Source organism: Mesoplodon bidens, assembly GCF_964165515.1.
Source record: "Mesoplodon bidens genome assembly, chromosome: 2".
Lineage (NCBI taxonomy): Eukaryota > Metazoa > Chordata > Mammalia > Artiodactyla > Ziphiidae > Mesoplodon > Mesoplodon bidens.
The window spans coordinates 80,285,532-80,785,036 of NC_138177.1; the positions used below are offsets into that span (position 1 = coordinate 80,285,532).

Below are 499,505 nucleotides of genomic sequence, written 5' to 3' on the forward strand. Positions count from 1 at the left end.
CTATTCCTCTGGCTGCCTCACATGGGGGCTAAAGCTGGAAGACACCTACACTAATAAGGACATAGAAAAAGCATTTCAAAAGGCCTCTCTAGACATGTTCAACAAGAAGAGCAAGGCCTCCCTCTACCTCTCCACACACAACGGGAATATGTACACTTCATCCCTGGATGGATGGATGCCTGGCCTCACTTCTGTTCCAGTGAGTACTGCATGTGACCCCACCTCCTCTTACCCATGACCTCTGGTCTGAGGGTTCAACCAAGTTTTGTTCCTCTTCTGGTTCAGAAGTTTTTCAAAAAGGAAAGAAAGAAGGAAGGAAGGAAAATGAAAGAAACAGGTTTCAAAGGTGTATGTGTAGGCAGATTTACCATCAGTATTAAACAGTGGTCTCCAAAGTGAAGTGCACGTATGATGCCAGGGGATGAGCAAGACCTATTTGGTGCAGCAGGAAAATAGTAGAACTTTTATGCATATTTTGATCTCATCCTTTAAAATCTCTGTACTCAGTAAAGCATGTTGGTCAAGAGATTCTAGCTTTAGAGCCCACAACCTGTGTTCAAATCTCTTTACCATTTATTAGCTTTGACTTTGGAAAAATACTTAACCTTTATGTGCCTTCTTTTTCCCAACTATAAAATTTGTACAATAAAAATACCTATCTTCTAAGGTTTTGATGAATGTTAAATGTCTAAAGCACTTAAAACAGTAATGCTCAGCAGGGGCTCAAATGTTAGTTTTTATTTTTATAGATATTCTATTTTGTGGATTTTACAAGAAAACACTTGTACTAGTACATGCATACAACATGAGAAAAATATATATGTATATCATTAGACTTGCTCAAATTATTCCTAATGAGGATATAATAAAAAAAAAGTTACAACTGCTGAAGCATTGCCAGTCAACATGGGAGCCTTGAGATGAGTCCAGTGGTCTGACCTTCACTTGGAGGTGTCTTCAGAGTTCACTGAATTCATCTTGTCTTCCTGGGTGGGGAGAAGTTCCTGTTACATCCCAGAAATTCTGTTATGCTCACTGTGACTTCTGTATCTTAGACTTTAGCTGTTCTCCTCTTGGTAAGTTTTCCTCCTTCTGGGCCTACCTTCCTCCTTCTGGGCCTACCCCCAGGGTCTTCCAGAAGTCCCTGTTTGTGTCTAGTTGCAAGAGGTTGACTAGACTGGTGGCTTATTTGCAGTGCGGAACATAATGTTGATGTGTGGTTTTAGGTTTTGATTTCTTTCCCCGCAGTCTCTCTGCTCAGGACTTGGCTGGCTCCAGGATTGGTGCCCTCTCTTATGGCTCTGGCTTAGCGGAAAGTTTCTTTTCATTTTGGGTGTCCCAGGATGCTTCGCCAGGTGAGTCCAGTCTTTTTATCAGGCACTTCTGGCCAGTTTCATCTGGTAAAAGAAACCACTTTCTGCCTCACCACTACCAAGGCTCCCACCTTGACAGAATTATGTTGTGATTAAGAACAAAGGAAAGCCCTGAAGGGATTTAAGCAATAGAGTAAGTTTGTCTAATTCGTGTATTAGAAGCACTTCCCTGGTTACTACTTAGAGACTAGACTGATGAGAAACAAAGGTGAATATGGGGAAACCGGTCAGATTGTTCCAGCAAATAGTCTAGGCTAGAGGTGATGGTTTGGTTGCAACTGGTTAAAGAGAAATTGATGGATTCGAGATATCCAGTAAACATTTGTTGATTATTTTATGATGGATGTGATCAAGGGCATACATCTAAGCGCTAAATGGGATACACCTTGACTAAATGAGGGCCTGTTTGTATGTTTTGCTAACATTATGTTTGCTGAGCTTTATCATTTCTTGACATTCTAAGCCATACACAGAGCACTTTTCCCTGGGGCGGGAGCTCCCACAGAGCCTGGCTCTCCATTGGACTTGTGATTGGTAAGCAGTGATGACAATGAAGTAAGTTTAAGAGTCTTACTTTTGCTTCCCAGGCTCCGCCCACTGGAGAAGCTGGTATCCAGTACATCAGACCTGCCAAAAAGTCTCACCTCCTGGAAGCATATGTCTCCTGAGAAGTTTACAGAAATAATGGACCAAAGAGAACAATTCTACCACAAGGGTAAGAAAAAAGGCAGAAAGAGAGGAGGAGAAGGCAATTTTTCTCAGATTCTATGCCAGGAGCTGAGAGCCAGGGATTCATCAGAAGTCTAGAGTATAGTGGGTGAGAGTGACGACTTCTATCAGATATGATTGGGAGAAAGTTTGTTAAGTTCAAAAGGGGAAGAACTGGGTGGGGAAGCAGAAGGCAGAGTTGGGAAGAGGTAGGAGGCAGCATGTGACTTTCCAGCACTGAGCATAGATAACCACCCAAAACAGGATACTGGACGATGAAGTCCCATGAAAGCCAGATGTATGGTCTTTGAAAATACAATCTATGCAACAGTTGAAAAAGCCCAGATTTTGGAGCCAGATATCAGTCTAAGCTGAGCTGTGATACTTATCAGCTCTTTATATTTGAGAAAATTATTGAACTTTTCTCAGTTGCCTCATTTCTAAAATCATACGAACTTTGCAGGATTGCCAAAGAGATTAATGAATTAATTAATGATAAATAAGTTATCAGCAAATATTACTGTCTTCTTCCAGCTACCCCCTTTCCTTACCAAACATACAACAAAATAGTGTCCCCAAAAAGCAACAAAGGAAAAGTACACCAAAGCAAAAGTTAGGACTGGAGAAACCAGATGGTGGTTTTAAAATCAGGGTAACCATATTTTTTCAAGCAAAACTTGGGACACATGACTTGCCCTGAAAAGGAGACTGAACTTATGGAATTGAGAATGTTCCAGAAAACCTAGACCTAGTAGTCATTGATCTTATCTGGAACAGGGGACATGTTAGAGCAAAAAAGAAGCCCAAATAAAATAAAAATAGGACCTCTGAGATGAACATTAATGGACAAAACTTTGAAATACTACAATGAATCAGAGTTGGAAAACTTAGGGCTAGGAAGGAAGTGTCTATTAGAAAGCAGGATGCTCTGAGGTACACCTCAAGCTAGGTACCATTGGCAGAAGGACATGATGAAGATTTCAATGGAGGGAGGGCATGTTTACTGCAGAAAAATGGCATACTCCTATAACAAAATTTCTAGTAGACAAGTCTTAGGTACTAGCTGCAAGAGAGCTGCTTCTGGTTCTTCTGATGGCCCAGTGCTCTACTGGGTGTAGACTAGGTGACCTCACCACCCCTTGCAGCACAGCCAAGAGAGCTCCATGTGAAGGTCTAGGCATCCCTATTACCATTTTCTCTTCCTCAACCCCATGCAGCCCTTTGTGAGTATTGCCTCTTCTCATTCCACAGTGAATTTCTCACCACTTGGTGACAAAAACAGCCTTTTCCCAGGCACTTGATACCTGGAGCGAGTGGATGAGCTGTATCACCGGAAGTATGCCCGGCATCTGGTCTAAAGGTGATGAGTGAAATTTTAGAGTGTAGGTGGCTTAAAGATTTTCCTCTGGGTAACAGATGCAGTTCTGAGAGTGTAAACAGGCCAGAGAGGGTTTGTAGCTTCCAAAATGATCAGAAATGGGGAGTTTGTACCACGAGGACCAAGTAAAACTCTTGGGGCTCTTTGCCCATGAAAGGCAAAAGCTGGGGGAGGGGCATGTTCTTAAATCTTGAATCTGAAAAAAAGAGTCAACTTGTTTACCTGATCTACTCATGATAGGAAGCTCCCCTAGAAGCTTGATAGAAACAAAATTAGCATCCATAACAGAAGCAGGCAGGCTGTAAACCTGAAACTATGGAACTGATTACTCCAATGGGGTGAGTCGGTAACAAAGATGAAGAGCATCAGAGAAGGAACACACCAGTGTGTTGGAGAGACTTATAAGGAAACAGGGTGCTGGGGATTCTGTGAGAGGCAGAAGCCTTGGCTGGAGGGAACCTTAGGCTAAGGGGCTGCGGGCAATCCTCCCGTCTTGTGATTCCTTCTGGGGAGAAGAAGTGAGATTTGGGAAATAAGTGGGAAGGGCATAAGGAGAGAAGAGTTTGATGGAAGTGGATGGAATCGGGAAGAGAAATAGGAGAATTCTTTATGGTACTTTTTAAAGGAAAATCAAAGATTCAGAATTAGAATCTTGTAGTGCATGAACCCAGATATCTGCCTTCAGTTCATCTTCCAAATTGGGAAGATAAGCAGAATGGAAGTGTGAGACGCAATTTCTTTTACAACCCATAAATCTCAACAGATCAGTCCCTGCACCCGAATACTTCATCTATATTTTCCTGTTTTTAAATTTTCCCCCCTACTTTGGTATATGAAGGGGGAAGACTAAAAAGGTTTGGCAAGGGCAGGGTAGGGAACAGGGAAAGATGAGGAAGAAGTCCTGGGTAAACGAGATACCCGGATAAAACAGGAAAACTGCAGGATAACGGGTGTCCTCTGTTACTGCTAACCACTGCCAGCGTTCTCAGCCCTATGGGGCAACTGAAGTGTGCCTCTGGGATGTTAGGAGGTAAGCAAGGTTGGAAAGGGGGCTGACTGGCCAGGCTACAGGGTATGGTTGAGAACAGCAGTCTCCATAAGCAGACTCATCAGACTTTGGCGCTACCAGGGAGTCATCTGTTTGTTTGCTTATCTGTTGTCTGTTTGTAATATGGTTCTTAAGGGTAAGTCAGTGGCAAAGAGGGGGCCATTAAATGTGTCAAGCTAGTTCAGTCATCAGAAGCAGAGAGAGAAGAAAGAAGAGACAGAGAAAGAGAGAGAAAACTGGGATTTTTCAAGGGAGAGTTTCCAAAGCAGGTTCCCTCCCTCTCCTGGCCCACATGCTTAAGCAGCATTGTACCAAGAAAAGAAAAGCTAGGCCTCATCCTCGTCTCACAGGAGCAGTGAACCTACACCAGTGAGACGTTAGCTGAAATAAAGGTTGTATGTCAGTGCAGTGCTCTGCGGAGCTCTGCCTCTGCACTGCCCAGCCTGCTCTCCCATCACAGACAGGACGTGTCATGGGGACCCTGTCCACCTCCCAGCCTTGGCTCTCATGGCGTTGGACTCAGGGCCCTCAGGCGTCCAGGTTTGTTGCTGGGAGGGCAGTGGAACACCCTAGACCTCAGGATATCTTTAGGAGAGGCTGCCTCGGGTAAGGAGCAGGTATGGGGAAAGGGGGGATGCCCAGGGTGAGACTCATGATTGAATGTCCTTCTTATGTTTCTTTAAACTTTACAGATATGTGGAGAGGTTTCTTGCAAAAGTACCCTATAGAATTTCTGCCCTCTCTCGATCGTATAAATGTCCCCCACCCTTAGCTGGTAAATAGATTGGATTGGACACTGCAGCCCCCAAAAGCACTGGCCCTGGAGAGTGAGGGGCCATCCTTAGTGGGTCCTTCGTGTCTTTCCTTGCTGCAGTCACTGTCATGGGCTTGTGGTGCTAGAGGAGCCCTTTGTGAAGAGGGAGATGGAGGGATGGAGGGAAGGCTCAGCCTTGAATCACAGACCGGAAATGAGGCAGATCCGTTGTCTCCTTCAAGATCCAGATAACTTGCCTCTCATTTGTTATAGCTTTGTTGTTATTGTTATTATTACATTTCTGTGCTGTTAGTTCTTTCTTTGTTTCGTAGGGTTTTCTGTGAATTTCTAAATTTTATGTTTGGTACTAAGCTAATAGAACACAATTAAAAAGTAGGGAAGGAGGGAATAACTCCCATATTTCTTGGAAACCAGAACACAACCAGTGCAGCAGCTGTCATGCAGAGAAACCTGCTGGCCCTCCTGGCTCTGAGGTCCCACTCTCCCCACCAACATGTACACCCACAGCAGTGAACTTGCCAAGCACTCACCTCACACCCTCCTTCTCTCTCTTCCAATTCCATTCTCTGAGAGGTACAGGGCAAACAAAGGGTGAAACACAGCCCTCACCCTCCAGCTTCCTTCCCTGATCGTAAGACACCTTACAGACACCTTACAGAGCCAGCAGACAGGGGCCAGAAATGACCTCAGGAGATGAGGATCAAAGCTCCTTGGTCCCGTGCCTTGTTGGTGTTACCGGCACAAGTGAGCACAGGGCAGAGGTGAATAGGTTACGTTTTTGGCTCCTGCAGCCAAAAACATTGTTTCAATCCCTAGCAGGAATTTTTTCCCTTAGAGGATGGTTTTTCCCTCTTGAGCTAGGGCACTGCTTTATCTAGGATCTTGTAAAATAACAATGGTTCAGGGGCGTGAAGTTATGTAAGTTATTAACTTATTTACTTGTAGAAAGTTTCCTCTGGCACTCCCGCAAGAAAGGGGCACTTTGGGGCTTCCCTGGTGGCGCAGTGGTTGGGAGTCCGCCTGCCGATGCAGGGGACACGGGTTTGTGCCCCGGTCTGGGAGGATCCCACATGCCGCGGAGCGGCTGGGTTTGTGAGCCATGGCCACTGAGCCTGCGCGTCCCGAGCCTGTGCTCCGCAACGGGAGAGGCCACAACAGTGAGAGGCCTGTGTACCAAAAAAAAAAAAAGAAAAGAAAAGAAAGGGGCACTTTGGAGGAGGGAGGATGGCTTCTGTCAGTGGGGAGGAGGGCTGGCGTGGGCAGGCCGCCCTAGGGATAAGAGGACACTGGTCACAGGGAGATGAGGTGCTGGGCCCGCCCACTTCACTGCTTGCTCCAGGCTGTTCGATTCACAACAGGCACCAGAAAATCCGAGATAAAGCCCTGCGTGAGCGCTAATCCTGCATCAGCTGACTCCCTTCCCAGGCCCTCTCCAGGTGCTTGCTGAGCCCTTGCTCTATCACACCAGCTGTAGCTGCCACCCAGCAGCCCCCCTTGGCTGACCCCCATTGCCTGCTCCTCCTCAGCAAGCTGTTTGGGGGCCCTCAGTCTAGTTGGCAGCCCTGGCAGGACAATGTATGCCTTTCCTAGGATCTCTGGAGTAGTGTCTGTAGTCGTGGGAGCAAAGCCCTTATTCACCTGAGTTCTTTTTTTTTAATTTTTATTTTATATTGAAGCAGAGTCGATTAACAGTGTTGTGTTAGTTTCAGGTGTACAGCAAAGTGATTCAGTTATACATATACACGTATCTATTCTTTTTCAAATTCTCTTCCCATTTAGGTTATTACAGAATATTGAGCAGAGTTCCCTGTGCTATACAGTAGGTCCCTGTTGTTTACCTATTTTAAGTACAGCAGTGTATACATGTCAATCCCAAACTCCCAATCTACCCCTCCCTCCCATCCTTCCCCCCTGGTAACCATAAGTTCATTCTCTTAGTCTCTGAGTCTGTTTCTGTTTTGTAAATAAGTTCATTTGTCTTTTTTTTTTTTTTGCAGATTCTGCGTAAAAGCAATGCCGTATGATATTTGTCTTTCTCTGTCTGACTTACTTCCCTTAGTACAATAATCACCTGAGTTCTTGAGGCAGGAGACTCTGGGCCTTGCCTTCTATCCACATAGTTTGCTGGGGGGTCTTGGTGGCCTGAGCAACCAGGACCTTCTGTGTCACCGAATGCCGCAGCCAGGGCTGCTGCCACTTGCGAGTCATTTGGACACGACGTGGGGGTGATATTAAACATATTTAATGAGACTATCAAGGTGCTGCCCATACCGTGCATGCCGGCAGAATATGAGCCCTGGTTCAGCTGCAGGGCAGCCAGGAGGGCACTGGTCATGGTCACCGCTGCACAGAGCTTTCCAGTCCCTTCCTCTCCCCCTCTTCACTGACTTTGATACTAAGCCCTAGGACTTCCTCTGGTACCTCCAGCAACTACTTCATTAAAACTGACTCCTGCTGGCTCTGCACAAAGCCCTCTCCCCCTGTTTAAGGTCAGCATATGAGGGAATGATTTTCCAGTTGCCCAGTCACCATTTTCACCCTAAGGTAGGCTACTATCATGCAGATAAAGAACTTACCTATGTGGGAAAAAAATCACCCAGGACAACCTACAGCAGGAGAGGATGGAGTGATGACTTGATAAAGGCATTGAGGCCTATTACACGCATCTCAAGCAAGAATACCAACATGTCACAGTATATTGAAACAGATGTGGAGAGTGGTCCAGCCCCCTGACCATGAGGCAACTTCTGGTCTCCAGGGGACATACTAAACACACACACACACACACACACACACACGTACGTACATTTCTGAATCTCAGAGTCCCGGGAGCCAGCATTCGGAGGCCAGTTCCCTCCTGTCCCAGTATTTGTCTGCCTCCCTCACTGAGCTTTCAGCAAAACGTCTGCTTCCCAGCCAAGACACACAAGAAGGAAATTCCACTCTAAAGTTAGGCGGTTCAGAGATGCCACAAACCACAGAGAAACGCGAAGGAGTAAACAGCACCAGCTGGATCTTAAACTTAATCTTGTCTTTTTAAATTTAGGAGAGTTTACGTGGACAGCCACAGGACAGGGTGATACTGTGAATGTGTCCCATGCCTTCACAAGCCACCCATGTCTAGGAAGATATTTGGGGACGCTCAAGTAATTTGGGTTTCTAGAATTGTTTTGACCACCTTAGAGCACAGAATATGCTCTATGGTTTCTCTAGAGGCTTCTGAGAAGAGGCTGAGAGGCTGAAGACTGAGCTCAATTTTTAACCAAGTTTTAACTTATCAATCTCAGCCTGTTTTTCTAGCTATCGATGGGCTCCAGCGCCCACCGCCCCCCCCGACCCCCACCAGATGCTTCTTGATCTCTTTCCAGGCAGAGAGAACAGGCTGTCTGATGTCAGGACACCCCACGTCCAGATCTGGCAGAACATTACCACAAGGGCAAAGGGAGGGCCGTTTGGTGCATGGGGTTCTATGTAAGCGACTGAGACCTGGTTGTCTGCTCTTAAAGAAAGACATAGGGATGAAGAAACCAAGTAGCTCGGGCACTTCCCATACACCACTTTTTTAAGCCATTCAATCCTGAGAGGCATCATTATCCCTCTTACTGATGAGGGAACAAAGGCTTAGGGGAATTAAGCACTGTGCTCAAGGTCAAAGCAGCTCAAAGCCACCTTGCTGTTCGAGTTCAGGCCCATCCCCTTCCAGGTCTGCTACTGCAAGGCCCTAATACATGTTATGAGCTCACAGCAGAGGTCAGCACAGCAAGCGGTTACTGGTGGAGCTTCTACCGACCTTTGGTTCAGTCACAGCTCTGAGGCCACAGTGATGGGTTTGCTCCTGCCACTGTCAATCAGCTGCCCAGTGCCGGGCCTTCTTAGCCTGCCTTGTCTCCAAAACAGATGCTGCTGGGCACAAGGTAGGAATGGATCATCCCCTACAGATGGAGTAAAAAACCCTCAAAAGGCGAAACCCTTAGGGTGCAGGAGTACCATTCTGCCATGTTTTGTGAAAATCATCTTTAAAAAAAATAAATCAAGGAATATACTGCCCAACCCATACTGAGCTGGCTTTGTGAACTCATCAAACATCCTCAGGCCCTGTGCCTTTACTCACACTTTTTTCCCCTTATGAAATCTTTCCAAACATCTCCTGGGAACCACCATCCACAGCTCCAATTACGTCCTCCTCTGCTCTCAACAGAATTCACATACACCTGTTGTGGCACTTTCCTCACTGCTTCCAGTGACCACTGTGTGCTGTCCCCCCAGCAGATGGAGACTTCTATGGGAGCAGTCTGAGCTTTAATCCTCCTCCTCCTAGGCAGAGCACCTAACCCAGTGCCTGGCACCTAATGCTGTACATGTTTGTTGAATCATAGTTTCAATGTGTATCTAAATTCCCAGATGGAAGGGATATCTGAAATAGCATAGGAATTTGCTCAAATACCTTGAGTTTTGTTCCTGTAAAAATGTCTCTTAAGAACTTGTGAGACAGGAGAGGGGGTCCTCTTCAGAGTACCCACAGGCAGGCGTGCAGTCCGCCCATCTGGATCTCCCTTTACATGTCCTACCCTCCCGCAACAAAAGCCCAGCCCCACGGCTGCCTGCGGATGCCCTCTGGTGGCTCTTCAGGGTAATGACAACACAAAGGTGCCCGGAGAGTACGGGGTAGGCTCTTTATTGGGTGGTTATTGCTGTACGACAGGGGTCAGATGAGACACAAGCAGTGTCAGCCCCAGGAATGTGGCTCTCCTCTCCCAGTGGGTGTGTTTCTTCAGAAAATCCCACGAGGCTGGGACAAGTGAGCCCAAGGTTAGAAGTGGAACTGGAAAGCCTCGGTCGTGTGCTGCTTCCAGGGCTCCAGGCTGGGCAGCAGGGAGGAGATGCCCATGACGTGCCAGGTCTCCCCATCTGACACCATTGAGGTCTGGTAGGACAGCAGCTGCACCTCCGACTCTGCCAGGAGGTCTGGAAGTAGAAGAAACCCCTGATTGGCACAGGGCTTGGGGGAAGGAGAAGAAAGAGGCTGGGAGCAGGCTCACAAGCCTTGAGTTCCCAAGTTCAATGTTGCAACGGGGGTGATGGTCTCAGAATCAAAGCTCTGAGACAGGGAACAAAGGGCTCTGCCCAGGTCCCTCACTATTCTGCAGGCTTTAGGAACACCCTGGCCATCAGGCAAGGCAGGGGAGGGAACACCAGCCACAAAGAGCCAGAGCTGGACTTGCTGGCTGCCAGTTTTATCCATCAGCAAGGGGGAAAAGCAGGGGAAAGTTCCCCTGGGCAGCTGGCAACGATAGTGAAATTAGGCCCTTGGAGGCCTGTGGACACACTCACTCTCTGCCATACTTGGAAGTGCTCCAGAACTCCCAGTAGCCCGAGTGCCAGGGGACAGGAGCAGATCCAAGATGCCCATGACATCTGGAGGGGATGCCCTGACATGCTTTGTTGGATCAGGCTGGCCACCATCGGGCCTGCGGTCAGAAGGAAACCTGCAACTTAATTCTGAGCTCCTGGGATACAGCTCTACAGGCAGTTCTCAACTGTGTCCTTGCTGTGGTGAGCACCTGCCTAACAATAGGGGCTCTGGGGCCCTACCCCTGACGCACCGCTCCACGACCTTAGATAAGGCACTTAACCTCAGAACTCCATACCGGCTCCCCAAATGTTCTGGAACCTGCTGCAGATCCAGTGATGCCGGCAGGCATGGAGAGGGGCTGAGGGAGGCAAAAGTCCACGGAGCCCAGTCCCAGGACAGAGCCCTCAACACACACCCCCCGCTGCCTCAAGGGCACCGGCCGGCACTACAGGTCCCTCCTCACCAATCATGGTCGGCAGCATGGCAGGGTTGGAGGGGTGAGTCCTGAACATGAGCAGGGGCAGGCCCCGGTGGAGAGGCACCTCTGGTCTGAAGACAGCTCCGTTGAGTGCCTGCAGCACAGGCGTGGTGCCCTGGACCCAGCCCACGGCCTGGTAGGGGGCACCTGCCAGGGCCACGGTCAGGAGGCATTCCCCGCAGCCCTGCTCCCCTGGTGCAGCAGGGCTGTGGGAAGTGGTTACCTGCAGAGAGAAGGCAAAAAGGCACAGTGACGCCCACCCCCTCCCCAGGCCTAATCGCCAATTTATAGGGCTTCAGCCCTGCTGACACGCCACTCTCAGCAATTCAGGGCTGGGGGGAGAGGGCAGATGGGGAAGCCACGAGGGGCGGCAGAGGCTAAGAGGATGTGCGGCGAGCTCCCGGAGTCTGCAGACTAACCAGGACCCCGGGTGCCGTGGTAAAGGAGCACTGGTTGGAGAATCAGGGGCCGAGCACGCCGGGCTAGCTCCCAGCTCCCAGCCGGGCTCCTCAATTTCCTCAGCTGTGAAGTGGGGCTACTGCTGCCCCTCCCACTCACAGAGCACTTATACACAAAGCACTTTCACGAGTATTAGTTCACTCGTAGCGATGCTCGGGGCCGGTGGTATCTGCACTCTGCAGGTGAAGAGATCACAGCTGCTTCTCACAGGCAGATGCTGTCACCTGCAGGACTGGCGCCCAGGGCTCCCGCTCCGGGAGCAGAGCTGCAAGGTGCTCTGAACGCAGGCGCTGACCCGGGCTGGAGGGGCTGGAGGGGAGGGGAGGGGATGGAGGAGAGGGGAGGGGCTGGAGGGGAGGGGTGGGGTGCGCACGTTAAGGCCGGCCTCTTTCACCAGCAGCTTGGCGTTCACCAGGTTCACCTCCGTCTGACGGGAAGCATCCTTCAGGAGGCCAACGATGACGGCGGGGGTCAGGCAGCTCCCAGAGTTCTTCAGGGACAATCCTGGGGACCCAGAGAAGCCGCCGTAAGGCCACTGTGTGTAGAACTACAAGGGAGTGGGCAGTACATCACTGGCCCCGAGCTCTGGGTCACGGCTCCTCTGACCTGGGGGCACAACTCCAGCCTGCCAGGCAGTTCTGCTTTCCTCTGCAGGCAGAGAGGTGGCCGGAGTGAGGGACACACGGGGGGTCCAGGCCAGGACACCGGGGACGTTCTACACCAGTTTAAGAAGCTCTTCTCCAGAGCCCAGCCTAACTCTGCTGCTCCGCACACCTGCCCCTGGCCTGTCCGTCATTCCCCAAAGGGACACTTGAAAAATATCCTACCCTCATCCCTACCCGGCACTCATGCCCTTGCCGGCCTCAGGAAATGGAAGCAGAAAGGGGCGACTAAAGCAGCTGGGCCCGCTTCCCTGTCTTGTCTCCTTGAGGCCTCGGCACCCCGGCCAGTGAGGCCCCTGGCTCGGCCCCTGCCTGGTACGGGCAATGCTCAGGGTCTACCTGCCTCCACTCCAGTCTCTCCCCAAGTGAGATGGTCAACAGGGAGGACAAGCCCCTGCAGGGTTCAGGGGACCGGGGCCCTCCCCGGTCTCTCAAGCATGCCTGCACAGGGCTGGACCCACTGCAAAGGCGGCCAGAGCCTGCGGAGGGGCAGACAGCCGGTGCTGCTCCCATCCCCACTCCCCGGAGAAGCAAATGCCCCTGCGGGCATCAGCCTGCCCGAGGGCCCACCTGAGGATGTCACAGAGCACAAGATGTCCTCACCACATGCCTCGCCTGACACACCTGCCCCGGCTTTCACTTCACAGGTGAAGAACTCACAGCTCAGAAAAGGGAAAGTCCCACAGCAGGTAAGCAACAGGGTCAAAACCAGAATAAAATGTTCTGTTGCTTCACCCGGACCCCCTCCACCAATCCTACTGCCTCTCATGTGAAATTCCAAATCTTACGGAGGTCCCTCTTGTACCCCAAACATGCACGTCTTTAAAAGACTGCATAAACGTGATTTACGAAAATTAAGTATATCTCCCAATAACTTTTTGTACCCATCCTCCTCAGTAGCAAGCAAGCCATGCTCAGACCAAACGTGAAACGCGGTCACAAGAGCGGGGTCACCTCTGAGTCCCTCACTGGTCTGTGGCCTGCAGCAGACACACCCGGTGGGTGTCGAGTCCACGCCCCTCTTCCCTCTCCCTCTGCAGAGTTCCCGGCTCACCCTGTGTTACCACCTGGATGGTCCCTGTGGGGGACCCAGCCCAGGCTTGCATCAGTGCCCCAAGAGCTTCTGCCAGACCAATCCAAGGCTTGGTGTGTGGAGAGAAGGCACTGGTAAGGGCCTGGGCGTTTACCTGCAGAGAAAGGGGAGCAGGGCAGAGGTCAGGAAGGGATGGGACAGGGCACACCTGCCCAACTCGGCTCCCAAACAAGGTCTTACTGCTGAGACTCAGCTCCATGTGGAGAGCAGGTGGCATGGGGCCACGCTTGCTTTGGGTGCCTGGGGAGTGACAAACTCCGTTAGCCACCTACAACGTGACAACAACCTGTTCCCATAGCTGAGGAGAGCTATAGAGCCAGAAAAGGGCACAAAAGGCTAAGACCAGGGGCTTCCCTGGCGGCGCAGTGGTTGAGAGTCTGCCTGCCGATGCAGGGGACACGGGTTCGTGCCCCGGTCTGGGAAGATCCCACATGCCATGGAGCGGCTGGGCCTGTGAGCCATGGCCACTGAGCCTGCACGTCCAGAGCCTGTGCTCCTCAACAGGAAAGGCCACAACAGTGAGAGGCCCATGTACCTCAAAAAAATTAAAAAATAAAAAATAAATAAAAAAGGCTACGACCACTTCAAACTGCCAGAAGGGAGTGGGAAGATGGGGAGAAGGACATCTCCCTCTTCTCTGAACGTGTGCCAGCACCCCCAACCCACTCCACCGGAGACTTGTTTCTCCTGTCCTGGGGAAGGAAGATAGGTCTTTGACATAAAACATATGGGGAGGGCTTCCCTGGTGGTGCAGTGGCTAAGGATCCGCCTGCCCACACAGGGGACACGGGTTCGAGCCCTGGTCTGGGAAGATTCCATAGGCCGCGGAGCAACTAAGCCCATGCGCCACAACTACTGAGCCTGCGCTCTAGAGCCCACGTGCCACAACTACTGAGCCCATGTGTCGCAACTACTGAAGCCCTCGCGTCTAGAGCCCGTGCTCCGCAACAAGAGAAGCCACCGCAATGAGTAGCCCCCGCTCGCCGCATCTAGAGAAAGCCCACGCACAGCAACAAAGACCCAACGCAGCCAAAACTAAATAAATAAAATAAATACATTTTAAAAAAAATTAAAATACAAAAACAAAAACATACGGGGAGTCACAGATCACTTGGACCTAGAGTGGTGTGTCCCTCTGGGATGGCATTCCTAATTTGCCTTCATTTTTATTTTCCATGTTGATTTTTTTTTTTTTTTTTTTTTTTTTTTTTTTTTTTTTTTTTGCGGCACGCGGGCCTCCCACTGCCGTGGCCTCCCCCGTTGCAGAGCACAGGCTCCGGACGCGCAGGCCCAGCGGCCATGGCTCACGGGCCCAGCCGCTCCGCGGCATGCGGGATCCTCCCAGACCGGGGCACGAACCCGCGTCCCCTGCATCAGCAGGCGGACTCCCAACCACTGCGCCACCAGGGAAGCCCTCCATGTTGATTTTTTAAAATGTGTTTTTACATTGTCACAAAACACTCTGTCAAAATATCACAATTTGTAAGGCTGGATTTATATACCTTTTTTTTTTTGGTCATGCCGCGCAGCTTGTGGAATCTCAGTTCGCCAACAAGGGATTGAACCTAGGCCATGGCGGTGAAAGCGCAGAATCCTAAACACTAGACCACCAGGGAACTCCCTGGATTCACACACTTTTGATGATCCTATCACTCTTTAAAAGTTGACTCCTGTGAAGTCCACCACAGGCCTGCTAGGCAGTTGAAGAAGGAAGAAGCCATGTAATCTTCTGACGTTGTAAGTCTATGGTCTGGCTGGCTGGACCCCCAGCAGGGGCTTGATAACAAATACCAGCTTGTTCTGTGTCAAAATGTCTATTCCACCTTGTGGCTCTGAGTTAAATATCTGGCCACTTATGCTGAGGCAACTTGTAAAGAGAACCATCTAAGAAGGATTTAATTAGAAACCCGGGTTGGATGCAAATCAATCAGGCAGCTCTAAGATGTAATGAAAAGAAAACGTGGACGCTTCTATTCCTGTTTTCATAAAGATACAACTGGCAGAGAATTAAAGAAGAGAGACTTGTGATGACAGAAACAACCAAGGAGGCGGGACCCCCCCCCCCCCCGAGCAGACCCTTCTGTGTGAGGGGCATCCTGGTGTGATCGCACCCTGCGGCCGGGCCCCCTTTGATCCTCTCCCAAGGGCACAGAAAGGGCAGTGAGTCCCAGAGCTGCAGGGGGAGGACTGAAGGGCCAGGCCACAGCTGGGGTGTGAAAGCCTGCAGCAGGCAGCAGGAAAGTGCTCAACTGAGAAGCCCCAAAGGCAGGCGCCATGCTTGGTCAGGTGCACAAGCCAGGGCGGTGCTTCCCCCAGGTCTGCTGAGTAAAAGGGGTGTCTGTCTTCTCCAGAAGATGAGTGGGAGGCTCCAGGAAGAGCCAATGCACTGGGGCACCAACCTGACCCTAATGCTAGTCTGTGCCTCACGTCAGAGCAGAACTAAACTGGAGAGGACCCGGTAAAGAATGAGGGAGAGAGGAGTTTCCCATGTGACAAACGTGTCTTTCTTACAAATGCCTACTCTACCCCACCAGCCGTTGTGGCTGGAGAGTTCAATTTGCCTAAGTTTAACAATTTGACTAGGAGATGTGACCTCTTAAGTAAGAAGGGGACATTTTGTGGGCCCATTTGATGGAGCTGGTGTTGAGTCCCCGTCATGAAAAGGCCTGGAATGCCACCACTCCCTGAATAACTCATAAGGGCTGCACTGCTGAGGGCTGTACCCTGCCTTGTGAGTGGACAGAAAAAAGAAAAGCCCAGCCCAGACTGGGTGGCAATGGTCACGGTGGCCCAAACCTCGCCTGGGTCCCCACCAGCCTCACGGGGGAGGAAGGAACCGCTCAGAAGCCCACGGCATGCAAAGGGAGTGAGAAAGCGTGCCCTGTCTTGAGAAGCCCACAGACACAGCGCAGAGAGAGGGTGCAGACCTGGATGGGTACGTGTCTTTGGTGACCACCGAGCTGTGGCCACTGCCAGGCTGTCCCAGCCTGCCCATCGCACCTGTGATGGCTGCCCCCGAGGAGCCCTCCTACGGGACAGCAGTGGGCTCCTTTACTTTCTCAGGGTGTAGAGGCCACAGTGGCCTGGGCTCTTGAACCAGGGCCGGCAGGGTTGAATAAAGCATCCTGTGTCTCTCCTGCCGCAGTTCTGTCCTCAGAAGCGAAAACGCCTGTGTTGAGGGTCAGCCAGGAGGGTCAGGGACTACCCCCCAGCCGCGCCCCAACTCTCATTCGTTATTGGTTAAATGCTCCAGGCAGAGCCACATGAACTGCAGAGAAGCTTACATGCTTTTGGTTTTGGTGGTGTTTTTTTGTTGTTGTTGTTTGTCCTCTGAGAACTTAGAATTTAATCAAGAACTAAGATATCAACTCATGAAACCTCAATAATAGGAGAGAAGGTGGCTCACTGCAAAAGGGTCGGGATGGAGCTAGGAAGGCCAAGCAAGTCTTCGTGAAGGTGGCGTGCGAGCCCCTTGATGGACAGCTATGCCTTCCTTACTCACCTCCATGTCCCCAAAGGGCTCTGACAGTACCTGGTGCCCACTGGAGCTTAGGGACCATCTGGAGACTGAGTGAATGAGACAGGACTTGAAGTATACGTCAGGTTCAGCTTGGAAGAGGAACACATGCCAGGAAGGGCCCACTGTGAGCGCAGTCAAGAAACCATGATTTGGGGAGAGAAAGGGGGTCAGCTGGCTTGGAGGGTTCCTATGGGGAAGATGGGCGCAGGCTTCTGGGCAGCGCAAATCTACCCAGGGTTCTAAGAGAGATGGGATGAAAGGCGAGAGCTTGGGGTTACAAGGCGAGAATGCCCTCTCAGGGCTTTCTGCACAGGCCGTCCCCCACCTGCCCCTACCTCGGGCATCCTGCCATCATGCCAGCCACACTCCTTCTCTCCCAAGGCCTGTGGAGAACAAAGGAGCCTTTCTGCAGAGGCAGGGCACTGGGAAAAACCACAGTCTCAGCAGTGAGCCTACAACATAAACAAGCTAAGCTGGCTCCTTGCTGCCGGGCCTCAGCTCTCAAGGCTAAGCAGGGGCAGCTCCTGCCACCCCACCCAGAGCACTGGCTCAAGTACAGTCCCTTATCTTCGGCTCCCAGGGCTGAATCTGGTCCCAGCAACAACACGCCCTTCTGCAACTCCTCCCTCTGACCTCCGGGCCCAGCCCCACGTGGCATACTTACGACTCCCGTCAGAGATTTCCCCTTCACCATGTCCACGAACTGGATGGCAATCTCCTCCCCGCAGCGGCTCTGGGCCTCCTTGGTGCTGGCACCCAGGTGGGGGCAGCTGATGACGTTCTCGTGGTCCACCAAGGCCCGGTCCCGGGGTGGCTCCTGCCCAGAAAGAGACATCTCTGGGTGGGCTGCTACAGTTGGCCCCAGGGCGTTGGAGGGGAAGAGGGCAGGGATGATATTGCCTCCTACTTCCGTTTTGTCTGGGTGGTCACTGGACTCATCACAGCAGAGTAGACAGAGCTGTAGACCAGCTGTAGATTCCAGTCTCAGCTCCACCACTTACTACCTATGTGCTTTTGGGCAAATCTCCATCTCTCTGAGCCTCAGTTTCCCTATCTATAAAATGGGTTACTACTACCTATCTCCTAACACTATTATGGAGATTATGCAGTAATAAAGGAGGTTCTCAACCAGTGGTAGCTGTTATAGCTGATGTTGGTTTTTCCCCTCTAACCCCTGCCCCAAGTCCAGTCCACCCGTCAGCACTTACCGTCAGCTCTTAGCACAGAGGCAGGCTCTTTGTGGGCATTCCGCATGGGTGTTGTATCCTGGCTCTCACCAGGACAGGTGGCCCACCTGGCCACCCCTACCCCACCCTCCAGTGCCCCTTCCACCCCTTCTGCTCACCGGGCACAATGTAGGGGCCTTGGACATGTTACTTAGGCCTCCTCTCTTCCGGTCATTCTCCCCAGGACTCTATCGGCTCCCACGGGATTTGGCCACATAGGTCTGTGAGTGCCGGCCGCAGAGTAGTAAGTGCCATGGGGAGGCCAAAGAGAGCTGGGGGAAGGTGCTGTGTTAGGGAGATGGCGATATAAACAAGGGTCAGGCACACCCTTGCTTTCAAGGAGCTGGCGATGTAGCTGAGAGAGGTGGCCAGGGCCACAAACCCAACGCGTGCTGTGCCCTGGGCAGGGAACAGACACTGAGTGCTATAGGAGGTCAGAGGGCCAGGGTCTTGCCAAGGCCACAAAGCTGGTAACCAGCAAACCCCCACTGCCTAATCCAAAGCCCGTGATTTTTCCCCGATCTCCGATGCTGAGGTGGGATTTTTAAGAGAGGTGGACAGGATTCAAGTGGAAATGCTATCGGGTGTGAGGGCAGGATGGGGGCAGTGGGTGAGCAGATGCTATATCTCTGCTCCTGCACAGAGACCTAGGGACAGCAGCCTCTGGGACCAGGGGAACACATCTAACCAGTATCCTCAGCTTCCTTCCCTCTGCGGGAAGAGAGGAAGGGAAAGGAAAGCCAACAGACACTGGGTGCAATGTCTTCTTGGCAGTGGGGCTCATTTCACCAGAGATCTGTATCAATACCTTAAACCCCTCTCTGCCTGCCCCAAATCCTCCACCTCAGAACTGATCTGCTGCTGTGTCTTCCTCTGAACTTATCAATAGGGTAGCTGTTCAGGAGCCCGAGCCCAGGAATGGGTCCTATATAAACTCTGAGTTTTGCAGAAGACAGCACGGCTGCCTCTGTACCAGGCTCTGCACTGGGCTCCTCAAACCACAGACGTGTTACTTTTGGCGACACAATTTCTCCCGCTAGAGACAGGAAGCTCAAGGTCTTGGCACAGCTGGGCTTGCAGCCCAAGTCCCTCTGCTCTGGTCTCCCCTCCCCACCGACACTGAGAAGGGACTCACCTCTGTGAAAACGTCCAGCGCAGCTCCAGCACACCGACCCGACTGCAGGGCCCGGAGCAGGGCGCCTTCGTCCACAATCCCTCCGCGAGCACAGTTCACCACACGCACCCCCTTCTTGCACTGGGCAAAGGTGCTGTCATTCAGCAGGCCTGGAACGGACGGAGGAGATTTCCTGCGGCACTGGTGTGGGGTTCCCCGTGCTCTCCCCACTGCACTGGCAACCACACCAGCTCCATGGCAACCGCACTGGCTCCAAAGGCCCTCTCTCCCTCCCACCAGCTCTTCCCCACACACCTCCTTTCTGGGGGACCACGAAAGGTCACTGCTCCCTTCTCAGATGCTCTGGGGCAGGAGTCCTTGTCATGGATTTGGACCAGACCCAGTTTAGAAACATCCCAAATATTCCCGAGATATTAGTGCTTCCTGCAGTGGTCCCAGGAAGTACTCATGGGTTCGCTGGTCCTACATGTTGACCCAGCCCACCCAGACCTTGTGCATTTCCAGCTAACTCACCCCTCCTCGGTCTGATGCAAGGCCGTGTAACAAAACATCACCATGCTCCATGCTCACAGGATCTGGATGGGCCACCGCCACAGCTGGTCCCCAGCATAGGCGGAAAGGCCAGACTGAGGGCCCACCCTTATCTGGTCTGTGGCTTCTGTGGCCAACCCACAAGGTAGGGGCACACCTACCTGTGGTGGAAGGCAGGAGAGGTGTGTGCACAGTGATAAAGTCACAGAGAGGCCAGATCTCCTCCAAGGGCACCTGCTGCACACCGAAGGAGGCCGAGACCTCTGGCGAAATGATGGGGTCATACCCTATGGTCTGGGGAAGTCAGAGAGGGAGAGTAAGTGTCACTGTTCATTATTAGCACTGGTATTATTAGTCATGGCAACCATTTATGGAACACTGACCCTATGCCCTGCACTACAGTTAAGCCTTCCCCAACACCTGTCTACCTCTCACGACAATACAACCGCGTTGGCACTATTCTTCTTCCTTCATTAGAGCTGAAGGAGGTGGAGCTTACACACTGGAGGGGGCGGCGCCAGAGTTCAAAGGCAGGTTCGCCCACCTCCAGGCTCTGAACCACGAATGGGTGCAGGAACAGCTGGTGTGCGGTTGGACCAGTGGAGCTCAGACACCCTTGGAATGTGGGGAGCCCACGTGAGGCAGGACGATCCTGCAGGAAGCAGTGACACGGTCAGAGGGCACGAGGGAAACGGGGGAGAAGCTGGCTGCAGCCGGAGGCCCCACAGGCCAGAAGACAGAGGCAGGTGCACCGCCCACTTCAACAGAGTGAGGAAGAGATGAGGGAGGAGGGCAGTGGTGGTGCTGAGCGCGTTACCAAGGAGACGGGACTCGCCACTGGGGAAGAGGGTGAAACACCAGTGCTGACACCAGCGGGGAGAGTACGGTCCCCTCTCTTGAAGTTTCTTTTAACAAGACTTAAAGTGCATCTCGTTTTGGAAGGCATAACTTGGTGACTAATCGTGCAGAGAGGTATAAATGACTAATGACAAATCCTTTCAACAAGGCAGGTTTGACTGGGGTGGGGAAGGACATCAAGAGGAGGAAAGTGAGACATAAAGGCACCGTGGGTGGGGAGGACCCAGAAAGAAGCCTGGTCTGGGCTGGCCGGGGAGGGGGTGGGCCCCCAAAGCAGAGGGACCTCCCTGAGGCTGCGGAGACGGAGGGAAGTTTGACTCCTGGGAGATGGGGACAGACAAGAAACTCGGGGGTGTAAACTTCATCAACCCTATGAAATCAGCTAAAGGTCATCACATATTGATGGGAAGAGGGAAAGTTGGGGAAGACAAAGCTCAGGAGAAGGAAGAAAAGACACAGACTCATAGCTTGTAATGGCAAACATCTTTAGCATTCACTGTGTCTCAAACCTCCTTAGGTACTATTATTTCCCTGTTTTACATAGGAGGAAACTAAGGTGGAGGTTAAATGATTCAGCCAAGGTCATAAGAGTAGCAAGTGGTAGAGCTGGGACACAAGTATTCTGACTCCAGGGCCTGCACTCCTAATGCCTACCCTGTAATCAGGGGTGGGGTGAGCAGCCCACAGTCCCACCTGAGAAAACAGGAGTAGAATGAGATGGAAACCTCTCTCCCACATCAGAAGGAATCTTGGGTGTCAGCCACACACCTCTCAGCAGGGACAATTCTTTAAAGGTTGCCAAGGCAGCACAAGCAGCAGGGATGCATGTGCAACCAGGTGAGAAGCATCCACCGCTTGCAACAGCAAAGACCTAGCCACTTTCTGCCTGGTCTGCCCAGGAAGTCTTCCCAGGGCTCTCTCCATGGGCTTGATCCATGTCTCAAAGGCATGGGTGTCCTCCAGAAGGCCGGACAGCCGACTGAGCTGGGCAGGCTGGCAGGACCCAGGATACGGCCTCTGAACCAGTGAACCAGGAGCTGGACCTGAGTCCTGCCTCAGTCACTGTCGACTGTGTGTCAAGGTGCAAGTCAGTGCCTCCAGATCTGGGTCCTCAACTCTACATAAAGAAGCAGGTGGATGATTTCAAAGTCACCCCCTGCTCTGACTTCCAACAATTCAACATTCCATGAAAAGAAAGCTCCCTTAGCCCTGAGAAAATGTTCAGAGTTGGCCCAGGATTAAACAAAAACAAACAGAAAGAACTTCAACAGTGGTCATCTGTGGGTGGTAGGATTAATTTTTCTCCTTTATGCTTTCCTACGCTCGTTTAACTTTCCCCCACTGATCATGAATTTCTTTTGAAATTAGGGAAATGTACAAGTTATTTTAGAAAATAATGGCACAGAAGATTGCTATATCAAGTCAACACTCCTAGAGAAGAAACTGAAAACAGTTATGAACGAGGTGTCACTTTTGGATCATGTTTTTCATCATCAGCCTTGTGGGACAAACGCCAGGTGGGTCCCACTCCGACCTCCGGCAGAGGCTTGGGAGAAAGAGGCTTCCTCCCCGACGCCCTACAGGCTTGTGAGCTCGGGACCGCCTCAGCCCTACATGGCCATTCCCCCAGATGTAACCTCCTCCTTTCTCTTGGGGAGAATGAAACGCCCAGGGGAGGGGAGAGGATCCTGCCCTTGTCCTCACAAGTCTTCTTTGTCTGTGGGCTCTGAGGCTGGTTGGAACAACGGCCCCGTTCATTTCTAAGCCAGATGTGCTTTTCCTCATGTGGAGTGGGAAGAGGACAGGGACACCAATGGAGGTCACCCAGCCAAGCCCGATGGAGGGGGTTCACACAACTCTATTGGCTCTGGGCTCCTAGGAGCCAAGAATCAGCACGGGGCTGCCGGGAGGAAGGGCCCTGCAGGCCAAGCCTGGCCCAGTGCCCCCGCTGCAGCTGCCTGGGGCTAAAGGGAAGTGGAAGGCGTGGGGTTGGGGGGAAGGGGAGGGATAAGCATCTGCCACAGTGGTCAGCAGGCCCCGACTCAGCTTTCTTTCACAGAGAAACAGTACCTCGTTCATCTGCGGACAACTGCAGGGGAAGAATTCTACCCTGTTCTCATTTTTCACTCAAAATACCCAGGGCGGACAGGAGCTGAGCTCAACTAAGGGCTGGGGTTCTTATATCAGGGGACCATGTTGCCAGAGATAAAAAGGGTGATATCAGGCCTGGGAGGCCAATCCTGAGTCGGGTCCTAATGTATCCTGGATAGGTCAGATGTCCTCATGTGCAGAAGTCAGGGCACTCGCGGTTACACACATCTATTATTCCTAGAGAGGAGACTTGGGGAGCTGCATAAAGGGATGCCCCACCTCACCCTGTCCCAGGACTCCTGATGTTGGGGCAGCAGAGGAGCCCTAGATTTTCAAGCGGTGCTCCAGGGTGACCTCCAAGCTGCCGTCCTAGAAGGTGGCCTTGGGAGGCTGAGCATGCTGCTCTGGTCCCCTGGCCGACCGTGGACGGAGGAGAGCAAGGAGGCCTTCAACGTAAAGGGGCTCCAACAGGGGAGCCTAATGGTCATGCCCTCTCTCTACCCCACAGCCAGTCTTCGGGCTTAGCGTTGGTGCTGTCCCCCAACACGATGAAATCTTACACAGAAACTCAGTATAAAACCAGATCGATTCAAAGGTGCAGAGGTGAAGACCCAGAGCCCCACCACCTGCTCCCTTTCTGGGCCCATACCCCAGGTCCTTATTCTATATCTGAAAATATTTGAACATCACTGCTCTAGGGCAGTAAGAATTCCAGGTACAAGACTGAGATGGCAGCTGCCTGTCCTATGAATGGCTGAGCACAGGGACACGGGGCAGGGACTGATAACGAGCAGGGATCAGGAATAAAGACGGCGGTGGTGGAGTGGGGCAAAGAGCACCAGATTGGAACTCAGGAGGCCCAGAGTCTGAGCTGGACTCCACCCCTTACTCGTCCTATTATCTTGAGCGTATCACATAACCTCCCCGGGCCTCAGTTTCCTTATCTGTAAAACTGGGGTAATAATATTGACCCCAGAGGGTCATTGTAAGCACAGTATCTAACAGAGCAGATCTCAGTAAATATTAGCAGGACCTGAAAGAATCGGTGACAACTGGCGCCTCGGGTTCAACGTCCATCCCTCTGGGCTAACGTCAGACTCATCACAACACTGACCACAAAGAAACTGTTAAGAGATGCTGGTCTGCTCCTCACAGAAAACCCTGAAAAGAAAGTGCAAGGCTCAGCCCCTGGCTGGCTGGGGCCTGTTGACCCATTCTAGGGGACAGGCCAGCTTGGATGAGTTGAGCCTCCAGAGTTATAACCTGTTATCCAGCAACACTATTGAGAAAAAGTTTCAAGCAGAAAGAACATTGAAGAGTGTAAGACCCAAATGATTCAGAACACCAGCAGGCTGCAGGCTGTCAGAATTATCCTGAAACCCACATCTGCACCTGTGGCTCAAAGCAAAGACAGCAGCTGCTCTAAGGTGGAAACCAAGGCTCCTTCTAGGACTGTGCTGGAATAAGTGGGCTCTTCCCCCACCGATCCCCACCTGGCTAAGCTCCCCCTTCCTTAAGTGACCAGACAGTCACAGAGAAAGGAAGGGAAAGGGGTGGTCCACCCCCAGTATCTGAGCCCAAGAAGGTCTCTCCTTACAGCTTCTGTGATATGAAGGGGAGCCCTTTTTTTAAAAAACTATTTAATAGCTTTTATTCTACACATTTATAAAAGTAACAGTTTTACCAGGGAAATAGTTTTCACCCAACCACCATATATCTGAAAGTATTATGTTGAAGTATAAACTCAAAATGAGGCCAAGTAGGCTCAGTAATACTGGGGCTCATAATGTAGGAGCTGAGACTTCCCCAGTCTGGAGGAGTTCCATGACCCTAGAAGAGCAGGTACTGTTGCCACTTGGAGCAAGAATGGTAGACAGAGGTCCTGCATCAGCGACACTTTTTAGTGTTGGTGAAAATGAAAACCGTCCATCTGTTTTGATACTTGTTCAGTCACACAAGAGAAAGCCATGAATGGTTCCCCACTTTCACAGTCCGGTTTGCTTAGGGAGGACCTTTTCCCTGGGCATGTTGGAAAAATGGGGAAAACCATGATTTCATCTGTTACATTTTTTTTTGGCACACACTTTTCACCAAAACATTTTCCTTGTAACAAAATGAAACTATCTGAAGAGTAGTTTCAGATAGTTTAAATCCTAATACCTTAGAGAGGGTCAGATAATAGTTGTCCATTAGCAGCCTAATTAATGATTAACAGCCTGGTGACAGATCAGGAACAGGATAAGACCCCAGGTGCCAGGAGAGAAGAGGATGATAAAGATAACCTGTACAAGCTTTGCTGTTTCGCCCGAGCCAGCCCCGTCAGAACTACTCAAAGTGTCCCCTACGACTACTGGTCCAGTCTATGTCTTTAATGAGGTTGTTCTCCCAAGTTACTGTAACAAACCCAGTCCTTAATAATTTGACACCATTGCCTAGGACCACACAGTAAACTCACTGCCAGGACCATTTCACAGTTTAAAGAAAGTGGTAGCCCATTGGGGTGATGGATGTTCACAGACATCAGGGCTCACAGGGCATCTGTGTCTATGTTCACACCCCCTCTTCACATGCTGGCCAAGTGGTTATCCAGTCTTGCAGGTATATCTGCAGAGATGGGGGACTCACTCTCTCTTGAGACCAGTCATTCCACTGGGGGCCAGCTCTGTAGCTCTGCCCCTCCAGCTTACACCTAGTGGTCCTCCCTGGATCTACTTCTTAGAGAGCGTGACTCTTCTATAGGACTTCTGTTTAGCTCTTTGAAGGCCTCCACTATGACTCCCCAGTCTTGATGGGTTCAGTGACCCCAGTGCCTTCAGCCCTTTCTTAGGAAACACAGACATGAGCTCCCTCGCCATCACCGTCTGTCTCCAAAGCTTTCACAGTCTCCCAGAACTTGGGGTCTTTGACTGCTCAAATACTCACACAGGGGCTGATCAGTACACAGCATGAAGAATGTCACCTCCCTTGCTCTGAATGTCATACTTCTTTTAATGCTGCCAAAAGTCACATAAACTTTTCTACCAGTCATATCACTCACTGTTAACCACACTGCACTGTTGTCAAACAAAGGCCTCCTTCCCTAGAAAAAGCCTCTTATACTCACCTCTACACCCAAGTCTAGTTGCTCTGGAGGCTCATATGTAGAGCACTGATGTATCCCGAACAAAGTTTCTATTAGAGTGCCCACCTATTCTAGACTTTGAATGTCTTTTAGGACCTGATTCTGCACTTTTAAGCATTAACTACTTTTCTCCTTGCTTCCTGTCATCCACAAATGACACATCATCCAGGCTGTTGATGAGAATGGTGGACAAGGCAGAGCCCTGCACCATCCTGTACAATCTCACTACAGACTGAGTCGGATCCATCTTTCAACCAGTTACTAAACCCTTAGCACCACGCTCACAGTCTCCATCTTAACCCCAAGGGTATCATGAAAGACCTCACCAATGCTTGCTAAAGTCTACATCTGCAAACAATCTAAATGTCCATCACTCAGGGAATAGTCAAATAAAAACAATTTATCCCTACAAAGAAATTCCATGCAACAGTTTTAAAATATGGTAAATCTATTTATTCCAAGACATACGTTTTTATCTTAACAACATGCACAATATTCCATTCTCTCTAGAAATAGAATTCCTCTATAGGCATACAACTGTATGCATTCCATATAAATGCATAGAAAAATTCTGAGATGACACAGATCAAACTGACGTTACCTGTGAGGAAACTCTGATTGGTATGGTCATCTAGGACACCTTTATCTATATTTCAGTTTTTATGAGAATGCACTGACTTATTACATGAATACAATATAATTTTAAATAGTCAAGATATAGGACATCTAGGGAGTCCCATGATATTACCAGTTTAATACTGATTTCCAAAGAGAGACCAAGACTAGTTTGAAACAACTTGTGTTTCGTAAACGCTAATCAGGCAGCGTCCTGTTTGGATGCTGATAAATCATCTCTTTTACAATTTGTTCAAGAATCTTCCTTCCTTGCCCTTTAGAAAATCTTGCTCTCCACAACTGCTTGAACATGAACCGAGGTTCAGATGATGCAGGTCAGTGATCTGCTGCCCTGAGACGAGATTAAGAATATGTTGGGGGCTTCCCTGGTGGCGCAGTGGTTGAGAGTCCGCCTGCTGATGCAGGGGACATGGGTTCCTGCCCCGGTCTGGGAAGACCCCACATGCCGCGGAGTGGCTGGGCCCGTGAGCCATGGCCGCTGAGCCTGCGCGTCCGGAGCCTGTGCTCCACAACGGGAGAGGCCCCAGCAGTGAGAGGCCCGTGTACCGCAAAAACAAAAAAGAATGTGTTGGGAGGGACCTGGAAACATGTTAAGGAGCTGGGTCAAAGTGAGCAGCTGAGCACAAAGAGACACCACTTGGGCCAGTGGGAAAGGACCAGAGCCGGGCTGCTCTTGAGGGGCTTGGGTTGGGGGGATATCCCAAGGTGTGTTCCGGGTTTTCAAAGAGCATGTCCCAGAAGCAAGACAGTCTAGAGTAACCCTCCAGAGACATCTGGACAGAAGAAACCCCCAGCGAAGCAGCTACATGCTGCAACACAAAAAAAAGGCACCCACATCCTCAAAACCATGCTGGGAATAAAACATGTGGGCATGTGGTGAGTGTTGTGCCAGAGACACAGATTAACACTCATAAGCAGGCTCCAGGCATCTCTGAGCTGGGCCCTGTCAGTCACTTCCGCTGATGATGCTCAAGGTCCTACATCCCTCTGTGCCTCTAGGAAGCAGCCCTGGCAGCAGTTAAGTAGCTGAGTGGTACCAAAGGAATAGACAAGCTTATCTTATCCATCACTTCAATTATTCAAGACATGAGGTGGGACTTCTTGTCTGACTTAAGTCACTGCCAAAGTCTCAAGTCCTTGACAATGAGTGTTCCTGAGCTAGAAGAGCCTGGTGTGCTGCGGCACCATGCGGAAGGGGAGTGCACGTGACAGAATGGCTGCTGGGCCTGGCAACCATCCCAAAGTCACTGCATCATCAATGAAACGCTCACCTATTTGGTTACCTGTGCCCCGAGTTTCACTTCACCCTGACCCCTGCTTTTAGATGATCAGAATTTTTCATGAGCTGAACCTTTACCTTGACCCTCCCAAATGAGGAAAAAGGAGAAAGTGCTCCCTGTGGCTTATGGCACCTCATCACCCCTGCACAAAGGACGTGGCTTTGGGGCTTCCCTGGTGGCGCAGTGGTTGGGAGTCCACCTGCCGATGCAGGGGACGCGGGTTCGTGTCCCGGTCCGGGAAGATCCCACATGCTGCGGAGCGGCTGGGCCCGTGAGCCATGGCTGCTGGGCCTGCGCGTCCGGAGCCTGTGCTCCGCAACGGGAGAGGCCACAACAGTGAGAGGCCCGTGTAACGCAAAAAAAAAAAATTAATAATAATAATAAAAAGGATGTGGCTTTTGTTTGTTTCCATGATCAATGGATCCTGCTGGGCCACACCCACTTCTCACAGGGAGCCAGAAAAATGTCCCCGCCCTTCCCAGTGTGGAGGCTTCGAAAGGATGTCTGGCTGACTTCAATTAATAGTGTGGGAAGTAGAGGCAGGGGAGAGAAGATGTGGATTGTGGTACAATGGGATGCCCACCTGGCTCTGGTCCATCGGCCATTTACTGCGAGCCCTTAGCAAAAACTTACAAACTCCAGAGGTCGACATAAAATTAAGGGTTAATCTATAAAGTCTCTTCTAACGCAATGAAGGTGGGAGGGACATACAGAAAGGAAGGAGCAAGGGGAAAAGGGACAATTCCATAGCAGCTCTATGTAACTTTTTCTAGAACTGAAATGATCTGATTTTCAAAACCATTTTCCTTAATGTTTAACTAAAGCTTTCCTGGCTGCAGTTTGAACCCACAGTCCCTCCCTCAACAGTCACAGGAAACATGGAGATGGCCACCAGCCGACCCAGCTGCCACACCGCTCTGGCCCACCTGGGCAGTCCTGTGGGCTTCCTCTCTTGGCTAAATGGCCTCCCACCTAGGCAAGGTCTCCTGGATTGGCCCCGGGGGCTGGGGGTGGCACTGCTACTGATGACAACCCTCCCTCAACCAGAAGAACTACTGAGCTCCCAGCATAGATAGGATAAGAGAGAGACCTGGTGGGCAGCGGGGGTCAGGGATGATTTCTGAGAGATGTGTGAGGTCTCCTGGCCACCATGGGCTCCATGATCATTTCACAGTGTATAGGCAAGCGCCTTTCAGTCTCTTCTGGACTATGGAGGGGAGCTAGAAGACGGATGGACAATTGCTCTGTTTTAAGGTTATAAATTTGCTCCTGGGCTTCCCTGGTGGCGCAGTGGTTGAGAGTCCGCCTGCCGATGCAGGGGACACGGGTTCATGCCCTGGTCCGGGAAGATCCCACATGCCGCAGAGCGGCTGGACCCGTGAGCCATGGCCGCTGAGCCTGCGCGTCTGGAGCCTGTGCTCCACAACGGGAGAGGCCACAACAGTGAGAGGCCCGCGTACCGCCAAAAAAAAAAAAAAATTTGCTCCTGTTTTCTGAATTATCACAGAAGACAGAAGCATCAAAACAAGGAGGCCCTCGCAGAAGGGGAGGAAAGGAAGGGCAGGATACAAGACCCCTCTCAGCTCCATGGGAACTCAAGGCAATTACTCACCCCAGAGCTGAAGGACCTCCACCAAGCTTTCCCAGATGTTGAATTCAAGGGTCTAGATCAGCAGGCCAATGTTCCCTCCCTCCCTGGCTTTGCCACCCATTCATTCAGGAGCTCTAAAGGGGGCGTCAGGCCCTCCTAGGGCGAATCCTTTAGCTTCTCTCAAGCAAAGCTGCCTCCTCCAAAATTGCTATGGGAAGCCCCACATCAAAGTGGTCTGGTGACCTCTTACCTTCATCCCAAAGGATTGCATTCGGGTGGCCACCTCTCTCCCAATTCTGCCCAGGCCAAGAATTCCTAGGATCTTTCCATTCAGCTCTGTTCCCATGAACTGCAAACAGGCGAAGAAGTGGAAGTCAGCACCCAGAGTGGACGTCAGGCACCCAGCCAGGTGGGGTGAGGCAAAGCCGGCTACTCACCTTCTTCCGTTCCCATTTGCCATCTTTCATGGAAGCCGTCGCCTGGGGAATCTGTCTGCAAGGACAGACGAAGTCAGCGGGCCCACCCAGACCCTGCCAGCCCAGGAAGGAGGCGCAATGTGAGGGCTGCACAGCCACTATTTCTGCCGGGCATCCCCCCAGGGAACCAAGCTCAAGCTGGGTCTAGGGGGCTTAGGTTCAGAAACACCGAGGATGGTCAAGGGAGGGTAGCAGGGGGAAACCCTTGGCAAGACCTGACTTGGAGCCCTGAGATTTGTCTCCAGCTAGGTGTCTGGGAGGAGGTTCTGAGTCCATCTCAGTGGCTGGAGTATCAGCCTGAGTGACTCTGGGCATGTAAAAAGCAATAGCTAATCCTCCAGGGTTTATAGGGATAATGAAATGGGGTATTGGTGGATTTTGATAACATCAAATGTTCCAGAAATTCAAGAATTTCCGTTTTCCTATTCTATCCAGAGCCATAACCTACAACATCTTACACTGTATCAAGGGACAGCTGAATACTTATTCTCCCTTGAGAGTTAGGCTAGACTGGGGTGGGTGGATGGTGTAGTCCAGACACTTCCAACAACCACACAACCTCCTGTCCCACCACACACACACACACACACACACACACGCACGCACACACACACTCCACAGCTTATCTCCTCCTATTGGTCAACATGGAGGTCTGAGTCTCTATGTGTTTTCTGGAGAGGACAAAGGAAGTTAGGGCAATGTGAGAGGTCAGAGGGCAAGATGTGTCATGTGGGACATGGCCCTCCAGGCTTCTCCAGAAGCTAGAAAGGAAGAGACAAGAAACAAGGTTTAAACATCAGCTCATTTAATGCTCACCACTGCATGGGGGTGGGGTGTGTCCACTGGGGTTTAGATACCTCACCCAGCATCACTCAACTAAAAGTAGCGGAATGGATTCAAAGCCAAGGAAGACATCCCCACCAGTTAGCCTCCTAAGTATTTAAATGCAGGCGTTCCTGCCGGCCACAAAATTCAGAGGTGTGTGCATGTCTGCGTGCGTGGGAGAGAAGAGATTCCAAGATAACTCTTCCTGTATTTCCACTTCACCGACTTCTTATAAAAAGCATTCTTTCCTGTCTACACGTTACCAGGACACAGACTTCCATCTGAGGGTGAGGTTGATGGGAATCTGTTCTACGATCAGCGTCCCGTGAACTCATGGGTAAACTCAGCAAAGCTTACATGACAAGTTCATGGAAGAAGCTCCATCTCACTGCTCTGGCCCATGGGGCCTCATTTCAGGAATGTCATTTAGGACAATGACTTGCCTTGAGGAAGTGCTCCCCCCTCAGCAAATCCAGCCAGATCAGATGCCTCTGACCCAGCGAGACGGAGCCCCCAGCTCTGGCCTCCCGACCTCTGCCCACCTGACTGCAAGGCGCCGTCTACGAGATGTGCGTGCAGCACCACGGAGCACAGGAAACCCTCACACCCTCCCTCTGGGTGCTCCATCCAGCTGGCCGTGGTGCCTCTCCAGGTTTCAACATCCCGGGATCCCCACCAGGCCAGGCTGGAGAAGACCATGACATGGGCAAGGGACCTCCCAAGAATTATATGGAGGCCGGCCTGACTTACAAGAGAAAATAAAGCAGGCCCAACGGTGAAATCTACATTTGCTGTATTCTCCTCTCTTTCTTTCCGTGCCCTTGTTCTTCTCCAGCACCTCAGGAACAGGCAAAATCTGTTCAAAGTCCCCTACCGTGAGGCCCATTCAGGCCTGCTCTCTACCCACATCCCCAGTGCTCTCAACTTTACTGTGCACACTTCCCACCCCCTCTACCGCTGCCCTGCTGGGAAAGCGGTCTGATTAAACCAGCACACAGGGGTTATGAGAGACTGGTGATTCCTTCTCATAGGGTGCTTCTTTCTTGGTTTTGACGATGAGTGAGGTCATGATGAGTGGCTGGCGACAGGGCGCTTCCCCTAAGTCATACAACTTTGCCTACTCCTTAAAGTAAAGCTGGTCTTGGAATAGGAGGAAGATTATTCCTGACTCGCAAGGGAAACACCACCTCCAGAAAAAAAAGTGAGAGAATTAGAAAGCTGCACTGGGGTCGCTCTCTCACCCCCCCAAAAAACAAACAAACAAAAAACACCACTGAATTTAATAGCACAAGTGACACCAGGGCATCAGGCCTCAACGGTTCTCCAGATGTTCTGGGAGATCCAGACAGCCAGCTTAGGGACCCCTTCTGGGCTGGGTCCCTTCTGCTAGGTAATTCTCCCTGTTCTTCCCTTTCTCCAACCTCCTCTCCTCTTCACTGACCAGTGAATATTAGTGAATACCTAAGATCTCAGGTAGAAATCTTGGGGAAGAGTTAGAACAAAGGTGAACTTCCCCAGATCCTCTCCCAGCAGGGAGGAGAACAGGTCTTGAGAAGGGAAAGGAATCATTTCTCAGCCCCAGAAGGTTTCAGGCCTGAGTAGTGACGTGAGGGGTCCTGGCTGCCTGGGTTCCTTGGTTTAAGGATCCGTGGATCTGCAAAGGGACCCAGAGCATCTTCCCGCCCTCCCACTGGCTCCTTGCCCTTCCCACTCACCCACTGCCTGTTTAACAGCAGTGTTCATACAGTCCTTTTACCACCCAACACAGTAAGATTCGTGCACATCTTGTGTGTTTGCAAACAACCTGAGAAGCCACCTGACCTTGGTGTGCCAGAACCAGTGTAACGAATGTTCAGTTGAGGACTGACGGTCTTGAAGGTTCTTATCAGCCTTATCAGCATGTCACCAAGCTGAAGTGTTTCTAAGTTTCTCGGGGTCAGTTTGCTTAGGGAGTCATAATAATTGACAGACCACAGAGAGTGACTCTGCTCAGAAGTCAGGGACTTACCTGGCCAGGCACATGATCATCCCACAGGTGAGCTCCGCAGCGCTGAGGCTGTTCCCACTGGGGGTGCTAAAGATGGAAAAAGATGGGGGACATCAGTCAGCCAGACCCAGGATTCCCACTCCTGTCCTGGTGGAAAGACTAGTGAACGCTGTGCTCTCTCTCCCGCTCCATAAGCTTTCCTGTTCTTTTTGTTTGTTTTGTTTAGTTTTATGGGTTTCTTTCTCTTACTTTTTTAAAAATTGAAGTATAGTTGATGTATAATATTATATAAGTTACAGGTGTACAATATAGTGATTCACAATTTTTAAAGGTTACACTCTATTTATAGTTATCATAAAATATTGGCCATATTTGCTGCATTGTACAGTATATCCTTACACCTTAATTTATACCTAATAGTTTGTACCTCTTAACCCCCTACCCCTATGTTGCCCCTCCCCGCTTCCCTCTCCCCACTGGTAGCCACTAGATTGTTCTCTATATCTGTGAATCTGTTTCTTTTTTGTTATATTCACTAGTTTGCTGTATTTTTTAGATTCCATATGTAAGTGATAACATACAGTATTTGTCTTTCTATGTCTGACTAATTTCACTTAGCATAATGCCTTCCAAAACCATCCATGTGGATACAAATGGCAAAATTTCATTCTTTTCATGCCTGAGTAGTATTCTATTATATATATATGTATGTATGTATATATATATATATATATATATATATATATATATATATATACACACACATACATATATATATATAACATCTTCTTTATCCATTCATCTGTCGATGGATACTCAGGTTGCTTCCATATCTTGGCAATTGTACATAATGCTGCTATGAACGGTGGCGTGCACCTATCTTATAGAGTTAGCATTTTTGGTTTTTTGGGATATATACCCAGGAGTGAAATTGCTGGGTCATGTGGTAGTTCTTTTTTTAGTTTTTTGAGGAACCTCCAACTGTTCTCCACAATGGCTGCACCAATTTACATTCCCACCAACAGTGTACGAGGGTTCCCTTTTCTCCACATTCTTGCCAACATTTTGAACTTACCTGTTCTTAGTGAAAACCCCTAACACCACGCCACTGCCCTAGGTTCTGTGATGTACTCCTGCCCTAACCCCAGGGCTGGAAGAAAACCCCTTTGCCCTGGCTTTATGTTTTCCTGCGGAGGGACCTCCATTCGAGAAGCACACTCATCTCTCTACCCAAACTCACTTCTCCCAGGGCAGAGAAGTATCTCAATAGATTGGGAGAGATACGTGTGGCTCAGCCCTTCTCTCTCTCCTCTTACTTTAGGATCTACCTGCCTACAGAAAGCACAAATCCCTGCTGTTCCATGCCATCAGTCTTTTTTAAAAAAATTTTTATTGGAGTATAACTGATTTTACACTGTTGTGTTAGTTTCATGCCATCAGTTTTATCGAGGCTGTACCCATGACAGATACAGAGGTCAGCCCCTTGCCCACAGACCTTTATCAATTTGCCCAACCTGGCTTTTTTTTAGTAGCAAAGCTAATATTTTTATCTCCTCCTGTTTGACTTTTCCTCCTATTTCTCAACAAGTTTTGCACTGAGAAATCATCCTCACAAGTTAAATTATAGGGTAATGTTGACTCTACCCATCTTACAGAAAGGAAAATAGAGATAATACCCATGAAACTATTTTTCTTTTCTCAAAGCTTTTTCTTGTTGCTCTTAGAATAATTTATTAACACACGTGTTCACCCTCCTTTCCCTCTACTGGGTCTTTTCTTCTCTGGAAATGAAGGTTACAAGGTGAAAAAAGGTCAAGAGATCCTATTTTTAAAAAGTTAAAAATTAAGATAAAAGGATTCTCAGACATGTATACATTGATGTGTATAAAATTGATGACTAATAAGAAGCTGCTGTATAAAAAAAATAATAAATAAATAAAGTAGACCAAAAAAACTGTTTCTTTCCCTTGAAAATCCAGAACTTTTCAAAAGGAAATAAATAAAAATAAAAAAATAAAAAAAGGATTCTCAGAGTCTGTCTTTCCATAAGAACACCTGGCTTCCTGTCTCGCCCAGCAAATGATCAGGCTACATGGGATACAGGAAGAGGTGTGGGGACCAGGGGGCTGGTGCCTCTGGGTCCAGGGCAATATTGGAGGATGGGTTATTGGTTAACATTTCTTCTGTTGGATATTGACCTCAGGCAGACGATTGGGTTGGTTAACCCCTACCCTATGGAGGGAAGTGGAGGGAAGGGAGGGGAAAGTCTTGAGGACAACAAGGCTCCTGAGGGAAGAGGAAAGGCTCAAGGACAGAGAAGTGGAAGGGGTTAACCTTGCCACACCACTTACATGCCAGACGGGAGACAGAAATGAGTGTTGCCTAGCGTTGGCATGCTGCCATGACCTTTGCCCTGGGTTTCTGCAAAAACAGCTCTAAAGGGGACCCCTTCCCTCTTGGCCCTGGAGTAAAGAGAAACTGGGTTCCCGGCCCCAGAAGGGTGCAGGGAAGTGAGGAAGAGAGAGAATGGGAGAATCCGTCTACTAGCAAAGGTTATGCAGCTGCACAAGGCAGACCATAGTCAAGCAGAGCCAGCAGAACCTGGCTCCAGATGAAACAGCCGAGGGGGAAGGGCAGGGCTGAAGCAGGGACTGAGACAAATCCACCAGCCTTCTTCTGATTCCCCAACCAGGCTGCAGGCGTGCAAGCATCTAGGTGGCAGGTTTGTGAAGCATTTTGAGATTGCAAAGAGAGCCTCTGTGTAAAAAACCCGGGGCACCGCTAAGCTGTGAGCGCTGACCCCCTGTCTGGACTTGGCCTGGAGCGGGCGGCCTCCTGGAAGCCCTTCTAACTCGGACCCAGCTTTCTCTACAGGTGTTTCCTCCCCCTCACGGTCAGTCGCCACACACCCCACCACCCCAACACTTCCACGACTTACTTCATGACCAGGATGCCCTTCCTTGTTGCAGCCTCCAGATCCACATTGTCCACGCCCGTGCCAGCCCGGCCCACCACCTGCAGCTTCTTGGTCGCGTTGATGACATCAGAGGTCACCTTGGTGGCCGAGCGGACAATAAGGCCTTCGCAGTCCTGAGGCAGAAGAAGAAACACCTGGATCCACAGAGTTGGTCTTTGAGACCTCGTAAAGCCCTTCTGTCCAAAGTGGGAGTTCCTGCAGGCTGGCTGACTTTGGATCCATTCAAGGAAAGGAAGGCATGTTTATGCACACACATCTGAAGGCCCCCGCTGTCACTCAAGCTTGGGTTCACATCCAATCTCCAGCCCTGACAAGCTATGACTCTGAGCTTCGGCCTCCTTAAGTGTGTGAAGAAGAAATGAGACAGGAAGGTACAACGCCTGGCATGATATCTGGCCCCGCTCAATGGACATCACTTCCTCCACTGGACACGGAGCTACTGATGGAAGAGGTGGGATTGGATTCTACTTTGTAAGCCCCTATGCCTGGTACACGGAAGGCACTCAATAGATGAATAAATGAAGTGAATAAAAGACAAATTGTTTAGGAAAAACATTTCCTAAAATAGAAATCAAAGTAAGGGGAAGGGGAGAAAATAATTAAACGTGTCCATAGTTACTTGGAAAACCAGGCACTATAAGGCTAAGACTATACCTATGTGAAAAATCAGACTTTCTGGATTCATCATAGCCATTTTACTTGGGCTAAGCCAGACCCCAGGACAATCTTCCTTAGGCTCATCCAGAATCCAGTGGTATCTTCTGCAGAAAAAGGATACTGTAGCCAAACACCCGATGAGAATCCCCAGGAAATAGAGCAGGTGAGCGAATACACACTCTGTCCCAAGCTGGCTGTCCCAGGTTGGTGAGCAAGCAGCAGGGGTCACTGCACAAGCAGCAAGCTGGGAACCAGCAGGCTGGGGTTCTAGGCCTAGGGCTGGCAATGACAAGTTGGGACACTGTACCAAGTCATGTCACCCCGAACCCTGGTCTCCTTCTGTAACATAAGAGCATTGGAACAGATGGCCCCTGGGGTCCCTCCCACATCTGATCTGACACCTGTAAGCCACTCTGCATTTCCCCAGTGGAGCACCCAGCTGGATCCCACGAGAACCTTCTCTCTTCCCTCCCCACCACACGGATTCTGGAGACAGAGGAAGGCCATGGGCATCTGGCTCCTAGGGCGAGGACCCACACTGTGTTTACTGTGTGCAAGCCCAGAGCCTTGGAACCAGTTTGGACAAGTTACATGCAGAGAGAGCACAGAGTTCTTTTCTCTCCACAGATGGAAGAAGAGGAATGAAGCTTACGTTGCAGCCTATTTAGATCTGGAGGGCTTCTCAACACTGGGATGATTGTTCAAGAGAGGCTGCAGAATTACTTCTCTGGAGGTGTGAATGCTTCATGCATCCTCACTGGCTGGGCGCTGTGCCAGACCGCAGACAGCTGGACGGAGGACCCTTCACGGGCATTCCAAGCCTTTTGTGTCTGTGGTTCTGAATAGAATGCTCCTTGAATGCTCGCTCCAAAGCTGCCAGCCCTTCCGCAAACCTTGGGAATCTGCTTCCCACAGGACAGACCCGCTGTAGAAGAGGATGCAGACTCCCCAGGAGTCCACCCCATTCCTGCAGACCCTGAGGACAAGCCCAGAAACAGCATGGCGTTTTTCTTTAACAAGCACAACCTCTCTTTGTGGAAGGATCTCCCTTACAGAGATTTATCCTGCAGCCTCTCTCTACTTTTCCCTCAAGGGTGTGTCCCAGCTTTCTCTGAAGCCAAGAAGTCTGAAGAGCCTCCAGTCAGACCAGCACAGATGTACGTGCAGAGCTCACCCATCCCAAGTGGGAATCTGCCTTTGCAGACTCCCATTCAGCAGACGCTGGTCCCACATGATTCGGGCATTCCTGTGGCCAGAGTTCACGGGCTTTCAAGACCCTTTACACCCTCAACTACCCCTGTTCCTGTTCATTCAAACACATCATCAATTAATTCATTCAAGGGAATTCCCTGGTGGTCCAGTGGTTAGGACTCTGCACTTCCACTGCTGAGGGCGCGGGTTCAATCCCTGGTCGGGGAACTAAGATACCTTGAGCCACACGGTGTGGCAAAACAAAACAAACAAACAAAAAAAACCAAACAGAATTCATTCAATCAGCATGCATTTACTGAGAGCCTGTGTGCCAACCAACCAACCTCCTGCTGAGTCCTCAAAACCCCTGCACTCCAGGCCCGGTCCCCTTCTCTGGGCCCCATGTCATCCCTCAGAGGCTTGGCTCCCTGCAGTCCACTCCTCTCCTCTACTTATGCAAACCGCAGGCCTTTGCAAATCCGCCCAGGTCTTCCCTGCAGTTTGCAGTGATTATAACTTTCTTCTGTAGCACCCCAAGGTCCTCCCTGGCACTCCCGCAGTGGGACTCTCAACACTGCACCCACTCTGCTGTCTACTGTTCTCTGCTTTGTGCGTGCTCTATCTGTATAAGAATGCAGGCTGGAACAGGCATTTTCTTACACTTGGGTTTCCTCCCCACTCCCAGTCCCACAGCTGCTTCAGAGCTGGAAAACAACAGGCCACTGTTCTGCTAGATTTAAGGCGGTTCTGGACAAACTATGCAAACTCAGCAGTGGAAACCCATTCACGTTCCTCAAGTTCACACATGCTTCCTTTCCCAAGAACAGGCTTGGCCTTGGGGATGATTCTAGCATTGCTCCTGCTCCTGACTTACATCATAGGAGAAGTCAGAGAAACTCTCCAGATCATGTTCCCCAGCTATAGAGAATGCAGGTTTGGCACAATATGTGTGATCCTGATTAAGTAGATGGTTATTTAACTTTTGCAAACCAAATCCTAGTGTAAAGGCTAGAAATTTGCATTTTAAAAGAGGCTTTCAACACATGGACTCTTGCATTGAACTTTATTCCCTTCTTTTCCTTTCTTCAAATTCTGAAATAAAGATATAAAGGTGCTTCAGTAAATTAAATGCATTACCAGCATGGGTTTAGAGGATTCTGACCAGCATTGCTAGTTAATGAAACAGAAGAAAATATCAGAAAGCAACACATCTAGTAAGGGTATTCTTTCATGAAACTTTAGTGTATGCGTGTACACATATGTGTGTGTATAGTGAGTTATAAGGTAAAATGGATTTCCTATTGTGGGCCATGGTCAAAGTTTAAAAGCCACTGATACATGCTAAGATTTAAATGTTCCTGCATATTAGGCTTATTTAAGATGTGACATCTGCTGATAGAAGAGGGGTACACAGTCTAAGTAAGAGTTTTGTTGAGTTCCAAACAAGATGCTTTATTATTCCAAGCCAGTGTTTTCCAAACTTTTGACTAAGACCCACAGTAAGAAACACATGTTTAAGTTGTGATTTTATACTCATATACCACACACACCACAAACACACACATAATTGAAACAAATTTCATGACACAATACTTAGCCTTACTATCTGCATTGCTCTCTGATATTTCTTATTTTGTTTTTGTTTTTAAATGCTAATCATGACCCATTAAATGGACTTCATTACCCACTAATGAGCTGTGACTTGCTTCAAGTCTGAAAAGCATGGTTCTGGAGGATGATTGTACTTCCTGACCACAGAGTGAGAGAGAATAAATTGTGCCTGCCCAGAATACCAAGGAGTGGGAACGGAGGCCAGGCCTGGTTCAGGCAATAGGCCCCAGTTTCTTTCAGTATTAAAAAGGTTTAAACAGGGGAGGGCAGGGGCCACTAACCCAGGCACCTCTCCACGCAGAATAACAAGAGGCAAGTGAGGATATGAGGACCCTCCAGTGGCCCAAGCAGACTAACCAGCAGTCTGAACCTAGTGTTTTTTACAAAGACAGACATGAAGACTGGGCGCTCCCAAACCACCCAACAATGTAGCCAACAAACACCCCTCCTCTCCTTCCAGGAGTTTTCAGTGCCTTTAAAACATCCTCCAAGTTCCAGCCCCAGATTCCCAGCACCCACCCGGCCGACCTCCCAACACCATGGAAACCCTCCACTAGTGACGAAGGCCTCCCATTCTAGTCAATTCCACACTTACCACTCCCTCTCAACCCACCCTACCCCCGGGGTACAGAATTTTAATTTCCATAACAAAGCTGGAAAGCCCCAAGTCCAGGCCACTCTTCCCAACCCGGTGGTCTGGTGGAGGTGAGAACCTAGAGACCACTCCGCTTCCTTCTGGCCACTGCCCAGAGCCAAGGCCATTGATACCATCTACACAAAAGAGGAGGTGACAAGTGTGAGGTGCCTGTTTCCCATCCAGTCCTAGGGTAGTCCAAGGATCACGTCCTGAGCCCTTGGTCCCCACCGAGCCCAGGCTGATCACCCGCTTCTCTCCATTTGCAACGCAGTGGAGCAGGCAAAGGCTAGGCTGCCGGATGGTCTCATTTAGCACTCAAGTACTCAAGTGTCATCTGGTCACTTGTCTCACCGTGTGTTGGCCAGGCTCCTAACTAGCTGACAAGCTTCTTTAAGACAGGGACCAGGGACTTCCCTGGTGGTGCAGTGGTTAAGAATCCACCTGGCAATGCAGGGGACACAGGTTCGAGCCCTGGCCCAGGAAGATTCCACATGCCGCGGACAACTAAACCCGTGCCCCACAACTGCTGAGTCTGCGTGCCACAGCTACTGAAGCCCGCGATCCACAACAACAGAAGCCACGCAGTAAGAAGCCGGAGCACCACAACGAAGAGCAGCTCCCTCTGGCCCCAACTAGAGGAAGCCCCCACAGAGCAAGGAAGACCCAACGCAGCCAAAAAAAAAAAAAAAAAAAAAAAAGACAGGGACCAGTCAGAAACTTCTCTGCATACAAGCCAGGGGCATAATGTAGTACCACGGGGTGGGGGAAGAGTGGCAGGGGTTCCATGGAGAAACACAGCAGGAGATAACAATGGCAGTCATGAAGACCATGCGATTGCCTCACAGCTAAAGCAACAGTAGCCACCTCTGTGGCTTGATTTAAGGGACACTGGAGAGGGTGGATCCGCGCTGAGACTAGTTGAAGTTGGTAGGAGGCTACACTGCGGGCTGTGGGGGTTCGGGGTCAGGGGAGAACACATCCGGACGGGTCGGGTAGAGACACCTGGGCGCTGGGCACAGTACAGAAGTAAGAAGTGCAGAAACTGGAGTGAAGAGTTCACGAAGTAAATGTTATAAGGCAGGAAGAGGCCACCAAACGTCGCAGGATTTTTACAAACAAGTTAGAGAAAGATCTGAAGTAAACTGCACAAACGGTGATAACGTTCCTGAGAAAGATCTGCTAGGAAATATACGTTTCCTGGGGACTTTGGGATTGGAATCTGGTCCGATCTGGCCATTCCTGACCCCGCCGAGCCCACTGGCGGAGACTAAGCCTGGACAGCGGCGGCCGAGGCGACTGCCGCGTGGCCGGCGCGGAGATCTCGGGCGCCCCCCGCCCGCCCCTCTTTCCTCCGGGCGCTCCCAGGCGGCAGAGGGGCGGTGAAAACTCTCCGCAGTCTTGCATCAGATGAAAGGCGGGTATGGCGTTTGCCGCTCCAGCCGGGCCGCCTTCCCTGCAGCTTCTCCAGCAGCCACTGAACAGGCTGGGACTCCGCCGGGGCCCCCCAGGGAAAGCAGGACTTGGCTGGGCGAGCCAGGGCTTGGCTGGGGAAGGATCGCCGGTCCCTGAGCTCCAAGCAGGGAAGCCACATTGGCGCCCCTCCCCCGGAGCCCCCGCGCGAGGTGGGGAGAGGCGGCGCCGGGCTGCCAGGGCTACTGAGCGCAACGGCCCTGGGAAGCCGCGCTGGCATCCCGCGGGCAGCCTGCAGGACCAACTGAAGCAGCCAGCACTTTGCAATCCTGGCGGGAGGCATGCCAACGTGAAACACGCGGTTGCAAACGGAACGGGAAGTTTGCATCCTGCAGCTTGCCGCCCTTTGTTCCTCCCCCCTTCTTCTCCCTCCCCCCTTCTTCTCCCTCCCCCCTTCCCAGCCCCCAATATCGGGAGACCCCAAGACTGACACCAGCGATGGGGGTGAGGGTGGGGCACGCTGGGCCGGAATTGGTCAGCCAGTGTCCGCGGAGGATGCCTCGCAGCCCTAGTCTGTCTCCCGCTCGCCTAACCTGCAGCTCGGCTATCAGCTCCTCTTTGCTCAGGTTCTGCTTCTCCACCACCTGCAGCCCTCCATCTTGCAGGATCTTCCGGCAGCAAGGGTCCAGGCTATCACTGATAAGCACTTTCCGTAGATTTGCAAAGGCCATTGCTGGAGTCGGCCTCGGAATCGGCAGCTCTCCCTGGGCAGAAACGCCTAAACGGAGAAGCTGCTGTTCCGGCTGGCTGGCTCGTGTAACTGGGCAGGATTCGCGATCTCCCGCTCCCCCTTATCTCCCACTCCTGCTCCTACCGTCTCCTTTTGATTGGACAGAAACGCTCCAACTCTCTGTGACTCCGCCCCCTCCTCGCGGTGCGGAGCTTTCAGATCCCCGCCCACCATGTTATTCTCCAGAGATGAATTTCTCAATCTCAGCCAAAGCATTTCTCTACACCTGGTGAGTATGCAGAAGCACAACTTACACTGAGTAGCTGATTCATATCTGAAATAAACTGAGAAATATTCGTTCTCATCGTGAGAGAAATGTTTCATCTTCATTCTTTCCTCCTAAGGACCCATTCACTAATTCCTTAACAAGCATTTATTGAATGCACGTACTATGTGCAAGGCACGGTGCTGGATGCTGAAGAGGCTCGAACGTCAAAAAGACATAACCCCTTTCCTCTAGTGGCCTAACATCCGAGGGTACCAAAGACACAGACACGGAAAGTTAAATATTAAAAAGCAGTGGGAAACCATTTCTGAGACCTCACAAAGCAGTGATTACTTCCAAATGAATGCTGCAATGAGAATTATGAGCTTAAAAGAGAGCAAGGGCCTGGTGCATTTGGACCAGCCGAAATGTTTGTTCAAGTTCAATATTCTCCTTTTCCTCTACTTCCTCTCTGATTATTAAAAAAAAAAGAAGAAAAGGAAAATGAGATGTCAGTCTGGCCTAATTTATATATTGACCAAGGAGGCACATCCCAGCTCTTAACTCCTTTATGTTGAAACCCCACAGCAAACATGCTTTTCTATGCCCCACCTTGTCGAATACTGGAAAATTCCATTTTGGATTATTTAAGGCCACCTAGGATCAGGGATGCTTATAGCTGAATTAGAATTCAGTGTTTTAGACATATCTGGCCCAGTTAACCGCTGTGTTCTGCTGTGCTGAACCATTCACAAAACTCAAGTGCTAGATCCTTATCCTATAGAACTATGCAATGTCAATATTCTGACGTAACGAAACTTTGGACAGATAATTCCTAGGCACAAATCAGAAGTTAGATCAAATGCTCCCAGTGGGAAAGGAGATAATTTGGCTATCCTGTTTACTGGTTTGGATGATTTCTTGGTCCTACATTCCAGCACTCGTGAGTATTCCATTTCTCTTCCTCTCAGGAGGTGCCCAGCAGCCCTGGGGGTCCTGGAAGCAGATGGTGGACCTGGCCCCAGAGGCTAATGAAGCGACTTGGGAAGCACCCATTTTGGTTACCACTTTCACTCACCCGCTTCCAGGACTCACCCTCTGCTTTCATTCAGTGTAGAATCTAAAGCCCACTGTCTCTAAAGGGTAACCCCACCCCTTTACCCCAAGTCAAACTTCTCAGATGGTGTTGAACTCACAACCAGAGGCCCTTCACACCTGTCACCTGGGTATTATTTTCTTTCTTTATTATTTATGCCCCACCTACTTTCAAAATGACACACAAAAGATACTTCTAAGACCATTAAGAAAATAGTTAACAGATAAGAGTCCATTTCCAGGTAGAAGGGAGGGTGTGTAAAAATTTCTACCCTAAGCAAGTCAGAAATGTTCCTCTTAAATTTCTATAGCATTGTCCTCAAGTTATCTCACAGTACCTTGTACAACACATATGTGAACATTTCCCCCCAGGATCAGAGGTACAACTTTATATCCCTCTAATAGTGCCTCGCACAGTGCTTTCCATATTGGAGATTCAGAAGACGTTTCATTCAAAATTAATTTATCGAGCACCTACTATATGTCAGGTACTGTGGCTTAACACTCGGGGTGTGGTGATGAACAAGTCACATCCCTTTCCCCAGAAAAACAACATTTAAAGTGTAGCATTTGAAGGATAAATACAGAGGTGCTAAAGTGCTTTGGGAGCAAGAAGGAGACCCCTCAGCACAAACCAGAGGCAGCAGGAAGGATTCTAGAAAGGTTGCCTTTGAGCTGACACTTCGGTGTTCATTGAGGGCAGCCACTCTGAGCAGAGATGAGTACAACCTATTCTGCCTTCAAGCCGCTCATGGTCAGCCGCCTACACTTGAAAGCATATAGGATGTACAGAATAAGAAACAGCCAAGTAGAGGAGAAATAACATTTACAAAAGCCTGGAGACGTGAAGAATCACGAGATGCTCGTAATGGCTTCTCCAGGGGCACGAGCAGTGGGAGGTGCCGGGGAGCAGATGAGACTGCAGAGGGGCCAGGAGTGAGAGGCCTTGTCCTGAGAAGAGCTTTAAACTTGACTGGAAAGGTAGGACAGAGGTGCTGAGCCAGTTTTTAGAAGCGATATGATTAAATGAGCTGCGGCTGAGCTGAGCCTTGATACTGTTAATGTAGATAATATCCCTCCCCATCCCCCCCACCCTGACCCCTCACCCCATCTCCAACTTCTATTGTAAGTTGCAGGGTTTTCTTTTTCTTTCTTTCTTTCTTTCTTTTTTTTTTTTTTGCGGTACGCAGGCCTATCACTGCTGTGGCCTCTCCTGTTGTGGAGCACAGGCTCCAGACGCGCAGGCTCAGCGGCCATGGCTCACGGGCCCAGCCGCTCCGTGGCATGTGGGATCTTCCCGGACCGGGGCACGAACCCGTGTCCCCTGCATCGGCAGGCGGACTCTCAGTGGTGGGCTGAGTGGGGCAAATGTTCTCTCTCTCTCTCTCTCTCTCTCTCTCTCTGTGTGTGTTATTGCCACCATCCGTAAAACAGGAACTTTGGCCCTCTTGGAAGTATTAGGAAAAGAGTTCCGCCTTTCTCTCCAGACCCCTCACTCCCTCCCTTCCCCTGACCCCAGCCCCTTGGGAAGAGAGCCTGATCTGATTCTGAGTCTGGGGGAAAGGTTGAGTGTCAGCCCAGGTCAGCCCTTTCTTGGCTCTCTCTCTTGCAGCTGGAAGCCCACAAAACAACATGCACTCTCCTGCTTCCTTGTGTGTGTTGAACCCCCCAATGCAGGCCCCACTCCACGCACTTGAGGGTGCAGGAGCTCCAGCCGCCCAGCTGCTCTGCCTGTGGCTGATAAGGTCCATGGGCGAGGGGCAGCCAGAAGTAGGAATCCCATTTTTCTACTTGGAACCCAGCTGCGATCTCCAAACTCACCTTGGGAATAATAAAACAGATATTTTGAGAGGTGGATGATGAATTGTCATCTGTAGAATATGCACATCTGGATTTGAATTCCAGCTTCTCCGATTACTGATTATGTGACTATGGGCAAATTACATTGCGTCTGTAAGACCTCGTTTTCTTCTCTGTAATATGAGACTAGCACTGGGATAGTGCTTATTTTACAAGATTGTTGTGAGGATTAAAGAAGGCAGAGCACACAAATGACTGCTTGGCTTTCATTCATTCAGTCAGTTGATATATATTTATTGGGAAACTGTAAGCCAGGCACTGCTGAAGGTGCTGGGAATGAAGCTTTGAAGGAGGCAAACACAACCTCTGCCCTCATGGAGCTCATGTTGCAGAGAGAAAATAAGTAAATAGATGAAAAATTCTAAAAGATAATCTCAGTGTGTAAGTACAGTGAAAAGCTATGAAACTGAGTGATGTGATAGAGGACTGGGGTGAGGGGACACCTATTTTAGTCACTATGATCGGGGACGGTCTTTCCGAGAAGACGATATTTGGGTTGAGACTGAAATAAGAAGTCAATTATCCAAAGAAATAAGGAAAGAGAATTATAGACAGAGCGAAAAGCAGAACAAGTCAAGGAGCCCTCGAGGGACCTGTCCACCAATATTTCGGTAGCTCTTACTGTGTGCCAGGCACAGTGCCAGGCTCTGGGATAACGCTACTGAGCAAGTCACGCGAGGCCCCTGCCCTCAGGGAACTCGCAGTCCAGTGTGTGAGAGCGTGTGTTGCATATTTGGTCTATAGTGGATGGTCAGGAAAGCCTCTGAGGAGGCAGCCCTGAAGCTGAGATCTGAAAGTGGAGGAAGAGCCCTGGAGACTATCTGGGGGAAAGAGAACAGTAAGAACAAAGTCACTCAGGTGGGAAAGAGCATGGCTTTTTCTAGGAACTGACAGAAGGTCCGAACACCTGTCATGTAGGGAGAACAAGGGGGAATGGGGCCCAAGATGAGGTGGGGAGGTCAGCAGGGGGCCAGACCATGGAAATAGTCTGGACTTTTGTGGATGCAAAGAATACCATTTAAACTGGCCTGAGGGAAAAAAGGGGATCACTCAGGTCTCTGAAAAGATCAAGTGCAGACAGAAATGAGTTCAAATGGTGTCACGGGTAATCTGTGTCTCTCTCCTGTCTCTGTTTGCCTCTGGGTTTGCTTCATTTCCAGAAAGGCAAGATGTGGCATAAATGTCACCAGAGAGTGAAGAACAGAATATCCAGCTGTATATTCTAGCAGTTTAGCATCCTGGAAGACTGCACTAGTCTTCCAATGGTTGCTGCAAAATGTCCAGACCTGATCCTCATCGGGCCAACTTGGAACATGTATCTGTCCCTGAACCATTCACTGTGGCCAGCGGAAGGGACTTGCTGACTGGCCAGTCCTAGAGAAAGCACCCACTTCAGATCTAGGCAGAGGATTTTTTCCATCGGAAGTGTACGCTAATAGTGTGAGAAAAGTGGGTCCCCCCTAAAAAATTCAGGGTGCTGAACCAAAAGAAGGGGAGTGGGGACTGGAAGAGAGGCTGGCAATACCAATCGTTGACCACGACACCATGGTAAGGAGTTTGGATTTTACTCCAACTAGGATGGGAAACCATTGAAGGATTAGTTAATAAGAAGGGGCAAGTATTATCTAAGTTTTAAAATGATCACTCTGTTTTAACTCACAAAAAAGCCCATTTTTACAGTGTTGTTTTGATGATGCTGATATGATAACAATAAATACAAGGATGATAATGATTAGAAGAGAAGTGGGTCCCTTGTTTGGCACGTGAAGCCAATCAGTAAGGTACACGCAGAACTTGAAAAGGCAACTCTCTGTCAGTGAAACTAATAAGAATTAATGACTAATGGATGAATTTAATCACCTGAGAAAGTAAGCCATCCTGAGAGAAGGTAAATGCCTGAAATAGGAGTTTGGGGAACCACCAGATCAAATGAAGGCAAGAAGAATACTATTTCATCCAAATACAATTGAACGTTAAGGGGGAAAAAAACTCGTAATATAATCAATTGTCTTATAATTTTTCTGAAAGGAATATATTAATAGAAAGGCCATTCTGCTTGTTCAAAAGGGTGATTCGAGGCAAGTGTCTTGGCTTTTACCCAACACTGTTCCAGGAGAAAAAGAGGAAAACAGTGGATGTAACAGACAGGAGTGCCAAGGTCATTAGTAAGGTGTACTCTGATGTGGTACAGAGAGAATTCATCAGAGAGTATCATAGTCTGTATAAAAATACCCCTGCTGACTATGCAACTCTTTTTCTTACCATTTTTCTGAGTAATTGTTTTATTTTCCAGATACCCTGATGCCAGTAAGGGGCCACTGGGTGGATCTGTTTCTCAGCAGATCCCATCATCTTTGAGTCCTGTAGCAAAAGGAGAAACAGGCAGAAGCTAAAAGGCTGCTTTGTGAAGGGCATCTGTCACCAGGGGAAAGCTATGAGTGACAGGCGCAAGGGAACTGGTATGGCAGTCACTAGGCAGGCAATTCCCGTTCACGAACACGGGAGCTTTCGGGTTTATACTCTGGTCTCTTGTGAGTTAGGCTAGCGAGACTCTCTGAAACTCTGATCAATACTAGGGGCTCTGATAAAATCAAATTTTTAAACTTATTGACCCAAGAATGAACCCTGAGCTACTACCTTGGGAGTCTAGTCGTCAGAGGGCTTCCTTCTGCTATCTCAAGCTCTCCCCTCTTTACCTTCAACTGCAATGTCTTGAAACCTCTTTAGGTCACTGAACTCTACAAGAATCTGATGAAAGCTACAAACCCTCTCACCTCCTAAATTGTGCAGATAGTTTTGGGGACTAATGAGCCTCCTGAAGCCTATTCATAAGGCTTACAGTATTCCATGAACCTCTTGCTAATGTTAAAAAAACAAAATTCAACCAAATAAACTTGAAGATCTAATTGCCTTTATTCAACGATGTACAAATGAGCGATATCCCATCTAACAACTAGAAGGGTTCTCCTGAGGGGTGCAAAATGGAAGGATTTCATAGAAAAGAGAGTCGGGCAAGGAAGTCATTAGCAAAAGAAAAGAAAAGTTTATTTGGGGCCAGGATATCTTCTTTTGGGGACCAGCAATAATCTTTATCACATACATTGCTTCTTCTTGGGGAGGGAGAGGGAGAGGGAGAGGGCCCACAGGACAGATTACCTCGTTGGTGCTGACCAGAACCTGGTCCCAAACTGGTTGGTTAAGATTACATTTCTAGGGAAGGTTGAAACTGTTATTAAGTCATATATTAAGTTTAGGTTTGGTATCATGGGCTTTAACACACTGATGTCATTCTGGGCCTGCAGTTTTCTCTTTAACATAAGAAACCCATAGTTGACATGGGTGAGACATGGTAATAAAAGGCAAAATAGCCACAGTAATAATACACATATTTCTTGATCATTTCTAAGTGCTAGATAAATATAATTCAGTAAATCCTCATAGCAACTCTATGAAGTAGGCACCACTATTCTCATTTTATAAATGATAAATCTGAGACACATTGCTGTGTTTTCCCCAGCTTTACAATTTAGAGAAGTAAAAGTGACTTAAAGTCACAGGGCAATAAATTGTAAAGTTGGGATTATAGCATTTCTTTAAATCTCTAGTTAAACTTCTAATTGTGCCATCCTTAAATCTTTCAAAATGAAATTAAAGATCTTTCCACTTCTAGAATACCATATTCAATTTAGAAACAGCAGCACAAAAGCCTTGAATGTTATAACTATTGACTACAGGCAGAAATCAGGGATTGTGTTGCCTGAGAAGTTGTCCAAGATACCGGTGTTTACCAAGAAATGAAAGTCATAGTGTGGTAGCAGGATAATGTTCCCCCAAGGTGTCCACATCCTAAAGACCAGAACCTGTGAATGTTACCTCATATGGCAAAAGGGACTTTGCAGATGTAATTAGGTTAAGGAGTCTGAGGCAGGGAGATGATCCTGGGTTATCTGAGTGGGTGGATCACAAGGGTCCTCATAAGAGGGACCCAGGAAGAGTCAGAGTGAGAGAGAAGCCATGTGATGGTAGAAGCAGAGATTGGAGTGACGTGCTTTGAAAATGGAGGAAGAGACAACAAGCCAGGAATGCAAGTGGCCTCTAGAAACTAGAAGAGGCAAGGAAACGGATTCTCCCTAGAGCCTCCAGAAGGAACCAGCCCTGCTGACACCTTGACTTTGGCCCAGTGAAACTGATTTCAGAATTCTGAACTCTAGGAGAATAAATGTGTGTTGTTTTAAGCCACCAAATGTGTGACAATTTGTTACAGCAACAATAGAAGACTAATATACTTGGAAACCATGCAAAATGAAAAGAACAAAATTTTCTAAAAGAAACAAAATGAAATTCTAAAAGATAGGAAGGGTAGATGGGACATTAATGGTCTCCCTGCCCCCTTGCCTCTAATTAACCAGGGAATTTACATAAAAACAAACAAACATCCTAGGTTGTTCTAGTTAAGCCTAAAGTGAGACAGGATGGATAGGACCAGAGAATCCTCCTCACCTTTCCCTTCCCATTCCTTAATCATCTATTTCCTGAAGCAATTAGCTGATTAAGGGTACCTGAGGCCAGAGATGAGAGAGAAAAGAAATGAAGGGCTGATCATCCCCCAACCAGTCCAAAAAGCTGGCTTTTGAACCATTGGAGTGTGGCACTATAGGCAAATCTGAAGGAGCTATTTAAGGGAGGTGCTCCTGAGTCACAGGGGAATGGAGCTCCCGTGCACTCAGGTGACAGAGGTGGGAGAGGGGAGGGGTGCACTACCCCCACTCCTCATTCATTCTTTCCACACACACTGTATAACTGAGTAACTACAACATATCTGGCAGTTGTAGGGCCCTAGCTTTCATGGAATTTACTTCTAGTGGAAGTGACAAGCATTAATCAAATAATCACACAAATTTGTTGGGGACATAAATATTCAGTCCATAGCACCCTCCGAAACCTTAGCATTTTCCCCCCAAAACCTGAGCTCCAACGTCAGGCTTCCTCAACATATACTTCAAGCCCAAGAGTCCATACTTCCACAGCTCAGTGCACAGCAGATTTCAGAATCAAATATACATGGATAAGATGAGATACAAATTCAAAGTCTCCATTTATGCAGTTTACATTGACGGTACTGCAAGGCATTAATCCTTCTTTTTACCAGGCCCTTCTAATTTTATTTAATTTTATTTTTCTTCCAGATAGCAGACTCCCCATTTCTTGCTTCAATAGTAGGGAAAAATTAGCCCTAGACTAAGCATTGTTGTGGTCTTGCCTAACAGAGATTAAAAGAAATATCTGAAAGGAGCAAACTGTTCCCAATTAACTTAACCACTTCCCAGAACAACTTGAGAATATGTATAGAAACACAATAATAGTCAGCAGGCAAGATGGTGAAATTCGCAATGTATAGAATTCAATTAAAATTACCAAGCAAAGAAACAGGAACATGTTACTCATAATGAGGAGAAAAATCAGTCAATGGCAACAACCCAGAACTTGACACAGATGACAGAATTAAAAGGCAAGGACATAAAAACAAGTATGATAACTGTATTCCATATATTCAAAAAACTAAAGGAAAGATTGAACATGTGAAGTATGTACATGGATGATATAAAAAGAGTCAAATCAAATTTCTAGAGATGGAAACTACAATGTTTGAGATAGAAAGTCTCAGGATGGAATTAACTGCAGACTAGACATTATAGAAGAAAAGACTGGTCAATTTGAAGACATATCAATATAAACTGCTCAAAATGAACTACTACACAGGATACTATGACTGGGAAAAAATTAATAGTGAGTAGTTAGAAAACTTCAAGTGGTCTAATATAAATGTTACTGAAGTCCCCAAAGGGGAGGTGAGGGGTCAGGGGAAAGAAAAAACACTTGAAGTAGCAATGGCCAAAAATTTTTCCAAGTTTGATGAAACTATAAATCAACACGCTCAGAAGCTCACTGAACCCCAAGCACAAGATATATGAAGAAAATTACACCCACTCTCACACAATTAAGTTGAAAAAAAACTGACAACGGGGACTTCTATGGTGGGGCAGTGGTTAAGAATCCGCCTGCCAATGCAGGGGACACGGGTTCAAGCCCTGGTCCGGGAAGATCCCACATGCCGTTGAGCAGCCAAGCCCGTGTGCCACAACTACTGAGCCTGTGCTCTAGAGCCTGCGAGCCACAACTACTGAAGCCCACATGCCACAACTACTGAAGCCCATGCACCTAGAGCCCATACTCCACAACAAGAGAAGCCAGCGAGATGAGAAGCCCGCCCACCGCAACGAAGAGTAGCCCCCGCTCGCCGCAACTAGAGAAAGCCTGCGCGAAGCAACGAAGACTCAACGCAGCCAAAAGAAAATAAATAAATAAATTTATATTTAAAAAAACTGACAAAGGGAAAATCTTAAAAGCAGGCAGAAGGGGGAAAAAACACATGATGTTATATACAGAGGAACGAAGGTAAGAATTATGGCAGACTTTTCATTAATGCAAGCCAGAAGAAACTAAAACAGCAACTTTAAAGTACTGAAAGGGGAAAAAAAATCTATCTACCTAGAATTTCAAGGCCAGCAAAGGCATCTTTCAAAAATGAAGACAACATTTTCAGACATACAAAAGTTGAAAAATTAATCATCAGCAAACTTCCACTATAAGAAATATAAAAGGAAGTCCTTCAGGCAGAAGGAAAATGACACCATCTGGATCTACACAAAGGAAATGCTAATTATATGGGTATATACAATGATGCTGCACAACTTGCCCAAAGTCAGGGAGTGGCAGACCAGGGACTTGAGTGCAGATCTTTTGACATCAAGGTCAATCTATACCCACTACATCATGCTGCTGTGCATAATACTATGCCATTTATTTAATTAACAAACACTGCTTATACACCTATTCTGTACAAAGTGCTATGCAAGTTTGGCAATATGGAAGACTCCAAGAATAAATAAAATACATGTATGGGACTTCCCTGGTTGTCCAGTGGTTAAGACTCCACACTCCCAATGCTGGGGGCACGGGTTCAATCCCTGGTCGGGGAACTAAGATCCCACATGCAGCACAGCATGGCAAAAAAAAAAGAAAAAAAAAACAAACCCCATGCTCTCCTCCCAAAGGAGTTTACATTCTGTCTGGGGAATGAGCCATGGAAAGAAGGGTCTAAGTTTAGGGAAAGGCATGGGAAGTTCTGAGACTAACCTGAGAATGGAGCTCCACCATCAAAATTGTAAATTAGAGTACTTGTATCATTGGTCCACTTTTAATCAAGAGCAAGACCAGTTCATCCTTTAGGCATTACAGGCTCAGGGCTCAGGAACTGTGAAGGTCCTAAAACAGTTCTTAATGACAGTTCAAACTGACTCTGACATTAGAAGATTTCTTTTCTTTAATATTTATTTATTTATTTTGGTTGCACTGGGTCTTAGTTGTGGCATGCGGGATCTTCATTGCAGCATGCAGGGTCTTTAGTTGTGGCATGCAGACTTCTTGGTTGTGGCATGCGGACTCTTAGTTGTGGCATGTGAACTCTCAGTGTGGCATGCATGTGGGATCTAGTTCCCTGACCAGGGGTTGAACCCAGGCCTCCTGCATTGTGAGCATGGAATATTATCCACTGGACCACCAGGGAAGTCCCTGGCATTAGAAGATTTAAATGAAAACATAACCCCTATTCTTTTATTTGACAAGCAATTATTAAGGGTTTTGTTACGAGCCATAGTAAATGTTGAGGATACAAAAACTGTATCATAAGGCACTATGTTAGTATTATCTTCATCTTTTCATACCAGGAAAATGGAATGGATCATATGTTTGGTGGTTAGCTCAGAGGAGGACTACATCACCGAAGGCTAGCATTTCTGGAAGCCTTCATGGAATTGCTGGGCTGTGTCTTTAACAAGGAATAGGATAGGATAGGACAGGCAGTGAAGAAGCGTGAGCCTTTCTAGAGGGTTCTAAGCACAAGTATGGAAGGAGCAATGTGCATAGGAAAGTGGTGGGGGGAGAAGGGGAAGGAACCTGGCCTGGCTGTAGTAGGCATTATTGTTGAAGAAGAAAAGAGATTAGTTTGGAAAAGTAGGTTATAAAAAAACTTTCTGTATCATGCAGAGGTTTTAAATTTAGAGACTGACACAGGACTCAGGCTGTTAATAGAGGGGGAAAAAAAGACAAGCTAACTGTAAATTCTAGAATCAAGCCCATGATTATATCTTCATTAGCAACTTGCTCAACCATCTGTATAACCAGTAATTAGGCAATGCATATATGCAGATAAGCCATATGTTTCTGTGTTCCCCAGAAGGCAATCTCTTGGGAAATTAGATAGGCAGATAAAGTATAAATTGGCAATCTGATAATCAGAAGCTGTCCCAATGACCCCATATTGAGTTAAAGACCTGAGCTGATAGACATTCAGTTTGGTCATATAGTGGCTATGGGATCTTTGACAGATGTAGCTCATTGTCCTCATGTGAAGAACAGAGTTGTTGTGAACATGTCCTGAAAAAAATGGTTGTGTAAATGCTTTGAAAATACACATCCTAAACAACTGTCACTTGTTGTTACTGTTCAGTGATGAGAAATAAGAGCCACTATTGTTTTGGATATGTTTGACAAAAAAAGGCGAATGTGTTCAAAGATGACCATTATTTTCTGTTATTCTATAACCATTTCCTTCAACCTGTTTTTCTTGAAGCCATTTTATGTATTGATCTTTGTTTTACTCCAATATCTCTTCTTGCTTTGCCCATCTGTACAAGGTTATAAAAGGTACCTCAAATACAAGTCAAACAAACAAGAGTTGATGCGTATGACGTGAATATTGATTTATTCATTTACGTATTTGTTTATTTACATTTATGGTTCAATTAACATATGCCAGGAACTATGCAAATAAAAAAGATGTTACACCCTTAAGGAGCTCACAGTGTGTGGGCCACACAGTCAGGTAAATCAGCGACACTATTACCAAGCAGTGTGGAAAGCACTGATGAGGGTATTCTCATATGCTCTGAGAAATCAGATGGGTTGTCTAAGCTGTGGCGCTGGGCTGAGGAAGCTCCCAAAGCCAGGGACACTGAGCTGAATATTGAAAGATTACTGGAGCAATCTACCTAGTAAGTAAATCACACCTGGTGCAGAGGGAAACTGCAAGTAGAGCAGTAATATCAGAGTGTAGGATGTGAGGGAGTAGTGATGAGCAATGACACAAGAGAATGGACATTGGCCAGGTCAGGAAGGGCCATGCAATCAAAGAGTGTGTATGTTATCGACAAAGAGATAGGGAAGCATTGAAGAGATAGAGAGTGTGTTCAGGTGGGGTTTTTTTATCTGGAACATACATACATGCATGTATGTATGTATATACATGCATATATATATATATATGCATGTATGTATGACAGATTCTAGGTGTGGAGGTGTTGACAGCATTCAGTTATAAAATACTGTGGAGTCTTTGATCCTACTTGTATTGTATTGTCTGGTCTTTTTACTCTCTTCCTGGACCTCCTACTGAATGTCTTTGGACCTTTTCATTGTCTATAATCTTTGTAACATGAGAGTAGGATGGAGAAAAAGATAAATGTGAAGGTTTTACGGTACTAAGCCTGTGAATGAGTGAAGTAGCTTTACCACTGACATCCAAATGACTTATGTGGTAGGGGTGGACCAAATAGGATAACGTATATGGAAGCAGTTTGTGAGCAACAGTGACCACCAAGTGCTAGCTATTATTATTATAATATATATTTTGTGTCTTGATACTTTGGTTAGAGAGATGATGATAACATAGGCAGCATTTCCAATCCATTTGGACAATCAAAGCGCTATTACAAGTAAATCTGGCAAAACCATGTAGCGAGGCAGGAAATTCACTGAAAGATCATAAACATAGTTCTGTGAACTTCTCTGGCATGAAATGCTGTGCATAGTGATAAGTTTGGTGCAGAAACATAGCAGAGAGCAAAGGGACAGCTTGTAAATTGGAATCTTATCCAAACCCTTAAGGGTCAACAGATGTCCACAAATAATTATCCAGAGAATTGAAAACCTGGCTTGTTGAAGTTTGGGGATATTAATAATGCTCTGTTTCTCCAGTGATCCTTTCCCTCAGGGGAACTGGGAGTGGTTGGCATGCATCCTCATTACTCACAACTTTGTTCCTGCTGTGGCTGGCAAGATTGGGACGCATCATTAAACACACCATGGTTGGTACAGCAGTAGCAATGAAAGGTACGGGGAGTCTTCCTCAGGCCACCCCAGGAAGTTAGGTCCATTCAATAGTTAAGAAATATTTACAGAAGGTCTCTATTTGCCTGGCACGTAGTAAGCGCTCAATAAACATTAGTCTCATAATGTAGCATACAGTAAGTACTGCATAACTATTGTTGTGGAAGGGATCTAGAAACAGACTTACCATGCTCCTGGGCCAGAACTTCTGCTACCATGTGTGCCTTCTAAGTCCACCACAGCAGATACTGCTCTCTAACCATCGATTCTGTTCTTCTCTAGGGCTCACTACCTTATGGACACACACATAGACCATATTTCCAGCCTTCTTAGAGTTAGCTGTTATCACATGATTGAATTCTAGCAACAGAATGTAAGCAAAATTGATGAAAACCAATTCCAGTCCTGGCCCTTAAAACCTTCTTCATAGTTTCTGCTTCCCATAATGAGAGAGCAAGATGCTACAGGACCAATTCCCCCACAGAAACAACTATCAGATCTGAAAATAATGCAAAAATCAGCTGTCTCATGGTATTGGAAAGTACTAGATAATGAGTAGTATACTCTTTGCTTGTATCTAGAATATATAAAGAACTCTTACAACTCATAATAAGAAGACAACCTGATTTTTTTAATACGCAAAAGATTTGAACAGATACATCATAAAATAAGATATGCAAATAGCCAGTAAGCACATGAGAAGATGCTCAACATCACTAGTTGTTAGGACCATGCAAGTGAAAACCCAGATTCTATTACATACCCACTAGAATGGCTAAAATTAAAAATACTGACAGTTCCAAGTATTGATGAGGACCTGGATCAACTAGAACTCTCAGACATTACTGGTGAGAATGAAAGGTGGTACAGTCATTTTAGTAAACCGTATAAAATTGAGAATACACTTACCTTATGACCCAGTAATCAAACTCCTAGGTATTTACACAAAAGAAATGAACACACAAGACATACATCTGCAAACCATAGCAGAACTATTCATAATAACTAAAACCTGGAACTCATCCAGATGTCTATCAACTGGTGAATAGATTAACAAATTGTGGTATATCCATGCAATGAAATACTACTCAGCAATAGAAAGAAATGAGCTACTAATACAATCATCAACATGAATTATACTGAGCAAAGGAAGCATGACACAAAAGAATGCATATTGTATTTCATTTAGCATGTAGAATTCAAGAACAGGCAAAACTGATCTATGTTGACAGAGAGTTGCCTGGGGCTAAGGGTTGGGAGAAGGGATCAGATGTAAAGAGGCATCAGGAACCTTTTAAGATATTGAAAATGTCTATACTGTGATTGTCACAGTGGATATACAACTGTACACAATTACCAAAAGTTCATCAAACTGTACCATTAAAATGGGTGAATTTTATTTTATGAAACCCTCACTTGAATTTCTCTCTTCTACTCATCTGCCAGCTAATGGTGGTACCCAGAGAGGTCTTGGAAGCCCTGTGTTGACAATGGTAGAGCCCCCATCACCCTGGCTCCCTAGAGAATGTGTGGGACAAAACACTCATCAACATTGCTGACCAAGAACCTCACACTAGATGGTTATGTGAGTGAGAAATAAATGGTTAGTGTTAGGTCCCTGAAATTTGGGGAGTTACAGAAACTACAATTTCTTTAAGTAATCTATGCCCAAAGTAAAACATACAGTCAAGACCACTTAAATAGTTCTTGCTCAATTCACAGTATTTAAATTAGAGGAAAATTAATGATAACCCAAGTGTCCAAAATAAGGGAACAATTAGATAATTGTGATATATTCATCCTATGTAATGTTTATTATATAACCACTTACATAATAATTATGAGAACTACGTAGTAACCTGGATACACACTCAAAGTGAGAAATGAAAAAGGCAAAACCCCAAATTGTGTCTATGCTATTGTACTAGGAGGCCCAGACACCTTAACTTGTGTTGGCCCAAGTCTTTAAACATATTTAGTCCTCTCTGAAGAGACCCACCCGGCATATGTTTGCTCTTTGGACTGAGGAACCTATTAAGTAAAATTCCATCCTAAGGAGAAGGGAATCAAATCACGGAAGCTCAGCACAGGAACAGAGTCAGCAAAAAAGAAAAGGTGATGACAGGAAAACTGTCTGTCATTTAGTTTGCCCTCCTTCAAACTCCAGACTCACAGGTGCTCAAGGAAGAATGGACTGCAAGAAAAAACTGGTAAAAACCACAAGTGCGGTTTCACTGAAACCTCCACGTTTGCACTGCTTTCTAGCCTGTGTGCCTGATTCTATCACAGTGGGTTTGTTGATGGAGTAGGAGCCAGCTAACCAAGGAGCTGAACTGGCTGATGCAAGAGGGATGCAAGAGGGAGGAAGTGGGGCAGTTTATGAGGTTTCAATGGCAGCATCAGCAACAGCAGACGTTTCTAAAGGGAGACGCTAAAAAGCAGGCGGAAATTGGATATGGCACACGATAGCTGGGAGGATTACTTCCCGAAGACTCAAGAACTAGTGAGGAAGGATTTGAGTACTGGAATTTCCGCAGAATGAATAGGGGTGGAACCAGAGGAATATTATCAGATTATCGTTAGCGCGACCTGCTGTTCACCCCCAGGCTGGTCTCAACTGTAGACACACGATTTCTCTGTGTGGGCTTATGTTTAGGCATCTGTGTGTTTTTCATTATCTTTGTAAAAAAATTGGCAAACATTTGAATAAAGTATGAAACGGAACATATAAATTAAAACATAGTAAAACAGTAGGTTTATACATACTTTTTACTTTTGTTTTGATTCTGTTCCTGTTGTTATTATTTTAATAGAAACTGATAATTACATATGTACATATAATTATATGTATAAAATTATATTTGCGTATATATATCTCAGGGTCTACATTCAATCCTGTTCCTTTTGAAGACCAACTAGCAAAGTCATTCACTAGCTTTAACACGTGGTGCTTGATGGGAATTAGTTTAATTAATTTGATAACATAATAGGCTTCTTAATAAATGAAAACAGGAAGTTTGAAAAAGACCACACCCTGGGGAAAAGACAAGAACGCAGAGGCTTAATCCAGTTCAGATCACAAGACACAACAGGCTGCAGAGATGTGTAGCAGAGAGAAGCATGGGAGAAGAGAGCTGTATTTGGGTGGAGTGGAATGGGGGGCCAGGTGGGCATGGGGACTGCTCTGGAAAATATTTTACCTAAAGAGAAGCACTTTGCTCTTTTCCCTAAAGAGAAGCTCACTGTCCTGAAACTTCAAAGAAAGAGCACCTGACCTTGTGGGCCATATTGAGCTATGATTATCAATTGACCTCATTTCAAAACTAGCCATGTATAGATGTGGGCAGAGGTCAGAGCCACAGTGGGTCAGAAGAGTGGAAAGAAGCCTAGAGATCCTCTAGCTCATGAGTCACTCACTGTTGGCCACAAACACATGGGGCTTTTGGCCCGTTGAGTGTTTCCAAAGTAATTTGAGCCAATATTGGAAAATTAAGCGGTTTCACATACTAATCAAGATTTCCATTTCTTTTGAAAAGTCTGAAAACATTGCAACACTGGTCTCAGGTACCCACTGGGCCCACACATTAGCAGCTGTCCTCATTAGGAGGAAAGTGCTTGCCAGGTCCCCTGGGGCCCACTCTGGAGGCCGGGAATTGTGTTATTGGGGAATTGAGTGGGGCAGAGCTGAAATGGCAGGGACTAGTTAAATTACACCCCAGAGCACTTGTGCACCTCATGGAGTCTCATCCCAGAGAGGGCCTGAGTCCACAACCGTCAAACATTGCCTAGGCTCCGGGGAATCATATTGGCTCCCTGTGTGTCCCCCGGGATTCTGTCTGGGATTTCAGAAGCTCTTTGGCCTGGAGTTGGTTTTATTCCTTAGTTGCAGGCATTGCACTCACCCTTGGCAACCAGGACAACTTATTCCTGCCTCCTTCTCCCAACATCTGTTCAGGCTGGACGCCAATATCCATTCCCAGCTTATAATGGATCAATATTTACTCTTTCAACAAACAATTTCTGGTGGCTTATAATCTGTCAATTGTACAAGGTGTTGAGTCAGTGACATCAAGCCATAGCCCTGCCCAGAGAAGACCTTAAAATGTAGACAGTGATTTACTATGACTAAAATGTTCTTGGGGAAGGCGAGGACATATCTGACTTGGTAATCGAAATCTGTCCACCAGATGGCGCTCAAGAGATTCCAGTTTAACAAAACGACGGGGCGGAAAATAAGAGCAAAATTTACCCCTTGGAAGACAAATAGCGCTACCCGTTCCGTTTCACATGTGCTTTCATGTTCTATCAAGCCTCTTACTGTTACTTGTTCCAACCCCCAGGACTGTGGGTGTGGCGTTTGGACAGAGAGGAATTCCAGCTCCCCCAGCGCACCCCTGACCTGCCAACCTTAATCTCCTGAAGGCAGAGCATTTCCGAGTGAGACCAGGAAAGAACACGCCATACTTGAGGTGTGCTCTGGGGAGGAAATTCCTCGTTGGATGGAGGCCTGATTCTGACCTGAGTTCATTACCCAGCTCTGTGGCGTCCTTTGCGAACAAGCCATGCCTCTCCTCTCTGGTCTTACCCTCTCCCTATCTGCTCATCCAGATTTGATTAAATATATTGATTTTTTAAAATGTGCCATCTCTTCCAACTATTTATAGCTTTTCGAAACCTTTTTTAGGGTTATAATAAACTTATCAAAAGAAATGCAAAGAAAAATTAATGACTTAGAAAGGGTGTAATTCCTCCATAAATCAACTCTTGGACATACCCACTGATAACAGTTTGGCATATATTCATTTGGAGCAGGGTTTTTTAACCTCGACACTGCTGGTAGTTGGCACCAGAAAATTCTTTGTTTGGAAAACTGCCCTGGGCAGAGTCGGGTGTTTAGCCTCAGTAGTAACCCCACTCCATCACCAATACCCAGCTGTGACAACCAAAAATGTACCCAGTGCCAAGCAGTTTCATACTATACATGCTTTCCTGCAACTTCCTTTTTTCTCTTTTTTAACTTACTAACCCATCTTGGCCATCTTTCCATTTCAGAACATCTGGATTTATTACATTCTTTATTGTATCATGATTTATTTAACCTGGTGTCTTCTATTAATGCTCATTTGGATCATCTTTAATTTTCTTACTATTACAAATGTAGCTGGGTGAAAAAATATTATTTAAAACCAAAACTGTCTGTTGCCGCTTTTTTTTTTTTTTTTTGGCCTCACTGCACAGCTTGTGGGATCTATCTTAGTTCCCCAACCAGGGATCAAACCCGTGCCCTCTGCAGTGGAAGCACATAGTCCTAATCACTGGACCGCCAGGGAGTTCCACACTTCTGCCTTTTAAGGGAAGAGGAAAGTTATATTTCATATCAAAGGGAGAGCAAACATCTATACTGCTTCCCTTTTCCTTATAAGAAAGAGAGGAGGGCTTCCTTGGTGGCGCAGTGGTTGAGAGTCTGCCTGCTGATGCAGGGGACACGGGTTCGTGCCCCGGTCCAGGAAGATCCCACATGCCGCTGAGCGGCTGGGCCCATGAGCCATGGCCGCTGAGCCTGTGCGTCCGGAGCCTGTGCTCCGCAGCGGGAGAGGCCCCAACGGTGGGGGGCCTGCGTACCGGAAAAAAAAAAAAGAAAGAAAGAAAGAGAGGAAGTCTGAAATATGAAAATCTCTACTCATTTTCCATATTGCGAGAGCTTGAGGCCAACTTAATGGGGTTTTGAATAGTCTGGCCAATTACCTAAGCTTTAGATAGGCTGGGGACTGGGGAAGGTGTAGAAAGAAAAATTGCTCTGAATAACAGAGGGAGGCATTTCCGCTGTCCCAACACAGCCTAAGGAGGCGGTAAGCCCTGGAAAGACAGCCTGATAAGATGTGAGCAAAGTTCAGAGGTGAAGGGAGGAGAACAAGTGACCATCAGGACAGGAGTCCATGGGAAAATGCAGCCAGTGAGAAATTCCTCATGAGAGTGTCCAAAGAACTTTTATGTATGAGGATGTCTAACATTAATTTTTGAATGAGTCCATTTGTGTGGCTGTAAAAACCCCTTTTGTCATCTCAAACCTGTGAAAGTTGCTACACATCCATATGCCTCGGGAGGGGTTTTTGTTGTTTGGCTCTGTCTTGTTTTGTTTTAAGAAGATGGAAAATCAGGGAAATGGGACTGAATGCCATGTGTAGGTTTGTTCAGATAAAAGAGACGAGACTAGCTGTGAGAGGTGAGACCCAAGTGGGATTAAGGATTCAGACAGAGCCAGAACTCTGAGCAAGTTAGAAGTAATGATGAGAAAATAAAACAGCCAAAACTTACAGAAATCATGTGGAGGGCAGTGAACGGCCGGCAGGGTTAGAGTCTCGTGTCAATTTCACTTAACTCTCAAGGCATAGAGTGACTGCTGGCAACTGACTTACACAACCAGGACTGCAATGACATCCTTGTACATACAGCTTTATGTTCTTGTGCAATATTTTTTTGCTCATTCCACAAACATTTATTGAATTCCTACCATTCTCTGGAGGGAGCAATAAACATTAGTCAATGGTCTTAGATCCCTAAAGGTGAAGTTTGCATTCTCTTAGGTAAATTGCTGGGTCAAAGGACATGACAATTTCAAAATTCTGAAAGATTTCAAAATGTTCTTTCCCATCCAGAAATGAGACTCTTCCAGGCTTTGTTTATATTTGCTAATGGTTTAATATGTTTCCTCATACTTAAATCTTATCTATCAAAAGTGTATACTAATGCATCATGTGAATCTCTAAACTGATTTTCTCCCCAAATGTCCAACTGGTTTTTTGGAGCCACAATTTATTCAGTAGTTCAACCTGCCATCATTGATTTGTGATGTTTCCCTCGTGGTATTTTAACTTCTGTGTGATAGAATCTGTTTCCATGCTATTCCTTCGGTTTCATTGATTTGCCTATCTTTTCTTATGCCAGAACCACAATCATTTTTTTCATTATTTTAGCTTTATGAATAATTTAATATCTGGGGAGGCAAGTACTCCCTCTTTACTCCCTTCTTTTGTTTTAAAACTCTTAGTGATTCTTAGCAATTTATTTTTTCAGTTGAAGCTAAGAAGAATTTTATTAAATTCAAAAAACCCATAAGGATTACGCTAAAACTATCACCCCACTGGGGAAGTTGAGAATCTTTACAATAGTCAGTCTTCCCATCCTGGTATGTCTCTCCAGATGCAGGAAGGATGTGCAGTTGTACCCTACTTGTAAACTAACAAGTTAACCTGCAACCGGAGAGGGGGAAGATGGCGGAAGAGTAAGTTAACCTGCAACCATTTTATGGATGTTGGCAGAAGACAGGAGATACCCAGGTCAGAGACAAAGGACTTTATTTCCCACAGCATTAGCAGTTGTCAGAGTATCAACATTTGTTATCAGTTTCCTGAGCCCCAGTTCCCATTGGGCAATGTGAGGAAGGCCAGGTACCACCTGCATACGCAGAGAGAGTTGCATTACAGAAGAACTTTGAGCTTAGGGAAACCACATCTTTACAAAGGACCTTTTACCTGAAGGAAGATATTATCTTTATTACACTGGACAGTAAAGAAACCTGTCCTTTGCTGTGGATGGAGACTCTATCTCTAGCTTCCAAGGCTATTCACGATACAAACAGCCTGGAAAAGATAGGAACAAAAGCTGCCAGTTCCACAGCACATAAGATGTGCAGAAATGGGTGAGACTATGAAAAATTGTCTCCCAACACTTTCAGCCTATGATAATTCAATAGATAATAATAATAAGAAGAACTGTAATATTGATAGTGATAATAATGAAGAATGAGGCTTAGTTGATTCTAACTTTGCTTTATACTAGCTTTGTGACCTTGGGCAGGTTAATCTGCTTCCCTAAGCCCCAGTTCCCTCTGCTATAGAATGGAGATAATGATAGTACATATCTCATAAGTGTTGTTGTGAAGTTTCATTAATTAATGGCTAAAGGGTTTTTTAAAGATTAAATTACATTGTGAATGAAAAGCACTCACACGGTGTCTGCCACATAAACTGTGCTCATGTAATATGGGTATTATCATTACTGTTATCAAAAGAAGATGCTGAAATATGTTGACCTTGGGTTTGGCCATTGTATTTCCTGTTCTTATTAATTTTAACTATTTTTTTTAGTTTATTTGTTTGAGTTTTCTAGTGGATATTATCATTTGTTAAACAGTAATTATTTGTGTTCTCCTTTCTAAAAGCCACTCTTTTTATTTTTGTGACCTATCTTAATGCATATTAACCAGGACCTTTCAAATGATAACAATATTAGAGATAGTAGATATACGATGAGATGACTTTCAATGATTCACTATTAAATACTGTTTCTCTTGCTCTGAAGTATATATTCCTTATCATTTTTAAGGAAGTCTTCTTGTATGAGTGGGGTTTTTTTAACAGACTTAAATTTTTCAAAGAAGTTTTAGATTCACAGCAGAATTGAGCAGAAAGTACAGAGTTCCCATATGCCCCCTACACCCACCCATGTACAGCCTCCCCCTGCCCCTGTCCTGTATCAACACACCACACCAGAGCGTTATGTTTGTTGATACAATGCACGGACCAACACTGATACATCATTATCACCCAGAGTCCATAGTTTACATTGGATTCACTCTTTTATTTATTTTTTTAATTTTAATTAAAAATTTTTTTATTTTGGTAAAAGTCACATAATACAAAACATACTATTTTAACCATATTTAACTGTATAGTTCAGTGGCATTAAGTACATTCGCGTTGTTGTGCAACACTCACCATCATCCATCTCCCAAATTTTTCACCTTCCTAAACTGAAACTCTGTCCCCTTTAAACACTAACTCCCCATTCCCCCCACTCCCCCCACCCCTGGCCCCTGGCATCTACCAGCGTACTTTTTGACTCTATGAATTTGACTATTCTAGGTACCTCGTATAAGTGGAAACAAACAGTATTTCTCCACACCCAAGAATATGAATAACTAGTTTTTTAAAGCCTTTATCAGGAATAGATATTTTATCAAATGCCATTTTAGCATCAACTGAATTGGTATGGTTTTCTTTTTTGACCTATTGTTGATATTAATAGACTTTTAAATAGTGCTTTGTCTTTGCATCCTCAATATAAAACTGCCCTTTCATCATGATTTTTTGATTAATTGTACTGTCACATTTGATTCATTGGTATCTTTGGTCAAGATTTCCATATGCATGTTCATAAATGGGTTGAACTGTAATTTTCTATTGTGATATGTCTTGTGAGACCATGCAAAAACCTTCCAAACACTCTGAGCCTTTCTCCCCTCAATTTAATCTTCTTTCTATTTAAGAAAATATGTTTTTGACAATTAGTTTGCCCCTTTCAATTTGCAAAGAATATGCTCTCTCAGCTTTTCTCATGGTTCTAACAAACAGTTAAAAAAGAATTAATACAAATTATTTGCCAATTATTCCATAAAATAAAAGAGGAGGGAGTACTTTCCAACTCATTCTCTGAGATTAGTATTACCCTGATCCTCAAAGCAAAGACATCATAAAAAAACTACAAACCAATATCCTTTATGAGTATAGACACAGAATTCTTCAACAAAGTACTAGCAAGCATAATCCAGCAACATGTAAAAAGAATCATACACCATGACCAAGTGGCATTTATCCCTGGAATACACAATTGATTTAACATGTAAAAATTAATTAAAACTATACACTACATGAATAGACCAAGGTACAAAAACCATATGATCATTTTAATAGATGCAGAAAGAAGATTTCATAGAATCCAGTACCCTTTCATGATGGAAATACTCAAAAAGTAGGAATAGTAGGGAACTTCCTCAACTTGATAAAGAGAATCTATGAAAGACTCACTAGTAGCGTCATACTTAATGGTGAAGACTGAATGATCTCTCCCTAAGATCAGGAGTACTGCAGGTGCTAGCCAGGGAAATTTGGCAAAAAGTGAAGTTAAATACATCCATAATGAAAAGAAAGAAGTAAAGCTATTTCTATTTGAAGATGACATGATCTTGCATAAAGGAAATACTAAGGACTTTACTAAAAAAAAACTATTAGAATTAATAAGCAAGTTGCAGGATTTAAGACTGATATTCAAATTATCTTTCAATACACTTTATGAAAGATCTGAAAAAAATAGGAAAACAGTTCTATTTACAACAGTAACAAAATGAATAAAATACGATTATAAAATAAGACCAGGAATTTAGCAAAAGAACTGTAAATTTTGTTCTCTGAAAACTACAATATATTGTTGAAAGAACTTAAGACCTAATAAATGGAAAGATTTCCCATGTTCATGGATAAGAGGACTTGATATTGTTAAGATGGCAATACTCCTTACATTGATATTCTGATTCAACACAATACCTAAAAGTTCCAGCTGGCTTTGAGCAGAGCTTGGCAAATGAATCCCAAAATTCATATGAAATGCAAGACACCCAGAATAGCCCAAATAACCTTGAAAAAGAAGAAAAAAGTTAAAAGATTCATACTTCCTGATTTCTAAACTTAGGAGAAGACACTGTAATCAAGACAATTCAATGGGGGAAAGAATAGTCTTCTCAAGAAAATGATGCTGGGGCAACTGGATATCCACATGTAAAAGAATGAAGTTGGACCCTTCCTCACATCATTCATAAAATTAACTAAAAAATGGGCCATGCGCAGTGGTTGAGAGTCCACCTGCCGATGCAGGGGACGCGAGTTCATGCCCGGGTCCGGGAAGATCCCACATGCCGCAGAGCGGCTGGGCCCGTGAGCCATGGCTGCTGAGCCTGCGCGTCTGGAGCCTGTGCCCCACAACGGGAGAGGCCACAGCAGTGAGAGGCCCGCATACCATAAAAAAAAAAAAAAAAAAAAAAAAGGGCCATGGATCTAAATTTAAGAGCAAAAAACTATAAAACTTTTAGGAAAAAAAAAAATCGGGATAACTTTTTGTGACTTTGCTTTAGGCAAGGCCTTCTTAAATACGGTACTCAAAGCACAAGCAACAACAAAAAAAATAGATAAATTATATTTCTTCAAATTAAACACTTTTTTACTTCAAGAATGCCATGAAGAAAATGAAAAGACAGTTCACATAATGTAAGATAATATTTTCAATCATAAAGCTTATTAGAGATTGCATCCAGAATATATATATATATATATATATATATATAAACTTCTTAGAACTCAACAATTAAAAACAACCCATTTTTTTTAAGAGCAAAGGATTTGAACAGACATTCCTCCCAGGAAGATTATACAAATGGGCAATAAGTACATAAAAATATGCTCAACATCATTAATCTTTAGGGAAATCCAAATCAAAACCACAAGAAGATACTACTTCACACCCACTAGAATGGGTAATAAAAGAGAGAGATAATATCAAGTATTGGTCAAGATACGGAGAAATTGGAACTTTCATACATTGCTGATGGGAATGTAAAATGGTACAGCTGCTTTGGAAAAGAGTTTGTCAGTTCCTCTAATAGTAAACAGAGTTAACATATGAGCCAGAAAATCCACTCCTAGGTAAATAGCTAAAAGAAATAAAAACATATGTCCTCAACAAAAACTTGTACACACATGTTCATAGCACCATTATTCATAATAACCAAGAAATGAAACAACTCAAATGCTCATCAACTGATCAATGGATAAATAGGATATGGTATAGCCATACAATGGAATATAATTTGGCCATAAGAAGGAATGAAATATAGATACATGCTACAATGTGGATGAGCCTTGAAACACTACGCTAAGTGAAAGAAGTCAGTCACAAAATATCACATATTGTATGATTCCATGTATATGAAATCCCCAGAATAGGCAAATCTACAGAAACAAGAAGTAGATTGGTGGTTGTGCAGGACTGTGGGGAGGGGGTGGGAGGGGTAAAGGGTAGAATGGGAAGTGACTGCTAATGGGTACAGGGTTTCTTTTGGAGGTGACAAAATGTTATAAAATTGATTCTGGTGATGGTTACACATCTTTGTGAATATACTAAAAAATCACCGAATTGCACACTTTAAATGGTGAATTTTATGATGTATGAATTATATCTCAATAAACCTCCTTAAAAAAAGATTCCAACATTCATCTTTTTCTTTTGTCCTATTTTGGAATATAGATTTATAAAGTGACTCAACTATTTTAAGCTTGTTGTTATGAGCAATATATAGTCACAAGTATAATTCATATGATGTATGGTTACTGACGTGATATTAATCTGGATTATTTTTAGAATTCAGTCTCCAAGCTCAAAATTGTGCTGGGATCAATTTGTCATTGGTGGCACCCTCAAGATAGAATCTATATTAATCTCTATTATCTCAATACGTATCACAGTGCTAGACATGCAGTAAGTGATCGATAATTATCTGTCAAATGGGCATTTAAGTAAATAAGGGGCTGACTTTACATTTATGATCACTGTACATGGGACTGAGGAAAAAGGAGAGAAATAAGACACTGAAGTGGAAAGACAAAGAAAATTGTGAATTAAAAAAAAACACACACAGTGTGCCCCCCTTCTCCTACACATACCTGCACACTGAAGCAACTCATGCACAGATACAGATAATTCTCTCTGCTTTCAACTTTTTCTTTAATCTTCCTGTACTCTCCTGAAAAGAGACAACTGGTATCTCCTGCAAGATGCTAAACTCTAGGTTAGGCTGCTGTAAGACTCATTCCTAAAATCTGAGTATTTAAAAACAATACAGGGCCTCCCTGGTGGCACAGTGGCTGAGAGTCCGCCTGCCGATGCAGGGGACACGGGTTTGTGCCCCAGTCCGGGAAGATCCCACATGCTGCGGAGTGGCTGGGCCTGTGAGCCACGGCCACTGAGCCTGCGTGTCCAGAGCCTGTGCTCCGCAAGGGGAGCGGCCACAACAGTGAGAGGCCCGCGTACAGCACACACACACACACACACAAAATACAGATTCATGTTTTGTGTATGCCACACGTCTATCAAAGGGCAGCTGGCGGCTCTATTCACACTGGACCCAGGTTGACAGGGAGACCACTGTCTGAAAGGTTGTCAGTTGTCATGTTAGAGGAGAAAAGAAACCTTTGGAGTGTCTCAGGGTGGCAATTCAATGCACTGGCCACAAACTTATATCTGCTTATAATTCCTTGTCCAGAACTAGCTACATGGCCTTAAAAGGGGGCCAGGAAACACAATTCTATCATGGGCCTGGAAGACATACAATTGGAAACATTTGGCCAACAGCATCAATGATGACCACACTGAGTAATTCCTACAGAATTCCAGTATGCATACACCTGTGGGTAGCCTCTGTTTGCCCTCTCTCTGGCCCACTGCTGCCAGAGCTCTAACCAGCAATGCAGTCTCAGTAGGTGACAATGTTGGGAACTGCCATAGGAACAGGTCTGGGTAAAAGCTAACTTACCTAACACTGACCCTTGTGAAGTCTCACCTGCCTACCCCTAACCTCATGGAAGAATTGATCAGCTATTCCTTGGCACCCTCCTGTATGCCAGACACACATCGATCGATGCATTTGTAACATTTCCTTCTATGTATTTGTCCACATGCCTATGTTTTCCTTAGCAATCTAATGATTATAAACATGTTTGTACCTTTCATACTTGGCACAGCACCTGGAACGAAGTAGAAGCTCAATTAACATTTGTGAAATTAAAGCATTTATGAATGAAGAGACACAGTCCAGAGAGGTTGTAGATAGACCCTGAGGTGTGTATTTCCAGCAACAGAGTGGGGTGGTGAGAGCAAAGGTGGTGGACCCACCCCAGGTGCACAAAGAAAGGCCTGCGAGGGAGAATATGTATTCAGGCCAGTGCTAATCCAGATAAATGACTGGCATCATGAGGGGAAAGCAAAAAGTCCAGGGTGCCTCCAGAGGAGGAGAAGAGAGTTCCCAGGAGCCTGAGATCAGGCACTGGTCAGGGATTCATATAAGTGGCTGACACTAGCAAGGTACATAACTTGACTTAGAAATGCACGTCCTGTTTCCAATCACCTACCCTCACACCCTAGGTTAACTATAAAATTGTCCCAATGGCCCCTCAGCAGTGGGGAGGGCAGCTTCGAATGCTTCCAGATTTTTCTGCCTGATCAAGATCCCACCCTGTGAGTAAGTTACCCTATAATAAACTGATCCATAGATTACATGGAGCTACAGCCTCGTTTTTCGGTCTCAAGATGCCTTCTCAGTTCGGTGGGCACTTTTGTTCCCTCCATCCTCCAGCAGAAGGTCTGAGAGCAGGAAGCATCATCCTGCCACCCCCAGCACCAAGCAGGTGCTTAACAAATTTTTTGAGAGAATAAACAGTCCTTTCCCTTCAGAGGCTTGCAATCTGGCTGGGGAACAAGGCTATTGTATATAATCTGTGAAATTAAGAGCTCTTAAGAGGCAGTCCTTCAGAGAACAACTGGGTAATGTGTCCCTAGTTCCTTCCATCCAGGCAAACCCAAAATTTCCTACAAGGCTTTATGATACCTAAGTGATTTGGAGGAAACTGCTAATAATATCGTGACTCTTAAGAGTTTTCAGGTAACATCTTTCCTGTTTCATTTCATGTGTTTCCTCATTACCATGGTCATGTTTGGTTTCTTAACTGTGCTTGTTACCAGCACTGGAGGAATGAAGCCCATTTTGCACAAATGCATAAATCTGGTTTCAGTTTAAAAAGAAAAAACAAAAACATTATTTTTAGGCCCCATTCCATCTCAATCTTTTCAATGTTCTGATACATCGGCCCAAGTATGCTAATACTTTGGAGACAGCCAAGTCAATGACCAATGTAAAGGCAAAAATAGTTCTGCAGAATTCAGACTCTCTGGGCCAAAGGTGATAACAGAGAAAACCAATCATGCACATTTTGTACATTGATCTCTAGAGTAGAAAGGCATGAGAGCCCCATGCCATACCGGATTTGTTTCACTGTCTGCTATTTGGTCCTAACATTCTTTCCACTTAAATTAACACAGATGCCCTTAGAAAAACACTCTATGAGAAAACCCTTCCCTCTCAAGATCAATTATAAGAAAAGCCTTGCAGTTCCCCTACTAACACTGGCAGCAGGTCTCCGGCAATAATCTTCTCTGTTCTGGGATGTGTAGATTCAATGAAAGGTCCATATGTTATGGTATAGTAAGTAGCCAGACATCTGAAAAGGCAAGGTACACTCTAGTAGAAAGGGTATAACTTTGAGTCCCACTGTAGATGTCTTATAAAGAACCAGCTCAGGACGGAAAGGAAAATTTCTTATGTGGACATCCTTACATCTGCTTTTTAAAAATTTTTATTTTGTTTTATTTTAATTTTGTTCCTGCATTTAGAACGTAAAAGATTCTAAAGTCTCAAAAACAAAGAAATGCTTTTTCTATAAGCCAAATCTTTTACAAACATTCGATTTCCTCAGAAAGAGAAGATAAGTTGGATCTTTATACTGAAGATTTCATCTGGCCAAATTCAAGAAAAACGTTAAACTTGGAGGCACACTTCAGGGAATCTGCCAGATCTGAAAATAAAACTAAAAGTTTTATGTATTTATTGTACTTACCAGAATGGCCAAAACGAAAGAAAAGATGGTGTTGTAGAGGAAAAAAAGCAACTGGAAACCTCAAACATTGTTTGGAGAGTCTAAATAGCATGAGCAATTGCCAGTATCTTCAAAAGCTGAGCATACATATGCCGTATGACCTAGTAAGCCACTCTTAGGCGTATACCCAGCAGAAACACATCATATATTTACCAAAACACGTGTAGTAGAAAGTCCATGGCAGAGCTATCCAGAAGATTCCCAAACCAGAAATAACACAAATGCCCAACAGAAGTAGAATGGATAAATAAATAGTGGTATATTCATAATGGAATCCTATACAGCAAAGACAACAAATAAACCACAACCTCACATAAGGACATGGCTGAACCTCATAAACATAATGTTGAGTGAAAGAAGGCAAACAAAAGAGTTGTGTGTGTTTCCATTTATATAAAGTTCAAGAACAGGCAAAACTAATGTACAGTGTTACAAGTCAGGATAGAGGTTACCCTTGGGAGGGGGTGGTTACTAAGAGGGGGCGAGAGGTGGCCTTTGGGGTGGTAATAACCTTCTGTTTCTTAATCTGGATTTGGGGTACACAGGTGTGTTCTCTTTGGAAAAATTCATTGAGCTGTACATCTGTGACTAGTGTGTTTTTCTGTAAGTACTTGTATTTCAATGAAAAGTTTACTTTAAAAAGAAGTTTAATGATGAAAGAAACCTAAAGGTCCATTGACAGAGGAGTGGATAAAGAAGGTGTGATACATATATACAATGGATTATTATTCAGTCATAAAAAAGAACAAAATAATGTCATATGCAGCAACATGGATGGACCTAGAGATTGTCATACAGAGTGAAGTAAGTCAGACAGAGAAAGACATATATCATATGATATCGCTTATATGTGGAATCTAAAAAAATAGTACAAATGAACTTATTTACAAAACAGAAATAGAGTCACAGATGTAGAAAACAAATTTACAGTTACCAGGGGAGAAAGGGGAGGGAGGGATAAACTGAGAGGTCGGGATTGACATATATACACTACAATATATACAATAGATAACTAATAAGGACCTACTGAATAGCACAGGGAACTCTTCTCAATACTCTGTGATGACCTATGTGGGAAAAGAATCTGAAAAAAAAGTGGATACATGTTTGTGTATAACTGATTCACTTTGCTGTACAGCAGAAACTAACACAACATTTTAAATCAACTATACTCCAATAAAAATTTTTTAAAAAGAAGTTTAATGTAATTATAGCCTGTATGCCCTGAGCTTTACTAGGCAGTTTGATATAATTATAGCCCAGAGTTGTGTTTATAATAATCATCATCTAAATCTAGATCCTCCATGCCTACAACTGCTGACTAGCAGGAAGGCTTTTGTTTTTTCACTCTTTATTTCTCCAACTATTTCTAAGAATTCCCAGAAATGTGTAACTTTAGTGGTATCACCAGTTTTGGTGGTCTCTTCCTCTGAGATTTCCAGAAGGTAGACCACCACCTCACATATAATCAGAGACCCTGCTGACCCTCCCCTCTGTTGTCCACCGCCACTTGGATCATCTCTGAGACCTGGTCTTGCCACTGCTGTCCTTCTCTGGACATCTGAGTCTCTCCCAGTCTCCTGTGCTCTCTTCTCTCTGGCCAGTATATCCACGTGTCCTGTTCTTCTGGGAGGACTACAGCTGTGCTCTGTGAGCCCTTAGAAATACAATTCTAGCATTTCTACCACAGCTCTACCCTGGGTCTCCAGTTTTTTTCCCAGGTGGCTCCCTGAGGGCTCCAGGGTGGTTTTCAACAAACCTCACTCAGCAACTACTGAAGTGAATTATTGACGAAGGGGGAGGGGGATGGCCAGCCTGTTGCACATGAGTGTCCTGTGACTCCAAGTGGAGGCTTTGGAAAGAACCGTTAGGTCTTCCCTGTTGCGTGGCTTGGCTTACCGGTTGGAAGACTGCTTTGCCTAGATGACGTCAGCTCAGTTAGAACCCTTTTGCAGTGGGAGAGGTTTCAGTGAGACGGGCTGATGGTTTCTTGCTGTAGATCAATTCGTTCCTGTGTTGGCAACAAGGAAAACTCAGAGGGCGAGCAGAGTCTCCCACTATTTGCCCTGGTTAAGCCTTAACCACTTTGTCCACACCCCAATATCCAGCCTGCTCTCTCTCTATTGGTTTACGTCAGGAAGGGTGACCTTGGCTAAGCCCTTAACCACTTCTTTTTCAACTTCCTTAGGAGCAAAATCACCCCACAACGCAGTTGTTGATCAAGTGAGGTCTCATGAAGGGGGCTTGTAAAAAGTAGACTGCTGGTGAGGTATATTCATCTTGGTTAATCCTTTCTGGAGAATGAAGAGAATTCAACTGAATTCTGTAAATGTCCATTAGAGGGCGCCCTTTCATTCCAAATTCCCCCAGCAGTTCTATTCTAAATTCAGCAGGTGGAATTCCACTGCTTTTTTCTTAGCCTTAAGTGGCAACGAAAGGGAGGGTACTGCCTCATGCCCTCTCAGCCTAGAAATGGGACATGGTTCTCCTTTATTATTTTTTTTTAATTAATTTTTATTGGAGTTTAGTTGCTTTACAATATTGTGTTAGTTTCTACTGTGCAGCAAAATGAATCAGTTATACATATACATATATCCCCTCATTTTTGGATTTCCTTCCCAGTTAGGTCACCAGCACTTTACATTCTTTTCTTTCCTTTTCACACCTTTTTTTTCACGCACACACACTGTATCCTTTATTATTAAAACCAGGATGACTCCCTTTTCTTTATGCCTTTAGTAAACCATACCCTAAGGAATCTATTGGTTTTGAAGCCCATTTTTATGAGATAATATTATGGCCAGCACTGCAGAAAAACAATGATAAAGAATATATGCATAAGTATCAACTACATCAGGGTGTGGTAATGCGGTACAATCCACTTTGGGGGGGCAAAAGTAATTAGGAGGTGGGAATGGTTATTTAAAGCCTATTTTGTGCTAGGTGTTTTACAGATATAATTTCACTTAATCCTCTATTACAGGGGTTAGAAAACTATGGCCCAGAGGTCATATTCGGCTGGATGGCTGTTTTGTAAGTAAAATGTTATTGGAATATGGCCACACTCATTTGTTTACAAGTTGTCTGTGTGCCTTCACTGTACGATAGCAGCAACGATATGGCCCATCGGGTCTAAAATATTTACAATCTGGCTCATCACAGAAAAGGTTTGCTGACTCCTGCTTTCTAACCAGGTGAGATGAGAATTACTGATGAATAAACAGCAACTCAGAAAAATTCAGTAACTAGCCAAATTCACACTGCTAGTAAATTACAGAGTTAGACTTCGACTCAAAGTAGACCTTCTGCCCAAAGCCCTTGTTCTCCCTGCTGTTGCTGCACAGCAGCCTCCCCAGGTGATCCAGTGCCTCCACAGGACTGGAGTTTCACACCATGGATCTTATTTATTATCATGATTTCAAACCACTTTGCATAGTTTCCAAGGATCTGCACAACCTAATTTCAGCTTGCCTTTCCTGCTTCGTCTCCTCCTCCTCCCCCAGTGAGCCTAGCTCAAGTGACCTGGTGCCTTCACTGTTTCCAAATGTGCCTTTTGCTTCCTTACTCCATGTCTCCATTTCATGATTCCACTACCTCCAAATAAATACCCTCCCTTACTCTTCAGATCCTGCCTCATCCTCCAGGAATCCCTCCTTGACCATCTACTCGGAAGTGATCTCTCCCTCTTCCAACATGAAGAGCAGTTCTCCTTCCTGTTGATATAGCACTTATGGTATGCTGCCTTGGATACCATTTGATAGGCCTGTCTTATCTCCTGAGAGTGAGAACTGTATGTACCCCAGCCCCTGGTAGACAGTATCATCCACATAGGGACCATATAATAGCAGGTCCATTGATCCATGAACATTCTTCCATAGAGATAAACTCTGTTCACCCTTCCACACAACTCGGCATGTAACTAAAAGAGCAATATTGGCATCTGGATATGAGGTGTGAATGTGATAAAATGAAGAAAACTAGGGATAGGAAATAAGCAGCTTACCCTTATTTTTTAATCTAGGACTACAGGACTAGATGTACCTTCAGGTGCCTTTCCTATGACAACACGAGGAGTAGCAGCACGAGATCTGGAGTCAGACCTGGGTTTAAAATCTGACTCTATTTCTCACTGGCTCTGTGACCTTGGGCAAATGACTGAGCCTCTCTGAACTTCGGTGTCCTCAGATTTACAGCAGAAAAAGCAGTAATGCCTAATTGGTTTGTTGTGACGAGTAAAGCTTAAAGCTTAAAGCTCCTAGCTCAGTCTCTGCACATATGAAACTCTTAATAATTACCAGCCATTATTTTTCCAAAGCTCTGCCCCTAAATAGGCACCAGATCTCAGCATTTAGGACTGATTGGACCCTGTCCACCTTACTGCTATGCAGTAGCCATCTGTCCTGACCATGTGACCGAACAACAGTACAAAGTGGCTCGCTGCAGTTTGAGGGGTCACCAAGAAAGGAGATGATGAATACCCTGCCCACAGCAACTAAATTTTAATAGAGACATGGGAAGCAGAAAAACAGACATGGCATTTCCTTTCCTTCTCTCCAAACACGACTTAGAGCAGGTATGTGTTTCCAAAATGGAGCCAGAGTTGGGAAAGAGTCATATGTGCTAGTCTGCTGATGTAATGCCTCAGGGTCTCTTGGGCAGGGAACTCTCTTTGGTAACAATAGGTTCCTTCATATGCCACCTCCAAGAGAATTCAGTTACTTATTTTTGCTCTGTTGTTACCTTGGGGCTGCAGCTTAGCCCCACCCACCTATTCCTTTCTTCCCTACACTCTCAGCTGTTTATCAGTTCCAGGATACACTTAAGTTTTCAGATTTAAAAGTGGTCTCAACTACAGGATGAGGAACTGGGGCTGATGTAAGTGGTGCACAGATAGAGAAGCTCCTGATATTAACCATGGGCACTGAATCCAGTCTGAGTCACTGAAATCGGGCTTTACAGCTCCTGGCTCTTTCTCTTTCTACTTGGTCAGCCAACTTTTCAATATTGTCCTTGAAAACACCTGGGGTTTTCTGGTGACCCTGAGGTTTTATCTCTGCTTCTGGTTAAAACTGCATTCTTTGTAACCATCTGAACTCTTAAAATAGTTATTCCCCTGGATTCTGTGCCTTTAAAACACTTCACATAGTATTTATCTCTAGAGACCCTAGCCTGGGACAAACCCTTGTTCTCATTTTCACATGGAGTAAACCCAGATATCACAACAGATGTAGCTAAGGGCATAATCCTAATTAACCACCTGGCCTGCATTCCCCTCCCCCTCCAAAAAGCAGTCTTGACATGATATAATAACTCTCCATAACTCTTCCATTTATTTTTAATGAGTACACAGGTTGACTAGTTCCTTTTTCAGTTGACCTTTTGAAGCAGTTAAACTGGTTTCTTTATATCAGCAGCTGAAACAAATGACCATGAATAAAATCTCACGGGAAAAAAATGTGCATTATTTTCTCTTCAAAGTTAAATCACTTTAATTCTGGGCAGACCATGTTCTAGGCAGGAAAATATGCTGGTATGATCCAAGCACATAAGACACAACCATCCTGGGACACAATTTCCCTTTTCATGGGCCTGACTGGAGGTAAATATTTCATGGGCTGGTGTGGGTAATCTCTATAAATAACTATCAGTGTTAATGATTAAAGCAACTATTACAGACCCCGTTGGCAATGGATGAAGTGTTTCTGGAAGCAGCCAGAAGAAACAAGCTCATACAGTACAGGAGAGGGAAACAAAGTTAGCAAAAGAAGAGAATGTAGTTGAAGTTCTGGACCAGAAAGATTTCTGGCTGAGAGTAGTCGGGAATTAAGCCAGGAACTCAGTGCAGCTGGAGTACTGACTATAGGACCAAAAAAAGTCGACTTTGGGGATCAGGGCCAGGAAGAGCCTTAGTGAGTTTGTGGAGGAGGACAGCCCTCAGGGCTCAGACACCCAGGGCCAGCCAACACTTAGCTCTACCCTGAGAAAACCTGAGCTCTGCATCTACTCTGGGGTGTTGCCCACCTCTGGGAAGTTTCTGCTGCGCTAGGGATGAGAGAATGCAGCTGCTGAGGAGTTCTCTTGATACCGACCAGGGTTCTTGGCCTTCCCCAATCAATAGAAATTGATTAGAGGCCAGACAAGGAATTCAGGCAAGGCTTTATTGGGGCCCCTGCTGCAGCAGCGGGGAGTGAAAACAAGGAACAGTTTCCCTTGCTTGATCCTGAAGAGGGATAGGGGTGCATCCAGGGGTCCAGCCAGAGGGGGGCTTAGGTGGTTTGCCCACCCCTTTGGTGGTGTTGGGTGCAGGGGGCATGCTTAGTACCCTGCTTTTGCTCCCAGTTCTTCAGAAGTGGCAGTTGGTTTTTTCTTGGTCTTTTTGTATCTTGTTGTCCATAATTTGCCCCAACTGCCAATGCACGCAGTTTTTTGTCCCTTATTGTTTCTTTGTATTTTGTTTCTCAAGGAGACGTTTGTCCAGGTGCAAGCACTGCAGCAAAGGGTCCCAGGTCCCAGGTCCCAGCCTGTCTCATGCTGTTGTGGAGAAGAGAAAGACGAGACTACACCCCCCTTGGGATTGTGAACCTACTCTGTGCACACTGCAGCAAGGGCACTCAGTGGGGGAGGCAGGGAGAGGATAAATATGAAGCGTGATTCCTCCACCAAGAAGCTTTGAGTTTAGCTGGGGAGACAGACCAATGATTGGTACAAAACATCTCATGAACCAATGAAAATAGTATAAAATAAAACACAAGTGTTTTGTGGCACAGTCTATCAGAACTCCAGGCATCCACAGGGTGGGAAATATGATAGTGGAAGGAGCAAAGAATTTAGAGTTAAAAAAATATCTGCAGTATAAAAGAATGGAGCCTCAGCCAATGAACAGAGGCCTCAAGGGGCAGATCCAGGTTCTGGATAATGTGGTGTCCCTTTAAATTAATATTATTTAATAGAGAGGGGTGACAAAGATGATGACTATTTCCATTAATGAAAATCAAATCTCTCTTTATGCTTTAATAAGGGATTTATTATTTGCACCAAGTATAGCAGAATATTTTACTTATTTTTCTTTTGTTTCACAGTTTTTCCAGCATTCATAACTGGAAAGCATTAGTCACTCACACTCACCATGAGCAAAGAGAACTTACTTGGATATAGTTACACAGTCTTGTTCAAGATATGGATATGGTTCTAAAAAATATTTTTCTTAAATCACTGGAAGAGTCTCAAGAACACTCATGGTATGTGAAGAATGACTTTTATTTTTAATCTAAATATTTAATTATTTAATTCCATAATAACAAGGATGTATTCACGCCATCACTTGTATAACCTATAATGTGAATATATATAGAGTTTCTTTTCCATTACTTATTTATTGGCTTCATACCAATTAAACATTTACCACATTTCTACAGTTTTTTTTCCTCTCTTCACTTTTCCTTTCCAACCAGATGACTTCATGGGAGGTACATTAAAGGAATTAAAATGTATATTTAAAAAAAAAATCTCTGTTTCCCTGCACAATGTCGCACACTGTTTGGTTTTGGAATTCAGCTGTCAGTTTCAGGTCCTCTTGGAATTGGGGCAGGACTCTGATTACACCAAGAAATATGCATGTGTAGATCACAGAAAATCTCAGCAAAGATAAATCTGCAGTCCTGGGAGTATTTTTACATTTCTATCCAAGGAAACTTCCTTCTTCAGTGGGAATAGATCCAGTTTACATTTCATCACTTGTGCTGGGAGTGTTGGTAGAAACCTGAGTTAGATGGCACAGAATCTCGGGTTTATTCCCAGGATGTTTGAGTGCCTCTGTGGTTTGAGGCCTGGGGCAGCTGATCCTGCCCTTCTGGCTCTTACTTTGTAACCATGCTCATGTCACTGGAACTCTAAAACTTATTTTCCTCATCTCCATGGGGATGTTAATGTCTATAGAATCTACTTCCTAGGGTCCCTTGAAGCTCAACTGAGACAATAAATGTGAAAACATTTCTGTAAACTGGACAATGTTGGCCATAGGTAGGCTGTTACCTTGTGAGCGGGGGAGAAGGTTAGATTGGTATAGAAGGGCTCCAATGGGAATCCTGACTTACAACGCCCCTCAACTTGTTGGCAAACACTTCTCTTGAACGCATGGCTCAGAATATATAAGGGAGGGAGGTGTCACTGGAAAGAGTAATGGCTTGGAAGTATGACCCTAGGTCAAGTCACCAGCACCCCCCTACACTGAGGTATATGAATTTGGGTAAATCACTTAATCTTCCTTGTTTCTTCATCTGTGAACTTAGATGTTTGGACAAAAAACCTTATATGTTCTATAAGTATGAAAACCATGCTTCCAGACTTTCTAGGATACTTAGGATTTGCTGCAATATGCCTAGTGCAAGCTCAAGAACCTGTTATCTTCCCTGAAGTGTCCTCTGGTGTCATACACTAGGCCTGACATATAGTAGGTGCTCAACAAATAAATGTTGAATATAAGAATGACCGTTCAATCATAGTAAATCAGTAGTAACTGATTTGTGGGGTAATTTTATACCTAGTTTTAATGCAATTTTATTCCTTTCAACAAAGATGAATGTTTAAATACATACCTCCATGTAATTAATAAGGTAATTAGTAAGAACTACTTTTCTAAAACTTATTACCTAAATGAATCCATGAATCCAAAAAATGATTCTGATTTTGCTTTGAAGAAAAAAGGTCATCATGCCTTAAAAGGGATATAATATTTAGGCTCAGGATTTTCTGGAACTTAGTTCCATTGCCTTGTCTATGAGATTTCTTCTAGCCCTAAAATGTGAAGTAACACAACTTTACTTCTATTCTTCCCCACCCTCACGCCCACCCCCTCAACCTGGCCTCATTTTAATCTTCCAGGATGCTCTGCAGTAAATGCCAAGTCTTTTCTAGGCTCAGAATCTTTGCACATAAGATTCCTTTAACCCTCCCTTCCTCTGTCATCTAGCTAACTCCTACTCCTTCTTCCAGGCTCAGCTTGAAACTGTCCCAGAAAATATTTCCTGACCCCTAAGACTGGGTTAGTAGCACCTTGGATGCTACTCTGATGCAGCTTGTCTGCATCATGTTATTTATCACATTAGATTGTCATCAGGCCATTAAGGTGAAAGGGATGAGAACACAGACACTGGAGCTTTACTGCTGCAGTTCCGAGCCCACTAGCAGGGTGAATTGGGCAAGGGTGCCTCTTACAGCCTGTCTCATAAGGTTGTTGAGCGTATTAAATGATTGAAGGATTCGTATATGGAAGCATATAGAACAAGGTTTGGTACATAGTATCATATAATGTTTGCTGATTCTGGTGTTAAATGTTATTATCTGTTTGGTCAAATTGAGCCCACAAGCTCCTTGAGAGTAGGAAGCATGTTTTATTCACTGTTGTACCCTAGCACTGTAAATCTTCTGTAAATATTTGTTGAATAAATGGATTTATCTTTTCTGCTTCACTGGAACCATACTGGGGGACCTTCTTACTTGATAAACCTAGTGATGAAGCCACAACGCTTCAAAGAAAAGAGATGACGAGTGGGTGGAGGGTACCAGTTGTCAAGTCTGCTCAATGCTAAAGCAGTCTTATTCAGAATAGGATAAAGTTTTAGTAACACCATTTAAAAAGCTGTGACTAGTGATAAATTACAGGAAAATTAACATGCCAATGGAAGTGATAATTAATGCTGTTGAGTGTAGACACAGTAAAAGAAAACAAAGCGGTTTAACTCCACGCCCTCCTCCAACCTATAAGGACTGAGCCATTTTCTTTTCAGTCTGTCTCAGTACCCCAGTGCTGCGTCCACAATCCACATTCCTTACTTAGCATGGCTCACAATGTCATTCAAGTCCTGGGCTCATGCCTAAAAATACGCTAGCCTCAATCATTATTCTGCATGAGCATCCTGCCCCACTGCCTACTCTACAGCATCTCCCTCACCTGATGCCCAGCTCCTTGCTCAGAAAACCTACTTCTATTCTTTGAGACTCAGCTCTGGTGTCACCACTGGGAAAGCCATCTCTGGTGATCCCAATTTCTCTTGTGCCTCAATTGCTTGCTATGTGAGCTTAGTCACAGAGTCATCTCCTCATGTGGTATTATTCTTCCACCAGATTGCAATCAGGACATGCAACTTTCATCTCAGCATGGCTGGCACCGAACAGCGTGCATGGAAGGGAGCAAACATACAGTAACACAATAAGCGTCCAACTACTGAATGAATGGTTGGATGGATGAAGGGACAGGTGGATGGAACTTCACTGCTCTCTTCTTCACACCTTCACTGTGAATGTTCTTATTCTTTCTTCTTGCCTCATGAGGCCTTAAATTCAGCCTCTGAGGACTACTTCTGAACAACCTTGGGTAAACGTGGCCTCTCAGAGCCTCATTTTCCTTATTTTTGAATTAGAGATGATTAGTAGTGAATACTAAACAAATAGATGGTTCCTGGTTTATAATAAGTTCCATGTAGATAATATCATCTGCAAATGACAGTTATGTTTCTTCATTTTTAATGTTTATACCTTTGATTTTCTTCTCTTACTGGATTGGCATAGATTTCCAGTACCAAGTGGAAGAGTAGCATGATGCTGGGCATCCTTATCTTGCTTCTGACCTTAGAGAGAGGGCATCTAAAGTTTCTCCATTAAGTCAGATACAGACTTATTTTAAAAGATTAGTGAACCAAGTATCTTTCTAATCTTTGGAGTACAGAGGTGAGTGAAATCTATACCTTGACATGTATACCCATTTTTGCTGTGGCTCACAATTTACTTTTCTTCTCTCCCCATCCTTCAGGGATACAGGGTTCCAGGCTATATGTAGCTCAGAAAAACAAAACTAAACAAAAACAAAAAAACCCACAGTCTTGTGCTCATGCTCAGGGGAACATGTGTAGGAGGCCGACTATTTCAGAGCCAGCCGTCAGCCCAGGTAATCCTGGTGAAAATGTCCTCTTCCCTCCACTGCCTTTGATCAGATGGGAAATATTCTCACTTCCCCTGCCCAAATTCTCCTCTAGGGAATAAGATATTCAATATCTGAACACATTCGATTTCAATGAAATATTCATTTTTACACATTATACTTTAATAGAAAGTTTACTTTAAAAAAGTATATTCAATGGACTTGGAAGGCATTATACTAAGTGAAATAAGTCAGAGAGAGAAAGACAAATGCTGTATGATATCACTTACATGTGGAATCTAAAAAACACAGCAAACTAGTGTATATAACAAAAAAGAAACAGACTCACAGATATAGAGAACAAACTAGTGGTTACCAGTGGGGAGAGGGAAAGGGGGAGGGGCAGGAGATTAAGAGGTACAAACTATTAGGTATAAAATAAGCTATAAGGATATATTATACAGAGGGGAATATAGCCAATATTTTACAATAACTATAAATAGAGTGTAACCTTTAAAAATTGCAAATCACTATATTGTACACCTGTAACTTATATAATATTGAACAGAAACTATATTTCAATTTTAAAAAGTGTATCCAAGAGAGGTTGCCCACAAGTGAACATTGATGCTCCTCTCAGATTCTTAAAAAATATTTCTTTATTAAATGTACTCAACATATATCTTTTCTTCTATAAAAGCTGAGCACTGTGCTGGATTCTTTGGACAAAGCTATGAATAAGACAGTCATAGAACTTACTCTCATGGAGTTTGCATGCTAATTGCAGGAGAGAAATGAAACAGGGAAAACAGAGAATAAAGTGTTTCAAATATGAAGAAAATGAAAGACTCACAGAGAAAAGGGGGAGACTATTTTAGAGAGAGTGGCCAGAGAAAGTCTGTATAAGGAAGTGACATTTAGGGTTAGGATGGGAAGGAGCTCCCCTCAGAAAGGTTGGGACTGGAGTTGGAGGGCTGACTCCAGGCAGAAAAGGAGAAAAGGCCCTGATGTGGGAATTCAAGTTTTAGGACTTAAGAGGAAGCAGCTACACGCCACGAGGAAACAAAACAAAACAAAACATAAGACCAAAAAACTATATGTTACCTACTAACAAGTGAATCAGGCTCAACAATAACTGTAAGGGTTGAAAATCTTCTTTTTTGAGCAAAAGAACCAGTACAAGGAGGAAAACACGGCTGAGCTCTCCCAACAGTCAGGCACTGACTGATGCATGTGTCCGTGTCATTTCAATCCTAGAAGGTGGTCAGTTCACCACACCAGTCTGGATGATGGGATTAGAAAGCTGGCCCTGGCTGGCAACAACAGGGGGTCTACTGAGAAGAACACTTCATTGATAGCTGTGGTTCAGGTGAGTTTATCCCTGTCCTATTTTCCCCTCCCTCTTTCCTGAGAATTTTCACCATGAGAAACACCGAAAAGCGTTCAGAATCTCTGAGTTTAGTCAGAATTATTTCTCTTGAAATAGGCAGAAATCCTATTCAATTAGATAAGTAAACAAATCACATTATGATGGCGGGATGGATGTAGTTGTTCATGTAACTGAAAAGAACAGGGATAGATTAGGAATGGTTGAATTGAAGCCCTCAAATAAACTTTTCTCTGTTTCTCCCTCTCTCTGCTCTTCTTTTCTCTGTTTTGACTCGATGTTCAGGCTACACCTTCCAGCATCTTCAGTTTGTGTTGTCTTTGCAATTAGCAATTCCAACAGAGAAAGCGGGCTTCTTTAACCTTAGCTTCCAGGTCACATACCCATGCCTGACACACCCCCGCCCCCCCCACCGCAACTACCTGCCCCATCACTGGTCTGTGGGACGTGGGAGGTGCTGACTGACAGGCCTGGGTTACAGACCTAGCCCTGGAACTGGAGGATGAAGAGGTAGAGATCAATTTAACTATCTCCACTTTACTTCTCAAGAAAGATTCTTATTGGCTATTTTCCTATGTGACCACAACCTCTATGGGAATCCAGGAGAGTTCCCAATTTTGGGACTACACTGCTTTAGGCTTCCACTTGCTAATGTAGTTCAGTGGTGTGGAGTCCTTCTGCACTCTAGACACTGGTCTGGGGGGGTGTTCTGTCTTCTAAGGAAAGGCCTTAGGTCTGATTCACTTTCCAGTCTTCAACTTAATGACTGCCATCCTGACCTCTGCCCAGGGGCAATTTGAAGCAATTTACTGGGGGTGAAGAAGACTAACAGATTTTGGCCTCTTGATGCAAGGCTGTGTCCTAGTGGATGGCTCTTTTAATTAGGGTGACCTACTCTTGAGTGTCACTCCAGTGTAATTATTAATAGCACCCCTACTCACACTCAAAATTGTCCCACTTTGGATGATAAATTGTATGGTCACCGTACTTAAAATGGGATTAATTCTTCCCTTCCTCAGACAGGAATGGCACAGTAGGAGGAGTCTGATGTAGACCCTGGAAACAGTCTTTCCATTAGCAGTTTTTTTTTTTTACCTTCATGCCCTTGCTGTCGCTCTGGAAGGAGCAGAACATTTCATTTTTCCAACCTGGCATGGCTCAATATGTCTGATTCTTGACCATTTGAGTTTGCCAGCTAGAGGCAGAAAGAGCATCTTTAGCCAGGCTGTAATTTCTTCCTCACTGCTTCTACACAGGCCCAGTTTGAACATCAGCATGTCTCTTTCTTTAGAACATTTATAAAAACTACAGGTAGTCCAAACCTTCAAAAATCCTGACATGTCAATCAAGACATCTAAAACTCCAGCCTTGAAATGCTGGGGTCTGAGACCTTTCACTCCGTTTTTTTGGTTACCATATCACAAGTATTTCCAATTCTCTAGCCTGATACAGAGGGACCCTTTCTACTCTCACCCTCCCTCAACTTAGCCAATTGCACATTTAAGGATCTGTACTACTATACCCCATGACCAGCTGTATAGAACTCTCTTGGCTGCAAGAGATAGAACTTAACTCAAAGTAACTTAAGCCCGAAGAGAATGTTTTGGCTCATGCAGCTAAAAAGTCTGGGGGTATCTTGGCTTCAGGAATGGTCAACAATAGGGTAAGGATTTGCTTGTGATTATGTTCTCTCTCTCTCTCTCTCTCTCTCTCACACACACACACACTTTTCTCAGCTCTGCTTCTTCTATTAGCTTATCCCTTGTACAGCAATGGAATAGATTAATTGGCAGGTGTTAATCTTGTACCCACCATGATCTGCCACTCTGTAAACCACAAAGACTAAGGATTGGGAAGGGGGTTATTTTCCCAAAGCTGCTGTTATCAGAAAAGGAGGAGATGGATGCTTGTGAGGGTAAGAAAAACAATAGATGTCCACCTTATACTTGAAATCTTAAAAGGTGTAGGCACAATTCCCCTTTTGAAAGGTGAGGATGAGAACAGTTATGTAGCCTACCTCAAAGTAAAGTTTAAAAAAAAAGGCAAAGGTAAAATATTTGCTTACTTTAATAATAAAACTCAAACCCATAGTCTTAAAAGTTTAGACTTTTCTGAAGATGCTGTGTGCTTTTGAACCTGTCGTCAAATTGGAAAACTTGACATCCATCCTCTAACAGCTGGGGAGCCCTTCTTTCCCTCCTTTTATCTGCTTGCCTGTTACCTTCCCCTGAGGACAAGGAGATTGGGAGTGGGCCCATGACAAGGAAGAAAGGAATGTCATTTCTGTCTGGTCTCACACTCTGCATATCTTTACTGGAAATGTGCAGTTTATTCATTTCAACTTCAACATCTTCAGCAATGATCCGTAACAGGCATTAGTTAATTCAACAAGCATTTGTTGAATGCCTAATCCCTTATCCTTTCTCTCTTCTCTGTCTTCACCCTCTGCCTGTCTCCTAGACCTTTCCCATCAGCATTTAAACATCCACAAGGAGCTCTCATCTTAAAAACCAAATAAACCCCCCACAAACAGAGAATCCTCCTTAGACCCTCCTTCCTGCCCAGCTACCTCCAGCTGCTTCACAACCAAATTTCACACACTAAGTGTCCCTACATACGACCTGCATTTTTTCATCTCCTGTTCCCTCCTCTGGCCACTCCTGGCCTACTCCTTCTCTCACTGGAACAAAAGAGTTTATGGAAAGAGCACCACTTTCTGGGAACACAGACATCTTTGTTAAATACCATGTGGTAATTGTTTGTGTGATGCTAACTGGAGAATGAGCTTCTTGAGGGTAAGACATAGCTTGTAGTTAAGTTATTGATGGCTACTCTGCAGATATCTTACTGTTAAATGTCCTTTGTCTACTCCAGGCATAGTGAATAGTTAGTGTTAAATAAATTTGTTAAAGTAACGAATTAACTTAGGTTGGCAAAATAAAATGAGGGGCAGGTTTTGTATGTGATGGAGATAGTGAAGTTTTAGGTATCATGAGCTGAAATTAGAAATGTAGGAGGAGGAGAGTGTACCATATTAGAAGCAAGGCAGAAAGTAGTTTCAACCAAGGCCTGGTAGACTGTGTTAAATGTTACAGGCAAGTGCATAATTTTTTTTTCAAGCTGAACACTAGAAAAGGTTGCTAGATTTGCCAAACCACCATTATCAATTATCCTTTTTTGGGGGGTGGGGCACGCTTTCACTGGAATGTTACCAGACTGCAAACCATTAAGGAGCAGTAATTTGTAGGGTCTGGAAAATTCAAGGAGTACAGCCCCATTCATTTAGGTGGATGGTCAACACAGTGACATGCAATAGGAATTTTGGGGAGGCAGGTGATCATATTTGTGTGCTTCTCATCAATTCTACACCTTAAATTAATCCAGCCCATTTTATGCCTGTGGTTAAGGACCTCCAAAGAAAGAGAACTACAGCAGAAAAGCAAAGTGGATCCACTTTTCTTAAATGTAAACTAAATCCCTCATCCATTAAGTTCCAATTCATGTGCCTTTGAAATGTGAGAGGCCAAGTGGATATGACGGGTAATTATGACCTACTACCTTGTTACTTTTCAAAAACATTTTAGAGGATCCTAGAAATCCTCCTTAGGTCCTATCTCCATTCACTACACTCTGATCGCTCTCCTTGGGAGAGAACACAGCTTTTAGTCATGCAGTCTCTAAGTGGCCCTTCCTTGATTTTCCCACGAGCGTCCTGGGAATTAGACAGGAATTTGTGGAGGATGTTACAGACCCTTGATAGTCTGGAAGCGGAGTTCCTCTCTGGTAGCCAACGTCCTCCTTCCCTAACCCCCTCACCCCACGCGTTCGCTATACAGCGGCCACCACTTCTGTTTTGTAGGACCCAGGAAACTGAATCCTAAAGGTGAAAGGAAAAGATAAGCAGAAAGTCCAGCAAGTTCTTCATTCAGCAGCACACGGGTTTTTACGCGTCTTCTAGTTAATTCATGTAATTTGTTTTCTACCTCTTAGTTTAATTACTTTTCTTGAAAAGATGCCTGGGACAAGGCCAACAACCGAGGAAGGAATGTCATCGGGTCAGGATCTGGGAACAATCAGCTCTTATGGTCTTAAGGATGAAGCGCCAAGATCTTAAGGAACCTGAATTCCTGGTGAGCAGTCAAGTTCTTTAATCCGCCCCCAGCAGGATTCCGGTGGCTTAAAACAGAAATGGAAAAAGAAAAAGAAAATCTATTTAAAAAATCCCAGATGACCTAAAGCGAACCCATCCCCACCTTCCTCATTTCTAAAGAAAAGGCCTCTCCCCACGCAGTCCCCCCGCACACTGCGACAGCTCAGCGACAGGACCCCAGTTAAGAACTCCCGCGCAGGGACCCGCGCCCTCCGGGGCCGCTGGCTCGGCATGCGCCGCGGGGCGGGGCCCAGGGTCGGATCCACGCGCCGCCCCCTTTCCGGGAGCGCTTAGGGAAGGAGGCAGCGCCTCTGCTCCGGGTCCGGGGTCCTAGTCTGGTCGGAGCTGCCTCCCGGGCGCCCGCTGCTGTGGTGGCAGGAAGTCCTCGGGAACTACAAATCGAGGCATGCTGGGAACATTCCCCTGCTCCTCCCAGGAAATGTCCTTTGTCCAGCCCTACAGGAAGCCCCAGCGAGGAGCCAGCCGGGCGACCAGCCAGTCCGCCAGCCAGCCCGCGGCCGCTGCAGCCGCCGCCGCCGCCGCCGCCGCCGCCGCAGCACAAGAGCAGACGCGCCGCGGCGCGGGGCTCGGGCCGGGGCGCGCGGTGCCCTCGCTCCTTGCCGCGCCCGCCGCCGCGCAGGTAGGAGCGTGGCTGCGGCTGGGCTCCCACGCCGCCTGAGGATGGGGCTGATCTGGACCCGACCCGACCGCTGCAGGGATGGGGTGTGCGCCCGAGAGCGGGTGGCGGAACGGCCGGGCGAACTTGTACCGCTGTCCGCGCCCCGGGGGCGCAGGGGCTCCGGGGCCCCGGGCGCAGGGGGGGTGTTCTTGGCGGCCCCCAAGACCCGGACAGAGCTCCCTTCGGGGTCTGTGGCGAGGGGCGGGGAGGAGGAGGCTGAGACGCGAGGGAGGAGGCAGCGCTTGGAGAGGCAGTCAGACCGTCCCGCCGACCACCGAAGGGGGCATCCGAGACCCTCGGAAAAACGAAGCCCAGGGAGGAGCTTGGGAGGCAAGGAGAAGGTGAAGGGCTTTGTGTGCAGCTGCGGACGGGGACCGACTGCGCTCCCCTCGCCTTGTATCTCCGCGCCCCCAGCCCCACTCGGGGCATTTGGGGGTGGGGGTGGGAGACTCCGAGGGGGGCCAGCGGGTCATCTTGGGTCCTTGTGAAATGTGTTCTCCCTTTTTCTCTCCGCTCCATTCTATCCTGACTCAGAGCAGCGGCTTGGGCAGCCATCAGACTGGACAAATGGCACAATACGGATGAGTGGGTAGATGGGCAGCAGCTCGTCGTCCTAGGGGTGGTCGCAGTTTAGCTCTGATAGGCTTCCCAACGCCAAATGTCCATGTCTGCCGGTGGAGCAAAGCCGATACCTTCACCCGGGGAGAACACCGAAGCTGAGGGCTGTGAGTGAAGGCACCGGGTGAAGTGCGCGTTGGGAGGAGAGGGCGAGTAAGAGGTTGAGGGCGGGAGCCAGCGGCAACAGGGGCGCGCTGTGTACCTTATGGCCACGCTTCGAGAATTGGATGACCACTTCCTCTGGGACTTTCCACGATTTTCCTTTTTCCTAACCGCCTCCACCCCCACCCCAAATAATGAATCACCCACCCATTGCTACGTGAGCATTAGACTGGATTCAATCTGGTGATGTTTTATCCTTGCTCTGATAGCTGGCCTATTTGTCTTTTACCTGTAAGGTGACATGAATACTCTGCGTCCCCTATGGCGTTATCCTCCTCCCATGGGACTAAGGGTGTGGTAAAGGCGGTTGGAAATGGCTAGCAAGTTAATAGTCTTTGAGGAGCTGTGATGGATGAGGGGGCAACTTTGAACGCAGTCCAAGTGTCACTGAACTCCCCCGCCTAAGAAGCCTCTGTTTCTCCTTTCTCCCCTCCCCTGTTTATTTTACTGCTCTACTCAATTGTCTACCTTCTTCTCTTAACAAGCCAACATAGGGATATTATTTAAAGTGGAATACATTTTAAGAGCCAAATGAACGTTGAAAAATGCCATTTGGGTGGTGAGGCAGGAGTACCCAAGGCTCATGATAATGTGGTAGTCACAGAGCCCTGCGTCCTATATAGGGGGATGCAGAACCTTGTGTGTGTGTGTGTGTGTGTTGGAGGTGGAGGTGGAGGTTGTCGTTGGGGGAAATTTGATGTTAGAAGTTTAGCTGGGCCCCGAAGAGAATATGATGGCACCATAGTGAACAAAGGTCATAAATGGGAAGTCTGGCTACCTTTTACTTTACAGAAAGGAAAACATAGATGGTCTTCAAAAACGACTGGGATTAAGGGAGTGAATGGAAGGAAATCAGACTGAGAAGAACCGGTGATATAGCTGAATTGGCCTGGGAAGGGTGACCTCAGCTGAAGGTTGGATGATTAAGGCTGATGGCATTGCATCGCATTTCCTCTCCCTCCCCCCAAAGCCCTTTGGATTTCCTCAGAATCTACATATTTGCCCAATTTCTAATGTCTAGTAAAGGCAAGGAGAAAGGGTAAAAGCTGGTTAAAGGTGATAAATTAGGACAAGAAAGACCTTGCCTGCTCATGTAGAGTGGAAAAAAAAAAAAGGCTGCAATGTCATTAAGAGGTCTGGAGTGTGAACCTATGTTAATGCCATTTGGGCTTTTCCTTTGATCTAAGTTCCTACTTCTTTTTTCTTTTCCTTCATTTTTTCCCCCTCTCCTAACAGGTTTCTTAGTACATACTACGTAGTGTTAATGTAATCAGAAAGGTAACTCCTAAGTTTAGCATTCAAAACCCTTAACAATTCAGTGTTTACTTAACCTCTCTTCTCCGCTGGACCTGGGCCACCTCATGTTACCTACCCGTTCTTGCAGCAAATAGCTCCCCAGACATTCTTCCACCTGTGTGTCTCCATCAAGTTGAGCTCCATGCCTGCACTGCCCTGATTATTTTCTCCAAATCCTAGCCCAGCTGATGCACAAGTCTTGTAGAAGTCTTCCTAGACCTCCCAGTCAGGATTAATCTCATCTCCATGGTACTTTGCATCCTTTGGATGACGCCCATCTCTGGTCTTCCTTGTGATAGTTAGATGATTTCTTTCTCCCTTTCAAAATGTAAAAGCCTTGAGGGCAGTGGCTCTCTCTACCCTGTCCTTTGTGCCTCTCTGTGCCCAAAGGATGTTATTTGAAAAACATGAATAAATGAAGGAATGAGTAAAAGAATTAAAAGAATGCACATATCTTAATTGATGTCTTTCTTTTTCTGCAAAAAAGAGGATGAAGCCTTTCCCATAGACCTGTAAGAATTCATTGCAGTTGTGGCTCTAAAGCCACAATCTTAGAGTTTTTCCTTTTGTTCCTGCATTAGGAGACCCTAAATGGATCTATCACAGTGTCTAGTACAAAGACACTCATTAAAAGTTTGTTGAAAAGGTTCTTTGCCAGCCTAAAGTTTCAAACTCTATAGGCAGGGTATGGAATGGATTAATCCCAAGGGGATAACCGATGACTTTTGGCATGTTCCTGGACTGAAGAAGGTAATGGTTTCTTCTCAGTTGTGAAGGTTCAATGCGCTTTCTAGAAAGTAGCACTACAAGGGTCATCTGCTACTTGCAACTAAGCCACTGATTCCCATTATGTCGATTTGACTTTATAGCCCAAGCAGTCTACTAGGATTAAAAATGTGGCATATAGAAGTGCAAGACAGATCAGACTTTCATCAAACATTCCTTAAAGACATTGCAGTTTTGTAGTTGCTCATTTATCTCTAACTGGAAAGTTTTTTATGCTTCATTTTTACGTGATGACAAGAGTTACTATTATTGAACATCTATGTCTCAACTGTTCAACTAGGGAATTGCTATGCATTGCCTTAATCTGATGATTTACATATTATTATCCCTATTCTAAAAAGGAGGAAACTGGGGCTCAGAGAGGAGTTAAGAATCTAGCTTGGAGTCCCAGATTCTGGAGACAGACTGAAATTTAGGTCTGTTAACTCTCGAGCCTGTTCAGAACGGTGTGTCTTTGTTCTCCCTGGAAGAAAACTGCTGGATCTATTCCTTCTTCCTCTGAAGTCCTTCACTTTCCAAATTTCCTTCCAGGAATATTGTTGGGCTTCCGAATGCATCCTAATGGATCTCATGTGAGAGGCCCTGGTTTTTCATAAATTCATTATTTTTGTGCCCTCATAATCCCATGGCCATCATTTGGAAAGACCAGGTTTAGAATCAATAATAAAACCTTTGGGCACAGAACTGTTTACCTGGAATTCTTTTCCCTTTTCTCCCAGCCTATCTGAATTCTTTCTGTTCTCCCCCTAGGCCAAGTCTCACCCCTTCTGCAAACTTTCTTGACCACTCCAAGCCACATTTAGCCTTTCCTCTAACCTTTTGCATTGTCTGAAATACCTGAGGCTCAATGTCTTCTTGATGATTGTAAACTTGAATGAGCCTCCACCAGTGTGCTGGAATATTTGCATATTCTCTACACATGGCAGGGACTTTATGTCCAGAACACAACCTGGCATATGGTGGGCTTTCAGGAACTGTGAGTTGATGATGAATTGGTAATGACTCAAAATGCAAAAATGTAGGCATGAAACATTACTTGCATGTTGCCAGTTTGTAGGAGAGGGATCAGAGGATCATTTTCTTAGTTAATTTTCATCCTTTTCGCATGACTGCCCAAAAGTGTAAGCACCCTCTGGAAATATGTGAGAGCAGATCTGTGTATTGCTGAGTTGTAGGAACTTGATCAGTGCTAAGTGATGATGGTGTTTTATTGATGTTGGGTAGCATGGGTGGGGCTATTGCTTCAGTACCTTCCCCATTGCTGTCATGCACACCTTCTACCATATCTCCTAGGAAAGACCTCTTTGCTGTACATCAGAGAAAACTGGAGGGGTTTCCCTGCTTCTGCAGATATGAAAAAAAAAAAAAGGCTGGGATGAGGAAGGAAGATAGTTCCTTCTGTTTTTACCTCTGAGAAGAGTAGCATGATTTGTATGGGGTATGGAATTGGGTTTTATTGCATCATGTATTAATGCGGATGCTAAAAAGATCAGCAGCCTCTCCTTTTTGGTTGAAGAGGCTTTTACTTGTCACAAGATTGAACCCATTTCCTGAGGCTAAGCCCTCTCTTTCCCTGACCTCAAGGCCCCACAGTGCTTTGGAAGCCTCGGTATAAACATAGTGTGCAGGGGTTGTTATAAGCACATTAGTCATTTTAAATGATAGGACAGTTCTTGGGGGTCCCTGCACTTGTCCAGCAAGTCATGCATGGTGCATCCAGAGGCTAGCAACAGTGTTCCAGCCAGCGTGAGGAGGGCCACCTGCAACTCTCTAGTTTCCCCTTCCTGCAGAGGGTCAAGTCTGGGTCATCTGCACACAGCTCTAATTTGCTAAAATGTGTGTAGTTAAGGGGGAAGGGGCCTACATTCATTCAGAGAGGCATTTTACATATATTTTCTTCTGAGAACTTTGTCAAGATCTTACCCAAACTTACAAAACAGGAACAATTCTTTCTGGGTTTTATTAACAAGAAACATATCGCTTTGGTCTCAGTGTCCTGTATATTCAGGAGGTTAGCGCATCTTTGATGCTTGATCATGCTTAGATAGGGCACTCTGGGAAGAACACCTTTCCAGTTATTGACCTGGAAAGTCAACAGTTTTTCCCCACACCTGGGAACCTTGGTGAACTTCAACGGATCACTTTTTTTTTTTTTTTTTAAATTTTATTTATTTTTGGCTGTGTTGGGTCTTCGTTTCTGTGCGAGGGCTTTCTCTAGTTGCGGCAAGCAGGGGCCACTCTTCATCGCGGTGCGCGGGCCTCTCACTCTCGCGGCCTCTCGTTGCGGAGCACAGGCTCCAGACGCGCAGGCTCAGTCGTTGTGGCTCACGGGCTTACTTGCTCCGCGGTATGTGGGATCTTCCCAGACCAGGGCTCGAACCTGTGTCCCCTGCATTGTGTCCCCCAGGCAGATTCTTAACCACTGCGCCACCAGGGAAGCCCCAACGGATCACTTTTTAAAAAAGTAATCCCTCTAGCAGGTATTGACAGTGATTTCTGGTAACAGCAGGTGGTTTTGAAAGCCATGGGTTTTAAAAATTATGTCATTAGAATGTAATCTCCACAAGGCAGAACTCAGCATAATGGGTAGCACATGATAAGTGTTCAGAAAAATTTGTTGAATGAATGAATACGTTATATTTTAAAACATTTCACCTTGATTCTTTCCTAATATGATGGCACTGCCAATTTTTTATAATGAGTTGTGACAAAGGGTGTATGCTTATACGTGATATAAGCTGGGGAAAGGATCTTTTATATGCACATGTATAATTTTTTTAAAAATAGACTTTATGCTTTTGAGCAGTTTTAGGCTCCCAGCAGTATTGAGCAGGAAGTACAGAGAGTTCCCATATGCCCGCAGCCCACCCCATGCATAGCCTCCCCACTTCAACATCCCACACCAGAGTGGTATGTTTGTTAAAATCGACAGACCTCTACTGACACATCATTGTTACCCCAAGTCCATAGTTCACTTTAGCATTTACTGTTGGTGTTGTACATTCTTTAAATTTGGACAAATGGGGCTTCCCTGGTGGCGCAGTGGTTGAGAGTCCGCCTGCCGATGCAGGGGACACGGGTTCGTGTCCCGGTCCGGGAAGATCCCACATGCCGCGGAGCGGCTGGGCCCGTGAGCCATGGCTGCTGAGCCTGCGCGTCCGGAGCCTGTGCTCCACAACGGGAGAGGCCGCGACATTGAGAGGCCCACGTACCGCAAAAAAAAAAAAATTTGGACAAATGTATAATGACATGTGTCCACCACTGTAGCAACATACAGAATAGTTTCACTGCCCTAAAAATCCTCTGTGCCCCACCTAGTCATCCATCCCTCCCTTCTGACCCCTGGCAACCACTGGTCTTGTTTGTCTCCATAGTTTCACCTTTTTTTTTGATGTCATATAGTTGCAATCATACAATATGTAGCCTTTTCAGATCGACTTCTTTGACTTAGTAATATGCGTTCACGGTTCCTCTGTGTCTTTGCATGACTTGACGGCTCACTTCAGCTCTGAATAATCTTGTTTATATGTACCACTGTTTCTCCACTTACCTACTGAAGGACATCTCGGTTGCTTCTCAGTTTTGGCAATTATGAATAAAGCTCCTGTAAACTTCCATGTGCACGTTTTTGTGTGGAGACCTAAGTGTTCAACTCATTTGCGTAAGTAGCCAGGAATACAATTGCTGGATTTTATGGCATAAGTATACTTAGTTTTGTAAGAAACTACTAAACTGTCTTTCAAAGTGATTGTACCATTTTGCATTCTTATCAGCAGTGAACGAGAGTTCCTGTTCTTCTACATCCTCACCGGCATTTGGTGTTTTCAGTGTTTTGGATGTTTTGCTATTCTAATATGTGTGTAGTGGTATCTCATTGTTTTTTTTTTTTTTTTTTTTTTTTTTTTTCTTTTTGCGGTATGCGGGCCTCTCACTGTTGTGGCCTCTCCCGTTGCGGAGCACAGGCTCCGGATGCGCAGGCCCAGCGGCCATGGCTCACGGGCCCAGCCGCTCCGCGGCATATGGGATCCTCCCAGACCGGGGCACGAACCCGTATCCCCTGCATCGGCAGGCGGACTCTCAACCACTGCGCCACCAGGGAGGCCCATCTCATTGTTTTAATTGGCAGTTCCCTAACGACATGTGATGTCGAGCATCTTTTCATATTCTTATTTGTCATCTCTATATCTTTGGTGAGGTTCAGGTTTAGATCTTTTGCCCATTTAAAAATCAGGTTGTTCATTTTCTTGTTGTTGAGTTTTAAGAGTTCTTTGTATATTTTGGGTAACATTCCTTTATCAGATATCTATTTTGAAAATATTTTCTCCCAGCCTGTGGCTTATCTTCTCATTCTCTTGATATATTTTTATATATATGAACTTGTCATATTTTTTTCCTTTTTGGGAAGTGTGAGTGTACCAGATCTATTTAAATATAAAACCAGTTTACCCCAGAAATGAGGAACCAAAGTGTGAAATAAACTTGAAGAAATGCTCCCCTACTTTTTAAAAACTAAGGTAAATGTCAGTTAAATTTAACCAGACTGTGGCCACAGCCTGAACTAGCTTGGGGGCAGTTACTGTAGGAACTCTTTATTTCTGTTTCCTGGCTCCCTCATAGGTACTTGTGTTTGTTGACTGAATTAGTGGCTTGGTAAATAATTCTGGTCACCTACTTCCTGTGCGGCAAGTACCCTTTTATAAAACTTCTTTAAGAGCCTACGTTTGTCTCATAGCTTCATTATGGACCCTTAGGAAAAGGGCTGATGATTATAAATGAGAAGAGAAATCAAGACATACATGGCCTTCCTGTCAGAGCAAGAAAACAAAACAGAACACAAAGCCCTTGAAAACTGCTAGAGAATAAACTTTGGTCTGAGTAGACACTGTAATGATAAACACAGATTTCTTCTGTATTCGATTGTGCTCCCTGCTGCCTTCTCCTCTCAAGCAACTTCTTATTTAGTCTCCTAACTACTCTGTAAAGGTTGGATGTTGGTCTTTTTTCATCCACATTCAATTTCTGCTGGTCTAGTCCTGTCTTTCCTCCAGGGGTAGGAGAGAAGTGGTTGTCCTGTCCAACCAGGAGAGCCCAGGAACATTTCCCACCATGAATGCAGACATGGCTCTGGGCCACCTCTGTTCTTTGCTGAGTTGAGTGGTAAAGGCTTGGAGAGGAGGCAGGACTACTCAATGCCAGCAACGGTTGTTGGCATTTGGCCGTGGGGCGCAGGATTCTTTTTCAAGAACGTTCTAACTGTTGAAGCTAATCGCCACTTTCTATCACATCTACTTATTTAGCAGGATAATTAGGCATGCTTGGCTTCTGGTGTTGACAGGTTATTGGATCCAGTTAGGAGAGCTAGGTTGTTTCCAGGGCTCTGCCTTACTGGGTGTGGTCTTAGCCAGATCACTAGATTGCCTGATCTTGTTAGTTCTTCATTTTGAGGCTGAAGGAGAGAAATAATTATCCCTGACTTTATCCATTGAAAGGACTTTGACAATTAGGTTGGGATCAGCAGATATAAACTAGTATATATAGGAGGGATAAACAGCAAGGTCCTACTGTATAGCACAGGGAACTATATTCAATATCTTGTAATAAACCATAATGGAAAAGACTATGAAAAAGAATGTATATATACATGTATAACTGAGTCACTGTTCTGTACAGCAGAGATGAACACAACTATACATCAATAAAATAAATTAAAAAAAATAAAGTATTTGAGGGCTCATTTTGTGGGGAATCACGAACGTGCATAAATCCATATGTTCCCACCAGGACTTATAATTGGGAGGTGGTAGGGAGGGAGAGGAAACAATAAGGTACAAATTATTATAACTATGATTATATTTTAAAAACTAACATTAGGCAGAATGAGATAAGGAAAAGTACCTTAAGGAGTCGTGCCAAGTGAAATAATAATAATTCTTTCTGAGCACTTAACACTCATCCAGTAAGATACAGTTGTTTTCCCTGTTTTATAGATGAAAAAGCCCAGGCTCAAAGAGGTTGAGTAACATACAGAGCTAGAGACTGGATTCACTCGCGCGGTCTGGCTCCAGAATCTGAGCTTTTAACCACTACGAGTGTTGCTTCCCTCCAGGAAAGGAGAGACTGCATCAAACCATTTTTTGAGAACGAACAGCATGGCAAGAGAAGAGAAACATAGGGTGCCTTCTGGAAGGCTTACAGCATCCCTTTTTGTCTGAGGTTAGCTGGCAGAAGTCAGGGAGAGGTTAGAGAGCTTTGGGCTACATTGTTGAGGGCTTAGAGTTTGTGCTTCTGCGGACTCACTGGCAGAGTCAGAGGTTTCGGACACACTGGCAGAGTCAGTCAGGTTTCTGAGCAGGAGGGGACATGGAGTGGCAACTGTGTTTTAAGATGGATCCAGCAATGATATGTAGGTCCCTGTAACTGGTAAGAGTGTTTACTGCAGTGAGAATGGAAAATAGAGGAGAGACATAAAAGGAAGGACTTGGCAGCTGATTTGATTGAAAGGGGAGAGGGGAGCAGTCAAAGCTGACTCCAGGGTTTTCAACCTGATGAGTAAGAACGGAGAGGCATTAACAGAAATGGGCACCGTCAGGAGGAGTTGATTTGTAATGAAGATTTGGGAGGAAAACGAATGCTTTTCAATATGACTAGGGTCAGGTGCTTTACAAATGGAAATTCACTTCGTGTTTTCAACAACCTTTCAAGGTAACTTGTTTTTCCCATTGTATAGATGAGGGAACTAAGTCTCAAACTGGTGAATAACTGTACTAGGAGCATACAGTGTATCAGTGACAAACTTCTGTTCAAAACCAGGTCTATTGATGCCTTAACATGTGCTTTCCCCCACTTTGGGCTGCCGTCTGTCCTGTGTCCCATGTGACATACAGGGCAGCACTTCAGGATAGAAGGGACATTAAAGCCCCTCAGTGGTGATGCTTGGTGCATCATTAGAAATGTGGACCTGGAGTATAGGTCAGGGGTTCGGTGGGGGATGGGGAGTTTCACTTTCGTGGGGTCTGTAGACAGAGCAGGTATTTATTGAAAACTAGGGGAAGGGGCAAAACGATTAAGGGGAGAGGGAGAAGAAAATGTAAACAAAGCTGCAAGGTTGACCTGTTTTAGTAGATAAGAAGAGGGGCAGGGCGGTAAGGTAAGTAGAGAGGGACTAGGACAGTGCAGTATCTTGGATGCTAAGGAAGGATTTCTGTAGTCATTTGTCGAGTCTCGATTATATATGCCCAGCACTTTACAGTGTTGATGGTGAGATCAAAGAAGAGACCGACCACTGGACTGGAAGATGGAAAGTTATAGCTGATATTGATGTGAGCCAGACTAAACGTTAGCAATGACTATGATCTACTGAGATGGCTCACACCTGGGAAGCCCATGGTTCACCAGGAAACTGATGTCTGTGGTGACGAGGTTAGAGTTTATCAGGGCTCATTGACACCAGCCCTCCTTTTCCCAATAGCCTGTAAGACGTGTTGGCCAAACAATGGCACTGCAGAAGGAGATGTAATATTGCTTGATAATTGGCTTTAGGCATTTAAAAAGTCCCTGCAGAAGAAAAAGTCTCTCCTTTCAATGAGAGAGTTTCATAGTTTGAATTTTTAAAAACGTCTTTAAAAATTCTTTTAAAAATGATAGTACTGGACTTCCCTGGTGGCGCAGTGGTTAAGAATCCGCCTGCCATTGCAGGGGACACAGGTTCGAGCCCTGGTCCGGGAAGATCCCACATACCGCGGAGCAACTAAGTCCATGCGCCACAACTACTGAGCCTGCTCTCTAGAGCCCGCGAGCCACAACTACTGAGCCCACATGCCACAACTACTGAAGCCCACGTGCCTAGAGCCTGTGCTCCGCAACAAGGGAAGCCACCACAATGAGAAGCCCGCGCACCGCAACGAAGAGTAGCCCCCGCTCGCCGCAACTAGAGAAAGCCCGTGTACAACAACGAAGACCCCAACGCAGCCAAAAATAAATAAATATTAAAAGAAAAAAATGACAGTCAGTACTAATTGTTCAGGTTGATATGCCATAGGCTTTCTTTTCTCTCCAACTGTCCCTTTTATGATGACTTTTTTTTTCTTTTTTTTATGATGACTTCTTTTTCAAATGCTGTACGAAGAACATGGAATTATTAAATGTTTACTATAACACTCCATTAAGTCAATGCTAATTCAAAACGACTGCTTTTTTCTGGCCAATGAGATGTCTGTTTTGTCTAAGAAAGACGGTAGATAATTCAAAACCTGTTAATTCAGAGGTCGTTTCTGAGGATCCCATGAAGGTAAGTTTGAAGAATATCTTTTATGTTTTTCAGTGGAAAAATATTTAAAATCAAAATGGGGGAAAAAGCAAGAGTCCAGAAGAGAACAGGAAAAATAGGAAGAAAGAAGTTAGCATCGATGAAATTCTATCAGCAAAGCCAGAGCACTAAAACCCACGAATAGGACAGAGCTCGTTGGGAGAGTCTGGTGCGGGGGAGATTGTACTTAAAAGGAATCAGGTAACCTGAATGGTAGTCCCAATTCTGCCACCAATTCACTACCTTTGTGAGTTCAAACAAGGCACTTATCTTCTCTGGTCCTCATTTTCCTTATCTGTAAAATGAGGGATCCTTTAAAGAAATTTTCAACAAAAAAATTGTGAGATTCTCCCATTATCTGTGGAGGGAATCTCTTCATTTAACTTGTGGTTGGCTTGCTCCTGTCACCTGGCCCACTTCTGCACCACCTCCCATGCAGAGAATGCAAAGCTATTCAAACAAGCAAAAAGATATGATAGAAAAGGGGGTGAATCTGAGAAACTGTATTTGTAGTCATGGGCCGTGTTGGGTGAGTATGGGTTGGGTGGTACCCTTCCTTAATTGTCCTTAAGTGTGACCTGGACTCCTTGTACTGGGGAGTTTGTTTTACTCCCAGAATCCCTTTCTTCATCTGGGTATTTCCGTGTTATTCTGTATTTGCAGGCAGGATGACTTTGCTAACACTGAAGATTTGTTACGAATGAGTTGGTGACTTTTTAATTTTAAAAAGATTTTAATTCATTTTCTTTTCAGAAGAGAAGGATTAACAAAGTGTTTCGTGTCCTGGGTAGGTTATGGGTTGATTAATGTGCTTTGACTCATTGCCCAAATAAGCAACTGATGGGAACCATAAAACCGGGGTCAAACTTGTATAAATAATCTATATCCTAGAGAGGCAGTGTGTTAGAGGCTTGAAGAGCAATTTAACATCCTCTCAGTGCACCTGCCACATAACACAAGGAAGTGAAAAGCCGACAAACTACTGATGGCCGGGAGCCCAAGTCTCCAGCCTGAATCTTTCAGCCAAGCTCCATAGGCTATGTTGGGCTGTGTAGAAAGGGGATTGGAACAGAAATTGAGATGCCAGTGTCTCCTGTCTGTCCTCAACTGGTGCATTCATGAGTAATTCACTTAACCTTTCTGGGTCTCTGTTGCCTGACTCATCTGTAACAGGGCACTAGACTAAATCAGCAAACTGGATCAGGCAGGTTGCGTTTGCCAGGTGCTTCATTCTGCTCCATACCCTTTGAAACTTACTGATGTTTTTGTCTGTGCTACTGCCTGATTTGAGCTTTACTGTCACTATCTTCTCTTCTTCACTGGTCCACCAAAAGATCTTGTGGCATACAGTGGTGAAATTGCTCTTATCCCCCTTCCCCAAAGCTGCTCTGGATGATTTCGGAAATGATAGGAATGTATCATGAATCCTCTGTACTACTGGTTTATAGCAGGGCTTTTGTTTTGTTTTGGGGCCATGAATCCTTTCAGAGTCCAAGGGAAAGCTGTGGGCCTTCTTATCAGAAGAGAGGTTCTGTGGACACATTCACATAAGTTATCAGGGAGTTCATGGACTCTGAAGGCCCTCAGACTAAGAACCCAGGCCTAAGGAAAATACCATTTTTCTGTTTACAAGCTTCTATAGGAGGGCTGCTCTCTCCAGGAAATGCCAGGAACTAGAGGTAAAAGGATGTAAGGAACCCAAACAGTCTGAGCCTGACGACTGACTTAGGAACTATGGTGTTCAAGGTGTGAGTGGGTCCTGGCCACTCCAACCTCCTCCTTGAGACAGACGCCTCACTGCCTGGATGAAAGCTGTGTCCTGTAACTGCTTCCGTGCACCATAGACTTACCATGTCTCCTTGGCTAAAACGGAAACTATCTGCGAGCTTTTGGTTTCCAATATAAAGTGGGAGCGTGATATCTTCTAGCTGTTCTCTTTGTAACGTGGTATGAGTACATTTGGATGGCATCCTTAGTGTTTCACTGAGAAGGACACTAATTTAAAAGTTCTCAGGTTGGGCTAATAAAGTAATTCTGTTCCTGCCAGTGTTCATCTCATGGAGATCACTTTTTCATAAATCACCAGTGCATTAGCTTCCTTTTCATCTACACACATTTTTTTATCCCCTTAGAAGATCATCCTGGAGATGATGAATTATCAGTGTACTTAATCTGTTGGACCCTTGCATCATTTTGTCAGCTTGACTTTCCTGGGGATAAAGCATTCCTCTCGCAGAGATGTCATGACCAGTGCCCCCAGCCAGGTTTATTTCCTCTCCCTCTTTTCTTTTTTTTTTTTGACTACGCCACATGACTTGTGGGATTTTAGTTCCCCAACCAGGGATCGAACTCAGACCCTTGGCAGTGAGATCAGGGGGTCAGAAGCACTAGACTAACAGGGAATTCCCTCCTCTCCCTGTTGCTGAACTAATGGTGGAAATAAACAAACACTGGCTGTGGCACATCCTTCTTTGAGTTCTTGGGAAATATGCAAGTAGATGAAAGCGGAAACAGTTTTCTGATTCTATTTTGTATATTACAGCTGTTCCTCTATCTCATAAAAAGAAAAAAAAGAGACTCAAAAGCATGAAACTTAAATTTCTTTAATCTCTTTTCCCCACTGCCTCTCTCCTCAATACCTGAGAGCTCTGTTCAATATTAGGCATTGTAATCACTCCTGACTTGGCATACTTTGTAAAAAGCAGACTAATCCTTTTGTGGAAGTCACTGACATTTTATTACGGTCTGTTCAGAATGTAAATGAATATAATCAACCTTAAATTTCAGAAAGAAAAAGGATTTGTTATGTTTTCTATTTTTAAAATTTATTAGTAAGCTTCATAGCACATAGAAAAGTAAAATCACATATACCACCACCGAACTTCAACAGTGATCAATGTATGGCCATCTTGTTTCATCTGCATCCCTGCTACTCCCCTCTGTTCTGGAATTCCAGACATATCATTTCAAATGAAGCAAATTCCAGACATAGCATTTCACCTGTAAATATTTTCCTGTGTGTTTCTTAAAAACACAAGAGTAATTCCTCAATATCAAATATCTAATCCTCATTCACAAGTCCACAATTGTCTTATAATTTGTTGTAGTTTATTTCAATTGGGATTCAAATAAGGTCTATCACTGAGGTTGGTTGATACATCTCAAGTGTTTTGATTTGTACGTTTCTCTCCTTTATTGCCATTTTTATCATTTTTAATTAATTAATTAATTAATTAATTTTTGGCTGCATTGGATCTTCGTTGCTGCACACGGACTTTCTCTAGTTGCAGTGAGCAGGGGCTACTCATTTGTTGCAGTGCGCGGGCTTCTCACTGTGGTGGCTTCTCGTTGCGGAGCACGGGCTCTAGGCATGCGGGCTTCAGTAGTTGTGGCACACGGGCTCAGTAGTTGTGGCTCGCGGGCTCTAGAGCGCAGGCTGAGTAGTTGTGGCGCATGGGCTTAGTTGCTCCGTCGCATGTGGAATCTTCCCGGACCAGGGCTCGAACCCGTGTCCCCTGCATTGGCAGGCAGATTCTTAACCACTGTGCCGCCACGGAAGTCCGATTTTTGTAATCATTTCTGAGGAAACTGGATTGTGTCACATATTTTCCTATGATCTTGGTTTTGCTGATACTGTTATTTTTAAGGAAATAAGAGTAACAAGTATATAAGTTTTAAAAATGTGTACTTAAGCGTATGTAAATGTTTCACTTTACGCTGAAAAAAGTCTAGCTATGGAGTTTAAAATTTAATCAGGCAGGAACAATGAAGCATCAGGTGATGTCTCTCCATTTTTATTCTCTCTTTCTCTTTGTTGGACGACACCTTGGAGGATACATGCAGAGGTGTCACTTACCCACTGCTGAAATGAACTGGGCTGGAACATGCCAGCCATTCTTTATCAACGATGTCAAACAGTTATTTTAGGCAGAGAATTGGAAGAGCCATTTTTCCTGTTGAATTTGCAGTGGGAAATTGGGGTGATTGAATGTATGCCTCAAACCCTTTGGTCCCAACATTCCTCTCTCCCTATTCACTGTGATGAACGTTGTCTTGAGGGCTGTTCATTCCAGTGGAAATATCACAGAATCATCTGGGTTGGAAAAGACTTCCTGAGGTCACCTGACCCCATCTGGTAAACTTAACGAGGGATTCCAACATCAACTCTCCCAGAACAAAGCTGTTTGTTAACAACTCCCATATCCCCCATAGACCCCCTTTGCATTCTAAGTCTGTTTTCTCTTTTGTCCTTCAGTGAAATAGATTATTAAATTGATCTTTCTGCTATGCAGTGTGTATGCCTGTACACACATGTCTGTAGATCTTTAAGATTAATTTTGATTCTTCCCTGCTGTCTTTTACAGCGCAATAATCCCATTCCATTCTCTGTATATAGTAATGTTTTTTATGAAAAATAAGATATTTTCATGAGTAAATTTTGACATAGGATGGGATTATTGCAGACTGTGTTTTTTAGCTACGGTGATGGTTAATTTTATGCATCAACTTGGCTGGGACGGTAGGTACACAGATATTTGGTCAAACATTATTCTGGGTGTTTCTGTGACAGAGTGTTTGGATGACATTAACATTTAAATTGGTAAACTTTGAGGAAAGCAGATTGACCTCCATAATGTGGGTGGGCCTCATCCAGTCAGGTGAAGCCCTGAATAGAACAAAAAGACTGATTCCCCTGAGCAAGGAGGAGTTCTCCAGCAAACAGCCTGCAGACTGGAACTGCAGCACCAGTTCTCCTGGGTCTCCAGTCTGCTGGCCCACCCTGTGGATTTTTGAGCTTGCCAGCCTCCATAACCACATGAGCCAATTCTTCATAATAATTCTCTTTCTGTATACACATCCTATTTGTCTTCTTTCTCCGGAGAACCCTGACAAATAGCGTGGGGAAAAAAGACAAGTATATGCCCCAATTTATTTGGCTGGCTGTTTTTGAAGTGATGTTTTATATTAAAGAGATGGAAAGATCACTGGAGAAGCCATCAGAAAATTGAGATTCTGGCCATAATTTTTCTAGCAAACTGCCTTTCAGTCTCTGATCTGGTCACTTTCCCTCTCTGAGCCTCAATTTCCTGTCTGTGGAAGGAGTTTCAGCAAACGGATTCCCAAGTATATGATTCCACGACATACAAACATTGAACATTTGAGCCAACTACTGAGGAGTTATCTGAAGACAATTTTTCTGAGGACTGCCCAGGTGCTAGATGAAAAAAGACGCTGAGGGGCTTCCCTGGTGGCGCAGTGGTTGAGAGTCTGCCTGCCGATGCAGGGGACACGGGTTCGTGCCCCAGTCCGGGAGGATCCCACATGCTGCAGAGCGGATGGGCCCGTGGGCCATGGCCGCTGAGCCTGCGCGTCCGGAGCCTGTGCTCTGCAACGGTAGAGATCACAACAGTGTGAGGCCCACGTACCGCAAAAAACAAAAACAAAAACAAAAACGCTGAGGCTGTACACAGGTAGTGCTTGTAGATGATGCCAAGCAGAGGAGAGAAAAAAATCTTGAACAGAAGTATTCCCTGTGCATCAGGTAGAATATTCTATTTTAGTTAAATGTAAAATCTGGGACGAGTAAATGCCTGCACGAAAACCTTTAGCTTCTGTGCCTTCTTATCTGAGGGCAGATGGTCTAACTTTGAAGGAGCTTAGAATCTGTCTCTGCATTGCAATAATTCTTATTTTGTGCAGGACTTGTGGGGTGGTGGCAGAGCCTTGGCAGCTGTGACAAGCTGAGGCCCTACAGCCAAACTGAGGGGTCCTGGCCCAACCATTAGACAGGAAATGCCTGACCCCAAGGACATATGTGCTATTCTTGACCATAAAGATTGGAAAGAATCTCAGACTAGCTCTGGTCAGTGGGGTTGTAAATGGATTTCTCTGTTGCCTTGGTTTTGAGCCTGTCTCTTTTTTCAAATTGGGCTTCCCTCTCCAGGTAAAAAAGCAGTCACCACAAGGAGGAAACCATATTATTTTAGCTTCTCCTGTCTGGAGAGTGGTCAATACTTAGCTGCAGTAATCTTTTAGCTCTGTCTGAAATTACCGTGCACCTCATGCAGCAGTCTGCCACTTGGGAGGTTGGCATTTGGGGTTGGACAGTCTGGGTGTGTGACTGGGAAGTCAGTTGGCCCTTGGGATGCAGACACATTCACCCTGTTCACTGGAGGCATCCCCTCCCAGTATGGTGAGGTGGAGTTCTTTGCCCTTTTCATTCTTTCTGACCACAGGCTCACCCATGAGGATGCAGGACTCTGATGCCTGTATCCCCTGAGAGGCCGGTTGACTGTTTACCCAGTTGGTGCCTGAAGACTGACAAATGATTAACCCCCCGGAATCCCCAGTTAGACCCCAGTTATGGTCATGAGTTCAGCCTTTAGAGCTGCAGACTTAAATTGTTTTTCCAGCATTCTGCGCAGCCGGGCGCCCCTGCCGGACTCTGCGATGGAAACCCTCCCTGGGGAGAGAGTGGTGCGCAGGGGGCGTGGGAAGTGAAGGGAGGAAGCACTGAGGGCTTCGGGGGAGGCGGGTTCTGAGCCGCGCCGAGGTAGGGAAGGGACCGGAAAGGAGCTGCAGCCTGGAGGAGGCCGAGTGGGAGCCGCTCCTGGCCGGCCGCCTGGCCGCTTCCTTCCCCTGACATGACAGGCCCGCCGGCCTGGCTCCCGGCCACCTGGCAGTGGCTGTGGCACATGACTGCCTATCCCGCCTGGGAGGGGGCGGGGAGAGGTCTGCTCTCAGGCGGTGGCTCCCCCAGCCTGGCCATCCCGCCTGCCCAGGGGCCGCAGGTGGGCCCGCTCCTCTCCGGGGGGTACGCCCTGGCCAGCTGTCCCCTTCCCGGGGAGTGGGAATGCCAAGCAAGGAGCCAAGAGAGGCTGGGGAGAGACCTGACAGTACCTAGGAGCTGTGTCACCTGGAGCTCAGCTGGCTGAGCCTCAGTTCTCTTCACGTGGAAAACAGGGTGGATGACCCTCGGTGCTCACCCGATGGAATTACTGGAGTCAAATGAGAGGGATCCGCTCCAGTGCAGGGTCAGCTGCATTGGGCATCCCAACGGGAGACGACCGGCAGCAGGGGGCTGTGAGCGCCGCACTCCACCACTCCCATTCCCGCCAGCAGGGGGCGTGACACGGGAGGTCCTGCGCACGATGCCCCAGAGAAGGACGGCCAGGGGCTCATCTACCAGGAAGGTGGGGGAGAGGTGTGTGCTTGTGGGCATCAACGTCTTGGCAGGAAGCGACGTTGAATCCTTAAAGTGGTGGCGCTTTTGCTGTTGGAAAGGAATGGGTTTTGCGTTTCTATCGGTCCAGAGGGCGCTGTTGGGAGAAGGTGCCAAGAAGCTCAGGCAGGTTAAGTTCTGATTCTGGCTCCGTGGCTGGCTCCACTTCCCCTTCCCCCACCTCATTCCCTCTCTCCCCGCTCCTTCCTTCCAACATACATTATCACATTTACTTCCACTCTGTAGCAATATCTTCAGACTGATCGGATTCGTCTTTCTCAGGGGGTTGAGCTTGTCTAGAAGGCGCTTGAGCCTAGTGACTTTCTAGAGTTAGAAACATCACTCTTTTCTGAGTTGGGGGAGGTAGGGGGAAAGGAACATGAAAATATTAAAGGTTCTAAAAACTGGAATTTGAGCAGTCTCGGAAAAGTTGGCTGATCCTACCCTGATGGGGTCTGCGCCCTAGAGAAGGGTTTGGAGGTGGTGGTCTTGGGTGTTTGGGAAGTTAACAGCTTGCTGTGGGAGTCAGGTAAACGAGCTGGAGTTGAACATGTCTAACGAAACTGACAGTGGTGCCTCCCTGGATTCATGGTCCTGCTTGTGGCATGACCAGGAGAAGAGGACTCGGGCACATCCATACCCAACCTCCTCATTGAACAGAAGCCCAGAGGGGCAAGTACTTACTGTAAGTCACACAGCACAGTGTCTTTGGTGGCCAAAACCAGCGCTGTCCTCATTACTGCTAGTTCAGTGATTAGAACCAGATGCAGAATGGATCTTACTTGCCTGACTACTCCCACTATTACCTCTGTTTGGTTTTCCCCCCTGTAAACTTGTACCCCTTCTTACTGGGGCGGGGGGAGAAGAGCTCCCTTATAGATGGTTTAAAGTCAGGATTTGTTGGACCACGCATACTTTAGACGAATACTTCCCGTGTGCAGGATGGGTTATCAGCATCTCCAAACCAACAAGGAACTGAACCTTTTTCCCTCTCCCCACCTCACCTAAACAGCCAGCCCCTCCCTGGTTCTTGTCTCCACGTGGTGGGCTATTCATTAATAGAGCCTTTAGTGGCCAAGCCAGAGGAAGTTTTTTGTTGGTACTTGCCAAACACCATTCTCGGTGAATATAGCTGTGAAAAGGTGACCCCCAATTTGAGAAGTGTGGGTGTGTGTGTGTGTTCTTTAATCAAGTCATTGCCATAAGTTTCATATTATAACTACCATTTATTGTGTCTCTGCAGTGTGCCAGCTGCTTTTACATTAACCTTATGTGGTAGGTGGCAGCATGCTTGTTTTTATGGATGCAGAGTCTGAGGCTCAGCAAGGTTGAGTCACTTGCACAAGGTGAAGTCGCTGACAAAGAACAGGATTTGAACCCAGGTCAGTTTAGCCACAAAGCTGTCACAATGTCCTGCCACCTCCTCATTAGCCAACCCTGGCCTTGCCTCAGAAAACATGTTGCTAGTTCTTATTTTGAGAATGAATGGAACAAAATGTGCCTAGATAGCTAGTGACTGACAGTTCGGTTATACCGGCGTGTAGATAACATTTCTGCAAATTAAGTCTTCTAGGCTGAGCTAAGCACAGCTCCTGTCTGTCCTTGTCTTCCTTTTTGCTGCTTTTGAATAACTGTAGGTTTTCCTATAATGTATTTTATCACGTTGAAAACAAAGTTGGCATATTTTGCTGATAATAATACATCTTTATTGTAGAAAATACTGATGTTCACAGAAAGGAAAAGTTATCCCAAACAACACACCAGCTTCTGGTTAAGAATGTGGGTACTGGAGCTGGACTGCAGGGGCTTTGTCCCTGCTGTGCCACTTATGATTTGTATGACCTTGCTAATCGCTTAACTTAAGTGCTTAGTTCCTCGTCTCTGAAGTTGAAAATCATACCCTGCTTCATTGGGTTGTTGTTAAGATTAAATGATGCAAAGCCCCTAGAAGTGACCAAGAGATATTTAACATTTTGATAAATAATCTTCTGCTTTTCCCCTCTGAACCTGTGTAGACATGTGTAACTATAGGCTGGGGTGCATATACTAATAAGCAAATGAGATTATTTTTAAACCAGCTAGTTTTCATCTAATAATATATTGTGACTACCTTTCCATACCTCTAAATAGCCTTCTCCGTTACTTGATAGCTGCCTAGAATCCTATGATGTGATGGTGTGAATGGAGCTGAATCCATATTGTGGGGCATGCAGATTTCCAGTTTTGCACTAACATAATGCATTTTAAAACGGATTTGAGTAGATGTTGTACCATGAATGTATCTCTCTAGGCAACAGGAGCTTCCTACTCTTTCCAGAACATACCTAGTCCTCCCTCCCCTGGTGTGAATAAGGATCTGGACATGCTCCCTTTGGGAGCTCAGAGCCTCCTTAATCCTGAGTGGGGCAGCATTGTGAACTTCATAAGACAGTTCTAAATGGGGAACTTACTCAGATTCTGCCTCTCCCTGCTCTCCCCACTTAAATCTAAAAAAAAAAAAAAAAAGTTTATTTATTTAATATCTCTGGTATGAACTATCTCTTGGTTCCCAAGAAATCACAAATCAGAAAGTTCCCTTGTTCCATTTTTGCTGTGTCTGAGGTGATCTCTAAGAAGGTGCTCTGTCCTTCTTAAAAGGGTTTGGGGTAAAACCTTAAGCTTTCCTGCTTCCCAGGGTAGACCATTATATCCTACCCTTCATGGTGGAGGGCTGCAGTTACTTCTGTACCATTCTGGGTACCATACCCTGCCATTTTAGTTTTATGAATTTCTGGTGACACACTTATTTGATTTCCTTTACTTTATTGATAAAATTCTTCTTGCTGGTCTTAGATTGGCAGAAACCATTGATTAGGTCCCCTTTAAGTCCCCCTCCCACCTCTCCACTGTTTTCAGCCACTAGCAAACCAACAGGTCACATGTTTGAAAACCTCCTACCACCCATTTTCGGGGTGTATTATATCTATGCTGACTCAAGGGCTGTACTTGTCTGTAGAGTCTGAGCTCCAGGAGGCAAGAGGGTGACAGGTAGAAGTGACTTGGGGTCAATAGTCCCTTGCGGGATAGACCTCTTAAAAGGTTTATGGCTTTAAAGGGATTTACTCCTACAGCCTAATCCTGAGTGTTTGGGACCTGGCATTTTAAACAGTTATACATTCTAAAGGGACCAGCTGTGTTCCAGGACACTGCTGACTGACCATCCTCAGTCCAGCCATTTTCCTGTGATGTTTAAGAGGCAGGCTTGATGTTTCCCTCTAATCTAGGGAGCATATCATCAGCTCTGAGAAAGGATATAATGTGCTATTTAGGGCCATGAGTCTGCCAAAATTACGGAGAGGCTGGTGTGTCTTTGAGGTGTGCTGGAATGGCATCAGGACTTAGAAAGAGGAATACTGTGTGAATTCCACATTTGGACTACTCAGAGTATCGAGTCCATGCCACAGTATTTTCCAAAGTGCTTTTTAATGTTTCCTTCTGACACCCTCCGTGTGTGAAAGGTTATGTAGCATTATCCTCCTTGCACTGATGAGGACACAAACAATGAGAGGTTAACTGACTTGCCCTGGGCTGCAGAGTAAGGCTGCTGCCCGTAACTCTTGCTTTCCAGGCCGAAGAGTCACAGAGCCAGGGCTGCCTCTGGGAAGCCCTGTCAACAGAGGCAGGTAGGAAAAGCCGCATGCTCAGCCATATTCTTGCTAGTCCTGTTTGGGGACTGCCAAGGCAGAGAGAGAGCTGGACACTTCAACGTCGGTCCAAGATCCTTGACCTGTAAACTGTTTTGCTGCCTTGAGCTGAGCTGTAAGAGTGATAGATGGCAGATGTCAATTATTTTTGGCTCAACTGCCCAGTCTTGGCAGGGCGCCCTATACTTTTGAAACGTAAACCTGCCATCTACAAAAGGTTTAGGAATCTGATGTCATTGTCTCCCTACAACTCACACGTTGGCCTGTTCTGTAGAGGGGTTACCAGTTGTGCCAGGGGACGTTCCTGTTAAGGGCTCTCTACAATTAAAGTATATAATAAAGCAAAATATTTCCTCAGGCTATAGAGATGGCTTCTAACACAGAGGGTCCCTGCATCTCTTCCACACCCACCCCCCCAACAGACCTACTAAAGCTTGAACTACTTGGGTCACTGCTCACAGGAAAGCAGCAGATCCTCACTGGAGCCAGGATGCTGCTGCTGCTGTTGGTGACACAGCCTTAGATAAGAAGTTAATATACCGATGCTTTTGTTAGTCTTGTGTCTTCAATGTACTTTTCCTCTGGTTCCTTAGAGGCCCCCTCATAATTAGCTAAAATCCTCACAAAATTGCTGTGCGTTTGAGGAGGGCAAGCTGCCCCTCCCCCCCAGCTTTACTGAGGTATAATTGACCTCAGTAAATAAAATATTGTATACAAATAAAAATTGTATCTATGTAGAGGAGGGCAAGCTTTAACTAGAGTAAGGAACTCATGGAACTTTGAAGCATCACAATTGGTTTAATTCCCACTTTACTGCTTACAAGTTAGCCTTAGGCTAGTGGGGTCTTCTTTTTGAGCTTTAAGTTTTCTCATCTGTAAAATGGGAATACCACTGTTACCCCACTGTTAAAGCTATAGAGCCATGTTAATAGAATAATCCACTTCATATATGGAAGCAGATGGAATTGTAGTCCAGTGAGAGTTGACACGTGCATCATGAGTTGCCACTGTTCCTCTGCTACCCAGACCAGCCTCCTTTTCGCTCAGTTCTGTTTACCTTAAAGCGTTGAGATGGAGCAGAGATCTGCTATCTGGGGCTTGGAACTCTGTACATTTTATTGGACTGTGCCATTGATTTTCACGGAAATCAAAGCCAGACCTGGTAGGGGGATGAGGCCAGACTCACGTGACCTTTATCTGTGTGTTTTGTCTGGAGCAGGGATCCGTGGTCACCTCCCTTGTCCTGTTCTTCCTGGATGGAACGAGAAGATAAACGGGGCATGTGTGAAGCCCAGGACTCAGAAGACAAGGGGCTGGGCTCTGATTTTGAGAACTCTGAAGACAGGGAAGGGGACCCAGAAGACAGAGGAATGGGCTCTAACCCACATGATGCAGACAAGAGAGAATGCCACCTGGAGCAGGAGATGGGCTCCCACCCACAGGATGAAGCTCTAAGAGGGGACTCAGAGGAGAGGGAACTAGTGTCTAACATCTGCACAGGTGAGGAGAAAACAGCAGTTTCGGTGGAAGTTGCCCTATTCACATTTATTTCTAGCTCCTTCAGAGTGATAACCAGGGACAGCGTTCTTAGGAGGCAGCTCTCTAGAGGACACCATTAAGCAGATTCTGTACGATCTTAAGCCTGAGGAATATCCTTTTCATCAGTCTGGTCTGAGGCGGGCTGTACTGGTAAACATGGGGGAAGAGGGTAACTCACAGGTGTGCACTTTACAGCATACAAAATACTGCCATCAAGTAACACTTGTAACAGCACAAGAGGGAACACAGGTAGCATTGGGACCTACGTCCTGGCGTTGTGGGAGAGTTAGATGAGTTGCTTAGCAGAGATCCAGATGTTTACAGTTACAGTCATCCTCCCCCCTTGCAGATAAATAAACACAGTGGTAAGGGACCTGCCCAGGTTCATGTGGCTAATACCCAAAGTGCCCAAGGCCTCTCCTAAATCCCTGGCTATTCCTGATCTGGAAAGAGTAAACGCTGGGCCTCCATCCGCTTCCTTGGTTCCATCTTTGGGCTTTTGTCGCTTTATCCTGCTCTGTGCATGCCTTGGGGACAGAAATGAGCTGAAATACCTTATGATCAGGGCCGTGAGGTTACATTCCTTCCCCAGGACACCTCCCAGACCCCGCTACGGCCCTCCCTTGCAGTGAACAGAGCACGTGGTCTTTCACGTCCCAGTAACTTTCTTGGGTGTCCTCTGCTTGGGGATAAGCAGCCAGAGGCAGACAGATGTGTGTTCTGGATCAGCCTCTAAGTTGGACTCACCAGCTCTAGGCCCTGCACTCACCTCCCCTTTTTTCCAACCCCCCACCCTCCTTACACAGTAAAGCCCTTAGGTTGGGGTGTGTTTGGTTTGTTGTTCCACCTTAAGCGGTTGCAGACTCACCAATCATATTTAAAAACTCAGTTCGATACAGTACCAAACGTAAGGTAGATAGATAGTGGGAAGCAGCCACATAGCACAGGGAGGTCAGCTCGGGGCTTTGTGACCGCCTGGAGGGGTGGGATAGGGAGGGTGGGAGGGAGGGAGACGCAAGAGGGAAGGGATGTGGGAACAGATGTGTATGTATGACTGATTCACTTTGTTACAAAGCAGAAACTAAGAAAAAAACAAAACTCAGTTCGGCGCCTAGTTAGGCCGGGTGGTCTTTTCTTGTGGTTGGCTGGAGTGGCCTTGTCTTTTGAGGCTAGGGCCTTGAAAGGCATTGGTGGCTCTTGGATGTCTTACGAGATCCCAGAGAGTCCCACTTGGCCCAGACTTGACCATCTCAAGCTGACTGTCAGGACTTCAGGTGGCCCTGGGGAACAGAGCCTCAGGTCCAATGGGTGGGGCCTGGGCCCGGAGACAGCTGCCTGAAGAACTGGAAAGCCAAGGGGGCAGGTGAGCTCGCTCTCCTTTAGGCCTTCCCCAGGAGTCGCCAGGTGGGAAGGAAGCTGGAATTGGGGGTGGAGGAGACAGGGACCTTGGAGAGAGAGTTTGAGAGTCCCCGGGGGAGGGGATTACCCCGTGGCCCACCCTCTTATTGAGACGGGCTTCCTCTGGGTTTACCTCTTGAGCGCCCAGTATAGTCACCCCCACTGCCGCCTTTTCTGTTGCAGAGGGGCTGCTGAGCGAGGAAGAAGGGGTTGCTCTCCGTGAGGAAGAGGATGACCAAGCTGGAGTAGCTGAGATGGCGATGTTCGCAGGGCTGTCTGAGTCCGTCGGCATTTCCCGGAGCCCCCAGGAAGAGGAGGAAGAGGAGCAGCCGCCTCCTGCCGTGCTTCCCTGGAGGCGGCACCTCTCCCTGGGGAGTCGACACCGGGGTGACAAGCCCGCCCACCGCCGATTCCGCCGGCTCCACCACCCCATGGCCATGGACCTCGGGGAGCTCGACAGCCTGATGGCCAGCATCATGGACGCGCCCACCATCTGCCCCGACTGCGGGGAGAGCTTCAGCCCGGGCTCCGCCTTCCTGCAGCACCAGCGCATTCACCGCCTGGCGGAGGCCGCCGCGGCCGCCAGTCTGGAGCCCTTCAGCTTCGCTGGCGAGTGCGGCGGGGTGGTGGGGATGATGGGCGTGGGCGTGGCGGGGGGCTTCGGGGCGGGGCCCGCGCTGGCCCGGCCCCCGCGCGAGAAGCCCTTCCGCTGCGGGGAGTGCGGCAAGGGCTTCAGCCGCAACACCTACCTGACCAACCACCTGCGGCTGCACACGGGCGAGCGGCCCAACCTGTGCGCCGACTGCGGCAAGAGCTTCAGCTGGCGCGCCGACCTGCTCAAGCACCGGCGCCTGCACACGGGCGAGAAGCCCTACCCGTGCCCTGAGTGCGGCGAGGCCTTCAGCCTCAGCTCGCACCTGCTGAGCCACCGGCGGGCGCACGCGGCGGCCAGCGGCTCGGGGCCGGCGGCGCTGCGGCCCTTCGCCTGCGGGGAGTGCGGCAAGGGCTTCGTGCGCCGTTCGCACCTGGCCAACCACCAGCGCATCCACACGGGCGAGAAGCCGCACGGCTGCGGCGAGTGCGGCAAGCGCTTCAGCTGGCGCTCGGACCTGGTGAAGCACCAGCGCGTGCACACGGGCGAGAAGCCCTACATGTGCTCCGAGTGCGGGGAAACCTTCAGCGTCAGCTCTCACCTCTTCACGCACAAGCGCACGCACTCGGGTGAGCGGCCGTACGTGTGTCGCGAATGCGGCAAGGGCTTCGGGCGCAACTCGCACCTGGTGAACCACCTGCGCGTGCACACGGGCGAGAAGCCCTTCCGCTGCGGCCAGTGTGAGAAGCGTTTCAGCGACTTCTCCACGCTCACGCAGCACCAGCGCACGCACACGGGCGAGAAGCCCTACACGTGCATCGAGTGCGGCAAGAGCTTCATCCAGAGCTCGCACCTGATCCGCCACCGCCGCATCCACACGGGCAACAAGCCGCACAAGTGCGCCGGCTGTGGCAAGGGCTTCCGCTACAAGACGCACCTCGCGCAGCACCAGAAGCTACACTTGTGCTAGGGTTGCGCCCAACGGAGGCTGCGTACGGGGAGGGGGGCGGGGGGCTAGATGTCCTGGGGACAGACCCTGTAGAAAGAAATGGGGAAGGGGGGAGGGGCAATCGGAGAATGACTGGGGAGCCTTGAGGTGTCGGGGGTCCTGAAGGGGAGGGTTGAGTAAGACTTGTTCTTTCGGGGGTGCTGTATTTTGCCTGCCTCCTCCCTAACGAAGAAATGTTTGGGAGGTGTGGTTGAGCGTGGCGACGTCACCACATACACGCTGTGGAGGATGAAGAGTGTGCAGGAGCAGGCACTTTGAGGACCTTGAGGAAGGGGAGTTGGGGGGCGGGGGAGGGTACAGGATGACAGGCAATAGAGTAGCTTGGGCAGTGATGGCCTGTGGGAAGCGGGGAGAGCGTGTGGTTGGAGTGAGGGTTACGGGGTAAAGTGAAAGGCGGGTATGAGTAATTCTGTCCTGGTTTCAGCAGGTATTAAGCCACTGTTTGCCCTGTCCCCACACATCAGCTATAGTCCCGCGAAAAGTAGAGGAACTTTGTCCGTCCTACAGGAGTGGATATTGGTGTGCTCTTCCCTTCCTTCCTCTGAGCCACAGCTAGCTGCTATGTTGAGGTGTCCAGGGGAAACTGGACAGAAAAGCTATGCACCCTCGTCTCCAGGGTGGAATCTCTGAGGTTTAGAAATTCATTCACAACTGGTTTTCAGATCTGGGAAATCGTGGTCCTGCTCCTGGTTCTTTGCTACTTCCTTTAAAATAGTCTAGCTTCATGCTGGGTCAAGGTAGTCTGTGTGGATGACCAGGCCCCTGCCCCTGGTGTCAGGTGTGTTCCAGGCCCAGTATTTCTTTCAGGTCTCATCTGTGGTCTTTTAAGTGCTGGGAAATGGAACAATCGCAGCTATGTGTGACTTTTCCTTTTCCAGGTCAGCTTGATGCTTGTTTCAAGTGAAACTCAGGCCATCAACAGTTGCCCCAGCGACCTGCTACAAAAGTCAGTTTGCTCAGAGTTTTGCTGGCCTTATGTGAGAAATCCAGGAAAGCAAATGTTCCCATGTTGGGGCGCCAGGCTCCTTCGTCTCATTTGCCTTCATTTTGTATCTGTGTACCCCTCCCCCTCTGCAGTAGTGGGGGAGATATTCGAACCCACACCTCCACCCATATTGATATGGGCTCTGGTCTGAGTAGAAATTTCTCTTTCCTGCACAGGGTGGCACAGTAGACTCAAGACTCAAGACACAAGGAGGGCACAAGCAGGGAGAGGTGTAAATGCAAAATTGCCAAATAGCACAAGCAATGAATGTCTTCTGGTTGTTATATAAATGCCAAAATAGCACTTTTGTATTTCTAAAGTGCTTTCTGCTTTTTAATGCTTGTTAGTTGTTTCTCACTTCTTAGTGAGGTAGAACAGTATTATGACCCCTGTCTTAGGGAAGGCCTGGGGACAGGAGTGTGACAGGTAGTTCTGAAGAGAGGCTGATGACAGTGTGGATAGGTGTGGTCTGCCCTTTTGTGCTCTCCAGCTCAGCTGCTAGGAAGACTTACCTGTCGTGATTTATATAATAAGGACCCTGAAAATTCTTACGCTTGATGGAAAATTTAAGGCTAGTCTAGAAGGGCCAAAGATGTCCTTGTTGACAAAGCTGGTCTTTGTCATGTAATTAGTGTCCTAGATGTGTTCCATTTCTAGTAGGGGCTATAGTTAGATGACTCTTGTATAGACTTCAGCTGCCTATGCTGAAAATCCCTCCCTTAGGTTAGCCTTTAGAAGGTAGAGTTGTGGAAAGCAGATTTGTTTTCTTTATTAGCAGTTGTTAACCTGTACTTTTCATGGAAGCATCTTTACAAACTGTTGGACACACTTGAAGGAAAAAAAAAAAAACAACCCACAAGATTGTTTTTACAGTTTTAGCAAGCTTTCTATGGATGCTGGTAATTTATACTTGATCAGTTGTATTCTAGCAAAGAACCTCTTTGGGGACTCTAGGAAAGCACGTTTTTGCCATCATAACACTTAAAAAAAAACCAAACCCTGAGAATTCTGGGCTTGTATAATGCCTGTTGATCTTGCCCTCTTAATCAGTTTGTTGTCATTCACAAATGCAAATAGATTTTCAAACTATAGATAGTTTTGGAAGACACTAATTCCTTTTTATTTTAGTCAAGAGTAATCTGAGCAAAGCAAGTGTCCGTTATTTATTCTGACTCTTGTAGTCTGTATACCAAGTGTATGAGACTCACATGAAAATAATATAGCCAATTTGTAGGTAATCTTATTACTTTGTGTTTTTTTTATGCACATCTACCTCTTCCAGCTGTTTTAAGTTCTCTTGAGTCTGTGCCTATGAAATCTCACCCAACTTTTGATTATTCATGAGTTTATGATCCACATTCTGGGTCACTTGGTCTTTTGCTGACATTTTCATACTATTGCACAGTCTCATCTGCATCTAGTGTGTTCCATAGCAGCAACTTTCGAGCATGGGTTCAATGGGGAGAGGAGATGGAAGCTAATGTAAAATAATTTACTGGCAGTGGAATTCTTTGGATTTCACTGACCCACTCTGTTCTTTCTGTTACCATAGATAAGAAAGCCAGCCACTACTTCACTAACCCTTCTGTGACCACATCCCTTAGTAGAAGAAAACAGTCCAGGCACCAAACACCCCACTCTCATGGTGCAGCTAAAATGTGATTCAATTTTTCTTATAATTCTTCAAGGAACATAGCTGCATTAAGTGAGGTTCAGTGCATTCGGAGGTTGTTTCTTGTATCTAGTTTTAGAAAAATAGTATTTCTAAAACAAACCCTGTTAACTGGTTCACCCTTGAAAATGTTACTCTGAAGATTCCTTCCACCAATTCATTAATGATGGTGGAGGCAAATGTATCATTTATTTCCTGGGGAGTTTGGTCAAGTGCAGGCTGCCCTTTACTGAGAAGAAGCTAGAGCAGTTTTAAATAGGTTAACTGGCTTGATTAAATATTGAGCTCTGAGCTGGAAGGAGAAGACGAAATGTTAACCCTTTGAGCCATGTGGCCTCTTCAAGATCCAGAGGCTGTACATATGTGAAAAAGTACAAATTAAGAACCTGTGTTCGTAGACAATCTGAACTGTGTTTCTGAAGTTTGTGCACATTTTCCTTCACTGTAATGTTATTTTACAGCTGTTTGTTAAAATGGTGAATAATTTAATGATCCTAAAAGTAACAGGTTTTGTGTGAGTGTGTGCTTGTGTATGTGAGAATTGCCTTATTTTCAGGTTGTTTTATTTAATGATGGTTCCCTGGACAGCATTGTGGTGTTCAGCAACCAGTATGGAATATTTGTCATTAAATCCAGATCAGTCTTTTACCATGTCAGTCTTTCCTTTTTACTTGTCACCCATTAAATATCACTCAGTTCAATCTAGGGAAGCTATGCTCTGGTAGAACAGGAGTGAGCAAACTACCAAATCCAGCCTGTCCCTTTGTATGAATAGAATTTTGTTGGAATACAGTTCTACCCAGACGGCCTTCCTGACATAGTGTCTATGGCTGCTTTTGCACTAAAACGGCAAGGCTGGGTAGTGATGACAGAGGCTACGTGATCCACAATTCGAAGATATTTATGATCTGGATCTTTACAGAAGAAGTTTGCTGACTCCTGATTTAGAATGTTCCAGCGGATCCTAGATCATCCTGGAACTGGCTGATGTCTAAATAGCCTGTGCATTGTAACCAATAATTCAGTGCAACACTTTTGCACTAATGTGGCTTTGGGATGTTGGGAATGTGTTAATGTTATACTGTTGTACCAATTTCCAAAGATCTGTGTCTTCATTCCTTGTAAGAAGCAATCTGTGGGGAATTTTGGCAGTAGGCAGGGGGAAGATAGTCACGGAGAAGGCAGGCAGCCTCAGGTCCCATCTCTGATCTATAAAAATGTATTCCTGAATCACATAACAAAGTATTTTCTCTCCCCCAGTTCTCGGAAATGCAGCTTAATGACTGTAGATAATACTGAACGGAACTTATCAGCTAGACTGACCTTTTGCTCAAAATATTTTCTAGCTAGTCTCTGCCCATGGAGACAATGAAACAGCAGTTTGTAAGGAGGGGTTCACAAGAAACAAAAAAGAGGAAGCATGATAATAAAAACACCTTAATTTCTTTTAATGAGCACAGCTACCTCCTTGGGTGAATGTCCACAGCCCTTTCCCTGCCTAGCAGGGCCAGCGGATGCTGGGTTCTGGTACTGGAAGAAGGCAGTCAGTTCTGTGCCTGCAGTATTCCTCCCCTGAGCCTGACTATTCTGGCTTGAAGCAACCACCAGTCTAACTCCTAGTCTCTGGGAACCTACATTAAGCCAAGCATTTGAAGTGCTCATTCAGTGTCCTGTGGGGACACAGCAGTAAGCGTGGCCTTTGGTGCTGCACCGTGAGGGGATGCTCAACCTCAACTTCCAATTAGAGCAGCCCCTGTCCACGTTCCAGGTAGAGAAGGTGTATCTGGTCAACTTGGAATTCTCCAGGCTTGGTTAATTTCAGACAGAGATTTTCTTAATTTAACATTAACTGCACAGTAGAATTACCTGGAGAGCTTTAAAACCAACCCCCACCCCAACCCCACCCCAAAAAACTCTTCAAGACATTGATTAATTGGTCTGGGGTGATATCCAAGTACCCGTGATTTTATAAAGTCTTCCCAGGTGATTTTAATGGGAATCTCAACCCGGGTTGAGAGGTCTGTAGGATGAATTAAGCACCTCCTTTCTTTCTTGGGGATTACAGCAGATGAAACTCCTAAGCCGCAAATCCTTTCCTCTGCCTTTGTCAGAGGGCATCTGTCAGATGCAAAGGGTATTGTCAGATGCAGCAGGCTCTGCTGCCTGTCTACTCTTGGTAGGCCTCCGTTTCACACAGGCCTTCCCCAAATAGTTAAAGATAATAAGTAAGGGCCAGGAAAAGTGTCTGTCTTTGCTGTTCATCAGATAATGCCCCAAGGGCATCGCAGGCTGCCACTGGCCCTTCTCTATTTGCCAACCACAGACTGCCTGCCTTCCTTTCTTTCTGACCTTCATTCCCTGTCTTGACTCACTTAACAAAGCAAAATTCCATTCATTTCTCTTTTTCTCAGCTGTGCTTGGCAGTCGAATTGTTTCCTAAATTTTGCTGCTGGAGGGAAAGGGGAGGAGGTCCCAGCTTGAACAGACTAGCGTCGTGCTCTTTTCTTTTCCAGCCACAGCTAAAGTGTCTGCAGTCCCTGCTGCATGCCCCTGTTTCAAGGTCACCTCTGCTAACCCAAAACACATTCCAATGGTTTTCAATTTCCAGCTGCCCTGATGGGATCCAGGTCACACTGTTCACAGCCCTCTGTATCCATTTGTGATGAGGTGACCTACCTCATCACAGCAGCCAGGATGCTCAGCTTTGGAAACCAAAGAGGTAGGTGGCAAGGTGTTCCATGTACCAGGTTGTCCTGTGCTTAAGACGGTAGAAAAAAGGTATCAGCGTATGTGCAGTGCTCAAGCTGGCATTCCCACATATATATTTGGAGGCATTTCATCCTGAGTGAAAGGACTGAAAAGTTCCAGGCCCCACCAGTTGCTAGAGACAGGGATTCAATGGAAGAAATTCAGTGCAAACATTTATTCACACAAGATACTCCTTTGGGATGCTTTTCCTGACCTATGAGGGCTGGAGTAGTTCTGCAGAGATGTTCCCATAATATCCGCACACACATTCCTGGTGTGTGGGCGGTCTCCCTTATGCCCCAAAGCTGTGGCTTATTAAGAGTGGAGACCCTGAGAAGTTCACTCCATAGCATGCTGAGTGCGCATGTGCTGGGTAGTGCTTGATGCTGGGGATACAGGTATGAGAAGGAGAAGCTTCCATGTTCTAATACTCTACAAGGGTGAAGGGAAGACTGATTTTGTCCCCTGCCTAACATCAAACCCAGTTCTTTGTGGTGATAATTTTGCAAACTGTAAGTATAACTTTTGGGATTTGGCCTCTGGTTGGGTTGGGGGGGAGGAACTTCTTCTTTTTTTTTTTTTTCCTTCGGTACGTGGGCCTCTCACCGTTGTGGCCTCTCCCGTTGCAGAGCACAGGGTCCGGACACGCAGGCTCAGTGGCCATGGCTTACGGGCCCAGCCGCTCTGCGGCATGTGGGATCTTCCCAGACCAGGGTACGAACCCGTGTCCCCTGCATCGGCAGGCGGACTCTCAACCACTGCGCCACCAGGGAAGCCCCGGGAGGAACTTCTTAATATCAAGACTTCAAATGTTATGCCTAGGCAAGATGGTACTCGCAGCAAAGGCTCAGGATGGAGTAGATTCTCTGCTGAGGGCTTGTGTGACTAATTTGGGGACACCACTGCTGCAAATCAGGTAGTGTCCACTTGATCTGTCTTTGCGGGTGGGGAAACAGGGCAGTGTGTGACCTTGGAGAGGCTATTGAAGCAAGGGGCTGCTAAGGGATCTGGCTAGATGTTTCTTTTGTCAGGTCTGTCAGGAGGTGTCTGAATAAAGTAGGACTTTGATAGACAGGGACCACCTCAAGGCTTGGGCTGAGGTAGCTCTACTGCTCCCTGGGTTGACGCTAATGGACATAGTAGAGGTCATGGACCTCACCTCACGGCCACAAAGCCTCTGGGCTGAGGGAGCCACTGTCTAACTTTGCTGCAGCCTGGGCTGGGCACTACAGGTGGACTTGATCTTGGCCTTGTCTGTCCAGTGGAAAGATGCAGGTGTGAGGTATGGAGAGAAGACCTTACAAAATAACACACATGAAGGTTCTTGGAAGGTTTAGGGGCTTGTATCATAGCTCCTGGGAGTCGAGAAGGAGGAGAGAGGCAGTTGCTTGCATGCCTGTGTTCTCTTGAATTTCCAGCTCCTGAGGCAGGGGGATGAGGGGATGGGAGGCCATGGCCTTCACTTATCCAGGGACAGAGGAAGAAAGGAGGAACCAGTCCTGCTATCCCTTGGAGGGCGTGCGGTGCTGGTGTTCACTGGCTGCATTCTGGTGTTCACTGTCTGCGGTCTGGAACAAGGCTTGGATTTTTCTGGGTCTCTGTTTCCCCTTCAGGAGGCACTACCTCTATTGATTCTCCCTACTCTAGTGTCTCATAATTATCCAAGAGCTTCACACCTGCTTGGGGCACATCCATAGCTCCATGCAAGAATGCCATGAGAACTCATCTAAGTCAGCAGTAGGTTCTGCAGCTCAGCTCGTGGGATGTCAGTGGAGGGTGGGATCCTGCTCAGCCCCTGGCCTTGGACCTCCGCATTTAGAAGGGTATTACGTCCCTTTACAGATGAGGTGCCAGGTACCAAGAGAGCTGGGGAAGGGCTAGGAAACCACGTTCTCAGCCTTGGCTTTGCACAAACAAATACTCCAGGGGAGGACTGTGTTATGGTGAAGGTTAGCTGCAGAAATACGGGGTACTGGGGGACATGCAGCCAACTTACAGCTGCCCAGTGTCATTGTGATGAACCTTAGAAATGGGCCACAACCTTCATTTTGCAGGTAAGGAAATGGACCCAGGAAAGCAAAAGGATTTGCCTAACTTTCATGGCACAATGGAAAGAGAACCCAGAGTTTTCACTCTTATTTGCGGAAATGGCCTGCTTCTCAAATAAGAGAATCCTCTCTTCCCTTTGCCCTCCTCTTCCCCCTTCCTCAGGCCCCCCTCACCCTATTACTTTTGTTCCTGTACCATGAAGCCCCTGCCTGTCTTTATTCACGCAGGGCCCCCATTCCACAAGCTGAGGAGGGAGGGTCGGCGCTGCATGGGCACCATAGAAAGCTCAGGCAGCTGGTGTGCTAGTTAAGCCTGCCCTCTGCCCTCTTTCCAAATGTTCTCTCTCATCCCCCACCCCACTGTTTTTCCTTAACAAATATGTTGGTAGGGCAGCCCCCTGGCTCTGTGCCTCCTCTACCACCAGGAGGCTGTGCTTCTCCCTAGCCCCTGCTCAGCTCTGCGTTCTCAGGCCAAGCTCAGGGCAGCAAATATTAGGTCACCATTACAGGTGGGTATGGAGTCCAGGTTTGTCTTGCTTAGGGGACACTCATACTTGGACCACCTTCACTCCACTCCCTAAAATCCTGTTATTCTGGTCCGAGTCCCTTCCTTTAAGAACATTGTCTTCCTTCCTTCCTTCCTTCCTTCCTCCCTCCCCTCCCTTCCTCCCTCCCTTCTTCTTTCCTTCCTTCCTTCCCTCCCTCCCTCCCTTCCATAACTATCGGTTAGTGTCTGCTTGGGGCCAGGTGTGCACAGGTGTCAGGGCAGGGTCCCCGTGGTGCCCTCCCAGAGCCCACAGTCTAGGCGGGGAGACAAGTTAATAAGCAACCATGCTGGACAGTGACAGGTGCCTATCAGAGGGTCACTCCCCGCTCCCCGGAAGGTGGGAGACTTCCTGCGGAGGTGCAGCCTGAAGCATGAAGAAGAGCTGAGGAGGGAAGGCTGCCAGGGGACTGTGAATGTGCTGCAGGCAGGGGCGGCTGTGGTGGAATGCGGTCCAGCGACGGGTAGAGATGTGCTGGAAGCTGTAACGCAATCCCCCACTCCCCTCCCGGATGTGCTGTCATTTTCCTCAGAATCTGTGAGTCTCCTGGCCCCAGGGCCCCTGCTTCAAACTTTCATCTTCTTTTTACCATGGGGATTCCAGTGTGTTCTTGAGCGACACAGTGGTGAGATCTGGGTTCTAGCCCAACTCTGCTACAGACTGGTTGGGTGACCTTGCAAAGGCACTTCACTTCTTGGGCCTCAGTTCTCTTATCTGTGAAATGGGGGAGGGAAGGAGCCCACAGTTAAAAGCTGGAGCCTGTAGGGCCTTTTATAGCTCTAAAATTGGAATTCCACAAACACTTTGATTTCCCCTGCAGGAGATAGAGGTCCTCCCTTGTATCCCCTGTATACCTACAATTAAGCAAGAGCTGTTTTGCCCACTGCTGAATGACATGCTCCCAATCAGGGCTGGCTGCATAATTTGCAAGGCTTAATGCAAAGTCAAAGGTGGGCCCCCTGGCAGAGCATGAAGCCAAGCACAGGGCCCCCGGGTCACTGTACTGGCCACAGGCCTGTGAAGCTGCCCTGCTCACAATTACACCAGTGACTTCACACTCTGGCTGGTGGGAGGAGGAATCTAGATCCTGGCCCATGAGCAGGCTATTCCTACCTTAATGACCAGGGTCCATGCTAGGAGGGCCAGCAGCCCACCTCGCGGCCAACCCCTGCCACCAGCACCTATTTTGGAAGAAGAGCTGACTTCACTGGTGCATGTTCTTCTGTTTCTTATGGAAAGACTGCGTATGGGGAGCTTCAGGTTTCTAGAACAGACTGGTGACTGTTCCAGAGTTTGCAACTGACCCCAGGGCCCCCTGCCCTTGGGGACAGAGTGGCCAATCCACTTTTTGTTGGTCCTCCCTTCCCCCCTCCACTCTGTCATAATGAGCCTCTTTCATACCTTGAAACACTGAGTCCATTCCCTGCTCAAGACCCCTGGGATCTTGGGCCATGGCAAAGGAAAAGCTCTCCCCACGAACTTCCCCCAGAGACACTTGATGCTTTAAGAAGCACTTTCTATAGCCAGAGGGATTGAGTTGTCCTCACCCTGAGTCACTTAAGGGAGTGGGAGATTTTCTTCTGAATTCAGTTTTTAAAAATAGGATTTCCTGGGGCTTCCCTGGTGGCGCAGTGGTTGAGAGTCCGCCTGCCGATGCAGGGGACACGGGTTCGTGCCCCGGTCCGGGAAGATCCCACGTGCCGCGGAGCAGCTAGGCCCGTGAGCCATGGCCACTGAGCCTGCGCGTCCGGAGCCTGCGCGTCCGGAGCCTGTGCTCCGCAACAGGAGAGGCCACAACGGTGAGAGGCCCACATACCACAAAAAAAAAAAAAAAAAATAGGATTTCCTTTTTTTTCCGGTATGCGGGCCTCTCACTGCTGTGGCCTCTCCCGTTGTAGAGAGCACAGGCTCTGGATGCGCAGGCTCAGCGGCCATGGCTCACAGGCCCAGCCGCTCCACGGCATGTGGGATATTCCCGGACCGGGGCACGAACCCGGGTCCCCTGTATCGGCAGGCGGACTCTCAACCACTGCGCCACCAGGGAAGCCCGGAGTTCCTTATTTTTGTAGTATAAAAACTCTTTGGGCACGACATTGTTTCAGGTTGTGTATCTAATTTCCAGAAACTTAAAATCTTAGCAGCTAGGTTTTGTCTTCATAAAAGCCTTTTCCCTCTCATTTTCTCTTTGCTCGCATACTCATCACTCACTCACTCTTCATATAGTGCAGATGAAGTCATCTTTCTACCCCTAACCTCCAGTGTCACTTCTCCTTTTTTTCCTGATTCTCATAGTGAAGATCCAGCTTCTTCAGGTTCATCGATGCCTTGACATTATCTCTGAATTCTTTCTCGCTTTGTCATTCCTTCTGCCTCCCTGATTCCCTTCGTTTCCCAACTCAGCAATTCAGTTGTTTGTTTGTGCTTTGTCTGTATGTCTATTCACCACCCCCATCCGTCTGTCCATCGTGTGACCACTTTGTGTCAGGCACAGGACTAGGCACTGGGGACACATAGAGATGAAATGGTGAGTTCTTGCCCTCAAGAACATAACCGTGTAGCCAGGGGGGCAGAATATATGCATAGCAATTAGATATACACACGGTGCAGAAGTGAGAAAGTGGGGAGCTCTGGAGGATGAATAAGGAGTTGAGAAGGATGTGGTGGCAGGAGAGGTGGGCAATCTCAAAGCAGAAGGAACACCATGCATTGGCACAGGAGCATGTAAAAGCATAATATATGCCAGCAGCTCCGAGTGTTATTGGCCTATTATTGGAGCATAAAGTTGGAGAGTCTGGAAATAGGGCAGGGATTGGTGGGAATTTAGTCTGGTGAGGTAGGCAGGGGCTAGATCTTGGGAAGCTTTTTTTTTAAACTGAAGTATAGTTGATTTACAGTGTTGTGTCAATCACTGCTGTACAGCAAAGTGATTCAGTTATACACACACATATATATATATACATTCACTTTTAAAATATTCTTTTCCGTTATGGTTTATGATGGGATATTGAATCTAGTTCTCTGTGCTATACAGTAGGACCTTGTTGTTTATCCCTTCTCTATATAAAAGCTTACATTTGCTAACCCCAACTTCCCACTCCCTCCCTCCCCGTCTCCCTTCCCCCTTGGCAACCACCCGTCTGTTGAGAAGCTTTACATGTTGTCCTAAGACACTCAGGGTTATCCTAAGTGTCCTTGGGCTCCACTGAATGGTTTTACGGAAGAGAGTGACATGGTCAGATTTTATGTTGGATGGACAACTCTGGCAACACTGCTGAGAATGAATTTCATGGGTGACCCTCTGAGGCAGGGAGGCAAGGCAAGAGGTGATGAGGGCCTCAACCAGGCTGTGTTACCAGGGAAGGAGAGGACACATACGGGAGGCGTTTTGGAGGTGAAATTGATAGGACTGAATGATAGGCTGGTGGGAGAGTAGGGGAAGGACATCCAGGTTTCTGGCTTCAGAAAGTGGGTCCATGGGGTACATAGGGTGCTGTGGTCACACTCAGGCATTGCCTGAAGTAGTGTCCATTCTGCCTCAGGCTGGCCTCAGCTGCCCCCTGTGTCCTCTTTGTTAACACTACATAAATCAAGCCTTTATTTCTTGCCTAGATCCTTGAAGAATCCTCTTAATCTCTTCCAATCCATCCTACACATTGCTGCCAAAGTAACCTTCCAGGGACAGCCAAACGAGAATCTTCCATGGTTTCCCACTGCATAGTGAATAATCTCCAAGTTCTGTAGCCTGACTACCAATATTTGTCGCTGGGGCAGGGGACATGGAAACATGCTCCTTATTCTTAAAGAGTCTAATTTTCCAGAGAAGGTGAGGCATGTTACATGTGACGTAGTTAAATGTCAAATGGTCTTTGGAAGGCAGAGTGTCTCCCAGATGTGACCCAAGGTGACCCTGGTCTTTCCCCATCATGTTTTTCCAGGTGTAGCTTCCATTCTCTCCTGCACCTGTGTTCTCTGGTCTGTCCACACTGGTCTCATAGTTGCCTGGAATGACTCCCCTTTCCCACCTCTGTGTCTTTCCCGACTCCATCGCCTCTGCCTGGAATACATTTCCCCACATATCTGCCCATTGAAATCCTACCCATCTGTCAACATCCGGCCCCAGTGCAAGGGCTCTATTGAGTCCCCTACCCAGATGGGACCCTCCAGAAGCACTTCACCTTTCTAAGAGCACTTGGTACATTTTACTGTGTACAGAACTTACCATGCCTTATATTTTATTGCTCCCACTAGACTGGGAGCAGAGAAGGAAAACTGGAAGCCTTAGGTGTCAGTCCAGCCTGCAGATGTGTTTTGTTAGTTCGAGCTCTTTTTTTTTTTAAATCAAAATCAATGTCTTAAAAAAATTATAGCCTATACCAAACATACAGAAAAGTACAGAATATAATATCATGTGTACTTGGGACCTATCACCAAGAATGAACAGATTGCCTCAGATACGTTGCCGCCCATTTTTTAAGAAATAAACTATTACGCATGCAATCTGAGTGCTAGCCCACACCATCCCATTCCTGGAGCTGGTTTTCACACTGTTTTTAAAATTTAGAATTAGTTGACAGTATTTAGAAATCAAAAGATTTCACATAAAAATTAGGAAGCTTTGCTTTCCTCGAAGAGTCAGAAGATCTGGTAACTTGGGGTATATTCTCACATGAGTCAGCAGGGACTCTGTAGCTGCCGTCTCCCTGACGTGAAGTATGTGCTCTCCAGCACACCACACTCCCTGCCACTCCCTAAAGCCTCTTAGCTTAGGCTGCCTCACTTATACATGGCGCCTGGCTCCTGCAGGCATGTGCGTTTGCCATCTTCATGTAAAATCTTTGAAGTCAAAAGCTTTTTTATTACTGGAACTGAACCACTAACTCGCTGGATGACCTTGAGCAAATTATGGACCTCTCTGTGCCTCCATTTGCTCATATGTCAGACTAGGATAATAAGCGTACCTACTTTTGAGTGTTGATTGCTCATTAGTATATAAAGTATTTAGAACAAGACCTGGCTCATAATTCTGCTGCTAAAAGTCCACAGTCTTTTATCCAAAACCCTTGGGGCTAGATGTGTTTTGGAATTCAGATTTCTTTTGGATTTTAATAAGGTAATAAGTGTATATATCATATATTACAGTCCATCCCGGCAGGATCCAGGTTAGCACCTTGGAATTAAACACACTGAAATTTCTGCAGGAGAAAAAGCAAGAATACACGTGAAGTGTGATATAGACTTAAACTGCTTCATCCATTTTGGGGTGGGCCAGGCTGCCTAGAAGCATTCAGGCCCTCGGGGAGAAGGCAGGTCCCAATCCCAGAGCTCCCAGACTTTGTCTCTTTCTTGGATATTTGGGTTTTCTTATGAGAGGAGAAATCGTGAGGTTGGATTTTGTCATTGTTCTCGATCTGTTTGTTAATAAAGTAACTGAGAATTTTGTAGTCGCCCCGGCGTTTCTACCACAGCTGACTCTGTCTTGCCTTCCTCCCGCTGTCTTACCTTCCTCCCTCGGCCCTCTGAGGCCTGCTTCCTCAAGTCCATTGCAGTCTAAGCTAAGTCTGGCAGCCTCAGCTGCTTAACTTCCCCTGGGCAAACCCTTCTCACCTGGCAGGCCTGCCCTCTCTCTTCCCTCCTCCGTCCTCCCTTGTCCTGGCTTCACAATCCCCCCCTCACCCCCCGCTCAGCCTCTTCCCCCTGCCTGGACCACCTCCTCTCCTACCCAAGGCCCATCCCTCCTCTAAGGCCGAGCTGAGGTCCCACCTGCTCCTTGAGGTTTTTCCCAGTAACTTCAGCTCAGCTCCTTTTTCCAGAGTCAGTATACACAGTCCTTAACCTGGTGGCTGAGCACTGACCTGCGCTTTCCTTCACTCATTCACCTGTACTCCCAGCAGCCACCCAGGTGTGTGTGGAGGCGGGGGGGGGCGGGGGGGGCGCGGGGGCGGGGGCTTCCTTCTTCCTTCCGGGCCTCTGCTGCCTCCGTGCGGTGCTTCCCTGCATTACACCTCTGGCCCCTGTGCACGAGCTCGGACCGCCCCGCGCGGTCCATCCTGAGCCCGGTGCCAGTAAGGATGGGGCTTCGGTGGCCAAAAGCTTCCCAGGTCTTTATGCTTATTCAGCTGAGACCAACAGCCGGCCAGATCCCCTCTCCTCTTTCTCCTCTCACACCAACCCCCGCTTGCCCTCTGGTGACAATGCCGCTTCCCTTTCCTGGGAGAACAGCCCTGGCGGGTTTATAGCTGTGGGATTTCCCTGGGCTAAAAAACGGACGGAGGGGACTTTTGTCCCAGATTCCACCACCCTCCTTTCCTTCCTTCCTTATCGGTATAAACATATGCGGGCGTGCACACCTTACCGGGTTGGCAGATGCTGCCTTTCGTGTTTTGTGCGCTGGAGGAAGGCAGGAAGGGGGTGTTTCTTCTCTCACCTTGTCTCACCCCCTGGGGCCGCTCCACCCTGATCCCTGGGTGCCAGATCCTCTGTCTCTTGGGGTTTTGAAGGTGATGGAGACCTGTTCATTTGGACCAGAGTGTTTTTCCCCTTTCTCCTTAAGAGTGAATGCTTAAACTACCTCCTTTGTGGTAATCAAATTCAACCGAATTCATAATCCGTAAATTCCCTGGGTAAGAGGTCATCTGGGTGTTGGTCGTGGCTCTTGTTGTGTCCGTGGTTCATAAAGACAGGCAACACCCTGGTCTAGAAGGAGAGAGCTCCCCACTCCCCGCATTGAGCCCCACGCCACCCCCTCACCTGCTTCAGGTCACGTGGTCCTTGTTGGCCTGGCAGTGTTTCTTTTGACTGTTGGTCCTCCAGTCAGTTAACGAATGTGTCATCATTTAAGTCCCCAAACATGTCTCGATTGGCCTCCCTTCCTTAGGGGCATTGAGAAGGATGAGAAGGCCAGTGATTAGGGGAAGATGGAGGGAGGGCAAAGAGGCTAAGAAGGTGAGGGAAGAGAGCATGCAGAGAGAGGGAGAGTTTGCATCTCTCCCCTTGACTTTCCTAGGAAGCCGTGGTGCGGCTTCATTGTGTGATTTGAAAGGTTGGAATATAGGCTTATGAGTTGCCAGAGTCGCCAGCACACATATATCCAAGTGTGTTCTAGGGACCTTCAAGGACACTGGCACTGGCAGTGGAGGCTGGCTGCACCTCTGCTTCTCCCTCTCCTCCCAGCCGACAAGGGTACGAAAACCTCCCAGATTCCCCCAAGGGGCTGTCCTTGGTCCTAGGGTGTCTCCTGCACAGGACCGGGCAAGAAGTAGGTGACCCAAGGGAGCTGGGCTCTCCCAGGGATCAGTACCCCATGTCCAGTGCTCTGCTGCACCCCCGACAAACCATCCACCACCCCGTCCCCGTTTTGCTATAAATTTTGAGCAGTTCAGGCTACACAATTCAGCGGACGGATAAGGGCTTTCAAGTCAGTCCATCTGGGTTAAATGTCCCAGTCTCATAGCAGTTAGTGTGACTGTGAATGAGTTTCCTTATTCATCAAAGGGAATAGTCATCCCTACCTCGTAGGTTTCTGGTGAGGGTTAAATAAGTGATATATGTCAGTCATCTAATACATGCCTGAAACGTAGTAAGTGCTTAGTCAGTCCTAGGTTCCCCTTCCCAACACTTCTGCCCACCCCAGTCCCAAGCTACTTTTCTAAATAGGAGACGGTGATTGGGCGGGGTGGGGAATAAAAACGTGTGCAATCACATAAACCACAACTTCCTCCAGATTAGTCATTAAAACGTTTATTATGTTCATTGAGCTGTGTAAAGGAATATGAACTTTTAAAAGAAAAGAAAGGCTTTTGCATTTAACAAAGGAAATGGAACTAACAGGCAAAACTCTAAGTTAAAAGAAGCCCATATAGCTCAGAATCGGCAACTGAAACGGTGGCACCAGCAGCTGCAGCAAATCACCTTGTCTGGCTGTCCCCTGGAGGGAGGGTTGGGCAGAAAGCTTCCCGTTGGGCCAGTGACAGGGAAAGGCTTCTGGTGGAGGGAGGAAGACAGTAAGATGGTCATCTTATAAAAGGGAGGCAGGAGGACCCAGGCTTGTGCCTGTGTTGTTTGCCGTATGAAGCCGGAAGGGGAGAGCGTGACAGACATCTCCTAACTATACCCACATCCACATCGTTGTCACCCCCAGATCAGTGAGTCTTTGTTTTCAGGGTCTCCTTGTGCTGTTTCACCAGGGAGCCGACCCACTCCTTGGTTTTCTGCTTGGCTTCCTCCCAGGTGAAGAGGGGCTCATACCCCAGCTCTCGCTGAGCTTTCTTATAGGAGAAGGTGAACACACTATTTGACAGGGTTACCAGGTGGCAGTTGAAGGGGGGTCGATATTTGTAAATTGGACTGAGCAAGAAGCTCACTATTTCCAGCAGGAAGGCAAGCCAATACTTCAGAGAAACAGGAAGGCTAAACCCGGAATCCAGGCAGAGGCCCCATTCTTTGCCCAAAGTGTAATTGAGGTCATCATAGCTTTGGTGAGGTGTGCCGTCTGAGATGTAGTAGAACTGTCCTTGGATGCTTGGGGCCTTTTGGGGGTCCCGCAGGGCCCTCAAGGCCAGAATGTGGGCCCAGGCCACGTTGCCAACATAGACTGGGTTGACTCTGGAGAACTTGCAGTGATTTGTCAGGATGCCATTGTTCTTCAGGGCACTGTCCACGTGGGCAAAAAGTAATGGGCTCCCCTCCCCATAGATATACATGGGCCTTAAGGCACAAGTGTACAAGGTGCCACCATTTTTAAGAGTCCACCCATTAGCTCCCAGCACAGCCTTCTCGGCAAGCTTTTTGCTGTATGGGTATGGAGAGGACCATGCCGTTTCAAGATGCTCTTCTTCGTGGCCGTCCTGGATGATCTCCCTGTAGGAGTTGGGCCCAGCCACCTCTATGGTGCTGGTATGGATGAAGACTGGCACACTAGCCTGGACACAGGTCTCCAACAGGAGCTGGGTACCTGCCCACGGGGAGCACACTGTCAGTGTCAGGAAATAGTCCAGAGCCAGCCACGCCATGGACCACGTCTGCCCCTAACCCTCAAGGGAATTGGCTATTGCACATGAGGAGTGCATTCCTTTGTGTTTCTGGCTGAGATCAGATTACGCTAAAGCCACAGGATGAAAGCAAAAATGAAAAGAGGCCAAGATTTGGATTCTGGAGAGCAAGCATTTTCTAGGCTTTTGGATTTCATGGACCAGTGTATGTACTTTTAATTTCAGAAAAGGACAATGAGTTGCCACTTTATATTTTGCGGAGTAAAGAGATTTTAAAATGATCATTTATCATCTCTACCACCTCATTAAAGATAGGCTATTTTAACTTAAAAAATTAGGAGGCCATACTCTTAGAATAAGGACAGCTCTGATCCTTAGGCAAAAGAGGACAGCTGAAGGATTCACATCACACACACACACACACACACACACACAGAGTTGTATATAGGTAATATATACTTTTAAGTACACATTGAATTGTTCGTATTTTTCTCCTTTTTTTTTTTGAAGACCAATAAAATCTTGTCACAAGGAGTTTTTTTTGAGTCACTGAGCAAATGATTGGTGGGTTCTGGGGAGAAGCTGGAGATCCAGACTCTGTTTCTGATTGTGTGTTTCCTACAAAGGCCACTGCTAATTGTGGCTGTGGCTTGTTTACCCAGGTGTGAAAAGTCGGGTGGCAAAGCTTCCTTTTGCTTAACTTTCTGGAGCTAGCACTGGCCTTGTGTGTTGAGCCGGAGGAAGAAGCAGAAAGGAGTGCACCCTCTGCTGGTAATATCTATCATGGGAGGATCTTGCAGAATCCCTTTATCTGGGAAGAATTTTAGCTCATGGAGGTAACCCAGAGCGCCTTCCTTACAAGAAGGAAGCAATTTCCTGGGCAAAGCATCATTTTTGGGTGGTATTTTAAAAAATCCTTTTTAAGGTCTTTGTGCAATTTTCTTTTCAGGAGAGACAGCCTCCTTTAAAAAAAATTAAATCTAGAAGCAGAGAAAATTCAGAGCTAATTTACCTGCAGAGGGAGAAATGGCCATGATTGTGAAGTATTTTCTAAACCTGTCAGGGATGCTAGTTTTAGTCAATGGAGGCCTCTAACACTTCTCAGGGATTTCAAATCCCCTGTTGTTGGGAGCCGTGGAGAGTAGAAATTATGAGAGGGGGGCCGAAAACTCGAATGGTTAATCTTAGCACTCTCCTGGCAAAATGGGGGTGACCGGGGGTGTGGCTAAGTTGAAACTAGAAATGGTCTTTTTTGAGACAGTGCAATTTTAGGCTGGAGATGCAAAAGCAATGAGTTGCTTTAGAAAAGGAGTCTCTGAGTAGACTAACTCTGGTGGGCAGGGCGTGGAAGGCAGATGGACTGGGGTGCTGTGGTCCTAGAGAGACTGGCCTCCAGGGGTCAGAGGGAAGATACTACACAGCAAGCTAATAAGGGATTTAAGCTAGTCCCTTGAGTGACTGTGTCTAGATTTAAAGTAAGTTGGAAAGCCACAGTTCAGAAAGAGCCACCAAACACTTATGGGATGAGGATCTAAAGAGGGTGTACTTTGGGCACCTGGCTAGGAGCTACTCTTCAATGATAGATCTGGTAGTGAGCTGAAGAGATGGTATTACGGATAATGGGAAATTATTCTTGTTAAGAAAATATTACAGGCAGACAAGTGCTGGCTAATTCTGTACTGCCAGACCACTGTGAACCAGCTTTGCTAGTTCTCTTGTGAGGAATCCTTCTGGGGGGTGAGCAGGAGGGCTCTGGCATTCTCTTTACCCTTATTATCCTTCCTTTGCAGGAAGTCCTGCCCGAAGGAAACCAGCCCAGAGCTGTGGCCTGTCACTCCTAACTGACTTGGAGGTACCTCATACTACAGAGCTCTTAGTTCTTGGCTGTATGGTGACCCTCAACTTAGAGCCACACAGAAAAGCTAGCATGATGACCAAGGAAGCACTTGTAAGGTCTGGTTCCAGCCCAGTGGAGACAGGAGGTGGTTGGATAGCAAGAGTTTGAGGTTGGAGCTGAGTCAACACTTGATTGGACCAGCAGAAGGGTTTTCGTGGCCTTTGGACTCACACAGGCGTGGGTTTAAATTCTAGCCCTTTCACTCCTCCCCAGAGGGCCTTGGACAAGTCACTTAGCCTGTCTCAGCCCTAGTTTCCTCATCAAAAATACTGAGGATGATGGCCTTGAATCTCTGTTGGTGGTGATGAGGAAAAATACTTGGTGCCCACCCAGCAGGTGTCCACCAGCCTCCTCCTCACTTATCCCAGCTTCTGACCCTCGCTTGCCCACTTCCCTTCAGCTCCTCCCCAGGATCCTATACCTTTCACATTGACATTCATGATGGTCTCTCGCTGAACGGTGTTCATGACGTCGATGATGGAGGCAGTGTGGATGACCACCGAGGTGCCCCGGCAGGCTTCCTTCAGGCACTGCTCATCCAAGATGTCTCCTTCCAGCAAGGTCAGCCTGATCTTGCTCTGGAGCTCTGTGTGAACAGGAGTCAGGTCACTGGAAGGCTTTCTGGATCTAGAAGATTCCTGATGACCCAGGTCTTTAAGGACAGGTAGATTGGGGGGAATGAGGAGTGGGGAGGGGGGAACATCCCATGGAAGGACCAAGTCAACAAGGGCACAGAAATCAGCATGTGTACCATGTCTTGGGAAAGAGCAAACATCTCTTTCCATCCCATCTCATTCTAAAAAAGAGAGTTTGAGCAGTGAGGGGTCAAGAGTTCCTGGAACACAAAATTGTTAAAGAGACTCCTGGGGAGTTTATAAAATTCATTAAGGAGAGAATTTGCATTTAATTTGGTAGGGAATGGGGAATCCGGTGTAGGTTTTGAATTAAAGGAGAAATGTAAACAGAGTTGTGCTGTAGGAAGCGAACCCTGGCTGCAGTATTATAAAGTGGATCAGTCTAGTGGATATAAGAGAAAGCAAGGTGATTGAGGGATTAATCACACCATCTGTACCACAGTTCACATGGGGAAGACTGGAACCGGGCATCCAGGAATGGAAGCAGAGAAGGGGAGAGGTACACAAGGTCCGACTTTCAGACCTTACCTTGCCAGGTCCTGGTTCTTACTGGTGATGGGCTGGGAGGAAGAGTCAAAGGCAGCCTGAGTTTTTCCCACTTGAGTGATCAGTAGGATAGTGGCGCTTATTAACAGGAATTTAGGGTGGGCCCGAAGGATGGATTTAACGGAAAGAGCTCTTATTAGATATCATCAAAAGCAGATATCAATGCTGAAAATGAGCCAGCCACCGAGGGACTAACATTCCGGCCATCTAGCGAAGGGTTGCAGAGACAACATCAGGGTCTCTGGCTCCTCTGAAGCCCGCGGGAAGTGGCGCTACTGTGCACTGCTGGTAACATCATCACCTCAGATTAGCCCACGACATAAATGCCACGCTACATGCAGTTTGGATAAATACCCTGCACTTATTTTGTGCTTTTTATTTTGCACACGACTTTCAGCTTTCTGATTTCCTTTCACAGCTATCTCATGAGATAGGGATTCTGATTTCCACTTTACAGGCGAGGAAACCGAGGCTCAGAGAGGGTGAGGAAACGTCCAAGTCACACTTCTAATGAATAGACTCTAGCCTGCCCCCCTCCCCCACCCCCACCCCACCCCCGCCCCGGCTTCAAGCCTTGCTTGCTCTCCCGTCACCCACACACAGGACTGGCACTTTTCTGGGGCAGAGTAAGGACGTCAATTGAAATGAAATTGGCAATGGACGGCAGAGAACAGTGAGAGAGAAATTCAGAGTGAAAAATTCAGGGCTGCAGAATTTCCTCCTTGGGTTACAACTTGGAAGAACCTTAAGCCTGCTCTCCTTAAGCCTCTGCAAAATTAGCTCCGCCCCAATGCTTCCACTCCAAAAAGGCCACGAAGTGAGAGAAAGGCAGAGGAATTAGCCACAGAGTGGAATTTTCTGATTGTGTTCCCACGTCTGCCCTGCCCCTCCCTTACTCTGCCTCTCTTTCAAGGCTAACTTCAGCAGACTGGCTCAAAGGAATTGTTATGCCCTGACGCCCAAGGCCAAGGGAGGAAAGACCTCTTACCCATTAGTATGCAGGGCTGCAGAGAGAACAGCAGAGGGCGCTGTGTATGCCTCGGCGGTGGAGCCCTAGCTTCCTCCTCCAAGGCTCTGCGGACTTGGCCAGTGTTCTGCATAGACTGAATATGCAGCTGCTTACCTGGTGTGAACTGGATTGGAGGGAGGCCCAGAAAGAAGCTACTAGACAAACTAGTGGTTAAGAGCACAGACGCTGCAGCCAGACCGCCTGGGTTCAAATCCAGCTTTGCCATTTTCCAGGTGGGGGACCTTGAACAAGTTAATTAACCTCTGCAACGTCTGCATATTTGTGTCCCCTCAAATCCATTTGTTGAAATCCTAATGCCAATGTGATGGTGTTAGGAGTTGGGGGGATGTCTGGGTGGTGATTAGGTCATGAGGGTGGAGCCCTCACCAATGGGATTAGTGTTCTTATAGAAGAGACCCCAGAGAGATCCCTCGCCCCTTCCACCATGTGAGAAGGTGTAGGCTATGAACCCGGAAGAGAACTCTCACCAGGACTTGACCCTGCCTTGATTTTGGACTTCCAGACTCCAGAACTGTGAGCAATACATTTCTGATTATAAGCTACCCAGCCTGTGGTATTTTGTCGCAGCAGTCTGAATGGACTGGATTCTTCTGTGCTTGTATTCTCATCTTTAAAGAAAGGAGGACGCTGTTACCCATCCCAGAGGATTGTGATGAGGAACCAATGAGTTGACACACATAAAACACTTAGCACAGTGCCTGGCACAGAAGGAACACTGTGAGCGGTCTCTGTTATTATCCTGACAGAGGCCCCTGCCCACCCATGACAGCGCCTGACTTATTCACATTGGGAAGATGTTCCTCTTAGGTTGAGCATTGCCCTCTCTGGGCATAAGTTGTCAGACTGCAAATATTGCTGAGATGTAGGGATTACAAATGGTTGATGTTGATCAGTTGTGAATTTTTTTTTTTTTAAATCAGAGACGCTGTTGAAACAGAGGATAGAGGAAATAGGATGTTTGCAGAGGTCAGGGGGGAGGAAAGGAGAACAGAGTGATAGGCAGGGGCCAGGAGAGTGGGCTGGGGAGGGGGGGCCTTGTGTGGGGAGAGGGGTCCTCTGGGCAGCCAGGGCCTGCATGTAGACAGCCAGTCCACTGGGGCTGGGGAGGAGGACAGGGAATTGGTTTGGGAGTGCATAGGGGGGAATGGCAGAAACTGAAGATTCACTTTGCCAAGAGTCAGCCCTAGGGCCGTGTGATTGGAGCTCTAGTCTAAGCTCTGCTACCCATTAATCCGGGTAGCAAGTCACTTTACCTTTGTGGACCTCAATTTCCTCATTGTCCGGATGGGTGTTACCCCTCTCCTACCTTCCTCACAGGGTTATTTTGAGGATCTGGGGGGGCGAAACAGGTTGGAAAATACACTATATATCAAGCTTTTGCATTGGCACCATGGGCAGCAATCTGGAAAGAGAGACGTGAGGTGCTTCAGCAGATTCTGCAGTCACTTCCTTGTGGTGATGAGGAGAGAGGCGAATGATAAAAAGAGATGTACAGGGAATCCACGCAAGGGGTGTCCGCACTCATGCTGCCTCTTGTTCTGTTTCTGGCTCCCTTGCTGCAGGCCTGTGCATGCCCTGCACTCCCCTCTCTCCTGCTCCGTCTCTAATTCTCTCTCTCTCACACACACACACACACACACACACTCACTTCACCTTCTCTTCCTTCTATTTCACCTTCACTGGAGATGCTCAGTGAAGCCACAGAAAGACCAGAGCAATCAAGAGGGGCGGGGACCCACTGGTGGGGTCTCCAGGTTAATGGCACTTGCTCACCCTTTGCAGATGGTACATAGAAAGTGACAAGTCATCAGAACATTGAAGACTTGTTGACAAGGGAGAAAACTGAAACATGATTTTCTGGATGAGAAGAACAGAGGCTGAACTGGCTGGTCTACAGCCACCCTCTCTAATCCTGGGTCAGGACCAGAATCATCTACTGACACCATCTGTGATTACACCATGGTATTACCCCATCTGTAATCTCCTTCCTGATAACATGGGATTAGCCTTGATTTGACTACAACTTTCCTTAAATTGCTCGACAAGAACCCCTTCCCCACACCTATGCAGGGTTTAAAATGGAGTTACACACCCACGACTCAAGTTCACTTACTAGAAAATTCCTCCCGAACTTCTGGTCTGAAGACTTTGTCCAGCACCCGGATCTCCTGCAGCTCCTTCTCCTCTACCAACAAGTGGATGATCCTCTGACCCAGAAACCCTCCTCCTCCTGTCACAAGGCAGCTCCATCCTGCCATGGCCAAACCTGGGCAACGAGAAACACTTGCCAGGAACCAGAAAACACTGGGGAGCAGTTTGGATGAGAGGATGACACAGGAGAGAGCCTAAAAGAAATGTCAAGTGATTACATGCTCATAAAAACCCACTGTGTTCCTTCTACGCCATTTTTGCAAAAACCCCATGCACCCCCTCCCAGGAGTAGCTGAAAGAAAATGAAAAAGCTCTAACCTGTTAGATTGTTGCAAGCCAGATGAAAGAGCTGGGTTCTGGTCTCCTTATCTCCCAAAGACAGGACTGGAGGGAGCTTTATGTGCTGTTGCCTCTGACTCAGCCCACTTCACCTTGAACTCTTACTCCATACTCATTGCTCACCCCTGGTCACTTCATCAAAAAGTGGTGAACTTTTAACTTGTATCTCTCATTCCTCCAAAGCACAAGAAGAGAAAGCAAGCTTCAAGGCCACAGTGTGATAAAGATTCTTGGTTCTACCCTCAACAGGACTCGTGGAGGTCAGTGTCCACTGTCTGGGATTCACAGTCTGTAAACTTAAGCTAGACCAGGAGAAATCTCCCAGCACAGTGTGAATTGCTGCCTTGTGCAGTAAATACATCTGGGTGGGGCGGGGCGGTGGAGTGTGCCTTCACTATGGAAGGCAATTTTCTTTCCCACCCAATATATCTGGAGCCTCAATTTCGATTTCCCCCTGGAGAGTTCTGGGTTTCTGGAGGAAGAGCACCATTGAAGGGAAGCTATCTGGTGATAACCACCTAGTTCTAGGGCCTGTACAACGAGAGTAGGTGTATGGCTGTTAGCTTAACTAACACCATCTTGGTCCCTTACAGTTTTTCCTGTCCTTTCACTGACCCTACTCAGAACTGTGCAGTGAATTACTTCTCTGTCGTCAATGGCTTTGTAATAGATATTAATAGATTTTGTTTAATAACTATTAGAGCCAGGTGGCCTCTATGCTCTGTTAGTCCCCAAACAATGATGAAAACCTTTGCTGACGTATTCTCGGTGCCCATGAGACTAGTTACCCCTTCATAAATATTAATGTAGGAATGCATGTCCTGCTTCCAAGCGCTGACCCTCATACCCTAGGTTAGTTATAAAATTGTCCTGATGGCCCTCAGCAGTGCTGAGTGCAGCTGTGAATGCCTCTGGATCATTGTTTACCAAACCCTACTCTGTAAGTTACAATCTAATAAACTGATCCATTGATTGCATGGAGCTGCCTGCCTCATTTTTCCTTCTCAAGATGTCTTCTCAGTTCTGTGGGCACTTTTTCTTCCCTCTGTCCTCCAACAGTAGAGATCTGTAGCTGTGGGCCACAGTAGCTTTTATTATGAATGTTTGCACTCACTCCAGATTTTGGTTGCAAAACCACTCTCAGTAGATTCTTGAACTGAAGATGCCTATATGCTTCAGAAGCCTGTGCCCAGAGATGCCCAAATACCATCGCCATAAGCTTTGCAAGATACTGTCAAAAAATTGAGGTGTAATTTACGTGTGTTAAAATATCCAGATCTTAAGTGTTAGTTCAATGAACCGTTACAATTATGTACACCTATGTAAGAAACCACCCAAAACAAAATATAGAACATTTTCTTCCCTGCAGAAAACTCCTTCCTACCCCTTTCCAGTCAATTCCCATCCTTCCAATCTACCCCAGAAACAACTACACTCTGATATTTAGTGGATAGGTACTCTCCTAATTTTTCTTCTAAATTTATGGTTCTGGGTATATATTTAAATATAGAATCCATTTAAAATTAACTTTTGTACACTGAATACAGAAAACTTTACTATTGTATTCCTTTACTGTCTATCCATTTGCTTTCATCAGTTTTTTTTTTGTTTTAATTATTTGCTTGCTTATATTTACTCTGGGTTTAATTTACACTTCTTTTTCAAGTTTCTTATGGTCAAAGATTGGATACTTGATTTCTTCTCTTTGACAATGTGCATTTGCATTTAAAGCTGCAAATTTCCCCCTAAGCATTGTATTAGCTGCATCCAACAGTTTTGATGTATTAGATTTTTGTCATCATTCAGGTAAAAATATTTTTCTAACTTACCTGTGATTTCTTCTTTGATGTGTGAGTTACTCAGAGCATGTTGTTTAATTTCTAAAATTGGGGATTTTTTAGGTATCTTATTGTTATCAATTTCTAATATAATACTATTGTGTCCAGAGCATATACTCTGTTTAACTTTGATTTTTAGATATTTATTGAAACTTGTTTCATGGTCCAGCAAAAATGGTCTATCTTGGTGAAATCCCGCATGCTTTTGAAAAGAATTTTTCACGTTTCCATCAGTTGTTGGGAGTAATGCTTTACAAAGAGTGAGTTTGACCCCCTACTCCAGGTCTCTCCCTCTCCCCATGTTATAGACATTCTCCTCTTCCCACTAGGGACCTGACTCCCAATGCCTCAAACACACTTGCTTAGGAAAGGTTGACCCTAGTCACTGAGTTATAGCATCTTGTTCCCTGAAGCTATCAGCACTAACTAAAGGCCCTTGTCTTGCTGAGACCCGTAGAGCCTATCTGAGGCCACCAAAGTGCATCATACAGCTTTGCCTGCTCTAGCAATGCTGTAAGTGAACCATATACATCCCCTGTCCTCTTGGAGGCTGGCGTTTGTACTCATTCCCCCAGCTGCTGGGAGTGTTGGAGGCTGGTAGATTTCAGCTAGTATCTCTCTGGGAATTGCCTTCAGTCAAAGAGCCAACAGAACAAGAGTTCAGCATCTCTGAGTGGAACCAGTAAACTCTACATACAGTGAGACATAAAATAAAGGGGAAGGCAGATGGGGACCACAACATAACCTTTCTTTTATTTCCAAACATCTTTACTGAGATATAATTTACATGCCATAAAATTAACTTGTTTTAAGTATACAATTCAACTATTTTAAGTAAAATTATGGACTTGTATAACCATCACCATTGTCCTGTTTTGGAACATTTCTATCTCCCCCAAAAGATCTCTTGTGCCCATTAGCAGCCACTCCTCATTCCCACTCCCCAGCTCTGGGCAACTTTTATTTATTTAAAAAATTTTTTTTAATTTATTTATTTATTTTGCGGTACATGGGCCTCTCACTGTTGTGGCCTCTCCCGTTTTGCGGAGCACAGGCTCCGTATGCACAGGCTCAGTGGCCATGGCTCACGGGCCCAGCCGCTCCGCGGCATGTGGGATCTTCCCGGACCGGGGCACGAACCCATGTCCCCTGCATCGGCAGGCGGACTCTCAACAACTGCGCCACCAGGGAAGCCCTCTGGGCAACTTTTAATTGACTTTCCGACTCTATAGATTGGCCTTTTCTGGACATTATATAGATAGAATCATACAATATATGGTCTTTTGTGTCTGGCTTCTTTTACTTACCATAATATACTTTTTTTATATATAAAACAGATAAGCAACAAGGATATATGGTACAGCACAGGGAATTATAGCCATTATCTTGTAATAATTTTTATCGGAGTATAATTGCTTTACAATGGTGTGTTAGTTTCTGCTGTATAACAAAGTGAATCAACTATATGTATACATATATCCCCATATCCCCTCCCTCTTGGGTCTCCCTCCCACCCTCCCTATCCCACCCCTCTAAGTGGTCATAAAGCACCAAGCTGATCTCCCTGTGCTATGTGGCTGCTTCCCACTAGCTATCTATTTTACATTTGGTAGTGTATATATGTCCATGCCACTCTCTCACTTCGTCCCAGCTTACCCTTACCCCTCCCCGTGCCCTCAAGTCCATTCGCTACATCTTTATTCCTGTCCTGCCCCTAGGTTCTTCAGAACCTTTTTTTTTTTTTAGATTCCATATATATGTGTTAGCATATGGTATTTGTTTTTCTCTTTCTGACTTACTTCACTCTGTATGACACACTCTAGGTCCATCCACCTCACTACAAATAACTCAGTTACCTTTCTTTTTATGGCTGAGTAATATTCCATTGTATATATGTGCCACATCTTTATCCATTCATCTGTTGATGGACACTTAGGTTGCTTCCATGTCCTGGCTATTGTAAATAGAGCTGCAATGAACATTGTGGTACCATAATATATTTTTGAGGCTCATCTGTGTTGTAGTATGTATTTCATTCCTTTTAGGTGTTGAATACTATTTCATTGTATGGATATCCCATATTTTGTTTATTCATTGACCATTTGATAGTTGGAATGTTTCCACTTCTTGCACTATTATGGATAGAACTGTTATGAACATTCACATACAAGTGTTTGTGTGGATACTTTCATTTCTTTTGGGTAGATAGTGAGGAGTGCAATTGTTGGGTCATATGGTAAATTTATCTTTAACTTAAGAAGTTGCCAAACAGTTTTCCAAAGTGGCTGCACTTCCTACCACTAATGAGTGAGTGACATTTCAGTTTTTCCACATTGTTGTTTCTTCATATTCTCCAATTGACATTGTGTATTTTTTAAATTATAACCATCTTAGGGAGTAAGAAGTGGTGTCTCATCATGGTTTTGATTTGCATTTCTCTAATAACTAATGATGTAAGCATCTTTTCATATGCTTATTAAACATTCCCATACCTTTTAGGTGAAATATCTATGTGCATCTTTTGTCCATTTTTAAATTGGATAACTTATTGTCTTGTTGTTGATTTGTATTTTATATTCTAGATACAAGTTCTTTAATAGATATATGATTTGAAAATATTTTCCCAGTCTGTAACTTATCTTTTCATTTTATTGATAATGTCTTTTGAAGAACAAATATTTTAAATTTTGACGAAGTCCCATTTTTCAATTTTTTTTCTTTTACCACTCATGTTTCTGTCTGACTCAAGGTCAGGAAGATTTTAACCTGTGTTTTCTTCTAAGAAGTATGTAGTTTTAGCCCTTCCATTTAGGTCTATGGTCCATTTTGAGGGAATTTTTGCATGTGGTGTGAGTTAATGGTCTAATTCTGATGGTCAATTGATTTTGACAAAGATGCCGAGTAACTTCAGTTGGGGAAAAGTGTAGTCTTTAAACCAATGGCACTGGGACAACTGGATTGTCTACATGTTGGGGGAAGGTCAGGGCATGTTATATAAATGGAGCCCATCTGGGTCACCACCAGTTGGCATCAGAGTTTGGGGAGAACTCCTCAGCATGGGTTGAATAATATGCTCTATCAGGAAAACTCACAAAGGCCAAGGGTAGGCAAACGAATAGAGGGCATGATTTCCCACACTAATGGGACTCCCTCTATCTTCCTGTCTGTCTCTCCAATCTTAGGGTTAGCAATTTGCACTGTGTCCTCCCATCTTTTATGGATCCAGGAAGAGTTGTTGATTTTTCAGTCTGTTCAGCTTTTTTACCTGTTGTTAGGATGGAATGGCAACTTCTAAGCTCCTTGCCTGCAGAACCTACATGTATTATCTCCTTTAATTTTTAAAATAAACTGTATTTTTAGAGGAGATCAGGTGTGTTCAGGATGGTATGCCTGTACACATAAAATAAGCTTTATTTTTAGAGCGGTTTTAGTTTTACAGCAAAATCAAACAGAAAGTACAAAGTGTTTTCATATACACACACCCACAGCCTCCCCAACTATCAACATCCTGCACCAGAGTGGTACGTTTGTTACAATCATGGACCTGCATGTAGAGTTATCACTCAATGTGCATAGATTACATTAGAGTTCACTTTTGGTGTTGTACATTCTATGGGTTATGACAAATGCATAATGATGTGTATCTACTATTACAGTACCACGTAGAATAGCTTCACTGCCCTAAAAGTCCTCTGTGCTCCACCTGGTCATCCCTTTCTCATTCCTAAACCCTAGCAACCACTGATCTTTTTACTGTGTCCATAGTTTTGCCTTTTCCAGAAGGTCATATGTTGGAATCATACAGTATTTACCTTTTCAGATTGGCTTCTTTCAATTAGTACTACGCATTTAAGGTTGCTCCATGTCTTTTCATGGCTTGGTAGCTCATTTCTCTTTAGCTTTGAGAAATATTACACTGTGTGGGTATACCACACTTTATCCATTCACCTACTAAAGGACATCTGGGCTCTCTATTATCTTCCATGGATCTATTTATCTATTCTTTCACAATGCTACACTCTTTTTTTTTTTTTTGCGGTACATGGGCCTCTCACTGTTGTGGCCTCTCCTGTTGCGGAGCACAGGCTCTGGACACGCAGGCTCAGTGGCCATGGCTCACGGGCCCAGCTGCTCCGCGGCATGTGGGATCTTCCCGGATCGGGGCACAAACCCACGTCCCCTGCATCGGCAGGCGGACTCTCAACCACTGCGCCACCAGGGAAGCCCCCTGAGGAGCTTTTTCAACATTTCTTGCAGCGTAGGGTTACTGATAACAAATGCTCTCAATTTTTGTTTGTCTAAGAAAGTCTTTATTTCTCTTCAGTTTAAAAAGGCAATTTCACAGAATACAGAATTCTATGTTGGTGTTCTTTTTTTCTCTCAACACCTTGAATATTTCACTCCACTCTCTTCTTGCTTACATGGTTTCTGAGAAGGATGTAATTCTTATCTCTGCTCCTCTATAGGTAGTGTGCTTTTTTTCCTCTCTGGCTTCGGTCAAGACTTTTCTTTTAATCTTTGATTTTCTGTAATTTGAAGATAATATGCCTGCTTGGTGTTCTCTGACCTTCCTGGAACTGGGGTTTGGTGTCTGACATTAATTTGGGGGAAATCCTTCATCATTATTGCTTCAAATATTTCTTCTCTTCCTTTCTCTCTTCCTTCTCTCTCTCATATTTGCATTACTCATATAATACACCATTTATAGTTGTACCACAATTCGGGGATATTCTGTCCTGTTTATTCTTCCCATATTTTTTATCTTTGTTTTTTAGTTTTGGAAGTTACTATTGACATATCTTCACACTCAGAGATTCTCTCCTCAGCCATGTCCACTCTGCTAAAGAGCCCATTAAAGGCATTCTTTTTTTTTTTTTTTGCGGTACACAGACCTCTCACTGTTGTGGCCTCTCCCGTTGTGGAGCACAGGCTCCGGACGTGCAGGCTCAGCTGCCATGGCTCACGGACCCAGCCGCTCCGCGGCATGTGGGATCTTCCCAGACCGGGGCACAAACCCATGTCCCCTGCATCGGCAGGCGGACTCTCAACCACTGCGCCACCAGAGAAGCCCTAAAGGCATTCTTTGTTTCTGTTACAGTGTTTTTGATCTCCAGCATTTCTTTTTGATTCTTTCTTAGAATTTCCATCTCTCTGTTTACATAACCCATCTGCTTTTGCATGTTGTCTCCTTGGCACATTCGATCCCTTAGTGTATGAATCAGAGTTGTTTTAGATTCCTGGCTTGATAAATCCAACATCCCTGCCATATCTGAGTCTGGTTCTGAGGCTTGTTCTGTCTTTTCAAACTGTATTTTTTTGCCTTGTAATTTTTTGTTTAAAGCCAGACACGATGTGCTGGGTAAGAAGAACTCTGGTCAATAGGCCTGTAGTGATGTGGTGGAAGGGTGTGTGCTGGGGAAGTGTTCTACAGTCCTATGATTAGTCTTGGTCTTTTGGTGAGCCTGTGCCCCTGGACTGTGAACTTTACTTCTCAATCCCCCCATCCCCCCTAAAGTGGCACAGGATTGCTAGAGGGGGCAGGAGTAGGGTATTTCCGGTCTCCCAAGCTGGTTAGGCTCTGATAAAACCCTAGTAGGTGAGGGTCTGGTAAAGTGGTTTCTTTTGAGGGCAGGCCTTGTTAAGAACAGCATGCACTGGCATATATCAAAATGGTTATTTTCCCCTCCCCCTGCTAGAAGTTCTAGGGTTTTTTTCTCGGATATTCACTGTGAGAACCTAGTAGAGTTCCTGTAAGTAAAACAAAAGTATTGGGTGGGGTGTCCTTCTCTGACTGGGTGCCCCCAGAGCTTTTTTAACTCTCAGACGTGTCCACACCTAGCCTCCAGCAATTCATCAGTTACAGTCCAGGTTTTCTGATGCCAGTGCTGGTTTTCACTGAGGCTTCTGCTCATAGATTTCTGCTCAGATAAATTGTGATTCTCTGTATCTGCCAGTCTCTCCAGTTTGGGGGGTGGTGGTGTGCCCTGTGACCTCACTTTTCTGAAGGATCTAGAGAAGTTGTTGATTTTTCAGTTTGTTCAACTTCTTACTTGTCGTTGGAATGGACCGGCAACTTCCAAGATCCTTACCTCCTGGATTGGGAAACAGAAGTCCCCCATATTGTTTAATTTTCATGATGAGAATCCAAGGAGATTGGTATTATTATTTAGTAGAGGAAACAAAAGACGTTTTGAGTCTTGCCAAACATCTTGAGGACAGTGGAGTCAGAATCTGAATCAGTAAAACCTGACCCTGGGGTGACTCCAAAGCCGATCCTCTTTATCAGAAAATAATGCTTATCTTTTAGATACCCAGTGTTCTGTTCAATTGTTGAAACTTTCCAATGGGGAAGATTTCTCTGCCTTCTTTATCCATGCATTCTAATGTAGGACATTTTTAGGGGCCGAGAAGTCCCTTCTGAGGTTTCATATGTATCTCTCCATGTGACTGTGGACATTCCGCTGTCCACACTTCGGATGCAATGAGAACAGCCTTTGGCAGTATCTTTATAACATCCCTGCTTATCGCCCTTGGGATCTTGGGTCTTGGATCTAGCCCTCTGAGTTCAGAAGGAAAAGCAACTTAAAAAATGACACAAATGTGTCTAGGACCAAAAAAAGAGTACAGTTATCACCCAGGTAGATGTATACAGGAAGAACTTACACTAGATTCTCTTGTAAAGTAAGCTAACTCCATTATCTACATCCCAAATTGCCTTCTTGCCATTTGTTATTGTGATTTGTTTCTCTTACCCCAAGCCAGTCTGGAATGACTCAGTCAAGTTGCCACCTGGTGATTTCAGGGCTGAAGAGACTTCCTGGCCATCATGCCACCTAGAAGTCCCTATAATAAGTACAGTTATTACAGAGAAACTTGGGGAATTTTACTGCATGTTCATCAGCCAGCAAGATAGTCTGAGCATGAAAAAAAAATCTGATTTATGAGATGGTGGTGGGTTGGTTAGGAGAGTGGATGTTATCTTACCAATGATTTATCTGGTTTCAAACCTTATTTTCAAGGTTGCTTATTTATTCTTTTGCACCACAAAAGACAATGAGGTTCTGAGATATTCTCATCTGATTTCTGACATAAGAGAATAATGAGACCAAAGTCATGGACTTAACACAAATTGGAACAGGCTTCAACAAGTGGTATCTGAGGCATAGTTCTGTGATCTAGAAGTGGAATTCCAGAGAGTGAATTTCTAGGAAGTTCACTAAGCCCCAGTGGATGTGATGCTGAGTCCAACTGGAGACAGGGGTATGAGGGCTGAGGAACAGGGAAGAGAAGAGCAAAGTCTATCTAGGTGCCGTCACATGCTACATGAGGTGGCTGGGTTGTCCAGTTCTCTCAGGAGTCTGCCCAAAGCCTGCCCACTGTCAGAGTCCATGTTCTTGGAGACCCCTGGGTAAGAGAATATTTCTCAGACTTTAATTTCTTCAGTTGGTTGAGCTCTTTAGTACTTTATTGAGAAAGCCTACATCTATCTAGTAAAACTATCCAATATGACTGAAATAAAGATGTCTCCTTTCTCATTTATTGGTCAAGGACTGGTATAGTCTAATTTGTTTCCAGAGTTCCTGAATCTCTTGTCTCTTTTCACTACCTCTGCTGGAGGTCAGTGCACTACACAGAATAGACATTATTTAACAGGATCCTGTAGCATCCTAGGTCACAAAGACAAATATTTTAGGTTTTCATTTGTTTTTCTGTTCTCTCATGTCGCTGGCATTTGCTCTGTGAACTAACGTTAGTTTCCCAAGATCCCTTGCAGTGGTGCATGAGTTAGGCTATACCAGGACCACCCCCACCCCATAACCCTTTTTGATCCTGTGAAGCTGCCATCTTTTCCAAGGCACATTGTTGCTACTCCAATCAGTGTGTTGAGGGCCTTCTTCACACCCCTGCTCATTTAGGCCTCCTGTCCCACAGTGCAACTGTGACTGCTGTGTCAGCCAGGCAGTTGCCCTTAGAGGTGCTTCCTTAGTATGTCCCTAAATTTTAGCATAAGCGCCCCATCCTTGCTGCCAAATTAAGACCCCTTCTTGGCCTCAAAATGACCATCAGCCCAACAATGCAGGAGCCAATTTTAACTTTTAACTGAATAAAAAGTTAGGATCTAACACAAGGGTCATTGTCAATTATCTTTTTCTTTTTATCAACCCATTAACAATGACATCTAACTTAGTCTCCCAGGCCTCTTTTCAAAGACCACAATCCTATAAACAGTCTACTGCTCTTTAAGTGTTCTAACTACACTAGCTTTACTTCCCTTCTTTTATCTGGTTCGTCTGTTCTGCCCTGTCTCATAGATAGGGAATATGATTTTTGTTGGGGAATATTTTATATGGATAGCTCTTCTGTCCAGAGTGCAAGTTTCCATAGTTATCTCATAGAGATATAGAGGATGTAAAAAATATAGCTATTTAAGTCATTACTGATCTTCCCTTTAAAGATCATTTATTTAGAGAAGGATCAAAGGAGCTGATTATTTGGAAGTCTGGGTGTTCACTTCCCCTGTATTCTGGGTTCTGAATACACCCCAGTATAGGCAAACAGGATTGTCTAATAACACCATAATTTATTTTCTCTTTATACATATGTAGGTGGCATATAGTCCATACATTTGGGTTAGGCAGATGGCTATAGCATTAAGAGTTATGACCAGAGAGGCTGCTGCAGGACTGCGTTTCTTTCTGTGTTTCCCATGCTATCTAATGTTCTCTTGACCGTGGTTATGTGGGATAAGCTGGGCAAAAGTGGAACTGTACTGTGGCATGAGTTCATGCAGCAAAGTGTCGACTCAGGAATGATAGGAGACTTTTCATGTCTTTTGGCTTAGGTAGTGACCAGTTCAGCTTGGTTCTGTCCTAACTCACTGTTTTCCCTCTGGGACTTCTATACTTCTCCATATGTGACAGTGCAGTTTGATCCAGCTTTGTCTTTTTTGATTAATTCATTTAACAAATATTTACTGAAAGCCTTCCATGGTGTTGGGCATGGTTCCATGCGCTGGGAATGAAGAGGTGACCACAACTGATAAATGTGGCTGTGCAGCTGCAGATTAGCAATAAACAAACAAAGGATAAGTTAACTGCCGATTGTAATAAGTGCTGGGAGGGGAAAAAAAACAGGGTAATGCAATGAGTCAAGTAGAGACTATTCTAGATAGGACAGTCAGGGAACTCTCACTTGATTGGGGCAGTGACTTTTAAACTGAGATCTAAGTTTCTAGAAAGAGCCAATCATGGAAAGAGATTGGGGAAGGACATTTTATGTAGAGGGGATAGTAAAGGTGACAGTCCAGAGGCAAGAAAGAGTTTGGCTTGTTTAAGGAATAGAAAGGAGGCATTATGGCTGGGGCATAGTGAATGAGGCAGAGAGTGATAAAGGATTAACAAGAACAAGATCCTGCAGTGCCCTGGAGAGCTGATGATCAGTGTAGAACTGATACTCAGTGGAATGGGAGGCCACAGAAAGGCCTTAAACAGGTGAGGTATAGGATTTGCTTGTACTTAAAAAATCTATCAGATTGTTGTATAGAGAACAGAATGTAACAAGGAGTGAGAGAACATGGGGAAACCAGTTATGAAGTTATTTATTTAGGGCACTGGAAATTCATCCTTAACTTTATTGTTGACTTCAAGCATCAGATCTTATTCAGCTGGATGCCCCTGCTCTAGAAGTCTATTTTTGCTGACTACTAGTCTGGGGAATTTTTACTCTGGTAGGGCATCTATTCATTTTTCCATCTCTCCTTTCACCCACGTATCTTCAGTCCATCCACCCATCCATCTATCCATTCATCTATCCATCCATCCATCTGTCCATCCCACAAACGTTTATTGAGATGCTGCTATATGCCAAGCTCAGTACCAAGTATATAGTTTCTTGCTCAGAGCCATGTACAGTCTATTAGTGGTGAGAGACAAATAAATAAACATAACACATTATAATAAGGATTGTAATAGTATACTGTGCAAAACACAATAGGAAACACTTAACAAGTAGCCAGGTAAGAATAGGTGACATTTGAACAAGGTATTGAAAGATGAATAGGAATTTGCCAAATAATAATAATAAAAGCTACTATTTTTTAAAAGGAAACATTTATTTATTTATTTATTTATTTATTTATTTATGTATGTATTGGCTGTGATGGGTCTTCATTGCTGCATTCAGGCTTTCTCTAGTTGCGGCGAGCGGGGGCTACTCTTCATTGCCATGCGCAGGCTTCTCATTGTGGTGGCTTCCCTTGCTGTGGAGCGTGGGCTCTAGGCTTGCGGGCTTCAGTAGTTGTGGCATGCAGGCTCAGTAGTTGTGGCTCGTGGGCTCTAGAGAGCAGGCTCAGTAGTTGTGGCACATGGGCTTAGTTCCTCTGCAGCATGTGGGATCTTTCAGGACCAGGGATCAAACCTGTGTCCCCTGCGTTGGCAGGTGGATTCTTAACCACTGTGCCACCAGGGAAGTCCCAAAGCTGCTATTTCTTAAACACACTAGAACTCTGAACTTTACATACATTATCTCAATCTTTCTCCCATCCTAGCGAGCTAGGTAGTATAATCCCCATTTTATAGGCAAGGACATGGAAGAACAGAGAGATCAAAAAACTTTCCCAAGTCACAGTCCTGTCAATCCTATGCCTGTATGACTCCAAAGCCTATGCTTTTAACTATATTATTTCCCTATTATCTACAGATAGGAGTATAAGTTTTGTTGGGGAATATTTTATATGTATAGCTCTTCTGTCTAGAGTGCAGATTTACATAGTTTCATAGAAATGTAGTATATTCAAAAATTTTAATCCACTAGCTACTTCAGTTATTATTGATCTGCCCTTTTAAGATGTCTTCTTTCAGAGGAGGATTTTAGGCAAGAGAACAGCATATACAAAGCAGTGAGGCAAAGAAGAGCATCGGCACATTTGAGGAATATGAGGGATTTGGGGTGGAGTGGTTGAGGGTGCAGGGGATGAGCCTGTGCGCAGGATGGGACCGAGGCAGGATGGCATCACACACCCTATTAAGATTTTGTCTTCTTCCTGTGGGCGAACTCAGCAGTCAGTCCCTTCACGCTCTTTCTCTACAACTTGGAGAACTGGATCAGGTCCCGACTGATCTCGGCAACTGACCGGCAGCCTAAAAGAACAATGTAGTTAAAAAGCTCATTTCTCTAAAACCCCAGTCACCTACCCCACTGTGGGGAAGAGATGGTCTAGTGGGAACAAGCTTGACTTGACCCTTGTGCTCACCCTGATTAAATGTTATGTATACAGAATGAATCATCTAATTCTGATTGCACTGGGAATTATTTTGTGAGCCTGTGCCGGTGTCTTCTTTTAAAACAGCCATGTCAAAACAGCATGGTAAAAATGTAAAAAACATATTTCGGCCTTTTGAAAAATCACTTTGTGTGCAGTGGATACCCTTGAGCTTTATCTCCGTCGTGATAAGGCTTCAGGACACAGGAAGTATCTGTCAGGGAGGAATATGACTCAGGGAAAGCAGACAAGATAGGGCGAGTGTTTCATACAACTGCCTTCTATGAAAAAGTTTTGTAAAACGCAACACCCATCTTTGGTGGAGGAGCTTCATTAAAATGAAAAATTGGGACTGTCACTGAGATGAGACACAGGGATTGGAGAGAGTGACTCCAGACAAATGTCAAGAGAGAAGGGAGAAAGTGAGAACACGAGCTGGAGAACTGTAGGCGCAGAAGACAGTGAGAAATCACTGGGGATAAGAGGATGTATAGTGTTTCACTTGAAGTTCTTTCCCCATCTGTGATGTATGCACCGTCACCTCCCAAAACCTAACTAGCAAGCTGTATTACTCACAAAAGTATAACTAATGAGAGGGTCTTTTCCCAAAAATGGAAGTGGAGGAAATGGTTGAGTTTCATGCCTGCGTGGATTATAAGGGACAGAAACGGCAGGTGTGGAATACATAAATAACCCATAAAATGAATTAAGTCAGCAGAAGCAGGAATTCAGAGCCAGAGGTGCTCTCGTCAGAACTGACAATGAGTTTGAGAGCTCTGGGTTTCCACAGGGCAGACAGAATAATGCAGCTTCAGAGCAGGCAGACCTCCTCAAGGAGCACAGAGATGCCAAAATATAATCTCTGCTTATATATTGTAGTAGAAATAAATATTTAAATTATGTAAAAATGTCTCAGTAGTTGCATCAAAGTGTTGTGATTCCATTTTGAGATGCAAAGTATCCGTTCACATTTAAGCCCTGGTGATATCTGTGTACTTGTTATACTTATCAGTATAAACTCATCAGATTGGGTCTGGGTCCCACAAGGTACCAGGGACATTGCCTTACTCTTGGTAGAGGTTCAGTAAAAGTTTAAGAGTGAATGCATAATTACAATGTATTCCTGCTTTTTCATTACTGTAAATTATGTGGATATTCACACTAAAAAGCTTTGGCTAAATTAAAGCAAAGTGGTTAATTCCAAGCAATAAATCTGAAGAAGATTCATATACTCTTCTGATTTAGCCCCTCACCTTACGAGGGATGAGAACTGGGTAAGCTGTGTGCAGGCTTGTACTGATATGATTTATATGTGCACATTTTTGTTTTTTAAGACAAATCACAGTTTTACCCTTTTTATAAATATAATTTCAGCAATTGGTCTCACAGTTAGAAAAACATTAATTTTAAACTTCTTTTGCTTTCAACCCTAGTGCAAATAGTGTTCTCCTCCCAAATCTGTGATGTCTCGGGGTTATAAGGGAAAAATATCACACATTTCTAGGTGAATTAGGGAAGAGAAGTCATATTGACTGATCTCCTGGGTGCCAGGTTTGTGTCAAGGCATCTGAGATGCAGTGTGCAGAGAAAAGCTAAGGGGTGACAGAGTCTCTGGGGTTTCACATTATGATTTCACACTTCAGTGAGTTCCACCAAAAACACAGCCCCTCCTTCAGCTGAGACCCCCTCTCCCCGGGGACTAGCCTGTGGGGCGTCTTTCCCGGGGGAGCGACACACAGAGGATGCCGAGGGATGGCCATTGGCCTAGGTTTTCTATTCTTCCTCTTCCTCCCCAAACCCTCCTCTCCATCCCACATTTGGTTGTTGATTAGTAATTTTTCTATACATTTAAAACAATACATTCTCACTGTAGAACAATTAGAAAGAAAAGAATATAAAAAGTCAGGCATAAAAGTGTTCATAATCCTGCTTTTTCTTTCTTTTTTTCCTGCCCCCTTTAAAAAAGGGTACTCTCCATGCTCTATTTCAGAAAAAGATTTTCCAGCCACCATTTCCACCCCAATGGTTGTTAAGTATAAACTTTTGGTGGAAGAAAAAAGCTTTGTTATTGTGAATTCCCCCAACAGGCTTCTGTTAAAGAAGTTCAGATATCATTTCACAAGGACAGGAGAAAATATTTGGGGGAGCAGGAGAAGTCACCTCAATCTCCTGGAATCTGCAGAAACCATACATATTCCCATCCCTCTTCCCACCACCACCACCCCCACCAGGGGCAAAACACACCAATACGATATTTGTTCACACTTGTGTTCTCCCCTCCCTCATGGGAGCAACTTGGGTCATTTATTGCCTTATCTTCATAGGCTTTGGCCCAAAATGGACAGTCCCGGTCCTTGACGCCTTAATCCATTTCCCTTTTTTTTCTTTTAAACTGCTAAGTGGAAAGGGGCTGGTGCTGGCATTAATGCCAATCTAAGTTTTCTAGCTTGTACTACTCAAGCCCAAAAGGGTGAGTCTGCAGCCCCAGTGGACACTATGCAACTTGGACGCTGAGTACCAGATACTTGTCTAAATATCAATCAAAACCAGACTTGAAAAGACCTGGATGTCTTGCCTTGTGCCTAGCACATGTCAGATGCTCAGTAACATCATCTACAGAAATAAGTTAATGGCGTGAAAGCAGTCTTGACTCCACTTCAGAGCTCTTGATTCATTATTTCCTTACTTCTGGAGGAGGTTTCTGTTATTACCATATTTTAGAATTGAGGCATGGGTGGAGGTCTTATTGGGGTTTGTCTTGTCTGTCTCTCACATTGCAATTGATTACCATCTATAGCTGACAGTCAAAGACAGAGCTATTGGCCATTGGCATTTGGGCAGGACAATTCTTTTCTGTGAGACAGCTCCAAGCATTTTAGGATAGTTAGCATCTCTGGTCTTTGAGCACTAAATACCTCCAGTACCCACCCTGCATCATTGTGCCGATGAGAAAAAAATAAACTGACCCCCCAGACAAAATGTCCCTGAAGAGAGAAGTTACCATCATTAGTTGAGAACCACTATTTTACAGGATCCCTGGGATTCCAGGCTTTGCTAAACACGTTTTTTTTTTTTTTTTTTTTTTTTTTTTTTGCGGTACACGGGCCTCTCACCACTGTGCCCTCTCCCGTTGTGGAGCAGAGGCTCTGGACACGCAGGCTCAGTGGCCATGGCTCACGGGCCCAGCCGCTCCGCGGCATGTGGGATCTTCCCAGACCGGGGCATGAACCCGTGTTCCCTGCATCGGCAGGCGGACTCTCGACCACTGCGCCACCAGGGAAGCCCAACACGTATGTTTTTATGAGCACTGCTTTACAGTCATCTCATTTTTGACTGAAATAGCCTGGCTGTAACTTCGAGCCATTCATGCTTGTCTTGCTGTCTGCAGTTATGCAGGATAATGCTTCTCCTTCTCCCCGTTCTGTCCTACTGTTTGTTTCTATCTCCCCAGCTCCTCCATGCTTCCCCTATGACATAATTTCTCTACTCTTCACAGTCCATGAATATTACTTAAAAGATGACACACAGAACCACATCTGACAAGCCTGATAGGATCTGAGCAGGCCAGAATAAAACGGGACCCTCTTTCCCAAAATCTGAAATTGCATTTGCTTTTGTAGTAGATGTATCATATTTTGAGTTTGTGCTTAATCTTTGTCTGGCACATTCCTCCCTGTTCTTTCCTTTGGGCAGTCACTGGGTCTGGGAAAGGTGAGCTAGAAGGGCCACTGCTCCTGTTCTTTTATACGGCCTGTTTTCCATTCTGAACCAGAAAAAGAATTGTAAAAACTTACCTGTCAGGGTCATGGAAGTGTGGAATTCATTTTTTAAAATGTTCAAAACTTCCTCAACACCATGTTCACCCTGCTCCCAAGGCAGAGAGAGAGAGAGAGAGAGAGAGAGAGAAAAGGAGAGACAAAAAGAGGCATGAAGGAACATTCTGACCATGTGCTGAGTATAAATTCTAGGTGAGCTCAGAGCTGTGCTGGGGAGGACAGGGCTACCTGTGAAATTAGAACTATGTTGGGAATAATGGAAAGCAAAGAGGAAAATGTAGGGTGACAGCTCTTGAATATGTGCAACATGCTGCCGAGGAAGCATGGTGGAGCTGGAGAGGGGTCACTGTCCTTCAGGATCTGTGGCACCTTCCAACAAACAGCCAAGCTTGGGGGGTTAAACCACAGAAATGTGTGGAAACGAATGAGAAGCGTGGTACCTTCTGGCTGGTTTTCACTTTGCCACTCTCACCTTGTAGGCAAGACCCCATAGGATGGGTCTCCCCAGAAAAACGCATTTAGCCCCGAGGGCCAGAGCTTTCAGCACATCATTGCCGGTTCGGATGCCACCATCCAGGTACACTTCAATTTTCCCTTTCACAGCAGCCACCACTTCTGTCAAGGCATCAATCTGAAAAGGACAGACAAGTGTGGTTCGAGGGATTTCCCTTTTGACTCTCAGGGTGTCAGGGGACAGCAGTGCCCCCTCAGCATGGGCTGGCACCAGGAGGTCCAAGCAGGGGCGATGCCTAACTGTTCCTCCCCTCCCGTGCTTGAGGCTGCAGGTGCCTATCATAGCAAGGCAGCCACATTCCCAAGGTCCAGGGACTTTCTGCAGGCTCCCCGTTCTGCCATTTTCTGCTCCGACAGAGATGGAGCAGAAACCTCTGTTCCTCTTCACATCCCCTAGGGGACATTTTCCATTTGTAGTGTTCACTTTAATGCTCTTCTTTTTAAGGAACATTTTGACTTTTGATTTTCTCCCACTTTTTCTGTTTCTAAGGTGGCACAGCTAGAAATGCTTTCCATTGCTAAGGCCCTAAGTCTTTTTGGCGAAACAAGTGTGATCGGCCATGACCCTAGTGTCTGGACCACAGTCTGTACAGTGTAACTGGGCTGTACATCATTCCTAATACAACACATTTGAGCAACTTGTTCCTGACTCCTTTGGGGGTCATCTGAGACATGGGATAGGTATGCAGCAGCAACACTGTAAAACCAGGGTTGAAGACTTCGAAAGACAAAATAGAAACAGCTGATCACTCTGGCCTGGTTGCTCCACTGGACCTTTTCTCTCACCTTGTCTCTTTCATTCCAGGATCTTTGGTCAACAGGCCTTGTGGACCTAAGGTGCCCCAGACCAAGCTGTGTTCCTCCAAGTCTATAAGGAAGAGTGACTGCAGAGTCTAGGAGGAGGGTCCTGGAGGAAAAGGTTCTGGAACTGCCTCGGGGGTTCCTGTTCTGTGCCTCTTTGAGGAATGACCAGAGAGTAGAAGTAGAAACTGGGCCCTAAGAGGACTTGTGCTGCCAAAGGTGTCAATTCAAATTCTACCTGAACAAGATCCTTCGCTGAGACTGAGCAGAGTATGAAATTAGGGAGGAAAGAACTTTGTACTTTAATTTACAAGTGGAGGAGAATTGAATACGTCGTGACTTACATGTAAAGACCGGAGGGAATTCACATCCAAATGGGGTATTTTTACAGTCCTACCATGGTATTATTTGGAATATTTCTACAAACTATTTCTACAAATATTGCGAGAAATGAATAAATATACTTGTGCAAGGACTCTTCTAGTGAGCCATAGTGCACAATGGAGCTGACAGTAATTTGAGAAACAGAATAGGGAGTGAATTTCAGCCTAGGGTTCCGTATGGCTTGAGAGTTAATTTTTGATAATCCACAACAGGGCATTCATTAGAGCCTTCTGGCGATAAAAGCTGGCTGATCCTTTTCCCTGGTTCCAGTAGGACATACAGGGGTGTTAGATATGGAGTCTTATAGAGATGGAACTTTGCTCAGAGAGTCACATCCCTCACAAGGAGCGGACTGGGTTGAGAAGACTGAGGAAATTATCCCCAGCACAAAATTTAAGGGGTGCCAAAAATATAAATAATATTTGAAGACAAAATTTAAAAAAATCAAATGGCAAACTTTGACCTGTGAGCTGGGGGCTTGTTTTGATAAATAAAGTTTTATTGGAACCAGGGCCAGGATTACAGTGAGATGAGTGGGGCAGTGTTATGCAAGTGCAGGGACGGATCCTGTCTTTGTTAAAAATGTTGATATTTTGTTCACCACGGATTTTTTTGCATTAAATTTCATTTTTTTTTTTTTTTTTCTGTATGTGGGCCTCTCACTGTTGTGGCCTCTCTCTTTGTGGAGCACAGGCTCCGGACGCGCAGGTTCAGCAGCCATGGCTCATGGGCCCAGCTGCTCCGCGGCATGTGGGATCTTCCCGGACTGGGGCACGAACCCGTGTCCCCTGCATCGGCAGGCGGACTCTCAACCACTGCGCCACCAGGGAAGCCCTGTATTATATTTTATTAACATTTTCTCAAAAGTCAATACTCTACCCTGTTTGCTGCTAGTTGGTGAGGGCCTCTTTGCTTTCTGCTCCTATTGTCAGCACAGTTGGGACAGCTCAAGACCTGCTAAGCTCTTTTGCATCCTCTGTTCTGTCAGTTACGAGGTGTGTGAGAGATAGCTTTGTGGGCATCCTTGAAGGAGTTGGGTGAGAGAGCTCAGCGTGTGTTCTGAAGACCTGTGTTCTTGTAAGGTCTTAGGTCAAGAGTTGGGATGGGAAATAGGAGGCCTGACCATTCCCTGCAGTTCAGCTCTTATGGAGAGTCATAGTAAAGTGTGCCCCTTGCTCTCCATCATTCCATGCCTGTTTGCTATCAGATAGAGCCTGGTGGAGAGGAGGAGGCCAGTGATTGGTACTTGAAACCCCCAAGCTTCACAAGCCTTGAAATGTACAAACTGGCTGATGTAGCTTTTCTATTTCCTGGAATTTTTTTTAAAGAAGTAATTGAGAATGTGCTAAAGATTTAAGGATGGTCACTGATGTGTTGTTTAAAATAGTGAATGCTTGGAAGCAATCCAGATGTTCAACAATAAGAAGCTGGTCATATAAATTGTCTATTCATACTACACACCATTAAAAACAAGAAAGCATATCTATTGAAATAAAATGAGCTCGATATATTAATACATGGAAAGAAGAAAATTACATAATATCATGTATAGCTTTCAAACGTAAAACGTTATGGTCACATTAAGTTGATTACCAAACTATTGTCAGTATGATAGTGCTTTTTATCTTATTCTTTTTGCTTATGTATATTTTATAGTTTACTTGTGGTGAACATGTCTTACTTATATAATAAAAAGGCCAAAAAAGACTTTAGAGGAAAAAAACCCACTTCCCTTTCTCAAAATGAGTCAAGCGGCAATAGAAGAATCTCTTGAAAAATATAAGCTATAAATCTCCATGAAAATAAATTAACAATTGGACTTCCCTGGTGGCACAGTGGTTAAGCATCCGCCTGCCCATGCAAGGAACACAGGTTCAATCCCTGGTCCGGGAAGATCCCACATGCTGAGAAGCAACTAAGCCTGTGTGCCACAACTACTGAGCCTGTGCTCTATAGTCTGCGAGCCACGACTACTGAGCCCGCACACCACAACTACTGAAGGCTGCGTGCCTAGTGCCTGTGCTCTGCAACAAGAGAAGTCACAGCAATGAGAAGCCCGTGCACCGCAATGAAGAGTAGCCCCCGCTTGCTGCAACTAGAGAAAGCCTGTGTGCAGCAACAAAGATCCAAAACAGCCAAAAAAATAAAAATAAAAATAAATTTTTAAAATAATTTTTAAAAAAAGAAAAGAAATTAACTCCCTTAAAAAGTTCTTTCCCTTCCTCCCTCCTTTTCTTTTTCTTTCCCCAGACTCCATCTATAAGGGACAAATTCATAAGTTAGGGGAAAAATTAGACTGTCCCAGATTTTTAGCAAAGGATTCATAGGGCGTTTTAAAGTTTTACTGTGAAAGACAGTTATTTATTAGCTTCCATTAGGCACTGTTTCTTCCTGGGATGTGTCATATGAGAAAATATGAGGTTCCAATCCATGCAGACAGGCAAGCTTCCAGCTGAATGCTTCTTCCGGAAGGCAGGAGACCTCCGTGACTTGGGAACAACTCTTCTATCAAATTTCACCTTAAACACTTATTGTGTGAATTCAGACAAGTTACTTAACATCTCTAAACTCTAGTATCCTCATCTGTAAAATACGGATAATAATGCCCATCTTGCAGGACTGTTTTGAGATTTAGAGATGACATACGTTGAGTTTGTAAAAAGAGCCTGGCACACACTAGGCTATTATTAATGATTAAAAGTCCTTAACAATTCACAGGTAGATATGAACACAGGTGGTTAGGGAAAGGGGAATGTGCACCAAATTGCACAGAGTACCTTGCTGTGGACACACACATACACACACACAACAGAGCACTCACAAACACACCCAGGCTGAAGTCATCCTACTTACAGAAGCAGGAACCTCATCAAGCTGCCTCCCACCATGGTTGGAAACAATGATGCCATGGACATTGTACTTCACAGCTAACTCTGCATCCTCTTTTGTCAAGATCCCCTTAAGGATGATGGGCAATCGAGTCATGCTCTGAAACCAGGAGAGATCATCCCAGCAGATGGATGAGTCAATGGGGGACATCTGGAGATAAGGCATTAAATTTCCCTGTCGGGGAATAAAAGAGAACTTTAGTCCTGAACTCCTTCAAGACTCCCATTCCAAAGATGGGACACATTTGGAGAGCCACCAAAAGCTTGAAAAGAGGACCCACAAAACCCAACACTACTTCTAGCTCCTTTTCCTAACAAAATTTGTGTAAAAGACTTTCTACTTCTATTGCTTATTCATTAACCATTACTTGTGTCCCTGCTCAATAATTATGCCAAGATCTGGGCACACAAAGACAAATAAGACACAGTCCTTACTTAAAAAAAAAAAACACCTCAGAGTTTAGTGAGATAGATAAGCAAAAACATTTATAGGCCATTGTGATGTGTTATGATTGAGATATGCACAGGGTAAAAAGAACTAAGCAATACTTCAATAACCTTAAGTCAGATATTATCCAATATTTATCTTGGCTCACCATGTGAGTCAAATATCTGTAGATCCCAATGTGTCCCTGGAATCTGAGCTAAGATTCCAGAAAACCTCAAGGCCAATTTGTGGTTAATGAGTAGAACTGTTGAGTCACTTGGCTGGGTATCAGAGCTGCCTGTTGGCTGAAAAGGCTGATATCACTACCTCTAATGTAGCCAAGGGATTCCAACTTTACCATGTCTTTCTCTCTCTGGGGCACTCCATCCCATTGGACTATAGGATTTTAATGGGAGAAGTGCCCTTTGTAGTCACCTTGTCTAAACAAGTGTGCTGTAGCACTCTGGTGCCCCGTGGATGAGTTCTAGGTGTGCAGAGATATTTCCTCCCCAGTTTTCAAGGGAGGAGGGTGGGGCTTGGGCTGACTACACACCATGGGCCATTCACCTTGGGTATGAGCATCCTCTTCAGATAGTCAATTTATCTAAGTATGCCATCCAGACTGAGCATTTTCTAAATGTGGCATAAAGTAGAAAATGTTGGAAGAAATTTTTAGTTTGCTCTCCTATTTCATGAAAAAATCCTCTCCCTAGCTTTCCTATTTCCCAGCACCCAGCCCTGCCCAGAACATTTCTGGGCTGCCAGGAATGAGAAAGAACATTTTGTCTTATATTCTGCTTGTCTGGAAGTTCTGGGCAGCAGGAACCACATCTGCTTCTTGAACTGCTGCATCCGTAGTGCCTGGCACAGAACAGGTACCCAATGACTTCTTGAGGAAAGAAATAAAAGAGGAAAGAGGGATGGAAATCTACCTCCTGTAACGCCTGCCCTTCTGGCTCTGGTATCTTTCCTACCTTCTCAGGTGATCCGAGATCTTTTAGCAGTAAGTTCTTCATCAAGTCCACTTGGTTTGTAATGTTGTGTCGTCTGTTGCCAACTTTGGGTGCATCCACAGTGATTACCAGAGCTTTGAAACCCAGGGATTCTACCTTTTGGATCAGCTGTTTGTTTAGCTGCCTGTTTGGGTGCACATACAGTTGGAACCATCGCAGGCCCCCGGGGGCAGTGGCAACAATGTTTTCAAGGCTACAGCTGGCATATGTGCTGGTGATGTAGCAGATACCGGCTGCTTGTGCAGCTGCAAAGCAAAGGACACAACTCAGGTTGGAGGGCAGAGGCATTCTGAACTGGGGTGAGATGCCCTAGGAGTCTGTGTTGCCTCTGGCCAGCTTGCCCTGTGAGTGAAGATAAAGCTCGACTTCATTCTGCTTCCCTGTCAGGCAGGCAGGCATTGCACGTGTTTGATCAGATTGTCTGGGTCCTCCTCTGTATAACCTGTCTTACAAACTCTGTGTTGCATATTAAAATATTTCGGGCTAGAGATGACCTTGAGTCCCCAGAATGATTTGAAGATGTTGTGGCTTTCAGAAAGGAAATGGGCTTCTTGTGAACTCATCAATGAAGCAGAAGGGAATTAAAGAAGGCAAAGGATGAGAAAACATAATTCCCATGGAGAAGGATGAGCTTTGCAGCAGAAAAAGCATGCTATCTGGAGTTAGAAGAATGCGAGTTCTACCACTTCTTAGCTGTGTGGCCTTGAGTCTCATTTTCTTTTTCTGTAAAAGGGCAGGGTGGGGGGATAATAATACCTCTCTTATAGGGTTGTTGCAAGATTAAATAAGATACTAGCTATGGAAGCATTTTTTTTTAAATTATGAAGTGAGGTACTATACAAATACTAGGGATAATGAGGATGATGACCACGGTGACAATGGTGTCCTGATCGCATGTTTCTCATTTCCCACTTTAATCATTTTCAGGGGATTCCCCAACAGGTTAATGTCACTACCATCCTACAACCCATGGGCAGAGAATTTGACTTAATCACAATGAATATTTTCAATTCCTAATGTCAACAAGAGGTACCCAATTCTCCTGCTCCACCCCCAAAACAACACAGCACACTCAACCGTGAAGATTTTGTAAAGCAGTCATATTCATACAGGGTATTCATATTTCAACTTAGCCAAATTTGGTTCCTAACCAGATGGATGTCACTTTCAGCTCTAGAATCCATGGATTCATTGCTTCCTACATCACAGAGTCAAAGGGAAAGACCCCAGGGAAGCCTTGGGCAACTTGAGAAAAAACAGATTTGGCTTAGGGTGAAGATTACAAATGAGTCACAGGAATATTTTTACCCCCTGCCCTTCCTTTCTTCTCTCCTCTCCTCTCCTCTCCTCTCCTTATTTTTTAGTGGTGGCAGATGAGGGAAGAGAACTCAGGGGTACTAGAAAGGAAACAAAACCCAATGAAAAACTTTTGTCAAATAAGATGATCAAGTCAACTGAGGAGAAGGGAAATGGACCATTTGGACAAGAGCACCTGCCAGGGCCTTGTGTTAGGGCTTAATGTCGTGACTTTCTCCTCGTCCTAAATTCAGAGGCACACCATTCAGTCCCAGCCCTGGCCCACAAGGGTTCAAAGAGAGCCCTACCCTTGGGGCCACACTGAGCAGCCCTTTCCCCTCAGATGCTGTGTCAGAGGGGCCAGTCAGTGCCCCTCTTCCTTGGGATGGCTTGGTGGGATTTTCACTTCCTATTCACCTGTAGCTCCCTCCCACCCTAACCATTCTTTATAATGGAAAATTGGTATTTTCTCAATCTTAGGTGAAATGTTATGAAAATGTAACTTTAAGCATTCCTTTTCCTACCCTTAATTCCAACCAGATTGCTGTCCCTAAGCCCCTTCTCTAGAGAAATTCTGGAGCTGTTTGCCCCTGCTCTGAAGGACACCTCTACACACTTTAAGGTCCTTGGAAAGGGAGCCTCAAGGTGGGCTGGGCTCACACCTCTGGCTGTGCTCATTTCTCCATCAGGCCAGGCAAGGCAGTGGAAACCCGTGGGTGCGATGCAAATGGGGGTGCTGATCTCCTCCCCTTGGATTGTGGTCCGCGTGTCCACCTTTGACACATCTTTCAGGTACCGGGGACGGAGGCGGATTCTGTGCTGGACAACAAAGAGATTTTCTATTGGTGGGATGACTCACCAGCACGGAGGTGCTGCTTAGTGCTGGGACCTCCAGATTCCTGACACAGATCTAGACCACACTGGGTCCCTAGAAACCACTGGCGGAGTCAGTTGGCTGGCAGCTGATTAGGCAGCATAGACAAACAGAGGCTCTGCTCCTCCGGAAGCCTCTCCCAACCCCCTATTCCACATTAACCCCGCCTTCTCTGAACTCCCGGTACACATATGGTCCACGCTGTTCCCTGCCTTGCTCCATCAGAGGACTGTCTCTTGGAGCTGTGCCTCCCTGACCAGACTGTTGGCACTTGGATGCTTTGATTGATCCATCTTAACAAGGACTAGAAAGGGAAGGAATAAGCAGGACGGAGTTCCAGTCTCTTCTCTCTTAGGTTGGAAACAAATCTCTATAAAGCAAGAAAAGGTGATTGAAAGAGAACAAATCCCAGAGAATGACCACGACTTTTTTTTTTTTTTTTTTTTTTTGCTAGAGGCTAATTCATTTGAAGACGTGACTTAAACACTACTTTAGAAGGTAGGGAAATTAACAAATAATAATTATATGAAATGAACTTTTAAGTCGAACAGATACTTAGCTTCAGGGTCCAAAAGTGCTTATTTTCCACAACATATTATTATTCCTATACATAAACTGAGGAAGATTTTTCTGGAAATGCTGATTGTGCAAATTTGGGTAACAGCCTCGGTTACTTCATCTGTGAAATGGGAATAATAATCCAACTTTCCTAATAGTCTTGTGAAGACACAATGAGATAAAGCAATTGAAGTGGCTAGTATAGTGTTAAACAAGTATGAAAATACAGAAGATGGTGTTCACCATGCATCCCATTTTCCAGTTTTCTCCTGATCTCTGTATCACAGAGGTCAGCAAACATTTTCTGTAAAGGGCCAGATGGTAAATGTTTTAAGCTTTGTGCCATGCGGTCTTTGTCACAATTACTCAGCTCTGCTGTTGTAATGCCAAAGCAGCCATGGACAATATGTAGATGACTGAGCATGGCTGTGTTCTAATAAAACTTACTTGTGGACACTGAAATTCTAGTTTCATATAATTTGACATATTGCAATTCTTCTTCTTCTTTTGATTTTTGTCAAGCAGTTAAAAATGAAAAAAAAAAAAGCCCATCCTTAGTTTGTGCACCATCCAAAAACAGGCAGTGGGCCCGACCTGGCCTGTGGGCTGCTCTTTACTGACCCTTGTTCTACCCGCTGCTGTGCCGCCCAACTCTTCTCCCTTGAATCAATCTTCTTTCACCCCCAAGACTCCTTGGGTCTCCATATTTCCTCCAGCCTTGAGCCCTCTCTCCTGTTCTGCCTCCAAGCCGGAAGTTCAGGAGCTCAGGAGATTTAGGTTTACCCAGCCAGCTTCTCCTCCCTGCCCAGGTGGCTGGAGACCTTGGGACTCTTGTCCTATCTTGTCAGGTGGCAAAGTCGCTGTGATCAGCACTCAGGAGACTCACTTATGGTAGTTCTGCAGAGGCACTGAGATAGATTGTCTCTCCATCCATGCTCTCACCAGGCACCTGTCTCCCGCCAAGAAAATCCCCCCAAATCCCAAACAACAACAGAAACCCATTATAATTATTATTATTATTATTTTTTGTGGTACGCGGGCCTCTCACTGTTGTGGCCTCTCCCGTTGCGGAGCACAGGCTCCGGACGCGCAGGCTCAGCGGCCGTGGCTCACGGGCCCAGCCGCTCCACGGCATGTGGGATCTTCCCGGACCGGGGCACGAACCCGTGTCCCCTGCATCGGCAGGTGGGCTCTCAACTACTGCTCCACCAGGGAAGCCCCAGAAACCCATTACTATGTCTTGAGTACTCTATCTTCTTTGCAGGCAGAAACCAGGACTGCTACCTTCCAAAGAGCTCTCAACCAGTGCACCTTAGCTTAGCAGTAGAAAGGATACAGAAGACCAGACTTTTTAAATGCTGCGATGTTGTCATCCCGCGTGAGGCAGTCATCAGCTCCTCCTTCAATAAAATCCCAAGTTGACTTAGACAGGTGCTCCCGTGCATGGGCCTCAAAGTCTGTCAAACACACCAAGGGCATTTCTGGACCTTTAAAGGAAAAGCCAAAACTGACCAAACAAAACCCAGTAAGAATACTTCCGATATAGAGCAGAGGGTGGCGGCAGAGTAGACTACAGCATGAAGCTGTTTGGATTCAACATGAACCCCCTGTAATCTTTATCTCAAAGGAGGTGCTGCCAAACATGCTGATTCCAAGCCCCAAAGCAGGTAGTCATGCTGCACCCCTCCACTGTCCCAAGCCCCTCTCCCAATCCTGGTTATTGGGTCTTCTAAATATCCCTCAGGTCTGTCCCCTCATCTCTAGGTCCACTGCCTCAGATCTAGATGAGGCCCCACCACCTCATATAAGATTATTACAAAAATTTCTTTTCTTTGTCTCTTAGCCTTCAGATTCACTCTCCATCTTGTTTCCCTCCAGCTGCCCGGGATCTTTCTAAGATGCAAGTCTGATCATGGCTCATGTCTTTCAAGTGCCCATGGCATGGCATTCACAGCCTTCCAGGATGTGGTTTCTGCTCACCGTCTTCATTTTTTGTGGCTTTTCCTTGTCTTTTGAGTCACTATGAGCACTTCCTGAGCATACCGGAGATTTATTTCATATTTTTGTGCTCTTTTGGAAGGATATCCATCAGGGTGAGAAAACTGGGTCTGAACAGATAATAATGCCTGGAAGTTCTCAGGAATCTCTGGATGCCTGAATACGGGGCTGTAGCTGAGTATCAGGGATGAGGCTGACTTTTACGACTCCCTGGTTGGGTCATTGTACATGGCTAATTTTGAGACCAAGAAAACAACATATGCTCCCTCCATTCATTCCCATCCCAGTCTGAATCCCGTAAACCTGGAGCTTCTGCTACCACCACCCCTGAAAGAGGGAAGAGGGCAGTGTTGTGGGGTACATCCTTCCAGCAAGGGCAAGGGCAGAGGGAACAGTAGCTACAGAGATGCTGAAGGCACTGGTAACAGTCAGTCTCAGCTTGTAGAGCTTCTGTGTAAGAGGATTCCTCTAGGAAGGGTGGGGAAATCTGCAGTTCACAGCACTGCACGTCTTCCCAGCAGTTGGCAATGGGGTAAGAATTAGCCAAAGGCTATGAGTAGAAACTGAGTGATTTCCAGGTTATTGGCTGAGGAATAGGGATAAGCCCCAGGGACTAGACTAGGGCTTCAAACACGAATGGGGCAGCTCCTCTAATGAACGAGGGGGCCAAGGAGGCCAGATGAAATGTGGGGTGCTGGGAATCTTGGTAGGGGTATGGCTGTGCCAGAATCTAGTCAAGTCATACAGGAAAGTAGTCCCAAGCAGAAAGAAGTTATATGACAGACGAGAAACAGCCCCCGGGTTGCACCATGGATTCTGAGAGGAGGCCGGGAGGTGGACTTTGGAGCACAGCCACAGAGCTTTTTATAGGCAGCACACCTTGTCAGTGGGTGGGCAGGGAGCAGTTGAGGTGCTGAGTTGAGTTTGACAAAGTACAGCAACAATGTCTAACTTATCTCATTCCTATCTGACCCTTCAAAGGCTCAGTAACTTTAATCGAACGAATTAATTATTATAATTATCCAACTGTATTGCAATCAGTTATTTAAACCTCTGTGTGCATAAAAGAGTTAATATAGCAGGCCTGAGAATGCTAGTCTTCAAAAGGCCTGCATACAAGGTTGGCCCTTGGCTGGAGTCTGGGAACTTGGATTTCAGGAGGGTTCCCACCATCTTCTGATAAGAATGTCTCTCTATGTCTAAACTCTTTAGACAAACAATGTGCCCTATGCTGAACATCTGCTTTCCCTCTGAGAGTCTAGAATTTTGGTATGGGTTAGGCAGAGCATGTCCATATGACCAACCCCCAACAAAAAACCTTGGGCACCAAGTCTCTGAAACGAGCTTCCCTGGTAGACAACATTTCACACGTGTTGTCACAACTCATTGCTGGAGGAATTAAGTGCATCCTGCGTAGTTCTACTGGGAGAGGACTCTTGGGAGCTTATACTTGGTTTTCTCTAGATTTTGCCCCCTGAGCATTTTCTCTTTGCTGATTTTGCTTTGCATTCTTTCACTGTAATAAATCATAGCCTCAACTATCTGCTGTGTCCTGTAGGTCTTCCTCGTGAATCACTGAACCTGAGACCCTCCTCGCCCCAGCACTTTGTATCTCCAGGCAGTAGGACAGTGTGTGACACTGAGTTGCTGTTCATAAATATTCATTACTTGAATTTAACATTCCCCTGTGTGTCATCTCTCTGCCTTGTGCGATGAGAATTCTCCATCAAGTTTCAACTCCCGATGTCTCAACAAATCCCCATATCCTAAACATTACACACTCACAGAAATATTCTTCTGCAGATTTCTAGCATAAAAACTCAACAATGTTTATTTCTAATCCAAGGGAAATGACACAGCTTCACTCAGAATTACTTGCCTGGAATAGTGTGTATTATATCATCTGAAAGCTGCTTGGAATTAAATAAATAACCCAGCATCTTTATATGTACCAAACACAGTTTTATCAATTTCTATCTACTATTTCCTCTTCCACCTACTATTTCCTTTTCGCTTCCCTGTGAAGAAGACAGAGAAGGTATTAGTCTTTCCATTTTGCATTTGAAGAGAACGGGGCCTAGGAAGCAAAATAACTTGTGAAAGATCAGGCAGTAAATTATTACAGAGGAAGGCTCAGAATCATATCTTCTGGTAGCTTCTAAAGGTAAACATTCTCCATTTTCAATTTCATGGTGCAGACTAAAGTAGTTGGTTCACCTAAATTACTTGTTATATTGAATTTAAAAGAATTTTGTAGGGACTTCCCTGGTGGTCCAGTGGTTAGGACTCTGTGCTTTCGATGCAGAGGCCTTGGGTTCAATCCCTGGTCAGGTAACTAAGATCCCACATGCCACGTGGTGAGGCCAAAAAAAAAAAAAAAAGTTAGCATTAAAAAGAAAGAAAGGGATTTCCCCAGTGGTCCAGTGATTAGGACTCCACGCTTCCACTTCAAGGGGCACAGGTTCGATCCCTGGTCGGGGAACTAAGACCCCACATGTGGCGTGGCCAAAGGGGAAAAAAAAAAGAATTTTGTAGGGTGAAAATACAATTATGTTGCATTTTTCCTTTTCATAAAGAAAGATGCAACATAATTGTTGCATGAATGTTTGTATTAATATCTATTAATATTTCATAGCATATTTAAAGTCTAGTAGAGTCCTGAGCCCATTATTTTTACTAGCGGTCCAATACAAGGCTTATAACTGAAGAGAGGACAACTGTGTAGTTCCAAGTTTTTCCTATTTGGGAGTGAAACTAAGCACTATATATTTTTATGTATTTCAGTTTGATCCATACAGGCTTTAAAGCCACCAGAAATTAAAGGGAGGATGCAAGTTGTCTAATGTGTGTGTTTTTTGCATTCCCATTTTATTTGATCTCCAGTCCAGTATTTTTTCTTCTTTTATCTTCTACTCCAACTGTGAAAGAGGAAGGTGGAGAAAAGGATGAAAATCTCTTGCTCACTGACCAGGAACTTAGCTCATTTAATCTGTTTAGCCTTTTTGTCTAGGGTAAAAAATGATGAGGTGCAACTTGTATACCAGTGATAAGGAAGCTAAAATCTAAAAGCAAGGGCACTCGGTGGTACCTGTTGCTAACGATCTGAAGTTCAAATTGTTTTCCTGGAGTGAGGGAAGGGGGAGGGACATAGACTGGCGCAGTTGGAACTTCAAGGCAGATTTTGCTTTCTTCAATATTACTGTTTGATCAAACGCAGTTAGTCTAGATAACAACCTGTCTTCCTTTGAAGTTTCATATGGCGCATATGATTCATGTTGATGTCACTTTAGGAACACTTCCACTTGTATGAAAAACACCTAGGCCTTCTGTAAGAAATCTCAGGGGGGACATCATGGGGCAGGTCATTGAGATTCAAGGGGGAATCTCAGGAGCAGGTGGTTGGTCTACTTTAAGACCCTTTGTCCGGGTCCCCTGGGAACTTATGTCAAGTTTCCCAATGGAGCGGTAGAGATAATGTCAAGGCTACACTTTGGAGGCCTTGTTTGAGAGATTACCCTGTTCAAGGTTGTCTGAAAGTGCTTTAATCTCTTTGTGGGTGACAGTCTCAAGGAGAGAGGCTGCAAAGCCTGGAGCCATCGCCATAGCAACGGTGGCATTGGCACAGGAGAAGCTACTGCAGGAGGAGGCCCTGGTAGTGGAAGGCATGGGGGCAGGGCAAGGAGGGGGTCCGGGGCTACTGGAGCCACAGGCAGTGCTGGGACCAGGAAGACAGGAAGCTACAACACCCGTGACTGAGGCAGATGAGCCCCCAGGGAGTCCCCAAGCAAGGTCAAAGTAAAGGGCTTGGATTCCCAGGAACATCAGGTCAGATATCAGAGTAAAGATGAGACCGGAATGTCCCTAACACTGGAGTGGCCTGAGGAACCAAGGATGACATTTGTATAGGAATGAGGGGACGGAGGGCCCAGTGTCGGTCTGACAGATGCGAGTAGTCAAATGCCGCAAGAACGGACCCAGGGTCCTATCAGCCCAGGATCAGTTCTGGCCTTTTCCCTGAGCCCTCCCACACTGAACTGAGGACTCGGGGCCCCTTCCAGGACATGATGGCCATGTTTTCAATTTATTCTGTTTTGTGAACTAATAATCTGTCCTCTCCAGCCACTGCCTCACCACCCACTCTCATTAGCCCGTTTTCCTTCCCAGGCATTAAAACTCCCCTGGTGACCTGTAGGCACGTTCTACTATGAAGAGTAGTACGTGTGGGTTCTTCAGAACCAATTCTGCAGTAGCTATGGGGAACGTCTTTGTTTTACTCTAGGAGATCTGCTTAAGGAGTTTTTAAACTCCTTAAATGTGAGGGAGGCACATTTATATTAATGCTCATGCTGGAGCTGTCGTGACCTAAGTAGGTCATTAGTGACCCACTGTGCCACCTCCACAAGCCGTAATGACTGCCAATCCTGCCTGGCGAGGATGAGAAGACAGAACAGTTGTGCTTGATGGAGCTGAGAGCGACTTTAGAGAGATGGATAGACGTGCACAAGTTCACACTGAAGCAGAATTTAAAAAACGAACCCGGGTTTCCTGTCTCCACGTTCAGTGTCTTTCTGACATAGTATGTGACTCTCAGAATTTCTCTGACTAGTCTGGCAAAATAACCTGGAATTGGATTCTCATCATTTGGGAATTAGTTTCTCAGCATAGACCTAAGGTTTCTAGAGACTTACCTACACTGGATTCCAGCACTCTAACGCCTCCTCTATTCTTTCTGACCCTGCTTGGTTAGCCAATATGGGCAAAAAGGGCTGAAGCTGGAGGAACAGAATAAGCTCTTGCTTGTGTAGTCAGTGGGCCAGTGCTTGTGAGGGTCTGAGAGGCAGCCTGCTTCAGGCGAGGTTACTGACACTTAGGTCTATGAGCAGAGGCAAGTGATCTCCTCTCTCAGGACCTCAGCTCCTCATTGGAAAAACTAAAAGTTTTATATATTTTGGAATAATCTCTACCAGATTTGAAGCCACCAGAAATGAAAGGTTGGGCTGTTGTCCATCAGGCCCTCATATTCTGTGTTTCCCCTGCCCATAAAAACGCAAAGACCAGGCTTCCCTGGTGGCGCAGTGGTTGAGAGTCAGCCTGCCGATGCAGGGGACACGGGTTCACGCCCCGGTCTGGGAAGATCCCACACGCCGCGGAGCGGCTGGGCCCATGAGCCATGGCCGCTGAGCCTGCACATCCGAGGCCTGTGCTCCGCAATGGGAGAGGCCACAACAGTGAGAGGCCCACGTACCGCAAAAAAAAAAACAAAAAACCCAAAAACAAAACAAAAAAGCAAAGACCTCTCTTTATTTATTTATTTATTTTTTGCGGTATGTGGGCCTCTCACTGTTGTGGCCTCTCCCATTGTGGAGCACGGGCTCCGGACACGCAGGCTCAACGGCCATGGCTCACGGGCCCAGCCGCTCCGCGGCATGTGGGATCTTCCCAGACCGGGGCGTGAACCCGTGTCCCCTGCATCGGCAGGCTGACTCTCAACCACTGCACCACCAGGGAAGACCTTTCTTTAGATAGATCACGTTAGCATTCTCATTCAGCACTTTGTGGCAATAAAGTACAGAACGGGGAACTAGCCCATCATTTGGGCTGGTTTCCAACACCAAATAGCTGGGAGCTCACAGCCTTTCTTCCTTCTTCCTCACCGACCTCGAGGCTCCCTTTTTAACCAGGTGTTCTGGCCCTGTGTCACCACCTGATGGCTTCAGTGGAGCTTCTCTGACCTGTCAGGGCGCCATTTCCTTTTTGGAGGAGGGTTCTCACCCAACCTGGGTTCCCTGCTGGCCGAGCAGGTAATCCCTCATCCTACATATGTATGCCTTTTCCTCTTTCGCTGATTTCTCCAAACTACTGGTTGATTTTTTCAGGAAATCTTTCTCACTCTTCTTCCCTTTCCCTAGTCTCTCCTGTCTCCTTCCCTTCTCCATTTGCAAACCCAAAATAACCCCCTCACGGTGGATGATATTAGTGCTGTAGAGTCCCTTGGATTAAGAACAAAAAGGTAAACAAGTTTTGAAGTCACATTAGATTTGGGTAAAGAATCTCCAAAGCCTTTGAAAATATCCTCAGAGACACCTTGAGATTCCATTTACTTCCGTTGCCACTGAACTCTTTCTTCCTCTAATTAAGCCTCTTTTTCCTCATCATCAGCATTTATGAACACAAAAGAAACTATTTATTACACAATTTTCTTAGTTTTCAGTTTTAGCCTAAGACTAACAATACATGACTTTACACTCATTTTCATTGCAAATATGCCAACTTTCTGCTACTTGGCAAATCAAGCAGGTATTTTCAGTCACCTAGGACTCCAACCACTATTTTATTAGCCTTCTTTCTATGGGAAAATATGGGCTGAGTTCCAAACAAATGGCTTCCAAGATTTGGAGTTTTGGAGTTTTGGAGCACAGCCGCGTTGTCAATGGCGTGCTTTCCATGGGGTGTTGGCGATTGTTTAGGGCCTACTTGGAGACACTGACCCAAGGGCTCATAGGGTGTTTGGAAAGATTGGGGATTTTCTTCTTCTATTAAGCAGTGGAATAATTTGATTACACAAAGACCCTTGGAGACAGCGTGATGGCTCCTTAATAATAAAAATGACAATTAAATTGCAACCATTTATGGAATGCTTCATGATGTGTCATGCACTGTGTAAATTGTTTCATGTGCATTAATGTGTAATCCCCAAACACAAATATTATTATCCCCATTTCAGATGAAAAGCCTGACGTTCAGAGAGATTAAAATACTTTGCCCAACATCACACATCTAGTCAGACGTGCTGACTACCATAGCTTGGCTCTTAAGCATCATGAAAAGAAGCAAATAGGGCTTCCCTGGTGGCGCAGTGGTTGAGAGTCCACCTGCCAATGCAGGGGACACGGGTTCGTGCCCCGGTCCAGGAAGATCCCACATGCCACAGAGCGGCTGGGCCCGTGAGCCATGGCCACTGAGCCTGCGCATCCGAGGCCTGTGCTCCACAACGGGAGAGGCCACAACAGTGAGAGGCCTGCGTACCACACAAAAAAAATAGAAGCAAGTATATGTAGCCAAGTGTGGTTTGCAGGGTGAGAGCTGGCATTGAAAACGCCCTGGGCAGATGCAGCTTCGCTTCCTTCCCTTGACAAAATCATAACTTGATCAGAAAGTAAGAAAACTTCGTCATTTAGCTGGTCATAAAAAATACCCTGGCAAGTTTAAATGAATCTTAATGGTCTCCAAAGCACTCTTCTGTATTTTATTCCATTTGATGCTTATAATAACCCAGTGAGATAAAGGGCGATCACAGAGTAGAGGTACAAGAGTCCCATTTTATAGATGAAAAAATTAAAACTCAGAGAGTTCAAGTGAACTATCTATAGTCACATGATGAGAATGGCAGGGCCTGACCAGGAATCCCTCTGACTTGCTCTGGATATTCTTTACTTGGCCAGTACGGGTTGTTCGTGGTTCGCTAGGATACATTCAGGTCTCTGTTCTGTAGGGTCAGAAGAGCTGCATAAAGTGAGCTTGGTCAGTTCCCACAAAATCTAGGCCACTGGGAAAGGTGTCCTGTGTGGAGATCATTGCCCTGCATCTTCATTTGCTCAGAAAGGGCAGAGTGTCAGAAACTACACCAAGGGTCAGAACAAGCTCTGAACTCTACTCTTTTCACTTCTGACTTGAGGTCTCATAGGCGTAGCTATGTGTAGGAGTGGCAGCCACGGGGCAGCAGGAGAGGGATGAGAAGGCGGAGCAGTGGGGATGGACCACACCAGGTCAGAGATGGAGCAGATGTCTCTCTGCCTTCCTCTAGCATCTCTCACCAAGGTGTCTATCCAGATTGCATTTCTGAAGGCCGCTGCGCTCAGCTGCTAACGTTACTCCATGAAACGTTAGTAGCTGAGGTAGTCCGTTCAGTCAGGATGACAGAGTCTCATAAGCCTTGTAACTTGGCAAACATGGGCTCAAACTCAGCTCTGTTCCTTGCTCACCAGGAACAAGCTATTTGTGGAAGAAGACAATTAATGCCTATCCCATAGGGCCTTCATGAGGACTAAACACTATAACCCGTGTAACGTTTCTAGAGCAGTGCCTTATATAGACTAGACCATCCATAAATGGTAGAACCATTTGCATTATTTCTCTTGTTGATGGCATTCTCCTGGGAGGCTCTGAAGGTTGACAGTGGCTTCCAGATTTGAGTAATTCCGTGATGGTATAATTTAAACCCTGCATTGGATTTATTCATTAGTTCATCTCACAAGGCTTACTGAGTACATGCTCTCAGCCAGGAAGGCAGAGGCAGTCACTGCTCAGCATGTGCTCCCTGACGTTTCCTGGTTGCTTACAGGTAGGCAGGGTTTATATTACTAGTTCTGGTCAATGGGCTATGAGTGGAAGTGACATGTGTTCATTCTGGGCCAAGAATTTAAGTGCTGGTATGTGACCTTCTATCCTTCTTTTCTTCTGTTACAACAGTCCGGAGGCCGTATCCACCAGAGGCATAGCTGTAGGATAAAGACAGCCTGGATCCCTGAATCACCACTTGGAAAGGAGTAGCCTTGGAGATCAGCTGACTTTGCATGAGCAACAAATAAATATTTGCCTGTTAAACTACTAAGAATTCAGAGTTTATTCTCTACTACAGCATAGCCAAACCTAACCTCACTAATAAATCTAGGCATCATGCTAAACACTAGAAATTTTTAAAAACTTAGATATCAACATCTGCTTTCAAGAAGCTTACAGTCAAAGAAGACAGATTTCAGTAGCTGATTCTCTGTTAGTTGATATGATATAGAGTATAATAGAATTCCTTTTCTAGGGAGAGTTACCCAGGAATTTGGAAATATTCCCATTGTTTCTCAAATGGTATCCCATAAATGATGTTCTGCTCTATCTATTCTAGACAAGCTTCAATTCCCATCTATCTATAAAATTAGAATACGGCTGTCTATCTCACAGATATCTTGTGAAAATCAACGGATCTTGTAAAATGCAGAATAGCCTAATGATTAAGAGTAAATACTTTGGGAGTTTTGTTTCCTGTTATGAGGTAGAAAATCACAAAAAGCAATTGCTCCCTTGATCCTGTTTCCAGACTCTCTATTACAATCCATTGATCCGTCTGTCTTTCTTTCTACCAATACCACCCTGACTTGATCACTGTTTGGGGAAAGTTCTTCCCAGATTGATCTATAGATTCAAATTGACTCAATCACAGTCTCGGGAAGCTCTACAGTGGAGGGAATTGGTACCTCGTTCCAAGCAAGCTTATTCCCCAAAGAAACTACACCAGCCCGATTGTTTGAGAAACATTAACTTCTCTGCCTTTTAGAAGCAGTCCCAGTGTCACTGTTTTCCTCTGCCCATGGCCAGGAAGCAGTGATCAAGTTACAAAGCATATCGCGAGGGCAGGAACTGTGCCTTTTAGATTTTCCAGAACTCTTGCAAGTGGACATCTTTTGAGCTATTTTCCTTCCTAAGGACACCAATAAGTACTCCCCCAGGTGGTTCTGAGACTTAACTTCTCTAGACATAGTCTCCTCTAGCTGTACTGTCTTTGTAGTGTCTTTGAAGCAAAGCCTCCCTTTGCCAGGTCCCTCAGTGTCCTACTACCTGCCTCCATGTTACCTTTTTCTGCCACGACTCTCCCTTACAGACACAGTGAGCACCTCCGATGCCTCCTGAAATCTCTGGCCTTTCTTCTCACCCCACCTGCCAGCTCATCTCCCTCCCCAGTTCCAAGCACACAGAAGACACGCAGCAAACCTGGTATTAGCCTCTTCCAGTACTTGGGGAAAGCGGTGTCCAGGGGCCGCCACGCCACTCCTGGCTCACGGCTGGCTATGGCGGGAATAGCAGTTCCCTACCCATAGCCCCCTGAGGACAGAGAAGTTTCAAGGCTACAAGTTAATCTTTAATGGGAACAACATCACTGGCTTGGAAGCCAGTGAGCAAGTGGGCCAGAGCAAGGTTAACCATGAAACGAACTTGGTGAGCTTTGCCAAGTTACCTCACATTTAAGGGACGTTCATTGCCAAATTCAACCTCAAAATAAAAGACTCACTTTTTTTCTCCCAAACCATATATTTTCCCAATTCTTCCAAGATGGTTAGAGGAAGGGAGTGGGTGATTTCAGGTGGAGAATTACGAAAGCCCCGTGTTGTAAAGGAAAGGCTTGTCTGGGGAGGTGGCAAGGGGATGGGTGAAGAGCGGTCACAGCCTGGGAGCCGGGAGCAAGGAGCAGTGGGGACCCAGCCAGGATGGACTGAAGGCCGTGCTGTGTGGAGCCCTCCAGGCCTGACCAGAGAGGAATATGAGAGGCAGGGAGAACCACTAATATTTTTGAGTGGAAAAATGACTCAGTAATCAGACAGAAGCCAACACAAGAGTACATGTGAAAAAAAAAAGAATTCCCCAAGGGCAGTCCTGTGGGGTTCACTGAAGGTCACTAATTAATGTCCAATTCGTCTGGGTCCTTCCCTCTGTGCTTCTGTGCCAGCCTTGCCACTTCCTCACACTGCAATAACAAACGGCTATTAAGTGCTGACAATAGGCCTGACACGTTGCATGCATTATTTCACTCGATCTTCACAGCAACCATATGGGTAGATATTATTTTCCCCATTTTTCAGAAGAGAAAATGAAAATTAACTTGCCCAAGACTTCATCAGTAATGAGCAGAGTTGGGTTTTTTTTTTTTTGCGTTCCTGGTATGGCAACTTGCTCTTTCATTGGCTTAGTGTCCTGAGGTGCCCAAGGAGGAAGGGGACACAAGACTTTATCCAAAGCTCAGATCCCTCTGTGAGCACATCTAACATACTCCACGAGAGCAAGATGACCTTACTTTTTTTTTTTTTTTTTTTTTTTTTGCGGTACGCGGGCCTCTCACTCTGTGGCCTCTCCCATTGCGGAGCACAGGCTCCGGAGGCGCAGGCTCAGCGGCCATGGCTCACGGGACCAGCCGCTCCGCGGCATGTGGGATCTTCCCGGACTGGGGCACGAACCCGTGTCCCCTGCATCGGCAGGCGGACTCTCAACCACTGCGCCACCAGGGAAGCCCTGACCTTACTTTTTAAAGGAGCCACGGCTCAGCAACGCCCAGCCCACGGGACGGGTACTGCCTTTTCAACCCATTAGCTTTCCACTGGTCCTCAGTGAAGACAAGCATAGACAGAACCCTCCCTCCTCCACTGTGAAAGCCCAGACTATTGAGCTCAATTCAACTCTTGAACGTGGCTATTGGTTTTTCTCTTGGTATAGACAAATAATTGCTCACTAGCGTGTCCCAGCGCCTGACATGATTGATAGAGGATGGCTTTTAAAGTACAAGTTCACATCAACAAAGCCAGGCTTGGATCACCCTCCAAGGACTTTGCCCCACAGGGAACTTCTTTCAGGACCTCAGGAGGAAGAAACCTGTAATTATTTACATGAAGAAGATGGGAGGAGCACTTTTTGGAATGTCATCTCACAGGCTTTCCTGAGTTAGGAGTAATCTCCGGGCGCACAGAGTTGGGATTTGAATCTAGCTTGTAGCCACCATTCAGTGGCATGTGAAAACTCTAGGTTATTTCAAGGATCATGGCAGTGGGATTTGTCCGTCTTTTAGAATCTGTAGTTGGAGTGAAAAATAACTTTTCCTGCTGATTTGTCTGTCATACCTTCCCTGCTCAAGGCTCATTCTGCGTTTGCTTGGAGGGTAATTGCTACCTGTTGTCTTACCACTAGATGGCAGTATTACCCCAGAAATGCCTTGCAAAGTGGCCGGACTCTGGAATCTGGAAATTCCTTTTCCACAGTGGTTTTCAGGCCCACACAATCAGCCTCCAGGCCATGCCCACAGTCAGCTTTCACATCACCTGGCCTTCTCACTGTCCTCTGATCCAGACTTTCCATTGCCATTTTCCAATCCTGGACAGCGTCCCTTCCTTCCAGGAGGCATTACAGTGTTACGGTCAGGAACACAGACGCTGCAGCTTCGTGCCTGAGCACCAATCTGCAGCCGCTTACTAACATCCACATGTAACTTAATTTCTCCATGCCTCAGTTTCCTCACAACATCTCCTACACTTTATTTTTTTAATTTTTTTACATTTTTTTCTGCTTTATAACAAATTTAATCAGTTATACTCTCCTACACTTTAATGAGAAGTAAATGAGTTAATATTTATAAGGTTCTGGTAGTAGGTAGAACAGTGGAGGTTCTCCTATAGCTCTCATAGCTAGATTCATAGTTTGAATCAAGTTCAAACTAGGTTCTCAAGTTTGAATCTAATATGAAGTCCTGGGGACCATTTGAGCTAAGCTAAGGAACTCACTGGGCTAAGGAACATTTTCTCTTCTTTAATATCAGCCTTCACTGCTGTAGCCTAAGTGAGTTAATCCCCATGGGGGTACAGAGGAGCAAAAGCAGAGCTATTTGAGGAGCTTTTGTAACATCCCTCGAATTCCAGAGAATGTGTTCATGATGGGCCCAACCTCGGATCTGACACTGGGTTCGACAGGGCAGTGCCAGTGGGTTTGGAGCACATTTCAAGATGAAATTGTAAAGAGATGTTGGGGTTTTTTTTTTTTGTTTTTTTTTTTAGGTGGCCACAGGGTACCTATTGAACAATATGCCTGCTTAACTGGGGTGAAGAGAAATGACGGGTCATTCATGAGCAGTCATGGCCCAGTTTCTTAGAGAGCAAACGTAGTTCTGCGAGCAGAAAGGCATCCCCTGCAATTCACCATGATAGGAGGCATCCAGGCCCTCCTGGTTCCTGCTGTGCCATTCAGCTATCTGTCATGCTTGAGCTGATTCCAGAAGTCAGACAAACCTGGGACTTTGAGGTCTGGGCTCAAGCCCACCAGGGTGCCTGACCCTTTGGAGCTGCATTCAGGTTAATATTAACCTTGAATTGTTGATGCCTGAAGCCAACCAGTCGTGGGTGAGGCTAAGGCAAACTGAGGGGCAGTTTGCATCTTTCTGCAGCGTGGGAGCCTCTTATAGGCTATGAGCCCAGCGGTGTGGCTGCCCCCCTCGGTGGGAGCCCTTGTGCAGTGCGTTACAGGGAGGGACGGGGACAAGACCCGAAGAAGGGCTTGCTGGAGAGTGTAGTTATAGGCCAATGACTTTTGTCGTGGGGCTGTATTGTTTGTCCTTGTTTTATAGGGTCTGAAGTAAGAAGGAAAATTTTCTCTCCAGCTGCTGAGTTTGCTACATAGATCAGATCTGATTGGAAGAAGACGGAGCTTCTGGGTATGGAGATGAGCTAGGTAGCAAGAGCTGGGATTATAAACCTTACCAAGATCATGGAGAAAATCGGGAACTGGGTACAGACAAGAGTTAGGATCCCAGAATCTGCTGGGTGTCTGGGGTCACCGGCATGGCTGTCCACATGGGAGACGATGTGGGATCCAACATCAACAGCCCATTGATATGAGAGCCACTGGCATCTTGGGGACAATTTGTATTCTTCGGAAGGTTTATATTGATCCAGGATCAAACATAGCTTATATATGAGTTAGGTGACAAGGGAGGGACGGTTGGCACAGGAGAGAAATCAGTAATGTCCTCCCTAAAGACACCTCATTCGTGACATGGCCTTGCTCAGACACCAGGGTATGTGACAGCTGCCCTGTGATAAGGTGTGAAAAGGGCCTCTTACTGTGCTCAGTAGCAGTAAGTGCTCGATAAATGGTAGTCAGTATTATCCTCAACAATAAACAATAACATTTAGAGAACATTTACTATAGGCCAAACAGTGTTCTAAGGGCTTTGCATATATTAACTCATGAGGTAGGGATCATCTTTATCCCCGTTTTACAGATAAGGAAACTGAGGCACACAGAGGAAAAGCAACTTGTCCAAGATCACACAGATGGCCACCAGCAGAGCCAGGATTCAAAGGCAGGCAATCTGGCCCCCAAGTCTACACTGTTAACTATTATACTATGAATTCATACTTCAAAGAGCAGCTTATAGAAGACCAGAGGAGGAAGAGATTGGGGTGACCAAGGAAGTGGGGGACCTGAATATACAGCTGTTTCAGCTGGTCCTTCAGCATAAATTCAACTCTATTTTCTGCCCTCAAACCCAGTCCTTAGGTCTGAAATTCAGCCCACAGGTCCTGCTCCTACATGGACAGGGGTAGGGTATTCAGCTGAGGCCCCAGACTTGCTGAACCCAGAGCCAGTGGGCCAGCTAATGAGGGACTCCTAGGGAGCGTCTGTGCCTTCACAGCTCACTGGCTGAATTTTGCCCCTGCTTGCACCAAAACACGATGTTTTCATGCCTCTGCCTGTACTTGCTGTTCCTTCTTCCTGGAATATTCTTATCACTCCTGACTTGTCCTTATGATTCAGTTGCTGTGTCTTCCCAACCATGAAGTCTTCCCCAGTGCTGTCAGGCAGAGCTGGCAGTGAGTGTGTGTGTATGTGTGTGTGAGAAACACGTCACACTGTATTCCTGTTGGTCCATTATGGTGGTGGCTTTTGCAGGACTTTCAGTTCCTTGAGGCCAGGAACCATGTTGTATCCATTCTTGAAACCCACTGCCCAGCAGAGCCTGGTGCCTAGTAGGCACATGACTAGTATTTGTTGTAGAATTAGAGAACAGATGTTGATAGTAAAACCTGCAACCTCAGACAGAGAAGCAGGCAGAGAATGCAGTCAGCATCATCCCTTCTCATCTCTACCCAGTGTCTCCCTCCTCTCTCCTTTCCATCATCTGTCTTACTGGAAGAGCACAGCCAATTTAATGCAAAGGTCAGGACAACTTTGGTTCCTGCACTGTTGATTGACGTTCACATTTCTGAACCTGCAATGACCTCAGTAGATCTAGGGCCAAACTCCACGTGAACACCCTGGGTTATGTTGGGACAACTGGCTTCACGAGGTGGTAGCTTTATTAGGTCCTAAGATTCTGATCAGCCCTCCAGCCCCTTGCCCACAGACAGTACCGCTGACTCCTGTTAGAGCCCAACGTTTTGGTTGCTGAATGAGCTGCACCAGGTCCAAATGGACTAACTAGCCTGCTATGTCACTATGGGTAAGAGGAGTCCCTAGAGCCTCTGAAGGCAGCAGCCTGAATCTGCCCTTCTCTTTCCCCCTTCGTACACTGAATTTGTATGTTCTCCTTCCCTGAAAGTCTTCTGCATGTGCTCAGGGCTCATTCCTTGAGCAAGGCATATTCAGGACAGGCGTATTCAGGTTCCATGAATGGGCTGCCTGGCTGTTCTTATATTTTGCTGGGAGATGGAAGCAATCACTTGCTGTGCTTCAAAAATATCTGATCTTTGAATGGATAAAGATGATGTGGTACATATATACAATGGAATATTACTCAGCCATAAAAAGAATGAAATAATGCCATTTACAGCAACATGGATGGACCTTGAGATTATCATACTAAGTGAAGTAAGCCAGACAGACAAAGACAAATATCATGATATCCCTTATATGTAAAGTCCAAAAAAATGATACAAATGAACTTATTTACAAAACAGAAAGAGACTCACAGACATAGAAAACAAACTTATGGTTACCAAAGGGGAAAGTGGGGGGAGGGATAAATTAGGGGTTTGGGATTAACATACACACAACACTATGTATAAAGTAGATAACCGACAAGGACCTACTGCATAGCACTATACTTAATATTTTGTAATAACTTATAAGGGAAAAGAATGTGAAAAAGAATATATACATATATGTGTGTGTATGTGTATATGTGTATATATAACTGAATCACTTTGTTGTACACCTGAAACCAACACAACATTATAAATTAACTCTACTCCAGTAAAAAAAATCAGATCCACAAGCTGCTGAATCTACTTCCTAGAACCATGGGTTGACTATCACTTTAAACACTAGACTACAGCTGACCCCATTGTCCCAGCTCCACCCCCAATTATTTCCACTAAGGATTGACTGTATGATTCTTGATGATTTAAGACCTAAGGCATAAAAAAAAGAAGTGGGAGAGAAGGCAGGAGTGGAAACAGAACACAGTTATGGTCTCCCAGTAGCTGAAATAATCTTAGGTTTCATTTTTTAAAAAATTAGAATATAATTTACACACAATAAAACAAACTCGTTTTTTTTTTAATTTATTTATTTTTGGCTGTGTTGGGTCTTCGTTTCTGTGCGAGGGCTTTCTCTAGTTGCGGTGAGCGGGAGCCACTCTTCATCGCGGTGCGCGGGCCTCTCACTATCGTGGCCTCTCTTGTTGTGGAGCACAGGCTCCAGATGCACAGGCTCAGTAGTTGTGGCGTGCAGGCTCAGTAGTTGTGGCGCACAGGCTCTAGTTGCTCCGCGGCATGTGGGATCTTCCCAGACCAGGTCTCGAACCCATGTTCCCTACATTGGCAGGCAGATTCTCAACCACTGCGCCACCAGGGAAGCCCAGTTTGATGGGTTTTGACACAACTGGTGTAACCACTGCCAGTGTCAAGATATTGAACATTTTCATCACCACAGAAAATGTCCTTGTTTCTTTCCAGTCAATACCTTCCCATCCACAGCAGAGATCACTGCTCTTATTTCTATCACTGTAGCTTAGTTTTGCCTGTTCTAGAACTTTAAATTATTGGAATCAATTAAATGATTGTTTATGTATGGATAGCTTCTTTTACTCAACAAAGTGCTGCTGAGATACATTTATGTTTTTGCTTGTACGAGTAGCTTATTCTTTTTTTACTGCCGAGTATTGCTCTTTTGTATTAACATAATACAAATTTGCTTATCCATTCACCTGTTGGTGGGCATTCGAGTTGCTCCCAGTTTGTGGGATTATTATGAATAGAATTGCTGAGAATGTTCTTTTACAATTCTTTTTGTGAACATGTTTTCATTTCTCTTGGAAAGATGCCCAGGAGTAAAACTGCTGAGTAACAGAGTGGGTGTATTTTTAACTTTGTAAGAAAAAGTTCTCCAGAGTGTTCATGCCATTTCACGCTCCCACGACCAGATGTGAGAGTTTTGGTTACCACCTAGTCTTCATTCTATTAGCTTGTAGTCACTACTTAGAGAAACAGGTCAAAGAACCGTAACATTGGTTCTTACAAACAGATTTCAGAGAGTGTTCTGGTCCCAAGAACTTGAGTACCCTCGATAGTAAAAAGGTCTTCCACTCTTTGGGACCTTAGACCCAGCATGCAAACTTAGGAAGGATGCTCAAGGAGCAGTGAAAGGGGAAGGCAATATAGCTCAGCCCATCATGCAGGATCAACCCAACAATCAATCCGATGACAGATGTTCAAGCCAGATCACCCTCATCTCCAAGAGTGGTCTTTGTAACAAGTTACTATCCCATCCCTGAGTAATCAGAGAATTTATTTGTAATCTGTTAGCTAATTGTTCCCATACTGAGCACAGATCTTAACTAAATGCCAAAGTGACGTTTAAATTTCTGGTCTCCATTATGAAACAGCTGATAAATTACCATGCTTATATTCTGCCAGTAGAGTTTAATTTGATTTGCTTAAGGTTGCAACTGATTTCTGAGATCCCTAAACAAGATATGAAGTAAATATCCCAAGATACGATGTAAAAGCTATAGAAGATATGGATATAGAAGATATGGATTTGCAGCAAGGACAGGGGCATTGCACTCCAGATGCACAGTATTTAGCAAGTCACATCACTTCTGTTGGCTTCAGTTCCCTCAAAAGCAAAGTGGAAACAATTCCTATTTCTACCCACCTACCTGGTGGGGTGGGTTTGAGATTCAAATGAGATACAGCTGCATTTGAATCCTGGCTCTGCCACATCCTACCAAAAGCTTGACTGTGTTACGTATTTAACTTCCCTAATCTGGGGTTTCATCCCTGTAAAGTGAATTTGATAAATCAATCCCTTACAGAGTTGTTATAAGAATTAGGGGGCTTCCCTGGTGGCGCAGTGGTTGAGAGTCCGCCTGCTGATGCAGGGGACAAGGGTTCATGCCCCGGTCCAGGAAGATCCCACATGCCGCGGAGTGGCTGGGCACGTGAGCCATGGCCGCTGAGCCTGCGCGTCCGGAGCCTGTGCTCTGCAACGGGAGAGGCCACAACTGTCAGAGGCCCGTGTACTGCAAAAAAAAAAAAAAAAAAAAAGAATTAGGTAATGTACATAAAACACCTATTGGTAATGAGAGCCTCAATACTAAGCAGACTACTTGTTTGAGTTGTACATCAACCAGATGGCAGTTTTCTCAATCAAATGGCAGATTTACTCATTTGCCAATCAACCTTTGTTGAACTAGGCACCATGTCCTGTTGATAAAGCTCACACAGTGACAGCAACAGTACCTGGGCTGTGATTTGTAACCCAATTTCAGCTGTTTCCCTTTTTTTATTCTTCATTGACCCACATGTAAGACACATCTTTTCTCTTTCATTAAGGTCATTTCCTCTTATCTTGTATCATATACAAATAATCAGGGTGGTCTGTTATTACTTATCTGAATAAAAGGGTTTATTCTAGTCTCTACCTGTACTTTTACATTTCTGCACTACTTGTATAGAGTGGCTTCTGATAGTTTTACTTTTCTTAAATTCACACAATCTTTTTGTGTAAGTGCAAACATGTGACCCAATTACCTGTTCTACTTTGTTCGTGTGTGAATATATACATATTGAAACACATTTAAAAAATCACTGTTTTAAATATAGATCAATGGAACAGGAAAGAAAGCCCAGAGATAAACCCATGCACATATGGTCACCTTATTTTTGATAAAGAAGGCAAGAATATACAATGGAGAAAAGACAGCCTCTTCAATAAGTGGTGCTGGGAAAACTGGACAGCTACATGTAAAAGAATGAAATTAGAACACTCCCTAACACCATACACAAAAATAAACTCAAAATGGATTAAAGACCTAAATGTAAGGCCAGACACTATAAAACTCTTAGACGAAAACATAGGCAGAACACTCTATGACATAAATCACAGCAAGATCCTTTTTGACCCATTTCCCAGAGAAATGGAAATAAAGACAAATATAAACAAATGGGACCTGATGAAATTTAAAACTTTTGCACAACAAAGGAAACCATAAACAAAACGAAAAGACAACCCTTAGAATGGGAGAAAATATTTGCAAATGAAGCAACTGACAAAGGATTAATCTCCAAAATTTACAAGCAGCTCATGCAGCTCAATATCAAAAAAACAAACAACCCAATCCAAAAATGGGCAGAAGACCTAAATAGACATTTCTCCAAAGAAGACATACAGATGGCCAAGAAGCACATGAAGGATGCTCAACATCACTAATCATTAGAGAAATGCAAATCAAAACTACAATAAGGTATCACCTCACACCAGTCAGAATGGCCATCATCAAAAAGTCTACAAACAGTAAATGCTGGAGAGGGTGTGGAGAAAAGGGAACCCTCTTGCACTGTTGGTGGGAATGTAAATTGATACAGCCACTATGCAGAACAGTATGGAGGGTCCTTTAAAAAGTAAAAATAGAACTACTATATGACCAAGCAATCCTACTATTGGGCATATACCCTGAGAAAACCATAATTCAAAAAGAGTCATGTACCACAATGTTCACTGCAGCACTGTTTACAATAGCCAGGACATGGAAGCAGCCTAAGTGTCCATCAACAGATGAATGGATAAAGAAGATGTGGTACATATATACAATGGAATATTACTCAGCCATAAAAAAACCGAAATTGAGTTATTTGTAGTGAGGTGGATGGACCTAGAGTCTGTCATACAGAGTGAAGTAAGTCAGAAAGAGAAAAACAAATACAGTATGCTAACACAATTATATGAAATCTGAAAAAAAAAAAAGGTTCTGAAGAACCTAGGGGCAGGACAGGAATAAAGATGCAGATGTAGAGAATGGACTTGGGGACATGGGGAGGGGGAAGGGTAAGCTGGGATGAAGTGAGAGAGTGGCATGGACATATATACACTACCAAATGTAAAATAGATAGCTAGTGGGAAGCAGCCACATAGCACAGGGAGATCAGCTTGGTGCTTTGTGACCACCTAGAGGGGTGGGATAGGGAGGGTAGGAGGGAGGGAGATGCAAGAGGGAGGAGATATGGGGATATATGTATATGTATAGCTGATTCACTTTGTTATACAGCAGAAACTAGCACACCGTTGTAAAGCAATTATACTCCAATAAAGATGTTAAAAATAATAATAAAAAATAATAAATTAATTTAAAAATCAATGGAGACAAAAATAAAAATAAAAAGTAAACAATCACTGTTTTCACCTTTATATTACAGTTAGGACATTATATTGATTTTCATAATAATGTGCATAACTGATTTTATTGTCAATGAATTTAATTTTAGAGTAGTAAAGGGGGCAAAAACTAAATATATATAATACAAAGAGGGTGTTGGGTCTCATGGTGTTGAGAACCTATGTTGTGGGTGAATTGGAGCATCATCTTTTCATTCCCATGGCTTCTCTTTTTGCAGGCACCACTCTTGTTAGAGCAGGGGCTATTGGATGCAAACCCTGCAGTACAGAGTGGGGTCTGCTTGGGACCCTCCCTTTGTCTGTGAGACCCATACAGTATTTGTATGCCAGCCACTGCCCTGTCTTTCCACTAGATGCCAGCAGTGTCCCAGGAGACTGGCTGGCTGTGCTGTGCCTCCATGGGAGTTTACAAAACAGCACAAGGAAAGTGGCTCCAAGTGCACTGCAGCCCTCCTGGAGTTGAGGGCTGCTGATGGCATCTTGATCACTTGGTTCCCTACCTGCTCTGATTTCAGAACAACAACAGGTCAAGTGTAGGCACATAACAATGTACCAGGTGAGATCCAGAGCGTAACCACGGATGAGATCCCAGCTCCTGTGCTAAGGGCCTCTCTGACCCACCCACTCACCCACCCACCCACAGAGTACATCTGCTGGAGACTGACCGTAAATATTGACCTTTCATTAAACATGTCATCACTGCCATTCACTTAGTCTCAAGAGCACCGGCACAGAAGCCAGGGGGGCTGGAGCTCGAGATGGGAAAGAACGAACCTGTGATCTTCCAACCCCTGGAAAACAGTGCTGCATTCTGCCCTGAGAGCCCAGGATAAGGCTCTGTTTGTGCTGAGAACTACCTTGGTCTTGGGTTTTGCTGAACAGAATTGAAACCAAATGAGCACTCTCTCAAAGGAAAACTATGCCTCCTCTGAATTCGCAAGGATCTGATGATAATATGTAAAGACACAGAAAGACACTGGCAAATGATACAGGGGAGTGCTGCCCTGTGGCGCTTTAGTGATGTTCCTACAGAATACAGTAGCCACCAGTCACATGCGGCTACTAAGCACCTGAAATGTGCGATTAGGAAGTGAATTTTAAGTCTTACCTGATATTAATTAGTTAAAATTTAAATTTAAATAGACATATATGACTAGTGGCTACTGTACTGAACTGGTAGATAAGAGAATATGAGACAAAGGCATTAATCAAAGACCTCCAGAGTGTCAAGCCCTGCACTAGATGTGTATATGTGTATGATACATAAATAACTCACACATATGCATAATACAGGTGTGATTACATGTAATTTAAATATATGTAAATGAGTAACAATCTCAGAGAGGTAGTTGAGGTTGGACGTGGAACTAGAGGCTGTTGTCTTTGGGAAAGGATGAATGGATAAAGGGGAGCACTTGCCATAAGAGAATAAGATGAGCCAACTGATTGGGGCCAGAGGTTTTCTAAGACAAAGAGATGAAAAGGAGTCCCTTTCCACCAAGAGGAAGAAGTCAAGGTGTAAGTGCCAAAGTAGTAATGAAAGGAGGGTGACCAAGGAAAGACTATTGAGGTTATCAAGGCCCTTCCTCTCCATCAGGAAGGGGAGGGGCAAGCACCCTGAAAAAGACCTGGTGGTGGTCAGTCCAGGAAAGGAAGAGGAACTTCTTCAGCCTGGTGGGAGGCGGGTGCGGTGCGAGTGGCTGGGAGCCAGGATCGCTGGCACAGACACCCGTGGAAGCTGCAGCATGAAGGTGTCCACTCCTCTGGCCCATGAGTGAGGAGGAAGGCATGCAGCTTGGAAGCCAGTGAGCAAGCTGATACCTGGATAGCGAGAGGAATTTTCAAAGACTATTGAAATCTGCTGGTTTAATACTTCTCCCATGCAATTTCCTTTTAATTTTTACTTACTTAAATTTTTTTTTTTTTTTTTTTTTTTGCGGTACGCGGGCCTCTCACTGTTGTGGCCTCTCCCGTTGCAGAGCACAGGCTGCAGACATGCAGGCTCAGCAGCCATGGCTCACGGGCCCAGCCTCTCCGCGGCATGTGGGATCCTCCCGGACCGGGGCACGAACCTGTGTCCCCTGCATCGGCAGGCGGACTCTCAACCACTGTGCCACCAGGAAAGCCCAACTTAAATAATTTTTATTAAGAGGGTAAGCAAGGCATTTGGGTCATACCTTCCAAATTATATCTAAGGTGCTCTGAGAGAGAATCCTTCAGTGTGGTCAGAGAAGGACAGCTCATTCAAATGTCACATGCATTGTGTTACTTGATCTCCAGATCAACATTTTGTGGTTGGTATTATGGGTTTTACAGCTGAGGAAACCGAGGTTCTGAAAAGAGAAGGGGCTTACTTGCGTCATCCGTTAGGAAGAGAGAGGCAGACCTCACTTTTACACTGAGATCTTAGCACTTCGTGTCTAGTGTTCAAATTCAATGGAATTAAACACATTCTGAACACGTTCATACTCTTGTTTGTAATAACTGAATAGACAGATGATGGGCAAAGAATATTGTGAAGACATTGTTTTTTTAATAATCCCTTGAATACCTTACCTTTTAGATATTAAATAGCCCCAGGTTTCAAGTGTTTGTAGCAGAGGGTAGTTTTTTTTTTTTTTTTTTTTGCATTACGCAGGCCTCTCACTGTTGTGGCCTCTCCCGTTGTGGAGCACAGGCTCCGGATGCGCAGGCTCAGCGGCCATGGCTCACGGGACCAGCCGCTCCGCGGCATGTGGGATCCTCCCAGACCGGGGCACGAACCCGTGTCCCCTGCATCGGCAGGCGGACTCTCAACCACTGCGCCACCAGGGAAGCCCCAGAGGGTAGTTTTGAGCCATGAATCTGAGTGGAAGGCCCGCACCTTCCATGCTCCATTCTGCAGCATAGCTACTTATCAAATAATAATAATGATGATATTGAACTAATAATAACATAACCTTCAACAGTCCTACATCCTAATTAGACAGGTGCAGCTGTGGCCTCTACCGAACCAAAGCAGAAATGCTGTTGTGTGTACTTGGCTTTTGCTTTAACGAGGAAGTTGCTTACAGCCTTATCGCTGAAGTTGAAGCAAAGAAACAAGGAGAATGGTAAGGTGGGCTATTCATCCAACAGTTATCTAGTGAATGCCTCATGTGTGCCAGGCACTGTTGCGGGTATCATCCATACTCTGGTCACTCCAGGGCTCAGTGGTTCCTCAGGGCCTCCTGGGAATTTCAGAATTTCAGACTCACTAACTTGACATTTAAGGTTCGTCTATATCTAGCCTCATTCTGCCTGTGAGGGCAGCCACATCTGTCCCTGTACACACGATCCTGGCTGAGCTGGTGCTGCTAGCTGGTTAGGTGGCCGTCCCTCACTGCTTCATAGGCAGCCCTCCAGAGCTGTGCAAACATCCCAGAGAGCAGAAGACCACTCTTCCATCAAGGGTGTACAGGTACAAGGGTCTCACATGCAGAATTCTTTTATGACACCAAGTGGCTCTGGCTGTGGCAAAGCCTCCGGGAAACCAAACTGAGGAAGATTCCACGAAGTTGTTGAAACTATCACAAGCAACATGAATGGCTATAAACCCTATCAGTAATTAACAGAAACAAGAGTTTGGCACCTGCTTTTTGGCAAATTGATCATTTAACAAATCAATGATTTTATAAAGCTGCATTTTTGGTTAATTTGTTTTCAGCCAGTTGGTTTTTGTGAATTTCTTTTTGGCAAGCTGGTTTTGCTTCCAAGCTCCTAACATTCTCCAGTCTTCCTATCCCCTTAAATCTCCCTGCTTCCCCTCAGCCTAACCATCCCGCCACCACCAGACATGGGCTGTGTATCTAGGAATATACATTCCCTCTTCCTCTCCAGGGAAGCCCCTTCAGGCCTAAGGAGGAAGCATTTCATTGTCAGACTAGCTGCCTGGGACTGTAACAGTGATGGGCTGTCCCTGGTTTCATCATGGTGAGCCTGGACACACCTGAAGATTTGGCTTCAATCTGATTGGTTGAGGTTTGTACCTTAATGGTTACGAAAGATTTTGAGTATCATCTCTGGTGACCACCATGTTGATAGCACATCCTCTTTTAAAGAGATAATCCCTGTTGTTGGTAAACGGATACTGTTTGCAGAAGCTTCCTACATTCTGCTCCCTTCTGACTGTGAGTGCCTTAGGGCAAACCCCATGTCTATATTTTTCACTGTTGCATCTCTAGTGACTGGCCCAGTGTCAGACACTCAGAGGTCTAGTGGTTAAAAGTGAACTAGGACAGAGGGCTTCCCTGGTGGCGCAGTGGTTGAGAGTCCGCCTGCCGATGCAGGGGACGTGGGTTCATGCCCCGGTCCGGGAAGATCCCACATGCTGCGGAGCGGCTGGGCCCGTGAGCCATGGCCGCTGAGCCTGCGCATCCGGAGCCTGTGCTCCGCAACGGGAGAGGCCACAGCAGTGAGAAGCCCGCGTACCGCAAAAAAAAAAAAAAAAAAAAAAAGTGAACTAGGACAGGTCTGGATACAAAGCCCACTAGATATGTGACATTGGTGCGTCCTTCCACCTCTCAGTTGACAGGTGTCTGTCAACTGGGGAAAACGACAACAACCATCTGTCTCATCAGGATGCTGGGGGAAGGCATGTCGTCAAGTGGTTTGAAAAGAGTGTGATGCAGAGTGAGCACTCAGTGTTAACTATAACTGCTGAATGCATGAATGAGTGAATGAGTGAATGAGAGCTGATTTGATCCTCACAACTATCCTGCCAGGTCAGCATGATTTATTTTTATTATTATTATTTTTTATTTTTTATTTTTTTGCGGTACGCGGGCCTCTCACTGTTGAGGCCTCTCCCATTGTGGCCTCTCCCGTTGCAGAGCACAGGCTCTGGACGCGCAGGCTCAGCAGCCATGGCTCACGGGCCCAGCCACTCCACGGCATGTGGGATCTTCCCGGACCGGGGCACGAACCCGTGTCCCCTGCATCGGCAGGCGGACTCTCAACCACTGCGCCACCAGGGAAGCCCTGTTTTTATTATTTAAAAAAATTTTTTTTTCTTTTTGGCTGTGCTGCATGGCACGGGGGATCCCAGTTCCCCAACCAGGGATTGAACCTGTGCCCCCTGCAGTGAAAGCGCAGAGTCTCAACTGCTGGACCACCAGGGAATTCCCCAGGTCGGCATTATTATATGCAGATAACCCATGCATCACTTGAGGCTCCACGCTCTTTGGAGATTTAAATAAAATGTGACTTGTACCTCATTTCCAGAACTGAGCAAGCTTGATCTCTCCATAGAATTTCTTTGCTTCTTGTCCTTACATTCTTACTGTTTTCTTTTCCTGACCCTCTTGATTCCCCTCCAAGAACCCCATATCAGATCCATATTTCCATAAGAAATCCAACCATACTTAGCCTTTTCAGAAGTGGGTCATTTTACTGAAATTTTACATCAAGTCAATAGCACCCACTCACCTCCTCTGCCCCCCCCCCCCACAAGTCTCCACCACATTCCCTAGACTTTTTGGACTCCAACACTTTTTCCACTTGACCCTCTTCCTAACACCACAACCCTGGAAAGTGCCGTCCAGTTCCCGCTCTCTGGCTGCATCATTTCTCATGGGGAGAGGTCTTGCTGGGACAGTCTGCTACTCCTCAGCCTTTCTCTCCCACTCTGTCTTAGCTTCCGCCCAGAATTCTGGTGAAAAATGTCCTCAATCTCAAGTCCATCTTGTTTTGAGAAAAAGATTTCTAGCTTGTTTCAGATCACGTAAACAAATCCCCTTGGGCAGAGCTTAGTGAGAAGAGAGTATCTGTTTTTTTTGTTTTGTTTTGTTTTAAATTTTTATTGGAGTTGATTTACAATGTTGTGTTAGTCTCTGCTGTACAGCAAAGTGAATCAGTTTAAATATACATATACCCACTCTTTTTTAGATTCTTTTCTCATATAGGTCACTACAGAGTATTGAGTAGAGTTCCCTGTGCTATACGTTAGGTCCTTATTAGTTATTTATTTTATATATAGTGGTGTGTACATGTCAATCCCAATCTCCCAGTTTATGCCCCCCGCCTCCGCTTTCCCCCCTGGTAACCGTAAGTTTGTTTTCTACATCTGTGACTCTCTTTCTGTTTTGTAAATAAGTTCATTTGTACCATTTTTTAAGATTCCACATATAAGTGATATCATATGATATTTGTCTTTCTCTGACAGCATCTGTTTACTTGCGGCATCCAGGTTGTCAACTCACTCTTCAAGAGGTTGCTGACATGGAGAGGGTCCCTTTCACGGCCTGCTGAGACCCTAGTTCCCCATGCTGGTTTCATCCAATCCCAGTCAGGCAGCAGTCCTGGGAGAATCCTGGATGGTCAGGGGACTGATCAAACATGGTGGCATGGAGGGTGAAAGGTGATGGGCAGAATTCTCAGCTGCAGCTCTTCCTATATCCCCATGGGAAACCCAGTTAGGTGGTGGTGGGGGGATACCCCTAAAAGTCTCTGTATTTTGTAGAGAAGAGAAATGGTGCACTTTCAAGCATTTTTGCTCTAGGGTCGGATAGCTCCTCACTCTGGCTTCTCTATTTTACATCTGTAACTTCAGGAGGGCTCAGGGGTAACGTCAGTCACAAGAAGCCCATCTTACTGCAACTAAAACAATGGGTAGGCATTTGCATCTCAGAGTTTTGAGAAATTGTTTGTTTTTCTGGAATCTATCCACCTCTACCGGGGCCTGCTAGGTACTGAGGCTGGGCAGCAGGTGGTCCTACCTGAGTGGTCACATGCAAACTGTGGGTCCTCCTGACCACAGCTGGGCAACCTGGATAGGACCCAGGTCAGATAGACTTTGATAAGGAGAGGGAAGAAAACATGTAGGAAAGCCCACCAGAACCACCAGAACTCCAGTCTCTGGAGGCTGAGCCCTGCATGCGACTGGCCCTCCAGCCTGCACTGGCTTCTCTTGTCTCCACACAGCCGATGGGCCTTGTTCCTATACCGACAACTTCTCCTTTCTCCCAGTCTCTGGTGAAGACTGAACCACTTCCGGAAGCTCATGCCCTACCAGACCTTGCTCCAGGAGGCCCAATTTTCCAAGGTGACCTCTTGAACCATGTCGTGTGGCTTACTCTTTTAGCTTATTTATGAAAACCCTTTCTTCTTTCTAGTATTGCTTCTGTTCTGCGTTTTCTCCTTTTCTGAAGCTGGGTCTGGTTGAGGAGCCTTCTCTCACTCTTTGTCCCACAAAGTCATGGCCCAGTTAGTGGTGAGGTGGAGGAGAGCTTCCCCTACCATCATTCCCAGCTTGGCTGACTTGCGGATGCACGCTCTGTTATCCATACAGATCAGTTCATTTCCCAGGTCTCTTGAGATTACAACCCTAACTTGAGTCTCCCCCTCCTCTGCCATTGGACATACTTCAGTAGAAACATCTGAGAAGGACTGGCCCAGGAGAAAGGGGCTCACCTGGCCTACTTTTCTCCTAAGTCTTAGGCCAGAAGCACGAACAAGACTTTGGTGCTCACAAATGTTCTACCTCACGAGGAAACTTCACAGAGATGTGCGGCCCAAAGCCTCAGATCATAACAAAGTATTTTTTCAGCTGAGGCTCTGTCCCAATAAATCCGTTAGAGACTTGGACCTTGTGGGAAGGTTACAGCCATAATCAGCAGACAACAGAATTCTCCCTCTGCTACTCACTAGCCGTGGAACCCATGGCAAGTTACCCGACTTCTCTGAGCCTTGATTGCTTTATCTGTAAAAGGAGAATTATAGTTTGTATTTCAGAAGGACTCTTATGAGGATTAAATAGGACAATGTGTGTGGACAACCTAATACAGCACCTGCTATGTAGTAGGTCTTCTGCATTGGCTTCCTGTTTGTCTCTCGTTAGATATCACACTGCATTGTGGGCAGCAGGGCAATGCCTCATGCTCCCAGCCTCTCCTACATGTTCTCTTCCCTCCCTCATCAAAGCCTATCTGACCTGGGACCTATCCCCTCACAGCTGTGTTCCCAGAACTGACGAAATAATTCAAGCTAGGGTGAGATGAAGTTCAATGGACATCACTTTCCTGTGTTATTTTATCAGACACTGTAGGCTGCACACACCAAATTCATCCTCCCACCGCCCCCACCCCCAACTTCTTTCTTGCCAATAGAGTCCTGATTTTTTTCAGGTGTCCACACTCTTTCACGTAGCAATGTGTTCAGATCCCATGCCCAGCTCCAGGGTAAAAGCTGATTAGTCTAATCAGGGGAAGTCCATTCTCTAAGCCAGTGCTTAGTTTGGAGGTGGACATATAATCCTGTTCCAATCAATGAGTGTGAGGTGATGTTTGCTGGGGGAGCTTTTTTTTTTTTACAATTTTATTTTATTTATTTTTGAATTTTATTTTATTTTTTTTATACAGCAGGTTCTTATTAATCTATTTTATATACATCAGTGTATACATGTCAATCCCAGTCTCCCAATTCATCCCACCAACACCACCCCACCCCCTTCCACTTTCCCCCCTTGGTGTCCATACGTTTGTTCTCTACATCTGTGTCTCTATTTCTGCCTTGCAAACTGGTTCATCTGTACCATTTTTTTAGATTCCACATATATGCGTTAATATACGATATTTGTTTTTCTCTTTCTGACTTACTTCACTCTGTATGACAGTCTCTAGGTCCATCCACGTCTCTACAAATGACCCAATTTCATTCCTTCTTATGGCTGAGTAATATTCCATTGTATATATGTACCACATCATTTTATCCATTCATCTGTTGATGGGCATTTAGGTTGCTTCCATGACCTGGCTATTATAAATAGTGCTGCAATGAACCTCTCTGTGCTTCCATTTCCTCTTCTGTGTAAGGGCTTTAATGATAGCAGTTACTTTAAAGAGATAGAAGGATCCAATAAATGAAAAAATGTGTGTACAAGACTACAAGGGTGCCTGGCCCTGAGTTGGAGTGCAATCAACGTTAACCACTGTTGTTCTAGAAAACTGCAAACCTACTGGGCTGGAGGGAGGCGATTATTCTGTAGCATCAAAATGAACTTAACCTTTCAAACACTGAAAGCCTTCTTTATGTTCAAGGATTTCTTTTCAAAAGAGATGTCTATAATCATTGTCTCTACTTTTCCTTCTTTTCCAATCAGGCTTTCGTTTCTCCTCTTACAGTTCAAATCCAAGGTTGAATTCTCAGGTCTCCTCTTGAGCTGTCAGCAGCCTTGAGGTAGGAGGTCACTAATTTCTTTAAACTCTTTCTTCCTTCTTCCTTTAGGACATAATTCACTCACAGGTTTCCTCTTACCTCTCTGGCTACTCTTTCTCAGTCCCCTTTGCTGGTCTGTCCTCATTTTCCTGATGTTTCCACGTTGGAGCATCCCAGGACTCAACCCCGCACATTCCTTCATCCCAGAGATGGAAATTCCATGTTTCCAGTTTCTCAGGCCACTTTCATCAGGGCTATTCCAACAATCAGTCCAAACAAGAGGAACTGACCAGTGACCCATGCCCACATGTCCTCTGGATGCATGGGGCCTTTCTGTGGCTGTTCACTCTGCCTGTGCTTCATCTGGCTGCAGTGCTAGAGGAGAAGTGGTTAGCAATTGTGATGGTGTGTGGAGAAAAGGCAACTAAACCAAGGACAGTGAGAAACATCACAAGGAGGCATGTTTAATCTCCCCTCCGCTTCCTCCTTTTCTACTTCTTTTTCTGTTCCGTATCCATCCTCTTCTGTCCTGTGGATGGACTCCTTACATATGTGCTGTGAGTTCATCTCTGAATCCCTACAACACTCACACCACTGCCTTGAGCAGAACAGTATCTGCTGAATAAATAGATGGAGATTTTTCTTCAAGGATCCATTCTTACCTAAGGCATCCAGCCCGAAAGTTTTATTTTGGTGGAAATGAAAAAAGAGGCTTGGGTGAAATGACTAAACCACATCAGTCTTCTTTCAAGAAGGCATAAATGTGAAGAGGAAAAGAGATTTGAGAAGGCAGACATACGGCTTCTCTTCCTGACTCTATCTGGTTCCACATTCTGGAAAATAACCCCAAAGTTCCCTGCCTTTATTTTTGTTTATCATGAAGAATGAGACTGAGTTTAAGTGGGTCAGGACCTCACATACCAAGTAAACAGGGAATTGGAATTAGAATGCTTGGTATTTGGGCAGGGAGATGGGGGAGGGGGCATGTAGAGTGAGAGATCTAATGCTTACCTTTTTTCTTTTTAATTATGAATATCACAAAGTCAGATAAAAACCCTTGCTTCTGTCTTCTTCCCAATGAAAATTTATGAGATTATCCTAGTGGTTGCTTGCTGGAGCTCTGCATAGAGAAATATTAGTTTTATAAACTGATACGATGCCCACAGTCCCATATGAAAATGAATTTAAGGACCAACCGGGACAGGCCCCAAAGCTGCACAGAGCCCTGATGAATGAACAGAACCACATAATAAGTTTCTCCAGAGAGTGGGGCAAAAGGAACCGATTGTCTTCCTAAAATATACCAGCAAGAATGTAAGCCTTAATTAACAAAGCCCAAGGTTGATTTTTCTTGCTGCCTTTTTCTCCAAGAGACAAATAATAAGAAATGAATGAGGTTGAAAGCAAATGAGAACCATATTTGGAAAGCAAAGCATAGTCTAACTTTTGGCTGAGCTGGTTGCAAAGACCTAAAGTTCTTTAATCATCTCACTGGAGACGTAGCCAAAAAATGCAATTTGACACACACACATACACACACACACATATTTCCACACCATGCCCTCCTCCTTTTTCACTGTAGATGAATCAAGATGGTGGAGACAGGATATGATGAGAACCATTCCTGCTCTCCACCTACTTTATAAAAGGCTGTGACAATCGGTAATCTTTGCTGCCATGGTCTGGGGAATCCATCTATCAATTCTTATTCTTTAAATGTTCATTGTGCACCATGCGTTGGCTGCAAGGAGCAAACAAGCAGCTGGAATAGGTAACGTACTGTGAATATGCCAAGATGGCAACCTATTTAAGATCCAGATTCTTCTAACATGATTCTTCTAGAAGAAGATGAACCAGTTTGGCCTAAAAGAACATTACTACATTCGAAGGTGGGGACAGAATGGGAGGGGAAATGACAACTTCATGAGAATTAAAATAGTCTCTTATTAGCTAACAAACTGAGGAAACACAGAGGGTTTTCCTTGTGTCTGGGTTAGCCAGTTCACCTTCACACAGATGCAGAACACAGTGGTGTGATTTCAAGATGGTTCAGTATACAGTCCATTTCACTCCACCTCACAGTACCTCAGAGTCTGCTTTAAGGCTTGAAAAATTACTATCATCTTTGTTAACACAGAGACAGAAGACATACCTATCTGGCTTTATGGAAGTGGGCTAAATGAGATATGGGCTTTTCTAATGAAGCCTTAGATAAATATTAAATAAATCTGGCATATTGTAGGACCATTTTTACCCAACTCATGATGTTTCTGTTTGTTAAAGGGAGCTCATTTAGTGTAACTTTTGGCCCCATTCTCTCAATTACTCATACTTCCCTAGGGGAGGATGGAGTATCTTAACTGACTGAAACATCTGGGCGTGCTCAGCTCAGCTCCACGCTTCCTCCTCTCAGGAGTGAGTGGCTCACATAGAGGAAGGAATCTATTCCAATCTTCTAGGGGAGGGATCTTTTTCCTCACTGGGGTACAGGGTTGGAAGGTCTACTTGGCTAACAGGGAGCCACATCCTCCATCCTGGCCTCTATTAGAAATGAAGGATATTTTTGTCTCCATTTGCCAGGCTTTCATTTTATTTGTCAATTTGTACAGAACGTGGGCAGGAAAGAGGGGTGTTATATATTGGGCTCCCTCAGACACCCCATCATGTTTTAAATATAAAGAGATCTGAATGGGGAAGTTAAAAATGTTAGTTCTGATGCTGGCTCTGTCTTTCCTTAGGTGTTTAAAACTAGGAAGAAAAATAACTTCTTTATACTTCAGTTTTCTTGAATGTCAAACTAGTCCATAAAATCATTACCTTATAATTATATGTGTAATAGGATGTCATCCCAAGACTTATGTCTATATAACACAGTGTACTGTTAGAGACTTTTTTTTCAGCCGGAGAAGATTTCAGGGCTCTGTAAAGGCACATCCTGAGGAATCTCTGTTATAAGAGTTGGCTGATCAGGTTATAATTTTCCAGAGAAGAATATAATTGGACCTTCTGGCTTTTCAGCCTTCATAAAACTGCCCATCTCCTTGAGAAGGGGAACTCTGGCAAGGGGTTATGAATTATTTGCAAAAGGATCCCCAGGGCCTTCTGGGAAAACATGGTCTGAGATATCAACCTTGTGTCCCAAGAATCAAAGTTATGGTGATCCACTGGAGGTGGATCAGGCTAATCCTAACCTAGGCCAGGGATAGGGAAGATCCATGAAGTCCCTGAAAAAGACATTATCTTGAGGAAAGGGGAATTGAAGTTGATGGCCTGAGCTCAACACAGAGCTGATGGTCCATGGGTCAGTTAACAACAGCCACACTAATGTTGCATAACAAACAACCACACATATGAGTGGCAAAACCAATAAGCACTATTTAGGTCAGGAGTCTGCTAGTCGACTACAGGTTAGTGATCTCTGCTGGGCTCAGCTGCATGGTTGTGCTGATCTCCAATAGGCTTGTCCAAGTATATATGGGTCTGTTGGAGCTCAGCTATTCTAGTCTGGCCTTGGCTGAGGTAGCCCAACTCAGTCCACAAGTGAAAATGCATGAGGCTTCTTAAGGCCTAGTCTTAGAATTGACACACTGAGATGTCCCTGGTGGCCCAGTGGTCAAGACTCTGCCCTCCCAATGCAGGGGGCCTGGGTTTGATCCCTGGTCAGGGAACTAGATCCCGCATGACGCAACTAAGAGTTCACATGCTGCAACTAAAGATCCCACATGCCGCAACTAAAGATCCTGCATGCCACAACGAAGATCCTGCATGTGGCAACTAAGACCCGGTGCAGCCTAAACAAACAAACAAACAAACAAATAAATAAATATTTTTAAAAAAAGAATTGACACACTGTCACCTCCTCCTTTGTCTGTTGGCCACGGCAAGTCACATGGACAAATCCAAATTTAAGAAAGAGGGAAATATACTCTGCCCATTTAGTGGGGCAACACCAAAGACATATGGCAAAGGATCCAGATGTAGGGAGGGGTGAAGAATTGAGACCAATGATGTGATCTGTCAGAGGCGGGTAAGAGTGGGTTTAGGCATAGTTTCATGCCGGGAGCTCCTCCAGACACAAGCACTTAGCCACCAATGTTTGCACCCTGGAGGTTAGTGGCTGAGCTGGGAAATGTGAGCTCAAAAGAGTTGTGATTTTTGCATGGAGGACTATAGTGACCTAGGCAAGGCCATCACAACGTCAGAAGTCAAGAGTAGCTGTCAAGTCATGAAGGACCAACAGTGATTGAGGGGGATGCTCAGTTCTTTCTCTAGAAGATAATCATAAAACTTCTTACAGCCATGTAATCTCCTGGAACTCATGGACAATCTGAGGGTATAGGCAAGATGCTGGGGAGAGGATTAAAAAAATGAAATTCTGGACCCCCCCAATAATAAAATTTGCATGAGCTATTGGAAACTTAATAGAGATATAGCCATAAATGTACCCTGAATTGATGACACAAATAATTTCATGTACAAATGAAAACCACTCACACATGGATTTCTCTCTCTGCCACTCTCCTCTTCTTCCCTGCATTTTCCTTTTTATTTTCTTCTTAATTTTCCAAAGTTTATAGTTACAGATACTGAGGAAAGGGAAATCATGATTCCTATTTGGAAAATGGTCAGTGGTGTGGATCAGAGGAATTACAAGTATCATTCTGTTTCTTCTCTTCCTAAAATCAGTTTTGGAATAATCCTTTCACCCCCACTTCCAACAGTTAGGTGTGTGATGAAAATCTAACCTACAAGGCTTCATTCAACCAGGGCAATGATTTCATGTTTCCTGTCTCTTGTTCAGATGAAGTATTCTTTCTTCCTACAAGGCCATGAACCATCTGACAGGAGACCCTGGTGCTGGCTGGCTATGTGTTTGGAAAAGAGCAGAGATTTGAGAGCAGAGGATACTCTTCTGCCTGCACTGCCCCCCACCTTGCCCTAGTACATGGGGTCTTCCAGTATACCTCTCCCATGTCACCACATTGTCCAAAGTCTGGAGTCACAAAGGTTAATGAGCAAACATTTTTAATGAACAAAGAAAATTACAGATCTTGTTTGCTGGCCAGGGCACAAGGCCATCTCAGCCGACACTGCCTGCTCATCTCTTATTAAAGGAAAGGACAGCTTTGCTGCCCAGCTGAAGACTGGTTCTCAGCAGTCAGTGCTTTATTGACATTTGTAAAGAAGAGATGGAAAAGGAATTCAATGGTTTGTGAACATCAATGTGCTTTCATACAGGGAGGATACGAAGACTGGGATAAGGTATTGTAGAAAAAAAAATTTTGCTTTACATGGACATAGAGAACAGACTTGAGGTTGCCAAGGGGGAAGGAGTTGGGCAGAGGAATGGAGTGGGAAGTTGGGGTCAGCAGATGTAAGCTATCATATATAGAATGGATACACAACAAGGTCTTACTGTTTAACACAGGGAATTCTATTCAATAGCCTATGATAAACCATAATGGAAAATAATATAAAAAAAGAATGTATATATGTATAACTGAATCACTTTGATATACAGCGGAAATTAACACAACATTGTAAATCAACTATACTTCAATAAACAATCATTAACAAACATTAGCTTTAGTTTTGTTGCTTTAATTATATTTATTATTACATAGGTAACAATATCGTTACATGGTTTAAAATTCAAAGGTACAAATGTTAGCCTTGATAAATTCTTCCCTCTAATCCCAAGAATGTATGTTTTAAAGTCATATAAATACAGATACAAATCCTGGCTTTACTGATGATTAGCAGGGTGACCAGGGTAGGGAACTTAATCTCTCTGGCCTTATGTAGTGGGAATAGTAACACATACATCATAGAGTTGTTATGATCAAATGAGATGACATGAACAAAGTACTTGGCATGACTGACACTGGATTACCATAAACAATAGCTAATGTAACAACTATTCACTTCACAAAACACAGACTCAGGTGGGTAAAAAAAAAGGACTTTTATTTTTCCTATTTCTAGGCTTACTTTCTATCTTGAGTCCTCAATCAAACTGTTACAGAAATGTTAGTGTAATTATTTTTGGGTAAAACCAGTTAAATTCAGTGATTTCCAAGCCATCCTGGGCTACAACTGAGTCACAGTTGAGATTTCCTTCTCCCTCTTTCCCCTTCTCCCTGCTTGGTCTTTGTTCCACTAGGGAGAGGGCTATCCAACCACTGCGTGGCTGCTGCCACACCTGCCAACATGGTGTTGAGGGCTGGGGAGGGGTGGGGTCTGGGCACCTACTTCTCAGCCTTGATTTGGTGCTCTGATGACTGGCCTCTGATGACTGGTGCTCTGATGACTGGCTGCTTCAGATGGACCCTGTCCTGTAACCATCCAAGATACACTCGCACATATCCATCATCCTCTGAGATGCAACTGCACCCTCCCAGAACTTCAGCAGTCCTGTTCATGGGTTGCATGCTTCTGATGTGGCGTTCCCTCATGCTGGTCCCAAGGACCCATGGGCTTCCTCTCTCCCAGATATCTTTTGTATCTCCCTCACGAGCCTTGGGTATTTTTAGATGGTCATCCACAGCCCTTCAGGGATACAGAAAACTCAGAGTAGCCCCACGCTCCATTATGTTATGCCACCATTTCTACCTCACTGTTGATACTTAACAATGGGTCATGCTTGCAGTCTCTCTCTGGACTTCATGCAGGTTGTAAGACATAGGTCCTCTCCATTCTCAGACCCCCAGTAGAGAGCATGCTGTCCAGTAATCCTGGTGAGGAGGAGTTTTGTTGTTGTTATTGTTCTAAAAAGGCATCTGTGGGTTAAGGAGAAGAGAATTGGCCTTGACACGAGATGACCTGGGTGAAGTCCGGACACTGCCTCTTCATTGCTTGGTCACCTTGAGCACTAAATCACTTTGAGTCAGGGTTTTCTCATTTCAAATTAGGAACAAGGCTCATAATAATACCTTTCTCTTAAGTTTGCTACAAAAATTGTCAGGTAATGTTTCTGAAAGTGGTTTAGTATCTGTAAAGTTGACTAAAATCTCAACTATAGTTTTCCCCAATCGTCCACCCAACTAAACTACCTTACTGTTGAAGGTCATGAAAATAAAATGGGAGGAGAAAAGTTACCAGACATTCTGATAAGATTACTCAAGCAATTATAGATGTCGAAACAAAAGCTGATCATGAAGCCAACATAAACAGGTAATTTACAAGGAGAAGAGTCTGTGAACTTTTGGTATTTAAAGCTGAATCAAATAGGATTTCAATAATAATAGCAATCCCTTAAAGAAACTTACGAGACACTTAGCTGTGATCTGATATTTGACAAAATAATTTTATATACCTGCTACGGACTTAATTGCATCCTCCTGAAATTCATGTGTTTAAGTCCTAAGCCCCATGTGATGATCTTTGGAGATGGGGCCTTTGGGAGATAATTAGGTTTAGATGAGGTCATGAGGGTGGGAATTAGTGCCCTTATAAGAAGAGACATTAGAGGGCCAATACAGTTATTTCTAGAAAGAATGTAGGTAAGCTTCTGCCAGTTTTCAAATATGCATGTGGTAAAGAGGTGACTTTCTTCGATTTTCTTTAGAAACTCAACCAGTTCTTTTCTCATCCTCTCTAGTAAGTCATACATTTTTTGAAAACAGCAACAATATCATCCTTGTTTTTGAATGATATGCAGACCCTAGATAAGACCTATCTACGTTTCCATTCTCGTCTTTCAGCTATCATTCTGTCACTCCGTATCTGCCTGACTTGGGTTTTTACCTAACTCCCCTGAGCCACCCAGTTTTCGCATCCATAAAGTAGGGAATGTGCCTGCCACACAGGGTTGCTGTGAGTATTAAAGAGAATGTGGGAACATCTTTACCATATTGCTTGATTCTCAGTACATGCAGAAGGTATTGCTAATTTACCCAAAAGAAAATGGAGCCTCAAAGAAGTTAATCGTCTATAGTTGGTTAGAGGGAGCTGGGCTCTCCCAGGGTCTGGGAGGATCAGAACCTCTGCAGACACAGACCTGAGACTTCCAGGAACACAGCCACTTCCAGGGAAGCCCAGGGCAGTTCAGAGATGCTCAAGGACTAGTGGGACCTTGAGTCAGGGAGATAAGCAGGAAGTTGCCCTGAAGCTGTGAGCCAGTTCTCTTATAAGACCTCTTGAGTAAAAAGGAAGGTACCCTCATATCAGGACTCTGACTCCAGAGCTTAGGGGTCCCTCTCCTGTTCCGTACATGCCCTGAGCCCCGGTTCTGGGCACCCAGACAAGAGGCTCAGTGCTGGGACATGGCCACGAAGGAGGAAAATGAAGGCACAGATTCCTAGGAGTGTGTATGTGTGTGTTGGAGGGTGATTTCAAACCTAAGACCTTGAGAACAAAAAGAGGAATAGGGAAACCCCAGCACAAACACCAACACCAAGGCCAAGGGCAGGAGAAGCAGCCTGAAATGAGGAGCAGTTTGCAACTGGAGGGGAGTAGGAACAGCTCTAGAATAAGGATAGGAAGGTCCCTGTCAGCTGCTGAAGGTGCCACTATAGCCCTCAGGTTCCTGAGAGGTCAGCTGGAGCACAGGACACGCATATGCAGGGCTGGTTCATGCATAGGCTGGAGCCAAAATTTCATCTTTTTAGCTATCCTCATACTGTTCCTTCTCATCTTGGCTCCTTTGTAAAACATCCAGCAGAGCAGTACCCTGCACGTCGAAGGGATTAAGCCTTTGTTGACATGAATTGAAAGTCATTGTTCATGGGGCTGGGGTGGGGAGGCGGGGCTGGGATTCACCTGGAGCCTCCATGGAAGGTCTGCTTTACCTTAAATTATATTCAAAACAGTAAATAATTCTTAGAATGTGTTTCACAGGAGCAGGACACTCATTTTAGTGTCCTGGACATGGTCCAAGGAATTGTAGTCCAAATCTCCATTTCATGTGTTCATGTTTCTAACATTGCTCGGAAAGGTCATTCCCGGGTTGCAATGGATTGTGAGGTAGGAAATAAGAACTCATTCTCAGCTCCACCACTGACTCCTCCTGTGGTTCTTGGTCTCTGAGCAAGTGATCTCCTGACTCTGCTCTCAGCCACTCCATCTGGGAAATGGGAAAAATAAACTCCCTCTTGAAAACATGAAGATGGATTAGAGATAATATTTTCAAAGTGATTTCCCAGATAGGAAAAAGAATGCTGCATATTTCATAGGTGCTCCCAGGGACACAAAATCACACACATGTAAAAGTCATCTTCTTTCCTCTGGAACTGAGAAGAATCATAGAACTTGAACTGGGCGATTTACTTCTAATGTTTGAGAGGGTGTGGCTGAGTAATCTAAACAGTTGGTCATTCCCAGCTAATATCCATAGAGGGTAAATACTAGTGGAATCAGTTGGCTTTAGAAGGCAGTAAATCCCCTGATGAAATAGTTCACTCACCCCTAGTCTTGGCTCTGGCTCAAATCCCTCCACTAGGGCTTTAAAGTCTGATGGGAAGCTTTTGGTGTTATACCTGGCACCACCACCACCTCGGGGTCCAATAGACCTTATAAAACTCTCTCACCTGTGTACAAGCCTGCTTCTGCTCACCATGCAGGGAAAGCACCCACTGTGTGCTCTTCTGGTGAGCCCAGGGCTCAATCAAGCTGGAGGCTCCATGTAACATGGTCTCCCCAAAGCCTAGCTCGAGGCTTGGTACATTGTGGGTACCGAGTGACAACTGTTAAATGAATGAATGAATGTGCCTGCTTTGTGTAGCTGAAGGTTGGGTCAGCTCCACTTACCCTCCCCTGAGAAAAGACACAACTGAGGGCACACTAAAGGGACACTTGGTGGGGGCCCAAAGCTGAGGAGGGGCCCTTGATAATAATGCTAACACATGTTTAGCACTTGCCGAATGTGCCATGAGTATAAGCATTTTTTATGTTTAGCTCCCTTAATATTCACAACAATCCTAAGAGGTATGTACTATGATTATGATTCCCACTTTACAGATGAGGTCAAAGAGGCCCAAAGGAGGCTTGTAACTTGCCTAATGGTTCAGATGGTGGGAGAGTTTATCTGAATGTAGACATTCTCACTCCAGATCCCACCCCCTTAACCACTCAGTTCCCGTGAACATGGACCCACAGCTCTTACTGGGGAGCAGACTCCTGGAGATGACATGGTCCTGCACCGTGTCACTGTCCTCTCCGACCAGCTAGCACAAGAACAGAACTGAGCGCCATCACTCAGCTTTACAACACCCCAGGGTAAGTTGGACCTGGTGTTTCTATTTTCAAATGGGGACCTGAGGCTGCAGAGCAATCAGATGTCTCATTCAGAGTCACCAGGTTTGGTGCGGCAGAGCCGCTATCAGAAAACAAATCTTCTGGCCTCTGACATGCAGCTCCAATCTCTGCAGTCCAGCCACTGGCACCAGAGATGCCCACCTGGGGCACCTCTCAGCCCCACCATCAGCAGGCTGCTCGGCCCAAAGGTGACAATCGCTGCCACACTTGGTAATCAATCGATAAACACCTGCTATGAGGGAAGAACCTCAGGCACCAGAATAAAAAGTCAGACGTGGAAGAGACTTTAAGCAACATTTAATCCAACCCTTCATCTTACCAAAAACTGCAGAAACGGAGGCAGCTTGCTCAAAGTCCCGAACTACTTGGTAGTGTGGAGAGTGGAGCCCAGGTCTCCTGACGAGATGCCTCACGTGCTTTTGCTACTCTGCCATGCTGTGCCGGGCAGTAGCAACGGACTCTGCCAAGGGCCTCTCCTTACTGCCTGGAGAGCCGCTCTGGTCTGGGAGCAACTCCTCACCACACCCCGTGGCTGTCAGTGCACAGAATGTAAGCCCTGCCTTGTGGAGTAAGGCACCCAGCCTTAGAGAGTCTCCCCAGGCCTGTGTATAAAAATGATCCTAAGCAAGCCATCCGTCCCGACCATCCCCCTCCCACTCCTCACATGAAACTTAATTAATCATGTTTGCATCTGGATCCAGACAAGACAATAGCAGGGATGTGTTTTTGGTTAGGAACTGAAGCTGCATTCACAAAGGAATGTTGATTAGTTAGTGGTCGGTATCATTTTTCATGCCTTTTTAACTTACAGAAAATTTTAATATCAAAGCATTTCTCCCTGCACCGCACATATCTATTTCTCATAAGTGCATTCTGCTGGCATAATTTTCTTTTCCTTCCTGCGGGCTCTGTTTATGAGATGATCCATCAGGTTGTCTCAGAGTCTCCATCCAGCCCTTCATCAATGGGAGGCGTGCCAGGTGAGCCGTGAGCTACAGCCCACAGCCTTCCCCCATGTGGAAGGGGAAGGAGAAAGCCAGGCTTAGGCCAGGGTTGCTCAGGGAGATGACCATCATCCATGGCAGCAACAGCAAGCTCTCCTTCTGGCCTGGCCTGGGCCAGACTGAGGCCTTATTGTAAATGTTGCTGCTCTTTATTTTTATTTATTTATTTATTTATTTATTTATTTATTTATTTTGCGGTACGTGGGCCTCTCACTGTTGTGGCCTCTCCCATTGCGGAGCACAGGCTCCGGACGTGCAGGCCCAGCAGCCATGGCTCATGGGCCCAGCCACTCCGCGGCACGTGGGATCCTCCCGGACCGGGGCACGAACCTGCGTCCCCTGCATCGGCAGGCGGACTCTCAACCACTGCACCACCAGGGAAGCCCGTGTTGCTGCTCTTTAGAACAGGGATGGACCCCTAAAGAGAAGAAGACGTTCCAGACTTACTCTAGACCCACAGATGTTGAGATCAATCTGAATACCTCAATCCAGTCTTCACTTCTGCAGCAGGAAAATATCCTCAATCCGGGAGAATCTCCTAATGCAGGAAGTGTGTCTTAGTGTGTACAACATGCCCACATGTGTGGGACATGTCAAGTCGCAGATGATAAGTCATGGCAGCAAGTAATGTCGGAAATATGTGGCAGAGTGGGAAATCTGTCTATCCCAGCAGCCCTCAAGCTAGATGTGCCTTTCAGGCAAAGGTGATGGAGGAGTCATGGGAGATGGTGAGGCATCTCTTCCTTTTGTTAAGTGGCCTTTTCTGCTCAGTTCCAAACCTGGCTCAGGCACCAAGAGTACAGTTGTGACAGGACTGACCAGTGGGGGCAAAAAGAATAAGATGTTCTAAGATGCTCAGATGCGGGCAGACCCTCCATCTGTTTTAGAAACCATCAGCGTCATATGGGCACTGATTCCCCAAATGCCATTGGCCCCAGGGGATGGGAGAAGGCTTGTCACAGGAAAGGTTCATGGCAAGAAGATCAGGGAACTCAGTATGTGTCTGAAGCACATTGGTCCCCAAAGCAGTTAGGTTTGCTATTTGAATTGATCAGATAATAGCCCCAGGTAACTGCTCTTACTACTGACTTTGGTAAAGAAGGTTGATTGTGAGGTCGGACATTGAAGCTGGTGACTGACCTGGAGACTGAGAGTACTCTTGGATAAACAAACGGCAAACTCACATTCCCAGAAATCAACCAATTAATTAAATTACTGTTTATTCAGAAAATAAATCAAGTGCCAATTGTGTGCCAGGCATTGTGCTAGAGGTGGACCACACTGGTCCCATCTACCCCAAGGCATCTTCCTAAGGCATAACCCTGGGGTTGGACAGGGACAAGGGTGGGAGTGGAGTTGGAGCCGGCCTCAGCCATAGGAAATATTTCAGTATGTCTGTTTTTATACTAAGAGGCGCAGATGGTATGAAGCAGAGGTCTGCAAACTATAGCCCTTGAGCCAAATCTGGCCTGCTGCCTATTTTGGTAACTAGTTTTATTGGAACAAGGCCACATCCATTTGCTGTAATATTGTCGGGGCTGCTTTTACGCTACCCCAACTGAGTTGAGTAGTTGAGACAGAGACTGTGTGGCCTACGAGCCCTAAAATATTTATGATCTGGCCCTTTACAGAAAACGATATGCTGTTTCCATGTAGAGAATCAGTGGTTCAAGAGGAAGTATGCTCAGCTTCCCTGATTTCTTCTCCCAGATCCAAACCACAGACTGGCCTCCTCATTAGAAAGTCCTTTTGTCTTTGATATTTTAAATCTCCGTGATTCCAGCCCCCTGGTGGAAAATGCCTAAAATATCCAGTGGCTGTGATAGGAAGCAAAGAAGGATAAATGTCTTAAAATTCTGACCCCACAATATAGTTTAGAAGCCAGGGGAAGACTGCAGGCTCTCAAACTGCATGGGGCCTGATCTGAATTCAGAACTGTAACCCTCCTCGGTTACTGACTTAAGACAAAGGGTAGACACTGGGGGAGGTTTGCATTGAGTCTAGATTGCATCTGTGGAACACACCAACATCAGGTAACCTACACTCATTTACTTTAGAATTTGTAAGTATTTATGTATTTGTTGATTGATTTTGACCACAGATAGAGGTCTGCAAAGCCTGCAAAACCAAAACAATCATTTGGGGTATTGTGAAAATCTAAAAATGTCCTTGTGGGAAAATTAAGCATTATGTGAATACTCAGTTTTATTAGCATCTGGGTAAAAAAGTAAATATTTTTTGTGGTACTTTTGGGCCTCTGGGGCAGGTGACTAGATGAAGAATGAAGGTCAGAGGTGTTAATTTTCTTGCACAGGGTCACACCACCGTCAGTCTGGTTACCCCAAGTAAGCCTCACTTAAAAGACCACGTCTCAAACGTTCTACTCTCAACTTTGCTTTTCAGGAGGAAGTTTGGTGCGCTGGAAGGTTGGGTTCAGAAGGTGGCCCTGGGACGCTCCTCACAGCTGGGCTCATGAAGACTCTCCCAGGTCACCCTCCCAGATGCCTGTGTCCTCATATCACACGTGAGGCCATTTCTGGGACTCTTCTCTGGCCCCCAGATCTTTTTCCATTCTCGCTGGGATGCTAAGTCAGAGTTTCAGAGTATCCAAGAACTTGCCAGTACTGAGTGTGCCTTGGCACCTTCTCTTGGATCTCTGCCTTCTTGGACTATACATGCCATGGTCCAGGAGGGATGGGCTGGACAAAAAGATGAGGAAGGTTGTGGTGTTCACACAACTCAGGAAAGTCAAAGAAGAGGCAGCATCTAAATTTTCTGGGAAGATTTCCAAGCTGCCAGTGGGGTCTGCAGTGGACTGGAGGACCGCGAGGGAACACTGACAGCTCCCAAGGTTACAGTGGCACTCAGCTCAGCCCAGCACAGGTTACTGAGGGCCTGCTTGGTGACAAGCCCATGTGAGTGCCGACTGTTGGGGAATTTGGGAGGAACAAGCCCCCGCCTTGCTTTGGAGGCTCTCAGTGGGGACCGCTGGCCTGGCCAGCGGAGGGGCGGATGCTGCAGTGAAGCCTGTAGTAGGGGGAGTTGAGGCGACACCGGAGCTCTGGTGGGCACCTACGGAGAAGTCCTGCCATTGGCAAGGCCTGACCACCTGGTATCCAATCATCCCTTTCTCTCTCTTAAAGCCCCTTCCAACTCAAAGTCTTGGAATTATCTCCTAATCCTCAATCTTATAAAATGGGATTATCATTAGAAACATGAGGGGGTGGGCCTAGAATATCCAGATGATCTCTCAGTGGCAGTCATAGTTCCCTGACAAAAGCCTTGGGAGAGAGGCAACCCTATGCCCATTTTACAAAAGAGGAAAGTAACTCAGCAAGATGAACTGATGGGCCCCAAATCACACAGATTAGAAATGGTGGAGCTGGGAATCCCCCAGCTCTGGACTCCCTAGGTGTCCACAATGAGCCCCAGGGAGGCCTGGAAGGGGAAGGCTGATCACAGAAGAGCAGCTTGAGGGCTGGGTCTCCCTCACAGTTGAGCAGGATGAACCCTGTAGACAGGATCCCTTCAGCAGAGGGAACCGGTAGGGGCTGAAATTCAGACTGTGTTCTAATCCCTAAACCATGTGTCCCAGCATCCTGGGCCCTCTGGGGAAGGGCCTCTTCTCTAACATGCACAAGAGGGACACCGGGGGCTGGTGCTTGTCCCTGCTTGTGGGTGGACACATAGTGAGGTCAGGTGTGGGGAGGGATAGCAGATCCACCCCAGTGTGTAATGCAGGGAGGGCTGTGGACTGATCTCGTGCAAACCTATTTCATATTAGAGCTTTTCTTGTTGTGGTTTTACCTGCTTCAGTCACTTCCTCTCTTCATCACACACCTAGATGAAGTCATCTAGTGGAACATTTACCCATAAAATATTTTTTCCAAGACCAAGGCATGAGATGAAAAAGAGGGAAGATGAGTGACAAGAATAAAGCAGGTTGTCAATTTAGACATGTAAAAAAATTGTCGCAAACACAATTTAGAATTATCCCCTTTCTACAGTTGAGGGCAGAATGAAGTTCTAGGGAAGAAGCACCAACAAGTATTTCTTGAGTATTGCGGGGCGAGTATTCATTAAGCCCATACTCTTAAGTGAAGACAGAACAATTAGTGATGAAACCACTGGAATTCATCAAAATCATAAATTTTTTTTCACCAACCTGGGGTCCAAATGAAGTTTAATATCTTTTCTTTTTCAAGCCCCTCCCACCTACTCTGTGAACAGTGAAATCCAATGTCCTCTTCTTTGCCCCCATCCTCACCCTGAATTGTATGAGAATGCTGAGGACTCACAGTTTAAAGACAGAAGACCTGATCACTTGACTACTGCTGTTTATCTTGTTGCTTTTGACGATTCTCCAAGCTTAGAAGCTAACTTGGGTTAGGCTGGTGGTGTTCCCCCACGTGCCTGTCCTGATTATAGAGATTTTAGGTTCACATTCTCGTGTTCAGCCATCTTTCCCTTAAACGCGGCTGCTGTGTCAAGCAGTTGATTCTGGAGAAGCTTCTAGCATCAGTCACACCATGCCATGTCAACATCAGACCTCTGCTGTAATTCTTTTGGCTATTGTATTGAGCAGGCTTCCCTTTTTCTTAAGTTAATTTTATTTCTGTGGCCTAAGTGTGTGTCTCTGTCCCTGGACCTTGGTTGGGGGCACCCCAGTCCCCCTCTCAGGTCTTCCTGTTTTCAAATCTTGGGAAGCAGGAGTTGGCAGCCTTAGCATCTTCTCTCCCAGAAGGTTCTTGAGCTCCTTTTACAAATGGATACAACTCCACTTCAGGGCTGGATTTGCATGCCAGAGGGTGAAGGGACTTGCAACCTTGCCCTAGTAACAGAAAGTTCTCTTATCTCTCAAGGTCAGAACATGGTAGGCCTCCAGGTTTACATAACCGAGGAAGACCTTCAAATTCCTTTTTTTCCCAGAAAAACTAAATCCCCTAGATGACCCGGAGTCTCTACGCCTAGAAATGAGGAAGTAGATTTTACCTCTGCTTTCAGAGAAGCCCTGCTACGTATACTAATAGAATACTGTGGCAAATTGGGAGACAGGACAATTGGGTGACAGTAAAATCCATACCCTGGGCTCCCAGCCTCAACTTCACTTCCTAGCCACACCCACACTGTTCTTCTTGCCCCTTTTCCTGGCCTCTTCCTAGTAACATCATCCTTCAGAGCTGGGTTGGAACTTTACCTCCTAAATAAATCATTGCCCCACCACATTCAGTGTGCGTTATCATCATTCCCATTTTACAGATGAGGGCGCAGATCCAGGGGAACTAAGTCACTTGCTTAGCATGCCTCCATCTAACGTCTACTAGGTCCAGAACTCCCACGCAGCTCTGAGCTCTTAAGTCCCCAGCGCCAGATGTGATTGTGAGAGACTTCAGACTGGTGTAAGGACCAGAGCGCCCAGTGGCCGCCACCAGCCCCCATCCCGGCGTCGCTCTGGGGGAGGCGGGGGCTGGGGTGTTGCAGAGGGACCGCCGGGTCCTCAGGATCTCAGGGCACCCGGCGAAATAAAGCCCGGGCTAAGAGGGCTGGGGACACCCTCGCCCGGCTCGGGCTGCCAGCCACGGGAGAGAAGGCGCTGGCAACGGCCCAGAGAGGATCCCCCGCAAGAAATATATCGCGTGCTGACATTTTTATGACCTGGGCCCGCTTACAAAACACAGCCCGGTGCACAGCTCCGCTTTCCCTGCCCAGCTTGAGATCACATGCTCGGCCCGCGGCTGCCACTTGGAGTCAGGAAAGCCCATATATTTCCCTCCTCAGATAGGCCTAGTGGTTCTCGTCAGGTGCAGAAAGCCAATAAATCACCAGCGAGGTCTCCGTGCATCTATCAGTCAGGAGGCTTGTCATCTTCCCGACCTTGATCCACAGGAAAGCCGCCAGCAGGCGGGGCGGGGCCGGGGTGCAGTGGGGGCGGAGCGAGTCGGGCCGTGGATACCTGGTGGGAGCGGGCGGGGCCCCGCGAATGTTCGCAGCTCCCAGGGGCGGCGGAGATTTACACCTCCTCCCCCTCCGCACGCGCTTCCTTTGGCTTTGAAGTTCCACGGCTCCGGGTGACGGGTAGGGAGGCCAGTCCCCCAGGCGGGGGCTTTAATATTCCCCTCACGTCCTCCGTGCAGCTCCTTTGGGAGGAATGGAAGTTGTAAGAGAAGTTCTGGACGACCTCCCCTCAAGGCTGGGGGCGTCTCACTGCCCTGTCCTGACATCCCTGCCTGACCCAGTGCGGCTTGGCCCAAAACACGCTGAAACAGGAGCAAAGGGCTGGAGTGCCAGGACCTCTAGCAGAGGGCCCCCTTGGGGAAGTCCCTTTCCTGTGTTCAGGTTCTTCCAGAAAGCTGTAGAGTGGATGTGGAATCTGAGGGTCCTTGATTCAGATCCCACCTCTGCCACTTCCCTCTTTGGGACTTTAGCAAATTTACTTATGTGCTGTACTTTCACTTTCCTCGGTGTGTGAGTGGGAGTACAAACACCTACCTCACACAGTTGCCGGCAGTTAAATGGGGCAATACATGCAAATTGCTTAGTCTGTGACCACACGTAGTAGAGTCACAAGAAGATGAGAGTTGCCTTTTTATTATTTTCTTTGCCTATAAGATGTTGATTTTGGACTACATGCACTTTAAGACCACTTCTAGCTGTAAGTTGCACACCTGGTGCTGCTCAAGCAAAGGGGGCATTGGGTAGCGCTGCTGACCAATCCCACCCAGCCAGGAGCCGGCTCAGGCCCCGGGATCCCCCATTCTCATGCTGACATTTACCGTGAGGATCCCAGAGCCATAGGTCTGGGAAGTCTGACTACGTTTGACGAAGGCCTTACTTGGGAGGCATGTGGAAGTCTCCTTGTACGTCCTCATCACATCTGGGTGAGGGGCACCACCCGGTGCTGGATGGGAGACCCTGAGTTTTGGAGGTGAACAGGGAACTGCTTTTGGCCACATGGTCAGCTGTGCATCACAGACTGGAACCCAGTGGTGTTCTTCCTCCCAGGGCCAAGCCAACATGTTCAGGGACCACATTCACCAGGTAGAGGAGTAAAAGCAGTTTTTGATCATCTCCCACGTGAAAGCCATGGAGAACCAGTCATTTAACCATTCTAGGTCTCAGTTTTTTCAACTGCAAATTGAAGAGGTAGGAATATCAGTGTTTTTCAACAGGGAGCTGTTGGCATCTGGGGCCAGGACTGTCCTGCACTTAGAGAATGTTTAGTGCCCCAGGCTGGCCATTAGATGCCAGCAGAACCTCCAGGCATCCAGAGACAATCAAAATGCCTCATGTTTCCAAATGCCCTGCACTGAGAACCAGTGGATAATCCCATTTCCCCTCTAGTCCTAATATTGTATCAGTTTAGGAGTTTTGCTTCAGGTACTAACCGATTACTCCACTGTGACTTTGGCCAAACTAGTCAATTTTTTATGAAATCAGTATTATAGGAACAATCAAACTTGTCCTGTACTGTCTATGTCACAGAGCTATGGTGAGGATATGATTTAAAAAAAAGGGCGTGAAAACACTGAAGTGGTCTCTGAAGGTAAGGAACTATTATTATTATTATGAGAAAATAATGATAATAGTACCTTATCAATAGGTTCTAGACACTGCATGTGCATCTATTTCATCCTAAAAGGAGTCTCTGAGGTAGGTTTTAGTATTTTCATTTTACATAGGAAGAAAACAGATTAAAAGGGTAAGTGATTTGCCCAAGGCCATGCAGCTAGAATTTGAAGCCAGACTGTCTGAACACAAAACTCATGCACTAAATAATGTCCTCTACCTCCTGTTCAGGTGGGTCAGAAAGAGCTTGTCCCGAGATCAGCAACGCTCTCTGTCCATGAGCAACTGCTAGGAGCTAGGTTGTTAGATTGTTGCTTCCAGGGATGGAATGAGAACAAGGGGAGCCAGTGATCTTAAGAAGGTCTCTCTTATAAGTCACTCTGCCCTCCTGCCTCCCTTTAGTGTGACCCTCCATTTTTTGTCTTTTGTGCCTTCCTTGCCTCCTCTGTGAGAATGAAGCTTCCTTAAAGTCACTTTAATCTTTTGTATATCCCATCACTTCCCCACAGCTCTGTTCCTGCTGTCTACTGTACACACACACACACACACACACACACACCCTACAACTAGGGTTGCTAGATTTGCCAAAGAAAAATATAGGATGCCCAGTTAAATCTGCATTTCATATAAACAGTGATTTTTAAAAAATATGTGTCCCAAATATTGCACAGGTCATACTTATACTAAAACATTATTCATTGTTTATAGGAAATTCAAACTGAATTTGGTGTTCTCAATTTGTCTGACTACTCTAACCAGAATCCATCATATTCCAATGCTCCCCAGCCTTCAAGTCTGTCAGCACAGAGAGCCAGAGAGGAGCAGGACTCTGTACGAGACATGCAGAGAGACCCCAGAACACAGAAGTCTGTGTCCTAAGGGCATTCTTGGTCTAGCTAAAAACAGAGAAATCATGAAAGTTGATCTCAGGTGGCCTCGGCCTGCAGCGGCTTGAAGCAGGATTTCGGTTCCCAGCCAGAGACTGAGGTTGTGTCGCGGCAGTGACAGCACTGAATCCTAGCCACTAGATCACCAGGGACCAGTGGCCAGTGACAAGGCCCTGGCCCTTCGGCTTTGCAGAAAAGAATTCCCACAAAGACGCAGAGTAGTGAAACAAGTAAAGTGTTTATTAGGAGGAAAAAGAGTACAGTACATGTGGATAGACACATGGGTGGTCTTAGATAGACAGTTGCACCCTTGTGGTAGTTGGAATCACGTTTATGGGGCATTTCTTCCAGGTTTCCTTTGACCAATCACCTTGCTTTGCCTGGTTCTGAGTCCATATTTGGTATATTTCAGGGTCCTCCCCTGTGTGCGTGCTCATCTCTTAGCCAAGATGGACTCTAGCAAAGAGGCCTATGGGTAGTTGACATCATTTACTATGAGGTGGCGCCCCCTCCCTTCTTGACCTCCAGGGACCTTTTCTGCACATGTGTAGTCAGGGAGGTCTCCTTGATTTCGAGAATGAGGCATATGTGCTCCTTTATCTCTTATCTGGTTAGGGCCCAGCCTCCTCCATCATCCTGCTTTTATGGAATTTCTGCTATTATGGAGTTTCTGTCCACAGGGGAGAAACTGTTCAGTCTGGGGGCCCCTATATCTCCTGCCTCAAAAGCAGCTGTTAGACACTTGTCTTGAGTCTCAAGCCAGCACCCTCTGAGGAGTCATGCCAGACCCCTTCCTCTCTGGCCATCTGATATCCACTCATTTCCCTCCCCAGTCCGTCCTTTTCACATTCTCTCAGGTACCTTCACTTACCTCTAACTCCAACGTTGATCCATTTTCTCAACAATTTGCATCTGAAGGACTGCAACAATCTCCTACCTGGGCTTTCTGTTTCCATTCTTGATTTTGACTGTCCATCCTCCACACTGATACCAGAGTGAAACTGCTTTCTTTTGAAATGACATGTTTCCTCTGATAAGCATAGTAATCCATGTTCATTGCAGAAATATTAGAAAATTCCCACAGGAATAAAGGAAAAAATTCTAATCTTCCCTGGTTATTTTTCCACTCAAAATTTGTGCCAGGTTCTCATTTTCTACACAATAAGATCTGAACTCCAATATTGAGTAATCAAGTAAGACCCTTGTGAGTTAGCCTCACCTGCTTCTCCTGATTCTGCCTGACACAGTCTAGCTCACACCCCAAACTCCAGCCATACAACAGCCTTCCAGTCCCCTACACAGTGACTCATGCTCTTTTTCTAGGCCTTTGCAAAACCTTTTAATTCTTCTTCCTGTAAGTGGCTTCTTCTACTATGAACTAGCGAACTCCTATTTGTACTTCAGAACCCAGCTCCAATGTTACTTCTTGGAGCTTCGCCTCCCAAGGCAGACCTAGAAATAATCCCCTTAGTGCTCCCATAGTCATCTATGCTTTCACAGTACTTGTCAACACCTTTCTTGTGGGTTTTTTAAAAAAATAGTACGTTGGAAATTATTTCTTTACGCATATATCATCCCATCTAAACTGTGAGGTTCTTAAGAGTAGAGACCGGACTTACCTGGTGGCGCAGTGGTTAAGAATCCGCCTGCCAGTGCAGGGACACGGATTCCATCCCTGGTCAGGGAAGATCCCACATGCCGTGGAGCAACTAAGCCCACGTGCCACAACTACTGAGCTGGTGCTCTAGAGCCCACGAGCCACAACTACTGAGCCTGCGTGCCACAACTACTGAAGCCCTTGTGCCTAGAGCTTGTGCTCTGCAACAAGAGAAGCCACCACAATGAGAAGCCCGCACACTGCAATGAAGAGTAGCCCCGGCTCGCTGCCACTAGAGAAAGCCCGCGTGCAGCAACAAAGACCCGACGCAGCCAAAAATAAACAAATGAATAAATTAATTTAAAAAAAAGAAAGAGTAGAGACCATGTATCTCTGAAGCCTAGTAAAATGCCTGACCCAATTAGGAGCTCAATAAAATGCTTGGTAATCATTAAATTACTTAATTAGTGGTTCCCTTTCCTTTCCCACATCCTTCACGCATGCCACCAATGGCCTCATACAAATTGTTCTACCAATTAAACAGCTGATTTAAATGCTGTTGTTGCTTAACACTTGCCAGTCCAAATACAGTATAAACATTTGTAATTTTCCACAGTGGCTATTTCAGGGCTAGGCATAAATATTTGCTGAATGACTGAATAAGCTTCCCACAGACCTAGTAGAGGATGCAGCTCACAGTAAATGGTAAAACATCCTGGTTAGGGATTCAGGGGTCTGGATTCCAGTCTCTGCTTTTCCAAGCTGTGCAAGTTACCATGGCTCACTGGGTCTTAGTGTCCTTGCCTATAAAATGTGGAGGTGGGTCCAGGGGTTCTCCTGGTCTTTTACATCTTTAAAGGGCAATGAACTTATAAATAATCTTACCAGCTGGGATTGAACATGTTAGTGATGATGGCTAACATTCATTAACTAAGGGCTGTAAATGAATGCTTTCATTTGATCCCCCAAAAACCCTACTGGTTGACCACTATTATTAGCCCTGTTTTATAGGTGATACAATTAAAGCACATAGAATTTAAATACCTCTCAAGATTAATCAGTTAGTGATACAGCTGAGTATGAACTAAGTAAATCTGATTCCAGTCCTGGCTTCTTGAACAGATCATCTCAAAAGTCCCCGACATTCCCCAAGTCTCTAAACTCGTTAACACAAAAGCATAAGTTGGGCTTCCCTGGTGGCGCAGTGGTTGAGAGTCCGCCTGCCGATGCAGGGGACACAGGTTCGTGCCCCGGTCCGGGAAGATCCCACATGCCGCGGAGCGGCTGGGCCCGTGAGCCATGGCCACTGAGCCTGAGCGTCCGGAGCCTGTGCTCCACAGCGGAAGAGGCCACAGCAGTGAGAGGCCTGCGTACCGCAAAAAAAAAAAAAGCATAAGTTGCCAGCCTCCACAGCTCTGTATTAGGCATGTAGGGTGTCTAAGCCCCATACTGCTGCTAGCGGGTTTCAGAGGTTACATAAGCATGACAGAGTGGGAGGAGCTTGGACCAGGAACTACAAAACCTGAAAGTGAGCCCCAGGTCTGTGTCGGGCCAGGTGTGGGAGCCTGGGGCCCCAAACTCAGTGAGTCTCAGTATTCTCCTCTCTAAAATGGTAACAATCCGAATCATGTCTGTACCTCCTACCCCACAGCACTGTTTTGAGGATCAAAAGAACAAGAGTATGTGAGAGTGCTTTGTAAATTGCAAAGTGCCATACAAATATGAGTTATTATTATTTCCAGCTGGGGTTGTCTGGGACTACTTCAATAAGGGCATTATAAATGATTGATAAGACTTTATGTGGTATTTGTGCTTTAAGAGAGAACAAGTCTTAAGTCAAATGACTGAAACTCTGGTATGGAATGTTGGTTGCAGCATCTAGACAGCGGGATTTGGGCAAGTGAATAGGGGGTTTGGGCCCAAATCCAAAAGACCAGTTGGCTTAACTTAGATTCCAAGGTTAGGAATTGCTATTAAATGTTGATTATTATTTAGTTATTCATTGAACAGGTCAAAGAAAGTAAAAATACTAGCAGATATTTATTTGAATGCTTACCTTGTATCAGGCATTATTGTAAATATTTTATATCTCCATATATTTAATTCTTAATCCAGTGAGATGAATATCTCTATGGGGAATATGACTATCCCATTTTCTATATGAGAAAAATAAGGCTCAGAGAAGTTATGAAGCTTTTCTAGGGTCACACAGCTAATAAGTGGTGGAGCTTGGATTTGAACACAGTCTTTCTGACCCCTAAACCAGAAGGAACAAGAAAGGGATGGAAAGAGGGGAGGAAAAAGGAAAGGAAAGAAGGAAGAAAGGAAGCATGGAAAGAAGGAAGTCTATATACTGAATACTCCTCGGGTGTATTTTTCTGAGACCCTACTAGACAGAGATCTAGAACCCAGTAATGTCCAAATGAAACATGTCCTGACGGAGTCAAAGAAAGATCTTTGGGCCTATCCTTGCCATAAGGTAGAGCGTGTTCATCTTCACATCTATGGACTGCAATGGAATCACTATCACCGTGATGAAAATATAAACTGAGTGCTGTGGAAACGTGGGGGCGGGGGCAGGCAAGGGTTGGGGACTTGGCAGAGGTGATGTCTGGGTGAGTCTTTGAGAATTCATAGGATCCAGCCAGGCAGAGCTGGGGGAGGAGGCGGGAGACCACATAACGCGGGTGACGCTACGAGTAATCCAGTAGTATTACATGGAAAAGGCAGTGGGGGAGAGGCAAGGTATGAGGCTAAAAGTGCAAGTAAGATCCAGGTCATGTGGGCCAGGAAGCCTCTCTGATAAGTCAAGAAGCTTGTGCTCCATCCTGTAAATGACAGAGGGCCATAAATGGTCTTAAGCAGAGTTAGGTTTATAATTTTGATATTCACTCTGCCTAGAGAAGGGAGGCTGGATTTGATGGGTAGAGGGCAGGGCAGGAGATAGGAAGAGTGTTCAAGATTCGATTCCACTACTCCAGACAAGAGATTATGAGCTCTATAACTAGGGAAGTCACAATACAGCTGACGAAGGGACTTCCCTGGTGGTCCAGTGGGTAAGACTCCATGCTCCCAATGCAGGGGGCCCGGGTTCGAGCCCTGGTTGGGGAACTAGATCCCGCATGCATGCCTCAACTAAGAGTTCACATGCCACAACTAAGAAGTCCACATGCTGCAACTAAGACCTGGAACAGCCAAAATAAATAAATAAATAATGAAATAAATAAATAAATAAATAGAGCTGATGAAGAGACTGAAGAGTTATTTAGGAGGTATTTTTAGACGCATTTAGTGATTGGATTGAAGTGGAGTGGCTGGCACTGGAAATGTCTCGGTTGATACTTGTGTTTCTTGATTCAATGACTGGAGAAACTATGGCACTGTCAACAGGGGTTTGGAGTGCTGGAAGAGGGGCAATTCAGAGAAGTGGATTTGTCCAGCAGCTGACTGGAAAGAATAAACATGAAATAGTGGGAAGCAGTCTGGGATAGAGAGATTCATCTGATTTGTTAAAAAGTAGTTTATTAACTACAGTGTGTCAACATTTGGCTAGGTGTTAGACTTGGAAGTCAGGCTAGAATAGGTTATGTCGCAGTAACAGACAATCCCCAAATCTCAGTGGCTTAAGACAAAAACAAAAGTTTATTTCTCAATCATACTACATGTCAAATATGTGTTGTTCAGGGGCTGTGTTCTACATCATCACCCAGGGACCCAAGCTGACAAAGTTGTATCATCTTGTAACTTCAGCATCTAGAACACGAGTCCTCCTCAGTCACCTTGGCAAGAGAAGAGAGAGACTAAAGAATCACACATGGCCTTCTACCTCCTGAGCTGGAAGTGACATACATCATATCTGCTCACATATCACTGCCAGAGATGGTTTCATAGCCCCACCTAAATGCAGGGGCTGGGAAATGTAAAGGAACAAATATTATTTGTGGTGAGCATTACTGTCTCTGCTGTATCAGGCATCAGAGTATGAGATGTGAGGACATCCAGGAGAGAAAAGATGGTGCCAATTAAGGTGGAGCCCATAGAGTGAAAAGAGAGTGGTCAAGGGTAAAACCTCCTAGAAGTGAAAGGTGCAGGAGGAGTGGAGCCCAAGGAGTAGCTGAAAAGTGACATTAAAAGAGATAAGAGGCTTCCGGGTAAGATGGCGGAAGAGTAAGATGCGGAGATCACCTTCCTCCCCACGGATACACCAGAAATACAGCTACACGTGGAACAACTCCTACAGAACACCTACTGAACGCTGGCAGAAGACCCCAGACCTCCCAAAAGGCAAGAAACTCCCACATACCTGGGTAGGGCAAAGCGGAGAGATTCCCGCACAGAGGATCGGTGCCGAGCGGCACTCACCAGCCCGAGAAGCTTGTCTGCTCGCTCGCCGGGGCGGGCGGCGCTGGAAGCTGAGGCTCGGGCTTCGGTCAGAGCGCAGGGAGAGGACTGGGGCTGGCGGCGAGAACTCAGCCTGAAGGGGGCTAATGTGCCACAGCTAGACGGCAGGGAGTCCGGGAAAACTCTGGAGCTGCCGAAGAGGCAAGAGACTTTTTCTTCCCTCTTGGTTTCCTGGTGCGCGAGGAGAGGGGATTAAGAGCGCTGCTTAAAGGGGCTCCACAGACGGGCGCGAGTCACGACTGACAGCGCGGAGCCCAGTGACGGGCGTGGGACGCTGGGGCTGCTGCTGCCGCCGCCAAGAAGCCTGTGTGCAAGCGCAGGTCACTGTCCACACCGCCCTTCCGGGAGACTGTGCAGCCCGCCACTACCGGGGTCCCGGGATCCAGGGGCGGCTTCCCTGGGAGAACGCACGTTGCGCCTCGGGCTGGTGCAACGTCACGCCGACCTCTGCCGCTGCAGGCTCGCCCCGCACTCCGTGCTCCTCCCTCCCGCCCGGCCTGAGTGAGCCAGAGTCCCCGAAGAGGCTGCTCCTTTAACCCTGTCCTGGCTGAGCGAAGAACAGACGCCCTCCGGCGACCTACACGCAGAGGCGGGGCCAAATCCAAAGCTGAGAACCAGGAGCTGTGAGAACAAAGAAGAGAAAGGGAAACCTCTCCCAGCAGCCTCAGAAGCAGCGGATTAAAGCTCCACAATCAACTTGATGTACCCTGCATCTGTGGAATACATGAATAGACAACAAATCATCCCAAATTGAGGAGCCAGGAGTCAGCGCTGTGCCTCTGAGGTGGGAGAGCCAACTTCAGGACAGTGGTCCACAAGAGACCTCCCAGCTCCACATAATATCAAACGGCGAAAATCTTCCAGAGATCTCCATCTCAACACCAGCACCCAGCTTCACTCAACGACCAGCAAGCTACAGTGCTGGACACCCTATGCCAAACAACTAGCAAGACAGGAACACAACGCCACCCATTAGCAGAGAGGTGGCCTAAAATCATAAAAAGTCCGCAGACACCCCAAAACACACCACCAGACGTGGACCTGCCCACCAGAAAGACAAGATCCAGCCTCATCCACCAGAACACAGGCACTAGTCCCCTCCACCAGGAAGCCTACACAACCCACTAAACCAACCTTAGCCACTGGGGACAGACACCAAAAACAACGGGAACTACGAACCTGCAGCCTGCAAAAAGGAGACCCCAAACACAGTAACATAAGCAAAATGAGAAGACAGAAAAACACACAGCAGGAGAAGGAGCAAGATAAAAACCCACCAGATCTAACAAATGAAGAGGTAATAGGCAGTCTACCTGAAAAAGAATTCAGAATAATGATGGTAAAGATGATCCAAGATTCTATTTCCCAGATCCAAAATCTTGGAAATAGAATAGACAAAATGCAAGAAACAGTTAACAAGGACCTAGAAGAACTAAAGATGAATCAAGCATCGATTAAAAACACAATACATGAAATAAAAAATACTCTAGACGGGATCAATAGCAGAATAACTGAGGCAGAAGAACGGATAAGTGAGGTGGAAGATAAAATAGTGGAAATAACTGCTGCAGAGCAAAATAAAGAAAAAAGAATGAAAAGAACAGAGGACAGTCTCAGAGACCTCTGGGACAACATTAAACGCACCAACATTCGAATTATAGGGGTTCCAGAAGAAGAAGAGAAAAAGAAAGGGACTGAGAAAATATTTGAAGAGATTATAGTTGAAAACTTCCCTAATATGGGAAAGGAAATAGTTAATCAAGTCCAGGAGGCACAGAGAGTCCCATATAGAATAAATCCAAGGAGAAATACGCCAAGACACATTAATCAAACTGTCAAAAATTAAACACAAAGAAATCATATTAAAAGCAGCAAGGCAAAAACAACAAATAACACACAAGGGAATCCCCATCAGGATAACAGCTGATCTCTCAGCAGAAACTCTACAAGCCAGAAGGGAGTGGCAGGACATAATTAAAGTGATGAAGGAGAAAAACCTGCAACCAAGATTACTCTACCCAGCAAGGATCTCATTCAGATTTGATGGAGAAATTAAAACCTTCACAGACAAGCAAAAGCTGAGAGAGCTCAGCACCACCAAACCAGCTTTACAACAAATGCTAAAGGAACTTCTCTAGGCAAGAAACACAACAGAAGGAAAAGACCTACAATAACGAACCCAAAACAATTAAGAAAATGGGAATAGGAACATACATATCGATAATTACCTTAAATGTAAATGGACTAAATGCTCCCACCAAAAGACACAGACTGGCTGAATGGATACAAAAACAAGACCCATATATATGCTGTCTACAAGAGACCCACTTCAGACCTAGAGACACATACAGACTGAAAGTAAGGGGATGGAAAAAGATATTCCATGCAAATGGAAACCAAAAGAAAGCTGGAGTAGCAATTCTCATATCAGACAAAATAGACTTTAAAATAAAGACTACTAGAAGAGACAAAGAAGGACACTACATAATGATCAAGGGATCGATCCAAGAAGAAGATATAACAATTGTAAATATTTATGCACCCAACATAGGAGCACCTCAATACATAAGGCAAATACTAACAGCCATAAAAGGGGAAATCGACAGTAACACAATCATAGTAGGGGACTTTAACACCCCACTTTCACCAATGGACAGATCATCCAAAATGAAAATAAATAAGGAAACACAAGCTTTAAATGATACATTAAACAAGATGGCCTTAATTGATATTTATAGGACATTCCATCCAAAAACAACAGAATACACATTTTTCTCAAGTGCTCATGGAACATTCTCCAGGATAGATCATATCTTGGGTCACAAATCAAGCCTTGGTAAATTTAAGAAAATTGAAATTGCATCAAGTATCTTTTCCGACCACAATGCTATGAGACTAGATATCAATTACAGGAAAAGAGCTGTAAAAAATACAAACACATGGAGGCTAAACAAAACACTACTTAATAACAAAGTGATCACTGAAGAAATCAAAGGGGAAATTTAAAAATACCTAGAAACAAATGACAATGGAGACACGACGACCCAAAACCTATGGGATGCAGCAAAAGCAGTTCTAAGAGGGAAGTTTATAGCAATACAATCCCACCTTAAGAAACAGGAAACATCTCGAATAAACAACCTAACCTTGCACCTAAAGCAATTAGAGAAAGAAGAACAAAAACATCCCAAAGTTAGCAGAAGGAAAGAAATCATAAAAATCAGATCAGAAATAAATGAAAAAGAAACGAAGGAAACGATAGCTAAGATCAATAAAACTAAAAGCTGGTTCTTTGAGAAGATAAGCAAAATTGATAAACCATTAGCCAGACTCATGAAGAAAAAAAGGGAGAAGACTCAAATCAATAGAATTAGAAATGAAAAAGGAGAAGTAACAACTGTCACTGCAGAAATACAAAAGATCATGAGAGATTACTACAAGCAACTCTATGCCAATAAAATGGACAACCTGGAAGAAATGGACAAATTCTTAGAAATGCACAACCTGCCAAGACTGAATCAGGAAGAAATAGAAAATATGAACAGACCAATCACAAGCAGTGAAACTGAAACTGTGATAAAAAATCTTCCAACAAACAAAAGCCCAGGACCAGATGGCTTCACAGGTGAATTCTATCAAGCATTTAGAGAAGAGCTAACACCTATCCTTCTCAAACTCTTCCAAAATATAGCAGAGGGAGGAACACTCCCAAACTCATTCTACGAGGCCACCATCACCTTGATACCAAAACCAGACAAGGATGTCACAAAGAAAGAAAACTACAGGCCAATATCACTGATGAACATAGATGCAAAAATCCTCAACAAAATACTAGGAAACAGAATCCAACAGCACATTAAAAGGATCATACACCATGATCAAGTGGGGTTTATTCCAGGAATGCAAGGATTCTTCAATATACGCAAATCAATCAATGTGATACACCATATTAACAAGTTGAAGGAGAAAAACCATATGATCATCTCAATAGATGCAGAGAAAGCTTTCGACAAAATTCAACACCCATTTATGATAAAAACCCTGCAGAAAGTAGGCATAGAGGGAACTTTCCTCAACATAATAAAGACCATATATGACAAACCCACAGCCAGCATCGTCCTCAATGCTGAAAAACTGAAACCATTTCCACTAAGATCAGGAACAAGACAAGGTTGCCCACTCTCACCACTCTTATTCAACATAGTTTTGGAAGTTTTAGCCACAGCAATCAGGGAAGAAAAGGAAATAAAAGGAATCCAAATCGGAAAAGAAGAAGTAAAGCTGTCACTGTTTGCAGATGACATGATACTATACATAGAGAATCCTAAAGATGCTACCAGAAAACTACTAGAGCTAATCAATGAATTTGGTAAAGTAGCAGGATACAAAATTAATGCACAGAAATCTCTGGCATTCCTATATACTAATGATGAAAAATCTGAAAGTGAAATCAAGGAAACACTCCCATTTACCACTGCAACAAAAAGAATAAAATATCTAGGAATAAACCTACCTAAGGAGACAAAAGACCTGTATGCAGAAAATTATAAGACACTGATGAAAGAAATTAAAGATGATACAAATAGATGGAGAGATGTACCATGTTCTTGGATTGGAAGAATCAACATTGTGAAAATGACTCTACTACCCAAAGCAATCTACAGATTCAATGCAATCCCTATCAAACTACCCCTGGCATTTTTCACAGAACTAGAGCAAAAAATTTCGCAATTTGTATGGAAACACAAAAGACCCCGAATAGCCAAAGCAATCTTGAGAACGAAAAATGGAGCTGGAGGAATCAGGCTCCCTGACTTCAGACTATACTACAAAGCTACAGTAATCAAGACAGTATGGTACTGGCACAAAAACAGAAAGATAGATCAATGGAACAGGATAGAAAGCCCGGAGATAAACCCACGGACATATGGTCACCTTATCTTTGATAAAGGAGGCAGGAATGTACAGTGGAGAATGGACAGTCTCTTCAATAAGTGGTGCTGGGAAAACTGGATAGGGACATGTAAAAGTATGAGATTAGATCACTCCCTAACACCATACACAAAAATAAGCTCAAAATGGATTAAAGACCTAAATGTAAGGCCAGACACTATCAAACTCTTAGAGGAAAACATAGGCAGAACACTCTATGACATAAATCACAGCAAGATCCTTTTTGACCCACCTCCTAGAGAAATGGAAATAAAGACAAAAATAAACACATGAGACCTAATGAAACTTCAAAGCTTTTGCACAGCAAAGGAAACCATAAACAAGACCAAAAGACAACCCTTAGAATGGGAGAAAATATTTGCAAATGAAGCAACTGACAAAGGATTAATCTCCAAAATTTATAAGCAGCTCATGCAGCTCAATGACAAAAAAACAAACAACCCAATCCAAAAATGGGCAGAAGACCTAAATAGACATTTCTCCACAGAAGATATACAGACTGCCAACAAACACATGAAAGGATGCTCAACATCTTTACTCATTAGAGAAAAGCAAATCAAAACTACAATGAGATATCATCTCACACCAGTCAGAATGGCCATCATCAAAAAATCTACAAACAATAAATGCTGGAGAGGGTGTGGAAGAAAGGGAACACTGTTGCACTGCTGGTGGGAATGTGAATTGGTACAGCCACTATGGAGAACGGTATGGAGGTTCCTTAAAAAACTACAAATAGAACTACCATATGACCCAGCAATCCCACTACTGGGCATATACCCTGAGAAAACCATAATTCAAAAAGAGACATGTACCAAAATGTTCATAGCAGCCCTATTTACAATAGCCCGGAGATGGAAACAACCTAAGTGTCCATCATCGGATGAATGGGTAAAGAAGATATGGCACATATATACAATGGAATATTACTCAGCCATAAAAAGAAATGAAATTGAGCTATTTGTAATGAGGTGGATGGACCTAGAGTCTGTCATACAGAGTGAAGTAAGTCAGAAAGAGAAAGAAAAATACTGTATGCTGACACATATATATGGAATTTAAGAAAAAAAAATGTCATGAAGAACATAGGGGTAAGACAGGAATACAGACACAGACCTACTAGAGAATGGACTTGAGGATATGGGGAGGGGGAAGGGTAAGCTGTGACAAAGTGAAAGAGCGGCATGGACATATATACACTACCAAACGTAAGGTAGATAGCTAGTGGGAAGCAGCCGCATAGCACAGGGAGATCAGCTCGGTGCTTTGTGACCGCCTGGAGGGGTGGGATAGGGAGGGTGGGAGGGAGACGCAAAAGGGAGGGGATATGGGAACATATGTATATGTATAACTGATTAAATTTGTTATAAAGCAAAAAAAAAAAAAAAAAAAAGAGATAAGAGGGCTTCCCTGGTGGCGCAGTGGTTGAGAGTCCGCCTACCGATGCAGGAGACACGGGTTTGTGCCCCGGTCCAGGAAGATCCCACATGCCGTGGAGCGGCTGGGCCCGTGAGTCATGGCTGCTGAGCCTGCACGTCCGGAGCCCGTGCTCTGCGATGGGAGAGGCCACAACAGTGAGAGGCCCGCGTACCGCCAAAAAAAAAAAAAAAAAAAAAGAGATAAGAGCTAGGAGCCAATAGCCTCACTCAAACCAAGGGTCTGCAAGGAGGTCCAGTGCGACAAATGCGGCCAGAGCAGCAGTGGGATAAAGACTGATGCTTCCTCTATATTTGGCGATCAAGAGGGGTCTGGAGAACATTTCAAAACACATGTTTCTGTGGAGTGAATATTTAACCAGATTACTGTTGTAGAAAACATGGTGACTCTAGAACTATGTGGGAAAGGGCTGTGTTCCCATAGTCCCTAGATGTATTTTAAAAGTAATGGTGGCAACTCAGGGAGTCCATCTGTATCTCGCAATATTATTTAACATGCTTGATAAATTTTTAATTGATGACTATCTAACTGGGTAAGATAAGACCTGTAAAAGTACAAGCCATGATCACTGAAATGGCCCTCAAGCTTTGTAAACTGTCAAACGAAAATATATGTTTACCTATTATTCATTAATATCCTTGTGGAGTAGCAATATCAGCACTTGAGAAGTTTATCCAAAGTACAGTTATTGCTAACTAATAATCCTTGGATTTAATTGGGAGCTCACATCTGTGGTTTCCTATTGTCCCAGAAGAAGAGGGTCTCATTACTTCCTTTTTGTTTTTTCTCTTAAGAAAACTGACCTAAGGAATAAATGACTAGTCCATGATATATATATATATATTTTTTTTGCGGTACGCAGGCCTCTTACTGTTGTGGCCTCTCTGGTTGCGGAGCACAGGCTCTGGACGCACAGGCTCAGCGGCCGTGGCTCACAGGCCCAGCCGCTCCGTGGCATGTGGGATCTTCCCGGACCGGGGCACGAACCCGTGTCCCCTGCATCAGCAGGCGGACTCTCAACCACTGTGCCACCAGGGAAGCCCCATGATATTTTGACCATACAGCTGTTGAGAACTTCTGGGAAAGAGGAGCATGGAAGAGACATTTGTTGAGTACCTGTTACATGCCAGGCAATTCCCATACATAATTTCCCTCAATCTTCACAACCACTCAGGAAAAGAGATCTCTTTTATCCTTATTTTACAGAAGTGGCAAAACTGAATAGAAGGCCCCAGTTTGCAGACTCCAGGGTCTCTGCCCCATTTGCTATCAGCTGAGTGGAGCCTGAAAGTGGGCCCCCATTTCTATTTCTCGCAGGATGGCTGTGGATTTCTTAGTTCCCATCAGTCCAAAGCCAAGAGGAGGCAGATGAAAGGCATCCCGGACCTGTGGACAACTGCTATGCCTTCTGAGGGACGGACTTCCAGCTTCTAGCCACATGCACGAAAGGGGCTGTTTCCATCTGCCCACCTGTCAGGCTTCCCCTTTCTTGGGCTTCTTTCCTCCCTCCTTGGAGTTTCTTCAATATAACATTTCACTCCCTTGAAAAGCATCTCTCCTGCAAAGCATGGGGAGGGCCCAGTACGGTTCCATTTAGCTCACCGGGGATGAGGAGGTATCCTCCCTTCACATAACTCTCACAGCAAGTGGTATCTGTTTCCTCTCTCTCAAAACTATGAAGAAAAAAAAAAAAAAAAAACAAGTTCCGGTCAACCTAGTCTTCCAACCCACAGATCTCCTGAGTCCCACTCCCACAGTCTCTGCATCACCCTGGATCCTTAGACTCCTGACTCCCAGAAAGGCTGAAGGGAGGGACCGAGTGTGGAGCCACCTTCTGGCCATGCACTGAACCGCACGTTTCTTAGTAGATGCTTCAGGGAGGCAAGAGGCTCTGGCCTTTCTCTCCAGCGGGCTGCTCTCACCTCCCCACAAATACTCCTGGGAGAAGCAGAATCAACTCTGCCCAAGACCCTCTGGGGTGAACAGGCACATCAGTAAGTCCACACGTGGGGAGGGACAGACCAAACTTTCCAAACGGTACAGAAGTTTGGCTTTTGGCAGGCTCCCCTTTCAGCATCTTCCCTTCCCCCTCCAGTGCCCAAGGCTGGATCCTCTCCCTGTACCTGTTTTAGTCTTTTTTCTTTAAACTCCACCAAACGACTGACCAGAGTCACCTGGGAGGCTTGAGAAAGCACAGATTGCTGGGGCCCATGCCCAGAGCCTCTGATTTGCATTTCACTGAGAATTTACATCTTACTGAATTTCCATTGGTTCTTAACTCTGGTTGCAAATTTGAGTCACTGTTTAAAACTATATATATACATATATATGGCGCATACCTGTGTGTTAGGGGGGATTTCGCAGACCAATTAACACCCCCGCCCCAACCCAGGGCGATTCTAAAATGCGGTCAGGCTGAGAACCTCTGTAAATTCATACCAGATCTTCAACTCCCAGGGGTTTTTCATCCTGAATAAAGATATTTAAGAAAATTTTCATCATAAACCAGCTAGACCATAAGAAATACATCTCTCAAATTAAAATTTCAGGCACTTGTGCAGATGGGGGGAAAGGGTGGAAATTTATCAAATGAAGTCAACCTCCCTGGTATCCCTCGTATTACATTGCCTGTTTAAGCTGCCAGAATAATGGAGTGGTAACCAGCATGGAACTCTGAAGACAGGTTCCAGCTCCACTCCTTCACTCACTATGTGACCTGGGCCAGCTATTTAACTTCTCTACACCTCAGTTTTCACATCTGTGAAATGGAGACAATAAGCACACTATCATGTAAGGTTGTTACAAGGAATAAATGAAACAATTCAGGCCCTCTCACATAATTAGTATTTCATCAAAGACAACTTCTATTACAGTTACTATTGTTATCACTATTGTTCTTTTTATATCTCTTTGGAGCAGCCATGCGAGAGCTAGTAGATTCTTATCCTGACTCCAAGCTTGAGGACCTTTCTCTGTGAGCTGTAAGATGTGTGGATTTGGTGCCTGAGAACCTTTCCACTTCCAATTTCAACTCCATAACTTGTTACTGGTCTGTGATCCATCCCAACTACCATCCTTGTCAGAATGTCCACCATAATCCTTAAATGCTACCTGTCTAGACCTAACACATGACCTTGTTCCCTCACCTGCCCTCACATCCTGTGGGACCTCTCTCTAGGAATGGTACCTCCATCTACGACCTACTCAACTGCCCAAGCTAAAAACCTGGGAGCCATTCTAGGCTCCTCCCTCTTGTTCACTGCCCACCACCCACTACCAAAGCACCAACTAGCCAAACAATTACTTATGAGGTCCTGCCAGTTCTTCTCATTCTTAAATCAATCTTTTGTGCATGACCTCTGCTGCTGCCCCTGTTCAGGTTCTCACACCTGGACTATTCTAACAGTCCCTTACTGGTCTCTATCACTAATTCCTAGTTCTCCTATCTCATGTACCATGTTACCATGAAACAAATATAATCATGCTATGCCCCTGCTCAAAACTCTCCAGTGGTTTTCTATCATCCATCAGGTTGAACTGGGCTTTCAACACAGACACCCTCAGGCAACACAAACTCAGGGTATGGACCATTGGTAAAACAATATACACTCAGCTGTTTGCACTGTGACCTGCCTAGGTATGTGGATTTTCAAACCTCTGTGCAAACCAAACAAAACATCTCTTAGCTGTGAAGCCCTCAGGCCACCAGTCTGAACCACTCCTGGTCTACCATACAAATTCTAATTCCTTTGGTATGTCCTGCAAGGCCTTTCCTGGTGTGGGTCTTGTTACCTTTCTAGCCTTGTCCCAACTTCTCTCTCTTTGTACCTTATGCATGTGTAAACCTGAATTACTAGTAGTTCCCCGAATAGGTCATGTGCTCTTGCACCTCATGTTTTTGCTCATACTGTGCCTTCTAATAGAATTCCCTTCTTCTTGGTATCCTGGGCAAACCTAGGTTATATATGATAGTTCAGTTCAAAGGTTAGCTATGCATGGTTCCCCAGACTAACTTAGTCCTCCCTCTCCTACTCCTATCTGCTAATCTGACAATGACCACATGCGTTGAAATTGTTTATTTCACTTCATACTGATTCCCTCCACTAGTCTCATAAATGCCTTAAAGCCAGGGGCTGTCTTTTAATTTAAGTATCCCCAGCTCTCAGTATGGTGCCTGGCATAGAGTCTAGTGAATACACAAATGGAGGAATGGCATCCGCTAACATTTCAAGTGCTTCCTGAATTCCAGGTACTGACCTAAGCACCTTACATACATTATTTTTTAATCCCTGTATTGAGTATACCTAAACTGAGAGAAAAGAGGCAGGTCTAGGATGGGTTTCTCTGTGTAATGTACACATGGGCTGTTCCTAAGAGCTTCATGCTCAGATGAAAGTGATTAAAAATGTCTGCAAGGGTAGGGTTTGAGCATTTGGGATGCTCCAGAGTGATATATGATTACCCTCTCCTACTATATTGAAATTATTAATTTTATTCCCTATAAGGCAGTAAAGTCCATGAGGGCAAGTACTGCAGTTTCTGTCTCAAAATTCTCAGCACCTCATATCATACCTGGACACAGTGGGACCTGTGTAAATGTTAGATAAACGAATGAATGGAAGTTCTGGTAGATCTCTTACTACATGTGTTTGGGAAGCTCTGAAATCCTGGATACAGGACTCCAGCAGGCTCAGTGTTTTCTCTGACTTCTCTCTTCAGAAATGTGCTGGGTACCTTGGGTATGTATATAGATTATGTATTATTGATCATAAATAAATGCTGAATCTGAGAAAAAGGGAAAAAGAGAAAGATGGGCTAGAGAAAATGATATTAAATATGGCAAAGAAAGTAATAAATAGAAGAATAAGGAAATTAGACAGCAATTGCAGACATGATTTGAAGATCAATCTTCACATTTCACTTGTCACACTAAAAAATATTCCTGTAATTAAGCTTCATGGCCACGAGATGTCAGTAAAGTAATAACATGTCTCATCAAGATTTACCAATCTCTGGAATTCCAGACAACATTAGGCTCAACTTTCTACAGAGATTTACAATTACAAAGTTCCTTTGTTATAGTGATGGGGAAAAAAGTTTATTAAAACAGATAACATTAAGTAAACAAAGTAAGAATCAAACATATCATACTTTTCAAGGAAAATATAAAAGTACACAAATTCTACAAATATATAAATGTATTTCTTGATTATTGTATAATAGCTAAAATTCCTAGCTCAAACTTCAACTGTTGTAGTCCTTTTAGCAATTTCTGTCTAAGATTAAATAGAGATATTAAAGTTGGTTCACTCACCTATTCAAGCTATTATCAATTCCTTCCTTCCCACTTGTCATCCTGGCCCCCTTACCCCCAACCTCCATCCTACCCCTCACTATACACACACAGCTGCATGACACTCAGAGTTTGCTGTAGAACCTTCTGTGTAGAACATAATAAATTAATACTTACTTCCATAGCTAATTCTCATGCAATTAGCTGAGTGAATCTCTTTTAAGTATGTCTAACTTACATCTTCTTCACATGAGGAAAATAAGCTAATCCAGGTAAAGTGTTATAAGTTCATTCCCCAACTGTCTGATCAATCATATTAGGCTCCCTCTCTGTCCTCCCCCACCCCCATTATGTTTTATCAATATCTTCATGCTTTAATTTTTTGGAAGCTATACAGTGCTGAATTTTACTCATCAGCCCTAGTTCAAGGTTTGGCTTTAGTAATCCCCTTGCAGCTGACAGTGAGGTAGTGGCGGAGCTTTGACCTCTGAGCCAGACAGAACTGAATTTACATCTTAGTTCCACCGCTTCTTTCTGCCTTTGTGAAAGGTAAGTGTATCCTTCGGAATCGGAAAGGTTATGTTGCACAACAAGCAGCTCTAAAATTCCAGTGGCTTGAAACAAAAGGGTATTTCTCACTCACACTGCATGTCCAGATCAGGTTGGCAGAAAACCTCTGCTCATTCTAGGCACTCAGGGACCCAGGTTTTTGCAGCCTCCTTCCTCTACATGGCATAAGATGTCTCAAGTTATCCACAGTCATCTCAGTTGGCAAGGAGCTGAGTCAGAGGGTTTTGTACTGTCATCTAAATACTCTGGCTCACGGTTGTTCTGGACACTATTCATTGGTCAGGGCTTATCATATGGCCATGTCTAGCTTCAAGGGTGTGAGGAAGTACAATGTTCTATGTCTCCAAAGGAAAGGTGAGCTGAGTATTGGCCAGCAGTAGAAATACCTGCTAACGTCTGGCTTCAAGTCTCCAAAATTGGTGCTGCCTTCTTAATATGGCAGAACACACTCATCCCCTCCCCAAGGAGACAGCTGAAATATCCCAGGTCAGGTATTAAATTCAAAGTCTAGGATCTCTGAATGAAGCATAGAAGTCTCTTCCTCATGGTATCTTACATTTTAATTTTTACGTCAGGTCTGGATGTGGCATCTTTTTATCTCAAGACGTATGAACTAAAAAGTCCAGTGATCTGTCCCCACTGCTGAATTCACAGTGATAGACTAGTGGCGTGGTAATAAACACCCCATTCAGAAAAAAAGGAAGAATGGAGACACACAGCAAATACTGGCCTGCAAAAATTCTGAACCCTACCGGGTTAACCTTTTGAGGCCCCCTGCTTGGAGTGGAAATGTACTTTGATTAATCTTTGATTCATCAGGTTGAAAGAGCTCCCCCATCCATTTTTCTCTATTCCTTCTGTATCCACCCTATGGGATGTTCTTCTTGTTCTTTTATCCCTCTGACTACATCTAAAATAGGCATTAGGGAATATGATTTCTTAGGGAACTGAGAATTTATCCCAGTCTACTTCCTGCCCTAGATGATTAGAAGCCCAGGTCTTAACAGTCACCATCTTTTTAGTCAAAGCCCATTATTCCTTGATGTGTAACTCTCAAAAACTCACTGGCCTGAACTCCCCAGATATTGGATTTCAGTTAGCTTTATGTGCTGCTAACCACACCCTCAGTCCTTTCTGAAAGATGGCTTCCATATTTGCTCTTTCTTTTCTTTCTCACTCTCATGTCTAGCTCTAGACTTAAGTGTCACATCTTTATTTTTTGTTTACTGGGTACCCCACCCTTCACTGAATCTTTAAGACACTCTACTCCATTCAGAGGTTTTAACAACTGTGTATAATGACTATACCTTCAATTTGATCCTCCCCATAAGGCTGAATTTTAATTAGCCTCTGTTGATCACAGACTTTCTTATTCTTATCTTTTATGGTTAAGAATTGAGAAGCAGTTGATTTTGCAACTCTTCTAGTCCCTGAATTTTTAAGTCTTCTCTAGCACCTTGCTACATATCGCCAACTAAAACCAGCGCACACTACAATATTCTGTTTTCCAACCTCTTCTCATGGATCTGAAATTAATTAGGTGCATTACATGCCTCCAAAATGACTGAAGGTGATAGTTTTATCAAATGTTTTTCCATTAAATAACATGGATTGCCAACTGCCCAGCCTCCAACATCAGTTTTCTTACCACCTACTACTTAGTCTATAAATTAGCCAATGCCACATATTTTGGGGGTCGCATTGGAGGGTTTTTTTATTGTTGTTGTTACAGTATCACCCTTCTTCCAGCTCTAACATCTATATCAGTCATAATAGTCTAGGCTATGCTTTGGTAAACAACCACCCTAGAATTTTAGTGGTTTGAAACAACAAGATTGTGGTTACTCATATGCGTTCAATGCAGATTGGCAGGGAAGCTCTGCTCATTGTAATCCCATAGAAAACCAGCTGATGGAGGCTCTGTCACCCTCCTGAAACATGGGAGGCCCTTACCCTGGGTCTTAAATGCTCCAGCCTAGAAGTAACTTACATGACTCCCCCCTGCAACTCAATGGACAGAAGTAGGCACGTGACCAAACTACATTCAAAGGGTCATATCCTTAATCCATTCAGTGGTTTTTGCTTTTTATTTTCTTACCATATACACAAAGCAGGGCACTGGTGACAGTGTCTGCCATACTACATGGCTCCTCTATGCACTTCAGTTTATTCATTTATGAAAAAAGCAAGGTGATATTTCATTTGTGTTTTGGAGAGGTTCCTGCTGACTTTAGTAAGGGGAAGGGATTTGGTGTGTAATGGGGAGTGGAGCACAGGATGGAAGTAAGGAGGCCAGCTAGCTAGGAAGCTGCTGTGGTAGTCCAGATGAGAGAGGATAATACACATGAATCAATGGATTTGAAGATTATGAAGATCAGTCAAGATCGACAGTGACTAGAACAGGATAAGCTCCGACTCATAAAAACAATTCCAACTGTAGGTCAACAGAAGAAGCTTATATTTTTCAGCAATGGTAAGGATATCATACTCTGAGTGACACTCAGGCTAAAACCAAACCACCAACCCAGAAAAAAGCAGCTTGACACACCTCTAAGACCAAAGAGTGGATATTTCAGAATGTGGAGAACAGCTAACATTTTTTGTCAACTGCTCCCATTTAGACTTGCTCATTGGGTTCTCATTTAAACCATAGTTTGTAACCTCAGACTCTAAACCTTGCAGCTACTCATGGCTGTAGTTTTTACCCTAAATTTACAGGAACAGATGCTGGATATATTTTTCTATCTCTCTATCCTTACACTGTGCTTCTTTCATTTTCCCCTCAAGGTCTCCTTTTGGGATTAATGAAAACTCTGTGTGCTGGGAAAGGAGGCCCTTTCCATTTTCTTACCCAAATTCCTCCCCTGTCAAGTTTTCTAGTTTCCTGTGAAAGAGTTATTGCCACAGAATCTTCAGACTTCATTATTAGGTTTGGTTTCGGTTAATGTCTGTTAATGGTCTTGAGAGAGGTGATAACTGCATATTAATGAGATTCACAAAGGAGCCAAATTGAAAGCTGTTGCAAACTCCAGTGGTGACAGCAATAAACTGGAGAGAACTGACAACCAGGGACAACACAATGTGGTGAAACACACATTGTGGTACAGATACTTCAGGGGAAAGAAGTGGGAGTTCAGACTTTTTTTTTTTTTTAAAGGAAAGAAGCGATGTAGAAAGCAGCAGTCAATAGAAGGTCTTAAGGATGAAATGAAAAAAACAAATGCCAAAGTTGCAAAAACTTGTCACTGAGAGAGGAAGTTGAGAAGGTTGTGGTAATTCCACTGACATCCATCTCTGTCCTCCACCTTACATTTCTCCCCCATCAACGATGGTCACATGACCCAGGTCTAGCAAGTCACTGTATCCTAGAACACAGTTTCTGGTTCTGGTGTAGATATGTAACTTCACTTAGTCTAATGAGACTCACTCCTGGGATAGTTTTTGTTTAACTGTAAGTTATATAGGTAATATAATCCTGTAGCTGTCAGGGTACACCTAATGGAGAAGCCCTGGCTGTGACTGAAACCACAAAGAAAAAAAGCAGGGATAACAGTGGGTGTGGTGTGGGGGGAAGAAAGTGAATGAGCTTTCTGGAACCAGTCATGCCTGAAGCTGTAAACCTTGTTCAATTATTTGTATTAACAAAGTCTTTTCTATACGGAAGCCAGAAGCCAGTTTCAATTCGTTTCTTCATCTGCAAATGAAAGGGTACTAACCCAAGATATGTTTTCAAACATATTGCCCTTTCTTCCTTTATATCATTTACTCTCTAGCCATACTGGATAACTCCAATTTCCAGAGTATTTTGGAGAAGTTATTCTTTTGAGGGCTTGCTTCAAGCAGTTTCCTTCTCTTGAAATGGAATAACACCCATCTTACTAGGTTTATTTGTAGAAAACCTCCCAACTTTATGATCCAAGTAAGACCATTTCCTTTTGGACATCCCTCCTGAACACTCAGCAGAATGTCATCTTTTCTTTCTTTGCTTTACTATATGAACAGACTAAGAGACTTTGAAAAAGAAGAACAAAGTTGGAGAATTAAAATTATTTGATTGAAAGATTTACTATAAAGCTACAGTAATTGTGTCAGTCAGGATTCTCTAGGGAAACAAAACCAATAGGGGGATATACCTACATATAGATAGATAAATAGATTTATACAGGAGAGAACGCTGACTGATACATATATTTTAAGGAATTAGCTCACATGATTGTGGGGACTGCAATTATGAAATCTATAGGGCAGGCTAGCAATTTGGGCAGGAGTTAATATTAAGTCTTGAGGCAGAATTTCCTATCCAGGAAACCTCAGTTTTTGCTCTTCAGGCCTTTCAAAATGATTGGATGAGATCCACCCACATTACTGAGGGTAGTCTCCTTTACTTAAAGTCAACTGATTGTAGATGTTAACCACATCTACAAAATACCTTCACAAAAAAAGTCTAAAAAAACCCCCAGAAAACAAAAAACCTTCACAGCGACATCTAGATTAGGGTTTGCTTATATAACTGGGTACTATAGCCTAGCCAAACTGGCATGTAAAAGTAACCATCACAGTAATCAAGACAATGTGGTATTGACATGAAAACAAACAAATGGATTAATGGAATAGAACAGAGAGTCTGGAAATAGAAGTATACACATATGGATAACTGATTTTGATAGAGGTTCAAGGACAAACACAGTAGACCAATACACAAAAAATGAACCTCTCACCACATAAAAATTTAACTCAAAATGGATCATGGACCTAAATGTAAATCCTAAAACGATAAAATCATAGGAGAAATCCTTTCTTACCTTGGGTTAGGTAAAGATTTCTCAGATATAATACCAAAAGAACAATCCATAAAAGGATAAACTGATAAATTAGACTTAATATAAAAATTTTAGACCCTATGAAGAGAATGAAAGGCTAAGTCACAGACTGCAACTGTCTGAAAGCACAAATCTGAAAGTGACTTGTGTCTAGTATTTAGAAAGAACTCTCAAAATTTAACAATAAGAAAACAACCAACACAATTAAAAAGTGGGCAAAAGGTGTTAATAGATACTTTGCCAAAGAAGATATTTAGATGGCAAATAAGCACATGAAAAGATGTTCAACATTGTTAGTCCTTAAGGAAATACAAATGAAACCCCAAACGAGATATTACCACATACCTATCAGATTGAGGAAATAAAAAGACTGATCCTACCAGTGCTGGAAAGGATGGGGAGGAACTTGAACTCTCCTACACTGCTGGCAGGATGTAATATGGCCCATCCTCTTTGGAAACAAATTTGGGAGTTTCACAGATGGTTAAACATACACCTAGTATAAAATGTAAACATTCTACTCTTACATACTGGCCCAGGAGAAATGAAGTCATTTGTCTAGATAAAGAGTTGTACATGAATGTTCATAGGAGCTTTATTTGTAGTAGTCCAGCACTGCTGCAAACAACCCAAATATTTATCAGCAGGTGAATGGATAAACAAACTGTGGTGTAACCATAGAACAGAATCCTTTGCAGGAAAAAAAAAAAGAAAAAAAATATACTACAACATGAATGAATCTTATGCCAAATAAAAGAAGCCAAATTAAAAAAAAATGTGTTCTGTATGATTCTATTTATATAAAATTCCTAACAAATGCAAACTAATGGATTGTGACAGAAAGCAGATCAGTGGTTGCCTGGGAGTGGTAGGGAGGAATGAAAAGGAACGGTTACAATGAAGCCCAAGGAAACTTTTGGGGGGTGATGAATAAGTTCATTATCTCAATTATAGTGCTGATTTCATGGGTATACACATATGTCAAAATGTATCAAGTTGTACACTTTAAATATGTGCAGTTTATTGTGTGTCAATTATACCTCAATAAAGATGTTAAATAAAAAGTCAATGCAGGCTAATGACGGAGAATTTCAAACAAAGTAACTAAAGTACTCTTGGAGCTAAAGTCTCATATTGTTCAGCCTTCAAATTCTTTAGTGGAATTTGCAATCTCAAGTTCTGACTGTGCCACTTTTAACTCTTCTGAGTCCCATATCTATCATTTGTAAACTGGGAGTAATACTGTTTTTTACTCTGCTGCCTACCTCAAGGGGGTCATTGTGAGGGCCAAAAGCGATAACGCACGTGAAAGTGCTTTGCAAATGACAGCACACTACACAAATGTTAGCTATTCATTTAGTTCTTACGTAGCATCTGCATGCTATTCTTGCCCAATATATACGCTTCATGCCAACTCAAGTCCTAATTGCCCGTATATAAAGTGTAATTAATTGTACAAGTTACTCAAATAGCACTGAAACCCAGTATTCAGGGCATGACACACCCTAAATACATAACAGATTTTGGAAAAACTCAGTTTCAGCCTAAACTAGGATGAAGGAAACAGACAGATGCCTTCACATGTATGCCAATCAAGGGAGGCCCACCCAAACAGGATGGAGTCCAGGGCAAGGGAACACAGCCAGTATACAAGCACTTTCCGTTTCCTGCCAGAGGCTGTTACAGGGAGCAGTGACCCCATAACACAGATGGCCCTGATGTGCTGAGAGGCTCTCTTGTATTTAGAGCCAAGCTGACAGGAAAATTAACTGCTTTATCCTTGGCTCCTCACAGTAACCAGCCAGGATAATGGGGCCACAAATCACAGTCATTTAGCTAAAGTTAAAGGATGACCATAGAAATAGGTAAATAGGGCTTCCCTGGTGGCGCAGTGGTTAAGAATCTGCCTGCCAATGCAGGGGACACGGGTTTGAGCCCTGGTCCAGGAAGATCGCGTATGCTGCGGAGCAACTAAGCCCGTGTGTCACAACTACTGAGCCTGCGCTCTAGAGACTGTGAGCCATAACTACTGAGCCCGTGTGCCGCAACTACTGAAGCCCCAGTGCCTAGAGCCCGTGCTCCACAACAAGAGAAGTCACCACAATGAGAAGCCCACATGCATAGCAAAGAAGAGTAGCCCCCACTCGCCACAACTACAGAAAGCCCGCGCGCAGCCACAAAGACCCAACGCAGCCAAAATTAATTAATTAATTAATTAATTTTAAAAAATAAAAATAAATAGGTAAATATTCTCAGTGTCACCCTCTTATTCTCCCCCTTGGCATTGTTATTTATCTGATCTGAAATCACAGCTGGTGCTTTCCCCATAATTTGAATTCATTTGCAATTATTGAAATTTTTTCCTTAATCCTCTGCAGGGACCTTGAACATGCTGGACCCACTATTTGAGCCCAGCTTTCCACTGCTGACCAAGGGAGGGGGAAACGCTGTGGGGCTGGACTACTTGCAGGCAGGGCTGCATAGGATCCCGCACAAAAGCAGGGTGAGCATCTCCCAAGTGAGCTAGGCCTGAAAGGAGCACCTGGGAAATAAAGCAGGAAGCTTGAGACATGACTAGATGGGAGGAAGGATGGTATGGTGGAGGTATTGTGTGTATAGAGGGGACGAGAACAGAATTAGAGAAAAAAGTGGGAAGAAATCAGAGAATTAAGTGGCCTCGAAAGCTGGGTGGCCAGTAATAAGTCAAGGAATAGATGGATGAGGCATCTTACCAACAAATGTCTCAGATTGGCACGGCCTTTTGGTTTTTTGGGGGACTCCGTGCAACTCACTGGCTGGGGCTGGTTTCCTAGGAGATCAAGGGCATCCATCATCAAGGACCCCAGAGGTCCTTTGGCAGAGGCCTCTCTGGCTGGGGATCTCCTTGTCCAGCCCTGAGGCTAGGAGGTTTGGGCAGGCAGTGTGTGGAAATTCATGGGTATCTTTACAAGCTCTAGTCATTGCAGCAATGACTGCATTTTGAAGGAGTAGAACTTGGCCCAAGGGATCCCTTCTGGGATTTGGAAATACATTTCTCCATCTCCTGAAATATTAATCCTGATTCAACTGAGCAATGCTGGGAGCTTGGAATGCCTGAGCAGATTTTGCTGTCAGGAAGTCCTAAAGCCCACTGAAGGGGTTCCTGGTAGGACTTGCTTTTTCCATAGGGAGAATGATGATTTGAGGGGTGCTGGGAAGGCCCACTGTAAAACAAAACAAAACAAACTCCTCTGTAGGTGCTTCAGAGTTTATCATTAAAGATTTATTTATTAGTGTTAAGTTTGCCATCTTTCTGTAATCTTCTGGCAAATTTCTAAGAGGACTAAGCCACCAAGTCTGAGACCCTCAGTGTACATTCACATTGTTGGAGGGGTGACTGTAGGTCTGAATCACCAAAGCCCTGTGTCCAGGGAACTCCTGTGGGGGACAAAGACATAGCTAGTGGAGGGGACAGGGAAGTAGTCAAAGACCAAGCCCAGTTAGGGTAACTTTTTGCTCAGTGTCAGGAGTCCATTGCCTGCCTTCATTAACTGGAAGTTATTATTGTTTAGTAAATGTGATAGCATTAAGCTTCAGACAAAGGAGCACAGAGAATAAGGATACTCATAACCAGATGGGAGGCTCTTTCTGTGATGACTGGTAAAGGCATAGATTCCAGGCTTCGGCAATGAGGAGCGCTTCCCTGGCTAAGGCAGCCCCTACAGGGCCCCAAAAGGGTGAGCTCAGCTCAGCCAAGCCAGGCGCACCTCCACTGGCAACAAACACCCTTTCTCGTGTTTCCACAGTGCCTCTCACAAAGCCAGCCTGGGGATGCTGGCCCTGCCAGATGTCGGTGCACTGTTAGGGGACTGGCTAAGAAGCCCAGCCTTGAAGGAATGCAATTGGAGACATAAAAAGCATGAAACCCTTCCAGATACTGGAGATTCCTTTTTGTCCCATGCCGTGAGGAGGCCTTCTTTTGAGCCAAAGCTGCTCCCGCAAGCTCCACGATAAATGAGTGAAAGTGGGCTTCTCCAGCTGGGGTACGTGTACCGTGGGTCCATGTGACAGATGGCTAAGTGGTATGGGGACCTCAGGATAATCATCTGCATCCTCCTATGGGGACAATTTTACTCCATAGGAAATAGCTGAAAACATTCTTCTGTGTGCAATATAATCAAAACTGTATATGAGATCTCAAAAAAGTAATTTCAAGCTTTCTTCCAGCTGCTCCAAGCCTCTCAGACTCCCAGGAGTCAACCCTCACAGAGTGACAGCCTAACCCTCAAGCCCACCATGGTTTTAAGAGGCTTCTCAGAGATCCTCTGGGTCCCTACTAGCCATTTCTGAAATTAATTCTACTGGTAGAATATAATTCTTTAACTTTAAGGATTTGAATCCCAGTAACAGGAAGACAGTGACCTCCATCCCAAAATACCTTGGGTCAATAATCAGCCACGTCTACTTCAGCGTGAACATAATCCACCAGGCTCTAAAACCAAAGGCAAGACTTGGTGAAGGGGAGGGAGAGGAATACCGCATGAGAAGCTCACCATCAGAAAGGCTGGTGGTATCAGAATGTATTTCCTTAATTTCATGACTTTGCTGAAGACCCATCTTAGAGTCACATGATGCACTAGCTCTGCCTGCACAGCCCAACCCAGTATTTGCCCACAGCCTTGCCCAGAGAGGTGCCCTGAAAGGGTTTGAGCCTAACTTCATTATATATGGCTTGAATGGATTATTCCAACAGAGTTACAAGAGCTAGGAAGAGAGGTTCTTATTTAGCAGAGTGACCACCAATATTGTCACGGATTTGCTATTGGACATTTCAGCCTGCCCAAGGGCAGATGTGGGTTTTGTGCAGCATGAAGCTCGTACAATTGGGGGGGGGGTCCTATTTAAGAAAAAGGATGCAAGAGTAGCTTACCTTTGCAAATTTACAAAAACATATGAAGAACACATTACTAGGCTCTCCCAAGGCCTTGGAAGGGTTCTGCACAACTGAGGGACTGAAGTTTGAGCCTTGCTTGTTTGACAATAATCTACCCCTGCTCCCAGGCTTGCATATATTTATGTATTTGCTGGGGCTGGGTGGGGTGGTGGTGGTGCAGGGATCGCTGGTGATATATTATTCTCTCTCCCAGATGTAACAATCTGTATTTTTCCAAGCTGCATCTCATTTTATAGCTTCCTGCCCAAATTTTCCAGTCTCTTTGGATCTGTATCTATTTCTCCTTCTGGCCAGGCTTGAGAGCAGCTCCTCGGGAGATGTTCAGGGGCATTCAAACAATGGGCTTGGCCCAGGAGCATGGAATTTCCTGAAAGACAGCAGGCGTCTCTGGTGGGTTGTTGGGACAGACTGATCAACAATGTTTAATGCTGGAGATGGAGTTGTACCAGTCCATGCCAAGAGGCTTTCAGCTCATATGGAAACCATCAGTTCTAGTCCCACCCATTAGCTAACTTGAAGGCAGCCAAGCCTGGGGACCAGAGCTGCCATGGCCAAGAACAAAAGTACCACATGCCCCAAACCAGCCAAGAGTGCTGATGGGAGTTTCACACTCCCAAAGACTCTCCATTCTCCCATCCAGTTACCAAAAAAAATGGTATAATAAAAGTGGCTGGATTGGTTAGTACTCACACACATTACACTGCAGTCAAGATGGAACTTATCACAAATTAGTTTATGTTGCTTCAGGTTTACAATCCTTCAAAGGCCTTCCTTCTGATAATTTCCAAATTCGAAATACTACTGTCTTCCTCTCATCTTAGTCCTCCTCCAAGATCAGATTGCATGAAAATTATGTCGGTTTCTTAGATGTGCCCTGCACTCTTTCTTTCTCACCTTCACACATGCCTTTGCCTCTCTCTGGAACACTCAAATTTCCTTTTCAATTAGTTAACTCTTACTCTTCCTAAGCTCTCAACTTGGGGATATACTCTATACTCCCATAGTACCCTGTGTACTCATCACTTTTTACTATTATCTCCTATTTAATGCTTACCTTCTCCACTCAACTAGAAGCTTTATGTTTCAGCTTCCTACTGCAGCATAACAAACCACCCAAACCTCAGTGGTTTAAAACAGCAGTGATTTTATTAACTCTTACAATGCTGCAGGATGATTGGCCTCAGCTGGATGATGCTTCTGCTCTAAATGGTGTCAATGGGCGTTTCAGTCACCTGGGGCCTGGACCAGGTGGGCATATCTAAGGGAGTTTATCCACACAGCTATAGTTGGTGCAGGATGTCAGCTAGAATCTCAACTGGAGCTGTTGATGGGAGTGCCTACATGTGGCCTCTCTATGGGACTTGGACTTCTCACAGCATAGTTGCTAGATTCTACGAGGAAGAAAGTAGAAATGGCAAGCCTTCTCAAAGCCTGAGCTCAAAAGCTCCAGGATATTGCTTCTTCTGCATTCTATTGGTCTATGCAGACAAAAATTCAAGGGGAGGAAAAATAAACACTCGTCAATAAAGGAGTGGTATGTACATATAGAAAGTGGAAAAAATTGGTGGTAGCCATCTTTGGAAATTCTCTAGCACACTCTGAGAGCAGTGACTAGGTCTGTCTTGGTCCCCAGCATTTAGCCCAGAGCCTAACCACTAAGAGTCAGCACTTCGTCCATTTGGTCAAAGCCTCTCTTCTGTGTTATTGCTTACATTTAGTCTTTGTGTTTGAGGTATGCCTTACTCTCCAGACCATGTGGGTTGACTTTTCCTCTTGATGGTTTGTCAAAAGTCAAAGTAACAACCTCAATGATCTATTAGTTAAATAAGAGATTTATTACTCATAACCGAAAGGGTACCTGATGCAAAAGGAACACATAGGCATTAACTGAAAGTAAGGTTCTGATTGCTGTTCAGCAGATTATTACAACCTCTAGGAACAAATCCTCTTCCACCATCATCCCCATTTGTCTTGCTATTATCTCTGACCACCAGAGTATAGCCAAGAATGAGGAACTAGAAATTGAGGTTCTGCACCCAGATGACATACACCTAGAACCTGGCCACTACAGGTTTCTTTGGGCCAACTTCATGGTTTCTACAGAACTTGGTGAGTGTGATTAGAAATGTTTCTTGGCCTCTCTCTCATTGGTTAGGACATGAGATGCCATTGTTCCTCCAATCACTAGGAAGGAAGAGGAAGTGGTGAAGTCAGTTACTGGTGGAACTACAGGCAGCAGATTAAGTATGGGGTTGGCTGCCACCATAACAAACCTAGCTGGTCTCACAGCTGGTACAGGGGTAACAAGGAACTGAGATCACATATATCATCCTAGGAACAGAGTGTTTGGGGGAACAAGACTTTGCTCTTCCTCATAACTTCTGCTGCAATACCGACTCAGGCTTAAACTTTTCATGCTTCCTCTCACCCAACTCAAGATACACAAATGAGGTGAACACACTCCTCAGTTCAGGACACCCTCCTCAGGTCATTGCAGACCGTAAAATTTTGGGTTCAAAGTTCTCTCCTTCCTTCCACGTTTTGAAGATGTTAATTACCCCTTTGGCTTCTTGTTTTCAGTGTTGAGAAGTCTGATGTCAAGTAGGTACTAGTTCTTTCATTGACAATCTTCCTTTCTCCCTAGAAGCTGATTTTGGTATTGTTAATTTGCATTATACTGTGTTTTAGAGACAGGTTTTTTTTTCCTTATCAATCCTGTTCAGAGTTCAAGGCTGAGGATCAAGGCATTTACCAATACATGAAGTCCCACTAACTGGTACAGAGGGCAGATGGACAAGAACGTCCTGTGTATTCAAAATTGCAAATGCTAAACTTTTTGGAATGTATGGATACATACATATGGTAAGCATTTTAAAACAGGCTTTACAGACTACTATAGGTACTCAGTAAACATTGGCGAGTGAGCAAATGATTGAATGAATGAGGAGCACATTGCCTAGCATACAGTAAATTCAACGTAGCTATTATTATTAACAGAAGTGCCATATAAGGAAAGCAAGACACAAAAGACTTGATCCTTGCCTTGAGGAGTGCTTAGTCTAGTTGAAACAGGTAGATAAATGTGCAGTACTTATCACATCATAATATATATTTGAAATTCTGGAGCATCACAGAAGAGGGAGCTACTAACTCTCAGAGAAGCCCTCCAACAGAAAATAGAGCTGAGTTTTGAGGATAGGATAGGATACTATAGGATTGGATGGATAGGAAGGAAGTCAGGTAAGTGCATTCCAGCCAAAGAGAAAAGCTTAATCCAAGGCCCAAATGGGTATGTCATCTTTCGTTTGTTGTGAGTAGAGAGGAAATGAGAGAGAGAGAGAGGAAAAAGAGGAAGAGGAGTGAGAGGTTATCTTCAGTAGGGAAGTGAAGGCTACCTTGGTCCCCTCAATCCCCAAATAGTGCTCTGAGTAGGTTTTATAGGTGAGGGGTCTGGGGTGAGATTGGTTAAGAGAGACACCAAGGTCACCTGGATGTGAGAGACAGAGTCAGGGTATAATCCTGACACCCACCGAATGGTGTTAAGAACCAATCTCCCATTTTGCAGAGGATGAGTTTAGTCATGAGGCGAGATGAATTCAGGGATTTGCCCAAGTCCTCAACCTGGCCTGGGAAGTGAGCAGATCTAACTCGTGAAAGTCTTGGTTTTTCCATGAAAAGCGGTTTCCCATAGCAAATTCTGAATGCAGTCTGAAATCAAGCTGGGCTAAGAAACATGCTCCTTTGGGGCATAAGTGCAGCTTGTGCAGTTTAAACCATTTGTCTTATAAAAAGGAGAAAACTTATGGTTAAATATTTTCTCTGGAGAGAAGCTAATTGGAGTTTGTACTCTGGTTCTTCCAATAGCACTAGCAAATCTAGGGCCATTAGCCAGAGCTCACCTAACTTGGCCCAAGGAAAATCCAGGGCTTGCCATCAGCTGAGGTTGCAAAAGTTGTTTTAGAGAAAGAGAGGGCTCTCTCAGCTGAAAACGATGTGTGTTTCAAACCCAAACTTGCCCCTTTTCATACCTGCTTGAAGCTCCAAAATTTGACATGAGGAAGGCATATGAAGTCACAATGCAGAATCAGGCCTGTTTTGGCAGAAAAGTGAGCTTCAAGAGAAGCCTCATAACGCAAAGCAGTTTAGGGCAAGAAAAAATATTTACACTCCAATTTCTTTATCTGTATAATTTTCTAATGGGTCTTAAGGGAGCTGAGGATCACTGCAATTTCCAGCCAAACGAAGCTGGTTTTAGCCAGGTTAAAACGGCTTGGTCGCCCTGACCTCTAGGAAGCTTAATATCAGGTCTAATGAAATTCAACACGCCTCTGACATCAGAGCCTGTCTGACCACACATCAAAGGGGAGGAAGTAACTGCTTTGATCCTCTCAGTCACTGCTCTCTACAGAATGTTCTAACAAAAGGAGGAGGGGGCTGCAGGTGGGCGTTGGGCTCGGGGACTTTGTTTTTAATTTTTGCTGTTAAAGTTCTTCCTGTTATGGAGAACTGGGCAGACAGGGCATAGGGAATGTGGAAATCAAGCTTTGAGGGATTCTCTGAGTGTGATTTCTATGGACCAAGGTCTCAATCTATCTTCTCCAAATGCCTCTCCTTCCAGTACTATGACTCCTGAATTCTAATATTAATGAGTTTCGTTTATGTAGCTTGAGTCCTAACTTTCATTAGAATATAAACCTCTCCTGGGAAAGGCAATAATGTAAGCCATATTATCCTACTAAAAAGTGTCATTTTTACAAGCCATTTCAGATCTTGTCACTGTACTAGTTACAACTGTTTTGGCTCCTGGTGACCACAGGGTGAAGACTGAATGCCTTATAGTGGGACACACGTTCCCTCCATGACCTGGCCCTGGTCCAGCCCCTAGTCTGTGTGTCTGCCTCTCCTTGTCTGACACATTAATCCCCAGCAGTCCCAAACTGCCTTGTGGCATTTCACTCACATCTGTACGATTGCTGGCCCCTGCCTTAGGACAGGCTGTTCCGCATCCCTGTGGATTCAAGCAACCAGGGATGGTGTACAGTTGACCCTTGAACGACACGGGTTTGAACGGCAGGGATGGGGGTCGGTGGGGTGGGAGGTGGGGGGCTGTGGAGGGAGACCTTCTGCAGTTCAAACCCGTGTTGTTCAAGCTTCAACTGTATAAATGAATGAATTTTTTCAAGTTCCATCATTGTGTATCTGCTTTCTTTCTGTTCTGCAGGTTTTTAGGGAAGGGGGGAATGTGAAGAAAAGAGAAGAGAGGGGCTAGGGCCTCGCCAGCGGGGAGGGCATCTGGAAGAGGCAAGTCGTGATATTTTCCGGCACACTGGCTGGAGTTTGGCTATGTCGGGATGACTCCGATTCTGAGGTAGCAGGGATATGACTCAGGGCTGATGTTCTAATGTTCTGAGGGACGGGCCTGGCACTTTGCTGGGGTGAGGAGGAGAGAAAGAGGAGGCAGGAGCCACAAGAGGGGTTTAGAGCTGAGGAGGGAGAACACAGCTTAGGAAACCCAGCCTAGGGGTGGGGGAGAAGGGGCTGGAAGGGTGCTGCCCACCTGCAGTAGTATCAAAGGCAGATAGCAGTTGCCTGTGAACTTTTTAGAATCCAAGATGCTGAGTATGTTTCTCCTCAGTAACTAAAGAGTCTACATAAAATGGGAGGAAGTAATCTGCTAAAAACTTGAAACATGAGGAGGTGGAAGGTTAAATTCTGGTTGAAGGTGTGTGTGCTGGGGAATGAGGCTAGTTACAGGGTGGGGAGAGGATAACTAGTGTTGAGCAGGGTAGCGCTCTCTCCCCTGAGCTTTCCAAGATCCATTAAGCGAAGGAAATGCTCCCCAGGTGACCCTCCTTCCCACCAGTTTGTGAGGGAGGATGTGTTAGTGGCCAAGGTTTCTCCAGGACCTAGACTTTGAGCATCTGCCACAGAGGGATATAAGCATAGCGGCTGGATGGATAGGAGTGGACAACTGAGACAAGGGACCTGAGGGCAGGGTGGGGTTTCCTCTGCTTCTTCTGTTCCTGTAGCATGGGCCGTTTTCACCACTCACCCTGGGAACACCTATGTCCCTTATCTACAGACTGAGAATGGCAGCTATCCAGCACCCTGAATGAAACATCTGGATGGGGAGGTGTTCTGTGCAGTGGGCAGAGAGCAAGCACTTTGTGATCAGGCAAAGTTGGCTTTGCTTCTTTCACAGGCCTTGTGACTGTGGATGTACCTAAGCAATCTGAACTTGGATTCCCACCTGGAAAGTGGGAGTAGCAATAATATCTATGTCTTGGATCACTGTAAGAAGTAATTAAATGAAGGCATATAAAGCACACAGAACAGTGCCTGGCACAAGTCTGTGTGTGACATGTTGTACAGGAGGGAGCTGGACCTCCTTCCAAGGCTCTGAGAGGCTTTGCGTGGACACCTTGGATTTTGGCTTCTCTGTATTGCCCATAGTAATGAAGACTGAATGCATGTTTTCACCATAAAAAAAGTGCAGAGAAATATTTCAAATGTACCAAAAGCCTATTTCTGAAAAAATAAAGCATCCCATATATCTCTTTCTCTGTGCTTTTCTTAGTTCAGCATTGCAGCAGCCATCAAAAAGAGGATCAGAACTATGATTTTATTCTACTGAAGACCTAATCATGCTCATTGAAGTCTATACAGCTAAGAATTCCTCAGAGGTAATATTCTCCCTTCTCAGACTGGGATGTATTAGTACCATTTAAAATGCATATGTGTTTACCCTTTAAAGTGAACTCTCTAGGAAGGGGAATAGTTCACCGTCAGAAAGAAGTGGTGGGGGGTAGGGGGAGAGAGAGGAGAGAGAGAGAGAGAAAGAGAGATATTGATTTTTAGAAAATAGGGCTCAAGGCAAGCTTTGAGTACTAATACTTTATTGGATGGTGTAATCCCAGACCCCAGAGCAATAAGAGCGAGGGAAAAAGGGAAGTGAGGATGGAAAAGTGGGCAATCGGAACCCTGTCATTAAAATCATCAGTTTCTTTTTAAACTTTAAGGTTTCAAGCATTATCTTAGGTATTTTTAGTTTCATATTTGTTGTTGCTGTGCTTCTAACTGGGAGAGCCTCTGTGTGGTTGGTTTTAGCAATAGAAGCTTTAATAGAGAACTGGGTCCTGATCCTGTTTGGGTCAAGATGTCACCTTGCCTTTCTCTTGGACTAGAAGAGTGGTTCTTAATTTGGGGGGGATTTTAGGTAAACTAGGAGTTCTAACAGCACACCTGGGAGAATGAAAAGCCTCCAAATCCCACTGACACCATAATCATATCACTACAACAATGTCTCAAAATGCCTATAACGCTGTCCTGTGGGGGCTCTAAGCACACAGTCTCCCTTTAGTTCTGGGTGGCTGTTAATAGAAGCAATTACTGCCCTGGTCTTGACTTCTCCTACCTACCCTCAACACTCTGTGTGTTCTGGTAAAGGTCACAGTCTTAGCTCTTGGTCTCAGTGATCACTTCTTACAAGATCACATGCCCTGTTCAGTTCAGTATTCTGTTGATAGCATTGCCATAAAACCCACTCACGTATAGCAGAAATAGAATTCACACCTTAGTGAACACTGGCAGCTCATCTCTGAAGGGTGTGCATGACCCTGTTGAGCTGTGACACATGGTTGAAAAATACCAGACTAAATGGTAGACCAACTCCCTTCTAGACCTAACATCTATTTTTATAATTGCAATAGCAGAGAGTATGACAAAGCAAGTTCATGAAGAGCAACCCTAAAATCCAGAAGTCTCCTAGTCAAGGTTTAATCTGGTGGAAACCCTGTCTCCTATTTAAGGAGCACACGTTTCAATGAACAGTTGGGTTTTCAATTCCTACATGTCCTTGTCTGAGAACCACATCCTTCGACATTAACCATTCTTGACATGCCCAAGTTATCTTTTTCAGGAAAAAAAAAAAGTAGGATAACTAGTAGACTATTATTTAGTTTGGATCCTACTTCCCATAATCTCTCTGCTACCAACTAGCCATGTGATTTTGAGCAAGTCATTCAAATTCCTTCCCCTTCAAGCCTTCAATCACACAATGAGACAGTTATAGTAGCTGCTCTAGCTTCCTTTCTGGTCCATTCTGAAGCTATGATTCATCACTGTCATAGTCTTGGACTTGGCCCTCATCATCTCACACTTAATTAATCCTACTCTCCCACCCACAGGCTCCCCCTGTGCCAAGTGTGTCCCTGGTCCAGCCTCCTCCACCTGCCGCCAAGGTCTCTTTCTAACCATAGATCTAAGCATGTCTTTTACTGCAAAAACTTTATGATAATACCCCTTCAATAGCTTCCAGTTGATCATGGGATAAAGATTAAACTGCTAGTTTGGCTTTCCAGGCCCCCTAATCTTGCCCCTTCCCAGCTTCATTTCTCATCACTCTTACCCTCACCCCTGTCCTCTAGGCACCTCAGCATTCTTTCAGTTTCTCTACCTCAGGGCCTCTGTACATGCTTTTCCCTCCATCTATAAAGCTCTCCTCCACTCAACCCCACCCAATTCCTCTTTACCTGGTATTTAACTTCTTTTCCTTTAGATATCATTTGAAATGGTCCTTTCTCCAATGAAGCCTTCTCTGACCATCCTTCCTCAGACTTGATCAGACCTCTTGTTATGCTACTTACATTCCTGTATAGGTGCCTACACTTATTTCCTATAACTCACTGCCACTTATCTTTATATGATTTTATTGATTAATGTCTAGAATGCATGTTGCTTAAGGGCAAGGACTACATCTGGTTTGCTCACTATATTCTTTCCAGAGCTTAGTACAGTGCCAATTGCTCAGGAGATATTTGTTGGTTGAATAAGGCAAAGATGGATGGGTGACAGACAGATTATGACATTTCCCAACCTGGCCTGGTCCACCTTTCCCAGCTCGATTTCCCATACTCTCTGCCTGTACTTTTCTTGGTGTCTCCATGTCTTTTGCATTCCAGTCACTTCAAACTACTCATATTATTATAAGACGATGCTGTGTTAATGACCTCTACAGCTGTTTATCTAAGATCAAAATCCCTTTCTATGTTACATCAATCAGTTGCTAGAAAGATGATTCTAGTGTTACAATGAAAAGATTATTGTCTGTTTCAGGGAATGAGCAATAAGAAGAGGTTTTGGTTTGGAAAATTGAAGACACTTAAGAAGCATGTTAGCTCTTTACAAATACTTGAAGGACTCTCATGATGATTAGGCTCATTGCTCACAACTTTAGAGTACAGAATCAGAAATAGAAGGTGGAATCTATAGGGGAACAAATTTTGGCTCAATATAAAGGAAGAATTTTATGATAAATATATATGGCAGAAAGGAAATGGGCTACCTCAAGTGTTCATGAGCTCTTTATCACTAGAGGGGTATAAACCAAGGTTAGAAGACCACTTTGAGATGGCTGGATTTAATGACCTCCAAGGCTGCCCACCCTCGGTTCACACATTCTTCCTGTGGAGTAATGTTCCTGCTAAACCAGCATCTGAATGGGACCTCCAAGAACACTATGGGTGTAATGGAGACCAATCAATGACTTAAATACATAAGCCTTTTATTTTAAATTTTGACAAAGGGCTTAGGTGGAATGGAGAAATGATCTCTCAATTCAATTCAAGTGATCTCTCTGCAGGAAGAGACCAATATAGACAATGTTATCTCCCACAATGCCAATCCATCCTTTTTTTCCTTTTTAATCTCCCAGGGAACCCAGTTGTCATGCAAGGTGTGCACAGGCTTCTGGAGCCCTCGGCACTCCTCCTTCCGCTAAAATCTTGGCTGCACCTAGTGGTAAGGCTTGATGTTTTGTACACAATGGGTGCAGGGTTGGGGTTGGAATGAGTGACTGATGGGGATGCTCCTGTCGCTTGAATGGCTTTCCTTGCTCTTTGACTTGATGTCTCTCCCCAGTCTTGCTCTGTTGACTAGGAGCTATTGGCTTGAGTTGGTGATGGCATCATTCCACTTTGCACCTTTAAGAGGTCTGCCTATACCAACCCACATGGTATTAGCAAGGAAGGGATTTACTGCTTCTCAAACTGTGCATCATGGAGGCCAAGGGCTTCCAAAGAGGTGTTCTGGGAGTCGCTACAGGCAACGAAGTAAAACAGGCTGAGTTGTCAAGGATCCGACTCCCTCTGCCCACCCACTTATCCCCATTTTCCTATAAACTCTTCAACACTGTACCTACACAGCTTTTTCTTTCTTATAGATTTTGTGTGAAGTTTACAAAAGAAAAGTTTATGTTACTAAAAATAATAGGAAATCTCTTCTATTTCCCCTCATTTTAGAGCAAATCAAGACTGGATAGTGCAAGTTGCCCCCAAGTTTACAGAGCCGACTCTGTTAGAACCATAACCCACACCTCCTGATGGTCACACTGGGGCTCTGTCATCCCAAAGGAGTGTAGTCTTCACCCATGGGTACCTTAGTGGTCAGGCCAGAGCTTCCTGCCCCATTCCCTCTTTACTTATGGAGAAATAGGATGGCAGTGATTCCAGAAATCATATTGTGTATTGTTGCCTCATTCTTGTAAAAGAGTTAGTTTTATAAACAGGACAACTGAATCCTGGAGAAAGCAAGTAATTTATTAAAAGTACATGATTTGCCCAGTGGTGACCAACAAAAAGAAACACCAGTCACTCTCTTCCCTCTCTTTCCATGCTAAGTTTAGTGTTCTGTGCTTAAGACATTAATACAGGGATATGTGATGAGTGAACACTTGAAGAGAAGTAAACATTTGACCATTGTCTGAGTGATGTCTGCAGTGTAATGCTCACAGATGACAATCTTTTTGGAATTCTGATTCAAGTGAAATGAAAGCACAGACAGCTATTACCCTAATTGTCTTAATTAAATAATTATGTTATTTATGTGGTTGCTTGACTTTTCACTAGAATGTAAGTGCCTTGAAGGCAGTGACTATGTCTGTTTTGTTTATTACTGTATTCCAACATGCAGCTCACTGATGGCACAAAGCGCACACTGAATAAATAACTGCTACATGAATAAAAATATATTTCTCTACCAGAAGCCTTGAATCTTAAAAGTGCCTAATTATATCAGTTAATTATATCAGTTAATAATATCCCATATGCTGTGCGGGGTTTTGCTTCTCAACAACAGAAGGTGTTATTATTATTATTAGTGCATAACCATATAAGCTATAAATAGACAACAGAAAAAAAGAAGTAGTTGTTCTAGGCCAGTATTCACTCTACAGTTGCTTTATTGGTGATTGCTAACTCCAGTAATGAAATGTCTTTTCTATTTAATAATAAACTGTTAACAATTCTCTGAGTTTCTGTCCTGCTACCCAGGAGAGTCCTAGTCTAAGTATATTTAGTCAAATGTAACCCAGATTTCCTGAACTAGTGTCCAAATCTGCAGCTCAACCTGTCATTTATCACAGAAAAACAAGTCTATAGAAGGTGATAACAGTTACTGAAATGAATAGTGTAGTGGAAATGTGCACTCCAGTTACTCATTTATTGAACGTTAATAGTGAATTAGTAACTGCAAGAAGGCATGGAACACAAAGTTCCTGCCTAGTGTGTGATAATTCTCTGATGACATAAGAAATAAGCAGATTTCATGGTTCTCTGGGGAGACTGGGAGAACATAGTTTAAGGAGACCACACAGAAACATCGTCCAGTAATCAACATAGCACCTCAGAAGGAGATATTATTATTCCCACAACATGACCATACGAGGTTAGGAATTAGAAAGCCATTCCTAGGATTTGCAGGAGGATTTCAGAGAAGTAGATCCTCAAGTCCAATTTCCACCATACTGGATAAATGTAGACCCCAAGTTATCTACAAAAAATTGAGAACCCTAATTATATAGGTTACATACAGGTCAAATACCATTGGGTTGTGGCTCAGCTTGATCTATGTAGAGCTAGCCTACTTCAAAATTTAAGCTCCTGATGAAAAAGTCCAGTTATGTACTTTCAGTGTGTATTTTTTAAGGATTATGATGTCTTGACAACTGTATTTGCCTGGATTGTTATTTGGTCTGGTGGTGGAAAACCACTGAAACCTCAGGAAACCTGTACTGATAGGGTGTAGAGGTACCCCATCTCAAATGCCTGGGCAAAAAATGGATGGTCTCTTTAAGGGTTGGTGTCTTTTCAAAATTAGTTATACTGAAGAGAGAGAGACGGGGAGAGATGCAGGGAGAGATAGAGAGAGATATTCTCTAATGCTCATGTCAGTTCTTAGAGTGATGTGTTTCAATGTAACATGTGTGCCAATTTTGTGCCCTTCTCAGCCACTTGTCTTAGGCAGTCTCTCGTGGATACTCCGGAGTTGGGAGCCCCTTAAATTCTATCTTATTCTGTAGTACACATAGAGGCAGGGTCATGTGTGGCTGGGAAATATCTACCTGCCAAGTTGCTCCTACAATTGGAGATGAGTCTTCTGGCTAATTTCAAGCTGATCATTCTACCTGATTCTTCTTTGGAAACCAGAAGACAAATCTGCCCAGTTGCTCACATTGTATGTGGATCCTTCTGACTAAAAGTTCCAAAGGCACAGACCTCTTTGGATATGGACTGTTGGCTTGGACAGCTTTAACTAGGGTGAGGGCTGGACTGTCCTCCCCAAAGAGTGCTGAATGCTGGTGGTTTGGGCTGGGTAAGGGCTCTTCTTCTACACTGGTGTTGGAAATTCTTGTCCTGTCCTGTAATCTGTAGAGATATAGAGCTTTATGGAAAGAAGAGAAATTTAAAAAGAGGCATAATGGTTAAGTGGAAAGACAAAAAGAAAGAGAGAGAGAGAGAGAGTTTCCAAAAATCAGAGAGATTGGGAAGAGAGAATAAAGGGTTAGTTTTATCAAGGAAATTCTGCTGTGTAAATTTTAGTATAGCCTAGCAATTTAGAGTTCTCACAATATAATTGGCTCTAAGAGAAGAGAACTCACTAGCAGGAAAATATCTATCTTTCTTTAATATCATCATTCATAGGAGCCAAATCTCAGTATCCTTATCCAAAAATAAGAATTATAATATCTTCCTTGCAGGGATGTTAGGTGGATTAAGCTGTATAATGCATGTGAATTGTGAAATAATCTATAGGTACTATGCGAGTATTATACGATCTAAAACATGTCATCAAAAATATTGTTTTTATTGAGATCTAGATTATGATGTAATAGTCATGGCAGGGGTGAGTGACAACATATGTATTTCCTATAGATGACAAAATGTCTAACATGAAAATTCAAATGCCTCTGGAATTGAAATTTTCAATTTATAGCGAACATGTCATATATATATGAATTATATAATTTAGTTATAGTATTTATTTGTATTATATATCATAAAATATATCATAAAATATTTACGTTAATATAATTATATATATACATAACTTCAATTTTTTCCAACAGGTCCCAGATCTTAAAGATCATGACTATTGAAGATATCTTTCTATCAGACTCCTGAAATAAGTATTTCTATATGAACTGTATACCATACATTGCTAATCTGTTCCTTTCAGTGTTTTTTTCCTGATGATACCTACCATGATTTGATCATAGTTCAAGCATATCTTTGATGAGTCTATCTCAGTGTTAACATAATTCAAGTACTAGCCAATGTTCATGAAAGAAAACTTGTTAGGCATAGATTTACTTTCTTTTAGCCATGTTTTAGTCCTATGAAATAATTCTGGTCAACTACCTTCTCCTCCCTGTAACCCTCATAATCACAATTTCTCTGCCTCTCTGGAGCAAGGTCCTATGAGCAAAGGTTCCAGATATTATTCCCATCAGAATGACAAATGGTGGTTACATCAAAAAGGCTTTTTGGAAAGGGAATTCCAAGCACTGAACATAGACCACACACAGGAGGAATTTCCTTGATTCACAAGGACTGGGTGGGCTATGCTACCCAACACATATTCCACTATCTGTGGCAAAAGGTCCAGGGAAGCATTCTACTGTTAAATGACATTGCACGTCTTTTTCATTGCAGCTCATGAAGACAAGATCATTTTTCTGCTTTGCATTTCACATTTTATACATTTAATGTTTTAGCCTTCTGCCCATGCTATCTCATTATCATCATTATCAAGACTTTTGATAATTCTCCTTCCCATTGTCATTGTATCTATGATGCATCTATTTTTATTCTGCTAGGCTTCCCACAGAGTGGGCTGGAGCTCATGGCTTTCCACACTATGTAGCCTCCCACCCACAGCAATCAAGCCATTATCTTAGAAATTAATATGGTTTACTCACTGGCAGATTTGGAGAGATAAAAATTGGAGTCCAGAGGATGAGTCCTCTAATGCAAAGGTGAGACAAAGGGTGTGGTTAAAAAAAAAATAAGTGAGTATTGTGCCCAAATCCTACCCAACTTATAAAGCCCTGTGCCAGTGTATTCTCCTCTGAGAAGCTCACCTTAGAATTTGCTCCATGAAAATCACATTTTTTAACCTCCTGAAATCTCTACCTTTCATGCATATCTTATTTTCTATTTCCATATTTCCCACTCTCTGAGCTCATCAAGTTCATTAAGGGACATGGCAAATCATCATCTGCCAAGAAAAATGTGTTGAGCATCTAGGCACTGTGCAAAGCACTGGGAGTATAACAATGAACAAGGCAGCTGAGATCCCTGCCCTCAGGGAGCTCACAGTCTAATGGGGAAGGAAGCCCAAGAACACAACAGGCAACTGCTGTAACATGGTGTACACTTTGATGTGACGAAATGACTGTGAAACAGAAGAAAATCATGCACAAAGCCCCGACAAGTCTCTTGGGATTCAAGATTAAATTTCCCTTCCTTCATTTAAAGCAAGAATGGCAAACCCAAATGTCTGCAGGAGCCAGGTAGGTAACATTAATAAGACAGCAGAGGGGAGTGGACTGTACAGACCTGGAGAGTCCACACTCCACCTCCAGGGCTTGAGAGCTACTCAGCTCCAGCCAATTGTCATGCAGGCCTGGATACTGGCCCAGTGTTGCCATATCTAATTTTTTTCCTAGGAAGCAAGCAATTTGGATTTTTTATGTGAAATCTCCTAATTTTTAAGTGTTGACAACTGATTTTCTGTTTTGTTGGCTCAGATCTGGCCTGGGAGCTACCAGTTTGCACCTCTGATTCAGGGCTTCCATTGAAGCCGTGCCTCTTAGGAGGACCCTGTGTGCCATGCCTCCTGTGCTTGAATCCCAGAGCCCAGGGTACCATCTCTCCCTCTCTCAGCCCCCTCTCCTCTCTCCATCTCCCTTTCACACCCTATTCCAGTAAGTGCCAAAGGCTCTCAATCAAAACTATTTGGGGCAGAGTTGACACCTACAGCTCATGGGAAAATGGGTTAACCTTTGAGAAAAGTCAGAGATACAGGGTCCCTGGGAGGTGAGGATGTAAGTGGAGTGGAAGAGACCAGTAGGGTAGTCTCTTGAGTTTTGCATCATGGGCAATGCTTTCCTTTAAAAAGCATTAACCAGGGTCAGATGAACAAGTCAACATTGAAACTGTAGCCAAACAAGTCTCCCTAATTGTGGGGAGAAAGCAGAGAAGGGGCCAGAGGAAAGAGACCAGCGGACGAGACTGACTCCAAAGCCTTCCCTTCTCCGTCCCCTGGCAGGCTTGGGGCCTATTTGATAAGGTGAAGGGAAATTGCAAAATTAGAACTGGCAACTTATACAGAGAGGCCCAGTGCAAGGCCGTGGGCCTGAGGCGGGCTGAGTAAGTTGAGGAATTGGGGGGGAAAGAGGATTTGGCAGCCTGACTTCCTGTGGCTATATCCAAGGCTAATTAGTTTGCAGTGTTCTGTGTGTGCCTGAATGGAAATGATCCCAGTACTGAGAGGCACGGGGGTGAGGAAATCAAAACCACATGCACCAAGAAAGAAAGGGGAAGCGATTGGTGGGAGAGGAAGGCAAAGGGGGAAAACCTGTCCTTTCGGCTACATTTTCTTTTTTTCGGGAGAGGGCTCTCATCATTCTGTTTCATGACCAGTAAATCACCACTACAGCCCTGTCTATCCCATCGCCCATCTGCTGCAGAGCTCATTAAACATCAAAAGACGGCCTATCAGTTCTGCTTAGTTAGAAGTCTGACTTACTAGAGGTCTAACCAGGTAGGGGTTTGCATGTTTTTAATAATAGCTTAAGGAACTTCTTAACACCCCATAAATTACTTAATGCAACAAACTCTTCCTGTAGTCCAGCCGGCATTTGAAAGTTGCTGAACCAACCCAGACCAACCCCATGGCAATGGCTTTTTGGCAGACACACTCCAGGAGACAGTAGAGTTAATGCTTTAATTCACAATTCTGAGCCCGTTATTAAAGACAAGTTACCTTGCTGTGCAACTCAGAATTCCATTGTCTTTGTATTTCTGACTCACGGCCTAAAAAGATACCTTGGCTGGGCTCCTACATGTATGTGCTGTGGAGTCACATTGCCAGGCACCTCTCAGCAACAGGAAATGGTCGAGTTGAGAGATGGATTAAGAACTAGGGGCAATAAAAGCAGAACCCTACCCCAACTGTCAGGGTGCAGGCTCGGCAGATACTTAAATCAATAAATGTTTATTGAGTGCCTACACTGGGTTAGATCTGAGACATACAAAAAATGAATTTAGACATTTTGACTCCCCTTAAAGAGTCCACAGCATTACAGAGAGGCATAAACATTTTGAGGTTTAAAAAAAAAATGGGAGGATGAAATTTCCTCCACCAGCACCCTTTAGAAGTTCCTTGGGTGTTGGGTGCATTTTGCTGTCACTGCTTGAGGCCACCTAGCCTCCTATGTGCTCAGCCCTGTGAGGAACACAGACTGAGTAATACAACAGCATCTGCACAAGAGAAACTTCAAAGAGGTGGAACTCTGGGAATCATGTCTTCGCTAAGAAAATACAGGCTCAGGAACTCAGCCCATACCTTCTGACTCCATTTTATTTTCTACCCACTTGACGAGGACACAAAAGAAATTTCAACACATGTCTAAGCATTATTCCCTCTACAGAGCAGTCTGTCTGGCATGAGGCTAATATTGAAACAAGTATCAATAGGGATGAATACCATGCTATTATTTTACTGTTTATGGCATGCCTGCATTGTGCCAGGAACAGAGCCATGCTGGTAAAGATTATTAGGACACAATCCCTCACCTCAGAGAACTCCCCTGCCTGTGGTGAGACAAATCCCACCCCGGTAAGAGAAATGACCAAAGTATTAAGAGGATTCTACGGTAACAGGAGAAGGTGTTCAACTCAGACACGTGTGTGAGCAGGAACGGCCTTCTTAGCAAAGATGACGCATCAGCTGAGTCGTAAAGAACCAACTTGCCTGAGGTAGGGAAATGGACCACTGTAGCACCAATGGTGTGGCTGTTTGCAATTATCTGTCTCCCAACGCCTCAGATGATTTCGGTATCATTGTCTTTACCAGACAATTAATGAACAATTACTGTGTGCAGAAAACTGTGCTAGGTACCCTAGATTCTAAGATGACCTCTATTCCTAAGTGACACACAATTTAGGAGTTATTAATGGATAAATATATAGGTAGATAGATATAGATTACAGATAGGTAGATGATAGATAATGGATATATAGATGAGAAAGACAGAGACAGATGACGGTGATACCTAGCCTGCACTTTACTTTCATGTGGCAGTACCAGTTTCAAGGGGCTTTACACAGTGCCTCATTTTACCCTCACTTTCTCGAGAGGGAGCTAGGGAAGACATTACTTTATCCACTTAGAAAATGGAGAGACTCGTGGTAATGCATATTGCAGATGATGAGTGCACAGGACTGATTGCTTGAAGGAAGAAGGAAAGGGAGGATACATGTGGATAAAGTGATGGAGAAACGGGCCAGGACAGTGATGTTTCCAGGGGAAGCAGATGAACTGGCCAAGCTGAGGTGGGGAGAGAAAGCCATCGTTCTGAGCACCTGGACCAAGTGCAGCTGTCAGTTTTGGAGCAAACTCTCACGTCTGGCGGAGGCAGTACCTCTTGTGAAGGCTTGGAGGCCTGGGTAAGGGGCCAGGGACACACCATTAACAGTTACGTTGAGAGACACAGAGGTGGAAACACTGTAAATAGAAATAGTCTGTGAGAGGCTGCCCCGGGCTGGCCCCTTACACTGCGACTGACAAGGTCAGCAGCTGCTCCAGGTGAGGTCAGCATGGGCCAGGGGCCAGGACATCACTGCAATGACTTTCCTGCCATCCCTTCTCTTCACCCTTACATGCCAAGTCCCACAAGGTTTAACTCTAGACCCTGCTTCATGCTCCTTCTCCAGCAAGCCTTCCTTGACTTCAAAAGCTGGGCCAGAGACCCATCTGACAGTCACCACAAGGTCCTGAAGCTCTCGGTGTCTCTGTCTCTCCCTCTAGACTGTGGGCCTCCTGAGGGCAAGGATCATGTTTTTATAGTCCCAGTACTTTCTACAGTGACTGGCAAAGGGTAAGTACTCGAAGTCTGTTGAATGACTAAATGAATGAATGAGTTTGTGTACCTAAGAAGAATATCACCAGATCTTCCAGACAATGACATCTGTGCCTTCTACATAAATCATCTAGTTCCTGGAGTCTATGGGCTACCATTTTTTTTTAATCTAAAAGCTCTTCTCTTTAGAAATAGGCTAGTTCCAAAACATGATTTGTGATGGTCTTTTTGATATGTCAGCTTGGCTAGACTCTGGTACTTAGTGATTTAATGAAACACTAATCTAGGTGTTGCTGTGAAGGTATTTTGTAAATGTAATTGAAGTTCATAATGGGTAGATTTTTAAATAAGGGAGATTCTTTCAGATAATCTCAGTGGGCCTGATTCATTCAGTTAAAAGTCCTTAAAAACAGAGCTGAGGCTTCTCTGAAGAAGAAATTCCACCTGAGGACAGCAGCTTCAGCCTGGCAGCTGCCCTCCTGACAGCCTGCCCTGTCAGGACTTGGGACTTGCCTAGTCTACCCCCCCCCCAATCATGTAAGCTAATTCCTTGCAGTAAATCTCTTAATATTTATGTCCTACTTGTTCTGCTTCTCTGATTGAATTCTGACTGATACACTATAAATTCAAAAGGTCTGAAAGGGTTTGAGCTTGAATTTCCCCAACGTGTTTTCAGTAAATAAGAAAATGTCAGGCTTTCACAGCTTTAAATCATTCTTGCTGATACAAGAATGTATCAGCACTCTCCTTTTCCTTCTTGCTGATACATTCTATCAAGTATCTTTGCCTAACAGGGACCTGTTTGATCTATGTTAAATCCATTGATCTAACCCATCCTCTCAATCATTTCTGCAGGTGTGGTGAGAAACAGGTCTCCTTAGCACCAGACCAGGCTGCTTTGCCACCTTGAAGTAGTACAGATTTGAACTGGCTTTAAGGCTACAGAACTGTTCATGACTCTTGAGTTTTCAGACCCAATTCCAATGTGTGTATGTGGAGGGTTCCCTGTACCAACAAGCAATTCTGGGACACCAGCAGGGTGTCCAAGAATTCATCTCAATCCTGACACTATCTACCCGGAGACAGAATCAGATTCCACAGGTGAGAGCTCAATCCCACAAGACCACCCTCCATTTCAGATGCCAGTCACGAGCCCAGGTTTTTACCTGTACTTTTGACCAAGTAGCTATAAATCAGAAGTTCTCACAACCTCCTCCCCAGCTTCGATTAATGTGCTAGAGTGGCTCACAGAACTCAGGGAAACAGTTCATTTACTGGATTACTTGTTTATTATAAAAGGATATGATAATGGATACTGATAAACATCGGAAGCTATGCATACGGCAAGGCATGGGGAAAGGGCGTGGAGCTTCCATGCCTTCTCTGAGCGTCACTCTCCCCAAATCTCCACATGTTCACTAACCTGGAAGCTCCCTGAACCCTGTCCTTTTTGGTTTTTATGAAGGTTTCATTACATAGGCATGATTGATTAAATCATTGGCCACTGGCAGTTGATTCAATCTCCAGACCCTCTCCCCTCCGTGGAGATCAGGGGTGTGGGGCTGAGAGTTCTAACCCTCTAATGACATGGCTGGTTCTCCTGGCAACCTGCCCCTACCCTTGGGTGGGATCCCCAAATCCCCTTCCCTGAGGCATTTTCAGAAACTGAGGACCAGAGACCAAATATTGTGCCACTGTTCTTATCGCTTGGGAAATTCCAAGGGTTTGGGGAGCTGTGAGCCAGGAACATCTGAATGACCAAATATATATTTTTCCTATAAATCACAGTATCACAATGACCTACTCCAGGAGTTTAAGTAGCAGAACTTTTACCATGCTTAGTTCCAAGTTCTGGAAAAACACACCCAGACTTCCCCAGAATTAAAACCAACCTAATTGACACTGTTTGGTTTGGGCCAGTTGAATGATACTGGAAGGAAAGAAAGAAATTGGATGGCTGGTGGTAGATAAAGCACCAAGTTCTGTAATTCTCTAGCTGCACACTGTAAGTTTTCCATTTCATCCGTCTCTGCATCTCTTGCTTATTTTTGTCAGCTGCGTAGGCACAGCCCCTTTCTCAAGCTTCATGATTCACTCTGCCCTTTGGGATTGTTTCTACTATCTAAAAAATTAATTCCATATGTATGTACAACCTTCTATTTATTTTCTTACCACCTTCTACTTTTAAAAATTATCTCTACTTGCATTTTGTCGTATTTGTACTCCTTTTCTCAGTAGAAATTTTAATAGTCTCATCACTTTCGCACTTCTGAGTTATATGGAGTCAAAAATGTTTATAAAACATCTCCGAATCATGCACAAATGCAGCAACTATACTAAATATTAAAGAATAAATGGTTGGCAGAGACCTAAATGGCAGGGCATTGGCCAATAGCGCCATCTGTTGGTCCTGGGTAGAGTTGGCTTCTATTCAGCTTTGTTCTTATTTATAAAGCATTACAGCTGACCCTTGAACAATGCGGGGGGTTAGGGGTGCTAATTGCCCCCCTTGCTGTCAAAAATCCATGTAAAACTTCACAGTGGGCCCTCCATATCCTTGGTTCTGCATCCATGGATCCAGCTAACCATGGATTGTATAGTACTGGGTTATATATTTATTGAAAAATCTGGACTCTCGCAGTTCAAACCGGTGTTGTTCAAGGGTCAACTGTATTCCTGTGACAGCTCATAGGAGGGGGAACTTCTGTCATGATTTCACAAACCCTAGAAATACCTGCTTCCTGGGAATATTAAAGTTCTTATGGTAAGCTCCACAATGGTCACCAAGCGATGAGAGCTGGGCCTTTTCGGAGGCCAGGGGAGCTACACAAGGGAGAGCTGCATGAGCTGCTCATTGCCCCTCAATGCTGAGGCTCTTTTCAAGTGACCTCATGGTGACCGGGGTGAGGGCCACAACCCAGACCAGAGGTTCTCTACTCTGGCTGCACATCAGAACTTCTGGGGTGAGGCACAGACTTTGGTATTGTTTCTAAGTTCCCCCAGTTGATGTTGGTGTATAGTTGGGACTGAAAACCACTTACCTAAAGGTTTAAGAGAAAGACATGGAAGAGTTAATGTTCCACACATTTGTCCACATTCCTCACCCCAGGGTCCAGTCTTTTTAGCCACACAGCCATTTCCCAAATCCACTCCCAGGAGATATTAGAGACCAAAATTGTAAGCATATTATAAATTTAGCTATGTAAAACAAAATTTATATATAAATATATTAAAAAAACCAAGAAAGTTCACCAAAGGATTTAGATACGAATAATTGTCTGTGTTTTGTATTTGTCCATGTTACTTATTTACCAAAAGGATCATTATTACCTTTATTATCAGAAAAAATATATGTAAGTTCAAAAAAGTATAAACCAATCATTCTGTTATTAAAATATAGGCAAATTAAAGAAAAAGAGATGGAATAGCTCAGGGAGAAAGGGGTGAATGAAGCAGACTGTCTCTACTGAATATATTCACTTCTACTTTCCATTCTTTGCTTTATCTCTGCACCACGCATGACTGTGTTTTCTTTTAGTTACTGATTACTTATCATGCTGAAAGAATGCTGTATACTCAGACCAGGCCTCTCCAAGACTGCACCTGGGATGAAAGCTATTCCCTAGAATAACAAATTGGAGCTAAAATTTGGTGAGTAGACCTCTTAGAACACATTGGTCCGTGCATGGAAAGGGGCAGTGGAATAGGCACATGGTTTGATATTAAGATGGTTACTTATTTGCTGCACCTTTTATGTCTAAAAATTAGGCCTAACAAGTAGTGATTATGGCCTCATCTGTTGCTTTAGACCTGCATTTTCTTTGCCTCAAAAAAAATAAGTACACCACAGGTGAACTTCATATCCCTTTTAGAGAAAGGTGAAACCAGGGATGGCTTTTGCACCCTGGCATGACAAGGTAGCTTTCCACAATCTCAGGAAGGACCATGGGTCTTGGCCATAGCAGCATGCTAGCCCAAGGACGAGACAGGAAGCTGAAGGCAAGTTGTCCTGTTCTTAGAAACTTCCTGAGAATTTCATTAAGGGCTTTTTTCATGAGATGTTCAAGTTTAATGTTTAGAAATGTTTTAGTATGTATAAACACAAAGCTTCACTCAATGGAAGAAAATATTGCATTGACAAATCTATCTACCAAACATTTCTGTGCCCATAGATTGCACCCTACGTTGATTGGTATGCCATCTCCTGACACATTCCTCCAGACTTTTGTGACCATTAGAATCTTGAGTTGAATGGACCTAGGATTGGATCCAGCTCAGCAGTTCCTTAAACCAGGAAAATAACCTCAGCTGTTAAATGGCTCTGAGAAGTGCCTTAATCTTCCTGAACCTGGGTCTCTTTCTGCAAGAAATGGAGTTGCTGTGATCATCAAATAAGATAGAGTATGAGAAAGAGCTTTGTAAACTATAATGTGCTTTGTAAACTATAAGGTGAGGCGATATTAAGAGAACTGTTCCTCACTCTCCAAAAAGAAAGTTTTCCCCCCAGCAGGACCCTTCTTTTTCAACACAGCATGCTCATGCCCACCCTTACTCAGACTGCCCCTCTGCCTTGCCCTCTCTTCCTGTCCAAATTCTACCATTATTCAACACCCAAATAAATTTCTACCTAGTCCAAGAAAACACTTTCTGACCAGTCTAGTTGTCAGTGATTTCTCTCTTTTCTAAATTTCCCTACCACTAGCCACTGATGCCAAAGAATGTATCAATTCAGATAATTTGTCTTGCCTCCTGTTCTTTCATGTCTTTCCATCCTGTCTTTTAACCCAATTTTTTTTTAAAAAACGTGTTTTATAGATATAAAACATACATACAGAAAAGTGCCCATGTAGCACAAAGTAATCCATGTAAACACCACCCAAATCACTCATGGGACCATCACAAAGATTCATAAGCAGAACCTTACCAGACACGGCCCCTACTCTTCTCTCCTGACTTCTAGTGCCAGAGATTAATTTCACCTATTTTTGAATTTTCTATGATGTATGTATTCTTTGATGTCCGGCTTCTTTTGCTCAACATTGTGTTTTGATAATCATCCATGCTGTTGTATGTGGCAGTAGTTTCTCCATTTTCATGGCTGTATATTTCTCATTGCAATGGATATACCACGATATACTTCTCCAAGCTACTGTTTGAGGACATTTGAGTTGTTTCCTAATTTGGCTATTTGAAAATACACTGCTATGGACTTTCTAATATTTGTTTTTTGTTAACACTTGCATGAATTTGCTTGGAGTGTATATATATAGGAATGGGATGACTAGGTCATAGGATATGACCTAGTATGTATGTTCAAGGTTAGTATATATGAAGTTTCTCAATGTGGTTGCACCAATTTACACTCCCAATAGCAACAACATGTGTCCCATTACTCTACAATCTCACCAACTGGTATTTTCTATCATTCTTTTAAATGGTAGCCAATGTGTTGGTATATCATATATTTCATTGTCATTTCGATTTGCATTATCCTGATAACTAATGAGGCTGAGTAATTTTTCACATGTTTATTTGCCATGTAGACATTCTCTTTTGTGAAAAAAATAATGTCCAGTTTTTACTAGGTTTTCTGACTTTTTCTTATTAAACTGTAGGGAATTTTTATGATATATATATAATACAAGTATGTCCCCCCATTCCGTGGCTTTCCTTTTCATTCTCATAAAGGTGTCTTTTGATAACAGAAGTTACCAATATTTCAGCATTTTCCTTTATGGATAGTGCTTTTTGTGTCTTGTTTAAAAAAATCCTTGCCTATTCTAGGATCATGAAAATATTCTTCTATGTTAATTTTTAGAAGTGTTATTGCTTTATATTTCACATTTAGATTTAAAATCACCTGGAATTGATTTTTAATAATGTGTGAGGTAGGGGTCAAGACAGTTTCTTCTCATATGAATTATCTAATTGTGCATCATTGATTAAAAGAAGCACAGTTTCCCACTGCTTTGATAGTGATGCCCATGTATGTGTGTGTCTGATTCCAGACTCCCTGTTCTGTTCCATTAGTCCACTTGTCTATCCATGTGCCACCATTCACACTAAATTAATTATTGTAGCTTTATAATAATTCTTACATGTGGTAGAATAAGTGTTCCAACCCTAATCTTAAAGATTTTCATAGCTATTCATGTCCCTCCACATTTCCATATAAAATTCCCTACAAATTTTGTCTACTCCTAAAAAGAAAATCTGTTGGAATTTCAGTTGAGATTGCATTGAATCTATAGATGAATTGGGGGGAGAACTGGTATTTTTACAATATTAAGTTTTCCAATCCTCGAGTCCGTTTTAGATCTTCTTTAATTTCTCTCAATATTGCTTTATAGTTTTCTGTGTAAGGTAATATACATGTTTCACTATATTTATTCCAAGGTAGTTGATGTTCTTCTAAGAATTTTGTTTAAATTTCATTTTCTATTTGCTTGTTGCTACCATACATACACTTAATTTTTGTTTATTGTCCTTGAATCCAGTAAGTTTGCTAAATTAACTTATTAACTCTAAAAGTTTATCTATAGATTCCTTTGGGATTTTCTAGGTACACAATTATGTTATCTGCAAATAATAAATTTTATTTCTTTCTTCCCTATGCTTATATGTTTTCCTTTTCTTATTGCACAGTTGCATCATTGGACTTGTAGTACCATGATAATTAGGAGTGATTGAGAGCAGCGTTCCTTGTCTCATTCCAGGCTTGGGGAAATCAACAATATTTCACCATTTGGTATGATATTTGTTTTAGATTTCTGATAGATGCCCTTTATCAGGTTAAGGACAGTCCTGTTCATTTCTATTCCTAGTTTTCAAGGAGGTATGTTTGTTTTCTTTTTGCTTTTTTCATGTATTTTTAATCATGAATGGGTTTAAATTTTACCACATAATTTGTGTCTACTGAATACACAGGAAATTATCTCTATCCTGTATTATGTTAACAGAGTAAATTCAAGTTTTATTCATGTTTTGTTGTTAGCAATATGGACTGGAACAGATGGAATATCATGTTGATAAAATGCTCTTCTTTATCTCTGGTAACACTCCTGGTCTTGAGGTATATTTTATTTGATATTAATATAGCCAATCCAGCTTTATTAGGCTTAATGTTTGAATTTAGGTCTATCTTTTTTTGTCCTGTCTGTTTTCGTTTCTTTTTTCTCCTTTTTTTTTTTCAGGAGTAGGGGTTAATTCAATATTTTTAGCACTTCTTTATAATCCCTTTGTTGGCTTTTTAGCTGCACCTCTCTGAATTGCTTTTAGTTATTTATTTTTATTGAACTATAGTTGAACTATAGCTGATTTACAATATTGTGTTACTTTCTGGTGAACCACAAAGTGATATATGTGTGTGTGTGTGTGTGTGTGTGTATATATATTTTTTCAGATTCTTTTCCATTACAGGTTATTACAAGATATTGAATACAGTTCCCTGTGCTATACAGTAAATCCTCGTTGCTTATCTATTTTATATATAGTAGTGTTTATTTGTTAATTCTATACTCCTAATTTATCCCTCCCCTCACTCCTTTCCCCTTTGGTTGTTTGTTTTCTATGTCTGTGAGTCTGTTTCTGTCTTGTAAATAAGTTCATTTGTATTATATTTTACATTCCACATATAAGTGAAATCATATAATATTTGTCTTTCTCTAACTTATTTCACTTGGTATGATATCTATATATATCTATATATATCTATATATATCTCACATCTTCTTTATCCATTCATCTATTGATGGACACTTAGGTTGCTTCCATGTCTTGGCTGTTGTAAATAATGCTGCTATGAACATTGGGTTGCATGTATCCTTTTGAATTAGGGTTCTTGTCTTTTCCAGATACATGCCCAGGAGTGAGATTGCTGGATCATATGGCAACCCTGTTTTTAGTTTTTTAAGGAACCTCCATACTTTTTTCCATAGTGGCTGCACCAATTTACATTCCCACCAACAGTGTAGGAGGGTTCCCTTTTCTCCACACCCTCTCCAGCATTTATTATTTGTAGACATTTTAATGATGGCTATTCTGGCCAGTGTGAGGTGATACCTCATTGTAGTTCTGATTAGCATTTCTCTAATAATTAGCAATGTTGAGCATCTTTTCATGTGTCTATTGGCCACCTGTATGTCTTCTTTGGAGAAATGTCTATTTAGGTCTTCTGACCATATTTTGATTGGGTTGTTTGTTTTTTTTGATAATGAGTTGTGTGAGCTGTTTGTATATTTTGGAAAGTAAGCCTTCGTCAGTTGCACAGTTTGCAAATATTTTCCCCCAGTTTGCAGATATTTTCTTTTTGTTTTGTTTATGGTTGCCTTCGGTGTCTACATTGTTTTTATTGATTGCTTTAGGAATTACTATATTCCTCTATAACTTACAGACTTTTTTTTGAATTTTATTTTATTTTTTTATATAGCAGGTTCTTATTAGTTATCCATTTTCTACATATTAGTGTATATGTGTCAATCCCAATCTCCCAATTCACCCCACCACCACCCCACCACCCCCGCCGCTTTCCCCGCTTGGTGGCCATACGTTTGTTCTCTACATCTGTGTCTCTATTTCTGCCTTGTAAACGAGTTCATCTGTACCATTTCTCTAGATTCCACATATATGCATTAATATACGATACTTGTTTTCCTACTTCTGACTTACTTCACTCTGTATGACAGTCTCTAGGTCCGCCCATGTCTCTACAAATGACCCAATTTTGTTCCTTTTTATGGCTGAGTAATATTCCGTCGTATATATGTACCACATCTTCTTTATCCATTCGTCTGTCGATGGGCATTTAGGTTGCTTCCATGACCTGGCTATTGTAAATAGTGCTGCAATGAACATTGGGTGTCTTTTTGAATTATGGTTTTCTCAGGGTATATGCCCAGTAGTGGGATTGCTGGGTCATATGGTAATTCTATGTTTAGTTTTTTAAGGAACCTCCATACTGTTCTCAAAAGTGGCTGTATCAATTTACATTCCCACCAATAGTGCAAGAGGGCTCCCTTTTCTCCACACCCTCTCCAGCATTTGTTGCTTGTAGATTTTCTGCATATTCATTTCTGATGTTTTTCTTTTCAGGTCTAGAATTTCCATTTAGCACTTTTTAAATAGTTACCATCTCTCTGCTGAGATTCCACATTTCTTCATTAATTATACTCATGCTTTCCTTTAAGTCTTTGAAAATATTTATAGAGCTACTTTAAAGTCTTTGTTAATGGCAATGTCTAGATCATGTTAGAGTAAGTTTCTATTGATTACTATTTCTCTTAATCATATTTTCCTGTTTCTTTGTGTGTCTAACAATCTTTCATCACACTGTAGAGAATGGATATTGTTATCTTCCTCTGAAGAGTTTTTATTGTTGTTTGTTTTTGGTTTTTTCCTATCAAGGAATTAACTTGGCTGGACTCAAACTCCAAACTCTCTCCCTTATGATGTATAGTAGCTAAAGTCTCTGTTAAATTCTTTCAGACTTCCATTGTTGCTTTTCACTGGGCTCCTTGGAGTCTGCCCCACACATGGAAAATTCAGGGGTCATCCAGGGATTTGAGCAGAGTTTAAATGCACATTTTGGGGCTCCTCTCTTTGCTACCACTTTTTTGAGATGTCCTTTCTCTCTAGCTGCTCTAGTAGTCCCGAACTCCATTTAATGACTCTTCAGACTAGTAAGACTGATGTTCCCTTACTGGATCCTTGTTGCCCTGTACTGGATGGATTGAAGAGTACCCTCAGGCAAAAAGCATATAAAGGCAAATCTCCTCCAGAAAAAAAATGCTATCTTGAAAGGACTCTTTCCATTCCAGTTTTTGTCTGCTTTTGGTCACTATCTAGTGCCTTCAGGTAGGGTTTTTTTTCCTCCATAATTTATCATTGTTTTCTACAGAAAGATTTATTTAATATAAGTTACACCAAAGTTATTGGAGTAGAATTAAGGGGAAGGTTTCAAATTATGGACTATATTTCTTTTTTTGGGTTCAGGACTATCTAGATTTCTTATTTTTCTTGTCTCACATTTGATAAATCATGTTACTCAAAGAATTTAAATTGAAAATTTCAAATTTATTGGCATAAAGTTGTTTGTAATACCTCTTATTACAAATAAGAGATAAAATAGATTTTATCTATTAAATATTTTGAATTAGATTAAATATTAGATTAAATAAAAATATTTTGAATTTGTATGTAACTGAGATCAAATATTAAATATTTAGATTAAAATTAGATTAAATATTTTGAATTTATATGTAACTGAGTAGGAAACTAGAGAAAATTGCATAATATTGCCCAAATCTAAATCTAAAAGCTCTTTTAAAAATAGTGTGTGACATTTATTTATATTTTTATATTATCCATTTCACTTCAACTTGATAAAATTTAAATGACAAAAAATGTTAATTATATATTTTTCAAATTGTAAAAGTTTTGACTATTTAAATTTTCTAATATTTAAAAATATTATTATCTATAAGTAAAAATATGGTTGGATTGCCCTCTTCATAAATTATATATCCTGAAAATTACCTAAGCCTTGTACTTTTCTCTTTAGTAATAAAAAATGTCCTCTGAAAATGGTACTATAGTTCATTTATAAATGAACTAGAGTATATTACCTAAAAAGTAGTTTTCTTATAAAATCTAGATTCCAGTTTTTCTAGCCAAAAGGAAAAATAGCAAAAAGATATTGATTTAAAATCAAATAAAAGTTTAAAAGGCTAGTTCTGTGAATTTTAATTCTCAAGTTACAATCCATGGTAACCTCATCTGGGAGGTAAACTTTACTTGATACTCAATAAGAGAAAGTTTTCATACACTTCTCAAGTATCTTTTGTTCATTCCCTTGTCATTACCCATAATTCAGTTATCACAATGAATCCTTAATTCATTATTTGAAACTTATACTTAGTTTTCTACACTTAAAATAACTTCATGTTTTCTTTTCCATTCAGCAAATATCAATTTCACCATTCCTGTTTTCTATCAAGGGGTGAGGTCAAATAGGAAGAATGAGGTTAGGTCTGTGTCTTCTTCAGTCTAATGAAAAAATTGCTTTACTTTATCACAAAGGACATTACTCTATTTTCTTTTTTTGTAAGTCAGGTTTATTGAAGAGCAATTTGCATTACTCTTCAATAAAGGTAGTAAAATCCACCTTTTTTAGGTACAATAAATTTTTAACAAACTCAGACAGTCCAGTAGCCATACCACAATCAAGATACAGAACATTTGTCTCAACCTAAAAGTTCCCTTATGCTCCTTTGTTGTCAAATCCCTCCCTACATTTCCAGTCCACAAATAACCACTAATCTTGTTTTTATCCCTATAATAGTTTGCCTCTTCCAGAATGTCATGTAAATGCAATCATGTAATTTGTAGCATTCTGAGCCTAGCTTCTTTCACTTATCATAATGCATTTGAGATTGATTCATGTTGTTGCATATATCAGTAGTTCATTCTATGTTATTGTTGAGTAATATTCCACTGTATGGATGTACCACATTTTGTTTATTCATTCACTAGTTAATGGACATCTGAATAATTTCCAGTTTTTGGCAATGATGGATAAAGCCCCTATAAACACCTGTGCATATGTTTGTGTGTGGACATACAGTTTCATTTCTCTTAGGTAAATATCTAGGATTGGGATTGCTGAGTCATATGGTAATTGCATATTTTGTTTTATAAAAACTGCTAGCCTGTCTGCCAAAGTAGCTGTACAATTTGCAGCAATGTATGAGAGTTCCACTGTTCTGCATTCTTGCCAGCCCCTTTTCTAACAGGTGCTTATCTGATTGTTGTTCAAGTTTGCATTTCCCTTATTACTAATGTTGTTGAGTACATTTTTCTGTGCTTTTTTGCCATCCTTATATTGTCTTTATTGAAATGTTTGTTCAAATGTTCTGCTCAGTTTTGTGTTGTTTGTTTTCTTATTACTGAGTTGTAAGGGTCCTTCATATATATTTTAAATATGTGTTTTGAAAGTATTTTCTCCTAGTCTATATTTTATACTTAAAATTTTTTAAAAGTATTCAAATATGATATATTTTTAATTTTGATAAAGTCCATTTTATCAGTTTTTTCATTTATGGGTTGTGCTTTTTGTATCCTAACTAATAAATATTATCTGACCCAAGGTCACAGAGATTTTCTCCTATGTTTTCTTCTGGAATTTTTAAACTTTTAGGTTTTACATTTCAGTCTGTGATCCATTTTCCAGTTAAGTTTTGTATATAGTTTAATGTATGGGTCAACATACATTTTATTTCATATGGATGTCCAACTGTTCCAGCATCCTTTGCTGAAAAGGCAATTCTTTCACCACTGAATTGCCTTGGCCTACTTCTGAATTCTTCACTGATTTTTATGTATTTCATTTCACTAATACCCCACTGTCTTGATTAATGTAGTTTCCTAGTAAGTCTTGAAAACATGTAATGTGAGTCCTCTAACTTTTTCTTTTTCAAAATTGCTTTGATGATTTTAGTTCCTTTGATTTTTCTCATAAATTTCAGAGTCAGCTTATGGAGTTCTACAAAAATCCTGCTGGGATTTTGACTAGAATTGCATTGACTCTGTAGATCAATTTGGAGAAAATCTGACATCTTAACAATATTGAGTCTTCCAATAAGTGAACACAATATATCTTTTCCATTAAAACAATTTTTTTAACATCTTTATTGGAGTATAATTGCTTTACAATGTTGTGTTAGTTTCTGCTATTTAACAAAGTGAATCAGCTATATGTATACATATATTCCCATATCCTCTCCCTCTTGCATCTCCCTCCCACCCTCCCTATCCCACCCCTCTAGGTGGTCGCAAAGCACAGAGCTGATCTCCCTGTGCTATGCAGCTGCTTCACACTACCTATTTTTCATTTGGTAGTGTATATATGTCAATGCTACTCTCTCACGTCGTCCTAGCTTACCCTTCCATTTATTTTAAGTATTTTGTTTCTCTCATAATACTTTTAGGCTTTCAGCATACAAATCCTGCACATATTTTGTTAGATTTTTCCCTAAGTATTTCAAGTTTCTATGCAGGCTCTGCATAGGCAATCATGTTATCTGTGATTAGAGATAGTTTTGTTTATTTTTTTTTCTTATTTGTATGCCTTTTATTTCATTTTCTTGCCTTAATGCACTGATAAGGACTTTCAGTATGATGTTGCATCAAAGTGATGAGAGTGGGCATATTTACCTTGTTCCTGATATTAGTATCGGCATTCAGTCTTTCACCATTAAGTATGATTTTAGCTGTAGGTTTTCCATAGATGCCCTTTATCAACTTGAGGAAATTACCTGTAATTCCTGGTTTATGTAGAGTTTTCATCATGAATGGTTGTTAAATTTTGTCAAATGATCTTTGCAAACAGTGAATGATCATATGGTTTTTTAATCTGCTGATATGGTAAATCTGCTGATTTGGTAAATTATATTGCGTGGCTTTCAAATATTGAACAATTTTGCATTCCAATGACAAACCCCACTTGGTCACGGTGTATTATCATTTTAATATATCACTGGATTTGATTTGCTAATATTTTGTAGAAGTTTCTTACATCTGTATTCATGAGGAATATTAGTTTGTAGTTTCATTTTCTTATAATGTCTTTGTCTGATTTTGATATCAGGGTAATGCTGGCCTCATAAAATGAATTGGGAAGTTTTTCTTCCCACTATGTTTATTTTTCTTTTTAGAACTTAAATGACATCTTGCTTAAACACAGAATTCACCAGTGAGGTATCTGGGCCAGGAGTTGTCTTTTGGGAAGGTTTTTAACTATGAATTCAAAATTTTAAAGTAAGTATAGGACTGTACAGTTTATCTTGAGTAAGTTTTGCTGATTTGCATCTTTCAAGGAATTAGTTCATTTATCTAATTTGTCAAATTTATTGGTGTAAAAGTGTGCATCATATTTTCTTACTATCCTTTTAATGTTTCCCATGTTGAGGGTAAATGCTCAAATCTCAGTTCAGCTCTTCTAGCTTTACTAGGTGGCTTGGTGTCTGCCCTATGTAAGTGTGGTTCAAAGTTCAGTCAGAGTTGTAGGCAGTTGGGGTTCCCCCTCTTGGTCTCTGCCCTTTTGGGGATTCCCCTTAACTTTTTACTGCTGTGCTTGCCCCATATTCTGGTTCTTCTCCAGTAAGATTGTGGGTATCATACTGGAGCTTTAGCCACTCTGCCTGGTGCAGACTAAAGTCTGAAAACTATAAAATCTGGAAGCTCTTCTTCCATGTATTAACTCTCTCCAGTAGCTTCTTGCTTATAATAGCTCTCTAGTGTCTTTAGATAGCATTTTTTAAAACACATTTTGACAAGTGTGTGTGTGCGCATGTGCATGAGTGTGTGTATATGCACGTGTGTGCACATAGGTTGGTCTGTTAATACATACTCAGGTATTACTGGAGGTGGAGCCTGTACTCTTTTTTTAAAATCACTGGTACTATAACCCCAATTATTAAGTCTGTTCCATATGAAGTATAATCCTTTTCTAAAGGATCAAGACTGTGAGAGAAGTCTTCCCTAGAGTCTATAAATCAAAGATAAATCATCCCAATAATTTCAGATTCTGCAACATTTTCTTGAGTCATTAAAAAACTGTGGGCCTCAAGTAATGATCCAGGAACCTCTCTTTCTAGCTTTAAAGGGAATAAAGTTTGAGCTCTCACTTTATTGCTCTTTGCATCATGCTTTCATAAGAAACAGTACGAGAAATACTCCAGTCACATGGAAACTTATTCCAGAGAGAGGCTTTTACCCTGAATCCTGCCTCCTTTCCTGTCCTTCCCTGCTGGGCTAAGCTGGGAAACCTAAAAGGGTATCTGAAGATCCCTTTGTTCACTTTTCCTTAAGCCCAGAAGGAATTCTACACAATCAGAGACTTGTTTCTTTACTCCAGGTCCATCTGGTTTGCTCTACCTTCCCGGCCACCAAAAGGTCCCAGAAAGTCCCTCATGTTTAGATTTCTAAATATCTCCAAATAAGATAAGGAGGAGAATGGTAAGTTGATTAACAGTGGGGCTTCACTCTACATCTGTAATACCCGTCTATTCTTCCTTCCTTCATCAATAAACAAAATGCTTATTCATGCACCAGACATCTTGATAGGCAAAGGAGGGTCAATGATAGCCAAGACATAGTCCTTGCCCCCAGGTGCCTTTTGTTTAGCCATGTAAACAAAAAGTACAACAACATGTTACAAGCTTTGTGCTGGAGGGGTGGACAGTATTGGGAGTCACAAAGGAAAGAGTGGACAATTCCATTTGGGGGGTTCAGGTGAGACTCTGTTTGAGTACGCATTGGCAAGGTGAACAGAGATGAGGATGGGAGAACTAGCCATTTAGGTATAGAAATCACATGCCTGAACCCATCTGGTGTTTTCAGAAAACCTGCAGAGATGTTGGTGCCATTGCAGCATGAATGAGAGGTGTGGCAGGGGAGGAGGCTGGGGAGGTAGGAAAGAGTCCCAACAAGGAGGGCTTTGTTGCATGATTAAAGAGTTTGGACTTCATCTTGCAGAGTGTACTAAGCCATTAAAGTGTCTTAATCAGGATGATAGCAGGATCATATATGTGTTTTAGGAAAATCCTATGTTCATTCCTGTATGTTCTTGATGCCTGTCAGGGTCCCTCCCTGAGGAGGTGGTCTGATGGGGATAAGAAGCGGGGTCAACAGAGAAGAAACATGGTCTTGAGAACCATCTGGTCTAAAATTAGACTACAGTCATCTATTGTGCACTGCACTGAACTTCTTTTCATGCCAGATACGGTCTGGGGACCAGACCTGTTTGGACATGGCTTGGGTGAGAAACCGGTTGTCTCTTCCAAAGACAATTTGGATTTCAGGAGGAAAATCACAGCATCAGAGTTCCAAGCAAAGGGGCATTACAGGCCAGCCAGACTGCACAAAAAAGACTGCTGTGGAATAACCATAATTAAGTCTTTCTGACAGCATAACTGGGAAGGGAGTTGAGGCCATAGGTTGCTGGGAGTAAAATTTGGAAGTGTTATCAAATACTATTATTGTTTGGAAATTAGAAAGAAAAGAATGAAGATAGAATTCATTTTTCTTTTGGGAAGCAGGACTAAGAGGTTCAGGCAAGTTCTCTGGAGCTCTGAAATGAACAAAAAAAAGAAAAATAGGGAGCTGCATGTAATGGCACAGGAAAAATGTCTCTCCACAAGCTTTGCTTTTCTTCCCAGAATCAGAAGGTGCCCAGTCAGAGTTGGCGCAGCTGACATGACATTTATAATGTGGCAGTATCTGCCTAAACCATTTGATCTACATTAATTGTAACATGATAGTGAAGTAAAATGAAGAGGCACCTCCCTGGAGTCTTCAGAAGCAACCCCACCTGTTCCACACCGTGCTGAGGTTCCCTGCAGGAATGGCAGTACCTGGTGCATTGGGAAACAGGAGACTTAAAAAACACCTGGTTTCAAGTCCTAGCTCGACTACTTATTAGCTTGAAATTAAGCCTGCTTCTTCAACTATAAAGTGGAAATAATGGCACTTATCAACATGCTCATTATTAATTAGCTAATAAAAGTAAGGATTCTTTGTTAAGCATTGCTCAGATGTTAATTAATAATAATATTGACTAGATATTGATAGTATCTAGAGCTAAACTGTTGAACCCAGTAGCCACAAACCATATGTAGCTATGTGAAATGTGGTGAGTCTGAATTGAGATATGTTGCTAGAGTTGGCACCAAAAAAAAAAAAAAAAAAAACTCAATGATTTTCACATAACTTATATGTAAAATCATAATATTTTAGATATATAGCGTTACATGAAATATAATTAAAGTTAATCTCTTATGTCTCTTTTTACTTATTTTAATGTAGCTATTAGAAAATTTTAAAGTATGACTGTGGCTTGCATTGGGGATTTGTATTACATTTCCAATAGGCAGTATTGAACTAGGGTGTTTCTTGTCCATGAAACAAGTGATATGGAATGTGAGGATTCTGAGAACCATCTTTCAAAGTAAAGTCAGGATATATATGACACATTTATCTATCTCACGAATTCATCCACTTTTAAAATTCATTTCATTTATACGCTTTGAGCATCTACCTTATGCCAAGGACTGGATACAGCCTAGTTGTGCCCTTTGGGAGCTCACACTGTGACCATGAATGAGGCTGGGGAACTCCTATGCAGCCTTTAGCATTCCAAAGTCATCAGGAGTTTGTTTTGTCCTCCTCCTACACTGTTGGTGGGAATGTAAATTGGTGCAGCCACTGTGGAAAACAGTATGAAGGTTCCTCAAAAAACTAAAGATAGAATTACTATCCAACCCAACAATTCCACTCCTGGGTATATATACCAAAAACCCCCCAGAAATACTAATTTGAAAAGATATATGCACCCCAATGTTCATAGCAGCACTATTTACAATTGCCAAGACATGGAAACAACCTAAGTGTCTATAAACAGATGAATGGATAAAGAAAATATGGTGTGTGTGTGTATATATATATATATATATATATATATATATATATATATATATATATATATATATACATACATACAATGGAATACTACTCAGCCATAAAAAAGAATGAAATTTTGCCATGTGCAGCAACATGGATGGACTTGGAGGGCATTATGTTTAGTGAAATATGTCAGATAGAGACAAATACTGTATCGTGTCACTTATATGTGGAATCAAAAAATATAACAAACTAATGAATAAAACAAAAATAAGTAGACTCACAGATATAGAGAACTAGTTGTTACCAGTGGGGAGGGGGAATGGGGGAGGGGTGACATAGCAGTAGGGGAGTAAGAGGTACAAACTATTGGGTGTAAGACAGGCTCAAGGATGTACTGTACAACACAGGGATTATAGACAATATTTGTAATAACTGTAAATGGAAAGTAACCTTTAAAAATTGTATAAAAATTAAAAATTAAAAAAAAAAGAATGTGTTTGGTTCTGACAGGGTAGCACCCCAATATATCCTCAAGGTAAGAGAACACAATGTGATGCTAGGAAATCTATCTTGGTCTGAATGTTCTCCTTCTTGCTGCAGCCAGCGGTTTTTGAGTGTTTCATGTTGCATATGGACCTGAGTGAAGGGTGGGCTTTCAGGAGGCACTGTTAGCTGAGTCTGTAAGGATACTGTGCTTGAGAGGCCAAGGTCATAGGTTTGTTCCCTATACGGGTCACTTCACTTTGCTCTGATCCATGCCTCAGACTTGCCCCTGCAAACCCCAGCCAGCTGCCTTGTAAATATCTTTGAATCACTTGGGGGACAGGGTGAGAGCACGTAAAGGGAGCAGGGCAAATCTCTCACCATGGCTGGAGCAACAGCTGAAAACATTCTTGACCAACAGTGAGGACTCTTGGGAGGAGGGCCCATGTAACTTAGTGTATCACTTTGCACAGTGGACCCAATTAAAACTGTTTTTCCCCTTCACATCTCTACGTGAAATCATTGACCAGGGTGGAGCTGGTAGGACAAAGCTCCTGGACATCACAGCTCCTGGACAGAGCAGAACACATGCAGCATTCACTGGGAATTCAGATTTTTTTCCTAAAGATGATATTGCCAACAAGCACATGGAGTCTTCGTGTCTGACTGACAGAGATCGTTTAGACTTGGAAATATGGACACCTATCTCTTGAGTGACCTGCTGGTAATATTTACATCCACATTCACACAGAAAGGTGGTGTGTTTTAATTCCAGGCTAAGGTTCAGCCCCGTACACCTCACTGAAGCATCGCTGACAGAAAGGCTGGTCTGGGAACTCCAGCTACACAAATAAATACTGGAGCAGGGCCTAACAGGAAGACCCTCACTACCCAATTTTTTCCAGATGGCAGTGATGGATGGCTGTATGTTTATGTTTCCTTGGTTTCCCAGGTGACTGGTGTCCTGGTTTCTACTGGTCATTGCTTGATGAGCTTTTCTTCGAAGATGTGAGCCACCTACCCCAACAGCCCAGCTCTTGGCCTGCAGGTCTACACCGTACTCGACATCGTCAAGAGGTCATTGTGTTTCTTGGATGGCTAGTTAACTCTTTTCTCACCACTGCTTCCCTGAGCCTCTCCTTGTAAATTTCCAGAACTAGTACAGCAAGATTCAAATCTAAAATCAGGTAAAGAAACTTGCGGTAGGCAGAATAATGGTCCTTCAAAGATGTCTATGTCCTAATCCTCAGAAGCTGTGAATGTGTTCTGTTTCATGGCCAAGGGGAATTAAGGTGGCAGATTAAATTAAGGTTGCTAATCACTTGACCTTAAAATGGGGAGACTAGCCTGGATTAACCAGGTGGGTTCAGTGTAATCAGAAGGCTTCTTAAAAGTGGAACAGAGAGGCAGGAGGAAAGATCAGAACCATGTGATATGAAGACTGGACTTGTCACTGCTGGAGGAGGGGGGCCACGAACAAAGTGGTGGCTTCTAAGAAACTGGAAAAAGGAACGAATTAATCCCTAAAGCCTCCAGAAAAAAACTTAGCCCTGCTGACACCTTGATCTTAGCCCTGTGAGACCCTTGTTGAACTTCTAACCTACAGAATTGTAAGATGAAAATTTCATACTGTTTTAAGCCACTAAGTTTATGACAATTGGTTACAGCAGCAATAATAGAAAACTAATACAGACCTAGACAGGGTGAACACTGGCTGGGCCTCCAAATTCCACTTGATATAAGAAGTCCTCCCTCCTTCAGCATGACGTAATCTAACAGAATACATTCTTCCCTGGGCATGCTAGAGGCTGGTGCACACACACTGCTTCCCACAAAGTTTTGGAAAGTGAGGGATGATGGAACCCTAATCACCAAGTCCTTTTGATTCCTTGTGAGTAGGGAGAAAGAGCATGGGCTTTGGGATCCAGCAGACCTTGGTTCAGGTCCTGGATCTGCTGTTTAATGCCTCTGTGACCTTGAGTGAGACAGCCTCTCTGTTGTTCAGTTTCTTGAGGGGGACGTTACACCCTCACAGGGTTGCTGTAAAGAGTAAGTGAAATAGTGTGTAAAGTATCTCAAGGCACAGGCGGCAGGTAGAAATACAATAACTCGTGTCCTCTTCTATCCTCTTTGTAATTCTTTCTCAGATCTCTCCTGTCCTCTCTAATCCTGCGGCCCTGGACTGCATTTACTTTCTTAGTATCTCTTACTAGGACTGTTTTGACAGATCCCAAAGGGCTAGTTGTAGACTTCACTCCTTCTCAACAGCCCTCTAGAATGTTTTTTCTAGAACACAGATTTTCTAGAACATGACACCTCTCCTGCTGCCAATCAGTAGCTCCCTGTTGCCTATGGATTGAAAAATTTGAAGTCGTTTCAATGGCTTGTGTGCATCCTTCACAATTTCATCTCTGCTCCCTTCTGCATGACAGCCCTCTAGCCTAGCTTCTCTCCTTGTCATGCTTTTACTTACTTCTGTGCCTTTGTGGCTTAGTTGTTGTTTTCTATCTCTGGGATGCCAGCCTCCTCTCCTTCACCTAGAGAGCTCCTTTTATCTTTTGAGGTCTGGTTCAAATGTCCCACTTTTGCAGAGACTTTTCTGATTCCTCTAAGAATGTAGCACGGCCTCCACTGTTTCCATCATACTATGTACACTACGGAACTTATCAGAGCACATTTTGATTAGTTAATACACCTGCCTCTCCCTCTATCTTTGATGACAGAGACAGTGCATTTTGCACCTTTGTTCTCAGAACTTTGCATATAACGTATATTCAATATAATATATACTCTGTTTTTATGGGTATAGATGAATTAGTGAATGAAAAAATACGTGAACAACCCACATCTTTAAAGCCGTTGCCATAGAATTCAATTTTACCTTTCACATCCCAGGTTAGGTGGCCCCAGGATGGCCTTTCTGTGATGTTACACACACAGTGAGTCATCTAAAACAATAAGATTATTGAACAACTTTGCATTTGTTCCTTTTACTTTGGTTCCCCAAAGAATGTTACTCTTAAATTCATAGGAAATATGTTTTTGAGTGCCATAAGCCAGTAATTCCAATATAATGGTTGTAGAAAGATATGAAATATTTTTGTCTACCTGGTCAACTAACTCCCTCTTTTCTGGGAAAGTACCTTCTTTCTCTTAGGAATTGCTTCCCCTGCCCCCCACACCAACTATCACCATGCAATGTGAGTGAGGACTGCCTGTCACAGTGGAGAGGCAGGGACAGAACTCAAAGCTATCCAATCAGAACCTTCTCTGCAATTTAAAAAAATTGAAGCTGGAAGCCCTCTTTTCCCCTTCCAAAATGCATTTTAATACAATAATAATATCATATTATATATTGTTCATTATCTGTTTCCCCTGCCATAAGGTAGAGTTTCTGTGTTTGTACAGAAGGTCTTGACGAATATTTGTTAAATGAATAAACAAATGCTGCGAGTGTATGAGCTAAGGACTTCCAGGAGCCATGAAACCTGCCATCTCAAAGAAACTGGTAGAGAACACGTAGAAGGAAGCAAAGAAGTAAGACAGGGTCCCAATAGGTTCAAGTGTCCTAGTTCTGGTCCTTGAGGTTCTTGGAGCTTCTGTGGTTCATACCTTCCATTCATCCCTTTCTTTTGGCTTATGTTAGTTTAACTTGGGGTCCTGTCACTTGCAACTAAGAGAGTCCTGACTGATCTAAAAGTTTTATTGTAATAAACTGAACTGGGAGAGCCCAGGAAAGTGACCTGTGGAGCTGACTTGGGGTAGGATATGAATGCATAGCAGTCGAACTCCTGGGTGTCTGAGTAAAGGGACATTTGAGGAAGATTCATGCTGCCCAGGAAGAGAGAAAAAAACTATAGTCAATGAAGATTTACTGGGTGAGATCACATACGTTTCCCTTTCCCTGTTAATTCTATTTACCCCATCCTCTGACACCTTATCAGCGTCCCACCAGAGAAACAGAACCAGCAGGAGATACATATTAAGAGACTTATTGCAAGGAATTGGCTTCTGCAATTGTGGAACCTGGCTAGGCAAGTCCGAAATCCATGGTGCAGGCCATCAGCAATTTCAACTGATTGAATCAGGCCCACCCAGATTATCTAGGGTGATAGCCCTTACTTAAAGTCAGCTGACTGTAGACTTAAATTACATTTACAAAATATATTCACAACACCACCTAGATTAGTGTTTGACTGGATACCTGAAGACTGTAGCCTAGCCAAACTGACACATCAAACTGACCACTGCATACCCCACAGCCAATCTACCCCAGTTGGTTTTAGGGCTTGAGACTGCACTGCCATGCTCAGGGACCACCTAGTTGGCTCCGGCCACATGCCCAGTATCTGATCAGTGTCACTCTCCAGTGACCCTCAGTCCTGCTGGATTCCTAACAGTTTTGTCTTCAACTTCTACTTTTTAGAGCCCCAGTTCCTGTTATCCTTTTTGAAGTTACATGATTGTCCCTGCTATTAAGCCAACTCATGATGGACCAAAGTAAGGGTTCATAGGTTTTAACCTGGTCACTCCTTCACTTAGAATTTTCAGTGGTTTCTCCTTGCTTTCAGAGAAAATCCAGAGTCCTTAAGACAGGAAGTGATTTAGCTTCTACTTAGCCAGCTTTTTGCTTTTAATCACTCTGCATGCCAACAAACTTTTTTTTTTTTCCCCTTTAATTCCCTAAGCATGTCTTGCCTTCTCTCACCTCCATTACTTTGAAAACAGGATTTCCTTTTCCTGGAGTTCCCTGGTCCTGATCTTTATCTAAGGACTTCTTATCCTTAAAAATGAAGCCCAGGCCTCCTTTGATGCAGGAAGGCTTGACATTCTTCTTGCCTTACTGGTTCTGGTGCCCATCCTGTGCTCCATGGCACCACCACCTCTACTTATCATACACAACGTATTGCATACAATAGTGCGTCTAACTATTTATTTTATTTAAATAAGAGGAAGGTAGCCACCTAGAAAAAAGTGCTATAGAGAGGTGTAAAAAGAGAAACATCTGGTCCCACCTCCCAACAGATCTTTCTGCCAAACTGTTAACACTTCCTTGTTAAACTTTCAGAAAAATTGTTTATGCATATATCACTACACACACATATAAAATCCTTTCTATTTATGAATGAGGTTATACTAAACATGCTGCTCTGCCTCTTGCTTTCTTCACTTAAATAAGAAAATATTTTCATCCCAACACATAGCCATTTAATATGTGTAATGGCCAAATAGTATTCCATTGTAGCAATAAAAAATAACTTTATTTAATGAATCTCATATTGATGAATATTTGGGTTATTTTCGGGTTTTCATATTATTCATCTATCTCAGGTTACTTTTAAAAAAATTTATTTATATTCTGTGTTTATTTTTGGCTGTTCTGGGTCTTCGTTTCTGCGTGGGCTTTCTCTAGTTGCAGTGAGAGGGGGCTACTCTTCATTGTGGTGCGCGGGCTTCTCACTGTGGTGGCTTCTCTTGTTGCGGAGCATGGGCTCTAGGCATGTGGGCTTCAGTAGTTGTGGCACGTGGGCTCAGTAGTTGTGGCTCGCGGGCTCTAGAGCGCAGGCTCAGTAGTTGTGGTGCACGGACTTAGTTGCTTCGCGGCATGTGGGATCTTCCCAGACCAGGGCTTGAACCCGTGTCTGCATTGGCAGGCAGATTCTAAACCACTGCACTACCAGGGAAGCCCTCTCAGGTTACTTTTATAAGTGTATCTCTAGGATAAATTCCTAGGACTGGTTCAAAGGACATTTAAACATTTTGAAACTTACTGCCAAATTGCATTCCAAAAGTGTGTACTAACTTAAATTTTGACTGACAGTATACAAGTATTCTTACTTTGATATTTTCTTTCCAATATCAAATATATAAAACTTTCTAATATTTGCCTATCTGTTTGATGAAATTTTGTTGTTGTTGTTGTTCTGATTTGCAGTTTTAAGTCCTCATTTAGGTTGGGCGTCTTTTCATATATTTCAGGTCATATGCATTTTATCTTTTTCTGAGAACTCCCTGTTTATAAATACACACACACACACACACACACACACACACACACACTTATTTATTTATTTATGTTTATCTTTTTCTGAGAACTCCCTGTTTATAACTTAATTAATTTATTGTCTCTTTGAAGTAAGAAAATTAACACTTTATCTGTCATGTTAGTTTTGAATTTTTTATTTATTTATTTATTTATTTTTTGCAGTACGCGGGCCTCTCACTGTTGTGGCCTCTCCCGTTGCGGAGCACAGGCTCCGGACGCGCAGGCTCAGCGGCCATGGCTCAAGGGCCCAGCCGCTCCGCAGCATGTGGGACTCTCCCAGACCACGGCACAAACCCGTGTCCCCTGCATTGGGAGGCAGACTCTCAACCACTACGCCACCAGGGAAGCCCTGTTTTGAATAATTTTTACCAATGTATTAGTTGTCCTTGGACTTTGGCTATGGATTATATATAAATGTTTTAAAGTTCTCAAATGTAATATAGTAGTTTCCTTTATGGCTTCTGGGTACACTGTGTGTTGCATGTCTATTTTCTTGGCAGGAAAACCAGACCTGGGATTCAAAAGGTAAAATCAGGGGCTTCCCTGGTGGCGCAGTGGTTGAGAATCTGCCTGCTAATGCAGGGGAAATGGGTTCGAGCCCTGGTCTGGGAGGATCCCACATGCCACGGAGCAACTAGGTCCATGAGCCACAACTACTGAGCCTATGCGTCTGGAGCCTGTGCTCCGCAACAAGAGAGGCCAGCGCACTGAGATGAAGAGTGGCCCCCGCTTGCCACAACTAGAGAAAGCCCTTGCACAGAAACGAAGACCCAACACAGCAAAAATAAATTAATTAATAAACTCCTACCCCCAATATTAAAAAAAAAAAGGTAAAATCACCCCTCATGCTAAGGCATTATTTTAAGAACCATGGAGAAATGAAAATATATAAGGAATTTTATTACAAAATGCTTCTGTTCTGGGTCCTAAGGAGATCCTGTCTCAGCTCCTAAAAGCTGGCAGGGTGAAGAGGGCCAGGCAGTCTTAACTTAATTGAGGTTGGGTTTCAATTCCAGCCTTGGGAGAAGCCATATCTCTCTAACCATCTCCTTTGTCAATGCACAGATCTCACCCAGCCTGCTTGCTGAGAAGTCTGAGAAGAAGAAAGGTCCCTAGCTATGTGGAGCCACAGTTCTGACTCACACTGGATGGTTCAAAAGAAAGTTAAGTTCACTCCTGGAATCTTCCCACATGTTCTTTCTATGTCATGAAATGAAAAATAAATAAGGATCATCATTTGGAGAAGACAGTGTCCAGGCAAGTTAAAAGGGATAGACTGGCTCAAGCTGCTGGTCTTCCATCTCCCTCTATACAGTCATAACTTACAAAACACACACCACCTTAGGCACATTGCTCCCAAAATGTTGGGGGCTGTTAGAAACAACAGCACTGTGACTCCAGCATGATCATTCCCACTGACTTCCTATCATCTCATTAAGAAACACATGTGAAGTTAAGGACAGCTTCTTCCCAGACAGCAAGTGTCCCAAGTGCCCCATATGTATAGTTATCGTGAGTTATCATGTCTTGTAGTTATCATGTCTGTAGTTCTGTTTGGGCCCATGCTGGCCTCTTTGCTGGTGACATCAGTGTTGAGATAGGATGACAGAGTTAAAAGTAGGGGTAGAAGAGGATTAGGTGCTGGAAGCAAGCATGAAGAAATTGCCCAAATGCAGCCCCTGAAGAAAACCTGAGTCATGGAATTGGCCAGAATTGGACAGTAGGTTACCATAAGAGAAGACACAAGATTGGAGCAGAGGCAGAATCACAATCTGTGGTCAAATCCAAGTTCAAAGCCACAAGGAGTTAACACAAAAACAAAGTGCAGAAGTCAAGGAGCAGGGATAGTCCAGTTAAATTCTCAGGAACAGAACAGTCTCTCTTAGAAGCCCCAGTGCTTTGCCGCATGGGCACGAGTCTTAATTTCGAAGGCATTTGCTGCAACCTTCAATTTCAGAAATAGGAAAACAGCTGGCAGCACTGCAGTAGGAGCAGCAACTATGCAGACACAGACTGACTCTGCCAGCAGAGCACCGCAAGTCCAGGAGGACAGGCGTGGTCCTGAAACATAAGCAGTCAGGTGTGTGTGGGAACAGCGACTGGGGAGACCCCAGGCATGTGGTTCTCTGGGCTCTGTGCCCCTGCTTCTGTTCCTTGGCCTTACTCGTACCCTTGGCTAGAGCTCTTTAAGTATATTTTATTTTATTTTCCCTAGCTTAAATATTGGTTTAACGTTGCTTTTTTGATTTCTAGTTGGTTTTAAAAATTAAAAAGTAATGCCTGATCATTATAAAATATTCAAGTAATATAAAAGTATGTAAAGCAAAAAGTGAAGTCTCTTCCTTACATTCTACTCACCCTCTCCAGTGGAAATCAATGTTAAAAGTTAGATTTGTATATGTTTAGACTTTTTCTAGGTACATATATATACCTAGGTTATTTTAAAAACATATGGTCACACTGTTTATACTGTACTGAAGCTTGCTTTTTGTAACTCAATCATACCTTACAGATAGCCATTCCATTTCAGTATATATATATATATATATATATACACACACACACACACACATATATATGTATATACGCACATCTACTTCATTTTTGTTAATGCTGCATATTCGTCATAACAAAAATATGCATTAATTTTATATTGTATTTTATAGTATAAATAATGTTGCCTTGAACATTCTTTTAGTTTTTTTTTTTTTTTTTAGGCCGCACCAAGTGGCATGTGGGATCTTAGTTTCCCGACCAGGGATTGAACTTGTGCCCCCTGCAGTGGAAGCGCAGAGTCTTAACCACTGGACCACCAGGGAAGTCCACCCTGAACATTCTTGTACAGGTATTCTTGCTCACTATAGAGTGTTTCCATTGGATAAATTCCTAGAAGGGAATTGCTGAGTGCATATTTAAAACTTTGATAGGTACTGCTGCCATGACTTCTTTGTTCCAGTTTATACTTTCACCAACAATGTGTGTGAGACTCTTTCCCCCCACCCTAATCATCACTGGATATTATTATTTTATTTCCCAAACCAGAGTCTAATTTGATGTGCACTCCAGGCTTCGATGTACACTCCAGGTTATGGGTGTTCTGAACCTGGCACTGATCTTTAGGTTGTGAATGCTGCTTTGGCAGGCTAGAAACTCCAGGTTTGGGCCTCTTGGGTTCTTCTACTACTTCTACTCTTATGTTCACTGGGGTGTATAAAAATTTGATATTAACAATTCCATACATTTTACAGTTTACCTAGTATCTTCCCCACCTTATTTTATTTAATCCACACAAAGTTTCAATGGGGTATGTAGGGAAAGAATTTTTACTCTGGGGACTCAGAGCTGTTAATAACATTTTTAAGTTCACACAGTTAATAAAGGAAAGAACTAGGACTTGAATACAAGTCTCTTAAGTTCAAAATCCATGTTCTAGCCACCATTTCCCCTTCCGGCTCTCTAGAACAGACAGCCATCAGAGTTTGTGTTTCCGATCAGTAGCTTTCTATCCTTTTGTTATGTGTACTATCTCTAGAGAAACTTAAGTTTGTTGGTTGGTTGGCTAGATGTGGGGTTGCTGTAATTTGTGACTTAGGGGTATCAATTTTGCTCATAAAATGTTTTTTCAATTTGAATATTCTGGTATGTGGCCCAAGGTGACCCAGGATGACATCTCCAGGAGAAGATAACTGGCGGGGTGCCAAGAGGCCTCCTGGTGACCTTACCTAGTAAGTGTCAGTGCCAGAATTGGAAGCAGGCCTGTCTGACTCCCAAGCCGAAACCTTTTAAAATTTACTCTAGCCACCACCTCATATAGAGCAAGATGCTCAGGGCAGAAGATCAATGCATTCTTTCTTTATAGGCAAATTACATGGGAAGCCAGATTCTCACAAGGTTGCATGCTGAGCATGGAATCAGAACAAGGAGGGTTCAGGGTCTTAAGAAGCTAATTTCAGCTCAAGTAGCTGAAGGCCAACTTACCCACTAGGCGGGTCACACACTCAAAAACCAAGAGGCTCAAAAGACTGAAACATAGATGAGTCGAGCAGGTCAGGGAGCAGGTATGATAGGGAATAGTGGAGACTGTGGCAATCCGGAGAGTGAACCCTCTTCTAAAGGGAGCAGCTGCTGCTTTATAGCAGCAATGGGCTCATTGTGGACAGTTTAGCTAAGCCAGGTCTTCCCAATTTTTCAATAAAAGCTAGAATCCTAGATTTTCCTATGTGAAATTAATTGACAACTTTAAAAAATACTGTAACTCAATACGGTGTAGACAAAGCAAAATTTGTATGTGGGCCAGACTTGGCCTATCAGGTGCCAGTCTGCGAGCTTTCACTATAGGAAAATGAAAGATTTTCTTTTACCAAGAAAATCATAAAGCTCAGAGCCATTTAGAAAGGCTTCTTTGCCTCTAAAAGATTAAGATCTGCACTCTTTAGATTTTCTTTTTTATCCTCGGGGATCAATCTCTGTTTATAGTCGATCCCCAGATAGAATAGAGTATATTCCATTCCCTTTCCTCTTACTAAATTACACCTACATTTCAGCCATGTCTCCTTGGGAGGATTCTTAGCTCAAATTTTGGTTGGATTGACACGTATATAGGCAGTTCCTTGCATTCTTATTACTGCCATTATTTTTTTGGGAGTTGTCATTATTCTTATATGACACAGCTAATCACTGCCACTGAGTGTGAATTTTACTAATTCAACTCTCAGAGGACAACCCAATTTTCAAATCCTTAAAGGGTCCTTTACTGCTGCCAAATTATAGGGACAAAACAGCTGTTTTCACCTTTTTCAGACATTAAAAATTGTTTTTAAGTACATAAATATACCTTCATTGGCTTACAGACTTTTTTTTAGTGAGTGACTTATTCTTCTAAGAAGATTTGGGGGAGTTGCAGCTTATAGGAGATGAAGGAAGAAATAAGGACACTCTTCTAGATACCAAAATAAGCAAGAGGAATTGATTGGATTTTAATTCAAAATGAAGACTGAACTTTGCTTCTAGATCTCAGTGAAGTTACCATTGACCCTCCTTCCCTTCAGTTGAAGAGACAACTACTCCTGCCTCATGACACACAGCAGCTTCAAGACCAGTTAAACTATCACTGGAAAGCAGAGGAGGAGAAAAAGCTCCCAGAAATGGAAGGCAGCTCCACCCTTTAGGCATATCATGCCAATCAGAAAGACACTGTAATGCATCAAGCACATTTCCAGCAGAAAAGAACATGTGAATTTAATGGCATTTGGGTGCAGGGGATTCTACCAGCATCTTTCCTTCATAACAGAACTATTAACAAGACACTAATTCAAGATTTACTAATCAGACTTCCCCACTATACATTATGTTGCCTTTAGTGTTGAGACATGACATGTGGTGACACATTACAAGATAAATGACATTTAGCCAGAATCTAAATAGCTAGGAATCTAAAATAACCAGATCTCATCTCCCACCCCATAGTCTTGTAAAATTATAATGATGCCAACCCAAAAAAGCCTGACATTTTGAAAGTTTCTAAAGGTTCTCCAAATCATCATAAACATTTATTTATTCTCTTGTGAAATTTGTGTTCATTGTTTTTATGGTAAGCTGATTCTTCGAAAATTAATAATCTGAAATATGAGACTTCCAAGGCAGCTTTAGCAAGAAAATTTCCCATATTTGCTCTTGACTATCCCACCAGATTACCAAAGAATTTTGTGGGTTTCCACTTCTTAAACTTGGGTGGTGAACAGCATAGTTAAACAGACATGGGCTTGAATCCTGTGCACTTAACCCTATGATCTTGGGCAAGTTCATTAACACTCTGAGCTCAGTTTCCTCAAGAATAACAATACTTACATCACGAGGGTATTTGTGTGGGGACTGAATAAAATAATGTATAATGATAACATACCATAGAGTAATTCTTTAATAAATGGGACTGCTAATGTCTTCAACTCAACCACCTGTTTAGAGGGCAATCAATGGCAATGAGGCATATAAAAATGCATACTGCTCTGAAGGAACCCTCTCTGCTGGAGACAAACTGTAACCACCCAGGAAACCTTGAGAGATCAGTCTAAGACCATTTATAGAAAAGGGCTAAGTGACCACGGTACAACATCAGTTTGGAAATTGAGAGACATTGTAAATGCAAGAGGGAGGAGATATGGGGATGTATGTATATGTATAGCTGATTCACTTTGTTATATAGCAGAAACTAACACACCATTGTAAAGCAATTATCCTCCAATAAAGATGTTAAAACAAACAAACAAACAAAAAAGCACACAAATGGCAGGGCATTCTTACTTCCCCGTTCTCGCCTGGTCCCAATACTGAGGAGCAGAGCTGGGCAGAGGGAAACCAAGACTAAGCTCCCCACCTTCCTGCCCAATGTGCTTTACAACCTGCGAGCTGCAGGCTGAGGCATCACAGCCAGGCTGAGGATGGTGGATGCAATTATCTCCCAGCCCTTTGAAGCTTCAGCCAGGAATATTTGTTGTCACTATCACATGTGATTATGACAGCAACGTCCTCCTGCAGAAGACAGAACTCTTTGTCCACCACCCTCCCTCTGTCACTGCCAGAGAGCAGGAAGTGGGGAGAGGGGCTGGCGCCCCTCTCCTCTTGGTCCAATTTCACACATTGGTTTTTCGGCATTAATAAATTGGTTACATTTGCCCCACATTTGGCAGGCGAGGTTTCTAATAACACTCTGATCCCTTCAGAGAACATGAATCACTGGCATGCGGGGGGCTCTGGTTACCTTCCCCCACTCTCTGCTGCTAAAGGTCCCACACATTAGCAGGGGTCAGGCGCTCGCCTGGGCCGGGGCAGAGTCTAGGACAAGGGCCATGGCTTCGAGGCACTGTCACGGAGCTCAAAGATTTTCCCTCAGAGGGAGAACAGATAACTTTGAGGCCAGGCAATGTGCAGCTTTCTTCAGCTGTCAATCCTACCTGGTTTGCATATAGATTGAGAAAACGTGTGAGATTTTACCACAAGAATCAGTCCAGAGAATTCGAGGCGGGGAGTGGGGGGTGGGTAGTGGGTGGAGAGGGGATGGGAGAGAAAAAAATGTGGGATGCAGATGTCTGAGAGTTATGTGCTGCCCCAGCACCACTTCCTTTGTGAAGCCGGGAATCTTGAGGGATGGATAGCCTGAAAGAGGACAGTGTACGTTTCTCAGAGGCAGCTTTTCTTCTTGCAGAGCAAGTATAGGTGTTCAAAAGTTCTATGACCAAGGGGAAGTCCTGAGAAGAGGTCCAGAGTTAGGGGGCGGCCACAACTGCAGCCTTGGCAGGACAAATAGAGGGATAAAAGAAGGGGAAAGAAAGAAGGTAAACAGAGCATGGGCAGGCCTGGGACAAACACAGGGAACAAACTAGGGGGAACCGAAGGATGGAACAATGGAAAAAGAGAAAAAGAGAATCGAGAAGAGATGGAGAGGAAAGCAACTCAGTTGAGTCTGATAGATATTTTATGCTAACCTCCAGCTGGGGGAAAGAAGTGTTTTTACATAACAAGTATACATCAAATCCAGTTTCTGCCCTCCAAAGAGCTTACAGATCAGTTCAAAAAATCGGCCACACAACTCATCCTGGAACAGAATATGACAGGATGTAAAACAGACATTAGTGCCATGGAGCATGAGAAAGAAGGGCAGAGGTTATCGTGGGGATGCTTAGTAGACGAGCTGGGTCTTGAGAGTCTTCTAGAAGGCAGGTGACCTAGGCACAGGTGTGGGGTGGGGATTCCTGGTAGTACAGAGAGAGGAGAGGATGAGAGGGAGGAGGGGAACAGCGGGTAATGAAAAGACAAATAGAAAGGAAAGGAAAATGAAGTCTGCCACCCACAGCTGCCTTAGTTACCACACAAGCCACAACTACCTTAACACTCTTATTCAAAGGAATTAGAATTAGAAACTTCCTATGGGATCCAGTAAACTCAGGCAAGCCACCTCCAGCAGCTCAGCTCCAGGCCTGGAGGGAAGGAAGGGAAGTAGCTCGTGCACCCTGAGCAAAAGCAGGCAACTCTTCTCTCCTGAAGGCACCAGGCTGGCCTCAGACAGAGGTTCCCAGTCAACCCACCTAAGGTCACAGACACATCCCAGTCTCACCTGGTAGATTCCCAAGCGCCCTCTCTCTGTGCCATATCCTTCACTCTGTGGTTTTCACATTCCCAGGAAGGAAGATCTTTTCCTTTTCTGTTTTTCCCAACTTTTTATTTTGAAAAATTTAAAATCTTCACGAAGGTTGAAAGAATACCATACTGAACACAAGGCACACTTGAATTTTTTCACCAGTTATTAAAATTTGATTCCATATTCAGTGGTGTGCTGATAAACCTGGTCTCTGGGGGCAGGGGAGGAAGCCCTAGTTGTAGCATGTGCCAGTTTCTGTGGTGTAAAAAACTCTCACCATGACTGATTTCAAGCTAATTTTAAACCATTAGTTTAGCAAATGGCTTGCAAAACTCCTGAATATTTATCTGCTCTCAGGAGCTGGTAAGAGCCGGTTCCAGTATACCATATTTTTCCTGAACTATTTTAAATAACTTGCAGATATCATGGCACTGAACCAAATAATTTCAGCATGTGTCTCCTAAGAATAAGGACATTCTCAAACATAATCACAACATCATTATCACACTTAAGGGAAAAATTAGCAACATATTTCCTAGTATTATCTAATATGCATTTCCTACTAAAATTTTCCAAATTGTTTCCCAAATGTCTTTCTTAGCATTTTTTAAAAAATCAAGAACCCAATGAAGCCTCCATATTGCGTACGGTGTTTGTTTGTTTGTTTGAATCTAATCCGACTGCTTTTTCAGCTACAGTTTTTTTATGACCTTGACTTTTTTGAAGAGTCCAAACCAACGGTCTATAGAATGTGCCACAGTCTGGGTTTATATGGTTGTTTCTTATGGTTAGATTGAAGTTAAATATTTTTTAGTAAAAATAATCCAAAGGTGGGCTTCATATCAAAAGGCTCGAATAACGTCAGATTGTTCCACTATTGGCGATGCTCAGTTTGATCACTTAAAGTAATAACCACCAAATCTCTCCAAACCAAACTTTTCCCCTTTATAATTAATAATCTGTGAGGAAATATACTGATTCTGTGTGAACATCTTGTTACTCAAGAACTTTTTACTCAGTGGTTAGCATCTGCTGATGATACTTGCCTGAATCTATTATTACAGTAGGGGTTGAAATATAATGATTCTCTAATTCTATCACTCTTTCTGCATTTATTAGGTGGAATCCTTTTTTTTTTTTAAGTTCTTTGTTTTTCAGTATGACTGTGGACTCATGGGCTTTTTTCAAAAAATTCAATGGATTTTAATCCATTACTGTCATTTTCTTTTTGATGTTCAAATTATTCCAAAGTTGGCCAGTGGGAACCCCTTCAAGCAAGATCCTGTGTCCTTCTGACATGACCTCATTAATCTTTAAGTATTTCCTTTCTTTCTGGCACACCAAGATTCCCCAGGCTCACTTGTGTTTGCCCTGCACCAGAATCAGAAGCAGTTAGCTCTTCAAAGAGCCCTGATTTCTTTAGTGGGAAATGATATTTAGAAATCAAGATCTGGGTGCAAGGTGTGCTCATTGCTGCAGTGGTGTTATTGCTTTTAGATCCTTTTGGTTGACATGGTCAGGGGGAAATACATACAGATATATATATGTATGTATCTGTGTGTGTGTAATTTATAAACAAAATATAATTTGTATATACATAATTTACAAATATATATATACATACATATATACATATACACACATATTGAGTTCCCTAACCCCCAGTATCTCAGAATGTGATCTTATTTGGAGATAGGGTCTTTACAGAGGTAATGAGGCTAAAATGAAGTCATTAAGGTGGGCTCTAATGCAGTATGACTGGTGCCCTTATGAAAAGGTGAAACTTGGATACAAAGGCACATACAGCGGGAACATGCTGTGAACACATAGGGAGAAGACAGTCATCTACAGGCCCAGGAGAGAGACCTGGAACAGATCCTTCTCTCATAGCCCCCAGAAGGCACCAAGCCTGCGACACCTTGATTTTGGACACGGCTGCCAGATTTTCTGTTGTTCAAGTCACCCAGTTTGTGGTACACTGTTATGGCAGCCCAAGCAAACCAATATACTACCATAAACATTACCACAAATTTAGCAGCTTAAAACAACACATATTTGTTCTCTCACACTTCTGTCAAAGGCTGGTTATGAATCTCACCAGGGTAAAATCAAGGTATCAGCAGGGCTGCATTGCTTTCTGGAGTCTCTATGGAAGAATCTGTTTTCTTGCTCATTCAGGCTGTCAGCAGTATTCAGTTCCTTGTGGCTGTAGGATTAAGGTCCCCATTTCCTTACTGACTGTCAGCTGAGGGCTGTTCCCAGCTTCTGGAGGCCGACTGCATGCCTTTGCCCATGACCCCTTTACTCCAACTTCAAGACCAGCAGTGGCAGGTTGAGTCCTTCTCATAACTTGACTCTCTCCTGCCTCTCCTTCCCTTACCTGCTCTTCTGCCTTCCTCTTTTACGTTTAAGGGCCCATGCAATTTCACTGAGCCCACTCAAGATAATCTGGAATAATCTCCCTAAATTAAGAATTAATCTTAATTCTATCTGCAAAGTTTCTTTTGCCATGCAAACACAGGTTCCAGATGTGGACAACTTGGGAAGGGGGGCGTTATTTTGCCTACTACATGATGACATCAATACATTTAGTTATTTGCTTTGTCCAACAATATGCATAGAATAGTTTTAGGATTCCAATAGCATTATAATTATTAACAAATAACCAACTAAGTAAAATTAAAATTTCTTTGAAGTCCTTTTTATCCCTACACTGAGAAACTGCACATAGAGCACTATGTTCAGAATTTTACTTGAATCCTTTTCTCTGTGTGGTTAGATTGACAATTTGATAAACAACTTGATGCATTTGTTTCTGTTTGCATCAAAATTTAAGGTTTATTTTATTTTTTATCTTTCACACAATTTTATTTTGTGAATAAGTAAAACATTTATACCACTTAGAAGCCAAAACTATTCGAAAAGATATACCTAGAGAAGGTTCATTTGCATCCCTAATCCAACTCCTAAATTCCAAGGACTGGTGTGCTGGGAGCCGGCTTCTCTGATGGCTGTCACTGCTGCTATGTAAGTCAAATCTTTGACATATTGATAGCAAATATCCAAGTACAAATCCATCATCATTTTCATCAACTACAACCACTTATTGCAGATCAATTACTGAGAACAAAAAAGAACAGAGCAGTCCCTGTCCCAAGGTATGAGAGTCTCCTTGAATAGACCTGGAATGCTACATAACAGGTGAGGGAGGCTCAGTACCTGATGAAAGGTTTAACTAAATGGGGGGGTAGGGCCTCAGGATGATCCCCCATTGATTAGGGTTCTGGAGAAAGGCTTCATGGAGGAAGTAAGACTTGATTCAGAGCACTTTAAGAAAGGAAAATGGCATGAGCAAAAGGCGAAGAGGTATATTCCAGACTGGGGAACAATTAGCCAACCAGCTTGGAGGAGTGGAACAAACACTTGAGCTGGAACTTGGTAAAAGGCATCCAGGTTCAAATGCTGCCATGTGACCATAGGCAAGTCATCAATCAACCTTTACATTTCTCAGTTTCCTCAACTAAAAATGGAAATAAGGCTAAGTAGTAAGCCATTTTCAGAATAATTTGATAGTAACAGAGTTTCTTTATGGATATACTGGGGGTGGGGAGCATGGAGCTGGAGAATCAGGTCTGAAGCAGATAACGAAGGACCTTCATTACCAGGCTAAGAAGTTTTAATTCTATATTATAGGAGCCAGTGGGAGGATTTTCTTTTCATAAGTAATAAATGAATTTATTGTTTTTAAACAATATAAACTGTGGTTAATAATATGATACATATTTATTTCTGCAAATTATTGGGTTGGCTAAAAAATTCATTCAGGTTTTTCTGTAAGATCTTATGGAAAAACCCGAATGAGCTTTTTGTCCAATCCAATACTTTTTAAAAAAATTAAGCCATATGTACTAATGATCTTTCCATGCTAATACTTTTTCTCCTTAACCAATGCATAAGTATTTCACAGGATAAATTAATAGAACCTATTTAGCAATTTCCCTACTGAATACATAAGTTGGTTTTTGTTTGCTTTTTTTTTTTTTTTTTTTTTTTTTTGCTGTACGCGGGCCTCTCACTGCTGTGGCCTCTCCCGTTGCGGAGCACAGGCTCCGGACACACAGGCTCCGCGGCCATGGCTCGCGGGCCCAGCCGCTGCGCGGCATGTGGGATCTTCCGGGATAGGGGCACGAACCCGTGTCCCCTGCATCGGCAGGCGGACTCTCAACCACTGCGCCACCAGGGAAGCCCTTGTTTGCTTTTTAAAGATTTTTTTTTGATGTGGACCATTTTTAAAGTCTTTATTGAATTTGTTACAATATCGTTTCTGTTCTATGTTTTGGTTTTTTGACTCCGAGGCACATGGGATCTTAGCTCCCTGACCAGGGATCGAACCTGCACCCCCTGCATTGGAAGGCGAAGTCTTAACCACTGGACCACCAGGGAAGTCCCCATAGGTTGTTTTTAATTTTACATTACAAATAAGGTAGTAATGTATATCATTGTACAGTAACCCTTGTGCCTTTGTTCACACAAAGGTACCTCCTTAGGAAGGGTATTTCTTGTAGTGGCTCTAAAATCTCAACATGCATCAGAATCACCTCTCCAGGTGATTTGTTGAACCACAGATCCTGGATGTCACTCCCATAGTTTCTGATTTAGTAGCTTAGGGGTTGCACCTGAAAATTTGCTCAGGTGATGCTGCTGCTGTTGGCCTAGCTCAAACTTTGAGAACTGTCTTTCTATATGATTGATTCCTAAAATTAGAGTTGTTGGGTAAAAGCATATGCAAATTTTTCACTTTGGTGAATCCTGCACATTATCTTCCACAAAAATTGTATCAGTTTACTTCTCCACCTACAGTGCATGAGCATGCCCGTTCCCACACCCCTGGAAACACAGGCTATTATAACTCTTTTACTTTTTTTGCTAATTGAATGGTTAAAAAATGGAATCTTGGGAGATAAGATTGATATTGTTTAAGGGTACAAACTTACAGTGAGTAGCAAATAAGCCATAGTGATCAAATGCAAGTATAATGAATATAGACAACAATATTGTACTATAATTATGTAATGATAAATATAGCTACAAAGGCAATCATACTACAATACATAAATGTATCAAAGTAACATGTTTTAAATTTACACAATGTTATGTCAAATATATTCAATTTTTAAAAATGGAATAGCATCTTATCATTGTTCTCTTTTACAGTATCCTGAATAGACAATACTGTACTATAATTATGTAATGTGATAAATATAACTACAAAGGCAATCATATTTCAATATGTAAATGTATCAAAGTAACATGTTGTACACCTTAAATTTACACAATGTTATGTCAAATATATTCAATTTAAAAAAATGGAATAGAATCTCATTATTGTTCTCTTTTACACTATCCTGAATACCTTTTCATTATTTTTTACTGTAACTTCTAGTTTTTTATCTTATTATAAGAATAATGTTTATTGCAAAAAATTTAAGAGCTCTGAATAAGCAAAAAGAAAATAAAGTCATCCATGATTCCACCACACATAGATCACCCATAGTAACACTGGGTGTATTTTGTAACTTTTTTTTTCACTTAATAACATACTGTGATCATTTTTTCCATATCATGTCATTAACTGTTCTTCTCCAACATCAGTCTAAATGGATGCATCATACCAATGGAATGTTTCTGAATGGGAACTGACATTTACAAAATGACTCTGGGAAGACTGATCTAGGAGCAAGATTTAGAATGGGAAAAGCCTGGAGGCAAGGAGAAGTTAGGAAATTATGGAAATAATACAGGAGAGTGGTGACAGTGCAATTAGATGACAAGGAATGAATACAGGAAACATTAGGAAGAAAGGGTCAACAATCTTGTGAGCATCCATGGTGGAGTGTGAGGAACAATTCAAAGCTAAATCCAGCGGGAGTACCCTGGTTTCAGAATCATAAACTTGTGAGATGCCTTGAAAGGGACAGAGATCATCTTTCCTATCTTTGATCCATTAATTTAACTCAGTGTAAAGGTTTAGGGGATGGAAGTTAACATTACAGAGGACGAACTTCATTTAGGAGCGCTGCAGTCTTGAAATCCCAGAGCCCAGTCTTCACGCCTCATTTCAATATAAAGAATAATTATTTGAGAGACTATGGTGAGGTGGAAAGACCACATTCTTGAGCATTAAAAAGAGGGCATAGGGCTTCCCTGGTGGCGCAGTGGTTGAGAGTCCGCCTCCCGATGTAGGGGACACGGGTTCGTCCCTGGTCCGGGAGGATCACACATGCCGCGGAGCAGCTGGACCCGTGAGCCATGGCCGCTGAGCCTGCGTGTCCGGAGCCTGTGCTCCGCAACGGGAGAGGCCACAGCAGTGAGAGGCCCGCGTACCGCAAAAAAAAAAAAAAAAAAGGGGCATTGTGCATCGCTGCTTTGTCACTTATTGTGACCTTCAGCAAGCCTCTTAACCTCCTTGAATTTTTTTGTCTATAAAATGAGAATGATAATATTTACTTCATTGAGTTGTTGTCAGAATTAAAAGAGAGGATATATGTGAAATGCTGGTCCACAGCCAGCAAATGTTTAAGAAGTGGTGGGGGGCTTCCCTGGTGGCGCGGTGGTTGAGAGTCCGCCTGCCGATGCAGGGGACACGGGTTCGTGCCCCGGTCCGGGAAGATTCCACATGCCGCGGAGCGGCTAGGCCCGTGAGCCATGGCCGCTGAGCCTGCGCGTCCGGAGCCTGTGCTCCACCACGGGAGAGGCCACAACAGTGAGAGGCCCGTGTACCGAAAAAAAAAAAAAAAGAAAGAAAGAAAGTAAGAAGTGGTGGTTTCTTTCATCACTGTAAGAATAGCAATAATGTAAAGTAACAACCTCCCTATAAATCACCCCACAACTTGGCTCCTCCCTGAAGGAGTGTTCGGGGACAACCTAGGCAAGTCTGTTTGACAATGAAATGAAACTCATCAATGAAATGAAGTTAACTCTGAAACAGTCCCTTTCGTGAGTAGCCGTCTGCAGTGGCATGCAGAGTGGGCTGCGGCTTACCTCTTGAGCTGAAGCTCTGGGGATGTGCTGCGGGGTGGCTGGAGATATTCCGCGTGTGCTGGATTCCTCCAGAGGTTGCCTGAGAACACTGCAGAGAGGTGCATAACAGAAGCAATGAGGAGTTTAAATCAATACTGACAGACTTGGTCCTTTTTCTTCTCTCCTTCCCCTTCTACCAGCTCACAAGGAACTCAGGCTCAATATTTAGCTCTAGCCTCAGGGTACGGGTGCTGATTGTAATAAGTCTGCAGGCAAATCAATCTCTCTCAGTTGTGCTCTCCCTTCCTTAAAGTGGGGATGTTACTTCCTAGAGTAAGTCTGAGAAGCAAATGGGGTATTGCATTTGAAAGTGCTTAGCAGGGTATCCAAGAGGAGTGGACACTTACTGTTGAGTTTCTTCTGGGAACCTCTCTAAGGCTACCTCTCTATAGGCCAGCAATGAAGTAAACCATGCCAGAAAATGTAGCTGTTTCAGCTGCTTGGCAACCACCTAGTGTATGATTAACAGAGGCACCAGAAAAGCCATCACCCTCCCCGCTCCCCAACCCCCCCCCCGCCCCCAGCAACTCTCTGACATAGCAAGAAACACGAAATACCCACCCTCCTAACTTAACTCTTGTCCCTGGAGGTTGAGGAAAAGAAAACTTAAACTCAGTCACCAACACCCCATTTGCCTTCGGTGACATGAAATGCAGTTCTGCGTGGCAGTCAACAAATGCTTCACCAGAGAACATGGTGCTCTGCCAGAGAAAGTGAACCAACATTAATGCATCCATTATCTACTCCTATAGGTCAAGCCCTCTTATATGAGCTGTATAATCTTATTTACACAAGCCCATGGGCATTATTATCCTAATTTATCAGATGAGGAAACAAAGACTCAGGAAGATTGAGATGCACAGCATAATAGGTGGTAGCCACCTCCCCCTTTTCCACATTTCTTTTAATTTAGTTTCCCAACATATGTTCCTATCATCTTGGTTACTTTACAGACCAACAGTCGTCCAGCCCACATGAAAGAAGAAGCAATAAAGACCACATTTCCATCTTTGGATCTGTCCAGTTTCATCCAATCCTAAACTAGTCACAAGTTAAATTCAGTACATGCAGTGTTAAACTCTACTATCTACTACAGTATTAAACTCTGTAGCTTTACTATGGACTATGAAGCCTACATTGATGAGACAGTGAACAGGAGAGAATTATATTTTTTAAGTTAAAACCTGACTTGTTTACTCACTTGCTAAAAACAAATTTTCATACAGGACAAACCAGTTCCTGAATTTTTTTTTTTTTAAGACCATTATGTTTTCAAGATGAAATGAATGGAAACGTGCTGTTTCCTGCTGCCCTGTCTCCCTGCTCCTTTTCTCTTTCTCACTGTGTGTGCGTCTATCACAGGTTTCTTCTGTCCAGAGATGCTCACAGCTGTTTCCCTTCCTCTCTCTTGAGCTCTCTAGGGCAGTTTTCATTCTTCTACCTCAGCACGCCTGGGGCCACGTGGAAACTCCCCCACGGTATGTTTGCTTCCACACTTTTCTAGGCTTTAAAGAGTATCAGCTGAGAACAGCTTATTGATCCCAAGTGGGGAATCCTCCCTGGCAGAGCAATTTGCAGTCGATGAAGGAATGTTGAGGCATCCTTCTCCTCTTCTGGCCCCCACCTCCGCACCCCACCTGCAGGCTGACACCCTGCAGCCCACAGCTCATCCTTGCTAGTGCCTCCTTTTCTAAGTATTTCTGTGGAAGCTGACTTTTCTTTCTCAAACACTGATCAATTTTTTTCTTATTGAAGTATAGTTGATTTAAAAGATGGTTAATTTTAGACATACAGCAAAGTGACTCATTTATTTTTTCCATATTATATTCCATTATAGGTTATTACAAGATACTGAATATAATTCCGTGTGCTATACATAGTAAATCCTTGTTGCTTATCTATTTTATGTATAGTAGTTTGTATCTATTAATCCTATACTCCCAATTTGTCCCTCCCTCTCTCCCTCCCTCTCTCTCCCCTTTGGTAACCATAGGTTTATTTTCTATGTCTGTGAGTCTGCTTCTGTCTTGTATAGAGATTCATTTGTACTATTTTTAGGTTCTACATATAAGTGATATCATATAGTATTGCAATATTTATCTTTCTCTCTGACACTTCACTAAGTATAATATTCTCTAGGCCCATCCGTGTTGCTGCAAATGGCAGTATTTCATTCTTTTTTACAAATGAGTAATATTCCATACACACACACACACACACACACACACACACACATCTTCTTAAGCCAATCGTCTGTTGATGGGTATTTAGGTTGTTTCCATGTCTTGGCTATTGTAAATAGCAGACACTGATCATTTGAACCACTTGATCATTCCAGTTTTAAATTAGACCTCTATCTAGTTTGGAAGTTTTATTTTGAAACCCAAATATGGAGAAGAATCAGTTGCTCCCCAGGTGCTTAAGTCCCAGGAGACATGGATTATATGCTCAGGTAGCATCATACCTTCTGCTACCCACCAACAGAAAACCGGTGGTGGGGCTAAGGCAGAGCAGCAGATGCTGTTGAACATGTTATTCTCGGTTAACAGGGACTTGCTGTGGTCTTGTCAGTGCTCAGCACTGAGGGAAGGAATGAGGAAGGTAGCAAGCAGTGTTGGAGTGCTCACTTTGCTCCAGGCACTATGCTAGTCATGGTCAAATATGGGATTTTATTAATCCTGTCCATAACCTCTCTAGAAGATTCAGCCTCACGCTCCTAGAAAATGAAGACTTTCCAAGGACCTTTCTCCTATCATCACTATTTTATCAGTGAAAAAACTGAGCTCAGAGAAGTTAAATGGTTTGCACAAGCCCACGCAGCAAACAAGTGGCAGCAACACAGGCAACCCAGTCCTCTGCCCCCAGGTTCAATGCTCTTTCCGTTTCTCCACCACTGGCAAGGGTTCCACTGACTCAAAGTTCACGCTGGAAATAAAGTCAGTGTGTTGGATTTTCCATTTTGGTACTGCGATGTCTGCCATTATTTTATTTGGTCAACATTCCAAAGGTGATGCTCCTTTTCAGCCCAGGTACTGACTATGAATGCAGCTGCCTGGTTTGCAGCCTCAATATTCAAACCCTCTGGATCCCCTTAGCCCACTTTCACAATGATAGGCTTTCCCTTCACAAAATAGAACTTTCATTAAGCAGCAAAACTACTTATATTAGCATAAGTTCACATTTACTTATATTAGCATAATATACTAATTTACTTATATTAGCATAAGTTCACATTTTAAAAGGCTAATAAAATTTGGAGCAAGATTAAAAAAAAATAAGAGTTAAAAACAAAGATGAGTTAACCTCTTAAACCTAAGCCTTTCCCTCTTTCCATACTCTGCTTCAAAAAGGAATGGTTAACTGTTCTTTTCAGCTACAGTATTAAGGTCATAAATTCTTCTTCTTCCTGACACTCAAAGTCTGCTGCAGGATTTTTCCTCTAAGAAATATGTCACTGCTAGTCAACAAGAAAGACTGTTCTTTGCTTTTCAGTGTGTGCCCTTTCTACTTTATATAAAAGGCTTTTTGTTATTATTAAAAGTGGAACCGAAAATCCTAACCTATAACAGAATTAAATTTTACAATACATTGAAATAAATCATCATACAGATTTTAGAGGCATTATATAATTCATTCACAGGTATTCAGACCATCTAAAATAGCCTCACTCCCATGAATGTTTTATCAATACCTCTGTTCCAGTATCTTTTCATCTCTCTTTGGTGAGTAATTTCTAAAGCATTGTTTATTCACTCTTCCAGAACAATTGTCCCAGAACCAAACGGCAGACCAAAGAATACAGTGAAATCAATACAGTGTAGTAGGTGGTGCTCAGGGTAAAAACATCTAGAGAAGTGATAAAAGATACACCAATTAGCCAGTCATTCTGCAAGAATTTACTGTGTGCTTGTTTGATCGAGGCTATTTGATTGCAGGACCAGCTAGTTTAAATAAAGAAGGAGATAGTTGTAAGGATATCAAGATGTCAAGTGAATTGGAGCTGGAAACTGGAAGGCCACTGGGGGCTAAGACAGCCCTTCGCCCACCTTGCTCTCTGTGGGACAGCACGGTGAGGCGCAACAAGCATGATAGCATAGATAAGACTTTCAAGTCCAAGGTCTGCCACTTCCTAATTAATCTGGACAAATTAACTCTCAATGTTGATTTCCTAATCTGTAGAATGGGGATAATAACTACCTCAAAGTGTTACAGTGAAGATTAAACGAGACGATGTTTGCCAAGTGTTTGGCACAGGACAGTGCTCAGAAAATGCTGGTTTCCTTTTGCCCTCGTTTGTGTGAGGCTGTATACCAAGTTTAGAAGCATCACATCTAAAAACGGTTTTCATGGCACGTGGAAAGCAAACCATTAGCGTTTACACTGCTGAAAAACCAAGAATTCTCTACAACACAGAGAGAAGATATTAAACAAACGGACGCTTTCCCAGCATCTCCCTTTTTCTGGCACCAAATAACAATATTATTAATTAACATTTACACAGTGCTTAACAGTATAGAAACCATTTTTCTCTAATGTCTCCTTCTGTTCTCATAATGACCTTGTAAGGCTGATATACTTATTAGCCTCCTCTTACAGCTGAGGTTAAATAAGCTGGTCAAGGTCACATGGCTTATAATCGACACATTGGGATTCAAGCCTGGCCCTTCAACTCTAAAATCTGTTATGCTTTTCAATGTAGTCGCCAGAATCTAACTAAGTTCAGTACTGACTATTTCAGGAACTGATTGCCCAATTTATTATCTGATTCCCCAGCCCCTTCCCACCACTGCACAAGGTAAAGTCCAAACAGTGTACTACAGCTATTAAAACAGCCTCGTAGAGCGCACTAACCAAGCACACTGTACTCTCCTGTGCCTCTGTGGGTTTGCTCACCTTTTCCTGTCCTAAAAGTGTCCCTTCTAGTCCAGTGATGTCCCATAAAACTTTCAAGGTCCAGTTCAACTGCTGCTCCCTCTAGAAAGCCTTCCTCTTAGCCCCACACCAGGCAGAATTATTCCTTCCCTCCTCTGGCTTCCCTAGAGTGTGTTCACACAGCTTCAAACTAGAGTAACTACAGATGGTGACAGGAACAAAAGTTTTTTCACCTTTGCATCCTCAGAATCTATCACAGCACCTGGCACATAGTAGATACTCAATAAATGTTTATTGAATTGAATTTGGTGAACGTTCCAAAAATTGTGTCACCACAACAGAATTGGTTCTGGAAGAACGTATTTTGGTCATTACGATTATTTGCATATACTCTGCCTACCCCAGAGCACTGTAAATGAGGTCAGAGTCCTTTTCTTATTCATCACTGTACCCGACAGCACTCACCATGTTTTGTTCTTAATAAACACACAATAACATTCAAGAAATGGGAATTCTTTAATACAATATAAAGATATGCAATAATTACGTGAAGAGAATTGTGAAGTATAATAATTAAATTTCATGTCTTCTGGTCAAAGGGTGTATGTACTTTGAAGCCTTACCCTGTAGAGTGTGCCCAAGTAAGAAACACCTGGGCACACAATTCCAATTGTGGAATGCAAAGCCCAGCGCAGGGAGCTTGGCAGCTCTGCAGCTCACCATCCCGAATCCCCCACTATGCCAGGAAAGAAGCAATGCTCTGACCAGGCACTAGTTTCAAATAATTTCTCCAAGATGGCGCAAGGTACCTAAGAACAAGTGGTAACAATAATTAAAAGCAAAACCAAACAAAGTACGTGTGAGCTGGGCCCTGCTATTATATTACACAGTGATCATCCTACTGGTAATTTATAAGAGGCAGGGAAAGCAGTGGTTAAAGCAGGAACTGCCTCTGCTCCAGTTTCCTCACCTAAAAAAGGAGAATAATGCTTGTAACTACTTCATCAGGTTGACGTGAAAATTAAATGAGTTAATATACTGAAAGAGCTTAAAACAGTGTCTGCCACATAGAGTAAGAGTTTGCTTTTCATTATTATTGTTGTTGCTGCTGCTGCTGTTATTAATGACAGAACAACAGGGCAATTTCAGGGGGAAGATGCAAAATGTTCGCCAACCTCAACCAAATTCTAGGCCAAAGTCACTTTGTTTTACTGACCTAGATTTCACTACCAGACCTGAATACTAAAGGAAATCATTAGGTATCCCTTGACTTTGCCCTTGAGTGGATCTGAAGCCTCAGAAGTAGTTGGAGATCTTTCCACATCTCCAATGGGCCTTCTGGATTGGATAAAGTGAAAGATTAAAAATTGAGCCCGCCCTCTTTCTTCCCCATCCATCTCCACTCTACCCTCCCTCTGCTGTAGACCACCCCACCAGTGCCTGAGAGCACTCTGTGCCTCTCTGACCGTTGTCACCCTCATTCTTCCCCTGCCAATTGTATCCCACTTGTCCTTGGGTCCTTTAGCCCTTTCCCTGTGACCATGAACCTCATTTATCACTCATTTGTCTGCATCCGTATGGCACTCATCATCTGGCTTATACAGGTCCCTGTACTTTCCTGCGTGTTAATCTTATTTCTCAGAGAGCAATGAACTCTGCAAAGGCAGGCCAAGCACCTGCCTGGTGCACCAGGTTAATCTGTGCTCTGAATTCCTGCTGCCTGTCTGTAAGGAGGTGCATGATTTTACTCTGACATTTCGCTGTCTCTTTAGAAAAAAATTTTAGTGCCTGTGATGGGTTGAGAGAATCTAGTCATGTTTTACCAAAGACCTTAAAGGAAAATGTAGAGTAACACGTACCAGGTATTGTCCAGATGTTTATTTTAAATAACTTTTTCCTAGGTGTTAATTTTAAACCCTCTTCTTTTTTCACAGAGGGTACTGCTCCTTTGACATATGTCTTAGAAAGGAAGAGTTCTTCCTTCCCAGGTAGCTGCATGGCCCAGTGCCACCCAGTTTTGAAGCCAGTCTGACAAAGACCAATGTTTTCCCAGGGGCTCAGACCCTTACCTGGTAGGTCTGGAACCTGTCTTGTTGCTACCCATCTGCACCATATCTGGTGTACTTGATGCTGAGCCTGACAAGCCATAGCTATCCCTTTCTCCCATCAGAAGGCCCAATTTGTGTGACGGGGCTTCTCCCTCTGTTTCCTACAAAATACTTCCCTTGTGCACTGGCATGTTTCCTGGTGCCCCAGCTCACTTAGTTAGCCAGCCTGACTCTGTTCATTCCCCCTCCATGGCAGGGGAGCAAGGCACTGCCAGACAAAAGGCTTCAACTTTCAGTGCTCTAATGGGACAAGCTAAGATTACCGAACATTAAGGCCAAGATCAAGGTTAATTCACTGCAGGGAAATGCTTATGATGGAATAGTAACCCAGAACCAGGAACTCAGAACCAAGCTTAACTATATGTTACTATGCTATACTGACTGCTGCCAGATTGATTCATTACACTGGACCTTCTTAGAAAGCAATGGCTTGAGTCAAGTATGAATTCACTGACCCCTGCAGTGGGGAGCTGGGCATCTTTCTGATGAGCTCCTGAGCCAGAGCTGATTCCAGCTTTTCAACTTTCACCTCCAGCCCCTGCCACAGAACCCTGCACAGCTTAATGCCAATCCCTCTGAGACAAGACTTTCTAAGGTTTTCCTTCATGGGAACTAGAGCTCAAAAATAAATCTAAGGGTAGGAGGATACACCAGTCCTCGCATGCTACCTGGAGGCTCCCGCCTTAGCACCATACCAAGTTAAGAGTCCTTTAACGGCGTTCCAGGAGCTGCCACCGGCTCATCAAAACAGGGTGCCCTGGTATGGTTCTCCAGCCCTCGTCCCCCTAATGCTGTCATTTCCAACTAAGAAAGTTTTTATTTGCTGTGCCTGTTTGCCAAAACTCATATAAATCAGAGTGCACCACTTTGCAAGACTTAGATTTGATTAATCTTAAAAAATTTAGAAGCTGCATGAGTGGGGTTTGAGATTAAGTGTGCAAAGATGTCTAGGAGCAGCCTCCCCACAGCCTTCAGATTGAGATGGATGAGGCGCAATACTGGGTTTGAGCTGCCCATAATTGGAAAAGCGTGTGCCCAAAATATCACATTTATCCTTCCTTTCTCCAAGAGCCATAACTCTAAGGCCTTCCGTTAGAACCTCAATAAAGTGAATGTCTTCAACTTTAAGGGTCCCAGATACCCTCGGCGTTTATGATACTTACAGAACAGGGTTAGGAATGCTGCGGATAAAAGGTATTGTGTGGGGAGAGGGGGGTCCATTTCCTGAAGGGATCTGGCCACTAGGCTTCCCTGAGAAAGCAGCACAAAACTGTAGATGAGCAGCATGTGAGTGAGTGCACAATAGGAGGGAGTGTGAACACACAAATCCAATTTGCTAACTCCGGGAGGGAGGCTGTGCCCATAGCGGTCACAGCATCCTCCCAGAAGGCGCCCAGGGCACAGTGAGAGTTGCTAGGGGCCAAATTCTAGGGCCTCCATTCACACTCTGTTCTACGTAAGTGGATGTGGTTCCTGAAGCTTTGCAACGTGGTGGCTTGTGAGCAGCAGAAGCCAAAGGAGAGACCAAAATGTGAGCCCCAGGGGCAGGTTCATACGTCTGCCCTCTCTAAGCCCTGAAATTGTGCCAGTGGCATCTTCATAAGAAGCTGAGGGATGACATTCATATAGGCATTCAGCAAATGCCAAGCACCTGCTCTGGGTCAAGTCTTGGGCACGGTGTTGTGAGGAATGCAAATATGTAGAAGAAACATTCACCCATCTGAAGAAGCATGCGCGGTCTCTTACCTGGCCACGACTCCGCTGCCTGACTACGACTTCAAAGCATGTGGGGTCTCTTGCCTGACTACGACTTCAAAGCATGTGGGGTCTCTTGCCTGACTACGACTCCGCTGCCTGACGACTTCAGTGTGCCAACACCTAATCTGCTATTTGCTCCCTGACCACCTGTCCCCGTCCTTTTCCATTTCACCCATCCCTGCTTCCTTAACTCTTCTTATTTGAAATGATATAATACAGACCCCAAAACAGAAACAACTGTAGATTAGACCTTGGACTTCAAATCTCTCCAGAAAATTAACTTTGTCCTTTGCTCCCTTTGGAATACTTAAATGTTGACATTTAAAAGTTGTACTAGTGTTTTGTGTGAGTGTGTCTGTATTCACACCCATCACCCATACACAAATAATTCATAGGGGATGTTTCTAGTTAAGCACAGGCTCAGGGCTATAAAACCAACTTTCAATGTGAATCATAAATTAAACTTAAGTATTAAAAAGTTGGCAAGAACCTTAACACGAGATTTTATTTTCATTACAAGTCTGTTGAGTTTGAATAAGGGTCATGCGTAGTAGCGAAGCGGAAGAGTGCCATGTCAGAAAAGGAAAAGGGGCTGATTCCTCTTGTTTATATTTTCAAAGGTATAATGCAGGGTCTAAAGAGATGGTATCAATTAGTACAATATTCTGACCACTCATTGGAGCTGGTGGAGTTGGTAACACAAAGAATGAAGGGGCAGGGACTTCCCTGGTGGCGCAGTGGTTAAGAATCCGCCTGCCAATGGAGGGGACACAGGTTCGAGCCCTGGTCCAGGAAGATCCCACATGCCGTGGAGCAACTAAGCCCGTGCGCCACAACTACTGAGCCTGTGCTCTAGAGCCCACGAGTCACAACTACTGAGCCCACACGCCACAGCTTCTGAAGCCCACGTGCCTAGAGCCTGTGCTCCGCAACAAGAAAAGCCAAGCAATGAGAAGCCTGTGCACCACAACGAAGAGTAGGCCCCGCTTGCCGCAACTAGAGAAAGCCCACGTGCGGCAACGAAGACCCAACGTAGACAAAAAAGATAAAAGAAAAAAGAATGAAGGGGCAAGTTAATAGGCACCTGAGGATCACAACAGGGCAGTTCACAGGTACCAGCCTATCAACACTCCCTGGGGAGCTGTGCAGAGTGCAGCATCCCAGGCTGCCCTGAGGTCCTGAGTGAAGAGGTCTGGGGGTGATTCTGATGTAGGTGGTCAGGGGACCGTACTGAGAAACTCACATGCTTAGTGAAAACCTGCTCACCAATCCTCCATCTATATGAAGGGCACACAGGGGTTCATATGATTATTCTTGCAATTTATTCTTAGGTTTAAAATTTTGTAAAATAAAAAGTAAAACAAAAAACCCATCCTCTCACTATGTGCCTAGTTCTCCAAACACCTCCACATCTCAGAAACATAAGCAAATAAGACAAAGGGGAGCTGGAATTTACCTCCAGCCCCTAGTTCTTGGCTCAGTCCGGATCTATGTGTGCCTTGAAATTCTTCTACACTTGTTGAAAAGCCACATAGGGGATGCTTAGTCAGAAGCCTGGCCACTTTAGATCAGACCAGATGACAGACTGACAGCGTATACTAAGGGGTACTTTTGTGCTGGACCCTCCAGAGGACAGAAGAGGGGCCCTGCCAGATCCACAGGTGTAGATGCCTTTTCCCCACTGGGTGAGGAGCCGCAGTCAGAAATTCTTTTCCTAGGGGCTAAGAACCCAACATATGTGACTGATTAGAGCTAATATCTCATTTCTAATTCCATTGATTCCTTGAAAAGAGCATGTCTCAAAGACCATGGCTATTCTTAGCAATTTCAACTCCTCCCCCACGGTGCTCACTGCCTCCGAGACAGGGAGAAGGTGGCCAGCAGGGACTCTTGTCAGACGTGGGCAGCGAGGATTCCTGCCCCTTTCCAAGCACCAGTGGGACACGGTGTCCAAAGCACATGTCTGCAGTCAGAGACACAGACCCATACGTGGGTCTCTTCCGCCTCCCGTCTTTCCCGTTTCCAAGCCACAGCTGTGGTAGAGCCACCATTAATAACGAGAAGGCTCCTTTCTGGGCTCAAGAACTCTCCGACTTCCTCATCCAAAATGCATTCCTTCTCCCTGGCCCTTTAATCTTCCTGTGGTTTGGTAGGAAAGCCTCTCCATGGCCTTCCTTTTTGTTACCGCAGGGAATAAAGGAAAAGCTTGGGTCCCATCCATCCAAACAAAAGATTTTAGTCTTCAGAGTGAATTTCTCAATGTAGACATAGCAGCATTTCAGGAGGCCTGACCCTTGTGCCCCTCGGACAGAACTGAGGAACAAATAGAGTTGGACTTGCCCAGTCAGCCCTTTCGAACTGTGTGGGGTTCCACACAACACCTCGCTGGTTCTCCCTGTGGTGGCCTCAGTGAGTGTTTATTGAGCTGAGTTAATCACATGGAATCTCCCTCAGCATTCTTCAGGCATAGCCAGCCCTTGTTTTTGAGAGGTCCTGTGGCTTCACAGACAACACCTCAGACCCAGAACAAATGACCTGATGCCTAGTTCCAGCACTGCCACCAAGCAGCTGTGTGATCTCAGGCAAGTCTCCTGACTTCTCTGAGTCTCACTTTCTGCATCAGTGAGAACAAGAGCCTTGAATCAGAACTACTAAATGTTTTCTATGACCTCTTCAAGGTCTAAAGAGGGATGAATAAAGATCTGAGTCAATGCCGTAAGTAGACATTTCCACCAAGTTGCCAAAGGCCACCATATATTTCTATGTTCTGGTCTCTATTCTTCTGGCTTTGAAATAGACCAAGTTGAATGCAACCTCATGGTTCACATTTGTACGGCAAAAATCAGAGCCCCCAAAGCCAGCACTGGGGATAAAATGATGATAAATGGAAACTAACTCTATCATCCAAAAGTACCCCCTCAAACTCTGAAGAAATATCGATAATAACTCTCCATCTGCTGAATAAATCAGAACAAGACTGGAGATCCTACCCGACATTGTTTGAGCATGGAGGACAGCCAGTAAAGTACTAGGGTTTCATGAAAACTGATCTCAGGAGGACTGACATAAATAAAACATGTCAAAATTTTAAAGAGGAAAATGAAAATAAAAGGGATAGCAGAAGTGTTTTCTGTTTATTATTATCCTCATTGTAAAGAACTTTTGTAGAAACAGCACAGGTCTAGGAATCAAGACGCTTGCCTTCCAGTATAGTCTGTACCACTGTTTCCCACCTAAACGTTAAGATCATTTCACCTCTCTACACAGGCTACTTCGCCTGGTGATTGTGAAGCGTGAATAAAAAATTAAATAAAACATATACAAGTTCTTTTGAGAAAAAAAGTGCCAAAAACCTAAGATGCTATGTGAATAAACCGCATGGTTAATTACAAATAACAGTAGTGGAATAACTCCTCTAAGTACTACAGTGAAAGAGCTGAGGAAGGCAGCGCCTGTAGGGCGCTCCCTGCAGGTTGTCCCAGATGCTGGCACCAGGCTACAGCCAAAGATTTCCAGCCCTACGGGACCCTCAGGGGATCTGAGCTCAGCTTGTGCTAAGCAGCGAGACTTGTGGTGGGGATGAGTGGGGGGGGGAGCTGAGTGAGAAAGCTCAGCTTAGTCTTTACTGCCAAGATTCCTACAATGCTATTAAGGCCCACCAGGGTCCCCTCCCCACCAAGTCCCAGATCTGTTGGAAAGCGCCCAGATTTTTAAAAGTGAGGCTGTTAGTTACCCTGGCCTCTTGCTCTCTTTGATCTAAATACTCTGGGGGAGAGCCCAGGTTCTCCCGAAGTCCTCTCAAAGTGCCAGATAGCCCTGGGTGACCGATGGTCAGTTATTACTTGGAGTGTGAGAGGGGTTAGGGAACCTCTACCAGTTTGCAGAACTGTTGGCTTATATATAGATTTTTGGTGCCTCCAGTGAATATCTGTTATGTTCCCCACCTCCAAACAATGTAAATGTAGTCTACAGTCTAAATGACTAATCAGCCATATAATGGACCAAAATATCTTCTTAGGCTAAAGTAAGAACAGCTGTAATGATTGTAGTACATAGTTGGAAACTCAAACTGGGATAAGTCCAATAATTTATAGTTATCTCTGCATGTTTACATAAATGTGGTCAAATGCCAGGATTGCTAGCATGTACCATATGGAAAATAAACTCATTCTTTTGGGAGGAGAGAGGGGTGCTCTCTTAGATATTCTGTCTGAGAAAGAACTTGAAAATACATGGCATAGAAAGTAGGGCATGCAATCTGAGATACAGATAATAAACTTTGGGAGTTCAACACCACAAAAAATTCTCCTTTTTAAAAGTTGTGTTTTCCAATTTTCTCCTTTTCTTTATCCTTCTTCCCCAGATCCTGAGCTTCTGATGCTGATATAAAATGTCTGAAGCTGCTGCTTCAGGGGCACACACTATTATTCTCAGGCTTCTTGGTTTGTGGGTGGGGTCACAGGAGTGTCAGAGATTGTGTTTGACTTTCTAACATTGACGCAGGGTAAAGTGATTCCCCAAAGAGAAAGAAAAGGGGATTGAATTATCACTTGCCTTGTCAGCCATGATATGGTCAATTTCCACAGCTGTTAGGGCAAGAAAGTTGTGTTACTTGAACAAAATAGGTATTCCGAAGAATCACAGAATTTTAGCATTTGAGGGAAATTTAAGAATCATTACATTTTACTGACAAAAACTGTTCCCCAAAGAGGTACAGTGGCTTATTTGAAATGTATTAGTATCAGAGCCATGACTTCCACTTGAAAATACATATAAAGAGGAAAAATAAGTGAAAAAGGAAGAGGCAAAGGAAGGAAGTTGTTGGTTTTGCAGAGAGAGAGAGAGTCAGAGACAGAAAGAGACAGAGAGAGAGAGAGAGAGAGGGAGGATAAAGAAAAAACTAAGAGACTTGAGAGAAAGAAGAGGCAGTCTTGTAAGAGGGCAGAGGCAGAGTGGTTGTTGCACAAATAGGAGGAAAAGGCCATGGTGTATATTTAACAATATCCCACGCTTCCCCTCTTTGACTTCCTTTGTGTGTTAACCAACCCTCCAACTTGCCAGATGGCATATCTCAGAAGAATCCAGATTTCTGGGCAATCCCAAGCATTGGAAAGCCTGCCACCAGCTTTAACAAATAGATCTTAACAAATAGTCTAATTTGGACTGAGTCTAGAAGAGACCTGAGAAATCATCTTTTCATTGTTTGATTTTTGTGGGTTCTTTCCCCCCAGCCACACCTAAACCATTCCAGAGAGATGAAACTCTCTAGTGATTCTATTCCCAGAAGGAAGCGGACTGTCTTAAAGCATCTGGCCTGGCGCCCTCATGTTGTCACAGTTCATAGCTCATCTTTTTCTGTGCCCTGGGCAGCTGATCTGAATATAGAGTTTACCTGAACTTCAAAGAAAGCTGGCAGGATGGAGTTGGGGCCTCACTGCTTTAATCAAGATGGATTAAAAACCTTTGCTTATCAAGTAGAAAACTAAAACCAGCAATGGAGAATTAATTGACACTGACTAGAAAGGAAATGGCAATTGAAAAGGTGCAGGAAGCTCAATTATATTTAAAGTAATAATACCCTCCTAGCAGTTGATGACGGATCAAGTTTACTTCTTGCCTCCATAAATAACATTAGCACATGGAATTAGATAGCCTCCTATAAGGCACGAGGAGTGTGGGAAAATGTGCAAAAGCTCAAAAACATTGTTTCCACCTGCATGTCAGGATAATGATAGTCCTCCCTCCTTGACTTGAGTCTCCCTGTTCAAGCTTCTTTGGCTAATGGCGGGAGATGCACCAACTGGCCACTCCCCCGTGACTCTGCATCTCAGTGGGACATCACTGAACCCTCCACCTGCTTCTTCTCTTCTCAGGCTCTTCTTCACATGGGGGCCATCCACATGGAATGCATCAAACGTTGACTTGGGTTCTAAGTTGTTTTTCCCCAAGTTGGTCTCCTTTGGGAAAGCACCAAGTTGGGCACATAGTAGGCCCTCAAAGATGCTTCTTGAGTAAATGAGGGAAAAAGAAACTATCACTCCTGTAACCTCACCCCAGCGCCCAGCACCATGTTAAGCACACAGATAATATATGAGCCTTGTTCACAACATGGGGACAAGATGGAGCCCCTACCACTCTAGACTAAGAAGCTTACTGAGTCCCTTGCTGAGAAGACACTGAAAGCCACTTGGAAGTCTTTCAGTGCCAGAGCAGGAAGAAGAGTTGAGGGAGAAAGAAGGCAGACAGGGGAAGAGGTGCCTGGAGCCAGTCCTGGCCACGAATGTCTCACCAACTTCTTCATGGACTATTTTTTGTTGTTGTTGTTCTCTCCTTCTAAAACAAAAAAACCGATTTCTAAGACCTCTACTTCCCTCACCATCTTACAGACATCAAAGGGGGAATTGTTCAAAAATAGGACCCAAAGAGAAAGATAAGCACTAAAATATTGAATGTTTTTCACTCTCCCTTAGGGAGTTTTTTCAAATGACACAAAGAACATCACCGCCTTTCCCCAACCTACTCCCACTCCGAGTCTGCTGCTGCTTCTGCTTCTGCTGTTCAGTGCTCTCCAAGTAAAGATGCGATCAAGGGGAAGACATGCACAATACGCTAGGACTTTCCTCTCATGTTCTAAGGGGCAGAGGAGAGGCAAAAGAAGAAACTAGACAGAGCTAGTAACCAAGGCAAATCCCTCTAGGAACATGTACAGTATTTTAAAAAATATTTTTCAAAGAAGGTAAGTGGTCAGTAAGCACACGAAGAGATGTTCAACATCGTTAGTCATTAGAGAAACGCAAATCACAACCACAATGAGATACCACTTCCCACTCACCAGGATAGCTAAAGTAAACATGACAGAAAATAACAAGTGTTGATGAGGATCCAGAGACACTGGAACCCTTCTATATGGCTAGCTGGAATACAAAATCGTGCAGCTTCTTTGGAAAAGTTTCACAGTTCCTTAAAAAATTAAACACAGACTTATATGACCCAGCAATTCCATGAAGTTTATACCCAAGAGAACTGAAAACATATGTACACACAAAAATTTGTACACGAATGTTCACAGAAGCCCTTTTCATAATAACCAAAAGATGGAAACAGCCCAAATGTCCATCATCTGATGAATAGATAAAATGTTCTATATCCATACAATGAAATATTATTTAGCCATAAAAGGAATGAAGTACTAATACATGCTACAACATGGATGAACCTTGAACAGACGATAAGTGAAAGAAGCCAGATACAAAAGTCCACATACTCTATGATCCATTTATATGAAATACCCAGATAGGAAAACACAGAGACAGAAAGTAAATTAGTGATTGCCAGGGGTTGGGTAGAGGTGATAATGCAGAATGGCTGCTAAGGGGTCAGGGTTTCTTTCAGGAGTAATGAAAATTTCCTAGAATTAGATAGTGGCAATAGTTGCACAGTCTTTTGAATATATTAAAAAAACATTGAATTGTACACTTTAAAAGGGTAAGTTGTATGGTATGTGAATTATATATCAATAAAAAAGATATTTTAAAAGATTCTCGTATTTCTTAAAGGACATTAAGGACTCTGCTGGGAACTCTAATATCAACTTGAAAAGTTTTTCTAGTTCCAGTGAGCACCAGCCTCCTCACCCCTCATCCCCCAACTCTAATCCCAATGCAGCCCAGATCCATAATCCCTAGCTATCTACCCCTAAAGGAAAAAAACAGGAGGACAGATATCAATCAGCAGTTGGAGGTGAACTCAGACTCACCTGACTTTTGCAGACATTCCCTGTGCGGAGGTGGGGAGGAGGCTGGACAGAGGAAGAGGAATAATGGAAGATGAACTGCCAAATCCCTAGAAGTGGCCACACAATGAGTGTGAAAGGAAGGCAGTGTCTCCAGAGAGGCCTCTCTTGAATCCCTCTCCAAGTGCTGACTCTACATTAGTGTGGCCAGCATAATCTGCTTTAGACACAAAAGTAGTTGATGGAAGATGGGAGGTCAGCTCTGAGCAAATGTGAGGCTTGTCTGCCTGCTGGGCTCCTGCCTGGGTTCCCACTTTGCTGGCCTAACTTCTCCCTTTCTCTCTCCTAGGATGTGTGATATCCTCTGAAGGGGTGCCAGTGTATCGCATGAGTAGTTGCTTATTTAACTGTTTTTAAAGTTAAACTCTAAAAAACCAAAATGATATCTTTAGAAGAGGCTAGGGGCAAAGTGAGAGAGTGGCATGGACATATATACACTACCAAATGTAAAATAGATAGCTAGTGGGAAGCAGCCGCATAGCACAGGGAGATCAGCTAGATGCTTTGTGTCCACCTAGAGGGGTGGGATAGGGAGGGTGGGAGGGAGGGAGATGCAAGAGGGAGGAGATATGGGGATATATGTATATGTATATCTGATTCACTTTGTTATAAAGCAGAAACTAACACACGATTGTAAAGCAATTATACTCCAATAAAGATGTTAAAAAAAAAAAAAAGAAGAGGCTAGGGAACTTTTTTTCTTTTTCTTTTTTTTTTGAAAATAGCTTTTATCTTGCTTTTCCTATGCAAATCGTACCACTAAAGAAAACAAAACTATCTGGGTACTTAATTAGAATATTTAAACAAATTCACAAAGAAAGAATAATCGAATTGGAATGTCAGTGTAATCTTAATGAACTAACAAATAGAGTGTTGGACATCAATGACTACTAATACCACAAGGATAGACATGCCTCCTGATGAAGAACATATCACCCACGAGGTTGTCATGACCAAAAGGGAAAAAGAAAAAAAAGAGAGAACCTGGATTGGGATAAGTGGAAACATAGAAGAGGAACAGACTAAGCTTTGCTCTGGGGAAGCAATCAGTAAAATTCAGACTGTAGGAAACTGCAGAAAACTGATCCAATTTCTTCATTAAGTGAATTGTAAGGAAAAATAAGGTCACGGAGGGGAAAACCTATGGATTAAAAGATGTTTAAAAGATAATTTAGGGGAATTCCCTGGCGATCCAGTGGTTAAGACTTTGCCTTCCAATTCGGGGGGGTGCGGGTTCGACCCCTGGTCAGGGAGCTAAGATCTCACATGCCTCACGGCCAAAAAAACAAAACATAAAACAGAAGCAATATTGTAACAAATTCAATGAAGACTTTAAAAATGGTCCACATCAAAAAAAAAATTCTTAAAAAAAAAGATAATTTAAAAAACAGGTAAAATGAAACTAGTGTTTAGGAACATACACTTAGGTGATAAGACTAAAGAAAAGTGGTAAGTGGTTGAAGTGAAAGTTAGGTGGGATGGTGGTTACTCTAGCAGGGAGAGAGGCGGTGGTTGAGGGGGAGCATTTGGGGGCTTCTGGGGTGACTGGAAAAATTTTCTTATCATGGGTAGAGTCCCAGCCTTAAAGCAGCGATTTTAACCTGCACGTTTGCTTTTTATGGTTTTCTGATACTTATTATAACAGGAACAAAGATTTTTAAATAAAATTTAAATTAATTAGATAAAGTCAGCTATGATGGGAGAGATGGGAAAGAAAACCCAGAAAATGGAAAGAATGATACTAAGAGTCACATTTATGTGACACCATTACTTTTTTATAGCAAAAGCGAGAACTCATTTCTTTACTACAAAGGGGACTGTTGGTGTCACTCGGGACTTCCCTCCTTCAAATGCACACTTAATTTAGGCACCTAGAATTCTTGCAATGGAATTAAGGTGGAGATGGAAGGGTTAGTAGGGAAGAGACTGAAACAGAGACTGGCTAGGTGATCGTTTGTGTGGGCTGGGGGAACGGGAAACATCTTGAGACCACCATTTGGTAGAGGCCTGGGCAGCAGCATGGAAGGCATATGGCACAGTATCTGCAGTGACCCCCACCAGTGAGACACCAGCTTCCCCAGGAGCAGCTGGGGAAGTCAGGACCCGTGTGGGGAAATGTCAGCCGTGTCACAACCTTGGCAGCACAGAAGCGAGGCCTCTGTGTCTGCCTGTCCGCATGTCTGTCAGCATGATATTTTGGGTCAATAAATATTCACTAGGATGCACCATTTCAGCTGACCTATGCTACCCCCTCTGCTGCAGGAGAAAATAAACAGGGCTGGTAGGTGCAGAGGACTCCTGCCCCCCTTCAGAGCTGCCATTGTGCTCTGTGTGTGAGCCAAGAGCTCAGGCAAATGTTTGCCTCCTTGAGTCCGTTGGGGCTTGTGCATCTAATATCTGGCAAGAACCCAACTCCTTCCCTGTGTGTTAAATGGTAACATAGTGCCACTGACATGTCAACTCTGAGAGAATAACATTCAAGGGGATGTTAATTCATCAGTGAGCAACTCTCTGTAATGTGCCAGTGGGAGGACTACCCTGGCACAGTTTCTTTCTTCCTCCTCTGTGCCCTCAACATCTATGTCCATCTATCTGTTTCCATTTTTCCTTTCATTGCTATTGTCTAGGTATCTGTGTTCACAGCCAGACTGGGAGCCATTCAGTAAACAATAAATGTTCAATAAACATTTACTGAGCATTCTTATGTGCAAAGCATTATGCTAGATAAAGTGGCAAACAAAATAGTACCTCACAGACCTAAGAGATATTAAACAAATATACAAATAAATGCAGAATTACACATGTTGCAAATGCTGAGAAAGAAGAAGAAAAAGGTAAGATGAATAATTACATAAGGAGATCAGTTTGATATTGCCACATCAGGGAAAACTTCAGAGAGAAAGAATAAGTAGGGATTGGCCAGCCTAGGGATGCAGAGTGTGCTGCTGGGCAGGGAGTGTGTCCAGAGCATGAGGGTGAGAGGGACAATGGTGCAAGCCAGGGATGGAAAGGGATGGTGCAGGGTCATGATATGAAGAGCCGGGTAGACCTTGATAAGGTCTTAGATTGTTTACCTAAGGTCAAGGGGAAGGAGCACATGTTTAGAACTGGAGGACTGGTTAGGTAACTAGTACAGTGGACAAAAAGAGTGATGATGGAGGTATGGACCACAATGGAGTAGGTAGTGATGGAGAAAAGTCAGCAGATCTGAGACGTATCTGGGAGGCAGATTTGTTAGGAATCTTTGGTGGATGTGAGTGGTAAGGGTTCATTTCACAACTTTTGGAAAAAGCACCCAGGTAGGTGAAGGTAGCATTTACTAGCAAAACACAATATCCAAACAAGACTAGCACATAAACGCACAAATGCTAAAGCATGACTAAACTCATTTCTGAATATCAATACAAATGCTCCAAATAAAAAATTAGCAAATTGAGGGCTTCCCTGGTGGCACAGTGGTTGAGAGTCCGCCTGCCGATGCAGGGGACACGGGTTCGTGCCCCGGTCTGGGAAGATCCCACATGCCGCGGAGCGACTAGGCCTGTGAGCCATGGCCACTGAGCCTGTGCGTCCGGAGCCTGTGCTCCGCAATGGGAGAGGCCACAACAGTGAGAGGCCCGTGTACCACAAAATAAAATAAAATAAAATAAATTTTAAAAAATTAGCAAATTGAATCCTAGTGTAATACTAGTAGCTAACATGTATTAAGCATATATATTTACCATGGGCCAAACACTGTTCTAGCTATATTAACACTTTATCTCCACAACCACAACATAAGTACTATTATTGTCCTCATTTTACTGACGGGTAAATTGTGGTTCAGAATAATGAGCTACTTTACCTGTATCAACATGGATGACTCTGCCAGACATAATGGTAAGTAGAAGAAGCCAGAGACTTCTTTCTGCATACTTGTTTCTACATATGATTCCATTTAGTATATGAAGTTCAAGAATGGGCAATACTAATCTATGGTGTCAGGATAGGGGTTACTCTGTGGGGAGGTACTGACTGGAAAGGAACATGAGGGAGCCTTCTTGGGTGCTGGAAATGTTATTTTTCTACATCTAGGTGATTGTTATGTGATATACACAAACCAGTCTGTAAACTTAAGATCTGTGCACTTTACTATACATGTTTTACCACGATTTTAATAAAAGGCAATGACAACCTTGGAAAAGATATTTGGAGGACACGTAGAAGATAAAAATAATAATATCTTTATAGAGAGCCCTAAAAATTAATAAAGTTAAAAAATCAATCTATTTGTCGACAAAGGACATAAACACACAGTTTAAAAATAAAGAACTATAAGTGAAAATAAATATATATAAAATATGTTTAAGTAGTAAACTAAGAAATACAAGGTAAACATTGAGATATTTTTCTCCTAACAAATGACTAAAATAAAAACGGTTGATAGTATCAAGTATTGTGACAGTGTGAGGAAATTCATACTCAATGTTGCACATGGAAGTACAAATTATTACTAATTTTTTGAAGCCAATTTCACTACATGTATCAAAATTCTTTCCACTAAATATACTTGAAACAGAAATTTTATTTCCCTAAATTAGGTAGTTAGTGAAAAAATAGATAATTTGTGAATAGGTGATTAGTGAAAAAATTGTGTATTTATATAACGGTATGCAGCCTTTAAAAATAATAATGATCAGCATTTATTAGCATGAAAAGATACACAAAACATATTGTTTAAAATTTTTAAATTGGGTACAAAATCATATATAATTATTATGTGTATCTACATACAAATTTGTGTGTATATGTATCTATATATGATAATACATATACATGAATAATGTACATATTATATAATTATAACTCTATTAGATGAATTGATGAGTATGAACCAAAATGGTAAGAGTAATTATCTGCTGGTAGAATTATTGGCTGATTCTTATTTCTTCCCTAGATTTTGTCAGTACTTCATGAATTTTTTATAATGAGAATATATTTCACAATCATATTTATGTGAATACATATATATATATTCACAATAAAAAAGAAAGCATATCTGGCTAGATTTCCTTGCAATTTTCATTTCCAAGCTCCATCTGCCTTATTTTTCTTTCTATTCATTAGTTAGCAATCACCATTCATACAGTGCAGGGGTTCTTACCTGGGGCACTGATTTTTCTCCTAGGTAGTAGTTGGAGGCTTCCCAATACCTTCTGAAGATATTGTTTGAGCTCTGGCGAGTTTCCCACATTGTAACTCCCAAGACACAGCCAGAAGTCACTGTCCTAGGCTCCCTCGTTGCTGACATCAGACATGTCATAGGTGTTGCCTGCCAGATGCACCCACGTGAGTCCTCAGCTTGGAAGCTAATGCTACAAGGAGGCTGACATGAATGTCATCTATCCCAGGTGAACAGGACCACAGGGGCTCAATGGTTGAGTTCCTGGCATTATCAATGCAAACGGAAATGTCTCTCTGAGAAGCAGAGTTGTTGCCAAGTGTTGGCAGCAATGGTGTTTTCACTGGAGCAAATTCTACAGCGTAATTTGGTGTGGTTTCTGGCCTCACTATTTCTAAGTCTGGCTCTCTTGGCCTCCAGAGGATTCTGTGAGTTGCTTAATATTTTGAACAAATCCTTTTTCTGCCTAAACTAGCCAGAGTGGATTCTATTATTTGCAACAAAGAACTGTGTCTAACAGTATTACCTTCACCTCATTTTACAGATGAAGAAATTGAGTCTTTAAAAATGGAGAAAATTTCCCAAGATTACACAGCTAGTAAATAATGAGACAAGACAGAAGTCCAAGACGTTTGAGTCAACTTCTAGGCTCTTTAGGATTCTAAAATTAAGATATTCCAATATTCACCATGAAGGAAGCTCATCAATAAAGATAAATTTTACCATTTAATGAATGATTTCTATGCCAAAATTGCAAATCAGCTGTGAGAGGGATCCTAAAAATCATCTAACCACCCTAATTTACAGATGAGGAGACCAGGGCCCAAAATATGATGGAATTTGCCCAGTGGCACTCAGGGAGGGTAGAGCAAGGAGAGACAACCAGGTTTGTTGATTCCCATATCAGTGAAGGGTGAAGCCATTTATTAACCTACAGAGAAATGCTTATATCACATAAGTCCAATGCCTAAATGAAAATCTTGTTTAAACAAGATTAAAGATTTAAAAGGAAGTAAATATTAAATGTATGATGAATAACCACATTGAAAATATTGCCAACCCATTACATGGATACTCTGGACTATACCACCATCACCCACTTTGGGGTGTGTAACTTAGAAGCCTGAAGTAGCTTTTGAGAGAAACCTTATGAAACTGGGAAACTGAGATCCCATTTCCACTTGGTTATGAAATGAGAATTTAATCGATCAGGTTTGATGTAAGCAAATTGTCCTTCGTGAAGAAACTGGGAAAGCTGTTAGATCCCTTGTTGATTCAATAGAAAATTGTAAGACTGAGTGTCTAAATATTTTAAAATAAAATTATTTGAGGACAGACATTACTATCTGCACATGCATAGATAATAATTTTTGTTTCAATAAAATCTAAGATGCGTTTTACCTTATGGGCTATTTCTATTGCCTCTGGGGATGGGGGAAATGTTGCTGCATACAAGGAAAACTGAAACTTTAAACTTCTGATTCATTTCTCTTTAAATCATCCAAATATTACTTTTTATGGGCTATGTAACAGCGAAACAGTCTCTAAGGGGTATTAAAGTATTTCAAGCCTTGCTTCCCTTAAAATAAAAAAATAAATGTTAAAATGGAGGAGGTAGGCTCCAAATGATTCTGCCTGGTCTATAAAAATTCTCATCGGTACAAGATCTAAAATGTCTAAGTAGTTCTGAATTTTCTAAATTCTCCTTTTCTTGTTAAGAATTGACCCTTGTTGTGGAGACTGCCTTGAGTGCTTAAAATCTATCTTCTTATCAGAAGAATAAACGTTGTCCCTGAAAACAGAACACCCTGTTTTTCTCCATCAGAAATTACCTTGAGGTGTTTTAAGGTGAAAGTATTATACCAATCTAAACCATATGCTTGTTTACATCCAATCTAAGAGATTGGATATAAACAATCCAAGAGACAATTATTAAAAAATTGTACCTAAGAGAGTCTACTTTTACAAAGCCATCGAGTGGTTCCAATAGTGAAGTGTGCAGTTTATTAAAGGCCAAATTAAGTAAAATCACACATTAATACAATGTGGACTCCTTCCCTTCTTTATCACTATTTTTGAGATGAACAACTCTGAATGGTTGAAAGAAATCAGGTCACTTTTGCCTTAAACCCTCCTTTATCTTATCTCTCCCATAACTTGGGTAATTCAGAAAGAAGGTTTAAGAAGTCTAAGATTGAAGAAGCCTTTTTTCAAACAACAGTTTAAGATATTGCGCCAGTTTCTATAGCAGAAGAAATCACCATAGGGACGTCCCTGGTGGTACAGTGGTTAAGAATCCGCCCGTCAATGTAGGGGACACTGGTTCGATCCTGGGTCCGGGAAGATCCCACATGCTGTGGAACAACTAAGCCCATGCACCACAACTACTGAGCCTGTGCACTACAGCCCACGAGCCACAACTGCTGAGCCCATGCACTGCAACTACTGAAGTCCATGCACCTAGAGCCTGTGCACCGCAACAAGAGAAGCCACCGCAATGAGAAGCCCACGCACCGTGATGAAGAGTAGCCCCCGCTCGCCACAACTAGAGGAAGCCCATGCACAGCAAGGAAGACCCAACGCAGCCAAAAAATAAATTTAAAAAAAAAGTAAGAAGACAATAACATTTACTTATATATATAAAAAAAGAAATCACCATAAGTTCTCCATTTCTAGGCAATTGGAGAACTGATCATTAGGATTTGGGGCTGGATTTTGAATCTGAAGACAGACTGGCAGAGGTAACAACACAGCATCTTAAGCAGAAGTCAGAGGAAACCACTCAGAAATTAATTAGTTCATTCCATTAATATTTACTCAGTGCCAAATATGGACAGGCAATGTATTTGGCACTGATGATATGACAGCGAACCAGAGAGACATGTGTTTTCAAAGAAATTGGATGACTAGAGATTTGTTGGGTTTGATAGCAACAAATACTGATTCTGGGACCTTTTAGTGGCATGTTTTATATTTTCAGAGAAAGGAAACATGGAAGTACAAATACCCATTGATGAATCTTCACTCTTAGTCCTGAGATATTCAGTCAATGTTTTACATACCCATAGTGCTTTCCTGATCTGGGATCCAATAACCTCATTTATAGCAAATATGATTCACTCAAATTTCCACTGACCTACTCCCTCCTAACTTGTCTTTGCCTCCTACTTCACCATGAAAATTAGTCATTGAACTTGTACTCTCCTGACTCTTCACTTTGCTACCTTCGAATTTGTCTAGATCATACATTTTTAATGTAATCCCAATAAATAACATATATAATATATCAGAAGAAACTTGAAAATGATGTTAAAGTTCAAGTCTAAAAATAACATGTGTGGATACTCAAGGAAATCTTGAAAATAAAAAGAAATAATTAGCTCTACTAGATAATGCAATATATTTTGAAACTTCAACAAGTAAAAAGGTTTTCTATTCAATAAAATGGAAAATCAAAGGGACAGAATAAAGAGTTCAGAAATGGACTCAAGTATCTATGAAAGTTTGGCTTATGATAAAGGTGACATTTCCAACTGGGTGAGGAGGGAAGGGAAGAATTCAAAATATGATTTTGGGCAACTGGCTAACCATTGGAAAAAATATTAAAACTATATTTCTCTCAATAAAAAAATAAATTCCAGATGGATTAAAGATATAAATGCATAAAGCAAAAGATTTGGAAGAAAGCATGAGGAATAACAGAGACTTTACCTTATCTCCTGAAACACTGAAAAAAAAAAGACAAATATAGGAAGCAATGATTTTAAAACATTGGCTATCAGGCAACAAAAGACAGCAGTCTCTGAGATGGAAACAAATGAGTCCCAAGATTGCCCCAGCTCACTGCACGGAGAGAGTTTCAAGGCTGCAGAATAGGGAAGGGGAAGCCAGTTATAGTCCAGTGATCTCTCTGAATTGAAAAGATGCAGCTGGGAGTCCAGGGAGGCCAAGGTAGTTAGAGTTTAAGGGTGGAGTACTACAGAGAAAAGAGCTGCACAGTGACAGCTCTGGAGATCTTCAGAGGGTCCCCTTGCAGGTAGAGACCTAGAAATCATAAAAAGACACAAATCAAATTTCTAGGGGTGAAAACTACTACACACATCACATCTTCTTTATCCATTCATCTGTTGAAGGACACTTAGCTTGCTTCCATTACCTTGGCTATTGTAAATAATGCTGCTATGAACATTGGGATGCATATATCTTTTCTAATCAGTGTTTTCACTTTCTTTGGTTATATACCCAGGAGTGTAATTGCTGGATCACGTGGTAGTTCTATATGCAATTTATTGAGGAACCTCCATACTGTTTTCCATAATAGCTGCACCAGTTTACATCCCCACCAACAGTGTTCTAGGGTTCCCTTGTCATGTACCAGTTGGCCATCTGTATGTCTTCTTTGGAAACATGTCTATTCAGGAATATTGTAAATCAACTATACTTCAATCAAAAAAAAAAGTTAAAAAAACCCAGAGAACAAAACAAAAATATCTATTCAGGTCTTTTGCCCATTTTTAATCAGGTGATTTGTTTTTTTATATTAAGTTATATGAGCTGATTATATATTTAGGATATTAACCCCTTATCAGACATATCATTTGCAAATATTTTCTCATTTAGTAGGTTGTCATTTTGTTTTGTCAATGTTTTTCTCCTTTGCTGTGCAAAGGTTTTTAAGTTTAATTAGGTCCTATTTGTTTATTTTTGCTTTATTTCCCTTTGCCTAAGGAGACAGATCCAAAAAAAAAAAAAAAAAACCAAAACGCTATGACTTATGTCAGAATGTTTTGCTTATGTTTTATTCTAGGACTTTTATCACTTCTGGTCTAACATTTAGGTCTTTAGTCCATTTTGAGTTATTTTTGTATTTAGTGTGGGAAATGTTCTAATTTCATTCTTTTACAGAGAGCTGTTCAGTTTTCCAAGCACCACTTATTGAAAAGACTATCTTTTCCCCATTGTATATTTTTGTCTCCTTTGTCCTAGATTAACTGATCATATGTGTGTGGGTTTATGCCTGGGCTCTCTATTCTGTTCCCTTGATCTATGGGTTAGTTTCTGTACCAGTACCATGCTGTTTTGACTGTTGTAGGTTTGTAGTATAGTCTGAAGTGAGGCAAGGTGATACCTCCAGCTTTGTTCTTTTTTATCAAGATTGCTATGGCTACTCGGGGTCTTCTGTGGCTCCATATAAACTTTAGGATTGTTTGTTCTAGTGAAAAGTGTCATGGGTATTTTGATAGGGATTGCAGTAAATCTGCTGATTGCTTTGGGTAGTATGGATATTTTAACAATATTAATTCTTCCAATCCATGAACATGGGATATCTTTCCATTTATTTGTATCACCTTCAACTGCCTTCTAGTTTTCATAGTATAGGTCTTTTACCTCCTTGGTTAAGTTTATTACTAGGTATTTTATTCTTTTCGATACAATTTTAAACAGGATTGTTTTTTTGCCTTCTCTTTCTGAGAGTTCATTATTAGTGTACAAAAAAGCAACAGATAGCTGTTTCGCCCTTCCTCTTCTGTGTCCCCTGCTAGGGGTGCAATCCCAACCTGACTGCTCTCCTCTTTTCCCACTTGACTCCATGTGAATCTTTCTTTACAGCCTTGGTTATAGAAGAGCCTTTCTGCCAAACTTCAGTTTGTTTTCAGCAAGTGTTGCTCCACATGTAGATGTATTTTTGATGTGTTTGTGGGGGGAGGTGAGTTCAGCATCCTCCTACTGCATCATCTTGATTTCTCCTCTGAAGAAAAAATTTTAAAAACACATAACAGAATGTGTTGAAAATACACACAATATATTTAAGAATTAAAGGGTTAGCCTAAAATGATAAAGTTTCTTAATATCAGTAAGGAAAAAAATGAGCAATTTATGGAAAAATTGGGGGAAAATGTTATATTAGTTATACATTGCTGTACTACACATTACCCCAAAATTTAGCAGCTTAAAACAACCTACAAACATCTACTATCTCACAACCTCTCTGGGTTGGGGACCTGGAGTGCCTTATCTGGGAGGTTCCAGCTCTGTGTTTCTTGTGAAGTTGCAGTCAGGCTGTCGGCAGGACCACAGTCTCTGTAGGCCTGACTGAGGGAGGATCTGCTTCAAGCTCACTCATAGCATCATTGTTAGGCCTTAGTTCCTTGGTGGCTGCTGGCCAGAGACCTCTTCCCATATGGGCCTCTCTCTAAGCTGCCTGGGTGTCCTCATGACATGGAAGCTTCTCCCAACGTGAGTGATGAGGGAGAGACAGACAGAGAGACAGAGAAAGAGAGAGAGAGATCTCAAGACAAAAGCCACAATGTGTTTTTTAACCTAATCTTGGAAGTGACACACCATTACTTCCACAATATTCTTTCTTTTAGTAACACAGACCTATCCTGGTACATGTGGGAAGTACTATACAAGGGTCTGAATACTAGGAGTTGAGGATCTTGGGGCCATTTTAGAAGCTGCATACCACAAATATGAACACATAGTTCATAGACCAAGAAATATAACCGGCCAATAAACATATTAAAAGCTGCCTAATCTCACACATCATTAAAGAAGTATGGATCAAAACAACAATAAAGATATTTTTCATATATTAGACTGACAAGGATTAAAAAGTCTGGTTTTAACAGTGTTCAAAGGATGTGAAGAAATAGGCATATGGATACACTCACTCTAAGATAGGAGTATAAACTTTGGAGGGGTAATTACTGATAGCTTTCACCTAGATATTCAACCTCTAAAATTTTATCCTATGCATATATTTGTACAAGTACACATACACACAGTAATGTTCATTACAGTATTATTTGTAAAAGCAAATAACTGGACACAGCTTCAATGCCTCTTCCTTGAGTACTAGACTCAAATGAATTATGATAACCCATTCATTGACACATTAGCCAGCTATTAAAAGAGAATTCTAAGATATATTATTAGGTTAGAAAATCAAGGTATAAATTGTAAGAATGGCATGCTGCCATATATACTATATATACACACACATACATACATATACACATTCAGCTCTGCTTTTTTCTGTCTTTACAGGGTCAACTTCTCCACCTTTTCTCCTCATTCCACAAACTCATTCCCCCTTTGGACTCTAATCCCTAATTACCTACTCTACTGTGTCATTTCTTTTTCTCTTCTGGCCATTTTCATCTACCTACAAATGTGCTCATCCAAAAGTACTGCCCTCCTTCCTGTCCCCACCCTGTCATCCCAAGCTGTTGACTTACTGCTTTCTTTTCCACCACTTCACTTCTTGATGGAATGATAATAGCTACAGCCAATTGAACACTCACTGTGTGCCAGGCAGTAGTCTAAGTTCTTAATGTATAAGTCACTTAACCCTCAAAACAACTCGATGAGATAGATACTGTTATCATATTTTATAGATATGGAGACTGAGGAAAAGCGAGGTTAAGTCCCTTTTAAATCTAAGATCACAGAGTTAGTAAACAACGGAGCTGGGATGCTAATGTTAGCAGTCTTATTCTAGGGTCTGTGCTTTTAACTACTGCTTCCCTTAAATAGGTTTTTATTTGTCCCCCACTTCTTCCCATTAATTTCTCAGACTTTGCAATCTGGCTTCTACTCTCTAGCTCAATCAACGAAATAGTACAAAAGTTTGTTTTCAAACTTTAGCCTACTAAATCTCTTTGTGGCCTTAATTCTGATAACTCCCTCCCTCTTAAAGTGCTTTCGTTTATTTTTATAAGACACTCTTCTGTTTCTCTTCCCACTTCTTTTACTAGCCTTTTATAATTTCCTTTGCAGATTCTTCTTTCTTCAATCACCCTTTCCAAAGGGTTGTTCCTGAAGATTCCATCAGTGATCCTCTTCTCCATCTCCATGCCCCTCCTGAAGTGAGGCTCCATTCCATGCCACTCATCTCTAACCCTGCTTATTCTGTGAACTCTAGGTTTATACTCTCTTCAGTGGATATCTACAAAGGGGTGTTTCCTGGTCACCGAACCAGTAACTCCAAAAATCTCAAACCATATCCATCTTCCAGCTCCTCTTTTTGTCTTCCTTATACTTGTATTTTTATCAATTAGGTCGCTCAAATAGAAACTGCAGAGTCATCTTTTAATATCATTCTCCTCCTTCTTATCCATTTGCTTTAGTTCAGGTTGTCTGACTATACAACTGTACTATGACAGTACCTTCATGATTATCTTCCAGTCTGTCTCACTTCCAAGATATACTTCACACTGGTACTAGAATATTCTAAAAAAAAATCTGTTCCCTCTATTTCCATATTTAAAGTCCCTTGATGTCTATTCATAGTTAACAACGACAATAAAAAGCCAACCTCCCTAGCTTATCATTCAAAGAATTAAATTATCTGCTTCTACATACCCTTCCAGCCTCATCTCCTATCAGTCCCTCTCACCTGCCCTAAGCTGCAGGTTCTTAGAACTACTTCCTTGTCGCCAATCACATGTCCCCATGTTTTCACACCACTAGGCTCTTGCACTTGTTATTCCCTCTGCCATGAGTTGCTTCCATTCTTTTCATGGTTGGAAAATTCCTGATAATATTAAGACTGGGTCAAATGGTGCTTCCTTTATGAAGACTTATTTAGATTTATTCGTCATTTTATTCTTTCATGTCAACCTGATATTATATACATTTATCTATTATAACATTTGTTATAGTTTACTTAAATTACCTGTTTACATGCCCATCTCCCCACTAAACTCTGGACCCATTGTTGCTAGGCCCCATATCTTATTTAGTTTTATATTCTCAGAACCAGGCACACAAACTTTTTTCTGTTATTTTGCAGAAATGGTAAATATATTTGGAAAATATTCTAATTGCATCTTAGGTATGTTTGCTAAAATATGGGCTCAAGTCATACTCTATCCAATTTGTAAAAACACACAACCAAAACCTATTCATCCCCTAGAAGTGAGAGATCCATAAGATCGTTGGATTTTGAGTGAGATTTTTCTTCAGTTCCTATTTTATCTGGATCACTTTACTCAATAACCCACACTAACAAGCAAGTAATAAGCAATAAACTTGGCTTTGTCAATCAACAGGTTATTTTAGGTAGTCTTTGCAGGGAGGTAAAATTGGCAAAGGTTTAACGATAGATTAAACACAGCTGAAGAGAGTATTACAATGAAATAGAATCAGGCTCAGCAAATCTTTTGAATAAAAGGCCAGATAGTAAATATTTTAGGTTTTGCAGGTTCAGGCTTCTTCATAAGTAGTATTCAACTCTGCTGATGTAGCTCAAAAAGAGCCATGGACAATACAAACACAAGTGAGTGTGGCTATGTACTAATAAAATCTTTATTTATAGGTGCTAAAATTTGAATTCTATGTATTTTTCATGCATCACAAAACATTATCTTAAAAGTTTTTTCAACCATTTAAAAATATAAAAGTCAGTCTTCATTCATGGGCTATAAAGAAAGAGGCAGTGATTCAGGTTTGGCCATTGGGCCATAGTTCACTGACTCCTGAACTAGAAAAAAAAATGGTTCTGTGCACAATTATCTAGAAATACAAATGGAGAGACAAAATGATGAAAAAATACACAAGAGATGGTAAGATACATAGAGAATATAGTGAGAAGGTCCAAAAGATGTTAATTGTGAGGCCCATAGGAAAGGAAAGAGATGACTGAGATTTTTCTAGAATTGATAAAAACAGCATCCACAGGTTCAAGAAGTCCAACACTTCCTTAATGAAATAAGTTTTAAATTTATATATAATGTTGATATATCATACTGGAACTCCGGACCATCAAAGAATAATGAAAAAATCATTAAAGCACCAGAGAAAGACTTAGACTTACAGCTGATATTTCAACAGCAATAACAGAAACCAGAAAACAGTGAACTGATAACTTTAATAGGAGAAAACCAAATAACTGCCCACCTAAAATTATTTAGCCCCAAAATCCATCCTTTGAGAATGAAAAATAAATGAATTTTTAGACAAAACCAGAGTCTATCACAAGTTTTATATTTATATAAAACTATAAAGAAAAACAAGGAGGGGGAGGATTGTGATGAGAAAGGTATACACTGTTCTGCAGGCTGCTAATGTGCTATTTCTTAATCTGAGCAGAGGTTACCCATTATGTGCTTATTTTTATACAATACATTTAAGTTTTGTACATGGTTCTATACGTGTGTGGCATTCCAAAACTTGAAAAGGACTTTAACAAAAAATAAGTAAGTCCAGCTAAATAAAACTATCACTAAATTCTGCTTCACTTCATAAAAACATGATTCAGAACAAATTTTGCCCCTTTGCATCATATATTATTCTATAGTCAACACTGAAATCCATAGACAGGAATCACCCACAAACCTGACTGATAAGGCCCAGACTATTTAGATTCTCAAAGAGTCTACATCCAATAAATAAGAAATGATAGGAACGGATGTGTCCTACAAAAATATCTGACTTTCAATAGTATCAAGCCAGTCTTTTCAACCTGTTTTCCAATATTTCAATCAATACTTTAAATTTTGTAATAGATGATTTAGATTAATTTTAGTCTTAATTTTTCAGATAAAGAACCTGTATTCACATAATAATAATGAAGATAATAGCTATTACATACTGAGTGCTTGAGTTTTTAATGAGACTTTTAAAATGCATTGTGTTCTTGCTATGTTCTTGTTGCATCATATATGTGATCTCATCTAACCGCCACTGCAACCCTACAATGTAATACTCATAACTGTTTTGTGAATGACATTTACAGAGATTAACTTGCATATATAGCTAATAATCTAATGACTCTTAACTAGGATTTGAATACATATCTTTTATATTTCAAACACTCTGTCACGAACCCAGCACAAATGTACATATTGTAGAAAATGTAAAAATGGCACAACACAGTTGAGAGTGTTAAGAGGGTGCCAGACGTGATACCATGCCTTGAGGAACATGTCAATATCCCTTCAAGCCTGAGATGCTATGACTCAAGCCAGTGGAGAAGATGGTGATCACACCGCTGAACAGCTAGAGAACATGCCAGACACCATACAATGAAAATCGAAGGTGTGTGATACAGAAGCAATGGATTCCGCCTCCTTTTCTTTATTACTTTTAATTTTTTTTTTCTGGCTGCACCACACAGCTTGTGGGATTTTAGTTCCTCGACCAGGGATCGAACCCAGGCCCTCGGGAGTGAGAGCACAGAGTCCTAACCACTGGCCCGCAAGGAATTCCCTACTTTTAACTTTTAAATTCATGAGATTTGTATCTGTGACTGACTTCCACATGTAGCTTGGCCATGAACTATGAATAATCATCACTTCCATGGGTACCTCTAGGCATTGTTTGTTCTTATAACAGAACATTGGGCTTTAGTTATTCCCACTGTTGTGATTAGACCCAATAGTGTCTAACAGAGCAGTGGGTTGGGAGCAGGTGGAAATAATGAAGACCTTCCTTGGCTTATGGACTAAAACAATGCTTCTTAATCAGAGGCAACCAGTAGAGGTAAGGAATGCTGCTAAACATCCTACAATGCACAGGACAAGACCTCCATCCCCACCTCCCCACCACCACAGCAATGAGAATTATCTGGCTCAAAATGCCAATAATGCAGAGAGGAGAAAACCTGGCCAAGAAGAACCTCTGAGAGAAACTCAGAGAGAAGAGAATTTGGGAATGTGCCTGGTGATTACAAAATTAATCAGCAGAAAGCAAAAGCACATACACACACAATTGGTTAGAAGAGATGATAAAAGATCTCAATTTATAGTGGCAACCAAAAAGATAAAAAATTACCAAGAAATGGGAACAATGTTTTTTGGGTTTTTTTTTGTTTTTTGTGTGGTTTTTTTTTTTTTGCAGTACACGGGCCTCTCACTGCTGCAGCCTCTCCTGTTGTGGAGCACAGCCTCCGGAGGCGCAGGCTCAGCGGCCATGGCTCACAGGCCCAGCCACCCCATGGCATGTGGGATCTTCCTGGACCGGGGCACGAACCCACATCCCCCGCATCGGCAGGCAGACTCTCAACCACTGTGCCACCAGGGAAGCCCGAAATGGGTACAATTTATAAAAATAAAATTTTAAAGTCCTACTGAGAAACACACACACAATGAAAAAGTATATCATGTTCTTGGAAAGGAGCAAGCAATATTGTAAGCATGCCCACTTTACCTAAATTAATCTATAAATTTAACATGCCCCTGATTTCTTAAATGCCAAAATGATTTCTTTTTAATTAATTAATTTATTTATTTTTAGCTGTGTTGGGTCTTCGTTTCTGTGCGAGGGCTTTCTCTAGTTGCGGCAAGTGGGGGCCTCTCTTCATTGCAGTGCGCGGGCCTCTCACTATCGCGGCCTCTCTTGTTGTGGAGCACAGGCTCCAGACGCGCAGGCTCAGTAGTTGCGGCTCACGGGCCCAATTGCTCCGCGGCATGTGGGATCCTCCAAGACCAGGGCTCGAACCCGTGTCCCCTGCACTGGCAAGCAGATTCTCAACCACTGCGCCACCAGGGAAGCCCCCAAAATGATTTTTTAAACAACTTTATTGGAGCATAATTGCTTTACAATGGTGTGTTAGTTTCTGTTTTATAACAAAGTGAATCAGCTATACATATACATATATCCCCCTATCTCTTCCCTCTTGCGTCTCCCTCCCACCCTCCCTATCTCACCCCTCTAGGTAGTCACAAAGCAACAAGCTGATTTCCCTATGCTATGCGGCTGCTTTCCACTAGCTATCTATTTCACATTTGGTAGCATATATAACTCCATGCCACTCTCTCACTTTGTCTCAGCTTGCCCTTCCCCCTCCCCTGTCCTCAAGTCCATTCTCTACATCTGCCTCTTTATTCCTGGCCTACCCCTAGGTTCTTCACAACCATTTTTTTTTTCAGATTCCATATATGTGTGCTAGCATACGGTATTTATTTTTCTCTTTCTGACTTACTTCACTCTGTATGACAGTCTCTAGGTCCATCCACCTCACTACAAATAACTCAATTTCGTTTCTTTTTATGGCTGAGTAATATGCCATTGTATATATGTGCCACATTTTCTTTATCAATTCATCTGTCGATGGACACTTAGGTTGCTTCCATGTCATGGCTATTGTAAATAGAGCTGCAATGAACATTGTGGTATATGACTCTTTTTGAATTATGGATTTCTCAGGGTATGCCCAGTGGTGCGATTGCTGGGTCGTATGGTAGTTCTATTTGTAGTTTTTTAAGGAATCTCCTGTTCTCCATAGTGGCTCTATCAATTTACATTCTCACCAACAGTGCAAGAGGGTTCCCTTTTCTTCACACCCTCTCCAGCATTTATTGTTTGTAGATTTTTTGATGATGGCCATTCTGACTGGTGTGAGGTGATACCTCATTGTAGTTTTGATTTGCATTTCTCTAATGATTAGTGATGTTGAGCATCCTTTCATGTGTTTGTTGGCAATCTGTATATCTTCTGTGGAGAAATATCTATTTAGGACTTCTGCTCATTTTTGCATTGGGTTGTTTGCTTTTTAATATTGAGCTGCATGAGCTGCTTGTAAGCTGCATGAGTTGCTTGTAAATTTTGGAGATTAATCCTCTGTCAGTTGCTTCATTTGCAAATATTTTCTCCCACTCTGAGAATTCTCTTTTTGTCTTCTTTATGGTTTCCTTTGCTGTGCAAAAGCTTTTAAGGTTCATTAGGTCCCACTTGTTTATTTTTGTTTTTATTGCCTTTTCTCTCGGAGGTGGGTCAAAAAGGATCTTGCTGTGATGTATGTCATAGAGTGTTCTGCCTATGTTTTCCTCTAAGAATTTCATAGTGTCTGGCCTTAAATTTAGGTCTTTAATCCATTTTGAGTTTATTTTTCTATATGGTGTTAGGGAGTGTTCTAATTTCATTCTTTTACATGTAGCTGTCCAGTTTTCCCAGGAACACTTATTGAAGAGGCTGTCCTTTCTCCATTGTATATTCTTGCCTCCTTAATTGAAAATAAGGTGACCATATGTGTGTGGGCTTATCCCTGGGCTTTCTATCCTGTTCTATTCATCTGTATTTCTGTTTTTGTGCCAGTACCATACTGTCCTGATTACTGTAGCTTTGTAGTATAGCCAGAAGTCCAGGAGCCCAATTCCTCCAGCTCCGTTTTTCTTTCTCAAGATTGCTTTCGCTATTTGGGGTCTTTTGTGTTTCCATACAAATTGTGAATTTTTTTGTTCTAGTTCTGTGAAAAATGCCAGTGGTAGTTTGATGTGGATTGCACTGAATCTGTAGATTGCTTTCGGTAGTATAGTCATTTTCACAATGTTGATTCTTCCAATCCAAGAATATGATATATCTCTCCATCTGTTTGCATCATCTTTAATTTTTTTCATCAGTGTCTTATAATGTCCTCCATACAGGTCTTTTGTCTCCTTAGGTAGGTTCATTCCTAGTTATTTTATTCTTTTTGTTGCAGTGGTAAATGGGAGTGTTTCCTTAATTTCTGTTTCAGATTTTTCATCGTTAGTGTATAGGAATGCAAGAGATTTCTGTGCATTTATTTTGTATCCTGCTACATAACCAAATTCATTGATTAGCTCTAATAGCTTTCTGGTGGCATCTTTAGGATTCTCTACGTATAGTATCATGTCATCTGCAAACACTAACAGCTTTACTTCTTCTTCTTCGATTTGGATTCATTATATTTCTTTTTCTTCTCTGATTGCTGGGGCTAAAACTTCCAAAACTATGTTGAATAATACTGGTGAGAGTGGGCAACCGTGTCTTGTTCCTGATCTTAGAGGAAATGGTTTCAGTTCTTCACCAGTGAGAATGATGTTGGCTGTGGGTTCATCATATATGGCCTTTATTATGTTGAGGAAAGTTCCCTCTATGCCTACTTTCTGGAGGGTTTTTATCATAAATGGGTGTTGAATTTTGTTGAAAGCTTTTTCTGCATCTATTGAGATGATCATATGGTTTTTCTCCTTCAGTTTGTTAATATGGTTTATCACATTGATTGATTTGTGTATACTGAAGAATCCTTGCATTCCTGGGATAAACTCCAATTGATCATGGTGTATGACCCTTCTAATGTGCTGTTGGATTCTATTTGCTAGTATTTTGCTGAGGATTTTTGCATCTATGTTCATCAGTGATATTGGCCTGAAGTTCTCTTTCTTTGTGACATCTTTCTCTGGTTTTGGTATCAGGGTGATGGTGGCCTTGTAGAATGAGTTTGGGAGTGTTCCTCCCTCTGCTATATTTTGGAAGAGTTTGAGAAGGATAGGTGTTAGTTCTTCTCTAAATGTTTGATAGAATTCGCCTGTGAAGCCTCTCGTCCTGGGATTTTGTTTGTTGGAAGATTTTTAATCACAGTCTCAATTTCAGTGCTTGTGATTGGCTTGCTTATATTTTCTATCTCTTCCTGGTTCAGTCTTCAGTTGTGCTTTTCTAAGAATTTGTCCATTTCTTCCAGGTTGTCCATTTTATTGGCATATAGTTGCTTGTAGTAATCTCTCATGATCCTTCATATTTCTGCAGAGTCAGTTATTACTTCTCCTTTTTCATTTCTAATTCTGTTGATTTGAGTCTTCTCCCTTTTTTTCATGAGTCTGGCTAATGGTTTATCAATTTTGTTTATCTTCTCAAAGAACCAGCTTTTAGTTTTATTGATCTTTGCCATTGTTTCCTTCACTTCTTTTCCATTTATTTCTGATCTGATCTTTATGATTTCTTTCCTTCTGCTAACTTTGTGGGGGTTTTTGTTCTTCTTTCTCTAATTGCTTTAGGTATAAGGTTAGGTTGTTTATTTGAGATGTTTCTTGAGGCAGGACTTATTGCTATAAACTTCCCTCTTAGAACTGCTTTTGCTGCATCTCATAGGGTTTGAGTCATCATGTTTTGTCATTTGTTTCTAGGTATTTTTTAATTTCCTCTTTGATTTCCTCAGTGATCTCTTGGTTATTAACTAGTGCATTGTTTAGCCTCCATGTGTTTCTATTTTTTACAGATTTTTTCCTGTAATTGATATGTATGTAGTCTCATAGCATTGTGGTCGGAAAGGATACGTGATATGATTTCAATTTTCTTAAATTTACCAAGGCTTGATTTGTGACCCAAGATATGATCTATCCTGGAGAATGTTCCATGAGCACTTGAGAAGAATGTGTATTTTGTTGTTTTTGGATGGAAAGTCCTATAAATATCAATTAAGTCCATCTTGTTTAATGTATCATTTAAATCTTGTGTTTCCTTATTTATTTTCATTTTGGATGATCTGTCTACTGGTGAAAGTGGGGTGTTAAAGTGCCCTACTATGATTGTGTTACTGTTGATTTCCCCGTTTATGGCTGTTAGCATTTGCCTTATGTACTGACGTGCTCCTATGTTCGGTGCATAAATATTTACAATTGTTATATCTTCTTCTTGGATTGATCCCTTGATCATTATGTAGTGTCCTTCTTTGTCTCTTGTAATAGTCTTTATTTTAAAGTCTATTTTGTCTGATATGAGAATTGCTACTCCAGCTTTCTTTGGATTTCTATTTGCATGGAATATCTTTTTCCATCTCCTCCCTTTCAGTCTGTATGTGTCCCTAGGTCTGAAGTGGGTCTCTTGTAAACAGCATATATATGGGTCTTGTTTTTGTATCCATTCAGCCAGTCTATGTGTTTTGGTTGGAGCATTTAATCCATTTACATTTAAGGTAATTATCAGTATGTATGTTCCTATTACCATTTTCTTAATTGTTTTGGGTTTGTTATTGTAGGTCTTTTCCTTCTCTTGTTGTTTCCTGCCTAGAGAAGTTCCTGTAGCATTTGTTGTAAAGCTGGTTTGGTGGTGCTGAATTCTCTTAGCTTTTGCTTATCTTTAAAGGTTTTAATTTCTCCATCAAATCTGAATGAGATCCTTGCTGCATAGAGTAATATTGGTTGTAGATTTTTCCCTTTCATCACTTTAAATATGTCTTGCCACCCCCTTCTGGCTTGCAGAGTTTCTGTTGAAAGATCAGCTGTTAACCTTATGCGGATTCCCTTGTATATTATTTGTTGTTTTCCCCTTGCTGCTTTTAATATTTTTCTTTGTATTTAATTTTTGATAGTTTGATTAATATGTCTTGGCGTGTTTCTCCTTGGATTTATCCTGTATGGGAATCTCTGCGCTTCCTGGACTTGATTATTTCCATGCCCATATTAAGGAAGTTTTTAACTATAATCTCTTCAACTATTTTCTCAGTTCCTTTCTTTTTCTCTTCTTCTCCTGGGACCCCTATAATTCGAATGTTGGTGCGTTTGAAGTTGTCCCAGAGGTCTCTAAAACTGTCCTCAGTTCTTTGCATTCTTTTGTCTATATTCTGCTCTGCTGTAGTTATTTCCACTATTTTATTTTCCAGGTCACTTATCTGTTATTCTGCCTCAGTTATTCTGCTATTGATTCCTTCTAGTGAATTTTTAATTTCATTTATTGTGTTGTTCATCATTGTTCGTTTGCTCTTTAGTTTTTCTAGGTCCTTGTTAAACGTTTCTTGTATTTTCTCCCTTGTATTGCCAAGATTTTGGATCACCTTTTCTATCATAACTCTGAATTCTTTTTCAGGTAGACTGCCTATTTCATCTTCATTTGTTTGGTCTGGTGGGTTTTTACCTTGCTTCTTCACTGCTGTGTGTTTCTCTGTCTTCTCATTTTGCTTAACTTACTGTGTTTGGGGTCTCCTTTTCAAAGGCTGCAGGTTTGTAGTCCCCGTTTTTTTTGGTGTCTGGCCCCAGTGGCTAAGGTTGGTTCAGTGGGTTGTGTAGGCTTCCTGGTGGAGGGGACTAGTGCCTGTGTTCTGGTGGATGAGGCTGGATTTTGTCTTTCTCATGGGCAGGACCGTTTCCAGTGGTGTGTTTTGGGGTGTCTGTGACCTTATTATGATTTTAGGCAGCCTCTCTGTTAATGGGTGGGGTTGTGTTCCTGTCTTCCTAGTTGTTTGGCATAGGGTGTCCAGCACTGTAGCTTGCTGGTTGTTGAGTGGAGGTGGGTCTTAGCATTGAGATGGAGATCTCTTGGAGAGCTTTCCCTGTTTGATATTACATGGAGCTTGGAGGTCTTGGGTGGAACAATGTCCTGAACTCGGTTCTCCCACCTCAGAGGGACAGGCTTGACACCCGGCCAGAGCACCAAGACCCTGTCAGCCACATGGCTTTTGGGAAGTCTGAGGTCTTCTGCCAGCATTCAGTAAGTGTTCTGTGGGAGTTGCTCCACATGTAGATGTATTTCTGATGTATTTGTGGGGAGAAAGGTGATCTGCACATTTTACTCCTCTGCCATCTTGAAGGTCTCCTCTGATTTTTTTTTTTGAAATAGACAACCTGATTCTAAAATTCATATAAAAAACCAACATGGAAAACAGGAAAGTATCTATTTCTATTAGATAATAAAACAATTTTTTAAAGCTACAGATAATTAAAATAATGTGATACTGGCATGACATAAATGGTACGGACTAGGAATATCAAAAAGAGGCACAAATGCCATGGAGATTTTATATATCGTAAAAGTAACATTCAAATCTGTGAATAAAAGATATCTATTCATATTGGTAAATTTTCTATGTGCCCTCGAAAATAATGGTATATGTAGTTTGGGATATAGTGTTTTATATATGTCAATTAGCTAAAGTGTGCTACATAAGTTTAAATACTCTCTTTTTCTAGATTTCTGTCTACTTACTCTTTCAGCTATAAAGAGATGTATATTAAAATTTTTCACACTAAAAAAAAAAGATATGCATTCCATAAACAACGTTGGGACAACTGGGTAGCCGTCTGGAAAAACAAAGTTTGATTTACTTGTCATTTATATGAGTACCAGAAGAAACCATGGAATTTCTTAAAAACAATATCAAAGTGGGAAAAGCTTATGTAAGTATGTCACAAAACCAAAACCCAGAAATCATGAAATAAAAGGTGAATATATTAATATATGTAAATAGAAAAGAATGGCAAATAGGAAAATATATTTGAAAATTATGTCACATGGATCTAATCTCCCTAATTTATAAAGGAAATTCAAATAGCTCTTAAATTTGTGAAAAGAAACCAACCTCACTTGCAATAAGGGAAATACACAAAAATGATTTACCTTTCCTGCCATCAGATTGTCAAAGTTCTAAAATTTCTGTATTTATGTGGGTATGGAAAAACGGGATTTATGTGGGTATGGAAAAACACCCATTTATAGTGATGGGTGTATAAACTGACAAATCGGCCAGCTTTGAGCTAGACAGCCTGATGCACGTACCTTTTAACCAGGGAAGTTCACTCTACGTATCTACTCCCACATGTGTAAAACGTTTTAAGTTATTCAGTGAGTCACTGTCGATAATTTAAAAGAATGGTAAGATCCCTAAATGTTCATTGATAGTAACCATAAAAAATCAGAGAGAATATAAATGTTCATTAATTGTGGTCTACAAAATTAGAGCACATTAAAGATACTTTGTAGCCATAAAAAGTACTTAAGGAGCTATTCATGTGTGAATATGGAGCAATCTCCAAATCTCCAAGATATACTGTTAAGAAAACGCAAAGAGGAGAGCAATGTGTGTATTATATCACCATTTGTCTAAAAATGGAGGTGGAGAGATACATGGACACACAGATATAAATATATATTTGATCGCGTACATACAATATCTCTGGAATTATATGTATAGAAACAAATAACTTTGTTTTGTTTCTTCAGGGTTGGTGACTCGGTAACAGGAATAGGAGCAATACTTTCCATTCATTTTATATACTTTTATATCTTCTAGATTCTGAACCAAATGTGACTATCACTTATAAACAATCAACCAACTAATCAGTCAGTCAATAAGAAAATTTAAAAACAAACCCAGCACTATCAGCATGGTCTTCCGCTGTGGCCACCAAAGTTTCTTGCCCCTTTTTCCTACCTCCCCTGGCCTTTTCCAGGCTGTCACTGCTGAGGAAAACTGGGAATAGAGAGTTTAAAACATGGGCTTATCTTTCCTCTGTATGCACCAAACCCAGGCTAGAACTCTGCATGGGTTTGCAACAGCCTGCTTTTAAATCCACAGGGGTGGAGAATTTAGCTTATTTTTAAATTGGGTGGAATTCAGAAAAGAACTGCCAAAATGATTAAATAGACTGGAGAGACTGGTTCATAAAGAAAGATGAAAAGACCTAAATGTGTGTAATTTGGCTAAAGGACAGCAGGGCCAGGCCGTGGTTAGAGCATACAAGTATTCAAAGTGTTCAATCACCAAGAAAGGAGAGGAATAGTTGAGGATGTTAATAGGAGAAAGACGAAAATATGAAAAGAAAAACAAAGTGTCTCCGTCTTTCTGTGTATCTCCAGAGCAGCCTCTCCAGGAAAGCCATGGATGTTCCTTGGATAACATCCTAGGAAAGCTTTTCCTTTGCAGAGTTACAGGCCCACACCAGCTCCCAGACCAGAGGGTGAGATGTCACCGCAGAAGCCTTTTATCTCTACCTAAGCTCCCCTTCCCCACTACCCATCTCCTTGAACCACTGCTGTCCTGGATCTAAGTGGGCACTTTGCTTGCTTTTTCTCTCTTCCCCATGCATACTCAATGAGGGTCAGTCTTTGGGGTGGGGGGTTTGTGAAAAGTATATTAATCGTTCATTCATATTTCAAAATCTTGCTGGGTGCCTATAATTAGGCTGGAGAACAAGATTGCCGTTCCTTGCTACTCTCAGGGAGTTCACGACAGCTTATGAGAATTCTGCCATCAAGAACTGACCAGTGAGATAACCAGGTTGACACAGACCAGCTTAGCAACAGCACTGGGCTGTGCATTAAGCCCATCTCCCTAATCAGCCTCTTTCTAAGCCTATCGCTGGAGCATATACAAAATTTACTTTACTGCAGTGCCATTAAAAATAAGTTCCATGGGGGTTGCTTTGCTCTTTTGTCACCTCCCTGCCTACCCTTTTTAGCTGCTATATCTACTCCATTCCTTACTTTTCCTATTAACTAAACTTCAATCCATGTTCCTTTGAGCTTGTGTATCAATGTGCCAAGTGTATGTTTAAGGGTGTATATATTGATGAGGGAGCATATACAAGCATCTATGTGTGCATGTATACTCATGCACCAGTCTGTGTGTGCATTTCTGGGTTCATATTCATGTATTACTGTGTACCTAAGAAAATGCACATATGGGTAGGAAGAGCCAAAAATAAGATGAGTCAAAAATAAAATTTAAGAAGCACTCTGGTAGGGATCCCAAAACTAATACCTAAGAGGATATTTTAAAACCACTTGTGGTTTATATTTATTTTAAATGTTCCCCATTTATCAGATGAAGGAATTGAGCTGTGGCCGAAATGTGAGCTCAATGTGCTTATTACTGGCAGAAGCAGGTGAGGCCACACCCCTGTGGGCAGAAAGTAGGGTCTGGGGGAATAATCATTATAACTCAATTATCCTAGGAAAGAGGCAGCTTCTGCATCAGGAGATGAAAAACTGGCAGTTGGGCCCTTCACTGTGGGTAAGGAGTTCTCTCTGGGCTCTGGGTTCTCTTGGGAAGAGGCTCTGAAAAGTCTAGAAGTGCTGAAGCGTGTTCCTAAACAATGGAGTGAAACTGGACTCTGCCATATGCAACCAGGTCAGCAGCTAAGCAGCCTCGTAGCAAGGGAGGAAGCAGGCTCATTACTGCTGTGCCATGATTAGGGTTGCCTGTAGATTACAGAAAACCCAAACACAACACGAAGAAGTACAGAACTAATTATTCCAAGGATTCTGTGGTGACTTCACCAAGTAACTGGTGACTCCACCTCCTTCTCTCTGCTCTACCATCCTCAGCATTTGCTTCCAGCCTCAAGACCACCTCATGTTCCAAAATGACTGTTATCAATTCTGTCCTCACATACTCAATTTCAGGTTCAGGAAAGGCAAAAAGGAAGCATCTCCTAGTTGTATCAGCTCCAGCAAGAAGCCTTCCCAGAATTCCACCTCTGTTGCATTAGCTAGAACTTAGTCTTGTGACCATACCTAGCTGCAAGAGAGGCTGGGAAAGATATCCTTTTAGTCTGGTTCATCACCATCTCAAATGAAATTGTTTTTCTACAGTGAAAGAAGAGGAGAGAGTGGATATTGGATGGAGTTTTTCTGCAGTAGCTGGGCAGAAATGTGGCCTATAGCAAACTGCATGAGGATGTATAGTTGCCAGCTAAGGGATGCTTTTGGTGTATGCTTCCTTTTGGTTATACCTGAGCCTGTACAAAAAAAAAGTAATATTAAGTTCTGTTCTTGGCTGCTCTGTGGGGTGTTAAAGAGAGTTTCTGTGTCCACTCTTGGGCAGAGGACAGAGCAGCACTCAGAGGCTTTGGTGGTGGCTGCAGTGGCCACAGAGAGCTTTCTGGAGCAGCAGAGCCACTTCACACTCAGAGACAATGTGTCTATGCTGTTACTACTGATGGCAGTGGGGGTGGTGGTGGTGGACACAAGCTAGACATCTTCTGGAGACTCCCTGAGACATACCAGAGGGTATACCACCTCAGAAGTCAGCTGGGGTCCTACTGTCCCACAGGCGAGGGTTACCTGGTCAATGAACTTTGTGCTGAACCACATATGTGACCTCATTTATAACCATGAGCAGGTGAGACCTGGAGGATATTTGCGTGACTTGAAGTAAAAGACGTATTTCAAAATCATATGTTTTGTAAAGAAGGAATTGGTTAACAAAATGTGGAGGCATGCATTTTAGACTAAGTTCCACCTTTTTTAAGTGAGTGTTAGTTGGTGCTCACTTTGGTGACTGGTAAACTTGGTGATTTTCAAAGCACATTTCATGGAACTCTTGTTTCATGGAGTACCTCAGAGGCCAGAGTGAGGCCAAATGAGCTAGGTATTGGTCCCCAACTCCTACCGCTTACATGATATTCATATTTTTGCATTCCACATAACTTTGTATTTGAAAAACAATTTCCACTGCTCAAAAAATTAGAAACTACTGGCTTAAGTATTAAACTTATTAATAGTGATCATCAGTAAAGCTGGTCTAATTATCTTAAACGCAGCAGTATTGCAGAAAAACTGAATAAAAGGACATGAATATACCTACCCTTCTAAGAAAAAACCCCCAGCCTATAGCAACATTAACTGAGATAAGCAATACCAGTCACCATGATTTAAGTACTAAAATAGGTTCTGAACATCATCAACTAAAATATTTAGAAGGAGAGAAAGGGATTCTCCATGAATTCAAGTTTTGAAAATTCCTGTTTATCCATCTGGGAAGATGAAAGTGGTGGTGAGGGGAATGGACAGATGAGTGGAATATATAATAGAAATCTGATTAAAGTTTTCCAAGTCATGAAGGATATAGAAATGGGGAACCATAGATTCTTTAACCAAATCCTGGAATACGAGAACTTGATGAAACTCCTTGAGTTTGAAAGAAGCAGATACACCACAAACAAGAAGAAGTACTACCCTACGAAGCAGGTGGTGAATTTATGAATCGTATTATTTTGAGTGAGCATACAAGGTGAAAATAGAAATTGGATACAGAAAAGATTTAGATACACGATGGGCCACATCAGTTCTTCAGGTCCTGACTTCAGTGAATTGCTCTTGGAAACCTGAAATAGGAATTTGAGATAAGCTAGAAATGTCTTGAAGTCTATTTTAACCTTTTGGGGCCAGTATTTTGTAGGGTAATCATTACTTTACACACAATCCCATAATGCTACTTTCAGATTCAGATACTGGTCTGGGTGGACCACAGACTGACATGGATTCTTATGAGTGTTTATATAATGGGAAGTACTGGCATTTCCTCCATAGCCAAGTTTTGCTAAAGCAGTGGGGTATAACATCAATCAAAAACACAATTTATAATATACTGCTGTTACTCTCAGTGTAAGAATATATGCCTGCTTTGCTTGATTGGCTTTGTGCTTTGTTTATCATAACATGGATAATAATTATGACAAGCAAGTATTTATGTCACACTATGTTAATAAGAGCACTTTATCACCATAGGCAGGTCATTCCTCCTGATTAAAAGTGAAATGTCACTGAATGCTGGCTTTGTACAATGAATTAAAATATTATAGCTATATACATATAGTTTTTATTAAAACTACTTTTGTTACTGAAATTCCAGCAAGAAAAAAATTAATTTTGTTACTGCAAATCCAAGCCTCTATCTTCTAGCACTGCATTTCCTTCTGAAATAATGGTATTTGGGACACACGAGGTTACTTAAGAATATAATTATTGCATGACAACAGAGCTGCCTGCAACTGAGACTTGTAGTAGGTAGCATATCATAATCAGCAGCAAGAGATAATGATTCATGAAAGAGAAGAGCAGGCTGTGATTCAGGATACTCTGGAGAGACATGAGTAAATCCCCTTAAGACGGACTTTGCTCCAACACTGTGAGAAGTGTGGCCCTTCACAGAAAAGAAGGGGATGGCTGCTGAATTTAAAAGCTGCAAGTGACCTTCCAAGGTCATCTAGTTCATCCCCTTCAGGCAGAAACCCTTAGATTCCATAGTAATTCGAGGATAAGGCAGTCTGAGAGAGAGAGGGCGCCTGCATTCCAGAATCACTCCAACATTAAGAACTTCACTGCCAAGAAATTCCTCTTGGGTTTAAACATAATTCTTCATTTCTATGGCTAATTTGCTTTTGTTTTTGTTTTCCCTTTTCTTCTCCTGAGAGACAAATAAGCTGGTCAAGTAAGACTAAAGAACCAAAGGAGGCCAACCTGCCTAGAGATGGTGAATTCAAAACTAGAGAACTCATTATATATCCATTCTTTCCCTCAGGTCTGAAGAACAGCAGATGCTTTTCTTGGCAGGCAGAGGGTACTGGCAGGGGGCAGCTGGTCTACCTGTTTCTAGATAACTAAAATTCTTTAAGGCTCAGGGTACGACACACCAGGGAATCATTTGCTAGTGCCTACCAAAAAGAAAAAGAAAGAAAAGAAGACAAAAGGAGAAGGAGAGCAGCAATGTAAAAGTCTATAAAAATACTGAGCTCCATGGGTCTGAGCCTGGTGCTTGAGCATGGGGGTGAGCAGGAGGTCTCTTTTTCACCCAGGTAATGACTGTATGAGCCCCATAAGGAGATGGTTAAATCAAACACTGAGATGACTGCTCTTAAGAGGGGAAAAATATGTCAATCACACTTTGCCTTTGACACAAGGAAATTCCTTGAAACTGAGAATGGAGAGTGGAAGGGAGGGAGAATGTCTCCTGATGTGGGTGGCCAGGAAACCAGGGGCCAGGAAAGCATGAGAGGAGAGAGGGAGAGAGAGAGACAGAGAGGGGAAAAAAACACAAGATTGAATTCTAATCAAAATGCTATGAGGCGTTCACACCAGGCCTTGAGAGAATATTAACAAGGTTACCCGAGGGGGGGCCTTTAGCCCCAGGAATTATTAGTGAATATGGAATTATATTTGCACAAACATTACCAGATGCAAGGAGCTAAATGTCCTGCAGATGTGGAAGGAGCCAGCGTATGTTCCAAATAGGCAGCAACTTTATTTGCTTTACCCTTCTTACGAGAGCCTGGGCAGCACATTTCTGAGGGGTTACATTTCTGGAATGACCACCACGCCACTAGGCCCTGTTTTCTAATGGCTGCTTGTAGCAGCCTTGAAAATACCTCTGCCTGGGACCATGTGGAGTGGCCCTGAGGTACAGCATGCCTCCACCACCTCCACGTATCACAGTGCTCCAAGGGGGTCATGGGGCTCTAAGAACGGATTTTCTGAAAGAGGGCAGAGTTCAGAGTCAGGTAAATCACAGCAATTTCAAAGAGGAGCTTTGAAATCAAATGTAACCAGCTGACGCTGGGGTGAAAAAACAGCAAAATTCAAGAGAAACAAAGAGCTCCTTCTGATGTGCCACCATCAGATCCTCAAGACTCTATTTAATTTAGATTCCCCACTGCTGAAGGGGACACATCCCACCTCTGTGGTTGGACAAGTTGTTGCCTTCAGGGAGTCTCCTGAATTTGTTACCCCAAATCCCCACCACCATCTTGCTCACTTCGAGGAAGACTTGCCAGTAGGGAGGACAGAATTATTCTGCACGTTGCTATCACATGCAGGGGCAGTTGACCACGAGGTTAATGGCATGAGACCCTTCCAAGGCCCTGCTAGGGGCTCTATCAGTGTGTGGGCATGGTTATATGTTTTTTATAAAGTTTACAAAATTAAGGTAGTTAACACCAACTAGTTAATACTGCTCTGACGCCCCCTCTGTCACACTTGCTTTTGTGTAAGTTGGCTTCAGAGTTGAGTTGAAGATACACTCAGCTTGAGTAGAGTGCGATGTATTATGTGTGATACACATCATTTCTGTGTATAATTGACCCTAGCCACCCAGTTGTAGGAGTGGAGTCCAGAAACACTCCTGCCATTGTCTGTTCACTCAAGGAGCTGAGACCAAGGTATGTCATGCCGAGGTGTGAATGCATCCTGTAATGAGCAGCCTCCAAATTAGGAGGATAATGGAGGAGAAACAAGATTTGACATATATAGTCAGAAGCTAGTCCAGGAAGACTAAATCTTACAACACTTTCATGAAAAACCTTTGTAAAAGTTTTCCCAAATTTGACAACAACCGTAAAATTTTGCAGGACAGTAGAAGCAACAAGTTGTGCTGAAAAAACTTTTCCTAAACTATCAGTAGTTAAAAACAAATTTTGATGAATCATATTAGAGGTAAGTTGAAATGTTTCCATTCTCTCTATACAACGTATTACAAAATTTTTGTCATATGAAGAGGCCATCAGAATATATACATAGACATACACACACACACACACACACACAGCAAACAGAGATATTTCAGGTAGTTAATAAGTTAAAACATCATGATGTAATGTTTGTGGATTCTGTGATATCTGTGTTATTTATTGGTTTGTTGGGGTTTTTAAAAGTGTGATTTCTTTTCTCATTCTAAATAAATATTTGCTTTAATTTGATAACCAGAATTGTGTATTCTTTTTCTTAAAGAAGGCCTCCAATATTGTAAAAGCTTCAGACTCAGTATAACCCAGATTTGCCTCTCGTGCCATGTACCATGTAAACATACTTTCTTTTATTTCACTCATCAACTTATAAGGTAGTCCTTGTTCGTACCATTTTAAAAAGGAGGAACCGGAGACTTTTAGTCATGCAGCTTCTAAATAGATTTGAATCCAAGGTCTGTCTTATGCCAAAGGAAGTAATGAATGCTAGTCCTAACCATATTCCCCACCCGGGGGCACACTGCTTCCTGAAGTCACCATTCTGGGCTTTATCTAGTCTAGTTTAAATGGGCTCTACTGACGCCTCCCCTGCCACCCTAACCATCTGCCCCTGAACTACCTCATTGTTAATAGATCTGAAAGATCTCACTGTCAGAAAACGTTTCTTCATTTCCTTTCCATTACTCTGAAACGTGCCCTTGTGGACCCCTCAGTCAATTCCTCCTTCTTGTGATATTTGACAATTTTTTGGTAGTGTTTATGCTCCTTGGAAAGAGACAAGAAAGATATTTCAAAGCTTCTGGGCTGAAGGGCATACTGTCTTTGAAATCTTTTTTTTTAATTGAAATTCAAAACACCCCCCCCTCCAGGAAGCCCACCAGATTAATTCCAGGCAGCAAAATTCCCCTGCTAACCTCTCGCAGTCCCTTTATAACTTGCTATTGGCTAAACGCAACCACACTGGACGTGTTTGCTTATATTTTTTCTTATTAGAAAACTCAAGATTAGCAATGCCTTACAATCTTTACTACTTAAACTTAAATGCATATTTGGATTCCAAATTTTTTGTAGGAACTCAGTAAAATGTTCACACTATATTAGGTAAGGAAGTAAAGCCTGTTTTTTTCTTCAGCACACCTCAGTATCCATCATGTTGCTTTCAAAATGAAAAATATGCAAATTCGTTTTGTGTAAAAACAGAAAACCTCACTTCTATGGTGGAACAAAAGTTGATCAAACTCGCAGTCTGGTTTTCCTAAATTCTAATGTATGGCTTTAGCTCTTTCAGTGTGTACTAGTGGCACTAGTGCTTCAGTATCTCTCTCTGTAAAATAAGAATTGTGTTATTTCTTTCCCATTTACTTCACAAAAGTCTCATGGGGAACAAGAGTTAAATGATTAATGACCGAAAGCTCTTGGACAAACACAAAATGCTTAATAAAAATAATCCCTCATTGCCACAGTGATAGGCACCCATGACCTGATGCTAAGCCTTGACCGAGATTGAAGGCAATTCGGATAAACCGTGGGCCCTGTCCATGAATCCAGGTTCCTTTTCCCCTTGTGAGGACACTCTGGGCTCATGTTCTTTGATCTCCTCTGCCAACGGGCCCCTGTTCATGACCCTCCCAGGCTCAAACCCAACCCCCAAGTAACATGAAATCTGGCTTCCTGGTCGTGGAGAAGTAACATGTGGGGAACTGTAAAATGCACCATTGTGAGGGCAATATAATTTTATCCTCCCTTTCTCAGGGAACGCGCCTGCTCAGCCCACATCACAATATTATTAGGAAAACGATTTGAGATCAGAACTCAATTTTTTGTCTAGTTTAGGCCCTTCCTGAGAGAAGCCTTTGCGTAGCTACGGAAAGAGTCTCTAGGTGAAACAATGTTCCCTGTTGTGACCGAAAGAACTGGGGTGTGCTTGAAGAGTAAATACATCTCTATGGGTAGAAACTGCAAAGGTTATTTTACAAGGGAACTAAGGGATTCTGGCATATCCTTAGTTTATTGTCTTGAATGAACGTAATCTATTCCTGGTCTGCAGGTGTAATACAGCCATGTGAAATTGCCCTGGACTCAAATCTGATCCCTGAGAAATTCAGAAAACTCAAGATGCATACTTACTCAACTGCCTTGTCCTAAAACGACTTTCTTTTTATTCCCTTCCGTAAGAGAATGAAAGAAAAATAAGACAGTTCCTGTTAGAGGAATGAACCACTAAGCTTCGTTATGCGTTATGAAACAGCATAAGTAATATGAAGTAATACAAGGAGCTTTGGCTTTGGAATCAGATAGAACTGAGTTTGGAATCTCAATAGTGTCAGTTACTAGCCGTGGGATCCTGAACAAGTTATTTACACTCCCCTGAATCCATTTCCTTGTCTATAAAGAGAGACTAAAAATCTCTCTATCACAGAGCAATAGTGAAGACTGGATTAGATATTATATAAAGTGCCTGGCAGAGAGCCTAACGTAGAGTAGACAGTTAATACACAATAGTTAGTCATAATCATAACAGTGAAAATAATACTATATTCCTGTACTCCCAACAAATCCACTATAACAATTCAACAAATGATTTGGAAGATCTATGTGCCGGGCACTACAGGGGAGGAAATAAAATGACTCACACACTACCCTCAAAGATCTGACCAGTTAGTTTCATTGAAAATGTTAGTAAAAACGTATCTTTTTGTATTTTCTGCTTTTGCTTAAGGTATATGCCAACCATAGCATATGTCCTTAAATTGTATAGGTTATAACTGTTATACTACAATATACTCATTCCTCAGAAACATTGTATACCATAAAATTGCAGGTTAAAATAGAAGGGAAATAGAGAAATAACATATTCAACTTTGTAACTAACAAAAACAGTAATAGTCCTGTGGGAGATAACTTGAACAGCTCAGGAAAAGCCGATCAGCTGGAGGTTGCCTCAGGGGAAATTTTTAAATGCACACAATGCATACAAACTTCTCCTGCTTCTGCCAAGATGGAGTGTCAGGGACTAGGTTTACTCTGCTGTGTAAAAAAACAATAAAAACAATAACAACAAAAGGCTTGGACAAATATATGAATCAAACAATAGCTCTCAAGATATTGGAAATAAGCAATGAAGGTCAGTGATCTCTGAGAAAGCCCTATGATTGCCTAGCTTACCGTCTGAACAGAGTTTCCAGTCTGTGATGCAGAGAGAAGAGTTGAGGAGATGGAGCTGGGAGTTCAGGTAAGCCAATGTGGCTAGAATTCTCAGAGTAGAGAACTAGAGAGGAGAGAATTGCACAGAGAACTGAGAACTACAGTGTCCCTTTCGAGGTTTCAGTAGGTAACTGATTAAACATGTCAGTGAGTAAACTATCTGAGACTAGGAAATGAACCACCTTATGAAATAAGAGCAAGCTATTCAGGGGTTCATACAGGGTCAGGAGAGTGGCCATTCCCATCATCCAGAGTGGAAAATTTCATAATTCGTGAAGCTGAGGTTGGTAATAAGATTCTTGACTCAGGAGTGGGCAAGAATTAACCCTAGGCTAAATATTGTTCTGGTCCCACCAAACAAAGCCTAGAAGCAAGACCCAAAAGTATCAACTGTTTCCAAATAACTTAACCATATCCCAGAACAAAGAAAGATAAATACCGTATGCTAACACATATATATGGAATCTAAGGAAAAAAAAAAAAAGGTCATGAAGAACCTGGGGGGGTGCTTCCCTGGTGGCGCAGTGGTTGAGAGTCCGCCTGCCGATGCAGGGGATACGGGTTCGTGTCCCGGTCCGGGAAGATCCCACATGCCGCGGAGCGGCTGGGCCCGTGAGCCATGGCCACTGAGCCTGTGCGTCCGGAGCCTGTGCTCCGCAACGGGAGAGGCCACAGCAGTGAGAGGCCCGCGTACCGCAAAAAAAAAAAAAAAAAAAGAAAAGAAAAAAAAAAGAACCTAGGGGTAAGACGGGAATAAAGACACAGACCTACTAGAGAATGGACCTGAGGATATGGGGAGGGGGAAGGGTAAGCTGTGACAAAGTGAGAGAGTGGCATGGACATATATACACTACCAAACGTAAAATAGATAGCTAGTGGGAAGCAGCTGCATAGCACAGGGAGATCAGCTCGCTGCTTTGTGACCACTTAGAGGGGTGGGATAGGGAGGGTGGGAGGGAGGGAGATGCAAGAGAGAAGAGATATGGGAACATATGTATATGTATAACTGATTCACTTTGTTATAAAGCAGAAACTAACACACCATTGTAAAGCAATTATACTCCGATAAAGATGTTAAAAAAAAAAGAATATAAAAATATCCGACATCATGCAAGATAAAATTCATAATGTTGATCATCTAATCAAAAATGTCCGGACATGCAAATAATCAGAAAAATAAAATCCATAATTAAGAGGAAAAACCAATCAATCAAAATATACTACAAAATGACATAGATGATAGCACTAATAAATAAGGACAGTAAAACAGTTATAACTGTATTCCATATGTTCAAAAAAACTTAAAGAAAGATTGAACATATTAAAGACATGGAAGTTTTTTTAAATCGAATTTCTACAGATGAAAACTAAAATGTCTAAAATGAAAAATACCCTGGATGGGATTAACAGCAGATTAGACATCATGGAAGGAAATTAAGTGGACTTGGAAACATAGCAATAGAAACTATCTAAAATGAAGCACAGAATTTTTTTTTTAAAGAAGAAGAAAAAAATAAACCATGGGACAACTTCAAAAAGCCAACTATGTGTGAAATTGGAGTTATTAAAGGAAAGAAGGCAAGGAGGAAATACAAAATATCTGAAAAAGTAATGTCTAACGTATTTTTAACTTCGATGAAAAATATAAACCCATAGTTCCAGGAAACTCAATGGACTTCAAACACAAGAAACATGAAGAAAACTACACCAAGGCACATAATCAAATTGTTAAAACTAGTGATAAAGGCAAAATGTTAAAAGAATCCTGAGAAAAATGATTCTTTACATTCAGAGAAACAGCAGTAAGGATGAAATAGATTTTTAGATAATGTAGAGCGTCTTTAAAGTATTCAAAGGAAAAAAAAACCTGTTAAACTAGAATTCTGTAGTCCATAAAAATTCCTTTAAAAACTAAAGTAAAATACTTTTTCAGACATAGAGAGGAAAAAAAAAAAAAAAGACTAAAAAATGATCTATCGGGGCTTCCCTGGTGGCCCAGTGGTTGAGAATCCACCTGCCAATGCAGGGGACACGGGTTCGAGCCCTGGTCTGGGAAGATCCCACATGCCGCGGAGCAACTGGGCCCGTGAGCCACAACTACTGAGCCTGCGCATCTGGAGCCTGTGCTCCTCGACAAGAGAAGCCGTGATAGTGAGAGGCCCGCGCACAGCCATGAACAGTGGCCCCTGCTCGCCGCATCTAGAGAAAGCCCACGCACAGAAATGAAGACCCAACACAGTCAAAAACAAACAAACAAACAAACAAACAAATAAATAAATTTTAAAAAGATTAGGAATCTGAGCTAATGTTTTTTTAAAAAATGATCTATGATTATCTCAAAAGACAGAGGGAAAAAACATTTCACAAAATCCAACATCCATTACCGATCAAAAAAAAAAGTTTCAGCAAACTAGAAGAAAACTTTCTCAACTTGATAAATAGCATCCACAAAAACCTACAGCTAATATCATACTTAGTGTTGAAAGACTAAATACGATTCCTCTAAAATCAGTAAAAAAGTCAAAGATGTCTGGGCCATCACTTCTATTCAGCATCATACTGGAGGTTCTAACTAGTACCATAGGGAGGGAAGGAAGGGAGGGAGGGAGGGAGGGAGGGAGGAGGGAAGGAAGGAAGGAAGGAGGGACGGAGGGGCGTTCCCTTGGGAAGAAGTAAAACTGCCTTTATTCACAGATGACATGATCATCTATATAGAAAATCCTAGGGAAGCTACAAGAAAGCTACTAGAACAAATAAGTTTAGTAAACTTGCAAGATACTAGATCAATACACAAAAATCAATTGTACTTCTATGTACTAGCAACAATTAGAAAATTTAAAATACTATTTAATATAAATACAAAATAGTAATAAACCTGACAAACGATGTTTAATATTTATATACTGCAAACTACAAAATATTGCTGAGAGAAATTTTAAAAGACCTAAATAAATGGAGCAATACATAGAATTCATGGTCACAAGATTCAATATTGTCAAGATGTCAAACAACAAGGTCCTACTGTATAACACAGAGAACTATACTTGATATCCTGTGATAAATAATGGAAAATAATATTTTTTTAAAAAAGAATGTATAACTGAATCACTTTGCTGCACAGCAGTAATTAACACAACATTGTAAATCAACTATATTTCAATTTTAAAAATGTAGGAAAAAATGTCATTTCTATGCAAATTGATCTATAGATTCAATGCTTTCCCAATCAAAATACCCACAGGCTTTTTTGTAGAAATTGATAAGCTGATTACAAAATTTATGTGAAGTTGTACACCTGAAACTAACATAATATTGTAAATCAACTATACTTAAATAAAAAATATAATAAAAGTTAGGTGAAATGACAAGGCTGTAGAATACTTAAAACACTTGGAAAGGCAGAACAAAGTTGGAGAACTTATGCTACCTGACTTTAAGACATCTTGCAAAGCTGTAGTAACCAAGACAGCGTGGTACTGGTGTCAAGGAAGATAAATAGGTCTATGCAACAAAATAGAAAGGCCAGAAATAGACCTACACGCATATGGTCCACTGATTTTTGACAAAGGTACAAAGGTAATTAAGCATAGAAAGACAGTCTTTCCATAAAAGCTGCTGAAACACTTTTATAATCACAAGCAAAAAAGTGAACCTCAATCCATAACTCACACCATATACTAAAAAATAACTCAGTATGGATTATACATCTAAATGTAAAACATAAAATTATAAAACTGCAAGAGGTTATTTATTCGCTGAACCATTTAAGTTACAGATACAAATCATGACAATCCAACCCTAAGTACTTCAGCAGGTATCAGAGAAATTAGGTGATTATTCTATGGGTTGGCCAAAAGTTCGTGCAGGTTTTCTACATTAAAGAAAAACCCGAACGACCTTTTTGGCCAACCCAATATCTTTCCATGTTGTTATCACACCAATAAAATTAACCCTGACACAATAATATTATCTAATATACAGCCCATATTTAAGTTTCCTTAATTGACCTAATAATGTCTTTTTCTTGCTATTTTTTTTTCAATCTAGGAAATCTAGGGTTTCAAATCAAGTCTTATGCACTGTATTTAGTTTTCATTTAGTTTTCATCTCCTATGATCTGAAAGAGTCCCCCTCCCCCAAGTCTTTAAAAATTTTTATGGCACTGACCTTTTTCAACAATCCATGCCAGTATCTTGAAGGATATTCAACAATCCGGATTTGACTGACTGGTTCCTCAAGTTTGTATACAGGTTGGATATTTTTGGCATGTATCCTACATAGGTGATATACACTTCCCACTATAGCATGGTAGATATACCTAATGTCATTTGTCCCATTGGGGATGATAAGTTTAATCATTCCGTTAAGAGGTATTTGCTGAATTTCTTCACTGTAAAGATATCTTTTTCCCTTTGTAATTCATAAGCAATCTGTGATGTAATATTTTGAGTTGTATGGATACTCTGCTCTCCAATAACAGTTTACCACTGGTGATCTTTTTTTTTGTCTATTTTTAAAATTGAGATATAACTGACATACAACATTATATTAGTTTCTGAGGTACAAAACAATGATTTGATGTATGTATATATAACGAAATGATCCTCACAATAAGTCTAGTTAACATCCACCATTGATGAGCTTCGCCTGATTTAATTATTGCACTGATGGTTGCAAAATGATAAATTTGTACTTTTATCATCCCTTCTACATAACTTTCCTCCCACTTCCTGCCTTGCTTTTTTGTAGTATCACTATGGACATAGGCTTTTTAAAAATTCAATGTGTTACATTATTATATTAATGTGTTGTATGTTATTCTTTGGGATGCTCAAATTGTCTCAACTGTGGCCATTAGCAGTCCCTTCAAGACCTCGTCTGTGTCCATCAGACATGTAATTTTTAGTCTTTGAGCAGTCCCTTGATTTCTGGTACTATATATTCTGGGGTTATCTTATGCTTTCCCTGCTCCAAACCTAGACCTGACCATCTGCCCAAGAAGCCTTGTTGTTTTTTGATGAATGGTATTTAGAAACTAAGACCTAATTTCTAGGTGTGCTAGACACAGAGTTCATAACGGTGTCCTCCAATTTCAGGGTTCTTTCTTATCTTTCTTCACTGCATATTTCGAGTTCCCAAGTATCTCTACACATTTTTTTTCTTGCTCTGTCCTACAATGCAAATAAAATTATTTCAGTACTCCAATACCAATGCTAACAACAAACTTACTAAGTTCCAGATTTCATTACAGATCTTTTGATCTTTAGACTGCATCCCATTCAGGTTACTGTGTTCAAAAGTTACCTTAATTCTTTTTAGCTGCATGGTTATGTTTATCAACTTGATAAACAGTTAGGTTTATTTTTTTCTGATGGTATTCAATTTTAGGGTTAACTTCTTTCAAGCTTTTCTTTTTTTATTAATTTTTATTGGAGTACAGTTGTTTTACAATGTTGTATTAGCCTCCACTGCCCGACAAAATGAATCAGCCACACACATACAGATGTCCCCTCCATTTTGGACTTCCCTCCTACTTAGGTTAGTACAGTGCATTAGGTAGAGTTCCCTGTGCTATACAGTATGTTCCCATCAGTTGTCTATTTTATACATAGTATCAATAATGTATAGGTGTCAATCCCAGTCTCTCAATTCCTCCCACCCCTCCCCCTTTACCCCCTTGGTATCCATATATCTATTCTCTACATTTGTGTCTCTATTTCTGCCTTGCAAATAAGACTTTCAATCTTTTCAAATTAATTTATTTTTGAATTTGTAAAACACCTATGTAATTCAAAAATTCAAACTACATGAAATATATACTCAGGGATATCACACTCCCCATCCCTATCTTATTGAGCTTATTACCTATCCCTTACCCTATATCAAGTACCACTGCCATTTTTAAAAATCTTTCCTCTGTGTCTATTTTGTGCAAAAATAAGCAAATACACATATTTTTATTTCTCCTTTCTTCTAACACAAAATGCAATATACTACATATACTCAGATACACCTTGATTTTTTTGTTCGTTTCACTTAAGAGTATATCCTGGAAATCACTTCATACCAGTTCACAGAGGTCTTCCTCACTGTCCTTTATGGCTGCATCATACTCCATTGTATGGATATACCATACCTTACCCGTCTCTTGTGGAAGGAAATTATGACGTTTCCATTTTTTTTTTGCTATCATAAATATTATCACAATGAATAATTTTAATTATATATTGTTTCTTTTTTTGTGGCAGTATATCTCCAGAGTATACATCCAAGAGTGTATTAGTTTGCTAGGGCTGCCATAAAAAAATACTACAGACTAGGTAGCTTAAACAACAGAAATTAATTTTTTCACAGTTCTGGAGGATAGAAATCCAACATCAAGATTTCCATAAGCTTGGTTTCTTCTGAGGCCTCTCTCCTTGGTTTGCAGATAGCCACTTTCTTGCTGTGTGTTCACATGGTTTTTCCTCTTTCTGTTTGTTGTCTGTGTCCTAATCTCCTCTTCTTACAAAGATATCAGTTGTATCGGATTGGGGTGCACCTATAGAACCTCATTTTGCCTTAATTACCTCTTTAAAGGTCTTTTCTGCAAATACAGTCACATTCTGAAGTACTGGGGGTAAGAACGTTAATATATGAATTTGGGAGGGGACACTATTTGGCCCAAAATCAAGACTAAATGCTAGGTACTGTTAAATTCCACTTCATTGCTTTATACAATTTTGTACTACCACCAGCAATCAAGCACTTATTTTTAAATTTCTTAAAGTACAGCTGAAAGAACTATTGCTTAGCAGTAGCCACACTAAAAATTTTTCCTTTCATACTGAAGGTTATAATTTTATTCTAGCTATTCTAGCTCTCCTTGTCTAGGGAAATCAAGTTTGAGTTCTACAAATTCCACGTTATTTTCTTATTTACCAATTGCATATGAGATACTTGATGTTGTAGAAACATCTTTGGTAGCAGACCAGATTGGACTTTAAATTGTTATGATTCAGATATTTTACCCTGAATCTGGATACTGTTTTACAAAGAAATCTTGCCCTGAAAAAAAAAAAAAAAACTCTTCTACTACAGTAATGATTCTGAGAGTGGGGCATGTGGATTTTCTAAACTAAAGAAAATTTGTAAAGCTGGGGATAGATCCAAGTTTTCCAGTCTATGTGAGGAAAAGAGGAACTGAGCAGACTCTATTCCCAAAAAAACTTAAAATGAGAAGCATAGATTGTATTGTACTTAGACTTGTCCTTTGCATTATAGGTGTAGCTTGTAAAAATAAGCCCTCATTCCAGGGATTATGACCTCATGGGAAGATAGTAACATTTCGAGAGATTTACAGCTATCTCTGGGCTCCTACATCTTGATACCACAGAGTTACGACCTCTAGTTCTCACAGGTGAGTAGCCTATAAGGTGTATTCCCTTCCCCTCCATCAGCCTGCTCGTATCAAACAGAACTCTGCCTCTGACTGCTCCCTCCCATGGTCTTCTTTTGAGAATGGTCTCATATTCTGGGCTTTACTTTACAAGTGAAATTTTATCGCCAAACAGTTACAACCAAGTGTTCTGAATCTTTAATCTTTTTTAATTACAAAAGAAAACATCATCACTGTATCAAATTTACATAGTACAGATGTCTATGAAAGCAAAAAGTAAAGGTCCTTTCTTGAATCCCAGATGTAACCTACGATAGTGTTTATATATTGTTATTTCTAAAAACAAATTTCTAGTAATGAGAGCAGGTGGGAAACGCACTCTCATGCACTGTTGCTGTGTGTACATATAGGTTAACATCTTTGGAGATAAATGAGGAGATAGTTTTCAAGATGCAAATACACATAATCTCAGAATTCACTTTTGGAAATTAACCCTGTAGATATTAGATTTATTTTGTCATGTGTACAAATACTTATTTACAAAAGTGTTCACTGAAGTAATGTTTGCAATGGAAATGACCTAAAAGCAATCCAAAATGTCTACCAAAAAGAGATCGTATAAACAAATAACGATACTCTCATTTAATGGAATACTATGAAGCATATCATTTTCTTTAAAACTGAGTTATAAACGTTTACTGATACGTTAAGATGCTCATGACACAATAAGGGAAAAAATGAAGTTGTAGAGCTTGTAAGGAAGAAAAGCGTGAGGGTTTTGTGACATCTTTGTCATATGCACAGAATACTTCCAGAAGGATGCATAACAAATAACTAACAGTTCTTTGGGCAGCAGGATTCAGGATCTGGGACAGGATATTGGAGAAGAGAATTTTTACTTCTTGTTTTGTATTTTCCTTACAATTTGAATTATTTTTGTTTACCATGTGCATGCATTCCTTTTTAAATTGAAAAAAAAAGATATTTTCAAGAAGCCATTTCCATGTTCTTGTGCATGACTCTTACCCACAGTTCTCTGTTAAGTAGATCATGATGCATTTGTTTCTGTTTCCTGAAAGTTTTCTTTTTCTACATCTTTCCTTTTCAGTAGCCATTCTACATAATGGAAGAAAATGGCTGAGTTTTGTCTAAATTATAGGACTGGAAGAGAAAAGAAAAGCAAGTTGGGCTTTGTCTCATGTAATTTTTTTGTGTTATAATAAAACATCTAAACTCCCAGGCAACACACCAAGATAAGCTTACGCAAAAAGTAAAAAAGAGCGAGAAATCTGAGGTGGAGAGCTTGGGATGGAGATGCACAGAATGTCTGCCTCCCCGACCATGATTCTAACATTCCTAATTGTTTGTTATATGTTTACTTTCTATACCCTGGAGACCAGGAAATAGTTTTCTCATACCAAAAATTACATTACAATTGTAAAATGTGCTTAGTTATTTTGTTATTGGAGAAGATTTGACGATTATTTGAGAAAGATTAAGAATTACTAGAACTCACTAGAATAAGGCTTTATGAAATAATATCTGACCATCTTGAACCTATAAAATTTTTTACAGCCATACAGAAAGATAAATATTGGTTAACCCGCACACTAGCCAAGGTGAAAATCGGACAGCACTGGACACAGGACCATCAGCATCTTATTCTGAGAACTCACAGCTGTATTTCAGAGCTGAAACATATGACGGTTGGCCATGTCATTCCACAGTACTGACATCTTCTAAAAGTACTGGATGGCATATGTAAATTAAAATAAAATGAATATTTAATTTCATTTTTAGAATATTTAAAAGTATTTTGCAATTCCCCTGGAGAACTGCAGGCTCTCTGGACTGTTGCAAAGCCAGGGCTAGCGATCCCTGCCAGGGAAGACAACTGGCGCCAGCTGCTTCTGAGAAGTCAGGGATGGTATGAAATGGCACCAAGACGTGTCACTGTCACTTGCTTGATTTGTATGTAAAAAAACGAATCAAGCAGTTGACCTCTCCAAGTAGGTACCTGAACAGTGTTATTGTTCAAAGATTTCTTGAAAGCCTGCATTGCCAATTCAGTGAAACCATGCCTAAGCGCTTCCCCCACCATCCCTGACCAATTCTAGCAATGGAAAACCATCTGCATCCTGGCTAAGCCCAGAACAATTGAATTCTCTGTGCAAAAAGTAACCATTCCTTCCACCATTCCTGTGTCCCATCCAAACACTGATGTCTGCTTCAGTCTTCAAGGGACTGAGGGCATAGGCAGTTTCTGCTTTAGTTGTGTGAAAACATAAACTAACATCTGCAACTCACTTTAGAGTTTTCAAAGCATTTTTCCCTCATATATCCTATGTTTCTTCTTTACACACAGCCAAAAGTTAGAGGGCAATTAAAATATAATTTTTATTATGTACGCAACTTACATTCCCTCCTCAGCCTCTCAAATCAGGTTGAAAATGTCACTGGTGAATATTAATTTGAGAATTGTGGGAACATTTTTGTTTTCTTAGAAATAGTAAATTAAAATTGAAAGTGATTTTTCAGCCTTCCAAAATGAGAGTTTGACTTCAGATGTTTCAAAATTTGCCCAAACTAGCACCTACACTGTTTTATAGTATTCAGTGCAATTAAGCAATTATTTATTGAACACTCCCTGTGTGCAGGGCATGTGCCATACAACCTCAGGCAAGACGGGTGGATGCTCTAGAAGGATCTTAGGAGTCCCTAGGAGAACACAGACAGTCATGGGATTGGGGTAGGGTATGAGAGACTCTATAAAATATGGGCACACATGGTGCTGAAGGGAGCACCAGGAAGGGTGCTAACTCCATCTTGGGAGAAAAACATGTCTCGTGTGGCTTTACAATAGATAGCCACCACATCTTCACAGTATGTTAAGGAGAAAACATACTGTTTGGATTATGGAAAGTGGTGTGAAAGCATCTTGTTTGGGGAAAGCAAATGAAAACATGCATATTTCCCCCTTGGCTTTGTCCACGTTCATCATGTTTTCTTCCAAGTCCCTCCCTTATCTCACCATGAGCTGTGACTCCTCTTGAGCTGTACAGTGTGCTGGCTCTAAACAGATTCATGGGAAAGGGCCTGAAAATGCCTGTGTCATGCCAGGGCATGGGAGGCAGTGAGTGAAGGGACCAGGCAGGGAGAGCAGGACAGTGGGGAGAAGGCATTCACAAAACAGCTGGCTCTGGTTAGCAAAACACCCGATGCCAGGGATAGGCAAACCTTGATAAGGAAGCAACTACTCAACTGAGATGTTACTTTTGGGATTCTCTACTCACCACCCCTCCACTGCAACGCTGTCCTCCAGGGAGGGTTAGATTCCCCACTCTGGGCCTCCACCGAAACCCTGCTTCCCTCCCTGGTGACATTTGCTTGAGGTGGGGCAATCTGATTCTCTGTTCACTTGTCACCCCTATAAAACAGTAAGTGTGTGTAGTTCAAGACTTTTCTTTTATCTCCAGTATCTACCACAGTGTATGGCTCAGAGTATCTCTCAGAAAATATTCTTTTCTATCTTTTAAATTAAAAAACACTAGAAATCCCCAAAGTAAAATTCCATGGCTTAAAAAACACTACATAGAGATGTAAAAGTTACCCTTTCATACCCTTCCTTTTTCTTCTGCTAAAACAGATCTATCAATATATATAGTAAATATTGGTTGAGTGAATTAATAAATGAGTGAATAAATAAATCTAAGAGTTGAAGAGGCTGAGGGAAGGAATGTCAGAAGTTAAGCCAACAATCTGAAGCATCTCCCCATCTCAAGATCCCTAACTTCATCACATCTGCAAAGTCCCTTTTGCCATATGTTTCTGGGCTTTAGGATGTAGACATCTCTGGAGCCCATTATTCTGTCTACCATAGAGTCTGTGGAACAGAGAGACAGAAGATCTAAGTCTTACTAAGTCCAGACTCTCCTTCTAAGGAGAACTTTGACCTCATTCACTTTCTTTCTTTGGATCTTAGTTTCCTAATCCACAAACTGGAGAAATTCATTTAGCAAGTATGTTATTAGTCATGCACTTTCTAAATTTTAGATACAGAATAAAACAGACAAAAGTCCCTGCTTTATGATGCTTACATTCTAGAGAATGAGAAAGTAAATTAAGTAAAATATGTTAGATGGTGATAAGCATTGAGGGCTGGTGAGGAGACCAGAGTGTCCAGAGCAGAGCAAGGTAAAAGGAAGGCAATAGGCAAAGAAGTCAGAAAGGGAGGCTGGGATGGAGAATACAGATCATCTGGGCCTTATAGGTCTTGGTAAGGACTTGGGAAGCCACTGGAGGGTTTGAGCAGAGGAGTGACCATGATTTACAATAACACACTTTTTTTTTTTTTTTTTTTTGCGGTTTGCGGACCTCTCACTATTGTGGCCTCTCCCGTTGCGGAGCACAGGCTCCGGACGGGATGCGCAGGCTCAGCGGCCATGGCTCACGGGCCCAGCCACTCCGCGGCATGTGGGATCCTCCTGGACTGGGGCATGAACCCGTGTCCCCTGCATCGGCAGGTGGACTCTCAACCACTGTGCCACCAGGGAAGCCCAATACCACACATTTTAATGGGTTGCTCTGGCTGATGGTTGAGAATAAACTGAAGGGGACAAGAACGGATGCAGGGAGACGTGTTAATACCTTATTCCCCTATCTTCACTCCTCTGTACACCTTTCTATTTGCATATCCATGCTTCCTTCACGCGTGTAGTTATCTCTCTTAAGAGCATCCTGCTCCTCTTTCCAATTTGAAATTCCATTCACCAGTCAGCTCAGTGCTCCTCTCAGAGCTGTCAGGGCACTTGGGGAACTTGGTATCTTTGGGTGAGGAAAGTGGGGCAAATACCCTTCGGAAGCCTGTCGAAGGTCATCCAAATAGTAAATAGTGGATCCAGGACTGTCCCTAAAGTGTGATTTGTAGGAAATTAAAAGATCTTCTTGCTATAAAGGCACCTTCCCTGTAACAGTTTGTGTTTGCAGTTTCCCTCATTAAATTGTGATCTGGAAGAGCACAGATAGTATCTTATTCGGCTTTGTGTACTTAGTGCTTAGCGTGGTGGCTGGCACGGGATAGATACCCAGTAAGTTTTTGCCAGATGAGTAAATAACAGAATGTCAAGCCCTGAAGAGTGTGTGTTATTAGCATCATGTTGTCAAACTTCACCCCACCGCCTCCTGGTGTTGAGTGTCAGACAAACGGAAATGTCTAAGAATCTATGAGACGTAGGCTGAGCGTTCTAGGAAAAGAGACATTATTTAACAAACAGAGCTGCAACAGGATTGGAGAGGGATCCTCCTAACCCAGAAAAGATCAGAGCCAGAGACCCACTTCTTTAGCTTCCCTCGATTCCCTAGTGGTTCTAAGACAAGAGGGATAAAATAAGTTCTAAAGGGGTGTTATTCTTTGAGGAGGAACCACAGTCCTATTTTGTGTGACCTGTGCCCTAGGCATGTGGATTTTGTTTTTATTTAGGTGACTACAGTGACAATAGAATTGACAGGTGTAGCCGGGGCTGGTGTGGGAGCTGTGCATGTCGACCAGAAGGGATGTCCCAAGAAGTGCATCCTTGATCTGTCAGGGGCTTTGTGGACTCATAATGAGTGTGATCTGGTTGCCATATTTTAGAAATTGGGGGACCTGAGTTTACACTACCATGTCCATGCTCTAGAATGGCACCTATACTATTGTATTTTAGCAAGTTTATAAGAAATCTTCCCTGCAATACTCAAGCTTCTCCATGGTGGAATCCATGTCTTTATCCTCCATGGTTCCCCAGTACCTTAGACAGTCTCAGGTTAACAGTTGGTGGTCAATAAGTGTGGGAAGAAGGTAGGAAGGAAGGGTGGGAGAGAGGCAGGTTAAAATGCTGGCTTTCCAAGTCCTCTGTCTCTGAGGTTTCAGAGTGGGAACTAAGAAACTAGAGCCAAGAAAAGAAGGCGGTACATGTGATAACATAGAAGCATCATCGCATGGTACCTGTAGTGACACAAAGATTACATTTTTAGTCCTTCAGTTTCATGGGCATGCAGTAAGCATACGTTCAATGATTTTTGAATGAGTGAATAGTATGAATCAATAAAAGTAATAGCACATTTGCTGGACAACCTTTACAGTTAAATGATCTCCCATCTCCTCCAGTTCTTACTCTGCCTCTAGGTTCTCTCCCTGGCACCAGCTTCCAAACGCCATCTCCCTCTACTCCAATGCATGTGATAATAACAGAAGACTCATTTTTCCACCTTTGTTTTGGATTTATTATCTAATGATTTTCTCACTAACAACACTCTTCTTCAAGTTAGTCACAGTTTGGTTCGATTCCTCCAACACGCTATTCAAGACACAGTTTCTGGATCTTTCACAGATTTATAATGAAATGATTAAGGAGTCACTGAGGTCCCAGTGGGACCATCTGTCAAAATGTGAAGATAGTTCAGCCTATCAGCCTGTAGATGTATTTCCAAAGCACTGGGAGATCTTTGGGTTAAACATGTAACACCTGCTTGAGTGTAAGCTTATATAGTTAAGGGCAGGAAGGAACCTTGAACATCATCTGCTTCAACCGCCTCCAGTTTTTCAGATAAAAAGCAACCTGAGAGGTTAAGGACTTTTCAGTGTCACTTTGCAAGTTATGGCAGAGCTGGGAATAAAGTTCAGTACACCCATTGCCTCTTGGGACACAATCTCTTCTCACACAATCTCTCCTCTCTTGCTTCCGGTTGCTTCAACCCTCCTGATGGAAGTTTATCCTCTGAGATGCAAAACCGATATGGACAAATCCTTAAAAAGAGATGCCGGCAAACAGAGAACTTGATGATAAATAGGGAGATGATGCAAGCACAAGGACTGAATCCAGAAATAAATCATATCTTCACATAGTGTTTACTGAAGTTGCATTTTGAATAATTTCCATAGAAATTATTTTACCCACCATAGGAATGTTACTCCCTCCCACAGGGATTTGACCAAACAGAAAGAGAAGCAGAAGGGAAGAAGAGCAGTAATTTAGATTTATATATAAAACATTAGCTGGAACCTAAGTAATAAGCCTCAACTAATCAGAATATTTTATGCATTCTGCCTGTTAATGGAAAAAGCAAACCACAAGAAAGCAAGCATATATCAGAGATTTAAAAAATGCTTCTAGGGCTTATTTTAGGCTTTACATTTTTTTCCTAATTCCCTGCACTATCTTTGAAATATCCCACTGCACACCTCCCTCCTTCTCCTCACGTGTTCATTTGTTCATTTAATCTATCTGCCAATATTTATTGAGCCCTTTTCTGATGTCACAAGTACTCTGCTAAGTTAGAGATGAAAACATGGTTTTTCATCAAGTTTAATGCCTGCTTAAAAGTGTTCCTAAAAAAAAAAAGCTGGGCTTCCCTGGTGGCGCAGTGGTTGAGAGTCCGCCTGCTGATGCAGGGGACACGGGTTCGTGCCCCGGTCCGGGAAGATACCACATGCCGTGGAGCGGCTAAGCCCGTAAGCCATGGCGTCTGAGCCTGCACATCCAGAGCCTGTGGTCCGCAATGGGAGAGGCCACAACAGTGAGAGGCCCGGATACCGCAAAAAAAAAAAAAAAAAAGTTATCCTAAGAAGACTGGGAGTTTTTTCACTTTTTTTTTACAGTTATATTTCTAGTTCTATAAATGGATAGTTCTGTACTGAATATCACCATTTGGCCGTCCAGATGCACTGTGTACCATTTTGCAACCTGTCATGTACTTCTTGGAGAGCAGAGGTAAGGACTGACCTTTATGGAGCAGATAAATCATGTTCCTTTGCCCTGGAGTTCAGCAAATGTGAGGAACCAACAGGTCAGAAGATCAGAGTGTGGGAGGAGAGACAGGCAGGGCTATTCCCATTCCCCACACCTGCCAAGCTGTGGATGGACAGTGGCTACATTCCTCTCCTAAAGATCACAGCATCTGTTAGGTAACCCTCCCTAAAACTCTTGGATTAGCAACTGTCCTATAAATCATTGTGACTGACACTTACAAAATAATGAGTATATTTCTGAGAAACAAAAAGCAGTGTAGTTGGGAGCTAAGCAAACTGCTACCTAAAGTAGCTACAGAGGATGAAAACAGGTCAAGATACACTTCCCACCTACCCTTTGTCTTTTTTTTTTTTTTTTTTTTGGGGGGTACGCGGGCCTCTCACTGTTGTGGCGTCTCCTGTTGCAGAGCACAGGCTCCGGACGCACAGGCTCAGCGGCCATGGCTCACGGACCTAGCCGCTCCGCGGCATGTGGGATCTTCCTGGACCGGGGCACGAACCCTTGTCCCCTGCATCGGCAGGCGGACTCTCAACCACTGCGCCACCAGGGAAGCCCCCACCTACCCTTTGAAAAGTGATCTTCGAAAAGCCACTTCATATTCACAGTTGGGTGAGAAAAGGTTCATATTCTCTGTTTTTCATAAACCTAACCCTGCCATGCCAGGATGACAAGTAGGTCCAATTTTATTCGGTTGAGAGTAGCTGCCTGGGGCACAGTCTTGAAAAACTTGTGAGGCCTGTTCTCAACATCTGTATGTCAGTATCTGCCAGGGACATGGGTCAGGGCATATGCTTGAAATATGGATCCTGACTCTAATACCCATCTCTATACTTCTAAATGAGTCTGATTTGGGACAGTTAGATTCTGGGACAAAAACTAGTTTCTAGAATCACAAGAGTTACAAATTATGTCATTTAGCCCTCCTACTTTTTACTCATTTTACACAAGGAAAAGAGACACATGAAGATTAAACGGTTCACTGAGATCAGTAATGGAACCACCATACAAATTTTCTCCAAATTCATGCTCGGTTCTACTTATTAAGGACAAAAAGTAAAAAAAAAAAATCGCCGATTGCAACTGTCAGTTGAGTTTTGGAAAGTCCAACAGAATCTAACTGGTTAGAGATGGGATTTGACAGAGACAGTGAGGGTAACACCCTGCCTGTTTTTAGAGAGATTAAGGTATCTTTTGGTGTTGTTTTTAGAAAGATCAAGACCTAAGGATTATGTCTGACTTTCAGTGGTCACAGCTAGGATCCTAGAATCACACCAGACAGGTACAGAGTGGGCAGGAATCTGATGTAGTTTGATTACATAGACAAAATAGAAAAGAGCTTATCTAAAGACACTCCAGGAAGCTTTTTGGAGACCTTGCTATAGTTCTGTTTGTAAAACATAAATCCAGAAGAGGGGAGCCTACTCACCCTAGTTTTGAAGTAGCTGAAAGCAGAGGGTGGTAATTTAAAAATAGCATGAGTGTGCAGATAACATATGGATCTTGTCTTTAGGGCCATACCACCTGGAAAAGATATGGCATGCAAAGAGAGATAACAAAGTAAGATGTTCCTTCAAAACTTTAATTTGCTCATTGCTAAGCTCCATTTCCTCCATGGAACATTATGTCCTAAGACTGTGGGTAGACAGTGGGGATGGGGAACATTGAAAAAAATCTCTTACATTACTCCAAAATTATGCTTTCCATTCTAGATCCATACTTAAATAAGGCAGCAATTCTCTGTCTTCTTTGAAGATCTGTATTCTAATGTTGGAAAGCAGTTTGAAAAAGAGTATGGAGAGAAAACATGAAAAATGAACAGGAATCCCAGGGCCTGCAACACCCCCATATAATCAGTCTTCTTCCTGGTACTGCACACGACGGATTCTACAAGTAATGGAGTCAGTTGTCTGAAGATCAATGACTGTAAATTATTCACTTATGTCTGCTCTGGCTCTCCCCATCCTCACCACCTTCTCCCAACCCTGATCAAAATGTCTTCATTGTTATGGAGTCGGAAAGAGGCCTTAAGGTAAGAAGGTGAATCTAGAAAAGACTACGGCATTGGCCCTTAATTTTAAGAAAAAGGTACTCCGAGAAAAATTCTACTTTGCTATCCACATCACCCAGCCTCTCCCTTGATTTTACTTTTTTACCTTCCAGGAAAAAAGTGATAGTAATGCCACCCTTCAAGCACCTAAGTAGCCTTCCCAAAGACCAGATAAGCCTCCTGATTACCACCCTCATACAAAGAAGATGCTACAATTTGCACTTCCCCAAAAATTACTAGGGAAAAACAGCATCTTTTAATGTTAGGGGTGGAGAAATGAGAGCATTAAAACTCAGCCATTTAGTTGCTCTGACTTTGAAGCATGACAAGGATGTGCCCTTAGGTGAAACTGTTCCTTGCTTGGACCAGCCCCAGCCTCAGCTCCTTCAGCGTTACAGTGGTGTCACTTAAAGTAGAGCACTCATCTGGAGGTCAAAGTTCTTCCCATTCCTGCTCTTATTTGTTGTGTGAGTTTTCATTAAGGTACTTAATATCTCTGGACCAGTTTCATCAAATATAAAATGAGGAGTAGAACTAGAATTCAGCCAAAGGTGTAAAAGAACAATCTCCAAATCATTATTATTGTTTCCCATGTACTTTAGTGACTCTTGGAAACTATTTCACTCTAAGGGAGACTCTGCCTCAGTTTGAGTTAGGTCACAATGAGTCCAGCATAAGACAGTATGGCCAGAGAACTGTGGTTGTACCCCAGATGATGAAGCAAAAGGTTTGCCTTCATTGTGGAATCTCTCCCTCTGTATTTGAAAAACATATTCAATATAAATGAAAGGTCAGAGGTGAATGGATTGTGCTTCAAGTAAGTTTTGAACATAGATGCCATCTAGTCTTTGCATTCTGCAAAATTCTTCTTTAAGTGAATAAATGTGTAGGGTAACTCTCCATTACCTTGATCAGCATCTAATACCAACCTGACACTTAGAATTAAATTAGAGAAACAAAATTGGATACTTTGAGACTGGAGGGCTGATTATACTACCAGAGCTAAGAGTGGATTTAAACTCTTTCCTTATCCCATTTAAATCTAACTAGATATAAACTCTCCATTACTGAGGAACAGAGGTGTGTCTGCAGAGGTGGAGGTTCCCCTTGATGTTCTTGGTCAAGGAAACCTAATCCTTTCTTCTGACACACATGGTTGCAATAGAAAGCGTTCCCAACTGCTAGTCTGGTTTTAATCTATTGTTTCAAGTAAGATGGGATTTTCAGGGAATGTTAAGGAAAGAGCAAAATTACTAGAACTTACTATAAAATAAAACTGTTGATGAGAAATCAAATTTTAAACAAGTGTTCAAAATTCTAAGCATGAACATATGTAGACATACAGTGCATGCTACAAGTATACGAAAATAAAAGGTTTTAATTATAAGTATATCTAAAGTCTGCTTTCAATACAACATTTATATCTCATTTTACTAAAGCTCTTTGGCTTACCAAATGATAGCCATGGTAAAACACTGCCAATAAATACAGTGGTGCTTCATTTAAACAACACTGTTGGACAATGAAATATTCCATAAGTGAACTTCCCATGTAATCAAACTAACCCTGCATTATACAAACCTTTAAAATGTTAACCATTTTATATGGAAACTTCTCAAAAGTTACACATTTTTTCTTTAAAAGGTACACTGAAGAACATCTTTTCCTGAAGATTCAGGATTAACATTTACAATACTCATTAAAATATGCTGAATATACTGCACTTCTTAGAAGACCAGAAGATGGTGAGCTTTTTTGTGATACTTTTGCCAACACCAAAAGGTTTCAGACCGCCATTGTAAAAAAGTGCAAAAGCAGACAAAACTAGCTTGCTTTTAATAGGTCTAGTGTCTTTTCTGCTGTCAGCTGTCCCTTCTGGCTAAAAGCATACCAACCTGTCAATTAATTGCTTACTTTGTCAAAATAAAATTTAGATTTAAAAGATGTGCCTACTTTGTGCAAGGTACTATACTAGGTGCTAGGGAAATGTTAAGAAACGCGAAAGAAATCATCATGCTGGCTGAGTGACACTCAAGAGTCACCAGGTCACCACTGTGGTGGGAAACACAATTTATTCTAAGTTTGAAAATAACTTTTTTTTTTGAAGTACAGTTGATTTACAGTGTTGTGCTAGTTCCAGGTGTACAGCAAAGTGATTCAGTGTTATATATACACACTTATATATACACATTTTCAGATTTTTTCCCTTATAGGTTATTAAAAAATATTGAGTATAGTTCCCTGTGCTATACAGTAGGTCCCTGTGAAAATAACTTACTTTAAAAAATATGGATATTGAAGTGATTACACACAGCTGTCCTGATATACCTCCTTCAATGGGAGTGTCTTGGAAATATCTCCCATGAAAATATTATCAGTCATGTATGTGAATCTTCGGAGATAAAAGACTAAACTTACTGCTTGAGGAAATAAAGTGGGCAGGCCCTGTGACAGCTTTCTGCCGAAACCCTCATATCATTGCTAGGCTTTATCTTATAATCCAGGTGGCTGAGGATGTCACAAGTCTAATCTTGCTAATTCCTAGGGTCATCAAATCTAATTAATATATCTGTAAAAAACTGTATTTTAATGCTTTGCTGTATATATGAGCACAAAACATTTAGGCATTTATAAAACTGCATGTTTACAAGAGATACCTTGTATCTTTACAAAGATCAATCATCACTTCCACTGACCGGGTCTCTTTCCTGGATTTCAGTAATACCTCATTTTGGGGGCTTTTAAACATTATTTGACTACTCCTTTCAATTTCCATCATCCGACTACTTTTATTCCACAAACTGTACCTGGTAGTCTCAAAGATTTCATTGGATTCAGTTACCATCTGTTTTGTAGCTCAGACCTCTCTCCTGAGGTCCAGACTTAGCTAAATTGGTGTCATATTTGGAAGTACTACAAGCACCTCAAATTTAAAAGAGATAAAACCAAACTGATTGGTTTTGTTGAAGAATGGCATTTGATTTCCTTAGTTTTTTTTTTTTTTTGGTTTGTTTGTTTGTTTTGGGGTACGCGGGCCTCTCACTGTTGTGGCTTCTCCCGTTGCGGAGCACAGGCTCCGGATGCGCAGGCTCAGTGGCCATGGCTCACGGGCCCAGCCGCTCCGTGGCACGTGGGATCTTCCCAGACCGGAGCACGAACCCATATCCCCCGCATCGGCAAGCGGATTCTCAACCACTGCGCCACCAGGGAAGCCCTGATTTCCTTAGTTTTATCCTTAGTTTTATCCTCATTCCTACAATTCCTTCCCTGCTTATTTCTGTATTACATCACTTATGCTTGAACTTCACCAGTACTATGTGCCACTCTTGAGATTTTTACTGTATGTTTTTAATTGATAAATTTATAAGTTTTGTCTTACCTTGTTAGATTTCAGTTCCATTAAGAGTATCAGCATCCTTACTGCATTTATCTCCTACCTCTTCCTAATGAATAAATACAACAAAACACATAAAGGAATTCTGACGAATCTCTCCCAATTATATTTTTACTGATAGATTTTTGAGTGCACTAACAGAAGTAGGAGTACCATGTTAACTCTTCTCATAATTTAAGGCAAAACTCAGAACAATTTCTTCTATCAAGTGTCATCTTCTTTCTGAAGCCTCCCCTTGGACCAGGCTGAAGCACCACAGTCATAACCACCCCACCTCCCCAATCTCGGCATTTGCTTCTTTAACACCTCAAACAGTGCATCATTTATTTATCTGCTACCCCATTAGCCCGTACACAACTTGAAGGCAAGATATATCTTTCTTTGAACCTTCAGTACCTAGCAGATGGCAGGGTTCAACAAACGTTTGCATATCGAATGCATTAATGAGGCCACATAGGTCTCAAAAGACCACTTACTGCCCTCTAACAGGACCGGGGAGGTCCCACTCGTAGAGAAACTTCTTAAAAGCTTGCCTCAGGACGGCCAGGATACGAAAGGCAACTCACTTGACTTCCTTCCAGTTTAAAAAACATTGCTACTAACATCCACGTAGGAGACTGTGCCTTCACGAAACCTGCGCAAACATTAGGTCTCCAGGGCAAATGCTAAAGCCAAGCCCCACCCCGTTCCTAACCCCGCGACCTGCTCTGCGAAGACCGGACGCCCCCAGGCACCGGCACAAAGGCCCGCCCCGAGGTCAAGTGCGCATGCGCAACAAGCAAAAACGCTGCGAATCTGGGACTTCCTCTCTGAGCAGATGTCACTCAAGACTAGACGGCTCCGCCCCTCTCAAGATGGCGCTGCACTCAATGCGGAAGGCGCGTGAGTGCTGGAACTTCATCCGGGCACTTCATCAAGGACCCGAAGCTGCTCCCGCTCCCCAGGTAAACGAAGCTGGCCCTTCTTCCACTAGTTTCCCATCCCGCTAGGTCCTTCTCATCCCTCTTTCCTCCCTCCGTTTGCTTCTCCCCTCCCGTTTCCTCTGCAGAGTACCAAACCCTTCCGCTCCTAAGGTCGATTTGCCCAAGACTGCCTTCCTACTCGGAGCGTGGCGACGTTGCAAGGATTTGCGGTGACGTAACGCGCCCCTGGTGGGAGGAACGCGCCGCCGCTTACCCACTTAGTGTCAGCCCCTCCCCCTCAGCACCCTGAGAGCGCCGCACCTCCGCTGTTGCCCGGCAACGCGGGAAGCCCAGCAGTGTCTGAAGTTATAGGATACCAGAGGTCCAGTCCCTCCGGCACTGCACACCTTGCTTTCATCCCGTTGCTGCTTTTACTCTGCTTTCCCTAATAGCAAGCCACGAGTCCAGCGGAGAAATTAGAGAAGATGTCTTGTTAGGAATCGACCCGTTTAAGTAGGTGCACCCTCTTGACGTCCTCCCTCAGGCAGTGCGGTACTTGAGCAAGTGTCAGTGCATCTTCCACTCTGATTTCTCCTCATTGCCGCGAAGTAGACCTGTATCTAGGAGGTTCTATGAAAGAATTTCAGCAAGCTGCCAAAGGCATCGTCCTGTCCTGGGAGCACTCCTGTTACCATTACTCTGTAGTGTTGAGAGCATGGACACGGCCTTCAACCCGTCCCGTCAGTATTTAGAATTTTACCCTCATAGCAAAAGGGAAAAACAAACAAACAAACAAACAAAAATATATATATACACACTCTTTCACTTATTCAGATATTTACTTCACCCAGACATTTACTAAACGTCTTGCAAGTGCAATCTCAGTGGTAGACACTTTGCCATACATCTCTTGGGAGATGGCTCTTGGGAACTAGGGAGATCTTAGAGATTCTGTGACTGTTAGGTGATTTCCTGGCATCCTTGCATATTCATTGTCATAATGTGTAAGTGTGAGGAGCATTTTGTATGGTAACTGGTGTATTAGAGCACTAGACTGAAAGTTAGGAAACTAGAAGTCAAGGGATTTGTCTGCCACTTGCTAGCTGTGTGGCATGACAAGTCATTTAATCTCGCTGGACTTATTTTCTTTAGCAAAATGGGTGGAGGAAGGGTTGGACTGATTGACAGTGTTCCTTCAAGCTTTGGAAAATCTATGGCTCCATGATTATGAAGCCAAAGTAAAGCAGTGAGATTAATTATGAAAAACAAGATTTAAGTTCAACTTGTTATTTTAATCATCCCATAAATTACTTAACTTTCTGTACCTAAGTGTTCTTCACTGATATGGGCCTCACAAGATTCTTGTAAGGATAGAGGATATTATGCTGGAAAGTTATTTGTCAAAACAACTATTTAAATGTTGTTTGAAATTTCAGGCAGCATTGTTAGGTAAAAATTGATTCAAATTTAGATAAATACATCAAATACTCCTCTCTTTGAAGTTTGAGGTTTGATTCTACAGAACCAGAATTGGTTATTGTATTTATGGCTAATAGTAGCATATTAGAACCTGTGGATTCAGAGTAACTGAGTCTTACTTTTTTTTTTATTGGAGTGTAATTGCTTTACAATGTTGTGTTAGTTTCTGCTGTAGAACAAAGTGAATCAACTCTATGTGTGTGTGTATATATATATATATATATATATATATATATATATCCCCTCTTTCTTGAGTCCTCCCCCACAAAGTAACTAAGTCTTAGACCCAAACTTCCTCTTGTAACAAACTCAAGAGTTGAGGATGTCATAAGAAGAAAAAAAACAAACTACAAAACCCACTAATGCTTGTCCTAGGGAGTTTAGGGCATTAAATCATTATAAATGCTAAAGAATAGAATTCTTAAATCTCTACTATTGTTTCAGCGGCATTTATGAACACAGTTATCTTAATCAACTGTTAATCTAGATGGTCTCAAGATGTAGAATTTCCAGAACAGATTAGTGTTTCAAAACCTTTAATTTAGCTTTGAGTAGAATATGAATTAAATGTAAGCAAGAGCACTTCTTAAAGCATAGTACTACATATAAATTAAAAAAATTTTTTATTGAAGTGTAGTTGATTTACAATGTTGTGTTAGTTTCTGGTGTACAGCAAAGTGATTCAGTTATATATGTATATATATTCTTTTCATATTCTTTTCCCTTATAGGTTATTACAAAATATTGAGTATAGTGCTGTGTGCTACACAATAGGACCTTGTTGTTTATCTATTTTATATATAGTAGTTCGTATCTGCAATCCCAAACTCCTAATTTATCCCTCCCCCACCCCCTATAATTTTCAGTCATTAAAAATGATGGTTTGAAAGACTAGTGCAGTCTTTTGAAAGACCAATTGAGAAAAGATATAAAATTGCATTCATAATGTAATTATAATATTATATTTGCAAATAAATATTTATATAAATATATGTACAAGAGAAAAAAAGACTGGAAGGAAACAACTATTCTTAACTTTTTTTGTTTCTCTTTGGTTTTCCTAAATAGTGGATTAAAAGTGATTTAAGTTTTCTTCTTTAAGCTTGCTGTATTTTTCACATGTTCTAAGTTGGAGATATATCACTTTCAGACCCAGAATAAAGTTTTAAAACATAAATCTTCAGATAAATGTATAGTCATTATATCATCTGTGATGTTGTAGCTCTCTGAGAGAGATATTTACTTGTCCCACAGTGCTGTTATTAAAATGGCCTTAGAAAAGTTATTAAAATGGCTTTGGAAAACTAAAAATTTATGGCCATTTTTCCTGTATGTATCTTCTTTTTCTCTTGAAATGCTTCCTTTGAAGTCAAAGAGATTTTGTGAACAGATGCAGAAATATGTGAAGGAAGAATTGGATCCTTAAACCAGATGCATTAGACATTTTTATGATATCTCATAACCTTTGTAGAAAACAAAAATTATTTTGCAGGGGTGGAAAGAAATGTATATTTATCACATGAGTGATTCTATCAAAAACTAACAAATAGCAATTTGCTTGTATTAGTTTTGGCTGCACCAGTTACTCCCTGAGGTGAAAAGCAAAAGCGTATGAGCCACAGCAATACTTTGCTAGAGTAATGCAATTCCTAGGTTGTTTTAACGTTTCCTTAAAAAAGCAAAATCTTGGGTAATAAGCTTGGCATTGGGGACCTTTAGTTATCTCAAGAGCAGGCTTTTGCCCCTCAAGGCTAAATGTAGAATCAAGTTAAAAATAAAAACTAGAGAGAAAACAGAAATAAAAGTGTATCAAGGCATACTCATTATGAGATGTCTACAATTTATATGAAAGTGATTTATTTTGCCAGGTGTTACCTCACAGAAAACCGATGAAGTCTGACAAGACGAGAGTAGTCACAGAGTCAGAGGAATGAAGATCTGACATGTTATGTTTAAACAATGATGGCGTTAGGTAAATTTAAGCCTGTCATCATTGACCAAACACAGAATCCAGACTTCTTTAAGCACTAACTCATGATTGTATTGTGCAAAGAGTGAAATATTGATGATTAGAAGACTTGTGCAAGAATATTTGTAATCATTCAGGTGCAGTGTAAAGTGTCCACATTTTTATCACAGTTGGACAACACACTTCATTATTAGCTGTCCCAACCTGGGTTTGGCCAGTATTAACATACTGTTTCTACTGTTTATGGCTGCTAAATGTAGCCATTCAATGAAGGAATTGTACCTGCAAAAAAATAGGCAATGTATTAAATTTTTTATCTTGTATTTAGTTCTCATAACAAGGCTTTTTAAAAAATTGCTCTCTTTTTTTTAGCATTTTTTAAATTTTAAAATAATTTGAGATACACAAAGTTGCAAAATTAGTACAGAGTATTCCTATATACCCTTCACCAAGCAGCTTCTTCTTGCACAATATAATACAATTATCAAAGCCAAGAAATTAAATTGAGACAATTTCAAATTTCACCAGTTTTTCCACTAGTCTCCTGGTTTATGATGAAATCTGGGATCCCATATTGCATTTAGTTGTAATGTCTCCTCCAATCTATGGCAATTCCTCAGTCTTTCATGACCTTGGCCTTTTTGAAGAGAATTGGTCAATTATTTTATAGAATGTCTCTCAATTTGGGTTTGTCTGATGTTTTCTCATGATTAGACTGAGGTTATGGATTTTGGCAAGAATACTCCAGCAGAGATATTGTTCACAACAAGGCTTTAAGGCAGGTATTAAGACCTTATTTTAAACATACGGAAAAAAAGTAAAAGACCTTATTTTAAACATACGGAAAAAAAGTAAAAACATATTTTACTTTTTAGTTAAGTAAAAGCTAATTAATTATGGAATTAAGATGGTAAAATTTACTGTTGGCATTTCACTCCATATTTTGCAATTATAATGTGTTATTATAGGTTTCTATGATCTTAATGGCATTAAACTGGGGTAATGTTCCCAGTGACTTTTCCCTTAGCTTTTCTCTGCCTTGTATTGTTCATCCAACATGCAACATGAACTACTCAGCTTGGAAAGCTATCAGGAGCTGCTATGGCCATCTGGGAATTTTACTAGTTGCTAACTGTGCCAGTTTGATCAGGCTACCTCATCTCTCTGTGCTTTTCTTAAATAAGGTTGTTGCGTGGATCCACTCTAAAGCTCCTTTTAAGCTTAGTCTATGAGTCCATTTGTTTAAAATGCTTTTTAGGTTGATTTTCCTTGTGAACTGACTTAGCTCATTCAAAGCAAGAATTATTTCAATTTGGAAATCTCTTTGCGTAGCTGATGGAAACGACTGATGGTAACTGCTAAGAATATAGAGGAGGAACAGTTGATAAATGCTGAGCATTTATGCTAGCAAGTCTTATGGCAGCCACAGCCAGGAAATTATGAAGAGGGTGAGGCTGCTGACCCCCAGATCCTTTCTCAGTATACCTGTTGCATGGCTGCGGGTTACAGAACTGTCCACGGAGGCTTACGCATATATATAAGATATATATATTTGTATATTTAAGCCTGTATGCATGCATATCCCAGTGTCTTTCAGAGAAGGAACTAACATTTAACTAAGGCTTGTTATGTGCTAAGGCTTCTTGCTATGTACTATACATGCTTTATCTTATTTACTTCTCACAAAGATCCTGTGGATATTATTCTGTCCATTGTATAAAACAGGAAACAAAGGCTCTGAGAGATTATTTAGTAATTATAAATTATTCTGGTAATTTTCCCAAGTCAGAGAGCTAGTAAATGGCAGTGCCAGGATTCACTCTCAGCCTTGCCTGTGCTTTTCCCACTCGACCAGTAGTAGTCTCTTATCAAATAAAATCTTATGTGAATCCCTCTTAGATAAAACAGATGAAAGTAGAGCTTTTCCGATTTAAGGAATAGAAAAGTAGCTACAGCCCTGCTTGCTTGGCCCCTCCCAGCCCCGCCTACCACCTTCCCTCCACATACAACCAGGGACCACCGAGATGGTGCCACCACGGTGTTGGACTTCTTAAGATGAAGTCTGAAAAATACTTCAGCTTCCTTAAACATCCTAGTGAGTTTGTTGGCTTAGGACCACATATGATGGATGGATTATTTTTAAGGAGCTACTCTGTAAATTAGTACTTTGGGAGTACTTACTTTGGTATGTATGTATTCTATCAATAAAATGCAACCTTTCTTCGTTTATCTTAAGCTATGAGAGAACTTGAGATAATAGCAATCAGTTTTCTTTCCTTCCTTCCTTCCTTTCTAACTTCTTTCTTTCATTCCAAACACAGCTTACTTCTGCATAATATGCTGATGTTTGTGCACAAAGATGATGCTATGGACCACTCCGTCATTGTGACGAACCTGGCCTCAAGTCTCCTCCCAGAGAGCACTTACTCCAGTTCTGCTCTTGATTCTGTTTTACCACCACCAATCAGGGGTTCAGGAATTTCTCTTCTAGAGACTGCAGCATGAGGCCTAAGCCTTCTTCCTGAATTTCCACCGTAGAAATGTACTCACTTAGCATAGAAGTTGCTCTGGCCATGTGAGACACTAGAGGCAGAGAGTTAATTTATAGGCACAGAGATGATACACTGACTCCAGCTTGACTGAATTTAACTCTGCTCAGCCATTTACAGTTTTCTGTCTATATCATTTCTTAGCAATACCCTATCTTTTATTCCCAGTCAAAGGCTTAACACTTTTTCTTAACTTCCCTGCTTACTGAACAAAGTAAGGTCATACCTAGGTTCGTACCACCCCATCACCTGACTTCTAATGGTCCTGTAATCATTTACCAAAATTCGTCTACAACTCTCTTTTTTCTTGGCACTCAGCCTTCCTTGCATTGAACCTACTTCTGGTTGGCTAAGAACTACCTTTTTTGTTTGTTTTGTTTTATTTTGTTTTTGTTTTATTGGAGTATAGTTGCTTTATAATGTTGTGTTAATTTCTGCTGTACAGCAAAGTGAATCAGCTATACATATACATATATCCCCTCTTTTTTGGATTTCCTTCTCGTTTAGGTCACCAAAGAGCACTGAGTAGAGTTCCCTGTGCTATACAGTAGGTTCTCATCAGTTATCTGTTTTATGCATAGTAGTGTATATATGTCAATCCCAATCTCCCAATTCATCCCACCCCCCTTTCCTCCATGGTATACATACGTTTGTTCTCTACATCTGTGTCTCTATTTCTGCTTTGCAAATAGGTTCATCTGTGCCATTTTTCTAGATTCTACATATATATGTTAATATACGACATTTGTTTTTCTTTTTCTGACTTACTTCACTCTGTATAACAGTCTCTATGTCCATCCATGTCTCTGCAAATGGCACAGTTTCGTTCCTTTTTATGGCTGAGTAATATTCCATTGTATGTATGTACCATATCTTCTTTATCTCTTCCTCTGTCGATAGGCATTTAGGAGAACTGCCTTTTTGATTGCCCTTTTGTCTCTTCAAAAGCACAGTCGAACTACCCTGATTTCTAACCCACAGAGGTTCTCACAACTTCCACTTTTACATTCCCTGCCCTCTAGGCTGGGACACCAACCTGGGGACAGACAGAGATGTCAGTTTCTCCTTCACATTCCTGTCCTGGTGTTCTGGCTGTGACTCTATAGTGCCAGGCAACTCCATCATGGATGGAGCCCTGAATGACCTTGTTTAAGGTTCTTGGGATAATAGTTGTAGATTTTTCATCAAGGCATTCAAAAACATAAAATAAAATAATAAATCTCACCTTGTAAAACATTTTCAAGTGGAATCTATCATTTCCATTAATAATAATATTCTGTTCTAATACAACACTTTGTAGTTTTCAGAATGCTTCACATATTCTCATTTAATCCTGAGGACACAGTGTTTCACTCTTTAGCCATCTAAAACTTTTACTCATTGATTAAGTTTTCATTATATCGTCCCATTTTTTTTACCAGTTTTATAGTGATGATTAATCTAAATAAGTAAATATCAGTATTCTTTAAAGTTTTAGTTCAGTGGATATTATTTTCTTATTTGTACTAAAGTTGAATTAACATTTAATTCATTTTGGGGCCCTGGTCTGATAGGACTGTGATAATTTCAGTTATTACTAAATATGATGATGGCAGGGGGAGATGGTACCAGCACATATTTATAGAATGCTTACCATGTACCAAGCACGGTTTGAAGCACTTGACATGCATTAGCTTATTTAATCCTAACAACCCGATGAGGTGAGTGTTAATATTAGCCCCATTTTATAGATGAGGATACTGAGAGGTTAAATAACTCACCCAAGGTCACATAGCAAGTATTAGAGCCAAGATGTAACCCCAGGTAGTCTGATTCCAAATTCTGTGTATTAAGTGTAATAAAATACGTTAAATTCTGAAACAAATTACCCATGTTAATATGCTGATAACTGCCATGCAAACTTTCAAATCTGTTCCATGAAAGCCATTTATATATCTTGCCATGGTGACATGCAGAGTAGAAATTACAAATCATCCTTTGTTGTTGCTGTTCCTACAGTCTTGTTTGGCTCAATGAATTATGAGAAAGGAGCAAAGCTGCCTTGTAAATTTATCTCTGTGTCTCTATTTGGCTACTGCCACTAGGATTACCCTGTGTAAAATAAGGGCTTTTAACACATAAGTCCCAAGGTGCATGCAGGAAGTTGTATTTATACACAGTCTATAGCTAAAAGGTCAACCTGTCCGCCGCCTTGCAGGCAGAGGGAAGGTGGTGAGTGCTGAAGCTTACGGATGGCGAGGGGACCACTATCTAGGGTCTAGTTGGGATTTATAGCTAGAGTACTTTCTTCAAAAGTAACAGAGGTGCAAAGTGAGAAGATGGGAAAGATTAAAGTAATTAGTGTTATGGGCCATTTCAACAAGGGATAAGTAAGAATTTTATTCTAAAAGATTCTCATTCCAAAAGTTCTTAGAGGAGTCTGTAATTAATTGAGTTAAAGTGAATTATTACCAATTAGTACATTAATTGGGATGCTGTTGAGCCTTTACAATTGGCAACAATGAACACTGAGTTTATTTTATACTCCAGACAAAGGGCTTCTCATGAACATTTTCTATACTCCCATGAACATTTCCTATACTCCCATGAACTTTGCATGGACCATTCTATTTTATATTCATTCAGCCTCACTCTTACTATATTACTTTGGGCCCCTTTTGGGAAAATAGGAGAATGTAATTGTGAAGGGAAATGGAGCTGTTTACTTAAATCCCTGATTTGGATTCCTGTCCTCCCATGGGGAGAATGGTCTGAGCAGCCAGTTAATAAATTTACTGGAAGAGAGAAGAGCCTCTTGGGCTGGGGTAAGTGTGTAGCATGAAGGTGGAGTCCCAGGGGAGATGTTAAGGACCAGACTACATGGAGCCCTTGCCAAATCCGGGGAGACAGCCAGGATGGCCCCCCGTGGTTACTGGTTACCTGGCCATCTTTGTTGTGAAGGGAAGTACTTCTGTGCAGGCAAGGTTGGCTTCTCCCATGGCTGGCATGTTTCCAGACACCCCCATGCCACCAAGCTGTGAAACTCAGTAACCCAGAGAAAAAAGTGTCTAAAGGATCAACAGTCACATGAACATCATACTTGTCTTTTTTTTTTTAATTTAATTTATTTTATTTAATTAATTTATTTATTTTGGCTATGTTGGGTCTTCGTTGCTGTGAGCGGGCTTTCGCTAGTTGCGGTGAGCGGGGGCTACTGTTCGTTGCATTGTGTGGGCTTCTCACTGCGGTGGCTTCTCTTGTTGCGGAGCATGGGCTCTAGGCACGCGGGCTTCAGTAGTTGTGGCATGCGGGCTCAGTAGTTGTGGCGCATGGGCTAAATTGCTCCGCGGCATGTGGGATCTTCCCAGGGCTTGAACCCGTGTCCCCTGCGTTGGCAGGCGGGTTCTTAACCACTGTGCCACCAGGGAAGCCCTGTACTTGTCATCTTAAAGTTGACTGACTTCTTACTAAGAGGAAGTGTGGTAAAGCAGAAGGGGCATGGCTTTTGGGATCAGTCAGGCCTGGCTCCACTACATGCTAACTGTGTGATGTCAGGCAAGTTACTCAACCTCACTACGCCTCAGTTTTCTCGTCTGCACAGTATTAATAGTAATACTCACATGGTAAGAACTTTATGTGGATTTGAGATTCTGCCATATGTATAAAGGCCATTGGCCAGTGCACAGCACCTAGTGGGTCCTCTGTGCTTGATGATGATTATTTCTTCAATAATATATAATTCTCCTCAGCAGCCTTTCTCTCCTCTACCCTTATCAATCTTAATAGCCTTTGATTCCTCCCATCCCCACACTATCCTCCCCCTACCCTGCAAAATAAAATCAGTCTGACCAGATTAACCTCCCAAAAGCAGTGTGCTAATTATGTTGTTCCCTTGCTCAGAACCTTTGGGAGCTTCTCATAAAGCTTAGACTCCTTATACCCCCACCTTCAAGACCTTCCACAGCCCAGATCCAAAATACTTCTCTAGGCCATTGCTGTCCTACATGGATCCTATGCCCTGGCGTTAAGAGAATTTCCAAGTTTGCTCAGAGCTGTTTCCTTTTGCTTCTTTGTTAATGTCACTGTCTCTTCTTGGAAAGACCTTTCTTCCCATTCTAATTTGTCTGTATGCCACCATTTTTAAAAATAAAAAACAAGCAAACAACAAAAACAAAACTCATAGATAGGTTCCAGAAAACTGTTCTTAAGCTGGAAATGATTGCTCCCATTTTGAAATTTTACAGGACTTTGTACCTTCCTTATAGAAATTAACAAATCCTGCCTTATATTCTCTCTGTTTATAGACATTTGCTTTAGCACAGATGGAGAGCCTGGGTTTTTTTTGTTTTGTTTTGTTTTTTTGTTTTTGTTTTTTTATTTAGACCTTTTGTGAACACTCCAGCAGGAAATAGTTTATGATACATACGTTGTTCCACAGGTGCAGCCTCAGGCTGCCACTCAGCAGGCCAACCTCACCAGGGGAATGTTCCTGGAGGCCTCCCCCAGTTGTGAAAGACGGAACAGGAAGAATTCTTCCTGTTGAGCCCTGGCTATGATAACTAAATGTGAGAGAAAATGAGTTATTACTTAAACCTTTGGCATAATAATTCCTGTAACAGAAAGAGGTCAATAAGTATCTTTTGAGTGAATGAATTCAGTGAAAAATAAATCTAATAAGGCATGAGAAAGTTCATACCATTGGCATTTAGCCTACTGTTAATTTAAACCACACACTTTTATGTATATTTTTATGTATTGAAATACAGAAGATTTTCAGTGTTCACTGCATTTAATAAGTGATCTTATTATTGCCTAAAATATCCAGATGTTTATAAGTGACTGGGAGATAATACTGGTTTCATTTCAATAATTTTCCAAGTAGGCTGTGAATTTCCAACTTGTTGCTATAACTGACTTTTACTGTCACTCTGGCCCTAATTGTATTTTTCATAGGTGTATCTAACTATACTGGGGTTTGCTACCTCTATATATTATACTAAAGATTGTAGACTGAGGATTAAGATGAGAAGTTTTTATTTTTTTTATTTTTTTTATTTTTTTTATTTTTTTTTTTTTTTATTTTTTTTTTGCGGTAGGCGGGCCTCTCACTGTTGTGGCCTCTCCCCTTGCAGAGCACAGGCTCCGGATGCGCAGGCTCAGCAGCCATGGCTCACGGGCCCAGCCGCTCTGCGGCATGTGGGATCTTCCCAGACCGGGGCACGAACCCGTGTCCCCTGCATCGGCAGGCGGACTCTCAACCACTGCGCCACCAGGGAAGCCCGAGAAGTTTTTATTTTGAGCTTAGTTTTGCCTCAAGAGGCTGTCTGGTTCAATAAATGAGCATATTATCTATACAACAACCGACATTGTGCTTTATCAAGAGTATGCTTTCAACTCATGAAGGAAGTAAAAGGCTCATTTATTGTGGCAACATTGCCTTTTTTCTTAGTTGTTCATTTTAAGTCCCTTTAAAGCAACCTGTGAAGGCATGCCTAGGACCTTTACTCTCTAGATTTTGGTATGCTCTGCAAAGGTATAGAAAACAGCCCTAAGTCTCACTGCACTGTTCTACTGTGTAGACGGGCCATTTATAAGCTTCCCATCTAGTGCTATTTCATTTTTCTTTGCACCATGATAAGAGTAGAGTAGTATGATTCAAGAATTTATGTCTACAGTACAAAGAACTTACATTTTCTTCTTTTAAAGTGGGCTAGTGGCATTTTAGTAGTTAAGGAAAGTTTATTGTCATGCTTGCTTACCAATTTATCATTTACATGTTTAATAAGACCCGAAATCAACCTAGCCTAATCATAGAACGGTTATAGAATGTCATGTCTGTTAGACGGGGTTTGATTGCAGCATCTTCCTGATAAGTCCGTGACTATAGTGGCCAAACATCTTGTTAAACCCAGAACCAGTTGTACCCATCAATCTTTAAAATGTCTTGGAAATTCCAATGTTTCAGCATCCACATGACATCTCCCACATTGTTTTTCACATTCTAAAATGGAACAGAAATTCTTTAGCAGACCATGTGTCCTTAATTTTGATTGAGAATATATTAACATATCTATGACTCAAAATAGAGACACAGCTTATCCCTTCATCTTATTTTTCTGTCTAAATAGCAGACTTTTGGTCAGTCTTCCATGACTCCTGTCTTCCTGAGAGTCAAATGCCTGCCTTTACACGGACTGTGGAGGTAGGGTCATCCAGCTTCCATGTGGACCACATGTTAGAAGGGATGGGGAGAGAGAGGAGTGGCTCTTCAAAAAAAAAGTAACAAAGCCAAGACCACTGAGGGGAGTACTGTCAGCTGAGTAGCACTTAAATTTATGTCTTTAGAGAGATCATCAAGAAAAGCCTGTAAAGTGGGAAAATTTTTTAAAAATCAGGGGGTTTTAACCCTTTGTAGTCTCAAATTGAGAGAGAGACCAGTGTTGAAAAATCCAACAAAGAGAGAGATGAGTGAAGAATCATTAGAGTGTGGATCTAAGGATCAAAGGGCTAGAGAATTTCAAAGAGAAAATGAAGAGCAAGATAGTGCTATTGGGGGGGGGTGATGAACTGGGAGATTGGGATTGACATATATACACTAATATGTATAAAATGGATAATGAATAAGAACCTGCTATATAAAAAAATAAATAAAATTCAAAAAAAAAGATAGTGCTATAGTATGATAAAGACTAAAAATTATCCCTTAGAGTTTATAATTGGTGTATCACTAATGATATTAACAACAACAACAGCTTTAGAAGAGTTATTGGTGCAGATTAATGATGGTGAGATGAGAGGTGAGGAGGTTTGAGGAGCCTGAATGAGAAGGAGGTGCCAAGAGAGGGAGAAGGGAGCTTTAAAGAATGGCCTGACCAAGAGAATTTTTTGGAGGTAGGATCTTTTAGGATGGATCAAACTTGAGCATGATTATAGGAGCCAGTGAAGATGGAGAGACTGAAGATACAGGAAGAGATGGAAAGAAATGGAATCCAGAGCAAATGATTGAACACTAGGCGAGACAGATCAACTCTGAGACTAGGAGAAATAGCTGTGGGTCTAGATGAGTTTGCTGGGAATGGGATGGGAAATTCAGGAACTCTAAAACCTGATGGATATAATTCTCTCAGGAGGCTTCAGTCCTGAGATGATGGAATAAGTTAGTGCTTTAGTAGATGGGTACTGAAGTCAGACTGCCTGGGTTCAAAGTCAGGTTCTTCTACTTGGTTACTGGAAGTCATTGGGCAAGTTACTGAACATCTCTACCTCATTTTCTTCATCTGTAAGATGAGTTAAAAGCTTGACCTCTGTAGGCAGACTGCCAGATTTGGAGCTAGTAAGCTCCCCCACTAGCTAGCAATATGGCCTTGGCAAGTCACTTAACCTTTCTGTGCCTTAATTTCTTCATCTGTAAAACGGAGACAATAATAGTGTCTACCTCACAGAATTACTGTGAGTATTAAATGAGTTAATATTTATAAGTGTCTAGAATAGTACCAGACACATTGTGAGTACTATAAGTTTTTAAAAATTGTTCAATAAGCAGTGTTGAGAGTTGAGGGCCTAAGGAACTATAACTTAAATTTATAGGGAGATTCTGCATTGTTTTAAGATTTTTCACCTAAAGTGCTCAGCTACCAAAGTATATAAGTGAAGAATGAACTTTCTAGACTTGATCCAGGATTGGAGTTTTTTCATGGCTGTCAAGACATTATTTATGGCAAGGGGAGTTGAGGTTGCTAATGAGAGCATAGTCCACGTGATTGACCTTGGGGGCCAGGCTGGGTAGGGAAGAAGAGAGATCAGATAGGGACCGCTGCACCAGGAGAGAATGGAAAAATCAAAGGCTCTGGTTTCTAAGTGAGCTTGGAGAGCAAGTATAGTGGGAATAAAAGCATGAAGGAGTTGAACGGCAGAAGGTCATAGACTGAGTAGAATATTGACATTTATGATTTCAAAAACAGAGGAATTCTGGGTGATGACAAGGTCCAGGGTGTGACCATGGGACCAGGTAGTTGAGGTTGAAGAGTTCAAACATGTTTTGAATGCTAGAATATTGGATGGGTAATCTCCCTGATAATTGAACTCTTTCAGATGATGGAAGTTAGGGTAGAAAGAGAGCCAGCTTGCTAAGCCTTTAATCAATTTAGGAGGTGGGGAGAATACAACAAAGTGCTGAGTAAGTGTAAACATCTATTCTCCCATTTATATAGTCATGTCAGACATTTTGGACCATTTGTACCAATGTTTCCTGAACTATTAAAAGATTCTGTTCAGTATATTATTTGGATATGTCACCTGGTGAAGTATGTCCTCATTTCTAATTCATGGGAGTAATAAGGTCATGAATATTGTACATATATTGATATATTAACAAATATTGAGCACTTACTATGTGCTAAGTGTTGGAGATAAACCAATGAAGAACACAGACAAAATCTTACATTCCAGAGAGAGAGACAAGTAATTAAAATATATAGTATGTTAGATGATAATGGCTGATATGGAGAAAACTAAAGCAGGGGCAGGAGATGGTAACTGCCACAGGGTATTACAGTTTTAAATTGGGAAGTCAGCAAAGGCTTCTAAGAAGGTGAGATCTGAGAAAAGACCTGAAGGTGGTGAGAACATATACAAGGTAGATATCTGCGGGAAGATGGTGCCAGGCAGAGGAAACAAAAATGGAAAGGCCATGAGGTGGGAGACTTACCTGGCATGTTTGAAGACCAGCAAGGAGGCCAGTGTGGCTTGAGAAGAATGAGCATTTTCTTTATTTTACAAATACTATATAGTACTAACTATGTTGGACAATTTTCTAATTACTTTGTACATATTAACTCATATAATGCTCAGAACAACCCTATAAAGCAGTGCTATTATTGGCCCCATTTTACAGATGACGATCTGTAAAACAGATGTTAAGTAACTTGTCACACTGACAACAAAATGCAGATAGTTAAAAAGGGAAAGGAGCCAGGGTCTTAACCTGAGGTTGGTTTTGCATTATGCTGTGCATTATAGTAGTAGGACATGAAGTCACATGGCTCATAGGAAGGTGGAAGTAGAGAAGTCAATTGTATAGAATCTTAGAAGCAACTGTAAAGACTTTATCTTTTACTAGGATTGAGTTGCAAAGCCATTAGAAGTCTTTGTTTGGCGAAAGAACGTGGGCTGACACAAGTTTTTAAACTTCACCCTGGCTGTTATGTTAAAAATAGAAGAGCACGATAGAAGCAACGTCTTGTAGTTAGACGTTAGCACAAGATCCGAGAAAGGGATGATAGTGGCTTGGACAAGGATGAGTAGTAAAGATGGTTTCATCAAAGATGAGAAGTGGTCACATTCTTGATATTTATTTTAAAGAATATAGAGCCAATGAGATTTTTTTTTTACTGATTTGATGTAGGATGGGAGGAAAGAGTCAAGATGGATTCCAAGGTTTTTGGCTAGAGCAACTTGAAGAATGAATTTGCCACTTACAAAGATGGTAAAGTCATCAAGAGGAGTAAGACTTTGGGGGTGGGAGGGAAGATCAGGAGTTGAGTTTTAGACGTGTGGAGTTTAGATGCCTAGTGAACATTTAAGTGGAGAAGTCAGGTAGGCAGTTGGATGTATGAGACCAAACCTCAAGAGATGTCTAGATAGAGATATAAACTAGTAAGTCTTCAGACTGCTTAAAGCTATGAGATTGGGTGTGATCATTTAGGCAGTGTTTTTGGAAAGAGAAAAGATGTCCAAGTACTGAGCCTTGAGCATTTCAACATTAAGAGATTGGGATGATGAGAATAACCAGCCAAGATAGTAGTAGCCAGGTAGGTAGGAGTCCAGTTCACACACACACGTGCTTGCAGGTGCATACATGCACACCATATATCATATATGAAGATAGAATGATCAGGAGTACCAGCTACTTTTCTTCACTGATTACTTGCAGGAAAATTTGATTTTTCTACGTGCAGGAAAATTTAATTGGGAAGCCACATTATTAAATAAGGTAGCTTGATGGGTGTGGAATCAGAACAAAGTGTGGGAGGGTGTTCATTGGATCACCTCATTGGCTAGTGTAATTAAGCTACGATAACTCAGCTCCGTCCCCATTTTGGAACATACATGCCCCTTGGGCAATATATTCCTGACAGTTGTCATAGCACCATTTCCCTTGGACATCGCTTTAAAACACATGGCCTAAGTTTTCCCAAGAGAGCTGCTTTTTCTAAGCTTCCACCCCTCCAGGAGGCATATTCTTTCTTTAGATATGTTAATATACCTCATCTTGTTTCCATTAAGTCTTGTCCTCAGAGTTCTTCTACTTTTGGGGGGGCATCACTATTTCCTTTCATTAAAATATGGACCTTCTACCTAGCAAAATATGTACATAAATTCTCAAAACTTTTTGTACAGTTTTACAAGTCCATGAACCCAGGTTAAGAACTCCTACTTTAAGTTGACCTATCTGTTTTGTTGACTCATGGAAGGTAAACTTACTCTCTTCTTTCAAAGCCCACTTCCTTATTGTCTCCTCTACCACTTACTAATTACAAAGCTGGTCTTATGATCTACACCATAGGACTTTTGTGTGAAATTGTTTCATAGTGAATTATTTCTGGTACTTCAGCAAGTGAAATCTCTTGTCTGAAGAGTGAGGTAGACTGTCATACCATATGCCTCTGTGTTCAAATGGCTTCATAGTGAAGTTCTAGTGTATGCTTATACAATAACATAAATGTGTAAGGCTCATGATAGCCAATTCTGAAATTCAGCCTTTAGTGGAGGGTGTGTGAATCTTACTATAAAATGCTGCTGCTTAAACATTTAAGTATATATATATATATATATATATGTATTATTAAAGTTTGAAGGAAATAGAGGAAGATCGAAAATATTTGCTTGAAAGGTAAAAAAAAAAAAAAAACTGTCTAGAATATTAAGAGCAACACCCATCTGAACTTCACAGAAAGTGTCATGAGAGTGCCAGTGATTAGAACTGATCAGATATTTGGCTGTCCTTTTCAACCAGAAGATGGATTTAAACCAGATTACCACATCCACGGTTTAGTTTTGAAGACAGGAAAAAAAAAAAGCCAATTATTTGTCTCTTTTTTCAAAGGCCTTTTTTGTATTGTAGATCCCTGAGAAGCTGGTAGAGAAGCCAGGCTTTCACATCCATTAAGGTTAGCTCTGAAACTGTTGAATTTGATCTCTTCCATTTGCCATCTGGATACAGTAGAGAAAAAGCTATTCTGCACTGGGTTGCTGGACACCATCCAGAAAATAATATGTCAGGGGCATCAAAGGCTTGAGGCACTTGGTCCAGTCTGTCTAATGATCACAGGCAGGATCTGCTCTCCAGTTTTGTAGTATGTTTTACTTTTGCAGTGACATATATATCCCAGTAAGATAGATCACAAGGATTACTGCCAACTTGTCAAAGCTAGGATTCTTCCATCAGACACTTCAAAAAAAGGGCCAGTTTTAACTGGGCAAAGCTTGATTCCCAAAACTGAGGAAGCTCCATCTCATCACAACCTATACCCTTTCTTATGGAGAGCACTTAATGCAAGGAGGATTTTAATTCCTAGATTGTTTCATCTCACACCCAAATGCCAAATTTAAAGTCTCCTTAAAATTGACCTCATTTAAAGTCGTATTCCTTACCCTTTTTATATGTGGGCTCAGTATCTGGCCAGCTAATGACCATGCTGGCAGCTTTCCAGGATTCTGACAACCACATCTCATTATTCACACCAACTGGAGCCAATTGTGGCTGGATTTTTTTTTCTTCTTTTTATTCTGTTATTTAAAAATGTGGATAGGAAGCAACAGCAAGCAATGGCATGTCGTTTGGTCTCCTCTGGGACTGGGGAGGAGTCTTGCATAATAGGACCTGTAATATCAGGGAGCATATGGCTGTGTTTTAAGGTAGCTGGAGGCCATCTAGCTCTAAGCTCTGATACAGCAAGCTTAGTTTGGGTCTTTGCAGGATGTACTTAGGGATCAATTTATAGCTTCTGCAGTAGGTAAAATCGTAGGGCAATTGCCGTTTTGCCTCTTACGCCAGGAAGGGGTGGCAGGAGGAGTTTCAGAGCCCTAACCATGGACATTACTTTTCTTTGCGGACAGGAATGGTCGACAAGCTGACCCTAAATACTAGGGCCACTCCCAAGTCTCCCACGCTGACCTAGGAAGCTGGAGAATCCCTGTCTGGGTTCTAGCCAGCTACTAAAGGGAGTGTCGTGGACAGCAACACTCTGGTTGTGTGCCTTGTGCCAAAGTTATTATTTATTCTGCTCCAAACTAGTACTGTCTGCACGCTCATCTTATCATCCAGGGACTTTACTCTCAGAATCTTCCTGTTCTTCTTTTCTCTCTTCAGATATGGTATTGAGAACAACAAATAGTTCTCCTACACTAAGAATCACATACATCAAGCAAAGCAGTGTTGATGACTCTTAGCAGCATTATCCCTGCTAAGCTTTGTGCACAGGCTCACAACTTCTCAGCTTCCATTTGGTCACTCCCAGGCTGGACTGTCCCTTTCTGTAGTTGGCGAGTTGTTTTTCCTATAGTTTTTGCCTGCTCTGAGATCCCCTCCCTGGCTTAAAAACAAAATAAGGGAAAGGCTGTGATGTCAAGTCATTATTAGAGCCAGACTTCTGGCTCTAATAATGACTTGACATCATAGTGATTTACCCGCTCTGTGCCTTAGTCACCTTACCTGTAAAATGGGACTAGTCATAGCACCTACTATTTTGTTGTTAAAAGTTTGTTGTGACAGTTAAGCAAGGAATGTGAATAAAAGAGCCTGGCACAGCAGAGTGCTCAATATACATTTACTACTGTCGTTGTTATTGTTATTATTATCTGATGTACTTTAGTATGAATGGATTTCATCATTTTTACCTCAACCAAGTATTTAACATTTTGAGCCCTTTGTTATTTATTGAACATGAAAAGATTTTTGAGTTCTGCCAAAAGAATCACAGGGATTTGCAAGCAGGACAGATTGGAGCAAGGGAGGTCCTTCAGGTCACATTATTGCCCTGGTGGCTTTAAAGCTGCAGCAGGGCATAGTGTGTTGGAGGAGCTGAGTGGCCCCATTCCCTGCTGGAAGGTAAGCTCCAGGGTGCAGGGATTACATCTTTTCCTTCACCGTTGTCTTACCAGCATCTAGAATAGTGCCTGATCTCAGCTCAGGCCCTCACAGACTCCTGTGATTTATTTTTTAAGATATTTATTTATTTTTGTCCTTTAAAAAATTTTTTTACTACCATTATCCGTCTGGACCCCTTCTTAGTTTTAAAGAATCCCCTCTGAGTGAGCTTTGGTGGATATGGTGGCCTATGAGAATTAAAATACTGTTTTATTATCAACTTAGCATGGGCCTGATACCCCAGTGTGTAGCTCTGGTAGACTTGATTAGGCCCGAGACTCTTTACCTAAATCCAAACCCAAAAGTTGGGATGTGAGTTACCAGCTGCCCGTGATAGAGGGTGCAAAAGATCAACTTGATCTACCGAATGAGGGAAGAGAGAGTCTGGGGAGCCAGATCTGGCCCCCAGGCAGGCTTATAGGGATGACAGAAAGGGCAGGATTCATCTGGTAACAAACATGACCCAGGCACAGTCCTTGAAGCTGATCAGTTCAATGAGCCGTTCTTTGACCCAAGTAGAGAACAAGAACAGGGGAAGAAGGGACGCTCTCCTTTCAGTGAGCATTACCTGTCATAGCAGAAATAAGTTGAAAGCTGCTGCTATGTGGTAGGACCCCATTTAGCAGGTAAGAATAGAAAATCAGGAACCAACAGAGATAAAATTGGAGATACCAGATAGGCTAAAATATAAGCAACACTGTAGTTTTGTGGAAATCAAGGAGTGGTTTTTTTTGTTTGTTTTTTGTTTTTGTTTTTTTTTTTGCGGTATGCGGGCCTCTCACTGCTGTGGCCTCTCCCGTTGCGGAGCACAGGCTCCGGACACGCAGGCTCAGCGGCCATGGCTCACGGGCCCAGCCGCTCCGCGGCATGTGGGATCTTCCCGGACCGGGGCACGAACCCATGTCCCCTGCATCGGCAGGCGGACTCTCAACCACTGCACCACCAGGGAAGCCCTCAAGGAGTGTTTTTAAAGTATGATAATAAAGAGTGTCAGTTGGTAGATTCAAAGAGATCATTGAAGAACAACAAGACGGAAGAGGCTGTTGGACTGAAAGATTAAGGGACCATTACTGGTTTTAGAAAAGCTTTAGTAACTTGGTGGGTGAGAAACCAGATTATGGGGAGTTAAAGTGGTGGTGGCAACAGGGTTCTCATGGCAATATTGGGGAAGAGTAGGGAACGGAGAAATAACTCCAGATAGGGCTAGACCTCTTTTTATATTTCTACATGATAGGAAAGAATGTGTAAAGAGATAAAGATTTAAGATGGAAGAAAGCAGAAGAAAACTGGATGGAGAAATAGTCTTAAGAACACAAGAAGGGATAAAATCAGCACAGTGGGAAAAGGTTAATCTTAGAGGGATTTTCCTCTCTAAAACAAAAGAGGGGAGAAGATGGTTATCTACATGGAAATATTTGGCAGTACAGAGTAGAGAAGATGATGCCACATATTGAACTCAGTAAAGAAGAACAGGAGTCATCTGATAAAAGGAAGGAAGCTCCTGGGGCTTAAGTAGACTAGAGGTTTAAAATCAGCTATAAATAAAATGGACCAGTGAATTGCTAGGCATGGGATGATAGTCATTGTACTGCAGAATTCTCAAGGGCAGGGATTGTATTTTATTACTCTTGTATCCCCACTGCATAGCACAATGTTTAGTGCATGGTTAGTGCTCAGTAAATATTTGAATGGATGGGTGCAAGGATGGATGGATGGATGGATGGTTGGCAGGAAGGAAAGAGGAGAGATGGTTTGTTATCTAGATGTGCTTATTGAAAGTTTATTTTAATTGAATTTAAACTACTCTTGACCCCTAATGAGGGCCTAGATGAAATTAAATATAATCATTAGACTAAGCCCATAACAGATTGCAGTTTGGAAACAGGACTGAATAGACGGAACCTTTTCTCTAAGCCACCAGTTTTTTGTGTTGGTTTTCCTTAGGATGAGGGATGGCAGTGGTATTTTGTTTTGGCAATGCTGGCTGGTAGGGTGAGTTGCTAGATCTAGCACACATTATTCTGCTGCTTGTAGCTTCTGGTCCAAGTTCAGAAATGTCATATTTGGGCCCATATTTGCAGTTTCAGTGGCCCCCAAGGAACCTGCACCTTCCTGCTTTTGCCTCCTCATCCAAGTTGCTAAATTCTGGTAACTTAGATAGTTCAGATGTCCTTACTTAAAACTGAATGACTAGCATGTGTGTTAGGGAGGCTTGGAACCCATGTTAGGAATCTTGTATCAGATGTAATAAGGGAAGATCCAGATTTCACATTTAATGGCTTGTGCCTTTCCTTCAGTAGAAGACTGAAGGGAAAGGAAGACAGGGACAGACAGCACTTGAAAAAGAAAAGAAAAAAGACTTCCAGTCTTTTCTTTTTCTAAGAGAATAAGAAAGAAACTGGTGATGACATTTTCATGTAGTCAGTAACTATATATGGAGCACCTGTGGTATGCAGAGCTGTCTCCTTCACATGAGGCTAGTAAAAGGTAACTTGTTCACTGGGAAAATTGTTTTATTATCCTTTATAAAAAGTAGCATGGGCTTGTTTTGATTTTAAATCCGTGAACTAATATACCAAATTGATTATTTCCTAATAAAGGGAGGTTGAAATGATTCTGATACTGAAACATAACATTTCTCCTCAACTTGCCAGTTAACATTAGGAGTTTGCTATTTCATTACTACCAGGGACACTAGTAGGACCAAAGCATTTTTCTCCATGTTGCTTTTGGTTGTTCGGAAGTATCACAGTGGAAGCCCTGGCCCCTTGAACCATAGCAGCAGCAGGTCAGCAAAGGAGGAACTAGGTTTCAAAATATTTTGTTTCAGGGGCTTCCCTGGTGGCGCAGTGGTTGGGAGTCCGCCTGCCAATGCAGGGGACACGGGTTCGTTCCCTGGTCCGGGAGGATCCCACATGCCGCGGAGCGGCTGGGCCTGTGAGCCATGGCTGCTGAGCCTGCGCGTCTGGAGCCTGTGCTCCGCGACGGGAGAGGCCACAACAGTGAGAGGCCCGCGTACCGCAAAAAGAAAAAAATATATATATATATTTTGTTTCAAGAGGTTATTTGTCGTGTTGAAGTCATCATACAACATCTGATGTTGATTTTGAGATTGTTAATTTATCCTTTTTAAGGATTCAGATTAAAAAACATAGCCACATTTCCACTCAGTTTTCCCATAAATCCCATCCCATAATTCAACTCAAAACATCCTGATCCTGCAGCGTTCTGCTGTGTTTGTGCCCCTGCTGGATTAGGTGTGCTCCTGGGTGCCTGGTGGGGTGTACACAGTGCTTGTCTTCCAGAAAAAGGAAATAGTGCTGTATTATAGGTTAGACACACTCTACCTAAGGGCAGAACTAGTCAAAAATCAAATTGAATTTACACTATGAACTTCCTGTATGCTTGTGAATGCCTTCTAACCGCACCTTGTTAGAATAAAATGTCAGGAAATTATCACATAAAATCCGCTCTCAACCTTAAGGTAAGATTGCTCGCATTCTGAAGAGAGTTGAACAACTTTATAAGGGGTTCATAAAAATAGTTTTATCAGCACAATTTATTCTAATAGTATTTTATTATAGATTCAACTAAAATTACAATACGTTAAGAATTTGGAAAGGTGTTCTGACAGTTGTAGGTATTGTTGACTAAAAGATGCCTGGCATTTACACAGGTAACCTGGGAGGGGATAATTTGAAAATGCCCCGCTAGTCTTGTAAATATCCTTTCCTCATCCTCTTCTTCCCTGGGGCTACTGAGTGCCAGGGAAGGTGAGACCAAACTTCCAGCTCCTGCATTCTATAAGTGACATATAGTTAGTATTCATTTCTACCTCGTTTATATACATGTATAAAACCTCCACCCTGTTGATGTTAAGAATGTTAGGAAACATGGATCTTGCCCTTGAGGATCTCACTGACTGGTGAGGGTCGTAGACTTGCAGGAAAAGTAAATTACAGTAAACCACATGCTGTAATAGAGGGATAACAAAGCATTGTAGGTACTTATAGGAACAAGTAACTCAGCTTACCTTGGGAAGATGGGGAAGACTTCATAAATGTGGTGACATCTGAACTGGGTCTTAAAAGATAAATTGAAATTTGGCAGGTGGAGAAAGGCACACCAGGCAGAGAGGAGTGAATGGGCAAAGGGTTAGAGGTTAGAAAGAATATGGCTTCTTCAGGTAACTAAAAGAAGTACACAATTCATGGAGTAGAGCCGTGGAAGAAAAAGGCTGAAAAAGTACACTTGGGTCTTACTAACTCAGCAGAGCTGATGGGAGAGGGACCAGCAAAAAAGGCAAAATTGCTCGAAACATGAGAGAACTTGCAAAATACTTTGTTATATAAATCATCTGATAGGTCATTGGGCTATTTTTTCTGCAACAGTACTTTTAAAAAAAAAATTGTTGGGCTTCCCTGGCAGCGCAGTGGTTAAGAATCTGCCTGCCAATGTAGGGGACACGGGTTCAAGCCCTGGGCCGGGAAGATCCCACATGCCACAGAGCAACTAAGCCTGTGCACCACCACTGCTGAGCCTGCACTCTAGAGCCTGCGAGCCACAACTACTGAGCCCATATGCCACAACTACTGAGGCCCGCGCACCTGGAGCCCGTGCTCCACAACAAGAGAGGCCACCGCAATGAGAAGCCCGTGCACCTCAAGGAGGAGTAGTCCCCGCTCTCTGCAACTAGAGAAAGCCCGCATGCAGCAACGAAGACCCATTGCAGCCAAAAATAAATTAATTAATAAATTTATTTTAAAAATTGTCATCAAGATGGAAAATAAAAAAAGAAAATCATATATATATATAATACTTTACTATAACTCAACTGATGACATTTCAATAGCATCATTTTTACCCAGTTGGAGTTCTGCCTATCTACACAAAACAGCTCTGTTTCACTTGGTACACACATTTCTTGCTCTTCTTCATTATTTGATGGTTAAGACACAGCATTTGCAATTACTTTCTCAGTAACTGATTATTTAATAGTAATATCAAAAAATAAGTCAGTGTTATTTTTCACAAAAATGTCCAAGAGTTGAGGCAAGCAATAATGTCACTTGTGGTAGCAAGTATTTTATCATTAATCATTATTCATTATATAGTAATGTGTCATCTAAGTAGTTGAAAAATAGTGTACTACTTTCAAGATGTACTTTCAAGCCATATGATTGAAATTGTTGAAGGTAAGAGCAATACCCTGTTATTTACACTAATTATCTTACCTACTAATATTTAGTCATAAAGGAGAATTATGTACAACATAAAAAATTTCCAATTGGAGAGGAAAAAAGAGTCTCAAAAATGCAGAGGTAAAGTGCATTTAAAATCATTACCGTTTGAATATAAGTGCTGATTTTGTGGTGAAGTTGTTGAAAATTTTTCATTTTTGACTCAAGGCATGTTTATCAAAATAGAATACACCCATATAAAGTGATAAAATATATAAAAATAAAATCAGACTTGAAAGTTTATTGGAAAACAGTGTTTACTGAAAAAGGGACATTATAAATATTCATTGGTGGATAAAGGCAGGTTTTTGGAATTGGAAATCGAACTAAAATATAAAAGAGAATAATTATTTTGGTTTATATATTCACAACTTGATCAACACAAAAAAGCACAAATTCCAAATGAAACAATTGGAATTAGAGAAATGAAATTGTGATGCGGCTTTACCTTATAAATGAGATAACTGTTTCTTCAGCTTATTCAACAATAAATGATGAGACAATTTAAAGCAGAATCAAAAAATGCCATCAATTTGTATAAACAAATCAGAAAAAGCAAGGCTCCCTTAATTAAAGAAATATTCTTGAATTTTGTTATGCACAATAGGAAAACTGACTAAGGAATGTAGAATTATTTTGTACCTGTATACACACACACACACAGTGAGTGCAAATCAGAACTATGACGTTTCCATTAAACATGAATAGAAAATTGAATGTGGGGTGGTGAAGTTTTAGAGGAAGAGCTAAGTACTCGACTGCAAAATTCTAAGATTTATTAACAAGTGCGAGGAATTGGAAACTCTGAAATGACCCCCATACTGACACTTCTTTGACAATAATCTCTGCATCTACATAAGTTACCAGTCTTTTCAGAACTTATATAAGAGGCCCAAAGATGTGACAGGCAGAAAACTGTATGGCATGTCAAAAATATGTTGGACTGTTTGTTCTCTGACATTGTGGGCTATCATCTATAACTTCCAGAGATCTTTCAAATATAAAGAGGGATGGTGAATTAATGATTGGCTGACACTGGTTTCCCAATGTGAATTTTTCCCTTTTTTTCCCCAAGCTTATTTCATACAAAGCATTATAAGAATTCTTTCTAGGGAATTCCCTGGCAGTCCAGTGGTTCGGACTCTGCGCTTTCACTGCCAAGGGCCTGGGTTCAATCCCTGGTCGGGGAACTGAGATCCCACAAGCCGTGCAGCACAGCCCGCCCCCCCCCAAAAAAAAATTCTTTCTAAAGAGCTTCAAAGAAAAATTATAGACACGTTTTCTTGGTTTTTAAAATAAATAGTTCACTGTTTATTATCTAAGAAAACCTATATCTCAAAACCATTTGGACTGGGGTAATTATGCCAAAAAATAATCTCTTAAGGTTTCAAAGAAAAAAAAGTCCTTTCAGAGGAGAACAACAATAGACCACGGCAGTTCAAATAGTGTGTATCATACTACTTCATCAGAAAAATTGCTTAGTAAGTCCTCTACATAGGAACGGATCCTGTTCTGAGAGCATGCTAAGTCCAATTTGTTTTTAAGTCCAACAAAGTTAGCCTAGGTACCAAACTAACACAATCAACTACATAGTACTGTATTGTAGTAGGTTTATAATACTTTTCACACAAATAATACATAAAAAACAGACACACAAAATAAAGAAAACATTTTAAATCTTACAGTACAATACCTTGAAAAGTACAGTAGTACCAGCTCTATCACAGCTGCTTTTACGCTTGCTTCCAGACATCCTGGGCTTGAAATAAAGATACTGTACAGTACTGTAATCTATACAGTACTGTACAGTAAAGTACACAAAAGCACAACCACTTGTAGCGGATGCACGCACGTGACTACTCCAGACACACAAACTAACTTACGTGATTGGACATGCAAACGCACGTTCACATCTTTGAAAGTTCACAACTTGAAGGCTCGTATGTAGGGGACTTACTGTATTTCATTCTTATAATAATCCTATGAAATAGTACTATTAAAATGTTGATTTCTGATGAAGAAACTGAAGCACAAATACTTGCCAAAGATCACAAATCTAGTGATTGAAGGAGGCAGGATTTTAACTCACAGAATCTGGTGAGGGAAAGGAAAGAATCTGGGGTGACTCCTACAGTTGGGAGACTTGAGTGGATGGTTCTCTCATTAACCAGGATTGAAAATACAGACCAGCAGTTTTGTGGGGAGCAGACTGGAAGGTTATGAGTCAATAGATTTGGTTTTGGATATAGTATTAAGTTTGAAGAGCTGCTGGTGGGAAATCCAAATGGATATGCCTTGTAAGTAGTTAATAATAAGTACTAGAAATAATATTTAGTGTGAAAATTCATCTTTTCTCAAAAAGAAAATACTGTGTTTTAATGTATACATTGTGCAGCTGCGGTAAAACGTGAAAAATTGGTGATACGATCTCCGAGCTCTAAAAAACTAAATGAGTGCTTTTATCCGGGTGAAAAATCTTTTTGGGTGTGTTCTCATGTCCTTTTTACATTGTTAGGTAAGTAAATAGCTATTTTACCTGGAATTTTATGGCATTTTTCAGCCAAGCAGAAGGAGGAGAGGAATTCATTCGTTATGATTTGTACCCACCTATCACAAGTGAATTTACTTCATTACAAACTCCCCTTACCCTCTCACCCTTTGCTCCACACATTCCACCAAATACACCCCTGCCTGCTCTAACCACGGGATATTCCAGTTCAAACCCAGCAGTTTATGGGAACTGCTTTTGTTGAAATCATTAAAGAAAGAAAGGCCTGTGAGTTCTCCTTCCGAAGCACTGCCTGTTTTCTGTGTCATTTCAGTCTCATTAATCAGCGTTGCAGCAAGGTAGACATTGTGCTGTGTATTTTACTGTCCCCAGCACAGCAGCTCCTGCGTCTCTGCCCCCAGGCCGACGCATTGGGGAAAAAGAGAGAGGGAAACCATCAATCTTCCCAGTTGCACATGTCAGCAGTGATTCTTTCCGCCTTCCTGTTGGCTGTCTCTCTCACCACCTGTGTTTAGAATTAGCACTGAAGCTGCTGCCCAGATGAATAAGAACCACTGTCCCTGTCACCTGCCCTGTACGGGCTACCACTTCTAAATGAAAACAAGAAGTACACAGGGCAATTATCTTTACTGTGAATGGTGCAAGAGGAAGAATCACACGTCTCCTTCGAAGTTCATTATGACATAAAATTAAAGCAGATTTGAGGTCGTACATTCTAGGAGGTAGCATCATTTATTAGATCAGAGGGGTAAAAGCAAATAATTTCTTGAGTGCCTTGCTGTATTCTCATAGTCTCCCTCTGAAGTATCTACAGAGAGTCTGGCCTCGAGCGGAGGCTGGGTGCTGGCTCCAGGCTTCCACTCTGTCCTGCAGTGGATCACTCGCCTTCACTCACCCACACCAGCTCTCTGGACCAAATGAAGTATATACAGCTGAATGTGATCTATTTATGTTCGAGTCCTGACCCCACTATTTATTAGCCATGCACTACTCACTGAACCCCTCTGTGCCTCAGTTTCCTCATCTATAAAGCAGAATTGATAATACTACCTACCTTATAAGGCTTTTTGTGAGGATTAAATGAGATAATGCATTCATAGGTCTTGCTAGAGTACTTTGTACATAGTAAGCACTCAATAAATATTAGCCATTACTATTGTTAACCTCATTGTTCAAATAATAAAACTGAGGTTCAGAGAGATTAAATAATTTGTGCAAGGTGCTAGGAATTTGAACCTAGCACTGTCTGATCCTCAAAACGGATGTCTTTCCTATTACACTATATTGTTTCCGTTCTAGTTCCATCTTACAAATAACTTCATGTGTGAGCTCAATAAATCACTTCACTTTATTCATGTCTTTATTTCCCATTATGTAAAATGAAAATGATAATAACTGACTGACATTCCTGCTGGTATGAGACTCTTGTAATTATATGTCAATTAATTATCATCAAGCCATATGCAGTAAAACTAGGAATATTTTTTAAGTTTGGCTGCAAAAAATGTTCATGCCCTTAAAAAAAAGTTAAATAGTACAAAAGTGTCGAAAAGGTAGTCATTATGTATTCCCATTCCTCGGGGTAATCACTGTTAAGTTAAATGTGTATTCTTCTTCCTTGTCAACAGTCATCTGTTTAACAAATGTTTATATAGAACCACTGTGGGCTAAGCATTGTTCTCAGGCCTTGAGGAGGGTGCTATTATTATACCCATTTTACAGATAAGGAGGTTCTGTGACTTGCACAAGGAAACACAGCTAGTACGTGCAGAGCTAGTATTGGACTTGGTGCTCTGACTCCAGAGTTGGGACTCTTCACCTCCACTCTGCTCTCACTACTTACAGTCTTCTTATCTGCTGCATGGTATTCCATCATATAAAAAATAAAATTACTATTTATTTTATATGTTCCCTACTAATGGACATTTAGTTGCTTATAGTTCTTTTGTTATTAAAGAGTCATATGGGGTGTGCCAGGTGTCCTTACATTCTAGTATGATTATTTCTGTAGGACAGATTTCTGTATGTTGGATGGTTGGGACACAATATTTAAGCACTTAAAATTTTGACCTCCATAAATGATCAGATAACTTATGGAGAACTTACTACATGCCAGGCACTAAGCACTTTACATGAATAAACTCATCACAATACCCCCCATCTACCCTGTGAGATTGGTATATTATTATCCCCATTTTGTAGATGCTCAAAAACATATAAGTAGGGCTTCCATGGTGGCGCAGTGGTTGAGAGTCCGCCTGCCTATGCAGGGGACACGGGTTCGTGCCCTGGTCCGGGAAGATCCCACATGCCATGGAGCGGATGGGCCCGTGAGCCATGGCCGCTGAGCCTGCGTGTCCGGAGCCTGTGCTCCGCAACGGGAGAGGCCACAACAGTGAGAGGCCCGCGTACCGCAAAAAAAAAAAAAAAAAAAAGAAGAACATATAAGTAATAGAGCCAGGACTTCAACCCAGGCAACCTGGTGCTAAATCCTGGTGCTTAACCATGGTAAATAACCAGACAAGTTATCACAGTCATATTTTACCGCTTGACTTTGTCATTTTTCTAACTTATTCTAAAGTTGACTTAACAATATAAGCTGACAGGAGGGTCTGAACAGAAGCAAATGCTTCAGTTGAAACAACCCTGGGGATTGTGTCAGTCTACAGGTTGCATGATGAGAAAGGGAGCCATGGTTCACTGGAAAATGAGACTTCTTTCTCCTAGTAGTGGTCAGAATAGTCAGCAAGATTTTTTTGGTGAAATATCTTTATGCCTGGAAAATAACTTTAGAATCTTTTTCTCTGTTTGTAGTATTAGTACCTTGTAAGAAATTCACACTGTCTCTCAAAGGATCAGAACACTTGAGAAGTCATGGAGTTATTTCATTTATTGGGTATAAAAATTTCTGGCAGGGCTTCCCTGGTGGCGGAGTGGTTGAGAGTCTGCCTGCCGATGCAGGGGACGCGGGTTCGTGCCCCAGTCCAGGAAGATCCCATATGCCGCGGAGTGGCTGGGCCCGTGAGCCATGGCCACTGAGCCTGCGTGTCCGGAGCCTGTGCTCCGCAACGGGAGAGGCCACAGGCCACAACAGTGAGAGGCCTGTGTACCGCCAAAAAAAAAAAAATTTCTGGAATCTTGGCTTTGCTTAGCCAAGGCCACCAGTTGTTAGTCCAGGTTTTCCTCAACCAGCTGAGCTGACCATGAGACCTGCCTACAGCTGCTTGAGTGTTGAATTCAGACTCTCTGTAGGGATTGGAGGGAGTTAGAGAGTTTGCCACACAGGGAGATGGGTAGAAAAGAGCATCCTATGCAGAGAGAATTTTGTATTTTATCCATGACAATTCTGATGTCAGAACCTTCTTAGTGGGATCATTTTCTTAGTGCTGTCTGGGCTACCCGTGCTTCTTAAATCCCTGAGCCATAAGGATTTATGGAACTGGGCATTGTTAAGTCAATTTACCTAACGCTGGAAGATGGTGTGCTTACTTGTCACAGTGTCTTTTCTCACCAATGTAGACACACTAGCCACATCTTCATAAGCTGTTGACCATAATAATCTGCTGACCTTCAGGTGATACTAGAGCTGCCTGAAGCCAAAGGGGCCTCTGACCATGCATTAATACATAAATGCTCAGGGATTTTATTACCTTGAAATGTAAATTATAAACAAGTGAACTTTTCAAATTTTTACAGTCTATTTGTGTGTTTGTGTGTTTGTGTGTGTGTGTGTGTTACCATGTTTCCAGTCAGATTGGCAGTTTTGGAGAATAATTATGTAGTAGTTGGCTTGGAACAGTGGTTTTTCGATCCTGGACACACAAAAAATCCCAATGCTCACGCCAAATCCCAAACTGATTAAATCAGAATCTCTGAGGATGGGACCCAGGCATCGGTATTTTTTAAAGCTCCCAGGTGATTGCTGTGCAGATAAGATTGAGAACTGGTGGCTTAGAAGGTATCTTCTATTTTTTATTCATAGTGTTTTCATCTGTACCTCATTTTATATAGTTGAAGTGAACTTTAAGACTAGATATTGGTGCCCCAAAGCCTGTCTCAAACTGGAGCAGGCATGAGAATCCCCTGGAAGGCTTGTCAAAGGACAGATTGAAAAACTCTTATCATTTCTTTTCCTGGGATAAGTCCACCCATAGAATTTCTGAGTCAGTAGGTCTGGGTTGGGGCCCAGGAATCTGCATTCCTAACAAGGTCCTTGTTCGGGTGTTGTTGCAGGTATGGAGACACACTGTGGGAACCCCTGCTGTAATGCCTTCCTTCCACCTTCCTTCTGCGCCTTTCTTGCCAACAATGGCAGCCAGGGCAGCCGCCTCCAGGACAGTCCATATACACACAATTCAGTGTTAGGAATGCTAATCATGCTGAAGGAAGTGCCCACATGTTGCCCCAGCTCCAGATTATCATACATCTAATTTTAAAAGTCTGTATGCAAATACAAGCTGCTCTTCCTACCAGATTGCTCCCCTTAAGCACTTTCGGCTTTAAAATCAGAGCCACCACAGGGTAGGTAATTCTCTAGTGTCCCAAAATAGAACTTGGATTTCACTTTCCCACAGAAACAATTTTATGAATGGTGTTTAGGTGCAGCTGAAATGGTACTGTTAAAACCATTCTTCAGAAATACTGTGGGTTCAATGAGGCTTCGATGGGTGGCCTTCCAAGACCGTAACTGCCATTTAAAGAATTGAGTGTCTGAGTTTCAGAAAACCAATTTTCAAACGAGCTCTTAGAACCTAACTTGTTTAGGAACTGCCTATAACTGGAACATCTGGTTCATTTTGTGTATAGTTATTTCGCCCTTTATATGGAGCCAAAGTGGGGAGTAGGGGTGGGAGATTTGTCATTTATTCCACTAACATTTATTAGATCCTCACAATGTACCTGACACTGCTATATACTGGGGATATAAAGATGAAAAAGGCAGCCCCAGCCCTAGAGAGCTCATATTCTAGGTAGGAAAATATTTACTAAGCAAATAAGAAAATATTTACCAAGTTACCCGTGTGATATGTGCAATGATGGAGAACCGATGAAAGAGGGATCTGTTCTGCTTGGAGAGAGAGACTGACTCAGTATATGTGTGTGTGTGTGTGTGCGCGCGCGTGCGCATGTGCGTGCGTGCGTGTGTGTGTGCGTGTGTGTTTGGTAGGGAGAAGGTATGTTTAAGAGGTTTAGAATCAAGGAGAGATTGTTAGGCCTCGAAGACCCCGGGGAGTTCTCCAGGCAGAGAAGTGGGCGAAGGACATCCAGGATGAGGGAACAGTCCGAGTGCAGAGGGGAATGAGCGATACAAGAACGGCAGGTAACTAGGTCAGCTTCTCGTGGAGGATGATGGAGGACAGCTGGGAAGGGGATTAACTGCCCCATAAACTTTGAACCCTAACCCAGAGGAAGAAATGAGAAGACTTAATGCATAGAGTTAAGTCTGTGTGTGTGGTATGTGCATTTTTGTCCCAGACTTTTTTTTTGAGAACTTTCTTCTGTATATTTCCCACTACCCGGAGGAAGAACTTTTTTTTTTCAACAAACTATTAATATTTTTTAAATGTCCTGAATCAAGTTGTTTTCAAACCTGTGCTCCAGGAAGCCCCTCAGAGGCTGGCAAGGGTAAGAGCAGACAAGCCCGCAGGGGGCTGCCTACTGGGGCTCCCTCACTGACTCTCCTGTTATCCATACACCAAGCATTTCTTTGGGCTCTTCTACATATTAGACATGTCTGGTAAGAATATTACATTGGAAAATGGGCATGTAACTAAAAAAGAGACATCTTAAAACCACACATTTAGTAACAGTCTGAGGACTTAGGTGTGGAGAGCCAAATCTCTCAGCGGCTATAGAAGGATAAATGTTCTCAGGTAGTCAGCTGAAGATGGGACCACCAGACAGGCATGGATCCGTGACCAAAGATAATGGGTAGGATATACCTTTATTTGGCCACAAAAGGCAATGATAAAATCATATCTTTCCAGCATGATCTCTCTAACACTTTAAGATCAACGTTCAAATTTTCTTATGAGGAAAAACTAGTATTTTCGTAAGAATTTCAGATCATTCTTTATACTTTAAAAATTTTAGTACTTCTTGATCTCTTGCCTGTATTTACTGTTCCATCCAATATAAAAATAAATTATGTAGTGGTGGTTAAGTTGTTTATGTCAAGAATTTGACCCTGGCTGGTTTGGTTTAGGAAGCAGTATTGTCATTAGAAATTAAAAGTGTTTCTCACTACATATCATATTATAATTATTTATGTTGTGTTTAGGTAATATATTAATCTAGTTTTAGTCACTTTTCCAATAAAAACTAAAAGGACTTGCCAGTTTATTCTGTACCTACATATAAGTTTTGCATTTAAACATAACTTAGCTGCCCTGAGGTGACAATGCAGTCTTTCCTAGGAGGCAAAGTCCCCAGATTTTATATTTCATCATCTCTGTGTGATGGGGAGACATTCACTGAGGTGCTATTTGACAAGTAAGAAAGAAAACAGAAAAAGAAGGCCTGAAGAAAATAAGCCCAAAGAGATGCTGAGGTACAAAAGAAATAGCTGCAGAAGAAAAGAACGTGATAAATATGCAAAAGCGTCATGTGGTCTGGTGAGCAGAGCTCTGGAGGTCTGGATTCTGGTCCCAGGTGTGCCACCAGCTGTGCGCCTGGGCCTTTCAGGAAACGACTCTGTGGCATACCTTCCCTTTCTGAGAGCATATGTGTGTGGAGGGGAGGTGCGGGTGGGAGTGAGGATACCTAAAGGCCAGACCAACCATGAAGTCAAGAAGTTCTAAATTGGATGCAGCCCTGTGCACATGAAGGGGACAGAGCTCGGTGTTCAGGGCTGAGAGCTGGGTTCCAAATCTAACCACCTGCCTGTGATCTTGTGAGGGTTACTTAACCATGCAGTGTCCTTCCCTGGAAAGTAAGGCCAGTAATTCCTACCTCCTTCACATCCGATGAGGTCCATGCAAGTGCCAGGGAATGTTTCTGATAGCTAAAGTTCAGCACAAGAATGAAAATCCATCTGCAAAAGCATTCTACTGCATGATAGAAGGATAGCTCAGTGCACTGAGGGAAAATAGATGCACAACTCTTAAAATCTGGAAGTGGCTTAAATAAGTCTGTAAAAAACTTTTTTAAAAAACCAAGTTTATTCCTTTCAAACTGTTTCACTGACCTAATAATACGTTGCTAAGTACTTCTCATCTATGCCTTTATGGAACTCACAGTCTAGTGAATTAGTCACTCCTTTATCCTTTTTTCTTTTTAAAAATAATTTTTTCCTGCAGTTTTAATTGTTGGCCAACATATTGCTTCTTGTTTGAGGGTGACATAAGACCTGCTTTCTCTTACATTGAATTAATATTTACTATGTTGATTCCTAGGTCTGAGCATCTGGTTTCATTTCTAAGCAGAAATGAACCCAGTTTTTTTTTTTCTTGGTGCTGAGTCAGCATTTTCTCACCAGACCCAGAGCCCTCTGTACTTTCTGGAAGAAAGAGCTGACTGTGGCAGAACAATGCTGAGCTGTGGCCAAAGAAAGCTTCAGAGAAGCACCTGAATCCTCCCAGCCAGGACCGAAGTGCTATTTTTCTATGCCGGGTCTCCTATGTTTCAGCTCTTATATCACTAATTGGTGATGTAAACATTTTCAAGAAAGTGTTGAAGACATATGCGAGGGGCCTAGGATTGAAATAGTAGGGTGGCGTACATGATAGAATTGAGAAGCACCAACAGAGCTTCTTAAGCTGTATTTTTTATTTAGAAGAATAAATAGACTTACAAAAAGAAATTTTCAACCAAATTAGTTGATAATGTTGTTGATTCCTTTTTTATCGCAATCCATGATAACATGCCTTTCATGGAACCAATTAGACATAGTGCTTGCTCAGCCAAGTTTTTGGTCTGCCGTCGACTATAGTTAAAACAGGTGTGATGAATGCACAAGTGATGCTACAGCTGGACACAAGCAGGACTTTGTAATAAGAATCTTGAAATCTTTAGTTGAAGTCTTTGGTTCCCACCACCATACCAAAGTTGAAAGTGTTTCAAAGCTAGTAGGCAGCCTTCTTTTGATGTATTTTATTCACTTGGGATTAAAATCAGAAGCTCTCTTTAGTTAATCACAAAAAATATCTTTTGCCATGATTAGCAGCTTGGGATTTTTTTAATTGCTTTTGGGTGCAATAATTGAAATTATGATAATTATGAACTTGGGATATGCTCAGTACCTTATGACAGGAATGCTTTTAGCTACATCTGTCAGATTGATAAGTTTGTTCTCTCTTTGATTCAAACTCCCACCCTGTCTTCTGGAACATATCAAATCCTGGGGCTGAAGCTGCCCATTGGTAATGCTGATTCTGTTACAAATTGAGCCAATGCATGTATTGATTGGAAGTGGCATTTGCTAAGGAAATACACCTGAAATAAAAATGAAGACCTATTTTGTAAAATGCGCCTTTTTTTATTCTCTGTGCATTGCGATGGGATTGAAGGTTGATGCTCTAGACTTCCCCATGAGCGAATGCCTGTGAGCTAGTCTTGAAGCTGTTTTCTTTGTGGTTTGCCTCCTGTCCACTGGGAAGCCCATGCTCCTTTCATTTTCATTCTTTTCCAACTCTAGTGCTTTTGAACACAGAACCCCCATCCTCCCACCACCCAAACTCCACATTCCAGCCCCATGATTTCATGGTACCAGGCATATCTCCCCTGCCATGCTGTCAGGCTGCCTGCTGACTCTTGCAGGGGGAACAGACGGGAACATAAACTCACCGCAGAAGTGCAAGACACTCTCTGTATATTTTTAAGACCAGGAATCCAGTTCTCATTTAGATCCTGTATTTTTTTAATAGCTCCTTGAAAATTGAACAAAACATTTCTTGTTGCTCTTACTTCTTGATAACATCATTCCCTCTGCCTGGATATATAGAATCACAGAAACTAGAGAATGAAAAGGCTGTATTAGATCATGTCTAGTTCATTCCCACTGGTCACAATTCTTTTTTCTCATAGTCTGTCCTCTAGTGCTTTTCTCTTCTAGTTTTCCCAAGGATTAGTTTCTCCATCTCTCAGGGAATAATTTCTTAGTTTGAACATGGAGGAATTTGTGTGGAAATATTCTGTTTTTTTTCAGCTTGATATTACTGGTCCTTATAATCCTTTATATGACCATAAACAGTCCCCTTTCATCCTAGGTCAAGCATTTCTGGATGGCATTTTTTTTCCTCTTCATTTATTAAGTTCAGAGCTTGTTTTTCTGCTTTGCTTTCTCTCTTCATCAATCAGTCCCTAAAGCCCATTAATCATTTTTTACCTCACTGAAAGCTCCTTTGCTTATTCCCATATCAGGAATCCAGGGCTGGTTAAGGTCCTAAGGTACTGAAGGAAGCCTCACTGATATGTACTTATTCTCTGCTAACTCTTCTCTCTCCCTTTCTTTCTCTTTCTCTCTCTCTCCCTCAGCCTCAGTTCTCAGCTACAAACTATTTTTAAAGTAATGTCTCTAAATTATGATTTGGGGAGTTAGTCATTTGACAGCCTCATGTGTGTGTATGTACATGTGTTTGATTTTAAGTGGTAATATTATATTTGTTCTCAGTTACTTAAAAGGTATTTTTCATATTCTCAGAGCTACAAACCTCTTAGGTCTCCTGAGTACTTATATCAAGTACAATTCTAGATCATGGAACTATGATGTAGCATTCTATTTTAGGGCTGTTATCTCAGGAATAGAGAGGAAAATAAGCAGATATAGGAAAATAGACTGTAGGATTTGAAATTCTTGGGAAAAGGGAAGGGCAAAATATAAGTAGTCTTGGCACTCACATATCTAAAGTAGATTAGCTCTTAGGAGCTTATATTAGATATAAAGATAAAGACTTTTTTTAATGTTACATTCTTTTTTTAAAAAAATTCAACTTTATTGATGTATAATCGACAAATAAATTGTAAGATATTTAAAGTGTACATATACCATGGTGATTTGATATACATTGTGAAAAGATCCCCCCCACCTAGTTAATTATTAACACAACCAACACCTCACATATTTGTCTTTGTGTGTGTGAGAGAGCATTTGAGTTCTACTCTCTTAGCAAATTTCAATTATACAATGCAGTGTTATCCACTATAGTCATCGCGTTTTACGTTAGATCCTCATAAACTATATGGTTTTCTAGATGAGAGGACCCAGTATTATAAAGATGTCGGTTCTCCCCAAAGCAATCTATGGACTCAATGTAATCCCAATCAAAAACCCCAACAGGTTGCTTTTTTTTTTTTTCTCTTGGAACTTGGCAAGATGACTGTAAAATGTATTGAGAAGTATAAAGGACCAAGGGTGGGTTAGATACTCTTGAAGAAGAAGAAGAAGATCGAAAGACTTGCTCCACCAGGTCCCAAGACTTATTAAAAAGGCAGCTGCGGTACTGGTGCAGACATAGACAAATAGACCATGGACCAATGAGACAGAATAGAAAGACCAGATACAGACTCAGACATATAGAGATACTTGGTTTATGCTGAAGTGACATTCCAGAGAGCAGTGGGGAAAGGATCTTTTCAATAAATGGCAATGGAACAATTAGGTATCCATATAGGGGGAAAAAAAGGAGAGAAAATAAAGTAGATGTCTACCTCACACCATATGCAAAAAACTCCAAATGGATACAGACTTAAATGTGAAAGATAAAACTTTAAAGCATGCACATACATATGCTTTATATATGTATGTATGTATATACACACACATATCTTCATGAACTCAGGATATTAAAAGATTTCTTCTCTGACAAAAATCTGGTCAAAAATTATATATTTGAAGCACATCTCTTCATCAAAAGATAACATAAAGGCAAATAGCCACATAATGAGAGAATATATTGGCCACACATGTAACTGACAAAATATTCGGATCCAGAATATACAAAAATTCTTAAATCAATGAAAAGATAATCCAAGCTGAGAAAAATAGGCAAAATAACTTGAATACCCTCTCCACAGAAGAGGAAATAAAAATACCAAAAACCATGAGTTCTCAACTTCTCTAATAAATAATCAGAGAAATGCAGTTAAACCATAATGAGATTCTACCCTATATCATCAGTTAGCTAAAAATAGAACTACTGGCAAAGTGTTGGTGAGGATGTGGAACAATAGGAATTGGTGGTAGAAACTGCAAATTGTTATGTACTGATACTTAGGAATAGTTTAGCACACTGTAGTACAATTGAAGGTACATATGCATACCTTATGATCCAGCAATTCAACTCCTAGCTACGTACACTGGAGAGACTTGGCACTTAATACACAAATATACGTGTAGAGAATATTCTTTTTCTTCCCCCATGACTTTTTTTTTTTTGCAACAGAAAGGTTGCAAAATAATGCAATGAATGTAATGAAGTCTTAATAGGTGGTGTTTAAGCAAAACATGGTAGCTAGTGGAAGGAGCGTACATGAGCTTTGAAGTCAGTAATACCTGACTTGAAATTTCAGTTCCACCTATTAGGTGTGTGGCCATAGGCAATCTATTAATATTTGTGAGCCTCAGTTTTCTCATCTGTAAATTAAAAGTAATCATGTGCCTACCATATTATATATTATAAGGAATAAATACATTAATGCATATAAAGCACTGAGCATAAATGCCTGAAACATAGTAGCTGTACAGTAAGTTATGGTTGTTATTAGTAATTTTTTATTATTGTTAAAAATGATAATGATGTATTTTATCATTTATCTGTATTAAGGACAGAAAATATTTTTTTAAAAAGTTGTTGCACTCAAAAGCTTACAAATACAGAGGCACATTTTTTTTCTTCTCATTTCCTATTATAACTTCAATAATAGACAGTATACACCAACGGGATAGCATGACCATGTCAAAAATGATTTTATAATTTTAAAAATTATGCAGAATTAAGAACTTCATTTGAAGAAATAAAAAACCAACTATAACTTTATCAAAAGTAAATGGATACTGAAGCGTGAAAAAGTTAAATAACTTTATCAAGAAGCAATATCAGAAATAGAGTATAGGTTTCCTAATTTTTAGCCCAGATCCTGCACATTAAATTATAATATCAGCAATTATTTTTATTTTTTTATTTTATATTGGAGTACAGTTGATTTACAATGTTGTGTTAGTTTCAGGTGTACAGCGTAGCGATTCAGTTATACGTATACATGTACCTATTCTTTTTTCAAATTCTCTTATTTTTAAAGAAAACTGAATTAAGTAAGAGTAGCCTTTAGCCCTAATGCTAAGGCCTTCATTGCCTTAACTGCAAAATGAATGAAGTCACGTGAAAAACCCCTGGAACTCCTTTAATCTCCAGTGAAATTTGATTCTATGTCTGAAGTCTCTGTAACTGACCACCAGAACCACAGTCATCTTTTCCTCTTGGGAACTCTTGCCTGTACCCTACTATTTACCTTTCCAAACCAGTCACAATTGTGTTGTCATACTGTACTGTTATTTTATTTTCATAAGCATATCCTCTATCTCCAGTTAGATTGGAGATACAGACCTTTTCTTATGTGCCTTTGTGTTTGTAAGCTTTTGAGTGCCAAAAAAGATTTTTTTAATATCATTTCTGTCTCCTAATAGCACCTAACATAGTGCTTTACAAAATAAATGCATTTAAGGATGATGACTGTCAGATTGCAGTTAAAAAAATTGCGTAGCCATCAAACATGGGCATAGGATTCATAGATTCTGCTTCAAAAGCAATTTTGTTTGTTTTCCTTTGTTCCAGAAAGATTCCGTGAAGCGAATATTTTCTGGCATTCAGCCTACAGGAATCCCCCACCTCGGCAATTACCTGGGAGCCATTGAGAGCTGGGTGAGATTACAGGACGAGCATGACTCCGTGCTGTACAGCATCGTTGACCTACATTCCATTACTGTCCCCCAAGACCCAGCCGTCCTCCGGCAGAGCATCTTGGACATGACGGCTGCTCTTCTCGCCTGCGGCATAAACCCAGAGAAGAGCATCCTGTTCCAGCAATCTCAGGTCAGTTTCTCAGATTAGAACCAAGAAAACATTTATTTTCAGATTGAGGAAAAAATCGAATGGTTTATATAGCTCCTGTTTTTGATTTTTTTTTTGACCCTTCAAGTGTGACTTCATCAAATGTGACTGTTTCATTTTCATGTTTTCCCTATATTCATATCATTGAGTATTATTATAATGCAATAGTATTTTCAACTTTCCCTCCACTGTACTAGGTAAGTTTATAATGCTTCATAAACCAAAAAGTTGTATCCCATTAGTACTTCTAACCCTGGAATTGTTTTTCTGTACTGGGTTGCATTCAAACAGATGAATTCATGCTGTTGACTAGTCTCCTGGTGATGAGGGATAGAATTTAGCGACTGATGGTTTTACATAACTACAATGTTGCTTTATTGGGTATTGCATTTGGAAGGTCTATTGGATAATTCCCATTGTTCATTCTTCGTATAATAATTTTTGAGAAGATTTGAGAGAACTAGCTGGGAAATTGGAAGACAATGTCCAGTGTCTTGAGTCCAAGCCAAGAAAGGCTTTAGAACAAAGCCAAAATATTTGACTCATATCTTTACTATTGATGAATCAGTTTTCTCTTGGGCAGGCAGATAACCTGGACTAGAGACAAGGCACTTAAGAGACTCCCTAGCAAAGAAGGTGAAAATTTTAACTGGATCATGCCCTTATTACATGTCTGCTTTAACCTGGTAACAAAGCCCCAGCCAAGGATGGTATGTTATACATGTTTTGGCACATGTTGACATGTATGCATGTGTGGAACATGTTATACATGTGTACAACTCCTTTCTTGATCATAAACTTCTGACAATCATTATTTTTCTATATATTTAATCACCCACAGAACTTAATGTAATGATTCACACAGAGCAACCATTTAAAAATATGTAATCAATGAAAAAAGTATCTTCAAAAAATAAATGCAGTTATCAACTTAAACTTGTTACCAGCTTAGAGATAATGTGATAGAATAATGGAATCTAATCATTAAAATGACCATAAAGGCAATTTACCTCAATTTCCTTTTATACAGTTGGTCAGGAAGCCTTTCCTTACGTATGACTTTTCAGATTCAATCTTGGACAGATGTAATTGTTATCAAGTACTTGCTTATATTGAGCAAACACCCGCCTCCCTCTAACTTCTAGCCACTCATTTAACTTCTCGCTAAAAATGCATAATAAATCAACTCTGTCTTCCACATGACTACTCTTCCAAACTTGGAGACATTAATTGTGCACCATCCTTACCCTCCAGGTCCTTGTTCCATAGGCCTTACCTTCTTCAAACTAGCTTACCCTAGATCTCTCACCCTCTTGGTTGTCCTACCTCAGAAGCACTCCTACCTTCTCTCTGAAAGGAAGGTGCCTCTCATATTTCATGAAACAATGTTTATCTAAACTCTTCACATCCATCTCTGACATTATAATGCTGGTCATCATTAGAGCCAGTTTTGGAGTCACCCAATGCATTTTCCAAAGCATACCATCTTCACTCCATCTTAGCTGTTTTTGATACAAGCTCTCTTTTGATCCTTATGTGATATTCTTTTTAAAAATTGTATTCTCAGTACTTATTTCCATACTTCTTGTAGGTGAAAATGTCTAATCTCCACTTGTCAGTTGCTTTTTAAAGTGACCTTTAAAATTAAAGGCTTATTTACAATCACATCCAGTACTTGCACTTTGAGCTCATAGCCCCAGAAATGATTACCATATTCTAAAAATGTTCTCCTTTGTAAAGGATTTTTGGCAGTGACCTCCATAAATGTATAAAATTTGCAGTAATTGAGGTATCTTCTTCCACATGGTACATTGTTGTTCAAAATAGCAATTGAAAGAGTAACACACAGTATGGGAGACTTTGTAAGAACGTTCTCATAAGTGAGGGATAAAAAAATTCACCTTCCCTTTGGTGTTTTTATGTTACATAATGAGCTCACTGGTTCCCAAACTAGTGAGCTCATTATGTGGGTCTAGGTCAGAGAGTGGAGGCAACTGGTGTTGCCTGTTTCCTCAGTGGCCTCTAAATTGGCTCCCAGTTCCCCCTCCTACCATCCCTGACTTCAGCTCCCTTGGGGGAATTTCAATAGTTTGCCAGTAAAATTTGAAGGAAGTACTCATCAGCCCACATTCCACAATTTGTCCCACAAAGACAGTATTAAAGACTTCCTCAGGTGTCTTTCTGTCCTCAAGACATGCTTGGTCTGGGCCATTTCCTTCTTTAACTCAGGCAACCAACCTTATTACAACTCAATGGATGGACTGGATATTTTATCAGGTTTTCTTTCCTTTTTAAAATATTTAATAAAGAAAACTTTAAATATATGCAGAAGAGTAGAGAGAAGAGTATACTCTACCCCCATCATTTACTAACATTTTGTGATTTGTCTCGCCAATGTTGTTTTCTTTGTTGAAGTATTTTATAACAGATACCACACATCATGACATTTCATGCCCTAAATATTTCAGCATGCCTCTCTATAAACTAAGGAAATTTTCTTACATAACCACAATACTGTCATCACACCTAACAATTTAATGATAATTCCATATTATCATCTAATACCCAGTCCATGTTCAAATTATGCTGATTCTCCCAAAATGTCTTCCAAAATGTTGTCTTGTTGGAATGATGATCCAACCAAGGTCTATGCATCACATTTGATTATGGATCTTAAAGTCTCTTTTTATTTCATGCCTTTTGATTTGTTGATCAAGTTTTATTTCCTGTAAAGTTAATCCTTCTGCACTTAAAAAAAATGTTTAAACTTTGGTTTTGATGCGCCCACTTTTTTCTTTTTTTTTTTTTTCCTGATGTGGTATGTATTTTTTTAATTGAAGTATAGTTGATTTACAGTGTTGTGTTAATTTCTGCTATACAGCAAAGTGATTCATTTAACATTCTTTTTTATATTCTTTTCCATTATGGTTTATTACATAAATATTGAATATAGTTCCCTGTGCTGTACAGTAGCACCTTGTTGTTTATGCATTCTATATATACTAGTTTGCATCTGCTAACTCCAAACTCTCACTCCATCCCTCCCCCACTCCCCTTCCCCATTGGCAACCACAAGTCTGTTCTCTGTGTCTGTGAGTCTGTCTCTGTTTTGTAGATAAGTTCATTTGTATGCTCCCACTTTTTTCATGCCTTTGATATGTTCATCAGGTTTTCATTTATTTGCTATAAAATTAGCTCTTTTGGACATAAAAATAAACCTTAATTTTTTGTGCTTCCTCTTTTCACTAATCTGTGTTAGCTGATGTTTAATGGCTATAAACTGCCATCCTACATAGTTGCTTATCACCATTTATAATAGTTTGACTAGAAACGATGCTTACTTAGTGCCTATGGAGTGCCTAGAAAGGAGTGCCTAGATATCAGTTCCTCTAGAATGCTGTAAAGCTTCAAGCTGTTCATAGAGGATGATGGGAAATTCTTCCTGATGCTTTATCTTGAAACTGTGAAGGTGTGTATTGGCTTTTGCTTCTTAGGACCATTCTCAAGTAGAATTATTTTAACTAAACTAGTCACCTTGAAACAATTATTATTTTAAAGACCTGGCCCCATATTTGCCATGTTCTAGTAGGTGAAAGAATCATCATGGTGTTTGTATTTTATGTCTTGCTATCCAAAAGTCAATTAATTAACAACTGTCTTTATCAACCTGTGGAGTTTTCAGTAGAGGGGGATTGAAAAGAAAATAGAGCATCTTTAAACACGTAAGATTTACCAGCCGTTTCATGTATATGACCTCTCTTTTAATCTCCAAAACAGTGCATGAGTTAGGCATTACTGTTTTGTCACAGATGAATAAATTAAGGTATAAAGAGATTAAGTAATTAGAAAATCTCTGAGAGGTGCCTGGTACTTAGTAAATGCTTAATAATATCTTCTTAATTAGCTACCTGAGATCATAACAGCTTGTAGGTGGCAAATCCAGGACTCTTTTTTTCTTCCTAAGACACTACTTTTGGAAGCTATATAGACAGTTTCTGACTTACAGTGGTTCAACTTATGATGGTTTGAAAGCAATATGCATTCAGTAGAAACTGTACTTTGAATTTTGGATGTTGATCTTTTTCCAGGCTGGCAATACGTAGTACGATATTCTCTTGTGGTACTGGGCAGCAGCAGGGAGCTGCAGCTCCAGGTCAGCTGCGAGATCACAAAGGTAAACAACCGAGACACTCACAACCATTCTGTTTTTCACTTTCAGTACAGTATTCAATAAATTACATGAGATATTTGACACTTTATTATAATATAGGCTTTGTGCTGGATGATTTTGCCCAACTATAGGGCTAATGTAAGTGTTCTGAGCACGGTGAAGCTATGATGTTCGGTAGGTTAGGTGTATTTATATGCATTTTCAACTTAGAATATTTTCAGCTTAACCATGTTTTTTTTTTTTTTTTTTAAAGAAGATGTTGGGGGTAGGAGTTTTTATTAATTAATTAATTTATTTTTGCTGTGTTGCGTCTTCATTTCTGTGTGAGGGCTTTCTCTAGTTGTGGCAAGCGGGGGCCACTCTTCATCGCGGTGCGCGGGCCTCTCACTATCGCGGCCTCTTGTTGCGGAGCACAGGCTCCAGACGCGCAGGCTCAGTAGTCGTGGCTCACGGGCCTAGTTGCTCCGCGGCATGTGGGATCCTCCCAGACCAGGGCTCGAACCCGTGTCCCCTGCATTAGCAGGCAGATTCTCAACCACTGCGCCACCAGGGAAGCCCTTAACCATGTTTTTATCAAGACGTAAGCCCTTTGTAAGTTGAGGAAGATCTGTACTCATGGGGAGAGGACATTTTTCTGTCTCCCACCATGCCTTTGCCTCAGGAGCTGATGGCAGAGGGGCAGTGCAGAGCCAGAGCTGACCTGAAGACCCTGGACTACTAAATTACCCTCTCACTCCTGCTTCAGTCTCACAAATAGATGGTCCATTCCCCACACTGTAGCCATGGTCATCTTTCTACTTAAAATACATCAGCACCTCTCTCCCACCCTCAAGGTAAAAATTTAAACTCAGTTACTAGAAAGCCCTTAAGCATGAGGCCCCTGAGAACATCAGGTCAGTGTTTCTTCCACTCCACCACTTTTTATCACAGGTTATTTTGTGTTCAAATGACCTGATTAACTTTTACCAATAATTCTTTAAAGCAAAAGTTAGAGTATTTTCTTCTGGGTTTTTTGTTTGTTTGTTTGTTTTTATAAATTTATTTATTTTATTTATTTATTTTTGGCTGTGTTGGGTCTTCGTTGCTGCGCGTGGGCTTTCTCTAGTTGCGGCGAGCAGGGGCTACTCTTCGTTGCGGTGCGCGGGCTTCTCATTGCAGTGGCTTCTCTTGTTGCGGAGCACGGGCTCTAGGTGCATGGGCTTAGTTGCTCCACGGCATGTGAGATCTTCCCGAACCAGGGCTCGAACCTGTGTCCCCTGCATTGGCAGGCAGATTCCTAACCACTGCACCACCAGGGAAGCCCCTCTTCTGGTTTTATTTTGAGAAAATTTGATAAATCAATTCTTAACTTATAAAACATAAATTAGAGATTATTTGTGTAATTTTAACAAGGTTTTTATTGTTAGTTTCTTTATATTGGGAATTTTGCAGTACATTTAAGCATTTAGTTGATCACTGAATATGATAGGAATTTAGAAAATAATTAGAATTAAAGTGTTGGGAGCCAATACCAGTTAAAATTAGTTATAACTGCATCTCCTCACAGACAATTATTTCTAAGTAAAATGAAGAATTTTTGAAATTGTGAGTTAGAGAAAAATATCTTTTATATTATGTAAGGGCTCTTTTCATGTATATCCATTGTGTTAAGCAAAGTACTTACAGATAAATATAAAGACTAGTTCCCCAGGTACCATTGTTGGACACCAGAGTAAGTTCTAGTAATTATTTGAAATAGGGAAAGAGTTTAGCTATGTTATAATGCTGATTTTACCAATAATTTTAATCTCCAGTCCTTTGCATTCTTTCTCAGCGGTCTGACTGGAACGATTTAGACTTACTGAAGATTTTTCTCATTATTTTCTTTTTCTTTCTTTCCCACCGGCCTCTAGTCATGGTGCTTCCCCTACAATATGTTTGCCATATGTGGGGAATTTTACAGAGCCTCTCCTCTGAAAGGTGTGTGTGTGTGCACGTGCGCATGTGTGTGTGTGTGTGCATGCGCGCATGTGTGTGTGTGTGAGTGAGAGAGAGAGAGTGGGAGGGAGAGGGAGAGGGATCGCCTGCTTATGTGTGTGTTTGGCAGAGGTTTCCATGCCAATGCCAAAGTCAGTGGTCTCTTATTTCTAGCAGGCCCGAGTGCAGATCCAATCTGATTCCCACAGCTGCCTCTGAGGTGCATGTTTCCACATCTTTAGTTGTTACTTTGCTTGGGATTGAATCACCCTGCAGATGGAAGATAAAAGCTGGAGTTCATAGCTTTAGGCACTGGCTTTCTGCCAAGGCTGGGAGAAAAGGACAGTTTCGACCATCAGACATCATGTTACAGAGGGTCCAAAACAGTCCAGGGAAGAGTCCAGGGAGAAGAATGGAATCTGCAGCTTTGGAATGTGGCCTCATTCTCTAATTAGAGGTAGGTTTTGTTTCCCAGGAAACTAAAATCAATAATAATAATAAAGGAAAGGGGGCTATGGAGGAACCAATTTCTGAATAAGGGCCAAAGGAACTGACTACATGAATCTTGGCTCACTGAATACAAACAAAAGTTGTACCTGACCCATTCATTGTCCCTTATCTTAGAGGTAAAAAGCCAAAGCCTAAACTAGGACAGAGGATCTTTTGTGTTTTCACTTATCCTAGTAATTTTGGAAGCATATTTGAGTACATACTTGTATTTGTTAAACTCTCAAGTTGTTAGGCTACCAACAACAGGTGTACCTTCAACTCGTAATAGGAAGGAAGCAAACAAACCTCTATATAGGTTAATGGTCTTGAGGAATCCATTGGTAAAATTGGTGTTACTTCCAAAGTTTCCAGGGAGAGACAAAAGTTCTAAGTGGCCCATGGCATAACTAATAAAGAGAAGTTAGGAAAATTATTATATAACTCAAACTCCTCATGTTATTTCCTTCTCTAAAAAGTTTCCACTAGTACCACTTCCTTGCCTAGATCTATACTCATGTGTGACTTGATGAGAAGCTGTAGTATTTGTGCTGCTTACATCCTGGACAACAGGGTTAGGTCATATCTTAATGACACCTCCAAGAAGAGTTATTTTTTACTATCAGGGCAGTAGTGGAAAGAGTGTGGGCTTTGAAGCCAGATACAGTTTGAATCTCACTGTGATCTCTTCTTGTAGTGACACACTGGGCAAGTTACTGAAGCTCTCTGAACCCCCTTTTTAATGTCTATAACAGGGATATTTAAATAATATGATGTATAATTCCTGGCAGATGTTAACTTTCTCTCTCACCCTACATCACCACACACATACTGTCCCCACCCCAGGCTCCTTGATTTGTTTAAGGGTAGAGTGGATTTGGAAGGTGGAGATCAAATTAATGACAGTGCCTGTCTTTATACTCAATAACAAAATATTTTCACAGGAGTTTGTTATCAAAGGTTTTTCAGGACTTTTTAAGAAATATTTCAGACATTCAGAAAAGTATGAAGGCAAATGGCTGCTTTTTGAAATGCTAACCTTTTGGCATACTTGCTGCATGTAGTTTCTGGGGTTTTTTTTAATTAATTTTTATTGGAGTACAGTTGCTTTACAATGTTGTGTTAGTTTCTACTGTATAGCAAAGTGAATCAGCTATATGTATACTTATATCCCCTCTTTTTTGGATTTCCTTCCCATTTAGGTCACCACAGAGCACTGAGTAGAGTTCCCTGTGCTATACAGTAGGTTCTCATTAGTTATCTGTTTTATGCATAGTGTCAATAGTGTATATGTGTCTATCAAATGTTACAAGTACAGTCGAAACTTTCTGTTTAGCTCTCTCTAATCCCATTCTGTTTCCTGCCTCCCCAGAGGTAACCACTATACTGAATTTAATACTCATCATTCCCATATATGTGTTTCTATTTGTATTGCATATAATTTGGCCATAACAATCCATATCATTTATTTTGTATGTTTTAAAACTTTATGTAAATAGCATCATGCTGCACATATCTTCTTACATCTATATTTTTGTGTGCAACATTAGTTATGTGTTTGAGATTTATTCATTTTGACTGCTCTACAATATTCCATTGTCTGGCTCTATCACAATTTATTTATCTATTTTCCTGGCAAAGGATATTTAGATTTTTTCCAACTTTTTTGTTACTGCAAATAATACCACAGTAGGCATACTTCTGTATGCTTTTTGTGTACATCTGAAAGGCTTTTCTAGGTGTACATACATAAGAGTGGAATCATGAGGATATTTGACATGTATATATATCATCAGTGTTAGTGGATATTGCTAGATTGCTCTCCAAATTGGTATTCCAATTTACATTCCCAACAAGTGAAGAGTTCCTTTTGGTCTATGGCAATATTTGGTATAATTAGACATTTTATTTTTGCCATTATGAAGGATAGAATATGCTATCTCGTTGTTTTAATTTGCATTTTTGGTTTGTGAGCCTCTCTATCATATCTTTCTTTTCTTTTTTTTTTTTTTTTTTTTTAACTGTTTTCATGTGATATATTTTTTTTTTCCATTTTTTTTTAAGTTTATTTATTTATTTTTTTAATTAGTTTCTGCTTTATAACAAAGTGAATCAGTCATACATATACATCTGTTCCCACATCCCTTCCCTCATGCATCTCCCTCCCTCCCACCCTCCCCATCCCACCCCTCCAGGCGGTCACAAAGCACCGAGCTGATCTCCCTGTGCTCTGCGGCTGCTTCCCACTATCTATCTACCTTACGTTTGGTAGTGTATACACGTCCATGCCTCTCTTTCGCCTTGTCACAGCCCACCCTTCCCCCTCCCCATATCCTCAAGTCCATTCTCAAGTAGGTCTGCGTCTTCATTCCCGTTTTGCCCCTAGGTTCTTCATGACATTTTTTTTTTAAATTCCGTATATATGTGTTAGCATACGGTATTTGTCTTTCTCTTTCTGACTAACTTCACTCTGTATGACAGACTCTAGGTCTATCCACCTCATTACAAATAGCTCAGTTTCGTTTCTTTTTATGGCTGAGTAATATTCCATTGTATATATGTGCCATATCTTCTTTATCCATTCATCCGATGATGGACACTTAGGTTGTTTCCAGCTCCGGGCTATTGTGAATAGAGCTGCAATGAACATTTTGGTACATGTCTCTTTTTGAATTATGGTTTTCTCAGGGTATATGCCCAGTAGTGGGATTGCTGGGTCATATGGTAGTTCTATTTGTAGTTTTTTAAGGAACCTCCATACCGTTCTCCATAGTGGCTGTACCAATTCACATTCCCACCAGCAGTGCAAGAGTGTTCCCTTTTCTCCACACCCTCTCCAGCATTTATTGTTTCTAGATTTCTCTTTTTTTTTTTTTTTAATTAGTTTCTGCTTTATAACAAAGTGAATCAGTCATACATATACATCTGTTCCCACATCCCTTCCCTCATGCATCTCCCTCCCTATATCTTTCTTTTCTATTTCATTAGTTTCATTGTTTCCTCTCTTCTGTTTTCTTTGAAATTACTTTGTTGTTATTTTTCTAACTTCTTAAGTGGACCTCATTAATTTTTAGCCATTCTTCTTTTCTAATATAATTATAAATACTCACTTCCTTCTAAGTACTGTTTTATCAGCATCTACAAAGTTGTGATATATAGTATTTTCACTATAACTCATTTGTAAATGATTTCTAATTTCTATTATTTCTTGTTTGATCTGTGATTTATTTAGAAATATGTGTTTTAATTTCCAAATACATGACTCTTTTTCTAAAAACCATTTTACCCACTCGAATGACTAAAATTAAAAATACTGATAGTGCTAAGTTTTGGTAAGGATGTGGAACAACATGAACTCATACATTGCTGTTAAGAGTATAAAATAACAATTTCTTATAAAATTAAACATATACTTACCAAGTGACACAGCAATTTCATTCCTAGGTATTTATCAAAGAGAAATGCAAACATTGTCTGCAAAATGACTTGTACGTAAATGTTCATAGTGTTTTTGCTCACAATAGTTCCAAACTAAAAACAACCCAAATGTCCATCAATGAATGAATAAATAATTGTAGAATATTCAATTAATGGAATATTATTAAACAGTGAAAAGGAGTCTGTAACAACATGAAGGAATAGCAGAAACATTATGCTGAAAGAAGCCAAGAACAGAAGAATTCATATTATATACTAACATTTATATGATATTCTAGAATAGGCAGAACTAATCCATAATAACAAAAAACAGATCAGTGGTTTCCAGGAGCAGGGGTGAAGGAAGGGTGAGGAATTAACTGTAAAGCTGTGTGAGGGAACTTTGGGGGGACATTGAACTGTTCTATATCTTGACTGGTGTGATGGTTACACATGTAAAGATTTGTCAGAACTCCTTGGACTGAGCAGCTAAAATGGGTCCATCTTATTGTTTGTACATTATGCCTCACTAAAGTTGATTTAGTTTTAAAAAAAAAATTTTTAATGAGTAGGCACTTAGGATGTATAAGTCAAAAGAAAAGAAGAACCCACAGAACTGTGTGAGAACACTTCAGGTAGTTCAATATAGTTGTCATTCCAACATTTAAAATGACAAAGGCAAAATAAATATGGCATAAAAATTTCATCTGAGCTTTGAGTCACCCATTCACAATGAAACCAAGAAACAACCTGCTCACAAGTTTAGTCAGTAAACTAATTATTTTGTTTGCTGTTGTAACATGTTTCCTAAACTTCTTGTAAAACCAGCAAAAAGCCCCATGAAACCAAGTGTTGCAACTGTTGACCCCACTCCAAGGAAAGTATTAAAAGAGAATAGCTCTGGGACTTCCCTGGTGGCACAGTGGTTAAGAATCTGCCCGCCAATTCAGGGGACATGGGTTTGAGTCCTGGTCCGGGAAGATCCCACATGCCACAGAACAACTAAGCCCATGCGCCACAACTACTGAGCCCATGTGCCACAACTACTGAAGCCCACGCGCCTAGAGCCCATGCTCCACAACAAGAGAAGCCACCACAATGAGAAGCCTGCGCACCACAATGAAGAGTAGCCCCCGCTCACCACAACTAGAGAAACCCCGTGCACAGCAATGAAGACCCAACGCAGCTAAAAATAAAAATAAATTAATAAATTAATTTTTTAAATAAAGAGAGCAGCTTTGCCAAGGATAGTGCTTTGAATTAGACTGAAGGGATCTTTACTGCCAAGAGTTTTAGGGAATTTTAGTCAAGAGTTATAAAGAGTTTAAAATAAGAATATGAAAATCATCTTATGATTTAAGACTTTCATCATTTTTGTTTGTTTTTAATTCATGTTTTTCCTTGTTTAAACATTATTTATCCAAATCAAAACAACAACAAATATATGTAGGGAGAGACATCATTTACAAACATATTTTGTACTTATTTGTTAAATACTACAGGATAAAGAACACAACCCAGGGTTGTGGTTTTTTTTTTTTTTTTTTTTTAATGAAGCACAATGTGACCTCTTAATTTACCTGTGCTTAGTCTTTTCTTCTTATACTTCTTTATTACTCTGATTCATTGATATATTAACTGCTCATTCCTTTTAATTTCCAGAATTCTGTCCTGAGGTAGTTAGGTAGATAGATAAGTAGATAGACAGATAGACAGGTACATAGATAGATACATAGATAGATCTATTCCATATTTTTTTTTCTGCCCTCTTGAAGTCTCATCTACTTCTATAACTTTCAGCCATTTTCTCTCAAATCTTGTCTCTATCCCTAACCTTTCTTCCTAGTTTTTTGTGTTTCTAGCAATCTTCTAGACTCCTCTCTCTGGATATCTTTCCAAAACCTCAATTTCAACATATCTGAAACCAGATCTTTCCTTTTTACCTCTAACCAGCCCCTCCACTTGAATTTTTAAAATAATTTGGGATGAAATTCACATAACATAAAATTAACTACTTTTTCCCAACCTTAGATATATGTTTATATTTTTTCTTTACACAGACTTTTTTTAAAACTGAGGTAAAATACATGAATATAAAATGTACCATCTTAACCATTTTTTAAGTGTACAGTTCAGTAGTGTTAAATATATTCATGTTACTGTGCAACCAATCTCCAGAACTGTTTCATCTTGCAAAACTGAAATTCTGTACCCATTAAACAGCAATTTCCTCCCCTCCCCCCAACCTCCAGACCCTGGCAACCACCATTCTGCTTTCTGTCTCTATGAGTCTGACTGTTCTAGATAATTCATATAAGTAAAATCATACAGTATTTGCCTTTTTGTGACTGGGCTCATTTCACCTAACATACTGTCCTCAAGGTTCATCTATGCTATAGCATGTGTCTTAATTGCCTTCCTTTTTAAAGCTGGATAATATTCCATTGTGTGTATATATCACATTTTGTTTATCCATTCATTCATCTGTCAGTGGGTATTTGGGTTGCTTCCCCCTTTTGGCTATGTTTAATCATGCTGTTGTGAACATGAGTATACAAATAGCTCTTTAAGATCCTGCTTTGTATTCTTTTTTTTTTTAAATCAAAGTATAGTTGATTTACACTATTGTGTTAGTTTCAGGTGTACCGCAAAGTGATTTGATTATATTAATTCTTTTCCATTATAGTTTATTACAAGATATTGAATATAGTTCCCTGTGCTATACAGTGAATTCTTGTTGTTTCTTTTGTGTATAAACCCACAAGTGATATTGCTGGATCACATGGTAATCTATTTTCAATTTTTTTAGGAATCACCATACTGTTTTCCATAGCAGTTGGACCATTTTATGTTCTGACCAACAGTGCACAAGGGTTCCAATTTCTCCATCCTCATCAACAGTTGTTATTTTCTTTTTTGTATGTGTGGGTTTTCTTGGGTTTTGTGGGGTTTTTGTAATAGTAGCCTTCCTAATGGATATGAGGCCATATCTCATTTTATAGTTTGAATTTGCATTTCCCTAATGTCTAGTGATGTTGAGCATCTTTTCATATGCTTGTTGACCATTTGTATAACTTCCTTGGAGAAATGACTCTTCAAGTCCTTTGCCCATTTTTTAATCAGGTTGTTTTTGTTGTTGTTGAGTTGTGGTAGTTAGTTCTTTATTTTCTCCCACTTCTCAGGTTGCCTTTTCACTTTGTTATGTCCTTTGATGAACAAAAGTATTTAATTTAATGTAGTCCCCAAAATCTTCATTATTTTTTAGGACCTAAGTTTTGGGGGCTATCATATATACCCACATGAAAATTTAACATAAAATTTACTCAAGAGATAAATTTTATAAAAACAACAATAAACTGTTTGCCATCATGTCCTCTACAGGATAGCTCTCATTCTTCCTCAAGGTAGGAATTGCTGAGGGGGTGCGTGTTTATGGTAGATTGTTATCATTCCTAATTATTCATGTTCATTTCCTGTAAGAACAATGATCAGAAAACTTTTTCTGCAAGAGTGTAGATAGTAGTTTAGGCTTTGCAGGCCACATGTGCTGTCACCACCCTCTACACCACCAGCTCTCCTCCTCCTCCAATTCTTTTTCCTTCTCCTTCTTCTCTTTTTTTATATTTGACTACCCTTTAAAAATGTAAAAACCATTCTTAACCCATGGGCTGAATAAAAACAATCCACAGGTCAGATTTGGCCTGGGAGCAGCAGTTTGCTAACCCATAGGTATGAGGATTATATGTCCTCATCCATTGCCACATGACTGACAGTGCCTTCGATAGGAGAAACATCTGTTCCTACTCCACTCATGTTGGGCTTGTCCACATGACTTGCTTTAGCCAATGGAAAGTGAGCGAGCATGTTATACACCATGCCCAAGCAGGATCTTTACAAGCCATTCCATGTTTGTTCTAACTCTCTTGTTCTTCCTTCCTTCTAACTCCTTCAGTTTGGGTCCTGGAATGAGAAGGTATGTAAAGCAGAGGAAAAGCCAGCCTACAGCTACTAATATGTGATGTGAATGAGAAAGAAACCATGGCTGTGGGCTGCTTATTTAGGGTTGTTACCGAGCATAGCCTAGAAAAAGCTGACTAATATACTGCTATAGGTAAAGAGGTACATATGTATACACATACACACACATATACACACTAATCAGTAGGACTTAGATGGAGGTGACTTTTAAGTCTGGAGCAGGCTTATAGAAGCTGCTTATTTAGCTTTGGAAATATTGGACTAAGAAAAAAGCATAGAAGAATCCAAATGTGTACAGATAGATATTCATTGGCAAACATAAATACTGACAGGAGGCAGACCAGTTGAAGAGAGTGAGAGTTTATCATTGATAACAGAGTTCTTTTAATTTAAATTGATCTTCAAACAAGGTTCCTGTTAAGGGGATTTGTGATGAGGATGATAAGAGTCTAATAAAAATAACTCAGCGTGAAGTTGCTAGTTTCCCAGAGGAAATGATAAATGGGAATTTGTGAGTCAGAATAGTCTTCCAGGTGTCCTAACCAAAACTTACAGTACCTGATTCCTGGGAAGATAACATTTATATAGGAAGTAGTAAAATCCTAAGGGACACTTAGACATTTGATCTAAGATTTACTGAATCAGCTAATTGCTTGAATGGCTTTGATTGATACCTAAGGGACACTTAGACATTTGATCTAAGATTTACTGAATCAGCTAATTGCTTGAATGGCTTTGATTGATACCTAGCAGCTGTATTTTTTTTGAATCATGCTATCCTGTACTCTCCTTGCTAATTAAATGTTTCTGAAAAAAGTTTAAATTCAGCAAAACACAGGGGCTAATATAACAGACATTCATGTTCCCAACACCAAGGATGAATATTGTTGACATTTTGTCATATTTGCTTGACTTCCTATATTAAACAAATAAAGTTGAAGGACCCTTTAATTCTTTCCTTGTCTACTCCTTTCACCCCTCCTCCCTACATCCCTTTTCTCTATCCCCAGGCAACCAAATCTTGGACTTGACCTATATCAATCCAGCCAATTTTTCACACTTGTTTTCATGTGTAATCCCATGAGTAAATATAGTATTTTTAATTGTGTAGTTTAAAAAAAATGATACAAGTGGTACCATATTGTAGAACCTTTCTGCAATTTTCTTTTTTCACACAGCGGTATGTTTTTGTGATCTCATGTTCATACATCTAAATCTAGTTCATTTCTTCTATTTGTTGTATAGTGTACCATTATATAAATATGCCACACTTTATTTAGACATCACCTTATTAATAAACCTTTAATTTCATTCATTCATTCATTTAATAAATATTTATTGAGCACTTACCATGTCCTAGGTCCTGTGTTATGTACTCATGTTACATCAGTGAAGAAAACAGACAAAAATCTTTGCCACCATAATACTTACATTCTGTTGGGGTAACACAACATAAATAATAACTATAATGAATAAGCCAAACATAAAGTATATTAGAAGGTGATAGGTTATATAGAAAAAGATTAAGGGGAATTGGGAGTGGCACTGAGGGAAACATGTTGCTATTTTAAACAGCATGGCTTCGTGAACCCCCTTGATAAGATAATATTAGAGCAAAGACTTAATGTGAGGGAGTTAATGACATGAATATCTGGGGAAAGAGAATTCCTATCAGAGAAAAGGGTCAGTGCAAAGCTGCTAAGGTGGGAGTATGCCTAGTGTATTCAGGGAACACAAGGAAGTCAGCATGTCTGGAGAAGAGGGAACAAAGCGGGTGAGAAGGAGGATTGGAATCCAGACCTCACAGGGTTGAAAGGGAGGAGATGATCATGATAGGCCATTGTAAGGACTTCGGCTTTTACTCTGAGGAAATGGGAAGTGCAGGAGGAGCAGAGAAGTGACACAATCTATGTTTTAAAAGGGTCACTTTGGCTATTGTTAAGAATAGACCGCATTGTAACTAGGTTGGAAGCAGGGAGACCAGTTAGCAATCCAGGCGAGAGTTGATCGTGCCTCAGACCAGAGTGGTAGCAGCAGAAGAGGTGAAAGTGCTAAGAGATTCTGAATATATTTTGAAGGTAGAAGCAACAAGATTCGCAGATGGATTAGGCATAGAGTATGAGAGAAATAGAGGAGTGAAGAATGACTCCAAGGTTTTTGCCTAAGTAACTGGAAGGGTAGAGTTGCCACCAACAGAAAGGACAGCTGTGGTAGAGCAGGTTTGTGAAGGAGGGTCAGGAGCTCAGTTCTGGGTAGACTGAGTTTGAGATGTCCATTGGATATCCACACAAATACGCTGAATGGAGAGTTGGATATATGAATCTGGAGCTCAGCAAAGAGGTCTGGCTAGAGTTATACATTTAGAAGTCATCAGTTACACAGATAGTAGTTAAAGCCATGAGATGAGATGAAATTGCAAAGAGAGTGAGTGTAAAAAAGAATGTAAATAAAGAAACAAGGACTAAAACCTGGGTGTCTGCAATATTAAGGTCAGGGAGAAGAGAAGGAACCACACAGAGACTGAGAAGAAAACGTATTGAAACTGGGAGAAACACTACAATAATGCAGTGTCTGGGGAGCCAAGTGAAGAAAGTGAATCAAGGTGGAAGAAGTAATTATTTGTGTCAAATGCTGTTTAATATGCCAGTAAGATAACAACTTTATCTTAACCATTAGCATTGCTGACTGTGGTGAGGGGTTGTAGTGGAGCAGTGGAGGTGAAACCTGATTGGAGTGGGTTTAAGTGAGAAGGGGAGGCTCGTCAAACACAGCAGCAGCTCTGGCATCTTTTTCTTCACTGATGAGAACCCATTCTCCCCACTCACGTTTTGAAAGGATCTGGAGTTGGCTCTTTGATTTGAGGGCCATCTATTCCTGTGGGGAGAAAAATTCCTGTCTGGAGGAAAGTGGAGATCATGCCAAAGATCAGAAAATCAGGACTACTCAAACTACATTATCTTTATTGCCACAGAATAATTAATGGATGATGCATCAAAGAACAGTTGTGATGAATTCCACCTGCATAGTTTTCTAAACAGCCTTAGTGAGATAAAATTCATATACCATACAATTCACTCATTTAAAGTGTACAATTTGATGACTTTTAGTATATTCACAGAGTTGTGCATCCATCGCCACAATCAAGTTTAGAGCATTTTCATCACTCCGTGATGAAACCCAGTACCCATTGCCCCTCTCCCCTCTCCATGGCAACCTCCAATCCACTTTGTCTTCTATGGGTTTGCCTTTTCTGAACATTTCATACAAGTGGATTTTGTGATTGGCTTCTTTCACTTAACATAATGTTTTCAAGGTTTGTCTATGTTGTAATATTTATCAGTACTTCATTTGTTTTTATTGTGGAGTAGTACTCCATTGTATGGCTATACCACATTTTGTTCATTCATTCATGATGAGTCAGTGAACATTTGGGTTGTTTCCACTTTTCCAGATGTTTTCCACATGAAAATGCTACTCTGAACTTGTGTATAAAGTTTTTGTATAGTTACATGTTTTTGGTTATCTTGGTATACATCTAGGAATGGGATTGCTGGGTCATATGGTGACTCTATATTTAACATTTTGAAGGACTGTTAAAGGGTTTTGAAAGTGTCTGCACTACTTTGTATGAGAGTTCTACCACCAATGTACAGAGGGTCCCTGACTTAGGATGGTTCAAACATACAATTTTTCGACTTTACAATGGTGCAAGAGCAATAAACATTCAGCAGAAACGGTACTTCGAACTTTGAATTTTCTTTTTTATTTTCCTGGGCTAGCAATACGCAGTTTGATACTCTCTCATGATGCTGGGCATCAGCGGCGAGCCACAGCTCCCAGTCAGCCACAAGATTACGAGGGCAAACAACTGACAGACACACTTAGGACAGTTGTGTACCCATATAACCAGTCTGTTTTTTGCTTTTAGTACAGTATTCAATAAATTACATGAGATGTTCAACACTTTATTATAAAACAGACTTTGTGCTAATTTTGCCCAACTGTAGCTAATGTAAGTGTTTTGAGCATGTTTAAGGTAAGCTAGGCTAAGCTATGATGTTGTGTATGTTAGATGTATTAAATGCATTTTCAACTTAGGATATTTTCAACTCAATGATGGGTTTATCAGGAAGTAACCCCATTGTAAGTTGAGGAAGATCTGTATAAGGATTCCAAGTTTTTCATTTCTTTCCCCAAATTTTTTTGTTGTCAGTCTTTTTTTATTTTAAGTATCCTAGTGAGTGTAAAGTGGTATCTCAATGTGTTGTTTTTTCAATGTGGTTTTGATTTGCAATTTCCTAATGACTAATGATGTTGAGCATTTTTTCATGTGCTTATTAGTCATTTGTATATCTTCTTTGAAGAAGTGTCTTTTCAAATCCTTTGCCCATTTTAAATTGGATTATCTGTCTTTTCATTGTTGAATTATGAGTTTTTTACGTAGTCTGGATACAGCTACCTTGTCAGGCATGATTTGCAAGTAACTTCTATTTTGTGAACAATCTTTCACTTTCTTGATGGTGTCCTTTGAGACACAACATTAAAAAAATTTTTTTAACATCTTTATTGGAATATAATTGCTTTACAATGGTGTGTTAATTTCTGCTTTATAACATAGTGAATCAGTTATACATATACATATGTTCCCATATCTCTTCCCTCTTGCATCTCCCTCCCTCCCACCCTCCCTATCCCACCCCTCTAGGTGGTCACAAACCACCTAGCTGGTCTCCCTGTGCTGTGCGGCTGCTTCCTAATAGCTATCTATTTTATGTTTGGTAGTGTACATATGTCCATGCCACTCTCTCACTTTGTCACAGCTTACCCTTCCCCCTCCCCATATCCTCAAGTCCATGCTCTAGTAGGTCTGTGTCTTTATTCCCCTCTTACCCCTAGGTACTTCATGACCTTTTTTTTTTTCCTTAGATTCCATATATATGTGTTAGCATACGGTATTTGTTTTTCTCTTTCTGACTTACTTCACTCTGTATGACACACTCTAGGTCCATCCACCTCACTACAAATAACTCAATTTCGTTTCTTTTTCTGGCTGAGTAATATTCCATTGTATATATGTGCCACATCTTCTTTATCCATTCATCTGTTAATGGACACTTAGGTTGCTTCCATGTCCTGGCTATTGTAAATAGAGCTGCAGTGAATATTTTGGTACATGACTCTTTTTGAATTATGGTTTTGCTGGGTCGTATGGTAGTTCTATTTTTAGTTTTTTAAGGAACTTCCATACTGTTCTCCATAGTGGCTGTATCAATTTACATTCCCACCAACAATGCAAGAGTGTTCCCTTTTCTCCACACCCTCTCCAGCATTTATTGTGAAACACAACATTTTAAAATTTTGATGAAGACCAGTTTATCTGTTTTTTCCTTTTGTTGCTTGTTCTATTGGTGTCCTATGGACTAACAAATCACTGCTTAACCAAGGTCATGAATACCTACTCCTATTTTTTTTCTAAGCAGTTTATAGTTTGGGCTGTTATATTGAGGTCTGTGATCCATCTTGAGTTAAGTTTTATGTATAGTGAGAGGTAGGGCTACAACATCATGCTTTTGCTTGTAGATATATGCCTGTAGATGTTTAGTTGCCCTAGCATTATTTGTTGAAGAGACTATTCTTTCCCCCAGTGAATTGTCTTGGAGTCTTTGTTGAAAACCAATTGACCATAAAGGTAAGGATATACTTCTGGACTCTCACTTGTTTTCCATTGATCTGTATGTTCTATCCTTATACCATACATTTTCTAAATTACTGTAGTATTACACTGATCGATTTTTGGATGTTACACCAAGCTTGCATTTCTGGAATAAATCCCACTTGATTATGTTGTGTAATTCTTTATATATGTTGCTGGATTTAATTTGCTAGTATTACGTTGAGGGTTTTTGCATCTATATTCATGTCATTGGCCTATAGTTATTTTTGTTGTGATGTGTTTGCCTGGTTTTGGTTTCAGTATAATACACGCCTCCTAGAATGAATAAGAAAGTGTGCCCGGGCCTCCCTGGTGGCGCAGTGGTTGAGAGTCCGCCTGCCGATGCAGGGGATACGGGTTCGTGCCCCGGTCTGGGAGGATCCCATATGCCGCGGAGCGGCTGGGCCCGTGAGCCATGGCCTCTGGGCCTGCGCGTCCGGAGCCTGTGCTCCGCAACGGGAGAGGCCACAACAGTGAGAGGCCCGCATACCGCAAAAAGAAAAAAAAAAAAAAAAAAAGAAAGTGTGCCCTCATCTTTTATTTTTCTGGAAGAGATTGTGAAGAATCGGTATTAATTTTTTCAATGTTTATGGCAATTCACTAGTGAAATCTGCCCTCCACCCACCACCTAGGGTTCATTTTTGTTGTTGCTATGTTTACTCAGTGACTTTTCTGCAGCAATTCTGTAAAGTCTGTCTTCATAGTCATGTGTGGCCACTGCAGTCTCTGCTGGGTTAGCTTAGTACTCAGATAATGATTGAGCAGAAATGTCTAAATGCTTTGGTCCTATATTTTCAACCCTTTGGTGAAGGGCTTACACAGGGCCTCAAGGTGAGCTAGAGGTAAGAGATTAGGGTCTTCTTAGATCTTTCCTGGACGTGTGCACAGCTGTGCGCATACTTGTGGCCTGCTGGAGGCCCAGGAATGTGTCAGGTCTTTTCAAAGTACTCTATAAGCATATCATTTCCCAGCTTTTCTCCTTAAGCTTTCTAGACAGCCTCTTGTTTTCTCCTTCTGGTATCAGCACCTCAGGCAGCTGTAATATTAAATCATTGCTGATGATTATATTTGAAAAGTGTCTTAGGGCTAGGGCTTTTCCCACTGAGTGAGCTCTAATCAGGTCAAATAATAGCCAGCCCTGCAAATGGGGCTTTTCCCCATTTTCCAAATGGAGAGCTGTCAGGTCGAGTAGTGATGCTTCTCTGGGGCTGGATCTTTATGAGGAGCTCCAAACCCTAATATTTCCTTCCAGTGGCTGCTAGGCTGCTCTTTTCATGACTACCACAGATATGGGGAGAGGCTAATGGGAATCGGGCAAGTTAAAATGCCACAAAGCTCTCTGTTTTTACTGGGATTTGGATGTTTTTCTTAAATAAATACTCTTCAGATTATTGCAAGCCTTTGGCTAATTTTCCAGAGTTTTGTAAAAGTTGACTTTGGCAATTTTTGCTTGTGTTCTCATTGCTTTTATGGAGGAACAGATTTTCAGAGGTTGTTGCTCTGCTATTCCATAAGTCCCTCCACCTTATTTTAAACACCAGAAATGTTTTAACTTTTATTCAAGGCCAAGTATAGTTAGATTTACAAGCCTTTTACCTATTTTCACCAACTGAACACACCCGTGTACAAGTTACATGGGTAACTTGCATTGCTCTTTATGCCCCTTTCCAATCACTAAACATCCCTTCCCTAAGATAACCTGTTTTTAAACTTAATATAATTTGAACCATTTAGTATATACTCTTTTATGTCTGTCTTCTTTCATTCAACATTATGTTTGTGAGATTCTTTCCTGTTGTTAAATGTAATTCAGTCTTCCTCATTGCTGTAGTATTCCGTTGAGTGAATATACCACAATTTATACATTCTCTGTAGGTGGACATTTGGATTACTTACAATATGGGGCTGTTACAGTATACTCTTGCACAGATATTTTTGTGAACATATGTAAACATTTCTGTTAGGTATATACCTAGAAATGGAATACCTGGGTCATATGTTATATGAATGCTGAGCATTAGTGGATACAGTCAATTTTCAAAGTTGGTGGACCAATTTACATTCCCACAGCACTGTGTAAGAGTTCTGTTTACTCAATATCCTTGCCATACTTGGCAGTATTTTCGGTTTTTCATTTTAATCATTCTGGTGAGGGTGTAGTGGTATCACAGTATGACTTTAATTTGCATTTAATGTACTTGGCCAATTTGTATAAGGTTATCTGCTTTTTTCTTATAAATTTGTAGGTATTCTTTTTTTTTTTTTTTTTTTTTTTTGTGGTACGCGGGCCTCTCACTGTCGTAGCCTCTCCCGTTGCGGAGCACAGGCTCCAGACGCGCAGGCCCAGCGGCCATGGCTCACGGGCCCAGCCGCTCCGCGGCATGTGGGATCTTCCCGGACTGGGGCACAAACCCGTGTCCCCTGTATCGGCAGGCGGACTCTCAACCACTGCGCCACCAGGGAAGCCCTGTAGGTATTCTTTACATAGTCTGTGTACCAGTATAATCTGTATAGGTTTGCAGATAGCTCCTCCCACTCTGTGACTTGCCTTTTTTCCCTCTTTTAATGGTGGTGTTTGATAAAGAGACGTCATTAATTTTAATGTAGTTTCATTTATCAAGATTTTTGCTTTATGTTTGGTACTTTTTAGATCGTATTAAAAATCCTTACTGACCAAAGGAAAGATGCAATCAACTGATTTAAGTTTTTCTGCAAATTTAAAAAAAAATTTAAATATTTAGGCAGAACATTTTAGTCTACCCTGAAGAATACCAGTGTTTCCCCATGAGTGTATTTTACAGATGATTGTCCTCTTTCATTCACAAAAGCACCAGCAAAGCATCAAGTCTGATACAGCTCTATTCCAAAATATCTTTTATTCCTTCCTTTCAAACCCAGCAATTCCACTGAGTATATTTCTTACCCCATTTATTTCTAATCAATCACCCTGTCTTCTGTTTTCAGAGATAACAGAACGCATTAGAGTTGAAGTTCTCTCACTTTCTGCTCTCCACTCCTATCCCACAAGATAGATCCTCATCTATATTTATTTCTCCTCCTCCTATTTCAGTGGAAGATGTAGGTCTATCCCCCCTTAAAAAACAAAACAACATTTTTATTCTTAATCCCTACTAGTTACCTTCATTTCTATACTCCTTAAAAAAGAAATGTCTTACACATGTGATAAAATTGCATTGAACTAAATACACCCACACAATGAGTAGTACATGTAAAACTGGTGAAATCTAAATAGGGTGGATGGATTGTATCAAATTCAATTTCCTGGTTGTGATATTGCACTATATTTATGCAAGGTGTTGCCACTGGGGGAACCTGGGTGAAGGGCATACTGGATCTCTTAGTATTATTTCTTACAACTGTATGCAAATCTATAATTATCTCAGAATAAAAAGTTAAAAGAGTCTTCCTAAAAGTTATCTATAGTCATAATAACTACCATTTACTGAGTGCTTACTGTGTGCTAGGCACTGTACTAAGCACTGTCAGGTGGATACTGTTGTTAATCTCATTTTATAAATGATGAAACTGAGGCACAGAGAGGTTAAGTCATTTACACAGGGTTACCCAGCTACTGAGTGGCAGAACTAGCATTCAGATCTGGTAGCCTAAGCTCAGAGAGAGAGTTCTTATCCACTCTGCTATACTTCTTGTATGTCTGCCTTCATATTCTGCCTCCTAGTCTTGCTTCAACCCACCCCTCTGTAACAGATTTAGCATTCATCCCAATCACTCCCGTGAAACTGCTTTTGCCTGGATCACCAACAAGTCCATTGCTAAATCGAATGGATTCTTTTTGGTCCTAACCATTCTTTCTGCAGCCTTTGTTATTGTTCATACATTCAACAGATATTTATTGAGCACCTATTGTGTGCCAGATTCTTGTTTTACAACAGTGAACAAGATGGGCAAAACTGCTGTTAGCTGAAGAATACATATATCTTTACTTGTTATAATTAGGAGGTCAGAAATCTTAAATCACTGCTGACTTGTTTGTGGATGGTCAACAGACCACCTTATTGTTCCATGCTTTTGTTTTTCTGTGGCTAAACCAGATTATATTGTTATTTTGTTTGTGATTTCACAACATAAGGCAGAATGTACTATATTTAATACCATTTTCACTTTTCTCCAGATAGAAGTCTGACCTTTTCCAAGCAGTTGCCATGAATATGAATAAATTAAGAGAGCTAAATCCTAAAGTGTACTACCCTTCTTGTATAATTATTAACGATATATTAATTTATATTATAAATTATAATATTATAGATAAATTGTGAAAATTAATTGCCTTTGACCTTTTACTTACTTTTCCCAAATAAGGATAATTGAATTAATTAATGCCACATTATTTGGAAACACCAGGAAGATCTCTGCAGAATATTCAATAAGTTTCATTCCATATAGCCAAATAAAAAGCTACTAGAAAATACTTGACTTCATGGAGACATCATGGTAGCTGTTTGCATATCACCAAAGCTGAGCTCTTGAGCCCTAGTTGAAGGAAAGAAATCATCTTGTCTCTTTCCACATGTCCATGGTTATATTCTGTGTTTTTATTCCTTTCCCCAATTCAGTAAAGAAGAAAAAAAAAAACTCTCCTACTTCTTCATGTCAAAAAACAGCTCTTGTTTTATTAGTTCTAATGGGAATGTGTTTTGCTTGGTGATTGGAAGCAACTATAATCCTCTTGCTTCCATCCAGGGTTACTGTTTCTGTCTGATAGCTGTTTGTTTACAGCAGCAGTTAGCAATTTGCATGGACAGTGCTGTCAAAGTCACTGCCCTCAATGAATCCCAAATGCCTCTTGGAAGAAAGATGACAGATTCAACCCAGCAACTTGCAAAACTTTAAAAGCGATTCCTTGTCAAACATGTGAAAAACAGCTCTTCCCTCTCCATGACTTGAGGAAAAAAAACGAGAAATTATCTTATGCCAGATGGCGATTCCTTGCTAGTAAAATAGGCCTGGGCTGATTCAGCTTCATTCCTTTATGTTCCATTTGCAAAACCCACAAAGAACACATTTGGGGCCACTTTTCAGAGCTGGCAACAGCCTCTGCTTTTTAAGGAAATCAGATGGGCACACACACAAAAAGCCACAATGGATGAAGGGCTCGGAATCCCCAGGGTCCAGAAACAGGATGCATAGGCCTTAAATTCTAGGTCACCAATTAGAACCTGGCCTGGACCCAAGAATCATCCCAATTGTTGCCAGATTTGGTGACTTGATTGAATTTGGTTAAAACAAAAACAAATTGGGAAAAGGTTATATTTTCTTGTTGACTAAACCTCTTCTTAAAAGAAAAAAGAAAAAAAAGGAAGAAATAGAAACTATCTAAAAACATGCTTTCAGATGATAAAGTGATTCCTAAATTTCAAATTCCTCTGGGTCTAAAGGACTCAGTCTTTAAGTCCAGTACCTTTCTTTTCCATTTACATTAAGATATTACAGCTGCTTTCATATATTTAGAATTCGTTTAGAGAGGATTTGACCAGTGTGCATGCGTGCATGTGTGTGTGTGTGCATGTGTGTGTGTCTTCTTAATTACATTGGCTTTTTAAATTGACATATAGTTGACTTATAATATTATATTAGTTTTAGGTGTACAACATAGTGATTCAATATTTTTATAGATTACACACCATACAAAGTTGTTATAAAATATTGACTAGATGCCCTGTGCTGAAATAGATGCCTCAGGACATAATGAAACCCTCTCACTGTCAGCTGCTTGCTAGGGATGTTGTGAAGAGGATTTAAACACTAAACTAGTAATGGTATTGGTTAGTTTTGAAGATGTCTTCTTCGTCTAAAATTCTATGCATTATGAATTAGCCCCTTAATTTTTTTAACTACCCTCATTTGGGGTATTTTTAGCCAAGGTAATACCTGTTGTCTGTTTGGTTTTGCCTTATATGCAAGAAGATATTGACCACCTTTGTTAATGTTCTATTTTATTTCTTCAGGTGTCTGAACACACACAATTAAGTTGGATCCTTACCTGCATGGTCAGACTACCCCGATTACAACATTTACACCAGTGGAAGGTAAATGCCAGTGATCTGATTAATAAACAGAAAGAAGTTCAGTCCCCAGTGCAGCTATTTTTCCTCTTTCTGTTTATTTTTGTGTTAGGCTCTGGGAATCCTGAGTTTGCTGCCCTCCCTGGTCTGTTACTCTAGCGGCTAGCTAGACCAGCATCTTTAACCTCACCGCCTCAGGGTATGAAACGGATAGTAAGAGGGTTCTCTAAGATTCTTTCCAACTGAAAAACTGGATGAAAATATCCAGCTTATTAATTATTTGATTTTATCTGTGCATGGTCGGTCCTGAGTGACCTTTACATAGACTTGGTAATGACTTTGAACGTGCCACATTCTAATTAACAATCACCATTTCTGGATTACTGGACTCTGAAGTTGCCTCCACCGGAATTAACTGGCATTAAGGCCAGAATGTTTTCATTGTGGGGAGAAGAGACAACATATTTTATTTAATATTTAAACAAGTTGAGTCCAAGCAACAGTTCAAACCCACAGAAAAATTAAGCCTGTTCTTTTTCTAAGAAGTTCAGCAGAGAAATATAAATTGGGCAATTCAAAGTACTTTACTCCCATGTATTTTTGCAATTGGATAACCTGAGGGTAGGTGGCCCGCCACTATGTCAACACTGATATCAGTATCAAGCGTCTTCCCAGCATATTTTCAGGGCCATTTATTTCCTATTTAGAAGGCTTGACATATGCTGCAGAGAGAAATAGACAGAGCTTTAATGTGGCAGTGTCTAAATAGGAGGTACTGGTGATGGTGCCGGATCGTTACCAGGAGTTAGAAACAAAATTTTGTAATGTTCTCTACCGTATTTTGGTTTGGGGCAAGACTTTCCCTTTTTATCGTAATATGGCAATGCTAAGCTGAACACTGAATGCTGAAATCCTTTTATAAGAACTGATTTAATGGGAAATGCTCCCACTTTTTCTTTTTTTTTTTTTTTTTTTTCTTTTTTTGGCTGCGTTAGGTCTTCATTGCTGCACACAGGCTTTCTCTAGTTGGGGCAAGCAGGGGCTACTCCTCGTTGTGGTGTGCGGGCTTCTCATTGCGGTGGCTTCTCTTGTGGAGCACGGGCTCTAGGCACCTAGGCTCAGTAATTGTGGTTTGCAGGCTCAGTAGTTGTGGCTCACGGGCTTAGTTGCTCCACGGCATGTGGGATCTTCCTGGACCAGGGATTGAACCTGTATTCCCTGCATTGGCAGGTGGATTCCTAACCACTGCACCACCAGAGAAGTCCCTCCCACTTTAAAATAGTGTCTAAAGACCTCCTGGTAACACGTTACTAGTGAATGATTCTGTAGAAGGCTTCTACTAGTCCGTGATTTTTTATCTTTGGGGAAAACATGGATTTCAAAGCCAGTCTTAATCGTAGAGCATGGTATACTGCCTTCTATGGTCATTCCTTCATTAACAAATACTGGTGATGCCTTCTGCTAGTCTCATATCACACTAAGTGCTGGAGGTATTGCTGTTACCAGGATGGATGGATGCAGCCCCTTTCATGAGGCTTATAGATTATTTGGGAACAGACAGTTAAACAAACAATCAAAGTGTAAAAAGTTTTAGGAGGGAAAGGTTCCAGTTCTATGGGAAGAGCTAAGAACCCCTAGGTTGGTTTTGACTGGGGCAGTGAGGGACAAAACAGTGGGGAGGAAGGATAGGGTCAGGGCTGGAGAGGTCAGGGTTATTTGGAGGATTGATGACATAGCACAGATGTGAGGCATCTGGGGCCCATAATAGGCATCCAATAAGTAATAGAGCTCTCCACACCTCCCCACTTCCTTTGTAGTTTCAAGGTCCAGTATTCTAATATAAAAAGACTATAAATCTAATACAGTAGCATTTTTCTTTTTTTTTTGAAGTACGCGGGCCTCTCACTGTTGTGGCCTCTCCCGTTGCGGGGCACAGGCTCAGCAGCCATGGCTCACGGACCTAGCCGCTCCGCAGCATGTGGGATCTTCCCGGACCGGGGCACGAACCCATGTCCCCTGCATCGGCAGGCGGACTCTCAACCACTGCGCCACCAGGGAAGCCCGACAGTAGCAATTTTTAAAGACTGGGTTCTTTTCCCATTTGCTCATTTCCAAATTAAAAAAAATTTTTAAGGGAATTCCTTTATTTTTATTTTTATTTATTTTTGGCTGTGTTGGGTCTTCGTTTCTGTGCAAGGGCTTTCTTTAGCTGCGGCAAGTGGGGGCCACTGTTCATCGCGGTGCGCGGGCCTCTCACTATCGCGGCCTCTCTTGTTGTGGAGCACAGGCTCCAGACGCACAGGCTCAGTAGTTGTGGCTCACGGGCCTAGTTGCTCCACGGCATGTGGGATCTTCCCGGACCGGGGCACGAACCCGTGTCCCCTGCATCGGCAGGCAGGCTCTCAACCACTGCGCCACCAGGGAAGCCCCCCAAATTAAATTTTTATTATAATTACCCTATGATCATTGCAAACTGGCCTTTATCATTAACGTAGTAATAAGGTGTACTGAAGGAATTGTATGGTCAAACTTTCAAATTTCCTATGAACGGCCTATAGCATTTAGTGCTATAAGCCAGAAACTACTTGAAGTAACTAGAAAAATTTGTAACTAAATTATGAAACATTAAGATGATTAAAGAGAGAAGCTGTTGTTTTCAGACCCAGTCTCAAAGAGTGTGTCTGCATTTTGTTTGGGGAACCCTGAGTTGTGAGCATGTGAGTTTGGTCCTCAGAATCATGCAAATTTATAAATTGAGTTGTTCATTTCATTCAGGAATCTTTGGATTTCAGGGAAGTGATTCATATTAACTAAACAAATGAAACTTATCTACACACCAGAATATACCAAAATATCCATTTATCATTTTACAAGATATGGTATACCTAGGCCTTAGAAGCAATTACCAGTGAACTGCACACAATAGTTCCTGCTAATAAGTAGCTCTGCTCAGAAAGCCAGATTCCCTGCAGCAAGGGAGTTAGTATCACTAGGGCTCACATTCAGCACCCAGTGCTCGCCAGTTGTTAAATATTTCTAGTATCACCTCCAGTGTTTCCATCAGCTTCCCTGTTAAGGAAATATTTTGGTTTATACCACCTGTACTGTTTATTGGATCACTTTGCTCTCAGGACAGATAATTAGGATTGGTTAGATGAAATTTTCCCTTAGTTTCATTGTTTTTAATGCCATGATTTTTAGGGTTTTTGTTTTGTTTTGTTTTAATGTGATTTTAAGGGAACATTACAGTTTTGTCAACAGCAGAGTGTGAGACTTTCTGGGAAGTTTCCACAAACAATTTGATGTTAACGAATGTTAATTTATAGAAATTTAATTTCATGGTATTTTCTGACCTTCCCTGTGAAATCTAGAATTTATCTGATTTGGAACCTAGAAAATCTTATGTCCTTACTTTAATAAAATGAAAAAGAAATAGGGGCAGTGCAGGATCGTTTCAAGGGGCAGTGGGGAAGCGGATTCACCTTATTCCTGCCTAAGGCTGGAGCATGGAGACAAGCTAGCCAGAAGATGGCCAGAGTTACTAACAGGAACTGAGATAGAATGTTGTTACAGGTGGCTTCAAATCACCCCTTGCTTGCTTTAAAGATTTCCTAATTTAGCATTATAATTAGGTTCATGTTGGATTTGTTTCCCTCCTCTCCTTCCACCCCCGCAGGCAAAGACTGCCAAGGAGAAGCAGAATGGAGCCATGGGCCTGCTCACCTACCCAGTACTCCAGGCAGCTGACATTCTGCTGTACAAGTAAGGAACAGAGTTCACCCCTCGTCCCAGATGTAGTCATGCTGACAAGAGAATGTCTCACCTATCTTAAAAAGATTTGGTTCATGGGGAAAGATGGGTACAGAAAGGATCAGACACATGAATCTAGTTGTGTCTATTCCCTGGTAATAATACTAAATTATAGAAGTATGTTTTAATGTGAAACTAATAATATTAAGAAGTAGCCCTTAGGGCTTCCCTGGTGGCACAGTGGTTGAGAGTCCGCCTGCCGATGCAGGGGACACGGGTTCCTGCCCCGGTCTGGGAAGATCCCACATGCCACGGAGCAGCTGGGCCCGTGAGCCATGGCCGCTGAGCCTGTGCGTCCGGAGCCAGTGCTCCACAATGGGAGAGGCCACAGCAGTGAGAGGCCTGCGTACCGCAAAAAAAAAAAAAAAAAAAAAAGAAGTAGCCCTTAAATAGCACTTGCCATGTGTTGGAAACAATTATAAGTGCTTTACATACATTAACCCATTTAATCCTCACAACAACCTTATAAAAGCTATACCATCATCATCCTTAGTTTACAGATGTGCAAACTTAGGCTGAGAGTGGTTAGTAACTTGCCCAAGGTCATGTGCTAGCAAGGCTTGGACCCAGGATTTGAGTCTAGAAAGTTTGGGTACAAAATCTGTGCTCTTAACCACTATAGAATATATCCTTCCCTAGTAATAATTACACTTCAAGAATTTTAAATGTTGATTTCTCACATAATCTAGACTCTCAAGCAATGCTGTCCCATAGAACTTGCTGCAGTTATGGAAATGTTCTCTACCTGCGTTAAGACCATAGCCGGTAGTCACATGTGGCTATTGAGCACTTGAAATGTTGACAGAGGAACTGAATTTTAACTTGTATTTAACTTTAATTAATTTCAATTTAAATAGCTGCCTGTTGTAGTGGCTACTGTATTGGACCTGCAGGTTGAGATCAAGTTTTTCAACATGGTATAGGGTGCCCTCACTTTTCTTGGACCTATAATCTATAAGTCAGCTACTGCTGCTACTTACAGGTCTCAAAACGATACAACTAGAGGATACGTGCACTCTCTGTAGGGCTGGCCAGGGCTTCTGACCCCATTCCTCTCCCGATTCTTCCCTCCTATCCCCACATCACCTCTCTCAGCCCCCATTTGGCCTTCTAGAGATAAAGCCTCCCAGTCCGCATATAGTCATGGCCAAACCTTGCTACTGTGAAAGCTTCTGAGGAAAAAGAGAAACTATATGGGTCTTTTTTACCCCTTTCCCCTAAAACCTTGACCCCATAAAAGTGATTCTTCTGGGCTTCCCTGGTGGCACAGTGGTTAAGAATCCATCTGCCAATGCAGGGGACATGGGTTCGAGCCCTGGTCCAGGAAGATCCCACATGCCGCGAAGCAACTAAGCCCGTGTGCCACAACTACTGAGCCTGTGCTCTAGAGCCCGCGAGTCACAGCTACCGAAGCCCGCGTGCCTAGAGCCCGTGCTCCGCAACAAGAGAAGCCACGACAATGAGAAGCCCATGCACTACAACGAAGAGTAGACCCCGCTCACCGCAGCTAGAGAAGGCCCGCGTGCAGCAACAAAGACCCAACGCAGCCAAAAATAAATAAAAATAAAATAGATTTATAAAAAAAAATAGTGATTCTTCTGTGGGAAAACTAGAATTCTTTGCCTGTAAATGTGATAATAGCATGGAGATGACAGTATATGTACCTTGTGACATGACCTCAGAGCCTTCATGCAATTATGATGGAAACAGCTAGAAGAATAGCTGCTTAACTTTACATATAAGGAACGTCCATTAGTACATGCAATCTATCTTTAATTCTGATTCAAACTTATATGTTAGGATTATGTGTCTGTTTGATATATTAACTTCAATGCTGGACCCCTGATAGCATTTATTATTTATAATAAGTAACTTTTGACTTATCCTGGGAAATCTAGAACACTTTTCTCCAGGAGCAGCAAATGAAAGTCTAATGAGGGTCTAATAATATATTTCCCAGTGAAGTAGCATATTTACTTAGAAAGGTTCTGTAAAGAACTTTGATTTTGTCACCTGTAAAGATGAGAAAAATCATTAGTAAAGGATTAAAATCTGTCACTTGGCTATGATTGATGATGATGTCTTTGACTATTACAATCTTATGTCTAGTTTCATCTTCAAGAGCTACTTCTTCATAGAACCAAAGGCTGATTTTTCAGCACCAGGATTTGGAAGCACACAAGCACAACAGATTTCTTCAACAGTTCAAGAGCTATAATGGGGGAGTCCTCTAAGTTCAGGGCTGTGAAAAAGAGTAAACTTGAACAAGAATGATTGCCCTCTGTGATACCATGGAGCACAGAGTGGGAAGGAACTTTAAAGGGCCTCTTCTTCAACTCCCTTGCTTTACAAATGCGGCCCATTTGTAAAGGTTAAGCAATCTGCCCAAGCCATGCAGCCAGACAGTGGACAGAGGAGCCTCAGAGTGTGATTATGGTCTCCCGAGGCCAGTGCTCACCTTCCTTAAGGAGCCAGTCATTGTGTTAGGAAACATGATCATCACATGAATAACCAGAGCAATATAGATAATATATAACAAAGTGATGATGAATTTATTTTTATCAGGTTCCCCAAAATACAATTGTCAGAATGATAAAAATTCTGCAGCTTCTTTCATTCATAAAGTGCATTAATGGGACATAGCTCAGGGGGTTATTAAACAGTTAACGTATGAATTGATATCACCTAGTATATACTCAATACAAACATTTTAAGAGCACAGGCAACATTTTAAAAGGCTGATACTGGCAGAAATATCTCCTTAACATCCCCAAATCTGTCATATCATCTACCTTTCTTTCAACCCAAGCCTGAAGTTGAGAATGTCCTCTTTTCTTACACAAAAAAATAATTATTTCAGAGGGGGCAGGTAAACACACAAGAGCTTTCCGATAGCTTCCTGTCTGTCTTACTCTGCCCAACATCAGCAGGTTCTCACAGTCGGTTAAGGCTTCCAAGGATAAGTAGTTCTTCTCCAGCCTCAGTAAGCCCAGCCTACTCCCAGTAGCAAAAAAATTCCCATGCTATAAATATTCCTTCTTTAACACTTATTGATCTATTTGGTGGTTAGAATATGTATTAAGAATGCCATAAGATGCCTTTCTTTTTCCTATTTTCTGAAAAGAAAATTATCGTGGCGTATGTTTTTCTATCCCCATCAGGATTCTGATATTTTATATATAACTTGTTAAACAGACAAAAGTATTTTTCTATAAAACTAAGTAATTATCAATATTCAAGATGATTGTCTCCTACCTTAGCCTAGAAACTAGAAACTATCTACCTGTAATGCCACGATTAGATCAAAGATGTGGAGCTGGTACCTGCATGCTCCTTTTCTAGAGAGAGATAGCCCTACGTTTCTTTCCTGTCTGGTCTCAGGCTGGACATACTGCTACCAGCCACCATGCTCCATTCCATAGACTCTGTTCCTTTGAGCTTTTTCCTCCTGCCATCTTCCTCAGACTATTCCCCGGGGCGCCATTGCCACACCAGGGCATATGTGTCATTTGGACCACTGCAACGTGTGCAGACAAGTACAGTAAAATCAGCTCTCTCATCTATATCACTGTGCTTCCTTCCAAGTTTAGAAATTTCCTAATTGCTTGATAATAAGTAACAGAGGCAGGACTCAAGCCCAGGTCTGATTTTTAGCCTGTACCATTGTTTTGCCTATAACAGAGCTCAAGCACTTGGGGTTACTTTTTGTTTGGTTTTGTTTCAAATATTTCTGGATTTTGAAAAATATCGTAACTAGAATGTCTATGAATATATACATTATAAACAGATAAATACAAAAAATAAAAATAGATACAAAAAACATTCATATTTTCTCTCACCAGAAAATGTATATGTGGCCTCTTCATAAAATGTTGATGTGCAGGGCAATTATAGATTTCATGTTTGCTTTTGTCAAAATCAGCATTAGAATGAGTGGTACATGGTGGACTGGAGAACAAACATGAGGGAAGGGAATGGAAGAGGAGTCTTCCAGATAAGTGTATTAGAGATTTATGTATTGTTTTGGCAGAACTTCGTAAGGAACCCAGGAATGGAGACCTGAGACCATCTTAAGCTTGAGAGCATAATAAAATAGCAGGTATTTGAAGAGAGACAAAATACTCAAAAATAACAAGTGTTTATAATTTTTTATTTTATATCTACATTATTATTCTGAATATCTAAGTTCCAATAGCTAGATATATATATTAAGTAAATATTTCTCTCTCTCTCTCTCTCTCTCTCTCTATATATATATATATACACACACACACACACATATATATATACACACATACCTAGTTTTTATTAACATACAGCAAATACTTGTTAAGTAACTGTAATGCCACTAATCTAGAAAAATGCACTATGCATGGACTTGAGGGAAAGGGAAGAAGGAATTCACATGTGAGCATTATTTGCTAGGTGCCATGTTGGCTGCTACACATACGTTATCTATTCAGATTCTCACAACAGCTCTGTAAGACAGTTAAGTGGTGTTATTCCCATTTTACAGATAAAAAAATGAAATTTTAGAGAGGTACCACTAAGTCTGCTCAACTAGAGATGAGAGTGATTACCTGGGCTACTCAGTTTCTCTTTCTCAAGAACTCGAACAGAGAAATACAGGAAGAGGATAAGAAGATAGTGAAAGCAAAAGCTGAAATGACATAGGAAAATGTGGAAAGAGAGGCCTCAAGGAACTATGAGTAAGCAGAACCAAAACCAACCCCCAGCCAAGAGTACAGAGAGTAAGATGATTGGTCGGAAACGTCAGACTTGGTAATTCCAGAGAGAAGCTGAGTTGCTGTAATGTCTGAGGATCAGACCACTGCCACTGAGAACAGTTGAGATAATTCATTCCTAAAACTGCTTTGGAGACATCTAGTTTTTGCATTACATTCTTTCTTTGCGAAGTCAGTGTGTCCTGAATGTTTATGAGATTCTGAAAGCTTCTGGCCAAACGTCATTTCAGTACTCTGCTGAGGTTCACACACTTACCCACAACAGCAAAAGCTATCATTTCTTCTCTTTCTCTTTCACTTTTGAGCTATCAGACAAGTGCCTACAGTAAACCAGAACCCTACTGGAAAGCAGTCTGAGAAATGTAGCTTACAGGCTGCTAGCCCCTGAAAATCAAGAAATAACGTAGAAGGAAACAATGATGCTGAGAGGTCAAGAGACAATCCAGTACACTCTTCTAAAAGCAGAGGGAAGCTGTTTGTGCACTTTTAAGGACAGAGTGAAATGATTTGATTTGTACTTTTAAAAGAACTAATTAAAATACACAGAATGAGTTATAGGGGCACAAGAGCAGCCAGGGTAGTCTATTAAGAGGCTCTTTCGTGAGCCTGTTTAGACCATGATGGTGACAGTGAAGATGAAGAGAAGAGAAAAATTTAAGAGATTTTAGGATATAAAATGGATAAGATTTCATAATGGATTGGATGTGTATGAGAAAGAGCTATCAGGGATGTCCCCAGGTTCCTGACTTATGCAGCTGGATTGATGGTGTTGCCATTCATTGAGATAGGAAATACTGTAAGAGGACTAGCCAGAAGAATTTATAGCTTCAGTTGGTGTTCTCTCTCCTCTTGGAAGCTTTAAGTCCCTAGAAGTTAAAACCTTCTTTATATCTCTCATAGTACTGGCACCAGGCCTTGCATAGCATAGGTCTTCAAAAAATAATTGCTAAATTAAAGAGTCATTACAATATATCCAACAAGCAACCAGTGGTGGTGAATTAATCCTTTACAGAAGGAAAAACGGCACCAAACTCCTATTGCAGCCAGGCTGGTTAAAGGCAGTAGCACCGAAAATGCATAAACACAGCCAACGAAGTAGGAAAAAAAATAAGAGAACAAATATCTGTGAGCAGATATTTGTAGGCAATGATTATTCATCTGGACACTAATTCTGCCAGAGGGGTGGGGTGGATCCCAAGTAAACGTAGATGCCACAAGGAACTAAGCAAAAGAAAAATGGTTTAGTCACCAAGGAAGATGATCAGACGCATTATTGTGTGACAGAAGTTGTAACAATCAAAATTATGAAAGACTTTTGTTTTATGTTGTGTCTAAGAAAGTACAGTCAGGGTAAGTAAAAAAAAAAAAAAGAAAATGGGGAAAAAGAGAAGACATATTAATATGGAGATCATTATGTAGGGTATAAATTTTAAAAGAACAGCACTAAATTATTTGAAGTGAGAGGAAGAGTGTGAGTAGAGAGGTTGAAATGTGAAGAGAATCAGCCCCATAAGTGAACAGAATCAAAGACAGACTGAATTAATGTAGAGTGTAAACTCAATGGATGAGAAGTAAGGGCCAAGATAAATTACAGGAGGTGAAAGGACCAGCTGGAGCAGAGGGAGGAAAGACTAGAAACAAACAAACTAAAATCAGATGAAAAAGCCAAGTGGAGCAATAGGTCCAGGTGAAAAAAATTAAAATTTTTTTAATCCTTTTTTGAAAAAGCAAAACCTCACAGAATTGTAAGAAAAGAGGCTAGGATCCGACATAAGGCAAAGACACATGCAGAGTCATTATGAAAACTAAATGTGTTTTCTGTTTAGTTTGGTTGCTTGGTGAATCTGGAACCACTTTGACATGTGGAAATATTCATTTTGATGTGCTTAAAGTGTATTGATTATGGTAATTGTTTTTTCTGTGTTAGTTGCAGTCCATTGTGATTTCCTATGGGCTACTGTAATTGCTTTTTAACCTGCCCTGTTGGCTAATTTGGTTTGGGGGAGTCAAGGTAACCTCTGCATGTCAGCCTCACTATAATTACAAGACAGGAGTGCCAAGTCCAGTCAAAGGACAGGAATTTAGGAAGGTGGGTGTGTGCACGTACATCTCAGGAGCACGTACAGGGTTGTGGACATGAGGGGAACATAAAAGAACATTTTTGTTTTCGCCACTTGTCAATCCAGTGACTTTCTTCTCCAGGCTGTGTGGAAGAGAGCACTGGACATGGCCTAACAATCATTTTGTAGAATTTCCTAAATTCACTTACTGACCTTAGAAGAAGAGAAACTACTTCCTGATCCTTTGTCATGGTCCGTGGATTGTCCCTTTGCCTTCATTATCCTGTCTCTGTTTTCCTTAAATTAAAAGACTCCTCAGAATTCCTATAACATACCATTTATATTTGGGTATAACCTAATCAGATATACGAACTATCAGTTTGAAATATTTCTTCTTCCCAAATCAGGATTGCTGCCCAGGTCTGTGACTGTCTCTGGGATTTTATGTTGATATTTATGTTCGTGGTATGAGTCAGCTATCAAAAAGGAAAATGGTCCTGGTTTGAAAAAAGCCACAAGGTACCTCACATCAAGGTCCCTAATATACCTTTCTTGTATCATTTTGTCCTTCATGGTATCAGATATTAATGAATATATGTTATAGCCAGTGTTGATTGAGCTCTTACTATCAAGTATTGTGCTATGCTTGGTTAGCTCATCTAATCTTTGAAACAATAGTAAGAGGTAAGCACCATTATGATCCTCATTTTGTAGAGGAAATGGAGGCTTAGGAACAGTAAGACACTTGGCTATGGTAACTCGCTAGTAGCTGTTAGAGCTATGATTTAGATTCAGTCTGATCATAAGCTGATTTTATTATAATTTTTCCCTTGGTATATAACTATGTACATTATACTTACTTCCTCTTAAGATCATTCATTTATTGAAGAAATATTTGTTGAGCTTCTCCTACCTACCAGGCAAATCTAGTAGGTGTTGGAAATAGATTGAAAAGCAAGACAAGTTCTCAAAAAGCTTATTTGAGAGCAGGAGAGAAAACAACATACAATTAAATCAACAAACAAATGATGTAAAATAATTAGACTAGGGTTAATACTATAAAGAAAATAAATAAGATACTGTGAAAAAGAATAAGAGGGGGAAGCCAACTGTGGAGACGGTAGTTAGGGAAGTCTTCTCCAAAGAGGTGATATTTAAGCTTAGACCTGAAATCAAGGCAACAATAGGCAGGATTTAAGGGAGGAACATTCTGGTAGGATAGAAGAGCAATATGTTCAATAGATCCAGCTCCCTGCCTTAAACATTTGAATTGTAAACTTTCCAGGATACACCATTTTGTTTTCTGTCTTTATAGGGTCTAGTGTTAGGAGAGTCAATGGTCTCTCACAGGTTCATTTCAATGTTCTAATATAGTTTAAGCATTCTCTATTCAACAAGAAAAAGTTAAAAATCACTGCTACTATTTCTGTTCTTTTTAACATATTGGTGCATTTCCTCCAAACCAGTTTTTGAAGTTAACATTCCTTGTTTGCACACTGTCTACCAGGCATCAAACTGTGAGCTTTGCATGCATTATTTTACTCACTCATCAAGCAACCCCATGAGCAGGAACTTATTATTAGTCAGCTTTAAAAATGAAAGAGATTTAGGTTGAATACCTCTCCCAGGAACACGCAACTGGTGAGTGGCAGAGCAGGAATCTGACCCCAGAACTGCCTGACAGCAGAGCGCCCCCTCTAACTGCTGTGGCCTCTCCTTTATCTGAATGCACATTATATGTATTTTCCAAAAAGCTTGAGTCCTAGGTTTTTGTTTTTTTGTCTTATATTTTCCCACATCATTAAATGTTTTCTGTTTTTATTGATTTTAATGTTTTCTTTGTTTTCTACCTTTTGCTATATAGATTGTGGTTTTTTTTGCTTTTATGTATTCCAATGATTTGGAAGGTGTGCTTTCTGTTTTTAATTCTAGCAGTGACCATCTTTAAACAAAGACCACCCAAATGAGAAAACAGCCTTTCAGAACTTATAGCAAAAGACTCAGCCACCATCACTTGTGTTCTGCAGGCAAGCAGGGGAGTACAGAGGCTTTATAGGAAAGAAAGTCTTCAGGGATGCTCTGTTTAGAGGTTGTTGCCACAGGGAAGCTGGAGGCTGACTAACTAGAAATGGGGCATCTTATGTGATTGGTTTGGGAAGCATATTTGACTTTCTCTGGTTGGTCCTGAGTTGGACAAAGCTAGGACAAAGAACTGGGACATTGGCAGTCATTGACCAAGTCTTGACCATGCTGGGCCGATTGCTGCAGAGACTGTGGTTTGGCCTCCTGAGCTAGTTGCTCCAGAGGTTTTGGGTCAGTTTTTTGGCCATATAATGTCTGGCCATTGTCCATTTATATGCCAGTTTCTCTCTTTTCAAAAATATGTTTTTGAATCTTTTGCTAATCATTCCAAATAAAAAATGTTATCGTGATATCATGTGGTAAGATGGGTTATTAATCACACTTGTAGATCCTCAGTCTATACTCACACTTCGTTTTGATTTTGTAAACTAACCTGGGATTTTCAATAGATTGTTGTTATTTAAATGGCTTGATTTTAGACTACATCATTTTCTATTTCAAATTGTAACCAAAATTTAGACTTTATGTTTTTAGTCTTTACAGCCAGTCCTTATACCTCGGCATCTCCATTTCTGAGTTCTTTAGTCCGTAGATTTGCTTCAAATTTTTTTCCAGTCCTTTACATGCCTGAGAATTTCTTTCTGTTCAGCTTGCCTCATCAGTAAAATGGGATTAAGTACAATAATAATACATTAAAAGTGCTTAACAAAGTGTACAGCATATAGGAAGTGTTCAGTAGCTATTAGCTACTTTATTATCATCATCAAAATTATTATTATAGTTCACATATAAAACACAGCTTGGCTAGGTTTTTAATACTTTTTTCTCACAACCCTATAAACATTGTTCCACTGTTGTATTATCAACCTGATTTCTCTTATTTTTGTCTTTATTTTCTGACTGTGGCATATAGGATTTTTTTTCTTTAACTTGTCATTTAAAATTTCTTTTGGGTTGTGTTTTGGTATGATTCTCCAGTCTTTTTTTCCTGAAACTTGTTGAGTTCCTTCAATACGTGTACTCAGTTTTGTTTGCTTACTTGTTTATTCTTAATTCAGTAAAGCCTCCTTCTGTTTGAGGTTATTGCTTCGTCCAGATGGTCTTGATGTCTTCCTGAGGAGGACCATAATCTTAGATCAGAGGATGGTCCTCCAACCTGTCATTTGCTCATCCCACTTCTTTTTTTCCTCTTGCTCTGAGTTCCTGAAGAGCCTCAAGTTTCTTATCCATGTCACTGATATGACCTGTCCTTAGGATTCTGCTCCTACTTCTCCCAATTATTCTATTATGTGTTTGGTTTTGTTTCATCATTTCACTTTCCCTTCATTTTATTGTTTTCTATCACCACCTATGTTTTTCTCCTTTTGTGATTTCTTGCTCATATCTCATAACAGCCATGCGTTTTTTAATCCTATTGAGGTTACCCAGCAATTTTCTTTACAAAACAAGACAGAACTATCTGTTTCTTGTAGAAGTTTTTTTTCAAATGTTTGACCTTCCTCAGGGTCTGAAGGGTAAAGTTCCCCTTCCTTTGTTCCATGATATTTTTCATAGGCCCTGTTATTGGGGCCTTTTACTTGTCTGTTTGATCAATTGATTTTTATGTGTTGGGTTTTTAAAATCCATATTGGAACAAGAAAACTATATTCAAATAGTGTCTGCCCATAGACAAAATCTATGAAAGGCCCTTGTGTCCACTTTCTGTCTACCTGGACGCTAGTTGAATTCCTTGCTCAGAATTAAACAGGAGAGCAGAATAGTGCGCTGTGCACCTAGCCCAATTGCTTGTGTTGCTCAACTAAGCAACACAACAATACTAGCAACAATACTATCTAAGGTTAGTATTTCTGCCTTAGATTTTCTCCTACTCCTGTCTGCCTGGCTCTTTCATTCTCTGAGCAGCTATATCCCATGAAAAAGAATAGTCACCAGGATACACTGCTACCAGGTCTCATCCTGCTTCATTCTCTCACCTTCACACTTTACTTTTTAATTCTTTCACAAAGAAGCCTTTTAGTTTGATGCAGTCCCATTTGTTTATTTTTGCTTTTGTTGTCCTTGCCTGTGGAATCATATCCAAAATAAATATCCCTAAGACCAATGTAAAGAAGATCACCACCTATGTTTTCTTCTAGGAATTTTATGGTTTCAGGTCATACGTTCAAGTCTTTAATCCCATTTTGAGTTAATTTTTGTATATGGTGTAAGTTACTGATCCAGTTTCATTCTTTTGCATGTAGCCATCCATTTTTCCCAACACCATTTATTGAGGAGAGGTTTTTTTTCTCAGTTGTATATTCTTGCCTCCTTTGTCATAGATTAATTAATTGTACATGCATGTGTTTATTTCTGGGCTCTCTATTCTGTTCCATTGATCTGTGTGTCTGTTTTTCTGCCAGTACAATCTGCTTGATGGTTGTAGCTTTGTAGTATAGCTTTAAATCAGGGATAAAGTAGCTAGTCTTTATGCTAGTCAAAACTACCTTCACTTCCTCATGCTCTACACAACTATTTTCAATAAACCAGTAGCCTGTGGACAGTAATTCACAAGGAAAATAATATCTCTTCCAGTTTTTCAAGGACCACTAATTAACCACGAGGCTAGGAGGTTCCCTCTATAACAAAGTACCATAGTTTTCTAGCAGTTTTTCTTCTCTGTGGTTGTTTTGAAAAGTTGTTATTGTTCTACTCATATGTACAATTGTCATTTAAATATTCAAGTTTACTTTAAGGCTGCTGCTTTCACAGGCAGAATATTAAACTTCCTTGATCAAGATACTACAGCACTTTATTAACTATACTATCAAATGTCAACTCCTAGCCAAACAATAAATACTTAAAATCACTTGTCTCCTTCCCCAGTAATATTTCAGTATAACATTTTCTCCATCAAGACTTCTCTATAATGGTTAATTCTTTCCTTGTTTGATGTACCTCCTCATGATCCAACACTGCAAACTTTATATATGGGACTAAACTAATTATAAATAAAGTCCTTATATGTTGAAAATTTTCATTTTACATCTTCATTTTTTAATAAAATAAAATATTGCAGCTAAAATCAAGGTCTCCTTTGTTCCTTTCCCCAGACCCATTCTCTTTCCTTCTTTAAAGGCAGCTATGATCATGAATTTGTAGAGGAGCTTCCAGTATGTTTTTATACTTATGTATGCATCTGTAAACAATATATAATATTGTCATATGTACTTTTAAGATAAATGTTCATGTACTCTACACGTCTTCCGCGACTTGCTTTTTTTCATTCAACATTGTTTTTGAGATCCATCCACATTGTACTAATAGATTTTGTTCATTTAAGTTCCCTGCAGTATATTAATTGTTCTGTGATTACAATTTACTTGAAAACGAAAGAGCATATTCCAAAAAGATCTTGAGTTACTCGTTGTGTGACAGGGAAGGAAAACTCTTGCCCAAAGAGCTTTCTGCCATCTTTGATTTGAAGAGTGGGATGGAGTGTCTTTCAAGTGTGAGTGCAAGCTCTGAAGTAGAAAGCATCTGGTCAAAGCTAGGATAATATGTGCTAACTGGGTGAGGGAAAGGGGAGTGGTTTAAAATACACTTATGCTTGGAACATGTGCTACATAAGATACCATTCCTCCCTCCCAGCAAGATCCTGTCACCCTGCTGTTGAAGGCTGTATTCTTCTGCTATGGAAGAAACAGAACTAGAATAGACAAATGTCTCCTTGGCGTTTGTCTGATACACAGATAAAGACTTGGGTCTCAACATTCCCTCTGTAGCTGGTGAACATTTGTTGAACATGAGCAGTGAAATAGGCATGGGAAATGCAGCTGCTTGAAACATCATTTTAGTATAAGCAGGAGCCTTGCTGAGTTTCTCTGTCTTTTATTAAAGGTCCACACACGTTCCTGTTGGGGAGGATCAAGTCCAGCACATGGAGCTAGTTCAGGATCTAGCTCAGGGGTTTAACAAGAAGTACGGGGAGTTCTTCCCAGTGCCCAGGTCCATTCTGAGTAAGTAACAAACATACAACTTTTAAATCAGGATGCATTTTGAAGAGAGGATTGGATAACGGACTGAGAAGCTTGGAACTTTCTTGGGACTAAACTTGGCTTCGTCGTGAACAGATTTCAGGATTTATAATGAGAATCCCATCTTTTTCTGTAATGTAGGACTAGTAGACCTCATTGGATTATTGACTAAAATAACCAAAAGTTTGAAAAGTATGGGAGAGACTAGAAACTACAAATAATCATTTTCATTATAGAGTATCTCATATATATATATATATATATATATATATATATATATGTATGTATGTATATATATAAACATATCTCATTTGGTAGAGCAGGTATCTTTCCCTATTTCACAGATGAGTAAACTAAGGTTCGGCAAGCCTGACTTTGTATCCAAGTCGCGTATCTAGCTGGTGGCAAAGCTGGGCCCTACATTGAGCTCTTCTGGTTCCAAAGCCAGCTGACCTTGCCTTCTCTATTCACAGTAGAAGAAAAGTCATAAGAGTGAGAACTGCTGGATCATAATCTAGATAAAACAAGAGGACATTGATCATCCTCTCACTTTGCCTTCTTAAATACACAACTGAGATAGAATGTACAATCTACCTACTGAATCCAAAACCTCATCTGCTTGCAAGGCTCTGCTAGTCTGGAATCTTCTCGAGAAAAAAAGCTGTAAATCTCTATCAACATTTTGGTAGCAGTGTAAACTTGTGGCAGGGGCAGAGATCACTGAACCTAAGCTCTGCCCATCTTTATTAAGGTGACTGCATTTTAAAGAGTATAACATGTGCCTAGTGTCAATTTAGAAGCATAAGGTGGATATAAATTACTAAGTTATTCCAACAGTTCACCCAAGTAAATTCAGGGCACCCCATGCATTGATTGAAATCAACCTTCTTTTAGCAACGAGGACTATTTTAATGCTTTGGCTAATTGTTGTTTTACCTATTTCAACTTTAGATGTTTCTGTAATAGCCATAAATTAGGCAATTATTAATAACACAGGTTTTATGAAACACAGCTTAACATCTTGATTCTATCAGAGCAATAAACAAGTCACTTCTCTCACTCTTGCATGTGTGTGTGTGTGTGTGTGTGTTGGTAATTACTTATATAATCATGGGTAGAGAAATGGAAAGATGCCACAGGTCGTGAAAACTGGCATGGGGGTAGGAAGGGCAGTGGTTGTGTGCAGGGGGTGATTAGCCAATAAGGAAGAGCAGAGAAGAAGGAAATAGACAATACTTTTTTTTAACAGGTATGCACAGCAAAAACAGTATGATTGATACAATTTCATTTGTGTAAGATTATATGTTTTTATGTGTATATATGCATTAACAGATGCATGAAAATATGATCAAAATATTAACATTTTATTACACATTTCAGATACCTTTACTTTCATGCTTATAGAAATTACTAATTTATTACAATGAGTATAATCAGATAAAAATAATAAAGTTACTTGGTGTTCTTGGCACTTTTTAAGATCTAGACACTGACATTCCTATTGGTGTTTTATTGTTTTGTTTTGTTTTTGTGTTTGATTTTTGTTTCTGGTACGTGTGTGTTGGTGTTTTTACCTAGCATCAATGAAGAAGGTAAAATCCCTGCGTGATCCGTCTGCCAAAATGTCAAAATCAGACCCTGATAAACTGGCCACTGTCAGAATAACAGACAGCCCGGAGGAGATAGTGCAGAAGTTCCGCAAGGCTGTGACGGACTTCACCTCGGAGGTCACCTATGAGCCAGCCAGCCGAGGGGGCGTGTCCAACCTGGTGGCCATCCACGCAGCAGTGACAGGGCTCCCTGTGGAGGAGGTGGTCTGCCGCAGTGCTGGCATCGACACCGCTCACTACAAGCTGGTGGTGGCAGATGCTGTGATTGAGAAATTTGCTCCAATTAAGAGTGAAATTGAAAAACTGAAGACGAACAAGGACCACTTAGAGAAGGTTTTACAAGTTGGGTCAGCAAAAGCCAAAGAATTAGCATATCCCGTGTGCCAGGAGGTGAAGAAATTGGTGGGGTTTCTATAGGAAGTTTCAACGAGTCACAAAAAGTCTTTTCTATCTTGTGATCCACGCACTCCTGTTAAGGCAGCTTTCCTCACAAGTGAACAATTATAGTTTGGGGACACACAATTTGGTATACCCGATCATTGGCTTCCTTTGATGAATAATGATTTGTAGCCTTCAAATAGAGCAATGTTCTAAATCCCATCAGTGAAATTCTGTGGGAAAAAAAAAAAGAGCAAACAAAGAAGGCATAGCTATCTGAATCCTCAATTATGTGAGGCACACTCAGCCTCATTTATTCACACAAATGTGATTGAGGTAAGTAGCAATTTGGCAAGTGGGTGTTTCATTTTTGTCTCTCTCTGAAGTCTTTACTGTCACAGGTGCTCACTTTATCTATCCCACCCCTTTTAAAAAGTAATATGTAGAAATCTTAGGCTTATAATCCTTGGGATGCCATTTGAACCAATTTGTGTTCAGATCTCATAAAAATAAGTTGATGATTATCATTCATTTGTCACTGAGACGGTACCTACTTTATTGTATTTAATCTGTTTATTTCCCAAGAGACCACACTGACTATTCTAGCAAGTATTATTTGGGTTTTTTGTTTGTTTTTTAAAGTCAGAGATACATGGTATGACCTTCTGAGAAGGTTGCATTATTTCAGCTTGATTTATTTATTGTACAAAAGCCCGAGTCCATACATTATGTTCTTAATAAGTACTTCCTTGCATTTGTCTCTCACTTTAATATCACCAACCCACTGTGAAATCTATAGGAGAGGAATTGCCATTTTACACCTGAGGAGTGTGAGGCTCAGAGAGTACAATTAGGTTGGACAGCATCTCTCCGTGAGTAAGAAGCAAATCCAAGATCAAAACCTTTACTCCTTATTCCCAAGAATAGTGCTTTTTTCATCAGCACAGAAGTCAGAGAAAAGTCACAGAAGTCAGCATGTTTGAGACTCCAAGCATTCTTGTTTTGAAAGTGGGTACTGGAAATATAAGACCTGAACTACTGATACTGTTTATATCAGCAAGTCAACCAATAGCTGCCAGCTTTAAACCTGGATTCAGCCAACCTTGGTCAAATTTGTTACTCAGGATCCCCAAGGCCGGTCCCAAGTTCTGTCTCCTATGCTTATTTCAGAGACACTTCCAAGTATATTCTGCCCGACTGCAAGAGTAGTTGGCCTGACAAGTCAGATTTTCCCAGTGAACGGGAGCTTCTCATCTTACCTTTACCTCAGTCTAAGTAGTAGCAAGTCACTCTAAAAACTACCTTCTCTGCACATCCCTTTCCCACACCTGAAAGCCGAAATGATAATTGTGACTCAGCACACCAGGGCCTGATTGATTTTGTAACAGAAATTACTTGTAAGTTTTTTGCCAATTGTCACCATTTATATATGAGTGACGAGCATGTTGGGCAAAGAATTTTTACTCGTTTCCTAAGAGAAGAAAGTAGAGTGGTCCTTTTATCAGAACAGATGTAAATAAACCTAACACTGCATCCCAGAATCCAAATTAAAAGACCCTTTTTGGATCTTTTCTTGGAATAGGTTGACTAGAGTGGGCTCTAAGGAGCCTCTTTGGCATATTTTCTGCAAGCCTCTTTTTTTTGTTTGTTTGGTTGGTTTTTTCCTTTCAAAGAAACCCTAGTATGAATACTGGAAAACTACTAAATTAAAGGTGGATCTATCAAACTGTCCATGTGTTTTTTTTTACCCCCTTGCCACACCTTTCATCCAAAGAACTAAAGGCACCACGGAAAGAATCTCAGAGGAGGAAAACTAGATGACTTGTGGTAACTTCTCAGGAGCAAATCCCTGTACAGAAGAGGTTGGGCTTGTGAGAATCCTGTTGTATGAAAGTGACCAGAGGACTCATCAAGTCTAATATCCAAGTCCATAATGATTGAGAGAGGTGTCCCTTGATCTCAGGAAGCTGATAAAAGAGCCAAGGCTAGAACCTAGATTTGTTTTTACACCCCTTCCACTTGCCATTTACAGGACTCAGCACAATCTTTTAATCGAGATGAAAAATTGGAGAGATATCCAACTTGTGGCTTACCTTCTAGGTGATTTTAATTGTTTTTTTCTGTATGTTTTGTGGAGAGTCGAAATGAAAAACACTTGGTGGTAATAATGCTCAGGTAACTTGGTGCTCTGTAGCTCCACCTACTGACAAATCATACTTCAAACCCATCTTGACAGACTGTCACTCAAAATACAGTGGAGGTATCTTGCCTTTTGTAGGTGCCTCACAAACATCTATCAAAATAATGTCAGAACATGGGCTAGAGAGTCCTAATGAAGTATGGATTTTTTTGTAAGAAACCTTCTTGATGCAGACCATAAAAATGCTAATCATAAAACAATAACTAACACCTGAGTCCTCACTATGTATCAGGCACCATTACTCAATATCTTATAACAGTGTTTTTCAAAGTGTGGTCTCCAGACCAGCAACATGAGCATCACCTGGGAACTCATTAAAGATGCAGATTCTCTGGCTCTACCCCAGACCTACTGAAGCAAAACTTTGCAGATGAACCCAGCAATCTGTTTTAACAGCCGTCCAGGTAATTCTAATGCATGCTAAATTTAAAGAACCACTGCTTTTATATATATTCTCTCATTTAGTCCTCATAACACAATAAAGTGAAACTGTTATCAGTCTCATGTTATTAAGGATGAAACCAAGACTGAGGGGGTGGTGAGTAATTTGCCTAAGATAGTTCAGCTTCCAAGAGCTAGAGTCAGGTCATCTGATCTAGAGTCCCACTAGGCCACAGTGGCTCCTGCACAATGTCTTCTGCTGTATGTGGGGTAATGTGCTCTGAAGCTGCACTGTCCAATATGGTATGTGCCCATTTAAATTTGAATTAATTAAAACTAAATTAAGGGGCTTCCCTGGTGGCGCAGTGGTTGGGAGTCCGCCTGCCGATGCAGGGGACACGGGTTCGTGCCCCAGTCTGGGAGGATCCCACATGCCGTGGAGCGGCTGGGCCCATGAGCCATGGCCGCTGGACCTGCGCGTCCGGAGCCTGTGCTCCACAACGGGAGAGGCCACAACAGTGAGAGGCCCACGTACCGCAAAAAAAAAAAAAAAACTAAATTAAAAACTCATTTCCTCAGCAGCACTTTCAAGTGCCCAGTGGCCTCAATGGCTATTGACTAGTGTATTGGACAGTACAGATGAGAGTATTTCAATCATCACAAATGTCTCTTGGACACTGCTGCTTTAAGACATTCAGCTTATTGATTTTGCTTATAATAGGTCAAGCACATACAGTTGAGGACTCTCCCTAGAGAATTCTTCAACTGGAGAATTCATGAAGGTAGTAAAAGGATTAGTTGAGAATGACAGACCTTATAGTTTCCCAAACTTAGTATCTATAGTTTCTTAGATAATAAGAGCACATATTACATACTTGCTATATGCTGGGTACTTTGTGTGTTTATATGTGATATCTCATTTACTATTTATATCATAAGATAGAAACTATTAGTGCTATTTCTTCAAAAAAGTAAAGAAAGACTCAGTAACCTGCCTAAAGCCACACGTTATTATTAGTCTGTAGTTTCTCCTAGTTAGGAACCCAGTGGTACCTCTTAACTATAAGTGTGCCCAAGGAAATGGTGTGCCCCTTCTTGACTAGTCTAGATTCTGTTCCTCTCCTGCATGACCCATTGTCTTAGCCCTCACACCTCCCTCCCTGCCTTCTGTCTTCCTTCAATGCTCTTATAATTATTCCCCAAAGGTCTTGGTTTGTGCACACAGCACAGTCTTTAGGCTGCTTTCTCCCAGGCTTTGTTTCCTGCGGTTTACTCTGTCCAGCACTGTGTGCCTCTGTTACTAGGTAATGGGACTCTGCCATGGGGTAGCACTTGGTCTCCTCTTTAACATGATGACTGTGTTCTCATTGACTCTGTGTTTTCCCTGTGTGACCAACATTCTCTTTTCACTCTGTCAGCTGGAGGGGTCTTTGGAAATATTTTTGGCTGGGAAGAGTCAATTCCTCTCTGAAATTGAGCTGAAAACAGATTGCCTATTGCTAGCACGTGACATTTTCAACCCCCCCCCCCCCGACAGACAAGCTGGAGGCTTCACCGTTAATCATTTAAGCCCTCATATGTTAACTTTCAACAGTTCTGTTATATTGGCTAGGCTGGGATTATCTTATTTCTCTAGGAAGGAAACTGGGGCTCAGAGCATTAGTGACTTATCCTCAGATATGTAATTCAGCATTATGACAAAAGTTTATGTAGGGCCTGCTTTGTAAAAAGCACAAGGGAAATGCAATATGCCTATAACTTAGAGGAGAACACACAGAGATACTAACTAGCACATGTTGGTTGAGCACAGGAATGAGCAATTAACCAAGATGTTTAGGGAAGGAATAAGACAGATATAGGATAGGAGAAAGGGCTTTCCAATCAGAAACTAGGACACAGAAACATGAAATTTGCATTTAGGGAAAAGCAAATCCTTACAGTATGTGAGCAAATTGAGAATGGAAATATTAGAATGAACCATATGAAATTGTCAGTATTTGATTATTACTTTTTTACCAACAAAGCTGGCAGTTCCATGTGGATCCACCTGATATAACCAATGAACAAGCATTTTGTGGAGTGCCTGTTTTGCAGGCACCATCCAAACACCAAGAATTAGAAATGAGACACAGTTCCCATCCTCAGAATCCTCCCTGTCTGTGTGGAGATGAACATGGAAAGCCAGTGAGAGGTAGAATATCAACTAGAACCAAAGTCTTCTGAGTCTTGTACCTCCCCGGAATACATCAACTCAGGCATTCACTCTTAATTATTTGAAATATGGCTTCTAAATGTTGCACTCAGTGGCTCTCGAATAGAATACTTAGTGTTGGGTATAACCATGTTGGCTCTGTGGAATGCAACTCGTTTTTTTTTTAATGTTCCTTCCCCACTCCTACCCACATACACACAGTAAAACAGGATGACAGTCATCATTTTCTAGAAGTGTTTCTGAAAAGCAGATGATGACATGACTTTATATGACTCTATAATAAAGTAATCTACTTTTACCTAGTCACTGTCTTATTCATCATATCCACCTTAATCCCTTTTTTAGATAAGATGTTCAGATACAGAGTCTTCCTGGGAAGAAAGCCATGTCCCATGTCCTATCTGTGAGTGCAGGATGAAGAAACACGTGTGCCTGGCATTTACCACCACATCTCCCTGCACTTGCCTCGCCCACTGGGAAGCTCACTGACAGCAATGGTTAGTTCAAACACATAGTTTGAGGATCAGTAGGAATAAGGGTGAAATCTTTCCTTGAGTGCTTGATCTGAGAAGAAGCCAGGCCTGTTCAAGGACCAGAGAGAGGAAGGCCCTCATTTCTCCACTCTACCCCCACCTTCTGAGTTAGATCCTACTCTTGGAATGCTTTGTTTGTTTATTCCTGTGGCTATCAGAATTACGTTGTCATTTTTGTTCATGGCTATATCTCCTTTGTCTATCTAGAACATTGGCAACAAATAAATGCTCAATAAATAGTTGAATGATTAAAAAAAACAACATAGTTTGTCCAGAGAGTTGCTTGAGTTTTCAGCAGCCTCCACCACAAAAAAGGAGCTCCTGTGATAATATTTTTTAAAAAACCGTGTGGCTTGTCCAGATATGACCATGGGAGCCAGATCTGGGGATAGAAGTGTTCCCACCATGAACCAGCCAGCCAGTGAGCAAGAACGGCGTTATTCCTACACTAGAAGGGGAGGTGAGTACTCATGGGAATTCAAGGCCAGAAATTGCTTTCTGATGGATTCCTCTCCTGAGATTAACAAATAGTGGAATTTCTGAGCTTGGTGTCTCCTCAATGATTATTATATTACATTGTTTTCACCCTTGCCTTTTCTACTCACTATTTTCTAGTCATCTTTAAAACCCCTGCAAGCTCAATACGAAGACAAAGAATGCCCTGGTGATTCGTGTGCACCACATCATGCAGAATGGGCATGTACTTTTGCTCTGGGGCGTTTCTTCCCCACTCCCCATATCTAAATGGACGCCCAACCCAGCTACTGCTGCTGCTTTTCTTACCTATTGTTTCTACTTATTTTCTAGAGAAACAAATAAACAAGACACCTTTCAACTTTGGCATTCTTCTAGCTCAGTGCTTCACAACTCCCACCCCTGCTGTTTCAGGATCTTCCCTGATGCCTGTGTAGGTTTCATTTCTCTTCAAGTCTCCCTTCATGTCTCACACCACGACAGCCAACATAAGCTACCTCCACCGGTTCATATTGTGTCTGGGCATCTGTGTATTCCTTCTTATTTCCTTCCCACTGTTCTGCAATAACTACCACTGTGTTATCACTCCTACCCACTCTCAGCCCCACTCTCCTTTCTGCACCAGCCACTATCATGACTTCAGTGCCATTCTCACACCTTCCAGAATTTCATATTCATCAAACCACCTGTTCCTCCATATTCCTCCTTTGAGGAAAGAACATTCTGGTGTCCCTTTGATGTACTGGTATATTATATGTCAAGGTAAATGGAAGAGTTGTTGCCTTTTGATTCATCTTAATTTTGAAGTAACAACCTCTGTATGAAGCATAAATGCTTCTCCACCCTACCGCGTCCCACCACCCCTCCCAGAAAACAATATGTGCAGATACACAAAGAACTCTTATTGTATTTATGGATCAGATTTTTGTCACTTTATATGTGGATTTGCCATAAAGTTGTGGCAGAGACTGCTAACTATGCCCCAGTATCCAATCTCTGCTGCTTCCCTTTTGGAATGGAGCTCTCACCCTTAATTTTAGTAGAGCACATAGTCTCAGGTAGAAACTACATTTCCCAGCCCACCCTGCAGCAAGGTATAAATTTGTTCTAGCCAGTGGTATGTGAGCAAAAGTGATGTGTGCAATTTCCAAGTCACATCTTTTTTAAAGGAAATTGCTTCCCCCTCCCACTTCCTGGAACGGCACATTAGACCCATTGATGAAAGCCGCAAGAGAAAGATGGGGAGGGTCAAACCCCAGCTTGGGTCCCTGAACTTGGCAAGCAGCACTGCCTTTCCTGGATTGCCCACCTACCTCAGGACTGTTATGTGAGAAATAGACTTTTATCATATTTAAGCCACTTTAACTTGAGATCTCTTTGTAATAGTGCCTTAGCTATTATCCCAGCTAATACGCTAATTCTTACTGGCCTGTTTGTCTCATGTCCTCCTCTGACTGGATTACGTCGATTCAACCAGCATTTTGTGCGAGCCTTCTGTGTGGTGAGGCGGTGGTTTCCAAAGTATGGCTCCTAGACCAGCAGGGTCATCCTCACCTGGGAACTTGTTAAATATGTGGACTTGTTAGATAGTCCACAGACTCCATTCCAGGTTTGCTGAATGAGAAACTCTGGGGGTCAGACTCAGCAATCGGTTGTAACAAGCCCTCCAGGTGACCTGGATGCACACTAATGTTTGAGAACCACTGTACTGGGGGGATAAAAAAGGAATAAAACCCGGCCTCAGTCAAGGAGTTTACATTGGAGTGAAAGGGGTGCAAATAGATAGTCAGCCATAAAAGCATAATTATTGTCTTGACTTTCTGCTATTTCCTGTCTGCTCACCTTTTTCATCAGATTAACTCAAGATAATTTAACTCATGATTTTTTTATATATGTGATTATTTATAGACAGCCTAAACATTTAGGTCATTTGGGTCTATGCAAATCCTAAAAGGGAAAATAACTGAAGTTACACTTGTAGATAAGTGTAGATAAGTTACTCTGTAAACAGAGAATTGGTCATCAATATTAGAAGCAATGAGAATCTCCTGAAGGCAAGAGAGACATAAGAAAAGGGAGTTATTTTACACCGTGGGCAGTAAAATTACACTACTTATTACCCTATAAAGGGTTATATGGCCTAGAAATAAAAACAGTTGAGTGTGGATTAAATTTATGAGTGAGAAAGTCATAAAATTACATTAAGCACAGGTTAGGAATGTTTAAATTATTTCTGAAAGTATCACACGTCAATGTCATAAAAGAAAACTACCATGTTTGCTGTCACCACTCTTACCATCCTATCATCAGTGTCCAGAACTCTAGACTAGACCAGACTAGGCCATTGTGGTATTGGTGGTGGGCTGGAAAGGCGAATGCCTGAGAGTAAGGACACCTGTACTTAGCGTGTTTTGTATAAAACCTGTACACACTTCAGATCTGATGGGTGATAAAGGTGGAAGAAATAAGGGAGACAATTGATGTAGTTCATAAAAGAATTTGTTATGATTTCAGATGAAAGCCAGTTTGACATTATTCTTATTAATAAGGGACAACCCATGGGAATTCCCTGGCAGGCCAGTGGTTAGGACTCAGCGCTCTCACTGCCAAGGGCCTGGGTTCTATCTCTGGTCGGGGGCCTAAGATCCCACAAGACCAAGCCACGCAGCCAAAAACAAGAAGGGAGGGGGACAATCCAGATAAATCTGTAGATAATCCAAAAGCTAAATAAAGTATTATTACCACTATACACAGCACACTGATCTTATGTTTTTGGTGCAGGAGCTAAACACTCTGGATAATGCACTGATATTGAAGAAGTGTGAGCACGTCCCCACACTAGCCAATCTTGAGACTCAGGAACTCTAGACTCTTTGTGGTAATGAAGAGGTGGCAGTTAGCGTTGCCCAGCTTCCCCAAAGTTATTTGAATCTTTAGAAGAAAGGGTTTAATTTCCCCACCCACTATTAGGAACACAACATTTGCTGCTAGAAATTATGTTAGCCCTGGCTTATACATTTTCAAAACCTTGCAGTGTCTTTCAACGACCATCCAGTTTGGTAAAATACAGCCATTTTATTTCCTTCATTTCCTCCTTTTTCCCTTTAAAGATATTTCATCCATCTTCTTCCCCTAAATACTGTCAGTCAGGATTTCTATTCCAAATAATTTGGAGTCAAAAGCATTCAGCAGTGTGAAGGCAAGTGAGCTTTTTACTGCATTTTTATAGAGAGTATATTGAACTGCATGGGGCAGGCTAGAGAGGGGCTCCTCTGTGAGGCTCCAGCATGCCCCACCGGTGCACCCCAGCAAGGACTCATGTTACAAGAATTACATCACAGTAATCTGCTTATATTGGCTGACCAGACCCACCAGACCCCTGTGCACTGCCAGGCAGGTTAACTCCTTCTTCGTCCAGAAGAGAGAGTTTATGTGACCCCAGAAGTCTCTTTTTTCTTGTGAGTTTTCAGTCTTTTCCAAATTTACCACATGAAGAAGTGTTTGATAAACTATAACCATATTTCATCTTCACAAACCTGTATCAAGCATAAGAACTGTTATCCCCATTTTACAAATAAGTTTTCCCTGTGTACTTTGGCACCCCTTAGTCTATTTACTGCACTTGAAGTTTGTGCCATAAATTACTATTATTTTTATCTTATATGTACTTGTTTGTAAGTGCGTTTCAGTGCATACCATTGCAAAAACATTGTTTTTTTTTTTTATTATTGTTTTTTTGCTTTTTTTGTTTTTTTCTTTTTTTTGCGGTACGTGGGCCTCTCACTATTGTGGCGTCTCCCGTTGCAGAGCACAGGCTCCGGACGCACAGGCTCAGCAGCCATGGCTCACGGGCCTAGCAGCTCTGAGGCATGTGGGATCTTCCCGGACCCGGGCACGAACCCGTGTCCCCTGCATCGGCAGGCGGACTCTCAACCACTGCACCACCAGGGAAGCCCTATTATTGTTTTTGTCTTGTAAACTATACTCATAGTCTGGAGCACAGTACTGGGCATAGAGTAGATACTAAATAAATGCTTATTGATTGAAAACAACCCTGGGAAGAGAGAGAGAGTTTAGGGGCTGCCAAGTTCAATGGCTCCATGAGACAGATAACTAAGTAAATTCATTAACTAATTTAACAAACATTTTTTCCTTACTTGCTATGCCCCAGGCACTGCCCTAGACACTGAGGGTACAGTGGTGAATAAAATTGACAAAAATCCCTGCCCTCTCTGAATTGACATTGTAGCAGAGAGAGACAATGAACCAACAAGGAAAGTAAATGATAGGTCATAAGGTGATGAGTGCTATGTAGAAATATAAAGAAAATGGGGGTGGAGTGTGTTATGGATTGAATTGTGTCTTTTCCCCCACCCCCTGAAATTCATAGGTTGAAGCCCTAGCCCCCAGCACCTAAGAATGTGATTTTATTGGGAGATAGGGACTTTAAAGAGGTAATTAAGTTAAAATGAGGCTGTTAGAGTAAGTCCTAATCCAATCTGACTGATGTCTCTATAGGAAGAAGAGATTAGGACATGTAAAAAAAAATCAGGGTTGCTCACACACAGAGAAAACACCATGTGAGGACTGTGCAGGGGGAAAGAATCCATCTGCAGGCCAAGGAGAGAGGCCTCAGAAGAAACAAAACCCACCAACACCTTGATCCAGCCTCCACACTATAAGAAAATTAATTTTTGTTGTTTAACAGTCTGTGGTATCTTGTTATGACAGCCCTAGCAAACTAATATGGAACACTTTTTTTAAATAGGGTTATAAAGGATGGTTTTGCTGGACTTAAATTTAGGCAGAAAACTGAATGAGGTGAGGAAGACAGCAATGTAACATCTGGGGAAAATCAGTGCAGACACAGGGAACATCAAACCCAAAAGCCTTGATGCAGGAGCCTGCTTGACATGTTAAAGGATAGCAAGGAGACCTATGTGGCTCCTTGATAGGGGATAGGGGTAGATGAGGTCGGAACTGTGGCACGGTCAGGCCTCACAGGCCATTGTAAGGATCTTGGCTTTTACTTTAGGGCAATGGAATTGGGAAGCCATTGCAGGTTTAAGTTATAAAAGTTTCATGTTGGCTACTATGTTAGGAAAAAGACTACAGGGGTCAGAGATGGAAGTGGGGAGACCAGTTAGGAGGGTATTTTAATCATCCCTATAGAGAGAAAGCTTGGAGTAGGGTAATAGTGATCGAAGTTGTAAGACATGGTCAAATTTGGGATATTTGTGAAAGTAGAGCTAACAGGATTTGCTGATAGATTGGTTGTGACATTTGAGAGAGAGAAAAACGTCAAGGGTAACTTCAAGATTTTTGACCTAAGAAGTTAGAAGGATGGAGTCCCTGGTTACTGAGATGGGACAGACTGTAGGAGGAGCAAATTTGGAAGGATCAGGAATTTTGTTTTAGACACGTGGAGATGTTTAGTGGGCAGTTAGATATTTAAAACTAGAGGTCAGGGAGAGGTCCAGGCAAGGGATACTAATTTGGGAGACTTCAATATACAGATAGCATTTAAAGCCAAGAGTGTTGATGAAATCTCTAAACAAGTAAGTGTGGGCAGAGAAAAGGGGAGGTCAAAGGACTGACCCTGTTTCAAGGTAGAAGGAAATGAGAAAATAAGCAGCATTGGGACTGAGAAAGACCAATATGATAAAAGGAAAATTAGGAGAGAGTGTTGCCTTGGAAGGCAAGTGAAAGAGATGTTTTCTGGAAAAGGACTAATCTGTGTTAAGTAAGGTAAGGACTGAAAAAACACCATTGGATTTAACAATTTGGGGGTCATTGGTGACCTTGATCAGAGCAGTTTGTGTGGATGGTGAGGTCAAAGTTGAATAGGTTTAAGAGGAAATGGCAAAAGAGAAATGAGAGATGGTGATCTTGACAGCCCTTGGAAGCAGTGATGCTGTAACAGGAAAAAGGAAATGGAACAGTGTTATATTGATATGGATTCAGGAGAGCATTTTATTACTTTTTAATTGTGGGGACAATAATTTCATGTGTTTATGTTGTTGAGAATGATCCAGTAAAGAACAAAATTTGATGATACAGGAGTGAGTGAGAACAATTACTGAAGTCCTTGAGTGAGAAGGGATGGGATCCAGAGCACATGTGACCAGGTTGGAATTAGACGGGAGAACAGAGAAGAGAAGGAAGAATATCTGGATGCACATGAAGGTGGATTTTACATGTGGTGGAAAAGCAAGTAGTAGGTCTTTTCGTTGCTTCAATTTTCTTAGTGTAAAAGGAATCAAGGTCTGCAACAGAAAACTAGGATGAAGGAGGACATCTTGGAGGTTTGAGGAGAGAGAAGGGGGAGGTGTAAAATAGTCACATAGACAAAAGGGAAGGGAATGGACCAGAGAAATGTAATAGAATTGCCAGGCCATATTTAAGGGCTCTCTTGAGACTAGGGAACATGAATTCATGAGAGCAGCCAACATAGTTGATTGTTTTGCTCCAGCCTCATTCCACTGTGTGGGTATAGGTGGGGTGTAGGAAAACTTGAAATTAACCTAGAACTGGGCTTTACTAGTAATTGCAAAAATAGGGCAAAGTCGCAAAGGACCTAAGTATGTATAACAATTAGCCATGGCACCCAAATTGGGTAAAGGTGAGAGTGAGAGTGTGAGGGATGTGGAGACGGTGAAAAGAGGGCAAGATCAATTGATTGAAGGTCCCGGTTATGTCAAAGAATTGAGGGAGTGAGCTGGAAAGACAGGAGATGTTGGTCTGAGCTTGAATTCAAGATTATGGGCAAGCAATTCTTGATACTGACAAAGTTTGAGGTATGGCCTGAGGGATGATTGTTGATATAGGGAGGAAAATATTATCTCTGCATAAGAGAAGGTCAAAACTGCAGTATTGCAAAGATCATTTACTTCACTGTGCAACCACAAAGACTGTGCCCAGGGTAGCACGGAAATAGTGAGTGTAAGCCAGGAATTAAATCTTTAAGAAATGAAGGAGAGTGGTCTTAGGAGGCTATAAGCTAATGACATGAGTTCCAAAACCAGGGGGTTGGGGAAGAGAGAGAGATAATGATCTTGAAGTATCTATGAGAAGCAAAGGGGATAGTTATTCCACCTCCAGCTGCCAATATTGCATATAGGCTGTATCACAAGATTTCCTGTAACTCCAGCACCTCCTAGGTAAGAGGCCTGGGCTGAAGAGTGAGCATGAAGTTTCTCCTCAGTCTGCACTTTGGAAGATTATACTGGGCACATTCAGAAACATATGGTTGGCCACTGGGCAGTTATTTATTAACCTATAGATGATCCATCATCATTTAAGCCATCAGCATACTTCTGTAATTCTGCTGTTTGGCCCTACTAGTCTGATTGCTAGTCTAAATGCTGTGTTTTTGTTGTTTTGTTTTGTTTGTTTTTGTTTAGAGGAGTTGGTAAGGTGAAGGGCCTGACAATTAGTCAATTAGTCCAATTCCTCTGAGACCATCTTAGGATATTTCAAAATAGGGATGCTGTCCTGGAACAAGCTCTCTCTCAAATAAAGGGACTCTTGGAATATCTGGAATCTCCAGGCACCCCCATAGGAATCTGCTGATTTCCTGGAGCTGCTTTGTTCTGGAGGTCTAGAGCCACTGGATGTAGTTGGGACTGGCCCACTGTTGCTTTATGCCACCACTTTGCTTGCTGTGTATGTCACAAGGACACCATCGAAGTGACACACTCTCTCTAGGCAAAGATGCTGCTTTGCACTTGACACTCCTAGCTTTTAGAGTTAGTTTCTTGGTATGGGCAGCTTTGATTTCCAAGAGTGTACTCATCTTAGCCAGCAAGGAGGAAAATAGTATCGGAGTAAGTGATGATGCCATCTTTCATGTGGCTGGTAAGCTATCCCTAAAGACATTTCCAAGAGAGGCATTCCAAAAATGTTTTGAACAATCATTTGAATACAGTATAGAATCCCAGGGTTACTTCTTTGAAGGACAACTCCAATTTGAATAAATAAATTCTGGTACTTAAAAAAATATATCAGTCCCATTGCTTTCTAGTCAGCTTTCAATCCTTTAATCCTTTAGAAAAATTTTAACTGATCCAAGGAAAGAGCCCTGCCTAGTGACAGTTGCTATTCACCATTATGAGATAACAGGCAGGACCTGTGGCTGAGACAGAAAATACTTCTGACTTGGTAGATTTAGGATCAAACTCAACACTGTTTGGCCTCCAATTTAGCCAACATTCAATTCAAATATTTGAGACTTTTGAACATGCTAAAGCAGAAACACAGTGAGGAATCAAAGGATAAACTATTCATGGTTAGGAAGGGCAGCATTTTAAATGTTTGTGTACTGTGCTTTATGTCTAAGTGCAGGGTGATAATAAGATGGCTCCTCAAGAAAGCAGAAAGTCTTTCTATTTGGAAAGCCACAAGGAATGATGAACAACTTGACCTTGAGTGCCTATGCTTGCCATGGAGAAATTTTAAATGAAAAATATAAAAAGAAGTGAAAAACAGAAAGCTCCTTGAAAGTATGTTTTATATCTTTTTTTTTATTATTACATAGTGTTACACAGGCAGATAAACCTATGTGATACCTTGGCTCCTATGGGAAAATCCAGTTGATTGGCATACCTTTTCCAAACACAAAACCTCCCGTAAGAATATATTAAGGGTGGCACTTTCCTAGTTTCCTTTGGCCAAATAGCATGAATTTATAGGAAAGGGTATCATGGATGTGCTTGGAATAGGCCAAATTAACTAGGGCCCAAGTGGATGGAAACTTTGTGATAGTTTCTTTAGTACTCACACAAACCTATTGAGCTTACAACAGAGAAACTAAAATATCTATGGGTGGTGGGGGTGAGGTAGGAGGTAAAATGGAAGAGTCATTCTCAGGTCAACACATCCGCTTCTCTGTGCTTTCATAGCCTAATGTGGGAAGGTACCAGAGGAGAGGATATTGGTTCTCAAGAGAATCTGGGCAAGATAATATATCTTGCCCGATTGAAGAAGCAGTCTCAACCAAAATTTCCCTACCCCTGAACCACTATTGTCCCTCTACCTGGCACTACCCAAAGGGATGCCTGCACATTAAATTTCTCTTAACATTTTTCATCTTGAGTCTTCCCCTTCACCATACTTTAAGATGATTCATAATGTGCCCAGAAATATGAAAGACATTGTATATAAGGAAAGTGTTAGCACTGAGTTTCTGATTTTGTACGTTACAGTTTAGTCAGTGAGACAAAACTTAAACCCATTAAACATGGTCAGTCCCTCACAATCCAACAAAAATAGTTTTGCCTTATATGACACATTCACTCAAAAAATGTGTCATAGGGCTTCCCTGGTGGTGCAGTGGTTAGGAATCCGCCTGCCAATGTAGGGGACATGGGTTGGAAACCTGCTCCAGGAAGATCCCACATGCCATGGAGCAACTAAGCCTGTGCACCACAACTACTGAGCCCACGTGCCACAACTACTGAAGCCTGCATGGCTAGAGACTGTGCTCTGCAACAAGAGACACCACCTCAATGAGAAGCCCGCACACCACAACGAAGAGTAGCCCCCACTTGCCTCAACTAGAGAAAGCCCACGGGCAGCAAAGAAGACCCAACACAGCCAAAAATAAAAATAAACAAAATGAATAAATTTATTAAAACAAACAAACAAAAGAAATGTGTCATAGAGGGGTTTTTAACTGAATGAAGTTAAATATCCAATCCCTTTTGCTCTCCTTTGCTTTATACTTCTTCATTTGTCCATTCATTCAACAAATATTCATTGATACTTGTTATGAGAAAGGCACTATACTGGGCACAGGGAAAACCGTGGTAGACATGATAACATATTATGGATTTAATACCTATCAATAACACCCCTGAGAAAACATGATTCATTGTGATACATTCTAAACAAATGATTTTTTAAACTTGGTTATTATCTTCACTTTCCCTTCCTGAGGTGACTTTTCTTTCTTTTTTTTTTTTTTAACATCTATATTGGAGTATAATTGCTTTACAATGGTGTGTTAGTTTCTGCTTTATAACAAAGTGAATCAGCTATATATATACATATATCCCCATATCTCCTCACTCTTGCGTCTGCCTCCCACCCTCCCTATCCCACCCCTCTAGGTGGTCACAAAGCACAGAGCTGATCTCCCTGTGCTATGTGGCTGCTTCCCACTAGCTATCTATTTTCTATTTGGTAGTGTATATATGTCCATGCCACTCTCTCACTTCATCCCAGCTTCCCTTCCCCCCACCCTGACCCATGTCCTCAAGTCCATTCTCTACATCAGAGTCTTTATTCCCATCCTGCCCCTCGTTTCTTCAGAACCTTTTTTTTTTAGATTCCATATATATGTGTTAGCATACGATATTTGTTTTTCTCTTTCTGACTTCACTCTGTATGACAAACTCTAGGTCCATCCACCTCACTACAAATAACTCAATTTCATTTCTTTTTATGGCTGAGTAATATTCCATTATATATCTATGCTACATCTTCCTTATCCATTCATCTCTTGATGGACACTTAGGTTGCTTGCATGTCCTGGCTATTGTAAATAGAGCTTCAATGAACATTGTGGTACATGACTCTTTTTGAATTATAGTTTTCTCAGGGTATATGCCCAGTAGTGGGATTGCTGGGTTGTATGGTAGTTCTATTTTTAGTTTTTTAAGGAGCTTCCATACTGTTCTCCATAGTGGCTGTATCAATTTACATTCCCACCAACAGTGCAGGAGGGTTCCCTTTTCTCCACACACTCTCCAGCATTTATTGTTTCTGGATTCTTGGATGATGGCTATTCTGACTGGTGTGAGATGATACCTCATTGTAGTTTTGATTTGCATTTCTCTAATGATTAGTGATGTTGAGCATCCTTTCATGTGTTTGTTGGCTATCTGTATATCTTCCTTAGAGAAATGTCTATTTAGGTCTTCTGCCCATTTTTGGATTGGGTTGTTTGTTTTTTTTGATATTGAGCTGCTTGTAAATTTTGGAGATTAATCGTTTGTCAGTTGCTTCATTTGCAAATATTTTCTCCCATTCTGAGGGTTATCTTGTTTATATTTTCTTTTGCTGTGCAAAAGCTTTTAAGTTTCATTAGGTCCCATTTGTTTATTTTTGTTTTTATTTCCATTTCTCTAGGAGGTGGGTCAAAAAAGATCTTGCTGTGATTTATGTCATATAGTGTTCTGCCTATGTTTTCCTCTAAGAGTTTTATAGTGTCTGGCATTACATTTAGGTCTTTAATCCATTTTGAGTTTATTTTTGTGTATGGTATTATGGAGTGTTCTAATTTCATTCCTTTACAGGTAGCTGTCCAGTTTTCCCAGCACCACTTATTGAAGAGGCTATCTTTTCACCATTGTATATTCTTGCCTCGTTTATCAAAAATAAGGTGACCATATGTGTGTGGGTTTATCTCTGGGCTTTCTATCCTGTTCCATTTATCTATGTTTCTGGTTTTGTGCCAGTACCATACTGTGTTGATTACTGTAGCTTTGTAGTATAGCCTGAAGTCCAGGGGCCCAATTCCTCCAGCTCTGTTTTTCTTTCTCAAGATTGCTTTGGCTATTCAGGGTCTTTTGGCTTTCCATACAAATTGTGAAATTTTTTGTTCTAGTTCTGTGAAAAATGCCATTGGTAGTTTGATAGGGATTGCATTGAATCTGTAGATTGCTTTGGGTAGTATAGTCATTTTCACAACGTTAATTCTTCCAATCCAAGAACATGGTATATCTCTCCATCTGTTTGTATCATCTTTAATTTCTTTCATTAGTGTATTATAGTTTTCTGCATACAGTCTTTTGTCTCCTTAGGTAGGTTTATTCCTAGATATTTTATTCTTTTTGTTGCAATGGTAAATGGGAGTTTTCCTTAATTTCTCTTTCATATTTTTCATCATTAGTGTATAGGAATGCAAGAGATTTCTGTGCATTAATTTTATATCCTGCTACTTTACCAAATTCATTGATTAGCTCTAGTAGTTTTCTGGTAGCATCTTTAGGATTCTCTATGTATAGTATCATGTCATCTGCAAACAGTGACAGCTTTACTTCTTCTTTTCCAATTTGGATTCCTTTTACTTCTTTTCTTCTCTGATTGCTGTGGCTAAAACTTCCAAAACTATGTTGAATAACACTGGTGAGAGTGGGCAACCTTGTCTTGTTCCTGATATTAGAGGAAATGCTTTCAGTTTTTCACCATTGAGAACGATGTTGGCTGTGGGTTTGTCATATATGGCCTTTATTATGTTGAGGTAAGTTCCCTCTATGCCTACTTTCTGGAGGGTTTTTATCATAAATGGGTGTTGAAAGCTTTTCCTGCATCTATTGAGATGATCATATGGTTTTTCTCCTTCAATTTGTTAATATGGTTTATCACATTGATTGATTTGCGTATATTGAAGAATCCTTGCATTCCTGGGATAAACCCCACTTGATCATGGTGTATGATCCTTTTAATGCGCTGTTGGATGCTGTTTGCTAGTATTCTGTTGAGGATTTTTGCATCTATGTTCATCAGTGATATCGGCCTGTAGTTCTCTTTCTTTGTGACATCTTTGTCTGGTTTTGGTATCAGAGTGATGGTGGCCTCATAGAATGAGTTTGGGAGTGTTCCTCCCTCTGCTATATTTTGGAAGAGTTTGAGAAGGATAGGTGTTAGCTCTTCTATAAGTGTTTGATAGAGTTCGCCTGTGAAGCCATCTGGTCCTGGGCCTTTGTTTGTTGGAAGATTTTTAATCACAGTCTCAATTTCAGTGCTTGTGACTGGTCTGTTTATATTTTCTACTTCTTCCTGGTTCAGTCTTGGAGGTTGTGCTTTTCTAAGAATTTGTCCATTTCTTCCAGGTTGTCCATTTTATTGGCATAGAGTTCCCTGTAGTAATCTCTCATGATCCTTTGTATTTCTGCAGTGTCAGTTGTTACTTCTCCTTTTTCAGTTCTAATTCTATTGATTTGAGTCTTCTCCCTTTGTTTCTTGATCGGTCTGGCTGATGATTTATCAATTTTGTTTATCTTCTCAAAGAACCAGCTTTTGGTTTTATTGATCTTTGCTATTGTTTCCTTAATTTCTTTTTCATTTATTTCTGATCGATCTTTATGATTTCTTTCCTTGTGCTAATTTTGGGGGGTTTTGTTCTTCTTTCTCTAATTGCTTTAGGTGTAAGGTTAGGTTGTTTATTTGAGATGTTTCTTGTTTATTGAGGTAGGATTGTATTGCTATAAACTTCCCTCTTAGAACTGCTTTTCTGCATCCCATAGGTTTTGGGTCATCGTGTTTTCATTGTCATTTGTTTCTAGGTATTTTTTGATTTCCTCTTTGATTTCTTTAGTGATCTCTTGGATATTTAGTAGTGTATTGTTTAGCCTCCATGTGTTTGTATTTTTTACAGATTTTTTTCCTGTAATTGATATCCAGTCTCATAGCATTGTGGTCAGAAAAGATACTTGATACAATTTCGATTTTCTTAAGTTCACCAAGGCTTGATTTGTGACCCAAGATATGATCTATCCTGGAGAATGTTCCCTAAGCAGTTGAAAAGAAAGTGTATTCTGTTATTTTTGGATGGACAGTCCTATAAATATCAATTAAGTCCATCTTGTTTAATGTATCATTTAAAGCTTGTGTTTCCTTATTTATTTTTGTTTTGCATGATCTGTCCATTGGTGAAAGTGGGGTGTTAAAATCCCCTACTATGATTCTGTTACTGTTGATTTCCCCTTTTATGGCTGTTAGCATGTGTCTTATGTACTGAGGTGCTCCTATGTTGGGTGCATAAATATTTACATTTGTTATATCTTCTTGGATTGATCCCTTGATTATTATGTAGTGTCCTTTGTCTCTTGTAATAGTCTTTATTTTAAAGTCTATTTTGTCTGATATGAGAATTGCTACTCCAGCTTTCTTTTGATTTCCATTTGCAAGGAATATCTTTTTCCACCCCCTCACTTTCAGGCTGTATGTGTCCCTAGGTCTGAAGTGGGTCTCTTGTAGACAGCATATATATGGGTCTTGTTTTTGTATCCATTCAGTCAGTCTATGTCTTTTGGTTGGAGCATTTAATCCATTTACATTTAAGGTAGTTATTGATATGTATGTTCCTATTACCATTTTTTTAATTGTTTGGGGTTTGTTATTGTAGGTCTTTTCCTTCTCCTGTGTTTTCTGCCTAGAGAAGTTCCTTTAGCATTTGTTGTAAAGCTGGTTTGGTGGTGCTGAATGCTCTTAGCTTTTGCTTCTCTGTAAAGGTTTAGATTTCTCTGTCGAATCTGAATGAGATCCTTGCTGGGTAGAGTAACCTTGGTTGTAGGTCTTTCCTTTGCATCACTTTAAATATGTCCTGCTGCTCCCTTCTGGCTTGCGGAGTTTCCACTGAAAGATCAGCTGTTAACCTTATGGGGATTCCCTTGTATGTTATTTGTTGTTTTTCTCTTGCTGCTTTTAATATTTTTTCTTTGTATTTAATTTTTGATAGTTTGATAATATGTGTTTTGGTGTGTTTCTCCTTGGATTTATCCTGTATGGGACTCTCTGAGCTTCATGGACTTGACTATTTCCTTTCCCATATGAGGGAAGTTTTCAACTATAATCTCTTCAAATATTTTCTCAGTCCCTTTCTTTTTCTCTTTCTTCTGGGACTCCTATAATTTGAATATTGGTGCATTTAGTGTTGTCCCAGAGGTCTCTGAGACTGTCCTCAATTCTTTTCATTCTTTTTTCTTTATTCTGCTCTGTGGTAGTTATTTCCACTATTTTATCTTCCAGGTCACTTATTCATTCTTCTTCTGCCTCAGTTATTCTGCTATTGATTCCTTCTAGAGAATTTTTGATTTCATTTATTGTGTTGTTCATCATTGTTTTTTTGCTCTTTAGTTCTTCTAGGCCCTTGTTAAATGTTTCTTGTATTTTCTCCATTCTATTGCCAAGATTTTGGATCATGTTTGCTATCGTTACTCTGAACTCTTTTCAGGTAGACTGCCTATTTCCTCTTCATTTGTTTGTTGTGGTGGGTTTTTACCTTGCTCCTTCATCTACTGTGCGTTTCTGTGTCTTCTCATTTTGCTTAATTTACTGTGTTTGGGGTCTCCTTTTCACAGGCTGCAGGTTTGTAGTTCACGTTGTTTTTGGTGTCTGCCCCCAGTGGGTGAGGTTGGTTCAGTGGGTTGTGTAGGCTTCCTAGTGGAGGGGACTGGTGCCTGTGTTCTGGTGGATGAGGCTGGATCTTGTCTTTCTGGTGGGCAGGACCATGTCCGGTAGTGTGTTTTGGGTGTCTGTGACCTTATTATGATTTTAGGCAGCCTCTCTGCTAATGGGTGGGGTTGTGTTCCTGTCTTGCTAGTTGTTTGGCATGGGGTGTCCAGCACTGTAGCTTGCTGGTCATTGAGTGGAGCTGGGTCTTAGCGTTGAGATGGAGATCTCTGGGAGAGCTTTCGCCATTTGATATTACGTGGAGCCAGGAGGTTTCTGGTGGACCAAGTCCTGAACTCGGCTCTCACACTGAGGTGACTTTTCAATTCTTCTATAAAAGTACTGAAAGTATTTTGGTAGAGTGAAGTACAAAAAAACCCCAAGTTTGTGATGTAACGGAATAAATGAAATCGGCATTCTCTTCTGCTCCTAGAAACATGAGGACTCTCCGCCTGTTCTGGGGGTTCCTGTTCTTTTGGAAGCCCTCAGCTGGTCTTTAGCAGCAATGATGACATAAAGGAAAATTACATTCTGATGCAGAATTCAGCCCCTTCATCTTTCTCCTGTCTCTACAGCATGAAGCTAGGGGCCCATGGAGGATCTAATATCAAAAGGAAGAGGGTAATACCACTACATGGAGAAAAAAAATAATTACCAAATTTCCTGAATAGTACACAGCTTTAAAAAAAAAAAAAAAGAAGAAGCTGAGCCCTTTGATAGCTTGGCCCTTGGTCTGCCCGTGAATGCCTTAAGGATTATATCATCAGACTGACTCCAGCAGCCCGTGCTATTGTTTCAGAAGGAGGAAACAGTGAGGAAGGGGTGGGGGGAAGAAAAGGGGATGGCTGGGAGCAGGGCTGCACCTTGGGGAGGGGAGAGTTCGATTTTGAAAGTGCAGTTATCAGATGTTAATGGTAGTGAGGCTAGAAAGACAAATTGAACAATTTCTCAGTGTCTGTGGGAAAGAGGTTTCTCGGGGCCATTTCTCCTTTTCTTGGGGGATTAACGTAAACGTTTGGATCCAATAACTTTTCTACCACAGATGACATTAGCTCAGCAGAGAGATAAAGCGACCTCAAGTCGCCCAGAAATGCTGTTGCTGAAAACCATCACCTGGTGGCAGTCTTGTGACTTAAATTTCCTCTGCCTCACTCTAGTATGGATTTTACTAAATTTTCCCCTCGACGTGCTCAGATTCTTTATCCGAGGTTGAGGAGTGAGAAAAAAGGGCAATGGGGGAGACAGCTTAGGAACTGAGCATTCCACCCTCCTCAGACAGGAGGTGATTCCATGAGAATGTGCAGAAGAGTCACAACAGTTTTCCTTTGGTTCCTTGAAATGGAAAGGCCTCAGAAGCTGAGGACACGGCGGGGCGGGGGCGCAGACATCGGGTCCTGGGATGCTAACGACCTCAGCGCGGACGGCGAGGGCGAAAGGCCCGATTCGGGGCATTTCCCGAGACCTCCCACCCCGGGGCCCGCACCTGCGCTCCTACCCCACCTCGCCGGGCTAGCCCCTCAGGTTCCGAGACCCCCGGCTCCCGCCCACAACTGCGCGGGGACCCGTTAACAAAGGGAGGAGCGGGGCGCGGACCCTGCGAGGTTCTCCGGACTCCAACCGTGGAAACATCGGCTCCGGCCCCCAGGCCTGCCCTGAAGTTGAGCTGCGGCCACAGAAGTCAGAAGTTTCGGTTCACAAACGAGTGCGCTCCTCGGTTCGCTCCGGGGGCGTTTCTCGGCCCGAACCTGGCCATCCGCAGCCGGCCCCCGGGACGCAGAGCCGGCCCAGGTCGCCCGCCTCCCGCCAGGGCCGGGCCGGGAGCCTCGGGCGGCGGGGCGAGATCCAGGCTCACCGGTCGCACCCTTCGCAGTCGGGGCACAAGGCTGTCTGCAACCTTCGTGCTGTGCGTGACGCAAGAGGGTTAATGTCTTAGCATCAAGAGCCCCTAAGACCTTCCTGCGCCAGAGGGTAAAGCCCGTGAAAGGGAAGCGGAGCGCGGCCTCCCGCGGGCCGCGGGCCAGCGCCTGGGCCTGGGGGGCTTGTCCCTCTGTGTGAAGCGTCTGGGGCGGCCCGAGAGCCGGCTGAGCACGAGCGCAGTCGGCCATGTGGGCCGCGAGAGTGTGAAATAAAAGCGCAGAGCACCGAGCCCGAAACAAAGCCAGACTCCCGCTCCACAAAACCGCGGCGGGGATTCGGGGTTTATGAGCGAGGACTTCCCCGAGGCTTTACCTCCTTCCCCCGCGGGCCCACCGTGCAGAAGAAGGGGGCACGTTTCCTGAGGGACAAAATGTCAGGCCGGGAACTCGGAGCAAATGGGCTCCGCGAGCGCTGGGGCCTCGGCTTTCACCGCGAGCCCGCTCCGAGGCCGCCTCCGGCCCAGGCCCCATGCCGGGCCTCGCAGCGCCAACTGGCCGGTCAGGGCACCCCCTGCCGGCTCCACGGAATTCACCGCGTGGGCCCATTTCTCTGGAAGTTGTGCCCTGCGGGGCAGACCCTTGTTGGGAAAGAGGGAGAGGCAGTCTCTTTTCAAAATCGTGTGTGTGTGTGTGTGTGTGTGTGTGTGTGTGTGTGTGTGTGTGTGTGTGTGTGTGTGTGTGTGTGTGTGAAAGCTCCAGACGGCATTTTTTTTTTTTTTCCTGCTTAAGACGGAGAAGAGGGCAATGCCGGGTTAAGGTAGATTAGCAGCTGCAGCCCTCCCCATCTCTAGCTCCTAGAAATAAGGCGGGGGTGCCTTTTTGCCCCCTCACGGACTGCCGTACACGCCCTCGCTGCCCGCTTGCTTGGGGGGTGGGGGGAGGGGATCGGTGGGCGGCGAAGCTGAGTGGGGGGCGCTAGAAAACCTCCCGAGGGGTCACAGGGCGCCGGGGCGCCCGGATCCAAATTCCTCGAGGTCCCTACGCGTGTGAAACCCGGGGTAGCGTCCGGTACAAGTTGCCCGCGGGACCGACAGGCTCAGTGGGATGCAGAGCAGGCTTCCTAGAGGGTCCTGGTCAGGAGCTCGGTGCGGCCGCTCCCCCTCCCCTTTTTCCTTTTTTTCCCCCCCCACCAGCAACACCCGAGCTCCGCGCTGCGGCTTCCCTCCTGGAACAAAGGCAGGCGCAGCAGCCTGGCCTGCGTCTGAATATCGCAGATACGCCGGAGTCGAAGAAGCCTCCACTCGCCCCCGCGAAGGGGAGAAAGCGCAGAAGCCTCTAAGGGCACCGCCCGCTCTCTGCGCCGAGCGGCCGGAGCTGGACTCTTCCCGCCTGGCTCCGGCGCCGGTGGAAGTCCGGGCCCGCAGGTAGCCCCGCTGCCTCTCCCAACCGGCCCGCACCACTGCCCCTGAACCCGGGCCGGGGAGGGAAGCTCGTGGCCAGGACTCCTTCTGGGTGGTAGCCGCCCGGCTCGGTCATTTAGCGATCCGACGTCGCAGGGGTGTGCGCGTGTCTCACCTGTACAGGTGCAGTGGAAGTGATTGTGCGCGTTTAATTCCGAGTCTACATTTCCAAAATCTAGATGGCAAAATAAGAGCGATGTTCAGAAAAGAAAAAGCCGTTTATTTCACTTGTTTAGGGTGAAAGTGAAAATGTTTTCAGCTTGATGGGGCTGGATGTTTTTCTCCGTTGTCTACTTCACTAGACACAGCTAAGGCGAATGGACATTTAGGGAGGTCGTGTGCAGTTTACACTGTCCTCTGAATCCGTAAAAGGAAAAACTCGGTTCGCAGTACCCTCACCTCCCTACCCTCGCGTTGGGGGAATTGTACCCGCCTCGGCCGTTGGTGCGGCGGCGTATGCTTGAACGCAGCAGCATCTGGACGAGTTCCCGAGTTCCCGTGGCGTATGGTTCTCACCCCCGCCTTTGACCCCAGTCCCTCCAGCAGCATTATTTTCTACTGCGGCTTGTGGCCAGCTTTTCTATTTTGGGGTCATCTTACCTTCCTCTCCACCCCTATGTCACACTCTTCCCCAGTTGGACCCCCACCCCCCAAAAAAGGCACTTGTAGACAGAATCCGTACACTGGTATCTCTCTGCTTGGCTTGGATCATAGAATTCAAAGTCACAGCCTAGGAATATGCTTGTACATGCAAATACCTACGCCAAGGCTGCTGAGCCTCATTCACCAGCTCCGTTAGATATCAGAGGGTCTGAGCATTGATACCAAGGAGTGTAAATCTGATTTTCACCGACTATGCCATGAATTCACGAGCCATTGGCCCATTTATTGCCGCCCTTTCAGGATAGTGTTTGTTGGGCTGCTCACGCACCGATAAAGCAGATAAGGTGATAAGAACTTATGGAAAAGATTGTTTAAAAGCTAAGTGATATTTTGAGCCTACTTGTAGAGTTTCTGAATTTGGGAAGTAGGGAAACTGAAGGCACTCTTCTCCCATTTTGCTTTTTTTGTAGGTATGATTATATGCTGTGTAAATGAATTTGTATACTAATGTGTGTATTTGTGTATACATGTGTTTGGGAGTGTGAGCGTGCTATTGAAGTGTGCACCTGTGGAAATTACCCTAAATCAGTCGGTCTCTCCTTTTCAATGGCATATGCATTGAAAAGAATTTCGGTTGCAGGGTTTGTGATTCCCAAGCCCCTTAGACCACTCCTCGCTCGCTCCTAGAAGGAGAACAGGCTTTAGGAATGGAAAGCATTATTTAAAAGGTGTTTAGCATACTCTGCTTCTCAGCATTTCCCCCCAAGGTAGTAGGACTGGAAGTTGGAGCTCCCTCGCTTCCACAACTGCACAGGAGGAAAAGTGTGAACTCTGAGGGCGCCAGCAGACTGGTTACCACCTCTGGCATTGACCCAAAGTGTGTATGTCCTGAAGTCTGCCCCATCACTCTGATTGTTGAGCTGAAACCTTCCATGAAGCCAGATCAGAGTTTGCTGGATGAATTTGTACTCAGACGCACACGCATTTTTACAAAGGAGAGCATAGTAAAATGACCTGCACACTGTAGATATTCAATGATATTTTTGCTGAGTGAATGAATGAACTCGTGACTAATTATTATTTTCAAGTTAAGGTTGTTTTTTTTTAATTAAATGAGCTTGTATATGTGTATGTAATACATATGTGACAAAGAATTGTGTCACATATCCCAGAATGTAGGATAACTTTTTTTGGTATTTGCCTCTTTTCCCTTCCAGTTCTCCTGAGCAGTCCCCTTCCCCGTGTCCCTGCCTGAGGCGCAGGTCTCTGCAACCAGTTGGTAAACTAATTCAACTCCCACCAAAGCCTGTCAGTCAACCAGTAAAATCAAATGCATTACTTTGGTCACATCCTTACTTCCCTTACAGGTCACACTCATGTTTCTATAAAGGTTCTTTGACTGATTTCACCCCGCACACACCAACATTCCTTTATACCCTCTCTAGGTGGTATACTGCTTGGGTTTCACAGGCCTGCAGACAGACCGGTCGTCCCTGTTAACCCACGCAGGCTCAGTCAGCATTTTCACAGACTGGCTGAAGTTCTCAGGAAAGCTTGGGGTCTTCATTTGGGAGAGGATTGTCAGTTCCAGGATGGGTAGAAAAAAGCCACTCTTCCCAATCTGGCTGAGGCTAGTCTAATGTTCTGGGTTTGTTTTACAAAAACATGTATTTAATCACAATGGTGTGTGACTTCAGATATTACAAACCTGGTACCTCGCAGAAGAGAGTCCAGTGGGTCACACTCTTGCCCTGTGGTAGACCCCGAGTCCTCATCCCTCTGAGGGAGTCAGAGGGTCCTCTTCTGTGCCCCAGCCAGCCTGCTACCACCTAGAGGGTGCGGATAGCCTCTTCTTCCCATTGCCCCCAGACCCCTTCAGAGGGATAGCAGGCTGGACGGAGCAGCCAACCAGTGCCCTAGTCACCACGGGGAAGGCAAGGAGCTAATTTCTGACCCCTCTGAACAGAAATAGTCTGCCCCAGCCTGAAAGACCCAGGAAAACAAGGACAAAGACTCTTCCCATTCCCTTTCCCCTTCCTCATCTCCCACCTCTCTCCTCATACTGCCCCTAGCATTTGGGAGTCCAGGAGGTCCTTGAAGTGAGCTGTTTCTAAAGGCTCTGCCCCCAGGGCAGCTGCCTGCTTCTTCAGGAAGGAGTGGGGGACAGGAGTAGGAAAGGAGTATTTTTAAAGCTCCTCTAAAGCCAAACTGCCAGAGAAACTGTGGCAGCTCTTTGGGACAACCTGGAATGTTTCAGACCCACTCCCAGCCCCTCAGGAGCGACAGTATCCCTTCTTTAAATGAGATGAGAGCAATCTGGACTCAGTGGAGTGGAGGAAGAGGGGCGCTATAGAAGTGGAGGGGAGTCTAACTTGTTTCTATCCTGAATGGCTAGAAAAATGTCAGACTGAGGTTGCATCTGGAGCAGCTCTGTGGTGAGTAGGTTCCAGGAACAGCCCTGACCTAGAGCACAGTTCTCCCAGTGAGGCCTTGGATTTGGGGCAGGACACTTGTGATCTCCCCTTTGCTCACGTGTCTGCCCCCCCCACATCAGAGACTAAGGCCCAAGGGGAGTTTGCTCTTTGCTAGCACTTTACAGTTTATAAAGAATGAGAGTGGTGACAACCCAAAGGCTAGTCAGGGACCTCCGCAGCCTGCTGCCTGCCGCCTTCTTGAAGTTCTCCAGGGGCTGCTTTCTGAACCGCTTTTAAAAATCGAAACCAAACCCCAACTCAACAGTGTTGAATCAGCTGCTCACTCTACCTGACCTGCCCCCATGTGATCTACAGCCGTGATCGCTAACGGTCACCTAGGGACAAATTAAGGAATTGAAAATGCTGAGCTGGAGAAGCCAAATTCCTTACACTATCTGGGGTCGTTAATCACCCAGCAGAAACTAGCCCGGCAAGCAGGAAAAGTAGCTAGAGGGACAGAAAGAAAGTGTGGGTCTGTGTGCTGGTGTTCAAGGGGCTCAGGTGGTGAGCACATCTACAAACGTAGATGTGCACGCGTGTCGGATGTGCTGGGAATGGCACCAAAGTTGACGCGTCTCGGGAAAACTGTAACGCTCTTTTAGGCTGCCCCAATCATCCTAATTTTACAAATGGGAAATGTGGACTTGGTAATCTAGAGACTTGTGCAAGGTTAGCTCACGACTCATTGGCCCAATGAGCCGGGTCTGCGGCCACACGCGGCTGTTTCCTGAGAGAAGGCTGACAATGTTTTCCCCAGTGTGGTGAGAAGAATAGAAGATTTGCGTTCGGAGAGTCCCTCTTAGGAATCCACCTCCAAAGGTGGGGTGGGGTTAAGGGTAGTGCACGCTGTGGGAAGGCGTGTGCCAGGAAAAGTGGGACTCGAGATTTGAAGAGATAGGAAAGCATGTGTTCTGAAGGTGGAGAGTGTAACTTCTCTGCAGGAAAGGAAGGGGAAGCTTCACCACCCGCCACCCTCCGGGTTGGGAGTGGTTACAAATTCAATATTTGGAAAGCCTGGCGCTCGAAATCGGCTATTGGGCACCGTGTCTTGCAAGCAACAAGCGCCCTGGCTCTCCCAGAAGCCCGTCGCTGCCAGACTCTGGCCCCTTGCCCACCCGGAGCCCAGGAGGCCAGGCCTGGACGCCCCGAACTCCCCGGGCCTCGACTCCAGGTGTTCAGCTCCCCGACTGCAGCGTGGGGAAGCACTGAGGTGCTGCGGGCTTCCCTCCTCGCGGGGCCCGAGGTGGTGGAGGGCTCATGTCACACAGCCCAGCAGGCAGGCTCCGGGCACTGGGCTCCTCCAGGGCCACTCTCCTCCTTAACCTCTCAGTTATCCACTCTCCTGAGTGGCCCCATAATTATAGGGACAATGTGTTTAGTAAAGCTCTTTAGACAGTGGAAAGTTCCGAGGTTTCCTGGGCGTTGTGTTCCGGAGGCGGGGCCGGGACCCGCTGACGGCGGTTTCCCCAGCCCTGTCCCCCCCGCTTCTCTGCCCCCCTTAGCCACGGGGCAGCAGAAAGAGGCGGCCAGCCTACTCCTGCCCTTCGGCCGGACGAGCCACGGCTGCCGCGCCGCCACCTCTGCACCTGCCTGGCTGAGGTGAGATGCCCGGCGCGAGGTCAGGGCGGTGCGCACAGGCCCGCGCAGAGCTGCTCAAGCCGCCGGGGCGATGACCTCGAGTGACGGGCGGGAGAAGGGAGTGCGAGGCGGGTGGAATCACCCCCAAGGGAGCGGGAAGAACAAGAATTTTTATGTGACCTGGTAACGGGTCCTAACTTTGCCACTCAGGAGCCTAGAAAACGTCAACGAAGTTTTAGGGACCTTGGTTTTCTCAGAGAGAAATGAGAATAACACCGTGTTGCCCACCCACCCGGGGGGGATGACAGTTCTCTTTTCTGAGATGCGGTCCCTCGGGCGGCTGGGGAGACACGGAACCCAGAGCTGGAGAGAGCAGGCGCGCTCTCGGCTGTTTTAACCCTTCCTGCCGTGGCACGAAAATCTGAAATTTAAAACATCAGAAATGGCCGTGCAGGAAAAATTGAAGTCAAGTGCAATCGAGGTGATATTGCAGTCTTGGTCTTTCCAGGAAAGGAAAGACTTTGGCGGTTTGGGACAAGCCGAGTCTTCCGGCCTGCCCCCAGGGCCCGCCCCAAAGGGCGCAGGGAGCCCAGTGGGTACGTGGTTATGCCCCTACGCTTGGGAACTAGGTCTCGCAGACGCGAGAGAAAAAACCCTCTGCCGCTTGGCTGCACAATAACCGTGCAGCAAAAGCGGAGACACGGTCGGCCCCTCCCCAGGACTCAGCCCAACCTGGATTCAGCTTCTTCGGCCGCCCAAACTCCCAAGCCCTGAGATCCCGCGGTGCACCCCGCGCGCCTTGCGGCGCGGGCACCCGGGCCACACTTCCGAGTTGTCTGCGAAGCGGGCGCCAGCCCCGCGCTTCGCTTAAGGAAAGCGCTTGAGGGTCCGAGGGAGCTCCAGTCGAATCGACCAGGCCTGCGTAGTCTCCCAGTTGGCCTGTCACAAAGAAACAAATCCACAGTCAAGATCCTCGCTACTCTCTGCCCGGAGAGCCTGGGATTGACCCGGGTACCCCGAATAATCCGAATCCTATCCTGGTTCACTCCAGTCCTTCCGGCAGAGCAGAAGCGACCTGCAGCCGGAGCGCAGAGGAGGCTGACAAGGAGCCTCCGGTAGCTACCTGGGGAGGGACAAGGCTATTTGGTGATGTCTCCGCGGTTTACTCGGATATTTGATGACCCGACGTCCTGTCGGTGATTAGCTACCCTCGCCCTCCCGCTCATCACACCCCCACGTGCTGTTCGGAGTCAGTGTCTTGACAGGAGCCTCAGGGCTCTGATTCTAGCGCGGGCGTGGAGCTGGTCAAGGAGAGGTTTCTCCGCGCGCCCAGGACCAGCTTACCCGATACCCCGCTGGGCACCCCTCAAAGTTGAAGGGGCAGAGAATTTCAAGTACACTGGTCAAAATTCACTGTTGAGAACACTTTGAAGTTGGGTATCTGTGACTGCGCCACTCCCCCTCCCCCAACTCCCCGCTCGGCCAGATGCACCAGAAAGTGGTGCTTTGATCTTGCAAAGCAGCAATTTATATTTCTTTAATTTTTTTTTCTGTAAAAAGATGATTGGACCCGGGAGAAAATAATGTAATTCCGCGGGCGCAGGGCTGAGGAGAGTCTTTCTGGGCCGGGCCAGGGCTGGGCCCGAGGCGCCAGGCACACATCTGTTCGCTCGGCTTTGCAGCGCATTCCTCTCCGCCAGAGTTTCTTCTTCCCCTCCTCGGCGGACCGGTCCCTGTGACTCACCCCAGGCGGGCAGCTGGGCTTTATTTGTCTTCGACCTAGAGAAGCTGAGAGAGAAGCTGCGTGTGGGGGTGGGTGGGGGTGGGGGGAGGTGCTGTCGGAAAAGCTAAGACAGAGGCTCCACTTAGGTGACTTGAATTGGGAGGGAGGGGAGGAGGAGCTCAGAGAAGAAAGTACCTTCTGCCTTCCAGGGGAGAACTCGGTGCCCGCTGCCCTCCACCCTCTTCCCTGCCAGGAAAGGAGGGAGTGGGGGCAGCTGCAGACTCAGTGGGTGGAGGGCCAATACCAATCCGTTCCCATAGGTCTTTCCCGCCATGGGGATTTACTGAAATAAAACAACGCAACCTTTCTCGGCATTTTGCCTAATAACTTCAAACTGGATTAAGGTTCGGGAGAATATTCAACTACTGAAAGCGCCAATCAAACGCCGCGGCGAGCTTCCCACCAACTCCCCCCATCCTCACACGCAGCTGGAGAGCCCTCCCTCCTCTGACTGGCCAAACTCCCGAAGCTCTAGTGTCTGCTTGGGGTCTCTGATTGCATGCGGTCCTCAGCCCTTTCTCCCCATCACTGTGCTCTCTGTACTCTACCTGAAATCTCTTCTCTTCCCTCTCTCTGGTCCCAGCAGACTCTCTATTCCGTACTTGAGGAAGAGGGGTGTGTGTGTTTTGGTGTGTGGGGGGGTCACCCTGCCCTTCAATCTGCAAGCTGGTCCTGCTAGGCCACCAGGTTCTCTGCAGGAGTCTGGTTTAAGAACCCTTACCTGAGGGCTTCAAAACCTAGGCCACCAGGGCTCTGCAGTGCATGGTGTGCTTGCTGGAAGACTGATTTTCCAGGCCCCTTCCCTAATTCTCTGCCCTGACTCACCCCAAATCCTACCTTGTGAAGATGGGTCAGGATGCAGGACCCTGATTTTATGGCCAGACCACTACTGGGGCTAGGTTTTCAGAAGCTGAAGCAGTCCTAGCCTCTTTCCATTTTTTCTTTCCCTTTGCTTTCTTTTTCCTTTTCTTTCCTTTTGTTATTTTCCCTTTCCTTTCTCTTTTTCTTCTTTAAGTTTTAGCTTTTCCTTCTATCCTTCCTTTCCCTCTCATGTTTCTCTGGCTTTTACTTTATCCAGCCTCTCTATCTTAAAAGCCCCAGTCCATGTATTTCAGGCTTTAAGGAGGCCAACGGCCAGCCTGCCCACCCAGACTGCTACACCCAGATAGAACCTGCAGGGGGGTGGCCTGAGAAACTGGGAGCATGACAGAAGCCAACCGTTTGGAGGGCTCAGGAGAGGGGCCTGCCGGGTCCTCCTTGTACACACCTTTCCTCTCACTTGCTTGACCAGCACTCCCACTCACCCACCTTTCTCCCCACAGTCTTCCCCACAAGATACATGGGAGCTCAGCTTCCAGTCATCATGTAAAAGTTCAGGGAAAATAGATGGAAAGACGGCTAGCAGTTTTCCCAGGCAGGTAGGAGAGTGGCCAGGCCAGCTTGTTGGGTGGAAAAATGCTTCTGTGGCATCGAGGGAAACTCCCTGGTGGGTGGGACATGGGTAAAGATTACTGGTGAGGGCAGGAGGGAGGTTAAAGAACAGGGAGAGCTCAAGCCTTGTGTCATACGCACACCAAGGAAACCGGCACAACACTCCATTGCCTGCACAGGAGTTTTAAAGCAGTGTTTGCTCAGAGCCAGTTCGCCAGCGAGACTGGATTTACCATCAGGGGGAGAGAAAAAAAATAGCCCAAGAAGAGAGGCCGCCAACATTCCACCGAGAAACTGAAATCGGGAGAAGGGGAGAAGGAGGAGGGAAGGTCTTCTTGCGTTTCACCCACTTCCCTCTCTCTGGGTCCCGCAGGAAAAGGCTGGCTGGGCCTTCCTAGGGACTCTCTTCCCCCCAGCTCCCTTAGCACCTGCAGCCCCAGTTCCCCAGGCCAGCATTATGCTGGGAGTGGGAGGGAGGACCTAGGCCTGCAGCCTGGATGAGGGGAGGTGGCTGAAGCCACAGGCACTGAAAAATATGACCCAACTAAGTTTGAGCCACCTGGAAGCTCAAAGGTCACAAGGGACTTCCGGGGCACCACTTCTGATGTGAGGACTCTGATGGGGAGTTGGTGTCTCCTGCCCAGCACAGGTGGCCCTCCTTGGGCACCGAAGACCTCTGCTTTACTCCCCTCTCTCGCCAAATTAAGCCAAAAGCGTTCTCTCCCAAACTGAGGTTTTTCTTGGGAACTCCGGAGTTCTGGCCCCAAGAGCCTAGGAGATTTTCCCTCTCTGTCCCCGCTTCCCTGACAAATCTGATTTCTGAGTCCTCAGTTATTCTGAGGAATAAATGACTGATACCAATCAGTGCTCAAGCCACAAGACCTGTTCCTTATCTGCATGTCATCTGGATCTGAGCCTTAGAAATAACGACTACAATATACGGAGGACCTCGATCACCTCGGAGTTGAGCCCTGTGAATGTGTGCATGGCAGACGGCAGGACGGAGGGAAATTCAGTTTGGAGACATTTGACGGGCCACCATGGGGAGCAGAATTTCTCTAGCGACCATGGACTTCTGGAGATGGCTCCCACACTGGATTAACACACCCTGTGCTCAAGAAGCTCCCAGTCTGAGGGCAGAGCCCGTCTGCATGGCACTGGCTACCGTCCACGATGGATGGCGTGGACCAGGTTCCACTGGAGAAAGACAGACGCTTGGAACTGAGTTGGGGGCTCCAAGGTTGCCTCCTAATCGCTCAGTTACCAGCCTAGAAGTGGGTGGAGGATCGGCAGTCTAGAGACTACTTGGGCGGGCGGGAGGAGGGCGGCAGCGCAGGCAGGAAGCCATTAAGGAGTAGGTGGTTGGGGTCTTGAATCAAAAACGGGTTGGAGCCAGGAAAACCAACACTTTAGTAAAGCAGTCCAGACCGATTTGGGAGGCGCCGGGAGAGCTGGCCCGGGGCTGGCAAGTCTGCCCCGGCAAAGGCCGGCTTGAGGCTGGTACCGTGGAGCCACTGGAGCCTAACCTGAGCTTGGCAGCTTGACCTTAGTTGACTGAGACCTGCTGAGGGCGACAACTTTCCGGTTCTGCTCAGCACCAGGCGCACCTCCTGACATTTTATCTGCTTGCTGGAAAGGATGCTGCTCTCTAGCTAGGAAGGCCTCCTAATTGTATTTTAAATGAGAGTATATACTTTTTTTTTTTGACTAGTAGAAGACAATCCCATCAAAGTCCCTTTCTTGAACCCACCCCCACCTCTGAGTTGCAGGAAGAGGAAACCTAGGTGCACAAGTTGTATTTATGTGTGTTTGCACCTAGAAAGGCTTGGGGGTATAGGGTTTAAGAATTCTAGCTCTAGAGTTAGATTACCTGCACTAAAAGCTGTGAAACCCCTGCCAAGTTACATAACCCCTCCAAACCTCAGTTTTCTGATCTGTAAAATGGGGCTGATAACACTATTCTTGGTTCATAGAGCTTGAAATGGGTAGGATGAGTTAGTGCATGTAAAACACTTAGCACAGGGCCTGGCACAGAGTGAAAGGGTCAATAAATATTAGCTCTTCATAAGCGGTGCAGACCAGAAAGAGAGGAGATACAGAATGAGACATGGTGGCAAGAGAGGAAGGCTGCAACACTTCTCATTTTTTCTCTATGCTTTTCCTGGGAGCAGGGGCCTATGGATGGTATTGCCTTCTGCTGTTTTATTGAGCTGGGTCAAAAGTTCTCTTTTCCAGTGAAGGCAGCCAAGGAGAGCAATACTGGGAGCAGGTGTCAGTGGTGCAGTTGCAGCCCACCCTGGTTCCTCTGGCCTTTGCATCTTAGAAACCTCAAACCTCCTGTGCCCCTGGTGCTACAGACACCATTGAGAACTAGGAGAATGTGGATTCATGGATTGTTCTGTCCTGAGAATGCTTTCATTTACCTGAATTTGTTGACTGTCCTGTGAGGTCCTTGGAAAGGATGTGAGGTTAAGTGAATATTTTTCCTAAGTAGGGATAGACAACTTTCCTCACCCCTGGCTCTCTGGAGTAGGCGGCTGTGGGCCAGAATGCAATGCCTCCTGCAGTTGTTTGAATGCAGCCATCAGTGGGACTGCCCGCGTCCCCCCCACCTCTTTCCCAGCGGCAGGCCCTGGAACTCTGGCCATGTCTGGCTCTCTACAGACACCCAACGTGTGTCTTTGTTCCAAAAGACCTTTTGAGTTATTTAAAAAAGCATATAGTTTCTTTAGTTATAAAACTATACATAATTGGTTTTATAGTATATGTATATATTATATGGTTTTATATTATATGGTATATTATATATAATATGATGCATATAATATATACCCTATGTATAATATGGCATATACTATATGCATATCAGATGGGTTTTTTAAATATATAAAAAACAATTTTGAAGGCCCATTTGTCCAAACGATAGGGTTTTCCTCATTGGTAATCTCCCTACCCACTTTGGGGTCACGAGGGACTCAATGCATATTACCTAGGAGTTCCAGATTCTCTTCTACCGCCTGTGGTTTGGTTTTGTCCAAGAAGGGTCAATGAGGTGGCCTATGACTTATGGACCAAAACTAAGGAAAAGCCTCTCATGATCTAGCTAATGCCTTTCCCCAGCTCCTCCTCCTGCACTCTGAGGACAGAGGCAAGCACCCCTCTGGCCACCCCAGCTACCCTGACCTCCATACACCCGAGAATCTAATTCCCCAGCCCCTCCTCGTAGCTTCACAGTCAGATAACTGTTTTCCACTCTTCCTTGTATGATGGACAATTCGTTCTCCCCTTGTGGAGGGGGAGAAATTGAGCTGTAAGGAGGCTGAAAAATCTACTTTTCCGCCTTTATGGGTAATGGCTCAGGGCCCCCAGCTGGCTCACGTAGTTCTATCGAGGACATTTTGCTCCTGGGTGGCCGATTTTTATTAGTAAAACGTGAAATCCAAACAATTCTGGCAAAAAAGCCATCACATCAAGCCCCTAATGCCTCAAATCATTTGCTTTTAGCTGCTGGTCCTCATGGGCGGCCCCATTTCGGTGTTCTAGGCGACCTTATCCCCTGCCTCACTATTGACAACCTCAGCTCCCCCCTCACCCAGGAATCCCAGGTAACCTCTCTAGATTACAGGGTCCCTGCTGGCAGTGATAGACTGTAGGGCCTGGCACTTCTCCCCTCTTCGCCCCCACAAGCTTTAGATAATCCTTCCTGTCAGTGGAAAGACCAAAGAGAACTCTTAACCTTGCTTAGCCAAGCAGCAGCAAACTCAGCAGGAAGGGGGATATGGAGTCACAGTCAGGGGGCAGACCTGGAAGACCAGGGAGTCGGCAGGTCGGAAAGAACCCTGAAGAATGCTCTGCCTAGGCAGCATCTGGCTCCCCGGGTTTGGGGAGGCTGGCTGGAGGCCGGCTGGCTGAAAGGTGTAAGGGACTGCGCACAATTAAAACCAAACAAGACGAAACCCTATTGCTCCTGCTTGGTCCCACTGCTTCTTGCTGCCGTCTCTCAGTCCCTGCTGGGGCTCCTGGGCTTTGGAGAGTGCCCTGGTCTCACCCAGGCATTCCGTGGCTCTCTCAGGGATTGACACTGGCTACTCCTCATTTTTCCAACTTCTTTCCTTGCCTGAGAGACCTTGACCACGAAAGTATCTCTGGGCAGATGAAAAAGAGGGGGTCGGGGAACAGCCACCTGAATTAAACTTCAGGAGGCAAGGGAGAGCCCCGGGGAGCTGTGGAGTGGGGAACTGCTGTGGGGAGAACTGCCCAAGGGCCAAAGGCTTGTAGATTTTTGCAGCCTTTGGGGTCAGTTGAGTGTGTGGGTAAGATGTTACCCTGTATGCCTGTGTGTGACCTGCATACCCAAGCACGTGTTGTTCCTACATGCATGTTTGATTCTAGAAAGGCATGTGGCTACACACGTGTAGCTGTACACTGTGTGTACGGGCATATGTGTGCTGCCAGACAGCTGTAACCATGGCTTTGTGTTGTCACGCAACATAATGCATGAACCTTGTATTTACTAGATTCCTATAAAAGTATGAAGCAGTTACTGATGTGCCCGCATTTATTTCGGGGTGCAAGAAATTTCGCTGGCGGCCTCAAAATCAGCTTTGGTTTGGGTTACCTAGGGTGGCCAGACAACCCTGAGCTCCTGAGGGTGCGGAACGCTACCTTCCAGGCCAAACCAAGCAAGGCGAAGGATAGAGGCTGGAGGGCCTTCCAGGAAGCCCCCTTCCCTGGAGCCCCAGGCCCGCCTTCAGTAGGGCCTCGGTACCGAGGCTGGCTCCTCCCTCGCGCTCAGGGGGCTCAGCGCAGGCTCGGGGTTTCGCTTCTTGCGAAGTCTGTCAGGGCCGAAGCCGGCGCTCGGCGCGGCGGTCGCACACCGAAGGCCGCGGGCCGGCTGCGGCTCTCAAGGGACGCCCTGGGGACAGAGGAGCCTGGCCTGGGGGAACAAGATTTCCTCGCCTCCTGGACGCGGCTGCTCGGCCCCGCCGCACAAGGACCCCTTTGTGGAGGGGCCCGGCTCCGGCGCGGACCGAAGGCGGCGAACAATAGCGCAATGTTGCCGCCCGCCGGGCCAGGCTCTCCCGGCTACACCACGGCCGCCGAAGGCGAGGAAACCGGGTGGCGCTTTTTTATAGTCGCCAATATAAAATTGGGGTTTTCTCCCCTTACGCTCACCCCCTACCTCAAGGCCGATATAAAGCAGATAAATTTATGAAGGGCGAGCTAAGAGAATAATTACAGGGTGAAGGCCGTTAAATTTTATTTCCAGTCCCAAAGGCAAAACCTGCGATTTTATTGCAAACATCTGGAAGGACCGCGAGGTGGGCACGCTGCTGGTTGAAAATAAAAACAAAAGATTTTATTTCGCGCAAACAAAAACACATCATTAAAGACCCTTTAGCCCCCACGGACTTTTATTTTTTTAAAGCGAGAGGGGTTGGTTGAGTAGTTAAAGACGCACGACGGACCCACAGCTCCCGGCACCTTGGACGGAGCCGAACGACTGGAGATGCGGCCCACAGGAGTGAGCCCGCGCTGGTTCGCGGGACCGGCACTGGGCAGGCCTTTCCAGAAACCAATTCCCAGCCCACGCTCACGCGAGGGCTCCAGGCCAGTTGTGCCACCCCATAACTGGGCGCCAATTTAGGAAAAGAAGTGAAAAGTGGGTCCATTGGCCTCACGTTCCCGGAAGATTCTATCACAGCAATAAAAAAACCTCAGGTCTGTCCAGTCTCCCACCGATTATCTTGCCTGCTTTGCTTAGTTGTAAAGTATTTAGGACCCCTTCACTCTGCGGACAGGGAAACTGAGGCTCGGGGCCGTTCATCGATTTGCCTAAGCTCCCGTAGTTTAGAGCTGAATGGGACCTGGTCGCTAGGCTCCACCTGCCTTGGAGTCCTGATGATTTCCTCGCACCCCACCGCCGCCTTATAATGTGTCATACCCGCTTAGAGAGGCCGAATTCATTGTAATTTCCCCACCTCTATAGGGTGTCCTCCTAGGCGTGTAAGGGCAGCCTAAGATGTCCTGCTGGCCACCTGTTTTTGTTTTGTTTTGTTTTGTTTGCGGTACGCGGGCCTCTCACTGTTGTGGCCTCTCCCGTTGCAGAGCACAGGCTCCGGACGCGCAGGCTCAGCGGCCATGGCTCACGGGCCCAGCCGCTCCGCGGCATGTGGGATCTTCCCGGACCGTGGCACGAACCCGTGTGCCCTGCATCGGCAGGCGGACTCTCAACCACTGCGCCACCAGGGAAGCCCCACCACCTGTTTTTTTTTGTTTGTTTGTTTTCAGTTACTTACTCAAAACTGCAAAGTCACAGCATCTGGTGGATCACCTTGGTATTGAGGCATTAGCAGTGGTGGTATTTAGGGGTATTTAGTGTGGAGAAACAAAAGGAAAGGACAGGTATGTGGAGGACGCAGGGCTCCATTTCTAGGATTCTTGTCCCTATCCTGCAGAACTCTGATGTCCCTTTGGAAAGTCAAATTATCTGGACACAGTCAGTTTTAGGTGAGCAGTCACTATGCTGCCCTTCTCTTCTTGGCTTTCCTCTGGTCAAGGCTAGGCCTGGACATCCACTTCCCTTATTGAGGGGGTTAGTGAGTTCCCCTTCCCCCTCCCCCACCCCTCTGACATCTCAGGTGCTTAACAACCTTTTCATCCTTTTGGGGGCCCTGCAGGGTGTAGAGTAGGGTTTTCAGCTTGGTCCTTGTCAGTCATCTTCAAGCCTGAAATAGACCTGAACTGAACTCACCACCTGTAGATTCCACCCAGGACCCAAGGGTGGAGCCTACGGCGGGGAAACCGGGGGATTGCCTCAGGAATTGGCCTCAGACATTGGAGGCCCCACTCTCATTCCTGAAGGTTAAAGGAGAGAGAAACTGTGGTAATGAGAGGAAATTTTGAAAGCCCCTTGATGCAATGAGAAGGAAAATGCATATCATACTCCCAGATAATCACATTTAACCCCCCTAACCCTCTTTTTCTTCATCTCTCCAGTTGCATAACATTATGTACCTAAGTCACGGACGTTAAACCATCCTGATGAATCTTTCTCCAGACCTTCTTCCCTGTCAGCACAAGGTCACACACCGAAAAACTTAAATTGATCCCTATAGTGACACAAAGAAAACTTCCCTGTCCCTCCATTTACCTAGAGGAAAACTCCTATTTTCATGTCTATTCTAAACCAGTCTGGCTTCTTTATCATCTGATTTGTTTTAATGGCCTAACCCACAATTCTAGGATGTATGTATATGTGGGATGGGGGTGGCGGCAACCTATGTGCAACCTGAAGGAAGGGTGTAGGAGCTCCTTTGAGAACTCTGTGCAGAGCGTATGTTTTGGGGTGGGGTGCAGATGCAGGATGTTGAAGGCACTGCTCATTTTTCTACGTATGACTCGTGGACACATGGGTACGGACACATATCAGGCAGGCCTTCAGGACCTACATCTAGGTGGTGGGTAACCAAAATGTCTTCTTTCTGAGAAACTTTCATGACCTCAGGGAGGGTGTGTGGCCTATGGTGCATCTACTTCTCAAACCCCAACAAGGTCTGTGAGAGAAAGGAAGGCAAGAGGCTACCAGAGGGAGATGGGACATACAGGCGCTGGGGGAGGAGGGAAATTCTGGGAAAGAATAGAGGCCTGCCCCATTGTTACTCCATCGGGCCTGGTCCTGACAGGCTCCGGCCAAGGGTGGTAATATCAGAATTGGGAGCCGAAAGAGAGGTCTGAGCCAGGGAGGAAGGTAACTGCACCTTCCTGACCTGCCTTGTCTCCATCTTCTTTGCTGAAGCCTGGCAGTGGTGAATGCGCCATCACTTTCAGCAAGGTCGCCTGAAAGCAACCCTGAGTGGTGACTGAAGTGGGAGACCCTGCACCTTGCTACCCAGGCTTTTGCCCAGCAGCACGGTGGGAGAGGCTGAAGGGTTCAGTGCCCGATCCCAGGGTTCTTGGAGTGCTGCTGGGGTACCCCCAAGCCTGAGACTCAGGCTCCTGGAATGCCTGGGAGGCCAAGCCTAGTTGAATCATACTCATCCGGTGGCTTTTCATTATTCTTTCTGCATTTGCTGCGCAGATAGCTTCCTCTCCTCCAGGCTGGAGGCCCATTTGAGGGGGCTCCAAAATTGGCCTTTTTTGCTCTCCTCCTAAGAGGCCCAAGGTACATTCAGGACACTCTGCGGTTGTCTCCAGCACCAGAGCACATCCAACCGTAATAGCAAGAACTATAACGGATTTCTCAGTGGTCAGGAGGGGAATGTGGCCTTTCAGAGGCCCAACAGGCCCTCCCTTCTCACCCCAAGGTGGAAGGACCAATGGGTGTTCGTTCTTGGGGGGTCTGTGACACACCGTGTGCTCCTCTGCCCTAAGCTTTCGGGTTTAGACCCTGCTCAGAGCCTGGGTGTCGGCAAGACTTGTCTGCAGGGGCCTGTCGGTCTGTCGTTGGCATCTGGGAGCTGGCTCTTTCCTGCCTCTTCGCGCTGGGATCGAAGCGTCTGGACAAGGGCGATGGGGCGATAGGGCTGTGGCTCAGCCGTCGTCCGCGAAATCCGAGACCTTTTTCCAGCTTGGCAGGATCAACTTCTTGGCCCCCCTGAACTTGCTCTGTGCTGGGCTGCGCTCGGGGTCTCCAGCGGCCCGAAACCAGTAGCGGGTGTGGGGAATCAGAATGGCCAGAAGTGTTGGGTTTAAGTTCCTTAGAAATCCCTGACGACCACACTGTCCTGAAAGATTTTTTTTTTTAAGGGTGGAGGGAGGATCAGTGGGGCGGGGAGAGCCGGGCTCCCGAGGTGATCGGATTTAAAGGGAATTTTGAAAAAGCTCCTTCTCCACTGTCAAAGTTCCTGGCTGCCCTCTCCCAGCCCCTCTCGGCGGGTTCTCCAGAGCAAACGCCCCAAGCAGGCGAAGCCCGGCTTAGCATCCACGCCGAACAGCAGGAGAGCATTTGCTGCTTGCGGGCCCAGTCGGGATCCGCCTGAGGAGCGCGCGGTAAGCCGGGTGACCCACCGCAGCCCTCTCGCTTTGAGGGCGCCTAGTCTCCTTCTCTACCAGGTAGAGCTGGAAGGAGGAAGCGATTTTTATATTTTCAATTACAAGACCTCGGATAGTAACGAGGCTTTCTTGTTGTTTCTTTCGTTTTGCCTTAACCAGAGTCTCTTAGAAACCGTTCAACAGGAAAATAAGAACCTGTGTAGCGAAACCCCGGCGGTACTAGCAGATCTAAAAGCATCTGGGGGGCAAGCGCGAGATTGTCAGAATCTTTTTCTGGCGTATTTGGACAGGTTGACCTTTTGTCAGAGCCTCCCAATTCCAGATCCGTAATTTAAATGACTCTGCGC

At 42.9% G+C, this 499,505-nt stretch overlaps 6 protein-coding genes across 11 annotated transcripts in view; 3 read left to right on the forward strand and 3 right to left on the reverse strand.

The window, feature by feature from the left end:
- The window catches only part of HMGCS2 (3-hydroxy-3-methylglutaryl-CoA synthase 2), a gene marked incomplete at both ends in the record, with an annotated part of 6,472 nt that extends 3,033 nt beyond the window's left edge, over window positions 1–3,439 (forward strand). Inside the window, 6 exon segments of the mRNA XM_081224421.1 lie at window positions 25–166; window positions 168–199; window positions 1,249–1,359; window positions 1,961–2,088; window positions 3,333–3,379; window positions 3,383–3,439. Of these exon segments, the coding sequence (XP_081080547.1) occupies window positions 25–166; window positions 168–199; window positions 1,249–1,359; window positions 1,961–2,088; window positions 3,333–3,379; window positions 3,383–3,439 (517 nt within the window).
- Window positions 3,440–9,941: 6,502 nt separating this feature from the next.
- PHGDH (phosphoglycerate dehydrogenase) lies at window positions 9,942–41,946 on the reverse strand. Of its 3 annotated transcripts, none has more exons than XM_081225927.1 (13): window positions 41,681–41,946; window positions 35,543–35,694; window positions 32,626–32,691; window positions 29,754–29,808; window positions 29,567–29,665; window positions 19,901–20,033; window positions 19,209–19,357; window positions 17,512–17,664; window positions 17,183–17,230; window positions 13,289–13,421; window positions 11,994–12,076; window positions 11,099–11,336; window positions 9,942–10,247 (listed from the first exon to the last, which is right to left on the reverse strand). In XM_081225927.1, the coding sequence occupies exons 1-13, from the start codon at window positions 41,816–41,818 to the stop codon at window positions 10,093–10,095; spliced, it is 1,602 nt and encodes a 533-aa protein (XP_081082053.1). In that variant the 5' UTR covers window positions 41,819–41,946; the 3' UTR covers window positions 9,942–10,092. The 3 variants fall into 3 exon arrangements, with proteins under 3 accessions (XP_081082053.1, XP_081082051.1, XP_081082052.1); XM_081225925.1 differs by having other exon boundaries at window positions 11,946–12,076; XM_081225926.1 differs by lacking the exon at window positions 17,183–17,230 and having other exon boundaries at window positions 11,946–12,076; window positions 41,681–41,944.
- A 20,589-nt stretch (window positions 41,947–62,535) lies between these two features.
- ZNF697 (zinc finger protein 697) lies at window positions 62,536–114,584 on the forward strand (the record flags this gene model as incomplete). The annotated part of the gene is made up of 4 exons (XM_081258430.1): window positions 62,536–62,546; window positions 87,512–87,952; window positions 111,283–111,563; window positions 113,184–114,584. The coding sequence occupies 4 exons, from the start codon at window positions 62,536–62,538 to the stop codon at window positions 114,560–114,562; spliced, it is 2,112 nt and encodes a 703-aa protein (XP_081114556.1). The 3' UTR covers window positions 114,563–114,584.
- A 16,153-nt stretch (window positions 114,585–130,737) lies between these two features.
- LOC308613122 (3 beta-hydroxysteroid dehydrogenase/Delta 5-->4-isomerase) lies at window positions 130,738–138,027 on the reverse strand (the record flags this gene model as incomplete). Its single annotated transcript, XM_081226132.1, has 3 exons — window positions 137,808–138,027; window positions 133,905–134,069; window positions 130,738–131,549 (listed from the first exon to the last, which is right to left on the reverse strand). Exons 1-3 carry the CDS (start codon window positions 137,950–137,952, stop codon window positions 130,738–130,740), a joined length of 1,122 nt encoding a protein of 373 aa, XP_081082258.1. The 5' UTR covers window positions 137,953–138,027.
- Window positions 138,028–149,918: 11,891 nt separating this feature from the next.
- Window positions 149,919–373,433, reverse strand: HAO2 (hydroxyacid oxidase 2). Of its 4 annotated transcripts, none has more exons than XM_081257134.1 (8): window positions 373,286–373,433; window positions 372,705–372,768; window positions 300,484–300,571; window positions 161,046–161,329; window positions 159,610–159,819; window positions 155,531–155,689; window positions 155,077–155,146; window positions 149,919–151,160 (listed from the first exon to the last, which is right to left on the reverse strand). In XM_081257134.1, exons 2-8 carry the CDS (start codon window positions 372,738–372,740, stop codon window positions 151,105–151,107), a joined length of 903 nt encoding a protein of 300 aa, XP_081113260.1. In that variant the 5' UTR covers window positions 372,741–372,768; window positions 373,286–373,433; the 3' UTR covers window positions 149,919–151,104. The 4 variants fall into 4 exon arrangements, with proteins under 4 accessions (XP_081113260.1, XP_081113261.1, XP_081113258.1 ...); XM_081257135.1 differs by lacking the exon at window positions 373,286–373,433 and adding an exon at window positions 372,873–373,248; XM_081257132.1 differs by lacking the exons at window positions 300,484–300,571; window positions 372,705–372,768; window positions 373,286–373,433 and adding exons at window positions 163,043–163,194; window positions 165,161–165,299; window positions 175,573–175,636 and having other exon boundaries at window positions 149,923–151,160.
- A 96-nt stretch (window positions 373,434–373,529) lies between these two features.
- On the forward strand, window positions 373,530–459,728 carry WARS2 (tryptophanyl tRNA synthetase 2, mitochondrial). The gene is made up of 6 exons (XM_081223628.1): window positions 373,530–373,663; window positions 413,264–413,521; window positions 439,248–439,328; window positions 442,981–443,066; window positions 455,878–455,996; window positions 457,593–459,728. Exons 1-6 carry the CDS (start codon window positions 373,574–373,576, stop codon window positions 458,039–458,041), a joined length of 1,083 nt encoding a protein of 360 aa, XP_081079754.1. The 5' UTR covers window positions 373,530–373,573; the 3' UTR covers window positions 458,042–459,728.
- Window positions 459,729–499,505: the final 39,777 nt, after the last annotated feature.

Excerpts from the sequence above, each read along its gene's own strand:
- PHGDH (XM_081225925.1), bottom strand. The coding sequence starts at position 41,818 with ATGGCCTTTGCAAATCTACGGAAAGTGCTTATCAGTGATAGCCTGGAC. Across the intron at positions 17,231-17,511 it reads GGAAATCTCTGACGGGAGTC|GCCTTGGGAGAGAAGGAGTG; the intron begins GTAAGTATGCCA and ends TGTTCTCCACAG. Across the intron at positions 11,337-11,945 it reads TGAAAGAGGCCGGCCTTAAC|GTAACCACTTCCCACAGCCC; the intron begins GTGCGCACCCCA and ends TTCTCTCTGCAG.
- HAO2 (XM_081257132.1), bottom strand. The coding sequence starts at position 165,291 with ATGCCCTTGGTGTGTTTGACAGACTTTGAGGCCCATGCACGGGAGCAC. Across the intron at positions 163,195-165,160 it reads AACATCGCAGCATTTAAAAA|AATCCGCCTCCGTCCCCGGT; the intron begins GTCTGGTCTTCT and ends TGTCCAGCACAG. Across the intron at positions 155,147-155,530 it reads TATGGGGTCTTGCCTACAAG|GGTGAACATGGTGTTGAGGA; the intron begins GTGAGAGTGGCA and ends CCTTGGGAGCAG.
- WARS2 (XM_081223628.1), top strand. The coding sequence starts at position 373,574 with ATGGCGCTGCACTCAATGCGGAAGGCGCGTGAGTGCTGGAACTTCATC. Across the intron at positions 373,664-413,263 it reads AAGCTGCTCCCGCTCCCCAG|AAAGATTCCGTGAAGCGAAT; the intron begins GTAAACGAAGCT and ends CCTTTGTTCCAG. Across the intron at positions 439,329-442,980 it reads AACATTTACACCAGTGGAAG|GCAAAGACTGCCAAGGAGAA; the intron begins GTAAATGCCAGT and ends CCACCCCCGCAG.